Genomic DNA, 491,164 nt, shown 5'->3' on the forward strand with positions numbered 1-491,164 from the left:
TGGATGCTGGGGAACAAGAGGAGAGGTTTCTGCCCTTCCAGGAAGTGTGTAAGAGTGAAAGGGACAGAGCCAAACAAAGCCAACAAGTAAACAGGAGCATAATACTTAGAATTAAAAATTTTATCAAATATGATATGGAAACAAATAAGGAGCTGGGATTGAGAACAAGGTGCTATTAGCAGATGGCCTCTCTAAACCTTAAAGCATAAAGAGGAGTCAATACTGGAGGGTCAGAAGGAAACAATTGCAAAATGGTTGTTGGCTTGTGTTGGGAATGAAACAAGAATGAGGAAAGAGAAACTGGAGCTCAGAGGGCCTCACAGATCAGGGTCAGGAGGGTAGTGTTTCTTCCAGGACTCTAGGAAACCAAGGGAGGGTTTTAAGCTGGAAGATGACATGATCTGATTTACATCTGAAAAACGAAGTGTGTAGTGTACAGCTGTAGCGTGTAGAGTACGCACATCATAGGAGTATGCACAGTTTAGCAAATGAAAGCACAGGATCCCCAGTTAATTTGATTCTTAGATAAATAAAATTTTAATAAGAGCTGCAATGGGAAAAACAGGAAGGATACCACTGCAAGCAGCACAGGCCAGAGAGGTTGGTTTCCTAGACCAGGGCAAGGCAGCAGAGCTACAGGTGGGGAGTTTTATTACAAAAAGTTATATATAAGAATGGAAATATTTTTTTAAATTACATGAAATCTCAGACTTTAGCACTGGGCTTTCCATTATGTAGGCAAGTGAAACTGGAAGCAAACAAAATGTAGGAAACAGAAGAAACCAAGGCCTAAATTACAAAGAATTTGAAGCTGGAATATCCATCTCTTCCATCCCACCTCTGAAAATCAAGCAGACCTGGGGAGTCTGTCTGCTGCTTCTCCAGGGGGTCTTCACCCCAAATACTTTGCTCTCTTACATAGAAATTAGGTGGACCTAATTTATGCCTGGAAATATATATATATATACATATATATATATAATGACTAAATTCTGAAAGCAGCAGCCAAAATAAGTTTCAACCATGGTCACGCATTTGAGACTAGTAGAAGACGCCCAGTGAGGCTGTTAAATCAATGTTCCTAAGTATGGTCCATAGTACAGCTTGGTTAAAATGTTAGGAAGAAGGATTAAAAATGCAAATTTAGGGAGCCCTGCCTTTTACTAAACTGTCTAAATCCAAGTCTTTTGGGGCAGGCCCTGGAATCTGCATTTTTCACAAACTTCCTAAATAATTGTTGTGCATCTTGAAGTCTGAGAAGCTCTGCCTTAAAGTGACTCATGTTATACCAGGCTATGCCCTGGGGAGTGTAAAACACAGAGAAGAGAGTTGGGACAACAGTTACAGCTGGGCCACAAAAGTAACACAAAGAAATGAAATCATACCCAGAGATAATCATTCTTAATATTTTTATGTCTATTCTTCCAAACTTGCTTTTAGGCACATACACTTTATTTTTCATTAAACAAGGTGAGGACACACTTATATTCTATTTTGATTGACTTCATGAGTATAATATATTTTTTTCATAAAGACACTCATTTTTCATGCAAGACTGGCTGATGAGAGTGAGGTGCGGGGGTTGGGGGCAATGCCTAGAGGGAAACTCCTCTGATCAGGATCTATGTCTTTAATAAACAAAGGAAGTATTGTTGGGGGATGGAGGGCTGACGTGAAAGAATTAGAAACATATTTTATTTTGATACAGAGGTTTTCTCTGATTGGTGGATCTCCAGAAATAACTTGTGTCATGAATATGCCTTGCTGGATGAAGAAAGCATTTTCTAAAAGCCAAATGCAAAGAGTTTTCAGACAAACAGGCATCACAAGCAACTGTCAAAGATAGCACCATGTTGAATATTGTCAGCTTTTGTCCATCTGCTTTCTCAAAGACTTAACTTCTTTCTTGAATTACAGGAATGTTGAAGGAAGAAGGGAGACAAATTCTGGCACAGTAAGTGTATGTATTTTATTATTTTGGACATCAAGTTGGAAAACCTCAGTATTCTCTTGGCTTCCATGTCTATTCAACCTACAAGCTTTCACACTGTTTTGCTTTTCATGGATGAAGTGTTTTGGGCATCGGGTTGCCAGTTTAGCAAATAAAAGCACGGGATTCCCAGTTAATTTGATTCTTAGACAAATAAAATTTTAGTATGTGTCATACAATATTCAGGATATATTTCCAGTAAAAAATTACCTATTGTTTACCCAAAATTCAAATTTATCTAGATGTCCTATATTTTATCTGGCAATTCTATTTGAGTAGCTTCCTATTTCAGAGGGAAATGTTGGTACAGAACCGTAATTTCCTTTCTCTGCAGCTGTACTGAGATACAGTTGACATAGAATACTGTGTACATTTAAGGTGTACAATGTGATGATTTGATACAGGCATATACTGTGAAATGTTAACCACAATAAAGTTAGTTAGCACATCCTTAACTTCACATGATTAGCATTTTGTTGTAGTGGTGGTGGTGAGAACATTAAAGCTCTACTGTAATAGCAACTTCCAGGTATACAATACAATACTGTTAACTATAGTCACCGTGCTGTGTATTAGATACTTGGAATGTACCCATCTTAGAACTGAAAGTGTGTACCCCTTGACCAACATCTTCCCATTCCTCCCACCTCTCAGTGGCAGGTAACCCCCATTCTACAGTGTTATTCTATGAGTTCAACGATTTTAGATTACACCCTAAGTGAGCCCATAGAGTATGTGACTTTCTCTGTTGGACTTAATTTCACTTAGCACAGTGTCCTCGAGGTCATTCCCTGTTGTCCTAAATGGCCGAATTTCCTTCTTTTACGTAATTTCTTAATTGGAAGTGAAAAACGTTTCAGTTAACACAGAGAGTAATGTGAATTTTTGTTAATAACATCTTTCTATAGTTCAGAAATGTTTATTCTGGGGAAAAAGAAAATGAATTTGTCCAATTTAACATCAGCTACATGAAGAAGGCAGTGAGCAGGGAAACCAACTTTCAGTCTGGAACACTGGCTGAAATCCCACTACTTCTTGCTTTCTTGATGTGACTGGCGCTGGGGAAAGCAGTGGTTGTTCTTATGCATGGGGCTTTTTTGATCTTTTGGACACTGGTCTTGCTCTGCAGGTAATGATCCATGCATGTGCTCATTACCTCCCAAATTTGTGTACATAGAGCTATATTCAGAAGGGAGCTGATGCTCCAGCAAGAAGCAGGTCCCTAGGCACAGAGACCAGCACTCTTAATTGATAATGAGCCAGGAGAGGATGGGAATGGGAGCTCTGAGAGCAAGTGGAAGTGAGATAATTTACTTAATTTGTTTTCCTGGAAATGAAGACTTTATGTCAAGAATTCCTAATAAAACTAACTGAGGCACTCACACCCGGCTCCATAAAATGCTTAATCACCTTGTTGTTCTGTAAGAGCTTTTCTCTTTATGGGAGAATTTACCAGCTTTCTAATCTCCTTTATTTGATTAACATTAGAATCAACAACTGCAACCTGTGTTGAGTTCCGGTAAAGCATGGCAAAACTTATTAAGGAAGATAGATTTTTTTTAGGGCCCCATTTATAACAATCTCAAGCCTTAAGTAGCAGATCATGCTTTTAAAGTTTCATTTCTTTTGGGATAAAAAAAAAAGGACCTATAGTGACTTAAGGAGGAAAAACACTACAATAAACAGTTATCATTACTCTGAGACATTTTTGCAGAGGAAAAATATGTTATTAAAACCAATTTTTTTCTGAGTTCAGATCTCTTTTTTCCTCTTACAACACTATTTAAAGAAAAACAAAATTGATCATTCTTAAAAAAAAAAAAGGGCTTAATGATGACCATTTCCAAATTACAATAGTGTGAATCTACTTATAAGAAGTAATCAGAACTCTGGAAGGGTGGAAGGTTTTTAGATTCTATCGAAAGTCCTCTGAGCAGAATCCTAGCAGGTATCTAAGCAGAGTCATGTCCTGTGGACCCTATGAATGGTTTCAGTATGTCTGGGACAATAGGGTCCCAGAGACACTACATCCTACCAAGCCCTGACCCCCATCAGCACTTGCTTTTCAGGATTCTTAGTCTTATGCTATCTCAACCCATCTACATTTTTCATACCACTTCTCTTAAACACCTTAAATTCTCCTGCTGTTGTCTATGGGGAGTTTCTAAACACATATCTGGAATCATGCAAATCTGAGGTGAAGCTTTCACAAGTCTGCATCGGTATATGGGGAGATAAAAAAGGACACATCCAGTAGTAGTTTTCTTAAACTAGTCTTATTAGTATGACCTTCCTTTTTCTTTTTTCCCTCTTTTTTGATGTTCAATTAGCTCTGCCTTTATTTTTTTTCTGCTAATGTCCTTAATTAAGAAAATAAATATCCCTCACCCTATGTTGTTCACTCCATATTTGTATGCTTTCTGTGCATTAGTACTCGTGTGTTTAAGTTCAATGATCTGTGAAGCCCCAAACATTACAGAGCCATGGTGTACTTGTTTACTATTTCAAGAGATGGTATCCTGGTCTTGGAGACACCTTGGTATGAGAAAAGAGCAGAAGGCTCTGGAGTTGCACAGACAGGATCTGAATCTGGTTCTTGTACCCCTGAGCAGGTAGCAAGTTCTCTGGGCTCAAGCTTGTTTTCCATATAAGTGGGTCAATTACAGCTCTTCAGAGAGTTGTCAGAAAATGAATGCTTCTAACATAATGTGTGCTACACAGTGAGTGCTAAAAGAATCTTTGTTCCCAACCTTCTGTGTCCCTTTGGCCTCCTTACTCAGCACTCGAAGAATTAGATGAAAAATGCTCAGTGCATATATCAGGAATAAGAAAATGAAGATTCTGACACCAGTAAGTGTCCACAGTGAGAATGTTGACAGAGGAAAGCACTGGCAGAGAGACTGGTATGAAACTCAAGAGTTGGGTAGAGTTAATTCAGGAAGACTTTCTCCAGGATTGAGGTGAGTTTTGTAAGGCACCCAGAGCACAAGGAAAATGAAGGATTCTTAGAAAGGAATGGTATATTGGACAGAAAAGTGTGGGACATATCCCATTAGGGATATGAGAGAGATTTTTAAATGGCACACAGACATTAAACAGTGTGTAATCTGAAGGAGAGTTATTCCCCTTCCAACTCTTTCAACTCTTCTGATTGCATCAAGAAGAGAGTCTCAACTTGTTCTAGACTTTAACACTTCTCTAACACGTAATCCATTTTAACAAAGGATCAGGCTGCAGGATCACAGCCATCAGGAGGCAAGACTACTTAGATAATTAAAAATAGTTTAACTTTCACTTTTTATTTTTCTTATTACTTTTTGTTTATGCTTTATTCCATTTGCATTGGTGACAGAAAGATTTTTAAGCAGATTTAAATTTTAAAGAGAAGTAAATTTAAAATATTAAGGTAATTATAATGTAGATGGTACACAAGGCTAACCATAATAACCGTGGCCCTATAACAAATGTAATTCTGGAAACACTGATCAAGGCCCATCCCTCTCATAAGGAAACAAATGAGGAAACTGAGGTTCAGAGAAAGAAGGTACTGTTTTCTAAGATTACACAGCTAGCTCTCCTGGGAACCAAAGCTCAGTTCTCCTATGCTTCCCCCACCCGCACATCTCTCCATGCATCAGAGAACAAATGGTACAGTGCTGAAAGGAAAGTAACTGGACATAAAATAACAGACTACGTGCTGTCCTTTGTCAGGAAGGGACTGGTTCAAGAGAGGAGCCATAGAGAAGGCAAAGACTTGTACAGAACCTGTTTAGGGGTCTGTGCTCCTCATCTAAGGCAATTCCCAAGAACAGCGAGAGAAGTCTGAGTTGGCCTCAGAGGTTGTAGTGGCAGTGTTTCCTCTTGGAATCCAGTAAGAGTGGCTTGAACCCCTGCTTCCCCACTTGGTAAGGAATCAGTGTACATCTTGCAACTCATCTGTAAAAACCTTTAGGAATATTGCCTAACGTTTATTGGGCACATTATCCACCAAGCCCCTTTGATGCATTATGTCAACCCCCAAAAGAACACTAGAAGGCAGTTATTAATATCTCATTTGGACTTCGAATGATTAAAGTGCTTACCAGCATCTCTAGAGCTAAACAAGGGCTGGATTGGATTCAAACACAAGCAGTTTCAGTCCAGAGTCTGGCCTTAACCACACTCCCTCGCTGTGAAAATTAAATGCAGAGAAGGGTTGTAAAACACCCTGCGCAGTGCTTGGCACCTGGAAGGTAAACCGTCGGCACCTTCCTCACCCTCCCTCTCTGCCGCGCACCAGTGCCAGTCACTTTCAGCCCGGCATCCAGAACCTTCTGACTACAACTCCCAGGATGCACCAGGAGGAGAGGCTGGCCAATGAGGAAGCGCGTCCTCTCTTCCTCTGCCAGTTCGCCTCATCCAGCGGTAGAGCTTCGTTGACGGTGGGCAGGTGCGACCTGACAGAATCGGGGTTTTGGACAGGACGGGTTTACTCGGTTTCAAATAATCCTATTCCGGTTTGAGGAGCGGGGAAAGGTGTGAAGACGGTTGAAATTTCCAGGCTGCCTCAGGCTTCATCTTCAGCCGCCGAGATGTTTTCCAGCCCCCAGGGTCCTGGGGCTACTCCTGGGCTTCGTGGGGCCAAAGGGGCTAGCTGGCCCTGTGGGCCTGGGCAGGCCAGTGGTCTTCCGAAGGCCAGGGCCACGTTGCACGCCTTTGACGTTGTCCTGATTCGGGTTGGGAGCGTGAGGACTGTGAAAGCTTGCAGGCTGCCTTCGGCTTCATCTGTAGGCACCAAGTGGCGGTTTGGCCAAGTGGCCACACCCGCAGCCCTCGAAGCCCTGGGTGGGCCAGGAAGGAGGGGTTAGCTTTTAGAAGGAAAACTGCAATGGCTCCTCAGGGGGAGGGCCTGAGCCGCGCCTCCCGGCCCCCAAGCTGGGCGTTAGTGCCTCGCTTGCAGCGGTGCTTTTGGTCTGCGCAGTCTTGACTTCAGATCCCCGCCTTCCCTTTGCTCGCAGAGCCTGGTCACCACTTCTCACCTCTGGATAACTAGATCCCAGCTTTCTTGGGCATTTCTCTATCCGTTTAGATTCCACATCCCTCTGAGTTTTTCAATTTTTATTTATTTACATTTATCCCACATTTTTAAAGTTCTTTAATTCCACCATCCCCCCTCTTTTATTTTTTATATTTCCTTTCCCCTCAAATCTCAAACCTTTTGATTTGCAGTACCCAGTAAGATAGCTTCCATTCCCTTTTGAGCACGTAGGGTCTTGCAGTTGGATGCAAAGTATATTTTATTCATTGTCTGGAAAACAAATTTTTTATTTCCTTTACAGTGGCTCAGGAGTGAGTGAGTGAAATAGGATAAACTACCCCCGACTCAGGAAAAGGCAGAGGCAAGAAACTGACTTAAAGGTTAGTTTGTTTTCATTATTTTGGACTAGCAGACCCATAACTACCCACCTTACACATTGCTAGAGTTCTGTATGCTAATTGTGGTTTATTTTTTCCAGTCATTTTGAGAGGTTTGAATATCTTAGGTTAGTTTCTAGAGAAACACCTCTTTACATTTGTATTTGATACAGTCAGTTAAGTATATGTACTGTATATAAAACATAGTCATGTGTTGATTTAAACATTTCAGTTAACCAAAATTATTAAAATGTGTGTTGCCCCTTTCAAACAATAAGGCTTCTCTCTCACTTACCAACTTTACATTTCCCTGTATGGCCCCGGAAGATGACTGGTTAGCCAGAGATGGGTAAGATTCCTCAAGAGAGGAACAACCTAAGACAGGCACAGTCACAGGGGGGCCATCAGGTGAGAAATTGGGGATCAACAGAGGTGAGGCTTAGAACCTCACCCCCCCTGTTCTGAGAGAAATCTTCTGCATACGTGGATGTCTTATTGCCCTTGTCTGGCTTGGATTAACACATAGTCTACAGGCACACACCTGATCATCTACATTTGCTCTCTTACAACACTAAACTATGTTTTCTTCCTTTATCTTGTTTCTACCTACCACTTCAGCATTTTATTAAAAATAATAATAATAGAGAAATGTGGTATCCACATATAAATCAAGTATAAAAATCAAATGAGTATTCATATTTGAACTGACTGTTTATAGTTCATAATGCCTGAGCAAAACCAAAAGTTTCTGTGATGACTGCCCTTGTACTGTTCACCATGTAAGAACTTATTCACTATGTAAGAATTTGTTCTCCATGTAAGAACTTGTTCGTTATGCTTCAGAAGATTGGAGACTGACGAAAATTAGGCTTGGGGTGGATTAATGATTGTGCATTGAGCATTGACTCCCCTATACAGAATTTTATTGTTGTTAACAACCATTTGATCAATAAATATGAGAGATGCCCTCACAAAAAAAAAAAGTACACACTTCCAATTGTAAAATAAATAGGTAACCGGGATGTAATGTATAGCATAAGGAATATAGTCAAAATATTGTAACAACTTGGTATGGTGATAGCTGGTACCTAGAATTATCATGTATATAAATGTTGAATCACTGTGTTGTACACCTGAAACTAATGTAATGTAATACTGTGTGTCAACTACCCTTCAATAAAAAATAATTATCTACAAAAAAAAAAAAAAATGTGTGTTGCCCTAACTCCCAAAGCTGAATACAAGTGGCCATTTTGTTATCCTCTTAGCATGTGAATTATGACTGAATCTTACCTTAAGTTTTACTATGAACCTGAATTGTATATGGACCTTGTTATTCAATAATAAGTTAGAAAAAGATGCTGAGTTACATAAAATTAGAGGTCTTACAGCATTGCTTAATTGTAAGGTAATTTATTAGTACTGAGGCTTTCCAAAAAGGGAATATCTGCATTTCCATTGTAAGGGCCCCATCTTGTGGATATAGTTTGAAGAAGAAATCTCAGTCTAATAATTCCAGGTGGAGGTGTTTACAGTTGGAAAATATCAGCATAACAATGTTATGATTTTCTTTTTAGAAATACTGAAAAATTTAAGTATTTTCAAACTACACATAAATAGTTCTGACTTCCATTTTGTTTCTCTTTTAAAATCAGATGTTTAAGAATAATGTTGCAGACCATAAGCTAAAAATGGAAACTCTGATTAAAAACATTAGCACTATTTCTTTGGAGTTGAAGAAGTTGAAAGGTAAGTATGGAACCACTAAATTAAAATGTTTCCATGCCATTATTATAAATAGTAGAGCCAATTTGTGCTTCTGCTGGGAAACAAAGGAATCTTACCCACTAATTAATGGGTTTCTCTATTTCTTAAGTAATGTTTATGCTGTAATATGAACTAAGTCTTTAGAAATGACTTATGTTTGAGCACTGACCTTGGAGCTAGCAGACTTGAATCTCCATCTCTCACTCTAACAAACTTATGATGTTTTCTAACTAACCTGTCCATGTTCCCTTCCTTCCCTTCAGTAAACTGTTCACATTCTGCAAACTTCACTGCCTTTGTCCATTAATCCTTACTAAGCCCCTAAAGTTCCTTACAAAGTAAAAAGTATAAGTTGTTTGATTCTGTGAGTTATGGGTTCTTCATTTTAATCAGGTTCAAAGAGTAGGATTAGACCTTATAGGTCATGATATTTAGTCATTTATCTCACAGACATATTGTTATTTTATCCCAGGCATGTAAAAAATTTCCATGATTGAATATTTCTAGGGATGGTCTGTCCCTTACCAAATGTTTGCTACATTGGAGAACTCCCCTTCTCACCAGTCAACCCATTCCATTTAGACAGTTTCTCCATATAGACAAGATGAGATCCGTTCCTCCCTTTCACCTACAGATCCTGTTTCTAAACATGAAACTAAATGAGTATGTAGTTCTTCTTATGAATTAATTCAGAGTTTTAGAAACTTCTGTGGGTTGCAGGTTTTTTCTGTTTTTCTGCTCAGTTCACTCTCAGTCTTATAGTCATTACCTACAGATGTGGCCATATACAGACGCTCTCTCTGTCTGTGTCTCTTTGTAAAAGTCTCCAGCACATTTTCCCTTTCCTTCATTGGCCATATTTGCAACACATTCATATGCCCACAGCAGCCACTGTCAAGGGGAATGGGACTGCTGAGACCAGTTTGGACCAGGCAGGACTTACTGCTGGAGGCCGGGAGAGGATCACCTCAAATGGAATCAAGCAGTGCCATAAAGAAGAAGAGGGGAGTGGTTGTTAGTTAGGCCCAAAAAGTGAGTGTCCACTAGGTGTTTCCTACATGTTCTCCCTAAGGCAGCATTTTCCAGACTTTGATCTGCGAACCCTGCTTTCTTGAGATTGATAATATGCAGTAAAAATGGAGTTGAGGTTCTTATGGTCAGATGAAAGTTTGGGAAGTACTTTATGCCATCCATGTATTTCTTTCACAAATTCATAGTACCTATTAAAGGCTCTGAGGAGTCTGATGTAAAGAAATCTGGTTAGCTTTAGTTAATTCATCTTCTCAAAACCAATCTTAACACTATGGTAAGAAGGCAAGGATTATATTTCTAAAATGTAAATCTGCTGAAAACCCTCATTGGTTCACCATTGTCCTCAGAATAAAGGCCAGACCTCCTAGAAAGGACTGTAAGACATTTGAACTATTTGCAAATCTACACATATTCTCCTTTTTGTGTCTGTGCCTTAATACATGCATCTTTTGAAATGCCCACTGCCACACCCCCACCTCCACCCAACCAGGTTAACTGCTACTTATTAGTCAAGGTTAGTTATACTGGGAAACTTTTTTTAAGCCAGTATGTTATCTCTTACACCTTTTCATGTCACCTATCACACTGTGCTGTAATTGCATGTTTACGTACTTTTCCTGTCATTGCATAACTGTAAGCATGTAACACAGTGCCTTGATATAATATGTCCTTGGAAAATGTTTAGTAAGTGAATAATTGCTCTGATGCTTACACTCATTTAAAACTATTAGAAAACCTTTAGACTTCTCCCAAACTTGATTATCTAACTGTTGCAGTTTGGGGATTATTCTTTCATGAAGTAAAATTATAATAATACATGTGATGGATATATTCCTGAAAAGTGGTGGGGTATGGCAGGCAGTAAGGATGCCAGGGACTTGGAGAGCTAGGCCAGGAGGGTAGACTTCTGGTGAACATGAAAGATGAATTGAACACTCCTTTTACCCCACTTCCTCCCCAAAATCATGTCAATAGCTAACCCTTACACTGCATTACCATAATCTGTATACTCTTCCAGGGGCTGTGCATGAATAGAGTCAATTGTCAAAACAACCCTATGAGGTAGAAAATATTACTGTTGGCATTTGCAGACAGGCATAGAGAGGTTAACCAGCTTTCCCAAGGTCACTCAACTAGTCATTGGGAGAACTAGGATTTAAATTTAAAGTGATTTAAAAGAGACAAAAATCCACAAGATAAAGAGTTCTCAAAAGAGTTAACAACAAAACAGAAGGCAAATGGAAGCAAGCAGGGCAGTCTGAATACTGAAGCCCAAAAATCTAAACCGTGAGCTGGCAGGGTAGAGCCAACAAATAGCCCCGAAGACTTAATACACGCTGACACCAGAATCTTCTGGAAATGGGGGTAAAGTTGAGGCTAAGAATAGGAAGACTGGTTAGATGTTTGTTTAAGGAGTTGTAGACCCCTGGGGTCTCTTCCCTACTCTCCATAACTGGGTAACTGTTCCTCCTCTATGACAAAAGGCTTGAGGTTTATTCCCTGAGAGAATCTCTGGCCTGGAGCCACCAGCCACAAGTGGAGGCAGAGAATACTGTGCTAAGCATAAGTGTATTAAGAAACAGTAAACATGTATTTTAAGACACCCCCACCCCCTGACTTTCTTTTCCCACTTGGCTACAAAATATTGGCAGCCAGATTTATATCCTCAAGCAGGTGTTGTTGTTGTTTTTTTTCAGGAATCTGACCAACCTAAGAAAAAGATACCTACTGATATCAGTATCAGACCTAAAGATACTGATAACAGGGGTTACCTGAGCAAAACACCCAGCCAGATCACCCCACAGTGTAGACTACCATGGTGATAGAGCTTCTGATTGTCTTTTTAGTGCCACAGATGTAAAATATGAGCAAACTATGTTACAACAGATTTTTGAGGAAAATAACTAATATGAAAAGAAGAAACAAACCCAATAAATAGATTCAATCAATGAAGAAGCAGGAATTATGAAAGGAGATGAAAACTCTAAGAAACTATCATTGATATCTACAGAGAAGTAGCTATCTAAGAGAATATGCCACGTCCATGAAAAGGAACTTGATACTGTAAAAAAAAAAAAAAAAAAAAAAGAATAGAGAACAAAAGGGATTCCTTGGAAATTAAAAGTGTACCGAACAGAAATAAATTCTGTAGAAGAGTTTAAAGATAAAATTAAGAAAACACCTTAGGGGGCAAAAAAAACAGAGATGAAAAGTTTTAGGGAGGAAAAATTACAAGATCAGTGAAGGAGTCCAGCATCCAATAAATAGGAGTGTTAGAAAGAAAGAACACAGACAATGGGAAGAAATTCTGTAAGAAATGATCTCAGAAAAATTTTCAGATCAGAAGGATATTAGTTTGTACAATGAGAGAACCCAACACAATGGATGGAAATAGACCTCGAAGTACAATACTGTGAAATTTCAGAACACGGAAGAACAGAAAACTCCTTAAAGCTTCTAAAGAGAAACAATGATTAAGAATTAAAATCATAAGAATATCCTTAATAGTAGTACTGATAGCTAGAAGAAAATGCAGTGATACCTCTGGAAATCTGAGGAAACATGGTTTCCAACTTAGAATTCTGTAGTCATTGGTGTAGAGAGATAAGTTTTCAGACATGTAATTTTTCCCTCTCAGGAAGTTACTGCAGCTCTATTCCACCAAACAAAGGAACAGATCAAAAATAGAAAGACAGGAGATTTTAGAAAAAGAATACTCCACACAAGGGAGGAGTGAAGGAAGTGTAGGATAAAGGTGAAGGGAGTATGAAGACAGGAGCTGTACAGCAGTCCCTGAGAGGAATCAGTCTTCAAGTAGACAGTGTAGAGCAGACTAGAGTAGTAGACCAGAAGACTCTAGGACAGGAGAGACTTTCAATAATAGACAAGATCAAGCACTATCTGCAATGGGGAGATTTGTGATATTTTCATGATAATTAAGCAACAAAAAAAGGAAACAATTATTAACTGTGGTTGTTGGGGAAGCTTGCAGAAAGGGAAATGTCATGAGACAACTGTGAAGAATATATTATCAGAAAATTTTAAACATTAAATACAGGGCTAGCAAAAATCATACTCAAGTATATTGGAGTGAGGGGAAGTTGAAAAGAGCTCCCTCTTAACCTTCTAGTCAGAGACAGATAAACAATACCTAAAATTGAAAAGTAAAATAAAATATGCATGCCATTTAGAGATATGGAGGTAAATATTAACACAGGCCCCACCCCCAAGAAAAACTCAACACAAACACAAAACAACAAAAGCAACAAAAACAAAAGGAGTGAAAAAAGTTAAAAGTGGTTGCCTCTGGGAGATAGAAACTGCTATTTTTTGTAACATACCTTATAGACCTATTTGATTCTCTATATTATGTGCATGTCCAACAGATAAAAATAGTAAGTTTGAAAAAAAAATAGTGTAAATCAAGTTTGTATAAAAAAAAAGTTACAGCTTACTAAGACAGCTGGCAAGTTGGCCTAAAGAGCCCTTCTGGTTAATTTGCTTGTCATGCTTACTTTGTGGTACATAAGTCAAAATGGGACATACCAAAATTGTGGTTTGATCAATAATCAGGAGAAAACTAAATTAAGAATTAGGAAATAGCTACTGAAAGTAATAATAGCTGTCTGTGACATATGTGGTACAATATAGTGTTTTCTATTATTTTTTACACAGAACTCTCCCAGCTACTACTTTGTGACCTTACTCTACATTTTAATCATCCTGTGAAGGCAGATGACTTCAAGGAAACAGAAGAGATAAACCCCATCTTTGAAGAGTCTAGAGTATCAGATCTATCACTTGCTTCTAACAGCTTTTCTATCTAATTTCTTATTTGTTGTAAATTTATAACTATTTATTTTTGAATTACATCTCTGGGAGAATTGAGTTTACTAATATATTTTAAATGATAACAAAAATAAAAATATGAGGAGATGTAAATAATCATGTCATGCTCTTGAAGGCTCTTTTATTGTTGTTTTAATGTTTCAAAAAATGACTAATTTATTTCACTAATGGCCAGGAAATTGTCTGTGGGGTACTGCTCACCCTTTACCTTATGCTTAAATTTGCCTGAGGTTGAAAGAGAGTTACTAAATGTTAAGTGGATGGTGTGCATTTATGTTAGTCAGATCTCTTCTGGTACCAAGTGCAAACAATACTGTAAGCTAGCTGAAGCATTTACTGGGTCGTGTGACCCAGTCCACCATTGGGGTAGATTTCAGGATGCCACTACTTCAACAAATGTCTCCATCCTGGTTCTGTTTCTGTGCATTGGCCTTGTCCTCTCCTGTTATAGACTTGCTTCCTACATAGAGCAGACAGAAGTGGGTAGAAGGATGGCAGTCGACAACTCCAGGTGTAGAGCATACCTCTTGGGGACTCAGAGAAAAGAGAGATTCTCTTTCAGCCTCTGCATTTCAACATTCCGGGGAAGGACCCTGATACTAGCCCAGCTCGCTGAGACACTGTGATGGGTGAGGTGCTAAGCAACTGTGTTTGGTGAGGCTGGGATCATATGCCCGGTCTGTGGCCAAAGGCGGGAAGGTTCCATCAAAAGAATGGAGTTGCCATGGCCTGAAGAAAGGGAGAAAGAATGCTAGTCATAGAAACATCAGATACTCACTGATTTCAGTCATAGCGGCAGAATAGCTTTTTGTTTTAGGATACCTTTATCTTAAAATGAATTTTTGTCCTTTTCTACCAAAAGAGACTTAAAATAATTTTTGATTTGCCTTGCAAACAGAGTTCACTACAAAGTAGCTGCTCTGAAATCTATCTGGTTCTTCATTTTAGGTAGTTTTGAACATAAAGGAGATAATACCATGAAGCAGGACACAAGGCCCACTTTCTCCATCATAGAACTTGGAGTGTCTGCTATCCTCACTCCCCAGCAACTCACCCATGTTTAAGGAAGAACAGGCACTGTGCAAATGCTTGGGAATATGCTGTTAAATAGACATGAAAATGAATGCAGACTTTTCAGCTTCAGAATTCCCAAGTTCTGGACCCTAAATTAGATTCTCTAAAAGTTTCCACATACTCGATATCTTAGCAAATCATCAGTTTTAATCCAGTGACTTCCAAGACCCCTTCCAATGTTCTATTAGTTAGCTCATGAAAATGAAGATGAAAAATACCCTTTGTTGCTCAGAAAACTTGTAAATTAAGCAGAGAAGCCCCCAATTTTTGTTGTTAGTAAAGTTTGTGAATAACCAAGGCTCCCAAGGGGAAAATTTATACAGCTGAATGCCTGGTCTTTGTTTTGCTAAATGCCCACTACTTTTTGTTAAGACAGATAGTAAGCAGAAGGAAAGAGCTGAATTGCTTCAAAGAATCTATAAAACCTTTTGTGGAAGTATGAGAAGGGCTTCATGGCACTTGTCAGGGGAATAAAAAGAGATAGAAGAAGGTATCTAGTATGAAAATCTGGTCAAATTTGTCTGCATGTATGCATTGCTCTTCATCTTCCCAAGAAGACTTTGGTAAAACCTGCATCACTTGAAAATACTTACGGAGTTGGGTAGGAGGGTAGAGAAAGTCGGATGTGGGTATTGGGATATGAACCGAAATCCAGGTGTATTTGACACCAAAGCCTCATCTCTAAATTTGAAATGTTTTCTTTTGGTATTTGTAGCTGAGATTTGCTTTAAAACAAAAACAGTATGTACTAAACAATAAAGTCAATAAAGTTGTTTTAGGAACCCAGAGGTAAAGCAAAAGGCAAATTAATTTTAATCCTAGGAAGTTATCCCATCATTCATTTATCTTTTCATAAAAAAGTATACAAAAACTCCCCCAGCAAAAAAACACCAAGTAAAGAACAAGATCGTTTTGAACTCTCTTAAATTATTACTGCTACGAAAGTGAATTTTTGTTATTTTCAAGTTATACATATAAAAGTGATGATCACCTCTGACTGACAAAGGTTTGGCTATAAAAAAAAATCAGTTTTATGTGATACCAAAAACTATTACGGTTTCAGTGTTTCTAAAATTGCCCCAAATTATTTCTGTAGCTGTGCTAAACAGTGCTTTGAAATGGGTATTCAAAAATACACATTTAAAAAAATGAATATTCTAGTGCCTTACTAGATTTCAAGTGTGAACATTATTACTCATGCACTTTACAAACAATGAAGAAGAATAAATAAATTATGGGATATTTGACAGTCTTCATTTCAAACACATTTCTATGCAAAAGGACAAAACCCTTGTGTTCATGTTGAAAGGTTAGACTTGGTCCTGTGTGTCTGTCCATTCACCAAAGTTGACTGATCTTCCCATGCTGGCAACAGAGGCAGGAGGAAGGTTCATTTGCCTGGTTAACTTGCTAGAGAAAACCTGCAGAATGAGTTAATGTGCACTGGTATCTGGACCCTCGGTTTTTCCCGTCAATGAGCAGAAGTGGCATTTTCCTGAAGTAGTCGATTATATCTGACACAGACAAAAAGTCCTGAAAGATTCAAGATGGGGAGATAAATCAAAACTGGAATAGGTAGCATGAATTTCACCCTCAGTTTTTTTATCTGTATAATACCCTACATTTTCAAGTTATGAGAATTGTGGGAAAATATATAAAATCCGGCAAATATTTTAATTACTTCTATAGAACTTTGAAAAAATAATTCTTTCACAAATCATAGACAAAAGACAAAAAGTATATATATATATATATATGTATGTATCTATAGGTAATACACACATATGTTTTCTTAACTTGATGGGGGTGACATAAATTAGATATAGGGGGTCTAATTATAGTACCCTTGCCTTAGGATTTGTACCCTTGCTCTATTTGTGGGTTTGGTTTTGGTTTCTTTATCCTTACTTCACCCTTATTCACCAACAACAGTGTGAGAATGCATAAGGAGTCAGGAGGTCAGCCAGCACCCCTGTGTCTGGAGCCGATATCTGTAGCATGGCACAATAGTTCTTTCACAGTTTCTCTGCTGGGTCCCCATTGCCACCTCCACACTCGCAGTGGCTCTGCAGCCGAGCCTTTGCATCCATTGCCTGGATCACCCTATCCCTGATGGCCAGGCTGGGGAAAACCCCATCCGTCCTTCTAGACATGGATCAAAGTCACCCAAGTACCCCCAGACAGGGTTCTGCATTTCCTTAAAGACTACTCCGGCCTCCATCCAGAGCAGCTGCACTGTGTGGTGTACCTGTGCATTTCCACACTAGATAACAGAGATCCTGGGGGGCACACATCTCTGCTTCCATGGGACTATGCAGCTCTATCCACACTGAACCCAGTGACTCAAAAATTTGACCAAAACCGTGTGTTTTTTTCTACTTATTTACATGATCAGAACTTAAAAATTTGTGGAGTGAGGTGGAAGAAATGGGTGAGTTGTTTCTCATTCTGGAAATGCTTGATTTGGCTGATTCTCCTAAAATCCTCAACTTAAAGAACGTGTTTGAACATTGAGTTTAGCTATTAGTTTCCTTTACAAAAAGCAGGCTTTCTTTGATTACTAGTTCTCATTACCACCAAAAAGTGGCTAGCATTAACACTGGGTGAACAGATGAAAATTTCTTTGGCAAGTAAGAAATGAGCCAACATGTCTAAATAATCACCACAACAATAATTCTATTTTTTTTCCTTTTCTAGATGACAATTTAAGATACATCTTCATAAAATGCTGCAATATTTAAAATTATGTCATAGAAGTGTATGTTGAAGGGGCTTACCTTTGACACCATCTAACTGGATTTTTTTTTAATTTAAATGTAACTTCTAAAAATTTTAGAAGTTATTCATATGATTTTAGACTATTTGGAATAAGACACATAAGAAATATTCTGTGGCAGTGGTAGCAACTGTTAACATTTCCTGTATTTCCTTCCAGTAAATGAAGGACTTCCCCAATGTGAATTAACTCTGAAGCTGACATACAGAACAGACTCCCAAAAAATATTACAGCAAAGTTCTACGTAGGCATGTATGCAGAGAGGCACAAATAGAGAATCTGGGGAGATTTTGCCACTAGATGTCCTTACCTCTTTCCCTCGGAGTCCAGTTCCCAACAAGTAAACTTGGCTTTCCTCCTGGTAGCGGATCTGGATGTTGTAAACTTTATCTTTGTACAACACCATGAGGACATACGGATTGGTTATTGTCTTTTTAGAGCTGTCTCTAACTAGAAAAGTGCCATCCTAAAAGGATAAATTCTGGTTATTATGGGAGCAGTGAAAGTCAATACTGTTGCCTGTAAAAACAGTAGCTAAGCCTCCAGGGATCTGGAAACCTACCAGTTGACAAGGAGTGAACATTTAGCTCCCCAAACAGCCACTGTGTCTTGTCACGGATTTCTTGGTGGTCAAGAAAGAGGCAGCAGGAATTGTGTCGGACAAATTTACAATTTTCAGCGACCTCTTTCAAGCCACTTAATGAAAAAGGAATCCCTTTTTCAGTAATAAAACAAATAATTGGTGGTTGAGTGAACACAGAGCCGGGCAAAATAAGGACTTTATTGGTTTACTGAAGATGTTTCATCATACTCCTGAAAGTTAATTCCCTAACTCTTTCTTTCTACAGTGAGACTCAGAAAACATCCCAATGCCTATTAAACTCACCTGTTTTAAAACCTTGTTCTCTCTAGCAAGACTGGCCCATCATCAAACAACTGAACAAAATCAAATGTGGTCCATTTGTGCTATCACCCTTTTATTCTGGTATTTACTAAAATAATGTGATTTGTACTGCTCTTTAAAATTTCATTACTTAAATTATTGTTATATAATATTAATGCTATAAATATCTAATATTAAAGTAGCATTAGCAAGGCTCCATGCTTTTAAACCACCCCCTCCTCCATTGCTTTAAATAGCCATCAATCTGAAATAATGGATTTCCTTTGTTCTTTTTATTCCATGTTAATTGAGTAAATTCCAGTCAAAACATATCTGTTGAACAAATGTACCTGTGGATCAGTGATTACAGACTTGGCTTGACGTTAGGATCTGGAGTTTTGAAGATGCCCAGGGCGCCCACATAGCACCCCAACTAGTTAAGTTAGAATCACTCCAAGTAAGACCCAAGAATCAGAATTTTATAAAGCTCCCCAGCTAATTTAAGTTTGCACCTAAGGTTGAGAACTACTGTTGTAGACTTGAGATGTGAAAGATTAAGGATCTTTGCTTTCCCCTCTCTTAAATGTAGATTTAAAGTTAAGATGCAGCACTGGACCGCAGGAAATCTGGTTAAAGACAGCGAGAAATTTCTAGGGGAGAGGCAAAAATGTTGCTGCTATCTCTCTCTCTGATATGGGCCCCTTCACATCCATGTGGATGGCAACATGTGTATTGAGAGGAAGACAGAACTGGTAAGAGGCTGGAAATTTGGGGAGAAAGAGTCTCCTTTTGACCCTGTAAGATTCCTATAACAAGACAGGCCCTCTTGTTAATAAAATCTCCTAAGATTCTGCCAGCCAAATGACTGCCTTAATTTAGATCATACCCAGGATCCAAGGAATCACTGCCATGCATGCTGGTAGATGTAAAGCTGGCACTAATGGGTCCCCTCGGTATTGCAGCATGAACAGCATGTGGCAGAATTCCTAACCCCGTAATTGGCATTCAGTAAAAGTCAGTCCCTTTTCCTCCTTCCATGCGTATTTATAACCACTTAAAAATAAACTTTAGCACAGTACCTGGTTTATCTTTCTAAGAGCAGCTTCTGCCTCTGGTCGAGTAATATAAGAAACATACCACTCTTCATTTAATGAATTCTGAAAAGGTAAATTTTTAAAACTGAATACATTTTGCAGTTACATATGGAAGTGAAAAGAAAAGCCTGCAAGTAATCATTTTCATAAATTATCCCCTTAATTCTATGAGGTTTGAAACATTTGTCTTCTTAATTTGAATATAGAACCATTTAGGTGGGCTAAAGAGAAGCTATTTTGCTTGAACAACTTTTTATCATGACACCAGTTCAAAGATAAAGGTAGCTGTGAATAAGCATTCCATATATAATGGAACCTCTAATCAAGAAAGATAAAGATGTAATAATTTATTCAGTTCAGTATAATAATATACTTAATGAAAAACCTGAGTTAATGAAGTTAAGTGACATTTTCAAGGTCATAAGCTAGAAAACAAATGAAAACTAGAATTATTTTCTTGTTAAATGCAAAACGCACATTTGCCATTGGAAGACTTTGAAAGAACACTAAGGAAAAATGACATTATTTTTCATCTGGATCCTCCCTTTAATTTTTTCACTAAAAAAAATAAGGCTAATAGAAGATAATAGTATTCAGTGGGAGTTTCTGATGATTCATTTGCTGGGAAAAAGTAAAATAAAATTAAAACATGTTTTATTACCTCTTCTTCCCCAGGGGATGCTGGCCGGGGTTTGTTTGGAACTGGCAAAGAAAAGTTCCTGCCTTCAGGTCTGGGAGATGTTCTGTTGCTAGGCCCTTCAAAAGTAGAGCATTTTGTAAGTTAATGGCTATTTTTCAGTTCTGTCATGACATATTTTCCCCACAAAATGCCCTTGCAATTGTCCCCAACAATTAACATTTCAAGAAACCATAGTTTCAAAAATAATTTTCGCCTGTTCAAAACCATAAGGGCTGCTCAGACATTATTCTTTACCCATACCAGTGAAATTTTGAGAGCAGTACCACAAATTTGAGTGATTTATTAAATGTACATGTTACATAATATAAAGGAACTAGATCTGTTACAGCAGGGACAAGAACCCAGGAGAACAAACTGTTACAGGTTTACAGGTAGAGTTTGTTCTCCTGGGTCCTTGTCCCCTCCATAACAGATCCATTGATGAAAAAGTCACAGTCATTTTGCTGTGATCCTCAAAAAGAATATTCAAGAGAGAGATCTTCCATGACTCCTGCATACCCAGAATGGATTCCCAATCACTGATGTGATGACAGTGCAATTATAAAGATAATTATGTTCTCGTTTATTACAAAAAGAAATGTAAATTACCCAAGACATAGTGAGATCACCTCAAGAATATTGCTAGCTTTTGGAACCAGCGTTTGCTACCTACTGTTCTTTACCAAATTTCTGAAAGAGGTAGAACTATTCAGTTTGCATAGAAGACCCTACTAACCAGCACTTGGGACTCAGTTCTCTAACACTTCTTTTTCTTGTCAACAGTTCCCTAACACTTTCCAAGAATGCCTTTCCTAAGCCCCGGAAAGGTTTGATTGTGTTGATTTGTAATTGCCAAGGCTGTTTCCTGTGTGCCAGAACAGCTGTTAAGAACTGAAAAATTCTGAGTTGAATGTTCTTCTAATTATTCATGAATCATTCATTTGTTTATTCAACAAGTGTTTATTCAGCACTCTTCTGTCCAGACCTTCAGTTAGGCATCCGTGTAGGCTGCCTTTAATCCTCACAGCAACCCCACAAGGTGGGTGTTACCTCTGTTGGAATATGAGGAAACAAAGGCTCAGAGAATCTAAAATCACGTGCTCTTAGTGGCAGGGCCTTGACTTGATCCTGTGGTTCCCAAACATTACTCTGCCAAGTAAGAATCCTTGGGGACTCTGAAACACCCAGACTCAGGAATCTGCATTTAACAAGCACTGCAGCTGATTCTGCCCCAGGGTTGTCACTCAACCTACCGTACACCACAAATGGCAAACTACCTGGTCCATTCCACTGGGAGAAGAGAGTTACTTGGGAAAGGCTGAGGTCCCCTGAGCCCTGTCACCAAGATTATTTAAGATGGCATTCTCTGTTTCTAAATAAGCAGATCAGGCTGGCCGGAGCGGCTGATCTTCCTTACGGCTCCTAGTGCCTGAACAGGCCTTCTCTATCGCCATCTTTGCAGTCCAACACAGCACGCACTTTTATAATGTTTGTTGAATGAATGAAATCTAACCATATAGGAAAGTAATATAACCAAGGCCTATTCTGAATGGCTGTTTTAGAATTGAGGAATTATTCTTTTTTGCTTCTGTACCTGCAGACCAGCACCATAAAGTCAGTACTCATGACAGATAATATTCTACTTTTTATTGCAGTCAGCTACCATCCTTAATATCTAGATCTTCAGGGAAGCTGGGACAGGTTTTTGGACAATACACAGCATACCCTTTATCTTTCTGACACTGGAGCAACCAGTAGAGAGAACTGACGACCAGGTGGCTTGATAGTTTTAGGGGAAAAAGGATCAATTTTGATTAAGGTAGTATTCCAAAAAATAATTATCCAACTATGTATATTAATAGTCTCCATCACCAGTCCATAAAACTAGGGGTCTATGGAACTTACTTTGGGAAATATTGCAAGAGTTAAGTGTCTGGAGCTCAGATGTCTGCAGGGGCTGTTAAGTAGCACAATGTGGGTTCACAAAGCACAGTGAGTTGTGGACACTGTGGAAAATTGAGGGATATGGAGGGAACTGTGGAAACTATATAGTGAATATGGACCCTAAACCCTCAAATGCTTAGGAAACATTGAAAACTTAGTGCATTTCATTGGTGTCAGCAGTGGAATCTCACACATATGTGGGATGAAGTAGCCAACTGAATGTAATAGATGTACTCCTGAAAAAAAATGCTTACTCAAGCAGTAATTCAAACTTAGTAAAAAAACATAGTTTTCTATTTATAACATACATGGGTGTTCCTGCACGTGTACCATGACTGCAAATGAGAGTGTTTTGTTTGTTCCTCACAGCATTTTTAAAAATTTTAAATCAACCTTTAAGAAACAGGTAATTTCACATTAAAAGCCATATTTCCAGTTTTGATTGAAAAAAATCAGAAAATCTGGCAAAACTAGGCCAGTTTCCTGACATGAGAAAAAATCTGTTTATTTTTAACCATATAGGAAAAAAACCATTCCATAGTTATTAGACAGTCATTCAACAAACATTTTAAACAAAGCTAAACATGTGCCAGTCACTTGAAAGTTTTTAAGGATAAAATAAACACTATCTAGTCCTACTAGAGACCTTTGTTGCTACTCAAAGTGACCCTTGGACCAACAGTGTCACCATCATGTGGGAACTTACTGGAAATGCAGTAGCTCAGGCCCCACCCTGCCACACTGATTCAGAATCTATATTTTAACCCAAATCCCAGGTAATCTATAGGCACATTAAAGTTTGAAAATACTCTCAGCAAGCACTTATTATGGGCACCCAGAGGTCTTAAAAATTATAGGTCCTCACTCAGCTTATTTACTCAATCAGAATCTTGGGGGTTGGGGGTCTCTTAATCTGTATTTTAAACATTGTCCTCAACTTGCAACTCAAGGATAGATTCCTTATATAAACCTAAAACTACAGAGAAAGCCAAGCGTAATTCTGAGCACCATATAAAAATAGCAGGGAGGAAAAGCTCTGTGTGGGAAGATAAAGACCCAGGCTGCCTGAGGAGGGTGTGTGTACGTGTGTGTGTGTGTGTGTGTGTGTGTGTGTGTGTGTGTGTGTGTGTGGTGTTTTAGGTAGTATCCTGTCATTACAACAGCCCTTGACACACTGCAGAAACTAAATTAAGTGCTGAATAAGTAAGTCAGTTGCTTTTAGGAATCAACAAAACCTTTCCCAAAAGACTTAGGGACAGTTGGTAATCCAGTCGGGAAGGCGTGTTGCCTGGAGTAGGTCCTAGAGCGCAGAGTACAAACCTTGAGAGAAGTATGAAGGCAGGGAGGCACTCTGTGGAAAGCTACTGTTACTGTGGAGACAGAGAAAACAGTGGATTTTAAGTGGGGTTGGGTATAGGGGCCAGATGGGCCGACCAGGTTAGGGAAGCCAGACTGCAAATGCTGCTTCCTTTGTTATTTCTTCCCATCTGCTCCCTGAACCCATGGGAGCTAGGCAAAGTGAAGGAACCCCCAGAACATACTTTACTACTGTCCCAAGACGGACCCAAACCCTCAAGTCTGACAGGCTTCACAAGCCAAAACACCAGAAACAGCAAAACACTATGTAAAGGGGATTTAAAAGGTATTTTTGAAAGTTGGTTGCAGTTTAAGGCCTCTGAGTTTGAAGAACCACAGAGTTCTCTTTGTGGGAGAGAATTTCTCTTTAGGTTAGGAAAATATATAAATGGGCATATTGTTTGGGAATAGTGAGTCCCCAGGGCCTAATGGTCCATGAGGAGGGTAGGGCGGGCAAGAAACCCACAGAGAGCTGGGTGGTGCTGCAGCAGACAGGAGCAGCGTCTATAGGGACTGGGGTTGGGAGGGAGGACCGTGGGGGCCCTGAAGTGCTGTCTGCTCCATGCTGAGCAGCAGTTCCCCCACCCATTAGCCCCAAAGTCTGCTCAGTTCAGCAGTCTTACTGACTGGTATTTAGCAAGAATGAAGGACAGGACCAGGGCCCAGTGTAGATACAGCAGCCTGAGAACTGGCAGCTGGAAGAACAAGAAGTAAGCAGAAACCCAGAGCAAGAGGCACACAGAGAAAATGAAAAAAACAGAATCCTCCCAGATATCTGGCGGGGGTGGAGGGGTCATGCTGGTTGTTGAGTTTTCTACTGTATTTAGGGAGGGGACTGGGCCTTTCCCTTTCCTAAGTAAAGGACAGGGTGAACCCAAAGGGCTAGATGCCATGGAGGACACTAGGGGGCAGCCTGGGGGCTTGTCTAGGGAGAACTGGCCTGAGTCTTTGTCCTGTTTTTGCCTCTGCCTCTGACTGGGCCCTGAGGAAACACTAGTCCTATTGAGAAAGCAGACCTGCTAGAGACAGAGACCACGCAGTGAATATTGGCGTCTGCTCAGTTCAAGGTACACTTTCTTGGTCCTCCCATCCAAGATCAGGATGAACTCCAAGTACTTAGATTAAGAGGGTTTCTTGAGTGTTTGTTTGTTTTAACTCACAAAGTGAAAACATTTCCCGTTAGCTGCCAACGGGTCCTTTCCGACCGGGCTGACCAGGGGGCAGTCGGTTCTGCACTCCCTCAGCCACGACCACAGAGACGCAGAGGATGGCAGCGGATTAACAATTGTGGTTCTTTATGCTCAGCTTGGTTTTGCTTCTTAAGACCCCAGATGTTCTGACCATACTACCACTGGCTCATTTCTTTCTTCCTCAACCCACTGACATCAGCTCAGTCTCAGTAGACCCAGACATTGTGTTAAGTTAGAACCGAATGACTGCTCCACAGACCTTTCTGAGAATGCTCCAGGAGTGTGAGACAATGGGAGGGAGTGCTTGGGTGATGGCTTGGTAGATCTTGAAGGGAAAGTATTAGAGCTCATGGACAGCAGTGCTGGCTGGGGCAAAGGTCTCTGATGCCCTGGGTTGGGTGGGGGTAAAAAAAATAAGTCAGGTTGTCAAGATCCCAGTGTCATAAGAACATTCCAGAACTGCTCCCTAGTTAGAAATAGCTAGTCTAAAGGGATATGCAAAAGTCCAAAAGATCAACTATAGTTAGGAAATGGTAGGATGGGGTCCCACCCCAAGGTTTTTCAAGACAATTTTAAATACATTTTAAAGTGCTGCCATTCTATATCATTCTCTATAAGACACATTAATTTTATTTTTCCATTTTTGAAATGCTAACTTGGCAGAAAATTGTCAATTGGAAACCATTTGAATTTCAGAAATGATTCACAGTTTTGTTTTATGAAAGCCAAATGTGCTATTTCATTCATTCACAGTTAGTGATCTTTTACCCACATGTGTTAGCATAAATATTAGGAATTTTCTATAAAACTTTACATATAATTTAAAATTTTACTATACTATTAAGGAGTTTGCACTGTTATGCATGAACTTAACAGTTCTCTTGGTAACCCAGCTGATTAATTCCATTTTATTATAGTTATACAGTATGCCAAATGATATGTCTACTTAATATTAATTTAATAATTATAATTGATTCTATGGGGTTTCTATACTAAATAATTCCATTTGAATGCCTGAGCAAAAAGTTAAGTAATATGTTATAAGAAAGCTTTTATGAACATACCATCGTCTTCATCCTGGTAAGGGGAAGAAAAAAAAGGATATTAACCTATCATCAAAACATAGCTCCTAAAAAAAGAATTGTATTACTCCATCATATAAATGCCTCTGTTTCTTTGGCAGTTGTATGTCTCCATAATAAATATTTTGTAGAGAACGGTAGAATTTGCTAAGTGGTTTATGATTTCTTAATACAAATAACATCTAAGGACACTCCAATCTGAGACACTCTGTATATACTTAGCATAAAATAGGTTCTGTGATGCCTAAAAGGGCCCAAAGATGTAATAATGATGACAATACCTACTATGTGCCCCACAGATTCATATACACTATTTCATCCAATTCTCCTAGCAACACTTCAAGAATTTAACATCCTCATTTTACAAATGGAAACATGTGGCCCCAGAAGAATTCTTAACTTGCCCGGGATTGCAGAAATGAACTCTACACCTCATCTGTCAGACTCAAAGCTCAAGTCTTTCCTGGGCTCAGCTTTGCAATGGCCATTCCTCTTAAAAGCAATCCCACTTTACTTATTTATAATGTGGTTTACAAGGCATGGCTACATCACTCAGCATATTTATCTCTATGGCAACCTTGTGAAACAAGGGACAGGTTATTTGCTCTATGTCTCAGATGAGAAATGATATTCAGAGAGGCAAGAATGATTTTGCCATTGACTAGCAGACAGGGCTGCCAACTTGGACTTGTTTTGTTGCACCGGCACCTTGGTGATTAAAAAGCACCTTCCTTGGAACATTGCAAGGGTTAAATTAGTTATTACATGTGACTGGTGTATGTGCTGTGCTTAGCAAAAGTTAGCTGTTGTGGGTTCTACCACTGAGACAAGGCAAGAAGGATCACAGCTGGAATCATTCATTCCAACTGACCAACTGCGAGTCTTAGCAAAGGGCTGTATAAATACAAGCATATGGGCTCAGGGAATCCCCATAATGAAATTTCTTTTCCACGCTGTTGCAAACCTGTCTTGTCCCCTCTGGCTTAAGAACATACGACTCCTAGATTCTCATGGCATGAGCCTCAACCCTACCATAGCCTTAGGAATGTGATGCTACCCTGGCTTTCAACCTTACCTCCTCCTTGCCCCTATAACTCTGTGGGCAAGCTGCTACCCTTGCTGTCTCCACAGGCTTGATGGGCACTGGCACCCACCTGCCTTTGCCCAGGACCTTTCTGAGGCTGGAATGCACCTTAGGGTGACTCTGTTTTGTGACCTCCCCATCATTCAATGACCATCACAAATCTCACCTCTAAGAAATCAGCCCTGGTTCCTCTACCCCCATAGGTCATTCTTTCCCTTTGCCTCTGTAGCTCACCCCATGACCATATGCTCTTCAGCACATTGGATGTGGGTTTGTCTGTCTCCATCATGTCTGAGCACTTCATCTGAACAAGCACAGCATCTAGCACAGAGCTACAAAACAGCAGGTACTTATGAGCTAAGCCCTCGAACAGGAGGAGGGGTGTGATGGCCTTCAGAGGGCTTACCGTAAAGAGGAACTCTGATCTGCATTCTGAGACTTGCTACTTTTCTAGCTGTGCCGTTTGTAATGAGTAGCCTACCCCTTCTGAGGTTCAATTTCCTCTCAGTAAAAGAGAAACAATGATTCCTCATAGGATCATTAAGTGCAAAGCATGTGTAAAGCTGGGGTGACCAACTGTCCTTGTCCTGGTTTGCCTGAAACTGATGGGGTTCCTGGAACATGGAACTTTCATTGCTAAAACTGGGAAAGTCCCAGGCAAAAAACTGGTCACCCAAAACTAGCTCGTGTGGCAACATGCATATAGTAGACATTCAATAAACCCTTTTCCCCCTCCTTTTCAGATAGTGGAGGTATTCAAATGAAAACAGAGGCCTTGGAAACTTTGCTGTGAGGCCAGACTCTTGGGCATCCTTCACTTTATCCTTCCTTCTACCCATTGCCCCTTCCCCTGCTAATTCCCACCTGGTAATGGGGCTGCAGTTAACCCAGCCACCCTGGGAGCTCTCACAGGGACAAGAGCTAAGCAATTTGGCACGGTGGGTAGGAGGGAAAGTGGGGGCCCTAACAGGTACCAGAATTCAAGAACCTACTGTGTGGGGGCCTTACTCTCATGCTGGACTTAGTGAAGGCTGAGACAGATATAGCCAAAACCTCCATGGAGCCTTCCACAGGTTTTCCCTATGCCAAGCATTCATCAAATGACATTTTGTACTTACATTCTCTCTTCTGTCTGGTCCCCATCCATGCCTGAAATGAATTAGGGTGCAGACAAAGAACAGAGCATGAAGAGTTGCAAAGAGCCAGCCTCAGAATACAGATAGTTTCATTTAATCTAATAAGGAGAAATCAAACCCACTGAACTGTGATAAAATGCAAAGCAAAAACCCCAACAGAAAAGCAGGGAGAGGGAATGGAAGGGAGATTTGGTGACTCAATGTTCTGTCATTACTGCGAGCTGAGCTAGGCAAGCCTTGATTCTGTTTAGCTACTGCGGCAAATAATTGCATATAAAAAAAAGGTTTAGTCAGCAAACTAACTCTTTAGTAGCTATTAAATTTCACTGAGTAGATATTTCTCGAAGCAAACAAAAACATTTTAGGTAATTCTCCTTTGCTGATGGTTTAAAACAGCTATCTCAAGGCTCACCCTTTGGGTAAAAGAAGACAGCTGGAAAATACGGCTGTTTTGGGACTTCCTCCAGATGCAGGAACCAGTCAAACAGATTTGGTGACAGCTGCCTTAGAGCTGTGGCAGGCAGCTGTACGCCTGGGCCTGTATCATGCTCTCCTTAGAGAGAAGGACCGAGAAGGGCAATTTGTTGAACATGTCCTATCTTTGGATGCTTTAGGGGTCATCATCACATCCGTGTTTATTTTAAAATGTTGATATTTTGTTCAGTATATTTTTTTGCATTCATTTTGATTTTTTAAAAATATCACATTAAAATATTAACTCAATTACTGTGGGTTTTTTGGCACACCCCATCCCTGGCCTCACATTAGCCAAGCAGAGGCCACAGTTATGCATCCTGATTACATAGACGAGATGAACAGAAGCCTTGCTGATGTCCTTAGTAAGTAGTGGGGCTGGCCCTGACCCCAAATACATAACGTGCCATTTAGTAAATAGGCCCCAAAAGACTTTACAGTAAAGTTAGAAATATTAGAGGAGACCTCAGGGTTCTACCATTACAAAATGTGGTTGAACAGTGAGGAAGACATTTACAGTGACCTAAAAGCCTCCCCCAGTTATTTCCTCCCCGCTACCTGTATTGAAGAGTAATATGGAAGGTGTGCTCCCAATGCACTGAGACAGAAGGAAAATGCAACCACAGATTTGACTGGTTGAGGACAGCAGTCATTCCTCTGCTCCTGATTAAACATCTCTCTACTCCTTTCTTTGCTTGATTGCTATGGTCTTCAAAGGGTCCCAGGTGCTTTACATCTGACCTTAGGAGCCTGAACACTCTTCAAGCCACAGTAGCAAAATGGGCCCACTGCTCCCCCAGAACGCCCATGATTTTCAGGTCCCATGTAGAGCGAATACTTAGCAGGTTGTTCAGATCACCCGCTCTGAATGACAGGCTCAAAACCTGGAAGATAGTTACTTTGGCACCGGTGGTTTCTTCCCTGGCAGCGGACTACTTCTGTCATGCCTTTCCATGGTAGGTGGTAAAGGAAGCTTTTGTATTTTGGGTAAATGCTCCCCAAGAGGCCTGCAGAGTTGAAAGAAGGATGTGTGAGAAATAAGCTTAACTGCGGCAGTAGAATTCTACAGCATATGTGGGGCACCCTCACACAGATGCAAGAGAGCCTCTTACCTTCCTGCTGGGGTGGAGGGCTGCAAAACAAGAGGGATGATATGTGACTGTCCTCAGCACTTTTTGAAGAATACAGACAAGATACAAAACAAAAACAAAAACAAACAACAGAGAAACAACTTACCTTGTCAGAAAATGCCGGTTTCTTTCCTGTCAATGATAAACAGCAGATAAGCCTTTCATTCCAGACTATATCAGCTAAGCACAAAAGTATTAAAATAGTTTGATGAAACTGTGCATCCAAGCCCCTAAGAAGGCTGGTTGGATTTAAGCATTGAAGAATCACAGACTTTGGGACTTGGGGGTCCTTTATTGAGCACCTAACTTTACAGACTCAGAGAAATTAAGTGACTTGCCCATGGCCACACAGTGCTGTGCACAAAAGCAGCATTGTGGATTCTGGGCTTCTTTTCACCATTTTATTTTATTAGTGGATAATGTCTTCTTGGGATTTCATACCTCTTTCACTGACCAAGAGTTTCTTTGTACAGCTTAAGTTTATTTCTGTATCTAATATAAACTCATTTGTAATGGATTAATTTTCCTCCAATCCTGTTGTACACTTAACATTATGTAACATATTACACTTAGTTTCTGGAAAAAATTTTTACTTGGGAGACAAGGTTTTAGGAAATTCTCCTGGTGGGTGGCAAATTGTTTTGTTTTGATTTTTGTTGGGCTTTTCTTTTTTTCCTCTTGTTTACCTGAGAACTCTGCATTGCAAAGTTATCCAAAGCAATTTATTTTTTATTGTCTGAAGTCCCCTAGAGTAGATATGGTCTATGTCTTCAATGTAATAATATTACTTAACCGGATTCAACCAGGTCTAGAAGCAAATCCTGCATGACCTTTAGCAAGTTATTTAAGGTCTTTGAGTCTCAATATCCTCATCTGTCAAATGCAGATTATAGGTTAGAACTGTATAGGTTTGCTGTAAGGACCAGGTGACAATTTATATGCAGGGTCAGACACATGATCCATGAGCACCAGCAATTGTTAGATATTTCCTCTTTTTCCCTCCATCCCAGTACAGTGAACACCCTAAGGTGAGTGATGATGTGATCTGTCTGGAGTTGTGTTTTCACAACATGATATTATTCTTTAAAGACTGAGAACATGCAAGCCCATGATAGATCCTAAGAACCTTGTCCCACTGTGAAGAGCTCACTGCTTAGTGAGAGAGGTTTGGTGGTATAAAAAATATTTATTATTCATAAAACTTTGGTTTGGGTGGAACCCTAATTTATAAACATACCCAGAAAACTTTGATTTATATCCTTTGGCTTGAACAGATTTTCTTTTGAAAAATCTGCTGATTTATGTATATTTTCTAGACACATAAACAGTCTCCTGAGCACATAAAAAGTCTGAGCATTGTAAGAGGTTGGTTCTCCCAAAACATCATGGACTATGTCTTCAATGTAATAAAAGTAATTCAGGGGTAGATCTGAATGATCTGATGTCAATAGTCCACTTGTCTGATGCTTTGACTCATGGTGGTAGTCTGAAGTTGAATATCTCTGTCTTCATTTTCACACAACTTGCACTGCCTTCTGCAGCAGACCATTCTCAACTCAAACAGCCAACATAGATTGGCATGAGTCATCAGAGCTGCGATGTAGTTCAGGGAAACAGCAGCAAGCAGGAGCCTCAAAGCTGAGAACTGAAAGCCATTTTGCAGGCAGAAGAAGAGACTGAGGCCACAAAAAGCTGAATGCCTCCCTCTGTGTTTAGTTAAGGGAATCTGGGCTTCTTATTTCCTAAAGCTTAGGGCTGCTTCTCCATAATTCCCTAGCCCAGAGCAAGGAAAATCCAGGGTCTCCAACTGCAGCATGATGTGGGGGCCATGAGCACCCACTTTGAAGTCAGAAAGACATGGGCTCAAATCCTGCACCTACTTATGCAAATTTGAGGAAATTATTCGACCTCTCTGAGCCTCAGTTTCATTGTCTGCAAAGTGGAGATAATAATCCATCCCCTTTGTTGGGTTGGTGTGAGAATTAGAGATAATGTAGGTAAACTATTTGTGGTAGGTAAACACTTGCCCCAGAGTAGGTAGGTGCTCAATAAATGGTAGCTAAGTTTTAGAATTGAATTCAAAGTAGCTTTATGAGAGCTAGCTACAATCCAAAAGCATTATGGGTCAATTCTGGGGGAAAGGAATTGTAGTATATCCACAGTGTGGTTAACCGCACATGTACAAAAAACCCTGACATTTGAATAGCAATAGAGTTTTAAGAAACATTTTCTCCTTACCGAAAACCCACCTTATAATGAGGAGACAGCTCTGAAAAAGTCTCAACACTGTGGTTAGTGAGCTGCTAAGTAGCAGTGGTGGCCCCTGACAACAGCTGTCGCAGAGCTCTTGCCTCTTAGCCCAGTTCTTTCATCTGCCTCCACGTCATCCGTTAGGAGGACAGTGAGGTTTGTGGACACAAATCACACCTCTGGAGAAGCAGGCCCAGCACCGGGCTCAAAGCAGGAGCCCTGCCATTAGCCTGATCTGGGTTTGGGTCTCTACCCTCATCACTTAGTAGCTGAGTGATCTTGGGAAGTTAGCTTTCTATGCTTCAGTTTCCTCATCTGTAAAATGAGGATGATTCTAATAGTCCCCACTTCACAGCATTATGGTGATAGTTAAGTAACACCATACATATGAAAAGCAGTTGGTAAGCATGCTGTAAATACTGGCCATCATTACTATGCAACAAATAGAATGATACCAACCTACTGTGAAGGGCTCTCTGTCAAATGGGGCCAATGAACGATCGAGGGGAGGTTTTGTGCTTCTGTCTATTGAAGGAGCAGGCACTGGAAGGCAAAAGACTGAAGTCAGTTAAAGGAAGAAAGCAGTTGGCTGGGGGTGGGGTATGGTTGGCCTGGTGGGCAAGAGAGGGCAGTCCCTGTACTTACGCTTTGCTGTTTTGTGGTTTCTGCTTCTGCTAGGCTCTTCATGGTTGGGCTGGGGTGGGGGTAGTGGCTGCTTTAAAAAGATCCAAATGTTAGGATTCATTGCTAGCATACAGTAAGTCCTGGTGGCTTTCTCTCCCCAAACATGTCTAAATCTGCTCACTTTTCTCCATCTCTGTGTTCCACCCACCAACATACATCTCCATTTCTCACCTGAACGATAGCCTCTTCTCTGAGCTCCCTGCTTTGTACTTTTTCATATAAGCCAGATATTTTCTGCATGGCAGTGGGGGTGAGCATGTCACTCCCCTGCCAAGCCCTTTGGTGGCTCCTGTCACATTAGGAGCACAGTAGAAACTCACAATGGCCTGCCAGGCCCTGTCTGAGCTGGCCCTGTCTACAACTCCAGCCCCTTCTTAGGCTCCTCTCTCTAGTGCCCACCAGGCTCCCACTCTAAGTGCCTTCTTGCACTTCCTGTAAAATCTCAAGCTCATAACCTCTTTGGCTTCTCTGTACTTATGTTTCTCTCTGGAATGTTCTTTTCCCAGCTCTTGCCATGATTGGCTCCTTCTGCCTGTCTCAGTATCACCTCACACCCATGATCAAGTTACCTGGTTTTCTGTCTCCTAACCACACGGTATTACTCATATCTGTTTATACATCTGTTTCCATGTTGATTATGTCTCCCCCAATGCCCCTAACCAAAATTGAAACTTTATAAAAGCAGGGACCTTATTTGTCTTGTTCATACTCTATTCCTGGCAGCTAGAACACTGCTAGGCACACAGTAGCTCCTCCTAAATATCGGTTGATTGAATGAGTGAATTCTGCATCCCCATTGTGGAGGTGAAGGCTTTCAGATTCGAAAAGCAAAATTCATCTGTATATAAATTCAGCTCCATGAGCCCCCTTTGCAAGAAAAGTGCACAAGCAGGAGGGAGCCACCTGTTCTCAGATGAGAGGTCCTAACTGGTGTGCTCTGGATTTTGAGCTTGTGGGAAAATATGTCCTCGCCCTCCCTCTAGCCCTGACGCTTTAGCATTTGCCAATACTATGAAAGTGCGCAGGTTCCTTATGAAGAGAGCACATTTCCAGCTATTGACCCCTTAACCTGAACTTCTTGAGGTGTCTTTGGGTACTTAATTAGACAAGTGGGACCTGGGACTGTAAGCTTGAGTTCAGACGAAAGGGGGTTTGCTGGCTCTGTCTCCCTGGGTTCACTGCACTGTGTATCTTGGCCTCCAGCACCTTTGTCCGTGGAACTTCGAGCATTGGCCAGCAGGTGGCGCAAGACCCATGAACACCCAGGAGGGGGAGGAGCCATTTCTCAACTTGGTCCTCTCAGAGGCTATTTTAACTTTTCACTTATTTCAAAAGTGGGAAATAATGGCACAATAAATACTAGATGGAGATTTTTGTTGTACAAGTAGCTTATATGGTTTATGATGAAAAGAAAAAAACTGATGAGCCTTAGAATGTGAATAAAAATCCCTAGTATTTCACCCCCCAAAAAACACTCCACTGTCGGTACTTAGGTCTGCAATTTCTCAGCCTACATATAATCTTTTCTTACTGATCATAATTGGATAAAGATGTTCATAGTCTCCTTTTCTCTCTGGCACTGGAAGCAATCGGAGCGGACGCAGAGGACCACGACACAAAGTGAGGAGGCCTACCGAATGGCTCCGTCCGGCTGGCGGAAGAGGAAGGGCCGCCATCGGTCTCTGCGGGGGCACAGGCGGCTGCTGTGGAACCTTGCTGGTGGCGGGCCGGTCTGTGGACACGCAAGGGCATTAAAATGATGGAGAATTTCTACGCTAAGACAAGTGGGCCACGCTCAGGACCCTGTGCCCAGCCCTGAGCACCTCAGTGCTCCAGGGGTTCCTATCCTGCAGACCCCCACCAACGCCAAAGCCAGCCCCCCGGCCATGGCAGAGATTTGCTCCTTCTGGGTTTACAGGCGCACACACACAGGCATACCCAGCTGCCTGGGCAGGGTTAAGTTGGCTGTCGTGCTCATGGGGATCCTATTCTGTGTCCTCTTCCTCCGCCTCACAAATGCTCTGGGTTGTCCTCCCTACTCCCACTTCCTCCTTGTGCTTGTCTCTTCTGTTAAAGGGAGGAGCTAGCTGGTCACCAACTTCTGTAACCAAATCACAGACTCTTAACTGGTTACTTTAACATGGCTTGGACAAAAACTTACACCATTCTGATCAACACAGAAGTATCCCTAGGCAGTTGGACAGGCTGGAGTGTCCCAGCCATTTGACAGGGAGAGACCTGGCTAGGGCTCTGTGTGAGTGAGGGCCTCCTTACATTTCACTCCTTGGGTGCCTCTCTCAGCACACCCTAATCCCAGCCTGGGAGAGGTATCGCCCTTCCACAGAGAATCCTGGCTAATCTCATGCCATTCCACTGACACTGGCCATCTCTCAGCTCCTCTGACATGTTCCTTAGAGCCTTAGGGCCTTTGCACAGGCATTCCTACTGCTTAGAATGTTCTTGCCTCCCCACATTCACCTTCACCTTAGATATGTCCTTAGAGGTGTGAGCGCAGACCACACAAAAGCCCCAGGTTCACTGCCCCACTTATCTTTCTGAGTATAGATCATGGTTTAATTAAATCATTTTATGACTCATTTGTTTGATCTTGCCTCACCGGCTGGACTACAAATTCTTTAGGGTGAGGACTGTCTTGTTCACTCTAAATAATCATTACTGGCACTTATGAGGTACTTGACAACTTAATTATCCATTTCTACTCTGAGCCTCAGTTTCCCTGAATATGAAATAGGTTTAGATAATTGTTGCCCATATCTCATAGGTACGTAACACAAAACAAAATGTTGACAAAATACTTGTGAAAGGGTTTTAATATTGCAAAGTGTTACACAGCATCAAGGATTAGTGGTACTAATTTTTGTGATATTGACCATCAATTTTCTAACTTACTCCTTGATATTATATTATGCAAGTGTGTATGAGCTTATTTTCTGTCAACACTGCTAACACAATGTAAGCCCCATGAGACAAGGGCTGTTTTCTCTCCTGATGATCTCAAATTTCAGCATTTAGAATGATGCCTGGCTCAAAGATGAATAATTTTTGTTGAATAAATGGATGAAAGAGGGAGAAATGGGCTCACAGGAACAGATAAACAATGAAAATCTTAAATACTATTTAATTTTTTAAAGTTATGGTCAAGCCCCACTCTATATCATTATATTTATTCTCACATTCTGTGGGTGAAAATGCCATGTAACTATGAATTGGTCAGAAGATGGGGAAGAACAGGAAAGTATTCTCGAGTACCTAAGTTAATACACAAAATGAGTTTATTGCTAAATACCCTTAGGTGGCAGTTCAGTGCTGGTATCAGCCACCACAGACACTTGTCTGCAATATTAATAATCCTCAGAGCAAAACCATGTGGTCTGTATTATTACCCTATTTCATTGATGAGGAAATTGAGGCCCAGAGAGGTAGAGTCAGTTGCCCAAAGCCACATGGCTAGTAAGAAGCTGAAGTGGCATCTGCACACAAAGCTTTCCGCTGTGTGGTGGGGGTGGCATTGGTGGGGGCTGGGGCCGGGCTGCCAGGGCGCTTACCGATGTACATGGAGTTGGAGTTGGAGAAGGGCTTGGCGGGCAGGATGGAGTTCTGCAGAGCTTCCTCATCATTAGAGGGCGGTGGCTCATAATCGGCATCATCTTCCATGGGTGCCCCTTCCTCCTCATTTGGGGACTCATAGTCACCATCATCGTCCCCATCCTGGTCATCATTGGGACTTTCATAGTCATCTTCTTCCTGCCAACACAGCAACAGAGACGGTGTTGTTTGTAGAGGCTGCACAGCATTCAACATGCCTGCCTCTACCCTTTCCCTGCCAAACCTCACAGTGGTACTGGCTTGGGGGCGGGCAGCTTAGGATGGTTACTCCCATTTTGCAGATGATGACACTGAGGTCAGGGAATGCACTGTCACATGGCCAGCAAGTTGAGATTGGGACCTCTACCAAGGTCTGCAGACCACTAGGCGAGTGCATTTTCCACTACATCTTTTTGCATACCAGAGAAAAGCAGAAGGAATGAGGAGGACACTGGAGTAGAGGAGTGGAGAGCCAGCTCTGTTTTGACTAAACACGTTACTCCAGGCATGACCAAGGGAAGACTAAATGCCTGGAGCATTTGTAATGCTGCTACTTAATCGCCGCTTCTGTTCTTAGCATGCCTGTGCTCTAAAAATTCCTTCTCATTATAAACTGGTATAGCATTGAAGGCCATGCTCGTGGGAAGCCTGATGACCCAAGCCTATTAATTACAAGGCAGATGAAGCTGTGTGTGGCCGGGCATGGTCAGGGCTGCGCTGTTCTTTTTGCTGAGAGGTGAGTGTGTAGGAACAGTAGCTTCATATTCATAATATCTGACACTGGGTTTAAAGCTGTTCTTTGGAAGACACTCTTTTCCTAAATTTCAACATCTTTATTGTATTCTATGTTTGCTTCTTCGCAGGTCTCAGAGAAAGTAAGGCCAGGGGCTGGGTGACTGCTTCGGAAGCAGCCCGTGAAAATGGACAGTCACAGTGATGATTTCCCAAGCAGAGGCGGCACCGTTGGCCACCCAGCATGAGCGGCTTACCACTCTCATACCAAAGTCAGGCGGGTGATAATCGGGCCCAAGGCATTTCTCTCAAGTCAAGGGCAGTGTGGAAAGTAGCAGTGGAAGGTTGCAATTTGGCAAGGAAAGGTGTATAAGGAAATCCTAGAAAGCTTGGCAGCTTTGCTAAATGGCTTAAGGAAGACAACTGTGTTAGTTTTTGATTTGAGGAATATTATTTTAAATATTGGAAGGCAGAGTGAGGCCGAGTGTCTTCCTGAACTCCAAGAAAGCTTCTGCCCTGTCGTCAGTGTTCCTGTAACTTGAGAGCAGGGAATGCAGGACATGGGAACAATGGCCTCAGCACGCCCAGCGCCCCCTGCCTGCCCCTAGACTGGTGGGGGATCCCTGGATTCCCTGAGCCTGCACGCCCCATTGCTTCTGACTTTCTACCAGGCCTTTGCCCTGGTAGTTTTCTCAACAGAGTTTTCCTCTCCACTTCTAGAACAATGATTTTCTCCCAATTATTTGGCTCCTAAATTTGTAGGCATGGTTTTGTTCCTAATTGCATCCTGCCATGCGTATGTGGTCTCCAAGTTGTAAAATGCTCACAGGATTAGGTTCTTTATAAACACCCCCTGCTAGGGCCCTGTGCAGCAGTGGGCACATAATGGAACCCATGAGTGTTACAGCCAGTGGCTAATGGAACCCCTCTGTTCATAGACAGAATTGAGGCGACTAGCCTCAGGCTGGGCTCCCACACAGGAGGGACTAAATGGTAAGTGGTGGCAAAGGTGCAGCTTCTGTATGAAAATGCAGACATTTCAGGGAAACTCTGGTCTCCTTTGCCTTTCATACAAAATAACTGTCATATTCTTTGCTTTCTTGTAGAAAGCCCTGACTTAGCTAACATTTTTTCAGATCCAATGCTTCCTTTTACCAGAATCTCACTAGGACAAGAGATGTTTAGTGCCTATTTCCTAAAGGCACCAGAGGCAGCCGCTTACCAGAAAGACCACTGGACTGAGGGTTGGCCGCCTGGGCCCTAGGCCTGCCTCTAACTGTGTGGCTCTGCATAAGTTACATTCCCCAGTGGGCTGGGCTGCTTCACGGGTAAAATGAAACACTGGGCTGTGATCCATAACAGACTTCTCAGCCTGAGTGTAGCTACCTGTGCAGCAACTGTGTATATAGTCCTCTGGGGAGTGGATGTACTGTGTTCATCAGACTCTCAAAGGGGTCACTACAATCCCTCAAATAGAAAAACCAGTTGGACTGGAACTTTGCTGAGTCTTTTCAGGACTAATGGTTGATTCTGAAATCCTTTCCCTTTGTGTCACAAGTGGGGACTTAATTCTACAAGCGAAGCTACTTGGAAGCTACTTCAGTTGTAGACCCTCTTGGGACAGGGCTTGGGGGAGGGCCCTGCTGTGGGAACAGAAGTGGTGGGTCATGTGCGGTCTGCAAACTACAGCCTGTGGGCCAAGTCCAGTGCACCACCAAATGTTTTTGTAAATGAAAGTTTATGGGCACTCAGTCGAGCCCAGCTATTGAGCTATCGCCCAAAGGTGCTCCAGAAATTGCTGTAACTGTGGGAGAACGGCTCACATCATACTCACAAAGGATGACCAGCCCCCATTATCTTCTTCATGGCTCTCTGTGGAAGAGGGTAATATCAGATCAGTACCAAAATAAGGGGCTCGAAGGAAATAGCAGCTCCCTCATCTGATGCCCTCCCACACACTGCCCCATCCCAGTCCTTCATCCGACCTCCTACATACTTGGAGGCTACCAATTTAGTATCAGCTCTAGGACTGCTGCCTGAAGAGCTCATTCTGCCAGAAGGCAAAAGTTGTTCTCAATTTTTCACATGCATAAGAGTTTCCTGACAGTGACATAAAATATGCAGATGCCTGGGGCCCTAGCCCTAGAGCTCCTGATTCAGCAGGACAGAGCAGGGACCAGGAATCTGCATTGCAAGACTAAGTGCAATTTAACAATTGAAAACTGCTTTAAAGACTCAGAAGCAAGGTGAATGGCTCCACGCAGGTGCTCAGTCAGAGCCTGGATCCTTCCTTGCTCCCCTACAGTTTCTCGTTGTGTCTCTGCAGAGGGTCCCAGCTAAGCAGGGAGCCATAAGCAGGCTGCCCTGCATCTCTCCTCTCAGTTTGGACCCAGACCTTTTTCAGGAGAGAAATTGGCTTACAGGCGATTGAATAAGGTCACCTGCATGATACCCCAGGAACCCCAGCAGACATAAGGACCAAAGTACCTGTCACCTCCTAAAGCAATCACTCTCAGCCCTGACACCTTTACCTGTCTCTTCAGGAAACCGCTGCACTTGGGGTCTGCAAAGGCAAACAGCATTGCATTAATGGCCCTACTGATTTAGGGGAACTTCTCTCTTTCCTCAATCCAGTCCTGCAAGATTAGCCCCCAGGGGCATGTGTCTCACCACCCAGGACTGGTGTCCTTGTTGCTCAGCAACACAGGCTGGGCTAACCCAAAATTCTGTAAACCACTAAAGCCACACTGGTGGTGCGACTGGCATCTTGTGACTGTCTGACTCTCAAGGGGAAGTTCCCCTGACGTCCCAGACCCAGGGTCAGGATGCAGGACAGGGAGAGGGACACCCCTCCACCCTTTTTGGCACCAGCTTCAAGACCCCAGAGCAGAAGAAACTGGGGCAAAAACAGTCTCATGCCCCCCATTTAAGGCCCCCTTTGGGTTTGAAAATGCCCGGGGTTTCCTCAAAGCAATGCCAGGCCCTTGGCTGCCCCCACTCACTTGCGTGTGAAAATGCTCCTTCTCTCTTCATTCTTGTTGATTTCTTGACTTAATTTACTGAGAATTCTACAAGATAAAGAGACAGATGATGTGACAAAACGATTGTCTCTCAACCTCCCCAACCCCCAAACCCCAACCTTCCCATGAGCCCTGAAGTTCCCTGAGCTGTGTGACCTCAGACACCTGGACCAACCTTGGCCAGCTTCCTCCTCTGCTCCTTACTTCCTCCCAGAACTTGTCATGCTTGTCCCCCCACCAGTCCCTGATCCTGCCCAGGAGCCCTCTGTGTTTGGCTCACGTCTTCAGTCTAGCTTGGAGCCCCTCTGTGTCGGTCACACCTGGCTCCCCCCTCCATGAAATTCTGTAGCCTTACGATCTGGATACAGTTGCTCTGTATTTTATTGTGTTGGTATTCCTAGGGATAAGTCCCCTGACTTGGTTTAATCCTTGTCAAGATGTCTGGCTTCAGAAATCTTCAAACCTTCTCTGAGACCTGGAGCCATCAGCTACTGGTTGCAGAACTTGAAAATAGCCCCAGTGGGCTGCCCTTGGCCTGTATCTCCTTCTGTTCTCCCCTCCCTGCCTCTTCCTTGGTGACATGGATTCTTTTAAAAACTTGGTGTATTCCCAATCAAGGTACAGCCAGCCTATCAAGTGAGAGAATCCCTGAATCACCCATCCCCTGAGGCCAGCCTTGGCCAGGGCCCATGCAGACTCTCTTGGTCCTTGGGTGCTGTGAAGTAGCAAATCCCCAAGCCCCAGGACGGGGAAAGCCTTCACCAGCTGGACTGCGCAGCGAGCATTCCCCAGCCGTGAGCGACCATTCATTCCATGGGCAGGAGACTCCAGCCTCCCTGAACACCCGCTGCTGAGAGCAGGGGGACCCCCTTTAGTAAACAGACCCAGTAATTCCTAGAGATTTCGGGCAGCTGGGAGCAGCCCCAGAGATTATCTAGTTCAACAACATTTTATAGGTGAGGCCACAGAGGCCCAGACAAAGGAAGGGACTGGCTCACAGAGTGGGCTAGTCATAAAGGCCACACATTTTCTCACCACACACACCAGCCCCTGATTTCCAGGGTAGCAAACTCGCAACTCACCACATCCTTGTGTTAATTGCCCTTAAGCACAATTCTCCCTGGGAGCACACTACTGAGTCTGTGGCCCATCTGAGAATGACCCAAGATGTCCATTCCTTCTGTTAAGTGACCATTTAAATGCAACAAGTTTGGCCTAAAACGAAATTGCTAAATTAGCAAAGGCAGTCCTTAGCATCCACAACTTCCTGCTTCCCTCATCACTCCCCAGGCCCCCAGTCCCAGGGAACTGCTGCTTGGAACCCTCTTACTCATTAGAATGACAGGGTAAAAAAATATTGATAACCATGCAGAAGACTTCAGAAGACAGAGGGGAGAGGGTGACATTTGCTCCCCATCCTAGTATAATGGTTAGGGTTCCACACTTCACTTGCTGCCCAGAGGGCAGATGCTTTACAGCCACAGTGGGGCTTCCCAGTGGCCTCCTGGTCACTTGGCCACCAGAACACTTTTGACTTGGTTCTTTTTGTTTCCTTTGAGCAACTGTTTTGAGAACTGAGGGAGTCCCTCTCCTACCTCCTCTGGCATGAGGATGGAAGGGCACCAACAGAGCTGTCAAGAGAGCCCTGCTGGCATCCAGGCCAGGCAGGCAATGGTGGCTGCAGCAGCCACTCCCTTTCCGTCACACCTTCATTCAACAATATGCTATGAGGGCCTTCTAAGTGCCAGAAAATCTGCTAGGTGCTCAAGGTGCCTCGATGAAGAAAACAAAGAGCCCTGATCTTGAGGAGCTTACGTGCTAGTGGACAGAAACAGACAATAAACAATGAACATTTGAGGAAGTGAAAGCCTAGGTAAGTCCTGGGTGTATATACATGCAGTGGTGCTGGGGGCTGGGTGAGGGGCACAGGAGCGCCAGGGTGGAGTGCCATTGCAATTGATAAGAAACAGGCCTCAGTGCAGAGATGACATTTAGCAATGACCTTAACAAAGTGGGGCTGGCTGCACCTCACCGCCCCCATCCCACAAAGCTTGGTTGGGCTCCAACGGGCCCACAAAGCTACTTTGATCCTGAAAAGAGCCCCTTCCTCTCTGCGGTGTCTCTTCTTACCAGTGTCCTCAGCAGCCAGGCTGGTGACTGGTGGCTGCTGGGGCTCTAACTGGCTAGGGAAGGAAATGCCAAACCGCAGGCCCTGACAGAGAAGCAGAGAGGTGAGAGAGAGCAGAGCTGTGCCCGCCAGTCCAGCTTGCAGCAAACTTGGGCCCCCAGGGTCCTCCTACTTTGATGGGCCTCAGAGAAATACCCTCTGAGCCAGCTGGGACAACTGCTGCGTGTGGGCAGGGTGGCAGTGTGTGTGGACAGGGCAGGGAGGCAGTTGCTATCGCTGTGTGCAAACCTTCAAAGTCATCCCCCACTCCCACACCCTCCGAAGACCAAGTGACAGTGAGTGGCCGGAGGTGACTCATTCCTCCTTCTCCCCACAAACCCCACGCCTCATTCTGCACCAAGGAGAGAGGTGGAGGGGGCTGGGCATCTGGCAGACAGTTCTCTCTGCTTCACCTTGTTTTAGGGATAAACTGGGCCTGATAGTGGGGCTGAACCCTCCAAATGGAAGTCACATCATTGCAGGAAGGTGGACTCTGCAATGGGCTGGGTTTCAGCCCAGCTGCATCTCTGGTTTGCAGCATGGTGGGGTCATCTGTGATTCCTCAGAGGCTTCGTGATGTTAGACAGCACAGAGGGTGGGTCCTCATATGGGGTCTGACTGCAACACCCTACCCCATGGGCAGTGTGAGGGCACTGTGTGACCTCAGCCAAGGCGTTTCCCTTCCTTAGGCCCTGATCCCTCACCAGCAAGAAGAGAGGGTTAGTCCGGGCTAGGGAATCCCTGCCCAGCCTGACTGTTGGGATTCCATGGATGCACCTTCTACAAACACAGATTAACAAGCCCACCGTAGGCTTAACCCACCAGAATCTCCAGGGGAGAGTCTTGGGGGACAGTAATACCAACCAAACCCCTGGGCAATTCCTATGGTCTGAAAAGATGGTAAAATCAATCCTGTTATTTTTGATATTTTTGAACTGTCATTTTAAAAATTAACAAGGAGATGGAACAAGAGGAAGAAATGAAGTAGGAGGAGATGAGGAGGAGATGGGGGAGATGGAGGAGGAATAGAAAAAAACAGCAGCAGCTGTCACCTATTCAAATGAAAAGAAATTTCACAAGAAAACCCCCTCAGCCACTTAACAAAAGGAAGGAAGAAAACAACAGAATACAAAGCATCAGAGCCCACAGCACACATATAAGCGTAGGTATTATTTCGTGAACATTCTCTTTTCGTTGCCTCTATTGTCACATGTGTAGTTGCGTACCAGCTTACAATATAAAATGTATTTCACACAGTAGGAGCTTTAGACCAGCCTCCCTTCTCTCCCCCTTGCAGGCTGTCTCTTGACCCTGATCTCAGGGGGCACGCTGGTTCCTCGGGGGAGAACACGCACGACTGTTTGCAGTGGGCAGAGGGCTGCTGCTCAGCGTGTCCTCTCCCAGCCCTCCTCCACCCCTCGCCCAGCAGCCTGCCCCTCGGCCCTGCACATCCCCACTCCCAGCCTCCAGGGGCATTCTCACTGGGCCTCTGCAGTTCATCCTTCTTTAAAGGAAGTCGTCGTTCCACCTCTAAGGGTCAGCCTCCTAGAAGCAAGAGACAAATCTTCCGGAGTTCCCCAGGTCATATGAGAAGCCAGGGAGAGGACAGGATGTAAGTCCCAGGGCTTTTCATCGCCATCTGGGGCCTCAGGAGGGAACCACGGGTAGGTGGGAAACAAGAATTTGAAGGCCTAGTATGGTCTCCCTGCGTCTCAGCCGTGCCCTCCACCCTTGCAGTTTTCCATGTGTTATTTCTCTTGTGTTTCACAGCCATTTTGTGTGGCAGACAAGTCTAATCATTTCCATTTTACCAACAAGGTAAACAAGGTGTGAGAGAGGCTTTTGTCAAAGGCCACGTGACCGGCTTTAATGTGGAGCTGAGCTGGGAAGCCAAGCTTTCCGGACTGGCACTGGGGGAGGAGTGACTGTTGGTGGAGAGGAGGCCCTTTCACATGGGGAGGACTGGGCAGGGGTTAGCCCTTGACTGGGAGAGGGAAAGTGCAGGGTGAAGACAGGCCTGTCATTGTTTCCATTCTGCTGAGGGCTGGTCACATTCTGTAATGGGCAGAGCAGGTCCTGTTCACCTCCGGGTCCCTCCCTCTGCCCCCTTCCCTCCTCCCCTGTCTTCTCTATCTTAGGTGTGCTGTCCCTGCAGGAGACTTACAGCCTTATCAGGAAGGCAGACACACAGGAGTTACTGTATTACTCCTCTGGTTGGCTCTTAATTTTCTCCAGCCTAATTTTACTATTGTAATGGGCATAAAGGGAATCGTCCAAACACCTATCTGTTGCCTACACCCCACCCCATCACTGCCTTCTCCTAATTTTTTTAAGTTACACTATGGATTTAAATATAAAACTTATAATATTTAAAAAAAAAAACAAATCAGTGTCAGATTTTAACATGCGGTCTACCAGTTTAACCAGACCATGCTCCACTATTCTCTGGGTTTTAATACAGGCCCTCTGCAAGGAGGTTTCATTGTTTTATTCAGAAATCCACCTCCATTACGGTATTCAGGGTGGCTCTGGGAGAAACTGCGTCCTGAGAGAGTGACTTTATCTGCAGAGAGAGAAAGCTTTCCTCACCAGAAGCTGCCTTCTTATAAAATCTACTTATTAGTGATTTTGTAAGCATGGGGGACAGAAATGGAGATATTCAGAGGAATATAATCTTGTTTTGGTCTGCTGTACATAAACACAATTTCTTTTCCATAGCCCTTCAGGGTAATGATTATGGCAAATGAACCTAGGTTCAAGGGAATGGAACAAACAATATTGAATATCTGTATGCATCAAGGTAGGCACCAATTTATGCAGACTGCCTCCTTTAAAGTCCACCACTCTCTGAAGTTAGCTCTTTTTCTTTCTATAAATGAAGTCATTTCCCCAAGGTCCCACAGCTGGCAGGAGGCAGAGCCTGCCTTAGAACCTGGATCTACCTTGTCCCAAAGCTTTTCTGTTCTTTAATAGAAATGAATTCCACCTTTAGCAGGAAAAAATGATCAGTAAAAATTTGAAATTGCGCTCATTGGGATTTTTCAGGAAATAAGAATAGCTAACATTTCTTCAGTGCATATTACTGTTTGCCTATTATTTCCTCTACCTTTCCTGCTGACCTTTGAGGTTGGTTCTGTTATTATCCCCAGTTTGCAGATGAGGAAGCTGAGGCTCAGGGAATTCAGATAACTTGTCCACAGACTCACGGCTGGTGAACAGAAGAATTGGGGTTCAAGGAGTCCCTCATCTCCACTTTTAAGCAAATTGGTTATGATGTACATTGGGATAGTTATCTGCCTGTTGCTTAGGCTTGGAAAGTTTGCTGAGCCTCTTGGATCTGTGCATTTATCATTTTCATCCAACTTGGACAATTTTCAGCCACTATTTCTTCAAATATTATGTATATGTAATATGCATATATGATGTATTTATATATTCCTCCCCCACTCCACATGCACACTTCTCCCTCTCCTTTGGACTTTAATTTCATATATATTAGGCTGCTTGAAGTTGCCTAATAGTTCCCTGAGGCTCTTTTCATTGTTCTGTTTAAATTCTTTTTACTCTCTGCATTTCATTTTGAATGGTTTGCACTGCTGTGTCTTCATGCTTACTAATATTTTCTTCTGCTGTTAATCCCAGGTATATATCTCATCTCAGGTATTGTCATTTTCATTTCTAAAAGTTCTGTTTGGGTCCTTTTGTATTTCTCATGCCTCAACTAACTTTTTGAACATATGGAATACAGTGATATTTTCCTTGTCTAATTCCAGTATCTGCAACCATTATGGATCAGTTTTGATGTATTGGTTTTTCTCTTAATTATATGTTATATTTTCTTGCTTGTTAATATGCCTAAAATCTCTGATTCATTGCTTGACATTGTGAATTTTGCTCTGTTAGGTGATAGATATTTTTGTATTCCTGAGCTTTGTTTTAGGGTACAGTTAAGTTACTTAGAAACAGTTTTTTTGGCTTTTGTATTTCACTCTTGCTCTTGATTCTCTAGGCAAAGCTTGCAGTTTTTAGACTAGGGCTAATTATTCCCCACTACCAAGGCAAGGTTCTTTTGTGCACTCTACTCAATGACTATAAATCTGTAGTTTTTCCAGTCTGGCTGATAGAAAAAGTCACTGTTTCCAGACCTGTGGCTGGCCGCTATAATCTTGTTGGGTGGTTCTTTTGCCAGCTTTGAGTAGTTGCCTTACATGCATGCACTGATCAACCCCTGCTGAAGAGGGCTCCTTTGCGGTGTCCAGAACATCTTCTCTGTGCAGCTCTCTCCTCTCTGGTACCGGACCAATGAACACTAGACTTCTTGACTCTCAGCTCTGTCTCCTCAATTCAAGGTGCTTACTAGACCCTACCAATGTTCCCTACTCATTGTACTAGGGCCTGGAAACTCTCTCAAAGCAGTAAGAGATCACCACACTTGTTTTCCATGCCTTATAATCTGATGTCCAATGTCATCAACTGCTGCTTAATATATTTTGTCTGGTTATTTGGTTACTTTAGGGGGGATTCTATTACTTCTTGTTGGTCAAATAGCCAAATTCTCCATGCATATGACTGAACCACTGTAGGAGAATCTCTTGGGAGTAGTGGGGACAATGGTAAACTGGAGAACACAAACCCCATCTAAACAGGGAGCAGACAATCAGATCCAGCTAAGAATTGCCACAATAGACTAAGAGCCAGACTAGATCACTACATCTTCCATTAGTTTCAAGAAAAGCCAGATTTTGTGGAACATTTCTTGATTTTACAATTCTGTGCAGACCAAGCTTCACATGTCTGCAGTACAACGCTGGCCCAACAGCCACCAATTCTGATACCTACATGTTAAGGTCTCTTCCTTATGTAGAACAAAAATTTTTTCCTAGAATATCCATTTCTGCAATCATAGAAATGTTCTATGTCTGTACTCGCCAATGCAGTAGTCACCCTCTACATGTGGTTATTGAGCCCTCAAAATGAGGCTAATGCCTCTGAGACGCTAAATGTTTGATGTAATTTGAATTTAAATAGCTATATGTGGCTGGAGAACAGCTTAGGAAAAACAAGCACCCTTCAACAATACTCCCTGGAGATAGACCACACCAAAGACAAACCCTTACTCCTGTCTTTTTCCTTCACCCTTCCACATGAAGGAAGTCTGAGACTCATGTTTTCCTTAGTTGAGCTACTTTGGCAGTTCTGTCTACACATGAGTTCTCCCAGCCTCGTACCCCACTGGCCTAATTCCCTTATATTATTGTGAATTCTGAGACCCTTAAAATAAGAGAAAAGACCTCAGAGAATGTCCAGAGTAGAGGTCTCAGTCTCATACTGGTGGCCCCCAGACAAAATCTAGCCCATAGAAATGTTTACTTTGGCTTTCACAGAATTAAAAATATTTGAGCCAATATTTAAATCGGAGCTATATTGTATAAAACTTATATTTCTAGCTACCTTAGATAAATTCAAAGATTGGGCATCATTGGGTCCACATTGCCGGGAGCTGAGTAGCGGCTGCTCTCTGGATGGAGAGTGTGAAGCTGATTTGCCACCAACTGCCATCCACTCCCTATTGTTTCACCAACTCTGAGGTTTTGTGTTGATTACCTTGTTAATCATTATAATTGTGCTATTATTTTTCTTGTAGTAGATACCCATGCTTCAGTCAAAGGAGGTAAGATGAAAAGGAAATTGATAGGTCTTTGTTTTTCAACCTGGCCCATTTTATATGTTTATATCAACTGTGTGGCTTCTGTAGGCATTTCAGTATATGAGATCATTATGAGAGGGATGTGGCACAATATGCACAGTGCAACTTTCCCTTGAGTACCTGTGTCAGACATGGGTAATAGACTATGCCCCACTTTCCTCAGGATTCTTCTCCACACAATGCCCCTGACAGCCATTTCTGACCAGTCAGTATTGCTAAACAAAAGGCTGTCCACTGCCATCCTTCATCCCGTCCACTCTCATTTTATCGAGCTGGAAAATGAGGTCCAGAAACTTCAGCAATCACTGAGTTGGTGATGATACCATGATGAAACCTCAGGGTTTTTGACTCTGGTGCTATTTTTACAAAGCCAGCTACCCCACTGGGGAGAGAGGAAATGAAATCTTGGTCCAGAGTCGGGCTTGTCTTTGGCAAGAGCACCCAATACACCAGCCAGGCTGGACCTGTTACTTCCTTTTCCCAACTCATCATGTAACTTACCTTCCCTATACCCTGCCCTCGCCTCCACCCTTCCTGCACACTTTCCTACTTCAAACCAACAGCGATAGATAAGTGACTCAGCACCCCCTGGAGTACCCCCCCATTCCAACCTCTGTTCCCCAAACCACCCAGGGAATCAGGTGAGTACTTACGGCACCCGGAGCTTAGGGAACTTCTGGATGTCATTTTCTGTCAGGTTCTGAAATGAAGATACCAGCAGGTCACAACCCACAGGAAGGGCTCTGGGCCAGGTGAGTAAAGTAGGAAACAACAGGGAGTGGTAGGGACTGCGGCCAACTAGAGAGGCCAACCCCCACCCATCCAAAGGGGTCAACTTCTAGATGTTGCATGGAAGACTGTGGGCCTGGTGTTGCCAGGTCTACTTTTTCAAAGGAAATCCTGAAATCCAGACTTTATGCAAAATTTCCTGAGTTTGAAATACTGACAAATAATTTTAACTTAAGCAAACAAAACACTATGAGAGCTAAATTGTGGGACCAAATATAACTTGTTTTGTGGGCCAAATCTGGCCATTTCTGACCTCTTCTTTAGGCTCTTACCCAGACTTCAGGGCCCCTCTCAGTCTCTGTAAGAAGCAGACATGAGAAGCCTGCCTAGAAAAAGACACTGTGCCCTTATACCACCATCACAACCCAGAGCCGTTTTCACCAGGGTTACTGGTGTTATTCTCTGGATGTGGGGATGCAATAAAGAGGCTTTCCTGAGGGAACTGAGAGGGGAAAGGAGAAAGAAGTTCGTATTTATGAAGAACTGACTCCGGGCCTCTGCCTTACAGCACCTTCACTCATTCTCGCATCAACCAGTGATGTAGGAACAACCTGCACTCGCATTCTATAGGTGAGAAAACTGAGGCTTGGGAATGTGAGGGAAATTTCACCTTGTAGGTGCTGGAGCTGAGCTGGAACCCTCCTCCCTGGTATTCATGGTCAATTTTCTTCCAGCAAGTCTCCTCCCTCTCATGCCTGATCCCTTTGAGGGTCCCAGTGACCGAAGAGGAAGAGGGTGACAGGGTGAGAAAAGAAGGCACCTTGAAGGGAGGAGAGGCAGGACTGCCAATGCTGGGAACAGAAGAGAGGGTGGACAGACTTTCCATAAAACTGATGTCAGCCAAAGAAGGGACTCCATTGACATTCTAAGGGTAGCAGCTCTGGAGTGAGACAGGCTGGGTTTGAATCTTACTTCTGTCTGATTTGGCGCGCACACTTGGCCTCTCTGAGCTTCAGTTTCTTTATCGGTATAATGGGAATAATTATAATAATAATGGCCACCTTCCAGGGATTATGAGGACTGAATGAGATGATGTATGTTGCGTGCGTGGCTCAGCGCCTCGCATACCATATATGAATGACACATGGGGGAGTTAGGTGAATAATTACTACCCTGGGGGAGGGAGCAGCCGGGGTCTGGCTGGCTTTTGGAGGTTAGTGTTTTTGCTTCTTCTCCTCCCTGGCAGGCTGTTTGCCGCCCACTGGGAAGAGCTGGGCATACTTCCCTTTGAGCCCAGCTGGCACGGGGCTGGGGTATTTTAGCAGTGTGCTTATGGACTCATCTGCCGCAGCTCCAGGAGCAGTGGGTGACCCAGCCCATTTGTCAGACCTTGCAGCAGGACGTCTGGGAGGGAGTCTGCCAGAGACAGTCAGGTCAAGCTTCTTAACTTCTCCACTTTTTCTTAAACATCACCGAGCAGCAGTGTTTCTGACCTCCAGAACCTCCCCCCTGTCAGGGATGTGCCAAGACTCCTGTTCAGAGTGTGGCATGATGAGGACAGAGCTTCCCATGGGCTCCCAGGGGGACAGCAGCTGGCCACCACCTTCTGTTCTGTTGAGTTGAGGATATACAATGAGGCTCAGGATGAGTATGAAGGAGAAGGTGGACACGAGCAAGGCTGGAGACACAGAGTAACAGGATGTTAGGGAAGAGAGAGGCCTTTAGAACAGGGGCAGGAACTGGGAAGAAAGATGAGAGATGTTTAAACTGGAGTTTTGGAAAGTTGTGCTTTCTGATATAACTTCTCTACATCCTTCAAAACATTCAGCAAACTCTGGGTTACTTATGAGATGACTTGGAGTTAGACTTGTGGCTTCACAGGAGTATGATTATGTGCGGAGTGTGTCCTCAAGATGGACACACAAGGAGGGAAAGCTGCAGATGGGCCCTGCGTGCAGAGGTGGTGTGCCTGATGCAGCTGCTTACCCACCCAACACCCACTCTCTCTTTCTCCCCTACTGATGGGAACTTGATTTTGTTCAGGCAGTATCTGTGCTGAGTTTAAAATATTTAACACCTTAGACTCCCTTGCAGATGGCTGAGGTCATAGGACTCAGTCATGGCCAGTGAGATACAACTTGAAGTCTACTGAATGGAGCTTCTGGAAAAGTTATTACTTTCCTGACAAGAGGTGGATGCATTCCCCATGCACTGTGCACCTTTTACTCTTTGCTGTTCCCCATTTGCTCCTGTCTGGAATGCCAATGTGATGGTTAGAGATGGAGTAGCCAGCTTGCAATCATTAGAACAGAAGCCACAGGCGTCTTCCATGGGCTAGATGGGGCCTGGCTTCTCGATGGCTTCCTTCAGCAGCTCACCAGCCCCAAGTGCCCATCTTTAGATTTCTTATCACTTCAGAAAGATAAACCCATTTGGTTAAGCCACTGTGGTCAGGTTTCTGTTACAGGCAGCCAGGTTCTTAACTGAAACAGGTACTAAGCACATTTCCTCATCTTCTTCAACCTTCTAGAAGTATAGGACCCCCATTACCCACCTGACAAAAACCCACAGTTCTCACTGGAAAACCCAAATGGCAGCAAAACAGATTCAGGGCTCCTACTAGCTCCTATAATGAAGAAAGAAAAGGAAGAAACAAAGAGGAGAGAGGGAAGGAGGGAGGTAAAAAGACTCTGGCCTCCACCATTGCCTTCAATGTCAGAACGGTCTTGGATACTATAAAGCTAGGAGTGACAGATGAGAAATTAGAGTTCATATCAGAGCTCAAACTATACCCACAGCACCTGGGGTGGAGGGTGGGTTTTAGCAGAAGCTGCCTTTAAACACTCCTGTTGCTGGGCCTTGCACCAGGTTCTCTCTGCTTTCCTGCCTCATAGCACCCCTCTTTCCACTTTCCTTTTTCGCACAATGAGCAGAATATGTAGCAGCCTCTAGCAACTGACAGGTCCCAGATTTGGGAGCAGAGGAGGCAAAGCTGCCCAGATACCATTTCTCAACCAACAAAAACAGCCCTGTCCTAACAGGCCTGAAGCTTCCTAGGAAGAGCAGGGAGAATGCACGGAGCTGGAAGGGACTCACCCACTATGAGCAAGCCCAGTGTGCTCACGTTCAATTAATAGAGCAGGGAGCAAGGAGAGGCTCAGAGAAGGCAAGTGCTCATTCAAGGTGACCCAGAGCATCAGCGCTGCAGCCAGAACCATCCTCAAAAGATGGCTTACTCTCTTTCCACTCAGCACTGAGATGTGTCTGCTCTCAGTTCTCAATGCTAAAGGCACCAGAAGGAAATATTCAGGTTTAGCAGTGATTCTCAACAACAGTGAAACTCTAAGTGTCCTATTAGCTCAAAGTTCAGTATGAAGAAATAGTGTTGTTAAAAACTGATGGACTGTTACATTAAATTAAGTCTGATTTAGTCCAATTACTGGGTGTCTGACTTAGAACAAATCAGAGGCTCTTTACATGTTTTTTCAATTGCAGAAGAGATGGTTGGAGCCTTCCTGAAGATACCTTTCTGCTATAAAACAAGTTTCAGGAAGGCAGAAATGGCATCCTAATCTCCATATTCCCAGCACATGGCACGGTCCAGTGTATAAATGGAATCAGGAAAACGCTTGCCAGGTGAATGGACAGGTGAATGAATAATTTGGGTGGAACAATGAATATAAGTATATCTTACATGGCACATAAAAGCAAAGCTCAGACCAACAGGGGCACAGATTTGGTCTCAGCAGGAGACTTAAGCAGCCCGGAAAGGGACAGGTGACACTGGGTGGTAGTGAGCTCACTGTCACTGAAAGATTCAAGCAGATGTTGGTGGCAGGGATGCAACCTAAGAAATGAATTGGTGTGCTGGGTGGAAAGCTAGAGCATGTGGCCTCTATAGCCCCTTTTAACTCTTAAGGCTTGTGGCCCAGTTCCTTGACTGCTGCTGACTAGGCCTGGCAGGAAAACACAGCTCAGCTTGCCCTCCTCACTCCAGATCCAGATTGGAAACATCTAGGCCTGAGACTTTTGAAGTGTTATTCCCACTTCTTTCTTGAATGTTGAAGAAACATGATCAGAAGGGATGAACTGGGGCAGTCAGGATCTCTCTTATCCATACATAGACAAATGTGTCATTTCAGGGGATGTGCTCAGATCACCTCCCCAACCACTTACCCAATGCCTCAGTCTCCACCATTACAGCTGCATCTCTCTCCATTTAATGGCTTAGTCCTTAATATATGGTTGCATCTTAGTCTTATATTTAAAATTTTTTGCAATACAGCAGAGTGGAGGGGGGCCATACCACAGGTGGGTTTAGTTGGCACAAAAACAACCATGTGAATTTGTTAGAAAGAAGGATGTAATTGAAATAATGAAGGAGATTCCAGCCTTTATTTCACTCAGTAAGTACGTCCCCCAGGATGTGAGATGGGAAAAGAGAATCTCCTATTCTCCCTCAAGGTCTTTTATTTCCCTTGGGCTACTCAAAGCATGGATGGCATTGGAATAGATTTTCAAGGTGTGGGTAAGGGGTGGGTGGGGGCTTTAACTATGCTTCGATTCCTTCTTATACCTTGACTTTAGAATGTACCTTTGTATCCGTGAAAGATGTGGGAGATATCCTGAGTAGGGGTCCCGAGAGGTGATGACAGAGGCAGTCATTCCAAACCTCTGAAGCAGGCAAAGGGTTGCATGGGGACCCTGAAGGCAGACATTGAGCCTGGGCATCCCCAGGGACAGGGTGGACCAGTTGGCCCTGCAGCCATTGGTTGAAGTGCAGAATGGCTTTGTTCTCAATGTTTTGGACTGGTCAGCACTTACCAAAAACCTCAGCCCATCAATGTGATACTTCTTTACAGCCTTTTCACAGTCCTTGTAGTTCAGCTGCAAAGAGGGGAAGGTGTGTCAGAGGAGAATAGGGTCAGGCCATTGGTTCCCCTCCCTCACCTGCCCCAGAAGCTTAACAAATTGTGATACTTGTGGCTAGCCAGACTCCCCATTCCCCTCCTGATTTCACAGAAGGGCCCCGTCCCTACCACAGCCCTGCTTTCACTAGCCCCTTGGGACTCTCTAAAATGGAGAAATTGCCTCTGTCTAGGACTTTGGAGCCAAACCCTGCTGAAAGAGAGTGCCTTCAAGGCTGCCAAGGGCTGGCCACGTGTTCCCCCAGCAGATAGAGAGGAGGGGAAAGAAGAAAACCACTAGTATCCACTGTCTTGCCACCCAGAGACAGTCTCAGTGAACGTTGTGATATTTCCTTCAATGCTTTTTCCTAAGCATATTTTGAACGTAATTGAGGTGACAATTCATATTCAATCTTGCTATCCTGACTTTTTCTCTTAAAATTACCTTAAAATGATAATATAAGCATTGCCTCATGTTATTGCAAACTCCCTTTAAACACTATCTAAATTTAATTATTCCCTCACTGCTGCACATTTAGGTGGTTTACTAAACTGTTGTTACAACAATGGTAACAGAAACTGCTACTAATTATCGAACACTTCCCATATGGCAAGCACTCTTCTAAGCATTTAAGCCAGTCTTTAGTCACTTAATCCTCACACTTTTCAGATGGAGAGTCAAAGGTATGGAGGGTTAAGTTTCTTGCATGAGGTTCCATGGATAGCAGGTGACAGAAGTGACAATTGGCTTCAGAACAAAGTGCTAATTTCTCTGCCAAGAATGCTTTCCTTTCTGTTAATAACAGTATAACTTACACACAGTAAGTAATGAGAAGAAACTTAAGCACAGCTTAATACACCATGTGGATCAAATATTGATATTCTTTTGCATACAGTTTTCTTTCCCCTCTATTTAAGATAAATTGTTTAAGCTGGATTCTCAGAACAGTTATAAAATCAGCAGAAATTATCATTTTGGGTGTTTCAGTTGCTTTCCCAATGAATCACATCAAACAACAGTAGCATCACATCGTCCTCAACAACTTAAGTATTTACATTTTAAATGTCTCTAAAGTTGACTTGTGGGGCTGGGGTATCTGAGAGTAAACGTTTTTCCTGGAGAATCCTAGGTTCTTGTCACAAGTACGAGGCTCACATTTTGTGACAGCCTTCTTTTGGGGCAAATTTTAAGTCTAAGTCTTTTCTTACAGTCAGTAAACCTGAAGATTGAATACAGTTGTAACCACTTGGCTTTCAGTGGTAGGATGAATGTTAGAAAGCTTAGAAAAAGTTGATTTAGCAGTCAATGTGGAAAGCAAGCAGCATCTGAGAAGCTTGAACATCCTTTTTATCTATGTGCAGTGGGGCATAAGTGGTTCTTGGAATATACAACTGCCTAAAATCATCATTTTCACTGTCATCATTATCAGATGAATTTCTGATTTTGCAGACTGCTGACTTTGATTCTGGATAGACAATCCTGCAGGCTGGGGCCTGCCTAGAATTTGATTCTGATCTAATAATATCTGGGCCTGGGGTTACAATCTGTATTTTTAGCAAGTACTTAGATGATTCTTATGAGTACCCAGCTTTGGTAGGCAGTGTTCTAGAGCACATACCCATGTTGTAGATGGGACAACTGAGGCCCAGAGAGGGAAAGGATTGGTCTAAGGTCACACAGTAAATTAGGAATGCAGCTGGGATTAGAACCATGGCTCTGAGCCAGTGCTTTTTCACTGCATGGCCCAGGAATGCTCTCCTAACACATCAAAAGAAATTAGAGGCATTAAAGAAGTGCAAAACATGATCCCAGTCCTCAACGCAGGTGGAGGATAAGCTACACACATCTGAGATTGTAAGACTCAAAGGCCCACCTATCTGCCTGGGTGTCCCTAGCTAGGGCCCAGTTTACAGAGCAGGAAAAAGGGAAGATGGAAAGTGAATTGGCCTCCTTTCTCTGCTGAATGCTTCACACATGTTATTTCCTTTAGCTCTCCCAACAATCCCATGAGGATAGTTAATGTTAGTTTGTCTGTCTCACTGATGAGGAAGCTGAGTGAGGCACAGAGAGGTGACATAAGTAAGGGACGGTCACCAGGCTAGCAGGTGGCAGAGCCAAGATTCACACCAAGGTGTGTCTGACTCTGGAGCTTTCTGGAGAGCTGTCTCCAAGGGTGGCCTGACTCCTCTGATTCATTAGAAATTGGCCCTGCCTGTAGATCCTGTGTATAGGATATTTGGTGGCTAAGCTCCATCCCCAAATGGTCCTGCTGTCAGTTCACTTGGGATTCTCTGTCTAGGGGAATTGGGTGCTCAGGACTTGAAGATGTCCACCTGAGTTTGTGGAGGGCTGGGACTTCCAGATCACAGACTCCTCTCAGTCTCTTCATTCCTGTCATTGGTTCTTTCATGCTGGGAGGAGGAACTTGTCCCAGTGCTGAGGACTTTTCCTGGGCCTGGGGTCTCTAAGAAGAAAGTTCTCTGCTCCCCCAGCACAGGCAGAGAGGCATCCCTGCCTATAGCCTTCTCCTTGCACTAAGGGGAAGTTTGCCCAGGGAGGCTTCTTTTGTGTAATCCTCCTGCTCACATTGGAGAGGGTCCCCGTCTGCATCTCTTGGCCTGTCCCCAGGTTTCTCTCTCTAATTCTCAATTCCTCTCTCCTTTCTTTATTGAGCTAACATGCTACTTTATAACATCTTGGCAAGTGTCACCTTGTGGCTCTTATTTATTTGGTCTACATGTAAGAAAAGTATTTAGAAACATCCTTTAAAAGTCAGTTGTCCTAATGATTTTTGCACCCACAATGCTAAAACTTAAGCTTATTATAACCTTTTGGGAGGGAAAAAGAACAAAAACAAGTGCACAAAATGCAGCAAATAACAGGATCTGTGGGCTGTGCCTTTCTCACACCACACCCGATTCAACATTTTCACATCTTTCTTCTTTAGGTTGGGGAAGAATAGTTGTGACAGTAAATACCTCAGTACTTTACAGACTCCAGGTTTGGCAGGGTGTCCTGGAGAGCCTATCTGACCCCCAGAAGAAGCAGAAAGTTGACTTAGATGAGCTCTAAGGCCTTGACTTTGAAATCTCATCTTTGTGATAATCTGGAGTACTAACTGAACTTGATGCCAGCCTCAGGGATGAGGGTTTTAGAAACATAAATGTCCCTCACATGACTTTGTATCTTTGGTCAGGGGTAGAGGGTCCATGAGTCATGTGGCTTGGGATCTGCCCAAGCAGATGTGTGACCTTTGGTCCCATAGCCCATAACCAAGCACCAGGATCCTGAGCAACCCCTCCACTGCTGGAAGGCATGACAGTCACACAACACACAACGGCCTCAGCTCTGTTGCAAGAATGGCCTCTGACCCTGCCTGGCAAACCTCTTCCTTTCTAGGGGCCTCTGTTTCCCAGTTATAACCCAGGGTCATATCGGTTTTCCAGCCTGCCTCACAAGCCCCTCATACAGCTTCAGTGAGCCTGTTCTGTGTCAGGGCCTGCGAAGTCCTCTTTCAGGGTCATGAGCAATGACTGCCTGGATAACTTCTCCAGTGTCTTTCATCTTGGCCTTCTCCACCTCTCCTTCCCTGCCGTTTCCTTCCCCTACCGCCAGCACTCCATTTGTCCCCTTGCTAGCAGCCTTGATCTCATTAGCAGTCGTTGCACTTCTGAGTCTCAGAGCATGGGCTTTGCAACCAAACACGCATGACTGGAATCCTGCCTCTATCACAGGTATTCCCTGGGGCTTTGGGCGATTTCTCCTCCCCGAGCTTATTCTGCAGCTGAGCCAAGAAGACAACAAGATGGGGCAGTGTAAATGGAACAGTGCCTGTAGAGCACAAGCAGCAGCCCTGCCACATGGTAGGTACGCGTCCATTTGAGGGCCTCCCTTCTGCCCAGAACTCATGGTCAGGAACACGCAGTGGTGTACGTATATCTTCACGGCACTCACTCCACTGGTAAGGCTGCCACGAGGTTAGAAGTTCCGCTGCTGTCTATGACACCTGTCATGTTCTGCCCAGACTCCATCCTCATGCCTCTGCCCAGCCCACCAAGGGCACTGCCAGCCTTACCACCAACAAAAAAGCAAGGCTCACCTTCTTGAAATAATCTGCAAGGCTGTTGGGGTCCCAGGCCAGGACCTCCGAGCGGAAGGGCACGTTCCTCAATGCCATGGCTGCTCTCCCAGGACAAAGCTCACACGCTGAGCACTGGTGCTGCACCCATGGACAGAGAACCCCAACTCCAGAGCGTGGATGTGTCCTTGACTCTTCCAACTCCCTGCCACCCTCTGGAGCACACTTGTTGGAGCAGACGTCTTTTCTGCTTTAACCTGATCCCAGAAAGCAACAGCTTCCTCTGCGAACAAATATGGTCTCTTCTCAGAAAACGACTCAGCAAGTTTCCTTTACCACTTCCTCTGCAGGGCTCTAAATAAGTAAACAAGGAAGCCCAGCTCTGGTGGCTGGAGAGGCAGAGAGAGCAAGAGGGTTGCTAAGTCCTCACTGGTCCTGGCTACCCCAGCCCAGTGGGAAGGAAGATGAAGGAGACATAGACCCCAATGTGAGTCCAAGCCTGTTCCATTAAAACTTCTGGCACCCGTATGTCTGTCTACACCACATTCCTGCTTGGCTGGATCTTCACAGATGAAAATCTATTTTGACAGTTGACCTAAAATATAGATAATCTCTCACCATCAGTGAGCTGCTGGGGGAAGGAGCATTGCCCTTTATTGCTTCCCAGTGATCTCTCTCACAAGGGTAAAGTTGAGATTGCTTCACCTGCCTCCTTATAGTTACTCTGAGAAGATTCTCAGTGAGTCAGGTACCCAGGGACGAGAAAGGGGCTGCACTGGACAGACCCAGTCTTAATTTCTAATAAGACTGTTCCCTTGCTGTGCAACCTCAGGCAAGGGCTTTCCACCTAGGAATCTGTTTTCATATTTGTAAAGCAGGAAAACAGAGCAATTGCCTCATAAACACTTTAGCTTTAGGTGCAGAAAACTGGGCAAAGGAAAAAAAATCTAAGAGAAAACAGCAGTAACGATTTCTATGGATGCTGCCATCTGTTCTAGTCACTATCCATTCCTCCACATATTCTGTCCAAAGACTACATTCCCTGGAGTGGTCCTGAGATGGGAAATGGGAATCTGCGTTCTTAGGAGGTTTCAGACCCTGTACACTTCTCATAGTCTGAGAAGCTTGCTGGCAGAGGGTGAGTCTAGCATCTAAAAGCAAATACATTTATGCAACATCACAGCCTCTGAACATGAGTTCAGCACTTCAGCTAGTGCTCAATGCATACACACACACACACACACACACACACACACACACAGATGGCCGTTGATTCCAATGCTTGCAGAAGCATCAAATTCCATTGCCCTACCTAGGTGATGCTCTGTTGGTCCCTGAGGTGCCACCTTCCTGAAGCCTTCTCAGGGGTAGCTTTGGCCATGCACAGTTCCCATTTTATGCCCAGTGTAAGGATCCTCACTGTCATTGCACCAGCCCCACCAGGTTGTTGTGAACTGATATGAGATCTGCATTTTGTCTCAGGCCCAGCACCTGGGAAGTGATCCCTAAACATGAGCTGATGTCCTTCACACCTCAGAGGGTGCTGGGCACCACTCAAGGCAGTCTAGGCTGAGTGCTCTTTGCAGGGCCTGGTACCTAAGAGCTCTCAATAACTGACCGTGCTCTATAAAGCAGGTCCCTGCTGTTCAAAACACCACCACTGGTGGGTGAGGTCATTTCACTTTTCAAATCACCAGAATAGCAGCAAATGATAAAAATCTATTTGAAAAAAGAGGGAAAGAGAGAAATCACTTCCAAGTAGGGTAATTAAAGAAGATGCCATGGAATTAGCTGGAATTTAAGCAGGGCCTTGGAAGATGGCGCACAAGGTGGGCCTTCTGCATCTCAGAGTGAGTGTGTGTTGGGGTGTACTTCATGAGCAAGTAGAACACACAGCACCTGTGGAAAGGAGTATTCTAGATCATTCTTAAAAGTAGAAACATGTTTTCGTAATGTTCATCCCACTCAAAAGAATAAAAATCTACAGAAAAGCAGAAGTTGGAATTAAGGTATAGCTAAATATTAAGCTCTTTTGAAAGAATTATCCAGTAAATGTAGCCAAAATGGACAATCCATGGAGCCCATTTAGAAGAGAGACACAACAGTTAAGAAATTGGGACGATAGTGATGATGACAGTAAGAATCATCACAGCTGCACTGCATCAAGTCCTTTCTGTGGGCCGGGGAGGGGGCTGGGGGCTGGGCACTCACTGTCTGATCTAATTGTTGGCACTGTTATCGCTCCTGTTTTACATACGGGAAAACTGAGGCTCAGAGAGGTGAAGCTGCTCGCTCCCTTACAGCTGGCAAGTAGGTTGTGCAGCAGGGTCTCGGCTGGGACTCTCTGAGTCTGTGCCCTCGTTCTTCACCTGTCTGCATCGTCGAGGCTCTGAGATGTTACGTACATCGCCCAGACTGGGTTAGGGATTCAGACCTGGCTTTTTCTCCAGAACCTGTTCACTCACTCACTCTGTCTTCCATGACGTGAGCAAGGGATGTTATCAACCTGGACAAGTAGGAAGAGGATATGGCACTTCCCATGAGACAGGTCTTTGGTGCCCCTCCCTGTAGGACCACAGGCCTATTCCTCAGAAATGACAGCTGGGCAGGCAACAGCAAGTGATGCAAGGGGAAGCTGGTTGCTTCAGGCCTGGTAACTGTCCTCTTCCTCAGTCCTCGGTGATTTCTCAATTCTCAAGAGTTTCACATCTCCTGTCTCTGGCCAAGGTTCTAGAAGCTCCAGGGCCAGGGCCAGCTAGTCCCAAAAAGAGGCTCAGGATGCCAGGAGAACCAGGGTGATCGTGTGCAGGCCAGCCCAGTTGGCCTAGCCGCAGGATCCTCGCTGGTAAAATGGGCAGTCACGATTGCAGCCTCAGGGCACAGCCCAGGCAGAGGGGCTGCCACAGGGAGAAAGGCCAAGGCCAGCTCACACCCAGCTTCTAAAGAGCATGGGTCTTGACTTCAAGCATGAAGCAGAGCAGAGAAGAGCAGGTAGGGGCAGTGATATCAAGCCGTGCCCTGGGTAGAAATACCCTCTCCCATCTCTCCCCCAGCCAAGTGGAGAAATCCAGAACTCATGAAGTCAAAAATTGAAAGATTAGCAGAAGTCTTCTTAAGCTTTTTATAAATATACATATAATATATATAGTTTAGGGTTAGGAAGGGGGCAAACAGTCTCTGAACACAATAAGAACAACATAGTGCTAACATACAGGGATGGGGGCTCGTGGAACGGAAATCTTAAACGTGCATCCAGTGAGCTCGCAAATAAGAAAGCAATATTGGCAGGGAGTGATGTCAGACTTGTCAGTCTTAGAGACAGGAAGTGGATGTCGGAGCAGCACACTGCAATCCAGAGTGGGCATCATCCCACCAGCCCACTGCACCCCCAGTCCAGACTGAAAGCTCCCTCTTTCCTGCAAGGTCACAGCAGAATCAGGTGGGGAGATAGCTGCCTTCTTCACAGCTGACCTTAGAAGGGAGAGAAATCAGCAATTCAGTAGAAGAAACTTGGAAGTGGAAGCTTCCGGTGGGGGGATTGGGGAGAAGCACCAGGGAAGGGGCCTGTGAGGTCGCTGCTTAGGGACCAGGAGGGACTGAACAGTGTGGCTTTGGAGGGGAGAATGTGTTGCCCTTCTTAGGAGATATGCCCAAGAAGTTAGAAGGCGGGCGGGAGGATATGCTCACTCAGATTTGATTTGGACAGAGAGTCTTGACTGGAGAAGAAAGAAAAAGGAGATGGCACAGGGCCCAGAGAGGGTACAAACTTGGCGCATTGCAGGCAATGGAAGGGATGTGTTGGCGTGGGTTCATCCCCGCTCCACCTCCACCAACTTTTTATGGCTCGATGTATCACCTAAGGCTGAGGCTGAGGAAACTTACTGTTGGAATGTTCTAGGACCTGTGTGGGTTTGCCTGTAGGGGGAACAGGAACTGCATCTGGCACCTTCACTGAGAGGGGAGAGTTTTCCCCTCCATTCTCAGAGGCTGGCAGCGGAAGCGCCATCTGCATGGTTCCTTGAGAAAGGCAAAGGGCTCCCCCACACCAGGGGCTGGGCTGGGCAAGGAGAGCCAAGGAGGGGTCCTGATGCTCCTCTGGGCAGGGCAGCCCCACACACCTGGCAGCCATACACTAAGGCATGGAATTTAGTGACTGCTCAGAATGGGTGTGCCGGAGCAGCAGGCCAGCCACGCAGCCATCCCAGGGTCTGCGGGGCCAACCTCGCCAGCGCTCCTGGGGGCTGTGCGGTGGGAAGCAGGGGAGGGGCTTGTGCAAGCCCACAGCTGCCTTTTTCCAGGCCACACTGCTGCCTGTCCTGACAGCTGCGGCGACCTCCTCCCGCCCCAAAGTGGACACATGCTTTGCCTCCCCCATCCTGGGATCGGCATGAACCAGCTGTGCAAGCAAGGCAATGAGGAGCAACATTTTCCACTTCCCCAGAGCTGACAATTTCATTCTTTTCAAAGAATATATATATATTTTTCATCTGCTCTGTCGTTCTTTCTCTGCTGTTTTAACTGAGGTACCTCAAAGATCAAAGGTGGGTGGAAGGAAGTGCTTATTTGGATTTCCTGCCAAGTCTCCCTGCCTTGTTTGCCCTATTTTTCACTTCAGCAGCCTATCCCCAGACAGCTCTGCCACAAAGGGAAACTCCCCAAGTGTCCGCAAGAGTGGGTGGGGGTTGTCGGGGCAGGAGAGGGGAAGGCAGGCTTCTCAGCTTGTCCCCCTCCTGCTCCAGCAAACTGAAGAAAGGCTGAGTAGGAGGAAGGGCCCGCTGGGTGCAAGGAAAACAAAGGCAATTTTACCCACAGCCCAGCAAAGGCAAAGGTGGCCTCGTCCAGCAGCTGCTTTCCTAGAAGAACCACGGGCCCAGGAAGCACCCACCTGCCCCAAAGATGAAACAGATCTGCGACAAACAAGCCCAGCAGTCCAACAGGGATCAAATCTGTTACAGTTCTTGGGCCGTTTGATCCTCACGAAAGTCCTAGCAGACAGCAGTGCTCCCATTTTACAGATGCTGGGAGACCTCAATTCACTTGCATAATAAGTTCCCCCAGCTAGTTTATGCAGCAGCCCGAATGCCTGCTCAGGGCCGGGTGAATTTCCATCTGTTCTTCCACTTTTATGACTTATCTCTTTAATCTTGGCAAGTGACTTAGCTGTTGACTTTCAGTCTGGACTTGCCTGCCTAACCCATGGCCCTGGTGTTTATGGCCTGTTCACTATTTCTGGGACCCCTGAGGTTGGCTTCATTACTTGCCTTGGAAATATCAGCACACTGACCAGTTTATATGTGACCTTCCAGATTTTTAACTCAGATGAGGGCATTTTCCCATCCTGGGAGAGGCACCTGGTTAGGCTTTACTGGTCTGCACACCTTACTATATATCAGAGCTTTCCCAAGAGCATGTTCCTAGACTAGGCAGTGGGTCCTTTAAGAGTGGGCTAGGGGCTTGGGGAGAAGAAGATGCATCTAGAAAACACATTGTCTATCCAACCACTCCATGAGGTCTCAAGGGTTTGGGGGAAAGAAAGGCTAGATTCTTTTATGTATTATATCATGTGATCCTACGATTGCTCTTTGTGAAAGGGACCTAGAAGCATCCATACCCATGTTACAAATTGCGGAGAAAGGCTTGGGGAGAACAAATGCTCATTCAAGGCCTCACAGATAATCAGAGGTTGAATGTGCGAGTTGAAAACAGACCTGACACTGAGGCCCTTACCCCCAAAAGCTACCGTCTCCAAAGATGGAAATTTTATGTGGGGAATAAGCAGCATTTATCTACAGCAGGTCTTGCCAACCATATTTATTAGGCTGTGACAGGAAGGATATTTTGTCTTTGGTTACCCTAAAATGATGATTCTTGGTTTGCATAATTTTTCTCTAATTAAAAAAAAAACAGGTTGAGCAATTCTAAGGATGGGTTAGTGGTGCAGGCTCACTGAGTCTCCCAAATGTACCCTGAGAGCAGGGAGACACCCCCTTCAGACAGAGGCTCAGCTGGGGCAGGCTGGGGGAAGTGTGGCAGGTGGGCCCAGGGAGAAGAGTAAAGCCAGAGAGGAAACTGAGCAAATGCAGTTTGGGGCCCTGAAGAAGCCTGTGCCACTAAGCTGTGGAGACCCCTGGGTGTTATCTGGCTTCTTTGTGTTTGGGCCTGGTTGTTAAAAGTATCCCTTGGAAACTGTGAATGCCCCTGTGTCCTTCTGGCAAGCAGCTCGAGTTGGACAGAGTTGGGTTCTGTTGCTTGCAGCCTGTCTTCACCCACTGGGGCTGCCAGAACAAAATACCACAGACTAGCTGGTTTAGAAACAACAGAAATTTATTTCCCTCTGTTCTGGAGGCTGAACATGCCAGATGAAGGCACCAGCATGGTTGTGTTCTGGTGAAAGCCCTCTTCCTGGTTACTAGTCGGTACCTTCTCTCTGTGTCCTCAGGGTGGAAGGGGCCTGGGAACTCAGTGGGTCAGACTCAGACCCAGGATTGAACCAAGCTCTATCCATGGGGTAACCTTTGACCCCAGTGTCCCAATTTGTCTTTAGTAAGAATGCTAATCCTGAAGCTAGAAGGTATTATGCTCAGTGATATAACTTAAGCAGAGAAAGACAAATTCCAAATGATTTCCCTCATCTGTGGAGTACAACAAGGAAGCAAAACTGAAGGAACAAAACAGCAGCAGACTCACAGACTCCAAGAAGGGACTAGTGGTTATCAAAGAGGAGGATGAGTGGGGAAGGAGGGAGAAGGGGATTGAGGGGTATTATGATTAGTACACATGGTGTGGGGGGGTTCATGGGGAAGACAGTGTAGCACAGAGAAGACAAGTAGTGACTCTGTGGCATCTTACTACACTGATGGGCAGTGACTGCAATGGGGTATGGGGGGAGACTTGATAATATGGGTGAATGTAGTAACCATTGTTTTTCATGTGAAAAGAATACACTCATAAGAGTGTATATCAATAATACTTTAATAATACAAAAAAACAAGTTGACACTTAAAAAAAAAAGAATGCTAATCCCATCCAGGAGGGCTCCACTCTCAAGGCCTAAGCACCTCTCAAAGGCCCCACCTTCTAATACCAGCCTGTTGGGCATTAAGATTTCAACATATGAATGAGGTAGGGGGAGAGGGACACAAATTTTCAAGCCATAACACAACAAAAAATCCATAGACCTCTCAGGATACATGGACCATTCTCCTTTAATTGGTCCAAACAATGTCAAGAGAAAGAAAAAGAAGTGGCCTGGTGTAAGGAAGAAGGTGGGGGATTGGGAAGTGGGGAGGTCCCAGGCTTGGATTTTATTCGTGGTAGTGCCACCATCTGGATGCCTGACCTTGAGTTCTTTTTAAAGTTTCCTTGTCTTTTAAACAGGCTAATAATTCTTAACATTCCTCTTGGTGCTTTTGTGACAAATGAAGTGTAGGTTACATGCCTGTAAGTCCAGGGAGAGGAAATCCCAGGGCAAAATACCTCTAAAACCAAAATCAGTCAAAGGGAGAAATAAAGTTTAAAACCTGTTCATTGCTTACAAATTGCAGTCCAGGGCCGTCTCTCTCCTCTGCTCCTAAAGAAGCAAGCAAGCTAGCCAGCCCCTCCCTTTGAACTCTCTGGTTCAGACACGCCCTTGGTTGCCCAGGTTAATTACCCACTGACATGGAGATGAACTTCTCTCCACCCTTGAGGATATGCAAATGCACTAAAGCCAGGCGAGATACTCTGGAAATGTCACAATTTTACCCACAATGCCTGAACTGTGTCTGGCATATTTAGAGATGCCATGTGTCTGTTTCCTTTCCCGATAATTTCTAGAGCTTTTGCTCAGCTCTTACATTCTAGAATATTCTCAGTAGCAGTAGCTGAATAATTTCTGTCCATGTCTCTTTGGAGATGGAAACAGAAAAGATACAAATATCCTGATATCAAGGATTTATTCTGAAAAGCTTTCAGAGTATCTCCAGAGGTGGATCATCTAGGTCATCAGGCAACTCGGAACTTTTTGAAAGTGGAAAGAATACTATTAATAATATACCAGGAAGAAGGAATATTCTGGGGCCGTCCCTGGCAAATGGGAGCATTGGGCACCCGGCGGCAGAGTTCTCAGCTCCTGCTGCTGAAGCCTGCGTGGTCTCTGCCAGGTCTCACCTGACCCCCGCCCCCCCCCCACCCCCAACCTCCCCCACCCCCCCTTAAGCACAATTCCCCATGCCTTCCTTGTCCCAGCAAGTGGTGACTCTATTTGCATTTAGAAAGAAACCAGAACTGCACTTGCCATGGGCAGAAGCCCCCAATGTAACTTAGGTGGAGGCATGTTCTAGCACGCGGCCATGAGTCCAGGGACTGTTAATTCCCAGCTGTTTGATGGGCGTCCGCAGAGCATTGCCTTATCCTGCCCCTCCTAGAACTGGAGGGTCCGCTTTATCTTTAAACCAGGGAGGTTATTCGGGTTCACAGCTCTAAATTTAATGTGTGAAAAGTCAACAGAAGTGCCAAATTCTCACAAGCTTCTCCTCCCCCTCCCCCACCCCTACCATTGTTCCTTATTATCTGCCAGAGAGTTTCAGGCCCTCTCGCAACGTCTTGTACTTCCAGACTGCCAGGGTTATGACTTAGGAAGTCATACCTAGGCAACTCCGGGCTGCAGCACCCTCTGGAGAGGGCCTTTATTCCTGTTTCACTGGCTTCCTGTGTGAACCTGGGGACTCAGAGAAATTCAAGTCCGTTCTAGGGACCTGCTCAAACAATCCTCTGGGCCAGCTTTTCTTCCCAAATCCAAACCCTCAAAAGCTTGAAACCACAGATAGTTCTCTCTCTGAAGACAGAACCTATAGGAGTCAAGACTCAGACTCTAGAGTCAGAATAACAAGTTTGAATCCCAGTTCTGTTACACATAACACTGTTGTGACCTTGGGCAACTTACTTGACTTCTCTGTGCCACAGTTTTCACAGGGGATGGGGAAGGCTAAATAACAGCATCAACCTTATTGAGTGGTTGAGAGGATTCAGTGAAATAAAATTGCAAGCATGGAATGCAGGCCGTGGCACACAGTAGATGGTGATCCTTGCTGGCATTGTTCACTTTTCTGAATGTGTCTGACTCATTCGTCCCTCCCCATGGACCAGCCAGGGGGCAGTTAGTTCTCCGCTGTTGTGAGTTTCTCAGAGTTGCAGAGAACACGGAGTTCCCCTTTCCCATATCCTGTGTGGGTAGGGATCAGTTGGATACAGTACTCTGTAATATTTCTGATGTACCCAGATAGCAAAAGTGATAGAGTTGAGTTTTGCTAAACATTAGGAAGGGGTGCTGTGGGTCATAGGCTGATAAGGCTGAGGGAAATGCAGTGAGTAAAGCAAGCCTGGTAGGAAAAATAATAACCCAATGAGATGACAAAAGGCAACTTCCTCTGGGCGTTAGGCAGGGAGTAGTAAGGAAAGGTGAGGACTGGGGCAAACGGAGCAACTCAGTTAAGCTAACTGTTGCCATATTGGAATGAGGGCCTGTTGGGGCAAGAATGTGACCCAGCGTTACCAACTCCACCTCTGGTATAAGAGCAAACTTCTTTTCCTTATTCTTTATTGTAATAATAAAATAAAATAGCTACTTTTAAAACATTTATTCTATATTAGGCAAATCCACAATCCTTGCATAACCCATTTGCAAATTGGGACACTGGGGTCAAAGGTTACCCCATGGGCAAGTGGTAGAGTTGGGTTTAATCCTGGGTCTGAGTCTGACTCTGGAGCTTGTTTTCTTTCTCCCAAGAGCAATCACCATTCATTAACATGTTCCTTCAGCAATTTTTTAAAAATCAAATCATACACGAGGCACCATTCTAAATACTAGGTTATGGTGATGATCAAGACAGACAAGTCCTGCCCTCAAAGAACAATGGGAGAGAAAATAATAGACAAGAAATAAATATAGCAAGAAGGTCATTTTCAGTAGGGATGACAAGCCAGTGTGGAAGTGTGAGCACAGAGCAGGGGGTCTTCTTGACTGGATGGTTGGGGAAAGTTAACCTCATGCGGATGGAGCTAATACAGCAGGAAGGAAACCCTTCGTAGATCAGGAAGGGGCCAGGGATGGACCTTGGGGAAAATCCCAGGCTTGTGTGGGTCTCTCTAAACACTTTGCAGGGCCACCGTTGTTTCTCATCGCCAGCCCGTCTTTATGTATACATTCCATCACCCCTGTTAGGGTTCATGTCAAACAGCTCTTCTTCTATTCCTGGCCTGCTGTTCTCCCTATGCCTGGTTGGGTCCCCTAACAGGCTTTTCTCCTACTGATGCCAAAAACTGAGGAACCTTAGAGCAGCCGTCACAATGGGGGGAGCTGGGCGGCAGCAGCTACCTTCAGCTTCACCTGGGGGCCTGTCCCCAAGCTGTACCTCGTTGGCCCTCCACTGCTGGGAGCCACCGGTCCCCACCTCCTCCCACCTCTGTCCACAGCCGCACGCCCCTCTGTCCTCCCCCTCACGCACCGCCGTCCTCCCCCTCATGTCCCTCCATCTTCCCCCTCACACACCACAGTCCTCCCCCTCACGCACCTCCGTCCTCCCTCTCCGCCCGGCTTTCTCTGGGTGGGAGACTTGGTCAGCCCTGATACCTGGCTTTGCCTTCAGTTGCCCTCCCTGCCATCCCCAGGGCTTGTGGGTCCCTCCTGGCTCTTCTCTGGTCCCCTTGTCTGGTCACCTGTCCAGGGCACTAGATCCCCAGAGTGAGACTCAGGACCCCGGACCCCACTTACACGCAGAGTGACCGCAGAGTCACCACAGATGACTTGATGATGCTTGAGAACACCATCCTGCCCCTTCGTGGGAATGTGTAAACGACCCCTTCCCTAATTCTCTTCCCTATCAATGCTGAGCATCACTTCCTTTGGAAAAGTACCCTGAGCCTCCAAATGTGGGAGGGGGTCTCTCCTAGGTGCTGCACCCACCCCGCATGTAGCGCCTATAGGGAGTGGCCACGTGGCCACTCCTCTCTCCCACTAGGACCAGGTCTCCTTGGAGGAGGTCAACCCCGTGTCTCTAGGAGTGGCAGGGTGCCCGGCACAGGTGAACGAACCAGCCTGATGCGCCCCACGGGCCCAGGTGTGCGGCTGCTGCAGCCCTGCCATGGGGGCCCTGGGAATCCAGAGCATGCGTCCATTTCTGTTTCTGACTGTCCGGGGCCTGGGAATCCTTTGCTGACTCTTCAGCTTCCCCTTTGGTTCATCCTAAAAAGTGCAACGGGAGGATCTGTAGGTGCAGCCAGCAGTGGAGGGTCAGGAGCACAAATGTCGGAAGTACCTCTGGTTCCAAGCAGGGGTCCAGACTTCCTCCAACATAACTGAAATGGCAGATGGGATCTTTGCATCTCTAGGAATACTGAGACACCCCTGTTTAGGATGTAGTGAATCCCTGGTGCTGTCTGGGGGTGCTGAGTGGTCAGGTTAGAGGTCTGGGAAGAGAGCCAGCTTGGGGGGACAGAGTGTTTGGAGGGAGATGACAATGGTTTCCTATGCACTTCACACACTTCACACACACCATCCAAATCCATTTAAGCTCTGTGTTACCCTCCTATTTTACAGTGTTTGAACCAAGTTATGATATTTTTCTATATACAAAAATAAGACAATCACTATGAAAATATTAATCAAATACAAACAAGAAACAGGAATAAAAAGCAAACACTTATTATTTCCTTTAAAAGAAATCTTTGGCATTGTTATAATGGGATCACACCCTTCATACAATCCTTTATGACCTCTTAGTGTGTTTTCTTAAATACATACAACATATCGTGAACGGTTTTCCACATGGTTGAACATCATCCCAAAGCAGCTTTTTAAATGGTTATAGAGTGTCCCACTGTCTGCAGGTACTAGAATTTATTTCAATAATTCCCCCATGGTTGGATATTTAGATTGGTTCCAAATTTCACCATTATAGATAGCTCAGAAAATAGCATTCTTTCAGCTAAATTGCTGCATACAGCCATGATTATTTCTCAGGATAAATTAGTCTAGATGTAGACTTTCTAGGTCAAGGATGAATTTTTATAATTTTGCTACATCTCACCCCTCTGCTCTCTACCAAGAAATCTTTAATTTTGGCTCCTGGCAGCAGAGCCTGAAGGTGGACATTGTCATTTCATGATGCTTCCTCATCCTCCTCAGGGTGGTGGTCACTTGTCTCACGGGGATGGTGGCCATGGTGTTGGCACCAGTGCCCAGCCAGGAAAAGCCCCAGAGAAACCTCAATAATCTGGTGTATGCCGAGGAGGGTGTGTGAGAACAGCAGTATCACCCTCAGAACAATGATTTTTAAATGCCTTGATGGTGCTATTGAACACAGCAGAGAGGTTAACAGACTGGAGTCACAAGACTTGGTTTGAATCCTGAACTGGGCTTAGGCAGGACATCTCTGAGCCCCGGTTTTCTCAGCTGTGAAATGGAGTTACACTATCACATCCTGATGGGATTCCTTGGGAATTAAATGTGATCAGGTACATGAGGCCCATATACAGAGTACCAAGTGAGCCCTCAGCATACAGTAACTAGAACTGTTATTAAACAGGTACAATAATTTGAGCCAATATAACAAATTGTTTGTTTAGTTGAGGCCCTTAAGAGGCCTATTAAACTGCTAAGAATGATTACTAACTAGTGTAACAACTATTCTCATGGGAAGAGAAGCTGTGTGAGTAAATTTCCATAAATATTTACTGTATTCTATGTTTTGTAATTCAGCGTTTCTTTACATTCCCTGTGAAATTTTATTCGGTTTAACAAACCCTATTTTCATAAAGCTTGTCCTAGCAAACCTCCTCCGTGGCAAGGGAAGAGTAAAGGCAGGCTTGGCCACCAGCTCAGAAACTCCCTGGCCGGTGAGCTTGGGGGAAATGCAAACCCGTGGGTCTCTCTGAGCCCTGCCGGCTCTGATCCCTGGGTGGGTCCCTGGGGTCTGTCCCTTAGCAAACATATAGGCTATTGTTATAGTTATTTGGATCCCAGACTGCAAACTGGCATTAAAAATGCTAGATAGTAACTATAAACTGAATATTTGGGGACTAGAAGAAGAAAGGATGCCATTTTTATTTCATTCTGATAAAAACATTAACCGAAGCACCATTTCTATATATCAGAAGGGAATGTGGTCTAGGGTTATTTAACATGGTTAACCCTTAGTTTTACACTGTCTGCTGTGATCTATTTTTCTTTCCATCCTAGACCAACCTCTTAGGGGCCATGAAGTGTGCCTTCTGGGTCATAGTGTTGGCTGGGCAGGACAGCCCCGAGTGCCACTTCCTTCCCTCAGAACACAGTATTTTTGGAGGGTGTGCTGTTTTCCACTTAAACATCCTTTGGCAATACAAGTGCTGCCTCCAACAGCAGGCTGGTGCACTGGCTCTGTCTGCAGAAGCCCTGTGTTAGAAACCACTTTGTTCATAACTGGAGGCTTGGTCTGGAAAAGAGGGAACTTACAAGATGCAGGTCTATATATATATTGGCTCTTTCAAGCCCTCCCAGAAGATGACTGACACTCCATTTTATTTAATTTTATTTAAGTTGGAGTTCCTATTTTTCCCTCTCCTTAAAGTTTTCCATATATCTGCCCAGGCAGTAGAATTGATTATTTGGATACCAGGCACTCTGGCTCTTTGTACAAATTATTTCAAATTCTCAAAGCACCTTGGAAAGGTAAGTGCAGGGACTGGGTGCCACTCTGGGTGTCTAGCATCTCCACCCTCCTTCCTTTTTCCTACCAGTTCCGTAGACCTTACACATCCCTTGGGGAAGGCTCCCATCGGTGCAGAACCATGGAAAGAATGTGTATTACACTATAGAATGAAAGCTTAATTTTCCCTTCCCCTTTCCTCTATTGACATAGCCCATAAGACATTCTGTCCCAGGATTTTGAGCTTTGAGCTTGTGATGCAAAGAGAGACGTGGGTTCAGCTGGAACATGGGGAGCACTAAGTATGCACCACCCGGTTCCCAAGGTGGGAACTTGCTGTGTAAGTCATGCAGCCTGGCCCTCTGAGGTCCCATGGCTACCACCCACTTTCCTGTCCACTTTCCAAGCCTGCTCATATTCCCTTCAATTCTTTAAGCCCCCAGCCCCCAAAGCTGCTCAAGGCATGCCACATGTTATTTAAGGTAGAGTCAGTTTCTGCTGCTTTTAACAAATAATTTTTTACCCCAGTTTATAGAAAAGGTAATTGAGCTCTGGGTTACAGCTCTTAAGCAAAACTCCCCTTCTAGAAAACTCACAAATCAAGAAATACTCAGTCCATGTGGGGCTGGGCTGAATCTGCAGGCCTGGTATCCAAAAAGGGTATGGCTCTTTGGTTTGGTTTCCTAACTGAGCCCTGCACAACAGTTTATCTCCTGAGTTACACATTGAGTGTGGCCAAATCCAGGCCCACAGAAGGGCAGGCAGCTTGGCGTTGTGCAGACATCCCCCAGGTGGCACACAAAGTGATCTGAGTTGGAATACAGATGAATATACATATTGGAAAATGTAGATATTGTGTGCATTTGCACACATACCTCCCCCATATTGCTGTGTGCTAGAAAAATACAAGGAGCTCATCTAAGTGATCTGAGTTGGAATACAGATGAATATACATATGTGAAAAATATAGATATTGTGTGCATTTGCACACATACCTCCCCCATATTGCTGTGTGTTAGAAAAATACAAGGAGCTCATCTAACTCATGATTTCATGTGATGTTACCCAGAAAGAGGGAAGACTTTTCAAAGTGAAAAAAAAATAATTGAATTAAAATACAAAAGGAAATAAAATAGAAGTAACTGTGGTTAACCTTAGAGAAGACAAAACCCATGTGGGTGACACATGAGGGTCTGAAACTTGGGACTCCAGCAGAGTAGGAAGGAGCTCTGGGGAGAGTCTCAGGCCAGGTTCTGGTCCAGATGTGTCAGTCCTTGGGATAATCTTCTTGGTAACACCTTTTTAGTTGACGAGGATCTTTACACTTCCTCTTACTATTGGCCACCCATCCTTTATCTGCAAGGATCAGCAAACAAAGACCAGGCAAGAGGAATATTGTCCAGTGTGTAATGAGTAAATGACAGAGGCAAGTTGAGAGTTTTCTGGTTGTATAAAGGAAATTCTGGGAAGCCCATGAATTAGAAAATCAAGAGCTCTGACTGGTGTTAACCCAAGGGCAGGGGTGAAGCATGTCTTCCCAGGATGGGAAAAGTTCAGATCTGAGCCACCTTCTGCCTATTCATTGTTTTTTTCTTCCAGCATTTATTGAAAACTTCTTATTACCTACTTATCAGGTGCCAGACACTGTGCTGTGTGCTGGCACTCCACAGCGGCCTAGCACCCCGTCCCTGACCTCCTGAGCAAGGCAGATGGGCACTCCGTCCTCTGTGGCTCACTGGTATGGGTGCGATTGCATGGAGCCAGACAAGCAGAGGAACACTACGTCTTCTGTGTAGAGGTGGGGGTGCAATGGTGGGAGCAAAGGAGGGGCTGAGGGAGGTCAGGCGAAAACCAGCAGGAATTTGTAAGCCTCCCTTATTTAGTATTTGCCTTTGGACAAATCAGTTAATTTAACTGGGCCTTTATTTCATCATCTGTAAAATGGGAATAACCACACACACACACACACACACACACACACACACAGATTAAATAAGATAATGTATTAAAAGAGAAAAAGCTTAATAATGTTTGAATATATGTATACACACCCGCACATATACTACATTTCCCTTGTCTTGTCCAGTCGTCCATTAATGGACATTTAGGTCATTTCCACCTCTCAGCTGTTGTAAATAATGCTAGAGTGAACATGGGAGTGGGAATTATTCAGCGTCAAAAAACAAAGCAGTCCTGTCAAAAGCTACTATAGGGATGAAGCTTGAGGATATTAAGCTAAAAGAAGTAAGCCAGTCACAGAAGGATGAATACTGCATTATCCCACTTACATGAGGTATTTAAAGTAGTCAGAAACAGAAAGTAAAAAGTGGTTGCCAGGGGCTGGGAAGGGGGAAATGGGAGCTGCTGTTCCGTGGATCTAGAGTGTCAGTCATGCAAGATGAAAACATTCCAGAGGGCAGCTGTATAGCGAAGTGCATGCGGCTAACATCGCTTTACTATGTACACTTTCAGACTGTTAAGGGATAGGTTTCATGTTATGTTTATCATAGAAAAAGGAAAAGAGCTTAAGCAAATAGTACTATATATTATTTGTTCAGTAAATGTATAAAAATATGGTAGTAGATTGCCTACCAATGTTTGGCAAGCAATTATTTCTAGGAAGAGAAGGAAAGAAACGGGAGTGGGGAGGGAAGGACTCCGACATATTTGAAAGTTTTAATTCTCAAAACAAATGGATCTGAAGGAAAAGGGGACAAATACTGATTTATCAAATTGGAGTTAAGAAGTACATTGGGATACTATTATCACGTATTGTGTTTGAAATATTTAATAATAATTAAGAATAAGAAGGTGCTTATATAATGTTTGAAGTGTTTAACAATAGTAATTAAGAATAAGACAGTGCTCAGCAGAGCACTTTACACAGAGAAAGGCTCAAACAGTGGCAGCCAAACAATACAGATGAAAATGCAAAGCCCGTGCAGAGGTGCGGGGGAGGTCGCCCAGTGGGAGAGGTCGCCCAGTGGAGGGAGTGCACTGTGACTCTAGAAGAACTCATACACTCATGGGACTGCAGAAGGAAGCTGGGGCCAGACCACAGAGCGCTCTCCTGTGCGGAGGTGCACGTGAGGGCCGGTTTCAGTCCTGGAGACCCTCATTGGTGTTCTGGCACGGAGTAAAGCCAAGTCCCAGCTCCAAAGGCCACTCCACGGTCAGGAACTGTACAGCAAAGCAACTGGAATTCGCATCCGTTGTTGGTGGGAATCCAGTGATACAGCCACTATGGATCAAACTTGGTAGTTTCTTATCAAGTTAAATATTCACTTATCAAATGAACTAGCATTCCCATTCTTAGGTAAATACCCTAGAGAAATGAAAACTTACATTCACCCAGACTTGCACATGAATGTTTATGGCAGTCCCAATCATATTTGCCAAGAAATGTAAATAAGCTAAATGTCTTTCACCTGGTGAATGGATGAACACATGGTGGTGCATCTATTCCATGAAATGCTTCTCTGTAATTAAAATGAATAAACTACTGAAACACTCAGCAACTTGGAAGAATCTCAAAGCCTATTACTCTGAGGGAAAGAAGTCAATCCCCAAAGATTACATACTATGAGATTCTATATTTATGACATACTCTAAAAGACAAAATTACAGTGATAGAGAACTCATCAGTGATTGCTAGGGACTGGGAGAGGTCATGGCTACAGAGGGATAGCAAAAGGGAGTTTTTGGGGTGTTAGAACCTGTTCTGTATCCTGATTGTGGTGGTGGTTATACATATCTAGATATTAAAATTCACAGAACTGTACACACAAAAGAGTAATTGTGTGATACTTTCAAAAGCAAAACTTAAAATCCCAGAAGTAACAGTACAGACATCCTTCATTTTACTATGCTTCACAGATACTGCATTGTTTGCAAATTGAAGGTTTGTGGCAACCATGTATTGAGCCATTTTTCCAACAGCATTTGCTCACTTGGTGTCTGTAGGTCCTGTTTTGGTAATTCCTGCAATATTTCAAACTTTTTTATTGTTACTATATTTGTTATGGTGATCTGTGATCGGTGACTACAACTGGCTGAAAGTTCAGATTGCTGGTTAGCGTTTTTTAGAAAAGAAGTGGTTTTTAAATAAGGTGTGTGCATGTACATTGTTTTCTTAGACATAGGCTATGGTACACTTCATAGACCACCATACAGTATTGCATGCTATGGGAAATCAACAAATTCATTTCACTTGCTTTACTGTGATACTCACTTTTTTGTAGTTGTCTGGAAGTAAACCATCTGTAGCTCCAAGGTATGCTTGTACACTTTGAAGGTAATCAGCCATCACTGCTACTACCTCTGAACGGAGGAAGGGAGACTAAATGGTACAGGCAGAAGATTACACATTTCTTATAAAACATTTAGAACTTACATTCATCATCCAGGCACCCAGCCAACCAGCCAGTCACTAGGGGTTGTTCTGACCAGCACACATCCAGTAAGCATGGAAAATATAATATGATGTATATGAAAAATAGAGAAAAAATGACAAAGTGTGATGAATATCAACAAAGAAGCACTCCAATGACTGAAAGAAAAGCTTCTAAAGTAGTTTATAAAGCTTCTAAAGAGTTTGCCAGATTCATATCAAATCCAAAAGCTTTCGATTATTCTTCCCATTGGCTATACCCATGCAGCTATTTGCACATTGGCACAAAATATTTATTTGGCATATAAGCAAAATATATAGTAGTTCCGTTACTTTGTATATGCCTCATAAAACATGACCTATCTGTCTTCAACTCCAATTCAGTTTATGTGAAATGCAAGTCTATGCACATATATTGGGAAATGGAGAATTTCGGTTTCATTATGTGAATCTAATGTCCCTCATTATGGGGATAATTAGCAAAAGAGGGAATTGGGAGATGAGAGTGGAGACAGGTCAGCAGAGGAAGAGGAATAGGAAGAATGGAGGTTTGTTTATTCTTCTTACTTATTTCTCTTTATTTATTGCATTGAAGCCCTAGAAAAGATGGTATGCAAACCAATGGATTGGACAGCCCATGTTTATTGCCTTTCCGTGACTGAGAGTGTTTTGTGATTTGGGGACCCCAGTGGGGCCCAGAAAACAGAACCCAGAAGGTGTATACAGTCAGTCGACATTTGAAATGAGGACCAGACAAAGCACAGAAACAACATTCCTTCATAGGTGTGTTACCTGCTATAAAATGAAATAAATTTGCAAATTTATTTTGAGATGTATAAAAAATGTGGATTGATGGATGGCTAGAGGGATGGCTAGATATATATTTGTGGGTAAAGATATAATAAAAATAGATTTAGGCCCTCAAGGAGATGGAACAGAACTCCCCACTACGTGTAGGCTGAACATGGTGACTTCCTTCCAAGTACATGTGGAAAGGAAGGAAAAAGAGGGGCTTTACAGCAGAGAAACATAACAAACGCTACCTAAACTAGGTGGCCAAGACCATTATCAGCGGTGATAGGACATGTTGATAGTGTGTCACTTGATATGATGTGACATGAGTGGCATTTTGCCTCTGGTCTTTCTTCCAGAAACACATAGCCCAGTCTAATCATGAGAAAACCATTCTATTCACAATAGGCAAGATATGGAAACAACTTAGTGTCTGTCTGCTGATGAATGGATAAAGAAGATGTGGTATATAGATACAATGGAATGTTACTCAGCCTCGAGAAAGGAGGAAATCCTGCCATTTGTGACAACATGGATGGAACTAATGGGCATTATGCTAAGTGAAATTAAGTCAGAGAAAGACACATACTGTATGATTTCACTTACATGTGAATTCTGCAAAAGCCAAACTCATAGAAACAGACTAAAATGGCAGTTGCCAGGGATTAGGGTAAATGGGAAGATACTGCTCAGAGGGTATAATCTTCCAGCTATAAAATCAGTAAGTTCTAGAGATCTAAAGCACAGCATGGTGATAATAGTTAACAATACTGTATCATATAATTGAAAAGTTGCTAAGAGAGTAGATCTTAAATGATAAATATGTGAGGTAATAGAAGTGTTAATTTACACAATTGTGACAATCATTTCACAGTATATAAGTGTATCAAATCATCATGTGCACCTTAAACTTACACAATATTGTAGGTCATTTATATCTCAATAAAGCTGGAAAAAATAAATTATAATTAATTTTTTAAAAAAAAGAAAATCATCAGACAAATCCCAATTGAGGGACATTCTACAAAATAGCTGACCATTATTTCTCAAACTATCCAGGTCATCAAAAACAAGGGAAGTCTAAGAAAATGTCACAGCCAAAAGAAGCCTAAAGAGGAAGGACAGCAAAATGTAATGTGGAATCCTGGATGGGATCAAAAAATAAGACATCTGGAAAAAGTGCAGACTTTAGCTAATAATAATAATGCATCAATATTAGTTCACTAATTGTGACAAATGTACTTTACTAATGTATGATATTAATATTAAAGGAAACTGGGTTCATGGGACCCTGCACTATCCTCACAATTTTTCTGTTATTCTAAAACTATTCTAAAATTAAAAGTCTATTTAAATAAACAAACTTAGTAAAATGTTAATGGCAGAACCAAGGTGGTGGACGTATTGGTGTGCACTGTAAAATTCTCAAATTTGTTGCATGTTTGAAACTATTCATAGTTTAAAAAACTAATTGGTAAACATTTTGTTAAAACTACAGAGTGGGGAGAGCCTGAAATGCCTCAAGCAGTTAGCAAGCAAACAAAGAACTGTAAATTAAAATGAACTGTGTGGCACTAATAAAGATGTGCAAATTGCCTCCGAGCTTGTCCGGACTTGGTATGCTGTGTTCATTGCTTTATATTATTTAATGTAAAATAATTTGTAAGGATATTAATAACTTCACCATCAACTTTGGTTCCCACAACTCTGGTTTTCCCCTTGAGATTTTGTTTCTTAATCATAATTTCTCCTAAATGTCCCACAGTTGGAGAAATGCTCTATATTTACATATTTCTGCAGATGACCTATTGTCGTACTTGACAGAAAGAAACTGAGGCTATCAGGCATAACCACCACTTCCTGTGCTCCTACCTCCATAGTTATTTGTAATCTTCCCACCTTTGCCCCTTCCTTACAGACTCAGAGCTACTCAAGGCTCACTCCTCACCTGGTCCTTGACCCTCTCCTTCCTAATTCTTCCCAGACATTCACATTTTTCCATCAATTTTCATTGCTTTCCCAAGTCTTCAAATCTTCTGCACCAACTCTTCCTGACAGCCTGTGAATTCTGTTTAAGAAACCCATGTCCTCCAGAAGCAAAACAAATCAAGCAGCACAAAGTTCTCAGTCTCTGCCTCTTCTTCCTATGGCCAAGATTCCCCCAAGGACAGTCTACACTCGCCGCCTGCACACACCCTCACTCCTCAGCGTCCAGCTCTGCACTGAGCCACCTGTCAAGGTCCCTGGTGACTTCCCAAAGCCCACACCAGCAGTCTCGACTCCCAGCAGCAGGTGACACTCGTGACCAAGTGCCTGCTGGACATTCTCCCCTCTTCCGGCTTCCAGAACTCACTCTCTCCTCCCACCCCTGTGGCTGAGCCTTGTCAGCCTTTCTTGCTGGTTCCTCTTCCTCTGGTCACTCTAATAAATACCAAAGTTCAGTCCTCAGCCTTCTTATCAGGCCTGCACACTCTTCCTGCATGATTCACCTCCTTCCAAGGCCTCCATTACTCTGATGACTCCCACATCTGCACCATAACACCAGTCACCCACGTGATGCCAAGAGCTGGTCGGTAACTTGTTTTGAGGACCTGCTACACGCTAGGCACTTTTTAAGAACTTTCTATATGTTGTCTCATCTGATCTTTACAACCACCCTAGGAAGGTGGTATTAATAATTAATTGTTATATTAATAATAATATTATTATAGATATTATTAATTAATTAAAATGGCAATTAATCCCATTTTGACAAGTGCAGAGAGGTCAAACCACTTGCTCCAGTTCACACAGCTTGAAGCCAGTATTTAACCCTGACCCACGCTCTACCCACCACACCACGCTGCTGGCAGAACAGCTCCACCTGGAAACTCTGCATCCACCTCAAACTCAACACGCCCCAAATAGAACTTACAGTCATTTTCCCAAAATTGTTCTCTCTATATTTCCAGAGAAGGATCCATGCTTGGGGAGCCTGAAGCTTCTATATTTGGGCAAAGAGGGGCTATTTAAGAAAAATGAGGGAAAATAGTGAATGCAAAATCAGGTTCAGGGTCTTCAAAGTGGCCCATGAAAGTGAAGGATCCTGACCCATAACCTTCGTTAGCCTCATGGCGTACCTCCATCCTCTGTACCCTGTGTGTCTCCGTGACTAGCGTCTAGCCCCTCTTGCTGGAGCCCCAGGGGCCTTCCGCTCCTTCAGCTCCCTCCCACAGCCCTTCCTCATCCGTGAGGAACCAGGGATACCGTCCCACCACATCTCTCCTCCTCAGATCCCCGGTCTCTCTCCTGACCTCCTCATATAACCAGCTTCCCGGGGTCCAGTCCTGAGCATCTCCTGCTTAGTCTGGACTTGACCTGACCCATTTCTGTGCTGCCACAGGGGGAGCTTCTGTGACTTCCCATTGTCCTCTGACTGAGGTCCAGACTCCTTAGTCTAGCCTTACCCATCTCTGGTCAGCCCTGCCAGACTTTCTTCTCCACGCTCTCCTTAGTTCCTCTCTTCAACCAATGATTCTTGAGTGCTATCATCAATGCGGCAACAGAGTACTAGAGGGGAAACGCTGGCTCTGCAGCAGCGAACGGCCCAAGACCTTTCATCACGGTTCACCACACCAAATAGCCGTGGTTTCCAGGTAGTGTAGGACTCTGCTTGGCCTCTTTGCCTTTTCCTGGACTCCAGAGAAGGTTCTTAAATTCACTGATCACCTAACTAATTGCCATTTATCCTTCATGACTCAGTCAGTAGGTCACTTCCTTACAGAACATTTCCTGATTATCATCCATGAGTAGAAATGGATGACTCCCTCCTTTCTCCCCTACATGTGCTTCTTTCTTCCCCCAGACCATCTACTCTACTTGACTACAAGACCTCTCTCACTTCTCAGTGAACTCCTTGAGCAAAGAGATAGCATTTTATTCACCTCTATATCCCCACTGGGGCCTGGTACTTAGGAGACTCCATCTATCCATCCACCCAGCCAGCCAGCCATCCACTCATCCATTCAGTGAATATGTCTGAACATCCCTAGCATGCTAGCCATTTTTCTAGCTCTGTGAATACAGAGAACAAGACAGATGAGGGCCTTGCTTTCACTAATCCTACATCTAGTGGGGCTGCAGACAATGAAAATGAAAGGAGCAAGTAAGCAAGATAGGTGAGTGAGACAGGCTGCTAAGTGAATTAACCAGGATGGTGTCACAGAGGGATGGTAAGGTCACATTGTGAGAAGGGACTGTTTGTGATGAGACTCAAATGATGAAAAAGAAACAGCCAAGCAAAGAGGGGCAGAAAATCCTGATGTGGGAGTGGGCCTTGCAGGTGTGAGGAACAGAAGCAAACAGAATGAGCAGGGTGGGGTGGGAGGTGAGGTCGGAATGGTTCACAGGGACAGGATTGCGCAGTGTCTTGCGGGCCATGGAAAGGAGTATAGATGTCATTCCAAGTGAATTGAGGCATATGTAACTGTTGAGTGCATGGAGTGAGTCACTGAATACATAAACACAATGCATGTGTGTTATTTCACATTTAGCTTGTCTGTGGCATGTCCCTGCACTGAGCCCTCAGCACCACCTTTACCTGGTCCTTTCCTCTGATCACCTGATGTCAGCAAGACAACCTTTGTCCTGAGCTCCAGGCTTATGGATGTTGGATAAACAGAGAGCCAGGCCCCACCTCAGAGTCAGGGCAGAAGAACAGAGAGCAGCTTTGCCTGCAAACAGCCCAGGGCCAGCCCTCACCTCCTGGTGCAGGCCTGATTATCCTGCCATGGCTCAGGGTCCTGGGTGAACAGTGATCATGGACAAGGGGTGGAGGGGAAAGCAGGAGACAGTGTGAGAACTTGGAAAACACAGAAGTTTGGCAATAGTCAGGCAAGAGTTGGAATCCCTTCTTAACATTCATCTCTATATGTATGACCTTAGACAAGCCACTTCACCTCCCAGCCTCAGTTTCCCCATCATAACCTGAGGACACAGCTACCTAAGTCATTAGGTTTCGGGAAAAGATGAATTAAGACAGTTTCATAAAATAATAGGTTTTAACAACCCTTATTTGCCCCTCTTTTCTTGCTTAAAACAAACAATGCCCTTTTTGCCTAAAAGTTAAGTTGTGCCATTAGAAAGCACCTTTGTTCTTCATTCCTATTCTACCAAAGTGAGAAAATCATGTGGTGAGTCTCAGTTCCCCATTTTGTTTATATCCAAGATGATGTTTCCCTTTTGTGACAATGACAAAAAATGTAAAACATAAACTAAGACAGCTTCCCTACTCATTCCCTCAAGATCCAGCATGACCATCCCAACTGCCCCGGAGGCAGAGCTGTGACAGGTTGCAGAAGGCACTGTGGCCTCTCTCTATGGCTTTCGAAGCCCAGGAGGATGGGAGAACTGGAACTCCAACTCCAGGGGAGTGGGTATCGGACTAAGCCTCCGAGGGCCTCCTTGACTGCACCTTATAAATGCCCTTCCTTTTCCCACTTTGAGGAGGCACCTCGCCTTGCTGTGGCTGCATTATTTTTATTCTCATTTAGTACTTTATTTTCTCTCTTTTAAAAAAATGTACAGATAGATTCTGGGTCACACCACACCACCTAGGGAGGGGGTTTGATGGTTCTGAAAGCTCTGGTCCTGGGACGGCTCAGCTCGGAACGTTGCTGTGTTTTCCTGTTTTCCTGGAGGCCAACTGTGGAAGACACACACGTGTACACTCACACTCACACACATCCCCTGGCCCCAGTTCCACCCCACCCCCCAGCCCCCAACCCCAGGAAGTGGATTTCTCAACCAGCAGGGCTGGCTATGAGTCACAGCCAATTCCGTTTTGTTTTGGGGCAGAAGACTGCTCTCTCACTCTTGGGGACGAAAGGAGTTCCTGAGAAGGTGATGTGGTCCTGACCTCGAGGGAAATTCCCACGTCTATATGAGCACTCGGAAAGGCCTCTTGGAAAGAGACCTCTTGCTCAGCTGTCTGGAGGGACAAGGATGCCCTTGTTCTGGGTAAAGGCCTATGTTCTGGGTCTCAGGCTAATGTCTGTAGCTGGTGCTGCAGGGTGGCATGGGGACAGTGGGAGGACTACAAAAAAGAAGGCTAATGTAATTTGTATGGGCTCCTCAAAGGAGTCCGCCCACAGTCACTCAGTTTGTGTGCGGGGAGGGCAGGGGTGGGGGAAGGGTGTGCATGTGCACACTCAAACTTATGTGCAAAGGGAAGGGATGGCCTGGGAAACCAAGGCCATTCATGTCTGGCACCATAGCCAGTGATGGGAACTTTCAAACTCTCCCCCAGGAACTGCTGCCTCTGGGCAGATAATAAAGGAGGACCCCCTAGCACGTTCCCAGCGCTGCTTGCCGTCTGCCTTCCACCTAGCCCTCCATGCCTACCTCAGTCCAGGAGGGTAGAGGGTGAGGTCTGCTGCTCCTATAATCTCCTTGTCCCTCAGATCAGTGCAGGCTAAGGTGTCATGGTGGCAGGAGGGGAAGGGGCTTACTGGGGAGATGGGGAGAGGACTCCCCCTGAATCCATGATGGTTTTCCTCCGTCTCCTTGAGCATGAGGAAGCTGAGTCTTCAGGAAGGCGTCTTCTGTTTTCTTTCCTTTCTCGGGTGGAAATCATGCTTCCCTGTCTGTGGGATCCCTCTGCAGCCCACCTGCCATCCCCAAAAGGGGTAGAGAGGAGAGAGACAAGCCAAAGAAAGCCAGTGGGCTGTGGAAGCGCTGTCGCTCTACTGTGAGCCCTGCCCTGGGGGCCAGCTCTGCCTTTGGCCCTTCTGTCCAGGTTGCTCGGAGGCCTGCCATGGGGCCACTTTGGTGGTCAGCGAGGCCTGTCCAACAACCCATGGGCCCAGCGCCTATCTCAGGCACAGAGGGCTGCTGCTGGCCAAGATGCCTGTCATGCGCAAGCATCAATCTCAGACAATAGATACACACAAAAAGTCCCTGGCCAGCCAAACCACAGGAAGAAGAAAAGTTCAGATAGTCATTCAGTAAACAGGAGACACTTCACTGAACCCAGAGATGCAGCAGACACCTACGCCTGACTTTTAGGAGAAAAGGGAACATGACAAAAGATATTCTTAGGAACGTTGATCAGAAAAGAAAACGTTTTACAGCATGCATCCTGGGGTGGGTACACATCAGGCCATTCTGAGTCGAGTCCTGGTCACTGGCTTCCCCAAGCCAGTGCCAAGAGTCCATGATGGCCTCTGCCCCACCAGTCAGGCTGTGATGCCTCAGAAAGTTTCCTCCCCTCCCAAGGAGTGGAACTAACAAGGAATCAGGTAACCTGAAGCCCAGGAAACATGAGACCCTGCTCCCTGCACTTTAGATTAACCGAGATTTGAGCACGCTTCCTCCTGCAGAGGGCAGAGCAGCATCGCTCCCTTTCCCCTGACCTCCGGGTCTCCAGCTAGACAAATGCTGTTTAACAAAAATGTGACTTTTCTTCAGGGGTGACAAAGCTGAAAACTGATTAGCTTTGGAAGCCTCAGGTGGCCTAGGTGATACCAAGACCCTGACATTCCTGCTTCAAGCGTCCACACTGTGGATCTGCCAGGGGATAACACGGGGTGCACAGGATGGGGGGTGGGGAGTGGGCTTTCCTCCTCCCTTATAAGGTGAGACGGGAGAAAGGGCATGAGGCTTCTCCTGAACCCTTCATCAACCCCCTTGCCCCGTTTGGATCCTACCGTGCCGCCCTTACCTGCTAAGATCACTGCCTCACTGCACAGCTTTTCTTCTTTCAGCAAGGCAGGCTCTGGGTGTGGCTCATGGTGGGACCCCCAAACGGAAAAGAACAAGAATCAAGTCATGGTGTTCACTCCCTAGGAAATGCTCAATTTGCCTGGAAAGCTGCAGAAGCTCAGATGCATTGGCCACACAAAGCTAAATCAGCAGAACAGGTTTACACTTGGAGGCCAGTTCAGTTCTGCCAGTGTGAAGAAAGAGGATGTAGAACGTGGTTTTTCAGTTCCTGGGGCTTAGGGAGCTCTGAAACTCCCTCTCTCCCTGCCCTTGCTCGACCACTGCTAAAGCCTTCTGCTAGGATGGGAGAGGAATCTGAGTTTCCTGGGGCTTCAGTTTATCTGTCAGTGAAATGGAAAACCTAATTTTAAACTTTACTTACAGTATGAGAGAGTTTGTTTGTGACTCTCATGGGCCTTTTTGCAGCTTCTCTTTGCCTCGCTCACCCTCCCCACTTCTCCCCTGCCTTCTGCTTGTTCTTTCTCTTCCCTTCCCACTCTTCTGTCCTCTATTCCTCTGGCCTCTTTCCTCTCTGACCCCACCAGACTGGAAGATCAAGGTTGTGCCTCTTTCGGGCTAAGACGTTTTGCTTTGCAGAAACACAGTCAATTTACAATCCTGCCCTTCCCAGCTGGGGACAATGTTTATTTGCATTTGAGATAAGAGGAGAGAGACTGAGCTGAGAGTTGCTGAGGCCAGGGAAAATTACAATGATAAATAAAAGCGTTGGCCCTCACCAAGGCGCTGAGCTGGGGCTGGGCCCAGGCTGCAGCGCTCCGAGTGGAGGGGTTTGGGAGGGAAGTGTGGGAAACAAGGAGGTCTGAGCTCCCTCCTGATTTCAGGGATAAGCTTACTCGGTGTTCCCAAGCCGAGAAATAGAGGCAGAAGCACAGAGGGAAAGAGGAGGCAGAGCAACACGCAGAGACAGAGACGGGGGAGTCCAACAATTGAAAGGGAAAGTGTGACAGTTCTTGAATGTTTTAAAAATCACAAATTAGATTTGAAGAGAGGGAAAGGGTTTAACAGAGAGTTTTCCTTCCTTACTAGTAAATAAAAAGCCCCCTCAGCAGGTAACTGGCAACCAAGGAAGGTTCTATCTCTAAGAACCAAGGTGAGTTAGGCAGCAAGATCCCAGGCCTTTGTTTCTGACCTACAGGACATCTTGTGCTGTCTGCATCCTTCTGGGGCCCAGGGGCTTGAGAAGCACAGTAGCCCAGACATGAAGCTTGTCCTGGAGGACGTGGGGTTGATCTGTCTCGGGTCCCTCATGTCTCCCTTTCTTTCCCCTGGGTATCCATGTCCTACTGCCACCCCAAGCTGGAGGTGATGTGTCACAGGGTCATGGGGCAGGAGCAGGATAATGTAGCGCCCATTGGAAGCCTGTATCTGCTGTTTATGAGATGTGCAGGTGCATCAAGTTTCCTAATCTCTCCGAGGAGCCTTGGTTTTCCTGTCTAGAAAATGGAGTGTTACTATCTCCCAGAATAATTATACGAGTTGTTATAGTATTAGCATACCATTAAACAAGGAAACCATAATGGTTTCTGCTCATAACTGACATGTACTGAGCACGGAGCTGGGTCTGTTTTATATTCATGATCCCATTTAGTCCTCACATCATCTCTACCAGATGAGGACCACGAAGCATCCTTATCTTTTCTATAACACTTAGAAAAGCAAAGCTGAAAGTTACTGCTGACAGGTTGGCTCCAAACCCTTTCCCACTGGCAACCAGCACACCATAGGTGACCAAAGAAACGTGGGCATCCTCTGCTCCCTCCACCCGTCAATGTTTTGGTTTTCTGTTTGATCAGGCCCATTGCCTGCAGCCAAGCCCAGCTCTGTGGAGCTACAGAGCCCTGGAGAAGCCGCTCGGCTGGGCATGGGGTGGAGCACCCGAGGCCCCACTCCATCGGCCAACAACTGGCTGAGGCATTTCGGGCAAAGTCCTCTGTCTCTCGGAGGCCTCTGGTCCCTTGTCTCTAAGTGGGTGTGCGGGTGACGCTATGGGTCCTCCCGCCCAGACCAGCTGTTCCAAGGACCCAGGGCAGGGAGGTGGCATTGCTAGTCCCGAGAAGCCCCAGCCCACAGGACGGGCAGCATTTACCTCTCCTCTCTCAGCCCCACCAGGAGCCTTGTTTCAGCCCTTTAAGCACAAAGGAGAAGACAGGCCAGGTCAGGCTATGGCTGCATCCAGACTTTGGTGGGGGTAGAAGAGGGATCACACGACTGGAATTTACTCAAATCTTGGATTTCAGCCTCTACTCCTTTGGAAAGCAGTCAAATTTCAGATTAAAACCCAGGCTAAGGGGGCTTCCAGTCCCTGTCCTGTTCCTTACTAGCTATGTGATCTTGGGCAAGTCACTGTCTTTCTGAAACATAGTTTCCTCATCTGTAAAATGGGAATAAAATTAGTGTTCCCTCCAAGGGTGGGTGTAAGACAAGGCTTAGAGAGCACCTGGCCCAGCCTCTGGCACTCAGCAAAAGCTTAGCCTCCCTGCTGCTCATGCACCTTTGAGGAGACCAAGGGCTTTTCTCACCTGTCTCACCTGACCGGGGTCCTTGCCCCGCCACCACTGCCTTTAGTCAAGGCAAGTGCTACTTGCAGGGTGCATGAAACAGCACTTTAAAAATGAAGGCTCCGTGCTCCTCATGGATTTTCTATTTAAATTTACTGATTCCCTAATTATAATCTCAGCAAGAAAGAAACATCAAGGACCAGCAGGGGTTGTTGGGGAGCAATTACTTGGCAGTTTACTTTTTCCAATGGAAACAAAGGGGAGAAGAAGGAGGGGACTCTTGGAGTTCAGATTCCCTGCTCCTACCTTAACTGGGCTCAATGTTCCCTGCTAATCCAGGTGACTGCTGGGGCTGACTCAGCACTTCACTTGGAGGGCAGACCACAGGGCTGGGGCTTGGGGAGCAACAGCGGACTGGGGAGCCACAGTGGGTGGGAAACCTGTCTGTAGTCTGACATCTCTGAAAAGCCAAAACCGGACCTGCTCTCTCTTTCCCTCTTGGTTAACATCTAATCCTAAACCACAAACCTGTTCAGTAGATCTTTCCTTTTTCTTTCCAAATTTCCAAAAGTAGAAAGAACACTTGCACAAAATTATCCATGGTACTTGTCAAAGATTCAGGCCCCAAAGTTTTAGCCTGGACCTACAGAATCAGCATCTGCCAGCTGGGCATGGGCACTGGCAACTGCACTTAGCTAGGGGCCTGGGAGATTCAGAGGGTTTGCTGACAGCTGAGATCCCTGGGGCTGGGTTATAAACTCTATCCTGTGGCAGCAACATGCAAAGCTGGGCCCAGTGTCCAATGGTTGGTGACTGGTCATTGCATCTTCAGGCAGTTCAGCTCATCATCTCTAGGACGTCTGTGGTCATAGGTTTCAGAAGTGAGTGGCACATGCAGAAGAGGGTGGCTGGAGACTTGCCTCGTCTTCTGAACAAAATCACCCAGAACACTTCATCATCATTTGCAGAGCATCAGATCCAGGAGGACTTTAAACAAGCAATTTCTAAGCGTAAGAGCAAAGCTGTAGAGTCAGACTACTTGGGCTTAAAATTCTTCTTCACCACCACTACCAGCAAAGCAACTTTGGACTGTGTAGTGCTTCTCTGTGCCTCCGTTTCCTCAACTGTAAAAATAAGACAATAAAGGACTGTCCTCCTGGGAGGATAACTCTAGACGCTTACAAACACCCATGTGTGTGTGTGCACATACATGCACATCCACGAACACACACACTGCACATCCCAGAGGTCATATGAACTCTGCACATATGCCCCCACATGTGAACTGCTAATAGCTGCTATTGTTGAAGGTTTACTGCAGATTGAGCACAGTGCCAAGTGCTACAGCTGGATTTTTCCATTTAACCCTCACCACCACACTGTCAGATAAGTCTGTTTTTGTCCCATTTTACAGAGGAGAGAACTGAGACTGAAAGAGATGAAGGAACTGATGCAAGGTTAAAGGAGCAGAAAGGTTGGAGCCACTGGTTTATCATAAAGTATTGGCTGTTTTCTGTGTGCCAGGCACCAGGGATTTTGTGGTACACAAACTAAACAAGGCTCCTGGTCTCTTGGCAGTCATGCCTAGGAGGAGATCTGAAAACAGAATCATCTGACTCCAGAGCCCACAGGTTTGAGCACCTGCCTCCTTGGTGGGTGTTGGGTGTTATCGTCATTGTCAAGGACACAGCTGAGCCTCCCCCATCTGTCCCTGTGTCTGGATCCCTGAGGCACTGTATGTGGTGGGACTTTCAGGTTGAGGGTAGAATACAGACCACTGGGTTCAGGGTGGGGGTTGTAGAGTCTCACAAACTGTGAGTAGAAACAGCACTCATTTTACAATCAGATCTAGCCTTTGCTGCCTGAAATTCCCAAAAACATTTTCCAAATTCAGCTGAGACCTTCCCATCACAAGGAGGAAGACTGCCTCTCCCAGTCACTCCACCCCACATCTGCAGAAGGGAGGCCACACCTGGCCAGGTGGGCTGCAGAAGCAGAGTGGGAAGATGGGCACCCTCTACTGAGGCAGTGGGGGCAGTGCAGAAAACACCTGGGTCCTGGGCACTGAGCAACCTCGGCAGGACTTCTCCCCTTGGAGAAGGTGATGGGGTTCAGTGAGTCCTAGGCAAAAATGGCCCGACCTGTGGCTGCCAAGTAGAGCAATAACTCCCCAGCAGAGCCACCTGCCTAACCATTCTGAGGTCCTTGCGTCCAAACCTGAACTTTTCCCAGCTATGCATATACAGATCCCTGGGGTCCAGCAGCCTCAGGCCTCCCTCTGGAGGCAGCCTCCCCACCATCCTCTTTGCCACACCAAACATGCACTGCTTCTTCTGCTGGGCCTGCTGGGCTGGACTTGCCCCTGACCGCTGTTTGCTCACCCCAACCCCACCCCAGAAGGGATGGGCATTCGTGGGCTGTGACAGAGATTGGTCCTGAGCCCCATTTCCAGGCTCTGCTTTGCCTCCTGGAAGCCACCCCATAGTATTTTTGGAGCCACTTAGCATCCTAACGATTAGCAGACTACTGCAACCAGATGCCTGGGCTCTGCTGAGTCAGCAGAGGTCCCAGCAGCAGTGGGGAGCAGACCCTGGACAGTGTCACCTTGAATGAGTAGCATAACCTTTCAGGGATGCAGTCTCCTTGTCTAAAAATTGAAACAAAATGCTGAGGTTAAAAGGTACAAAATAGGGGAAAGCACTTTGGAAAGTATAAGGCACAAGCTGATCTTCACATTTCTATTTTGTTTGAAACCAAGATGTCAGCTGAGATGCCTTATCCTTTAAGACTCATTTTGCCTGAATGTCCCCCCACCAAGTAGTGGGCCCCTTTCTCCCCCAATTTCTGCGATTATGTGGATGCTGTAGGGAGGGGTACAGATAGTTCCCAGTTACCTGGCCTCTGGGCACCTGCCTCCCCTGCAGCAGGCCACTTTAGGGACCTGCTTGGTTTCCTGTGCACCCTGGTCTATCCTACCATCAAGGCCATCTGAATTTGTGATTTAATCCCTTCTCCTAATTTCACTTAAAAAAAATATGACTCAAGGAAGTGAGACTCAAGTAATTCTAGACTCCAGGTAATCATGTGGGATCAGAACACCCTGGGGTCTCCAGTTCTTCATCTGTTGATTGGCTCTATCATCATTATAACAATAACAATAGCAACTGCAAATAATAATAGCTGCCTTTATTGGAGCACATATTGTGTACCAGGTCTTCACATACATTTTTCATTGAATGCACTAATTATATGATATGGGTACTATTATTACCTTCACTTTACAGATGGGGAAACTGAGACATAAGAAGTTTCCTTTGTCTGAAGTCACATTGGTAAGAGGTGTAGGAACTGGGCGTTAAACCATCACATGGCCTCTTAACCAGTACTCCACGTTATGCTTGTGTCCCTGTTTGCAAGTTAGAAATGAAAATTCATGTGTTATTTCATTAACTTCACCAGGATATACCCAGCCTAGAAGGTATTTCACAAAGACAAGAAACTGAGGCTTAAACAAGTAAAGGGGTCTTTCTGCCCTTCCGTTGCCCACAGGAATGTGAGGATGATGTAAATGCAGAAGGTATTGACATTCTGCAGCAGAGAGGTGACCTGGGGGCAAGGATGGCAGGGGGTGTATACTGGAGGGGACAGAAACCCCCCTTCATAGAGCAAGCTTACAGGCTCAGTGGGGAAAAAAATGACACAAGTCACCAGAAAAGCCTGAGAGTCCCCTCTGGATTGCCTCCTCTTGCCCTTCCCAGAACATTCCAGCTTGGCCCTGGGACTTGAATTCCTCTAAGAGTTGAGTTGGCTTTGCCATCTGAGGTGCTGGGCACAGTGACAAGGGGTGGTTTTCTCAGATCTGCAGTGCTCCAGAGTATGGGAAGCAGCCCTTCTCAGCACCCCACTGTGGGCCCGATGCAAATGCCCCACTGTCTCCTGTCTGTCCATTAGCTACCCAGGACTCCGCCCACCCCTCCAGACACTGATGTCATTGCCAATATGAGGATGAATATTTAAAGGGATTCTTATTTAACCAGCAAGTGCTTCCTCTCCAAGTTCCCTCCATCACTGTCTCTGGATGGATTTCTAGAACAATTGTTCTGACTTACATCCAGAGATGCCTGTGGTTTGGCCTTGGTCATGTGACCATTTTCTCCCCTTTGTGGGTGTGTGACCTTAACTGTGGAGGGAACTGGTCAGCCTGGCCTAGCTGTGAACATCAGGATCAGTCCCTCAGTTCTCCATGACTGGGTCTGTGGGGACATGACCCTGACTGATGGGGGATGGAGGAGGACAGAAACAAAAGGGACTGGGCACCCATAACTAATTACTCCTTTACTATTTCTGACATCCCACCTTGGTGGCACAAAGAATTTGGAGTGTACAATGCAGGTGACCCAAAATCTGAAGGCAGTATGGAATTTGGGTTAAAAATGCAAGCTCTCCACTCTCATTATCACTGTTGTTGGAGAGACAGCTGCTCTGTTCATGAGCTATCCCCACAGAGCAAGCCATTGTTGTTCTGATTTTAGCACTGAAAGTTCTGCATCTCTAGAAACTTCTCAGCCCTGGGAAACCAGGATAGTTTGTCACTCTGCCTGTTTAACACTGATAAAGATTCTTACAGTTAGGAGGTCTTATTTCCATTTTAAAGATAACCAAATAGAGGCTAGAGTTAGAATAACTGGTTTATTTGCACATACCTAGTAAATGGCTATAGTGGCAATTAGAATTCAAGTCTTAGGGGCTCCCAAACCTGCATTATCCATACCCAGTGCTGCTTTCAAGTAGGCAAGATCCTGAAAAGACCAAAATTTCAAGCAAGTTCATTGAATTTGTTTGAAAGAGCTTGGTTACTGGAATATTGGGAACCTCCAGTAGGGGTTGGGGGGAGCAGCTTGTCTCCATGAGGAAGAGGGGGGTCTGACTCCCCTCCAGTGAGAAGGTGGGCATTCTTTCATTGGACTTATGCTTACTGAGTGACTCCTCAGAGCCAGGTGCTGTCCTAGGCACTGGGGATAAAGCAGAAGAAAACAAACCATGTCCCTTCCATCTGGGATCTTGCAGTCCAGAGGAAAGCAGCCCCCAGGCAAATAAATGCAGAGAGCCTGGAATGGTAAGTCCTCTGAAGAAGGACAAAGCCAGGTAAGGGGCTAGACAGGAGCAGGAGTGTTATCCCGATGGCACTGTTTGCGAGACCTCTCTGCAGAGGTGACAAGGAAGCAAAGACCTGAACAACATGAGAATGAGCTTGTGTGAGGACAAAGTGTTCTACATCGAGGGAAAGCAGTGCATATGTCAGTCTAGGACATGCTTGGCCTGTTTAAGGAACAGCCTGGGGGCCAGTGAGGGTGGAGGGGAGCTGAGGAAGTGAGGTGGGAGAGGCCACAGGGCCTGGCAGGGAGGGTGGTGGAGGGACAGGGAGCAGAGAAGGACAGGATCATGGGATGGAGTGGCAGAAATCTGCCCCTGCTCCCCTCCCTAGCCTCTCAGCCATTGAGGGGATGTGTCCACGGTCTCCAGAGCTACGGTCTCCGTCTGCCAAGGGGCTCAGGCCTAGGGACACCGCATCAGGCCTGGGGCTGGGGGCTATCGGGAGTTCCCCTGCTCCTGTCCCTAGAGCGTTGCTCAGTCACTCAGCTTCCTTGGTCTGTCTTCCTTCCAGTTTCAGCATTGCTCCAGCATCAGAGGCCTTTTGTCCCATCATCAAAGTTCTCAACAGCCCAGCACCGTGCTGGGAACTGGGGGAGAGTAGAGTTCATTCACAGTTTTGTGTGTGTCTGGCCTGAGAATGAAGAGTGGACAAAGAGAGGCTTTCCCTGTTCTCTGGGGTAATTTATATCCAGTAAGAGAGGATGACATAAAATAGACAGACACACAAAGAAATCCGCACTTACCTACGAATCAATACAATTGTGTATCCCATGTGAGATGAGCTTGGAGAGATCAACAATGGCCGGATCACGAAGAACCAACACCCTGCCTGGAAGCATGGGCATTATTTTGAGGGCACTGGGAAGGCACTGGTGAAATGTAAATGTGGGAGCGGCAAAGCCAATTTACTGTGAGAAATGAGCCCATCTGCGAGATATTAAGGAAGCAGAAGCGACAGGAGCTGGTGATGCCTTCCTTGGATGGAGGGGAAACTTAAATGAACTGTTTCCCCCACCCCAAACTCCTGTCTGCCCTGAACTTCAGTATGTGACTATATTTGGGTCTTTGCAGATGGTATTAGATAAATTAAGCTGTGGTCCTGCTGGATGAGGGAGGGACCTATTCCAATGACTACTGCCCTGACAAGGGAAAACAGAGACACAGACGCAGGAAGAAGGCGAGGTGAAGATCAAGCGACAGAGAAGAAGCATCCAGAGTCGGTTGTATCTAGGAATTGGGACCCCCCCCACACACACACACAGCCCCAATTCTGCACTCTGTATCCTGCTTTCAGTGTCTGGGAGGCAGAGGCTGGAAGCAGCATGAGGCAGAAATGAATCGTCTTACAGGGCTCTCTGTTGGTCAACCTGGAGCCGTCAGAGCCCACACCTGCGGCCTCTGGTATCCAGTCTAAACTGGTTCTTCTCTTTCCATGATTACACAATAAAGGGGTCCCCATGGTATTCCAGGACTGAGCCCAGTTCTGAGCACAGAGTGTGGTGGGGGCAGGAGAGGGCAGCACTGGGCAGGCCGCAGCAGTGGGAGTAACGGGGTAGCACTTGGGGCACCGGGAGAAGGGGCAGCTTCAAGGACCATCTGGGTCTTTTCACACCTTTCTCCCAGAAGCACCTGCAGTTGCACACAGCCATTTCCGGCCAGTTCTGAAGCTAACCCATGGTTCCCGCAGCACACAGCTGGGCCCTGTAGACCTGCTGACGTGGTTGAGTGCAAAGGGCATGGAGACCAGCACAGGGCGCCTGCCCTCAATACAAAGGGGCCTGCGGACGTCCAGCCCACAGTGCCCATGGATTGCTGTCAGCTTGTAGGCATCATTTACCCATAATTACAGCAGGGAGAGGAGGCAGAGTTCCACTGAGAGCCAGGATGGGAGTGATCTACAGCACGGCGAACCCCTTTCTGAGGTCCACACTTGAGCAGAATGGATTTTTTCTGACACTTAGAGGAAAAATAAAATCTGATTTAATTCTTAGGAAACTGCCTTTTTTACCAACCTGTGTAAGCCGGCATTTAAATGCTAATGTTTTTGGCCTAGTGGGATGCCACACTCATTTATTTTCCTGAGCAGCAACAAAAATCACTTATTTCTGAGAATTCTAGCTCCTGCCCTCTCTCCTGAGTTCTTCACTTACATTTCCATCTAACAGCTGGGCATTTCTCTCCCCAGGACATACCAAATCTATAACCATCCATCTCCCTAGGCCTGATCCTCTTCATACCTTCCCTGTTTGTTTCCAGAACTACTGGTGGCTTTTGACCTCCTCCAACCCTCCAGACCTTCCTCCAATCAGTCACCAGTCCCGTTAACTTGACCTCCTCTCTTGAGGTGAATTGCCAAATCAGACTGTGCCTCCATTTCATCTGTAAGGTGAGTATAACAAATAATAAAACTGACCTCAGGAATTTGTTACAAGACCCAGATAATCCAAATTAACACCCAGCTCAGCATCTGGTGACGCACTGACAAATCATGGTTATTATTTTTATAATGATCATGACCCCTGGGAATTGGCCCTTTTCCTCTTAGTGGTTGTTTATTATGATCTGTTCAGTGAGCTCTGAGGGGCCTCTAATCCACTGATTAGAAAACACAGACTGGCCACTATTTGCTTCAGAGTATATTCATGTTCTGAGATTCTCTACCTGTAGAATTCTGCTTGTTTATGGTCTGGATGCTCTTCCCCAACTCCACCTCTAAAGAGCAGTTTCTACAAGGGAAGGGAATGTGTCTTACTTGCTGGTGTACCCCAAGGGCCTGGCACTTAATGGGATTCTAGAATTTTCGAAGGGAAGACGCCTGGACTGGACTGGTTGTCAAGCTACTGAGCCCCAGTTTCCAGGCTCCCATCCCTGGCCCGCTCCTTGACACTGGGTTGGGGCTCTTGCAAGCCATATTTCTGCTTTGCCAGCAGCCCAAGACAGGCCCTGCCAGTAGCAGTAGAGGGAGGCTGTGGGCTGGAGGGGCCTGTGCCTTCCAGGCAGCTGCCTGCCCCTGCCTGCATGCCCACTGCACAGTTCTTACCCTAACAGTGGTAGCAAGTTCCAGGGGCAGCAGCTCTCCCAGCAGAGCTCCCGGAATCAACCCCATAGGCCTCCCCTCAGTGGTACTGACACCAGCCGCAGGCACACCATCCCCACAGGGCTGGGTCTCAGGCTCATGGAGTCCCTCCTCCATGCTTGGGAGTTCGGAGGACCAGTTCTTTCCCCTGCATCCCGCTGCCCCACTGCTCCCTGCCCAGTGCTAGAGCTGGCGGCTGCCTCCTGCCGTTATCACCTCTATGGTTCCTCAGTGGCCCCTTTTGCCCTTTTCAATCCTCCAATACCTGCTTAACAAGTCTTCATTTGAAATTCTCACTGTTGAAATAGTTGGTGCAGCTTCTGTCTCCTGGCTGCACTGTGACTGAATCCATGCTCAGCTGTGCCCCTCTCTGCCTCCACTCTGACCCCCACAACCATGGCCATGGAGAGAATTCTGGGACAAATGTCTGCATTCTCCCATGGTGGGACAGGGAGCTTATGGTCATAGTGGGCAGCTTCTTGTTTCTCTCAATATGGATTAAGGAACATATGTCTCTCTCAAACTGCCAGTCACTTTAGTTTGAACCCTTGTGAGATACAAAATAAGTTACCATGAATTTTAGAGTCAAGCGTCAAATGGTCTTGGATTCAAATTCTGCCTCAGCTGGGTGGCCATCAACAAGTTATTTTCCCTCTCTGCGCCTGTCTCCTCATCTATAGAATGGGTAACATAATGGTATCTTCCTCATAGAGTTATGATAAGATTAGATATGTGGAAAGCAAGGACTTAGATTGGCTGCAGGCACACGAAAGGCATTCAGTGAATGCTGCTATTATTGTGAGGACAGCCTTTCTGCCTTCTAAAAGAGAGCCTGTTTGTCCTCGCTTAGCCTTGCACTCAGAGGTCAGTGCCCTCTTCTGGGCTCAGATGTCATCTCGAGCCCCCATCTGCCTCTCTGCCTTCCCCTGGAATTGACAGGGGAAGATTCCCATAACCAGTCTCAGGTGGAGATAACTCTGTCTTCCCAAGTTCCTTTGGCTAGTGTCCATCTGTGACAAGGAGGCTGACTAATTACAAACCTGCTGATGGTCTCATTTCCCTGGTGCCACCAGAATGCTGCACTGCCTCGCGGCCTCTTCTGCTCCTTGCATACAAAATAGCATGTTCTTTGAGCAAAGAATGGTTCTCCTCTGCGCTCCCCTATCATGAATTTAACACTGCAACAACTTGCCTTCTTTTGCTGGAAATGTGCATGGCACTCTAAACACCTTGCCCACATTTCTGGGGGTTTTTCTTGCTGGTTTTGGATGCTTGCTGACCCTCTCTGGGTCCAAGTCATTTATCTAAGACTGAGAGTTCAAATACCTAATGCCTTGCTGCGATCAGAAGAGAAACTGAAATGCTTAGTGTTGAGTTAAATACTAAGTAACTCAAATATTTCAATGGGGACATTAAAAATTGGAGCCTGGCTCCATAATTTCCAGTGATCATGAAGCTTTACCTACATGGCATCTACTTGTTTATGGAGCTGTCTTGGGGGCAGGAGCAGGAGTGGCAGCACAGCCACCAACAGGGGCAGTTGTGGGAGCCGCAGTAAGGACTTCGCCCCCGACAAAGTGGCTTACTATGCCAGATACTGTGTTAAACATATTGATGGCATTTAAACCTCCCCCAAATCCTATGAGGTAAGGATTATTTTTCCCATTTTCCTGGAGAAAAAACTGAGGCTCATCTGCTTGCTCAACAGCTGCTAAGTGCAGACCTTGGAATGTCAGGTCTGTCTTTGGCCTTTGCACTTGCTGCTCCCCCAGCCCTGATGCCTATGGCACTAGAGAGCTGTGTGGCTGGTTAGGGGGTCTCTGCTTAATGTCATTTTAGTCAGAGAAGCCTTCCTAAGGGACCCTGTAAATCAGAGCTTCTGTCACCCTCCATCCACTTGGTCGGCTTTCCTTTTCTTCAAAGTACACTTCTGTACATAGACACATTTGTTGACTGTGTCTGTCCTTCCACCACATAAATGTGACCACAACAAGTCATGGACTTTGTTTTGGCCATCACTGAATACTCAGCTCCTGAAGCAGAGGCCATGGTGAGAATATGTTTCCAACATATCTATGTGTAGAATGAACAAGTGAGTAAATAACCTGGTACAGAGACCCTTGCTCTTTGCCATTCCTTGTGTTCTTGGAGGAATTATGAAATACTCGTTCTTAGGATTTGCCAGATTCTTCAAATAGATGCCATTGTTTTTGCCCACTATGTGCTCAGATACTGGAATTCCAGATCTCTGAGCAGGAGCCCAAATGCAAGTGCCCCCAGACCTCTCCTGTCATCCTCAACAGGTCCTGCTGACACCTTCTAGGAGCCACTCCACCAACAGGAACCTGGACAGGTTTCCAGATTGAAAACCAAGTTCTGGGTCAGCTAATGTCTCTCAAGTCACAGTCGTTGTTTCTAATATTTTCTCAATTTTAGCATCCCTCCCTCATGCAGGATGGGAGAGGGAAGCAAGTGCACCTAGCCAAGAGCTCTGTCCCTACAAGGTAAATTCTCTCCTTAGCAAAGCCAGGTGGGTACAACATCCTCCTTGAAACCTACTGTAATCTTTCTCCTCCTCCTTGGTGCCCACATAGAGCTACTCTTTGCCTGCTCCTTGCCTACCAGGTAGTGTTCCATCACTTAGTTCTGTCCTTCTCCTTCTTCATGCCTACCTGCCCTGTGTCTCCATCCCACTACAATTCTGCAAGGTGAACGAAGTTCATCAGAGAAGCAGATTCCGAACAAGGGCCGGTGTCTGACAGTAACTCCACTGTGCCTTAAGATAGGGAAGGCATTGACCGTGTCTGTCTAGTTTGCCTAGCTCATTGTTTTCTACACCCTGGGTGGTCAGTGCGTCCTGCACCCTGGCTGCTCAGCTCTTTTCTACATACTGGGATCTTGGTAAATACTGGATACAGAAGTAAGTGAGCAAAATTGCCACTAAATGCCATTCACATTCTCAGATCTCATGTGCATTTTAACTGAGATCTTAAATACCTTAAGACAGAGTGAATCACATGGCAATTTCAAGCCCTGAAACATCAAGTACAATAAGAGTTTCCTGCCAGGGCTCTTCCCTATTTTATATGTTGCGACATATACTTTGCTGGCCAGTGGGGTCAAGGAATGCAGGCCACTATGGCCTGTGGGCTGTGCTTGCGGGCTGCCTCCAGAGTCAGTTCTTTGAGCTGAAATTCACTGGTGACCACCTGAAGGGCCAAGGCTTGTTTCAAGATGCACTTTCATGACTCATGCAAAATGGGGAAGAAACCCAGATCCAGTGTATCTAGCATTTCTATCAACTGGTAGTCCTCATTCTCTGGCTCTTATACAATCTCTTCCTCTCAAACATCCCAAAGAAGCAGGTAACAGGGACATGAGCAGATAGAGAGGAAGAAAAAGACTGTCCCAGGGCCTGGCTTAGTTCAGCTGAAGATGGATGTCATGCTGCTGCTCATGTGCAGCCACGGGGCCCTGGCAGGTGGTGTCTGTGGTGATGGCCCAGGAGGACCTTCAGGGTCACCGAGGAAGGCAAAGCAGGGATGTCATGGGAAATGTTCAGGCCCTGTATAGAGGGTGGGATGAGATGTCCCCTGAAGTCCCTTCCAACCTGCACAGTCTATGATACTGAACAGCAGCCAGACTTTTTATTAAGCAATAGCTGGCTTCTTATTTGTGTACTGCCATGCAGTTTTATTTCTAAGAGTATTACACTGCAGTCAAATTGTTTGAATTTCAGTCATTCCTTTGTGGCATTTCTAAGGAATATTTTCTTTACCAAAGAGAGCCCTAATTACATTCTTTCCCATACTGCCGAGAGAGCCCAGACTTTTGATTGCTCCCGAGGGCTGAGAGCTGGAGTGGAACAGCTGGCTCAGAGTCGGGGGCACCTGGAGCCAAGGACAGCCAGAAGCATCGCCCTTCCAAATCTGGGAGGCAGACAGCTTCAGGCCAGCTCCCCCAGAGCTCCCCACTCGGCCCAACGCAGAGGCTGCCTGCAAACTTTCCATTCTTGTCTGTGGGGAGCCCTCCTAGATCCTGATCCAGGCAGGGAGAATTGATCTATTAGATTAACCAGGAAGGAAAGAGTGGGAGAGCAAGCAGGGAGACTGCCCGTTGGAGTGTTTTTGTGTAACAGTCCCCTCCCTTCTGACTCAAGTATTAATTGCTACATTACCACTGCCACGTAAGAAAGACAGTCAGCAAAGCCTGGGAGAGCGCCAACTCCTCCCTCCCCGCTCTGCTCAGCTCCACTCTCCTCCTGGTTCCCTCCGAGCACCCCGTGCCCCAGCCCTGGCATCCCTCGGTCCTCCCATGGTGAGGACTTGAGTGGACAAGGAGGGGGAGGAAGGGAGGGAGGAAGGGAGCAGACATCGTGCCCTGCAGGCTCTCTGGATGCAGAAGCTGGGCTCACTGCAGAGGCAGCTGTACTGTTCCGGGAGCTTCTGGGGTGCTTCCACTTCTCAGGGTTCGCCTAGGCAGGCTCCAAGTTCCAGAGGCACATAAGGTGGGTGCCTTCCCTTCTGGGCACTGACAGCAGAGCCTGCCTTCCCTCTGCCACCATGAGCGGCTGCTCCAAAAGATGCAAGCTTGGGTTCGTGAAATTTGCCCAGACCGTCTTTAAGCTCATCACTGGTACCCTCAGCAAAGGTAGGGAGCCTGGCCTTGACCTTCATTTTCTGTCTTGATGTGGCCTGGCTGGTCAAAGTGCCTCAGTGTGACAAGTGTGGCTGTCTGCTGTGCCCAGGTCTTAGAGGAGGATGGAGGGAAATCAGTGGCTGAGGGTTCAGGGTTACTGGCAACCTGGGTCCTGGATCTGAGCAGACGGGCACCACGCCAGAGAGCTCAGCTGGCTATAATTGCCTGGAACTTTGGAAATGGATTTGATGGTGTGTGGCTGATTGGTTACAGGCGAGCAGAGGGACAGAACCCTTCCCAGAGCACTGGAAGCGGCTTAGTGTGTGACCAGAGTCACAGGAAGTTATCTATGGAGTGTTGTGTCTTGTTGATAAAAGAGAGGTTTGATCCGGTGGACTGTGAGTAATTCTTCAGAACAGAGATGCTTGAGGGGACCAGCAGGAGGTGGCAGCGGGGCCGGAATCCGCAGTGCACTGGTGACTACAGGATCCCTATCGGCTCTGGGTTTGATGTGCCAAGAGCTCTGTCTCATCGGGTTCCAGGGTTCCGCATTTCTGGGACTTTGTTCCTCATTCTGTTCTCTTGGATCCCTGTCTCTCTGCACCCCCTGCCTCTGTCTGTCTTCTCTACCTCTCCAAAAACTGGGGTGGCCGGGAGTTTGCGGGTTTAACTCCTCTGGCAGCCCTGAAAGGGCTGTTGTGGACCAGCACGAGGACTGCGTGTGCATGCTGCAGCCCCAGGACGCAGAGCAGAGGCTAACTTCTCTGGAGCCTTCTCTATCTCTGGAGCCCCAGGACACACTCTGCACCAGGCAGGGTGAGGACTCAGAGACTGGCAAACTTTCTGGAGATAAAATTTAGAGAGCAGAAGCGTGATGTGGTTTCACTGGCTGAAAAAATGTCTTTAAATATTCATGCCCTCGTTCCGGAGGAAAGAGTCTTAGGGGGAGAGGCACTGGAAGTGGCAGACAGGGTGTTCAGGGAAGGGAGGAGGTTCCTGAATGGGATTTTTTTAAATGACTGGAGAGAAGATAAAGGCTTTGAGTGGCCAGCTTTAATGACAGTGGCTCAGGTCTCCAGCTGCCCAGCAGGTCTGGCCTGGTGCAAATTGAAAGGAGGGTATGGGAGGGGGAATGGTGAGCTTTTGCTTAATTCCTTTCTCAGATCCTTTAGTCACTCCTGTTCTGCCCCCACTACACTTATGAACAGGCCTCTGCCTCTCCAGGAAGTCCAGGTGGACTGGACACCCAGTGTTGGGGGGCATGCTGCCTGGCAGTTACTGGGGGCCCAGAGTGGGATAGACTGACGTGAGGAGGTGAGAGCAGAGAGCTTAGAGGGCTGTGCAGAGTTCCCACATTGAATTCTCTGAGGCAGACTGAAGATTTTCTTCCCACAGCACAGATATGGGGGTGTCGGGGGGATGGGAGAAGAGCAGTATCGTGTCCCAGTCTCTGCTTCCCAGAAGCAGCAGAAAGTGTGTTGCCTTGAACTTAGGAAACCATGTTTCAACTCCAACTTTGCTTCCTGTGCAACCCAGAGCTCTCTGAGCCTCAGTTTCCTCAACTATAAAATGAGTCCATTACCAACCACCAATTTATCTCAAGCACTGTCGCAAGGATCCAGGGAAACTGAGACATGGGATCCCTTTGAGGAGTGTGTTGCAGTGACCAGTGGGAGGGAGCCATCAAGGACCGTGATGGGCACGGATCTGGAGAGAGTAATCCACGCTGCCCCCTCTGCAGAACAAGGGTCACAAGCTCTTTAATGCGGGTGGGACCGGATACCCCAGGAAGCTTCAGAGCTGGGGGGACATCACAGAAGGACATTAAGCAGCAAGACGGGTGAATGTGAGGTGAGTCAGCCAGGCAGAGAGTGTGAAAAGGGATGTGTGTGTGTATGTGTAAGAGAGAGAGAAAAAGAGAGATTAAGAGAGAGGACAGATGGCTCTTTGGATAAATCAGCATGAGGATATTGTCTTCTGCCTATTTGCTTACAATCATTTGCTCAGTATGTATTTATTGAGCACCTATTCTGTGTCACCGTCATTGCTAGACACTGGACATATGGATGAATAGGACACAAGCCTTCCATCAAGAACCATGTATTCTGGTCGGGGCACAGACTGAAGACAGACAGCACCAGGACATCACACTGACGGAGGGAGGCATGGGAACAAAGGACAGGGAGGAGAGAGGCCTGGGGCAGATTTCAAGGCTCCTCCTAAAAGATTAGGAGGAGGGCGGGGCGGGCAGGTGGAAGGTTGGGGCGGACAGAAGGAACAGCACCAGAGCTGCCAGCAGGTCAGGATGCCACCCCCTCTCTGCTCAGAATCCCTGAGACTGAGGTCCGTGTGACACAGAAAGGGAACACAGTGACTGCCTGGCCTTCCTCCTACCTGCTTCAGTGCTGAATTTTCTACAGCCAGGGCTCGGGGAGGTGCCAGGGCAGGATCAGAGCACCAAGTGTTTACACAGCACTGGCTCTGTTCCAGTCACATGCTAGGTAACAGGTGTTGTATCCAGCCCAGGTATTTTCTAAATATTTGTTAATAAATGACTGTGGGAGCAGGGCCAGGCCTTGAGCAGAGAAGTGGAGAGAAGTCTATCTAATGTATTGACCTGCAATAGGTGAATATAGATTAGATCCTACGTGGACACATTACATTTGCTTAATGATTTCTGGTTTTAATTGTGATTTTTCTTCCTCATTATTCATTGCACTGAGTCCTAGATTGCAATGATCCAACCCTTAGGATTTTTCTTTGTCCTTTTCAGGATTGAGGGAAATAAAGATTCTATAGGACCAGGTACCCCTGCTGGTCCTGGGGGCAACTGGTTGCTTCTTATCTGCCTTGGGAATACCTGGCGGACTGAGAGAACCCAGGTCTACTCCTCCCTGTCCCACCTATTTCTAGGACTTGGCCACCTCTGCTTGGTGCCAGCAATCCCCTTTCCCACTGGCCTGGGCTGCTGTGGCGGGGGTGGGGGGGGCCCACCTGCCTCACTGTGCTGTTTTTAGAGATGAACTGATCAGATCCTCGTTCCCACACTCCTTGACCTTCAGCTTTGCCTTCATAGCCCTGATACAATCTGTGATCCATGGTCCTTTTAGGAATGTATTTGCGAAAGGTTGTCCTTCCCACTAGATGTAAGCTCCATGAGGACAGACATCACATGCATTTTTACTCATAGATGTAACCATAGCCACTCATCTAGTGCCCAGCCCAGAGTGGGTGCTTCACCAATAATTTGAAGTGAACGAAGCAGCGCTACATGGGGTTGGATGCTAGCCAGGGCCTCTGAGTGATAGGAGCTTTCTAGGACACACCATGGATGCCCTGCCCCAGAGGTGCTCAGTAAACGCTCTGAACTCTGTCCAGATGCAGGACCTGAGTCTGTGTCCAGCGGGTCAGCCGCCAGCTGGACAAACATTCAGAACTGTGCCTGACCTTTCTTAGTGTCTTGGGAAGGGCATTTAAATTGCCCCTAAGAGGGGAGGCTGTCTGGGGTTTCTGGCATCCCCAACTTCTGCCCTTTCAGCTCTACTTTGATGTGTTTTACATATTGCATTTTTCCAAAATTTAAAGAATGAGTTTCTCTAGCTTCAAAAAAATAAAGTGTTTGCAAACCAGTTATGCAGTAAAGGCAATTAATTGACAGACGGGGACCTCCTTGGATCCTCCGCACACTGGCTGGGAAGTCTGCTGGGCCCCTCACCTTTCTGGCCTCAGTTACTTAATCTATAAAATGGAATCATAATCCTTATAGGATTAAACGAGGTTGTGCTTCTAAAGCCCCTGCCCGAGGAGCACTCAGGAACTGTGCGTTGCTGTGACTGCGCTGACAGCCTGCTCGCAGGGCTGCGAGCGCCTCAAGGCAGGGACTCCACCTCACTCACTGCTTGTTTTTGTGCTGTGGGCACTCACTCTGGGAGGGGCCTCTCTAGAATATTCACTGCTTCAGCTCTCCTAAACTTGCTCTCCTACGGCCCCACCCAGTGCCAAGACTGACATGTGAGCCGCACCCCTGATTCCCTTACAGGGAGTTAGGAAAGTGGCTCCCAGAGCCAGGCCTCAATTTAGCAGAAGCCCAGCTCCTGGCTTGGATGCCTGGCTAACCCAGGTCTGGGGAGCCCTCCTCCTGTGCAGCCAGTCCCCAGCTCCCTCACAGAGACCCTTGGGCCACAGGCGGGAGCTGGAAGTTGTGCAGGTTCCACCCTGACCGGGAAGGCTTAAGCCCATCTCCCTCTGCAGTTGGAAATCCATCTGTCACCCCAGGCACAGTTGGTGAAGCTAAAGGGAACAGGACAGAGGGATCCAATCCAGGAGTTTCTCTAGTGTCTAGGCCACCTGTGGCCGCAGGGTGGGAGGTGGGGCTGACCTTATAAGATGTATTTCAAGGACAATGCCCTGGAGCCCTGACTCCCACTTCCCACCTCAGCCCAGGTTGTTTCTTTCTGCACTTCACACCCATGGAGACACCCTGTTCCTCTTGCCTCCTCCCCTCAAGAAACTGACCTTGAACTTGGAGACAGACTCTGCCTTCAGGCAGGCCCAGCTTGAGTCCCAGCTCTGTCCTCTACCAGCTGTGTGAGCTTGGGTGAGTTGCATGATTTCTCCAAGCCGAGGTTCCTCACTTTTCATTGACAATAATAACAGTATCTTCTGCACAAGGTTGTTTTCTAATTTAATGAGGATAATAAAAGGAATAGGCTGCCAGCTCTGTCCTTGCTGGGAGCGGGGGTGGAGGACCGGGTGAGTCCCTCCTTATGCTTTGTGTCCTAGGCACTTCTCCTGTCTCCCCGAGTCCTGGCCCACAAGTAGATACCACAATCACCGTTATAACATTAGGGAACCTGACCTTTAGCTGAAGCAGGTGGCCCAGCTGGCAGTGGGTGGCAGAGCTGGGCTTAGAACCCAGGTCCTACTAGGATCAGCCAGGTGCTTGGCTCTCCACATGAGGCTGAGAAGATGCCCCTGGGGACATGGCTTCCAGCTTGTCACCAGCTTAGAGAGTGCCCCCAGCTCCTACTAATTTTGTAGGTGAGTTCTTCAAGAACTATTGTACCAGCTGGGTCTCTTCAGGGCAGCTACTGGTCTTGCAAGGGGCTGTAACAAATTCCATAATGTGGCGTGGCCTAGGTTAAGGAATAAGCTTTATGGGGAAAGGGAACACCATGCAGACCAAGGTCAGCAAGACAGCCACACTTGTACACTTGCAGCATCACTATCACCTCTCAGATGGGTGGGCTGGGACCAGGGCAATTGCTGGATGCCGAGTGGGCTCCATGTCCGGGAGGGACCCTCAGGAGGGGAGGGACCAAGGGACCATCCCCTACCACACTCCCTTCTTCTAGGGCATGTGCGAGAAGTAGTCTTGTTAGTGGAGAAGTGCACATGGTTTGGGGCACCAGACAGTCTGCAGTTAAGACCCTGATTGCTTTCTAGATCTCTGGGGAAACAGTGGCCTTGACTCTGGGAACCTTGGGACTTATGAGATGTGGCCATGTGCCCTGCCAAAAGGAGGACACCAGCTGTCCCATGAGAAGCTCAGCTTGTGTGCACTTCCTCTCGCTGGGGAAGGGCAGAGGCCCCAGCATGCCAGGTCCCAGCTGTCTTGACAGTTTGGGCCCGCACTGGGCTCATATTAGGAAAGGCCCACCCGCCGGTTGCATCCAGGAACCTCCAGGTGCTCCTGCGCTGTCATGGACAGTGAGTTCAGTCACTGAGGGTTCCTGGTCCGTGACTGACTCCCCAGTTGAAGCCAGAGCCTGCCAGGGTGGGGAAGGTGCTTACCTTGGCTCCGCGTGCCCAGAGGCCCTCATCCCAGCCTATGGGTCTCTCAGTCCTGCCCGCTCTGTAGCAGGCCCATCACTCCCTCATCCATTTCACTGACTAGGTACTCTCTGGGGTCCCCAGCACTTGCGTAGCAGAGGAGAGGAAGGTTCCCCCAACATGCCAAAGCTGCCCCTCTCTGGGGCCACTGGGCCTCTGTTCCAGGTAACCCTGATTCCAGGCAGGAATAATTTGTTCAGGGCTGCTTCTCATGGCACTGCTGCACAGACATCCTATTAACTTCAGGACCACGGGGGAGCAGCTAGTTTGTTCGAAATTAAAAGTAGTTGAAATGGGGCCTGCTGGCAGGTTGTGGGCACCATGGGCTGTGATACCGCTGCACAGAATGGGGTGGATCAAAGCAGGTCTCCGTCGGCTGCAGAGGCCCAGAGGTGTCTTGCCATGCTGGTGTGACCCTCACCTTCCCCAGGCCTCTTAGTGTTACAGAATCTTCCCTGGGCCACCTCTTTCACCGGACCCCAGGTCCCAAGTCCCTGAGAGCTGTTGATGCCTAAGCGTGGAGGTGGTCATGTGAAATACCACAGAAGACAAGATGCTGGGAAAGTAAGAGCACAGCCCTGGAGCCAGGCAGTCCTGGGTTCAAATCCTGCCACTTCCTGGGGCTACCAGGAGACGGAACAAGATGGTGCAGGTGACCCATACAGTACCCAGCACATAATAACTGCCCAGTAAAGTCCCCTTCTCATGTGATTCAACCTCGGACTTGCAGCAAGAGAAAGGCAGCAGAGCTGAAAGAAAGAGGCTGGGGGCAAGTCTTCTTCCAGCTCTTCTCTGGATGTTCTAGATGCTCTTCTCTGGTTGGGCGGCTCCTCCAGACCTGCCCCCTTCTGCTCCCAGTTGCTCTCGATTATAACTTCCATAGTCTGTAATCAAGAACTTGTCAACAGCTGAAATTATTTGTTTGATTTGGTGGTTTACAGACTCTTTGGCCATCCCACCCTCACCGCCTGTGAGAACAGGAACCCTCAAAAGCATTCATGTGGGGCTTGATTTTGGTTCCTCAAGGCCCCAGGGGATGTTCAATAAATGACAACTAGAAGCTTTCCCTGCCCAGCAACATCAGGCTGTGTGTCTGGACTCCCACTGTGAGGCCTGGTTTTTGTCAGGCTGTCTCGGAGGCCTCCCACTCCCCATCTCTCTGTTCTGAATTTCTGTGCTGGAGTGTGACATGAGTGATCAGCCAGAATGACCTTGATGAGATGACAGGTCAGGGAAATGAGCCCAAGGGCCTGGTGCCCTTCCATTCCAGTCCTTGTGTGCTCTGTGGGACTGAGCCCTCAGCAGCAGGCCCTCACTGCCTGTCCGCTGCAACTGACCAGTGTGTGGACGAGGTCAGGTCCCACCCCATGTCCATCTTTCCATCTGCACCCCAACCAGAAGGGCAGGAGGGAGGACCCAGGTTCTGAGGGCCCCAAAGGAGAGCAGAGAGTTGGGGGGGATGAATTTTTGGGGAGAGGAAGCAGAGAGGAGGAGATCATATAGGCTCCATAGGCCAGCTGGATGGAAAGGGAGGCCAGGATTCCAGGAGGAGACATGAGGGGAGGCGCTTACCACTGCCAGTGACCACCTTTCCTTTCTCCTCACAGACCCCTAGTCTGGGGGCAGAAGAAAACCTTCCTCTTAGTGGGATGAGGGCGTGACAGCCACGAACACAGAGCCCAGCCTGTCTCGGGCTGAAGTCCACATGTCTAGTGTTAAGAGCTGTAAAGAGTAGCAGCTTTGGAGCCCGGCCTGGGTTTGAATCCAAATCCTCACATCTGATCACTGAGCAGGTGGCTTCCCTTCTCTTGGCTCATTTTCTTCATTCCTAAAATGAGGGAGTTGCTGATTTTAAAGGTCCCTTCCAGCTTTGGAATTCAATGTTCAATAACAATACTCGCAGCACTACTGTGGTGCCCGCTCTGTGCCTGGTATTACTCTAGGCACTCTGCATGCTCCATGTTATTTAATGCACACAAGAACTCCAGAAGATGGGGGCCCTAGTTAACCCCATTCACAGATGAGAAGTGCAGAGCTTCAGAAAGGGGATGGGCCTGGCTCCAAGTCACACAGCCAGTGTGGGACAGAGCCAGAGTTGGAAGTCAGGCTGTGTGTCTCCAAGTTCCAGCCTTACCCCAACATGACACTCTCTGGAGAAGCAGTGAAATACAGACAAAACTGATTCCTTCCCAGCTTGGCCAAGAGGCCACACATGCTCTTGCTTCAGAAATCAAGGTTGTCAAGGCCTCCCTTCTGACTGCAATAGCACAATTCTGTAGAATTCCCCTGAAACCCCAAGTCTGTCCCTGAAACAATCACCACAGGCTACCTTTTCCAATCAAACAACAAAAAATATGGGAGAACTGCCCAGACAGCCAAGAGAGCAAGGAGAGGAAAGAAAGGAAACGCCACCCAGCAGGCCTTCCCATTGTAGTTCCAGTCTGGCTGATTTTCATTTCTTTCTCTAAGGAGGTGGTTTGGAGGTGGAGGCAGAAAACTGGGCAGGAGTCAGGGAGATTCTGCGACTTGCGTCTGAGAGGCTGGGGTTAGCCTACCCCAATTTTCTTTCTGTAATATTTTGATTAACCCTGGGCCAGTTTGGGTGGCATTTTTCAAACCATCTGTGCTTGGCAGGCAGAGCCAAGCCCAGGCTTGCTGCTCACTGTCTGCAAACATCAGCTTGGAAGCGGCTGTCACTCGGAGCCTGGCACAACATGAGGCATATTGGGCTGCAGAACGCTCTGGCATCTTTGTGCTGATTAACCCAACCTGTGCTTCCCAGGTCCAGAAAGAGCAGCCTGTCATTCCAAACTCAACACGCACCATACGAGGATTCATAAGTGCACCATCCATTAGTGCTATATATTTGCTGGGGCTTTACAAGGATCCCTGCATTCAACCCAGCCCTAGCGCTGTGAGTAACCTACTCTTATTATTTCCATTCTGCTGCTGGGAGAGGTTGAAGAACTTGCCCAAGGTCACAAAGTCAGAGCTGTGACCCTGGACGTCCCACGTACTACTAAGGGAACACTCTCTCAGTCAAATCTCCAAGCACCATCGCCCCTCATTATGGATGGAGGTGTGCCCCAGCCAAATTCATGCGTTAAAGCCCTAACTCCTGATGTAACCATATTTGGAGATAAGACCTTAAAAGAGGTAATTAAGGTTCAATGAGGTTATAAGAGCGGGGTCCTGATCCAATAGGCATCCTTATCAGAAGAGGAAGAGCACACACACAGGAAAATAGCCACATGAAGATGGGGAGAAGAATATAGGGGCCATCTGCAAGCAGAGGAGAGGGGCTTCAACAGACCCATCCTGCCAGCACCCTGACCTTGGACTTCCAGCCTCCAGAACCATGAAAAAAATTAGTTTCTTTTGTTTAAGTCACCCAGTCTATGGTATTTTGTTACAGAAGCTCTAGGAAAATAATACACCCCCACAAACAACTCTTTGCATAGCATCCTTTCCCATTTTTTTTAGATTAGTAATTGTGTTATGTAGTAAATCTCTGCAATACAAAACTTACCATGTTAACCATTTCTAGATGTGCAATTCATCAACATTAAGCACATTCACATTGTTGTGGAACTACCATCACCACCACCCACCTCCTGAACTTTCCATCAACCCAAACTAAATAACTTATCACTCCCCTGTCCCCCAGCCTCTGGCAACCACCATTTACTTTTCGTCTCTATGAGTTTGGCTATTGTAGGCACTATATATAAGTGGAATCATGCAGTATTTGTCCCTTTGGTCGGCTGTAGTGGGAATCCCAAGTCTCTCTCCCTTGACTTGGCTTGTCTCTTAAGTTCCAGGACTACAGATGAGTCTCAGGCTGAACTATGAGCTCCTGAGGGGTGAGGCCATATTTTAGTTGTTTAAGAATGCCCAGGACCCAGCACAAGCACTGGCACAAAATAGGGGCTCAAGAGATGGACAAATGAAGAAAGGAAACAGGGAGGGAAAGATGAGTCATAAACCCTTATATTTGAATGTTTTACTGTGGCCTCCACTCAACTCTTGTAGAAGCTGACTTCTCTGCTGAGATCCCTATTTTTCTTTATATGTCCCCATTCTGGCACCCGTGAGTTATCTTGCCCACTAAGTCTTATTGATTTTTCTTCCCAGTGTTTCTCCCATCTGTCCCTCTCTTCCCATTCTCAGTGTTGTCCCTGAAGTCTAAGCCCTTATCGCAGCTCCGTTGCTTGGCTGCAGTGGCCCATAGACAGATATTCTTCCCCATTTCACCCCACTCCTGCCTCCTCCACACTGTGGCCAAACAAAGAGAAAATCCATCCAGCCCTTTGACCTAGGAAATCTACTCTACTTTTAGAAATCTGTGCTAAGCAATTCGTCAGAGATGTGCACAGAGACTATTATTCAAGAGTGTTAGTCATAGTACTATAATAGTGAAAAATCAGAGATGATCTACACTTCAGTCAAAAGATAGTGGGATAACTAAATTTTGGTTCGTTCATTTGATGGAGTAATAGTAAAGCTTTGAAAAATATTTTGAGGGCTACCTAATAATAAGCAGAAGTGCTGTTGGAATCATGCTAGGCAGAAACCAGGATGCTAAACTGTATGTACAATGAATAGATACTCATGCAGTAAAAAGTAAAATAGAAAAGAAATAAACTGAAATATTCCCATGGGTTTTAGTTGGATTAAAGGTTATTTTTTAAAGTTCTTCTTGTCAGCACAGTCTTCAGAACATAAAGACATCATATGCTGAATGTGAATATAAATCCTCAATTTTTTAATTCTTCTCAATACCTTCAATAAAAGTTGTGCTTTTACTGTCACTCTGTCACTGCCTATCCTCTCCATGGGAGCGTGTACCCCAAACTTCCAGACCTGGTCCTCACAGCTGTACTCCTGGGCTCACCCCACCTTCTGCCCACCTCTCCTGCCCACATGCACAGTCTCCTCAAGCCAAACTGATCCCTGCATGGTTTCCAAACAAGAATTGTATTTTATGTTCTGGAACCTACCTCTCAAATGACTCAGAGAAAATAGATAGAGAGGAGTGTAAATATGGCAAAATAGTGATAATGATTTGTGAGGCAAGGTGAAAGGTACATGCTTCCAGTCCTAACTTCACAGCTCTCCTGTAGTGTGATGGTTTTAAAACGAAAAATTGGGGAAAATAAAGAAGCAGTATATTGTAGTGTTTAAAGGCATAGGCTCTGTGGTGAAATGTCCTTTGTTTAATTTCCAGTTCTACCTCCTATTAATTGGGCAGCAGTGACCTGAGGCAAATTACTTATTCTCTAGGTTTCAGTTGCTTCATCAATAAAACGGGAACAATGAATTATAGTGTATTTGTTTCCTACAGTTGCCGAGAGGATGGAATAAATGTGTGTAAAGGGCTTGACAAAGAATCTGGCATACTCCTGATCATTGTGAATGATTAGTATCAGAGTTAAACATATAAATCAAATTCTTAATCATGAAGTTATCCATAATATTCTCTACCTCCCTAAGCAACTCAGTCCTGGACAACTCAGGAAAATGTTGTCACTTGGAATCTGTCACTTACCTGATCTCCTTCTCCCACCAGCCCAGAGCAGCTAAAGTACAGTGCCAATTCCCACCAGTATCCAAATCCCCAGGTCCTAGCACAGTGCCTGGCACAGATGAGGCAGCTAGTAGGTGCCCAAAACACAAAACAAAGAATTTGAAGGGTTCAGGTTGTGCCTTAATGTTCTTTTCATCAGATACAAGCTTGTAATTTTGCTGATGCAGCCATGCTATTCCCACGGGCTTCCTGGAGATGAGGCATCACCTTGATAAATTAGCTGTGGATATAAGCATCCTGCAGTTGGCATGGAAATGCAATTTAATTTCCAATTAAGCCCGATTTCTGGGCTGAGGAATTTGCCTGCCTCACCCTGGGAGAATTATTCCAGCCAGACCTATTGTCATTAATGATGATGGCTCTTCCATGCAGTGAACTCTGACGGAAACTGGTCCTCTGGCCCTCAGATGGTTCAGTTGGGCAAGGATGTGGCCCTGTGTGCAGGCACTCCCTTTGCTCAGGAACTAAGTTTATACAGTTAGATTCAAGAAAGTTCAATGCAAAGACAGGCACTGTGTACAGGGCAGAAATTTTTAAGACAGAGTACAGCTAGCAATAGACTGACAGGGAGAGAGAGGGTTCTCAGGCATGCTCCTAAGACAGAGAAGTGGGGAGTTCCCAGTGAGAAAGGCAGGTAGAAGGAAGTTCTCTGAGCTTAAGCAGAGAAGAGTCTGTGATAATCAGAGGAAGGAGAGCCATTTGCTAAGAGAGATTGGACATTTGTGGGGTATCTTCTATGTCGCAGGCACAGAGCTGAGCGCTTCACACTCATTACTGCCCTGAATCACAAGCGTCCTAGAAAACAAATCTCTCTCCCTCTCTCTCTTGTTTTCCAGTTGAGGAAATTGAGCAGGGAGATTAGGTAAACTGCTTGAGGTCATAGACAAGCCAGATTTGAACTCTCCCTTTTCTGACCTTTCCTCCCTGCACAGTCCCTTCCCGAAGACGCATAAAACACATACTTTAGCGCCGTAAGAAGAAGGCCATACTAAGCTGCAACTTGGCCCCCCACTTCACAGATGAGCAAATGAGACACAGGGGAGGGGTTTAATTTGCTGCAGGTCAGAAGTTCAAAAATAGAGCTGGGATTCAAACCTGGGCAGTGTAACTTCAGACCCTGCAGTGTAAGAATGAAGAAAAGAAGCCATAAAACATGTTTGGAGAGAGAGAGTGGAAATAATGTTTGGATCTGGAATGCTGGAAATGATGTTTGGATCTGTTCGGGGCAGATGACCCGACGGATGAGGGGCCAACAGGACCCACTTCTGTTTAGGCTTGCTCCCTACTTCCGCACAAGGAGGGGAACTGAGAGCTGGGCTTGGTGTCCAGCATGACTATGAGACTCACTGAGGCCGGGCACTCGGGCTCTGGCTGCTCCAAGTCAATGAGGGTCTGCAGCTCAGGAATTTCAAATCCAGGGGTTGGAAAGAACCAATCAGGGCATGTAAAACACTGTTTGAAGACACATGTGTCTCAGATGTCCAAGAATACTACTTGTAGCCAACAGAGTCACAGAGACATGAGTTACATCCCAGGAAGATATCACATGGTCCATTTTTAATAATGACAGTAAAAAGATTTGCTTAATATATCCCCAAAAGTATGTATCGATAAACATGCTATCAACTCCTGGACAAATTCTACAATGGACTGTTAAACCATGCTTTGGGAACATTTGGAAAAGAAAGCAGGGCTCACTGAGAGAAGCATGGGGTCAGACCAGCCTCTTACACTCTGGTTTTAGGAGACCAGTGGCAAGCTCAGAGATCGCTGGGGCCGTGGCGTGCCTGGGTTCCCACCAGGTGTTTGATGGGCTGGGGGCTGGGGGCCCGTGGAGTCAGGAGGCTTCTAGCTGACCACGTGGCCCCTGGCCATCTTAGCAGTGCCCGCACCAGACTTTACAGGGCCTTTTCAGGTATGTGTGCTTGGGCCTCACCCGGCATCTGTTGACTCTTCAGAAGTGTGGCTCCAGGGAGCCAGTCAAGAGCCTGGGCTCTGTGGGAAGGAGTATGGAGGCATCCAATAGGCTCTCAGGACTGACCTTGCCCTGCTCTGCGTTTTCCATTTCCGGTATGGGGCAGCCTGCATGGTGGGTAGTGAGTGAGCGGGGTCTGAAGTTACACTGCCCAGGTTTGAATCCCAGCTCTATTTACGAACTTCTGACCTGCAGCAAATTAAACCCCTCCCCTGTGTCTCATTTGCTCATCTGTGAAGTGGCGATAGTAATAATGACCTAAAATTATTGTTAGGATTAAATGAGCAATACATGTAAAAGCTTAGACCAGATTCGGGGCTACAGGTGGTCAACAAATGTTAGCTCTTATTATTCATTGGGATGGCAGATTCTTGTGTGTGATTTGCTAAGTATGTCCCAGAATAGAAGTGTCTACCTTCTGGTGCAGTGAGTTATTCCTCAAAAGAGATGTTGATGCAGATTGTCACTAAAGAGGAATGTTTTAGGGCAGGGTCAAGCACCACATTAAAGTAGGGAAGCACTAGATGATCTTTAAAGAACCCCGGGCCCACAGAGAATATGAGTTTCTACTTGAATATGAAAACTCAAAGATGAGTCAAATAGCAGGGCCTCCAGGGTTGACAGAGGAGGCTCCATTCAACAGTCTCACTGGGAGAGGGAAGGCCTGTCTTGAAGCTGCGTATGCTTAGCAAGCTGCTGTTTTTATTTTATGTGTATCAGGGAAGAGGGCACTTGGCATAAGAGGATGGAGACTGTGGGCGATTAAAGGCTCTGAAACTGAGGGGGAAGGTGCAAGCCTTGGGATGAATCACTGACTTTGCCCACCGTTCGGTTGGGAGTTGTTTGTTTTGCATCTATATCCATCCCTTCCTCATCCCCCTGAATCCTTTAAGGAAGCTGGCTGATGAACACATGCTTTATATGAGTGGGAAGGGAGAGCTGTGGAAATCCAGCAAAAAGCAGAGCATCTCGATATTATTATGAACAGAGTTTTGACCTTGCAAGCTTCCACTTTGAGAACTGCTACACTAAACTGCAGTGAATTTCTCTCTGTCTTTCTCATCTTGCAATGATGGTTCTCTTTTCCCTGTGTGCGAAACGGCAGCAGCTGGGGAGGTACAGGGCAGCTACACTTTGTTCAAACAGCATATTCCCAAAAATGTCATGTAATTCAAACCCCCAAATGCAGCACTAATGCAAAAGGCATGGGTATTCCTTGGGCATCAGTCTGTGCTGCCAATCAGCAATAGAAAGAATGCAGTTTACAGTCCCAGGGAGTTCTAAAATAAGGAAAAATTTTGGATGAATTGTCACTTTGTGGGGGGAAGCTGGCACTATTTCAGCAGGTCACAATAATTATGATTTTATTAATACTTCATATCACACTATTTTGAACTTGCTCCTCTATGAAGGACATCCTTGTTAATGGTGGGGGAGGGGCTAGGAAGTGGGGGGTTGGTGGGGGTGGAGAGCTCCTTGAAAGCAGGTGCCTCTGACTCATTTCAGCCCCTCCCCAGCGCTCGTCCCTGATCTCCCCCAGGAGGTCTGAGTTCAGGAGAGGCTCAGGGAGCATCACGCAGGTGCCCTTCCCCAGATATGAGCCACTGGCCCAGGAGATGAAAAGCAAAAACAGTGGAAGCACTAGATATTTGTTAGTGGAGTGATTTATTAATAACTGACAAGGGCTCTCTGCTCCCAGGCAGCCATTATTCCAAAACACATTTTTCCTCCGTGTCTAACTCCACCATGCTTAATGCCCATTATTGCACACTCATCCCTTACATGAAGTTCTGTGAGCAGCAGGCAGATGTGGGACTTGATAGAATTAGGTCACTGTCTGTTGACAGGAGGAGGGCATTTGTCACAGCAAATGAAGGTCATCTTAATAATGCATGGGGCAGGGGAGGCTAAGCATCCCCAGGCACCAATTTTTCTAGAGAGACATGGCCTTTCCACCTTCAGAGGCTCGTTGGGTATTCTGAGTTTTTGGGTATTTTAAGCCCAAATGCAGGTGCATAGAAACCAGATGCAAAGGAGCCCCTTCAAGTGAGACTCACGGTGGGATATTTTTTCTTCTTTTTTTTAAAATTAAACTTAATCTTTTTAGATAACTGCAAATTCCCACACAGTTGTAAGAAATAATACAGAGAGACCCCCATGTTCCCTTTGCCTAATTTCCCCTACTGATAATATCTTACCAAACTGTAGTACAACATCACCACTGAGACATTCTTAGAACACTCAGGGGACTCCTGAGGCTTCCCTGGTCTCAGAAGGGAGAAACTCTGGGGAACAGTGTGCCACCTCCCCTTGGAGGGAATGTGCTCAAATGACGTGGGGGAGGAAGGGAGCAGGGGATGCACCAGAGCTCCCTGGCTGGAAGTGAGAGATGTTGGTGCTTGTTCCAGCTGCTCCCCTCTCTGACCCCTGACTTACACTAGGGCACCATTGGGCTCCAGGGGTGCAATGCTGTTCCCCACCTGACCCCTGGGCCTTTGGGTGTCTGGGGCCCTCAGCTCTGCAGCTGAGTCTGTTTGAGTACTGTGGTTGACAGGCCAAGCTCTGGAATCACATAGTCCGGGGCTTGATTCCTAGCTCCATATAGGATGACCCTGACCAATGACCTCTTAGAGGCTCAGTTTTTCATAATGTTGATAGAGTACTTACCACGTGTCAGCTACTATTCTAGGAACCTTACGTAATAAGTCATTTAATAACAACCCTAAAAAGAAAATAATATTATTAGTTCCTATTTTGCAAATGAGAAAATTGAGTCACCAAGAGGGTGTTTGTCCAAAGTCACCCAGTTAGTGAATGGCAGGTTTGGGTATTTGAACGCAGGCAGTCCACATGGCAAGTCTACATACATAAACACTGTTCTGTGTTGCTTCTCCTCTACAAGATGAGTTCAGTAGTACCTGAATTTTTGTGAGGCAAAATGGCTTATCACAGAGCCAGGCATATACTACACAAGTACAAATAAATGCTGGTTAATATTATTGTTGGTATAATTTCTTCTGGAAGTCTCTGTGTATTCATTACTTATTGTTGTTATTAACAACAGCTTCCATTTTGCGTACTACTTCCGTTCAGCACCCCCAACCACCCACAGGAGGAATCTATCTTTTGTAGATGAAACAACTGAGGATCAGAGATTAAATCTGGCAGAAGCAGAGACAGAACCTACATCCAGGGGCTGTGCCTAGAAGCACAGCTCCAAAAGGAACTTCAGAGACACCAGCCTTCCTTCTGATCCAGCTCAGGACTTGCCCTGCCAAGGAGTCACTTACCCATTCCAAAATGCCGGAGCAGGGCACTGGGTCTCCCTACCTGTGGTTCTCAGGCTTGAGTCCATGTCAGAATCCCCTCAGCATTGCTACAGCCCCCTCGTCGGGCCCCTTCCCACCCCACCACACTCCTCTGAGAACAGCGAGGGACACTTCTTGGAGTATTAATGATAGAGATGACAGCTTCCTCCAGTTATGCCCTTTTAAAGTCAGAGACCGGCTCCCTGCAGGGCCAGTGCCTTGTAAATACCTGCACTGTAAATTACGAATCTCCACCTATGTGGTCACCTTGTCTCCATAGACAATTCTTAAAATTGTGTTTTCCCAAAACCCTGTCTCTGGTTGGAGCTCAGCACCCTCTCCAGCCCAGGTGGAGGACTCACCCTTTCAAACTCTACAAAATAGTATCTGATGTTGCTTTTAATCATAAAAACAAACAGCAAAACCAAACCTTCTTACTGTTGAAATTTAGAAAAGTATCAAAAATAAAAAGAAGGGTGAGGAAGAAAATTAAAATTAACCATCATCCTACTGTTAATATTTTTATGATTTTTAATAGTTTTCTTATTGCCTCATTGTATTTTTATGTATTTGTTTTCTTATAAAGGTATGTTTTGACACATAACATTTTTATATATTTGTTTTCTTACTGAGGTATAATTGACACACGACATTATATTAGTTTCAGGTGTACAACATAAAAATTCAGTATTTGTGTATACTCCAAAATGATCACCACATGGGTCTAGTTAACATCCATCACCTTTTATAGTAATACTTTATTTTCTTGTGATGAGGACTTCTATGATCTACTCTTTTAGCAACTTTGAAATACACACTACAGTATTATTAACTGAAGTCACTATGTTGTATCGCATCCAATTATATCACATGACTTACTTATTTTATAACTAAAAGCTTATACCCATATTTATTAATATTGGAAAAAAACTACATATAGGCACTTGGTGTCCTGAAAACAAGCGACACTCTAAATGCGCCCTACACATGGGAGCCGCTGTTGTTTTCATTATGGAATTCAAAGAAGGAACTGAGCTTTGCCCAGGGTGGCTTCCTGGGCAGGACAGGCAGGCCTTCAAGCCAAACACGAGAACACAGGCCCAGAGGGAAGACTCATTATTGTCTGCGGGGTGGTGGGTGGCACAGTAGATCTGGGTTTGAGTCAGTTGAGTAGGGACAGGTAATGGAGAGCTATAACTGGCTGGCCTTGTGCCCTCCAAGGCACTAAGGAGCCACTGTACATTCTTGAGCAGGAATTGACTTAACAAAGAGATTGCCCAAAGGCCCCATGCAGTGGATTGCAGGGAAACAGTGGGGAGGCAGGGGGAGGAGGAATGGGTACCCAAGTGGGTGCAGCCTGGGGCCCACCAGGTCCCCTGCAGCCTGAGCAGTGTTGTGGCATGGATGGGTCTATTTCTGGGCTGCCAGGATGGAGAGGGACTGGTTGATCTTCACCATGGCGATAATGAGGAGGCCACTGGTCAGCAGGAAGGTGGGCCAGAAGAGGAAGAAGAGGAGGTTCCGGGGTCCATAGAGGCGCTGGTACAGGACGCTGGTCTCATTTTCCTGACTCGTGGAGAAGCAGTAGAAAACCCGGTGCTCGTGGAATTTGGTTCTGACCTTCTCCACATCAGCCCGGGCCCGCTGGTAGTTGTCCAGGCTGCCCGGGATGTAGGAGCACTGGAGGGGAGAAGCAACAGCACCCATGGGGTTGGACATTCCTGCTGCCTTGCGCTCAGAGCCGAGGGCTGGTACGGAGTAAAGCAAGGTGATGGCTTTGGAGCCAGGGCCATCTGAAGCTTGGCAGGCTGGGTACTGACTGTCCTAGAAGGTGCCTTCACAGCATTGTTGGTGAGGATGGTGGCCCCGGAGCTGCTCAGGGTACACCCTGCACACTTGGAGGCCGCGGTTCTAGTTGGAGCCCTTGCCCTGCTCACACTGGCTGTAGAACTTTAGGCAAATCGCTCACCTTTCTGAGCCTTCATATCTTCGCCCCTTAAATAAGTTTCTAGCAATACCTTTTTCAAAGGCTGTTATTAAAAAAGGATTTTAAACTTAACTGTCTAAGGAGACCAATGTGTGACACAGGCCAAGTGGGCTCTGTATTTGGGTTTAAGGCAGAGGTCGTGTACTCAGTTACCTATAGGGCTTGTGCAGGTGATGTCCACAAGGACACGGATGAGGGAAGATGATAGGTGTCAACTGAAACTTGTGTAACACCAAGGAGAATTGTCAGGGAATGGAGGGGCCTAGTGACATGGAGAGAACCAGGCAGATCCAGACTGGCAGTCATCACTCCATCCAGACAATGGATGCCATGCAATCCAGAAGACCTATTGTGCCAGGCTTTGGACATTTTTGAGAAGCCTGAAAACCAGACTTCAATGTGAACTCTCGTAATTTTTAAATGCTGGCAAAAATCTGAATTGAAAACCCTCTGAGGTGAGCCAAACAAAAGAGGTTGGCAAGCTGGCATTGGACACTGGGACTCCAAAGAAAGAGAGAGTGCATTTAAAAGAGCTTTGTGCAGGCAGAGCATGGTACACATTAAATTCTGACACTGATCATTGTTATTAGCAACCTCTGGCCTAGTCAGATGAGGTCCAGCTGGAAAGCTCTACAGAGAAGGCACAAAGTGGGGACCCTGATTTTATTTCTGTTTTGTCCTGGGAGGTCTGACTATTGCTCACGTGAGCCCTGGGAGATGTTCTGCGTGGGTGGTACCCTGCTGCACCTGCTGCAGACTCTCCCTGAAGGACTGGCCATAAGCTTCTGCTCCTGCTCATTCTGTATGGCTGAGTGGGGGGCTCAACAATCAGGTGGGTCCTTCATGCATAAAAGTTTGAGACCACTGGCCTACTGCAATCGTGAGATGGAAGTGGTAAATTTGTTGAGTCAGCTTCTCCCCAGGCCTCGGCTACTCCCTGGTTTGAATGAGGCCTGGCCCCTAGAGCTGCCTCCCTGCACTGACAGCACTTGCCCAGCAGTATAGAAGATGGTTGCAACAGTCCTGTCAGCCTCTGAAGTCGGGGAACTGCATCCAGAAGGAGGTCCCCAGCCAGGCAGGGAGCAGCAGGGGCTGGGGAGCAGCAGGCTCGTATGGAATCAGGCGTTTAGAGTTTTGGGACAGGGTGGCATCCCAGTAGCAAGTGGAGTCAGAATCCCAAGTTGAGAGGGCCTAGCCAGTGCCTCTACCTGTGACCTTGGGCATCTTAGCCCACTGAGAAAAGGTGAGGCTACAAAGCCAGACAGGCCTGGGTCTGGGTTGTGTGACCTTGGTAAGGGCCACAATCTCTTTGCACCTTGTAAAACAGGTTTGTGGGGGTGCCTCAGTGAGCTGTCATTGGGATTAGCAGAGATGATGCATATAAAGCACTCATCACAGAGCCCAGCACATAGTAAATGCTCAATAAATGAGAGAGGCTAATATTATTAAAAATAACAATATTGTCACTTAACCCTCAAATTGCAATACCAGCTCCTACTTTCCCTACTTAAAGAGGGGCCCATGGACAAGCTGGGGGGGCTTGTGCACAGCCTGGACCCCATGGAATCTTTCGCAGACCCTTTTGGCAGGCGTTTTTGGGCAACACACTGGACAAGAGTTTGCACTACATGTCCAATCCCAGAGGCCTGGGCCCTACTTACATCTTCTCTCCCCTCCCCTGGATCCAGCTACCTCTAAGTTGTCTGAAAGGTCTGAAATGCCCAACCTTTCCCCAGAGCCCTGTGACATCACTGTCCTCAGTACAGACCATGGATGCGGCTTAGAACTCCCATAGCTAAGGCTCATGGAACAACAAATGGGCTCTGGTGGCCCCTTCCCTCCGAGTCAGGGTGGGGCACGAAGCCTTGCCTGGCCTGTCACACATGGATCCAGAGGATTCCCTATACCTCACAGCTAAAGAAAGATAGGAGGGCCTCTGCTCACCCTGCAGGGCCAGCAAGAGGCCTGTCTCACGTGCTGCTGACGGATCACATCAGGGGACCACCTGGACTCGTGCTGCTCTGAGCTGACAACCTCAGGTCCAGGGAGGCAGCCTGCTAGCCAACCCGTTCGGACCCCTGTCACACCAGCAACCACTTCTGCTTGTCTTTGAGAATTTGCTTCTTGCTCCTTGGGATGAATCAGGGGGCATCAAATGCCAAAGAAGAGGCAGGAGTCCTGGCAGCAGCTGGTGCAGGGGCACTTGGAGGTTCTCTCTCCACCTGGGAGGCTGAGTCATGCTAGCGACAACAGGATAAGTCTGGCCACCTTGCACAGTCCAGACTTTTCTCCATGACCCCCCAGCACCACCAGTGATCCCACTGTCCCCCTAGGCACCCTGATGCTTATCCGCCACTGGATTCTGACTGCAGCATCCCTACTGCAGGCCAGCCTCCATCCTGGGCATTTGACTTGCTGGGCCCCCACTTCTCTGCCCAGACACTGAATCCACACTCCTCTGCACCCCTCTGGTCATGCTCTCAGGGCCCCAGACCCGTGAAAGCCTCCCAGTGTTTCACAGCAGTAATGCTCACACTTCGGATCACCTGGAGAGCCCAGAGGTTCTGCTTCAGCTGGTCTAGTATAGGTTTTGCTCAGTTCTCCAGGTGATCCTGATGCACAGCCAGTGAGGAGCACCAATGTGCATGGTCACATTTTAATTCTGTAGTTGGGTAGTCCTCAATAAAAATGACAAGCGCACAGCTTATACAGTGCCAGAATATCATTACTATTTCCCTTCTTTATGGTTTGCTTAAATCAGTAGAACCTTCTAGAAATTGTGGGGTGAGCTAAGAGACACGAATGACTCACTTTCTGTGAAAACCAGCGCCATAACATTATTTGGAATGAACTTGTTCCAGGTAAAGCTCTGGCCTTTTGATGCAAAGAAACACCATCTGTCATGAGCTCAGACTGAGGAGACCAGTCCTTGTGGAATCAGAGAGACCAGACCGCCTTGGCCTTTGCTCTTATTACATGCTTATATAGGCAGGATTAGCTTCCACTTCTCATGTGATCAAACCAGTGTGTTTTTGGTACAATGTGGATTGCAGATAAGCTTAGCACTTCCCCCAATTTCCTTCTTTATGCTAGACTTTGAACGCTTAAAAAAATATATATCCTGATTGAACATAAATGCCTAAGTCCATTATTATTATCCATAACTTGTAGCATTCTTCATAAACTTTTATCTCAGAAAACAAAAACATTAAAAACCCTTTTTAATTCTGTAACGGGGTAGTGTCGAGGTCTTCTGGGAGCAGACCTCTACCCTCCCCTGCAGTCTTTGCCTGCTACACCCCATCCTGTGTCATTTTCTGCAGCTGTCTCTGGATCCTGGTGTCTACCCAGCCTTTCCTTCCACATGCCTTGCCTGTGCCCACCCTCCGCATGTTTGCCGCCCTCCATGTTGCTGTGTGTCCAGTACCTCCCTAAATTTTAAAGCCTAGCCCAAAAGCCTTTCTGATACCCTCACCTTGCTGTTGGCTGGAAAATGTCACTCCCTCCTGTCACCCCATAATTTTCTCTGTTCCTCGCCATGGCACTGAGTCCCCCACTAGGTCTTAGTTCATGCACATGCTCTCTCCTGAGTCCAAAGCCCCTAACACAGGTGGTGCACAGTGACTGTTGAGTGAATAAGTCAGTTAATGAATGGATATGGGCTAACTCGTATTTCCTAAGGGAGGGGCCACCATGGTGGGCAGAGGACGCAGGCTGGGAGTCAGTGGTGGGAACATCTCCCAAGCATTGCCCTCCAGAGGCTCCAGCCCTGGGAGGTCAGAAGGGCTCTCCTCAGTGGGGTCAGCCTGGTCTGGTCTCATTTGACTCACTTTACAGAATGAAGTAATAACCCTAAAACTGCTTCTTCTCAGCAGCGAGCTTGGCATGTTACATACAGTCTGACTTCATAACAGCACTTCAACAGGGGTGGAGACTGAGTCTTAGAGGGGCTCTGAAGGAATGGCCTGCGCCTGCCCCAGGTCCACAGCCAGCGAGCAGCTGAGCAGGGATCGAACCCAGGTCTGTCTGAGCCTAACAGAGAAGAGTGGCTCCTACCTGGGCTTCATACCAGCCGCGGGCCCTGGTCCGGGGCACTCATCTTTCTGAGCCTCTGCTCTCCAGAGCAGGACTGAGAGACAGTTAGGGGCAGGACCACACACCTGCTGGGGTAAGCAGATGTGACAGCCCCCCACCCACACTGGTACCTGCTGGTTCTGGTCCCGTGTGTCCTCTGTGTGGTATAGCACCGCCCACCGGCCCACTGCTGACACGTTGACCCACAGACATGGGTACTGGGGCACCTTCTTGCCCTCCAGCTCCTCCTGGTCCCTGATGTTGGTCTCAATCAGGTGGCACGTGGATTCCTGGTTCCACACGCTGGGAAGATCACACACACACACACACATATACATCTCAGAGCCTGGATGGCACAGTGCACCTGGTTTGAACCCCTTTAGAGAGACTCAGGGCTGGGACCCTCATCCTGCCGTAAGCACCCAGCACTAGAGGAGCATGACCGAAGGGAAGAATCACAGAATCAGAATATCATTGTTCTTGGCCTCTTGAACACCACCTACATAAATGGTTCTCATCCTGGCTGCTCACCAAAATCCAGGGAGCTTTTAAAGAGTCCCATGTCCAAGCCACATCCCAGAACAAGTGAATCAGAATTTCCAAGGTAAATGGGGCCCAAGCCCTGGTATGTTTTTTTTTTAAAAGCTCCTCACAGTGATTCTAATGAGCAGCCAGACCTGAGAATCCCTTTTCCATGTCACCTTTATCTTGCAGATTATGAAAGAGAAGTTCAGAAAGGCTAAGTGACTTTTCTGAAGCCACACAGGACCTAAAGCCAGGTTTGGGCAGCTTTAGAATCCGTGCAAAAAGAGTAGATCTAAAAAGGGTTTATCTGTGCCAGGCTGGTAAAGATGGTGAGGATGGCACTTAACCTGATGATAAGGTGTTGGAAACACACAGCTGTTCTGAGCAGTGCCTCAGTCAGTTACCTGAGTGAACTGCTCCCAGCCTGTAACTGCTCCAACCAGAAGCAGGCCCAGGAGAGGCTAGCAGGCTCAACAACACAGGAGTGAATCACCTGTGACTCATCCCCCATTTATCAGACAGGAAACACACAGCGAGACAGAGGGGGCTATCAGCAGCTGAGACATGCCCAGAGGCAAGGGTCTGAGACTTATCCTAGGAGCAAGCGGAGAGAACAGTGTTCCAAATGGAGTATGCGTCAGGAACTTCCTAGCTTTTCCTTTAAAAGCTCACCTGGCTGACATGTCAGAGAGCAACCGCATAAAACATTCTCTGAGATTCCAGAGTAGAGCTGCAGGGGAATAGATTTTAGCTCAGGATAGACAATTATCAGAAAAGCCCTGCAATGAAATGGTATGCACAGGAGGTAGTGAGCTCCCCATCACTTGAAATATTCAACAGGAGACTAGATGCCCACCTGACCAGGAAATTGCAGAGTGAATCAAACTGTTTAGATGAGCTACAAAATATTCTGGCCCTCCCTGATTCCTCCAGGAATCAAACTTACACTGGAGTGTTTGCTTCAATCTTTGCTGTTTCTTATGAGAAAGTCTTCCTGCATCTTCTACCCCCAAGTCCCAGAATGCTAGACAAGCAGGGCCTAGTCTGGCCACCCTCCCTGCACTTGAACCCTTGACTCTAAGCATGAAGATTGTGCAGACCTCCCTGCCTGGTGAGAGGGTCAAAGGGAGGAGTAGAAGGAAGGCTGGGGTTCCTAGCAGACCAGAGCCTCAAGGGAGAGGCTGGAGCATAGCAGCAGGCCAGCAGGTTTGGTACCTTTTCAGGTAGAGGGGCAGCACGGTGGTGCTCAGGATATAGTAGGTGATGACGGCGCACACCACCATGGCCACACCCAGGCAGAGGGCCCGAGTCTCTCCCCGCTTCTGGGCCATCACCAACTTCTTCCCCATTTCCACTGGGGACAGTGATCATTTCTAGGGCCACAGAGTCAAATAAACATGAGATCAGCACACATGACAAAAAATTGACTGATGGGAGGACAGGTCAGGGGAGGATATGCAGATATCAACATCACCCCTTATTTTTATATGGAACTGTGCAACTTCAGAGGGCTTTTTTGACCCCATGTAAGCCTCCCACCAGCTCTGAGAGGTAAGTATCATTATCCCCATTCTAAAGATAACAGACCCATGGCTCACAGGGGTAAAACAACTTGCCCAAGGTCACACAGCATGTGGTGAGTTCAATAATGGCCTCCAAGAGGCCCATGTTCTTAGCCCTGGAATCTGTGACTATTACTTCGCATGGCAAAGACTTTAAGTTAAGGATCTCGAGATGGGGAGATTATTCATGTAGACCCTAAATGTAATCACAAGTGTCCTTAAAAGAAGGAGGCAAAGGGACATTAGCCACAGAAGAAGGGAAGGTGTGATTTGACTAGGGAAAGAGAGATCAGATTGGTGTGGCTGCAAGCTGGGGAGTGCCAGCATCCATGAGAAACTGGAGGAGACAAGAAACAATACATTGTCCCCTGCAGCCTCTGGAGGGAGTGGGACCCTGTTGACACCTTGCTGATTTTGGACTTCTGGCCTCTAGAACTGTGTGCAAGAAGATTTCTATTGTTTGGGGCCACCAAGTTTGTGGCAATAGGAAACTAATACAGTGAGATGAGCTAATACAGTAAGCAGCAGAGGTGGGGCATCCCTGCACTTTCTCCTGGGACACTTGGCTCAGAAAACCTGGAGCATTTCACAGTTCTGCTGAAACAGTCCCACCGCAGGGCTGACTGGCCCAGAGATGCATGCAGGGAATGCATAGCAGGGCAGCGGGGATGGCAGGAGGGCCCAACAGTCAGGACCTTGTAAAGACCACCTACCTACTTCAGGCAAGAATATTGCAGTGGCTGCTGCACGTGCTCTGCACCTGCTCTCTTGTTTCAGGGCTTGAGCCACCCAGGAGCCAAAGCAGAATGGGTTGAAGCACCAGGCGGCTTCATCCTCCTGGCTTCTACAAGCAGGAGCCCCTCGTTTTCTCCTAGGGATCCATCTCACCCCAGTGCAAGCACAGTCCCGCCCTCCCAGGGGGCATGAGACCCTCCAGGAGCGTGGCTCTGACACCTGTGTGCTGCCCAGAGCCAGAGCTGTCTGGCTTTTGCATCTGTCCTATGAGTTGCCCCATAGCCTTCCTCTAACTTTTTTTTTTGTAGTGTTTTGTTTGTTTGTTTGCAGATATTTCAGTTAGACTCCAGGAAGAACTTCTTGGTTTTGAGAGTTATTAAATATCTGTGGACTTTTTTGGATATAGCTCCCCATTCAGAAAAGTCGTCTGGTCTGGGATGGATTTAGGAAAGATGGAAAGGCAAAGGCAGGCTCCTGGGTGACCTGGTATTTGTGTTGATCCTCTTCCTTAGGAATGTGAAGTCAAAAGACATGGGATCAAATTTTGGCTTTGTCAGTTGGCAACCACGTGATTATGAAAGAATAATAGTACCTACCTCAGAGAGTTCTGATACAGATCAAATGATACATTAAATATCACATACTTATCATAGTTCCTGGCCCAACACAAGCCCTTGATAAGTATTAGCTATTACCATTAACAAAGGGAGCCCTGAAGGCTTGGAGCCCACGTCCTCAGTGCTGTTGCTGAGACTATTTCTTGTCCCACCCCTCCCCTGGTGACGTGCCAGGACTGCTCCTAATCTCTAGGCTGCTGCCCTCTGGCTGCTCTGGGAGCTGCTACCTGAGGGCAAGTGGACTGAACTACTCAAGGGACTCTGCCCTGCAGCTGCCCTGCCCCCAGCAGGCCATCAGACCACAGGCCCAGACGCCAGCAGTTCTAGTCCCCAGTGACACCGATGTCAGCCTTCCTGGAGCCCAGAATCCTGACAGACAGCCCTTCGAAGAAGGGAGTTCCCTCTACCGGCCTCCCTCCTCAAAGATCTCCCCACTCCAGCCCCTCTTTGGAGAAACCACATCCCAAGTGCTCTCGGACCCAGTACTCACAGTCTCCCGGGGCGCTGGAGTCTTCGGCAGGCAGCTTCTTTCTGCCTGGCTCCCAGCCCCCACCCCTAAAAGAGGCTGCCTGAGCTCCAGCAGGAAGGTTGGGCTCCCAGCCCATCTCTGGGGAAGCGGCCTTTGGTCCCCATCTGGGACGAGCCTCCATGCCCAAATATGGTCAAGTCTGAGCACACAGCCCTGGGATACAAACTTGGGAGAGCAGGTACCCAGCCCAGAGGAGCACAGCTGTCACCCAGGCCCCCACACCTGCAAGTCCCAGCGTCTCACGAGAAACAGATTACAAACAACAGACAGCAAAACTGAGGAGCCAGGGAAGAGTATCCAGTATATTTGGAGACAATTCCTCTTCACTCGGTCTTTCTGGGCTGGCAGAGAAGCCAGGAAAGGGAAATGGTTTTCCTTTTGTTGACATGGCAGAGGGAGGAGGAGTTAAAGCTCCAAGGAGTCGCACTTGCCAGCCACTGGGGGGCTGGAATATCTCCCCTGGAGCACCGAACCCTCCTGCCTTTGGCACCTGCCTGCTGTGTGACCCCAGGCAGATCACAGCACCTCTCTGAGCCTCAATTTTCTCCTCTGTGCTATAGGGATTTTTTAATTTTACTTTGTTCAGGGTAGCAATGAGGGTAAGAGATGGTGGAGATTTGGGGCAGGGGAAGGGAAACCTATCTTTTAAAGACCCACCAAGCAGAAGCTGGGATCAGTGAGAGCTGCATAGCTGCTTCTCCCCACTGCAGTCCAGGGACACTCTGCTAGGCCAGGCAGCCTCCCAGAGATGTCAAACTACAGTTTGGGCTCATGGACAGATGTTTGTGCCTACCACTGTGGCAAGTGAGCAGCAGCATTTGCAGGCAAAAACATGCTTTTAGATTTTCCAATCTCTCATTTGTGAAGTGATTGTTTTAAGGATTAAAAATCAGAGACAAAACAACCCCCATATATTGGGCCTCTCCAGGTATCAGGCATGATGCTAGTAGTCAGCATGCCTCTACCCCTAACTTTACCCAGTGGTCAGATGAAGACAGTGAATGTGAGCCTTGGAGACCTTAAGTTACTAATCCACCATTACCTTGCTCTAAGGGCCAGGGCCATTTGAAGCTGTCTTTCCAGATAGCAAAGCCAGGGCTGTTGCTTCAGAGCCTGGTGCTGCTATAAGACATAAAAGCTCACTTCCGTTATACAGTCACCCACTACCTGAAGTTCCAGAGGTCCTCCAGTCCCTGAGGAGTAGGGGTGCAGGCCAGCTGAGCCTGCTGAATAACTTCTGTCCCCTCCCACACTCCTTTCTCCACTGCCCTGAGGCAGCTAGCCCATCAGGCCCTTAAACAAGAGCAGCCTTTCAGGCCTCCACAAACTCTCTAGCCCCTTCCCCTGCCCCTTTCCAATTTGAGCCATATTAAAAGGAAAGTCAAGTGTCTGTTTAATGAACATATCATAGCAAAGAGGGTCTCTTAAGGCCTCAGACCTTGCAGGTGGTTTGACAATGAGGGATACAGGTCTTGGAATGAATCCCAGGAGGAGTGATTTTCCAAGATGGTCCTTGGCCCATTCAGGAGCCAGAAAAGTCCTCCTGGGGCCCATAAACAAATGCAAAAATGCTAGTCCTTCCTTATGCTCCCTTGGGAGAAAGATGCATGGTGCAACAGATGGCCATTTTTAACCAAAGGGCTACTTGCTTGTAGTTGACTAAATGAAGTGCTAAAAGTCACACATTTGGAACTCATAAACAAGCACTAGCATTCTTCCCAAGTTGCTTTTTCCCTGGAAGATGAGGTCAGGCAGAGAAGGTGTGGTGTGGGCTTGTCTGCTATACTGAAGTGAACTCCCACAGAAACACTTTGACAAGTTCTGCTCATGACGGCATGTGATGAAAACCTGGGTCCCTGGCTGGCTAGGGATGTGTGTGACAGGTGGTTGTAGGTGGAAGGCAAGGAAATAATGAGGTTACAACAATAAAGATTGGTGCTTTGCATTAGCACAGTGGGTTAGAGATCACAGCCTTCCAACAGCCACATAAGGTGATAAGTTAAGCATTGTCAGCTCACAATAGTCCATTCAAGTGGAAATTTTTCTACTTATTTGATAAAGGGGGTAACTGAGGTTCAGAAAGTTTAAATAAATTGCCCAAGGCAAGTTACTTTGCCTCTCTGAGCCTCAGTTTGTCCATCTCTAGAATGGAGATAATTATACCTAGACCCTCAGGGTTTTTTGAGGAATAAAAGGTCATCTAAGCTACCTGACAAATAGCGTGGCAGATTATATTCTCCAAAGATGGCCACACCAACATGTATACCATCTCATGTACTCTTCTTTCAGTGTGACATCAACACTGCTCCCTCAAGGAGGCATCTGCATCCTGTCCCCTTCAACCTGGGCAGAGCTCTGTAACTGCCTTGCCAATGGAATATGGTAGAGGTGACACTGTGATTTCCAACTGTGATTTCCAAGGCTGAGTCATAAACGGTGACACAGCTTTCACTGGGCCCTCTCTCTCGGGACACTTCCCTTGGAACCAGCCTCCATACTGTGAAGAAGTCAAGAGGCTATGTGTAGGTGTTCCAGCCGACAGCCTCAGCTCAGTTCCCAGCCATCAACCAGCATCTCTCATCAGACATGTGGGGGAAGGAGCCTGCAGATAACTCCAGCCCCAAGCCTTCAAGATGAGGTGTCAGACAGCACAGAGCAGAGATCAGCCACTGCCTGTGCTCTCTCTGAATTCCCATTCCACAAAATCCATAAGCAAATTAAATGGTTGTTGGATGCCCCTATGTGTTGGAGGAATTTGCTATGCAGCCATAGTAACGAACACATTGTAAGTGATTTAAAAGGAGAACCATAATTGTTGCTGGTGATAGTGACAATATTGAACTTGTGAAAATTAAAAAGCTTGAGATTACTATTGAAGTATTATGAGGGTGCTTTAGAAATGCTTTACATACTCTTACATCAGGTTGCTCACTATTGCACAAATGGAATAGAAGGGCAGTGATACAGGAGAGCATGTTCACTTATGGAGCATCTATTATGTGCCAGAACATGAGCCATATACATATGCAAGGACAGATACATATATACATGCATACATACACACACACATATATGCACATGCATGCACACACATACACATAATGCATAATGAGTATGCATGCACATGCATGTATATACAAATGTATACACATATGCCTACACATACAGATATGCACACAGATACACATGTATACATATATGCATGTACATATGCATATGCAATTCTCTTGGTAATCCTTATAAAAGGTATTTTTGTTTCTGTGATTTGCCCAATGGCAGCTGATGTGATGGAGCCTGGATGTGAACCTGTGCTTGCTGACGCCACTGCCCCTCCCTGGCCTTCCATGTCTCCCCTATGCACAGTTTTCAAAAGGACCAGCATTTCTTTATGCCATCTGCTTCAGCTGCTTTACTAACCCCTCTCCTCAGTCTATAGCTCTCTTTGGACCATGCATCCACTTATTTATTTAAACCCTTTTGAATCAATATCTATTCTCTGCCGCCACTTGGGATAATAAGTCCCATAAATCAAATTGGCAACCGGGTCCTGAGCCCCTGCTGGGGGTGTGTCACTGGACACGTGCTGCAGGGAGTGGGGGTGAGTAGTTCTCAGTCCCAGCTCAGCCCTTTGCTCACACATTTGAGGACCTACCCTACTGGCTCTGAATACATTACTGTACTGAGGTGGATCCTGTGGGGATGGGGGATGGATTTTTAAAACTGCAGAAAGGTACAACAGAAAAATAAAAAGATACGATTTAGGGGAAAGAGAGTAATAAGAGGCAGAGGAAATCACAATGAAAGATTTTCAATAGAAATGAGAAGACAAAGTATAAAAACAGGACAATTAAATATCCATAGATAAATGAAACGGCTGGACAAGACTTGACAAGGAGCATGACTCGGCTACTCCTCATGGATGAAGGGATGCCTCACTCCTTTCTCCTCTTTAGCCATATTTTCCCTTAGTCTCTTTTTTTTTTTTTTAACTTAGTAACAAGGTATTTAAGTCTGCTCTATTGTTAACATAACTATAAGCAGTTTGAAATACCCTTGAAACAAGAAGGAGCATAAATAAATAAAGAGCAATGCAGTTCATCTGTGCAGTAAGGTCAGTTTTTTATAACTTTTCCTTCCTGCAAATCATCCAAGCTCACAGTAGAAAAGTTGGACAGCAGAGAGCCTAGGAAGGAGGTAAGGCACAGGGGTAATCCCTACCTGGGGGGAGTAGCTGCTCGGGGAGGTGGTGTATGTGTGTCCTTCCAGACACTCATGAAAGGGTGCGTGTTCCTTCCCTCCAGGAGCACGGCCCCCACCCTGATTCCCTACCTGTAGTGAGCTCTTCCCCTTCTCAGGACTCAGTCCTGGGCCCTCACCTCACCCCCAGCCCGGTCTGTGCTCTGATTTAACTAACATGCTCAGAGCACCGGGCGCAGCTCCTCAGAGCACTGCCTCGCTTGTCGTTTTACATTCGTTCCTGTGCTTTCTCCATTGAGAAGTCTCCCTGCCGCAGTGTAAACACCCTGAGGTCTGGGGCAGGAGCTGTTCCTAGTCACTGTCACATCTCTAACACCCAGAGGAATAAACAGAGAATATTGGGGGGGGGGGGTAGCTGTTGCATGGTTTGGGGAAAAAACCTCTCTTGCTTTTTAAAACCTTTTTTTAGCATCTTAACCATTTTTAAGTGTACACTGCAATAGTGTTAACTAGATTCTTGCTGTTGTGTATAGGGTCCAAGTGCACCACCCCCGATACGCCATCATCAACATGCAGATTGCTTCAGAGTTGACAACAGGGCCAAAAAGACTCAGAAAGAAATTTTGACATCCCTGCTCAACCACATAAAAAGGATTTAGATGGAGGAACTGCCCCAGAAGGGAAGCTCTCATCAGAGATAACTACATCACAGCATGACCTAGGGGTGATGGACAGGGAAGAATGTGGCTCAGTCTATTAGGATTCCTCTCTGTGTCCCATTGTTTCTGCGTGGCCCAGCAAACATTTGTTTACCAATGTTTACTCTTTCATAGTCCTGTTGCTTCCCATTTCCCTTGAAATCCCAGACCTCTACCCTCTTCTCTTTGGTTCAGGATGACATACATCCCTCATTCTCCCTGACTGGCTTTGGAATCTATGTCTGTGGATTCCCCGTACCTACATATTAAATTTGATTGTTTCTCTTGTTAATCCGTCTCCTGTCAATTTGATTCTTAGACCAGCTAGAAGAACCTTGAAGGGTAGAGGAAATTTCTTCCTCCCCAACATGTGGAACAGTTCTCCAGAACTTTCTCATCTTGAAAAATGGAAACTCTAAACCCATTAAACAACAATTCCCCATTTCTCCCTCCTGCCAGCCCCTGACAACCATCATCCTACTTTTTGTTTCTGTGAGTCTGACTACATAGGCACCTCATATAAACAGAATCATACAGTAATTGTGCTTTTGTGTCAGGCCTATTTCACCTATCATCACCTACATCTATTTGGTAACGTTTGACCAGAAAAAAATCTCTTACTCTTTAATGTAGCAGAATATTGTAATCATTTTCTCATTCCAGAAAATACTTTCCCTTATTAGGATTATATACTATTACGTACTAAGCCATTAAATGTTTTATCAAAGTCATGTTGGATATTTAAGAATGGTGCTTCTTTACCTGCGATTAGTGGAACTCAGAGCTGCCCTCTGCTGGTCAGCAGACCTGTTTCACCTCCCACCCTCACCCTCCCAACTACCATTCCATTTTTCATGAATTGACAGGCAGGGAGGAGACCCCATCTGTAAGGGCACAGTTGGGGGACCACAAACTGGGAATAGAGATGAGAGAGCCATAGAAACAGAAGAGAGCAGCAGGCTTCAATTTCCTAGCTATGCCCAGAACTGCTTTGAGCCTTGAGAGTGGGAGAAGAGGTAGATGTAGGCCGATGGAGCTCTTATCACACCATAATTTGTGAGACTCAGACTCTGGGGGTGATGAGGATGGAGTGGCAGTGGCTCGTAGAACGGGGAGCTGCATCATCACTTAAGGCAGCAACAGCAGAGGCAGTGGCTGACCCCTCGTGCACGTGTCAGGGTCCCTCAGGAAAGGTGGGGCTGCAGTGTGCAGACTCATACCAGTGTCATGACAGCCTTTGCCAGCCAGTTGTTAAACCACTGGGAGCTGGAAATCAGCCACAAAAGGAATATTTATGCCATGGAAATCTACAAACACTGCAAGTCAGGGCTTTTGTGTTTTAGAGAGTTGTTTTCCAGCACACAACTTCAGAGGGCAAACTCAAATTGGGAAGTTCAAGGAAGTTCTAGGAATTACTGACAAAGGTATGAACAGAGTATAGGGAACAGTGTGGCACCCTGGTACCTGGCATGGGTGAATGGGTGAGTGAATGAAGGCAAACCCCATGTCAGAAAGAGTCTGCTTGGAGTTTTGTGGTTGGTGAACACGTGGGTGTACTGGGAGGGTGGCCTGACGTAAGTTCACTGAGAGAGGGCATGGAAGCTCTGTATTGGGACCCTTCCAGGCCTCATCTTATGTGTATCCTTTGTAATAAAACCATAACCATCAAATAAAAAAAAAAAGAGAGAGAGAGAAAGAGCAAAAGAAAGTCTCTTAGAGAAGTGGTGTCACCAGCCTGAGATGGGCCAGGGGCAGTAGGCAGCTGGGGAGTGAGGAGCTGACCTCCCTGTCTGGGGACCCTTATTCTGATCTCCTGACTCCCATTGGCTGTTAATGAGGAGCCCGTTGCCATAGTCCCCGTGGTCAGCCTTCAAGGCAGAGCGGTCTGCAGAAGAGTGGGGAGTGGGCCTGGAGGGGCACACAGGAAGGTGTGACTCCATCTCCCTTAGGTGGCTTTTTGGCAGGAGAACCAGCAAGCAGATTGGTGAAAAAAGCTCTTGAGCAAAAGGGGGACCCCCTGCAAAACCCCAGTAATAACTGCTGGGGTCTGAAAGTTATACAGCTGTGAGCTGTGCCTCTGAGCTCAGAAGTTTGTATATCAAAATAAATGTTGTTCATTTGTAGCCTCCCACTGAGGAGAGTTGAGGAAACTCGGGTGACATAACAATGCTGCATTAAATATTCTTTGTATGTAATTTTTTGCCCATTTCTGACTATTTCCTCAGAATAAAGACTAGACTTCTAAGCAAAAATTGTAGAACAAAGAGTTCGATATTTTTAAGATTTTGCTATTAACATATCAAAGAGTTCGATATTTTTAAGATTTTGCTATTAACATATACTTTTTCCGAGAACATTGATGCCAGTTGGTAAGTGCATGCTGCATGTACACAGTCGGTACATAAGAGTGGCTGATGCTACACATCGTCACCAATACTTGACACTATTAAATTTAGAAATAGTTCCCTATTGACCAGGGGGAAAATCTTTAGTCCCAGTTTTAATTTGCTGTACTTAAACTACCAACAAAGATTAAAAAGTTCTCCATATACTCATTGGAAGCAAAATAGATTCTTTGTCTTAAATGTCCTTTCTTAAAGGTTCAAAGGAAGAAAACCTATGAAAGCAATTGGCACAATATGAAAGCAATGGGCCCAGCCCATGGCGGACACTTGGTTTACCACTTAGTCCTAAACTCAGTCATTCAGCGCATGTTCACTGTATGTCTACAGTGTGTGATCAGAAGTGAATAAGAAGTCCCTGCTCTGGACATTTTTTATTCTCCTTTTTCTCTTTTAAGGTTCAGAGCCCTAATCTGCATCAGCTGCTCTCAGTGGTACCTGTCATGACTGGTCCTAGGACTGAAGGACATTCCCTTGCCCACCCACTCCATTCCCTGCAGAATAGGGGCTTCAAGGCTGCAAACAGGCTATTCTCTCCCCTCCCTTTTGCTAAGTCACAGAACATCTGCCCTCCGGGCCCTTAGAGATCATCTAGGTTGGCAGCCTTCTGCATGTGTAAGGTTTTCTGAACTAATAAAGGCAAGTTTTAAAGACTTTGATAAGTACAGAAAGGTCAAATTAAGATGCAACCACAGTCCAACATCTTAAGGGAACCGCTGTCAAAATGTTGGATTATATTTTAAATATAGATATAAATGATTTCTAAAAATAAGTATAAGAATATGTTGTGTAAATTCAAATATGTTATTCATGTTTTACATACAATCACTTTCCCATGCATATAATATTATTCTACAAAATAATGTCTCCTATCTATAATAGTTGTCATACAGATGTGCCATAATGTTTATTTTCCTATTATGAAACATATAGGCTGTGTTCAAGATTTTGTTATACTAGCTATTCTCCAGTGATGATCTTTGAACATCTGTCTGCTCACTTATCTGGATCTTTTCTTCCAGCTGATTCCTAAAAGCAAGTATCAGAGTCAAAGAATATTAGCCTTTCAAAGGCTTCAGCCTTTTCCCTTTTCCTGGAAACACAGGATGTAGTAAGATGTAAAATTCCATTCTACTGGTGAGCTACCTGGTTTAGAACTGAAGTGGCTTACCCAGAGTCATACAGCTTTGATGGAGCAGGGATTGGAATGATGGCTGCTCACTATGGCCTCTCCTGAGATCCTCCCCCAGATCCTCACCTGGACCCCATGCCCCGTGACTCCCAGGCAGTGTTCCTGCCTTTCTCTTTCCCTATAGGTTATTTCTCGCTGATAACCAGAACTCTCAATCACCAAGCATTAACATGCCTCAGGCACTGCGCTAAGTCCTTGGAATATAGATCTCATTTTATCCTGTCTCTGTGAAGGAAGTACTGCAATTATCCACATTTCACAGACAGGGACACTGAGGCAGAGACGGTGTCCTAGACAGGTAGAGATCCACTTGTCTGAGGTCACAGTTCCAGTAACTTACAGAGCTAAAACCCTACCCCTTTTTGTCTGAGGTGTGTGGTCCAATAGAAAATTCTGGGCTGATGGCACTGTCCTATAAATTTGACCTGTCTAATACTGTAGCCACTAAGCAGCACTTGGCTATTTAAGCACTTGAAAAGTGGCTAGCATGAATGGAGAACTAAATTTTTTATTTAATTTAACTTGAATTAGTTTAGATTTCAATAGCCACATGTGACTGTTGGCTGCTTTACTGGGCAGACATCTCCAGAGCCAGGGCTGCTGGCCACCCCACTACCCTGCACTTGCTTCCATGAACTACCTCACAGCCTCTCTCCAGCAGGGCCAGGGACAGCCTCCCAAAGCCTCTCCTCAGCCTGGGGAAGGGCTGCAGCTCCTAACCGAGCCTCAACCAGTGACTCCGTGAGCCAGGAGCCCAGAATGCCTCCACCCTGTGCACTTGAAGCCCATTTGTGAGCGGCCTACAGGGTGGGGATCCCAGCAGCTGCCGCCTGTAGGCATTTAACCAGAGATGCTGCAGAGAGCGGCTTTTTAATCTCTATTGATACACATTCATGAAAATGTATGCCTGTTATCCACAAAGCCTAAGATTACTCCCACAAAGCTCAAGGTCTACATTTACTCTCAGTGCACACACCATTGTGAGCAGCACTAGAACCTCTCTCTGGGAGTTAACAAGATAGATTTGAACAGTGCCTGCTCTCAGGAGATACAATCTCTCAGAAGGCTCTTCTTCATGCCAGACACTGTGCTAGGCTCTCTACACTCCTCACTGGAGTCATTTCTTAGGATTGCTATAACAAATTACCATTAACTGGGTGGTTTAAAGCACCAGAAATTAATTTTCTCATAATTCTGGAGGCCAGAAGTCCAAGATCAAGGGGTCAGCAAGGCCATGTTGCCTACAAAGTTTCTAGAGGAAGATCCTTCCTCGCCTCTTCCAGTTTGTGGTGGCTATAGACCTCCCTGGCTTGCAGCCACAGCACTCTAATTGCTGCTTCTGTCCTCACATGGTGTCTCCTCTTCTGTCTGGGTCTTCTCTTCTGGCTTAGAAAGACAGTTATCATTGCATTTAGGACCACCCAGGTAATCCAGGATAGTCCCAAGATCCTTAACTTAATTAAAGCTGCAAAGATCTTTTTACCTAATAAGAACACATTCACAGGTTTCAGGGATTTGGTTATGGACACATATCTTTTGGAGGGTCTACCATACAAGCCACTACACTCACTCTATTTAATCTACATAACAACTCTGAGAGGGAGGTGAATTAGCTGGGATGGGTTAACTGCTCCAAAAGCCTTAAGATTTTAATGGCTGTCCCCAACAACAGTGCATTTCCCACCAAGGCAAGACCAGTAGGTATGCTTCTGGTTGGATGGCTCTCCTCTAGGTGTTACTAGGGGAATAGGCTCCTTTCATCTTGTGGCTCCACTGTCGTGGTCTTGAGGTCACCCCAGCATTATCCAGCCAGTAGACTAGGGGCAGGGAGTGTTTCCACAGAGAAACAACATGGATGATTGAATACCTGATACTTAAACACATCGGCCAGGAAGTAAACGTGCATTACTTAGTCACATGGTCTCACCCAGCTGCAAGGGAGGCTGGGAAATGTAGTCCTGGATGAGCAGCTGCTTCTCCGCATGAAATCACATTGTGGAGGGGAGGGGCCATCAAACTTTTGCTGGTCAGCTAGCTGGGCTTGCTGCAATATCATTCATTTATCTACTCTTCATTCATATCATTCATTCTTTCATTTACTTAGTTTTCAGAAGTGGAATTTGAGGCTCAAAAGAGTTACATAATTTGACTAAAGTCACAGACTATTTAAGTCATAATTCAGTAATATTTATTAAGTCCCAGCTGGATGAGGGCCCCTCGTTCATGTGGCCCTATTCAGTCATTGAACTTAGCACACTATACGGTGTGTATCTGTGTGTATGCCAGGGTAAGACTGGTATGGTTGATCTACATGGGTGCCCCTGTTCCCTCCCCAACCCCCAGAAAGTCAGTCCTTTGCCCTTGATTCTCAGATTCTCCTCCCCTTCCTCCCCCAATCCCTCTGGAGAATGGGGAAAGAGAGCTGGCTTTAAAAAGGTAGGAGGCAGAGAGGTATCATAACGCTGAGCTGAAAAGGGAGGGGGTGGCAGAAAGAAAGTCCACATAGGCCATGTGTCCTAGAAAATTTTTCCAGCTTGACAAGGGAGGGGTTTTGCAGCAGCTTCAGTTAAAAAAAAATTCTGGAGCAGAGGAAATGTGTAAGTGTAACTGTGAATTATGGATGTCACCCACTTCTATGCATTTAAAGGAAAGCAGTGATTTTCTTTTTAATTCAATTAAATGTCTTTTGTTTGCTGGGCTGTACTTCTTGACCGCAGCTCCACATGGAGAGAGTGGGCTCTGGGTAGCATGACAGTAGGTCCCCGTTAGCTCCAGACAGTCCTGTTTACTCCAGTTAGGCCCTTTTGCTGTCAGAAATGTCCCAGTTTGAACGATAAATTATGTGGTCACCCTAACTTTGGCTTTTGAATGTTTGGGTCTCACCCACAAGATCAAGTGCCCCCACAGCTTGGAGACTGTGGCTAGTTCACCTCTGAAGGTCCAGGCCCAGCTCAGGCCCTGAAGCCCAGTGAGTGCCAAGAAACAAATGTAGGATCAGGGAGAATGGAGCTGTAGTTTGGGTCTAGGCCTTTACACTCCACACGCCAGGCTCATCCTGCTATGACAGCTGCAGATCTGGAGCTGATGAGACCCAGTGAGACAATTAAAGGGTAACCAAGGCTATGGGACTGTCTGCACTACATGGACTGTGAACACCATAGGGACTCAGAAAGCAGAGATACATATGGCTGTTGAAAACACCAGAGGATAGTTCCCAAGCTTCCCACTTCAGAGCCGGTGAGGGAGAAGCCTGAGTGGGCCTGGGAACAGCCCTCCAGAGCCCACCATCCTGGCCCTACAGTGAAGGACTCAGCTCACGTCTCCTCTTACATCTGCTGTAGGCAGGAGCTTGATCATGAGGTCCCAACTCTAAACAGGAACCTGCAGAGAGGTTTGAATTAGAACTCCCCAGAAAGGAAAATTCAGCTCCTATTTTCACTGCTTAAAACGTACATTTATTTTCTCATTGCAAGTAGTTGAAGCATAGTGTTAAAATTTTGAAACAAATAATTTTTTAAGTCATCTGTAATTCCACCATTTAATAAACCCACTATCTGTATTGTGGAATCCTTTTTTTCTAGGATTTTTTCCCCATTGTAAGTGGCTTCTGTACACAATTATAACCATAGACTGATATATCAGTTATCCATTGCTTTGTAACAAACCATCCCCAAATTTAGCAACAACCCTGGCTCAAGATTCTGCCAGGGGGTTTTCTAGTCTGATCTGGGCTTGGCTGATCTCAGCTGGCTCAGTCATGGACCTGCAGCCAGCTGGCCCTGGAAGGCCTCATTCATGTCTTGTGGTTGACTGGCTCTCTGCTGTGGCAACAGGGTGACTGTGCCACGTGTTTCTCAACAGACTAGATGAACCTGTTCTCATGGTGCTAATTCCAAGAGCAGTAGGAGAAGCAAAAGCTGCAAATCCTTTCACAGTCAAAGTTTGGCTCTTGCACCGTATCACTTAGACCATATCTTATTAGTCCAAGCTGACCACAGGCCAGCTCACATCCAAGGGACTAAGGAAAGGAACCTCTTATGGAATATCTACAAAATATTGTGGTCATTTCTGCAATCTAATATGATGGCATAAAGTTTTGTGCTCTTCTATTTTAATTTATTATTGTATTATAATTACTTTTCCTATTAATTAAAGTCTTCATGGCATTATTTTTTACTGCCTGTCTTGTGGTTAGAAAGCAGATTGAATACAGTTTACTCAGCTATCTCCTAAATGCTGAATATAGAGATTACTTCCAGTTCTCCAAGTTATAAATGGGGCTGCACAAAACACACTACTCAATTCTAGGGTCAGGGCTAACGCCTGGTAATATTAACAGTTTGCTCTATTCTGGGCCCTTTGCATACACATCCCTAGATAATCACAACAACTCTGCAGTAGGTATGTCATTACCTCCAATTTACAGATGATAAAGCTGAGGCTTAGCTCTGGAAAGGAACCTGTCCAAGGTCACACCATTAGGAAGGTTATAGCAGGGACTGGGACTCTGCATGGCCCACCTCCAGAGCCTGTGGCCTTAACCCCCATGCCATATGTCCACTGCCTACAAGGTGAGATCCATACATCCTCCATGGTTATCGCAGCTCTGCAATGACCTGGCCCTTTTCAAGGCCCCATTGTCTACCCCAACCTCTAGGGTACTATGACTAATATTGTTCACCTGCCCCTGTCTTTCAGGTTTAGCTTAAAAGCTACTTCCTCCAGGAAGCCTTCTCTGACACTTCCCAACCAGGAGGGACACCCTCCTCTGGGCTCTCATAGCACTGGCATCTCCCCTACCCACTGCCAGGTCTCCATGGGCTGAAATTGCTGGTTTTACTATCTCCATAATGGACTGTGAGGCCCTGTGGGCAGGGGTAGTGGCTACTTGCTCCCTGTATCCTCAGCTTTCAGCCTGAGGTGGCAGAGAAGCATATCCTGAGAACAACTTCTCCTCTTCCCTGCGGGCCCCCTTTGTGGCAAGCTGCCAGGCAAAGCATGGTCCTGGTGTCAGGAGGCAGCCCCTTCATAAGCCCCAGCACCCACCCTGTCCTGCCTTCTCATCTTCCCTCAGTTTCTCCTGCCTTCTACTTCCAGGCTATCTCCTCCAATGTCTCTTTGGCTAAGCTCTGAAGGAGCTTTCTCCTCCATCCTATGGTTTTCCAAAGACATTTCTGAGGCACACCTGTCCTGCAGAAGATGGTTCCTTGGTCTAAAGTCTTAGGAAAACCCTGCCAAGTAACACATTTCTCTGATTTCCACATACTAATGCTGTGGAAATTAGCACACTTACATTTCATTTATATCAAATGTGAAAGTGTTTATGACCTAGGAAAGAAGTTATTGAATAAATGGTGCATTGTAGAACTGATGGCATCTTGTAACCAAGAAAATGCAGTGTGGAGAGTTTCATGTGGATTAGGAGAGTAAAGGCCCTGAGAAGTTCTGCAGTTGAGGAACAGAATTAACGGTGCTTAGCCCAAGGCTTCACAAATGAAATCTGACCCTGAATACTTTTTGAAAATACATATTGACACTCCAAGGAACATTCCCATAAAATGCATTTGGAAATCACTCCCCACAATGTGGAGGACAGGGCAAACTTCACACAAATCACTGAAAGACCACTCTGAAAATGTGTCATACTCCTGCTCAGGAATAGCAGACATAAGGGTATAAATTACACATGACAGTCTTTTCCTCAGCAAGGTAAGGAAAGTGACCTTCCCCAGTTGCATCTTGACTAGGGAGGCAGCCCTCTGAAAGCGTGGGCTTTGCTGAATCACCACTAAGGCAAGTTGCTTAACCCTTCTGAGTCTCCATTTTCCCCTCTGTAAACTGGAAGGAAAAGTTTTCAGCTTCTAAACAGATTACAGGGGACATAACCTGAGTAGAACACTAAGAATAACTCATGAGATAAGAACCCAAATGCTAGCTGTTGTCATTTTGTGATTATCGTCCCCGTGAAATCCCCCCAGTTACTGATGGTGGAGAGTATTAATTGAAGGACGATATTGTCAGATGCAAGATGGTCACTGGATGGGATGATGAAAGGGACTGGAATTATTGGCTGGCACAGAGCTATTCATAGTAACCATTGACTTATGGGGGCCTTCGTTGGAGAGGGCAGGGCCATCAGAGAGATGTGCTTCTGGCTCTTAGCACCTGCATTAGTCTTCAGGGCATCTCCAGGGCTCAGTCAGACCCTCATCTGTAACCCATTCTTACCAAATGCTGCCTGAATGAGCTCTTTGTAATGGAACTCAATAGGAGTGACAGCATGAGCAGAATTACTCTGCACCGGGACTTAGAGGGTAGAACACACCTTGTCAGAACCACATTTGTCCCTAACTGCTCCCCTTGGCCCTGCAATGTGTGCCAGACAAGGAGGAAGTGGCCACATTCTAAATGTTTTGTTTTGGTTGTTCTTACTGGGGCAAAGGAAAAAAATGTATTTTAAATGCCCTCTGGCTTCTTGAAGGATGTTTTCTCAGTTGTCACTGCAGACTCTGCCAAAAGTCTCAGGTGGAAAGAAAAAAGAAAGCCCAGAAAGAGAAGCAGAGAGAAGTCTCCTTCAGCCTATAGGTCCCTGCATGAGTATTTTAAATAAAAAAAGAAGGCGATGGGGGGAGAGGCTGGCTGCTCTGGAATCATTTTACTCCCTGAGCACCTGGGCTCCAGAAGGCTGCAAGCCCATCCCCGTCCCCCCTCCCCCGCGTATGCACAAACAGCTCGGGAACCCTTTCCGTTTCTCCAGGTAAAGGGGCTGTGGGTCTGGGGAACTGGAGGCATCACTGGTGAGGCAGATAAGGTCTCAAGTGTTCGTGAATTTGCCTGACCAATTGCCCTCACCAAACCAGGATCAAGCTACTTCTCAATCCCCCAGCTTTGCTCTCAGCTCCAGCAACTCAAGGGAAAAAGAACCCCCATGAGTAAGCTGGGCAGAGGCAAGGCTGTGCAGGAGTTATGCATGCAGACTCAGGGCCAGCCTGGGAACAGATCCCTCCTTTGCCACCAGGGCCACCATGTAGAGTTGGGTGGTTTATGCCCTGTCCAAGATGGTGGGGAGGTGGAGCAGCACCCGGGGCTCCTATCACCAAGCTGTCATCCCTGGGCCTCCACCTAGAGGACAGATGCCCAGAAACGATCCCCACATGCAAGTCAGGGCTGTTTGCTGTCCAGAGCTAGGTTATTTGGTGAACTGCATACCCTTACCTGAAAAATGGAAACAAATAATACATTTCTCAAATGTGTTGTTGTGAGGGTTTGAGAGTAAATACCCAGAAAGCACTCAGAACAGTGCCTAAAGCAAAGTACATGTTCAAAGGCATGTAGTGAGCGTCCAAAAGAGTCGCTATAGTATCTTACCAGTATCTTTAAAGAACAATTTTGCAGAAGACCAAATTTGAATCCACAGTATTATCCAATTTTACATTATTTGTTGTAAGCGTCAGTGTAGCCATCAGAAATCCAGAAAAGCCATCAGAGGGTCCGTAAGCCCCCACCGACGATCCTGCCCCATTAGCCTGCTCCTTGCAGGTCCCCAAAGTCCTTCACACAGGGTGTTGCAGATATGACACCAGTGCACCTGCATGTCCTTCCTACACCCTGAAATGGAAAAGAAAACTGGCTTTTTTTTTTTTTAGCTCATCTTCTGTCTTGGACCAATTAAAAGAAAGGCATTTTAATAGGTCCTGTGGAAAGGGAACTGAAGCTGTTTCCCCAGGCTGAGTGCAGAGCCCAGAGGTCAGGGCAGGATTAATAAGGATGCTATAAATGCAAACAGTGGCCCATATCTCTATGGGCAAAGTGCTCTGGTTTGGGAGGAAGGGAGAAAATTAAATTTTAATAGAAAATATACGTTTTCTAGTCAGAATAAAAAAGAAGTGCTCAATGGAGTCTAAATGAACCTGAGGGAATCTGGCAGAATATTGGGGTTGGCTCAGCTCAGCTGCCCTGAGAAGGCTGGTGGGGCTGTGAAATAGGCCCAAATAGGCAGGCTCACTCCCAAGTTGGGCCTTATTCTATTATCTATGTCATATCAGTGGGCTTTTAGTTTTCCCAGGATGATAGCCTATTGTATTTATCAGACTTTCTCTCAAAGCAAATGTGTATAGTCATCAGCCCAACAAACACTGAATTAACTATCTTCCCTGTCCCAGACCCTGACAGGCACTGGGGATTCCATAACAGCCAGCTCTAAGCTTGTTGTATATCTGAAACATAATATTATGTTGATTATACTTCAATAAAAACAATTATTTTAAATGCCAGCCCTGAGCTGCCCCCAGGGAGCACACAAGCACATCATGTGGCCAGTGGGGAGATGATGCTAACTCACTGTGGCTTCCTGCGGCCTGTATGCTGCCTGGGCTCCTTGGCAGCATTTGCTCACTTTTTCGTACACCTCAACATCTACCTCCACCAGGAGGCAAATGGGATGATGATGCCTGTTTTACACATGAGGAAGCTGAGGCTCAAAGAGGTGAGGGAAGGCTGCACAGCCAATACGTGTCGGAGCCAGGTTAGAACCCAGGGGTTTGTGCCTTCAAAGACCAAGTTCTCAACCACCTTGCAGATAGCAGATAGAGGACAGCAGAGCAATGCGTATGTGCATGTGTACATGTGTGCATATGAGCATATGTGTGGGGTGTGGCTCTGGGCCAGCCTGAGATGAGCATTCCTGGAAGTCTTCCTGGAAGAGGTCATGCCTAGTGGAGTAGCAAGGGAAATGTCTTGATTGCCAGGCTAAGTAATTGGATTTTATCAAGTGTTTTTGAGCAGAGATCAAATATAATCATATCCTCAACAAAGCAGTATTTAATAAACAGGTACTATGTGCCAGATAATCTACTAGATGCAGAGAGCATTGCAAAGATCTAAAATATGATGTGGTCCTCACCCTTTCTTGCTTCAGTCTAGTTGGAGAGTTGAAACACAGAACTATTAAAAAGTAAGTAATGACAGTGTCACTAAATTTGTGCCAAGTGCCAAATGGAAGGCAGAGACCACGTGCTGTAGGAGGTCAGAAGGAGCTGACTGGGCTCTGTGGTGGTCAAGGAGACTGCCAGAGCAGGTGGAACCCCAGCAGAGCTGGAGGAATTCAGTGCAAGAAGTTGGAAAGGCACCAGAGCCGGGGCCCAGTCATTCCCATTTTGGGGTCCCCAGTGCTTAGTAGAGAGCTTGCCTATAGCGGGTGATCATATATGCTTGTTGAATGAATAAATGTTGGGGTCCAGTGAAAATGAAGGGCCCACGGTTGAGAGGGAAGGTGTGACTGAGGGACTGTGGGCTAAGGGGATGGCTGGTCACTGAGCCTCTAACAGCCTACCAAGTGCAGTTTAATTGACTTGTGACCCCACCCCTCAGATTAAGTCCCTTCAGTTTTCAGCTTTTCAGTTTTTTCCAGGGCCAGGCACACACTAGGCCTTCATCAGTGTCTGTTGGAGAAGTGAGTAGACTGGAGGGAAGGTGCAGGAGAAAAGGTGGGAGAAGTCTGTTGAGGGCAAATGGAGGAAGCCTTGAATGTTGAGCTAAAAAGTTTAGCTTTCACCTGTGGGCATGTGGTAGCCATTGAGCTCTCTGAAGATTCAAGTAGTAGGAGGTAAATGATTTGGGAGATTTAAGATTAACCCATCTTGCTGGTTAGTCAGAGATGGGTAAGATTCCTCAAGGGAGGAACAACCGAAGACAGGCACAGTCACAGGGGGGCCATCAGGTGAGAAGTTGGGGATCAACAGAGGTGAGGCTTAGAACCTCACCCCCCCCCTGTTTTGAGAGAAATCTTCTGCATCCGTGGATGTTTTGTTGCCCTTGTCTAGCTTGGATTAACACATAGTCTACAGGCACACACCTGATCATCTACATTTGCCCTCTTACAACACTAAATTATGTTTTCTACCTTTATCTTGCATCTACCTACCACTTCAGCATTTTATTTTAAAAAAATAAGGGAGAAATGTGGGATTCACATATAAATCAAGTATAAAAATCAAATGAATAATCATATCTGACTTGATTGTTTATAGTGCATGATGCGTGATCAAAACCGAAAGTTTCTGTGATGACTGCCCTTGCACTGTTCACCATGTAAGAACTTATTCACTATGTAAGAACTTGTTCACCATGTAAGAACCTGTTCGTTATGCTTCAGAAGATGGGAGACTGTTGAGAATTAGGCTTGGGGTTGATTAATGATTGTGCCTTGAGTCCCCTATGCAGAATTTTATTGTTGTTAACAACCATTTGATCAATAAATATGAGAGATGCCCTCTCAAAAAAAAAAAAAAAGATTAATCCGTCTTTCTAAGCACAATGTACAGGGCACTGGGGGAGAAGGGAGATGCTGTAAGAGAGGGCTTCAGGAAATGACGCATGCCATTTAAAATGTGCAAACCTTTTGATCTAGAAATTTGATTTCTAAATTGATCTGCCCAAAGAGATCAGTGAGCAAGCACAGAGAAAAACATCCTGACATCCTCTGGCGCCCTGTGGGATCCAGAACATTGGAATGCAGCTCCCTCTAGGGGTGTAATGGGAACTGGGCCTGCCAGCTCCAGCACCCACTCCTGGCTCTCTTCCGACTCTCACCTCAGGGCACCCCCCCGCGCCAGCTGTTCCCTCTGCCTGAAATGCTTTTCCTTCATCCAGTTCTGTGACTCACTCCTTCCCATTTCTGTGCAAATGCCCCTTTCTCAGTGACATCTCCCCTGACCACCGTATTAATTTTCCTCCATACCCCTCACCATTTTCTTTTCTTCCCAGCACCTATTACCATCTGACATACTCTGGTTTACTTATTTTGTTTATCTGTCTCCACCATTCCCTACCCACACGTCCACTGGCATGTAAACTGCACACAGGTAGGGGTTGTGGGGGTTGTCATCTACTTGGCACACGGCTGTGTCCCTGATGCTCCAATAGTGCCTGGCACATAGTAAGTGCTGAGGAAAGATTTATTGAATGAGTGAGTGAGTGAATGGATGAGCAATGTCTGGCTAGGTGGGTCTGTGACTTACATGTGACATCAGCTTGAGCCCAGGGAGCAGGCCAGGGCAGCGGCTTGCTCCTGCAGGCCTGCAGGTTCTCAGCAGATGGAGACTGGCCTGGGTACTCGGGGCCCTACTTACTGGGGTCAGAAGGCAGAGCTGTGATGGGAACTTTCAAATTAATCATGCCTGGCTTTGTCACTCAGTGGGGTCACTTCCTGTCATAATGAAACCTTTCTAAACATAGCTACACACAATTAAAATGTCATAGCCCTCACACTGCAGCTGTGTTATTCTAGAAAGGACTCCAGGCCTTAAGTCAGAAGACATGGACTCACATCCTAAATATCTACCATATGTTTTTCTTGAGCAAAGCCCTTTACCTCAGTTTCCCCATCTGTGAGGTGGGAACGGTAATAGCCACGGGGTTGTGAAGATCAAGGGACTAACTAAAATGTGAGATTTTTACAAATTGAAAAGCATCACATAGATATAACCCAACATTATATGATACTTATATGAATGAGAGGTTTTACCATAGTTAGTTTTTGAATGAGGGCATGTTTGGCTCCAGTGACAATGAAGGGACAGTGATGTATGGCAGCAGACCAGAGGGGACACTTCCTAAGTTAGGTCTCAGCCTGAGGCCCACCCAGTCCAAAGTTACCAATGGGGGGAGGGATGCTACAGCCTCATTTTCTTTGTCCTCAGGTTTTGAGTGTCCCAGAGATCTGAACTGCTTCAGACTCTCCTGGGGTAGGACAATCTTCCCAATGTTCTGTTTGCATTTATTTTGTTCTGTGCTTGTGCCTGGGAAATGGCAAGGAAAGAAAAGAAAGATAGAGCTGTGGCTTAGGAACTGAACCCCATTAAAGGGAGTTGTTTATTTGTTTATTTAAAGTACAGAGATGGTGACAGTTCTTGCTCTGCAAGGGATGCAGAAGAGGCTGGGGAGTAGCCCATGGAAAAGCGATTCCAGTCTGACCTGATGGCCTTAGGCCACCAGAACTGGCCCTGAATGGGCAGGAGCGGGTGGGAGAGTGGGGGGCTCTGTATCATTTGATATCTTCTCCTAGTGCTCAACTCACACATGTCCAGTCAGCTCCTAGCTCAAGGGTGCCCAGTTCTGCCTTGCCAAGCCCTTTGGATGTGACTTGTATGTGTACACATAGGCCACTGACTGTGTCACATGCTCCTCAGGCTGCCAGAGGGAATGAGGGCAGGTCTCTTCCATCACAGACTCTCTGCCCGGCTCACTGGCTGGCCTCCTCCGGGTCTGCCTGCTCTGTAAGGAGCCAAAGCCCTCAACCAACTCAGAGCAAATCACCCCTCTCTCCTGGGGGGAGTAAAAAAACCATGTGAATCCTGAATGTTCCCTTAATCTTGTCTAACATATCTGTGACTATTCCTGAGCAGAAGTTTAAAAAATATCCACTGAACAAATTGAGGATGAGGAATAAATAACCTAAAGCAAAAGAGTCAGCATCAAAGGCAAAAATGTTTCAAGTTCATGCTAGCCAAGACTTGCTGGCATCGAGTTCCTGGAATGTTGCTTTGGAAAGAACTGTGAACCTGGATGCAGCATTCTGAATGTCAAAAGTGCTTCAATCAATTAGCAATGCCTGTCTCAGGCAAGGGCTGGGTAACTGAGGTATATATGTCATATACAATAGTCCCTCCTTATATCTAGTCCAATCATTGTGAGACACTCAATCAAGCTAACACCAGCTCATCTGGAAAGCCTATATTAAGTCTTGAATATAGATGTTGACTACTGGATGGATACAGGTTTCAAATCATAAATATAAAATGTGTGTGTGTGTGTGAGAGAGTGAAAGAGAAAGAGAGAGAGAGAGAGAGAGTTTTAAAAAAGGATATCATTATTTGCTATCCCTTCTCTATCAAAATCTACTTGAATTCTTTAACCAAAAATTTGATGAGCATTCTTTGGAGTATAAATAGATGTTCTGAATCTACCCAGGCTTTCCAACTATGGCTACTTCTTGTTTCTGTGTGTAGCAAGAAAGGGGAGGGGTGCAAGTGGGGAGGAGTTTCTTCCATGTATAGGTAAGATCTTTATTGCCTGAGACATAGAAGCTGCTCAGCAAAAATTCATGAAATGAATTTTAAATGATGAAATCAGTTTCTGTGTACTTTTTCATAACTCATAAAAGTTGTCACTTTAGCTGGATTTGAGTGTAATATGTTACCTACTATCACAGTTTTCTCTTTCTCTGTGAGTAGACGTGATAGGATAACCCATGTGGACACTGGTTCACTGTTCCTCTGAGTGAGGGGAAGGACTGGATAGAGGACAGGTGGAGGGGTGTTTCTACAATTATCACACTTTTGTATTTGCTTGCTTGTTGTCTGTCTTGCCTTCATATTTCCCCTCATCTATTCCTTCCCTTGGATCCCAGGGCAACTGAGGCTGAGGTCCTATAGCCAAGCGTTCTCAGCCTCAGCTCTCCTGACATTCGGGGTGGGATCATCCTCATCATGGGGACCGTCCTGCATACTGTGAGAGGCATCTCCTGCCTCTACCCACTAGATACCAGTAGGAACTCCATCCCAAGTTGCAACAAACCAAAAAATGTCTCCAGACATTGCCAAATGGTCCCTGGGGTGCAAACTTTTCCAGAGTGAGAGCTATTGCTCTAGCTCCCTGGGAACATGGCTGGTTTCTTCTTTCTGAGGGGTTTCAGTGTTAATGTCACCACCGAGACCATTCTGACTATTTAGTACAAACCCACCTCAGGGCTCACCATCCTGCCACTGGGTTTTGTTTCTCTGCAGACCACTTGTCTCTCGTCAATGATTTCTTGGCATAGGTTTTGTTTGCTTACTGTCAGCCTCTCCGCTGAAATGTCACTTCCATACGGGCCTTTTTATCTTGGTGGTCTATCCTGGGGCCAAGAGGTACCTGACACTTCATAGGTTCTCAGTGATTTTTGTTGAAGGGGTGAAGGCAGGGAGGACGTGATCAGGGAAGTCTCTTGGTGAAGGTCATGTCTCCAGGATAGGAAGTCGCCAGCCAGGGGAAGTTTGAGAAAGAGGACTGCAGGCAGAGGCACAGCCATTGCAAAGCTCATGGGCAGGAATGCGCTTGGTGTGTGGCAGGTTTCTAGACAGGAGAGGCACAGAGGGGTAGGAGGGGTGGGGCCAAGGGCCAAAACACAGCCTGACACAGAGGCCTGAGGCGGCCAAGGTGCAGAGTGCAGACTTTAATCCAAGAGTGCCAGCAAGCCCTCCCAAGACCCCCCAGGTGCCCCCAAAGCCTGCCCCTAGCTTTGTACCTCCTTCCCCTCTCTCCCCATACCCCAGCCTCATGATGGGCAGGGTGGGGAGGATACCTAAACCTGGTCTGAACTCCTGAGGCTGGAGCGAAGCTGACGTGGCCACCCAGACCAGACCTTAGGGTGGGGGAGAATCCTTCTCTCTCAGAGGCAAGGCAGTTTGGGGAGCTCTACTCTCTGCAGAAGCGAGCCACCCTTCGAACCTGTGTGACCTGTGCTTGGTCAGTTACATAGGAAACCACATATCCAAGCCCTGGGCAAGAAGGCCTGGATTCTCTGCTTTCTGCTCCTCACAAAAATCAGCTTAAAGAAGTGGTGGATAGGTAAGAACATTGAAGAGACTCATCATGCCCAGTGAAAGCATCCTGGGGCTCTTGGGTCGTGGTGACTATGCCCTACCAGAGCGGCCTCCCCTGTTTAGTGTTGCAGTGTTGTGACTGGGCTGGAAGTGAAGGTCTTCAGGAAAAAATCTGCATTTCTGCATTTAACATGAAGAATTCTAGTCCACTAGGTATCTCCTGTATAAGAAGGCTTTAGATAATAATAACAGCTAACTTTGTTTTGAATACCACCAGGTCTTAGGTCCTATTCTAAGCATGTAACTCACTGAGTCCTTATAGCAAAACTGTGAGGACCATTTTATCATCATCCCCATTTGACAGATGAGGAAACTGAGGCCCAGAGAGGTTAAGTAATTGCCTAGATTCACTAAGGATTCTAAACCAGGGTTAGCTAAGAAGTCCATATTCTAACCCTGAAATTATATCCTCTTTTTAAACTTTGCCAAAATATGTTACAATAAATTTTAAAATGAATATGCTGTTTGCCTCAGAATTTCCACTTCAAGGAACTGAGACTAAGCAGGTATAAATAGTTAGCTAGCTACAGAGAGGCAGTATTATTTAGAATGTAGAACACAACCTGCATGTGCATTAAGAGGGGTTATTTAAATAAATCGTAGTACCTCCATGTAAAAGGAGCTGTTCAAAATGACATCAGTCATAAGTACCAACATAGAAAGACATCTATACTGTACATTTTAACAGAAAAGTCTAGAGAAATCACTGGACTTTTTTTATAAACGTGTGTCTGAACAGTGGGATTTCTGATTATATTTAATTTCTTCTTTTGGCTTGTCTATAGCCTCTAATTTTCCTACAGTGCACATGTACTACATTTGTAATAAGAAAGAAACCCAATAAAAGTTATTGAATAAAAGAATAAACAGCCAGAAATAATTCTCTCCTGAGGAATTAGTGAGCATCTCCTTCTCTCACACCAGGGCTGTGGTTGCTTTGCTGGAACCTTCCATGTGTCTCCAAGGATCTGCTCTCGGCCAATGGGGAGACAACACAGGTGATCAGAGGAGGGGAGAGCATGAGGTCAGGGGATAGCTTCACCTGGCTGCCTCTCCGTGAGGTCACCGGGACAGAAAGTCACTTTGAAGGTCTCTGGGCCAACATACCCTCCGTTTTCTGGGTTTTGGTGGACCCCCACTCCCAGTGTAGGGGCAGCAGCCACTCTAGCTCTGGCCCCAAACTCTCCCTTGTGTTTCACTACCCCCCACTGACACCTGTGTCACTAGTCCTTTTGTAAATAAACTCTCTTCGAATTACCCAAATTCAGTGTGGCATCTGTTTCTGGTTAAGAAACTGATTAATACACTTGCCCTATTTGTTTTTGATTCCTTCCCTCAGTCCTAGTTCCTTAAAATAAAGTGACCCTCCAATTGACCTTCTTCCTGATACCTGGTCTTGCCCACCAGACATCTCACTTGGCTAACCAGGGGACCCATAAAACCCGCAGTGCCCATAACAGGACTTTAAAATGTATTTCCAAACTAAACTTCCTCTTCTTTTCCATAAGTACCACCCTTTTACCTACCCACTTCAAACCTCAAAATTGTCTTTATCTGCCCCTCCCTTAATTTTTCACATCCTTTCAGTGCCCTAAGTCTATGAAATCAACCTCAGCGATGTTTTTTAAAACAACTCTTCATTCCCCTTCTCCAGCCCCCTCCCTCACCCAGGCCCCCAGCAGGGTCCTCTGCCCCAAGTCCTTTGCCCCAAACTGATCTGTGTTATGTGTAACTTTTGGTATAGCACCAAAAACCACCTATTCAAAAACCAGTGCTAATGGACGAAACCCGAATGCCTCAACCTTCCCTCCAAGAATGCTTTCGGCCTGACTTCTTCCCCAGCTGCCACTAGCAACCTTCCCTCCAAACAAACTGAATCGGAGTCTTTACCCAAAAAGGCCATCCCATCCCCAGCCTTCGCTCATGTTGGGTCCTCTGCTGGACCACTGTCTCCCCACCTTTCCAGGTGTTCAACCGCAGCTCATCCACATAAGGGCCTCAACCCTAGTTTTCTTTCCCACTTTCTTTCTTTCTTTCTTTGACTTCTTTCCTGGAAGTAATAATTTTCCACTTGTTATTTTGGTGAGTGTCTTGGTTAAGACTCCTATCCTTGAGGCTGGTGGCTTTTCTTACTTGTCTCTACATCCTATGAGGTCAGCCGAAGATCTGGGTCAGAGCAGGTACAAAGCCTGTGTGGTCACTGAATGAACAGACCTGCTCGCTGTGGACTGTCAAGTCACCGTCTGCGAGAATGGAAGGAGGCAGCTGACACAGGCGGGATGACAGAGTCAGCCTCCAGTGCCACCTTCTGCAAAGGCACACCACTCCCTGAAGGGTGCGGAGACAGAGGCCCCACACAGCTTGGGGGGTTCCACAGCAGATGAGATGAGAAGCTGTAGACACGTAAGGACCACAATGTCATCAGCCATGGAGGCAGTGACCAGAAAGGTAGAGGAACAAAGTCGGGTGGAAAAAAGCAGGTAAATGGCCCATATCCCATCCCTGCCCAATGCCATTGACCCGCATGACCTCCCCCAGCTTAGATGCCACCCTTGGAAGAAGGAAAGAGATGACTAGAACTCTGAATTTTAATATAATTCTTCAATAAGTGAATTTACCTAAAAATGGCCAGGCTGAGTTTTCTGCTTCAAGTAGAAGTAGGGCTCAGGGTCAGAAATTACATGGAATTATAGAAGAGAAAGTCACCATCTTGTCTATCTCAATTGTATAATCTTTTTACATATAAAATTGTGCACTTACAATATACCAGGTACTCAATATGTATGATCTCATTTAACTAGGGAGACTATGTGATGTATTGCTGTGACCGGGACCAGTCTCAGACTGCAGGGTGCTATAAATGATAGCATCAGGATGCCAGCCTGAGGGAACCCCGACCGATGGCTATACTACCACTAACCATTTAGATGAGAAGGTGACATTTGCATACCCATCTACAGATGGGGAAACCAGTGCTTCAGATGATTACATCATGAGTCCAGAATAAAGAAGGGAGCCACAGCTCAGGCCCAGGTGGTCATCTGCCAAAGCCCACATGCTTCTATGTGGCAGGTGACCCTACCCTGGCTCTGCCCGGCTACCCTATCACCACCTTCCCCACCCACTTTGTTCTCTCTTCTCCAGCCCACAAAAATACAATGGGACCATATATGCCATTTTACATTTTCTAGTAGCCGCATTAAAAGGCAAACAGAAGCAGTGAAATCAGTTTTAATGTTGTATTTTATTTAACCCTGTATATCCAAAATAATGTCAACATATCAATAAAAAACAATTATTTGTGAGATACTATACATTCTCTTTCTTTTTGTTCTTTTTTTTTTAATTTTTTTTATTAAGTCTTTGAAATCAGTGGGCATTTTGCCCTTACAGCATATCTCAATTTGACTGGCCACCCATCAAGGGCTCAACAGCCACACCTGGCTGGAAACACCCCGGGCAGCAGCAGAGCAGGGGCACAGGCACACTGCCATCTAGAGGACACATGCTCCTCTCTTGGAAAACTATCAGGAAGAAAAAACTATGCATCCAGGATACCAGCCCAGTGGGCCTCAGGATTAGCTCCCCAAAAAGGAGAACTCGTGGGGAGAGGGATGTTGCTGCTGAGTTGGTCCCCAGGGCAGAAAGATAGAGATATTTATATCTGCAAACACACTAGCAGTGAGCCTCCCCCATGGCTGTTCTGTTTCCCAGGCACCGAAGGATTTAGCAGAAAGTGATACTGTTTGTCAGAGTGCTTGTTTAAAACAAGCCTTCAAAAAGAAAGAGTTCCTTTATTTCACAACTGATTTCACTGTATGATTGTATAAAGGTCTTCTCCCTAGAAATTATACATCTTCTCTTTAATCCAGGTAAAAACTTGGTTTCTCCAGAGTTGTACTTTTCTCACTCAAACTGGGTGTGGTTATTTGAGGATTCCTTTTAACTGAGGTTTTCTCAGTGTGAGTAACTGATTAAGGACTCGTGATGAGGGCTGATGTGATTCTAAACTTCTGAATTACCCCCCAGTTGACAGGGAGCTTTAAACATGGCTTTGTGTGAATAAAATGTTGTAACTACATCACTCAATAGAAGAGTGCTTGGAGCAGAGAAGGCTTGGCAGGGAGAATAAGATGCAGGTGGGGCGTTTGCTGACTTGGCACAGAGAGCATTTTCAGCCCCATGTTGTCCTCGAGATAGTGTTGGGTTTTGTACAGACCTAGACCTGACTTCCGCCTTTAAAGAGATTGCTGTCTTCCCAGGGGAGAGGAGCAAAACCATCATAGATAAACAATAAGAAAACAGCCTCATGATAGTATGCACGAACGTATGTGGTTAAATTGTAGCACAGGGTAGAATGTGAATTGGACATAAAACAAAGCATTTGAGGAGAGTGAAAGGGGAACTGGGTTCTAGTCTCAGCTCTGACATTCGCTGGTGGTGTGACCATGTCTCAGCCACACAACCTCTCTGGTCCTCAGCTTTATCATTTCATACTAACTAATAAACAGTCTGGACAATTTATACTTCTAGAGTTGGGAGCCAAGAGGAAAGGAAAGACAGACATCCAAAAAATCCAATGATTGGCTCAGGAAGAGTTTCCCAGCAGTAGGAGGGCATGAGCCCAGGTGCAGGAAGAGCGGGATTTGGAGCAGGAAGGGAGGATGGTCAGCCTGCTAACCTAGAGGAAATGGGCTGGGATGTCTGCTTTCTCTATTCCAAGGATGGTTAGAGATTGTCCTGTTCAGGTGCAGGAAGCTGGCTTAAATTGTTAACCTAAAGACTCTAGAATTGAAAAGGATCTTTGAACTAATCCAGAAACACAGGTCCTGAAGACTATTTTATATGATGCTGGTACCTTATGACAGTAATGGATATTTATCAGAACAGACTTCTTTGCCACAAGACTTCTCAGAATTTCTAACATTCTATGATTTTCCCACACGGCAGAGATTATGCAGCATTTCTCAGACTTATTTCATATGGAACCTTTTATTTTAAGGGACATCACCTGGGAAGTGATTCAGGGAACGCACTTTGAGAAACACTGCTCCAGTTCAACTCTGCCCTTATATAGTTGGGAAACTGAGGCCCAGAAAAGGCAGGAGGGAGTCCAAGGTTCATAAAGATACTAGCACAGCCAAGACTGGAATTCTAATTTTTTTTATTCCAATACCCAGTGAATGTCCTTTTCTTTGTTTTTTTCTTTTTGTATTATACACTATTTAAGACAAAGAGAAAGATCTACAGAATTATACACACAAAACATCCATGTGCCACCACCCAGCTTAAGAAATAAAGTATTGCCAATTTAGTAAACACCTCTGTGTACCCCTCCCAACCCCAGAGGAACCCCTAGTGACATAGTTCATGGAAAGCCTGGTCGAATTTCAAATAAATCCCATCATTTTTCCAGAGGATCCTCTTAGCATCTTCCATGGTTTGTAAGTTGTGGTGGTCTTAAATTAAAAACAAAAAGAAAATATCCCACTCAGCCCGGGACAGCAAAGATTAAAAGGCCCCCTAGAGAATCCTCAGATTACCTACCTTCAGCTCCCAGTGCATCAGAGAAATGTTAAGAGTCGGTAAACTTTTTCATTTTCAAATGGGCATTTCATATGGTTTATTAATTCTGTTAGATGTGGGGGTGCTTCTTGCTTCATTGTGTGCGACACTTTGGTGGGATGGATTCACTGCCCCTCCCCTCCCTTCCGCAGGCCAGATGGGGAGTTGGGTGCTGTATGAATGTTTAATTATGGCACAGTAAAAATATTTGCTCTCAGTAGCTGGAAGCTACCAAACAGAGGTAGGACTGTCTACTAGAGTTGCCAGACTTCATTCTAATGAGAACAGAAATAAAAGCTGATTAAATCAAATTCCCCATAGTGTAGAACCACTTAAATAAATGTTTCATATTGTTTGCATGATGCTTTTAAAATGTAACAGCTGCTTATGTAACCATTAGACTGGGCATAAATCATTCATTGTGACTTGAGAGCAGCCCTCGGCTCCTTTTCTTCTGCGACTGACAGTTTCATTACAAGGGGACTCTCAGGCCATCTGGGCACCCCCTTCGCACCTGCATGCGAGAGCCGAGCGTGGGTGAGGGACATGGAGCCGAAGGCAACGTGACCCCGACATGCACAGAGGGCCTGCACTGCCTGTGCAGCACCGGGCTGGCACTTCCACGTTTCATCCTCACCCAAGAAGGCACTATCGGCCCGTATTATAGATGTGGGCAGAGGCCTATGGAAACAAAGGAACCTGCTCAAGAGCCCACAGAAAGTAACAAGGCCTGTATTTGAGCCCAGGTCTGTCTGAGCAATGGCACATCACACAAGGCTGTCTGAGAACAAGGACATGTAATCTCCCCCAGCTCCAGGCGCCTCGGCCTTCTGGCAATGGTGAGACCGGCGAAGACCAGAGCAGGATTTGGAGAATGAGGGAATCATCCTGTGGGCTGCGGGTAGGACAGGAGAGATTCTGGCCTGGACTCCATGTTCTGGGCTAGCACCCTAGTCCAAGTCCCCACCACCTCTCACCTGTTTGCCGCACCAGCCTCCTCTGGCCTCCCTGTCTTCGTTCTCGCCCACCTCAATCCATCATCCACCCAGTAGCCTCAGTCACCCTTTAAAAGTGTAAATCAGATCTGCCATTCTCCTCTTCAGCCTCCAATGGCTTCCCACCACTCTTACAATAAAGCCCAGCTATCCCCACACCAATGGCCCCCAAGACCCTGAGTGAAATGACACCTGCCAACATTTCCTTGTTCTCTCCTACCACCCTCCTTTGTCCAGACATCCTGGCTGCCTCCTCAGACACGGTAAGCATATACCTGCTTTAGGACCTTTGCACATGCTGGACTCTTCCTCCCCCAGGTTTTCCCGGCTGGCTCCAGCCTATCATTCAGACCTTGTCTCAAAGTCACCCCCTCACTGCACCCTCCACTGAAGGCTCCTCTGCCCGAGACACTCTCCACACCAAAGTGCTGTTTCATCTACTATGTACCCCTTTCTCAGTTTCTTGACTTGCTTCTTATTTTCTGCTCCGCTAGAATGGGAGCTCCATGAGAAATGTCTGGGCTATTCACCACTGTTTCCCCAGCCCTAGAAGAGTGGCTGGAACAGAGCAGGTGCCACAATAATAACTATTAATTGGATAAATTAATTAACTTGCCACATCTATTTACCCTGCATCCAGACTGGGCTCAACCCTAAACTGGCCCCTAGAAAGTGAGCATTTGAATCTGCAGAACAGTTGTCACCTCCAGGCCCAGGTTCCCCATAGGTATCCCAGCCTTCATCTCTCACCTGTTCACCACAGTCATGGAGAAAAGCAGAGGGCTGGTGAAGAAAATCTAGGAGACCCTTTGGGGTTCCCTATATTCATAGGAAGCGGGAAAACAGTGTCCCCATCTCTGCAAGGTGGAGTCAACAGAGGAAATAGAACACGAGGCAGCTTGCTGGTGCTGGCAAGCCTTCACATACCCCATTCTCAAGGAGAAATTCAGCCTGGTCCCTGAATTGGCTCAAACTCCCCCATCCCCACTGCAAGGCCCCTTTCTCTGCAATGGAGGCCAGACAGTGAACCCCAGACCTATGGAGCTAGGACTCTGGGTGCCTGTCAGATATGCTTGGGTGAGATTTAGAAAGCAAACCATCTTCCTGCTCCTTCTGGCAGCTTTCTGCTGATAGGCAAGGTTCTGGAGACACCGGTTTTCTACTGTCCTGTTCTACCGTCTGTCCTATGGCTTCCTGGCCACTGGAGGACGTTGCTGCATTGGCAGCAGCAGTGCCAACTTCCTGGCTCCTGAACGCAGCTCCAGCAGTGAGCTCAGCCATGTCTGCAGCAGCCTCACCTGTCTCAGGTAGCCCCCCGGCAGGGGTCTGGGGTTCTTCCATGGAGGCCACTTCTCCAGCCCTTCCAGTGACTTCGTAGGCCCCATTTGCTTCGTAAGTCCCTACCTCCATAAAGCAGCCAGGTGGTTCCTCTTTCTTGCACTGGCTCTGATCCAGAGCTCTTCCAGGGAGGGACAGCTCTGCTCTCTGTATCCTCAGGGCCTAGTGCACCTGAGGAGGTGTTTGTTAAAGCTTTGTGATTGAAGGCATCATACACAGATGCACGTGCATGTGCACACACATGTGCACATGTGCATTCACACACCATTGTAACATGATCAGGCACATCAGTCCAAGAAAGCCACTACTGTGTCCCGGACAAACCCTGTTAGTAGCACATGTGTCTATTTGGTTTATTTCCCAGCTCCTTGCGGAAGCCTCACCTTCTCTTGCTTTGTCCCCTGCTAATACTGGGACACAGTAAAGGGCATAAGACTCTGGTAATTTGTGGTCATCCTCGTCTTGAGGCTGGACAGAAGCACTATAGCTATACCACTCCATTTAATCCTGCCTCTGTGAGGTGGGCGTTCTTACTCCCCCAGTTTGGAGAAAGGCACAGAGAAGTGAGGAGACTTCTTCCCAGGCTCACCAGCCAGCAGGTGGTTAAGACCTGATGCCCACCAGCACAGCCTGGTGTGTGAGATCTGGAAGGAGCCCCTCCCTGCCAGGACCTTTGGCAACTAAGCCCCTGAGTGCCCAGCAGGGATGAAAACAGGGATGCTGAGCTGTTCCTCAGCCTGCTGCCGGCGCCAAGACTATTCTCGGTGTCGCCCGTAGGAGCTGTCACTCTCTCAGCTTCCTTCTGAGAAGTGGCTCCCCCCACCTCATCTTCCTCCCCGAAAAAAGCACACTGCCAGGCTGCTGGGGCCATGAGACCCCGGGACAAGTCTTCTGCCCGAACTCCTGGAATCATCTGGGTCCAATCCTCAACTCCAGGGTCAGCAGGCTGCCCAGAGTCTCCCAGAGGAGGCCTATGAGTTGAGTGCAAATTGAGTATTTTCAGTACATGATAGAAAGGAAATCGTTTCATTCCATTTAGAAGTGCTGTCCCCCCTTCCCAAAATGCCTTCCTCCCTCTTCCACTTGGTGAACTTTTATTCACACTTCAAAGCCATGCTCAAAAGTTCCTTTCCCACCAGCTTCCTATTTGCCCACCTCCTAATGCGGGTGTGTCCTAGGGAGAACCACTCTTTCCTCTGTGGAGAAGTCGAAAGACGTCTAAATTGCTCCATATAAGGAAAAAGAATGAAGAGGACATCTAGAAACAGGAAGAAGCTGGGAAGGGTGATGTGGCACCACCTGAATGGGAGAGAAAGGGCAGAAATGGTTAAGGGGCTTTCCCAAAGCGCAGATGTGGGATGTCATGTACTCTGCAGTCTCCCCATGACAACCTAAGTCAAAGTCTGCAGTTTTCACCAGTGCTTTCCAAGCTGGGACCTCTGTTTAATTTTATATTGTTTTTTTTTTTTTTTTCATGAAAGCACTATTCCTGACTGACTGAATTTAGCAGCAAGGAACATAATGTCCAACTTAAAAATGGCTGAAGCCGTCATACTTATTGTCTTATGGAACAACAGTCCTGGGCATAGACAACATCAGGGCCACTAGTTTGGCAGCAACATCATGTCAAGCCACCAGGGTGGCCTCTGTGACTCTCTCTGCTGTCCTGTCAGTAGTGCCAGGAGGGCAGAGCCTGCTGCAGGCATCGCAGCCTTGCCCAGCACTGCCATCCAAAGTCATGTAGGAAGAAAGGTGTGTATCTCCTTCAACTTCCCAGCTCTATATGGTGAGGAAAATGTTTCCTCTTCTTCATGCCCCCTTGATCAGATTTTGATCATGCCTCCACCCACTCTGGAGTGAGGGAAAGTTAGTATCTAGGGTTTGCTGGCTCTGTCATGAGAACAGGACTCTGCCATCAAGGGGAGAGGGGATGCTGTTGAACAGGCACCCTACAGCAGGGTGGTCCAAGGCAGGGCATGCACCCTTTGGAGACAAAGCAGGGGTGTGATATGTGAGCATGGGGAGGCCCTTCTCTACTGCGGGCCAGCCATGTGGCACCCCAGATCTCACATCCAGTCGGGTATGGAGTCTCCGGAAATGAAGGAAATGAAGGAGGCCTCTCCTTGGCTTCAATTTTTTCACTGCTGGGAAACTTGTTACTTCTGGACATCACCCTTTCTCGTCACATGATGGCACTGAGTGTTGGGAAGTGCCTTCCACTGGGCCCATGGTGATTGCCTGGCAACTTCTCCTCCTGGCTCTGGTCCCGGCACATGCATTTTCTTTCTGCAGCCCAAATTCTCATCAACCACCAGACAGAACATTTTAAAACAGAGCTGGACTAGATATGTCACTCTCCTCACTAAAACCCTTCAGGGAGTTTGTAGAGGATAAAATCCAATTTCATGGCACGGCATCAGAGGTTTATCATAGTTCACCTCTAGCCTGGTCTCTCATCCTTATTCTTCTCTCTGTAAGACACATATTCTTATATCCTATGTAATAGCACACTGAAGTGCTTGGTATTCCCCCAACACTTCTATGCTTTTGTTCCAGTTGTTCTATTTTCTCAGCATTCCCTTCCACCTTCTCCAATTAGCAAACTCCTACATGCCCTTCAAAGCCCCATTCATTTGTCACCCTCCCCCGGTAACTATTCCACCTGAGGGAGAACACATGTTACTTCCTCAGTTCCTATCATACCTGTATGGCTAATGCAGCCCTTGCCATTATTCAGAGTTTGGTGACTTTCCTAAATACTCATCTCTACCCAAGGAATGGAAAGTCCCTTCAGGGAAAGAGTCTTTGTAACCCCGCACCTAAAGTAAATACTCAGTAACCAAAGGCTCATCTTGGGAGCCCTGGCCCCCAGTCAGGAGCCAGAAAAGGGTGGAGCTAGAAGAGAATTGTTGTGGGGATTATGTGAGATAAATTGCAATTTTCGGGTTTGTAAGCAGTGACCCAGAAATAGTAGCTGCAATTATTATTGTTGCCAATGTGTCATTATAGGATCTCAGCTCTTCTTTTCTCTGACATCTCTACCAGTCCCAAAAGGCAGGCACCAACCTCCCTGCCAGATCCCAGAATTCACTCTCTGGCCATCTTCCTCCCACAGCTGAAAACACCCAGGCAGGATCCTGTCCCACCTGGCAAGGGAAGGCAAAAGGTCCAGTCCCTCCAAGTCCCTCCCCACCTGCAGGGCAGAATCCCCCGTCTCACTCCAGCAATAGATGCTGGCAAAGCAGGTTCAGCTGCTTGCCTCTGAGCTAGAGAAACAGATTCCAATTAAGCGACCTGCCGAAAGTGGCCTCATTTTACAGGCAATTGGGTTGTGAATCGAAGCGAGCATTAAAGTTTACAAGCTCGACAGAAACCAGCCAGCCCGGCTGCTCATATTCTCAAGCTGAGCCTCTGCCTGTCCCTGCACAGGCCTCTCCTTCATCTGCTCGACAACTGTGTGTGGGCCAGTGAGGAACAGGCACAAGTCATTCTCCCCCGTTCAGGGGGCAGAAGAAATGTCCATCCATTTGTTTGTTGTCCATTCATTCGTTTGTCTTTTGTTCTTGAAGCTAAGTATCCTGGGTGGGTGGGAATCATCTCTCTCATTGTTCGTACTCCCCTTCTTCAGCATTGCATGAGAATCTGGGAGATTTCAGGTGGTGCTGGGAAAAAAAACAGGTAAAAGGCTTTTATCTGTAGACCTCCTGCTCACTGCTGATATCCAAGTCCCCAGGAGCCCTGGAAGTCCAGGCTCTGGTATTTGGGATCAGTGGAGCCTTGAGTTTCTGCTGAAACTGGGCTCCTCAGATCTGGCACACAGGAGTCAGACACTCCCATTGGATCAGTCAGGGTTCTACAGAGAAAAGAATCAGTAGGCTACACAGATTGAGCCTCAAAAACAATATAGAAGTTCCTCAAAAAACTACAGTCTGCCATCTGGTAAACCAGGAAAACCAGCGGTGTAATTCAGTCTGAGTCTGAAGGCCCAAGATTCAGGGGTTAGAGGTGTTAGTTCGAGCCAGAAGCACCTGTATCTTAGGACAGGAGGAGATGGATGCCCCAGCTCAGGCAAAGAGAGGAAATTCACCCTCTGCCTTTTTGTTCTATTCAGGCCCTCGAGGCTCTTCAGGAACACCCTCACAGACACACCCAGCAATGATGTTTGACCGGCAATCCGGGCAGCCCTTAGCCTAGTAAGCCGACACATGAAACTAGCCATCACACCCACCTAGGCTCTGCCACCTGCCTGCAGTGCCCATGGGCTCTGCATCTTTCTGGACATGAAGAGTTCAGCCTCGCTTTTTTCTCTCTTTTTTCCCAAACTTCCTCCTGCCCCTGCCTGCTCTCCAGAACATCCCACCCTCTCTTCTCAAAGGCGCAAGGGCAGATTCTATCTTACAGTTGAGTTTTGGCTAGCCACAACAGTGTTTTGTCTTTTTTTTTCCCCAAATGTAGCTATTTTTTTAAAAGCTGGGATTTTCATATAAAAATTCATGCTGCTGTTTTCTCTTTAACGGTAGGGTTATCTCAAAACCACAATGAGGTATCACCTCATACCAGTCAGAATAGCTACTACCCAAAAGACAAATAATAAGTGGAGGCAAGGATGTGGAGAAACGGAACCCTTCTACACTCTTAGTGTGATTGTAAATTGGTCCAGCCACAGTGGAAAACAATATGGAAGTTCCTCAAAAAACTAAAAATAGAAATACCAGACCATGAAAAGACACACCAATTCCACTTCTGGGAATTTACCCAAAGAGAACAAAAATCACTAATTTGAAAAGATATATATGCACCCCTATGTTCATTGCGGCATTATTTACAATTGTCAAGATAAGAAGCAGCCCAACTGCTCATTGATAGATGAATGGATAAAGAAGATGTGCATACACACAATGGAATATTACTCAGCCATAAAAAAGAAGGAAATCTTGCCATTTACAACAATGCAGGTGGACCTAGAGGGTATCATGCTAAGCTAAATAATTCAGATCGAGGAAGACAACTACCATATTATTTCACTTATATGGGGGATCTAAAAAAACAAAAACAAACAAACAAGCAACCACAACAAAAAGAGAAATAGATCCATAAATACTGACAATAGGCTGTTGGTTACCATAGGGAAGAGGGTGGGGGGATAGGTGAAGGGGATAAAGGGGTAGGAACTACAAATTATAAAATAAATTAGTCATAGGAATAGAACTACAACATAGAGAATGTAACCAATACTATTGTATATCTTGGTATACTAACAGGGTTAGCTAAACTTCCAAAATGAAATCATTTAGTAATGTATGTAATTACCAAATCACTATATTGTACACCAGAAACCAATATAATATTGTATATCAACTATATTCCAATAAAAAATAAAATAAAATAAAAGGTCAAACAAAAAAAACAATAAATTTTTTCAAGTAGGACAATCTGGCAATTATGTGTAGAAACAATTAGATGGAGCTAAACAGCAGGGTTTTTCCATAAGGCCTCGGCTCCCAGCAGCTTAAGGACCACCCCTACTACTCCCATTCCCCTCAAAACCCTCTCTACATTCACTTGTATAAACTTCTCACCTTGCAGATATTTATTTTAACTTTTGACTAGAAATAGGAGGACTGGCTTTATCTCAACAACAACACTGCTTAAATGAGATAATATGTACAATAATATTTGGAATGGTGCCTGGCATCTAACTGGGCCTTAGATAAATATTTGTTGAGTGAATAATCTAATTATTAGAAAGACGGCCAGTTGGGCACCCAAAATAAGAATACTAGCTTAGAGCTGGCACTTGAGAGCTCTGTTAGTTTAGAATCTCACAGTTTAGAGGGCAATTATAGAAGGCCACATGGCCAGGAAGTTCAAATGACATGAAGAGCACCTTGTAGCCTAAATCTAGAAAGACCAAAGCCAGGCCCTGGCTTTGAAGCTGGCAAGTGTTCATTTTACGAAATTGGAAAGTGACAGTGCCTTATACCTAGGGACTTCTGGGATAACAAGCAGTGAGGCACCATCCACAGAGACCACTGAGAAGACCACCAGCCTCTTTACCTTTTGTTGTTAGATTCTAACAAACATGCTGTGTGGTTAGAATTAATCTTCCCACTTTACAGACGGGAAAACTGTCTAGTGCAGGAGACAGACATTATTGAAATGGCCACATAAATAAATATAAATGAGATGAATATTCTCTGAAGGAAAGGAATAGGGATTTGTGATGGCATAAAATGAAGAAAATGGACCTGGTCTAGGTGGTCAGAGAATGTTTCTTTAAAAGAGGTGACATCTGAGCTGAGGTCTGCATGATAAGTAAGCTTTAAATGAGAGAAGAACAGACAGGAGGGAAATATTCTCAGTGGCTCTCAATCCCAGATGCACAATGTGAACCACTTGGAGAGCCACAATCTGGCTCTGTGCCAGTCCAATTAAATCAGTAGGATGTGGGTCCAGTGTTTTTAAAAGTGTCATGGATGAACCACCAAGATGGAGCAAAAGGTAAGTCCAGTTTATGAACTCAGAGATGATAACCATTCATAGCTGTTGGGTAGACATAGCAGATGCTCAATAATTGTGAACAGGTGGGATCATCAGCACTCCATCAGCATGTCCACCTCTGCCTCCTCCAGACAGCTTGTAGCTTAAGACCAATTTCAAGGGAAAGAAGGAAATCCATCTCTGTTGAGGGCTTACTGTGCATCATGTAGGCTGCTCAATGCGTCACATTATTCCATTTAGCATTGAGCAAAACCCCAGAGACAGAAATGTTATTATTATTTTACAGATGAAGAAATTTAGGTGCAGAGCAGGGTGCCAATTTGCCCAAAGTCTCCCAGCTCATCAAGGGCAACGCTGGGACCTTACACTGCAGCTGTGAGGCTGTAGAGAGCACCCTCTTCCCCCTCACTCCCTCATCTGCATCCATCCAAGGCACCCCTTCTCACCCCAGTCTCAGGGCCTGGCCTGGATGCTTTGTCTTGGTTGCATTGCTTTGGCCTGGCCACAGAAGGGGTTCTGTGGCCCGTGCCTGCCTTGGACAGGGAGGGTAAGACTGTGGTTAAGAGCAAGGACTGAGGAACCGAGTCCTCAGTCCAGATCCGGGTTCACCTCCTGCTGTACTGCTTACTGGATGTGGAACCTTGAATTAGTAACGGAATTTTCTTTCAGTTTCAATTTTTATCTCCTACAACATGGGGATAATATTAGTACCTTCCTCATAAGTTTGTTATGAAAGCTAAATATATATATAAATATAGATATTATATGTCATTTATATTATATATGTTAATAATATATATAATTTTACATATAATTATATAAAATATATAATTTATATTAATAATATATGCAATCATAGATCTAATTTGTGTATTTATAATTTACATATATAAAAGGATATAAAATTGTATTTAGAAAAGCACCTGGAATATCATCAGTGTTCAGTTACCGTCAGGTACTGTTAATGTTGCCCCAGGGGCTGGAGTAAATAAGGGGGCATCCTGGGTAGGGCGCTATCAAGCCTCTCCCCAGGAAACCAGGATGGGTGACATGAGCAGGACCCAGGAACTCTGGCTCAGGTAGGAAGCTGCTATCTTTGCCAGTCCCTTTGGACAGGAGAAGCTTCACCAGGGATCTGGTTTGACAAAGAAGATAAAATGACTGCCGTACCTCCTTCAAGAACAGGATAGAAAAGAGCACCCAGCTCCCAGCCCTAGACACTACTGCTGCGGGCCTATCTGAGCTGGGGTGGAACTTGCCAGAGTCAGGTCTCAGGCAAGTCCTTCTGGTGCCCTGACCGGACGCCCGCAGAGCCCCAGAAGCTGCAAGCTGTGGTCAGTACCACTAGTGACCAGCAGAGGGAAGCACAGGCCATAAACTGGCCAGCTCCCACCCACCAGCTGGACATTTTCCTGGTGAGACTTCACCAAAAGTCCAACCACTTGGGTTCTGTGTCTCCCTCCTCTGTGACGCTCCTCACAGGCAGGAGCCATCCTGCCTCCATCATCCCGATTCCTAAAATCTGAAGTCTTCCAGACTGTTAACCTGTTTAGAAGTTTCACTGCAAAGATGGAGAGAGTCCTTGAATACATGTTCCCGACCAGAGATCCCCAGCACCCGTAGGTGGGGGCAGATCACCTCAGAGTTTCAGCCCACTCAACTGCAGAGTAAGGCTGGAAGGGGTGGTTAGTTAAGCTATCTCTCTTTGCAAGCTCGCTCTGTGCCAGGCACTGAGCTGTGTCCTTGACATTACCTCATAGGGGGAGGAAGTGTGACTTGGAGTTGTAGCACAGGCTCTGCAACAGGACAGATTATCCAACTGTGATGTGATTAAGGACAAACCTGTGTGAAATTCTGGATAAAATCCCTATTCTGCCCTACCCTGTGGAGTTGCAGGAGAATTAGGTGAAAAACTGTGTGCCCAGCACTCTGCACAGTGCTTAGAAATCAACACTGCTATCCTTCAGGTTACGTCCTGCTGAGACCACCCAAGGGATGCTCCTTCCAGGACCAGTTCTTGATTTCCCTCCCTTGCCTCCATCACCTCCCTGTTTCTAAGCCCACTGCTCCCTGAGCAGCCCCACTGCCCCCAGTGCCTACAGGCTGCTGACTCCATCTCAGTTGGGCCAACACCCAGCATGCCCACCACCCCCACACCCCTTCAGAGGCCAAGACCATGGCCTGAGCTCAATTTTATGGAAAGTGCAAAGGTAGCTTCCAGCTACACCACAGGAGTCTGGAGCTAGGAAGGGCCGGGGGCTGGCATCTGCATTTTTACAAGGTGCCCTGGTGATTTTGAGGCCCCCAGAGTTAAAGAACCACTGTTCTAGGCAACCAGACTGGGGAAATGGTATTCCAAAACAGTTAATTAAGGCAAGTGAAGGGGACAGGAGAGCCATTATGCAAATATGCAGCCATTCAAGGCTATTCATTTCCAAGAAAGAATGGGGATCCAGGTAACGACCCCTACAGTACAGGCAGAGTCAGAAGGTGGCTCCCCACAGGGCCAGTCCTGCCCTGCTGCTGAACAGAAAGTTCTCAGCCAACCACTTGAGAGGGTGACAGGCCTCATGGGGAGATGACAGAGGATAGTCGCTAAGCCCAAGCCCAACACAGGGCAGATCTGCTGAGTGGTTCTTAGTCTTGAAGAAGCATCAGAATGCCCCTAGGAGAGCCCTCACCCCCACAGCTTCTGTGTGAATCCAGGGGTCTGGGGCAGGGCCTGAGAAGCACATTTCTGAACTGTTTCCGTGTGTGTGTGTGTGTGTGTGTGTGTGTGTGTGTGTGTGTGTTCTGTAGGCCCCATTCTCAGCCAAGTGGTCAAGTCTAGACCTAGAATAGCAACTGCTGGCCCAGCTCCTCAGGATCCTCAAATCCTCCCAAGGCTGTTATCTCCCAGCCTCACAATAGCCCGCCAGGTTGGTCCAAAAATGCACCTATGTGCTTTCTGTATGCCAGGCTCTGTCCTGAGAACAAACCTACAGTCCCATGCCCCCCCATCTCAGAGACAGGAAGAAACTGCCCTAGAGAGTGAGCCAAGACTTGAATAGGGGCAGAAGGAGGGCTTGGAAGCCAGCACAGGACGGTGTCACTAGAGCACAGAGAGCCCCCAGCAGCCTGCAGATAGGGTCCCAGCAGGAAGGAGCTTCCCCCACCACCGCCCATGCTTTCTCTTACCCCCTCCCCCTCTTAGTGGAACTACATGAAGACTTCAAACCGTCTAGGCCTTTCCTGAGCTCCAGCCCTTTGCACTTTCCATGTTTTGGACCCCCAAAGACTGGTTCTTGGGTTTCAATGTATAAAAATGAACACTGATCTTAAAAGGAAGAAAGCAAGCAGAGTTTATTAGAGACAGACATATTCAAGGGAGAGATGGAGAGAAGTCAAGCCCCCTGGAAAGGGGACAGTGCGGGTGTAAGGGTGGTCTTTGAAGGTCCAGGGGTGCGGGGGTATGACAATGATCGACCTTGATGATTTCATGCCATTATGTCCCTGGGTGAGGCACTACTTTGACATTTAACAGATGTCAGTTTGTAATCTCACAGTCTGTTAGTCTAAAGGTTTCTTTTGATGCTCTAGAACAGAGCCTTTCAGAAAAAAAAAGTGTTAAAAATAAATCGTCACAGGTCAAGGTAACCTAAAACTTGTGCTTGATCAGATGCTATTCTAAGAATATGTTTTCAAGTTAGGTGCACATCCCAAGACAGAGTTCATTCCAGAATGGAGTCTCTCTAGTTCTGTCCCTGCCTGCTTCATCCAGAGCCACCCTGCAGCAGATTTCCTGGGACCCTCATCCCTCTGCTGTCAGCCCCTGACCAGGCCATCCTTGGGCCACCGAGAAAAGCTCTTTACTCAGAGTTGGCCCCCGAGGCTGGTGTCCCAGCTTCACACCATTTTGTAATTCCTGGACTTGGTCACTCCATAAAGCCTCTGCTATCCTTCTCAGCAGCAGCTGCAGTGTTTGCAGAAATGCAGAGGCATTGACATTCGGGGTACTGGTGCCACCAACAGGCCCCCAGATGGCTCAAGGGACACCAAGGAAGCATATGACTCTCCTGGTTCACTCGGGCCCTTCAGCTCCCCACAACCCACACTGGCCAGCTTCTCCTTCTGTCTGGCTGGCTGCACCTGCTCGCCCCTCACCCCCGCCAGCACTAGCTCTTCCTTCCAGCCCCTTTGATCCTAGGAGACAAGATTCTCGTGTTCACATTCTGGGTCTGCATTTTTGCATCAGACTAAGCCTGCCCTCCTGCCATTCTGGAGTGTTACTAGTCCCACCAAGCCTGCACCCTACCAAGATCTGTCCCCAGGCTGCTGTAGTTGCTTTTTCACTTGCCCAGAGCCTGGAGTGCCTGGGAGTTTATGCTCCATTCTTCCCCGTCCCTTCCCCAGGACCGTAGCCTGTGTTAGGAGTGGGAAAGCCCAGCTCCCTTGCCTGGAGAGCTAGTGGCCCTCCTGAGGTCCCACAGGACCACATCTAAGCCTGGCCTCTTGCCTTCCTCTGCATTGCTTCTTCCCCATCCTTTGCTGGTGTCTCCTGGGAGCACTTCCTTGATAAATGTCTTACACACAACTTCTCATCTCAGAGTCTGCTTCTGGGAGCCTGACCCAAGGCAAAGGGGGTGTCGGGGCTGAATCTGCCTCCAGCCTGCCAGGCGGGCATGGATGCAGGGCAACAAGCCACGAAGCAATGAGGAGGCGTCACAGTAATTTCTGTCATGCTGGGCCTCCTCCCACTGCCCCCCAAGCCAAGGCAGCCTGGACTCTGCAGTCCCCTTCCCTCATCCCTTGGAGATGCCTCAGATCCATGGACGTTCTGTCCCTGGAGTTGGTTGGGCAGAAGGGGTCTGTGGCATGTGCATCTCCACTGTAGGCCCAGGAGCCACCCTGAAGGCTTTAGCCCCCACCTACCCCTTCCTCTGCTCCCTGCCTCCAAGCTGCCACATGCAAATAAGAAGGAAACTTTAATTCCACAAATAGCAGCATTCATAAAGCTCGGCAGGCTAACTGGCAGGCAGACGCAGGTGAGAACAAGTGTGCGGGCTTGGCTGAGCACCAGGGCCCCGGGCTGCCTTCCAGGAAGGTTCCTTCACCACCTGCCGCTGCAACTCATTCCTGAAATGTTTGTCAGGAGAGCCAGCATGATGGGAGGAAGGAGGAGGAGAAGAATTTGGCATCTGTCCCCCTGTCACTTTGCACTGATAAGAAGACTTGGTACTTGCCAAGGCAGGAGGGGGTGGGTGGGGTCCCGGTGGGGTCCCAGATCTTTGCGGGGCCCTCCTGAGCAAGCCTGGGGAGAGATGGTTTAGCCTGGGGGAGCTTCCACCTCAGTATTTCCAGGCAGAGACAGCAGGGCAGGACCCAGTAAACCCTTAAGACACCCAGCAACATTCTGCTTCCCCAGCCTGCAGCCCTGGCCTCAGCTGTCACAGGACGGTGTGTGTAGGGTTTTGCCCACTTGGGGCAGGCAGCTTAGGACCTCTTGAGATGAGCCTGCAGACCTTATGGGATTCAGAGCCCAAAGGAGGAGTCCTTCCTTTCCTTCATACCCCCAGGCTCTGCCTGGCCATTTACAGGACACAAAAGGGGCTCAGAAACAGAAATGTTAATAAGGCCCCAGCAGAAAAAGCACAGGGTTCCACAATCCCAAAGGGGCTCAGTTATTTCACAGATGAGAAAGCTGAGGACCCTAAAGGAAGGGACCTCCCTGGGGTCCCACAGCAAACCAGAAGTGAAGTGGAACCGAAGCAAAGTGATTCCAAGGAGGGCCTCTCCTGACACCTTCCTGTGAGAGCTCAGGAGGCTTCTGGGGGTGCGGGGATGCGGAGAGGACACAGAGAGGTTGTTTCAGTGGGGTCTCTGTCTTATTCAAGCGTCTAAACTCCAGCTCAAATTAGCGTAACTTAGTCATGCAGACATTTAAAGGCTCAGATGATGAGCAAGTTCAGAGGTAGGAAGAATTCAGGCACTGCAGGATCCACAGTCCGATGCTATTGACAGGGCTGATTTCTCTCTGTTTCTCGGCTCTGCTTTCCTGTGTGGGCTTTCCTTTCACATGGTGGTTCCTCTCCCTTCTGGTGAGGAAGTGGCCTCTTAGCCCCAGCCTCATGTCCCATCAGCTTCGACCAATGGGAAAGAACCAGAGTCTTTGGCAGTAGTTCCTGAAAACCTCCTGGACTTGCTGCTGGTCAACAGCTTAACTTGTGTGTCCACCCCTAAACTAATTCCTGGGGCCAGGGAAATAAGGCACACAAATTGGCTGTGACCTGGGCAATGTGGCCACCCCAGGAATGGGGGTGAAGCCCCTCCACATCTGGTCAGTAGATATCAGGGAGAGGAAGACACTGATACACAAACATTAAGGGCTCTAAGAAAAAGAGAGGGTTGCTGAGAAGCAAGCACACATGGTTGGCCCAGGGGTCTCAGTGTGCAGAGACTGTTCCTGTGACTCAGGGCTGAGACCAGGGGACCCTGAGGATGAAGCTCAATTCCACAACAGGGGTCTTTGGGAAGCAGCTATTTGTAAGGAGCCAGACTATATCATTGAACGCTGTACTAGAAAAGTAAATTTAAACCTCTGTCATGACAAACTGAGATGTTCCACTGTCTAAAGTCATTCTGACCAAGTTTCCTTCCATAATCAATGACTTAGTTTCCTTCACTCTGAGAATATCCTTTCCTTCTTTTCTAAAGGGAAAATTCCTATGCACCCTTGAAAGCCCAGTACAGTGCAAGCTGCACTTTCTTATGGGAAGCCTAGTAGAACTGGCCTTTTGTTTCCCTGTGCTTTCATTCATTCATGTATCCATTCATTCATTCATTCATTCATTCATTCAACAAATACTGAGTTCCTACTATGTGCCAAGCACTGGGCTGGTGATGGAAATACAGGGTAGAATAAGCAAGTCAGATGGGCCACTACCCTCATGGATGGTACATAGTAGGTGGGGAAATAGATATGTATGAAACAAACAAATTAGTGTAAAACCAAAACTATAATACATGGCACTGAAGAGGTGCCTAGTGCAATAGAAGTTTGGTCTTTACAGGGGGTGGGCCTGGTCGGGGAGATCAGAAAAGCTGTGTGAGGCTGTGACCATAGAGCTGAGAGCTTTAGGATGAGTAGTAGTTAAGGAATTGAAGAGGGCAGTTAGTGAGGAACAACACATGCAGACCAGGGAGGGTGCCTGGTGAGTAGGAGGCATGGGTTACAGACCACTTTTTCTGCAGGGGAAGAGACTGAGGGCAACTGGGGCACAGGGCACTGGAGAGGCTGGCAGGGGTGGACCATGCAAGACCTAAAGGCAACTGGGAGTCACTAAAGGTTGTAAGCAGCAAGGCGGTATGATAAAATTTGCATTGTGAAAAGATCTCTTGCACCATATTGCAAAGATCAGTCACTGAGAGTAGGAAGAAGCAACAGGAGTGTGGGTAGACCAAGAACCAAGACAAAATGTGATGGCGGCCTGGACCAGTTGTCTGTGGAGGTAGGGACAAGTGGACAGAACTTGGTGATGGATTGGATGTGGGATGAGAGCAAGAGGCAGGGCTCAAGGATGACCTCTGGGTTGCTGATTTACACAAGCAGGTCAGTAGTAGTGTCATGCATAAAGAAAGGGAAGGCTGAAGACGGTGGGTTTGAGATGCTTTGGGGAAATGTCAAGGAGGCAGTTGGATTATCTGGGGGAGTTCAGAAAAGCCTGGACTGGAAAGAGGCCTTGATGAGTCATCTGGGTGGGTGGCAATTATGGCTCTGGGGGCAGATGAGATCACAGGTTGATGGAATGGAATGACAGAAGAAGAGCATCATAGAGCAATCCTTGAGGATCATGAGTGTTCAAGAGTCAGATAAAGAATGTGAGTCTTAAAAGAAGGCAAAGCAGGAATGCCCAGAGAAGTCAAAGGAAAACAGAGAGTCTAGTGCCATCTTGGGCTCCACTGGTAAGAGAGGGCACACTCAGCAGTCTAATAGAAGAGAGTTTCACAAGGGAGTATGCACAGAGGTGTGGGCAGTGTTGAGGAGCCCCCAGGCTGGTGACATGTCCAGGGACTAGCCGCAGAGGGAGCTGTTAGCATCTGTGGGTGTAAGTGTTTCTGGAACCCAGCGCGAGGCAGAGCTGTGGCTCAGGAGTGCAGCCACCTGACCTGCAGATGAACAGAGAGGGAGTTGGAACAACAATGCTGACCCCTCCTCTCTCTCTCCAGGCTGCTGCTGCCTCTCTCTCCTGGTCAAACCAGCTGGAAGTCAGGAGGCCAGGAAGCCAGGGTGATGCAGACCATGGGGACAGAGCAGAGGAGGAAAGGGCAGAGAATCTATTGGCAGGGGCAAACAGATGGGGCTGCCTACAAATGTGGGTGGAATTTTAGCAAAAGAACATCTGATGGCTTGACAAAGCTGTGATGGCCATGGAGACAGCAAGATCCGGTGGATGGACATCCGTAGCTGAAGACACTGTCCACCAGGCCCAGGTTGGAGGCCTGCAGGTGTTCTCCCTCTCCCTCTAGTGTCCCACCCTGTCCCAGCTGGGGACTGTGTCTGCTCTGGGCACCTCCCTTCAGTGCTCTTGCTTCCCTCTCTCCATCTACCCTACCCCTCCTCATCAGTAACTAGTTTGAGCCCATGTGACTGATATAGATTTCAAGTCTGCAGCCTCAGGTTTGGAAGAAATGTGACTTCCTGCACGTCCTGTAGGTAAATTTTATTTTAGTTTGCATCAATGTTCCTCCAGGTGCCATCCCAGGAAAGCAGGGCCTCTATAGGGCTGGAGGGCTGCAGGGCATTTGAAGTGATGGGATCAGAGCTAGAAGTCCCTTTTGTTTATCTGAGGTCAGTTATATGCAAGAGCCCTGTCTGAAATCTGTCCTGTTGGAAGAAGAGAGAACATGGGGCCTTTGTAAGGAGGCTTTGTGATTGAGATAAAGGGGCTAGCTCCAGGGAGCCTAGAGCAATGGAGCCTCCTGGGGCGAGAGACTCCTCACAGGCTGCCTGTGCCCTGTACCAGGACTTGTGGGCTCCCTGCCTCTGAGCAGTAGGAGCAGCTGTGCCCACGAGCATGGGTTTGCACACATCTGTGCACTTTGTGCCTCTGTGCATTTCTGTACCAGCCAGGGGCTTGGATGAGAGATGGAAGAGCACAGGAGGCAAGAGGCCTCTGCAGCCCTGGAGCCTGCCCTGGCCCTGCCCCTACATATTGGGACCTATCACAGGGTTTGGTTCTTGGGAGAACATGAGAGGAGCTTCAGGAGATGAAAGCACACCAAACCTGTTTCCTACAGTGAGCAGAGCTGCTCCAGCAGGAGGAGACAACTGCTCAGAGCTGTAGCCAAGGTTGTTCTCAAGCATTCATCCATTCCCCGAAACTTTACTTAGCCCTGTCCCCTTCGGGCCTGTGCACTAGAGTGGATGCTTGGCATCTGATGAGCTCTGTGACCTTTGGTAAGTCACTTTCCTTCCTGAAAGTTCCTTGCAGAGGAGACAGCATTGTAAATGTTCTGGGGGCTGCCTCAATAGGGGCCTTTTAGGGGCAAGAAGGAAGGCTGAGAACCTCTGAAGCCAGACAGGCTGGTGGGGCCAGGTCCTAAGGTCCCTGTAGCCCTTGTAAGGACTCCAGCACTAATTAGATAGATGCCTGTGGTAAAGTCCCTTCCCCATTCTCAGCTGCAGTATGCTCATCTGCACAGGGCTTTGGACCTGATCTTCTAGGACCCAGCCTGACCTTGAGCCTCTGCCGTGGGTTACCTGGAGACTGGGCTCACAAAGGAAGCTCACTATTAATTGTGTCTGGGCAATCTCTTGAATAAGAAAGGTTGAAGCCAATCCTGCTTGCCTCCCACTTCCATGGATTGGTTCTGACCATGGACTCTGAAGTCCTCTTTCCTATGATCCATTTGGTCTTCCAGGCCTTGTCGTGGATCTGACTGTAGGCTGTTCACCCAGCGTGAGACAGCAGGCCTTGGTTCAGTGGGGTTTACTCTGTTGGTAAAGGAAATACCAACCCAGGAAGAGCTGACTGGGGAAACATTTGAGGTATTTTCATATGGCAACAAAACCCAACTGCCATCAACTAATTGCTCGACTTTCTCTGGGTTTACACAGTTTTATTGATGATGAGGACTACCCTTAGATTTGGACAAGAGGGGTGGCTACCTGGGGACCTATTAGATAATAGAAAATGTAGGTCTCTGCCCCCAGCTGCTGGCATAGAGCTCCTGAAACCCTTGTTATTTCCTGGGGGATAGGAGTGTCTTTTGTTCTAATGAGGTGACTCTGGGTGGGCTCCTGGATGTCTCCCGAATGGGGGCTGGTCACCAGAAAGGTTAAGCCATAATTAGAAGCTTGGAATTTTCAGCTCTGTCCCTCATTCTCTTGTGATGGGAGAAGCACAAAAAATGGAGTTAATGATCAATCATGTCTATGTGCTGAAACCTCCATAAAATCCCTCTATTATGGGGTTCAGGGAGCTCCTAGGTTGGTGAACATATCCCCATGGAGTTGGGAGGGTAACGCACCCCAACTCCGTGGGGACACAAACTCCTGCGCTCCTGGTGCTCCCAGATCACAGCCAATGAGTCGGTGTATCTGGCTACTCACCTGTATCTTTCATCGTATCCTCTAATAAACTGGCAAACATAAATAAATATTTCCCTGAGTTCCATAAGCAGCTCTAGCAAATTATTGAAACCAAGGGAGAGGTCTTGAGAACCTCAGATTTACAGCCTGTGGGTCAGAAGCACCAGGTGACAGCCTGGGCTTGCGGCTGGCATCTGGAGTTTCTAGAGGAGGCCTGTATCCCTTGGCTCATGGCCCCTTCCTCCTTCTTCAAAGCCAGCGACTGCCAGCCAGGCCTTTCTGGTTTCCTCTCTCCTACCTCCAAGTATCCGTAGGATTACATGGCCCTGACCAGATAACTCAACATAATCTCCCCACCTTGAAGTCAAGTGACTTCATTATTGTGCCCGCCACAACCTCCATTTGTATTCTTGTCCTGATCCCTGAGTTTGGGGTATGCTTTGTTGAAACCCTAAAAAATAGTATTAGTGCCCAAGGATCACTTTTCCTTTTAAAAAATGTGATTCCCCCCAGTCTGATTACCTTCAGACCTCAGGCCTACGTGCCTGACACAATTCGCAGCCTGGGCATGAGCTCTGCATTTCTGGATGGCGTTATTACGTTTTTGGCTCCTATGCAACGTTGTGCGGCTACAGGTAAAAGCCCTCCAACTCCCTCAGCCCATTCTTTGTGGAGGGAGAGGGGAAGTGGAGACAAACAGTGGAAAGTACTAACCCATACCCCTCCATGCACATACTCAGTCTCCAGTTATTTGGGGACAGGCCATACAAAAGGCACTAGACTGGGAGTAATTGATTCACATACACAACAGTTCAGTAAATACTGATTCAGCATCTACTCTGGCCAGGCCTAGCGCACAGAGCTGGAGACACGGAGGTGGTGAATACATGTGTCCTGGCCTCATTGGCTGACTCTGTACTGTCATCATGGGCAGGGCCTTCTACCCTCTGGGCCTGGGTGTTCCAGTCAAGCCCATGAGAGCCCTCACCTCTCTCATTCATCATCTCTCTCAAAGCCTTGAGTGCATAGTAGATGCTCAGTAAATACTGGCTGAGTGAATGAATGGCCCTTTCTCGTCTGACAGTTGATGATTGTATCAGGTCAACCTGATGCAGGAAAAGCACAGAGCAAGCCAAGAGAACTAGCAGAGGCTTGCTACTGTGGCTTTGAAAGAAGGCCAAGGAGGAGTTCTGGGTGGATTCCTGCTGCTGTCACAAAGCAGTTGTTGGAATTTATTAATCCGCACACCCACCTTATGAGTCGGCTCTTATGACCATTCCCACTTCACAAATGAAGAAGCTGAATTACTAAGAAAAAACTTACTTAAGACCATGCAGCCATTAAGAGTCAGAGCTGGGATTTGAACCTGAACTCTCACTGAGGGGAGCAGCTTCCTCCTTTCCTTGCAGGTGAAATATGGTCTTCCCAGATCCCATCCTGCCACTATTAACTCCTCCCTTCCCACTACCCCCTGCTCCCTTCCCATCTCCAGACATCTTCCTGGGTCTGGATTAACAGAGCCTCAAGGCCAGACTGTGCTGGTGGGAGCTGAGGAAGGTGAGAGGGCTGGGTCCGGCTGGCGCTATCCAAGTCCTCGGCTCCTAACTCAGTTCCCTCGATCACTCTCTGCTACCTTCCCCAAGCACAGACAGAAATGTTTGGTTTGTGCAGCTTCCAGGAAATTTGCACCAGGACCAGGGAAATTGCCACCCACCATCTGTTCTGTTCAATTCTTCATAAGCACGAGGCATGACCTAGAAAGACGGACAGTTTAAAATACACTTAGCAGCTCCCGCCTCTCCCTTTATCACCCTTGAATGCCCAGAGTGGGTGAGAGCAGGCATTACAGAAAGCAGAGGCAAGTCCCTGCCGCACAGCCGTCAGTCTGTACCTGCCCTGGCAGCAAGGAGATGGAGAACCAGGCGCTGGCTCCCCTTCTGTTTCATCCCATGAGGCTTAGAAACATCTGGCTGGACTAAATCATTTCTGATGGCCACTGCCGTGGAGCGCACAGAGTGCTGGGTGTGGAGCCAGTCAGCTCCACGGTGGGCTGTGTGTGAACTTGGCAAGTCTTGCTGGGAGGGATGTGTGCTTGGGCCTTTGACCTGACTGCCAGGAAATCACAGCATTCCGGGGGCACCTCCTGACACCACACCTCCCGACGTCTGACTAATCCCTGGTTCTGGGTGACACAGGACTGGCAACTCGTCCATGTCTCCATTTCTTGTCCTCAGCACTCCACCAAGGGGTCTACTTGGGCCCTCAGATCCCTCCCTGGGATCCTGTGACAAGACACATGCACCCCTCCACATCCTGAATGAATTCCGTTTCCTTTCTCCAAACCATGATCCAATCACTCTGGCCAGAGGAAGGGCACTCTGTGACTGGCCAGCTGTAGGTCATGTACCTTCTGGAATGAGGGGGTATATTTAGCACTATCTTCTTGAAAAAGACTTCATAGGAAAGGGGTAGTTTCTCAAAGGGGAATGAGGAAAATATTTCTTAGCATAAAGGGGAATAAGGGACATTTGGTGTGCAAAAACAAGATACCCGCTCCAGTCTCTTATCGGTTTCAGTCAAAACAGTCACATTTACTACCAATTAGGTTCTCATCAAATGCCTAGCAATGAGTTCTTTATTCCAAACTGTCCTGCCTTTCACTTAGGATCTGTTTTAGCCTCTGAGTCTCACCCTCTTCTCAGCCTACAGGACCAAGCTTGGAGACACACCTGTAAAAGCAGGAACCATGCCATTCCCAATAGGCTACAGATGATCCAAGTACTCCATCAGGATTTGAGAAGTCATCCCTCCCCCACTAAAACACACCTCTGTTTCCATTGCTCTCAGCTCTTATTATCAACAGTAGACATAACCCTTTGAGAACAGAAAACAGAACCCCACTTGGCTCACAACATCTCAGGGAATGTTTTGATTTCATGATTGCTAACAGGTAATCTCAGACTGAAAGCATCTCAGGACCTGTTCGAGGGGATACATTTGTAAGGGTAAGCTCCCCACTCAATGAAAAAGGCTCCTTTCAATTCAGACTAACTTCTTCCCATCACTGTAACAGTTCAATATCCCATGACAAGAAATGGGGATCATTATCAGGAGTTAGTCCACAAATAAGGCATTTGTTCCCTTTTCAGAATTCTATGCCCTCCAAGATCTTAGACCTTACTTCCTCTTTGTGGCTTTTTGACATATAGTGAAGTCCTGACAATGAGCACTGTATCTGCTTCCTACTGCTGCTGTAACAAATCAACACTCATTCAATGGTTTAAAACAAATTCATTTTCTTAGAGTTCTGGGGGTCAGAAGTCCAAAGGGGGCCTCACCAGGCTAACAGGGAGGTTTCAGCAGGCCTGTGTTCCTCTGGAAGCTCTAAGGAAGAGTCCATTCCCTTCCCTGTTCCATCTTCTAGAGGTAACCTTCACTGTTGGCTCATGGCTGCCTTTGTCCATCTTCAAGGCAGCATAGAATCTTTAAGTCTCTTTTTGCTTCTCACTCTCCTGTCACCCTCTTCCACCGTAAAAGGACCTTTGCAATTGTATTGGGTAAACCTGGAAAACCCAGACTAACTTTCTCATTTTAAAGTCAGGGTTTAGCAGCCTTAATTCCACAAGCAACTCTAAATCCCCCTGCCATGTAACATAACATATTCACAGGTTACAGGGATTAGGACGTATGTATATTTGGTGGCCATTATTCCACTGACCACAAGCACTGAGAGAACTCAAAGTGAATATGGACTTTGTCAATGATGTCTGTCCAGTGTTGTGAGTCAGAAGAACAGCAGAATTACATAAATGCATAATAAACATAATTACACCTAAAAGGAGAAAGGTAAGATGAAACTGAAACATTCTACAACAAAAAGGGGTTTGTTGTGTATGATCCTGAAGAGCACAGTTCCTGTCCAAAGAGAAGGAATCAAGATGCTCCATCCTTTAAGTGAGCCTCCATTAGAACTCCCCAATTCTACAGAGGTATTAATGCTTGCCTTCTCAGATGCCCTCAGCACTTTCTCCTATGCTCAGAGGGCTGAGGATCTCCCAAATTCGTCAGTACTTCGGAGGAGTTATGCCATATCCATTAAGCAATGGCCCAAAAGATTCTAGGGGTTGTTTTGGAGAAACTCAGGTGTAAAATTGCAGTTCTACAGGTTCAAATACACATTATAAATATGTCATTACAAATATGAAACAGAAATTATTCCAAGAAGGATTAGATTATGTCTGATGAAGGGAAATGGGAGGTTTGGAGGACAGCCCTATCTTTGGAAAACCATTATGCTCTCCTGGTCCCACTGATTCAGACAGACTTCAGGGCAGAATGGTTCAAGGTCAGCATTACTCATGGTGGGTGTCAAAGTGGTTCCTGCCACATCACAATCCCATTCTAATTTGGAGCCTTGATGCTGACTCATTCTATTCCTTGCCCATCTTCAGCACTGCTCCCCTTCCTGCACTTTCTCCATTCTCTTATGCTATTTATGGAGAAGATTGTCACTTCCATTAGGCTGAAGGCAATCACTATGTCTTACTCACCTCTGTGGGCCCAGGGTCTTCCATGATAATGCTTTTCTTGTTAGTTAACTGCCATTGCTTACCCCTTACCCTGTAAGTGGAAACCCACACTCGCCCTTGTGAGGCAGAGCCCACCTCCCGCCATAAGGCTGGGATTATCAAACACCCTCTGTTTCAGCTTCCCTTGCAGCTATGGTGAGCACAAATGTCTGAGACACAGTCAACCAAACCTTCCTGCTCTGAGGATTGAACAGCAAGCTGTGAACTGAAGAATCTAGAACCATACAGGACAGGTTTGTGAAGTGGGGGAAGGGAACCACCATATTTAGTTTCAAAGGGCAGCATCCCAAATTCAGCCTCAGTGGTGATGGCCACACAAGCCGTCACAACAGTGCCTGCTGCCAGGGTGGGGCATTTGCACAGGGCCAGCTTTTCAATGTTATTTCAGGGGTTGCTCCTGGCCTATAGCCTCCAAGTTGATTTTAGTGTCTCTCAGAGAGTCAGTGAGCCAACTAATGTCACTTAATCAATCTCCTTCCTGCTTAGATGCGCCAGGCTTAGTGTTGCCTACAAGTGACACCCTGATTGAGACAGACAGTCTTGGGTTTTCCCCAGGTCGGAGTTATCCGCATTTTCTCTCACCCTGAGGACTTTGCACATCTTTTCTTCCACCTGAAGCAATCTTTCACACCCCCATCCTTCTGAACAACTTTTACTCATCTATGTAAATGTCAGGCTTAGCAGCTCTTCCTCTGAGAAGCCCTCCCAGGTCACCCCACATCTGGGCTTCCACAGCACCCTGTGTGTCCCTACTGATAGCCCTTGCCCCACTAGAGCCTGTCTGTTCATTTCTGTCTCACCCACTACTCTGTGAGCTATATGAGGACAATAGTATCTGACCCGTTAATATTGTTGAATGAGTACCTGAATGAATGAATGAATGAAAGAGTGAATGAATGAATGGGACTATCCCTGGCCAGAATAGGCCCCAGTGGAACCCACGCCATCACATCCTGGCAGCATGGGGCATCTTAAGTTTTTGGACTCAGAGCAATTGCCCTATTCCAGAACACCTCTACCCTGCTTTGGTGTTGCCTCATTTCACTTCCACCGGCATTGCTTTTGTATGCACCGTGTGCCAGGCCCAGGCCCCCTTACACCATTTCAGCTCCTGTAGGTAGAAGCACATTGCTGCCCCCACCTCCCTTGGCCCAGTCGCGGAAGCCCCAGGCACTTGGAGGAGAGGCCGTTCCTCCCTGGGAGAAGCATGGGCCAGCTGCAAGCCTCTTAAATGGGCTGGTTGCTATGGTGACTATAATGGACAGACTTGCTTAAGGATCACTAACCACCAAAGGGAAAAATTACCAAAGAAGTTCCATTTACTTAATGGTTTTCAAGAATGGGCAAGATGTAAGGCCACAAGTGAAAAGACATTGCAAATAAATAGTAGTGCATGAGCTGGTCTGGACCCAATTCAAGGCCTGTTCCTCACTCCTCCTCCACTCCCATCACAGAGAAATAAAGCTGTACTCTTCAGTGATCTGTAACACTGTTATAAAATTACTGTTTTATAGTAACTACATGCCCCATATTCTAAGGCAAACTTAAAATGCAGTTTCTAATCTGGAAAACAACTCTACAAAGAAAAGAAAGCACCGCTACTCCCATCTTACAGATGAAGAAACTGAGGCTCATAGAGTTTAAGTGACCTGTCCAGGGTTGCACAGCAGGGAGGTGCAGAGGCAGCATTTCAGTTCCTGCTTAGTCCAGTGCAGCAAATTCTCCCTGGGTTGTTAATGCTGTCACAGCATCGCCATCAAAAGCTTCCCCAGAAATGAGATTCAAGCCATTTCCTGTCTGTTCTCCTCCCTATTCTTTTGCCATCTCATTCAGATAGCAGCCTTTGGTTCATCCATTCCTCCTTCTTCAGGCATTCATACACAACAATCTCAAACTTTGAGTGCAAAACCAGCAAGCCCTGTGCCGGGCATTTTGAACACTTGCTAAATTTAAAAAGCTTCTCCATAATTGCTGAGCTTCTAGACCTTTCTTCCCTTTCCAAACTGCCCCTTGGGCCCTGACTTTGCTGTCCTGAACTCCACACCCCCGTGCTCCACAGTTTTGGGAGGCCCAGGTGAGCCACAGCATGCAAAGGGCCCAGAGCAGAGCCTGGCGCTTGGAGGGTTCACGGGAGCCCAGAGGAAAGTAGCACAGATCCTGAAATGGTTGCTCTGGGTGGGACCCCAGAGCTACATGATCTTGACCAAGTTGCTTAATGTACCTATGCTCTTGCTTCCCCACCTATAACTTAGGGGGGAGAAAAGCAGCTGCTCCACTGGGTCATTGTGAGGATGAAGTAAGTTAATCCATACACAGGGCTTTGAATAAACCAGGAGGTTTTGTTGACTGCCAAGTGCACGGCAGCCAGTGTTAGAGGTAGCAGCACTGTCAGGTGCTCTCACCCATACCTGCGGGCCCACCTCCCCGTGCAGTTCCCTCTCCACCTTTGAGACCTGGGAGCAGCTGTCTGAAGCCTGGGGTCTCCACCCATAGTTCAGCCATCAAGCCTGTCTTCCTTTCTCCCAGTCACTACGTGAGTGTATCATCATGTAAAACATATACATGGGACTGTGTTTCTCCCAACTAAACACCCTTCCATGGCTCTGCAAGGCTAAATTCCACACAGGCTTCTCTGAAGGATTTGTGAAGCCACCCCTGGTCTAGCTGCTGCCCACCGCTCAGCTTCCCTCGCTCCTGCCCACTAAACCACGGGCAGCTCTCAGATCTCAAGGCTCAAAGCTTTGGTCCAGGAGTTCCCCTGACAAAACATACAAATTTTTTCTTTCCCTGGCAAACTCTTATTTGTTTTTGAGGTTTCTACAAGGCTGGGCTCTTGCAGGAAGTGCCCCCTGGCTGTGCTGGGTGCCTTCTATTTTGTAAAGCATAACATCCTTGTGAATTTCAAGCAGGGCACTCACCACCCTCCTCTGTAATTGTTGCCCCAGCGGGACTAGGGAGGGCTGAGCTGTGGCTGTTTTGTGAGTTTCTATAGTCCCAGCGCCTGATACTTGGAATAGAGGAAGTACTTGATAATATGTAGAAGAATTTGTAAAATTACTGAGAGCATAGGTATGAAAAAAGTGTTCAAGACCTTGAAGAAGCTTATCATTAGGAAAGAGACTGGCACTTGTAGGAGCAGTGGGAGCTGGCCTGGCACTCGCAGCTGAGCCCCAGTGTTCACCTGTTGAACATTAATGATTTCACCGAACATGGACATCAGGCAAGGCTACACTGACCACAGTTGAACAAGACACAAATGAAACCACTTCATAACCATGCCTGAACACAGGCAAAAACAGAACATTGCCCGAACCGTAAAAATGACTAACGTTCCCTTTCTTGGCTAATCTGAGTGACTGCTGCTTGTTTACCAATGACAGTGTCACCCCTTCTACCTTACAAATAAGACACAAAGATCCCCCATAATAGAATTACCCTTGCTGCCCAAAAGCATCGAATCCAGAGCAAAGCCCCACTTCCCTGAGCCCTCCCTAAAATCCCATAGCACAAACCTAAATCCTCTCCTGAGTCTACCTGGACACCCTCTTGCTCAGGCACCTCACTGTTCCCCATGGTGGTTATTCCCCCTCACTGCAGAGCCAATAAACCCAACTCTGCTCAACTAAAATGTGTCCCTGGAGGCCTTTGGCTAAGGGACATTGACATCATCTAGCCCCTGTCACCATGAATTTGTAAAAAAAATTCTTAATTTAAAAATAACTGGCAACTAATTAATGCAAAAAGAATGTATTTCTGATAGGGAGCTCATGCCGGAGTACCTTAACTATGACATCACTCTCTAGAGAGTTGCCTCGGCTTCCCTTCCACTGTGAATGTGCAGGAGAGGAGGAAGGAAGCTTTGCTGTCCTGGGATCTGCCTGTGCATGTCTCCTGTGGAAAAACATCAGCTAACATGCTTAGAAAAAAAAGAATTTTGTCATTGGATGATTACATCTCCTTCCAGGAGAGCATGGAACAGATGTTGTCTCTCTCCAGAGCTGCTCCGCACGGGCCTGAGCTGGCGGCTATTGTCACGGGTTGGTAACTATCTGCAATGCCATCCTCAAAGATGCCTGGTGTTATCACTGCAATCAAATGGACACCACCATGGCCCCATGTCCATTCCCTAGTCCTGCCTCCCATGGAAACATCTAGAAGGATGCCTTGTTAGCCCCCATGGCTGAGAATGGAACAGATCTGGGCTCTGTGTGCACATCAGAGGCATACCATGTGGTGACTGGATCTCCTCTGACAGTGGATGGTAATGTGCCTCATCACTCTAACAGAGGCAGGAGGCCAACAGATGTTAGTCTGCCTTGCAGATAACGATTCATTTTCTTCATAGGAACTCACAGAATCTTGACGGGTGAGATTAAAGTCAAGGCAAAGCCTCACTTCAGCAACTAGAAAGCACCTAGAGTGTGTGGCAGCAGAAATCCAATGTGAAACTCAGATAATAAGGTGGCAATGGGAGTCACAAATGTCCCATCATAAATTTCTCCCTGGATGATGGCCAGGGTGTCACAAATGTCGCAAAAGCCAGTGATCGCTCCAGCGAGGGACATTAAGTGAGGCCTGATCTATGAAGAAGCTGCATTTAGGGGCTCCCCTCATACCCATCCACAGGCCAAGCTGACATCTGCGGCTGTAAAATCATCACCCTTCCCCTTTGCCTCTCAAGAAAGCAAAACTTCTTTATGATGCTTTTTATCAAATTTGTCTGTTGCCATTTCTTCTCTCTCCCTTCCTCCCTTTTGCTTCATTCCTGACAAATAAGTGAACTGTTAGTCTGTCAGTTATTTATTTGAGTAATTTCTTGATGAAATTGCAAATATAATTGAATTTTCTGAAAACCATGAATTCAAATGAGGCGACAATAGAGGAAACAGCGTGATTAAGGAATTGTTATTCGTTGGTTGTACATCATTACCACCCAGAATTCATCGCTGGATCACTCACAGATGGAGTCGCTGAACTATGATTATATTTTAGAAAATGAAAGGAGACAAATCGAAAAAGGCAATAAAGCAAATTAGGAGCCTTCTTGAGGGATAGGATTATTACTGATTAAGTATATTCGGCATCAAAAATGGGCTTGCACTTTGGCAGTTTAAATTACATATTCATGCAGTCAACATTTTTGCTGGTCTCAAAATTCTTTGTTATTTTCGTCTTCTAATCACATTTCCCTTCACCCTCCAAATTGACAATTTGAAAGAACATTAGAAATGATCTCTTCTGAAGGAGGATTTGCTCTCAAAATGCACTTACACTCACAGCTATTAAAAGGATATCACCCAGTCATTTCGCTTCTCAATTTAACTTTAAAGGAAAGTTAGTGTATTAGGGAACGTGTCCCCTATTTCAAAATAATGGTCTTTGTGGTGCCTTTCAATGTGCATTAGCACTGAAGGATTGGGGAAGGTTTGTGGGATGCAGATACCCCCAGCTACCATACCACCCACTGACAGCAGGTGTGCGTCCAGGCACCATATAGGAACAGAATCACATTCTTGGCTCCAGTTTGCTTTTTAAAGGATCTAAAACTAACTTCTGGGCCTATCACTTGAAAAACACTCTAACAGAAGTTGAAGAATTTCCTTGCAGTCCTGGATCAACCTCCTGTCAGCAGTGTGATATTATTCCACCTCTCTCAGCCTCTGTGTCCTCATTTGTACAAGCACACAGTACCTGTGCCATTGTGTTACTGAGATGATGACATGAAATGCCTATGGTGTGCCTAGGATGTGACTCGTGCATAAATCATGTCCGTCAAACGTGGGTCTCTCTGCCACCCTCCTCTCCCTATGCAATCACTATCTAGTCCAGTCTACATATCATTCTAGAAGGTCTGTTTCACCAGAAGATCATGTCTATGAATTTTCTCCCCAATGCTCATTAGCCAGTGGAATTGTACTTAACCATAATTTTCAGCTCCATTTACTGTCTCTTGACCCTGGGTCCAGTCACCAGGGTAGAGCTGAGTTCAAAAACCCTACCTGCATGCCAGCCCCATGCAAAGTGGTTTAAGCCAAAGGCAGGCCTCCTGCACCCTTGGTCTTCAGGAAGAGGCCTGGCACAGGGCCTCAGGCCCTAGTCTTGAGGGTGGAGTAGAAGGATGGTTACAGGAGGTGAGCAGAGGATTTACTAGAGTATTGGGGTCACAGTGCCCTCACACATTTCAGGTTGGGGCTAGGGCCCTCCTCCTCCAAGGGTAGGTATGGCAGACTGTATTTCCCAGAATGACTGCATTATGCATGCTCACCTACAATGTCATCTGGACAATCCTTCCATTTGAGACTGGGGTTTATGTGCCCTCCCCTGAAATCTAGGTGGTACTTGACTGTGTGACCAACAGAGTTCAGCAAAAATGACCTCATCTGGTCCCCAGGCCTAGGTCATTGAAGGCAACTTAGCTTCCACGTTGTTCACTAGAATGCTCTCTCTTGAAGCCTTCAGCTGACCTGTAAGAAGCCTGCCTGCCCTGCGGCCACCAGACTGTGAGGAGGCTCAAACCTGTCCATGTACAAAGACCAAGTCAAGGGGCCCTAAGACAACCTGAAGAGAGATGGATGTTCAATCAGCCCCCAGCTTAACCACCAGCTAGCTGCAATTGCATGAGACACTGAGCCAGCACCCAGACAAGCCTTTCCTGAATTCCTGACCCACTGAGACTATGAGAGATAACAAACTGATTTGCTTTAAGCCACTAATTCTAGGAATAATGACTGGAATAGAAAGATAAGGAGGTCTGCTATGGTGTAAGTTCCATTAAGCCATGTCCATCTTAGCCCACACTACTCTCATCTCTCTCATCTCTACCACTTTCCCACTATGTGACCTTGGACAACTCTCTGCAACTCTCTGACCCTCAGTTTACCCATCTTCAAAACAGGTTTATAATAGTACATCTTCATGGAGTGATTATGAGAATTAAATGAGATCCTTATGGAAAGTCCTTAGAACAGTACCTTACCTAGATGACTTAGCAAAACTAGCTATCCTCAGAGACCCACTTCAGGATTGGCAGCATGAGCAGTTCTGTAAACTCCAACCCAGCAAAACAACTATAGCCAGTGAAAATAATTTTTTTTTAAATTAAAGTCTTTGGAATTTCCTAGGGGCATACAGAAAATGAAAAAAAAACATTTATTCAGGAAAATGTACTAAATCTAGGTAAGAACAGGGAGAGCCCACGGCACTTGAGCTATGATCTACTCCCTCCTGCTCCTGCCCTAGCTCAGTGATGGAAGCTCTACACCGGGTCAGTGTCATCAAGAGGTGGAACTCTACCTCCCCAGACCCTGACTAAGTGCTCAGAGGCCATGTTATCTCACCGTACGGGGCAGACCACCAGCATTTCTCATCCCCCTCGCCTCTGCGTTACAGAGGCCAAATTCCAGGCAACTATGAATAAGAAGTCAGGGGCTCCTTTCCTCCTCCCAACTCCTACTCCTCTGGGGAGGATCTACTACAGATACAGTAGGCCAAGAAGACTGAGGCCTTGACCACACTTACCCCAGCATCATGTTCATATGGAGAGGGTTCATGCTGGGAGGAGCAAACCAAGATCACCCAAGACTACTGCCCCCACGAAGCACTCTTCTCCTAACACTGGAGCTTCCCTCTTAGAGAAGCATGCCACTGTCCCCACCCCCAGCTCATGAGTTATGGATCAGCAATCTTGCTAGGGGAAAGAAGCAGGCTATAAGGACAGAGTGCTCCAGAGCACAACTCAGAAGAATTAATTTTTTTACAACAGAGTGTGCAGAAATTCAAGACCCAAGGACACTCTTGAGAACAATGGAAATTTTGATGGTACGCAATTAAAAGAAAGTTGTGAGCTTTCTGAAATAAACAAGCTAAACCATGCAACACCCAGTTTGCCAGTGACAGCCAGGGAAGGAAACAGCTTAGAGCCAAGGGGCCCAAATTTAACTGGATCACATTGTGAAGCAACATACACCCCAGGCCATTATTGAGCAATCTGTCTGCAATTGGTGAAGCCTAAACTGTGTGCCATCAACAGAAGTTTAACAGAGAGATCAGAGAAAGAGACAATCAAAAAAGAACCCTTCTAAAACTGCTATCATCTCAGGTCACCATGTGCCCAAGGCTGAGTCCTCTGAGAAATGACATGAGATTTCACACTGTGGAGAAATATACTTCACTAAAATTGTCTGGCCAAATCACTAAACAAACAACCAAACAACAGGACATAGGAACTAAGGAGTAGAGAATCAGTACCCTGAGTTGCTAAAATATATTACCTAAAGTGTCCAGTTTCCAACAAAAATTGAAGATATGCAAAGAGAGGAGTGTGATGCAAACCAGAAAAATAAAGCAGGAAACATAAATTGCTTGAGAAAGGATCCAGATATCAGACTTAATAGACAAAGACTTCAAAGTCACTATAAATATGTACAAAGAACAAAAGGAAACCATGATTAAAGAACTAAAGGAAGGTATAATGACAATGTCTCATCAAATAGAGAAATTAATAAAGAGATAAAATTACTTTTCTTAAAAAGAATTAAATGGAAATTCTGGAGTTGAAAAGTAGAATAAATAAAATAAAATAAACTTACTAGAGAGGCCTAACAGTAAATTTGAACTGGCAGAAGAAAAAAATCAGTGAACTTGAAGACAGATCGATAGAGATTATGCAACCTGAAGAACAGAGCAAAAGAATGAAGAAAATGAATAGGGCTTCAGAGCAATGTGAGTCATATGGTAATTCTATGTATTAGAATTTAGAACCACAGCAACATACACATAATGGCAGTAGGTGAGGAAGAGAGAAAAGAGCATAAAATTATTCCAAAAAGTAGAAGAGGAAATGCTTCTCTGCTTATTTTATGAGGCCAGCATTACCCTGATACCAAAACAAAACAAAGTCATTATAAGAAAACTGCAGATCAATATTGCTTATGAATACAACACAAAAATCCTCAACAAAATACCACCAAATCAAATCCAGAATATTAAAAAGATTAACACTATAACCAAGTGGGATTTATACCATGAATCCAAAGTAGTTGATCATCTGAAAATTAATGTAATATGCTATTCAATGGGAAAAAAATGACAAAAACCATATGATCATCATGGCAAGGATGTAGAAAAACTGCAACCCTCGTACACTGCAGCTATGAATGTAAAATGGTACAGCTACTATGGAAAAGCAGTTTGGTGTTTCCTCAATAAATTAAATATAGAATTACCATATGACTCCAAAATTCCATTTCTGGATCAAAAAGATGGAAAACAGGTGTTCAAACAAAAACTTTATGTGAATATACATAACAACACTATTCACAATAGCCAACAGGTATAAACAACTCAAATGTCCACCAATTGATCAATGTATAAACAAATGTTATGTATCTCTACAATGGAGTGTTATTCATCCATAAAAATAAATGAAATGCTGATGCATGCTATAATGGATGAAACTTATATTATGTTACCTGCTGAGATGCTTTTTTTCCCAGGATTGTGTCTTGGAGGCTGGGAGGAATGAAGCCAGCAGACAAGAGTACAGAACCAGCAAAAATTTTAATGTGAAGTGGAAAGAAAATGAATACTGCTAAGAAGGAGGGGCTCTAAGGGAGAATGTCGCTAAGACTGCATGTCTAGGGGTTTATATAGCTTCTTGAAAGGAGGAAGTCCTGCCCTACAGTGACCTAATAGACAACTGAACTAATGACATCACAACTCACCCCTGATTGGCTGAAAGTACAATGCTTCATTTGCATAGGGCATAACCAGTCAGAACTGAGGTCTATCTAAGTGTACCTTTGAGTGGCTGAATTGGATTGGAGCTTTTTGAAACTTACAGGGGCCCTGAACTCTATCTGCCTAAGTCCCACCATCACCTGCCTCAATTATGCTAAGTGAAAAAAAAGCTACAGAATTTTTTCAACAAAGGACTACCTGTTATATGATTCCATTGATATGAAATGCCTAGAATAGGCAAATCTGTAGTGACAGGAAGTATATTTAGCAGTTAACTTAGGACTACAGATGGGGTTTGGGGGAACTACTAGTGGAAACAGATTTCTTTCAGAGGTGATAAAAATGTTCTAAAAGTAATTGTGTTAATGGTTGCAGAACTCTGTGAATATATTTAAAAACATTGAATTATGCACTTCAAATGGGTGAAATGTATAATATGTGAGTTGTCTCAATAAATCTGTTACATAAAAATATATACTAGCCATTCCTAGGATCCCCACTGATCACCCTGCCTCCAACTGCCCACCCTCAGTCTCCTCTCTGAACATGCCAGGGTAATAAAAACATGAATGAATGAATAAAGCAAATATAAACCTGAAGATGATCTGCAGAGAGATGGTGATTGAAATCAAAAGAGTGGATGAGCTGCCCAGGGAAAGAGTAGAAAGTAAGAAGAGTAAATTATTTATGCCAAAATCTTAAAAGAAAATCTAATACTGAAAGCAGAGAGGTAGCCAGGAAGGATGGATGAAAATCAGAGAAGGATGATGTCATGAAAGTAAGGGGTACAAATGTTTCAAATAAATAAAATCTTGAGTCAGTGCTACGTGGACCAAAAATATGGCCAGTGAGCTGGTTGTCACTTCTTAGGAGAATATGTCTATATGGGTAGGAAAGCACATGGGGGGTTTTATGCACCAGACTTGGAAGGTGCTTCCATCCCTTGCTCTTACATTCAAATCGCATAGCACCCAGTTTCATGGTTAAACCTACCTGTACGAGAGGCTGGGAAATGTAGTCTGGTTGTGCACTGGAGAAAGAGTTTTGTGGTCCTCTAGGAGCTTCAGTCCACAATGAGTGATCATCTTTAACTTTGGGAAGATTTAGAATTAAGTACAGAAATGTAGAAGAGAATCAAACACTTTGCATTAAAATATTTGTGTTTTTAAATTATTTATTTAGCTACATTAATGTTCTTTTAATGTTTAAGAAAATGTGGCCTTTTAGAGTCACAGATTAACTCTTCCATTCTAATGTAAAATGATTAACTGATCAATTGATTTAGACTTGAGGTTTTAAGTTGAAATCTTACTCAATTTAAATAATATTGGAACCTGTGAAAGAATATGTTTTACCATATTTATAAGTTTAATAAATAAGATTTATAGTCATTACTTAAATATTTGAAGTTTGTTAGACAACTGAAGTACTTAAAAAAGAGGTTCAAACATAAAATCTGTAAAAGCAGTTTACAATGTTTAAAGCAATTTAATTAAACACATTTGTAAATAAGAGGAAACATTTCTCAAAGGTCCCCTTAAAAATGACTGTTAAAATTTGCTAGACTTATAAATAAATAATAATATTTGTAAACTGAACTTCAAAGCTTATGGAAGAACATGGGTCCGTATGAATTTGTAACTTTAATAAATTGAATATTAATTTAAAAAAACCAAGGAAACTGTTAATATTTTGTGTGCCCAAGAGCTTCCCTCAGGGCATCAAATTAATAGTGTTTTACTATTAAAAAACATGTGGTTATGACAAGAAAACTCAACCAATATAAATGGGAAAAGGTAACACTCTGAAGCCAATTTCCCCTGGGTAAACATCATTGCTAGTTTCTTGTGTATTCTTACATAAATTTTCTTTGCATATAGGTATAACCCACCCCACCCCACTGTTTTTACACAAAGAGTTTTACTCTGTCTAATATTCTGGGCTGCTTTTATGCTTAAAGATTTATCTTAGAAACCTGTTCTGGTCTCTCATAAAAATAAAGATGACAATCACTCTCTTCACCCCTCACCCCATTCCCTAGATGTGGTTTCATCTCTCCTCCAGGCCATGGCCCCAGCTGATGTTCTCATGGGATCTACGCCTTTCCCACTCACTCCACAAACCCCAGCGCAACAGGGAAATGCAGGTCCTCTTGTTAAAAATTGATTAAGGACTTCAAGATGGTGTCAGAAGGGCCCTATGTAACTGTGCAGGTTGTGTGCCCATGAAACCAGCCCTGCTGAAAGGTATCTCAAACTCAAGTCTTAAAAAGCATACCCCTCTCCCATTCTGCCACCAATCTGTCCTTTCTTGTCTTTCCTGTCTCCGTGTATGGCGCCACCGCCATCCCCCTCTATCCAGTGCACCACCAAGCCCCCGTGTAGATTTCTGCTAGCACTGCTGGCCATCCCACCTGCCTACCCAAGCATCCATCCTCTCTCACTTGGCCTATGCAATAGACTTCTTTCTGATCCCCACACTGCCTTTCTCTCCACATCATTCTACAGTCCCCACTTTGGCCAGAGATCTTTTTTTTCTTTTTTCAAAATATGAACCCAGCTATGACAACTCATCCCCACTCCACCCCCTTCCCCACTATCCTTTGCTTAAAGCTCTTTAACAGCTTCTCATTGGAAGTCTATTTCCCACCATGGACGGTGCTCACCTCTCTTTGGAGATGAGAGTGGTTTCCTCCCGTCCCTCTGTTACAGCTCAGGGAAGGAGGGAGAGTCAGGCAGGCAAGCTGCCGCAGTGAGTAGTGCCCACCAGGGCTTTGAAGTCTGTTCTGGTGAAGAAGCTCCGCTCACCTGGGCACACTGCATCTCCACACCCAGCCTGGGCAGGGATGCTGCAGAAACAGGAACGCAGCAGACCTGGCCCCGCCCTGCTGGGCACGGGGATGCTCCTGCCTCCTCCCTCCCTCCTCCTCCCTAAGGCGTCTTTCAGTGTCCCTGCCTCCCCACCTAGATATCTCTCTCCCTAGAACCCACTCATTTATCACCGTTTGATGAGCTCGGCCAGGCAGGCCATGTCAGGAAATTTCTTGGTGTTCATTTTAATAAAACTTAATTACTAAGACAGCCTCACAAGTCATAATACATTTAGTGGCTCATTTTTCACTTCTCTGTTGGAGGCCTCCTGGCAGCCAGGTGGGAGGAGTGAGGCGGTGGGGATGCGTCAGAGCCCCTTCTGGACCCTGCAGAAGCTGGCGTGGATGGAGCAAGCGAGTCTCTGACCCTTTCTCTTCCAGCCCACAGCCTTTCCTCTTCATACTAGGTGCCCAGGGTGTAGAGAGCACCAAAGGTGGAGTCGGGAAGCCTAGGACTAAATCCTGCTTCTACCACAGACTGCCAGACAGGTCTCCAGGAAGGCACTTCTGTTATCCAAAAGCCATGTTCCTTTGATATCTTTCAGAAGCAGAAATGGTATAAAGTAAAGAAGCAATTACCATTAATTTATAGGGAAAATTTTTTGAACATTCCTTGACTCAAAAATAAGCCCTCTTAGGCTTTTCTGATACTCAGGACACATCTTGTTAATGGATGCCCAGAATCAGTCGAGATAAGCACAGAGGCTCAGACACAGTTCAAAGCTAGGGCAGTTTGATGCTGAGTGAAGTTCCCTGGGAAGGAGGTGGTGGCATCTCTCTCCTCTCCAACAGCTCATGGCAGAATAACTGCTGGACATTATTTTCCCTTTTTGCCTTGTTTTGTGAAAGTGAATCCTCTTTGGACTCCTTTTGGTTAGTGAGAACAGATACTAATGTAGACGTTTTGTAAAAGCAAAGTAGTGTGACTCAAACTTTTGAAAATTGGGGGATACCTGTATGCAGTCTCCCTGGGCCTCAGCTTTCTCATCTGCAAAATGGGAATAGTTTTGATCCAAACCTGATGGAGCCATTGTGGGAGAGAGAAGCAAGATCTCAGAATGAGAGGCCTTCCCCAGCAGGCTGATGGAGACCAAACGGCAGGCATGGAAGCCAGCCATGATGGCACCTGCCCCCCACCGCCCCCAGCCTGTGGGTCAGCTCACCTGGGCAAGGGATGGGGTGAAATTGCAAGTCCCTGATAGTCACAGTGACAAATGACATTTACTAAGGGCTTCATCTATTCTAGGCCCTGTGCCAAGGGCTTTATGTGCACAAACTGACTAAGTCTTCACATCAGCCTGAGTTGCTCCTAGTATTACAAGGTTAGTACTAGTATTATCCCTATTTCACAGATGAGAAAACTGAGACACAAACCATGTATCCAAAGTTACATAGTTGATGGTGAAGGCAGATCTGAACTCTGGCTGACTCTAGAGGCCACCTTCTTATGGATGAGGTCATTTTCCTCAAAGAAATCAGTGAGGGGTCAGCAACTGCTATATTCAGGGCAACCTCATCTTGAAGTTGGGGAAAATGCAGCTGAACACCCAGGTCTCTGGCTGCACAAGGCATGGTGCAGTGTGGGTGCACCAGCCATACTTACAGGTGAGATGGATTCCACTCTTACCACTTGATCTGCAAATCCCATGAGGGCAACATGGTTCTGGAGTCTTTACCAATTCTTTGCCCCCTACCCCACATCAGAGAGTGAGAAAGGACACAGGGTGGTGTTGGCAGAGGAGACATGTCCTATTAATTTTAAAATTAATTACAGTATATGGATCCAGAAGGAGAGAAGTCATTGTCCACTTATTGAGCACTTACTAAGTGCCAGGTCCTGTCTTGCTGTAAGCTTTATATATATTATTACTGATTCTCAGAAGACTCTTTTGTGGTCAGTGGTATTATTTCTATTTTTCTGATGAAGAAATTGATATTCAGAGAGCATAAGTGATTCACCCAAGGTCATAAGCCAGGTAATAGTGAGCTGGGGGTGAGACCCAGCTCCGACCAACCTCAAAGCCTTTCTCCTCCATTGATCTGCTTCCCTCTGTCTCATATCCACTTCCACACATCCATTCCAGCCTCACACTGACCACCTACTGTGTGCCAGGCACTACTTTAAGAGCTGTTGAACACATCACCACAAGCTGTTCTGCTCACTTCTGCCTGGGAAGTGGAGGGTCTTTGCACAATGGGCCTCAGTGATTTCCACCTCAGACACAGACAGGCGATCTCCCACGCTGCTGTCCCAGGAACAAGCAGGCAGCTTTTCTTAGGTTTTTCTAAGTTATGGGTTCTCACTGCTGGTAAGACAAGTAAACAGGGGAGATAAAAATAACAAAACAGAGGGAGAAAGTCACAAAATTACAATAAGTCTCAAAGTATCTTTCTGTTCTGCATACTCTCCTAGCACAACTGGGGCAAGGGCCCCTGAGGGGGACTCTTGTCTGCAGAGTTTCAAGACCCCTGGAAGGATGCTGGAGAAGGCACTGACTATTATCTACTCCTCTCCCATTTCCTACCTCCCTTCCCCACTACTTCCTTGCTAACAGACTCAATTGTGTCTATACCCAGCTTGGGGTGAATCCTAAATGACCTAATATCCCCTCTTTTCAGTGATAGGGTTAGGGGTGGCATGGGGCCCATGCTTTCTGGGGTCAGGGAGATGATACCATGGTTATTGGGATGGTTTTGATTTAAGCTGGTTTCTAATCTGCAGTTCTGAATTTTTAGATGCTCATATCTCTGATTAATTACAACAGACGATGAGACAACATAGTGCAGTGCTGCCTTCTCAATTCCAGCAGGAAACAACAGATTCTGTCTCTCCATTTGGATGTAACTGTGTTAGTGTACCTTAGATGGCAGACTTCTGTTCCAATCTGGGCTTTTAACCCCTTCTTCACGGCTAATTAATTAAAGGTATACTGTTGATAAACAGAATGAATAGGAAAGATTCTTGTTTAGCCTTAAAAAGCAGACACGTACTCAGTCTTGAGTTTTGAACTTTCAATAGTGGCTTGTTTCTAAAGTATAGTCTTGGGATACTGATAGGACTCAATGAAATGCTTATTTCTAGCCTGAAATCTTGATTGTAAAGCACATTTTGGAGAGCCATTCTCATGGAAAAACATTGTTATCTCACAAGCTAACATATCACTACTTTGCAGCAGCTTCTCAAATTCCTCAGATTCAGGAAAAATTAAAATATTCTCATCACATCCTAGCAGTAATGGTCAACATAAATAATGAAGCACAAAGACAGTCTTGAAATGCAAAATATTGTATTATAACTGGCCTCCTCTGGGCCCAGAGATGAATAAATTCCCTATACATTACCAAGATGTACAAATTCATTCTGGGATTTTTATACCTATCGGAAAGTAAATATTTCTTTTTGCGCGTCAAAGATATAACCACTTGTTTATTTCATGGGTTGGCTTTTAACTATTGACCTAATAGCCTAGTTTAGAATAAAATTAATAGCTATTGGTCATTGTTTGTTCATTGAACAAATATGTTTGAATGCTGCTGTGTGCAGGACTTCTGCAGGCCACTAGAGAGATGGAGATGAAGCCAACATGGCCTCGTCCTCAGAGCTCATCTCTTCCTAGCCTTGTTAATCAACATTTGTAATAGAGTATAACAGAAACTGCAGTAGGGAACAAGTCGACCTGTGGTGGGGAGGCCTCAGGGAGGGCTTCAAAGAAGTGCCATGGAGGTGGGTCGTGGATCTTAGTGCCTCCTGGAGGCCTGGGAGAGCAGGTTGAATCCAGGACGCCTACATCCTTCAGTTCCGAGGGCACATCAGGGGAGCTGCTCAAGATGTGGCTAGAAAGGCAGTGAGGGTCAAATGATGAAAGACCTGGTGGGCCAGGTAACCCCTGGGGCTTTACCCAAATAGACTTTATGATAGTCATGTTCATTTGATATCTTTTGTAAGTTCTTTGCTCAGTTATTACATAATTGTCATCAAGTCTCATGGCCTGAGGGCCAGAAAGATATAACAGACAGAAGCAAAGGACAGGATTCCCTTTCATTCAACCCCTTCAATAGATTTGGAGAGGTGACAGCACTTGTGGTGGGAGGAAAAGTTTCTCCAGCCCTCAAGTTCCACGGGACACCTGCTGCTAATGACAGTCCTGATGAAGGCCTGTGGATGCTCCCTCTGCCCATCCCAGGAAGTCCTCTTACCTCCTGGGCATTCAAGATGACCCTAGAGACCAAAGCCAGCCCCTGCCTGTGGGTTTACTGCAAGACTATGACTCAACTCCCCACAATCAGTTTCCCAGGGGCACCGTCTCCCTGTCAAGCCCAGTTTCCTATTGTCAAAATGATTACCTGCATTTCTAAGTATCTAGGTGAGCATTCTGGCATCTTGGGTTCCTTTTAAATAGGATGCACTTGTAAGCTCTAAAGTAAAACCGAAAAGGTTCCTGTGAGGTGTTAGCTTTCAAGACTACGGTTCAGTGGTACTTTCAATGTACTTGGGGTGAATAAAAATGACACAGACAGCTGAACATTTCCTACAAATGAAACAGCAATATGGATCTGAGTTTCACGCATGACTCTCGAGGCAGTTAATGAAAAGGAAAGGAGAACAAAGGGTCGGCAGTATTTTCAGCGCATTCGCCCCCAGATGTTTCAATCCTGTTTCCTTTGGAGTTTGAAAGTAGGATTGCAAGTCACCTGTAAAGGAGGCATCAAACCAAAGAAAGCTGAAAGTGTGGGAAGTTGCCATCCAGAGGACAGGCCTTGGGAGGGGACCTTCTCCATGGTTGCTAAGGGAGCTGGGATCTTGTTGCCTGGGGGTATTTTGAGGAAGTCACCAGCTGAAGGTATGGAGCAGTCAATGGCTTATTGTTTCCTACATGAGAAAATACTGCTTGTCTGGGTTAAGAATAATACTACCAGAATGCTAAGAAAAAAGAAGAGAGCATCAGGTGCAGGGGAGGCTGGCAGAGAGCACTGGAGGTAATTGGGTGGGAATTTAGGAGCCCCAAGGACTCCTCTCACCTTCTGCGTAGGACTCGGGAAAGCTCCATTTGATCTATTCCTTTGAGACATAAAGATCTCCCCATTTCTAAGAATCTCCATACTAAAATGTAAGCATAGCACAGCACATCCAGGCAAAAGCAGTCAGCAGTCCCTTCAGGTTATAATGCAATTCTACGAGGGCAATACTGCTTTCCTAGCCCACCCAGGGGCTCTGGAGTTTTGACTGATGCATTAGTAGGTCCTTTAACATGGGACTTTTGTCACCCAGAGAAACACACACACCTATCCATACTTTGTTTAGTGTTCAACGTCCCATTCTCATGAATCTATTAAACAATTTTTCTCTGGACATTCAAACATTATTTGCATAATTGATATATCAAAACTTATTGAACATTGAATCAACTAGAATTTCTCAAACTTAATAAACATTGGTTACAAAATTATTTAACCACACTCTCCAGAACTTTTAATGAACTTTTAATGTGTCAGCCTCTTCTAACCACTTCAGACAACTAAAAAGTTAGCCAAAATGCACACAAAACATCAGGATGATGGAAAAATATATACTTATAATTACCTTTTAACCATTTACAAAACTATAAAGATAACAACTATATATTGGATTTTTCAAGATTTTTATTCTTATATTTTTCCAGAGTTACTCTTAGAATTAATGATAGTTTTGTAGGATTAGAGTAAAAAAATTTTTTTTAAAGATCCAGTTTCTTCCAGAACTACAAAATAATATCTCAGGTTAGCAGTTTTGGGGATACTCATTCTTATCTGGGACCCCAATAAAGGGTCTTCCAATATCATTATACTTTTTACTAACCATTATTAAATGTGGCCTCACAAAGAAGGTGAAAGTCCATGCCTTTCACATAAATCTTCTTTTCTATGACCAGAGGGTTTTCCTAAAGTGATGTGTTTCAGCTCCTAGGGAACCAGGGAACAAAAATCAGCAGTGTGCTGTCTTCATGAAGGCATTTGGCCAATTCAAAGTCTACTATCACATTATTGGTTCCCTCTTGTTATCACGCATAACTACTAATTTCTATGTCTTCCCCAAGACCAGTAGATGTAATCAAAATCCACTCTTTCCTCCTTGCGAGGATGGAAAAAAGTGCCTCTCTACTTAATAAACCAACATATGTTTAATGGAAGAAATAATATCACTCATATGTAATACTAGGCAGCTATTATGAAACTATTATGTTCATCCTTTTTGTTCAATTTATAGCAACTTTTCTCTTTGGAGCTTCATTAGGAACGTATGGCCCGTCACAGATTCCATGTGTTGTAATTAATTGTAGTTATTGGTCTCATTTGATACTCAAATTTTCAGAGCTTGACAAATGGAAGCCTCTTTAATCCAGCCTTTTGGTCCTTTCAGAACTACACTGTGACATTCTAGAGAGCATCCTCGCTTTCTCTCCACAAAAGGAACTTCCTTCCTACTTAAGGCTACCCTCCAAAAAGACCTTGTTTCTTTCAGTGGAGAAAAGTATTAGAACAGAATCTGGGCATCAGGGACACATGAGAGCTGCTGGCTGGACAGCAGCCCACTGTTGCTGGGGTCACTTTTAGTGACAGAGTTCGGAAAATATTTAAATTTCGAGGAGTTCACATGGATGTTTCTGATTTAACTTTAGCGTCGTTCAATTATGTTGTTCTGATTTTTAAAATTCAAATATCTTTTCTCAATGATATAACAGTTTAACTGCTCATCCAGGGTGTAAATTACACCTCATTTTTCTTTTGTTTCTTATTAATAAAATATATACATATAAAGTGCTTAATATTTCTCATTAACCTGTACTCAGTTGAGCAAAGAATGTAGAAGATTTACATCTAATCATATCTCCAGGGGCTTATGTATGTGGGATTTATAACCATGACAGAAAAAATGTTGAGGATAACCCCACTCACCTTCTGTAATGATTTCTTTTTATAGTTTATTTTATAATGGAAGGAAGGGCCTGATGATCCATGGAGGGCTCTTTTCTGAGCAGTCCACATGATCTTATTTGAAGTGCAATTGCCGTTTCTCACTTCTGAGCCCTTATTTCTAATCTTATTCTTTGTCTATGTGTATACTAAAGTAAATTTTTGAATCCTAGTCCTTCATTAACTGCTAAAGCATTTTGCTTTCCTCCAACATGGTTAACAGGACACTGACTGTGGTTATGGGATGTTTACAATCTATATCTTCCACCAAGCATGACATATTGGCATTTCCTCTAGCAGTGGTGTATTAGGCAAATTGAGAATACAGGAGATATTAATACTTTTAAAAGAGTTGCTAGCAGGAAGAGACACAGTCTGCTTAGACTGTGCTCTGACAAAAGATCTACCATTTCAATGGCACAAGACACTTCCTGTGCGATACCGTTAATATTCCCCACTGTTGCCTTCCTTCTGTTAGTGTAGATGTTTAAATCAAATTCATATACTTCCCTAGGTTCAAGGAAGAGTGGACTGTTAGCCAGGGATTAGTCAATATTTGTTAGTAGGAATAACAACAATAACTCTAACAATGGCCAACTTTCTATCCCTACTCTGTGCCAGACACAACATGAGGCTCCTTACATCAGGAAAGGATTTTATGATGTACTTACATCATAAAATTACATCATTACATCCTATATTTTATGGCATAACAGTGCCATAAAATTTGTACAGTTATTTCCTCCATTTTACCTTTGAAGAAATCAAGGATCAGGGAACCCAAGTAATTTCTCAAGGACACATAGCTGATTAATGGCAGAGCCCAGAAACAGGTATATGGGATGTTGGGATTTGGGCACATTGAGCCATGCCAAAAGCCATAGTCCCCGGAGACTCTGAGGTAATCTGTTTTTGCTGGGGATTAAGCATTGATCATTTAAAAGCCCATAGAATCCTGGCAGAATATGGAAGACTGTATTTGATTTGCTGAGAGTCGAGCAATGTCCGAAGCCAAACCTGTCGCGGGTTGGGAGTGGGGTGGGGTGGAGGGCAGACGTGGACGGGAACAGGGACAGGAAGAGGGAAAGAGGGAGAGGAAAACAGAAATTTATTAACTCCAAAAGTATAATAACTCTTCCTCAATTCCCCCTCCACTGACAGAGCCCTGATCACACTCACAGCCATAGTTTTGGAAGACGGATCAGGAGAATCATTTTGCTATTTCTGTACCTGTCCCTTTGGTCTGAGAAGTTTTCTCTGGCCTGACAGTATTCCAAATAGGCAATAACTAGATTCCATGGGTCCCCTGGCAGACTAAGCCTAAATTATAAACTCTAAATATCAGGTGAGAGAAGTAGCCTTTCTTCATTTTTGTCTAGTCTTGTTTCCAAACGTGAATGGAGTCACAAACAGGTCTTGCGTCTGAAAATCTGGACAGTCTGGGCAGTGCGAGTACTCATTTGCTGTTGAGATGGGTGCTCATTTGGACTGCACTTACCCAGACGCAGAATTGCTGGGGACTGTGATGGGGAGCTATGGGTCATGGTGGAAACAACCTAAGGTGACCTGAGGCTGGGAACTTTCTCACTAAAAGGACCAAAGCCAAAGTCACCCCTCTCAGGGGGAAGTGCTACGGTGTGCTTTCTGTGACCATCACAGTGAGTGACATTGCTCAGATCTGCATAAGGTAAGCTTCCAAGCCCCTTTAAAAAGGGCTAAACCAGCCTCTCCATTTTAACCATTTCTTCTGTGTGCCACAGTCCCTCTTGCTTCTCTTTCTTTAAAAACATCAAAATTGTTTTTTGGAGGGAAGGGTACAAATCTCTGTATAACTCAGGCAAATGTCTGTTGATTTTTGTGCCATGGAAGGTTCTGGGGTAATGGGTGTGATGATTCTGGAATCAGACGGTCTTGGGTCAAATCCCAAATCTTGGTCTTCTAGCTTTGTCCCTCAGGTAGGTTACCACATGCCCTGAGCTTCACCTGCCCTATTTGCAAAGGGATTGTAAAAAATACCTCTGGGGGGTATATTCTCAGCATCACAGGGTTCAAGAATAGGCACATTGGCATTTGTTCATCTGTAGCCATTTCCTGGGAAGGCCCAGGATGCTGAGGGCACATGCTGAGCCACGCCCATTGCCATCCTTGCTCTCGTGGAGGTTCCAGTCTACTGGGTAAGAGGGAGGGTGATGGTAATGAGACTACCTCACCAATAAATGTGATATGACTTTGGGAAATGCAACAGGTAGAGATAGATGATACTAAGACAGCATGAAATGGGGGTTGACCTGTGGCTGGAAGGGAGAGCAGCCATTTTCCACTTGACTCCGCTTCAGAGAAAGAGGAAGGTAGGAAGGTCAGAGACAAGTTCTCTGATTCCCTATTAGCCTAAAAGAGGCAAGAGAGAAGCAGTCACTTCCAGCCACCCATAGGCACGTCAGCACTATTCCATCAGTCCATGGCCCTCCTGGCCATTTAGATAAATGCAACCCCAATGGGAATGACAGACTCACTCATCCAAAACTTTCCTTCTACACGCACTCACCCCTGTAGGCCCGTCTCATTGTCCCTGTGACCTTTTGAAGGTGAGTTCCTGATGAGCATTCTCCCTCGGATCCCCAGGGGTTGTGGCAGCCAAAATGAGTCACCTCACAAATATAGTACGTTTCCCTAGGGGGCGGCCGTGGGTGGAAGTATTTGTAGAATTCACTCCACTTTAATAGAACACTTAGAGCATGTCATGCATCAGAGAGCGCAAACAAGCCTTCCAGCCCCGTGACGGCTCCGTGAGCCTTGGCAGGCAGCCCCCAGCAGGCACACGCCTCTGCCCGTCGGGGAGGCTGGCGGGAGCTGGGAGGTCCCCGGGTGCACTCGTGTTCTGTCTCTCCCTCCGAGGCTGGGGTGCCCATGTGCTCTTACTCTCTCCGTCCCCCTCTTTCTCTTCATTCCACTTCTCTGTTCTGTCTCTGTCTGCCTGTTTCTCTCTCCCCTTCCTCTTTCTCTGGACAGTTTCTTTCTCTTCCTCTTGAAGTCTCTTTTTTCCTACCCCACCTCCTTGCCTCTGTCTCTCCCCCTCCTGCCTCTCCCTCTCTCCCTCCTCCCTCTTTTCCTCCGCTTCTCTGCCTCCCTCAGATCTCTCAGTTGGGCCCCTCTCTCTACCTTCTGTCTGCATTCTGTTCCTCTCCCTTCTTTCAACCTCATTTTCTCTCCATCTCTCTGGCTCTGGCTCTCCTTATGGATCCTTCCCTGTCTTACTCCATTTGCTGCCTGCCCCCCCTGCCACTCCCCCATCACCAGCCATACTCAGTGGGGGTCAGAGCTGAGCCTTCACTCCCCTACCTGACCGCTGGCCTGCTTGGGGCCTCTGGCCTGGGTTCCCATCTTCCTTACAGCTGGTGGTGGTGTTTGCACCCTCACCATACCCATAACTCCCTGCCACGGCCCAGCTCTGGGCCCAGGATCTGCACAGAGAGGGTGGCTGCTGACCCAGAGCTGAGCCCTGGGGGTAAACAGCACCCATCCCTCACCCACCCACACGCAGTGACTATTCTGGGAACCACCTCCAGGAATCTGTGCAGGAGCTGGGGCAGGTTTGAGTCTCCCTGGGACCCACGCCCCACCTCTCAGGGGCTGAGCCTCTGTCCCCTTCCCAAAGGAGCTGGTGAGAGGGGACTGCTGAGGACACAGTCTCGGAGGAAGGAAGGCAGCCGCTGAGCCTGGCACGTGGAGAGGAAAGCAGGGAGCCCAGGGATAGAATAATGGAGCCCTGCCTCAGGACCACCACATCCTTGGCACCAGGCCCAGGCTTAGATCACGGCTCATCTCAACTTGACTGAAAACTGACTGGACAAGATCCCCTATGCTGTTCTTCTAGACTGGGCATCACTGGCAGGACTGGAGGATCTCCCTGGGAGGAAGGAAGAACAGAGACCTTGGACTATGTCAGACCCGGCGCCAGGCTTTGTCCCATGTGCTTCTTATTTAATCCTCCTAAGAAGCCTAGAAGGTGCACACAATGGCCTGCCCCAAACAGATGGGGATGTTGGATTCAGGGAAGCTGACTTACTTGACCAGAGCTGCCCATTGGAAGCTTCAGAGCCCTGTCCAGCTCTGTTCCCTGGCATGGCAGTCTGTGGTCCTGACAGCTGGGGTAGGGGTAATGCCACTGCTATAATGAAGACCCAGCCATTCAGTTCTGAGAACATCAGGCCCCTGCTCATGTTCATTGGTTGGGCAAGGGCCCCAGTGCTCTCCTGCTGACCTACCTGCCAGCACCTACTCCCCCTTTGTCCTGTAGCAGGACCCAGACTATGCAGGATCTCAGGAGTCCTTAAAATTGACCCCACATTACCCATTTGTGTGTGTGTGTGTGTGTGTGTGCGCGTTCCTGAGCAGGGGGTCCACAGAGTAACCAGATTCCCAAAAGGGCCCCAGGAAGTCAGGAGCCATGACATTAGGCAAAGCTTCTCAAGAGGGGAGACATGCTTCCTAGTCTATGGCCTCCTGCCTGGTGCAGAGTAGGAGGTTACTGAACATGCCTGGTAATGAATACATAACACTTAGGGAAAGGTCCCTTCCTTCAAGGGTTTGCCATCACAATTCTCTATGAAGCAGCTAAACAGCAAAACCAATTAACATATGGTTAGATGTGAGAGGAGAAGGATAGATGTCTAAGTACATATTCATGTATCCACTCATCCATTCACCCATTTCCGACAAGGAACCAAGCCCTATGCCCAGTGTTGGGCCTTCAGAGAGGCAAGTAGTCCATGCGACTATCAGATGTCTCTGGATATAGAGGGAGGCAATGTAGTGAATCAAGGAGGGCTTCCTGGGGGAGACATGAAATGAGTAAAGCCTGGAGTGAGGAATAGCATTCAGACAAATGGAACAGAGGCCTGGGAAGGGTGTCCTGAGTGCGAGTGTTGGGGAGGACATCAGTGTGAGCAGATAGATGCCAAGCCAAACAAGGACCTGGAAGAGGGAGAGAATTAGCACACCAACGGTCCCTGCAGCCCAGAGAGGACTTTTTAAGCCTCCAGGAGGTGACAGTAGGAAGCAGCTAGCCTCTGTGCTTAGCTAGGCTTATCTGTGATAGTGTGGGGTGTAGTGACCAAGCTGGAGCACAGGGCTGAGCTGAACGGGGGGAAATAATGACCCCAAGTTAGCAGGGCACCAAGCAGAAGGAAGATTTCATTAATGTTAGAGAGGAAGGATGAGCCTGCTCCCCAGAGGCCAGAGGGCAGGGGGTTGGCCAGGCAGGGAAGCTGACCCCATGGCCCCTTAGTGGGGGCTGAGCAGACTGGGAGGCTCCTGGAGCTAAAGGAAGGGAAGGGAGAGCATGGCTCCCTCCATTCCCTGGCACTTACCCCAAAAGATGGAGGCCAGCTCCAGAAACAGACAGAAATTCCCCTCAAAAAAGGCCAGGCCATGCTACAGGCAATCAAGACTGTGCCCTGTGGGCAGGGCCTGCCTGGTGGGGGCCAGGCCGGGCAGACCTGGGCCACGCTGACCTGAGCTAACAGCCTCCTGCTCGCAGGTCCCATGGCCGGGCTGGCCCTTCTAACCTCCCTCAGTGCCCAGGGTCTCCCGGGAGCCACCCCAGGCCTGATCCTCTCTCCATCTTGCTCGAACCCCATCTCTTCATTCCCCGCTTTCTTCACTCCCAAACACACACCCATCTAGTTATGAGCACAACACTAAATAAAACTGTGGCATTATCTGGGACAGGGATTCTGGGCCCAGAACTGTGCTTGGTTTTGGAATTTAAAGGTAACCATCGGTCCCATTCCTTTCCCATGGACCACTTGAGAACTAGAGGGAGATGTCAAATGCAGAGGAGGTTACACCCTTTATTATTACTGGGAGCTACATCAGGGGATGGGATCTGGAGTCAAAACTTCTAGCTTTATGAAGTGAACTTAGCTACTGCGTCCCAGGCAGAGCAATTGGAGAACTGGGATCTCCTGCATGTTTCTGTTACCCCACAGCTGTGTGTATGGGCCCTGATACCTGCCATGTGCAGGGGGCATGAGCTGCAACCTATAAGCCAGGCAGCTGGGAGAAGAGGCTGAGCTACAGGATTTGAGGGCCATTTACCAGTCTCCCAGTGGCATCATCTCCATTCCGCAACTGAGATAGGGGTTCAAGGGGTGAGGAGGGGCAGTAGCCCCTCTCCTGTACTTTGGTCAATGCAGACCTGTTGGGAACAAAAGCATTTTTCCCTTTTGCTTGGCACTTTGCAAATATCTTCTAATCAATTCCTCCTGGTGACTGTTTGAGATAGGTGACAGACCCTTTCGCCCGCAGGGGTAGAGAAGTGCAGAAACATTAAGGGATGAGGCCTTGAAGTGTTAGGGCTGGAGTTATGCACAACTCCCTGACCCAGGGGTCTGGCCTCTTCTCCATGGCACATGGTCAACCGAGCCCAATGTGCCAATCTCTGCAGAGAGTTGTTAGAACCATCTAGATAGCAACAGTAAGCCGTGAGAAATACTGACTTTGTTTGAGTTGCTTAGTCTTTCTGTTCTGGCTCCTCAGCTGCAAAGTGAAGGCATTCACAGTGACTGTGGTGAGGGGCCTCCAGGGCAGGCAAAGCTGGAAAGCCCATGTCTTGACCCAGCTGACAGCTCACAGTCCTCCCCCTCCAATTTCCCTCCCTGTAATTCTCCCGTGGTGATAGGGTACAGGGGGATGGAGCAACTGCAAAGGAGGAAAGGGGAATCCCTCTGCATGTAGAACTGGTGAGATCTGAACAAGGCCTGTATGGACACCAGTCTCCTGGTTTTGATATGGTCCTATGATTATGTAAGATGTTACCATTGAGGGATACTGGGTGAAGGGTACACAGGACTGTTCTGTACTATTTTTGCAACTCCTGGTGAGTCTATAATCTTTTCAAAATAAAAAGTGAAAAAATAGTCTCCTATGTCCTCCCCTTGCTCCTAGCATACAACTGAAACTCCACCGCAAGGATGACAGACCCTGTGCAACCTGGCCTCCCTGGCCTTCTCTGGAACCTCTCCTGCTCACTTTGTGTGGCCCAGACCCAAAGCCCTTCTCTGAGCCCCAAGCCGACCCCCGGCACTCCTGCAGGGCCATGAGCCTTGGTGTCTCCTTCACTTCAAAGTTACCTAACTTACCAAATCCTAAGCACGAGTAATTCCTGCCTAATTTCAGAGTCAACCACCCCCTTTCTTCCACCTCAGGCCAACCTCTTCAGCTGTCTCCCAGGGTGCCCTCCTAGGTCCCACTAGTGCCTACCATCATCAGATACGATATTATTGTTTCTTTGCTTATTTACTGCTTTCTCTCCCAACCTCCCCTCCCTATGAGTGTGGAAGTTCAGACAGCAGGAAAAATGTTCACTTTGGTTACTGGTGTATCCTAATACCAACAACACAGAGACCTATGTGTGATGGGAACTGAATATTTTTTAATGGTAGATGAATGAATGAATAGATAGATGGATGGATGGATGAATGGTTGAATGCATTATACAAACAGCATTTGAGCACCATTAAAAAGAAAGTTACCTAGTGCAGAAGTTGTCCACTCATGCTATTATTTAATTATTTAATAATAAGACTCACACTATTATTTAAATACAAACAGCCATCTCTCTGATTTACTAAAGGTCCTAGGCTACTCTCCTAGTTCCCTTCTCCCACCCCTCCATGCAATTCAAGTCTCCAGTGACCTTACTTCCTCCTAATTACTAACCTAGCAAATCTGGCTCACAATATAATGACAGTCATTTGCACTTTAGTCTGAATTCCAGGTCAGAACCAACTTCCTCTAGATATTTATAGTTTAAACGTAATTTGATATTACCTCATCTTAAGGGAATTTCAATACAGAGGAGAGAGGTCCATTTGGGGACAAAGATGTCTTCCTGGGCTCACAATATTATGCCTCATAGGAAGCCAAGAGCAAATTGCGATCTGATTCTGGAGGGGTGGTTGTGACAGCTGAGGACAATTTTTGGTACTTTAAAATAAACAAGACCTTTCCAGAGCTCTAAGTTACATTTCCAACTCTGCTGTTCTCTCCCTAAATTTCTCTGAGCAAACCTCATTCTCTCCCCTGACCATTTGTAAAATTAGAAGCCCAGCTATATGTTATAAAAAAGTTCTTTCTAGCTTTGAGTACTGTAACTCTAAGAGAGAGCTTGCTTTCTGGGGAGAAGCTCTCTAAGTCTTTGAGAAGATATGCACATTCAGAATCAGAACCTGGGTGTAAGTCAGACCTTTCCCCTACTCTGGCCATTCAGTTTCTTCTGTAAAAAGGATCTGTATTCCCAAGCAACTTGAGTTTCCCCTCCAACACGAGGGCTTACTTGAGATGGTCAAGTCTTTGTAGCTCTGGCTGCTTGCACAAAGGGTTTTTCAGCAAGACATTCATGCCCTGCTTCCTGGACTGTTTAGTAAGTGCTCTTCAGTTTGCAGACATCAGTGAGTGGGATATTAGGAGACACTTCCTAGCTCATGGTAAAATGCTAGGTCAGGTTGCATAGAGAAGCCCAGAGGTTCCATCCCTGGAGATCGCTGGAAGATTCACTTGTTTCATGATGGTGCAGTCACTCCCTACAATCATCTTTCACAGGTGTTATCAAGGCAAGTCACCCACAATGGCTCAATCTGCTTCTCCAAAGTCTGTCCATATCTAGGTTTTGGAAATCCCTGAATGAGACTTGCTGTGCCCACTGTGGTACTAGTGTGAGGGATAGACTGTGGCTCCAGTGGAGCTGGTTAAAGAGAAGGTCCCTGCATGAAGTTCTGTGTTTACAGTGATATTCAACATGGAAATTCCTACTGTTTTTCAAGACCCAGATCCAGCATCTCCTTTTAAACAGCCTTGCCTGACTGCCCTTCCCCACCTCTCTACTTCCTCCGGGTTGAATTAGAAGTCTCTTCTGTGTGGTATGACCTCTTAATTGATTGCAACAGGCCCATCCCTCTGTCTTCAAATTGTTTATATGCTGCTCTGTCCCCATGGGACTATGAGCTTCCTGAGGGCTAGAACCAAACCCACTGCACCTCTTTCTGCACCTCTGCTACCATCAAAGGATAGGTGGGGCAGCACAGGAGCTCGGTGGTGCCAGCCAAATCACTGGAGGAACTGGCTGGGAGTGTGGACATCACAGATGGCTGATTCTGGGGACTGGCAGTGTGAGAACCAGGTGAGGAGCCCTGGTCTCATCTGCAGACTTCCTTAGCCTCCTCTTACTTGAGAGCCTTAATTTCTATTAAATTGCATCAAGTCTTCATCACACACCAGGCTAAATGCTCATCTGCATAGCATCCTCCATCCAGAAGAGCCCTGAGCTGCAGGCATGAATACTAAAGCACCCTGCAAATGCCAGCCCCAGAGAGAGAGAAACCTGGGCTGTCAGCTCCCACAGCACCGGCTTGAGTGCCCAACCCCCTCACCCATTAGGGGACAGCCCAGTGCAAGAAGGGACAACAGAAACAGAAATGATCTTGAAGTGCCGCAGTTGTCAAGGCAGCAGCCTGGGAAAGGAGCCCCTGTATCAGGGGGATGGAGGAGAGGACCAGCCTGGCCTCTCGGGAAGGGTGGCCCTGCGGTGCCTGGGAGGAAGGTCGGTCCCTGATCTTGGAGGTGCTGCCCTCCCCTCCACTGTGCCAGCAGCAAGCCCGGCCATCTGGCTGCCAGCTTCGGTGTACATGTCCCATGATGTCTTCTAAGCCAAGACAGAGGCTCCTCACAGCCATTCTCCTCTGACTTGGGCTGACATCCTGGAGGACAGGTGAGTGCAGGGCTTCCCATACCCCACCCGTTCTTCCTGGCTCTGTCTGGATCCCCCCACTTCCTTCTCTTCCCTGCCCCATTCCTCACTTTCCTTCCCTGTTGAGTAATAGCTTGGACTTGGAAGACAGACAGAACTGGGCTCAAATCCTGACTCTATGACTCAAGCTTTATGGCCTTGGGAAAACCACTATATCTCTCTGAACCTTAGATTGCTACTCTAGGAAATGGAGACAAGAGCAGACCCAGGAGGTAAAGTGAAGATCATTTTATGAGAAGCTAAGAATTTCAGGCAACTCATTGTGTGTCAGAAATGTTAGTTTGCTTATTTCTTAAACTGACAAACTTAATTTCTATTCCATGTTCCCATTCTTCTTGAGTGGGGGGAGAAATGAAATCTCAATAAACTCAGGGCACCCCATTCCCCCTAGCATAGCCTGAACATTCTTCTGGGGACTTACAAAGCATCAGGGTGTGGGGTGGGCTTGGCCTCTGATGTGCAGCCTATCACCTCTCCAGGCAGGCAGACCCCAACATGTCCTATTGCCTGTGCATTTTGTGATCACTGTGTCATCCAGGTCAGAGCTGGGGTCCCCCAGCCTACAACCAAGGTTTGCTGGTTCTCTGGGTCTTTCTGAGTCATGCCTGTCTTGGGCGCAGAGGAAAGATTCTTTTCCTTGCCAGAATCAGGATGCCCCTCTCAGAAAAGATACAAAGGCTATTGGAATGTACAATATTCCTGCCATATAGGGGACTGGCAGGGCTGGGAGGGGGATTCAGGGCCATGTCCACTCTCTCAGGCTCTACATGGGGAAGAGGCAGGTTCTCCTCAGCTCCCCAGATCCCCCAAAATCTGGGGCTTCAGTGTAAACTGTTCTCCACATGAAATGGGTCAAAGACAAACCCCTTTCCTGCTGTTAACTGAGTCTGTGTCCTTCCAGGCCTTTCATCTTAGGCCAGAGACTTTGCAAGTCAAGATCTAAGAAGGTGACCCCATTGCTTCTGTGTCATCTTTGCCCCAGGTAGTGAATGCCACAGGTCTCAAGTATGGGGAGGGTATGCGGTCACAGGATAAAACAGGAGGAACATCCATTGATGTCTTGTAGTTTTAAGTTACCTCATTTCTGCAGCCCTGTCCTAGAGTCAGCCCTCAGCAAGATGAGAGCCATGACTTCTCTCCCGCTTTCTGTCCTCCCTCCCTGTTCCCGGGTTCTCTCCCTCTTCAGGCTCCAATTGCAGCAGCAGCCTTGCTGGGCTGCTGGGAGCCTGTACTGACAGGTTCAGCGAGCCGTGCAGGGCCAGGGGCACGCTCATTGCTGGCATGATTACTAATCATCACACAGCACCCTCTTCCCCTCCCTGCTCACTTCCTCTGGGGTCTTCAGTCTGTAGAAGCCACCGAGGGAAGACAGACTCTGTGCATCCCCACAGGCTGAGGGGCATGACTGCAGCCCCCAGGCACTAAGGATAGGGGGAGCAGGGGGACTGCACCTGCCAGTCAGAGGGCCAGGACGTGGTGCGTTTCCCCTCTGCATCTATTCCTCAACTCCAAGAAGCTGCACCATACCTATGAGTCCCCAGTGAACTGCTACCTCCCATAGAAACAGTGCTAGAAGAAACTGATTACTATAGAAGCAGCAGGAGAGCTTGGGGCTAGACAGGGAGTGTGGGCTCTGCAGTCAGACCATCTAAGTTCAAAGCCAGCTCTACCACTTGCTGTGTGACTTTAAGCAGGTCACTTAACCCCTCTGTGCTTTGGTTGCTTCATATGTATAAGGGGAATGAGAATACCTACCTGATGGGGTACTGAAATGATTAAGTGGGACCAGGTGCATGGCTGGCATATAGTAAATGCTCTATAGATGATGACTAACATGGTGGCTACCATTGTTTATATAATTATTATATAATCCAAGGAGAATAAAGGAAGGGTGTGAACACAGTTGACTCCTGGACATTTACCCAAGAAGATTATGGATTCATATTCTGCACACACTTAAGAAAATCAAGAAATTCTGCCCATGATTTCTGTGCGCATTACCCCAGTCACTTCGGCATCGCCTGACCATCCTGTCACAGCACTATGGCAATTGTCCAGGGCCACCCCCATCCCACCTCGGCCTTGCTCTGCCCAACTCTCACCTCCATTCCCTCTAGCCTCATCTCTTTCTACCCAGCTCCACTCTTGATTTCCCCACCCAACATCCACCCTGACCTTTGCCCTAAACTGATCTAGAGCCCTGACCTTGCTGAGTCCAAACTTTTGTTTCTCCCCAGGACTTTGGATGGGGCTAGCTAGCCTGTCCAGAGTCAAGGGCTGGTTTCCTCAGCAGCAGAGCTAGAGAAGGCCTTCCCACTGTTTCTTGGTGAAGTATGGGAGGTTATAGCAAGTTGCATATCTTGTCCTCTTAGACTGTGAGTTTCCCAAGCCAATGAACATAAATTTTTGCAACCCCAGAGAGAAGCTCAGGGTGTGATGAATGAAAGGAGACACACACTAAATGCACTCACTAAATTGGGACTGAATGAACAAGTGGATAAAGGTTAATGACTGGCACCCTTCACTGAGCCTCACAACCTGCCAGGCACTACTCTAAAGCACTTGAATCCTTCTACTCATTTAATCCTCACAACAGCCCCAAGAACTAGGCACAATTATTGCATCCACTTTACATATGTTGTGAAACTGAGACTCAGAGGAGTTAAAGTCACACAGCTAAGAAATGACTGGATCAAATCCCTTACTATAATCTTTCCACCTTAGAACAGTTCCTTAACCAGGTGTCCATGGATATGCTTCTGGTGGGAGTGTCATAAATCCTATAAAATTTTATGCAAAATGTGAGTGTGTGTGCATGCATGCATAGTTGGCCTGGGGGGAGAAGATTCACAGGTTTCACCAGATACTTGAATATTGTTTGAACATAATTGAATCCACCCACCTTTCCACCCTTCCTCCATCTGCCCATCCTTCCATCATCCCTAGAGAGCCATTTGATCAATTTCATGATCTGCCTTGTGCCTGGCCTAGTGCTGGCACCCATGACTTCTTTGTTCTCTACAAGGTCTCTACAACACATTACATTGCTTTAGATAATGAAAGTTGAGATGCTCTGGTATGTCCTTCCCCCCTCCCTGGCTCTGGGCAACTCAGAAGGGCTTTACTGCCAATGTCTGGGTTGTGTGGGTGGCTGTACTCTGTCTGAACTCATTCCAGCCCCTGGTGGAGACTGTTCCAGTGCTGGAGCACGAAGGGGGAACCCCTGGGGCAGCGCAGCCATCAGGACATCAAAGGCAACCCCTGTGGCCCTGGATTCCCCTGTGGCAGTCCTGCTCCCTCAAGGAGCCTGATCCGTCTTGATGGATGAGGCCATGCTTGATGCATGTGGCCCAGGAGAGGCACTTTCCAGGTCCAAATCCTACAGCAAGTCCTTTTCTTCCCCTCAAGGAGGAAGGGAAGAAGGTATTTGCAAAGAACACCAGAAGGGGAAACTGGGAAACTGAGTTAGCATTTTCTGAGCCATGACATTTTCTGTTCCAGCCAGGGAGACCCTGTGCCATGCACATTTGCAGTCTCAACCATTTTCAGCCTCACCCTGCAACTGACATTGGAGGGATGGTTCTGCTTTCAGACATGGGAAATCGAGGCTTTCAAAAGTCAAATAAATTGCTTGAGGTCACAGAACAAACCCAGCATTTGAAACCGAATCTCCCTGACTTGAAAGCTGTACCCATTTCTCTGCCCTTGAAGGATCTATATGTACTTGCAATATAACTTTGTAATTTGCAAAAGATCACCTTACCTAGCTTCTTACCACACTAAACTCATCCATCCCCTCTTTCCCGCCCAGCTTGAGTACAGTTTATAGAGTAGTCACTGCTTGTCCTTGGGGCATATGTTTCAAGACCCCCAGTGGATGCCTGAAATCGTAGATAATACCAAACCCCATATATACTGCATTTTCCTATACATACACACATGAAGTTTAATTTATAAGCTAGGTACAGTAAGAGATTAACAACAACTAATACCGAAATATATCAATTATAACAAAATACCATAAGTTATGTGAATGTGGTCTCTCAAAATATCTTAAATATCTGTACTTACCCTTCTTCTTTTGATGATGTAAGAGGATAAAATGCCTAAGTGATGGGATGACATTAGGTGAATGACACAGGCATTATGACGTAGCACGAGGCTACTACTGACTTTCTGGTGGTACGTCAAAAGGAGAGTCATCTGCTTCCAGACCACGGTTGACAGGGGGAAACTGAAAACCAAAACCATAGGAAACAAACCTCGGAAGCTAAGACAAGGGGGGACTATGGTAATGATAAGAGGATTTGATTGTCTTCAGTCCTAGACCGCCTGAGGGCAGGGACTCCTGCCTCTTCTTGCTCATTACTGGTACATATATTTAGAATAGTGCCTAGCTGATAGATGGTGCTTAATAAATATTTTTTGAATTTATGAATGAATAACTAAATGAGCCCCAGGGCATATAATAATAAAGGACATTTGCAGAGGGCTTTACAGAGAGATGCAGCACTTTCTCTTTACTTTATCTGATCTAATCCTCACACTGACCCTTGAAAGGTCCCTGTTCTTGTTTCACAGATGAAGCAGCCCAGGCCCACAGACACATTTAGTAAGTGAAGTAGGAGTTGATCTTGGGGCTAAATGATGGTGGCCTTTTCCCTGTCCTGAATGATGGCAGTGTGAGTATTTGTGGAGCACTTAGGATGTCCTGGGTCAGGCTGAACCACGGTGGATGCAGGCTGCAGAGAGGGGTACATGCTTTGCTTTCTAAAAGCCATCTATTTGAGGAGGCCAGACTTATGCATGTGGAACATTTGGGAAATGGTACAAGACAGCAGCTAGCATAGTGCTGAATTGCACATAATCAGGTGCCAACCACATTCCCTTCCTTAACTAATCTGAGTCTTTTAATACCAGATGGGGACCCTGAGAATAGATTTCCTATAAAATAGATGAAGAGCAAAGATGGAAGCCAAGGGGAAGGGCTGTGGCTTACTCATTTTTATACCCCTCCAGCCCAGCATGATGTCTGGCCCATGGCAACAGTGATAGTGGCAGTCCACCCTCCATACCCGGCCACACTATGTGCCAGGCACCTCCTGAGGGCCCACATCGCTTCACAATGCCTCATGGCAACCTTACAAGGTCAATGGTAATGCAGTCCCAGGAAGGTGAAAGTAGGGTTCTAAGAAAGTGCTCGTCAGGCCCAAAGTCAAACAGCTAAATGGGGCAAAATCAGCATTTGAACCCAGATATAGCAACTCCCCCAGATCCACACTCTCAATCTGACACTGCTGCTTCCATGTGTGGTGGGGACGCACTGAACTGCTCTTGCCCAAAAGGATGGGAAGAAATATGGCTGTGGTGAGAAAGGGAGAGAGGAAGAGAATGAACATAGCTTATACATTACACAGACAAGCATGTGCACGCTTTAACAGAAACCCTGCAAGTCTCTGACCGTCTCATCCCTGCCTCCTCAAACAGCTTCCCAGAGATACCCTAAGGAGTCCTATATGGGTGCTCATATCAGAGGGAAGAGAAGGTCTTGACCCATACCTTGAGGGTATGGATGGGTGCTGTGGGTGTGTATTAGTTTATTCAAGCTGCTATAACAAATGCCACAAACTGGGTGGCTTAAACAGAAATTCATTTCCTCACAGTTCTGGAGACTGGAAGTCCAAGATCAAGGTGCCAAAAGGGTTGGTGTCTGCTGAGAGCTCTCCCCTTGGGTTGCAGATGGCTTCCTTCTCCTTCTCTTGTATGCTCATAAGGCCTTTCCTTCATCATGTATGTGGGGGTTAAGGGGCCTCTCTGATGTCTGTTCTTATAAGGACACTAAGGACACTAAACTCATGGAATCAAGGCCCACCCTTATGACTCCATTTAACCTAAGTACTTCTTTAGAGGCCTTATCTCCAAATACAGTCATTCTGGGGGTTAGGGTTTCAGTATATGAATTTTGGGGTAACACAAACATTCAATCCATAATAGCTTAGATGAGGGAGGAGTCAGAGCTGGAATGGGGCATGAGCTAGCTCACCTTCCAGAGTAGAAGGACTCACAGCCACTGAAGCCCAGTTTGCATAGGGCTGTAGCGAGTACACCATGTCACGGACAGCAGGACAAATGGCCCCAACAGTCAGGGGACTGATGGGAGGCTCCCTCTCTCCCCATTCTGTGTTGTGTTGCAAGTCCAAGAGAGGCAGGGGGTGGATCTGCTGTCTTTTTGTTCTCTCTCATTCCTCCCACTTACTGTGTATTCCTTCTTAGATGCATTCTTTGTGAGCATCTCATGGGGGATGTTTGTGGCATTGTACAGTGCATGTGTATGTCTGTTTACCTGTAAATAATTCCTACTACACAGGGCATCAGCAGGAATAGATGAGCTATTGTGTGTGTAAATATCTGTACATGGTAGACATCTGAATAAACAAATATTTGTTGAGTGAATCTTTATTTGGGAGAATGTGCATCTTCCTTTGATGGGCAAGGATGATCTGAGAATCATCAGTTTTTACTTACTAATTAGGTCACTGAACAAAAAAATTAGTTAATTCATCCATCAGCTTACTTTGCATCCCTGTCAGAAACCAGGGGTTAAGCAGACAGTGTAGAGCTAAAGCAGTAGCAGTTCTGGCTCTTAAGGAATTTTCAGTCCAGAGGGAGAGACAGACAAGGAAAGAGAGAATGAGATCCCAAGAGAATGAGTTCTCTGATGGGAAAAAGCCCCAAGTGCTGCAGAAGGCCAAGGCAGGCACCTACTCCGGGCCAGAGAGGGACTCCTGGAAGAAATGGCAACTGAAGCAGATCGTAAAGGATGAGCAAGAAGCAGGTTATCAGAGAAAGGGGTGAGGGACAAGATCCTAGGCAGAGGGAACAGCATGGACAAAGGCCTTGAAGTACAACCATGGAAGGTACATTTGGGGACCAGTGAGTGAGTGTCTGTATGGCTGGAGCCTCAATAAGGGCAGCAGGGAGCAGGGGGATTGTGTATATCTTTGTGACTTTGCTTTATTCCACTGTTCAAAGGCAGCCATCGTGTACTCCTCCAGAAGCACTTTACTCTTTCCCCTGTGTAAAATGGAGCAGTTCCTCTGCTCTTTGCTTCTCTAGAGGGGAGTGAAGAAGAGGAAATGAGAGAACAGCTTCCAGAGTTTCTATAAACTTCCCAGTGTGGGTCCTGTTCTCCAGGGAGTATGGATATCAGCAGAGCCCTGGGAGTAAAGTGGCTTGGTGCTCCATCCAGTGCTGTCTGAGAAGTCTGGGGGCTGGACCAGCCTCTCCCCAGCAAAGATCCCTCCTCTGTTCCTTGAGTCCTGGCCATCCAAACAGGTGACCTCTGGCCTCAGCCCCATCCCTATCCTCTTCTCCAGCAGGGAGAGCAGGAAGGAGGCAAGGACCAGCCCTACCCATCTTGCTCCATCATCCAGGTTTCCAGGCCTCATGGACATAGATAAGCCCCTGCAGTTAGGAGAGCTGAAGCTTTGAATCCGGTGGTACTCAGAGGAGAGCTGCCCAGCTCAGTGGCCCCCAGTGGCCCCATCTGCCAAAAGAAGGTGGTGATATTGCTGTGAACTCCAAGTTCTAATCCCATATCCTGGTTGGGTCACTTCAAGCAAATTTCTAATCTTTGGTGAGACTCCGTTTCCTCTCTATGATGATTAGACACCATGCATCTCACTCACGGGGCATGCGGTGATGTGGATTACAGCAATGGGCAATGCAGGTGAAGGAGATGGATGTTACTAAGTGCACCTTCCCTGTTGCACAAAGTAGGCCATGTGTTTGGAATTGAGAAAGCATGAAGTGCCAAATAGGTAAAGAAAACTACTGAGGATCCCTGGCCAAGTTGTAGGTCACCTATGTCCCTGAAAGGATAGCTAATGGGCTGGAATGAGGGGAAGCAGCTCCTGACTGGCCTTGTGTCCTTGGGAGAGGACTGAGTGCCTGTGTGGCATTGAGCCTGTGTGATGTGGTGACTGTGCTGCCATTTTGCACTGACTGTGTGTGTGTCTTTGTCTTGTGCGGGGTCCTATGGATGCACCAGTGGGTATATTATGTGCTGCATGCGCCTGTGTGTACAACAGCAATGTCTGTGTGGGCTTGTGGGACCTGTGCCCATGTGTTTGTGTGCCTATGTGTTCCTGTGTGTTTATGAGGCCATATGTTGGGGGGCTGACCCTGTGACCTGCAAATTCAGTGCATAGTGGGAATTCAGCCAGATCTGGCCTGGGGGAAGGGTAGCTCCTCCGCACGCTTTCAGGGAGTAAGCCTTGCATCTCAGCACCACAGAGAGCTGAGGAGAACCCACAGGGGCAGACCCAAACTTTCCGTGCGTGAGAAGCCCGCATAGGGGTTTTGGGTCTGTGTGATCTGCAGTGAGAACTCACAGCAGGGAAACTGCTTCCTAAATTCAGCCGTTACTCCCTCAGCATTAACTCACAGCCTGCCCCATAGCTCATGGCTAATAAATTGTTTCTGGCGGTGAGGCAAGGGGAGAATGAAGGAGGGAGAGAGGGATGAAACAGAGAAAATAGAACGCAAGCTCCCCAACAGAGGAAGGGCTCCGTTTCCCCCCGCAATTCCCTCCCTTGGAACGTGGCCCTGACCCTGGAGGAGCAGGAGGGCCCCTTCCTCCCAAGAAAACCTAAGTGGATGTCTGTTTTCCACCCGTCCCTGGGTGGGGCAGACTTTTTACCCCACCCCGCGAATTCAGGCGGTGGGTTAAATAACATTTCCCTTTAAGTCAAATGAAATAACACATCTCACACAGGGACACGCGCACACACACACCTACTGCTCGCTGATCCCCACCCTTTAGCCAGGTACCTACCTCGGGTTTGTGCGCCCAGGCCCCCGGAACCTCGGAAGCCCGCGCCCGGCGTCCCCGCGGGCGCGCAGGAACGTGGGCAGCAGAGCCCTGCCCGGCGACCCTCGTGGCGCCCGGCCCCCGCCCCGCCCCTCCGGGGTTCCCCGCCGGCCCCTCTGCGCGCCGGGGACCCGCCTGGAGCGCGCGCAGGCAGGCGGGCGGGCGCGCGGCTCCGCTCCGCGCCGTCCCCGGCTCTGTTCATTCATGATTGGTACTCGGCCCCCCGAGACCCAGCCCGAGCGCCGGGAGGGGAGCGGAGCGGGCGGCAGGAGGGGCGGGCGGAGAGCGGCTCCCACACCGCACGCGGCGCTGCCTGGCGAGCCTCGGCCCGGCGAGCGCGCCGGCCCGTGCCCAGCGCCAGGCAAGCTCCGGGGCATCGTCCTCGGCCCTTGGCTCCGAAGGCACGGCAGGAGCGGCTGGTCCTGTGAGGCGGTGCGTGTGAGGGGCTGCAGGAGAGAAGAACAGGCTCCCGGCGCCCCAGCCCCACGCTCTCTGAATACCAAGCTGCAGGAGAGCTGCCGGATGCTTTTTTCCTCCACCAACTGGGAGTAGACGATCCACGCTGATTTCTTTCCAGGGGAGGGGAGGGGCAGGGTGCGGGGTCCCAAGTCGCACACAAGTCTTCGCTGCCATGGGGGCCGTCATGGGCACATTCTCGTCTCTGCAAACCAAACAAAGGCGGCCTTCTAAAGGTAAGCCACCTCCTTCTTCCTTTTGTCTCCCTGGAAGGGTTTAGGGGTGCTCGAGGCTGAGCTGGGGTGTGCTTCCACCTCCCTTGACCCTGAACCTCCATAAGGAGCGTGGACAGGTCCTTCTATCCAAAGGGGTAAGAAATCGGCGGGAGGACTGGTGTGAATACCTATGAACACACAGAAGGGGGAGCCAGAGTGGGCACTGGCCCCAGGAGAAGGGATCCCTCTGGGGCACTAGGTGCCAGGACCCTTCTCTTAGGGTAATCTCTTGGGGCAGAAGGAAGAGGCACATTTCCAAGTGTGGGTGGCTGGATTATCTGGGTGGAAATGTTGGGATGCTCTTGCTCTTCCCATGACCACTGGTGTTTGTGCAACTGTGGGCACCCAGCAAGGGTGCTCACACAGTCACACACTCCTCCCAGTGCAGACGTGAAGTCCATGATGCAGGGAGAGCATGCTGTCTGCCCACCCCAATAAACCTCTGCAAGCCAAAAGGAATCAGCTGTTGCCAGGTGGTAAAACTCCCAGGGCTTATGTCCTGGTGGTTCAGGGAATCATTTGGAGTGGGGGCATCACACAGGGGTGCTTTCATGCTTTGGGAACCCCTGGGGATCTGAGGGCATTGTCAAGGTGTGGTGGAAAGGTGAGCTTACATCAAGATTAGAAAGCATAATATCCTCCTGCCTGGACCCTGTTCCATAGCTGCCTTTCCCCGGTTGAGACATGACTGATCTCACCAGCGGGACAGTGGTCAAAATGGGTCCCTGTGAAGTGGGGGTGAGCTTATTGCACAGCGGGGGGCTATGTGGGCCTCCAATCCAGCAATTACAAAGTTGGTTGCTGGAATAAAGAACCAGGCTACAGTCAGGGAAAAGAAAATGATGGGTTTTGTTTTGTTTAGTTTAATGCTCAAATACTCTTGTGAGTGGTAGAAGGATTTTAAGGACCTGGTGCTTAAACCTTCAAGTTCTGCCATTGGAGCCAGGTTCTGGTAATAGGTTGTGGTTATAGCTCTTGCCCCTTGTGCTGGCTGGTGATCAGAACTGTATGAGGGTAAGGGTGGAGCCCAGGGTGCACAGTGAGTCTACTCTTAGGACCCAATTGGTCTCTCCTGACTCAGGAAAGTCTTCATCACAGAGCTGCCCCTGAGCAATCTGTCCTCAGGGGGTCCAGGTATCTGGCACAGACCCCAGAGACCTCAGGCTGGCTGAACACTGAGGAAGATCTCTGGGTGAAGGTCTTAGGTGAAGCAGGATTGGTGTTTACAGCCTAGAACTCACAAGAGGCTTCGCCCACTTGTCCAGCTGAGTTGCACACCCTGACAGGGAAGGGACTGGTTGTCCTTTCACCAGATCTGAGCTGGACAGGTGTGCAAGCCTTGGCCCAGGACTTTGACATTCAGGGACCCCCCTCTCCCATATCCTCAGATACAACTTGACTGAGTTGAGCACCAAATCCTGGTCTCCCCCTCCACTATCTGTCTGACCACAATGAGGTCCCAGAGGCCAGGGGACTGTGGAGATAGGAAAATCAGGGGGAGCTGTTTTTAAAATATATTCAATGCCTGTGGCACTCCTGGAGACAGCCGGGTGTCCCAGAAAAATCTTGGACTCTAGAGTCCAGCCGACTCTGGGTGTGAATACTGACTCCATCACTCCTTCCTCCTGTGATCTCAGGTCAGTCTCTTCACACCTCTCTAAGCCTTGGTTTTCTTTAAAATGGGTGAGAAGTCTGCCCCCAGGCAGGAAACGGGTGTGTAGGAAGTGGAGGGAGGGAGGACCCACCCCAAATACTATGTTGACTGCAGCCACCAGCCACCCAGGAGAGGTGGTTAAGGACATGAAGGAATGGATGATGGATAAGGAGCTCCTCGCACAGTGCTTGGGCAAAGATTAAGAGCTCAGACAATACTCAGATATTACTATCTATCATTCCCTTCTCCTACACAAAACTCCAAGTCACTCAGGATGCATTCCCAGAGGCCAAAGCTCTTTGCTTATCTCTCCAGGATTCTAAAAAAGAGAAGAGGGGACACCAGCATTCAGTGAGCCTCTACTATGGGCCTGGTAGAGTGCTTTTTCTATGTGCTTTTTCTACACTTTCTCATTTAACTCTCACAACAATGCACGTTTGAAGCTCATAGCAGGTGTAGGGCTGTTGGGCGGACTGCCATGACAAGCTGCCCCATCCCTGAGTGGTCAGCCCCTCTTACACAGAGTCCCGCCACATTGGCTGGAATTGTCCAGGGCTCCAGCTGTGTACATTCCCCCAGGCATTTGCCCCAGAGCAGAATCTTATCTCCCTGTCTTCCTCTGTGGAATGCTAATCAACAGAAGACCTTCCCTGCAGAGGGAAATAGCTTGGAAACTGGCTGGACTTCATTGTCAAGGATCATTTCCTGGCCGGGTCCCTTCTCCCTTGGAGCCTCAGTGTCGCCTTTTATAAGGAGGAAGTTACATTAGACACCTCCTCAGCTTGCATCCTATTCTCAAATTTGAAGATTTTTATTACTAATGTTCTTGCCAGAGCTGTTACTATGATCGCTGAGACATCAGGCTCACATCTAATTAGAAGCAGTCAGAAGAGGGTGGTGGAAATTTTCAACTCAGGAATAAGTCTCCCTGCTGGGTTCAAATCCAGGCTCTACCAGTTACTAGCTATATGACTAAGCCTTGTTTTTCTCAACTATAACACAGGGACAGTAGTAGTTACTATCTTAAAATAGCTGTGTGTGTTGTGGATTTCAGGGATAATGCAAGTCAAAAGCTTAGCACAAGCTCTGCTATACAAGTGGTCAGCAAATTTTAGCTACTATTCGATTTCTGGCTTTACTGTTTGGGGATTCCAAATGGGGTAAAGCCATCCTGGAAGTAAGCAGTGCCTCTGGGAGTCCTAACAGCTCATTTCTGCAACCCTCTTCTATCCCTGGGTGGGTAACCAGGACTCAAACCGCAGGAACACACATGCTGTCCTTGCTGCCGCAGCGCCCACTGACCGCTGCTCTGAGGCTGCTGAACGAATATGCTGCATATTTGAAAATATCATTTGGTGACACACATCTATTTTTAAAATAGGACAAAACTCCATGTGATTAGTGCTGACAGAGATGCACCCCACCCAACCTGGGTGTGTAGGGGGAGCTTCCTGAGGGCAGCAGAACTCTAGAGTGGTTTCAGAGCTATGTCACTGATGAAAAACATTCCAATTCACTTGCTCTCTCTGTTGGGATCTTTGTTTGTCTTTAATTAAGAATGAGCCAAGCTCTGCTTTGGGAAATTTGGCTTCTGCCTCCTAGTCCCAGGTAGAATTTGTGGCTCTGATAGCTTTCATGTGCTTATCATATCAAGGTTATTGCTCTGGGCTATAATGGGTAAGTGGGAAGAGCTGGGGCTCGGGGATAACCAGAGAAGGACTGTGCAGGTGCAGCTGCCGAGCCTGTGGGGGAGCGAGCGAATTTAGGGAGAACATCAGCGAACCAAAGGCCATCTCAGTGGAGATTTGCCTGTAAGCACATCATCATCCCACAGAACTGAGGTAGCTGGGTTGTTAATCCTCCATGATGGAGGGAAAGCATTCAGAACTTTTAGGAAGGGCTGAGCTTGAGATCTCCAGTATGTTCATTGAATAGATGAGCAAATGACATCCCATAGCTATCAGGTACTTTTTCTAAGTCCACATGGCAAGTTAGAGACAAATATGGGACTGGTCCCTGACTTGTAGATCAGTGAGCACCTTGGAGAATTTATGGAACCAGAGGATCCTGATGAGGCTGGGTTTGGAGTTTGATCAGACAGCATGTTCAACCAAGAAAGATCTAGGAGACTGAGAAGTTGCAAGGCGTAGAGAAGCAGCCGTCACACTGTGCTCGGCTCAGGGGGCCTCTGGTGAGTCACTTCACCTGGGAAATGCCAGCCTCCTTATGCCTAAGAGAGGGGCACTGATTCACAGAGGTGTTCATGCCCTGGGCATCATCTGTTTCTGCATATTTGTTCATCCTTTTAGCTGTATTACCCTCCCCCACCTCCTTGTCTTAATAGTTAAAATTCCACCCACATTCCAAGACCTCCCTCAGCTGTTTCCACAATCAGGAAGGCTTCCCCAAGGCCCAGAAAGAAGCAACTTCTGCCATCTAAACTCCTAAATCTTTTAAAGTGTATGTTCTCTTGACTTTCAGGTCATGCTTTGAATTAGGCAATGGACATCTGAATCGTTCTTCATAGTCCAAACTTGGTTTCTTGCACATAGTAGGTGCTCAATACACCTTTTCTGAAGGAAATTATAAATAATGGAAAAGTTGGCCATTTTCTGTTATTTCCTGGAATTGCAGACACTGCAGGAAAAGTTAGCTTCCTGCTGAAATTTCAGTTACCAGCCTTCTGCCTAGAATGAATTCTGTGATGTGGTCTGTTGGCTTTGAATTAGCTTTGTCTACAAAATGTACTGAATCTGTTTACCATTTAGCAGGGAATAGCTAAGAACAGTGTTCTATTCCCCAGGCCCCTGATAGTCACAAAGGCATGGGGAGCCAAGCCCAGTGCCAGGCATAGTTCTGGTCCCTCACTCCCAGAAGAAACTCAGTGGAGCTCAAGGTGAACAGAAAGAAAGGAGCTGGAAAAGACTAAAAGATGGAAGCAAAGGAACTACTGCCTAAAAGCAATGGGTGTTTTCAGCCTCGTGGCTAGAAAGTCTTGGACCTCTTGTATACCTATAAGTTTGGTCAATAAATGCTTCATGAATGTAGAAATGCACAAGTGAGTGAAAGAATGAATGATTAAATGAATGGGGGAATAAATGATTAGATGAAAGAAAGCAAATGAAGTGTTAAATGTGTGACAGAAGGAATAATGGAAGAAATGAGAGCATGAATGAATGAATGTATCCACAACTTAGTGATGAGTAATGACATCCTATAAAGGCTATAATAAAAGACTATCTTTGCATGAACAGCATTGACTGTCATGCTACCCAAATCCTGGATCTAAGCATCTCACTGTGAAACTTGGAAGGAGCCAGTGGTACAGGAAACCCTAGTACAGATAATTAATAGTAAACTTATAGCAGGTGCTTATTAGAAAGCTGAAAATTATAAATTCAGTCAGGAAGAGTCCTGGCAACTTTTTGGATACTACTAGGGGTATAGTGTCTTTGGGGAAGGTGGGAAGATGAGACACTATCTCTAAGTTTTCATTCTTTTGTTGATTCATTCAAAAAACTAAAGCAAGGACTGACCCAGAATGTCCTCCCTTGTATTTCCAGTTCACCTTACCTTATCTGGATGAGATCAAGAACCTTCCCTTCCTTAATGTTATTTTTGCCCAAGAGCCACTCTGGCTTCCCCACTCTCCCTCCACCTCCGCATCCACCTCTGCATCCACCTGACAAACTCCCATACATCCTTCAGCACCTTATTCAATGTTACCCTCTTCCAGGTTCCTGAAGGCAGAGCACATGTTCCCTCCCCTGTTTCCCTGCAACTGTTGCTGCTTCCCCTTGCTACAATCCCAAACATTATGTGATTATGGATTTACCCATTTATCTCCCTGACTAGCTCTCAGGGAATTAGTCTTATTCAAGGGCCTCTTTCAAGCCTGATACTTTATCCAGACTTGATGGATGTTGGCTGTGTGCAAGGTAAGGCTAGATGGACCAGGTCATGTGTTCTTGATGGCTCTGAGGAGTGTGGGAATGCGGTGGTGCAGATGAGAAATCCAGGGCTGCTCGCGGGGAAAAGCACTGCCAAGTTCTGCATAATGGCCCTGGAGCTGATGTTCCCATTCATCAGGCAGAGAATGAGCAGTATTGAGAGAGAGAGAGAGAGAGAGAGAGACCGAGAGAAAGTGGGGAGGGAGAGATGGGAAGCCCAGGATAGCAGGAGAGAGACTTTGAGAGTGTTGGGACCTTCAGAGAAATTTGACTGATTTTTAAATGGTTCCCCTCTCTTCAGGTAGTATTGTAAATAAGTCACCTTCAGGGAATAGCTGTAATCAGTTGGGATATCACTAGCTTTCCATACCCTAGCCATGGGGGTAGAATTTTGGATTAATTCTTGATATTCCAGGCCAAACTGAAAGACTCATGGGGGCAGTGGGGAGAGATGGTAACTGCACTCAAATCAAATCTGGAAGCTAGGTGTAGGATTGCACAGTTAGGACCACTGGTTGAAGTAAGAGACTAGGGTTCAAATTCTGGCTCTGTGACTTCTTAGCTGAACCTCTCTGACCTCAGTTTCCTCCTTTGTAAAATGGGGACAATGACAGTGTCTCCCTGATACAACTGAGTACTGTATCTAGCATGCACAGTGATTCACAAAAAGTAAGATGACTTTAGCAACTGGGAGTAATACCTGCTCTGCCTTTTGTCCAGTCTCAGAGCACGTCCCTTCCTCATGCATTGCTCCATCTGTACCATGACTGGGTAGTCCTTGGTTATCTTTGTCTGTTTGAGCTGTGGTCTCCAATTCCATCCCTCTGGGACCCAGAGCCATTATAACCATGGCCAGTGGAATGCTGAGCAGTTTCTCTGCTAAATCCTATGGACAACTGTCAATTTTAGATGATGAAAGAAACTCTCAGTGGTGAGATAGGAAGACATGGATCATCTGCCAGGGTTAATAATAATAATAATAGTTAATGCTGATATGGCCCCCTCTCTGTGCATGGCACCTTTTCCCCATGCTATTTATTAACCTTCTCCCAGCCCTGGAGGACAGACCCTGTTAGAGTTCCCATTTTGCAGATAAGGAAACCAAGGTTCTAAGAAGGATGGTACTTTGCCCAAGGACACACAGCTCGTAAATGGCGGACAGCAGCCCATTGATCTGGCTGATCCCAGAGCCTGGACTCTTCTGCACCATACCACCCTCCCCCCGCTGGTCTTGCCTCCAGGAAGAACAGCCCAAATGAAGAGTGTGGATGCTGGGGAGAAGGTAGTCACAGAGAGACGGAAGTACCTCTTTAGCGGTGCCAAACAACTGAGCCATCTGCACACTTCGAGCAAAATTCTGTTAGCCCCATTTCAAACCACCCCTGGGTCTGTTTCCATTTAATCTGACATTGCAAAAGCTTGAATATGAAATGACTGGGGGCAGAAAGCCAATTAGCAAATTCATTAATAGGATTAAACATCTCTCCTCTGCTCTAATCATTTATGTGAACTAAATTCTTCCTTTGTTACAGCCATCCTTGCTTGTCAGTGAAGGACTGAGCACTTAATTCTCCAAGTATGTTAGAATTTCAAATCTTCAGAATCAAGAACCAGAATCAGTGTTTTCACATGGCCCAGAGAGGCAAGGAGGGGTCAGTCGATTGATGAGTGGTCATCTTTGCAAAGGAAACAAAAGTGAGAACTTGCTGGTGTATTTGCCTTCTGTGCTCTCATTAGTTCCCTTCCCATTCTTAGCTGCATATTGGCCTAAATCCATATTACACATAAGTGTGTGGTATGGAGGTTATGGGCATGTATTCTTAGTTAGACAGACCTGGATGCAAAACCGGGCTCTGCAAATTAGCTATGTGACCTCAGGAAGCTCACCTCACTTCTGTGAACCTTCATTTCCACATCTAGAGAATTAGGATATTGACAGTAATTATCTGTAAGGTAATGATTAAATGCAATAATGCATGAAAGATACAGTGGTCAGAAAATAGCAAAAATTAAACAGATCTATAATTATTACTATCTGGAACAATGCTACTCAATGTGTGGTCCTTAGACCTACAGCCTTGGCATCACCTGGGAGCTTGTTAGAAATGCAGTCTCAGGCCCCTACCAAATCAGAACCTGCATTTAAACAAGATCTCCAGATGGCCCGAATGCCCACTGAAGTTTGAGAGCATTGGCCTAGATCACAGACTATACTATATATATATACACACATGTAATATACATATATATATGTGTATGTAATATATATGTAGTATCTGATACACACAACTTGGGTATCAGACCTGGGATCTGAACCCTAGGCCTCCCCAGGCCTGCTTGTCTTCCAACAAAGTGCTGTTAAGTCACGTTCCCTAGATTAACATTTCTGCAACTGAGTTTTTCCTTTCTCTTTTATAAAACAGAATTGCAGAATTATGCATGCCCATTAAGTTTTAATTTACTAGTTTTAAATGTTATTCTATCCAAGTGAGATCCTGAATCCTGATCTACCAGCAATCACCTTAGTTATATCTCCAAGTTCTGTGCCCCCGGAAGCTGTAACAAGGAGGCACTCTGAGTCTTCATCTAAGTGGCTTCTAAGACCACAGCCACGTGGACTAGAGCCCTCTCTCCACAGGAATTTCATTGATAATGTTCACAATCAGAGAGCAGGCTGGCAGCCCGCTTTACGTACAAAGCCTCTGTGTGGGATTTGAAGCCAGAGGATTTGACAGAGTTAGTAGGAGTCTAATAGACAAAGGAAGGGCCTGAAGCATAAAAGTTAAGTGCCTTTTCCAGGAGACAAAGTAGGACCTCTGTGTTGGAAAACAATTCTCCTAGTTATTATAGAAATCTTCCCCCACTAAACAGTTAAGCAGGACTCATCCAGAGCCAATAGGCTTGTCTGGGGGAGAAGTTGGAGAGAAGGGGAAGCACTGCTTGCAGAAGGGGAATCTGAATTTTGTGAAGGCCTCCTATGTCCCAGGCTCCTCTACATACCTAATCCTCTGCCTTTTGTCCAGTCTCTGTGATGGTTGTATTGTTATTCTCACTTTCCAAACTGGGAACTGGGGCAGGGAAGTTCTCTGATTGTCTAGTGATTAGAGAGCAAAGATTTGAAGCGTGCCTGATTCCCAGGGACCTCACCACGTGGCCTCCTCCACCTGAGGGCATGCTCAAGACCAGCAGGACTCTAACCCCAAGAAGAGGTTGAACAACCACTACAGCTTCTGAGCTCCTAGGAACCAGAAGAGACAGTCTCTGGCCTCACCTTGGCCCCCTCTGCTCCTCACCCATGGTGACCCTGGACCCCAAGAGAGGAGGGCTCTGCTGACAGCTGAGGGAGGGTTCTGGAGGCCCTGCAGCACCCAGCTGCTGCGGAGGAGCCAGGCTTGGGCCTCTGGGTGGGTCTGAGGCTTCATTTTGTCTCCATCCCTGGGACTCACCCATGTGTGGCTCTCCCAGCTGGTCAGATTGCACACTCAAAGGGGCCTCTGAGAGAGGCTTCCCTGCTCACCTGTTGGGGCAGCAGGGGGCTCACCTCCTTTCCTTTCTCCCTTGCACAGAGCTGGCACTGGGCTGGATTAGGACTCTAAACCCTGAAGGTTTTACCCTGAAGGTAAAATGATTATACCCCTACCATCCCCCACCCCCACCAATCACTACTGACACGGTTCTAGACAGAAACAGTAAAATAGGTCTTAGGAAGTCAAATGAAATTTGGATTTTTCCAAATGACTACTCTGATGATTTTTTTGAAATATACTTTCAAAACATGTTTTTTAATAATTTTTGATGCTTCTACTTTGCTGGGGCTTTACGCATCTTTTGAATGTGTCTGTTGGGTATTTCTGCATTAGAGTTGGAACCAGACAGGAAAAGAAAAAAAACTGATCTGTCTTGAGGGCCTGTGCACCATACACTGTGTAAGAGACTAAAATATATAACAACAATAACACAAATAATATTTTTTAAACTCTATAACAAACTAAAGAATAGTAAAAGGAAATGACATTTATATAGCACTGTTCCAAGTGCTTTTGGTACATTTAACTATTTTAATTCTCACGGGTCATCCCCGTTTGACACATGAAATCTCATTCTGTGGGAAGTAGACATTCATCTCCCCATTTTATAGATGAGGAAACTGAGGCTCAGGAGAAAGTGATTTGCCTAAGTCCTTCCAGATGGCTGGTGGAAGAACCAGGCGTACACCAGCTCTGATGGACTCCAACTGCAGCTCCTACTAGAAGTACCCTGTTATTCTATATGCCCCTCATGGTGCATTGCAAGGGGGTGAGAAGACCTAGGGCTGAAGATGAGTATTTGAATCTTGTACAGACTTTTTCAGGGACACACTTCACTCTGCATTGCCTGTTAGATCTGCCCTCATCTTGTGCCACTGTCCTGCCATCTCTGGTTCCCCCTGACCTTCCCTAGCAACCACTATGTGCATTGGGCACATTGTGTAGCCTGTACTGGAGCCAAGTCAGGTTCCATCTACCTTCTGAAGAAGAAGCTGCCAGAAAGAGATGACAGTTATGTAGGACACTGTCTTTGCCCTCAAAGAGCTTCACTCTGATGACAATAATAATAATATTAACAGCAAGTCTATAGAGCTCTGATTATGTGTCAGAAACCTTAGCAGCTTGGCTTTATTTAAAGCTTAGAGCATCAAGAGGAAGTCAGCACTATTGCTGGACCCTTTACAGATGAAGAAATGGCCAGTGCCTCACCTCTCACAAGTGGCCAAGCCATGAGTTGAACCCTGGTGGTTTGACCCCAGTGCCTGCACACTTATCACCAGTCTAGACCACATCTGGGCGTCTATACTAAAGGGCAGACTGCATTACAGGGTGGGGCTTCCCAGGGGGAAGAGTGCATCTCCACCTGATGGGCTGGGCTGGAGGATCAGATAGGATGGCTGACCCAGGCATTTGAGGTTGGTGAAAGAGCTATGGCTTGGCCCATGTAGGAGTGGAGGTTAGTGAGGTTCTAGGCAGAAGAAATAGCATGAGCAATGCCATTGAATTAGCTAACAAGAAAGGAGGAGGAATAAAAAATGACAGTCTTGTATGCACTTTTGTGGTTTGGAAGATGTCAATAGAGAGGCTGTCATCAAAAAGGGGACAGAGGCAGAGAGCAGAGTCAGGAAGGTGGGGGGAAAAGGTCCTGGAAGGTAGTAGAGAGCAAGAATGAAGAAAGGACAAAGTAAGTGGGGATCAGGACTATTCCCTCTCACCCCCAACCTGTCTCCTCAAAAGTCTCCCAGGAATCACTTCAGTCCACATGTACTCCCCCTCCTCTCCTCCCAGTGCACTTGCTGTTTGTCCTGCATGACTTAGCAATTGATCGTCTTGAATTGTGCTATAATCCCTCCCTGCAAACATGCCCTGACTCTCCTGAAAGAGCACACTTTCTGTAAAGACAAGGGCCTTTCTTTCTGTCCTTCTGAGCTTCTCCATAGAGCCCAACACAGTTCTGGGCACATGATTGGTACTTGATAACTTGAATTGACATTTCACAGAGGAGCATGAGGACTTGGGATTCCCTAAGTATAGAGCATTGGAAGCCATTGCATAACAGCTTGTAGTTGGAGAGAAAGGTATGCGATGTTGGGTGAACTAGAACCAAAGGTCAGTTCTAACTTCCTCTTTACAAGCTGTGTGGTTTAAACAAATTGTTTAGTCCCTCACTGAACATTAGTTTCATCCATTAAATAACAAAAATCATGATATCAATTCATTGGATTGTCCTGAGGATTAAATGAGAAAATGTTAATTTAAGTAATTAGTACACTGTAAGCAATGCGTGAATGGTGGGCGTCAATGTGTACGTGATCATAGTGGTGGTGATGATTTAGTGGTGGTCTTGGTGATGATGCTTATGGTGGTGGTGGCAGCCATGATGATGGCAGTAGAGGACAGTGTTATCAGCAGCTGCGACGATTATAGTAGGGGTCATGAGGATGGCAGAGTTGACAGTGATGCTAAGAGAGGCATTCACGATAGTAATGGTGATGACAGGTGGTGTTCGTGGTGGGGTTGGAGCATGACGACATCCATGGACATGGTGGTAATTACAGTAGCAGAAACACTGATGATGGGGTGGTGGTGGTGCAGTGAGGGGTGGTGACAACGGAATGATGGTGGTGGTGGTGACATAGTGTTGTCAGTGGTAGTGTTGATGGTGGTAATGGTGACACTGGTGGATTGGAGGCTCTTGTTCCCTTTGTTCAGTCATTTTTCTTTAAGTAGGATATACAAAAGGCTTCCAAGCCCTAGAATTTGACTGCCCCCAAAATACAAAATACAAATTTTGTGTTTGTCAACAATAGGAAAGAACAAGACCAATCAGCTCATGTCTCTGGATTTCTCCTCTTAGCCATGGTTGGAATTTTCAGAATCATTTTCCTACAAGCTGCCTTCTTGACACTTGGATTCTCAGCACATAGCATAGTGCTGCACCTGGCACATAGTCAGTCTTCAATAAATATTTGTGGAATGATAGAATAAACCTGCAGAAGAACACAGGCTGTACTCTTGGATGAGCTCATCAGGGTTAAATGTCCTGCCTTCAAAGGCACACAGGTCAGGCAGCCCCGCAGCATCAGAATGTGCCCACACTTGCAGCATGAGCAGCTTGGGCGGCACACAGCCCCTCTGACCCAGAAAGCTGTGAGGACTCCCCGGGAGGTCAGCCCGGGGCTGTGTTCAATCAGGGCCCCACCATGTTCTGCCCAGATTCTGCAAAGACTCAGCACAGGGAACAGTGGAGAAAATGGTCTCCCCAATAGCTGCTTCTGGAGTGTCCACTGGGGGGCACATCCCATCTCTGGAGACATTCTTCTTGGCAGCAAGACCCACCCTGCGATCCTGAGATAGCTTACAGAGGAAGCTTCAAGCCCAGAGCCTCCACAGGCCACCTTCTACCCTGGGCAAGTTAGAGGCAACTATAGGGTGTCTGTTCACTGTGGAAAAGGGAGAATCCCATGATGACGTTGTAGGGTTCCTATGGATTTTAGGTACGTGGCCCATAGTCAAAGTTCAGTAAATGTTAGTAGTTTTAATTTTGGCAGCATTTATTATTTCTGTCACTAGTGGAGAGATTAGTAAGTGATGAGTAATGATAGACCAGAGACTTTGTATGTCTCTCTTTGGTGGAACATATGTGGCTTGAGTCCCCTTGTCCTGATCTCTGAGCCTGAGGGGGTCCCCTGAATGGATCACACATTATCAGTGGGGTGGTCGAGAAAGATGGATATGACTTGTGGATATCTGGGTCCAAGCGCTGTTCCATTGAATAAAGAATAAGATTTGGAGACCAAATCATCTTAGAATTAGATCCCAGACCTGCCTCTCATTGGCTATGTGAACACAGGTAAGTTACTTGATGAACCTCAGTTTCTTTGTGTGCCCAGTGAGGTTAATACCACTGACCACACAGGCTCCTCGGGAAGAATGTGGAAAAATAAATGTAAATGGAGCAAGGTTGGGGATTTGTCTCTCAGGCAGCTCAGAATGGAAGATAATGGAAAGCCAAGGTGGTTTTGGGATTAGAGTCGCCTGCAGCCTTTATCTGTCTCTGCAATTGATTTGTTGTTCCCATAAACCCTAGAACAAAGTCAAGAAGGGGGTGAAGGAAGGGAGGGAGAGGGTAATGCAAGAATGGAAGCAGATGCAAACATGTAGAGGGCAAGTTGCAGACCACCTGCCCATGCAAGGGCTCACTGGAGGGAGAATCCATGGGTGCCAGCGTCTTTATTGCCTTGATTGTTGTTGTTAAGAGGTGTGGAAGGGAACCCAGGGAAAAGGGAAAACTCAGGCAAAGACCGAGGGCAGGCAAGAGCTTGGAGGGGTGGACAGGTGCTAGGCTGAGCTGGCCCAAGTTTACAGAGCACCATGTACAGTCTGCTAACAGTGGAAACTGAAGCAGGCTGCCGCCACCCCAGCTTCTAATAGCACCCAGTGCCTCTATGTATGAAACAGGAAGAGCTCTTTAAAGGGTGTTTGGTGTGTGTACATTTGTGTAGAGAGAGAGACTGTGCTACCATGTATAGAACATCAGACATTGTGCTGGGCATGGCTGCTCAATGATCTCACTCAATCGTCACATAATCCTATGTGGTAGATACACTGTTATCTCTATTTTAGAGGTGAGAAAACTGAGCTCAGAGAGAAGTGACTCGCCCAAGGTCACCTAGCTGGTAAGCAGAGGGACAACGTTGAACCCTGGCCTGTCTGTCCCTGAGGTCTCTGAGGTGCCATCATTCAGACTCTACGCCTACCACCTAGTATTAGCTCCATATGACATTTGGGGAAGTTGAGGCTCATGAAGGCTGAAGGCTGCTTCACACAGTTGTGCACTCAAACTGAAGCAATGCAAGATGAACCCCGTTCTCCTGACTGCCAGCTCTGTGAACTCTCGCCGGTGGCTCACACACCATTGCAACCAATGACACAAGAATCTCCCATCTCTTCTCTTCTCTTCCTGCCTTTCTTGGCCTTCTTCCAAAACTTTGGGGAAGCAATAAACCAGTTCTAGAGGCAGAGAAGGGCTGTAGGAAGCACAAACGCCAAACCAATTTGGTTTTTACACAAGTTCCATCTGAGCTGCCTGGGAAACAAACCCTTCCCAGCCCCACCTTTTCTCTAATATGTCACTGGGCAGCAGCCAAACCAAAAGACACACACGTATTGCTCCTTTCAATCCAGACCCAATTTATTCAAAGATGCTACATTTAATGGTGAAATGCACAGACTTAGAGGCCCCGAAGACACAGTCTGGAACTGAGTTCTCCCTTTCTGAGCTGTGTGATCTAGGGTAAGTCACCTACTCTCTCTGAGTCTCACCCCTTCATCAGTAAAACAGAGATAATGGTGCCTCCTAGGGTTGCTGTGAGGTTTATTTGGAAGGTGCGTATAAAATACCTGCTCCATAATAGGCATCATCTGAGGGTTAACATTGGGCTTTAGTTGTTATGGTTTGACTCAGTAAGTCTCAGGCTACAGAGTTGCTAAATAGAGACTCCTCTGCAACCACACTCCTAGTCCCTAGCATAAGCATGACCATTCTTAGCATGTGCCATCACTCCCTCATCCATCACCTAGTAGGCACAGTACTTTTTCTTTCTGAGCTAGAATGTAACCTCAGAATCCTTCTTAACACAACACTACAGTGGTCACTACCAATTGATTACAGTTGACATGGGGAATAGAAGAAATTTATTTGCATCCCAATTCACAGTTGCTGTTCCTTCTGTACAGCCCAGGCTGTCTGCTTCCAATCTTCTTTTGTGAGTTCATTTCTTTGTGTGTGTGTGTGTGTGTGTGTGTGTGTTTAAACTGCTCTTGCAGGCTCAAAGAACATTTCATTCATTTATCTCTGTCCTTTCAGAATCTCATTTGTCACGTCATGCCTGTGACTTGGAATCTGCAAGTAATATCAGCTCATATCTGGGAGGGAGATGGGAGGGAATCAAGTCAGAACTTGGGAAGAAAAATCGTGCACAACACTCACCATCTTTAGAAGTGACACAAGAGATGGCGGTTGAATATGAATTTGAAGTCTCTGAAGATATAACACTCCACTGGATAATGACCATAATCTCAGGGAGGGAGGCCTAAATTAGAACAATTTATTCTTTAGAGTAATGCTAGCTGCTATAACAAATAGACTCCAGTACTTCAATGGCTTCACACATAGAATTTTATTTATCATACATGTAATTATTCAATGCTGGTATTTCTGGTGAGTAAATAGCTTTCTTCCATGTAATCACTCAGGGATCCAACCTCCCTCCATCTTGTCACTCAGCTGATCCAAGGGCCTCCTTTACATCTAGGTGAAGGGGTAGTGGTAGCTCACTGCTTGTTAACCACTGCAACTTGGCCATAACGAACATCACTTACACTCAAATTTCACTGGGGAGAGTTTGCTCCAGACCCTACCCAGTCTGACAAGGGCCAGTAGGAGGCAGAAAATGTGATCTCTGGTTGGCCCTGCAACAGCTATACTCTTGGGGAAGCACAAATGGAGATAGCATAAAGACCACAGCCAGGCCTGCCATAGACTGCAATTCTGGGATGAGCACCAGTCAGCTGGGTGGGGCCAGGCTCGGGGAAGGAGTCTGAATCCAGATGCTGTTTGGTCATCTTGGGCATGGAGAAGAGCAGCTTAGGAACCAGAGGTTGGCTGGAAAGGCCCACCCCAAGCCTTTCCAGGGAAGTGCTCCTGACCTGCGACATTCCAGTGTGGCTGTGGTATCAGTTGTCTCTATCCCAGGGAGAGGATGCAGCAGATGGTCAGAGCTTGCTGCCACTAAGTATTTGAGGGGTTCAGCCAGCATCCCTGATGATTCTAGGTTCACCAGGAAACATTATTATGATGATAACGTGCCTCCCCAGGCAGCCCTGCCTCCTGACAGAGCCAGCACTGGTTGCAGCAACCTCAGCACTCCTGTTGTGCATGGCAGTTCCATTCCTCAGTGTATCTCATGGTCTGGTCTCCTGATCGGGGTTCATGGGAGTGTTCTCCTGACAGATGGATCCCTTCTGGGTGCACCAGCAGAATCAGGTTTCTGAACCTCCAAGGCTGGAGGCCAGAGGCTGGGGAATGCACCAAGGGAAAAGCCACCTGGTGAGGTCTCTGGGGAGCAGCCAGCAGCCTCCCCTGGGCATCACTCCTGCCTCATCACAAGGCTTCTCTGGCGTGCCTGTGAGCATTGTGAGAGCCACAGTCACAGCCCCGTAGGTGTGGGTCTGTTTCCAGCTGCATGTGGGACATTCTGGAGCTTCTTGCTGATCTCTGTAAGGAAGGAAGCAGGAAGGAGAGGAGGTGAAAAAAAAAAATCCCATGCTTAGTTTTCCCTCCAAAGCATACTTTCTGAGCCTTGTCTGTATAGGATTTGGAACAAAGGAATCCTGGTGCTTTGATTATCGTGTCTGCAGCAGTTGTTGAAATGAGTCTGACACTTACTAGTGCCTTAGGAGGAATTATAATTACATTGAAAGACCCGAGGCAACTGAGTACACTGATTAGCTGCTTGCTCTGAGTTGATGTATTTTTTTCCCCTCTGGGTCACAAATAGGGCCATGGGAGATGGCAGAAGCTCGCAGTCTGAGATGGGGCTGTGTCCTTCTAGGAAGACACACAGAGTGGAGCTGACAGTTCCCCCCAGAGAAACAGACTGCCAGGTGCCCACCTGCTCCTGCAGGGCATGTCCCAGCTCCCTCTGGCCAGGGACTGCGTGCACTCTGATCTTGGGCAGGGGAAGGGAGTTGGGCTGCAGTGAGCATTCTCAGAACGGGCTGGCAGTGATTGGACTGTTAGGTGATGCTCTGGGAAGCCCTTCCCCCGGAAAGCTGAAGGTTTCTGCCAGGCATAATTATTGCATGGATAATTACACGATTCAGAGCCTGCTGAAGAATCCTGGGCCGATGCCAGAGCAGAGGCAGAGTTCTGGGACTGTGGCCTGTTACTGCTTCTCAGAGCCGAGTTTGAAAGAAGAGGGTAATTGTTCGGTACCCTAAGAGTCCTAGCTGGCAGGACCAGGACTCAGCAAGCATAAAGCTGAGGAGAGGTAAGACGTTGATGAGCTCTCTCTTCCTTCAAGAAGGGGGTCCTCAGAGCTCTGCCCTTAGCCCTCCCTGTGTACTCCTGGAGCGTATCACCTCCTGGGAGAGCCTGGCCCTTCCCCCGCGCACCCATATGCCGATGACGCCACACGCTCCAGCACCCACGTTTGCCCTCTGAGCTTCAGCCGCGCACCCGCAGATGCTGGACACCTCCTTCAGATGTCTGCGGCGACTCGTCTGCCCCAAACTGGGCTCCACTCCTCTTACCCCATCTGCCCATCAGCCAGTATCCTCTTCTCGGTCAGCAGCTCCCACCCTCCCAGTTCGGATCCCCTGCTAGAACCCGAGTTCTGCTGACTCGTTCCTCCCCTACGGCCCTCCTGTCACCTGAGGCCAACAGCCTTCTTCCTCTCCTCTGCTCACCTCGTGGCGTGGCCCGGGTGCAGCCCCAGGGCCATCCCTGGCTTTCCTGTAGTGGCCTCCCTACCTCCACCTTATCCCCTCATCCCCAGTGCATTCAGACCCATCTTTCTGAATGTAAATCTGGCTGCCCCTTCCCATGCCAGTGGTTTCTGATAATCCACAGCACTAATTTTACCCCTCCCGGCTCTGCCCTCCCCTCCTGACCGTGGCTCTAGCACTACACCTCCCGCCACTCTCATGACAGCAGCAGCCCTGTTGGACACCACTGTACACTTCTAGTTCCTCAGACGTGGCTTTGTCATGCCTGAAACGCACATGTGAAACAGGAGGATGTAAGGGTGAATGTTCCAGGCTCTGGAACCAGACCATCTGGGTTTGAATCTTGGCTCTGTCACTGGCTAGCTGTGTGACCTTTGGCAAGTCATCTGACCCCTGAGTTCTTCTTTCTTCCCATCTGTAACATAGCAATAATAGTAACAAGAGAGCCTATCCCATGGGGTTTTGGGAAGGAAATGATTCATGTAAAGCACTCACAACATAATTAGTGCATAGAGCTGTTTCATGAAATATCTGTTGCATGTCCCACAGTGGATACTCACAAAATATCAAATCCAGAAGGAAAAAACTGGATTTCAACTAATCCATGCTTCACTGCACAGAGATCCTGAGAGAGGAGGGCCTCGCCCCTGGCTGCCCTAGCAGCCTGACTCCCAAGCCCCAGCCCAGAGCCCTGTTCTGCAGCCTGGCTAGTGAGGATCCAGACAGCTCCCTCTGCGCAATCGGGTTCTCCAAGTTCTCTGAGGGCTTGCCAGGTGTCAGAGGGATTCCTATCCTACAAAACCCTGCCTTTGAGAAGTCAGTTGAGATAGGGAGAACAAATTTGCAACTCCATTTTGCTGGTTAAACAAAATAAGGGGACTTCTGTTTGCAGGTGTGCTAGAGTTGGCCTGTACCAAAGGTCCAGGGAACTCTGTCTAGGACACTGTAGTCTTAATGAGGCCCAGGGCACATTCTGATGTGCCTCACTTACTGGATCCTACTGCGTGCCTAGGATGGATGGGAAGCACCCACACTGGAGAGGCAGTCTGGCCTGCTCTTGGGAAGCAGTTCTGTTCCTGGGCAGGTCACCATCTCAAGTGTCCAAGGGGCCTGTCCCACAAGGGCTGAGCCTGGACTCTGCAGACTGGCTGGGTCCTAACTGACTCAAGCATTTACCAACTGGATGGCCTTAGGCATGTGACCTAACAGCCCTGAGCCTTGGTGTGCTCTTCTGTAAAATGCGGGACATAATACCTGTTACATAGGGTTTCATAGGATAAAAAACATAATCTGTGTAAAAGTCCTTGGTCATGCCTGAGACTTAGCAAAGGCTTGACATACAGTGGGAATCACCAAGCACTCCCATGCCTGTAGTGAGCCCATCCCTGCCCATGGTCCATGTGCATTCCCTCCCTGAAATGCGGAGGAAAGAAGACCTCTGTGAAACTCTATACAGCTCTTTGTCGATGAGCAGTTTTCCCTTCAGTTAATTTGGGTGCCTTGACCTTTCCTGCCATGTGCATCTCTGACTAAGACTGTAGTATTACAATGCCAGCCATACATGGTGAAAAGGCACTTCCCCAGGCAACAGAAGAGTGTTCTGGAGGTTTCTGCCTGGGTAGGTGTGGGGGCTGAGTGACTCGTCTGAATCCCCAGGTCCGCCTGGTTGAAGGGAGTAATTCCAGTCATTGTGTCTCTGATGTCTCAGACGCCTCTGTGTCTCAGCCCTTGCTGAGGGTATTAGTCGGGGCCTCTTGGTTGTGTCTCCCTCCCTGAGGCCTGGGCTCAGAGGCCTCACCTCTGCACAGGGCTCTGTATCAGGGTCATCAGGGAAACGGGGCTGCCCAAAATGCCAGAGCCAACCAGGCTGCTCTCCTGGGGCAGCACATGCTCCATGCAGTTCCATCGTACAACCACCGCTGGAATTTCTCCCAGAGGCCAGGCCCCAGCTCAGCCCTGCTGACTCTCATGTTCCTGGCTCCCACTGTATGCCCAGGATGTTATAAACTTTCACCCACGCCTGGGTTCAAAACCTGGCTCCTCTGCCTTCCAGCTGCGTGACCTTGCTGTGCTCATGTCACCTTTCTCAGGCCCCAGCTTCCCCATTTGTGAAAGTCTGTTCAGAGGTTGTGATTGAAGTGAGAACCAGTCTGCAGGGCTTCAATCAGTACCTTGCCCATAGCACACGCTCACTATAAGTCCTCAGCCAACTTACATGGTAGCCTCTTTCTGCAGATGAAGAAAAGGAGGTCAATGAAGTCGAGGGTCATGGTCAGGGAGGATTTGAACTCAGACCTACCAGATTCTGAGTCCTGGGCTTTTCTGCTCTTTCTGGGCTATTGGAGCTGTCACTGGACAGGTCCACTGATCCTCTTGCACATCAATATGCATTGTACCCAGATTGTGCCCCTCTTTAATTGGAGACCTGCCCTTCTGGGCCTTGAAGATTTGCTGGAATTGGAGAGTCACCAGTGGAACTCAGGTAGTGACATCTGGAAGGGGAAGGTTGGGGTATTGTCAGCTGCTTTCATCTTGTCCCCACTGCTTGGAACCCCTTTGCAGAGCCTCACACTAGCCCTTCATCTGACTAGCTACATCCTATCCTCTGGGAGTTGACATAGGCATCACTTCCTCCAAGAAGCCATCCTTTTCTCTCCTCTATTCCAGGGCTGGCTTAGGTGACCCTACTCTATGCTCCATGACACCATTGCTCTTCACCAGGAGCCCAGCATGAACTTCAGGCCATGAGGCTTTAAAGTCAGAGAGCAAGCCGAGCAAGCCTACAGCTTCCAGTGCCTGACATATGACTATGGCAGAAGTTAAGTAAAGCTATATATCTACTTACATACTCGCTAATATTCTGCCTCATTACAAAAGAGATTTGAGGCAAGTGAATGAATAAGTGTTTGCAGAGGTGAATTAGACTGAGGCAGTGTTGCTGGCCCGGGAGAAACTACATGGGCATGGCATCAGGGGGACATGGGTGAGTATTCTGACCCTAGTCCTGTGGCTTCTGTAGAACTTTGGAAAAGTCATTTTACCTCCGAGAGCCTCAGCTCACCTACAAAATGAGCTATGACTACTGTGAAGAGCCAGTGTGAGGCCACATGCAGAGGTCAGCAGCCTAGAGCCATCGCAGAACCAGTCACATGGGTTTGACACTGGCCTTTTCAACCATTTGCAGATGATCTGAAGACACTGGCAGTTGTCACTTTATTTTGCAAAGGCTCAGATTTGAATTGGGTTCCTTGGAGGCCTGAAGGTGTGGGAAGGTCACTGGAGGTTTACACACATGCCTCCACACTCAGACCTGCTCCCGGCACACACATCTCAAAAAACTGCATTTCCCTCTACCTGTCCTTGGGTTCTCAATAACAGTGGAAGTATTTAAAAAATAAAATAAAGCAAAACACCTTTGTTCTGTGAGTAACAATGCAATCTAATAACACAGAGCATATATTTGTGGGGCAGAGTTTATTGCAATAGTTTCAAAAACGATAATCATCCTGTATTTATAGAAGCACAAAAGTTCTAAAGGGGTCATTTTATTTTTTACCTATCCTTTGCCGCATGTAGCAGGGAGGTGGCATGCTGGGGTGGTATTTGAGAACTGAAGGATTTGGAAAAGTCCCCCAGAGCTTTCCTGGGAGCATCAAGGATTAACTGCATAGGAACTCGATAAATTCTGCCCGGGGCCTTCCCTACAGGAAACCTGCTTCTCATCTGCCAGTCCCACCCAAGCCGCTCCAGCTCAGCAGTCCAGCTGCTCTGGAAGGAGGGGCTGCGGCAGCTGCCTGGCCCCTCTCCCCATCACCTCTCAAGTGCCCTGTCCCAGTCAGCAGGCCCTTTTTTCAGGAGTAAGCTGCAAGTGAGTGGTCTCTGGGTATCAGGATTGCTGTTTCGAAGGCCTGTTAGACCCTCCCAGCTCCTTGTGGACTAGTACAAAAACTGCAGGGCAGACTTCAGTTCCACAGTGGGGTTTGTGAGCTGGGTGACTTTCCTCATCTGTAGAATGGGCCACCTTGCATGGTTGGCATGAGAAATAAATGGGAAACACTACATGTAGTGCCTGGGGACCAGCAGGAGCTCCAAAAAACTTATCTTATCTTCCTAAGGTGTCTGCAAAATGGTTGCAAACAAATGTCCAAGGACATGATGTTGCTGATGGGGCAATGCCAAGCTTTGTTCAGAAAGGTGAGGGCTTTGTGAGATGGTAGCATAAACAGGGCCCTTTACCATCTACTTCCCACTCGCTGCTTATGGACAAGAAACCTGGGACCCATTCTGGGAGCTCAAGATGTCACAGGGTCAGAGACATCCAGTTAGAGAAATCCAAGGGCCTAAAGACTTGAGGTCATTTTTTATTTGGGAAGGAGGAGACTTCTCTTGGGGATTTGCACTGTGTCTGAATGCATATAGGGAATGTCATTCCTGGCAGGTTAATACTCTGAATTTCAGAATGGAGCCCACTGGGCTCTGTTCAATTCTTCCACAGAGCTGGCAGTCCTATTGAATAGGAGATGATCATTAGCCTCAAAGATGGGCCCATGACCTCTTTGTGGAATGAAGGGTGAGTGGGCATCCCATCTTTGTTAGTAAGGAACTTTTTGGTTTCAAACAACAGAAAGCCAACTCTTACAATTTAGGCAAAAAGAGGATTTATTGGTTCATGTAATAGGAAGCCAGGGTAGAGTTAACTTCAGTCACAGCTGAATCCAGGAGCTCAAAGGAAATGTCAACAAGAATCTGTTAATTTCCATTTCTCAGATCTGCTCCCCTCGTTTTTGGCCTTGTTCACTGAAGCACTCTAACCTTGGGGTGCCAAGAGTAGCTACCAGCATCCTCAGATTTATACCCTGCCAGCTGAGCACCCTCAATGGGAAAGGCATCTCCTCAATAGTTCCAGGAAAAGTCCCAGGACTGGCTCTCATTAGCCTAGATTGGCTATGTTCTGTGCTCTAATTGGCCAGGATCTGGGAGGAAGGAGAATTCTGCTTGAACGACCAAATGAACTGTATTTGGAGGAATGAGAAAATGAAGGAGCTCTTCCTCGAAGAAGAGGAATGGCTGCCAGGCCAGCAAATACCATAGATGTCACTGCCTTGTGAAAGGATGCAAGGTGTTTGTAAAGCCTGGTCTCCACCAAGGCACTGCTCACCGTAACCTCCAGCCTGAGTCATAAGCCATCCCTGCTTGCATTTTCTGAGCCCCTGCTTAGCGTGTAGGCACTGTGCTTGCTGTTAAACATGCATCTTCCTGTGAGCCTCTGAGATTGGTTCTGTGACCAATATTCCTGTTTGACAGATGACAAACCATAGACTTGCAGGGTAGAGTAACACAGTCGCCCAGAGTTAGAACTTATAAAAGGCAGAGTTGGAATTTGAATCCACATTAGATAGTCTGACTCCAATGCATAGACTCTTAGTGATATAGTCTTCTCCAAAAGCACCTTGCATCCCTACCCTTCCATGCTTTTGTTCTTTCTAGTCTGTAGACTTTAAATGCCTTTCTTCCCATCCTTGCTCACTTGCCAATCTTGTCCTTGAATACTGTCTCCTTGAATGGTTTCCTCCAGGATTAATGCTGAGAGAGACCCTTCTCACGGTGGTCAGCAGCTCATTGCAGAATACTATGGGTATATTGTTTCTTCTCAATGGCCAGCTCTCGGAAGGCAGACACTGTATCTGTCATTTACCATTCCAGCACCTAGGACAGTACCTAGCACATAGTAGGTACACATTGCTCCTTAAATGTTTGTTGATTCTTTGCATGGTAACACAAACTCAAAGCCCAGAAGGTTGCTGGGACTTCTGAACAGGAACTATTGCTAGTGATGACCTCATAGCTAATGAGCATTTTATTAATGATAGCCAGTGTGTCAGGTACTTACTGCATTAGCAGCTTTGCCAAGTGCTCCTTTTAATCCTCCCAACAGTATAATGATGCTGATACTACTCTTCTTGTTTTGTAGATGGGGAAACTGGGGCTCATGAAGTGAAATGACTTCCCCAAAGTCTAGCACATCATGTAACTGGGTTTCAAGGATAAGGAGGGGGCTGTCTGACTCCCTCACACCCTTCTGTCCCTCATACACAGGAAGCTGCCCACAAGACTGTCCCCTAGCTGTTGGTGATCTTCCAGGATCTACTGAACACTTTTCCTATGTTTGGAGAATTCCTAGCTTTAGAAGATGGGAACTTACCCTCAGACTTCCCCTTGCACCTAGCTAGGGCTAGGATAGCAAAGGGAGCCACAAAAGGCTTTATTTGGAAGAAGTCCACCTGATGAAGTACAGAATCCATTTTTGGTGAGGGTGGCAGCAAACAGCTTTCTGGAGGTGGTGGTGGGGAAGTTCTGGGGTCTCCTTCCTAGTGTAGCCATGGCACCTGTGTTGAACAGTGGAGATATCAGGTGGGGGGTTTTCCTGGAGGACCCCCCAAGGCAGGGCTTGAATATCATTCCAGGTAGGATGGCCTCCAATGCTAACATGTTGACCTTCTTGGAAATTCTCTGAATTACCAAATATATCTTAATAAATTCTTTCTCTGTAAAAAATCAACTAGAGTGGATTCTGTAGTTTGCAACGAAGAGCCCTCACTGATAGACCCATTCTCACATGGAAGGGAGCACGTGGGTCTTAGACATGACCCTGTAGGAAGGTACCATGAGCTCTGGACATCAGTAGAAGCAGGTGAAGATGTGGCAGTAAACAGACCTATAGGGAATTACAGAAGGGAATTGTTACACTGAGGGGTCTTTAGAAGCCTTTACCTTCTACATCAGTGCTTTCAAACTTTTGTTCATACAGATCATGTGGGGTTGTTGACATGTAAATTCTGTTTCACTGGGGCTGGGATGGGACCTGAACATCCATCCCCATTTTCCAGGTTTTGCTGATGTTGGTAATCTGAGGACCGCCAGTGAGACGGTGAGGTTCCTGTGACCCTTAGGCCTGAGGCAAAACGTTGCACATTACATAAGTGCTGACTTCAATTTTCATGAAATAATGAGATCAAATCTTCCCCTGGCAAGTCTACCACTAACAATTATTCCTATCTTTGGTATTATCAGCCCTAAGGCACTGGGAGCTTTAAATCTCATAATTAGCATGCTTTGTTATGCTGCCCCTGTTCCTAATGAGGACATTTTAATAATTTGCTTTGTTGAAGAAATAGGATTGGTTCCTTTACCCCACAGTGCAGCATGATAGAAATGTAGTTTGCTATTTTTACCTCTAAATCAGCCTAGAGAATGCCAGCAGTGTTTGAGGCACTGCAGGAGCCCCAGTCCCCCAATCCCAGGGGAAGCAGGCCCTCAAAACAACCAGCATGGCCTCTGAAATCTTCACCAATTACAGACATCCAATTCCTGGCCCTATCTCTTTCCAGACCTATCTTACCCTATTTTCCATGGACACCTGGCCTCAGGCCACTCTGAACTTCCTAAACAGGACTGCCTTCTCTCTCTCTCTCTGCCAACCCTTTCCATAGACAATTCCTAAGCCTGAAACACCCTCACCACCACCACCACCACCACCATTATCTAGCTGGCCAACTCTTCCATGAACTTCAAAATCCAGTTCCTGGGTCACCTCCTCCAGGAAGCCTTCCTTGACCCTCCTTTTTTCTAGTCCTTGGACTGACCTAAATCCTAAAGATCTGTTCTTCATTTTAAAACTTCTTCTTGGCTTATAGCCTGCAGCAAACTCAGACCACAAACTTGGATAAGCAAAAAAATGTTACTTTCTTTATTGTACAGTAACCAAACTTAATTTCAACTTCAAGCCCCTATTCTGCAGAGTGAAAGAAACAAAATCTTAGCTAATTTAGGTTCCCCATCCCGTTCTCTGGAGTTGCATTTCCATGTCAGTTTCTATCTCAGGCAGGACTGCCAAAACATGAAAAAAATTTTGATCCTCAGTCTTCTGTCTGCGCTTGCCATCCACCAGATGTCCTTGACCCATCTCACCCCAGATCACAGGCCCATGATGATCCCTGGGGTATTCTCAGCAGCACCCGAGGCCTCTTGAGTCCAGTTCCATCTCCCTCCTTCCCTCTCTGTCTCTGTCTCTGTCTTTCTCTCTTAGGTACAGAGATATTGAGCTTTCTGGAATGAGGCCCAGACCCATTGCCCTGGACACCCCGTGAAGCCATCTTGGTGCCCAGATCACAGGCCATGAGGCTATGTCTGCCGTCTGCTCTCCCACCTGCCCCCTCCTGCTCCCGTGGGGAATGTCTGCCTCCCCAACCCAGGGCACACAGCTGGAGGGCAGGGTCACAGTCTCTTCTGTTGACCACCATCCTTTTTGATTCTCCCCCTCCTCCTCACAGCAGTCCAGGCACATTTTGGGGTACAAGGCAGGGGAAGGTGTGGGGAGGCAGAGGCTCCTCTGACCAAGCATAAATCATTTTTGCAGGAGTCCTTCAAAGCTCTGGGCTTTTGGAATTCAGACAGTCCAAGACATCAAAGAAAACAGCCTTTTCTTTCGCAAAGCCTGTTTAGAGACTCAGAAGTCAAGCAGTGCTTCCTTTGTTCTCTGCTCTCTGTGGGTGGCCAGCATGGAACATGGCCTGCACCCCAAATTGGGGAAGAGTCTCTGGTTATCCAGAATACCAAGAAAGGAGAAAACACAGACTTAGAGAGCTCAAAGAGGAAAAGGCAGGGATATTCCTGGAACCAGGAAGAGCAGAGGAGGATTCATTCTAGCCAACTTTGTGGGGCCTTTCTGGTGAGCATGGTGCTGCTTCCCTCATGCTACCTCACAATCCTATGTGACTTGTATTGCTTTTATCCTAATTCTTCCACTGGGGACTGATGCAGAGAGGGTTGGGTAGCTAGCTGGAGGCCACACTACCAGGGTCCACAATCCCCTCAGGCCTCAACCACCAGGCACCCTGCCTCCTGTGTGCAGCACTTGGCACAGTGTCTGGAACTTGATAGGGCCCAGCACGTGGACCTCTGCTCTTAATGCCCTAGTTGTGTGGCATCAGATCAGCATCTTGACAGCTCCGTGCCTTACTTTCCTCATCTTTAAAATGAGGGTAGCTACCCCCCTCTTAGCAGAGGGCTGCTGTGGACACCCAGTGACCCAGTTAAAGGTCTTTGACCAAAAGGGCTAACTGTGAATCCCAATACTGGTGTGCATGAAGTCCGAATTTTATCTTTTCCATTACAATGCTAGGGAAGTCACATCTCCTCTCAAAAAGCCAGTCTCCTGATCAGCCAAATAGGCACAGCCAACATCTCTGATAAACAGTAAATAAATGTGGTTCCAGCAGGGAGTAGGGCAGATGGGCGATGGACTAGCCTGGGTGGGCTGGTGAGGGTCAGGCCCTCAAATGTTTTCATAGCTAAGTTGCTTATTCACTGGTTCAGTGTAGCCCCAAAGTTGCCCAACTGCACCCCACTCAGTCTCTGCCCCATCAACACTCCAGACAAGACTGGCTGCATGGCCCAGAGAAGCATGAGCCTGTGGGAGGGTGCACAGGGCCTCCCAGTGCAGCAGAAGCCTCCGCCTGTGTGCACAGTCCTGTGCTGGTGACCTCAGTTTCTCACAGAGAGTCTGACAAGATTGTTTCCCTCCACCAGTAGCTGCCTCCTTGGTTTGCTCTCACAGTTTCTATTTCTCCTTAGCTGCTAAATTGTCCTGTGGCTTCAGACCCTGTTTCAGCTCTGACTCAGCCGTGGGGTCTGCAAGGCCTGCAGCCCTGGGGAGCAGTCCGGAGCAGTGGTGCCTGCCGGGCTCTGTCTCAGAGGGTGTAGATTAGGTTAGCACCTGCCTTGGAGACAGGCCATGTCCTCTGCTCCCCAGTGATGACACAGAGAGACACAAGTTCTGCTTGACCCCTGGCCTCATAACTCAGGGCCATGGGCAGAGGGAAGATGAGCCTTCTATACTGTCATTAAACTGAGAGGCCACAAGGAAAGGCCAGCAGTGTTTGTGAGAAAAAGCCAGAACACAGGTGTCTTAGTCCTTTCTGTATGCTATAACAAAATGCCATAAACTGGGTGGCTGATAAACAACAAACATTTATTTTTCACAGTTTGGGGGATAGGAAGTCCAAGATCAAGGTTCTGGCAGACTCTGTGTCTGGTGAGAGCACCTTTTGTAATTTGCAGAAGGCTCTCTTCTTGCTATGTGCTCACATAGTAGAAAGGGTGAGGGAGCTCTCTGTGGCCTCTATTATCAGGACACTGATCTCATTCATGAGGCCCCCCAAGCCCCCATCTCCCCAACCGCCCCCATCATGACATAAGCACCACCCAAAGGTCACACCTCCTCATACCACTACATTGGGCATTAGGTTTCAACATATGAATTCTGAGGGCACATTCAGACCATAGGGACAGGGACCCGGATATCGCATGTTTCTTTGCTTCCCCAAAATCTAGTAGGTACACAATGAACACCCAGCTCCTTGTCAGTAAAGAACCAGAGAAAAGATAGGAGGAGACTGCCTTGAGACGCTCCCTCCTACTTAGCCCCAAACTCGGTAAATCTGGCAGCCCCACACCCAATTGTTCCCTGCATGGGTGATCACCCTCTGAAAACCTGCGGGAAATGCTACAATCCCACCCCTCGACTCACACTTGTAGAGGTCTTTGCCTAAACAAACCCTTGCTTCCCATGTTTATTCAGGGAGTGGGAATTAATATCATTGCAAATCTAATTCAAACATAATTAAGAAGGTAAATCCACTTTTGAAAAAAAGTCTGATCACTCATCTCCAGACCAAATAAATAAAATTTCAAGTCTCGGAGATGTGCAGCCTCACAAGAACAGCACTCCTCTTCTCTCTGGAAGAACATCAGGGCTGCAGGGAATTGTTTGAGGAGCTGTCCCCTCTGGTCCCACCAGTGTAGAGGTGAAGCTAAGCCTTCTCACAAGTGAAATGGCATTAGTGATGCCCACCTTAGGTGGTTGGTGTGAGGATTAAACATGTGAGGGTCCAGGTGAGAGTCTCCTGTGGAATAGGAGCCCCATAAAGCAGGATTTGGTTTGTTCCCTCAGTATCCCAGTGCCACACACAAGGTAGGTGCTTAATAAAAATGAAACAGTCAAACTCTGAAACCCAGAGCATGGCAGTGGCTTGCCAAGGCTCACACAGACTGTCAGAGAGTCTAGATTCACTGAGGACTCCTAGTTCCTGACCTGGCAGCTCCTTCTACTAGCCCACGGCAGATGAGCACGGCTGTCTCATTCCACCAGTTACTACCATCCATGTGTCCTTGGACGCTGCCTTATTTTCCCTGGACCTCAGTTTTCCTATCAGAAGAATGGGCATATTATTAGAGAGAAAGCCAAACCTCCATCTTAGGAAACAGGCAGAGTCCTGTCCCATCTCCCTGCAAGAGCTGACCATTTTTTGTCCAGAATGTGACCAGAATTTTGTCTCTACAATCATCAAAATCACCCTCTCCTCTCCCGCCCTCCACAAGGATGAAATAATGGAAGGCAAACATTTCCCTGCTGCCAGCCCAGTCCCACTGAGTCAAGCTAGAGTGGGAAGAGGGATAGGACCAGAGTCTGCCCCTTCCCCCCGCACCTTGGGAGACCCGACGCTGCCCGGGGCTGGCTCTCTGTGATTTAGCTCGCCCTCACTCCCTTACCTGCAGTGCGCTGGAGTTCAAAATGACCTTGGCAAACTGCCTTATGATTATCTGTCTAGAGCAGAGAGAACAGAATAAAAAAAAACCCACTCAGAAGTCTAGAGAGCTGCTTGGGAGTGGGGGCAGGAAAGGAGGGGGGCAGGAGGCCAGGAAATGTCTCCAAGCTATTAGGCAAGATGGATCAGGGAGAGGAGAGTCAAGCCTGTGAAGCTCCTCTCTGGAAAACCATTGCTGGGGAGAGACTACACCCAATGGCTTCACCAGAATAGGGCCCTGCAAGGTGAGGTGGGGGGAATAACCACTTCTCCCCAGACAACCACCCTCACAGCCACCTTATTTTGGCCTGGTGGCTCAGAGAGGTAACAGCTGTGATCTAAACAGTTTCCAGAACCTTCTCTCTTCCCGCCGAGGCAGGATTGTGCTAAATGATGAAAGCAACCTGGCATCGGGGGCCCCACGCCTGGTTTCCACCATCCAGATTCTGCTCTGTGACCTTAGACTAGTCATTTTACCTGTCTGAAAAACATGTTCCCTGGACTATACAATGGGGAAAGTAACACGCAACTCAGGGTATTGATGAGTGGAGCCATGTAGGATAATAGTTAAGAACATGGATTTAGGAGTCAGGTGGCTAAAATTCTATGATTCTGGGCAAGTGCAGTCATGCCTCTGAGCCTCAGTTTCTGCATCTGTAACATGGGCATCAGATGGGGAGGCCAGCCTGGGAGGACTCCGTTGCTAAGGACTCTACCTCTTCCTTCCAGCTGTTTGGAGCTGTTAATGGAGCACCAACAGGAATGTGAAGGCAGAGGAGAGTGACATGATGTCTACTCCCAGGTTCCTTCCTGTGGGGGTGTACTCAGCTGCCTGAACCCTCAAAAAAAGGTCAACTCTCAGGCAGCCCTCTCTGTACACGTCTCCCTGTCTCTGGGTGCTGATAGTTTCCCTCCACTCTTTAGACTGGAGTGTTAAAGGCACCCAGTGTTCCTAGCCCAGGGTACTATCCACGTGCCCTCCCACACCCTGCCTACACCGCTGTCTTCAAATCTCCCAGTGTGAGTGAGTCATTGGTTCCTGCTGAGACCCTGAGCGAAGCAGCTGATGCTCTGGCCACAGACCCAGCACCATTTCCCTCCAGGCTTTTAAAGCAAGATCAATTAATGCAAGCTGAGTTCAGCTCTGTGCCAAACCTTTGCAAGGAAAATCTCACCTAGTCCCTCAAATAACCCTGGGAGGAAGTTACTATGATTCTTCCCATTTTGCAGATGAGGAAACTGAGGCTCCAAGAATTGCTGTCAGCCAGGGCCAAGTCTAGAGCCCTTAATGACTATCCTGCACTCCCTCCCCAGTATGGGCAGGAATCTTCTGAATAAGTGCATGTCGCTCCAACTTCCAAGGCATGTTCTCAAGGAGGTATGTCATCCCCATAACCACTCCGAGGAACACACCAGTCTGGAATTTGAGCTGATAATTAAGCAGGGGTGATCTGATCTGATCAGTCCCACACAGCCTGACAAAGCAGATACACAATAGATAGTAAACATTCTATGATGATGATGAAGATCATTACCATCATTATTACTCCAAGCCCCTTTTACAATAGGGTGGGGGTGGGAAGTCCCCTAAGGCCAGTTCCTTCCTCACAGCCTTGAAGCTCCTACTCATCACTCTCTCAGGATGGCCTTAACATTGGACTCATTTCTGGGTTGGGCCCACTGGGAGGGTCTGTCTGCACACACAGTCATTCCTCCTCTTTTGCCCTCTCCCCCATCCATCCCTGTTCCCAAGCCTCTCTGTCACCTCGGAGGCCCTCGTCGCCTCCAGCTTCTCTCCTCCTCTGCATGGAGCCCAGAAAGCAAGGAGGAAATATGCAATTCCCTCTGGGATGTAAGATGTAATTAGAGACAGGGCTTCAGCTCAGAGCGACTGAGGCCGGAGTGAGCTTAGTGCTGGAGTTTCAGGCATCACTACTGGGTGTGAGAGGGGTCATGGGGGAAGGGGGGACACAATTTTAGGATAGCTGGCCCCTGGCACTTCTCACTGTCCATGACATACATGGCTATGTCCTCCAGTCCTCACTCCAGAGGACTCTTTTGCACCAAGCCATGTCCTTGACCCAGGAGATGCATAAATGACACCAGGTCCAGCTCTCAAAAGCTATCAGTCCATGGAGGAGATGGTCTTAAAGCAATGCCCACAGCATACTCAGTGCTCTGTGCTCCAGCAGAAGGGCATCCTCCTTCCTAGGAGCCCAGAAGGAGGAATCCTTCACCAAATGTTCCTCTAAGTGTCCCTTCACTAAATCATTCATTTAACCAATACTATTCAGTGAAACAGTTTCTGGCCATTCCTTCTCAGCCTTCTTCATTGAATTCTCCTCCACTGGTACCCACTAAATGGTGGCTGGCCCCAGGGCTCCAGGCTGGCTTCCTGTTCTCCTCCTCCCTCTGTAGTTGCATCCACTCTCCTGGTCTTACACATCATCCATATATAATTTGCAAGTCCTGTGGTCATGACCTGCAAAATATATCTTGAGTCTTCCACGTCTGCCCCCCTCGTCCACTGCCTCCCTAGTCTAAGCCAACCTCATCTCTAGCCTGGACTACTGGCAACAGTTTCCTTGGTCTCCTTGTACCAAACCTGCCTCCTACAAATCCCTGTCAATGCATATGTCAGGTCATCACTCTCGGACATAAAACTTTTCAATGGTTTCCTTCGGTACATCCAGTAAGTCCACACTCCTGACTATTGCCCTCAAGCAGTGGCTGCTCTGGCCCCTGCTGCCCCCCCTGAACGCATTCCCCACCCATCTTTGTGGCTCCTTTGGGCCTCTGCAAATGAGCTTGTTCCTGCCTCTGGCCACCACACTTTCCGTGGCTGGCAGCTCCTCCTTGGCATTCAGGAAAAACACCCCCTCCTCATATTTCTGACCTCTCTAGTTGAGGTAACCCCTACCCTGACCAGATGGCTCATCTTACTGCCCTCTTTTTTCCCAATAGTGCTTATCCCAATCCAAACCTTGGGAATTTATTTTCCTGCTTGTCTATTGTCTGTCACCCCCACTAGACTCCAAGACCTAGGAGAGCAGGGACCTGGTTAGCCTGTTCACCACTGTCTCTCCAGCCCCTGCACAGGGCCTGGCACAGCATAGGTGCTAAACAAGCTGTTTAGGAGCAAATGCACATAGCCTGTGTGTTAACAGCCCAACAAGCCCTACAAGTTTAAGTGTATCTTCTAAGTCCGGCTCTCTCAGTCCTCAGGGCTGCTATCTTCTTATTAACAACTCAAGGTGAATACAAATTTATCCTCCCCAGTGACTGCAGGCCCAAGCTGAAATAAGAAGAGATTTGATTTTTAAAAAAAATAACAATAAGGAAATCATCCTCAACTTGGATTCTGGCCTCAGGGGCTCCCCGGCTGCTGTGTGGATCTGACCTGCTCACTTCGGCCCTCTGGCCTGCATTCTTCCCATGTCAGATAAAGCCTCCAATACATGCTGCTTCCCTTCCAGATCCCAGGGGAATCTGGGCCACCTCATGCCCAAGAAAACTCAAATGTGAGGCGACCAAGATCTCCAAGGAAATCAGCCCAAGAGCTTTCTTGGGGCACGGCTCCCACAGCCTATACCTTACAGAGAGACCAGCTGGGCTTTCTGGGTGGAGCACTTGCCCCAGAAACCACCCCTGAGCCCACCCTGCAGAAGGCTCCAAAGGCATTTTGAGGCACAGTGAGAGGCTGCTACTTCTAGCCGTGGGTCTGGCAAATAGAAAAGGAGTGCTCATGCCTCACGCAGCATCCTCACGATGAGCTATGTCTCCACACCTGTTGCCTGGCCCTGTACACAGATCATGGAGGCTGTAACTGATCTACAGGTAAGCTGGCAGCCATGATGTTCCTCAGGTAACAGGTGGAAAGTTCATGGAACCCACCATGTGCCGTGGACTTGTCCTTCCCTCCACACAGCACCGTGACTAGAGCTTGAGGTGATCGAGCAGTCCCCCTCTTCAGTAATAAGGTATTGATACCCACCTGGCAGGATCCTGAGGCATCTGAAAGATCAGAAACCCTGATGGCATTACCTCACTCCCAGGCCTGCCCCAGTGGGGGCACGGCAGCCCTTTCTTCAAATCCTCTCTCCTTCAACTGCAGAAGCGGGGGCCCCAGCAGATGGGTAGGCAATAGGGATGAAGTGCACCATCCGAGAATAAAACCCCAAGCATTTCTCATGGTCCCCAGAGGAGGAGGTCTTGGTGGCCACACCAACAGGTGGGCAGAAGCTGGCAGACCTGATTCCAGCTGGGTTGTGCCATTCTAGGTTGGACCAAAAGCGTGTCATCTCTATGTCAGGGATCCCATCTGTAGAATAGGGGTGTAAGGCTGGGTGCTTTCATAGGGTGGCCCTAGGCAAGCAGCTTCTCCTATCTAACTCCAGTTTCTCCAGCTATAAAATAGGGTCTTGGAAAACAATAAAAATGAAACACACTGAGTACACTACACTTGCTGAAAACAGAATATTCCAGTACCTTGGAAATACCAACCCTCCTTCCACCCCCCTTCGCATGTGCTCTTCTCTTTGTTCTTCTTCTTAATGTTACCATTAATGGACATAGCCCTAAGTAATACATTTTTAAGGGCTGCATTTCACTTGAAATTTAAGTAAATGGAATCGCACTATTTTTAAAAAATGGGCTTGATCATCTTGGCTGTGTGACTTGGGACAAATCCCTGCCCCTCTCTGGACCCTGTTTTCCCTGTCTATAAAATGGGCTGGAGGTGGGGGGTAGAAAAGGAACGACCCCAAAGTTCCCTTTTTACTGCTACATAAGCTTCTAGACTCCAAGTTTCCTAACATTCCACATGTCCCATGGCTTCTTCATCCTGAGGGCCAGGTCTGAGACATCGCTCTCAGACAAGTCAGTCCTCACCTGAACCTGCTATATCATGCCCCCTGAGTTAGCTGTATCATTTCTCAGTCCCCCTGATTTTGAGCCTTCTACCTGAACACAGAGCAAACTTTTAGCCAGTCCCTGACAGCAAGTGCTGCCAGCTCTATTAATCCCACTGGGAGAGACTTGCCTTCCTTGGCTGCATGAATGATGCTCTCAGCCATGCCCCAGAAACTTGGGCTCTGCTATTCAATACTTGTCACTAGCGAGCTCTCTTCCTGAGACTTCACCCTCCAGCCACCAAGGTGACTGAGTGCTTTGCAGGCCTTCTCAACAGTGACAGAACCAGCAAGCAGAACTCCCTACCTCCACTTTCCAACCCAATTTGGATGCCCCAAACATAATGATAAAGTTATGCTGTGAAAAGAGAGAGATGTTTGCAGACAGCTTAAACCTTTGTCTGCCACCTGCAGGCTTTGCAGCTCTGGCAAGTGCTTTCACCACTCTGAAGTCCAGTTTGTGCATCTACAATAACGAGATCATAATAGCTACAGCAGAGTCCTTAGGAGATGCAGATGCAAATTTTTAACATCTTGGACAATGCCTGACATACAGTAGAAGTTCCATTCCCTCCCAGTAATACCATCTACAAAGCAAGATGGGAAAAATATACTCCTTGTTAGTTCCTGTTCTAAAGAGGCATCCCCATCTACAGATTTATAGCACCTAGCTCCTAGCCATACATCCAAAAGTCAAACTGAACAATGGTATTAATAGTTTTCTGCCATATCACACTGAACTGAGGACCTGAGTTAAGCCCCAGTTCAGACCTGCCAACATTTTCTAAGCACCTACTGTGTGGCAGGCTCTGAGATGGACCCTGGAGAGAGAAAGATGGATAAGAAATTCTCGCATCAAAATTAAAAGGTTGGCTTGGAAGTCAGACACATCTGGGTTGGAGATATGGATCAAGTCATAAACGCTCTCTGTGTGACACTGGACAAGTTCATCACTTAAACTCTCTAGACCTCAGCTTCTAAACCTAAAATGTCTCATAGAGTTGCTGGGAGGATTACATGAGATTTCTGTTTGGCAAACTGTTGCATTCATTGTAACTGGCATAATCCAGAAAGTGTCAAGACTCAGTCTTGTGTGGAAAAGAAAATAAGACACACATACCCATGTAAACACATAGAAAGATGCTTATGTAGGTAAAAAAAAGTAGACACAGGTGATCCTCATTTTTCTAAGGATAATTAGTATAAGAAAATACCACTTAAAGAGAATCTTCTTAAAACAAAGTTCAAAATAGTCATTGTAAATAGTGAAGGAAAGGGGTTTGAATGGGGCCATACCTTGAAAAACTGAAACTGAAAACATGAAAACAAGACTTTTTATCTTGTATTAATAACACATAGGTTATAATGTCAAACGAGCTAATTTTTTTCAATTAAAAATAGGAATTACCAAGTGTTGGTTTTTTTTAGGGGGACAGATGAAACTTTTTAGACAGAATTATAGCTTCATCCAATGCTACTTTCTTCATTTTGTGTTCAACTTTCGCAGCATGATAATAAAGAGTGTCATTTTATGCAAATATTTTAGAGGTTTATCAGTTTTCCCAAGGGCATCTTCCAGTCAGTAAAAGGTAACATTTTTCTCTTTTGAAACATCTGGCATTTTTGTCAATTTTCTCTTCTTCAATTGTTACCTAGTTTAACTCTGCCAATTCTTCATTTGCAGTTTAAATGCGAATAGAATAGTTTTCCAATAATACTTTTGCTGACTTATGAAATCCTGACCTGTTGCAAGATTTGCACTTTTTCTCTTCATCAATTTCCTTAGAATTTCCATAGCATCTTTAGATATTTAACAACCAAGTAGCTGAAGAAAACCAACAAAGACATAAGTGGGATGAGTACAGACTGAAAACAGTGTTAACTGAAAATAATCATACTTGGGTATAAACTAAATACTTAAGCAACCTGCTCATTAGTAAATATTTTAGTGTTAGAAAGTCTTTTTTACTTCTCTACCAAACCTTGTAACTGTACAGACTTGAATTATGACTTAATGATCAAATTCAGATGAACTGACCAGAATTTCTAAAGGAATTCAGAGTAGAGCGCTTACTATGTGGATTCTTTTAAGTAGACAGCCTAGGTATCTTTACATGCACACGTAACAAAGTCTAAATCTCATCAATATCTTAGCCCTGCTCTTCAAAAATAATAGCTTGACAATGTTTAGTCTCTGATTACTCCTTCCTAACTAAATGTTGTGGTTCATTATTTTAGTTCCATCTTGTTATTTTTAGTTCATTTATATTTAAAATATACTAACCAGTACAGTTGGGTTTAATACTACCACTTTGCTGTTTGTTCCTATTCTGTCTTTTTCCTTCTTTCTTCCTTTATTTCCTCTTTCCTGTCTTTTTGGGAAATTAAGCACATACTTTTATTATTCCATGTTTTTCTTGTATTTGCTTTTTACTTCACATTCCAGAATTATTTTTCAGTGGTTACCCTAGAAGTTTCCATCTACGTCCTTAGCCTGTGCCAGTTTATTTTTTAAGTTAAGATTTTTCTACTTCCTGAATAATGCAGCAACTTTACAACAGTAGAACGACGTTTCTCTATTCTTGCTTTTTGTGCTACTGTTGTCAAACATTTCACTTCTACATATATTTTAAATCCCACAAGATATTATTAATATTGTCATTTTAAACAGTCAATATTCCTGCATATTAACCCAAACATTTCTTTTGTAATATTCTTCATTCCTTTTTACAATTTTTTTGTTTCTGGCTGGAATCATTATCCTTTATTCTGAAGAATTTCCTTCAGCATATCTTCTAGCGCTAGTCTGATGTCATTCAATTTTTGCTGATTTTTAGTTTCCATTTTTCTCAAAATGTCTTTATTTTGTTTCATTTTTTGCAGGATTTTTTGCTGTGCGTATAATACTAAAGTGGCAGTTTTGTTATTTTTTTTTAATTTCAGCATTTTAAAGATGTTTTCTAGAGTTCATTCTTTTTTGTTGAAAAGTCAGGTTAAAGACTATAGGTGTTTCTGAAAATAATTTGTCTTTTGTCTCTGCTTTTGAGAATTTGTCTTTGGTTTTTAACAGTTTGTGAACTGTGCATGTGTGATTTTATTTGCGTTCATCTTTTTTGGGGGTTCACTGGGCTTCTGGAGTTGATGAGTTGGTATCTTTCATCAGTTTTGGAAAGTCTTAGCAATGACCTTTTCATATTTCTTTTGCCCAATTTCTCTCCTGACTTCTGGGATTCAAATTATGTGTATGTTACACCTTTTACAATGACCTACACAATACTTAGGCTCTGTTTGGTTTTATTTAGTGTTCCTTTCTTTCATCTCTCCAATTTTAGTTTGGCTATTACCTGTTATTCTGCCTTTGAATCACTGATTCTATAGTATATCTCATCTGCCATTAAACCCATCCAGTAAGTTTGTGCTTTTTTTTTATTCCAGGTAAATATTGCAAAGGCAGTAGACTTCAGAAGGCTACATATTTTCTTCCATTTTGTCCATCATTTCTTCTGTTTTCGTTAACATAGCAATCATAGTTAACATCCTTGTCTCATGATGACAGTATCTGGATCTTATGTGGGTCTGCTCTTGTTGTTTGCCTTCTTTTCTCTTCTTCTTCTACACAGTTCTTTAATTTGCTCCAGGCCTTAGCCGATTTCCATATTAGTAGGTATTTCTTCCTGCAGGCTCCAGGGACAAGGGGTGGAGAGGAAGCTGTTCTCTCTTCTCTGTTGCAGTTGGTCTACATTTGTGTACAATGTCCAGTGTACAGTCAAAATTGTGAGGCACATGAAAAGGTAGGAAGAAGAAGAGAAAAGAAGGCAAACAAAAGTTATATATTTACAGGTTGATTATTTACTCTTGACACACTGAAAACATCATTCCACTACACTTTTATACACTGTTATAATTGAGAAGACAACTGTTAGCCTAACTGCTGTTTATTGGTAGATGGTCTAACTTTTCTCTCTGACTCTCCTAACATTTCTCTGCAATAGATTGTGATGTTACCTGCACCTTCTGGAGCTGTGCTGTGTATTACCTAAATAATCACAAGCAGCGGCCCTGTGTTAGACCTTCTTGCTCTGTCTCTCATGTCTTTTGGTCATCTTTCATGTTTTTCATCATAGTCTCATTAGCCTGCCCTCTGGAAAATTTTTGTTTATGTCTATCTGCTTGCTAATTCTATCTTTAATTATGTCCAATTTGTCCTTTAACCTGTAGCTCCAAGGGAAGTGTGTTCCCGGCCCGGAGCGAATAAAGTAGTGAAACTGGTGAAGCTGATAAAAGTCTAGGAAAAGGATAAACTGGAAGAAACCCATTTATTGCTCACAAGAGGCTTGATTCCATTAGTGCCTCTCTGGCAGCCAGTCTCGCTCCCTGTTTCTCTCCCGACCAGGCACCCGCTCCCCTCTCCCCCGGCCCCTTCTGGGAGAAACTCTGCAGGTAGAGCCCCGGTGACTGACAGGCACTAGACCAACTGCAACAGAGGAGAACAGCTTCCTCTCCACCCCTTGTCCCTGGAGCCTGCAGGAAGAAACACCTACTAATATGGAAATCAGCTAAGGCCAGGCGGGGGGCGGGGGGTGGGGGTTCTGGAAATACTGCAGTTTTACCCCACAAACCTATCTGTTTCCATCTGTTCAAACTTCAAATTTTTAATTAGAGTATTTTTCATTTCTATATGATTCTTTTTCAAATCTGCTAAGATATTTTTATAGTATCTTATTAGTTTCTCATATTTTCAAACTTCTCTTTTATTTCTTCAAACATATAAACATTGCCATCTTGTATTCTGTATCCAATAAGAATTCTAATGTCTCTTGCTCCTTCTGGCTTTCTCTCATAGAGTCTTGTTTCCTTGTGTGTTTTTGATGGTAGGTGTTCCTTGGAACTTTTTCTTTGAGTATTATTTGAGGACTGAGTTAAATTTTCACTTCTCCAGAAAGAACCGTGTTTGCTTCTTGCAGTCATGTGGGAGACCTACCAATCCAAGGCCATTTTACATTAAATCTTCATCTTGAGGTTTTTTACACCACAAATACATGTGAGGGCTAGCATATGGTTACAAATTCTCAGGGAAAATAAGTCCCATCCCTTCCCCTTTGATCCTCAGCATCAAAGTCAGTACAGGCAGATTTTCTGTGTTAATTCATTTCTCACTAGTCTTTATATTAAAGATATATATATTCTCATTCACCATTATATAGTGTAACCCTTTGAAGTCACGGTTTTATGTGGACCCACTTAGTAAGGCCTAGATTTTACCTACTGGTTTCCAAGCAAGGCTTACAGTTTATCTCAGAGGCTAAAAGTGGCCCATAACTAATTCTTTCACAGCTCATTATTTCAGGGCCATTGACTTGCTTTTAGAGTCAACTGATTTCATAGTTGCCCCAGGCTAAGCAGTCCTGTTCCTCTTTAGATGGGATATTCCTGATGCAGGGGCTTCCAGCATAGAGCCCAGGTCTGGGGAAGCCAGGCAGTGCACTAGAGAGCTCATGGTCACTATGAGAAGGGGGCCCCTGCTTGGCTTCTGCACACTCCAAGATAAGCTGCTCTATCTCCACCCCACAGGCCCACCAGAAAGAAGGATCCTGTTGTCAGAATCTTCGCTCAAATGGAGAGAAATCTCACCCGGCTGAAAAAGTATATGCCTTATATCAGTCTTATTTAACCTAAACTTCCATTCACAGTTCCAGAAAGGAATTTCCGGATAATTTTTACTTATACAGTTATTTATTTAATTGGGATAGAATGACATACGTTATATTCATTTCAGATGTAGAACAAATAATTTGACACTTGTATATACTGTGAAATGATCACTATAGTAAGTCTCATCTCACCACCATCACCATAAAAAGTTAAACTTCTTTTTTTCTTGTCATGAGAAATTTCAAAATCCACTCTCCATCAACCTTCAAATATGCACCACAATGCCGTTGACGTTAATCACCCTGCAGAGCACCACAACCCCATGTCCTGTTCATTTCACAACTGGAAGTCTAGCTCCTGACCCATTTCACACACCCCCAAGCCCTTCTTGCCTTGGCAGTCACTACTGTGTTCTCCATATCCATGAGTTTTGTTTTGTTTTGTTTGTTCATTTGTTTTGTGTTTAGATTCCACTGAGAGCACACCATATTTGGCTTTCTCTGACTTATTTACTTAGCATAATGCCTTCAGTATGGATGGACCTGGGTTCTTTGTCAAACAAAAAGATTTTAGGCCCAACCTTAGCCCATGATAATGTTTTTAGTTAAGAAAACCTGCTCTGATTTAAGAAACTGACATGTACTCAACTAACTGATAAAATTGATTATCTGTCTCTTAACCATGTTAAGAATATAATTAAGGAAACCTGGGATAATGCTAGCTGGTGTTACTTTTGATGAAACCACTGAACACTTAACTCCAGCATTTCTGCAAGTGTGTTCCTTGAAACATTAGACCATGAAAAGGGCCTCTGTGTTTAAATAAGCTTACAAAATGTTTTATACTTGAAACTTTTCTTGGAGATTCACAACATACATTATAACATTAAAGGCTCTGAAAAGTCCTACAATTGAAAATTCTGTTTGATTCAATGTTTTCAAAATCATATTTGAAAACATTGACCACAAAAACATAAGGAACTTGGAACAGTAAAAATTTTTTTTGAAGGATTCATCCATTCATGTTGCAGAACTTTGAATGCCATCAATACAAGCTGAAAAGTGGATTGTAGAGATGTAACATTTATTCAACAAATACCCGTTGCATGTTCCTATGCCTAACACTGTAGGGATACACTGGTGAATAAAGCAGACATGGTTTGTGCCTTGTGAAGCTTCCAGGAGCATTAGGCTATCATAGGAAACATTAAGAAAGAAATACCAGGTGGGTAGAATGTAGCTGTTCCAGAAGCTGTTGGCCCGTAGCCCTGCAATAGGCCCATGAGCCAGGCAGTTGGCAAGGCACGTGGCCTCAGAGCTAGAAAACTTGCTGATACAACTGTACCTCTCGGAAGAACTGCAAGGAAGACTTAGCACAGATACACCTGGTTCTGGAGCAAAAAAAGGAGTTAATCTAGGAAAGGAAGTTCAAGGGAAGGAATCAGGTGCCTCTCAAGGTTTACAGAATCTTTGATGGATCTGAGGAGTCTTCCCCAAATAATCCCTGTAACAGTGTCTGACTCATAGTTCAAGTCAAGTAAATGTGAGCCGGAATGACAATGGTGGTGGTGGCAGTGAGGGGCAGGACGGAGGTCGTGACAAAGCTGAGCATGGTGGTCGTGATCTTTAACTCTTTCCTTTTACTCAATCCTATGTTCACTTGGTCACCAAGAATGGAACGTTGAGTCTACTTCATAAATAACTCTTAAATCCATCTTCTCATTTCTCTCTGAAATTCCACTTCCTTGAAACAGGACTTCATCCCTTGACAATAACTCCCCGCCTCTAACCTCCAATCTTCAAACCCAAGCTCCACACTGCACCAGTGTAATCTTCCTGTGGTTTAAGTCTGACCACAACTGTTGCTCGCCAAGCAGCCTCTGAAGTCTCCCCAAGGCCTACACAAGGTGCCTGGGCGGCTTAGCAGATATTAAACACTCCACAGCCTCTCTTCTAGGCCTTATCTCTTCCCCTCTCATCCTGTATCCTCTGTTCAGCCACTCAGCCTACTGCCCTCCAGTCGCACCATGCACACTGACCCTGACACCCCTTTTTCATGCCCCTCCCCTTGCTTATCTTTTCTCCTTCTTGTCTTTTAGCAAAACATACACTCACCCTTCAGAGTCTAGCCCAACAATCAGAGCCTCTCTGGGGCTGTGGCTCTTCCCCACCCTGGAATGGACTGGAATGTTCCTTTGCCTGGCTTCCTGCAATGCTTTCTACATTTATCTGTATGGCCTTTACCACATCCAGAGCCATGTTATCACATGTGTGTGTAGGTAGTTGTGAGTACATGTTCAATGTGAGGTCAGGCTGGAGGGAGAAACAGTCCTCTGCTCTATGGCTCAAGGACAGCATTCTCCCAGCCTTTAGGAAGTTATTAAAATGAGAACCATCTGTCACAGGAGGTCTCAGTACAGCATCAGGCCCTGGGAAGGACCAGGATCCATCTCCTGGCCTCTGGAACGAATGAATCCACTCATTCACACATTGATTCCACAAATATTTTTTGAGAGTCCGCTATGTACCAGGCCCTGTTTTGAGGACTGGGGACACAGCACTGAACAAACAGACAGCAGAACAAAGTGCTTGTTTTCAGGGATTTATGATCTACTGCTCTTCTCGTGGGGATGGAAGCAGGCAACACTCAAGGAAAAAACAATCCAATAAGATAACTGGGGACAATGAGAAGGGCTACAAAGGAAATAAACAGGAGGGTATGAGGGGCTAATGCAGGGGAGTGGAGAGCTGCTTTAAATGGGGGAAATCTGGGAGAACTCCCTGAGGAGGCGGCATCTGTGCTCAGGCTTCAATGACAGGAAGGGGTTGGGTATGTACATGTCTGTGGGAAGAGGGAAGGCCACTCAAGTCAGGCAGGGAAAGGAGAAGGAAGGCAAACCCAGCTCTTCCTTGAGCGAATGACATCATCCTCAGCTCTGGGCTGCTTGACCTGCAGGAACTCCTCCTGAGGGTATGCTGAGGCCACACACCCAGGGTGTCAGCCCAGGGCCTGAAGGGGAGAAGAAGGGAGATGCTGAACCCAGACGAGCACCTGCTGTGGCCCAGACACTGGGTGGACGCCACGGACACTTTGGACAATGCTCCCAGCAGCCCTGTGAGAAGCATCTCTGTCTTGCTGATGAGCCCAAAAACCCTGACCAGGGAGGGATGCCTAGAAATCATGGGAGTGTACTCCTGCCTCAGAGCTTGTGGGTATCCCTGGTTCTCATTTATATATTAACCATATCCTGAAATAGAACTGTTACTATGTTTCAATCACTTTACATGTATTAATTCTCATAACCACCTCATGAGGTAGGAACTGTCCTGTCCTTATCCCCATTTAACCGGTGAGGAAAACTGAGGCCAAGAGAGGATAACTTGCCCAGGGCAGCACTGAGCCAGGATTTAAATCTGAGCAGTCTACCCCAAATCCGTGTCTTTTTAACCACATGATGCCACCTCCCCTATATTGTCCGCAAGCTAGAGCCATAGCTCACCCCCACCCCTCCTCCAGCAGGCCAACACACGTCCTGTACACATGATGGTGCTGCTGCATTGTTTGATAGCACAGCTCTCATCTTGGGGTCTGTGAGGGGAAGGAAGGCCTTTGTTCTTGAAGGGGAGGTGATTCCCAGCTACACACCAGTAGGGAGAAACCTGGAGTGAGAAGGTGGATGTAAGATGTCTGTCTTGCTTAACCCTCCATCTCCAGGCTAACACAGGCTAGAACAGGGGAAGTGCTCAGAAGCACTTGATGAGTGACTGGATGGATAGATTAACGTGTGAATGTGGGCTTACCCTTCCTGTGAGTAAGTCTGAGGGGACATTTGTATAGCTGACTCAATACTTATGCAATGCAGGTACAATATCATGCCCTCACTTCCCCCAGTCTAAACCAGTGTGACAATGTCAGATGCATGACAAGGTCAGGGCATATCCTGTCTAGAGGGAACAGTTGCTGCATGGATCCAGGTGACCATTCAAGCCTGTAGAGATGTGGCCTTGGGTGGCCCAGTCTTCTGATTTTACATGAGAACCTGAATTACTGATGCCATGCAAGGTTCACCTGATTTTTAAAAGACTGTGTGTCCCAAAGAAAACAAACCTAATTGCGATCTAGATCAAGTCCATGGACTACTAGTTTGAGACCCTCAGTCTAGAATCAGCAGGAGATGGGCCAGAATGGAGTCTGGGTTGTGACCATCAAGAAAGATGAGAAGACCCCAGGAGCCTCCAAGGGGAGGTGGCACTTTGCATGCTGGCTTATCCAATTCAAGATATGATCAGTGCTTATTTTCCACTTATCATTCCAGGACCCCAGTTAAGTCTTGCCTAGTGATGTACCCAAGCTCAGCCATGTTCGAGAGGGAATAGAGGATGGGTCTTGTGCACAAACTGGGCCAGGGTGGGAAAGAGGGCAGCAGCCTGGAAGGCCAGAGTGGTGGTGAAAGATGGCCTGATGAGAGAATGAATCTCAAATAGCTGCAGCACCCAGAGGCCGGTTCAGGGCTGACAGCCCAGCTACTCTCCCCCAAGTGAGGATTCACTGCCCATGGCCAAACTCAAGGACGTGAATTTTATTTTCTTAATCAATAGAGAAAATTTCTTTGTAGACATGCTTCCCAGTTGGGAAATCCCTTTCATGTCCCATTTAATCCCTTCTGCTGCAGCCAGAGCTTCCTTTGACTCTGTTTATCTGCCTCTCTCTCCTGTGTTTGTCATCCTCTCCTCCCCCGTCCCCTTCTCTTTCATGTCCCCAGCCCCCTTCCTCTGCACCACCCAGAGCCTGTGAGGAGGGTGGGGAAGGCGCTTATCCTGGCTCCCTTTGCAGTGGACTTTTAACCCAGGCGTGTTGCCCACACCCCACATTGAGCATTTGCCCCAGGTATTTAATTAAACCAGGAATTCCCAGGCGATTTGAGAAGCGAGCTGGCAAGGAATGGGCTCTCTGCTCATCTTATTTTGACAAGCGCTGTAATTATCCCTCGTTGCTGGCAGGCGGAGGCAGAGTCACTTTCTTTCCCAGCCCCATCTTCTTAGAACAGGAGTATTCAGGTTCCTCGTTGCTCCACCAATAAACAGACTGCGTGCCTAGGTTCACCAATTAGACTGAGACTGAGCTCAGCCATTAATCAGGTTAATGCAGACGTGCCACTCAGCCTGATGATCAACAGCGTCTGTGGCGGTGACTCGGGAGCACCTGCTCCCATACATTAGGGAAACCACTGCCCAGGAGGATCTTTTGGAGCAGAAGGCTTGCAGACAGAAGTTACTCCTCCAGGAGCTAAAATGAGTGGAACACCTACCGTGTGCCTGTCTGGTGCTGAATAACCTCCTCAATAACCCTGCCAGGTTGGCACTGTCATCCCATATTACAGATGGGGAAATTGAGGCTCTGAGAGGGGAAGCCATCCAGCCACCTGCAGTGACTTCAGGGCCTTAACCAAGGGCCAGCTGACCACAGCGTCTGCTCTTTCTGCTTAATGGCATTGTGTCCCAGAGATGCCACCTCACCAACTCCACTGTGCCCCAAACGATTCTAGGGTAGGCACTGGAAAGTTCCAGCCATATCAGAAGGAAATGCTTCCTCCTGGGACATGCTGCCCTGGAGTTCTGTAGTGAGGTTGCCCTCATCTGTCAGCGTCTCCAAGTCCTCACGAAGTGAATTTGGATGGCATCTCTGAAAGTCTTGGGAAAATTGAGAAGGCCTTAGGAACTGTGAAGAATCAAGTTATTGAGACTATCCCATAGTTTGGGGGCCACAGGGACACAAAGCAGGGGAAGGAAGTCACAGAGGGAAGGCTAATGAGTTGCAAGCGCTACTCAAGCTGAGCCTGGCTTATAGATGCCCTGTGACCTGGCATTCTTCCCCAGCACGGGGCAAGGCTGGGTTACTGTAGACCAGCCTGCTAGGAAACTTTGACCCACTCCAACAATGACAATGGCAACAATTCAACTGTTTATTGAGCATAAAATAGGTACTAAGCACAGCATTCTATACATGAAACACATCAATGCACTTAAGGCCCTATAAAGTAGGCATTATTATCCCCACTTGATGGATGAGCAAAGTGAGGCTTACCAAGCCACCTTGCCCAGGTCTAACAGCAGATTAGGGGTGAAGCTCAGAAAGGCCTGACAGTTTGTCTAAACCATTATTCTACAAATAGACCCCAAACCAGAATTTTTCTTGGGGGAGCTGCAAGGAATAGTTTCAGGGTAAGGGCAGGGAAGCTGCCAATCTCAGGGGATTCCTGGGGTCCTGCTCTGTGTCCCTTTTGTCACACAGGTCCTGGCTGCACTGCCAGGTGGCCCTTCCCTCTTGAGCTCCTTCAGGGGTTGTCTCCATTTCCCTTCCTCTTGCTGGTCAGGGCCCTGCTCCCCATGGATGGAGTCTCCTCCCCAGGCAAGGACAGAAAGTGGGGAGGGCCTGCTGTCAGAAGGGAAGAAGGGCAGAGTAACAGGAAGAGGGGCAGGGGATGTGGCAGATGGGCCCAGAAGCAGGCTGGAGCCAGGTGCCCAGCTCTGACAATTTGAAGCATCTCTTCTGATTGCTTCCGTTCAGCCCCATCTGTGGGTGGCTTATTTTGTGAGGGAGGCCCTGAGTGTTTGCTGCAGAACCGGAGCTGTGATTAGGAAAGCAGGAGCACTTGGGGGACCCAGCCCCTCAGTACAGCAGAATATTTCTAGACCCTCATCTTGCAGTTGGCTCCAGCTGCCACACAGGGGACTTCTTGCTGATCTGCAGCCTAGATTCCAATTGCTGAGGCTGCCTGTTGAAATTTCCTGAGTCGTGCTGCCTTAGGCATTGGACAGACCTGGGTTTATATCCCAGCATTTCTATATACTACTAGTTATGTGACCTTGAGTGGATCACCCCACATCCTGTGAGAGGAAGCAGAGGGTAGAGGTTAAGTGCACAGACTCCAGAGCCAAGCCTGCTGAAGCTCCAATCCCAGCTCTGTGTGCAGTCGCCCTGCTAGCTATGCGACCTTGGCCAAGTGACTCTACACTCCTGGGCCTCTCCCCTGAGCTGTCAGTAGGATTCCACAGGTATCCACCTTGTGAAGTTGTCCAAAGGATGAAGCAAATTCATGCACTGAAAGGACTTGGTATATAGTAAGTGCCCAAGCATGTTAGGTACTATTCATGGCAAGTATCTTCTGGAATAATAGACATGAACATCAGTCAGCAATTCTCTCTAGTGAAGATGTTCTGTTGTGAAACCATCTCCAAGAGGTATGACCTGGAGGAGTGACAACAGGCAGATGACTCCAGTACCTCACACCTCCTTTCCTTAACCTCCTCCTCTCCTGCCTCCCTCCTGGGGTTCTTCATACAGCTCATGATATACAGATTCACTGCGGTGTGCCAGGCTTCGTACTCAGGGTCAGGCACTCCTCAAGAATGGTGTGGGTCCTGTCCTCTCAGTGACAGGCACTTACAGGATTGTGAGATAGTGCTGGTGGGGGGCCTCAGGGAGGGCCTCCTTGAGAAAGTAACGTTTGAGCCGTATGACCATTAGAAGGAAGAACTTTTCCAGGCAAAGGGTAGGAACATGTTTGAGGAACAGGAAGGAAGCCAGAGTAGCTGGACTGGAGTGAGGGGGAGAAAATGGGTAGACATAAGGTTGGAGGAGTAGCCAGGGGTCAAATCATAGAGAGCTTTGCAGTCACAGTGAGGAACTTGGGCTTAAATCTGAGTTTTCTAGCGTAAAGTTGTTATGAAGGTTAAGTGAGAGGAGACAGATACGGTGCTTGGAACATCATCGGGCATATTGGTGCCTTAAATAATTGTTAGGCTTTGGCTACTCCACATCTTCCCACATGGTATCGAGGCTGCCTCCTGTCTACTAGCATAATATAGACATTCCGGTTTAGGAAAGAGCACAGTACTGGAAGTTACACGGACTTGGGCCACAAGTTTCAGTTTTGCCCTTCCCCAGCTGGGTGACTCAGCCAAGCCCCCTTTCTTCCCTGAGTTTTTATAAAATGGCTACATGGCATCCCTACCCAGGTGGCCATGACAGTGACGCAGAAGTACAGTGCAGCCATCAAAGATACTCATTCGCTGCATCATTTGACAGGTGGGATCCTGGGTTCTTCTGAAGAAGAGGGTCAGAGCAAGATGGGAGTGGACAGAGCAGCTCCATTCCAGGTCTCGGGAGGCCTCTCAGGGTGACCCTGATGGTGCTGCCAGGGAAGCTGCCCTCCACACGGTGTGGGCAGCTCCTGGGACCAGCAGGGAATGGCCCTGGGTACTGCTGTCTGCCCCACCTGTGCATTTCCCAGAAAGAGGCAGCCGAGTGTGGTTCAGGGAATTGAAATCCTAATGGTGCCCAAGTCTATTATTATGTTTTAATGAGCTGGAAAAGCACAAACAGAAATCCTTAAGGGCATCGGCTGTGACACACAAATCTAATAAAATAAAACAAAGTGCTTATAAATCCAAAAGTTGTTTAAAACCCAGAAATTGCAGATCAACATATGGAGCTATATCTTGTTAGCCCCTGATAAGCTGAGTGGCCTTAAATAGTCTCATCTCCCAGGGCCACAGTTTCTCCATCTGTAAAATATGAGAATTTTAAGAAGCCAATGATCCCTATGTTCTCTTTCAGCCCAGACAAAGTGTGATTCTAAGTATTTTTTAGTGCAAGCCTACCCCAGGCTACACAGTATCTTTATTTGATGCATTGTCTGATTCAGTCTTGAGAATCCTCTTCTTAATCCCTGTTAAAAAAATCACTCCTCAAGGTAGCATCCACCATCACTCTAGACAGAATTAATTGCTCTCTCTTACCACCTATACTCCTTTTGCAAATTTGATAGAGGTAAAGATAATGCATTGTTTTCAAAATTCTTCTATAGTTCCAAGGTATTGTTTATATCATTCTTATTTAAACTATCACAATAAGCCCACAGTTATTTACATATATGTCAAAATACCTACAATCAGAAACACATATTATTCATTTATTATTTCCTCCCTAGTAGTTAACACAGGAACTGTTTGCAAACACCTCCTAGTTCCCTCAAACTTTATAACTTCACACCTTCCCTATCTACAGCTTGGAATGGCCCTCCCCTCCACTTAGCCTCTATGCAGACTCCTATTCATCCTTCAAAGTCTAACCCCAAATCCCCTCCTCTATTAAATGCTGCCTCCTCCAAGCTAAGTCTCACTTTTGAGTCCTTCTTACCCATGCCAGCTCTACTGTCCAGGTCATTGTGTGCTTCCAAGATCTGTTTACTTTCAGCCCTCTCCTCTAGACTGGGGCTTCTCAAAGAAGGACCCCTGGACATTTCACCTCTGTACCCCCCGTGTTCTTGGCCAGGATCAGAGAGGGCCTCAGTGCAAGTTAGGGAAACTGAACTTAATTGGCTTCCAATGGTGAGGCCATTAAACAGATGGGTCAAGGGGCTGAATAAAACCACTTAAACATTTAAACATGGACAGATTCCTACAAACCAGCGAGACCCCAAAGTTAGAGACTCCTCAGCCTGAGCCCTGGACAGTGTCTTGATGGCCATTCCGGCCTTCTAACCACATTTCTCAGGCCCCCATTCCCCCCTGCTTAGCCCTCACCTGCATGAGGCCCACAGTATCACCCAAGGAACATTCAGCTATTTGGTCCCTGTTGTGTTTCTTAAGTTGGGGGTATAGGGAGTTCATAGGTAACATTCAGTAGTATGCTTTGGAACATAGATAGGTGTGATACATTTTTATTTTGGGTAAATCAACTGCTTTGTAACAAAAAATTCATGAGAAACAATTTTTAAATTGGTAAATAAAGATGGTCATCGGTGTAAAACTTCTTGAAGTGCCCTAAACTCTCGCTGTGGAGCCAGCACTGGGCAGCTGTCTGGAGGAGCCAAGTTTTCAGGGCACTAAGCTCTCTGGAGGGGGCAGAGAGAGCTCCTAAACCACCCCATCAGCCACTCTCTAGTCCTCCCGTCTGCCTCCAGGCTTCCCACAGAAGCATCATGAGAGAATTCTCTGCCGGCTTCTCAGTGCCTTGACCCGGCGAGCTGTACGTGCCCCAGTACTCGTTGCTCCAGCCAGGAACTTGGCTGAAAGCATAAAAACATGGGGTCAGACTTCAGACGGGATCAAGGTGGAAGAGCTAGGATATCTGGACAGGATCACTGGCAAAAGCCCTGGAGAAAACAACAACTGGGTTTTATGCATGACTGCCTGTCACCTGCGCCTCCCTTGCTAGCTGCCCCATGGCGGCAGGAGGACTTCCCAGGTGCGCAGCAGTGTACAGGTGAGTTCCCTGACCCTTTCCCTCCCAGGGCACCTCCTGTTAGCCAGTAGTTCTCTTTCCCCAGGATCAGGGTGGTCTGATCTTGGGAGGGGCAGGCAGCTTGTGCACATCCCAGATTCAAGTTTCCATGACTAGTGAGAAACATGCTCATTCACAGGTTATTGCTCCTCGGTCATTGTCTCTCTCTCCCCCTCTGTTAGTCCCTGTCTATGTGTGTTCGTGTCTTCTTCGGTCTCTTGCTGCCTTTCTCTCTGTCTAGTTTTTTTTGGCCCAAGCTGTCTCTTGCCTTCATCTGTGTCGCCTGATCCTAAAGGCTCTTCCTCTCAGTGGCTCTTGCTCTGTTTCTTCCTCTCTACCTCCTTCGGCCTCTCACTCCCCTCCCTTCCTCCGCGTCCCTCTCTCTCTGCTTCTCCTTTCACCTCTCACACTCGCTCTCCCCTGCTTCTCCCTTTCTATGGGTCCCTCTCTAACTGCCCATCGTTCCCACAGGCAGAGGTCTCCTCCTGACCCAGTGGCCTGACCAAGCGCCCTATATGAGATGTACATCCCTGCCATCCAGCGGGCAGGAGCCCAGCCTTCTGGCTGCGGTGTGGCATCTGCAGTGGTTTTGTTTCCACTTACCAAAGGGCATTTGTAATTAATGTGGACAGTGATTAAGGAGCCAGAGATGTGTTTATGCTCCTTGCAGGCTGTGATGAAACACCCATAACATTTAAAGTGGTGCATTGACATTTAAATGTCAATTAAAAAGTCTCCGTTCTGCTTGGTCGGCCCCTAAATCCTCAGATGAACGTTGCCCTCCTGCCTGCCTCGCCAGCCCCACTGGGGGCTGTTGGCACGTGGATGACATGGCAGCTACAGTGCCCAGGACATTAGGGGTGGGCAGAGCCTGAAGGGGCTGAGGGGGCTGTGAGAGCATTCCAGGCATGGAGGACAGCATGAAGAGAGGGCGAGCGGGATGGCAGCAGGCGGACACAGGGCTGGAATGTGTAGCAGATTGGTGGATCATGTGTGAAGGGGGTTCATGGGAGGCAAGATCATGTTTGCCTTCCTCCTTTCTTGTCCCGGTCCCTTCAGGGCATTTCCTGAAGCTCACCCGTGCACTTATCCCTTAGGTGCCAAGTCTCTGCCTCTGTGCCCAGTCACCTTCCCCTAGACAGGAGCTTCTTGAAGCCAGGGCTCATGTCTGGGTCATCTCTCCACTGTCCCAGTGGTGCTTAGCGCACACGTGTTTGGCACACAGGAGATGCACAAAAGTAGTCTGTTTGTGCAAAGACTAGTTTGATGCAATACTTATTTATAGAGTCCCCACTGGGTGGGAGGCCTTAATCCTAGGAAATGAGGCTGCATAAATAATAAAGACTGAGACCTGGCCCCAAGGAGTGTACTGTGTTTTCAAAGACAAACAGAAAAGACAAAGGCCAGGATAGAAGAAAGCAAGGAGGAGAGGCAGCTGGCCCAGCAAGGATGACAGGAAGAACTTCCTGGGGGAGCTCAAATAAAGCTGAGACCCAAAGAACAAGTATGCATTTACAAGTCAAATCAGAGGCAGAGGGAATTCTAAGCAGAGGGCCCAGCGTTTGTGTGGAGGCCAAAGTGAGCCTCTGAGCACTTCATGACAAAGGATGAATGAGAGGACAGCAACACAGACACAACAGTCATTGTGAAATCTGTGCAGGGACCATGTGACTGCATGGGGTTCTGCCACCAGTGCATGAGCTCTGTGGAAACAGGGACCTCACCTCTCTTGTTCCCTCTATATTCCCAGCGGCCAGAAGAGCACTTGATGCACAGCAGGCCCTTGATAAACATTAGTTGGATAAATAAATAAAACAAACTCTCTTTTCTCTGGCCTCCTTTCCCTTGTCCAGTTCCCAAAGACCCTCGGGTCCCTGCAAGTGCGTTTATTTTGCAAAAGTCCTCCTCAAAGTCTGGCATTTTGGAGGTACCCCATTCCTTCATCCCCTGCATGCTATCTCCCAGTCACTGAGCCACCATGTCTGAGGGCAACATGCTCTGTTTTCTAAAAAAAATCCTTTCAACAGGAGACAAATTTGTATTTAAGTTTTTAAGTTTTTTTGGAATTGTAGCACAGAGAAATCTGTCTCCATGGCCTCAGGGCTGTAAACTGCAGCTGGAGAATGAACACAGCAAATGGTACATCTGTCCAAGCTGGGGACCAGACCCTGGAATGGCACATGAGACCCGATCTAGTTCTGTGACTCCCTGCAGTCCTTGGCCCCAAGGCAGGTGTTAAGATTCTCCTCCATTCTGGAAAATGAGCCCAAGTCCTCAGCCACCAGTTTTCTAAACTGTTGTTGGTTTGGTATCCAGGGGATTTCTCACCCCACCTGCAGCCCTCCACACCCAGATCCAGTTCCCCTCATACCTGCCCTTTCGGTCTTGGACACTGCTGGAGACTTGCTAGGAGAGCCTCAGAAACCCAGAGCTTCCCCATCCTCCATCCAACAGTCTGTCGTTTACTCACCCCCAACCCCTTAGTCAGAAGCCTTCCCCTGAGCACACATGACTACCTCACCTATTGACTTCCCAGGCGCTGCCTTGGCTGGAGCAGTTTATATCACCCAGCAGTTCAGGCACAGCGGTGAAAGGAATGAGTCTAGTGCTGGTTCTCACTTTGGATCAATCAGTTGCTCAGTTTATTGGGATTACATCCCAGTGGCTGCTGTTGATGAACCTGCATGGAGTAGTACCCAGAGCCTGCTGGACACAGACTCACAGTCCTCATTCAGTTTCTATAGTCCTGGTATTGCCTGTCCATGTACAGAGCTTCCTCTCCTGTTCTTCGCTGACACCATACACGCTGGTAGAAAATCTCTAAAGCAAGTAGCAATGCTCTAAATATTTGGCATAAGCAATGCAGTAAAGGACTTCCTTTGTCTTCTTCTTTCCTATATCTTACTTGTAAAGGAATGTAAAGGCATACACACACAGTTTAAGAGTGGAAGATTTGTGATTTTAGACATATTCAGAAAGGTCGCCGTCTCAATACATCCCCACCTCCAAACGCTGTTCTTGCACAAACACACACACACAGAACCCACAACTACCCTCCTTCCTGCCCCCTGCATTGCCACGTCACAGCACACTGGGAACACATCAAGGAGTGGATCTACTCCAAAGGTCTGCCAAATCTTTGGCAGTAGTCATCAAAAATGAGGTGCTTATACCCCAGAGGTACACAAATGGTTATCACAGATGCAGAAAGAAACCATTGTGCTTTTATTGATAATTTTTTATCTTATTTTAATTGCTATAATCATGCATGTTCAATAAGCTACATTGCATATTAGCACAGTAGCTGATGTGAATAATATATTAAAAACAATACTTATGTTCTGGGAATGCTCAAAAATTATAGCTCCATATTTTTCTTATTATATTATTACCCTCTTCCTGCTCAAATGTCCTTCAAATGTCCCCAAGGGTCCTGGAGGGTAAACTGAGAACAACACTTACTGGAACAGCATCTTTCCTGTGGTACCTCATTTGGTATTTCCAGCCATCAAAGGCATTGCTAGCAAAAGAAAGTGCTGTAATGTGGCACTGACCGTGCTCCTGATTCAGCATTGTCTTTAGGGGACCCAGATAAAAATTCAGATTGCTAATTCTCCCTAACCCCCCATTCCTACCAAACCACACTCTCTTCAGAGATGTGGCTTGTGAATCCGTACTTAAAGAAGCACCTCAAATAATTGGTCAACCAGGTATGGGCACCACTGGGCTAGGACATGTTGGTTGCCATTATTTTTTATTTTTGAGACTTTTTTTCCTGTTCAAGCTCTTTCAGAACAGACAGTTTTTGTTGTTTATATCTCATCCCTTTGAAAAAACAGTCAGGTTTCATTCATTTATTCAATCAATGTTTTTAGCAGTTATACTTATCATCATCTTATTTTCATGTGACAGATACTGAAACTGAGGTCCAGAGACACTAAGAGATTTGTTTCTGGCTTAGCTTGGAAGAAATAGATTCAGAAACTAAACCTAAGTTACCTGGCTCCAAATCCTGTGCCCTTTTAATTTTACCTAAGGACATTTTAATGAAATGGCCATGAGACCAGAGCTTTGCATGTGGAGTATATTGTGCCCCTCAGATTTTCCTCTCCCATTCTCATCCCCCACCCTCAGCGCAGGCTGTAGAGGAAATTAACATTCAGGGCACATTCTGCTCTCTTCTGATTCCCAGAGAGAGAACACAGCCTCTGCCTGCCAATTAGTGATGTTTGGATCTTTATTAGAGATGGGGACAGCACGTTCCAGTTATGCAAATGCCCTTGTCTGAGAGCAACCATGGGCCAGCACACTAGCCCCACCTCTCCCCACAGAGCCACCACAGAGGTGACTTGGCATCCCAGTGCTGCTTTAATCAATGGTTGAATCAATAACTATTTATTAAGCCTTCTCCAAAGTGTTGCAGGAAGCATAGGGACACACACTTCCTCTGCCTAAAAGAACCTAGAGCCTAGTGGACAGTGTGGCCAGGGAGAAGGAAGACCTTACAAAGGCCCTCTGCTCTTTTGGAAACACTTGAAGTTTCTATTTATTGCCCCCAAAAGTAAGTAAGGAAAGAAATTAACATTTGATAAGTACCTGTTATGTGCCAGGCACTGTTAGGCACTTTATATACATTATTTCACTCAAATACATTAACTTTACATGGGAAGCAATACGCCCTCTCTTTTGAAGCATGTAGTAAAAACTAGGATTATAATCCTGACCCTGCCACTTTCTTCCTATGAGAACTTGTGACCTCAAATTCTTCATCCACAAAATGGAAGGAAATAATATTTGTCTCCTAGGATTATTGGGAGCAGTAATTAGATAATATATTTAAATCCAAGTGCCTGATCTCCATATGACACAGCAAAGCGTAAAGATGCCTAATATGTGAAAAAATGAGAAATATGAGACAAATGCAGGATATATATCAGCAACAATGTAAAAAATTATATATATATATATGTGTGTGTGTGTGTGTATGTAAAGCTAGAGCTTGAAAGAGGACAATAATGAAAGGAAACTTACCTTCTAATTCTGTGTTATCTACACTATTATGTATTTTCATTTAAGCATTTAAAGGAAAAGGGAAAGACTGCATTAAACTGCCCCTCTGCATGATTCAGTGGTCCATTTTCACACAATAACTGGAGAGACCAATACAGGGCTCAGAACTCTGTGTTTTCAATACCCATGCTCTCCCCACACAGCATGCTCCAATCCCCTTGATAAACAGATCTACAGTGGTTCAGAGATCTCATAGTCTACACTGACACTTGAACCAGTGTTGATTTCTCTCTTGGAGACTGGACCAGGAAAGAAGACTTGAAGCAAAGTAAAAAACAAGGCAGAAGAGGGGGAGGGTGTAGGTTAAATGGGTCCCTGATTGTCAGGGGCAATGCTGTTAATGAGAGTAGAGCACCATGAAATTAATGACCCACCCAAAGCACCAGAGAATTGAACTGGTTATTAAAATGCCAAATCATAAACCAGGAGAAGGAAGAAAACAGACACAAAAAATCAGGAAAAAGGAAGGTATGGCATGGAGTATGGAGAACAGAAAGTTGGGTGAGCAGCTAGGTATTCAGAAAAAGAATCTGAGTCAGGATTCGGAAGGGCAGGGGTTTGTGGCTTGGGTGGTGGGAATTGTTGCTACCTAGAAGAGTTGAAAACAGAAATGCATTAAGCTCCAGTTGTTGCAGAGAATGGAATATAGGTCAGTGTCTGAGGTGCAGGGGCAGGCACTCATAGGTGAGAAGCTGGTTCTCAACATAGAGGGAGTTTGCCCCTAAAAATGTTTGAGCATATCTGGTGGCGTGTTTGATTGTCACAACTGGGGAGGTGCTACAGGCATCTAGAGGGTAGAGACCAGGTATGCTGCTAAGCATCCACAATACAAAGGACAGCCTCCACAACAAAGAATTAGCCAGTCCCAAATGCCCAGAGTGTCACGTGGAGAAACCCTGGTCTAAGAGATCAGTAGGAAATGGGATACAGCAGGTGAGGGAGTTAGAGATCAGACCAAACATCAGATGGTAAGTCAGGAGTAAAGCTGGTCAGACCAGTAGCTGAGTTAAGAGGACAAATGGAGGTAAAGTGATCATTCAGATTAGGAGATCATACAGGAAGAAGGCAGGAGGTGGAAATGAATTTCAGAGCTCAGATAGAAGGTCAAGATCTAATCATCAAAGAAGCAAAGATCAAGAAGCAATGGGGAAAGGCAGTTGAGGCCAGAATCGGGAAGAAAGGCCATCAGTGAGGAGCCACCCTGGTAAGTTTGATTGGGGAGTAAGCATGGTGGGTGTGGGTCAAGGCAATGATATCTCAGACAGAAGTTTGAACAAAGCAGAGGCCTGAGTGCTTCACTGCCAGGGCCGAGCAATGGACTATGGGATCTAAACATTTCACCCCAGACCCCAAGAGTTGCTGGTCAGAGGTGCCTGCAGTGGCTGAGAGCAGGTGACAGGGGAGATACCTGAGGGGGACAGATAGACCACCAATACCAGAGTGGGTGTTCTCAGGAAAGCACATCTCTGGCTGAGAATCATCAAGCAGGACAATGCAAACCATCTAGAAAAACTGACTATAGAGGCAGCTGCTCCCTCCACTCCTCCTGTACTGGCCATAGAAACACTCCCCACCACACAGACCAGGCACAGTCTCATGGAAGAGCTGCCCTGAGCCCAGGCCACGTCCTCAGCAAAGGGAGAAGTTTACAACCAGGATCGGGGTGACCCTGGTGTGCAGGGCAGGGGCTGTGAAGTCAAACCTGTGAAAGTCCAAATCCTTGCTCTGCCACCTTCTACATGTGTGGCCTTTGACAGGTCACTGCCCCTCTCTGAGCCTCAATCTCCTCATCTATAAAATGGGAGCCATAAGAGATTACCTGTATGAATTACTTAAACTGTAAGGGACCCTGCAGCTGTTATTCTTATAGGAACATGATTCCCTCGCTGGTGTTTCTGAACACTTTGGTGCATATCCGTAATAGCAGAATCATTCATTCATTCAACAAACACTTCCTGGCCAGTGAGTACATCCCAAACAAGTGCTGAATGCTAAAATTACATGGAAGAACAGAGATTGGTTTTTGTTCTGTGTTTACTGCCCTCCTGAGATCTGAAAGTTTATAAACTCCCTCCTTAGGCTCAAATAACCTCTACAATACCCCCAGTACGTGGCCTTGACTCATCCACTCTAGTGGGGACCAGTTCACTACCTCTGGAGGCAAGTGGCTCCTTTCACAGACCATTCTGACTATGAGAACATTCATACCTGTGATGAGCTAAACCCTTGGGCCTGGCTCTTTCTCTGAAACTGCCTAGACTATTTATTTCCTCTCCCACGTTGCATCCCATTCAGGGTTCTCAATGGCTAACCCATTCAGTCTTCTCCACTGGATCAGGATGGTCTTAGACCCCACTCTATTGAGCGTCCCTCCCCAAAATGGGCTCCAGTGTACCTCTTCCCTCTCATAGTGGGAAGCAGCCAATTGCTGCAGCCCTGGGGCCCTTCCACCAATAGTCATGGCCTCCAGGGGATACAGCGTGACCTCAGAAAGATAGGGACAGAGCTCTTCCAAGGTGACCAGGGACACTCCTGAAGCTGCAAGCACAGCTGACTGCTCGAGCTCCCAGGAGCTCGTTTGGACCCAGCTTGATGGGGCTGCCTGAAATTTGCCCTCAGTGCACAGCGGGAGAGGGGCTTTCATTGACCTCCTTTCCTAGAACCATCTACTGTTCCTGACACTCCTGGCAGCCATTTGGGATGCCTCAAGCTGTCTCGTCCACACTGGTGACAGGAACCATTTGGGTTGTTGTGCATGAGATAACAGGTGGGAAGGAGAGGAAGGACTGTGCCCGGCACTTAGTGAGCTCTCAACCACAGTTAGTTTGTTAGGGTTATTGTATTAAACAAGACAGAGAAGCTGTCCTCAGTGAATTTACATTCCAGTGGTCATCAGGATTAGGATGAAAGGGAGGAAATTAGCATGGATAGAGGCTGAGAACAGACAGAGCAAAGCAGCCAAGCATTTGATATCTGACATTGAACTTGTTCTCTCCAAAGATAACTACCTGTCATGGACAGGGACAGGAGAGAAATCCTATTTCTCCTATTTTCTGCAGTATTTTCCTATTTCTGCTTAAATTTCTACAATGTTGTGCATGGTAGAATTTGGGATACAAATCAAAAAAATCCAGTGCAGATTTGAGCTCCCCAGTAACTAGGTGAGTGATACCAGAAAAGTTGCTTCAGCCTCTATTTTCTATAAAATTAAGAAAAACTCTATTTCCTTATAAAATGATTAGGAAAATTAGAAAACATATATTCTTTACACATATGCCTGGCATATATTGGGTACCTGACAAGTGGTAGCTGCTATAGTCTGCTTCTTATCATTATTTTCATGATAATAATCTTAATTATTACTGGCATTCAAAACGAGCAACCTGGAAGAATGAGATTCTCAGCTTTTCTTCCTATGCTTTTCCTCTTTGGAGAATGCATGCCAGTTTGTCCTTCCTCATATTCATTCTCTCTCTCTCTGTTTGTCTCTCTCTCTTTCAGTGTCCTGATAGGCTCCTAAGAGGGTTGGAAGCTAGGATTGTAAACTGCCAGGTCTCATGCCTTGCTCTCATTCCTCTCTCCAAAATCTTATCAAATATTAAAAGCTGTGAAATAGGAGGCAGGTTTTTAATCATTTTAATCACAGCATTCCTCAGCCTTCTCAAAAGGGCTCGAAGGAATCGATTCAGAAGTGGTAATTATCCTTGCAGCCTGTGCCAGGCTCCAGGTCAGCACTGGAGTGCCAGCGACAGATGGCAGGCACTGGGGAGGCCTCCTCCCAGGTGGGGGCACCGAACAGGAGATGCCTCATGGGAGGAAATAAAACTAAGTCATCCCAGGTTAGGCATTGGGTTTAAAATACACACCAAAATCAATTGAAAATCAACTTACTTTTATTACTTCCTCCTTAAGTGCCAGATGTTTTTAACCTCATTTAACCCTCACAGCAAGTCAGAGAGGTATTTATCATTATCTGGATTTATACATGAAGTAACAGACGCTAAAAAATGTTATGTCCAAGGCCCGTCAGAAAGTGGAACGGTTGGATCTGTCCAGCACCGAAGCCTGCACTGTGTCCTCTGTGCCTCAATCACCCTCCGGTTCAGGGGTCTGCTGCAAAGATACACGAGGGACTGCTGCCCTACAAGCCCTGCCTCCCTTTACCTGCCTCCACTGTCTGTCCAGCCTGCTCACCCCCCTCCCTCCTCCCCCTCAGAGTTATCTTATAGGCTCTGCCTGCCTCTTGCTCTCCTCTAGCTACTGAGATTTATCTATGCATTTCAGACCCCCCAGTGAGCCAATAACCATTTCCACCTCCTATGCTTCACATCCCAGCTGTTGCTCCCCTCTCTAGACTCATTTCTGGACAATCCTCCCACCTGTTCACCTCTATGCTACAGACTCCAACAAGACTCAGCTTCTCCTAGTTCTCAAACACCTTCCTCTCTTACCTTCTTGCCTTCGCACACGTTTTTTCCCCTGCCTTGAACAACTCAGTCTGTCTCACCCTCCAGGTCTCAGCTGGAAAGATTGCTGACTCTTAATTAGGTATTTTCCCCCTAATTGGTACTACTATGGCTTTTCTCCCATTATAGCAAGCAGCACTTTCTTGGGATGGCTTGTGGGCATTATTGGGATTCTTTGGACTGGCCAGAAGGAGAGAAGACAGAGGGCGTGTCTATCTGACTCACCACTGCAGTCCGGGTCCATGCAGGAAGGATGCCCAGTGCAGACCATGCACTGTAGACATTAGCTGAGTGAGTTACATGAATAACCAGACAGGGCATAAAGGTAGGGATTTCTGGAGACATAGAGAATAGGGGAGAGTCTATAGCTCTGGGCCAGAAGAGGCATGCAAGTGAGCAAAGCTGGCCATTTGCATACAGAATACGAGGAATATTCTTCAGTATCACAAGAAAATATGTTTTCCGTCATTTTCCTTGAAAAATGTATCCCTCTTGATCTATCTTTCATTTTCCCACATAAGACAGAGATGTGAATACAGAGAAGTATGTCTCTACTGTAAGACAAATAGCGCCCCACGCACAGTAATAAATGACTATCCAAGTAGTCTGCTTGTCGGAAAGACCGAAAGGAAGTGACGGAAGCTGCGGTGAGTGGAGGCTCACAGATCCCATCTAAAGCAAGAGTTGCTTCTCACCCCAGTCGTCATTGCCCAGGGTAATGTGGCCAGATCTCCAAACTTTTCAAAAGAAGCTGGAAATGACTGTAGGCACTGTGCCCCAATTTTTAAGAGTTGCCTCAGTTACGTGCACGCGCACACACACACACACACACACACACACACACACACACACCATATGCACAAACAAAAACAAAACAAATGAGCCAAATAGAACATCTGCTGAGAGGTTTTAGTTCCTAGATTGTAACTTCTGCATATATTTTTCTGCTGAGTAGAGAAAAACTCCTTGCAGAAAAACTCCCAAGTGTGACACCCCAGCACCTGGAATCCACCAAACACCTAGAGTTGTATACACCCAAAACACTGCCTTTTTACACTAGCACTTTCCTGGATCTTCAACAAACCCCAGCACCAAAGGAAATATATTTATAGCCCAACCAGGCAGCACTTAAAAGATCAAGGTGTACATGGAGTGCTGAAATCACTTACATATTGTTCCTGCTTCCTTTCGGCTCTAGGATCAAATGCTTCCAGTTTCAATGATTAATTACCTCTCAGTTTTCACCACAAGTTGTACAATAGTATTGACGGAAACAGAAATATTCATTTTGAGACTTTGCCTCTGGAACAAATGCAAGTCCCAGGGAAGGACTGATGATTGCCTGTGGCACGTGTGTTGCACAGAATTTTATGTTGGCTGATTCATCCCACCCCTGAGAGTAAGCAAGGCTACCCCCACTCCCATTTACCTGGGGACTCAGGGAGTCTGAACAATTATCCAACAACAATCATTACTCTGACTTTATTAATGGCTACTCTATTCCAGGTATTGTGCCAAGCACATTGCGTACACTATCTGCTTAAACCTCAAAACACCTTGTAACATATTTGGGGAGAGAGAGGGCAGGGAGCCTTGGTGGGAGCCAGACTGTTTTACACACAAAGTAAATGAGGCAGAAAGAAGTGAAGCCCAAGGTCACAGCATTGATACGCAGTAGAGCAGAGGCCAGCTCAGTGTCGGGGTTCCCTTCTCAGCTCAGGCATGGTTTTCTTATGTCCAGCTCCAACAGGGACCTGCCCAGCTGTTCCAAACTGGCTGGGAAGGAACAATTTTTTGCAGAGACTCCAGTTCCTACAATACTTCCATGGGTGGTCTGTGGTTAGTGCTGGTACTTTTATTATACATCTAACATGTCACCTATGCTTGGGCGCTGGGGAGGGAGATGCTGCGGAAGATTGAGGAGATTTACTCCAGCGTCTCGCATTTCCATGTTGCCCTATTTCCTGTTGACCATGCCTTGAGCTTGCTCTCTGTGGATGTTCAGGGCAGTGCCTCGCTCAGACTCAAATCTTTGGAGATATTCTCCAGGGCCTATGAATTCCCGAGGGTAACTTCTTTTTTAAATTAAAATGTTTTCATTTAAATAACAATAATTTAAACATCAATTTAATTTCTAGATCATCTGTTATAACTGCCTTATAACAATCTATAAGGAGTCTGCATACAGTGCATGGACCAAATCAACACTCGACCTGTTTTTTGTACGCCCTATGAGCTAAGAACGATTTCTACAGTTTTAAATCACTGAGGGGAAATTTTTTTTAAAAGAATAGTATTTCATGATACTTGTACATTTCATGAAATTCTGATTCCGTTGTCCATAACTAAAGTTTTATGGAAACACAACAGTGTTCATTTGTTTGCATACTATATACAGCTGATTTTGCAGTAAGACAGCAAAGCCAAGTAGTTGCAATAGAGGCTATACAGCCCACAAAGCAGGAAATATTTACTATTTCGCCCTTAACAGAAAAAGTTCACTGACCCCTGAACTATGGAGTGTGATTTTAGAGTCCATATTTATACTTGGGCTTCCAGCTGAGTTGGGTACCCAGCTGTTTGTTTTGGGGACTTTTATTTTTATTTGTATTGTCACGTGCAAATAAGAGGAAAAGAAATGGAGAAGGACTTAGATACCTAGAGGATCTGCATGTGAGCAAATATAGTTTTCTCCTAGTTCCAGGAGAGAGGAACCCTGAGAGATTTGAGCCATTTTTGTGTTGTAGACAGGCAGGCTGAAGTAGAATGCAAAAAAATAGTCACATAGTCACACTGCAAGCAGCAATTCACTTTCAACCAAACCACCTCACATTAAACTAATGTTGTTAATTTGAAGTTTATTGGTTTTGCAATCTTATTTGTGTTTAATTTGGAAATTTGTTTCTGTTTTATAGCTCAGTAAAAGCTATAAGCTTAAGGATTTTATACCTAGCTTTATGTGTGTTTATATTAAGGAACATTATGATAAAAATAATTTAAGTCAACACTTACTGAAGTTTTTCCCCTTTAATAAGGCATGTGTTACTCGAGTTTAAGCAAGAAAAATGGATGCAAAAAATATCAACAACATTATATCTTAAAATCTGTGTAATCTGCTCTAAGTCACCACCTGCCACCCTGGCAGAAAATTCTGTTATTTTGGTGGTCCCTACACCAGTCTGAGGGGAGAGGGGATTGTCAAATAAGAACCCAAAGGTTAAGTTGGAGCCATTTCTCATTTTAGGGTAGTGACCATTTTTTAACCTCTCTCCTGTGTCTACACTGCATTTGTGTATGCTGATTCCCATTGTCCATCCTTTCGACTCTGCTCTTCAGAATAGCTAAAAATTGCCCTCACTTAATCTTCCTGCTTGCTTCCTTTATGCCCATTCATCCCACTTTCCCTTTATCCTTCCTCTTCTGGACAAAGGGAGCACAGTTCTTCTCAGCAGGCCTTTAGAAGCATAATGCCAGCTTGACTTTCCTAGGTGGCATTGGGTGATGGACTGGGAGAAGACTACTAACAACAATTGGCCTTTCTTCTTAATAATTCACTTTATTGTAACTGATATATAGAAAACACATTTTCTTACTGAAAAGTTTTACCCAAGCACTGAAGATAAGAGAGTGAATGGACCTCTTTTAATCACCTTCTGAGTTCCCCAGTGTATCAGTTAGCAATTGCTGTGCAACACATCTCAACTATAATACCTTAAAACAAATAAAATCATTAATTTTTTTCACACGTCTGCAATTTCTGCAGGCCTTGCAGGGATGGCATGCCTTTGTTCGATGTAGAGTTAGGTGGGGTCATTCATTTGTGGTCTCTCCCAACATGGCTTACTCATGTTGCTGGCAAACTGGTGCAGGCTATCAGCTGAGAGCTACAGCTCCTTGTTTCCTTCCTGCATAGCTTCTCCATAGGTTTCCTGTTTGAGCCTCATAGTATTTGGTGACTTCAGGGCAACCAGACCGCTTTACATTGTAGCTTAAGGATTCCAGAACAAATATATTCCATCAAGCAAAGGCAGAAGCTGTGTCAACTTTTATGACCTAGCCTCGCAAGTCACAAAGTGTCATCTCTACCACACCCTATTGGCTGAACTCAGTTCTGGAACAAACACCTACCAGTTTCACAGATAGGGGCCCATAGACTCCATCTCTCAATGGAGAAGTGGCAAGGTTCTCAAAGACCATGTGGAATGGAAGAGGTTATTATAAGCATCTTTGGAAAACGCAACCAGTCACACTCAATGTTAGTTTAGGATTGACCTTCTACCCTGCCACCATTCCCCATCAGAATGGTGTGTTCGCTGCTTGGGCAAGTGACTTCAACTCTCCAAGCTTCTGTCTCTTCCACTGAAGTGAGGACAAATGAGTATTAGCTCAGGGTAATACTATGATCATTAAATGAGATAATATATAAAAAGTTAGCCTGGTTCCTGGCCCATAGAACACGCCTAACAAATGTTAGCTTCTTTCTCTCTTCCCCAACTTCATCTCAGTCAACCTGGACAGACTCAAAATGCATTCTTCTTGGCCACCACCTTGGAAGCGTTTTCCCTCAGAAAATTACGTGTGTGTATTCATAAATGTACAGGTTACACAAAAATTATTATTCAAACACTGCTGTGTGATTGGCCTTTTCAAAGTAGACTCTTGTTTCCAAGGCTTCTGGCTGTGGGAAGGAACCCAGCAGGGATTCTTTGCCAACACTCTGTCTATGGATGGGGAAATCCGGACCGCCCTCTGGTGGGGCTGATTGAAGTGGACGGGCCACCATATGTCTTTCCCAGAAGGGTGACTGACTCCCCGTTTCGGTCCTAGTTCCCCTGAGATTTTCCTGAAAGCCCTTCCGGCTAGCCCAGTTGGGAGTGTTAGCACATCAGATCCCATGCTTTGGTGAAAAATGTAAACACAGACCTGATTTTTCATTTTAAATGAAGCCAAGCATATTGCTCCCAGCAGATGCCGAGTGACTCAATCTGTCCTCTCGGTTTTGAAGGGAACTGAAGAACAACATGGTAAAATAAAGCAAACAGCACATTTATGGGTTGATAAAATGCTGTTTTAGTCTACCCTGGCATTATATGGTGATTGCTATGCAGTGAACATCTGTTATTAAATCCAGACTTCTGTTGCCTGGATACATTGAGTCAAAAGCGGGAGCCGATGAGAAATCCATTTATGTGTCTGTTGCATGTGAATGTCAGAGCTCATATGATGCCTTTGTCTTCATTCTAACTGAATCTTTTAATATGGGATATCTCACTTGTTAATTCTAACTCCAGGACAATACTGTTTCCATTTGATTAAAAAGGGTTCAAGAAGCAAAGAAACAATGTCCTTTCAGGTGCCCTAAGTAATTCCACTTATTAATTTTTGTAGACAGCATGGTGTATTTGAGAAAAGTAGGACTTTTTTAAAAGAGTTCATGACGAATGAACCCAAAAATTCAAATTCTAGGGATATGACCCAAGGACATAGCTGAGATGAGAGAATGTATTTAAGAACAAGGATGTCTAGTGCAGTGTTAATTATCACCACACAAAAGAAGAAAAGTTGAAAGTCATGTGAAACACAATTTACATGACTTAAATGCATGTAAATCAAGAGCTTCTTTTACACTGCTTGCAAATTCCATGTCATTTCCTATCACAATTTATTTAGTCTGTCCCCTCTCTGTAGGCTTTTAATTGTTTACAATTTTATGTTATTCAAAAAAGTGTTTTAGTAAACAGCTTTGTACAGACTTGACTACTCCTTTAGGATATATTGCTTAATGTGGAATTGTTAGGATAAAGCATATATTGTGTCATTTATTCCCTCAGTCATCAAATGTGTCTTGAGGGCACACTATGTGGTCAGCAGGGGGCCTAATGGTGGACAAAACGCTTCCCACCTTCATGGAACCAACAGAGTGAGAAGGAAGGAAAGAAAACTAGCAGAGCCTCACAGGCAGCAATGAATCCCAAGGACGGCACTGAGAAGGGGGGAAGAGGGGACAGGGCTCTCTGAGTGCCACAGATCAGAGGCCACTGAAAGTATCACCTCAGAGCTAGCAGTGGTTCCCTGGGGTACACGGTGCTGGGGAACGTGGCGTGTTTGCTCGTTCACCAAATGTTTGTTGAATGCTTACTTTATGCCAGCCTGTATTCCAAACGATGAGAACCCAGCAATGAACACAACAGATGTCTTAAAGTAGAAAGAGATGGACAATAAATAAACACATTGCACAAAGTGATAAATGTCATTAAAGAAATAAACAGGGCTGGAGAGGGAAAGGATGTACTTTGCTAGACTGGGCAAGGAGAATTTCTCAGAGGAGAGGACGTTTGAGATAAAATGTGAATATTGAGAAAGGGAGAGGCATAAGTAGACTGGGAAAGTAAGATTCCAGGCAGGACGAACAGCAAGAGCAAAAGCCCTGAGGTGGGCATAAGCTTGGCATGGTTGAGGAACAGAAAGACAGCCGTGAATGGAGCCTAGTGAGCTAATTTGAAAATGGCTGAAGTGTATCAATCAGTAATTGTCACTGTAATGCTGCATAACAAACTACCCTGAAACTCAGCAGCATTCAGCAACCAGCCAGCACTAGAACCCAGGTTTGAATCTCTCCAAACTCTATTCTCTTTCCAAACATATCCACCACCTCCCTCTGTACTATCTATCTGCCCTGAAGGTCACAGCAGCCTCCATATGTAGTGAGTACATAAGAACTAGTTGTACATCTAGACGCAATGGCTCTTAAACCCCAATGAGCTTGAAAAATACCTATTGAGCTACTTAAGTATATAATATCCAGTCCTCCCCCCACAGAGTCTGACTTAGCAGGCCTGGGGAAAGCCCCCGGCATCTGCTTTTAAAAAAATCACTCCATGTAGCTATGATGAAGATGTTCCACAGACCACACTTGGAGAATCAGTGATGGAAGATTCACCAAAGACAGCCCCAGGCAGGTAGAAAAAGTGGCTGCCTGTCAGGGTTAAGCCACAGCTGGCCCTGAGCCCAACAGCTGCAATGCCATGAAGCACTTTGGCTTGGGTATTTTTATCATGCACATCCCTTCACTGTGATTCCATCTCGCTGGCCCAGATGGGGAGAGCCATGAGTTAACTGGCAACTCCTGGATATAACAAACCTTCCCTCACAGCTCTGCTGGACCCTTTAGCATTTCAAAGCGAAGTCAGAGGTTCTTCACCAGCCCTGAGAGACTTCTTGGGATTCCAAGGCTCTTCATCCCCTGCTCAGAGCTGGATGTGGCTCCTCGCTTGGAGGCAGGAAGGCCTGTTGGGCCAGGACTTAGAGTGGCTCACGAGGAATCAAAGCAAGCTTCTCCACCTCCGGGCGGCAGTCCTGTGTGAGTTTTCTCTGATCCTCTGACTGAGCAGGGGCTCACTTGTCCCAGGTCACAGAACTAGCAAGTGGCTGAACCAGGCTAGACTCAGGGCTCCCAGATCCTGAGCTCACTGCTTGCTCACTTCTGCCACCACACAGCCTCATGGAGTGACAGAGTGTGAAGGACCCTTGGCAATTGTCTCACCCGGTTATGGCAAAAAGGATTCACTTCCTGTGCCAACTTTTAATTCTTTGGACATGGTTTCCTAAAGAGCTGTTACAAAAGGATTCTGGGGCCACAATCTAGGCTCAGTAGAAATGAGATCAGGGAATGATTTATGACAGCTGCCTTGGGTGCAGGTGGGGAGGTGACAGCCTGCGTGCCAAGGGTTTGGCATCCTGAGCTGGTCCATCTCAGCGGCTCTCTGGGTGTGCGGACTAAGCTCTCGACAAGCGGTGAGAATACTGCAGAAGAGATTATAAGGTGAGGTAAGGCCTACATCACCTCACTGATGAAAATGATTCCAGGATCTTTGTATGATGATTAAAGTCACCCATTGAATGAAAAAGACACAATAGCCTTAAAAGCCCCAACAGTATAGAGCAGAGAACAGGTGATACGTAGGTCGTTTGAGTAACAATTTCTAGTTCATCCTCACAAAGGTGCTTTGCTCTGGGGGGCAGGTGACTCTGTTCCATACGTGTTGGTGGTCATAAACTGGAACTTCTCAAGGATCCTTTTGCTAACTGGTAAAATGAGGGAGAAGGCCTTCACAGGGTTGGCATAACTACAGAATACCCAAGGAAAGTATTTAGCACAGCCTAGTGCTTAGAGCTGCTCAATGAATGGTAGCAAATACTAATATTATAATATTGCATCTACCTCTTCTCTGTGTGTTGCATCTTTCCAGGCTCTTAGGAACAGATTGCCTGGGACACATAAGTCACCAGCTCCAGACTATTGGTATGGGGCAGATTTTTGGAGTACTTTGTTCTCAAAGAGATCCTGGGACCAGCTTTCCAGCTTCCAAGAAAAAGGGAAAGCCAGGAGGGGAGGCCAGAAAAGCTCAGGGTGACCCCCTTACCTCTGTAACACCCTGTACCTGCCAGTTCTCCTTCATGGGGATTCTCAAAGTGCACACCCACCGTCCTAAATGTTGGGGAAGAGTCAGAAACAATGAATGTGAAGTTTATTGAAGACTTCGTGTTTTTTGTACATTTCCTTGAATTACAGGTGAGCAATCTGCCTCCAAATCTGCTATTCCCAAATTTATCAAAGTGCAAAGCACTTTTTAAAGACCATTTAGTGAACTGATTGAATGTACTTGACAACAGAACTAGCAAGCCCATGAGATCATAGGTTTTCACAGCCACGGAGAAGTTGCTATGTCATAGAAACATTCTCAGAATCTGTGGGTTTTAACTCCATGAATGTGGAAGGGAAAACCAGGAAGCAAATATTTACTGAGCACCTACTATATGTCACACAGTTTATGTAACATTATTTTAACCCTCACAACAATAACACTAATAATGCATCCATTATTTAGCAATAATAATTAGCCGTAAATGGCTGAAATTTGCAATACTAATAGCCACCAGGTACTTTGTATGTGTGGTGAGCACAACTGCAGTCTTCAAATTCAGGAAAGGAAGAAATGTAAATTTGTTTTTCTGTCACTACACTTCATATCCATTTTGAGCTTCCATCGCTTTGGGTAGCAGGACTTTAATCCCTGCCCCTTCATTTTCTCTCCCAGCTTCTCTCCCAGCAGCCACAGCTAAGCTTGGGGGGCTGTGGAGGTTGCTGGGAGTGGTGGGGTCAGTGCGACAGTGGGGCTCAGGGACACCCAGTGCTCAGTTGTCCTCATCTTCCTCAGTGAATGCAGAGACCTGTCATTCCCACCTGATCCTGGGCAGTCCCCGCAGCCTCCTCCGCATCCCACCTCAAGGTCTCACCAGGGCTACCCACTCCCCAGGCCACCTCCAGGCGTCGCTCAGGAACTGTGCTGCTCTGGGCACCGCACCAGGGCACAGCATGCCTGGAGACTCTCTCAGCGCCATCTTCCTAGCCATCTCTGCTCCAGCCGCACTGCACACAGAGAAACCCCAGTGCCCAGCCTGATTTTCAGCTGCATCCTCATCTCTAAACTGTTTGAAGGATTCTCTCTTCTCCCCACCCCTCTCAGTAACCGCCAGCACCTCAGTGCTCTTCTTCCTTCGCCTGCCTCCGTTCCCTGGTTTAGAACAGCTCTATCTAGCCAGAGGGCAGATCAGCTTGCCTCTTCCTCAGGTTTTCGAAATCTATTGTTTTGGACACAAAATGATCTTCAGGGCTCAGGCTCTTGAGTCTCAATAAACTGAAAATATTTCTCAGCCGCTGCTGCATCCCCACACCCCTGAGGCAAGAATGCTTTGGAGCCAGTGTGGGGAGGGCAGCAAGAAACCCCACGGTTAGCCTGCAGTGTCCCTGAGCTCCAGTCCCCAGTAGCCCTGTGAGGTAAAAATAATTGTACTTATCTAACACCGAGAATATGGATGCTCAGATTGGACGTTCGCCTCATCTGAGGTCATGCAATGTTAGGTGGCAGCCCCAGGGTGGGTCCAGAGCCCCCATCTGTCTGACTCCTCTACCTGAAGATGGATATGGGAAGATGAGGAGAGACCACTTGAGAAACTGCTTTCAGAATTCTCAGGCTACATCTGAACTTGGTGAGTAAAAAGTGCTGGGATCTATTAGTAATGGCTGCCTTGGGTGCCCATGGGCTGTCAGGGCTGTGCCTTGCTCCCGAGACTCTGTGCTCTTAGAAATTCTGATTCTTATCAGTTGGCTAGATAAACTAGTGAATGCATGAAGTACTTCATTAATGCTGTGTTTAGAGAAGGGGTTGAGGTAAGAAGTGAGAGAGGCTGATTATGTCCCATTCATCAGGGTCTTGGGAGGTCAGGCTGAATGGTTAGAGATAAGAATAGCAGAGGAAATAGGAACCTGAACTGAAAAAGCTTTGAATGCCAAACTCGAAACCTGCGAGTCATGAAAGGTTTGGTCTCTGAGGGATAATGTAAGAAAAGCCACATTTAACACCAGGGTCTGGCAGTGAAGGAGTTGAGGATGTAAAGACCAGCTTAGAGAGCTTTGCAATCAATGTGAGGTGTTGGGGGAGGGCCCCAGCCCACAGGACAGGAAGGTCACAGTGACAAGGACAGAAAGATGTAGAGGGACAACTCAGAGGATTCAGCAGCTGGCACAGGGCTCTTTTCTGTAGTGACTCACATGGTTCTGCCTTCTTGCTGAATTTCAGTTTTATTTTCAGCTCCAGTCAGTGCTAATAGAGAAATCCAGGTGCTTTCTTTCCCTTGCAGTCTCTAGAAATCTAACGTACCCCCAACCTCCCAAAAAGAAGAAATTGAAAGCCCAGGCAGGGCAGGCCTCTGGCTGTCATCACAGTGGCCCCCATTTGCTAAGAACAAGTGCCCAACACTTCCCAGGCATTATCCCCTTTTACTCCCAAAGCCTTATGAGATAGAAACTACTAGTATCTATATTTTACAAGTAAGAAAATTGAGATTCAGCAAAGCAAAGTAACTTGCCTGAGGTCACACAGCTAATAAATGGTAAATCCAGAAATAAAAAATCATTTTTTCAAATAAAACCTGAGTTCAGAGTTTGCTCTATTAGCTATATGCCTCTGACCTAATTAATCTATAAAATTTCACTGATGGAAGCGTCCTTAGAGAATATATAATCCAATGACTCCTTCACTTTTCAGAGAAGAAATCTGAGGCCCAGGGAGAGCATATACTTTGTCCAAGGTCACCAATGAGAGGATGAGCTGTTACTTGAACCCAATAGTGGAAGAAAACGTGAATCCACAGAAAGATGTTGCTTGTTGACAACCTATCATGAATTCCACCATCTTTCCAAGCCCCTGCACCCTGCCTCCTCCCATGTTGACCAGGTGCATCCTGACATCCCGACACATAGCTCTTCAACAAAGCTTTACCCAAGGCTGAGTCCACATCTCCCCAGCCTCTCAGTCCCCAAGATACTCAGCTCCACCTGCAAGTCTCCCAGGCATGTTGTTCTGCTCATTTCTGCCCATCTCAGGCCCACACTCCCTGTGAGTGTATCAGCCCCCACCTCTCATAGCTGCAGCAGAGACAGTTCGGTTATTACGAGAGCAGTCAGTGCACCCCGCAGCATCTAGAGCTTGGCTGTTAATGGCATAGCAAATGGAGAACATTAGACTGAATGCATTCATGGTGAATATTTCTCCCAGAGTTGATGGGGCCATTTGTGGAGTGGCCCATGGCAGATGATCACGTGGAAGCCACTTGCAGGGCTGCCTTCACACTTCTCAGGAGCGGGGCGGGCTCTCTGGCTGGCCACACTGCAGAGAACTCTCCATCCCTAGATCCTGGCCCACCAAGGTGGGCCATGTTTCTACACGTCTCCTACAGCAACTCTTAAGTACATGGCCTTAACCTGCAGTTAGGAAAGCTAGAGAACATTATGGTTGACTGCATAGCCTTTGATGTCAAATGAATTTGCTTTCAAGTTCCAACTTTTCCCTCTCATTTCTGGGCAAATTGGTCAGCCTCCCTGGTCTCAGTGAGTGCCCTCATCTGTAGAATGGGTATAATAATACCTATCCCATGGGGTGGTCATGTGAAATAAATATCACCATGTATCTAAGTGTTTGGAAGAGGCCCTGATACATAGTAAGTATTCAATGAACAATGACAATAACAATAATAAAATAAAGGTTATTTCTTTTGTAACTTTCACAGTACCTAATATATATCAGATGCTGTAGTAAGATGTTGTAATTAAGATGATGATGATAGTGGTGAAGAGGAGGAGACTAGCTGGGAATGTAAAAGCCCTAATGGGTATTAGGAACCATAGGGCAGCAGCTTGTCACAATACAAAATGAATGAACTTTGAAGCCAGACAGTTGTGCTTGAATTTACTCTCCTTTTGTGTGACCCAGGGAAGTTACTTCATCTCTCTTAGCCTGGGCCTCTGTCCCTCTTCTGCAGGGCTGTTGGCAGGAGTAAATGCAGCCATGTTCATAAACTGCTTAGCATAGTACCTGGCCTAGCAGATATTCAGTCTACAGTAGGCACTGCTGTCACTCTGGTCAGTACATTTCTGGTCTCCCAATCCATGGATCAGCCCTCCCCTTGACAGAGGGTTATGTAGCTTTGTATGTGCTCCTCGAGGGCAGGGACAGAACACCCTTTCATTCATCCAACAGCCATGCATGGAGTACTGTCTATGTGCCTGCCCCTGCGCTCAGCTCTGGCCACACAGCGGGGAACACAGCAGACAGAATCTCTGTCTTCGTGCTGCTCACAGCCCGGTGGAGAAGACAGACAAGCAGCCTATTCACAATTACAAGTAGAGGTGAATGTTCTGAAGAAAACCAACAAGTTGCATGATTCCAAGAACGGGGTGGGTGGGGTGTTAGATTCCTATTGCTGCTTTAACAAATTGTCACAAATTTAACAGCTTAGAACAATGCAAATGTGTTCTTTTCCATGTCTGGAGGTCAGAAATAAAAAATGTGTCTTAAGGGGCTAAAACCAAGGTGTTGTAGGGCTGTGTTCCTCCTGGAGGCTCCAGAGGAGAAGTATTTGCTGCATCTTCCAGCTCCTAGATGCTGCCTACACTCCTTGTTCCACCGCCCCTCCTCCATCTCCAAAGTGCATCACTCCAGCGTCTGCTCTGTCACCTCGATGCCTTTCTCTATCGATCCTCTCGCCCCTGATAAGGACCATTGGGCCTACCTGAATAGTTCCACGTAATCTCCCCAACTCAAAATCCTTAACTGAATCACATTTGCAAAGTCGCTTTCACCATGTAAGATAACATATTCACAGGTTCCAGGGATTGTTCACAGGCTCTAAGCTGTGGACATCCTTAGAGGGCCATCATTCAGCCTAGCACAGGGGGAATCTACTTTAGGTAAGTCCTCTTCTTGCCATCACCAAGCTCAGTGCTTGGTGCAGCAGAGGCCATGAATGAATGAATGAATGAACAAAAGAAAGGAATGAACAAAAGAAAAAGGAGGGAAAGAGACAAGGCCAGCCTGGCCTAACTAGTCCAGTTTGCACATGCGTTCTCATGGGTCCCCTGAGACCCCGTTGCTTTGCTCATAGCCGTGCCCTCAAGCATCAAGGGTCAAACCTGCTGGAAAGAAACCTTTCATAATGTTAAAAACTCAATGCCCTGGAGCTGAAAGTCAGGGAGGGCCCTAAGAAACCTACCATGTACTGAGCCCCCTCACAAGGTGCTTTATCTAATCCACAGTTCTCTGTTCCAGCAGCCATTTCTCAGTTGTCTCCATTTCTCAGATGAGGGACCAAGACACAGAGAGGTGAATCACTCACCTAAGGCCACACAGCTAGTGAGTGGCAAATCCACTGAGACTGGATGCCAGCTGCCTGACTGCAGAGCCAACACTCTTATTTCCATCCCACATTTAATAAACCCACTCTTGGGGCTGCCTAGCTTTCACCTCAAGGGAAATTCCTATTTCCTTGCTGGATTACAGGTATGATTATATGTATGATTTGCAGTCTTGAAAGATTTTAAAAAGCCAAGTTCATCTTGTGGCCACATGAGTGAGCGCTTGTCACTCTCTCGTGCCTGTGGTGGGTGACCTGTCATTGTTTAACAAGGTGTCAGGGGGAGGGCAGCGTCAGAGCAGACCATGGGAGAGCCCCCACCCTCCTTCCCAAATCCTTCAGCTCCCGGGAAGGCAGCACCTCTGCCCAGATCCCCTAAGGAAGGAAATAGAAGACATAGTCCTGGGAGCCTGGTAGCTTTGCAGAGCAAGCCACTCCCTGTTCTAAGCTTTCACAAATCTAGGCTGTTTTCCATGACTCAGTCTGATAACAAATGGTCACAAATTGCTTGGTTGAGGGCCAAGGTCAGCCCGAGGGGAGAAGGAGTGTTTTGTGCAGAAGCTCAGCAACCAGGTTCAGGAGTGAGAACCAGGGTTCTTCTCTTCCTGCCACTTCTTGCTGATGGCCTTGGCATGTCACTTCTCCTCTCTGACCCTCAGTTTCCTCATCTGATAAAATAGTGTAATAATGGTGTCTGTCTCTTCAATAAAATGAGGGGATACTTTCATATTAGCATTAACACAGTTCCTAACATCTGAAAGATAACAAGTAAGTGGTGTTTGTTATTATCTAATTTAATGAGGTATTCAGAATATCAAATTAATTACCCTACATATTTATTGAGCACCTTCTCTGTGTCAGGCACTATTCAGTGCTGGGAGTACAGCAGGGAGGTCAGACAACATCCCTGTCCTCATGAAACTTACATTCCAGTACGGCAGAGACACCCAATACACAAATAAACATACAAGTACAGAGATATGAATGCTCTAAGCAGGGCAAGGGGTGGAGAAGGCCTGGAGGTCAGGGGTGTGTTTTTAGACAGGGTATTCAGGGATGGACCCTCAGAGGAGGTGACATGTGAGTACAGATCTGAATGAGAGGAATATGTAAGGTGCATGATGACAGTACTTAAGCTATTCTTTCTTATGGTCTGATTCTGGCCAGGAGCCCATTTGTCCTCAAGAGCAGTCCTGAAGTCTGGCCCAGAGCTGTAGGCTTTGCAGTCAGACTGTTGAGGGTTCAAATCTCAGCCTTGCCGCTCTCAAGATGTGGGGCTTTGAGAGGGTGGCTTCATCTCACTGAGTCTGCCTTTTTTCCTGGGCAACACAGGGATGGGGGTGGCTCAGACCTCCCAGGAGTGGTGTGGGGGCTGAAGAGAGAACATGCGAGGTGTGAGCAGAGGGCCTGGCACAGAGCACATGCTCCGCATTGGTAAGTGCTGGTATTCATAATGTTGGATGAAAGTTTGGCAACTTGGAGCAAGTAGGAATGACCCTGAATGTGACTAGGAGGTAGCTGGAAACTTTCACACTTCCCTGGCCTAGCCTGGGAAAGACCAAGGCTACTGTCATCCCAGGGATCCCTGATACCTGCCTTTGGCCAGAGCCACATGGAGCCAGGAGCAATGGGCTGTGTTCCCAGGATCCTGACTGTGGTGGATGCACCATTAAGCTTGTTTGAGAGGAAAGGGGAAAGAAAAGAGAAAGAGAATTAGCAATTGTTGCAGTCCCTGAATTCTTTTTTTTTTTAATTGTGGTAAAAAAGAAAAACCACATTACATAAACTTTAGCAGCTTAGCCATTTTTAAGTGTACAGTTCAGTGGCAATAAGTGCATTCACACTATTGCACCATCATCACTGTCCATCTCCAGAACATCTTTCATTTTGCAAAACTGAAGCTGAAACCCATTAAACAACTCTACATTCCCTCTTCCCTGCAGCCCCTGGCTTCTACCATTCTACTTCTTGTCTCTATGAAATTCACTACTCTAGGGATCTCATATAAATGTAACTATATAGTATTTGTCCTTTTGTGACTGGCTTATTTCACTTAGCATAATGTACTGAAGGTTCATCCATGTTGTTGCATTGTCAGGATTTCCTTCTTTTTTAAGGCTCAGTAATATTCCTGAATGTATATATTCCATTTTGTTTATCCATTCACCCATCGGTGGACACTGGGTCGCTTCCACCTTTTGGCTACAGTGAATAATGTTGCTATGAACATGAGTGCAAGTATCTTGAGTCCCTCCTTCCAATTCTTGTGTGTGTGTGCACCCAGAAGTGGGATTGCTGGATCGTATGGTAATTCTATTTTTAATTCTTTGAGGAAGCACCATACTGTCTTCCATAGCAGCTATACCATTTTACAATCCCAGTAGCAGTGCCCAAGGGTTCCAATTTCTCCACATCCTCACCAACACTAGTTATTTTCTAGGTTTTTTTATAACAATTCTAACAGGAATAAGGTAACATCTTGTGATTTTGAGTTGCATTTCCCTAGTGATTAGTGATGAAGAGCATCTTCACACAAGTTTAATGGCCATTTGTATATCTTTTTTGAAGGAAAAAGTCCCCCCACTTCTTTATAAATATAATTCCCAATCCTTGTAACAGCCCAGTGAGTTGGGTATTATTGTGCCCATTTTACATACAAGCAATCTAAGGCCTAAAAAAACAAAGTTACTTATCCAAGGTCATGTGTGGCCTAGAAAGTGACAGGGCTTGTATTTAAACATCCACCTTCCTCTTTCCAAACATTAAGCACATTCTATTAAACCGACTATTATTATACAATAATATCCTGTTGATTTACTTACCTGCCCTCCTCCCTGCCCTACCCCACATGAATATTGTGACTGCCTGGAGATCAGAGCCTGTCTCAATTCTCTGTGTCCCCAAAACCCCACACCTCCCAGCATGAAGCAGAACCCCTCCTAGGGGTTAACCTCATCAGCTCCCAGAACTGTTTATAGAAAGAACCTGCCATTTCCTCCCTGCATCTCCAACACCTAATGGAGTTATCGTGAAGAGGGGAGCATTTTTTATTTACTCCAGAGGGGTGTGTGGAGGCCTAGTAACACCACCCTCATCTCAGTGACAACAAACTCATTCTTCACTATAATTAAAATGTCACTTTGATAAATAATTCCATCAGCCCCCTTCCACCTATGAATAGCTTCCTGCTATAATTGTTCACATTCTGCTAAATTAGAAGTATTCAAGGGAGAATTTAAGAGGTATTTAAGCAACAAAGATAAATCGGGTGGGTCTTCCACCCTCCCACAATCCCTCATTAAGCGAGGCATCTACCCCAGCCAGGGGTCCTTCTTCCCAATGCTCTCAGCCACTCTCCCAGAGGGGAGGGAGGGGCAGGGGCTGCGGCAGAGTTGGGGCCTCGGAGAGGGCTGGAGGCCTGGAACGTGTGTCAGGGGACTCCCTTCCCAGCCATTACTGGAGAAAGGGAGAGGAGGCCAGAGATGGTGGGAAGATCACAGACTCTAGCTTCATTAGGGATGTGAGCTAGGATGTGTCAGTTAGCCTCTCGGGATCTCTGTTGTGTGAGAGAATATGGGATCATCCTGAAGAGACTGAGTCGGATATAGAATTCTTGCTCAATGAGGAGTCACGGGACATGTCTGAGGGGCTTCTCAGTTTCCAGGTGAAGGGCCCGCAGCTCCAGCAGGGTGATGCCCCCCACACGGCGCAGCCAGCAATGGGCAGGGCGAGGCCCCTGGACTCTCAGCAGTGCCCAGCCGGCATGAAGCCCTCAGTAGGAGCCCCAGCAATGCCCCTGTCTGGCCTGATCTGTGTTGGTGCCTCCTCCTTCTCAGTGAATCGCATCCATTGGGATGGCACGGGCTGCACAGAGCCAGCCACAGGCCCTTGCTTGGGTAGAAAGAGACAGCATCTGGCTCTTCCCTGCGTGGAGGCAGGGGTATAGCTAACTAGTTAGAGGCATAGCACTTTGTAGTCAGAACTCCAGGCTTCACAGACAACCTCTCACTGTGGGGCTGGGCATGTTACAGACTCTATTTAACTCCAGTTTCCTTATCTATACATTGGAAATAGCCATAATCCCCTCAGGGAGTTAGGGCAGGCAGTGCTGGTCCCAGTATTCACGTGGGGTAGATGTTACCATTGGTCCCACTGGGTTTCTCAGGAAGAGGATAGCAGGTACCGCTTGGACATGTGATTTTAAATGCTTTGTGCACAGCTGGATGGGAAGAAACAGCAGGTCAGTCCAACTGAGCCACCCCTTCTTCAGACAGGACTCCCAGCCCACCTGCTGAGCAGCATGTGGGAGAGTCCACTTCAAGGCCACCAACCCGGCCAAGCAGCTCCCCAGGCCCGGCTCCTTCCACGAGTCCTGAGTTCATTGGTTGTGGTGAGGGCTGGGCTTGGAGGGGTGAGGGGTAAGGCAGAGGTGGGAATGGAGTGAAGGAGGGGTGCAGGCCAAGGGGAGGTGGTGATTGCAGCCCAGCTGTGTGTCTGCCTTGAAGCAGAGCCCACAGGGATGGTCCCTGGATCAGGGAACTACATCTGAGAGGGTTGAGGCCGGTTGCCTCACTAATCCTCAGTAATCCACAAAAATAACACAAGTATGAGTGGCCAATGAAGTAGAGAACCTTGCATGCTGTCCACAATCCCCAGGTTCCACCCTTGGCCATTTCAGAAGATTAGCTGTCCCCAAAGGAAAGGATTCAGATCTGCCTAGAAAGGGGGTGCTGTATTTGCACTGAGCACTTTGCCTGGAAGGGCTCTGATATGGAAGCATAAGGTGATGGAAGGAGGGGCTCCTCCACAAGGCCCTGCAGGCTCAGGGCTGGTTCCCTGCTACCTCCGTGACTAGCTCTCTGGGCACAGTCTGTGATGGCCCCAAGTGATCAGGTTTCTGTATGTGGAAGAAGGGGAGAGGAGAGGGAACTAGCACCTACTGAGCACCTGTTTCAGCTCATTCAGTCTTCCTAAGAACTCTGCAGAATAAGTGTTTCTATCTCATTTTACAGAAGGAAAAGCTGAAACTTAGAGACCATGGATAATTTTATCGAGATCATACTGCTAGCAAACATCTGGATTTGAATCCAGGGCTCTGACTCCAAAGAGCCAGGCTCTTTACAGTCAGTCTTCCCTTTGCAAACATTGTGCAGGTGTGTGTCATGGGTACAGACAACACGGCTGATGTTCAGGGCTCTCTCCTAGCCTTAAGGAAGGTGTGTATATGGAGTAGCATGTCAGGAGGGTAGGTAGGTGAGGGTCCGGGTGGTGGGCTTCATTTTCAAGCTCATTCTAAACTTGCCTGGACAGCAGGCCTGCCAGTGGCACAAATGCTAAGCTACTCAAGGTTCTTTCTCAGCAATAAGATGCAGGGACCCAAAAACTGGTTTCTGAAGCTCCTAGGTGTTGAGAATACAGCTTTGAAAACAGAGTAAGGAAGCAACATGCAAAGGGTTTGTTTGTTCTCTTGTATTCAGGACAGAGCCAGTAATCCAAACAGCTTGCTCTAGATTGAAAACTCCCAGCACCACCTCCTCACAGCAGGACCACTTGTCCATTTGTAAGTCAGCACATTTCTCTGTGAACATGGAAGCTCTGTGCCCCGCCTGCCATTGCGCCCATGGTACTGGCTGTGAGGCCATGGCCGCCACATGGGGTTCCAGGCAACATTTACAGTTGCTTCTTGGATCAACAGCTAAGGGACAAAGTCCTTCCTTAGAGGCCCATGCCAAACTGGGGTGTCACTTGACAGACACTTGAGAGACAAAGAGGCATGTTTCAGAGGTCTGGGAGCAGGATGGTGTCCAGGAACCAGGACCCCAGGCTGAGCCACAGTCAAGGAGAAGAGAAACAGCATCGCCAGGAAAACACCACCTGAAACAGCATGGAAGGGGGAGAGAGCACTGGACTAGGAGCACCAGCTCCACTGGCTGAGTGACACCCCCCCCTCCCTCCCCGCAAGGGCTTTCTGCTCCTGGGCCTCAGCCATCTGCAAACAGACCCTGTTGGATAATAGTTTCAAAACTCTCATCCTGTCTGAACACCCCTCCGGTTTGCAGCCTGCTTAGTCAGTGGGCTTCTGGGAGGCCAGAGCTAGAGCTGTGATCAAGGCCTAGATGTATACAGAAAATTCAGATGCTAGAAGCCAAAGGAGGTGCCCCCACTATCCCCAGCTAAAGGGACTGGAAACAGATGTTGATCAGAGCTTCTGGGAAGCAGACAGGCAAAGCAACAGAGAGTGTGTGGTGTCAGCCAACACCAGCTGAGCCTTGCTGTGTAGCAAGGAATGCTCAGTGTTGAATACACCTCCACCCTTTCCAGCTGTGCAGTCAGGCTATAGGTGGATTTTATGGGCAAACTGAGGCACACGAGAATTTAAGTAACTGTCAAGCTCATGCAGCAGCTGCTGAAAGGACAAGCCAGGGATTGAATCCGACTCACTTGGCTCCACTGTCTGTGTTCCTCGCTGCTGGCCTATCCTGCCTCTGTTGAGATCCGTCCAGGGCCACCAGCCCAGAGCAAGCATCTGGTCCCTGGAATGTCTACGAATGGTGGGTGGCTGGCTCAGCACAGTGTAAAGGATGAGAGCAAGACAGTCACTTGCAGCTGTGACAGTCCTATGACTCAAGCAAGGCAGAAGTGACAAATGGGGGGCCTGATGCTCTGGTCCTCACCCCTTGGTGAAGAAGAGCTGTCAGGCCTCATTGCGTGGCTGAGTCAGACATCTCACAAACTGGCTGATTGAAACCTCCTCTCTCAGCCCCAACTTTGCTTCACATGGGGGAGCTTCCCCATATTCCCTCTTTATCTCTGTTTGCAGAGATGTTTCTCGCCAGTCCCCGCACCCCTGCACTCCCCCTCCTACCATTTCCTGATGGAACGGTCAATCACAGATTTTAGAAATGAGATAAATCTGGAAGATGAATGTATTCATGAGCCCTTAAAGAGGTCATGAATCACCGGCCCCAATTACTGCCTTCAGCCCTGACACGATGAATTCCCTCAAGCAGATTCTCCTTGTCAGACAGACACAGGAGGCAGTGCCACCACAGATCTCGGGCCACAGATCACATCATTATCCCACGTCAGGCTGGTTTCGGTTCCCCAAGCCACCTCCACTTAATCTGTGCCTCACTTCCAATGCTGGAGAGAAATAAAAGAAAAACAGAAATGTGTACATGTAAAAAGAAGAAAGGAGAGGAAGACAAAAGGGGGAAGCTTTCATCCCAAATGGAAAGGAGACAAGGTAAATGTACCGAATCTGATTTCAAAACTTGTTTGAAAAACCCTGTCCGGGATTGTCAGAAACAGCGCTGGCATCCACGGGAAATGTATCATTGCCAAAGCCCTGTGCCGCCGATCTCTGTGGCCCCCACTCCTGCCTCCTGGTGACTTGTTTAGAACTACTTCAGATCAGAACAAATCACAGCCAACTACAAGCTCTCTCTCCAGCCCCTCAATCACTCGTAATCAGACCGTGTATTTTAGCAACAAAATCTTCCCTGGCTGAGCAGCTCATTCATCTGCCTTCTGCAAGCTTGACGCCCTTTGAATGGGAGATGAGGGGAAGCCACCTGCTTCTCTGGCAGCCAGAGAAGCTGGAAGGACGGACTTGCCGGCCCTCCCCTGCTAGCTGGCCAGTGTGGAAGGGGAGGCGGCCAGCCAGAGAGGGGCTGAGGGGGGTCATCCGACCCCATCTTTGGTGAACACGTGCCATGTGCTGGACACCTGGGCATGGTCTCTGGGTTCAAATTCTGTCACTACTGTTTTCTAGCCAGGTGACCCCAGACGCATTGCTTAGCCCTGAGTATGGAAGCAAATGCTCTAAGCAATGAGTGGAAGAAGCAGCAGCAGAAGCCCGGGACTTGGGTGGACCTGGTTTGAATTCTCCTCCAATTCATGGGGAGCAAGTCACTTCACTTCTCTCAGCCTCATTTTTCTAATCTGTAAAATGGGACAATAATAATTATCTTTAGAATGGAGATAACAATGTCCTCTTGGCCTCTCTCACAAAGTTTTATGAGGATCCAAGGAGCGAGAGAGACAGACACAGTTGGGGTTTTACAAGCGAGTGGCAGACGCGTTAAATTTAAGTATTAGGAACCCTGTACAAACACCTGTGTATTTGGATCCAGTGAGCTTGTCTATCTAGAACTGCACACACTCTGAGCCAGGCAGGGCCTCTGCCTGCTGCCTGTCCATTCACGGCCCAGTACCGAGGACACCCACCGCTGAGAAGGGGGAGGCCCTGGGAAGTTGCAGAAGAGGAGACTTCAGGTTTGCACAGAGGGGAGGCTTGCAAGGTACCCAAAGGGGCCCCTTCACACTTCTCAAGGGTCCTCTACAGGAACAGGGGGTGTCCTACTCTGCATGGGACCAGTGGACAGAAGTCAGTAAAGGCGATGGAGTTGGGAAAGGGCTACCTGCTGTCACAGGTGCCAGAGCTGAAACAGAATACTGAGATGCAAACAGGCCCCAAACCACACCCGCTGTGCTCTCTCTGGTACCCCTACCTGTGTGTATTCAGCAGAGGAGGGCAGCAGGGAAGCAAGGAGAGAGGACATAAGGCTGAGGCCCCAGGCCATAAGTAAGGCTATCTCTAGGTCTCATAGGCCTGTGCAGACCACAAGGTTGCCCTGGGGCTGAGACCCACTGACACGCCCTTAGAACCAGAGGCTTGACAAGCACTAGAGCAAAACCCAGACAGAACTGATGCACTTCCTCCAGAAAATTTTGCCTCTGAAAATTTGCCATCAGTTTGTGGGTGAATGTGGAAGCAGCAACTAAAATGAGCTAATCAACAGTATTAGGCAAACAATAAGTACTCAATAAATGCTCCCTATTATGATTACACAAAAGGGAGAGATTGTTGCAAGACACAGTGCATGCATCTTTGAACTATATCTCAACCAGACATAGCTAAGAGGGCCTTTTCTCTCCTAGGAATCCTGTGCAATGTTGTGTAATGTTGACATCTGTTTAGCTTTCCCACATCTCAAATGAGATCAGGGCAATGACTGCCCAACTCTCCAAACTTACAGGCTTATGAGTCTCTCATCATTGGAGGCAGTCAATTAGAGCCTTTCTGGTCATAGGTGAGAAAGAGGCACTTGCTTAAGGGAGCTCAAAGGCACCCTCCAGCTGCAAGACTCCGTGATGCTCAGGTGTGCGGGGTGGCCATGGGCTTGTGATGAGTCTGGGAGGAGGACTGAGAAGTCAGAACACTGTGAAAGGAGAAAGGAGAAGGAACTGGAGGACCCAGAAAGCCAAGCAGATGAGTTTCACCTGAATATTCTCTCCTCTTCCTTTTTCCTCCAGCACTGACTGAGAGAACAAAGGGCTTAATCAAACAAGTACTTATTGAATGGAAATAGACCAACCAGCACTTTCCTGCTTTTAAAACCATTCACTCACTTTCCACTACCTACACCCTTCAAGAGAAAACTAGGACTCCTTAGCTTACTACTCAAGCTCCTCATCAATCCTGAGCTAACATTTATTAACAGTGTATATGTACCAGACACTGTTATAGGCACCAGCTTGTTTAATTCTTTTTTTTTTATTAAGGTATTACTGATATACACTCCTACAAACGTTTCACATGAAAAACAATGTGGTTACTACGTTTACGCATATTATCAAGTCCCCACCCATACCCCAATGCAGTCACTGTCCATCAGTGTAGTAAGATGCCACAGATTCACTGTTTGCCTTCTCTGTGCTACACTGTCTTCCCCGTGATCCCCCACACCATGTGTACTAAACATAATACCCCTCAATCCCCTTCTTCTTCCCTCCCCCACCATCCCAGAGCCCTCCCCTTTGGGAACCACTGGTCCCTTCTTGGAGTCTGTGAGTCTGCTGCTATTTTGTTCCTTCAGTTTTGCTTCATTGGTATACTCTGCAAATGAGGGAAATCATTTGGCACTTGTCTTTCTCTGCCTGGCTTATTTCACTGGGCATAATATCCTCCAGCTCCATCCATGTTGCAAATGGTAGGATTTGTTTCTTTCTTATGGCTGAATAATATTCCATTGTGTATGTGTACCACATCTTCTTTATCCATTCATCTACTGATGGACACTTAGGTTGCTTCCATATCTTGGTTATTGTAAATAGTGCTACGATAAACATAGGGGTGCATATATCTTTTTGAATCTGAGAAGTTGTATTCTTTGGGTAAATTCCAAGGAGTAGAATTCCCGGGTCAAATGGTATTTCTATTTTTAGTTTTTTGAGGAACCTCCGTACTGCTTTCCACAATGGTTGAACTAGCTTACATTCCAACCAGCAGTGTAGGAGGGTTCTCCTTTCTCTGCAGCCTTGCCAGCATTTGTTGTTATTAGTCTTTTCGATGCTGGCCATCCTTACTGGTGTGAGGTGATATCTCATTGTGGTTTTAATTTGCATTTCCCTGATGAGTAGTGATGTGGAGCATCTTTTCCTGTGTCTGTTGGCCATCTGAATTCTTTGGAGAAGTGTCTCTTTATATCCTGTGCCCATTTTTTAATCGGGTTATTTGCTTTTTGAGTGTTGAGGCGTGTGAGTTCTTTATACATTTTGGATGTTAACCCCTTGTCAGATATGTCATTTACAAATATATTCTCCCATACTGTAGGATGCCTTTTTGTTCTATTGATGGTGTCCTTTGCCGCACAGAAACTTTTCAGTTTGATGTAGTCCCATGTGTTCATTTTTGCTTTTGTTTCCCTTGCTCGAGGTGATGCATTCAGGAAGTTGTTCATGCTTATATTCAGGAGATTTTTGTTTATGTTGTCTTCTAAGAGTTTTATGGTTTCAAGACTTACATTCAGTTCTTTGATCCATTTTGAGTTTACTTTTGTGTGTGAGGTTAAACAATAATCCAGTTTCATTCTCTTGCATGTAGCTGTCCAGTTTTGCCAACACCAGTTGTTGAAGAGGCTGTCATTTCCCCATTGTATGTCCATGGCTCCTTTATCATATATTTATTGACCATATATGGTTGGGTTTATATTAGGGCTCTCTAGCCTGTTCCATTGGTCTATGGGTCTGTTCTTGTGCCAGTACTAAATTGTCTTGATTACTGTGGCTTTGCAGTAGAGCTTGAAGTTGGGGAGCATAATCCCCCCAGATTTATTCTTCATTCTCAGGATTGCTTTGGCTATTAGGGGTCTTTTGTAGTTCCATATGAATTTTAGAATTATTTTCTCTAGTTCATTGAAGAATGCTGTTGGTATTTTGATAGGAATTACATAGATTCTGTAGATTGCTTTAGGCAGGATGGCCATTTTGACAATATTAATTCTTCCTATCCATGAGCATGGGATGTGTTTCCATTTATTGGTATCTTCTTTAATTTCTCTCATGAGCGTCTTGTAGTTTTCAGAGTATAGGTCTTTGATTTCTTTGGTTAGGTTTATTCCTAGGTATTTTATTATTTTTGATGCAACTCTGAATGGAATCGTTTTCCTGATTTCTCTTTCTGCTAGTTCATTGTTAGTATATAGGAATGCAACAGATTTCTGTGTATTAATTTTGTATCCTGCAACTTTGCTGAATTCAGATATTAGATCTAGTAGTTTTGGAGTGGATTTTTTAGGGTTTTTTATGTACAATATTATGTCATCTGTAAACAGGGGCAGTTTAACTTCTTCCTTGCCAATCAGGATGCCTTTTATTTCTTTGTGTTGTCTAATTGCCGTGGCTAGGACCTCCAGTACTATGTTGAATAGAAGTAGGGAGAGTGGGCATCCTTGTCTTGTTCCTGATCTTAAAGGAAAAGCTTTCAGCTTCTCGCTGTTAAGTATAATATTGGTTGTGGGTTTGTCATATGTGGCCTTTATTATGTTGAGGTACTTGCCTTCTATACCCATTTTGTTGAGAGTTTTTAACTTGTTTAATTCTTATAGAAACAACCTTGTGGGGTAGGTTCTCTTATTGTCATCACTTCAGATGAAGGAACTGAGGCCCAGAGAGGCCAATTAACTTGCTCAGAGTCACACAGCTAGGGTAGTAGAGGTGGGACTTGAACTCAGGGTAACTAATCTTTGCACTGCTGTTCTTACCCTGCACTTTACTCAACCTGGCTTCAACCTGCCTCTCCAGCCTTACCTCAATTTGCTCACCACCTAGAACTCTTGGCCAATACCACATTGAATGACCTGCATTTCCCTGAGTATATCATGATGTGTTTTGCTTCTGGGCATTTGTATGGGCAGTTCCCCTTGCCTGGAATTCACTTCCTTCTTTATTTCTAACCCAAATCCTTCTTGTCCTTTAAAATCCAGCTTAGAGCTCCCCTACTCTTGAGGACCGTTTTGACTTCTGTGCACCCATGTCTACCCCTTCTTCCCCTCCCCTACCTGGAACAGACATCTCAGACCACACTTTCCACTCAGGGCTATACCTGAGGACTTCCTTGTTATCTCCCCCTGGAGCATGTCTCCTTCGTCGCTATATCCCAAGGGCCTAGCTTGGTGCCCTACATTCAGTAGGCCTGCACTATCTGCAGGGGTAGGACAGTAAGTGGTCAGAGCTTAAGCCCTAGAACCAAAGGGCCTGATTCAAATCTGCTGATTCAAAGCTGCTGTTTGTTAGCTGTGTGACCCTGAGTGAGTCAGCCAGCTGCTAGAAGCCTCAGGTTCCCCTTCTATGAACTTGATGTTTAACAGTAAATAGGAAGTACCTCCCATGTCCCTTTGCTGATTCAATGAAATAGCTCATATAAATTGATCAGCACAGTGCCTGGCACACAGCGAGCAGATGGCCAATGTGTGGAGACACTGCACTTTAGGATTGGGCTAGAATTAGACTTAGTTTTGAATCCCAGCTCCACCCCTTTACTATCTTTAGGACTGTCTTGCCAATGGGTTTCAGCCCTGGGCAAGTTCACTATGGATTCAGTGAGACCGAGGAATGACAATGGAATGTTTGGTGGGGCGGGGTGGGGGTGAAAGAATTTGTTATCTGGCTTGTTCTCCTGCAATAGGTCAAGCACTAGAATCATGTCTGCATCCTACAGTCTGCAGGTTTGTAATCCTCCTTCATCTCTGCTCCGCCCAGAGTCCTGGGCAGAGCTCTTTATATAGTGACTCAGTCAATAACAACTCATTGCCTAGGGTGTGGAAGCAGTAGCCTAGCAGCAGGCCAGTTACATCATCAAGTAGTTTAGGGTCAGGTGAAGATCCTGGCCATAGGAACCCCAACTTCCCCACAGGGGCCTTAGACAAGTCACTCAACCTCTTTGAGTCTGTGGCCTCATCTAGAAAATTTGCTTAATATAATGGCTTAAATCAGAAGACTGTGGTGAGGATTAATGGTGCCTAACACACAGTGAGTGCTCAATTAATGTTCCCAACCAATTATAAATATTGTATATTTTATTCAATAAACAAATAAGTGTACATTTATTTAATTAGGCCTGCCATGAGCTTGGGAATGGGTGCAATCCTCTATATTAAGTGACAGGTAATTTCAACAAGGAGGCTGACATGGGGCCATGCCAGAGAGAGACTGTGGGGTCAGACTCCTGGCTACAGGCATTGAAGGGAAAGGGGGCTCTGTGAGGATGGAGGGGGCAGGCAGAGCTGCCTGGCCAGGAGAAGGGCCTTGGTCCCCTGCGACTTTGGGTTTTACATATCCACCTTTCCCAAGAGGTGATCCCAGGACACCTGTGGCACTCCTGGGAGGAGATGTGGGCAGGGATGGAGCACAGGCTCAGGATAAGATATCCCTGGTGAAAGCTCGCATTCTGCCATGGACCCGCCATGTGGCCTTGAGCAGGTTGTGCCCTGTCTCAGAACCTTGGCTTCCTCAAGTCTTCCAAACAGGATTATAAATGCAGTACCAACACTACAGGTCATTTTGAAGAGCACACCTGCCATTGCTAAGTTCAAGACACCATGCAGGTGTTCAGTGGATGTCTGTTCCTGCCCTCTCTCTCCAGAGCAGTCTATGCCAGTTCGCATGCCATGGCTGTGGGCTGGGCTGCAGGGCCCTTTAAGTACACCAGCTCCAAGCTCGGAGCTAATGGGGCACATGGCAGGATGGCTGGGAGATGCAGTGTTGTGGAGGAAATATGGCTTCATGAAAATAACATTTGGAAGTAATTATGGAAGCAATGGATCAGAACCACAGTCAGCTGCCAGGCAGCCCTAGAGAAAACAGGAGATGGAGGCAGAAGGTAGAACCTCGCTGGGGAGCTGGATGAGGGCGTCCCCTGAAACTTCAACCCAGCTTCAGCTCTGCCCTGAAAATCTGGTGCTGCAGCTCCACAGGCTTCTCTTAGGATGAGGCAGTTTGTCTGTCCCGGCTTCTCTTAGTTTTTAATTCCAATAGGACACAAGTTATACTAAAATGTACTGTGAGATGGAAGAAGGAAATGGAGTGAAATCTAAAGGCAGGTAGGGTCAGACAGAATAAATACATCAGCAGTGGAGAAAGCAGGGAAAAGCTGGCATTCATTCTGCCTCTCACTGGACACCTGCTTTGTCCCCAGCCCTGTGCTGGGTGCTGTGGATCGATGATGGACCAGGCCGACTTCTGTGCTCAGGTGGAGAAGAGGGGGTGAGGGGGTTGGAACGTGTGATTCATGCTGTAATGGAGGGAGCTGGACAGCACATCATCGTGTAGCCTTTGAACTTCGGGGAAGATGTCCTTGAAGAGGTGGAGCCTGTCTGGAGTCTATCCCGAGACTTGACCCTGGGAGAGGGCATCAGGAAGTGAGCAGGAGACAGAAGCTGCCTCTGACACTGAGATGGTTCTAGGAGGACCAAGCTGAGGTCAGCATCAAATGAGCTCATCCATGACTGTTGCCACTTGGGTGAGGCAGGCAACTGCCTCTGGGTGTGAGTCAGAGACCCCAAAAGACTGGGCACCCCACCGTGCACCACATGCAAACCTTTCTAAGATGGCTTTAATTTGCAGAGCTCTGGAATTTCGAGATTAGACCCTGCAAAATGCATGCATGGATAGCTTTTGCTTTTAAGGCCAGTCCATCACCAAGTACTTAACCATGGCTTCCCATGCCTTGGCACTGGTCCGGGTCCACAGAAGTGGCCCTCCCATAGGCTCACACCTCTTTACCACTCACTACCTCCCAACTCTGCTGCTCAGCCACAGGGACCTCCAGACTAGGCACACCTGGATTCAGACCCCAGAGCCAAGCCTCTGTGCCAAGGGAGATGGTCACAGCCTCATCACAGGCTGTTTGGGAGGATGAGAGGGGCACCTGGCTTGCTTCCTGCTGCAGCAGAGGCTAGTAAATGGCAGTGAAAAACACCCTGAGCATTGGAGGGAAATTTGGAGTTTGGACATCCACTGTCTGCCGTGTGGGCTGTGACATCTGGGGTGGGTGACAGAACATTCCCAAAGGGTCACAATGGCAACCTCAATTTCTCGTTTTTCCCTCTGGGCACACCCTTACTCAGGGTGGTTTCCAGGAGCCCAGGACTGTGTCAGACCTCCAGGACAGGACAACAGTGCCATCCTTGGGCCACCCCTCAGAATTGGCTGTCGCAGCAGGCCTTCACCATACGGTCTCATTTTACCCTCCCGCAGCTGGGGCAACTGGGTCTTAGTATTTACACTGACCGAATAAACAAACCCGACTCAGCAAGGAAGGCTCCCAGTGCATGTGGCCAAGCGCCAGCGCTGGGTGCAAACCCAAGCTTCCTGACCCAAAGCGCATGGTCTCAGCATTCTGTGCCATGCCTCACAGCTAACAAACTCTCCTGACCCTGGAGCGAGCCCACAGGGATGGCATTGCAGGAAGAGTCTCAGGTGTCCCCAGCATGGCTCGGCACAGCATACTCTCAGGACAGGGGTGAAACCTGTGGCTGGAGTAACCAGCAGGGCAGAGGGCTGAGGGAGTGGGTTTCTGCCTGCCCACAACCTGCTCTGAGACATCTTTTGAATGGATCATGTGTGATGAGGGCCTTTGATAAGGACCAAATCCCTCTTGTTGCTTGGCAACCCAGCTTGCAAGTCATAGCAGGGAAGTAATTTACAGGAATTCAAAGTGTCACTGGAGGTTCTGCTGAGCCAAATTGGTGCAAAGAGGAGCCACAGTGGCCCAAATTACACCTTTGGTGGGAAGGAGGGCAGAAGGAAAAGCATCCACTTTCTTCATCTGAGGGTCAAAGGCCTTGAGCTCAGGCTCACTGATCATCTTCCATTAACTTATTTACTGATTCAGTATTGAGTCCCTACTATGTGGCAGGCCCTGTGCTGGGAGCCAGGCACACAATGACAGATGAGATAGATGCCATCTCTAGGTGCACAGAACTCACAGAGACAGACAAGTAAGCAGAGAGTCACAGCACATGTGATGGGATAGGAGGTGCACAGGGTCCAGGTAGGAGCTTGAGGTGGGCAAGTGATACAACTGTGAACACGGAAGGGCAGGTGTTTGTAGGTGACCAGTTAGCCAGAGGAGGATGGCGGGCTTCCCAGTGAGGGGCCAGCATAAGTGAGGGCAGACAGCACAAGAGCCTGGCACACTTAGAATCCCATGGAGCTATAAAGAAGATGTAGTACATATACACAATGGAATATTATTCAGTCACAAGAAGAAGACAAATCCTACCATTTGCAACAACATGGATGGAGCTAGAGGGTATTATGCTCAATGAAATAAGCCAGGCAGAGAACTCAAGTATCAAATGATTTCACTCATCTGTGGAGTATAGGGAAAAAGAAAAAACTGAAGAAACAAAACAGCAGCAGACTCACAGAACCCAAGAATGGACTAACAGTTACCAAAGGGACAGGGACTGGGGAGGATGGTGGGGAGGGAGGGACAAGGGGGTAAAGGGGCATTATGATTAACACATATAATGTAGGGGGGCATGGGGAAGGCAACACAGAGAAGACAAGTAGTGATTCTATAGCATCTTACTATGCTGATGGACAGTGACTGTAATGGGGTATGTGGTGGGGACTTGATAATGGGGGAGTCTAGTAACCATAATGTTGCTCATGTAATTGTACATTAATAATGCCAAAATTAAAAAAAAGAATCCCATGGAATTGGGCAAAGGCTCCTGCTGGCGCTGCAGGGTGAGTGGAGCTCAGACCAGGCAGATCCCTGAATGCCAAACAAAAGCATCTGGACTTTAGTATTTGGACAGTGGTGTTATTGACAGGGGGTGGGGGTGAGCAGGGACAGGACATAAGGTTTATGTTTCTGGAAAACCACACTAGCTTCACTTATTGATGAAGGGTAGATGGGGGAGAAACAGGAGGTGCAAGGGAAGAAGCCTAGCAGTATGCAAGTTAATTGGGAAACTGCTAAAGAAAACTGCTAAGGGCAAGAGATAAGGTGGTGAGGAAGGGGAAAATGCAGGAAAAGAAGGAAAATCAGCCAGGGCATGGCAAGTGATCACAGCAGGGATGAGGGACATTAGGGGCCTTGCAGGTGTCTAGGTTGACCAACAGGTGGCACCACTCACAGACACAAGGAGGGCGGGACAAAGGGCAGGTCCAGTTTTAGGGACATTTCCTCAAGCCCTATGGGTCGGGATGCCTTTGGTTGCCAGTGACAGAAAGTCAGCTGGAAGGGACTGGAGGAAGATATGGAGTCACGACATGTAGGAAGGTGGGGTGAGGTGCAGTGGAGTCTCAGTGGCCCTCTCTAATGCCAAGGCGTGTGCAGGCAGCACTTTGTGTTGGACAAAGTAGATTCCATGGAAGGGATCTGAAGCATAAGAAGAAAGAAACAGCAGACACCACACTGAGGCTGAGCAGGACATTTAGGGTCCGTGGCCCAGAGCCCATCTTGACCTTAAGTGTGGCTCATGTCATACTTACAGGGAGAAGCTGAAAGGCAGTTGGAAATGGCGAAGCTTTGTGCAAATCTGGCTGTTTCATCCCCAAGAAGCCTGAGGGGTGAGGGTCAGCCAGATGAGAGGATGAAGACAAGGAAGCCACACAAAAATAAGTACCCTTTCTCTGCTCATTCCAGTACTTACTGGAGGGTGGAGGCCCTCCTGCAGGAACTTTCCACGGGGCTGTTCATGTGCTGCCCAGACCTGCTCCTCCCCAGGAGCTGACTCAGTGGTCTCAGCCGGCCAGCATGACTGAGATTTGCACTGAGACAGGTTTGGCACCCCGGCAACGACTGGCTGGTATGCACCCACAGACACCACAGGGGCCAGGAAAGTCTCTGCAAACAGCTTCCCGGCAGAAAATCAAAAGGCAGTGTGCTCTTGCCCCCTGCAGTGCCTCCTTCCTGAGCAGATCTGGTTCTCTGAGCCAGTGGGTCTCCCTCTGTCCCTCCTCCAGCTCAGGAAATGACTCGAACAGGATCTCACCCCAGCCCGAGTCACAGTCTGGCCCAGCAGCTGAAGACCTGGGTTTGGTTGTCAGCTCTGTGCCAGCAGGCAGCATGGGGTGGGCTCACCTCGCTGAGCCTCAGTTTCCCCAATGTAAGATGGGGTGAGCTGCCTCAGCAGCTGGCACTCAGAGTTCATTCCAGATACTCAGCCCACTGCACTAGCCACCTGCCCTCTCTTCTCTGTTCTGTCTTCCTTCATCTTGTTCCCTGCGTCCTCAGGCCTGCAGCAGGTCCATGAACCCTTCTGGCCCTACTCATCCTCGAGATCTTTCAGCCTCTGGTCCAAAGTCTTCATTTTCCGGTTATTTCCCAGTTACAATTTCTGCGACAGACAGGGGAAAATCAGATAGACCCAACCCATTGTTATTTTTTTATTGTGGCAAAATACACATTACATAAAATTGACTGTTTTAGCCATTTTAAAGTGCACAGTTCATTGGCATCAAGTACATTCACAGTGTATGTTCACTGCTGTCACTTAGTATCATGTTTTCAAGGGTCACCCATGTTGGAGGATGTATCTGGGCTTCACTCCTTTTTATGGCTGATGAATGTTCCATTATATGGATAGACCACATGTGATCCATTCATTTATCCGTTCATCAGTTAACAGACATTTGGGGGTTTTCCACCTTTTGGCTATTGTGAATAGTGCTGCTGTGAACATTCATGTGCAAGTTTTGATTTGAACGTCTGTTTTCAGTTCTCTTTATACCTAAGTGTAGAATTGCTTGGTCATATAATTCTGTGATTAACTTACTGAGAAGTTGCCGAAGTGCTTCCCACAGCAGCTGCACCATTTTACATTCCCACCAGCAAGGTACAGGGGTTCTGATATCTCCACATCCTTGCCAACACTTGTTGTTATTCTCCTCTTCTTCAGTTACAGCCATCCTAGAGTGTGAGAAGCCACCCCCTCTTTTTTTTTTTACTTTTGAAAATCTTGACAGGCAGCAATCCTTCTGCAGCTGAAATGACTGACAGTCTCTGGTGGCCAATCAGTGTTCTGGGCAACAGGAAGGTAGGAGGAGCCTGGAGCCTCTTGGCTCTGAACTTGATCATCTCAGATTTTTTTCCTTTCTTCTGATGCTCTGGGTTGGGCAATCTGGGGACCTGAGCATGGCAGGCTATGTGACAAGTCTAGTACACATACATGACCTCATTTAGTCCTCATAACAACACTTATTAAAATTAGTAACTGTTGCCTCACCAGCCTGTGTCCATAGGGCCACATTCACAGCCACAATCCAAATGTCCCTGGTTCCTACTCCCACTGGTTCTTTGCAGAATCTCAGCTGCAAATGCACCATCAGCTCCTTCTCTCTTCTGCTGCTCCAGTTCCCATCCCCTGAAGCACTGCTTTGTCCCAGAAATTGCTCCCTCCCACCAGGCTGGGGTCAGGGGCCAGTTGCTGGCTATGACGCGGCCTTCTCACAGCCCAGCTGCTGCCGGATCCTGAAAGACTAAGGGTGTGGCTCTGGAGTTGGACTATCCTGGTTTGGACCCACTCATCAGCCAACTCTTTCAGCTCTTTATATTTAGTCTCTTGCACCTTTGTTTTCTCATGGATAAAAGGGGATGATGATAACAGTTCCTATTTCCTAGAGCGGTGAGGAATGAATTAATTCTTGTGATACACTTAGAATAATGCCTGGCCCACAGTAAGCACTCAGTTAAATCTTTCTTTTTTAATTTTTTATAAAGGTATGATTGATATACACTCTTATGAAGGTTTCACATGAAAAACAATGCGGTTACTACATTTACCCATAGTATCAAGTCCCCACCCATACCCCAATGCAGGCACTGTCCATCAGTGCACCAAGATGCCAGAGATGCACTATGTGCTTTCTCTGTGCTACACTATTCTCCCTGAAGCACTCAATTAATTTGAGCAGCATTATCTAATATAAACAACCGCTTCTTGAGTGACAACCATATGTCAAACCCAGGGCTAGGTGCTTTCCTTATATTTACAATGACACCACGAGTTAGGTAATCCAGCTCCAACTTAATGGACAGGGTCATGAGGTGCCCAGTGAGTGACAGAGCCTGGGTGGGGGACCCTGGATCTGTCTGACTCTAAAGTCCATGCTCATTCCACTCACAGCAGAGAAAGTACAGTGTCTTCTTAGGTACGGCCAGTCAACCCCACCTCCCAAGTGCTTTGTTTCAAGGAGGGTCCTACTGTTTGCCCAAAGGTGGCAGTGGATGAATTGCCCAGGACACTCCAGGGACACAGAAGGAGACAAGAAGAGGGTGTCAGCTAAAGGGGAGGGATTCTGGAGGAGAGAGATCTCTTTGTGGAGCCAGGAGAATTTCCAGATGCGTCATGTTCAATGTGAATTATTTTCCTCATTTCCCCATGAAACCTTCTGTAAATTCCACTTGACTTATCAATGCTTTTAGTGTGGGGGTGTCTTAGTTTCCTGTGACTGCTAAAACAACTTACCACTAACTAGATGGCCTGAAAACAACAGAAATTTATTCTTTCATCAGTCTGGAAGTCAGAATTATAAAATCAGTATCACAGGGCCAAAACCAAAGTGTTGTCCTGGCCACATTCCCTCCAAAGGCTGTAGGGGGGAGTGAGTTCCTTGCCTCTCCCAGCTGCTGGTGGCTGCCGGTGTTCCTTGGCTTGTGGCCATATCCCTCCAATCTCTGTCCCCTTGGTCGCATTGCCTTCTCCTCCTCTGTATATGTCACATCTCCCTCTGCCATCCTCTCACAAGGATACCAGGGATTTCTCTGCCGTCCTCTCACAAGGATACAGGGGATTTCATTTAGGGCCCAGTTGCATGATCCTTAACTTAGTCACACCTGCAAAGTCATTGCCATATAAGGTGACACGGACAGGTTCCAGGGATTAAGATATGGACATCTTTGGGACCATTACTCAGCATGCCACAGGGAGGGTGTGTGAAGATGGCCCAGGCTGTCCGAAGGGACTGCAGCACACTCAGGTCACACATAGGATCACACCACCTCTAGCAAATGGCAGAACTAGGGCTGGAACCCGAGTCTCTTTCTTGGCCCAAAGCTCTCTCCACTATAACATGTCACTCCTGGCCCTTGTTTGCTGCATCTTCCATGGTTATGGCCCCTGCACTGGGGCCTGTCTGGGTCACCTGGATACCATCTGGAGGGTCTTCACCTTAAGGCCTGTGCCAAGGCCAAGAGAGTGGGGACAAGGACACATCATGCACCAAAACATCACATACCCCATACTTACCCTCCCCCAGCCTCCCACAGCTGTCACCTAGGCCCCAGACCCTCTCAGAAATGAGGACACCGGTAAAATCATTCCAGATAAGATCACATTTTGTCTACAGCTGTCATAAGTGTTGATAAGCAAATTCAAGAGAGGAACAAAGAATGGTGGATGGGAAGGTACATGGGTCCAGTTGAATGAACTTCAAACCCTGAGACAGCAAATCTATTTGGTGTCATGTAATAATGGCTGCTGAAGTCAGACACCATCAATTGTGTGATCTCAGCAATCCATTTTGCTTCTCTGAGCCTCAGTTTACTTACCCATAAAATGGGAAGAACTGTGTCCACCTAATTGACTCCCATAATGAAGATGAAATTAGTATGTGAAAGCCCTTCATTCAAAGAAAAGACAGCCACAAGGCCATACAGCTCCTTCTATGCCCTGTAAAATGTTCTCTGCTGGAGGAAAAGTTAAAAACAGGATTAAGGTCCTAGTTGGAAGCATGATCCCAGGTGGAGGCAGGGAAGGCTACACTGGCTCGGAGTCAGGCTCTGTCTTCTTAGATCTTGGGCTTTAACATAACCTTTCATTGCTCTCCAACAGGGAGATATCTGCCTCCCCCCAGTGTGAGAGCGATATAATGGGGCCTCCCAGTGCTCCCCAAAATGTCATGCTCTGGGCAGGAAAAAGTTATCCACTGCGATGCATGTTGTTCACTGTCTGCTATAGAACTGTATGCAATAAAGAGCAGAAAAGAGAAAACGTGTCTTCCCACAGCATCTTCTTATCACTCAGAATGAGAAAGTTCTTCCTCGCTTCCTTCCAGTCACATGAGAGAGTTAACAGAGAGCAATGACAGCCACAAGGCTATTTTTCTTGGTCTGCTTATAATTATAATAATCGTTTCCATTTTTCAAGCTGTCTATGTCAGACACCATGCTAAGCACTTTGCCGCCTATGTTACCACATGGAATCTTTCCAAGGGTTTAAGAGGCAGAAGTTATTATTTTATAGATGAGGAAACTGACACAGGTTGAATTTTATTCCCTTGTCAAACTAACACTGGAATCTAAGCATTTAGCCATTTCACTGAAACTTTTGATTTATTAATAGTTTTTTGGGGCATTTCACAGGTTTTTTTGGTGACATGCATAGAGATAACACAAAAATTTTAAGTGCTAGTTTGCTTATTTATGTGAGGAAGGAAATTGTGACAAATGCAAAAATGCAAGAAAAATAAAAGGAAGCTGGGCATAAAGTTAGAATGGAAAATACTTGAACTTTTGTTAGAGTGGCTCCTAATTTGGCTGTAAACTTCCTAGCAGCCCAGGCAAAAAAGGAAACAAGATCTGTTATGCAAATCTCCACAGAAGCGGTCCTCAACATGTGGTCCACTGACCAGTAACTCCGACATCACCTAAGAACTTGTGAGATACGCAAATTGTCATGCCCTATCCCGGAACTGGGGGATGAGTCCCACCATCTGTGTTTTAATAAGCTCTCCAGGTGATGGTGATGGACATTCAAGTTTGAGACCCACTTACCTTAGAATGAGAATGCACCAATTCCTAACTTTGATATCTGAGAAAAATTTCTTCTGAGTCCTTTGTGATGCAGTGAGCTCTTGTTTTACCCCAATACCTATTGAAAACACCATAATGAATTTTGTAGGGCTGCTTCTTAAGATTCCCTTTAGCATAGACCCATGGGACCATGAAGGCACAATTTAATGACAGCTGTTTCAGAGGGGCCAAGTAGTGTCATCAGACACACAGGATGGTGGCCTGGTTTCCCAGCTCTGAGCAGTGAGAAGCCTGGCAAGCATCTTTGCATAGTTGGCAGGAGCCAGGATGCGGAGCCAGGCTGACCTGATAGGAATTCTGGCTATGCCCTTCGTTAACTAAGTGACCTTGGTCAGTTCCCTTAATTTTTTCCCTATGCCTCAGTTTCTTCATGTGTAAAATGAGAGTAACTATTCTACATATTCCATAGAGTTGTTCTAAAAATTCAATGGGCTAACAGGCAATGTGCTTAATATGACTACTAGTATACTAGTGAGTCCTTAATAACTGGTCCAGCGCCTACAAACTGATAGAGTGCATTTCTTACAGGTGATGGTGCAAGCCACCAGCCTATGTCCATGTCTCCTGCCACCATCAACAGTGGTAATGCCCTGCCCCTCCCCCTGGAGGATTATTCTAGATGTGCATATTCCAAATTCAGTCAGCATCAAATATGTGCAGGGTTCTTTCACATATATTCTATGGTTTCATCTTTTCAACAGCTCTGCACTGCAGCTTTTATTGCCCATTTTCTGCATCAGGAAACTGAGGCTCCCCGCAAATGAGCTGACTTTTCTGAAGTCACCCAGGTAAGAAGTACGGAAGGTAGAATTTGATTCCAGGTCTTCTGGCTTGACAGTTCAGCTCCATTTGTCAATCATTTCTTGAGGACCGCCAGCATGCTTTCTCAGGCTCCTGTGATTCGGGGAGAGGTGGTTCTTAGTGCCGGCTGGGCTTGGGGGAAGGAGACAGCTTTTAGAACTGGAGCAGGACCAGTCCTTAGAGCTTATCTGGTTCAAGCGCCTGGTTTACAGTGGTGGAAGTCCAGGCCTTGAGAGGGGCTTCATTTCCCCAGGGTCCCACAGTGAGAGCTCCACGGAGCCAGTACCCAGCTGTCTGCATCTGGTGCACAATTCTCTGCCCCATGCCTCATGGCATTTTTGAAAGGTGAGATTAATTCCCATGAAAAGCACAGTACAACAGAGTGTAGCAAGAGTCTGAAGAGGCAGGACAGAGAGTTCAGGGCCAGTTTCTCAGAGCAAGTAAAGGTCAGAAGACGTGGGCCATCCACACAGCCCTTGTAGGGATGCATCATATAAATCCATTCAGGACCAAAGCTGCGGAGACATCCGTCTGTCCAGCCTCCCTTTTCTCTGGGATCCACAGCCACACCTGTCTGCTGGAAACCAGGCACACCCACCTCTGAAGCCCACCCCCACCTGCTTCCTAAGGTAAACCTTTCCTTACCTAGTGGTTTTCAGAGGGAAGAGCAGCAACTGTGGAGTCAGACCTGGTTCCCAGCCATTATATCAGTCAAAGCAATTCATACCGTCAAGCCCAAAGCAGTGGGATTGGGAAGGGCAGGGAGGGAGTAAAGAATTCCTACCAAATGATGAGCCTGCCACAGCCACCTGGCAGGTTGTTGGGGGGAGGCTTTGTTCCTTCATTCATTCAGTGTGTCTTTATTGAACACTTGCCAGGCATGTTGCTAGGCACAGGCTATGTAGTGAACAAAATAGACACAAGTCCCTGCCCTCAGGGAACTTACATTCTAGTGAATAAACTGCCTGATTTATCCACAGGCATTTACTGAGGGCCCACCCAGTGCCAGGTTTGGAAAGAAGTTGCAGACAAAGATGTCCATGGCAGAATCCCTGCCCTCAGAAGCTCATGGTCCTCAGGAAGTCAGACTCACCCAATCACAACACAGATAGGCAGGAGGCACAAAGCTCACACTTCCTGGCACAAGCACACTTCCAGTCTGGGCCTCTCTCCCCTCCCTTCCCTTTGCCAGATCTCCTTCCCAGCCACACGCCTCCTTTTTAGGTGGCCCAGCCATCTTCCTCTCAGCAGGCCCCTGCTGAGCACAGTGCAGAGGAATTAACTGCTGTTAGCAAAACCAAGCCATCACAAGTGTGAAGCTCTTACTCTCCCTCTCTGAGACTAGTGGGGGTGACTGGAGCAGAGGATACAGATCTCATGACTGAATCACACAGCCCAGGAACCTCACTGACACTGTGGATGAGTGGCAGCACACAGGCCTTTGGCCTGCAAGGCTGAGAATGCACTGCTTCCAGGGTGAGATGGAGGTCAGGGATCAGACGGCCCTCCCCAGAGACTGTCCCATTTTCCTGAGTCTAAGGAAAAGGAGTAAATTCATTTAATGGAGTGGAGTCTCGTTGTCATGGTGGCAGAACAGACCGACTGCCCTGCCCCAGACTAATGATGTTAGGTTTGGCTTTTAGTGAGCATGGCTAGCATAACTCAGGGAACTTGATTTCACCCACTCTGCATCCCCTTTCAGATAATGGCAGTGCCCCTGCCTCACCCCTGAGTTGGGCAGACTGCAAACCTGTGCCTGCCTCCTCCATCTCCAAGGCCCAGTTGGTCTGCAGGTCCTGCCGGTTCCTCCTCCTGACTGTCTCTCCTGTCCCCCCACCAGGACTGCAGCACCCACCATGGTCCAGAGCTAAGTGCACACAGCAAAGGGTTCTTTCTAGAACTCGGCCTTGATCATGACTCTCTCCTGCCGAGCCCCACCTCCACCCCTGAGCTGTGCTCATTTCTTACATCGCCATGACTATCACGTGAGCCTTTTGTCCTCAATGCTCTTTCACCTGTCTCCATTTGGCAGGCATCTGCTTCTCCCTAAAATCCCTTTTCTCACATCCCCTCGGCTCACATCTCTCCTCCTCTGTCAATGCTGCTCTGTCTCTCACTTTACCACCACCACCCCGAACCTCCTTCCCACCAAATCAGGACACTCCTGTATGTGTCCAGTGTCTATCTCCCCATCCATCGAGATTGCAAGGGTCATCACACACTCTTCAGAATCATAATAATATAGCACATAATTAGACAAAACATTAATTGAACCCTTTCCTTATGTTAAGTGTGATTTGAGAATGTTACACAAATTCACTTAATTTCCCAACACTCCACTAAATGGGTACCAGCATCACCTCCCATTTGAAACGTTAGGAAATCAAGGTATGAAAAAAGCAAGTAACATGTCCAGAGCTACACAGCTAGTAAGAGAACCTAGATTTGAACCCAACATTTTCAGCCTCTTGCAGAGAAGCTACCAGTCCCATTAAAGATGCATGTTGCACAGTAAATCTCAGATAACCAATTTCTGCAATCAACCCCATCTGATTTTAGGGGAGAAAAGCAACTCGCTGGGACAGAAATTATTTTTGCACAGTGACGCCTCTTCCAGGAAGCCTCCCATCCATTTTGAGCCAGAATTGAGCTTTCTACTGTCACTGCATGTGGTGTTTTCCTGCATGATCATATGTCCTTTCATATCTTTCCCTCATGAATCCACAAGTTCCTCAAGAGCAGGGCCTGCATCTCCATTTACACCCCACTCAGCTCCTGGTGCAAAGTAGGAGCTCTGCAGATGGTTCAAGCAAGATGGAACATGAAAGCTGCTTTGCCCCCACCGGGGGGCGCAATGCCATGCACGGCTGCAGTTAAGTCAGACTCTGGCCCAGTGCACCCAGGCATCACCAGCTCTGAGTTGGGCACGTCAAACAGTTTCATTAGTGTAGCAGTTCCTTAGCAGAGGCACACAGAGCACCGACTGATATGCCTGTAATAACATTTTAATGGCCTGAATTCCATTTCCAATAAATTACTTAAGTTTCTACAATAATGGAACTGGCATTTTCATTAATACTCCTGATTAATTGTCTGTCCTTAAAAAAAAAAATCACCATCACAATCATGATCTCACTAGCTCCTTGTAGAGAAAAGCCCAGCAGCCTTGTGTTCTCTACCAGGTTAGACTTTGTAAAGGGCAAGGGGAGAATTTTCTGCTGCCTGGCACCCTCCACAGCCACAAGAACAGAGGAATAGGGCTCTGAGCCCGACAGTCAGTACTTGAATCCAGACCTCACCACTTACTACTTCAGCTCTGAGCTACTTAAACTGACTCTCAGTTTCTTTATCTGTCAAATGGGTGTAAGGGTAGTACAGACCTCACAGGGTTGTGAGGATTAGTTGAGCCGATACAAGTAAAGTCCTTAGCACAACATCCAACACATAGTAAGGGCTCAATAAATAGTGCTCATTATTTATTTAAGTTTGGTTGTTGTTCTATTATTTTTCCTCCAGAAGCTCAGGAAGCTGCATTACTGTGGAAGAGACAGTGCTGGGAGATTTGGGAGCAGGGTTCCTTTAGTGAGGGTGGCAGCCTTTAGAGAAATACAAGGTCTACTTTATAGGATTTTATTAAGTTTGCAGTAATGGAAATCTGCAAATTTAGATTTATTTTCTGGTTCCACCAATTGCTGACTATGGGACCCTAAACAAGTCCATTCCCCCAGAGAGCCCCCCATATATGAGGATATTTTTTATTCTATAAGGTAGTTTTGAAATTCTGCTGAGACAATACCTGGTGTTCATAACTGTTTTTTCATTTATTTATTCAATCAACAACTTTTATTGAGCACCTACCATGGACCAGGCACTGGGATTCAGCAAAAACTGCCTCATCTCCATGGAGCTGCACATCATAGCTGTTAAGAGGGATGCTGACCAAGTTGGCTGATCAATGTGTAACAGTACATCGGACACACTCAGGGCAGTGGAGAGGAGACAGAGCACAGTGGGGAGGCAGAGAAGGCTTGAGTTGCTTCTAGAAGACATGTTCAGAGAGGTTCTCTTGCCAGAGGTGACACCTAGAGTATCTGAGGAGAGGTTTGAATAAAGTGAGAGAGTAATTCCTGGGCCATCGGATGGAAAGTTCTAGAGGGAGGAAGCAGCAAGGACAAAGACTGGAGCATGCTTCCGCCACCGACTTCTTTTAAATGTATGATTTTGAATAATTTCCTGCCCGGGGGGTCCTGCAGAGATGGGGGCTCAGGTACCCAGACAGCGCCTGGGTTAGGGGAAAGTCTCTCTGTTTTCATGTCTGTGAATTTGACCTGAAAGCCAGCACTCCCTGTGCCCCAAGCTCCCCTCTGTATGTGAAAGGGGTCGGGTTTGGTTCTGTCCTGAGCATCCTCTTTGTCAGACACCCAGTATGGCCTTCAGCAGTCTCTGCATCTTCCAGGCTGCCCAGAGCCTCACTGATCTTCATCCAGTTCCTTAAACCAGAAAGCTCTCTCTTGCCTCTGGGCCTTAGCCCAGGCTGTTCCATCTGCCTGGAACATACTTCAGTCCACCTGCCTTCACTGGGCTAGCTCCTACTTATGCCTCATTTCACTCTTTGGAGGAAGTAGTGAAATTCCTCTGGAATCCAGCCTTTCCTGATGTCCCCAAGCCCCAGGCTGGCGGGCTCCCTCTGCCCGTTGACTGTCCGCATCTCCCCAGTGATCACACTGATTGTAACTGTGGTTTTCTGTCTGTTGCCTCCGCTAAGCTGCATGTTCCTTCTGACCAGGGTTCACATCTAATTTGTCTTGGCATCTCTAGGACCTGGGTTCTGGTACCTCATGAGTGTATAATAAATACTTTCTCCTAAGCTGGAGATTAAGGATCTCAAGATAGGAACATAATTCCCTGTGCTGAAGATCCCGGCCTGGATGGGAAGACAAAATGAAGTTACAAGATAATATGCCTTCACTACAAAGGGTAGAGAGGACGAGAAGGGCACACAAGCCAGAGGGTATGGCAGGGGCACCGGAAAGGGGACCAGAAAGCATAAGTTCTTTTTGAGGCCAGCAGGTTAAGGTGAGTGGAAAACAACTGAAGTCAGATTTTCATCCTTCCAGGCCATCGTACAGTGATCCTCTGCCTCCCTGATGTCCCAGTTGCTGCCGGCTCAGGTTGGAACCTCACCCTCCAGAATCTAGGTGATCATAAACCGGACTTACCAGTTCTAATAGGCCAAAGGGAGTCCAGGCTGCTGCCAGACAGGCTCTCGGTGTGCTGGTCTGGAGACAGCATTTCCTGGACTTTTTCCAAAGCTGGTTCTGCTGCTGATGAACTCCATAAAAGACCTCCTACAAAGGGGGCTCCCATCCTATAAGCCACACCTTCTCTTGGAAAGTCACACTGCGCATTCGCATAGCAAGTTCTCTGAAGTGTCCTGCAGGAAAGATTCTGGGTTAACTTTAGTAGCCTTTTTCTCTAGTTTTAATTGACTAGGGAACCCTTCATTGTGACCCTCCAAAGGCTCAGCAGACACACTCCGGGAAATGCAGGTCTGCCTCACTCTATGACAAAGAAAATCACATTTACCGTGAAATTCTTTTCCTTCCAGGGGGGTGAGAGAGTATAAGATGAAGGAGAGAATTATAACCGGAGATGTAAAGCAGTTGTCCTACAGGGAATATTCTGTTTGCCTAGGGAGAAGGTTTCCAGGATAGCAAGTACCCTTTCTTCCTCACAACATCCCAGGGAGAAAAGAAGGGGAAAGAAGCCCTTGGGTGGACCACTGGAGATGGGAGCATTTCTACTGGCTTCATTTACATAAGTGTCCTTGGCAATTTGTCCCAATTTGTCTCATTACAAATGATGTAAACATCCGGCATAATCACAGACAAAATGGGACAGTTTAAATGCTGCCTGATTAGAAACCCTGGGTTGGCTGCAATGACTTGCATGCATGCTAACTATTTCCCCACAAGGACCTGGGCTCCAGGGTTCTGGGAGCGCCGGGACGGTCCCCAGGCCTTAATTGTGGCCCCTGTGATGGCAACTCTCTGCATAGGAGCCTTGTTAGAACTATCTTCTGTATTTTTATGCCAAGGAAGGAAGGAAAGGAGTGGGGGAGGGAAAAAGACAGGAAGGAAGGGATGGAGGAAGGGAAGCATGGGAGGGAAAAGATAAAGAAAGAAAACTGACATTTTCTCCTTTGCCAGTTCATTGGTATGCAAGGCAATGAGGGTGTTAGAAAACTAAAGTTCAGATCCTAGTAATGTCACTTGCTTAGTGTGTGTGACCTTGGACCAGTCACATTATATGGCTAAGCCTCAGTTTCCTGCTCTAATGGGGATGATAATTTGACATCTAGCTTGCCTCACACTGTTGTTGAGACATCACATAAGCAGAAGCCTCATAGGACAGAGACCCTGTCTTGCCCAACTATCCTCAGATATAGTGCCTGGCACAGAGTAGGTGTTCACTAAATCGTTATTGAAGGGATGGATGGATGATTGAATAAATGAATGAATGAGTGACTCTATGGGCAATAACATTCTAATCTGGAAAGCATTATACCAATGCGGTGACCCTTTAATAGCTTAACTTTTCCCTCATCCTTCAGAACACAGATGAAATACCATCTCCCCTTAAAATGTTTTCTCAGTGCTTCAACCAGGTGGCACAGTCAGGCACTGGTGTCTGAAGAACCAAAGTTCATAGCCTGGTTCATGACCTTGGCAAGTGGCTGAAGTCTCTGAACCTCAGTTTACTCATCTGTATCCCAAAGGAAGCAAGCCCTGCCTCTCCCGGGGCAGTGGTGAGGTTTTTAGGCTTGCTGGGAGCCTGTGGGAAGGAGGCACATAAGAAGGTCTGTTGGACTGGAGTGAGTTTCTGATGGGCCCTAGGGAACTCAACATCAGACCCGGAGTGAAGGTGACTGAGCCAAGGTGATTCCTACCTGTGAAGTCTGGGTAAAGGTGTCAGCAGTGTCCACCAGCTCTGAATACAAAACTGCATGGTACAAGGGGCTGCTTTAGCCCAAAACACCAGGAGCAATTAAAAGCAATTGAGAAAAGAGATGGTTAGAACACAGATCTTCTGGCTCTTGCTGTTCTTGCACTTTAATTAATTACTGTGTGACCTTTAAAAAACCTCTCGCCCTTTCTGTTCCTATACCTAAAAATCTGATAAGGGGAATGTTGATTCATGATGCCAGGAAAAATGAGAGGATTCTACAAATTCCTGGCACTGTCAATATGGGCTTCTGTCCACCTGTCAGCTAGGAATCTTCAGACCTAACTGTGCCAGCATCCCCCAATCACAGAGCCTGGCAGGAAGGAAGGATAAGAGGTATGAAGAAGAAATAGGAGAAGGGGAGGCCATAGGGCCTGAACCCCCTCAGCAGTTGGCAGGATCAGTGGCAAGTAGCCTGAGGTTCCAACCCAAAGTCCACCACTTAGTAACATCAAGAGTGTTATGAGCTACAAACCTCTGAGTCTCGGTTTACACACCTCAAAGAAGAAAACAAAACACCTACCATGTAGTGTATTGTAAAAACTAACATAGGATCTGGTTCATAGCTCATGACTGGAGAATATCAGTCCCATTTTCCTTCCTCCTGAAGAACTGTACCAAATATTAGGGTGTCTTCCACATTTTCCCTGTCCTATAGCAGCTGACCTTGAATCATAACACCTCCAGCCCTGGGAGTGGCCTCTGATGAGCTTCAACACAGAAGCTTAATCCTGCTGGTTCCTTTGGTTTTAGTCACTGGTGCAGGGAAAGCACATGACCTAACTTGGCTCAATAAGATTTACGCTCATAAATCTGGTTTGTTGGTTGGAAAGAGAGAAGCTTTCTCTGGAAGGAGTTTGGTGCAAAGATGAGGGTTGGGGTTCCTACAGCCATTTTACTACCATGAAGGAACTAACCATAATAAAACTAACTCGGGGATGGGGGAAAGCATCACAGAAAATGAAGTTGAAGTCTGATCAAACCATACCTGAAGCTTCTTCTACATCCGGATGTCTTAGATCCATGAGCTCGTGACTTCCATCTATTTTTCAAGCCAGATCAAACTGAATTTTTGGAGAAATAAAACAAAAGCATCTGAAGCAATACAAAAAGCATTAGATATTCAACACTCCTGAAACCACCTCTGAGTTCACTGGGAGCTTGTCACAGTTTTCATATACTGATTTAGGTATGCAAATTCACCTGTATTAATTGGCTCTCTGGGGAATGGTTTCTGCTCTCTCTTAAATCATTTGAAACTCAGAGGCAGTGTAGAAGCTCTCCTCATGAACACAGGTATCCTCTTGACTGACAGCCTGGGCACTCTGCCTCCTGGATCCTTCCACTTCCTCCCTTCACCTAGGGAATCCGCTGCAGGACAGAGGTGTCCATCTCCTGGTCAGTCACACTGGAAGCCAGTGGCAGGAAAGGTGAGAAAAAAGCAAGATAGGGAGCAGGAAGAACAACTCCAGAGTCGGGGGGACTCAGACCAGAATACAGGCTGGACTTCTTCCAAGCTTCCAAAGTCACATCACCTTGATGATCCTCAGTTTACCCATCTGCAAAAGGGAGATAATATTCACCTTTGCCAAGATTTCCAGACATCATGCACATAAAATGCCTACCTATCAGCCTGTGGGTAGTGGGCAGTGATAAATTGTAGCTGTTGTTAAGATTTTTATCATCATATGGTGGTCCTCCTGGTTTTCCAGGGCTAGGTAGATTTAAGATTATAGGGGCTGCAAGATTTCTCTGTGGAACAGAGCAGCTAAGTAATAAGAGATGGCATTGTCACTTGTCACCACAGAGCATTGCTCATGGAAGGTCAGTAGCAGGTGGTCAGCCACACACTCCAGCAGCCATAATGTTCAGTACTCAAATCAGTGACACGTCTGCACAAGGTCAAATATCCCCATCTTTTTACAGTCTTCAGAGCTATCAAAGTGCAGAGCACTAAGTCCAGAAATGATGGGACAAGAGAGATGAAACACTGAATAAGGCCAAAATCCCTGTCCTCAAGCTGCTTATAAACCAGCATAGGCAGCTTTGGATTCTGATAGTCCTGGGTTTAATCCTGGTTCCCCTGCTAAGCAGCCATGTGACTTGCAGCAAGTCACTGAACCTCTCCCAGCCTTGGTTTCCTTGTCTAGAAGGAAAAAAAAAAAAAAGAAAACAATAATGCACCTCTTCCAGTCTGTTGGAACACAATGAAAAGTAGAGAATTCAGGTAGCTTGCACAGTCCCTGGGGCAAAGTAGGTCCTCAAGCAAGATTCCCTGTGTTGAATTGAGAAATGTTCCCCCAAAATCCATGTCTACCGACCTAATCTGGAAATAGGGTCTCTGCAGATTTAATTAGTTATGGATCTTGAGATGGAATCACTCCAGATTTAGGGGTAGGCCTTAATCCAATGACTGTTGTCCTTATAAGACACAGAGAGACACAGAGAGAACAGTCATGTGAAGACAGAGGCAGAGACTGGAGCTCTGCTGCAGGGAACAAGCCAAGGAACGCCTGGGCCACTAGAAGCTAGAAAAGACATGGAAGGACTCTTCCCTAGAGGGAGCATGGCCTGCTGACACCTTGATTTCAGAATTCCAAGCCTCCAGTACCGGGAGAGAACAAACTTCTGTTGTTTTAAGCCATCCCAGTCTGTGGTACTTTGTTATAGCAGCTCTAGAAAACTAAAGCATCCTCCTTCCACCAACCTCCTCCCCTTGAACAAAACAGATGTGAAAACTGCTTCATAAAGTTCCAGGTAAGAAAGTGTAAGATGCAAGAGGCAGTAAGGATGGGCAGGAGGGCGTGAACTCTGGAAACAGGGATGCTAGTACCGCCCTCTGGCGCCCTCTGGTGGTGGTCTGTAGACTGATGGGATGGGTTATTTCGGGCGCCTGGGAAGTGCTGAGAAAAGTGTTTTATTCCGTTAAGAGGGCTCCTGTTGGGAGCTCTCAGCCACCAGCCCCCATAGAGACTGTCTCGGCAGAGGGTCAGTGACACCTGTGTCCCAGAGCTGAGGTTCTGTGACTCCTGCCTCCAGTAGTCCGGGCTCTGGGAGAAAGGGGCCATGCCGAATACACAGACCAGGGCGATCAGCCCCATGGCCTACGTCTCCACCCACCCCTCCCCCTGGGCCCAAGGGTTTCCAGCCACTTTAACTGGTCAGATTAAGTTCTTAAATAGCGAATAATAAATTCAACCAACTTAATAACAGGTCATAGCAATATTGATAAAGGTATTTGAACATTTATTTTGTTCTTTCACTCATTCAAAATACATTTATTGAGCATCTACTATGTGCCAGCTACTGTTCTAGGTACTGGGGACACGGTGGTGACCTTGAGCCAGATGATCCCGGATGTGGTAGAGCTTAGAGCCAAGTGGGGTTGGAGAGGCAGGAAGTGAATTAACAAATAAGTGAACCAGAAGGCAGCAGAGTCATTGATTGGGCTAAATGCAAGAAAAGGTGCAAACAGAGAGCTTCATTTTGTCCAAACCCTATCCTCAACCCACTCGTCTCTCATATCCCTTCCTCCCTCTTCATTTCACGTCTCTGGCTGTTCTAGCTTTGCAATCACTTCAGCTCTCATCTCAATAATAAGCTTAGTTTTTAAGTGTTGGCAAGTCTCATCCACTTGGAACTGCAATCTCACCTGTCCCAGAGCTCAGAGGGGGAGGGCGTGGGGTCATCATGGCACTTCAGCACTTTCCTCCACTGCCTAACCTTCCTGCTGCTGGCCCAGGGCTGGGGGAAGGCTAGGCAACAGAGAGACGAAGGTCTCTGGATTTGGCTGGTGGTACTGGTGACTGTCTCTTGGCCAAGATGGGCTGACTGTGATGCCCTGCAACACGGCAGCTGCCAACACGCAAATGGTGCTCTTTTGAGGGGCTCCTGGATGGGAGGCTCTTTCCCAGGCTGTTGTAGATAGATGCCCTTGTCAATGAGCTTTTGTGAATATCCCTGTGTCCCCAGCTACTAGGCCCCCTTCACCCCGTTGATCACTCACAGCCTCTCTCTCCCTGGATCCTCTCAACTTGGCAGGGACAGGAGAATATCACACGCCAATGCCTCGAGCCCTCCTACCTTCCTCTGGGCCCCGCCCGGTTGCAGGAAACTCGTAGACTCTTGCCTTACCAAATGACAGAGTGCAGCGTGCCTGGCTGCCCTCTCCCTTCAGCACATCCTCAGCCTCCTGAATCCTCCAGAGGGATCTGGCCTTCCGTCTCCATGTTCACATACACCCTCAGTCCCCAGGGACACTGGCAGCTCTCTCAAGGGCTCTGTCACCAAGCTTCAGACCTGTGGCTACACCCTGTGTCTGCAGCTCAGGGCCCCTAGCTGTGGCACGAGCTGCCAGCTTCCCCTTCACATGGGCACCCCCATCTCCGGGAGGGGTTCTCCCAGCTCCCCATTTCTGGGATGTGACACAGGGGAGCACCCCTCCATGAAAGGGAAGGAGAAATAACCAAAGTACCCTCTATTCCTACAAATCGCCTTCCACCCATCTCCTGGGGAATTCCTAGCCCTCACTTGGATATCTGGAGTGGGGTGGTGGTCACAAAACCAATCCCACTTTCTCTCTGCAAGCCTAACGTGCATCCAACAACTCCATTTATTTGTTCTACTTATTTATAGAGAATTATTTCCTAGTCACTGTCTCTGGATTTTAAGCATTAGCCAAAATCCCCGGCTGCAGGATGTCTTTTCCACTTTCTGTTACAATGATTTCAGACACTACTAAGGGTTTGCAAGGCAAAACAATACAATGTGTTAGAGCATCACATGGGTGGGAACTGGCCAGCAGTGCCACTTTGGACCCTGAGTGACATACAAGACCTGAATAACAAGATGGAGCCCTTGAGCCACAAATGGGCCCAAGGATTGCAGCCCAGAGCAGGGGCAAGAGCAGAGTACCCAGGTGGGAACAGCCCTGCTGGACATGACAGAGCCAAGCCAGCGAGCAACGGGGTGAGTGGTGTGGGATACAGTCAGAGAGGAGGCTGAACCAGTCCCCACAGGGCCTTGCACACCGTGGTAGGGGGTTTGGAAGTCCTTGGAAAGTTTGAAGCGAGGGAGGGATATGACCATTCTTGTTGGCACTGTGGAGAAGGCACTGCATGTGTGCCAGGCACTATGCCAAGCATGCTCATGCTGCCAGCTCCTCTAACCCTTAGAATAACCCTGTCATCTTGGTCTGAGCACCTGCATTCAGCAAATGGGAAAACTGAGGCTCAGGGACACTCAGCCACTTATCTAAGGCTCCCCAGATGCTAAGTGCAGAGGCTGAAATTCAAACCCAGGGCTATTAGACTCCTAGCTCTTAGCTCTTCCAATCTACGTAAGGGGGTGGAGAGGGGACCCTGCCCCCCATCATTCCACCATGAGGAGATGTCACTGCTCCAGCCAGGAAGCCAGGAAATCAACTGAGAAAGAGTAGGTGCTGCTGAGAGGGGAGCTCTGAGGTGACACCTTCAAGTTGACAAGAAGCCATGTCCAGCCAACCATGCCAGACCAGGGGCAGGACACTAACCCAGGGATGGACAGGTGTGGGTGGAAGGCGATTTGTAGGAATAGAGGGTACTTTGGTTATTTCTCCTTCCCTTTCATGTACTCTGTGGTCCCAAAGAGCCCTCCCCAGCCCTCGCTGCCCTACTGCTGCCCAGGCAAGAGACAGAAGCTGGGCGCCTCAGGGCTGCATCTTGAGAGCCCGGGCGGCAGGGTGCAGCGAGGCTGTCTCACAGTTGCCTGCAGTGACATTTATCTTCTGGGGGGTGGAATTGGGATGGCTGCTTCAGCATTTGAAACCCCCTCCTAGGTTTGAGAGATTCCCCCATCTTTTGAGTTTCAGAGGGAGACAGTGTCCACCTCCTTCTCCAGAAGTCTCCAAGGCCAGATACTCACTTTCCCAGCCCCCCTTGCAGCTAGGGCCCGATCACGAGTCCTAGGCCCAGCATGCTTAGGAGCCAGAGACAGAGAGGCTGGTGACCTGCCAGGGGAGAAGGTGACCTGGTGACTGCAGCAGGGGCTGTGGTCTGTGTCCTCCCTTGGGCAGATGTGGGCTGTCACCCACCCCCACCTGTGTGTGTGTGTGTGTGTGTGTGGACTTCACAGGGAAGACAGGAGCAGCATGCAGGGGTCCGGCATTTCCCCACAGCCCACTCACCATTTTCTCAGTGGCTCTCAGAGAACAGTACTTGGGACAAGGCTATTAGTGGCCCTGAACAATATGAGAGAAAAAATATATATAATTACAAGAGAAAGCATCTGTATCCCCAGGCCTGGTTGTCTGGCCTCCCAGGGCTGGTCACTAAGCCCCTTCCTGCTTCAGCAGCCTGAGGCCCGCTGGCCCCGTCCTTGCAGCCTCCAGCCCACCTGGGTGGAACCCTCAAGGGGAAGCTCCTCTGGCTCACATGCCTCCTGGGCTGTGAGCTTCTCTGCCTCCTGGGCTCCTTCAAGCAGCTGTGCCCTGAGGATAGCAGATCCCCTGCTCCCCCAAGGAGAATGAGCACCAGGTTTGCCTGACCCACACTAGCCTGGGTGACCATGTTCCAGGCTGCCACTCCTACCCCCGAGGACTCAGCTATTGCTTCGAATGACACCAAGTTCTGGGAAGGGGCTGAGGTCACAGCAAGCCCAGAAAAACAGCCAAGCTCCAGGGGCTCCAGCACTTCCCGAGAGCCTCGCTGACCCCACGGCCCGGGCGCCCTAACACTGGGGGCTGCTCGCAGCCTCCAGGCACCTGCCAGTGCCCACAGCACCTTGGGGAGACGGCCCTTGCAGGGTCTGTTTTGAGCCAGCCTGAGGTGCTCAGCCTTCCCCGGGTGGCACGCAGAAAGGCTGATGAGGTGAGAGCTCCCTGCCGGCCCCTGGCCCCGCCAAGCGCCAAGGCCCCACCATTGAAGGACACGCTGGAGGGTAGAGCAGCTTGGGGGCTCCCCTTGACTCCAGAGCCCAGAGGCTCCAAGGAAACGACTTGGCAGCATGAGAATGGCAGGTGGCCTCTCTCTCCAGTAAATGTCAGGGATTTTAATCAAGAAGTCCTCACCCTGGACACACTGCCTGATCTAAGGTCACCGGAGTCCAGGATTCTGGCCTGCCTACCCTTCCTTCCTCCCCTCCTTTGCAAAGAAGCTCATGGGGGTTTCCTGCCTTTGGGACCACCCTCCCCACCACCACAGAGATGGCATTAGAAAAGGAGAAAGCAGCCAAAGAGCTCTCTGGTGGTATTTGGCATAAATTGGGGAACTATTGGACCCAGTGACTTCCCAGGCAGCCTGTTAATCACATCCCCTGGGGAGCTGACCCTTCATCATGGAGAGGGCAGACAAACCATCCCCAAGATCAGACCTTCCTTAGGGCCCCTGGGCTCTGGAATCAAGGGGAGCCCCCAAGCCCCTCCCCTTTCCAGCCTGGCTCTCAAGGCGTGAGCGACTCCCCAGTCTGGGCCTCGGCACTTGAGCCCAGCTCGCTTTATGTCAGCGTGACACTTCATCCCCAGCACGGCACACGCATATTACCATCCCATTATTACAAGAGGGGAAACTGAGGCTCAGAGAGGTTGAGATTCCAAGAATTGCATAACAAAGGGTATCAAAGATAGAATTTCAATTTCAGTCTCTGTGACTCCAGCGGTTTCAGCGTTTTTCCTCTCCCGCCCTCTGCCCTCCACAACACTGTAGGAGGAAACTGCCAAGAACAGTGTTTGGGGAAAAGAATCAGTAAAATATACACAGAAAAAGGCAGTGCTCATTTCTTCCTGTCATAGAAAGTGGCCTGGAGTATTCTCCATGCCCAGGACCTGGGATCTAAAGCTACGATGGAATGATCTGACTCTAGAACTGGCTGTCCTGCTAAGATGCCTCTCAAAACATGAATATTTACACCCACGTGGCTGAGGGGCCCGTGGTTCGGCTAATGGAGTTTCTCTTGGAAGGGAGCTCAAGGCTAATTTGCAGGATTCATGCTTGGAGTCTCTGAGAAGTGCAGATTTGGACCCCAGCCCCCAGCAGGAGCTCTGGCCACGCACTGAGGGTCAGGCAGCAGATCTGCCCTTGGCCCTCTCTCCTTCCAGGCCTGCAACCATGGTGCTGAGGGCAGCTCTGGACTGGAGCCCACAGGCTCTCCTAGCCCCAGCCCGAGGAACCCTTCCATCCATCACTCCACAGGCTGACTCCAGAATGCAAAATCATTTTGTCCCTTTTTCCTCCCCTCCCACCTCCTGCATCTACGGATTTGCTGTTCAGATGACATCTGTTCCCTCCTGAACCCCTGACATATGCATCACTCTCATGCTGGTCTGGCTGCTTTAACTCACCACCCTGGGAAACAGACATAGCACAGGTCTGGGGGCTCTGAAGGACAGGGGGTAGGCAGGCCTGGGGATTTTGGGGGGGTTATGGGGGTAGGAGGACACTGTCCACATAGGGACCTCCTGGCTGAGGTCCTAGGTCAGGGCCCGAAGGAGATACATCAGATGGTTCCCCAGGGTTACCCTCCGGGAACATGCTGTACCCTGAGAGGGAGCCTGCACAGCCATGCCTCGACCTGTCTGCCGAGGGAGGCAGGGAGGGGCTCCGGCAGCCAAGGGGAGCCCCTGCTGCTGTGGGCCCACTGCAGCCCTGAGGGGGCGGTTGGGATGCCCTGGTCCTGCTACATCGCCCTCCACTCACCCCAGCAGCCCCGGCTCCTTGCCATTGCCCAGTCATGTCAGACTCACCCCACTGTGGGGCCTTGGCTGGCCTCTCCTGCAAAGCTGGCCTCTTCCCCACAGGACAGCTCTGGCGTGCACTGCTGCCCCCTCCAGTCCCTGGCCCCCACACCCCACCATGGCCCAAGACAGGGGCGCATGGTCAAGGCACCAAACGCACATCCAAGTGTGTCTGTGAAATGAATTAAACCTGAAAAAGGGAAACCAGACAAGCCAGATTCCCCATAAACAACTGGTTTTGTGAAAAGAAATGAACCTCTCCCCCCACCCAACCCTCCCCGAGGTAAGGACTTGGGTCTGTCCCTCCAGTGGGGCTGCTGCTGAGGAGGGGGAGGCAGGCCACTGCTCCCTCCAGACTCTCCCCAGGTTGTTAGGTAGGGAATCCACTTCCTGGGCCAGTCTGGGCCCAGAGAAGGTGGGCAGGGCGCTGGAGTCAGGGGTTAACTGGGCTCTTCTGGTGAAGAGCAGCAATGAGTCCAGTGTGATCATCAGGAAACAGTCTCTGACCATTCTGAGGACAGATGCCAACTTTGGGGGTACAGAGATGATCCAGGCACAGTCCCTCCCCACAGGATACCCACAGCCATGTCAGGAAAAGACATTAAAGTCAGGACCTCTCTGTATATGGCCTCCTTTGGCACGGGCTGCAGAGAGCTCTGCCTCCTGGGACATCCTTGTGCAGGCCCTGGAGGCAGGGAGGTGAGGAGAAAGGACACAGCTTCCCTGTGTGACCTTGAGGGAGTGCCATAACCTCTCTGGGCTCAGTAGGCACATTCTTATCACCAGGGTCATAGGCATTAAGTAAGTGGAAGAAAGTGGCCACACAAACTGGTGTCATTTCCCTTCACTTCTTCCTGAACTGTGATAACCCAAGGGTGGACCAGCTTCTAGCTTTGCTTCTCTGCAGACCATTCTCTGCCCGGTGTGTGCAGCAGGGGTGGAGGGGTGGGGAGCAATATGTCTGATGCAGTGGGGAACCCTGACTTTGAATCACAAGAGCCTGGTTTGGACTCTCAGCTCTGCACTGACCTCAGACAAGCAACCTGGCCTCTCTAAGCCTCAGCTTCTGCATCTACCAAGTCCAGTGGGAACCAAGGTAAGGCGAGGATTCAGGGCAGCAACCAGGAGAGAGGACCCAGCATAGCACCTCACAAACAGTAGGCCCTCCAGGGTTCTCTGGCATGGGGTCGGGGCTGGAGAACTTGAGCCCAGGTTGAACTTAGAAGAGGCCTTTCCTCTCCGTCCTGCATGGGAAAGAATTGTCAATCCTCAGAGCTAAGAAGGGCCCATCTCACTGTGAAGTCAGAAAAGGCATCCTCCTTTCAAGGGGAGGTAGCTGGGGGATCAGGCCCTGTGCCTCCCCTGGGCAGATTCTCAGGGTCTCTCCCTCCAGCAAGAGCGGAGGAAGCCAGAAGCTTGGAGCAGCATGGGGCGCCCCCTGGTGTCCAAACGGGGGACGACAGGCTCAAGTGGGAATCCGCCGAGGGGTCCAGCGAGCCGGTGGCAATTTAGCAGAGGGACCCTGGAAGCAGTGCCCAGGGAACACCCCCACCCCCACACTGAATATATAAACAACAAACAAGAAAAGTAAGTGGGGCAACTAGTCCTAAGAACAAAGAGAAAAATCAAGAAGGGACCACACTGAAATGTCAGCTGGGGTGGTGAGGGAAACTTTGCTGACTGACAGTGCTTCAAGGACGTTGGGCCAGATGCGCAGGTCTCTGGGAGGGGAGCTTTTCAGGCTGAAGAGAGGGCCAGTGCAAGGCCAGGGATGTGCCAGGGCCTGAGAACCAAGGAGGGCAGAGGTAGTGTGGCCAGGGAGGTGACACAAAGACAGAAGTGTGTGGCCTGCAGCTCTCGCTATGGGCTGTGGCTTTTGCTCTGCAGAGAAAGGGAGCTGAGGGTGGATTGGAGTAAAAGAGACCAGATCTGGCTGCATTTGAACAGAATCCCTCTGGTTGCTGTGCTGTGAGCAGATATTGGATCCCAGGAGGAAGCACGGGAGTACCTGAAGGGCTTCTTCAAGGATCTAGTGCGAGGTGACAGTGGGTCTGACCGGGGTGATAGTGGTGACAATGGTGAGAGAGGTCAGATTCTGGATGTATTGTGAATGTTGAGCCAACCACATGGGAGGGTGGGACAAAGAGGAGCCCAGAATGACCGTGAGTGTTTTGGTCTCAGCTCACTAGGAGGAAGGATCAGGGGCTCAGATTTGGAAATGTTTAGTATGAGATGCCTATCAGATGTCCAGGTGGAGTGGTAAAAAAGTGGACACTCGCCTAGCTACCCACTGCCTAGTGGTTGACTCAGCAGGACTGAGCAGGGCCTAGGTTCTGCATTTCTAAAAAGTTCCCTGCTGGTCCCTATGCTGCCAGACTGCAGACCACACTTTGAGTGGCACTGAGGTGGGCGACTGGACAGATGACTCTGGTGTTCAGGAGAGAGATCCTGCAAGGAGGTACAATTCTGGATTCACTGGCATGTAAAAGCACGAGACAAGATGAGGTCTCCAGGGGAGTGTGGGTAGAGAGTGAAGAGGAGGTCCAGAGCCCTGGGCCCTCGAGTGGTAAGAGGCTGGGGAGATGGGGAAGGATCAGCCAAGAAGCCAGAGGGGCAAAGACAGGTGAAGGGAGGAAAACCCGGCAGATGTGGTGCCCGGGAGCCCAAGGGAAAGGGCTTCAGGAGGAAGGCGTGGCTGGCGCTGTCCTGCACCGCTCGGGAGTCTCAGCATCTCGGCACATGGCCTCGGAGCTAATAAAAATCATTTTGTGATTTTTCCACTCAAAAGTAAAAGAAGAGCTATATATATTATATATTATAATCATACATTATAACTATATAATTATAGTTCCATATCTCCGGTATTATATATCTCCTTGTATTTATATTTTATGTTTTTACTTTAATGTAACAAATAAATATATGTATATTATGTAGCACATAACAGATATTATTTAAATAACAGAGACATATTTAAAATAAGCATGAGTAAATATAGCAAAATATATAAAACATATATATATATATATGTAAATATAACTTTTTAAGAGGAGCTTAATATCTCAGCATTCCCAGACATCACCGTTAGGAACTGCAGCAATGGTAAGTCACAGATGCAGCTGTTGGGAAGTCTGCTTTGGAATTCCATCTCTATAGTATGCTGTGCAGTCGTGGGCAAGTCACTTCACCTCTCTGGGCTTCTTTTCCCTCCATGTACAAGTGGAGTAAGAGAACTTATTAAAGTAGATGTTTCAAGAGTCCCTTTCAGCTTGAAGTCTCTCTGGTATCTTAAATATTACCTCATCAGCGGCCTTCTCTGAACCCCTGGACGCTGTGCCCTCCATGCAAGGGTGCCAGGTCTTTACAGAGCCATCAGTCCAAAACCGCACATGGCTGTTTGCCCCTTGCTCTGTTACCCACACTGTCAGCTCTGAGGGGGCAGACACAATGTCTTCTTTGTTCAAGGTTTTGTCTCCAGCCAAGACAAATTTCTTCACAAGCATCTTTTTTCAGCTTCTGAGGGGAAATCGGGAGCCATTGAAGGGCTTTGAGCAGAAACCTTGCAAGTTCAAATTTATAAAATGATCAGACTTCGATTTACAGAAGGCTGGCTAGGCTGCAGTGAACAAATAGATGGAGGGAGGCAGAGGCCAGTTAGGAGGCAAGAGGATGCTGGGGCCTTGGGCAGGGACACAGGTGGAGGTGGCGAGAAGTGACCAGTCCTGGTATATTTTGAAAGCAGAGCCAGCAGGATGCACTGGTGGACTGGAGATGTGTGTGAGAGAGGCAGTGTCCAGGAAGTCCCAGAAGCTTTGTCTAAGAGATGGGGGGAATGGTTTCCACTGAATACACAGGCAGGCATGGGGCAGGTTTGAGGGAAGATACCAGGAGTCTTGTCTTACTAAGTCTGAGGATCCTGTCAGACACTCAGGTGGAAATGTGAAGGAAGTATATATGGAATTCAGGGGAGGGTCCAGGGGCAGATACCAGTTGTGGAGTCAGGGAGCATAGATGTGGTATGTAAAGCTGGGCTGCTGGTTGAAGTCACCAGGGGGAGTTGGGAGAAAAGCAAGAGAAGGCCTGAGCCCTGAAGGCTGGCCCGTCACCCTGCGGTGACCTCAAGGACACACAGGGACAACGGAGACAGAAAACACAGAGCAAACAGGCCAGCTGCACCCAGGGTCCAAGTCTGGCCACAGGAGCATTGTATGGAGAGGGCTCGGAATGTGGTGGCCTTTCCAGGGCCTGCCACCCAGTGCCAGCAGCAGTGATTCACACACATGGAGAATATTAATATAATGAGCACCTTCTGCATGCAGAGGCCTCATCAGTGACTCAACCAGTATGACATGGTCACACTTCAAATACACTTTCTGATACCAGCCCACTGACCAGGTACTTTTGATCGTGGAGCTATCCTTGTTTGATATGGGGGGAAATGGTGGGCCAGGGATGGCATGTCCCCCATGATCACACAGCAAGCCAGTGGTAAAGAAGAGAGGCCATCTTTTAGGGGGCATATGCTGGGGCAGAAATCATGATGGAGACCAGCTTTTTCGGAGCACCTCCTGTGAACCCTTCCTGCACACCAAGTTCTCTGCCCACCATCCTGACCACCAGTGAGGCAGGTCCTACCACCTTCACTTCACAGGCCGGTACCCAGAGGAACGACCAGCCCAAGGTCATGGCCTGTAAGAGGTAGAGCCAGGCCTGCAAACCAGGCCCTCCGAATCCAGAGTGCACCCACCCCTAATCCATCCACACCACCAACAGAATAACGGGTAGCATCCACTGAATGAGAACATGGATGTGTTCAAAACAAGCAATGAATCAGCAACATTTAAACATTAATGTTATTTTTATGGCAACAGTATCTACATATATTAGGGTAAAACACATACGTGTCTTCCACGTATAACCTATATATGAGTATTTGGTGGGAATATGGATTCTTCTATCCTTTCCAGCATATGCCCCCTAAAAGATGGCTTCTCTTGTTTACCACTGGCTTGCTGTGTGATCATGGGGGACCTGCCATCCCTGACCCACCACTTCTTCCCCTATCAAATGAGGATAGCTCCATGATCAAAAGTACCTGGTCAGTGGGCTGGGATCAGAAAGTGTATTTGAAGTGTGACCATGTCATACTGGTTGAGTCACTGATGAGGCCTCTGCATGCAGAAGGTGCTCATTATATTAATATTCTCCATGTGTGTGAATCACTGCTGCTGGCACTGGGTGGCAGGCCCTGGAAAGGCCACCACATTCCGAGCCCTCTCCATGCAATGCTCCCGTGGCCAGACTTGGACCCTGGGTGCAGCTGGCCTGTTTGAGCTGTGCTTTCTGTCCCTGTTGTCCCTGTGCATCCTTGAGGTCTCCGCAGGGTGATGGGCCAGGCTTCAGGGCTCAGGCCTTCTCTCCCAACTTCCCCTGGTGACTTCAACCAGCAGCCCAGCTTTACATACCACATCTGTGCCCCCTGACTCCACAACTGGGCCCCTTAAAGTCCCCCAGGCTAGGAATCACTGGCCTAGCCACACACTACGAACCCTGTTCCTCTCTTCTCCCCACACCCTAAATCCTGGCAGGGCTTTCTTACTGGGAATCTGCCTCCCCAGCCTGTCTGACCTGGATTACTGCAGCAGCCCTCTCACTGGTCTTCCCACTTCTGCCCTTGACCACACTCTTCTGATCCATTCTTCAGCAAATAGACGAAGGGATCCTCTTTGCTCAGAAGACCATGTCCCTCTTCTGCTCAGAACCCTTTCAATACTCTCCAGCTCGCTCAGAGTAAATAAAGGGAGGTCCTACATGATCCTAGCCACCACTTCCCCAATTTACCTTAACTCCTCTACCCACTGCACTCTGGCCTCATTTCTAGTCTGTAAACATGGCCGCTAAGCTCCTGACTCGGGCCTTTGCTTGTGCTGTTCCCCCTGCCTGGAGCACTGTTCCCACAGACACCCACATGGTTCAGTCTCTCACCTTCTTCTGTCCAAATGGCCTTTAAGGAGACCTACTCTGACCCCCGATTTCAGATAACAACACCCTTCTCCCCTTTCCTGCTTTCTGATTTCTCTGACATTTTCACTCCACATCCTACTATGTATCATATTTGTTTACATATTGATTTTTATCTCTCTTAACCCCTACACACACGTAAGCTCCATGAAGGCAGCTTGGTCGTCTGTTTTGTTCCCTGCTAATACCCTCACCCCTGGAATGATGGTGGAGGTATACAGTAAATATGTGTTGGATGAACAAATGTTGAATAAAATGGTGCAGGGATTTGTTTATTCTTTGCCCTCTCTGTTCAGCACACAGCAGGAAGTGAAAGGTGCCAAAGGGATGAAGAAAAGTGGCTCCTGAGGGTGGAGGAAGTGCTCAGAGATCTTGAAGACCTAGATTCTAAGCACCAGTTGAGATGGCTGCAGGAGGGCCCAGCTGTTACCAGGTTTATAGTTTGCATTTCAGAGGACAGCACCACCTGTACCGTAGGCCATGCTCCAGATCCCTCCCTCACCCTTAGGGCAGCAGCCAGATCAGGTCCAGAGCCCTGCAGCCATTTGCTGGGTGTGTCTGCCTTTACTCCATGGCTTTGAGCTTTACCCCACGCCAGGCGTGTGCTAGCGCGGCCCCTGCCCCAGCCTGAGGATTCCCTCCTTCCCCTCAGTGGCCTGCAGCACTCCCTTCCCCATGAGGAAAGTGGGCCCTGAGGAGACGGTTACCTGCTAATGTCACGCATCAAATGTCTGAGACTCCAGTTCTGTATGACCCATGGTCTAAGGTCTTGACAGCTATGGAATGGAAATTATTTTGCCATTCTGAGTGCAGTTTCTGTAATAACTGCTGTGTGCAGGATTTAGGCGTGTCACTTAAAGGTCATTGTGAGGTTGTTGCAGCCCCGCCAGTAACTTTCGTGCTCCTCCCCCTGGGAGCCCCCACCCCTCTCCAGGCTGTCTCCCTCTCTCCTCTCCATCCTGGTCCAAGGGCCCTGAGCAGCCATGTGGGTAGTTAGTTCCTCAGGGCAGCCAGGCCCCACATCAAACAGCCTCTTCCTTCAGCTCCTGACACTTCGTGTAGCTCCTCCCCACAGAGTGACGACAGGACGGTGAGGGCATGTCCCCTGAGGATGCTCGGCAGGATCCTCTTGCCCCAGAATGGAGCTCCCTACGGCCCTGAGCGGGGAGAAGCCCGCCAATTCCAGCTGCGACCAGCAGAGGGGAGCAGCAGCCTGGGGAAGGCCGGCGGCCAGGCTGCAGCACCGAGAACACAGGTGTCTCCGCGTTAGGGGTGGTTCCCTCCACAGGAGGGAGAGAGACACAAATTGGAAAGCAAGCTAGGTTTCTAGGGTGCAACACCAGCTCCACGTGGGTCAGCCTGCCTTTTATTTTTTCATTAGGTTCCACAAGTGACTCTGTTTGACTAAAGGCTGTCCAGCTGCTATTTCTACTACTGCTACTGATTAATAACAATAAACAACTGAACACCTTCTAGTTGGATGATCTTTAAGTTTCCTTCCAAACTAGCAGTCAATTCTGCCTGTACTTCAACAATGCAAACACAAGTTAGTACATCCCATACAAAACACCCATCTATCTGTTGGATACCTGGGTAAAACAAACCCACCTCCAGAAGGCAGTGGTTGAGGGCCCTGGAGCCAGGCTTCCTGGGCTTGAATTTCTGCTTCCACCATGTGGATAAAATGAAGGTTCCTGTGGCCAGGATTCTCACCTGGCCCTGGTTGGCTGGCTCACTACACATGTGTGGGCAGTACGTTACTATTGAGTCTATATAATGAGCTCCACCCAGTGCTCTGGGCTACACAGTAGCATGGCTGGGAGACTGCAGGAGAGCAGAGCAGAGCAGAGGACAGAGGCCCAGAGGCAGAGACCGGCTTGCTGCATGCAGACTCGTTCTGAGTGGACAGAATTTTAGTGACTGACCTGCTACTGTGGAAATAAAGTTGGGTATAACCCTTTCACTCCAAGAACATTCTACTGTCATTTCTTTGGTCACACTGAATCCATAGCGAACTTGTCTGGAGCAGACACACCACTAACTGTGTAGCCTAGCGAGTTAGTTACTTCACATCCCTAAACTCACTTTTCTCACTTATAAAATAGAAATGGCAATGCAGCCAAACTCAAAGGGTTGTGTGTTGTGAGCAGTGGCTGAGGTGATATAGGTGCATACATGGTACCCGTGCTCAGCAATTGCCTGACCACCCATGGTTGTGATGATTAGCTTCCCTCACATGTCCCCTAAGCCACTCTCACCTGCGGAGCTTTCCTCTCTTCCTCTCTCCCCATCCAAGCACTTTGTAATTCCAGAGTCATGCATGTTCCACCTGGTGTACACCTGTTCACAGGTCAGATCCCCTCTCTCTGCCTCAGTGATTCAGTTCAATGAGATTCAGCCACATATGATCAAACTCCAAAATAGCATTACATTAAGCCATGAAGAAGCTTATTTCTCTCACATATAAAAGAAGGCAGGAGGTGGTTGGCACAGGGCTAGTGTGGCAGCTTCAAGGAATAAAGAGGAACTTGGGCCCCTTCTGTCTTCCTGTTCTGCTATTATCAGTCCATGGCTGCTATTTCATGGTCCAAGATGGCTGCTTGAGCACCAACCATCAGTTCCACAGATGATGGTGGCCTGGTAAGATGGTGGCAGTAGATTTCAGAGACTTAGAAAGTACAATCAACAGGACTTGATGATGGATTCACTATGGAAATGGGGACCACGGAGGTGCCAAGAGTGATTGCTGAGCGGCTGATGTGAGAGCCAGATGGATATTGTTCCCATCTCCTGAGACAAAGACAGTGGTCCACTGGCCAGGAAGGCTTACCACCGGGAAGTGGTTAGCACAATGTACATCAGCATATCAACACTGGGAGGCAGCATTCAGGGAAGAAGCCTGTGTAACCCACCCTGGTTCTAGAAAGACACTAGCAGGGTGTGGAAACATCCGTTAAATCTAGGTGAGCTTGAGCCCAGGGCTCTCACCTTGAACTTCAGGTGAACATTTGCCTTATGGTTTAGGCTGTGCACCCCTGGGTGATGATGCTCCCAAAGTGCAGGTAAATATCCAGAGTTAGGTTAAAATTAATCATGTTAAGGGAAAAGTTAACAGTGAAAGTGTTTGACTGGTACCTCAGGCTGTTGACGGCAGAAGAGTGTCTATCACTTCAGATACATACCAAGGCTAAAAACTCAGTCAGAAATCAGGCATAACATGAAGGGGGATAAACCATGCTTACTAACATCTCATGTGTGCTGGGCATGTTCACATAAATTTGAGTATTTGTAGCTCTCAGCCCTGTTTTGCCATTGCCTGAAACCCTAATATACCTCATTGTCCAGAGGAGTATAAAGCTTGAGAAAATCCTGCAAGGGAATCACGGTGAAAGGTGGTTTGGCATGGGGCAGACAGAATGGCCTCTGCCTCCTTCAGAGGCATGGGAAAGGGGCAGGGGGGCATCAGCACTAAAGGATAATCCAGACTCCACCGTGGAGCTGCCGATTCCTTTTGGCTTGCAGTTGTGCAGAGGACAAAGCATTCAGTGGACCACAAAGCCCCTGGCTGCTAAGTAAAGAGAGTATATCCCTACTGTTCCCCTCCCCAAGGAAAAGATTCATGCAGAGGCAGTCCCAGCATCTTAGCCCAGAAAGCAAATCTCTTTTATGGCCCTCAGAAGTGCGTTCATGCTCATCCCAGCCTGTGGATGTGGTCTTCTTGTTGCCCTGGGTCGAGCCTCTTTACAGACCCACTTTTATGACTCATCACATTTCTCTCAGCCTGTTGACTTAGTCAAGGTCAAGGCATCAAGGGAAGCATGTGGGTTACCCTGATGGCTCTGCCCCATCGGGGAGGCCTTTTCAGAGTCAATTTGCCTTGGATGTGAGGGGCCACAGTGGCCCTGTCCTGGAAGCCAAACTCCAGGTGGAACACCAGAGGGAAGGTATCTGTCATCCGCATCTGTGTTCTCTCTTGCAGGTAAGTCAGGCTCGAGCAGCCAGGAGGGCTGTGTGATGACACACGTGGCAGTTGGGGAGCAAAAGCGGCCACAGTAAGACACGATTGATTCATTGCATCTTGATTCTCAGGGTGGATGTCAATGTGCAGACTTCTCCTGTCCCAAAGGAGACTTCTGGGTCTGAAAAGGGGTGACAAATCTTGGGTTCCCACTGAGGACCCCTAGCCTTGGATGGGGGGAGACAGAGAGGATGGTGACCTCTGGGTACCATCAGGCCAGGACCTGGCCCTGTTGTCTGTGCATGTGGCTTGCACTGGGCTGCCTGCTCCAAGGGATCTCCTTGTGACATTGGCTCTGAAGAGCTACTTCAGGCAGCTTCAAATGGCTGAGAACTACTGGCATGGGAGGGAAGGGTGCAGGGAGCTTTCCAGAACTTCGTCAACCCTACCTGGGTGCTCCAGAAGACCCTCATCCTCGGGGGCATGCAGCCTCGGCCATCTCCAAACTCACGGCATCCCACCAGCCATGTCACCCACCCTGGGTCTGTGTCTCTTCTATCACTGTCTCCCACCCATCACCTCACATCAAGGTTCCAGCCAGTGGGAAGGAATTTTTTACTCCAGCTACCCACGTGTGGGAGCTTACATTGTGATATCTCTGCAGGGCCAGGTTTCTGAGATGACATATGATTCCTGGCACTGCAACGTCAGAGGCTCATAAGGCACCTGCCAGGGCAGCACAAACACTCCTGCCTGTGTATACAGGTCCTGGGGTGTGCAGGCTCTGGGGAGTGCAGGCCCTGTGTGTGTGTAGGCCCTTGGGTATACAGGCCCTCTGTGTGCAGGTCCTGTGCATACAGGCCCTGTGTGTGCAGGCCCTGGGCTGTGCAGGCCCCAGGGTGTTCAGGTTCTGTGCATGCAGGCCCTATGTGTGCAATCCTGGGGTGTGCAGGCCCCAGGGTATTCAGGTCCTGTGCGTACAGGCCCTGTGTGTGCAGGCCCTGGGCTGTACAGGCCCCAGGGTGTTCAGGTCCTGTGAGTGCAGGCCCTGTGTGTTCAGGCCCTAGGACGTACAGGCCCCAGGGTGTGCAGGCCCTGTGTGTATAGGCCCTTGAGTGTACAGGCCCTCTGGGTGCAGGTCCTGTGCATACAGGCCCTATGTGTGCAGGCCCTGGGCTGTGTAGGCCCCAGGGTGTTCAGGTCCTGTGCATGCAGGCCCTGTGTGTGCAGGCCCTGGGGTGTGCAGGCCCCAGGGTTTTCAGGCCTTGTGCATGCAGGCTCTGGGGTGTGCATGCCCTGGGGGTGTGCAGGCTAAGCTCCAGGACCTCCTCCCAATGCTCTTTACCTTCTCCACGGTTCCAGGCCTCAGGACCCTCTTGTGCACAGGGTCATCTGGACAGGGCCATCTTCTGCCTGGAAGGAAGTTCAGGACAATTTCTCCCAAGTGCTATGCAAACTTCCTTTCTCTGAATTTAAGGAAATAGAACATGCCAAGGACATATAAATTACTATTCCTAGGATGCTTCAGGAACAGGTGCTATCAAAGGGCTTGCAGACAGTTTCACCTAGGGTGCTTTGGGGTGCTGCTCCCCGGATGCTGTATCCATTGTGAATGTGGGATGAAGGAATATTTATGTGCCTTCAAACCCCCTGCTTTAAGAAAGTAAGTCTGGGGCAGGACACCCAGGGTTTGGCAGCAGGCTGCCCTCTCTGATAAGTAAATGAAATGTCCCTGAGACCAGCCAGTTTGCAGCACAGGATCCCACCCAGCCCTCAGCCAGGGGTCTGCCCCAGAGGCAGTGGGTCTGTCCCGAGGGGAGACCCCATGCCCTCGCCACCTCGTGCCAGACCTTGGATCCTCACATCTGCCAGGGCTGTGGGACTCCTGCCCCCTTGGGTTCCAGCCAGGGACCCAAGGCAGTATCATTTCCTTGGGGATGTTCAGCCTTCCAAACAGCTTTGTTTTCCCAAAATAAAACTGATCTAATGTTTCTGCTCATAAGTCATTCCACTTTTTCCAGGACAGAATCTTTTCTGGCATAAATGAGGCCCTTGGAGAAAGGGCTCCGAAGCCCAGGATCCTGCAGGGATGGAAGGGGATGACTGAAATGCCTCAGCACCTCATAGCAGAGTCTGGGGGGCTTGCCTTAAGGTTCATGTACATTCTCTAGTCTGATGCCCATGAAGCCCCTGTGAGCATAAGTACAGCTCATTTCTAAACACCATAAAAGTGTCTTTAAAGGGTTCTCTAAAGGTGTCATTGTAAGGTGATGGGTCGGTTGGTATGGTGATTATAAAGACTAAGATGGAAAGCCCTCAGAGGGAGGGGGTGCTTTGGCACAGCAAGAGGCAGAGAGATGGCACGCGTGGTTGCCAGCTCTTGTGGGACCCAGCCCCAACCCAATGCACAGACCCTCCCCATTCCAAGCCACACCCGCCACCCTGACTCGCTCCAATCTGCCCAAACCTCTCCTTTTGCCTGTGAAGCAGGGTGATTGTCCTCCTCATGTCAGATGGGTACCCATGAAAAATCTGGCTGCCTCACAAGTCCTCTGAGTGTGCTGCTGAGGCACACTGCCCCCAGCCCTTTTGTCCCCCTTCTCCATGCCTGAAGGGTCCCTCCTCCAGACCGTCCTCCCTCTAGAGCATCTGCACCCCATCTCCCCTGTAAAATGCAAATACCCCGAGGAGGGTAAGGCATCGGACTCCCCTGTTAGCCATCCGCATTTCCCAGGGAGCATGTACTCCCTGCCGCCTGCCCAGCCCCCTCAATCTCCACAGCCTCCCGGGAGGTGTCCCAGCTCCTCTCTGGCAGACACAGGAGGAAGCTGAGGACCGGCCACCGAGCCATCACCTCAGACTGTGGGTCAGGCGGTGGCAGATCTGCAGACAACCCCAGCTGATGCCTTCACCCCTGCACATGGCTTTCTAGACCTGAGAAGGGATGAAGCATCAAGAGCTCAGGAGCTGCTTCCAGAAGCAGAGGGCACCTAGAAGACGAGGGCGAGCTGAGCACCAACTGTATACACACAGTGCCAGGAACTTGGCTCTCATTATCTGTAGTGTCACAGACCCCCAAAGCCTGTGGAAGCAGATGGAATGTTCCCTGCCTCCTCTCGCCCCTCTCCCACATGCACACTGTCATCAGAGGGTCCCAGCCCACTGAATGACAGGGGCAGCAGGGTGCATCTGTCAGCCTCCAACCCGCTTTCCATTACCGTCATCAGAGTGAAGGCTCAGTGCCCTCCTTCACAGCCAGGCATAAAGGACAGATGTGGGGGTGTTCCGAAAGCATTTACTTCCCATTTAGTTTTTTAACTTGTCTACCTGTGCCTGCTTCAAACCTAGCCAGGGCAGGGCTACGGGTGGGTCTGAATGCAGTGAATTCAAGCACCATGGTTAAAATAGATATTCCACATAATGCTGCGTAACCTGCTCTTATTATTCAAGCCACTACTTTCTTGCATTTGGGATGATTATCTCCACTTTACACTGGAGGAAAAAACTGAGGCTCTGAGAAAGTGACTCACCCAGGATTAACGGGTTAAGAAGGGATTATCCAGATGTGGTGGACTGAGTAACACCCCCCAGACTGGGAGCTGTGTTACCTGAGAGGCAGATGCGATCATGTTCAGGATCTTGGGTAGGGAGGTAACCCTGGGTGATCCAGGGGAGTGCTAAATGTGGTCACAAAGTCCCTCTAAGAGAGAGGCAGGAGGAGACTGGGCACAGAAGAGGAGATGCAAGGATGGGAGCAAGAGGTGGGAACAAATTCCAGGACGGGGTCCCGAGCCAAGGACCACAGGCAGCTAGAAGCCAGACAGAGCAAGGAAATGCCTTGTGCCCAGGGCCGCGAGAGGGAGCCAGCCCTGCTGTGCCTTGACTTCAGCCCAGTGGAACTGATATCAGACTTCAGGCTCCAGATACTAAGAATGATTTGTGTTCTTCTAAGCCATCAGGTCTGTGGTGATCTGTTATAGCAGTTATAGGAAACTAAAACGCCAGGATTAGACCCCATGTCTCAGACGTCATTTCCCCACTGCTGTGCCTCGTGACAGACCCTGCTGGGCTCTGCTACTGGCCTCGAGTCTGACACCTTCACCCCTAGACTCTGGCTCTCCTGAGTCAGGGACCAGTGTATCAGCACTGTATCCCCAGGGCTGGGTATGTAGTAGGTGTCCAGGAATTGAGACCTCCTTCCCCTGATTAAGAACAAACTACTCAAGGCTGCTATGAGTTTTCCATTAGATTTCAGCCTCTCTAGGACAGGGGCCCTGCCTATTTAGCAATCTCTGGTGTGTGGCTTGTGCCGCTTTTGTGGCTTCCTCCCCAATCCCACAGTAGGAAAGAGTTGCCGGGTTGGGCAGGGGCAGCAGGCAGAGGATTTGCAATCAGATTTTGGGCTCAGATCCTAGCCACTGGGTGGCCATGGCCAGACCTTCCAACTCCCTAGACCTTATGCGTTTATCAGTTAAATGGGACATTAGCAGCTCCTCCCAGAGTTGTTCTGGATGTATACAAATGCAATAGGTGTGTTCAGGCTCTGCCACTCACCAGCCCTCACTGGAGAGGTTGCTGAACTCATCTGAGTGTTACCTCCCTGCTTACACCATCAGTGCTACCCTTTACCTGGCAGGGCTGACCCCAGAGCAGGGGCATTACCTCTCTCTCCTCTTGGAGAAGTCTAGCTATAGGAGACAGTCATGGAGAGTTTTGGAAAGAAAAAGAAATCTTGGGAAGAATAAGGTAGGGCCATATTATGAAAGACCATGAATGTTACTTCTCCCCTGTTCTTTCTGCACATATTTCCACACACCTACCTGATGTCAGGCTCTGATTTAATGGTATCCACAAGGACCAAAATCCTTGCTCTCATGGAGCAGCAGATGAGTGCCTGAGGCAGTCAGCAATCAAGCTGTGGTAGACTTTTGAGCAAAGATTGAATGTGTTGACATCTGTGAGCTTCAGTCTAGCTTTTCTGCAGTGCAGCACAGCAGAGGAGGCCAGAAGCAGAGCCAAGACTGCGCTGCATCAGTTCAGGGCTGAAAAGAGAAGGGGCTGAGCTGAACTGAGAAACAGCAGAAGCGGGAGTGCATGCCTGTCACCCCAGACCTGGTGCTGACCTGTGCCTATATCCCCAGCACCCAGGCAGGTCACAGAGTAGATGCTCAGAGGGAGAATGATGGGTGTCCCAACAGGGGGCATTTGGGGACAGGAGAGAGAGAGCATTCAGGATGACAGGTTTTCAGGGGCTGGAAAATGGAGGGACCTTGGAAGGCTTGGGGCCGACAGCAGGGGACGCCAGCCAGAAGCCCAGGTTCCAGTTGACTCTGTAAGGCCTCAGCACTGTCCCTTGGCTTCAAGTCACATTTCAGTAAAAGCCTCTGCTGATGATATGGTGAATATGGGCCCAGAGCCAGGCAGGGTGACCTTCCGGCCTCACGAGAAGCCTCAGGCCCTGGGCAGTTTGCCCTGAACACTTTCAGGCTTATCTAAGAAAAGAAGGAAGGCTAAAAACTCATGAACAAAGCACACAATTTGAAATATTAGGAAAAGAAAACCAGGCTAAATCTAAAGAAAGTAGATAAAAGGAACTAATAAAGATAACAGAAATTAATTTTTATAAACAAAAAATTCAACTACTTTAAGATGATCAAGAAAAACAGAGATGGCATAAATAAATATTAGGAAGGAAAACAGAAATACATCTACGAACACCAAAGATCTTAAAAGATGTAAGAAGGTATTCTGAACAACTTTTCAATAAATTAGAACACCTATAGGGAATACAAAAATGTTTATAAAAATAGAGACTTCCCAAAGCTGACTGGAAAAGAAATTGAAAACCTTAGAGAAACTACTAGTTGATAAAAACCTTTCCTCAGCAAAAACCTCAGGCCCAGACACTTCAACCAGTAGATTATAATGAATATTCAAGAAGGAACAATATTTAAGAAGGAACATTCCCCAACTCAGTATGAGGTTAGTATAACCTTGACATCAAATCCCAAGGAAGGAAAATTAAAAGCTAATGTCATTCATATAACTGTACATAATTTTTTTAAATCTTCAATAAAATACTAGCATACTGAATCCAGGAACATAAAAAAGCTGAGATTATCTCAGGAATGCAGGGTTGGCTTAATATTAGAAAGTCATTTCAAGAAATTTACATTAACAGATTAAAGAAAAATCATGTGCTCATCCACAGATGAGGTAAAAGCATTTGATGAAATCTACCACCCATCCATTATTTTTTTAAGCATAGCAAACCAGGAATAGAACTTTCTTAGCCTGATAAATGATTTCTGCAAAAGTCTACAGCAAACGTCACACTTAAAGAAGAACTAGTGAAAGCATTCCCTTTAAATTTAAACATGGTTTTGGAAATCCTAGCTAGCACAAAAAGGCAAAAGAAATAAATTAAATGTGTAAGAATTAGAAAAGAAAAAACTCAGTTATGGATGATATGTTTGCCTAAATTCAAATAATCTAAGATATGTTATTAGAATGCCACTATGCAACAATGTTTGTGAGTAAAAAATCAATGAAAAAAAAAACAACACTAGAGGCAAAAAGTGAAAAATTTTAACCATTTTAAATAAATATTAAACACATAAAGTATCTAGGAATAATCTCAAACACCCCAACATAAAAATGAACAAAAAATACAAAAAGGAATTTCACAGAAAAGAAAGTATGTACTAGCCCACAAATTTGCTTAATCTCATTAGTAGTTGAAAAATGCAGATTAAAAACACAGTAAAACACAATTTCACAGCCACTAGATTGACAATATTTAAGAAATTTAATAAGAATTGGTGAGAATATGGAGCAACGGGAACTCTTAATACATTACTGATGGGAAACTGAGTACACCCACTTTATAAAATGGTTTGGTAATGCCTAGAAAAGTTGAACATGATCCAAAAATGACCCCACAATGCCACATTAAGTATCTACCCTGCCTGGAGAAACTCTTGAACAAATCCTTTAAAGGACATATGCAAGAATATTTGTTGTAGCACCATTTACAAAAACACTGGATACAACTTCAATGTCCCTCAGTAGTTGAGCAAATAAACTAATTTTATGTAAAATAAAAATAAAAATACACATAGGTACGAGGTTTATTACCAAGTAGTATTCTCAGTCTTTCCCTCCTCTCAAATATATTTGGCTTTGCCTGCTATCAAAACTTGTTCTCTTCCAGGGCTGCCATTGTCTGTCTGTTTGGTTTGTGCCCTGAACAAAAGCTTTAATGAGGGGATGAGTGGGAGTGGAAATTCAACCATGCTCTGCTCCCTAAGCCAAGTGTTCTGGTTCAAAGCTGTGTCTATCCAAAGAAAGGGGGCACCTTTTACTTCACACAATGATGCCATCTGTACCCCAAACCAGATACTTGCAAGTCTGGGTCTGCCCAGTGGGAGGCATTTTTTAAATTCATACACCCAGAGTGAGAACCACTTTCTAATTTACACAAAGGCACTTCGTAGGTGAGTAGGATCCTTGCCCTGCTCACCACCCAAACCCTCTGTTCCTGGACAGTCTCGTCCTAACTAGGCTGGTACCCAGGCTTGTTTAATGTAACAAGGGAAATGGCAAGAGAGGCAGGAGGAAGGCAAGGAGATCCCCTGTCTGTCCTTTTTCTTGAAAAATTCAGGTAAGGAACCCATGGAATGAAAGAACACTGGGGAAAAAAAGCCAGAGAGGCACAACTGACTTTCATAATAAAAGGAATTGGGGGTAAGTAAAAGGAAGGGCCAGAGCCACACAGGGTTTGCGCCTTGGAGACTTTTCTGTGCTTTAAGAAGGCGGGCAACAGTTGACACCCAAAATGGGTGGACTGGATGCAGGGTGTGTTACCAGAAAGGAAGGGCTGAGAATACAGGGTTCTCTCATTTCAATTCTTCTAATCAGTTAAGATCAAGCACTGACTGGTGACTACTTATCTGGGTTGAAATTTTCTGGCCAAAACAGCAGCATTCAGGAAAGAGGAATCAGCATCTCCAATCCACAAATATCCACAAATTCTCCAACTGAGACTTCACTCTTGCCTTACATGTCCCCAGAAGATGGATATAACTTTCTCTCTTCCTTATCATAATGATTTTGTCAATTTCTGGAAAAAGAACAGACCCAGTGTCCCTTCTGGTTACAGTCATATGAAACAAACATCATATCAATGATAAATGTCACTGCTGTAAAAACGACTTAATGTGTAAGGAAATTCTGTTTCATAGATTAAAAAATAAATATGGTCTGAAAAAAAAAAGTTGGGAGAAGAAGAAAATCAGTGAGGGAGAAAAGGGGATGTTAAAAGTATTCCTAACGGTCATAAATTGGATACCCTTTAATGTAAAGATTCAAATTTATTTTTTAAAACAGATATATTGAGGTATAATTGGAAAACCAGAAACTGTACATATTTAAAGGTAAAATGTTATTAGTTTTGATATATGGCTATGCCTGCAAAACCACCACAAATAAGATATGAATATGGCCATCATACCCAAAAGTTTCCCCATGCCCCTTTCTAATTCCCCCTTCCATACCTCCCCATCCTACCGTCCCCCACCTCAAGCAAACACTGATTGGCTTTCTGCCGCTTTAAGTAGTTTACATTTCCTAAAGTTTTATATAAATGGAATCATACAGTATGCATTCTTTCTTATCTGGCTTCCTTCACCCAGCATGATTGAGATTCATTCATATTGTCATTTGCCTCCCTTGCTTCATTCCTTTTATTGCTCAGTAGTATTGTAGTATCCATTGTATGGCTCTACCACGGTTTGTTTACCCCTTCACCTGTTGATGATCGTTTGGGTCATTTCCAATCTTTATATAAGCATATGCTTTCCCTTCTCCTGGGTAAATATTCAGAAGTGGAATTGTTGGATCATATGATGGATGAATGTGCAACTTTTTAAGAAATTGCCAGTGGTAAAATTTTTCAAAATAGTTTGACCATTTTACATTCTACTATCATTCTATTGGTAAATTGGATTTCATCAAAATTTATAAGTTCTGCTCCAAAACACATTGTTAAAAAAAAAAGAACAGGCAAGTCGCCTGGTGAAAGAAAAAATTTGCAAAGTATATATCTGATAAAGGCTGTAGATCTGAAGTACACAAAGAGCATACCAACTGTATTCCCCATTAAAGTATGAATGACTGGTATAAGAGCACATTTTAAAAGGGAGCTTTTGAACCCAAAGGAATTTCAGATCAGGGGAATTTTAGGCCCAGTAGCCAGGAGAAGCCATGGGCAAGACTTAACCTCTGGTAATATATCTGATGGGCAGAACAGCTTGGGCCCTTCGTAGCTCCAGGGGGTTCAGCTAGGGAAGGTGGGTCTCAGAGAAACAGCTCTGGACCCCAGAGGAAAACCTTTCTATAACAGGGGGTGCAAATCAAAGCTAAGTTGAGACTGGATCTCATAATCCTTTGTTTATCCTGAGATTCTTGGAGCTCCAGTGATATCAAGGGAAGGGAGGAAAGTTCTAGAATTTTCTAAATGTGTCCCTGAGGGTTTTCCCTTCTCCAACTACACATAGGCATGGGCCCAGGTAAGAAGTCCATAGCATTAATCCAGCATGAATATCTAATGCCCAGATCTAACCCCAAACCAATCCTGTCTGCCCTGGAACAACCCCATCCTGTCCTCACCCAGTACATCTCCTTAACAACTGCCATCCAGCCAATGGAACAGCAGGCTTGGGACCCTCACCATTTATAATCTTCTATCTCCCTCCTACTGATTTTTTCTTTTTATGTCTCTCCTTCCTGGACATTACTTATTCTTTACTTTTAAATATCTGCTTCTGTAAAAAACAAAAAAAAACAAATGAACGCCTGGGACAGATTTATAAAGAATGTTCCTGGAGAGGCGGGTGGATTAATTATTCAGCACCCTCTCCCTTTGTATCTATTTATTGTCTCATATGCATTTATATGGTACCTATCACTGCAGATCTCGCACCATGTTGAAGACATAATTTCCAGGGACGGACTACTTGTCTAAGATGCATAGATAGTATTGCAATACTATTTTATTTCTGACTGTAACAACACGTGCCATTGTTGGGTAATTGTGTTCATGTTTTTAAATGTGAAAAATAATCAAATATAACTTGAAAGAGATTGTACAGTAATTCAAGGGGATATTAAACCACCAGGAAGTTAGTCTGCAAATAAATAGGCGTTTGTGGCTGTCAGGGTGAGCGATGGGGGCGCTGGCTGCTGTAGGGGAGGAGGAGAGAGTGCAGGAGACAAAGAGCAGGGTGGAGGGGCAGTACCTGGCTTCCAGGTAGTTGTGTTGGGGTAAGAGAGCTTCCAGGGGCCACAAATAGAAGGCCTGAAGTCACTGGGTCTCATCTCGGGTAGCAAGACACAGAGGAAAGAGGGCACTGCCCACTTAGGATGAAAATCAGAGAGCTGGATGGGAGAAGGCTGCAGATTTTCACATTTGCTTGTCCGAATGAGATAGATGTCAGACTCAGGGTCCTTCTGGGGCAGTAAGGGACTACCATTTACTTATATGCCTAAGACATGTCAGGCATGTACAATGCCTATGCATCCATCATCTCTCTTTTTATCATTAAAACAACCCATGGAAAGACAGTTTTTACAGATGGGGAGACTGGAGCTCACAGGGCCCAGGTGCTTTCCCTGACCCGCTCTGCATCCACCTCCCCACTAGTAACAAACCACCAGAGGCACAGCCCCTGCCTTCCAGAAGCTGATAGGTGTTTATGTTAATGTGCCCAGATTTTCATTCTTTCCTTTCTGCCATGCCTGTTTGGGATGTGAGAAAACACAGCCAGGCAGGGGTGCAGGATTGAAGGCTCAGGCCTGCATCCAGAAGGGGCTGTGCTCCCTCCCATCCCCAGGAGGGGAGTGGGACATCAACCTGGGGTGTCAGAGGTGGAGGTCCCAGGCAGGCAGGACTAGGAGGCAGACAGAGCTGCCACAGAGGAGGTGGAGGACAGACGGCCCAGCTCTGGGTCCCTTTCTTTCATTACTGGCCAAGCGGGGCGGCATCTTTACATCTTGTCATGTATACCTGGGGAGTGTGTTCCTGCTGCCCAGATGTGTTGGCCAGTGACCTTGGAAAAGAGCAGGAAGCAGAGTAATGAGCTTCCTCCTCCTCACTCTTCATCGCCCTCATAATAATGGATCTGTGGGACTAACGCTGGTGGGAGACGGGGCTTTGTGCCATAATTTATGAGGCCCTTCTCTGCCCATCCGGACTCAGGCTACAGATGCACATAAAAATCTCTAATGTGGTGCCGAGTAACAGACACCAACTTCACTTACCCTAACCCAGGGAGGACTTCTCAGAGGCACACTGCAGGAGGGTGACACCACGCCCAAGTGCCAGCGTCCATGGGAGCACAATCTCTCTCTCCTCTCCCCTCCTCCCATCTCCTCTCCTCCCCTCCTGTCCTCTCTCTCTTTCTCTCTCTCCCCCACTCACTTGCATTCTCCTTTTTCTCATCCCTGCTTCCCTTTCCCTTGTATATCAAAAGCCTGGTCTCCCAGAAAGTGAAGGGTTTGCTGCCCAAATCTCAGCTCCAGCAGTCCATGAAGTAGACTGGTGGGTTCCACCTGTCAAGCAGCTCATGGCCAGGGAGCCAGCTCACATTTTTCACTAAAAACACTTGAACTAGGGGAGGACATTTCATTGAATAGGGGGAGTCTGACCAGCCCACGGGTGACCCCTTCACCCAGAAATTCATCTTCTACAACAGTCATTGCATCCTTATGGCTTCCCCACGCCAGTCCACTTTTCCTGCATCATTGCCTCTGTCTCTCCCTCCTCTCATTCTGAAACGATCTCTGCACAACTTCCCACCAACCCCCAGCCTTCCCCTTTCTGGGATTCAGCTCTGTCCCACCTTCCCTAAAAAGGCTGCCCTGGTGCCTGCAGCTACTGGGACCTGCCTTTCTCTGTGCCCTTCTGCCATGGTGTATCCATGCCATCTGCCTGGGTGCCTGTTCTTCCATTTGCCAGATGTTACTGAGTGCCCACCAGGTGCCAGGCTCTGTGCCCAGTGCTGTGGCAATGCCCCAAAGGATAAACTGCAACTGAAACCTCAAATGAACTCACATTCCAGTCATGTCCACAAATAGGCAATAAATTCATAAAACTGTATGTACCACTCTAGTCACAATAAAATTGTAATGTACTTTGATGCTGAGTATCTATTTTAAAAGGGGGAGAATTGGCTGAATCTGGGTAATTACCATGGGAAATTCATATATATAATCTTTTACTCATGAATATTAATGCATTTAATGAGGGTAAAATATATTTAAAACAAAGTGTTCATTCCAGCTACTGTTGGATTTGTTCATTATTCTTTTCTATGTGCATATTACCCTTGATTTACCTGTATATCAATCATCTGGATACAGCTCAAATCTACCTGTGGCCGAATCAGGTTAGCCATTTGTTGGCAAAAAGTACAATGTTAACTCGTTTCCAGAGTGTTCTTGGAACCAGTTAGTTTCACATTTAGGTACATGACTTGCATTAACATTCACCAGTTAATGGTGCAAACAGAAATTTTCTTTATTGCTTTTTGGAATATAATGAGATGATATTAACACTATCTGGTTCTGAACTCTATAATGTGTATCATAAAACCATTAGTTTGAAGCTTGCTAATGTGAAATTTGAAACAATTCAAAAATGAGCTGGGATCAAGTTTGTTGAGTCAAATGAGTTGAGATCATTATGATTTATAAAATAAGTATTGGTAAGCTAACTGGATAAAGATTATACAATAATGATTTCAGAGGCTCTGGAGTCAGAACAAAAGATAACAATAGGATGTAGTCAAAATTACCCTTGAAATTTCCTAAATCCTTAAAATATATGAAAATATACCAACTCAAAATACATCCAACAGAACCCATATTTTTCTCCATCAGGAGAAATTTCACTTTCCTTTGTTGTGCATTAGATGAAGAAGATGGTGTGTACTGGGGGCTATGTTGTATGGAAACACCTATGTTTGATGCCTGCTCATGTTCGTTCAGGGGTCACACTCAGCCCAGTGAGATGCTCCCTAGGAAAGGCCCCACTGGGCAACCAGGCTGGGAAAGGTCATAACTCACCATGGAGGGCTCATTAAGATGCCAAGACTGAAATTTCTCCTCCTCCACTTCCATTTCACTCTCTGTCTGTCTGTTTCTCTTGGATTTTAAAAAAGATTTTGCCTCCATGTGGTTTAATTTGCAAGCATGTAACCAACACCAGTGTGTGAGGTGGCTTCATCTGGACAGGCCAACCGCAGCCAGGAAGCCCACCTGCACTGAGGCAGGTCCTGATGTGCCAGTGGCCATTGGAATGTAGAGAGAAGGACAGAGCAGACTTCCTCCCCAGTTTCAGGGGACTCGGACAACTTTTGCCCATCCTTGGTGTGTCAGCGGAGGGGGACCTTGGCTTCCAGTGTGATAAGAACATGCACTTTCTGAGGCTGGGATGCCCACCGGCTCCACCCCACTTCTGATTCACACTGGGCTCTGAGGATTGACGCTCAGCGTGGGGAGACTTTGTTCTCTCAGTGATGGTAAAGTTTAATGATCATGTTTCTGCTGTGGGGACATCTTGTTCTGGAAGCAAGTCCCTCTCAGACCTATCAGTCATGTTGCTCTTTGACTGATGGTTCTGCCACAGGGCAGGAAATTAGAAGAGATCTGCATTTGGGAGAAAGCTTGTGGGTGGTTGGAGCAACGGTCCTGGAAAAAAGCCTTGGGGGCCCAAAGGGATGGTTGGGGCTGGGGTGAGCAGGAAGGAGAGTTCAGAACAGCCTGGCACTGGCTCTGTAGGCCTTTTTCTCACTCTACAAGGCTCAGAGCTCCGTTCTCTGGCCATCCCAGGCAGAGACTGTGTGGGTTTGCAGGGACCAGGGGAGACTCTCCAGCATGTTACTATCTCAAAAATGTTTTCCTCTGTCTCCTACACCGGGTAACCAGTGGGGTTCAGGCAGGACTCAGGGAGTATCATCATTATCATAAGGACAACTTCAGGGTGCCTCCCTCTGCCCCTTAAACCACAACAGTAAGGACCCAGGGCAGGGCATTCTCACCCGCAGTCCACGCCAGCTCCCCCACATCCCTGTCCCCCACACCCAGCTTTACTCCCCCTGCTGGTGCACATGCACAGGTGCGCCCACACACAGCACAGAGCTTCAAAAAAGTCCCCCCGCAGGGCCCCAACCATACTGTCAGTGAGGTTCAAAATGAGCAGGGGTCCTAAGGACAGTGCTCCTGAGTCCTGGGAAATGGAGGTGGATGGGAGATGAGAGGCCTGAATCTGAGTCCCAGCTCTGCCACCCACTCCTCAGGTCCAGCCCCTTCTTGTCCAGGCCTCAGTTTTCCATATGTAAGGTGAGCGGTTGAATTTGTGGCTCTCTGGGCGTTCCAGCTCCGTGGCTCCATCTCAGGTGCCTTGAGTACCCCTGAAATTAACTGCTTCCCAAGGACAGCGTGCCCCCACATCCTTCTAAGCCTCCTCGTGCTCCCCTGGCTCCTATAGAAATAACCTGGCTCTCACCCAAGATTCCTGACTCATTCGAAGGGAAACTTGACAAAGGTGTGGGAAGGTGTAGGGGAAACACTACAGAGTGTGCAAGAACCTGGGGTTTGGTTATGAATGCAATATATTGTCATTGTAGAAAACCTGGAGAACACAGAGGACTGGAAAGAAGCAAAGACAAGTTCCCTGAATCACTACCACCCAGAGAGAAACACAGCTGGCCCTTTCTGTACAACTGTCCTCTTCCTTTCTCCTTGTTTCTCTAGAGAGTTCGGTTCTTAAAGGCTCACCCAGAATCTTGCAAATCTGAAAATATCTTGCATGTCCCCAGACATGTGGAGGGTACTGAAGAATTAACATGCATGGAGTGGAATCTCCCACTTTTTGTCTTAAGCTAGAGTCCTTGTCTTTTTGGTCTATGTTTTAATCTTCTTTCAGAACATTAACCTGGAGAGAAGGGCTTTTACTATTGAAATTGCTTCCATTTCACTATGACTCTGCTCTTCATCTCCTAATAACCCCCAAGATTTTTTTTTGGCTCCTTTGAACCCGCAAGATTAGGATGATTATAAGAGTTATTGTTTACTGCCCGCTCTGGCCTATTTCTTGAGGCACACTAGCCCATTTAATTCTTACCGCGACCCACTGACATGGGAGGAGCGTGGAGATAGGTACAAAGAAATAAGCTAATCTCAAGATGTCCCTGTCCCCAAAAGAATGTAGAACTTTAGAGACTTGAAGTGACACTGGATTCTAAGTTAGCTTCACAGAAAAATGAGATCCAGTCACTTTTCAAATCCCTAAAATGTTAATACGCATTATAAAATCTATTTATTGCCTTCTAAACTTCCAAGATTGTTGGTGGTAAAACCAAGTATCTCAAATTCAATCATGTTTCTCATCAATTTCCATTTTGAAACTGGAACTCTTTGCCCTCAAGATATAATAAAAATCATGCCGAAGAAAATGGAAAATTTTCCCTTTTAATATTTAAAAGAGAATGATTTTTGTCTACAGCACTAATTTGTCTGCTTAAAGTAAATCACAGGGCGGGGCCAGCTGGGGTTCAGAACATAGACTTCTGATTTATGGTCTCTGTAACAAGCCCCATTAATGGATATTTGCCTTTATGTCCCCAACTAGCCAGGTGGCAGCTAAACATCCAGTGCGAGGGGAGATGAGGACTCCCAGCCCAGGGCTCTTGCCTCTTACTGTTCCATGCATTTGTGGATTTTAGCCTCTCAGCTTGAAATCTGCCTCTAGCCTAGGGAAGCTAAGAGAGGTTAGAGGGAGGGGATCTCTCCTTCTTCCTTCTCAAAAGGCCCCAGAATCCCACCAGCCTGCGCTCCCTGCTCCTGCCCTGCGAGGGTCCCCCCCACACCTCATGCTAGGCCCATCCCCATCCCTCTACCAGGAAACGTCAATGACCCCCGCCCTTCACTTCCCCCCACTCCTTCTTAACTGTGTGAGCTGGGATTTGGAGCCGACACAGGCCGACTGTTCAGAGGAAGTTCACTTTGCTGGAGAACCAAGTGAGATTAACAAAAAGAGATTTGTGATGAGTTTTAGAGATGGAACCAATAGGTGGTGCTGAGCATGTGCACGGACACAGGAAGGGAAGAGAAGATTCTCAGGTGACACCTAGGTTTTTGACATGATGCAGTTGTCATTTACTGGAAGATTTACTTAGAAGCAAGTTTGATGAGACAGAAATCGAAGGTTTGCTTTTGAACCCTTTATGTTTGGCTGCCTATTAGCCACCCAGGTGTAGACACTGAGCAGACAGCTGGTGATATGGGTCTGGAGCTCAGGAGAGAGGTCACACAAATGTGGAGTTACACATTGGGGGTTATCCATGATATGAAGTACATAGAGGTGTCCAAATATGAGTCTGTGTGTGTGTGTTTCCCTGAGCGTGTGTGTCCTGGTCATTATGTGTATATGTGGGCATACATGAGTTAGAATGTCACACCCACCACAACTTCCTTTCTGACTTCAGACAATGTCCATCTTCTCCTGACCTACAAATAAAGGGATGATGCTAAACAGTATTTAAGATCCCTGCTAACTCCAAGGTTCTAGGAGTTGGTGAATCACAATGATAGAACCAGGCATGGTTTCATTGGTTAAGCAGGAGGTCAGAGACTTAAGACTGTAAGCAGTGTGAGTGAATGTGGGACCTATACCTCCACCTGGAGCCTTCAGCAGCTGCATTCTCTGCCCCAGCAGAGGACCCACCTGAGCTCTGGAATTATAAAGGGGCTGAGGCTGAAAGGCACAAGTGTTATGACTCCACTATTCTATATTACACCCTTATCATCTCTTTGCAATTCAATATAAAAGTATAGATTGCACATCTACTCACTTGTTCACTCCCACCACACAAACCTGAGGGATCTGAATGAAGTTGTGCACATGTCACATTTCAGTAGGAGCCAGGAGGGAGGTGGTCTGAGGCTCCATCTCCCACCCCACCCTCCCCTCACTCCCACTGGCCTTCTCTCCCTGCCCAGCCCATACATGAGGCCAGCTCATGGGGATTTTAGCCCCAGTCTCCAGGGTTTCACCTAAAGAAGATAAGGAGTTGGGGGCACTGTCAGAGTTAGCAGAACAGAAAGAGAACTTTTTGGATTCTACATCAAATGGCCCTTTCCTAGGAAATATGCTAATATCAGATCACAGGGGATCTCACATCTGTCCTCCAGTGCTCCCAGCCTTAGTGAACTGGCAACCAAACAAGAGACCTGCAAGTGTCCCTGAAATCCCCCCCTTCTCCACCTACATCCAGTCATTTCACAAGTCCTGCCCATTCTACCGTCTAACATTCTCCAGCAATCTCCCTCTCCTCTGCACCCATCAGCACCATCAAGTCTCACCAGAGCTGAACTGTCTTCCTGCTGGCTTTGTGCGGCCACTGCATCTCCTCCAACGGCATCTACACACTCCTCCAATCCTGCCCCCATACTCCAGGTGTCTGACCATCACCTTCAGGATCAAGCCTCTCATGGGGCTTTCAGTCTAGTGAGGAAGCAAAACAATATTAAAGATAATATCAGGTAGTGATCAATGCTCTCAAGAAAACTGAAGCAGTGGCCAGAGAGCATACAGACACTGACCATTTAGATGTGGTGGTAAGGCGGTAGGGGGTGTCTCTCTAAGGAGGTGGCACCTAAGCAGAGACCTGAGCGTTTAGTACGTCCTCAGAAAATTTAGCTGACTCAACAACTGATCATCTCACCACGTGAAAGACTCTGACCCATATTTCAAGAAGTCTTTTCCTCCAGCTAGATTCATTTCGAGTCACAGGCATGAGGCGTGGGGGTCTGAGTGAGAGCTTTAATTAACCCGACATGCAGCAGAGGGGATGGAAGCCCAAAACCCCAGAAGCCTTTCCTGCAAAAGGTCCAGGCCTTGATAATAAAATGGTACTTTCATTCTCATTAATAAGACCATTGATTTAAGGACCAGACCCAGTGGATTATTGATCAGTGCTAATCATTAGAAAATACCAAGCTAATGAATCTAACTGCCATGAGACCCCTGTGGGACTTGGGGAAGGCCAGTTACAAATCTTGTTCCCTTCCAGTCCAGGAAATAGACTTTTTTACAGAAATATAGATTTTTGAAGGAAAAGAAGACCAAGTAAAAGTCACTGGGAGTTATAGTTTCTCCTTCGAGCTGACTTGGTGCTGGAGCTGAGCCATCATCCCACACCCCTGTAACAGACACCTGTGACTGCTACTACTCCCTGGTCCTCTCTAGCTTATTAAAATTAACTTTTCATTTTAGAAGAGTTTTTGATTTAAAGGAAAACTTCAAAAACAGTACAGACAGTTCCCACATACCCCACATCCAGCTTTTCCATTGTTGACATCTTACCGTAATGTAGCATTGTCACAATCAATGAACCAATACTGCTACACTCTTATTAACTAAAGTCCATCCTTAACTCAGAGTTCCCTAGTTTTTATTTAATGTCCCTTTTCTGCCCCAGGACCCCCTTCAGGGGCCCCATCACATTAAGTCGTCATGTCTCCCTAGGCTCCTCTTGGCTACAACAGTTTCTCAGACTCTCCTTCATGTTGATGACCTTGACAGTCTTAAGGAGTTACACTAAAGGTGTTTTATAGACTGTCCCTCAGTTGAGTCTAATCTGAAGTTTTTCTCATGCTTAGATTGGGGTTATGGGTTTGGGGAGGAAGACCAAAGGGTAAAGGGCCATCCGAATCACATCATGTCAAGGATGTATACAGTCAACATGGCTTACCACTATGCTGTTGACCTAGATCTCCTGGCTGCAGTAGGGTTTGTCAGATTTCTCCTCTCTAAAGCTTCTCCCCGTTCTCCTTTACAAACTCTCCTCTTGGAAGGAAGTCACTACACAGTCCCTACCTAAGGAGTGAGGAGTTATGCTCCACCTCCTTGAGGGTGGAGTATTTACATAAATGATCTGGAATTCCTCTGCACCAGAGATTTGTTTAGATCGTATAGAGTCACAGATATTTATGTTTATACTTTGGGCCATAATCCAGTATTATTTTACTTTTTCGTTGCCCATATTTTTCCATCTCTGGCCACTGGGAGGTCTTCCAGCTGGCACTATGTTTCTTTGACATGTCGCTCTCATTGTTCGGGGGGGAGTTGGTGGGGGGGTGGTTGTTTGTTGAGCACTTCCTTGCTTTCTGGCACTACAAAATGCTCTAGGCTCATCTTGTGTATTTCCTGCCCCAGCCCTAGAATCAGCCATTTCTCCAAGGAACCCTGATTACTTTTATTGGAAAATCCTATATTAGTTTTCATAATGGATTGTTGTTCTGTTTCATTTTCTTTATGAGCATAGGAGTAAGTCACGCTCATTATGGAAAATTTAGCAGCTGTATCAAAGAATAAGGATGAAGATAAGCACCCCTAGTAGCCCAATAGCAGAGAAAAGCCACAGGGAATGCTTTGGGGTATTTCCACCTGGTCTTCTTGATAGTTGCTGGCTCTTCAGAAGTCCTTTCTGTGCTTTCATGCTTAGTCTTCCCCATGAAACCAGTCTTCTCCCTGTCACTACAGGGGAGTGGGGAACTGGTTTGCCTCCCTGCCCCACAGCTGTGGTTGGAGAAGTTAAGTCATATTGATTAAACCTTTTCCTGAGGATTAAATGAGGTGTGTACAAAGTGCTTAAAAGAGGTCCTGGCACATAGCTGGTTTTAAACAAGTAAAAGCTGTTGTTATTATTATTATTATAATGATTAATAAGCCAAAGAAACATACCCCCAAGATGTGCAGGCTTAGTGTGGTAAGCAGGCTTCTGGGAGGGACATATTTGCCAAGCAAACTGCCTCCTCCAAGGGGCCCTCATGAAATTGATCTGCTCATTCCCAAGAATTTGGGAAAACCAGGTGAGGAATTGTGTCTCTAGAAGACCAGCAAATGGAAAAGAGGGACGTTGGGGTTGAACTGAAGAGAATACAGACCTGGGAGTAGTACCGCATTGCTGTTGAGAACAGGGGCACTACAGCTGGGCTACCCAGGTTCAAACCCCAGTTCCATCACTTGCTTTCCAGGCTACCTTTATCCAGTAAGCTATTCAGCTTCACCAGGTCTAATCTAAGGATAACAATATTGCTTGTTGATAATGTTGCTGTGAAAATAAATTGTTCACAAAATTAAGACCTCAAAACAAGTACCTGACACAGAGTAAGCACTCAATCCATATTAGTTACTACTTTTATTATTTCATAATTCAGGATTCTTTAGGTTTCAAGCAACAGAAAAACAAACACAATATTCCTTAAGCTGAAGGGAATTTACTGGTTCATGTAACTAAACTCTGCAGTTTCATAGAATTTCATTGGCTCTGATAGGGTCATGTGCCCATTGCTGATCCAATCACAGCGACTAAGGGAATCCTAGGACCTGACTGTCACTTTGAGTCACAGGTTTCACTCCTAGAGAAAATCTCAGGGAAAAAATGTGGGGAGTCAAAAAGCAATATGTGCCTTTCCTTGAAACTGCTTCTCTTTTCCATGAAGATGAAGCTTAAGAGGAAACCTTCATAGGGGCTAAGTATTGAGCAGACAAAGCAAGTCGGCCCCATGCAGTGAGGCTCCTGGGGAGGGGAGGGGAGGGGATAGATAAAGCAAAGCTTGGCAAACAGGAAGCTAATTTCTGGGCAAGAATCATTTTCTACAGCATCCTGACCTCCCCACTTAATATAAGGGAATCTCCTAAAAGTTTCCCCAGTGGGCTGGGCTAGGATAGGGGATATACTAACAAACTGAAGTCAAGAATCTTAGGTCCAAGCCCTGGTTCTGCTGTTAGGCATGGGGCAGGTCACTTGCCCTGGTCTGGGGAATTGCCTCCTCCCTTGTCAAAAATTAGTGAGTTGATTGTCCTAGTACCATGTCAGCCCTGGCAATCATTGAATCCCTGACCATATCAGTGATTGCTCTCATGTGCTGACTTCTCTTCCAAATAAAGAGACTGTGGCATGCAAAGGAGGAACCCAATTAAAGTATCAGAACCCAGGAACCAGACAGAGTTGGAGAACCACGACAGGGGATAAAGGGAATGCAAATATGTTTTAGTGCCCAGTCTGTGCCAGGCACTAATGCTTCAACACTACCCCAGGGCCTGATGCCCGGCAGCCTAAATGATAGCCCAGATGTCAATGTGGTCAGTCATTGGCATGCTGTGTGGAGATGGCTTCCAGCTGTTTTGTGGAAGCCCACTTGTAGTCTCCCCAGATGATCACTGGGCCATATTTGCTGCTGGGCAGCTGGGCTTCAGGTTGCCAGTCTCTGGAAGAAGAGCCATTAGGCCACCTTCCTGACTGGGTCCTTCTGCAGGAATCCTGGATGAAATTGTTCCACCAGTCTTACCTGCTGGGAGAACACTTTAGCCTAGATTCCCGACTGGTCTTGGTGTCCCTGTATCATGCTCCTGCTGCCCTTCTGCTTCTCTTTCTCAGCGTCCATCACACTGACTTGTCATCACCATCCAGTTGTCCACCTACCCCACTGACCCTGTGAGTAACTGGATGAGCTCTCTCCAGCTCCTAGCATAGACCCTGGCACACAATAAGTGATTTATGTTTGTTGAATGAATGGATGGATGGATTGTAATAATCCAGAATACTCTTTCTAGCTCAGGATTGTAAAGCAGGAAAACATGGAGACAGTATGACCTTGGGCAAGTTACCTAATCTCTCTGGGCTTTAGTTAACTTCCCGTAAAGTAGGTGTAATAATAATTTGCCTCTGCTTCATAGGACTGTTTTGACTATTTAATGAGATAATGTATATAAGCCTACTAACTACCCTTACTTGAATATATTCCTGGTGCTGTACTAGGCTTCAGATAATATTTTTAAAGTAATAAACACGGTGTACTTAACAAATACTAGTTTTCTTCCCCCAGAACTGCACTGAAGTTTAAATGCTAAAGTTAAAGTTTATTTGTTAAAGGTACGGATGGATGGATGGATTCCAGAAGTAGCGGCCTTTCTTCAGCAGGGGATGGAGTATGTGTGGGGATTCACTAGCTCAGCGAAGTTTAAACCATTTTAGAAAAATCCTTGGGTTTCAGAGAGTTCCTGGGTAGGAAGGCTTGACTTTAATTAAAGTCTCAGCACAGTGTTAAATGCCACTTTATTTTAGTTCATAATTAACACTAATGAGATGAGTAGATCACAAACAGCACACATTCAGAGAAAGTGAAAAACAGCATCTGAGCTTGGTGGTTTCCATTTTTGCTTTTCCCCCTCCCCTGCTCTGTTCAATTAAAAGTTTTGAGAAAATATTGCAACAACACTCCTTGTCTTTACGGTAATGAAGCATATTAATTTGAATGTGATGAATACAATAATCCACTGACTTTTTTATTCCCTTATCTACAAAAGTTTAAAATAATGGGCCAATTAAATCAGGAGAGAAGAATGCAGGGTTTGCCTGGCGCTCCAATTCAGCAACTAAAGAACTGAAAGAACAAAATTCTGGCACAGTGTTTGGGCCAAACTCTATCCCCTTGGCTACAGCTGAGAGATACCAGCTCATGATGACAAATGTGGACCAGGGCAGAAGGAGTAGTGTCACAGGCATCGAGAGGCCAGGTTCTCCTCCAGTATTTCCTCAATGGATATTCGTTGGATGGACTGTTGATGAGTCGTGGAGATGGATGGGTGAATGGAATGGAAAGATTAACCAGATGACATTCTAAGCTCTCATTCTTTCCAAGGTAGCCAATGAAGTCTAGTCTGGAGCTGACTTAACCTTCCAAGACCTAGAAGTTAGAGGAAGGACTTAGAAGTAATTTCAGCTCTGTGACCTCTTTACCCTAGAAGCATAAACTATAAATTCAGAAAGCTAACCCCTAAACCATCCAACCCCAGAGAAGGTTGAGCCTTCTCCAATATGAGCTTCTGCGTTGGAAGAGGGACATCATGGACTAGGCCCCTGACACTGGTTTATGGTCCAAGTGCCTCCATGTGGACCTCTAGAAGACTTCCCACCTCTATGTGAGACTAAAGTCATTAACTCCACCTTGCCAGTATCATCTGAGGCCATCTGCATTATATACCCCATAATATCTGTGTACTTTACCACTTTCCATTCTGTTCTCTACATTGCAGACATTTTAAAACATATAACACACATGTAAACACACACACACACTTATTGTGTTGTTCATTTGCTTAAAACTCATTTTGCCTAGGCTACACAAATCTTTAACATAGTCTACAAGACTCCACATGGCCTGACCCCTGAGCACCTCCCTGTCACTACACCACCCCCTACAACAGCCCACTCCCTGTGCTCTAGCAATGGCCTTCAGTCAGTTACCACATACCTCAGGACCTTTACACAGGCTGTCCCTTTTTCCTTAAGTGCTCTTGCCCTACATGTCATCTATTTAATATCTGCCCATCCTTTAGCTCAGCTCAAGCACCACTTCCTCAAGGAAACCCTGATGAAACTCCTACCAATTCCAGCCTGGGTTGGGTGCTATGTTTACGTTGTCATAGCCCGGAGTATTTTTCCCTTCAGCACTTAACACCACTTATAATTATATGCTTATGCTATTATTTTCATCATGTACCTCTCCCTCATTAAGCCATTAACACCATAACCATTGACTTCTAATCATTGTACCCCTAATGCTCAGCACACTGCATGGCTCAGAATAGATATTCAATAATTATCTGTTGAATGAATGATTGAATGGATGAATGCCTAATTCAAGGGCTTTGACTCTTTCTACTCTACTACACTGCTTCCATTTTTTTGTTTCTTAATTTCTAAAGTACCTAGTTGTGTGAGGGCTTATGCTGGGAGCTTAAATAACTGAGATCTACCCTTGCTCTCAAGCAGTTCACAGTGTGACAAGAAACAGATACATAAATACACAATGACAATACAGCATGTGAAGTTCTATAAACAATGTAAACGCAAAAAAGCCCTTTTCATGGAAGCAGGAAAGCAGTTCTGTTCCCCACTGGGGAAGCTTCCCAAAGGAGAAATTTCCTAAGCTGAGTCTGAAAAGAAAAGGTGTTAGCCAAGGAAGTAAGTGTGGAGGCAGAATTGAGGAGAAAGGACTGGCAGGGAGGGAAGTTCTGAAGGCAGAGACTGGCACTGGAGGAAATGCAGGGCTTTGTGATGACTGTGCACTGGATGGGGAAGTGGGGCTCTAGGGGGTGTGGCCAGGAGGTAGGCAGGGTTCAGATCACCAGGGAATTGCCATGATAGCCAAAGAAGGCAGTGGGCACTGCATGGAAGGGACTGGAGTGGAGAGACCTGGGATTTGTGGATCTCACCCTGAACGTGCTCTGGAGAAGTGCTCATATTTCAAGTGAGAAACTTCCTCCTCTGGGGAAACAGAGGCTCAATCCCAGGTTTGTCAATCAAACTCCTTTCCAGAATCCAAACTTTCTTTTCCAAAGGGTGCTCAGTGTGGCTGACCTTGCTTATTCATTGCAGAGAGAATTAATTTCAGGGTGGGGAATTAAAAAAAAAATACAAGATTAAGCAGTGTAATCAACTGCTGCAGAGAGTTGGAAATGCAATAAATAATAATAGCATTGAGAGCTGTTTTTAATAACTCACCAGTGTAATTTAGCCTCAGCTTCTTGGAGCATATGTAAAATATGTCACAATGTGTATAATGGCAAATGCCTCATTGCCAGTCTCTGAAGACAAATGTCCTCCCAGGAGGAAAGGGGGGGGAGGAAATGGAGGAGAAATTGGAGGACATGATTGCAAACAGGGTGTAGGAAGGCAAGCATCGTGTATTCTGACAACACTGATGCAGAATTTGTGATTTTTTGCCAAGGTGATAGGTTTCAGTAGGTTTGTCTTCAGGGATGGGGCAGGTTGACAGCAATAATACGGTAGAGGAGATATTCATAATTTGTAAGAGGGAAAGTTATTTTCATACTCTGTAGACTCACCATTTGTATGCAGTCCATATTCTAATTACAGATCATCCTTGTCTATCTATTACCACAGGTCCCCAGGGCCCAGATGCCTTGGCAGCATTTGTTGTACTTAGTTGAGTTACTAAATATTCATGAAACCATTAAAATTTGTTATTTAAAAGTATTTGGAGTCTGACTTTAAGTAATTCATATGGGCTGCACTCCCCAAAAAGTACAAACTGGTGGGATGGGGTTAGGAGTCCTCCCTACTTAGGGAGTCAACATGACACAATTAAAATGAGGTGGACTTTGGAATCAGACAGACCTGAGTTCAGATTCTAATTCTGCCACTTCCTAGCTGTGACCTTTTGTAATGTCCTTAAACTCTGAGGCTCTATTTCTGCTCTTTCAGTGAGAGTGACAGTGATGATGGCTAATATCCATGGATCACCTATTGCATTATCTCTGTCACAACAATACTGTGATATTGGTACTATTATGATCCCATTTTACAGATGAGGAAGCTGAAGTTTAGAGCAGTCAAGTAACTTTCCCAAGGCATGGGGCTACTAAAGAATTGTTTTGGGTCCCAGGTCCACCTACCTTCACAGTCCATGCCAATAAGTGAGCTGTACTATCCTCTAATACTAAATTCTACAGTTGGAGATTAGACAGTGTGTATAAGTAGAGTTCCTGGCACATAAGAGACACTTTGTAAATGTCTCTTGGATTGAAGGACTAGATTTATCCTCCTTTGATGTGTCCTCTCTGGGAAAATACAACATTTGTGTCTTTGTCAAAGTTTTATCAGTGTCCTCGTCATTCCATACCCTTGTCCTACACACTCTACACCCCTCCCAGGCCTCAGGTTTTTCATCTATAAAACGGGAATTGGTGGGAGTTCTTATACATACTAGGGCTTGGGAGTAAATTAGTACAACCACTTTGAAAAACAATGTAGCTATACTTAGTAAAGTGGAAGGTGCACAAATCCTTGAGATGCAGCAATTCCACTTTCACCCTAAAGTAGGGTTTCCCCTCCTTTACACCATTGCCATGTTGGGACAGAGACTTCTTTGTTTTGGAGGATGTTCTGTGCATTGTAGGATATTAGCAGCAACCCTGGCCTCTATCCACTAGATGCCAGTAGCATTTCCCAGTTGTGACAACCAAAACTATTTCCAGATATTGCCAAGTGTCCCCTGGGACATTGAAAACCACTGCCCTAAAGGAGTTTACAAATGTGTATCAGGAACATGTGAAGTAATAATCAGAGTCCCTAGTTTGCAACAGCATAAAAATCGTAATAACCTAGCTGTCTACTAACACTTGAATAGTGTGTTCATCAGGCATAGCCACTGAATGAAATACTATACAGCAGTGAAAATGAATGAAAATGAAATGTCAACATGGATGGATTTCATAAACATAAGTTTGAGCAAAAAATAATAAAACAAATTGCAGAAGTCTATGTGTAGCCTGATCCTATCTATATAAAGTTTAATGGCATATAAAATGAATGCCATATACTATTTAAGGAATATGCATATATATGTATATGTAGCAAAACCAAAATGAAAATGCATGAAGTGAAAATCACCGAAATCAGGATATGGGGGAAGGTGAAATCAGAGCAAGGTACATGGGCTTCAGTTCCACTGGCATAACTTTATTTCTCAAGATGGGCATATGACTACTCACCAAGTTATTTTTTATACCTCCTAGGTCTGAAATATTTCATAATACTTTTTAAAGGAGTTAGAGTGTATTGGTTCTAATGGGGAAAGAGCACACAGAAGAATCCCTTGGGGACCTTCTCCTTATCACACATATCTGCCTCTTGGACATCCTGAAATCCTCTCTCCAGTTCACTCCCCCGTATCATCAAGCAGAAGGCACTGCCTTGACCACTGCTACCAACAGGAATGTGTCATCCCCTCAGGTGTTAGAGGGTTGCCAGTCAGTGCTTACTGGAGAATTCTTGAAAATGCTTCCTCAGACTTACCCTTTCTCTCTAATACTCTATGATCCTATAAAATATCCCCCCAATGCCCCTGCAAAAGGATTTGGGTGTCTACAGTGTGGACAGGTATATAAAGAAATATCCCTCCCTCCAGTTTCCGTAGACTGTCCCATGTCAGGCCCTGGTGATACATCCCTGGAGGCTGGAGGAGAATACCTTCTTTGAGGAGAAATGGGTGTTCCTGCCAGAGTGTTTGAAACCATCCCAAATTCATGGCCAACAGGAGTGTTCTGGGACTCAGTAAACATCACTATCTTCATTTCTCACATGAGAAATTGAAGGCTCAGCAAGGTCAAGTCATCTGAAGGTCATCCAGCTAATGACAGTCAGAGATATGAATGGACCTAGGTCTGCCTTGTTAACACCATGCTGTCCTTGTCTATGCCGTGCTGGTTTCCAATAGTAATAACAGCTCTCACTGTGCAACTGACAGTTAAGTAGCAATGCAAGAAACTAAAGCAAGAGATTTCTCCAAAGAGCACACGATTGACAAATACATGCTCTGCATTTGAAGAAAGGAGTGCGGCTTAGTGTAGGGAGTCAGGCCTTCAGCTGAGCCCTGAAAGATGACTGAGTTGCCTTTAGTCAGGAAGAGAAAGGAAGAGAGGGAATCCCATGTGGGGAAGCAGGCAAGGGAATGGGTGGAGGACAGTGTAAGTCAGGTTCTGCAGGCCAGGAGGGCAGTGTCCAGTGTATTCTTCTTGGAACATGGCTGGTTGGCACCAGTGCCCCATCTGTGGTTCTTTTTGTCAGGACAGTCACTGGGCTAAAGACTCCTCGGTGGCCAAGATTGATGTTAGTCACTGTTCTCTCCCCAGTGCCTGGGGCTTAGTGGACAGAAAACTTGATATTGGAGGTAGGGAGAGAGGAAGACAGGGGGACAAAGGAAGAAAGCAATGAAGAAGAGGAGGGAAGGAAGGAAAGAAAGGACATGATGTGTGTATTCAATTCCAACAGAGCCTGGATTTCTCCTGAGAAAGCAAAAAAGGTAAAATTTGAAACATGTCCATGGATATCTAATCGCCATTACTCACTGGCTTTATTTAGAACTGAATTTCCACCAACAGTGGTTAAGTTTTGCTTGCACCAACAAAGGATTTGTGTTAACAATCGACACAAACATTGGGCACTCATTAATGAATGTGCTCATTACTCATCCGTGCTGGGAAATGTCAACTCCTAAGTTCCAGCCTGTTTTAGGCAGAGACCTAGATCTCCACCTCCTCAGCCTGGGATGCTGGTAGGGAAGGGGAACATCACTGAGGCAGAGAATGAAGAACAAGTCCTGCAGGTGGAAAATTTGAGGGTGTGGGGGAGGCCCTGAAGTTAGCTCAAAGGACACAGTACAATTCTTGAAGCAGGGTTCAAGATCCTCCCAAAACTGATCTCCTGTGGTGCTTGGGATGATCTTTCCCAAGGGCTCTCTGAAATCCAAGAAGAGTAGCCAGGAAGCTTCTCTACCACTGCCTCTCTTGCCCCCAGTCTCCATGGAGCTGAGGATAAGCCAGAATCAATTAAACAGAACTGGCTTTGAGATTGTCTAGCGAGGAACTGGGCTGGGCTCGGGGGAGATAGCCAGCCAAGTTGGATTCCACAAGAAGCTGCTTGAAGTGTACACTGCTTCCCACTGATGTGTGAGAGACAGGCTGCCACCTTACATGCATTGAGGCTTTTTACATTTCAGCATCTAACCTATCCCATAAATATCCTATCAGCAGCAAAAATGACTAGCAAAGATGTTGAATCATTGTTGGGACTAAATGAGATAAAGTGTGTAAAAACTCAGTGGGATGGGTTGGCTATTGGTCCTGTAGTTATTACTGGGGAGAGAAGAAAAGGGCTTGAGGGAAAGAACTGAGCAGAAGCAGGAAAATTGTGAACCAGGACCAATTCTGGACCCTTTTCCTAATGGTCCACCACTCCTTACCACCAGGAATCTGAGGCTCAAGTAGCCAGAGAATGCTCTAAATGAAAGAACTTACAGACCTGAACTCTAGGCCTGGCTCAGCCACCAACTAGCTGTGTCACCTCCTGGGAGACATTTAGCCCAGTCTGAGCTCCCTCTGTAAGTTGGTACCAGTGAGAACCTCATTGGTTGCTGTAACTACTAAGATAAATGGGAAATTTGTGTGAAAGACCAGCATAGTGCCTGGCCCATGGATAATGCCACTAGCATTTATGTCCCTCTCTTTGCCATTATTTTCTTTTATGTAAAATGGGAATAATGCTGTACCTTAACCTAAAAGTTTATTATGAAGAGAGACATTGCCTTTTTTCAACAAGTATTAAGAAACTACAATATTCAAAGTGATTTAAAAGTTTTAACGGAACTTTGCAAATTATAGATGTTAGAGGACTTTTTAGACGCTGTGAACTTCCTAATGGGAAAAGCTTTTCTGTTCATCTATGCTATGTCTAACACACGCCCAGTAAATATCTGAGAAAGAAGAAAGGAAGGAAAATAGAGAAGGAAGGAAGAAGGGTGGGAGGAAGGGATGGGGAAGAGGGGAGAGGGAGGGAGGCATATGTCATTACTTTACTATTGTACAATTATCATCATCATTATAAAACTAATTTAAATAAATCCAGCCAGTGCCCCCAAAAGGGCAGCAAGGTAAGGGCTAGGATAAAGAACACAGAAATAATTTTACCATTTTGACCAGTGATGGGAATAGTAATGATTTTCTCTCTGAACCATAACCATCTTGCAGTTAAATAATTTGCTTTCTGGTAGAATCAGGAGCCCAGAGATGGTGCTCTGAGGAATTCTTTTATTTCTTTGCCACCTTTTAAAGAAAAGAAAACTCCAAACGCAATTATTGGCATTATTTTTATACCAACTGTAGCAAAACATTCTGGAAGATGAGGCTTCTACCAAATTAGTTTATCCAAATGAGATTTAGACAGCGCCTTACCAGGAGAACCACTCAGAAACCCATAAACCAACTGCAAACCCTACCAAGTCAAGTGAATATGGACTAGCATTGCACATGTGTTTTCAATTTACTAAGTGAACACCACAGAACACTTCTGTTTACTTCAGGTTACATAGCAAAGAGCAAGATGAGAGCAGCTAGCCAAAATAGAATTTTGTTTTCTGACTGCTGGGGGCAGACACTCAAGTGAAGTTTAAGCAGCAACAGATTATACCCAGCTGAAAGATTTGTCTAGAAGGAAGATTTGTGACTGGAGAACTAACATTCAAGCACCCAGAAATTTCCAGAGGAAGTTTGACTCCCTTACCTGAAATAGTATTCCTTCCTCTCCCCAGATCCAAACCTCCAACCTATAACAACTCAATCTATGACTTCTCCATGGTACCCACATGATTAGTATCTCCTCAAACATACAGATAATAATAATGATACTAATACAGTTTTTGCTATGCATAATCACTAACTCACTTCAATCATTACAACTCTCTTAAGTAGGCACTATGATTATATCTGTTTTACAGGTAAGAAAACTCAAGCATAGAGAGGTTAAGTCTCCAATAGTCACAGAGCTAAGAATCAGAGTTAAGAGTCAGCACAGGCAGTCTCACCCTGGAGGCTGTGCAAATCTCTACGTTACACTACCATTCACTGGGTGTCAGAGATTAAGCTAAGAAATATGGTATTACATCATTTTGTTATTGTAACCATCCAATGATATAGGTACCAATATTATACTCATTTTACAGTTGGGGAAACTGACTCCAAAGTTTAAATAATTTATCCCAGGTCACACACCTAGTAGGTGGCAGAGGGAAATTCAAACCCAGAGATTCTGTGAAACTGAGATTCTTTAACAGAAACTAGGTGCTACAAATTGAATGTCTATGTCCCACCCCCGCCCCCAAAATTCATATGTTAATGCCCTAATTCTAAATGTGATGGTGCTTGGAGATGGGGCCTTTGGGAGGTCATTAGGTTCAGGCGAGGTCAAGAAGGTGCAGCCCTCATGATGGGATTAGTGTCCTACTAGAAGAGGAAGAGACTAAACCTCTCCTCCACCATGTGAGGACAGACCAAGAAAGCACCTGTCTACAAGCCAGAAAGCGAGCCCTCACCAGAGCCTGACCATCTGCTCCCCTGGTCTCAGACTTCCCAGCTTCCAGAATGGTGAGAAATAAATGTCTGTGGTTCAAGCCACCCAGTCTGCGGTGGTTTGTTACAGTGGCCTGAGCTAAGACACTCAGCACTCGTGAGTGTGGCCATTTTGGTCACCAAGATTCCTAAGAGACCCTGAGGACCATAGCCAGGATTCATCTGCCAGAATGTGACGCTCTGAACTGCAATCCATTTTTTGTGGTGTCTGGGTCAAAACGAAAGTTAGGTATCTAGGCAGTGAGGTCAGTCACCGCTCACCCATCCCCACCATCCTTACCCTGAGAGAACGTCTCATGAATGATCAAAGTTTGTTTTCTTTATGACAAACAGCCCAGAGGAAGAAATGCCTGCTAATACTGATCAAGAATTGAAGAAGCCCAAAAAGTGAAGATTCTTGGGGAAAAATTATAATTTGGGACAAATTAATGAAAGAAGTATCCAATTCTGTGCAGGGCTCATATCTATGAGAACATATTCACCTCACAATCTATATGGAAATAAGAAAAAGCTGTGAAATGGATTCCACAAGAGCTCCAGTTAAGGCAAAAATTTCTCATCAAATGAAAGACAGAACTTCAATAAAAATTTAAAGGAGGTTACATGTAGAGGGAATATTTCAGCAGACACCACATGCTGCTGGATGGAAATGTGGTGTTAGAAAAAAGCAGGTTCTCTAATAAACAATTCACATATCTCTCACAAATACCAAACCACAGATGCACAATTCATTAGTTGGGTGTGTGGGGCAGTGAGGACTTTGAAGGCAGGTAGACCTGGTTTTGACACTCAGATACCTACTACATATGAAACCTGAATTTCTCACTGATCTTGGGGATAAAAGTGGCAATACCCCCAAAGATATTTTGTGAGAATCCAGGGAGATGGCCTGTGTCAAGTGCCCCAAAATTTCTAGGAAGTAGTAGTTTAGTCTGTTTTCCATTGTGATAACTCCCCTGAGAGGCAGATGTTCCTAAAGATCAGGGTTAGGAAACAATCAGGAGGGGACCTGTCCTTAAGGACAGAATTCTTGGAAGAATTTAAGCCCTTACATGGTGATTGCAAGGTAGACCCTGGAAACCACTATTCCTCCTTCTCAGGTCATTCATTAACAGAAATTCCAGAAAGCTGCAAGGGTTAAGGCTAGTTCCTGGCACCTGGCCTTGCATCTAACAGATGCTCTGTAATACATGTTGGTGGCATTGAACTAGAAATGTTGTATGGGGGTGTGAAATAGGGAAGTAGGTGAAAAATGTGAGACAGGAAAGTGACTGTGACCAGAACCATCTGCCCAGAGCTGACATCTGGAGCAGTGAGAGTGTATAATCTTACAAAAGGGGAGAGAGCAGAGGCAGGAGAGAGGAAGGGGCAGCACCAGTCTTATAAGGCAGAGAGCTGTTGGAAAGGAAGCAGGAGAGAGAGAGAGAAAGGAGCAGGTAGAAACAAGGCAAGTTACAGGCTAGGGAAACCAAAAGTATTGACTTACCAGAAACTGGGAAGTCTCCCTACTGCTAATTTGGTTCCTTAAGTCTCGCAGGTGGGATCTGGAATGGCAAATGGCAGAGTGGTGTCCTGGTAAACTGGGGGCCCAAACAGGGAATAAGCACTCATGTATAATGTTTGCCAATTTCCATAGTGTAAATACTCCTACTGTGGCTGATTTCAAGCCACCAAAGACTTAACTGCCTTGCTGATTTCCTGAAAATTTATCAGCTTTTGTAAATTGGAAGGGGCTGACTCCAGGACACACTGCCAGAAACAAATGAAATTGATCTATAGAACCAAGAAGGGAGGTGCCGAGCAAAGAAGACTAGAGTTCCCTGAGTCTTGCTCAGATAGTAGAGTACATCTTCCCTTTCACAAATAAGGAAAGGAAGAAGAGACCAGCATTCACATTTAGTTATTGTTTAAAATCAGTTTCACACATATGTGAGAGAAAATTTCAACATTGGGTCTCCCTCTGACCCCAGACCATCAGTTCTCCTCTCCAGAGGCAACTGAAATTCTCAATTACTAGTGTATCATTCTGGAAATATATTAAGTATATGCCAGCATTTATATGTGTTTATGATCCTTTTCAATTTTAAAATAGTAATGTATGACATAACTTACTTTTTTTCATTTCATATTTTCAGTATTCTTCCAGGAAAAGATATACATAAATATGCTGTGCAATTTTAATGGTTGTATTCCTTTTATGTGTGTATTATAGTTTATTTGACTAGTTTCCTCACTGATGAGCATATGTTTTTCTCAGTCTTTTGCTGTTATATATAAATGATGCAATGAATATCCTTGTATATGTATACATATATGTATATATCCTTGTGTGTGTGTGTGTATATACACATATATATAGAGACACCCTTATAAGTGAAATTTCAGAATCAAAGGGTATATACACTTCTTATTTCTGATGGATTATTTTCCTTCCTGAGAGGTTGTATAAATTTACATTCCCACCAACAAGTCATGAGATTGTCTTTTCACCACATTGATGCCAACATAGTATAGTCCCAAAATCTGAGACCAGCATTTGTTAAGTGCATACTCTGTTGTCACAGTTGACCTAAGTTCTCTTATTTGAGGTAGGTTTATTCACAGAAGAGGAAATGGGGACTCATGGAGATCAAGGAACTTTTCACAGGACAGGTGTGTGCGAGCCAGGTCTCCAATCTTCCCTCTTCACCTTGATGACCACCCTTCCCCACCAGGCTCACTGCTAACAATCCAGTGTAAGAGTGTAAAGTTCCTGACAGTGCCCAAAAGCTTAGAACACACCAATAGGCACACAACTCTTTTGCTTCCCCGTTTTTGCCTTCTTTCCAGAAGTTTTGCTCATTCAATTTTGCTTTTAATAATTTCTGTTATTGATATGAAACCTGCCCAAACACAAATATAACTATTGTCTCAGCCCAGTTAAATTACTTTCTTGGTGATACGATTTCTGGCGACACTTTACAATGTCAAACAGGGACCATCTGTAATCCAGGATAAACTTGATTGGTTTTCAGAAGTACAAATTGTTGCTTTGAAAAATAAAGTCCGTCTCAAATCAATAGAATTAAGTCTTTCCCTTTTTGTCTTTGAAATAGTCTATACTCACCCATATTCTGTCTGAGACTCAGAGAATGTGTTGCAAAGAGAATATACCATGAGACGTTGCCAATTACGGTTATGCCCAGGTAGCAGATGTGCAGAGGTTGGTTAAACCTTTGGGGGAATTGCCTTGGGGGAAGACCAAATGAAAGTAAAGATTACTATGAAACAGTGTGGAGATTGCCAGCCGGGAGGAGGAGAAAGGTGGAGGGATCGGGGAGGAGTGGATGGGAGAGAGGGAGAAAATGCAGGAGAGAGACTGGTGAAAATAAACAGAGTACTTAGAAGAGCAGGAAGGAAGGCTTGAGAGCGTGGTTTTCAGGCTTTAAAAGCCCGCCTGGCGTCTTGCTCGTGTGCCAGTGTTTCGTGAGGATGTGGGGCGAGGGCGAGTCCGAGGGGCTGCAAACACTGGGAATAGTGGTGGTCCTGTGTTCCTCTCTGAAACTTTTGCACTACCTCGGGCTGCTTGACTTGTCAGACGGTAAGCGAACTCTCGAGCTTCCCCATTTTATGTGAATGTGTTTTTCGGCGTTAAGTTGTTGTGAGAGTAGTTTAGAAAATGCGGGGAAAGTGGCGCGGGAGACTCGAAAGATTTGAAAAGCCCTGCGAAACCAGAGCGGCTCCATCCCTGGCGTTGCTCATTTCGGCCTGGAGGTGCGCTGTCCGTGGTGCTGAAATGTGCCCCCTGGAGAATAGGGGTGTCCGAGGAAGGTTAGGACTTCTCATCCAGCCGCATGTTCATGTGCGTCCTGGCTGATGGATCCCTGGCTGTGCGACTAGCACAATACATCACAGTCCTCTCTCAACGTGTCTGATAACTATCTGTATTGTTGGTAGAAGCCAATGGCTTTTAAAAGTCATTATGTTGGCTAACTTTAAGTAGTTGGGAAGATTATGGTGGTAAAAACTTGTAAAATGTTAATCATGATGCCTGACAATTAGAAGACATTTAATAAATGTAAATTCCTTTCTCTACCCCTTTACTCTCAACTCTCATAAGAATCCTTACTCTAAACCGCCTCATCAGCTGTGACTTTAGCCTCCATTCCTTAGTGAGAATGTGGATAAAAATTCAGGTTAACCATGCTGTTTTTAACTAGAAAGTTAATGGTTTGGTTTCTGAAGTTAAAGGAACCAAAAAAATGAAGAGCATTTTCTTCCTCCTTCTGAGATTATTGTCTCAAATAAAATATAGTTTGTCTATATGATTTTGATCACATAAAATTAGACTCCTGGAAAGATCCCAATTTTGATGAGCAATGCATTAAACAAGACCAGCCTCCAACAATGAATATTCAGTGTGTGTCAGATGGATATCCTTCCACAACTGCATAGACAGAACTTCTCTTCCAAAAGGCATCATGTGCTATAACTATATATAGTTATATATATATATATATATAGAGAGAGAGAGAGAGAGAGAGAGAGGTCGACCAGAGACTGAGTGCAGGACAATGTGGTTGGATAAGCTCTGGATTAGGAGTCTTTCTATTAATGATCAGTCCCTATTTAACCCTGGTCAAGCCATTTATTTAATCTGGATATCAATTTCTTTATAAGAATATTGAGGATTTTTTATCTCTGCCTCATGGAATTCTAGAGTGACCCAAAGGTTTCTTTGTATTCAGTTTTGTGGTGGGGGTGGTAAGGCTGACTCTGAACTCTTCATCCCTGCTTCAACAAAACCAGCTCCACTTTATCTGTTCTTTATGTTAGCCCTGTATGTAAGAGCTTTTAAAAACTTCAGCTAAAATATAGTGAAGCTATGATTCAATGAGTCTGTAATAGTGTTTCCTTGAGATTTTGAAAGCTGAAGCACATTCAGAAAAAACTTTCTTTCTTAACAACCACCTGAAAACTAACAATCTGGAAGAATAGTTCTTTGTGCATAGAGACTCTTTCTGACTCTCAACCCTTATATGTGCTCTTCTTCTAAAACTCCAAACTCCACTTGTCATTCCTTAACAATTGATCAAAGCCCCTGTTCTCCACCAGATCCCAAGGAACATGTTCCATCTCTGTTGTGAACTTCAGAACAAATACTCACAGAGAATACAATTAATCTAAGACCTGCCTACTTCCTTATAAGTCTGACGGGGCAGTGGAAATATTACCCTGCTCCTCCTTACCATGTCTAGAGATATCCATCTCCCTTACCCTTCATTAGCTCCTCAAGGTTACAGCTTTCGGTATTATTACCATAGAAGATAACATTTAATGTTGTAGAATTAAGGTGAAATGTAGAGAACATATGTTTAAGACTGCCTCCAGGAGCCCTAGATGAAGGGAGGGATTAACGTTCATTCAGTACCTACAATGTCTCAGGTATAATGCCAGGTGCTTTTATAGACATAAACTAATATAACAAAACAACACTCTAAGGAAAAAGATTAAATAATGCCAGAAAGTAGATATCATTGTTCCTTTTATATAAGGAATAAGAAAGGTTTAGTGAAATTACATAAAATTTCCAAAAACATATCAATAGCAATGTGGAGATGTATGTCTCTAAAATTTCAACCCCTGTCCTGCATACCAAGTGCCTTAACAAGTAAACCAGCTCCACATGGGGTCTGTGATCTGTCATTAAGTCTAATCCACATAGTCTCTAGTGCTAGAGCCTTCACCATGTGGTTCAGAGTGCCATTTTTAATGTGTATGTGATGTGGGAACCCTGTTCATCCATTTGAGTACTACGGGAAGAATACCACCTCCTACTAAACACACTGCGACCAATGCGGTGCAGTTGTTCTGAGAGCAGTGGAACATTTCTGAAGAACGCATCAATCATCTTTCCTAGGCCCTTGGTCCTATTTTATTTTTCAATAGTACTTTTGAAACAGTATAAATATTGGGCCCAGAGTCAAGAGAGCTGTGTTCCAGCCCTGGAAATGCAGTTTATCAGTTGGGTGATGTGGGGCAAGTCCCTTTTCTTCTCTAGCTTTCACTTCCCCACTTGCACAAGTAGAGAACTGAGAGTGGTGGTTGTATTAATTTCCTAGGGCTGCTGCAACAAATTACTTTAAACTGGGTGGCTCAAGAAACACAAATTTATTCTCTCACAGTTCTGGGAGTTAGAAGTCCAAAGGCAAGGTGTCAGCAGGGTCGTGCCCCTTCCTAGGCGCCTAGAGGGGAGGCTTCCTCACCTCTTCTGGCTTCTGTTAACCCCAGCTGTCCTTGACTCATGGCGGCATAACTCCAGTCGACAGCCACCTTCACATGGCCGTCTTCTCCCTGTGTGTCTCAGTCTTCACGCGGTATTTTCCTCTTCCTACAGGGACACCAGTCATATTGTATTAGAGCCCACCTTAATGACCTCATCTAAACTTGATTCCATCTACCAAGACCCTACCATCAGATAGGTCACCTTCACAGGTACCAGGGGTTAAGACTGCAGCATATGTTTTTAGATGATACAGTTCAACCCATACAATAGTAGTAATGCTGCATATTGTTGTTGTAAAGATTAAATGAAGAGGCACATGGGGAAGTACCAGAATTATTATCTGTCATAGCAGACACTCATAAATGTTTCATTCTTTTTCAGCTTTATATCATGCCAATCAAATGAATACACTACTCATCAGTGGAAAAACACAAAGCCCATGCTTCATGTCTTTGGTTTAAAGTCCACTAGGCCTCTTGGGCAATATAATTCTTCCCTTTGATTTAGAAGTTGCCAATAAAACTGCCAGGTTAGGAACCCTGGGACGACTTCTCCCCCATATGATATGTCATCATGTTTCCCCAGCCTTCACTGTCTGCTAATCAATCAAGCTCATCACCACTTCCACTCAAGTGAGGACAGCAGGGGCTGCAGAGAGAAGATCAAGGCTGGGGTGTACAGGAGACAGACAGGTAACATCGCCCCACCAGAAGGTTCAGAAACCATTACCAGTTAATTCTCTGCCTCACTTCTCAGCTGCTACATGCTGGGCCAGCATCATGAAACCTGACCTTCACCAGATGAGAGGTCTCTTTTCTCAAAGCATCACATCTCCTGGTTCTGCCATGGTAACTTCAGAAGTGATTTGCTATTCCAGGTCAAAGCACTGACGGTAGCAGTGAAGACTATATCAGTGTTTCTCAAAGTGGGTTCTCCTGCTGCCATATCTTCTATCAGTCTAAATATAGCATTATTTTGCTATGTCTCTGGCCATAGCCTGCTCATAAAATCAGGAATGTCACTGACTATGCAAGAACCACAGCCAAAATTAACAGCAAAAAAACTTGACAAAATCTTGGGGAAATCGTGAGAATCCAGGTGTGTTTATTGGGGCCTTTAGACAGAGTCTGTTATCTATGCCTTCTAAATTATATGAAACGTGTAGCATTCATTACTCTGGAGGCTTGCTGGATTGACTCAATGGCAAAAGATTTGAAATACAGTTCATATGAAGCCATCTACCCACACATATCCAGCTTTAAACATTTTTTTTATGGACTGAGTGCCTGTCTAGTACTTCATAGTTTAAGAAATCATTGCCTGTCCAGTGTTTGACTTAAACAGTAGAGAAATCCTGTGAGAAATATAAGTCTGCTATTATTGAATTAATTTTATAGTTTTAAAAACCTGAGGCTCTCAGGCTTTGACTTCAAGGCCACATGGCTAGGAAACAACAACTTCAGGACTCAACTTAAGTCTTCTAAGTCCCACTCCAGAGCACTTTCCATTGTGCAAATGCAGCAGTACTTGCACTTAAACTGTGCCTGACGCATTGGGAATATCACTACTTCTACTCACGAAATATCTGTATTATTCCTCTTGGAAGAGTACTTATAACATATAATACAGTTAGGTTGAAGTTGGCTTCATGGCCACCCAAAAATACCAGGTCCTAATCCCTAACCTATAAATGTCACCTTATAGGGAAAAAGGTTCTTTGCAGGTGAGACTAAATTAAGGATTTTGAGATGAGGAGATTATCCCAAGTTGTCTGGGTGAGTCATTTCTTTAGTATATTCAAGGTAGTACTTCACTGATCCAATACCCTTAGACTAAGTAAGCATTGCAGTCTTGTTCCTTTATTTCCTTCATGGCAACAGTCAAAGCTGTCCATAGATTCCTTCTCTCTATCTTCATCTTCCTGCTCCATGTCCCTTGTCTTCTCTCTCTACAACCCCAGCACCTGAAACATCTCTGGTGCCACTCAGGGCCTTCTACTGCAATGCCCACTTGGGCTGGTCTTTCCATTCATGCTGTCCCTGACTTCCTGCTTTTAATCCATCTCCTTCAAAGCTTACCTGACCTCTGTGCCATTCCTTCTGAACTTCATACTCTTAAAAAAGAAATCCCTGCTTACTCAATCATGTCAGTGAATTTGTGTGTGAAAAGCCTGAGTAAAATCTTTTTCTTTGTAAAATTACAGTACTAACATAGTGCACTGACTTTAAACTGCTCACTGCTTTCACGTTTGCTTATTTTTAAAACTGGAGAGAAGACAGTTGAGGTGACCTATCACCCCAAGAGACTTTAAGAGTTGGTTCTGGCACCCAGAGCAAACATTTGTTGAATGAAAGCCTTTATCCTGTAGACGAGGAAGTAACTCATGAAGACAGTGAAGTTATCTGCCCCGTGCACCATGTATCCTTTCTGCCTTACACTGTGCTCAACACGTAGAAGATGCTCAGGAAATGTTAAATGGATGAACACATAACTAATGAATAGTGGGCCCATAGATTTACCTACACAGCTTCTTCACACCTTGGAATGCGTTTGGTGGCCCAAGACACAGGCTTCTAATTTCTCCAGTAAAAACTCCACATCCCACACCATATACAGAGTTACTTCTCACTCTCCGCCAGCAGTCTGTTGTTTTCCTCCAAAGCCTGACTCCCTCTCCAAATCTTTGTATTCCCCCTTCCTAATACATATCCTAATTATTGACACAGAGGCTTGTTATTCTCCTTCTGTCCTGCACTGAGGTGATCCCTTGATATTTCAGAGAATATTCCAGGAACAGAGCAAGTTCTCCTACTTAACAGATAAAATTCTATAAAAGCTGGTGAATGAATGGATTAGGTCACAAATTAAAAACCCTCCCTGTTCATAGGAAAGACCTGAGAATTCTTTCAAGCCCAACTCTGGGGCACCCTCATTGCCATTTCTCCGAGGTTACAAAGAAAGCCCAAGGTGGCATGTCATTCCTGGATTCCAGCCTCAACCTTGTCCCTCAGGCATAGCAATGTCCCTCTCTGGGGTCAACCTAGCAAACTGTAAAATAAGCAGGTTGAATTACAGCAGTGGTTTTCAGATGGTGATCTGCAAAATCTCCTGTAGGACCACCACATGGGATTTGGGGGAAGGAAAATGACATTTTCCTCACCCTCACTTTAACCTCAGCATCTGATTGCTTTCATCTATTTTATATACTTAGCCCTCATGCAAAATTCCTTTTGATTAAAGAATTCCTTTATAGGGTTTGAAAACCACTGGTGATATCTAAGGGTTGTTCACCCTTGAAGTTTTCAAGATCCCATGGTTCCACTTAATGTAAGGAGACCCATGATGTACTTGCTTTCAAGGGGACATAAGGGAAGTGACCCAGCCAGGGCTACATTTCTCTATGGCACCATCACCATGACAAGCACCAGTTAGGATGCCCTATGGGTGAATGCGACCTGAGCCATAACCCCTAGAACACTGGAACCACCAGTAGCCATAAAACACAGAACTAATGAGCAATATTTCAGTTCCCATGGCTGCTAGATTCTAAGTAAGTTGAGGGAGTGTTGCAAAAGCCAAGATAAGATCACCAAGTTCCTGGTAGTGAAAAGGTATATTTCATACAGTGTTTAGCTGAACAAGACCCTAAGGAGGATGGACATAACCTGGTGTTATGGATATAGCCCTGGAATAGAAGTCAGAGGCCAGAATTTAAATCCTAACTCTGCCATTTGATGACTAATGACTTTGGGTAAGGTGCTAACTCCCATGAGACTTAGTTTCCTAATCTTTAAAATGGGCTAATTTATTCCCACCATGCAGGATGTTGAGAGGATTAAGTGAAATTAATTCTTTGAGAGCATTTGACTCAGGGCTAACACTGTGTAAGTGTTCTACAAGGGTCCAAAGGGAGGAAGTGACTTGCCCAAAGTCACATTTTCAAGGTCACACAACAATGCCATTATCACCATGTTGCCCACAGCTCAGTATACTGTCGTGGTCTGAGAGGCTTCTGGTGCCCTGGGAGCCAGCAGGACCCACTGAGGCTCGTGCTTCAGCTCCCAGCATTTCAGGGGTGCAGCCCTGGAGGGGGCGCTGAGACACCACCCAAGAGTCTCACTCTCAGGAATTCAATATAGAAAGCACATTAAGACCTGTTTACATGGAAGTGCTGTTTATAATTATTGTTCCCTCTGGGATATTCCCCCACTGCTTCCTCCAATCCTGTTTTAAACTGCTCCGCTAATAGAGCTTTTCTGGTTTCCCTTGGGAGACATTCACAGATGCTAATCGAGACATAATTCAAAAATTGCTTGATATACATGCCCTCAATTTTCCCCAAGAACCACCTAAGTAAAGATACCCAAACATGCACCACACTCATTGGCCAGATGCAATTAAACATGAGTGGTATTCAATGTTCAGTCTCCTGCTCAGCCAGGTCTGCATTAAGCTGCAGCAGTCACAGCACCTTATCCTAAGATCCCATCAAGGTCAAGTGCAACGGGAAAGAAGCAGGCTGCTAGATGAGAGCGCTGGAGGACTGCTCCTCTCAAGTCTCTACTCTAAGCCTTTCCTATGCCTTTTCAGACAAGGAAGGTGGTTTAAAAAAAAAAAAAAGAAATCCTCCAGGTCTGGGAAAGCAAAGAATCCATGCTGAGCAACTCCAGGAATACTAACTTGAATCTCTCAGATGTGTAAAGAGGAGAAGGCAGGTAGAAAGAAGCCTGGGCTCAAGAAGACAACATTGTGACATTCTGTTGCAACAGTGGGTAACATTACATTACAGAGAGCTTGTGCTCCAGATTCCATCTAAGCCCTTACCCTTTGTGGGATCCTGGGAGTCACTTAAGCTTTCTGGCACTTTGCTGGTCCCATGCAAACTGGGAATACTACTGCATCACCTCCCAGGATTGCTGGGAGGGTGAAAGTAGATCAACAAATGTGAGAGCACTTAGTGTATCTTTACACAGTAGGGATTCATTAAACTTTTGTATAAATCTTCTCTTTCCTAAAATCTGAATATGGAGAGTATGTACATGCTTATATGCTTGTTAAACAAATAAATGAATGTTGAACAAATCCCCAACATACTAAAATTAGGAGATTAAAATAAGTAAACTAGAGTCTATTAAAAGAAGTTTGATTTACCCAAAACTAATAAACCTAATGAAACTTGGTATCTCGAGAGGAAATTAATATAAATTGAAAATAGCATTAAGTTCAAGGTGACTGTAGAGGAGTTTCTGGAGACTGAATCCATGACTGATTAATAAGCTAAAAATAAAAGAACTGCCCAAGGCTAGAAAGCCAGTGCTCCTGTCCTCCCTTCCCCCCTTTTAACGGCAGAAGGAAGTGTAGCCCAGAGAATGGAAATGCCCTGCCCAGCAAACTACCCTACCAGGGGCTGAGGGATGTGAGTTCAGTGTTCTTTGCCCCATGATGGCCATTCTGGGGACAAACCTGCCCTCCTACACATTGTCCCTTAAAGATGGTACCAGATTGACCCCCAGGAAGGTTGACTCAGAGGTCAGTTCACTCCCCAACGCCCCTCACATGGGAAAAGACCAGAGGGGAAAGGAAAGGAGACACCCCTCTGCACACCTACTGTGTGCTGTATCCCAGCAAGACCCTGACAAGTGAGTATCTGCCCATGAGGAAACGTGATGTAATTGCAGAAGCCATACGGTGAATGTGTGACCGGTATAGAATTCAAGCCAAACTCCCTGGGCACAGCATTCAACTGTCCACCCCCCCAACTTTACAGATGCAAACATCTCACCACAGAAGGCTCTCGGTCAACATGACCTGATTTGAATCGACATGAATGAGTTTCAGTCAAACTGTAATGCTGAGATTTTTCAATCATATGAAGTCTTTGAAAAAGCCCATAAATTCTCCTGTCATATCATGCGAGCCACAGCCACTGCAGCAGGAGCATTTTGGTTTTTGCTTGGGAGGGATTGGCAAGCAGAAGTGAACAGGACTTACAAAGGGCAGGCAGCCGAGAGGAAGGAAAGCATCAAGGGGCAGCCCAGAGGCAGCTCTGCCTGATGGCTTTCACCCCACCCCGTGTGGCTCTGGGATGGTGCCTTTGCAGGAACTCCCCAGTTCCCTCCTGAGGAGAACCTCAAACCCTCGGGGCAGCTCTAGCACAGAGGAGAATCCCAGCCTGGGCCTTCTGGGATGGCAGATGCTATTGCTCCAAGATGGGAAAAAGGCTGAAGTGCTTTCAGCCAGAGACCTCAATTTATCTTCAGGACAATTTTAATTGGAAACCTCGCCTCGCTACTGCCCACTTTTTCAGAAGTAATTAGAATGCTAATCTGTAAGAAAGATGTCTATTAAAAATAAATTAATAATAGATAATACATTTTGGCATACAATTTTGAATAATACAGCCATCCCATCTTAAAGTAAAAATTCATATATTTTTAATAAGCCCAAGAAATGTTTCCCAATGAACCACAGATGGTTCATTTTTATTATCCTATAAAGAGACATTATGGGTAAATGTTTTTTTTAAAAATGGCAAAATGGAACACTGGAACTGCTTTCTTTTGGAGATCTCCAAACACTTCCTAAGCATCAGGCCCCCCTCCTGTCCCATGGAGACTGCAATGGGGAGATGGCCTCCATTATCCTCTAAGACACCACTGATCCCCAGACCTTCATCCCTGACCAGAAAGAAGGTTGAAAAAATAAAAAACCAGTTCAAATTCCAGCTTTGTCACTTGATGACCAAAAGCCAAGCCTTAATGACCTAGAAAATGGGTATCTATAAAATAATTCTCATGAGGTTATTTAAGGAGAACATAATACAGGGTACGAAATGCAACGAGTACGGGGAAGAACACTCTTTATACATCCTTTCCTCTCCATCTAGAATCATGAGGAACATCTGAACTGTTACACATATGTGCCCATCCTCATAACCTGGCATTGTACCTACAAGGAGAATGAACATGTTCTTTCCATTTGGCAAATGCCAGTGAACTCTCCCACAAAATGCTGTTGAGTTTGGAAAACAAGTAATTCTGAACTATCCTCAGAAGATAAAATGTGTAGAACATAAGGGTGGTAACTAGCTATTGTACCACCGCCGATCATCGGGTTATTGACTTACCAAAGCCAAGGATAAGTCAGCATTAACAAAACCCGCTCTTGGTACTAGCCCCACTGCTGGGGCTGGGCATACAGAAGGAAGTGTGACAGAGCCCTCTCCCAGCCTTCACTGCGCAGCACAGTTCCACCACCCAGCCAATTGCTCAAGCCTGGAAAATCTTCCTTGTCACCTCCCGATGCTTTTCTCTCACATCCCTCACCCCACCTCAGTAAGTTTGGTGGATTCTTTCTGCCAGGAATATTCCATGTCTACTTCTATTGGTCTCCTCCGAAGTTAGCAGCTTCTTTCATCCAGTTGCAACCCTCCCCTAGCAGGTCTTTCTGTATGTAGTAAAAACAAAAACAAAACTCTGATTGATTTCGATATGTACCAGAAGCCATGTAATCAGTACCAGATTCAAAAGAAGATCATGACAGAACCCCCAAAGCCCTGTATCTTCTCCATTCCAGTCACTACTTGCCAAGGATGACGGCTCTCCTGACTTCTAACAGCACAAGTTAATTTTACTTGGTTTTGCGCTGTGTATTTATCCATACTCCTGGGTGCTGCTATAGTTCATTCATTCACATCACTCCCTGTGTAGCACTTCATTGAATGAATATGCTAAAAATGTGTTCTTTGTTTTACTGTTGATGGACACTTGGGTGAGTTTCTTATTTGGGGCAATTATAAATTAGATACCTCTGCTTCCCATTCTTTAAACGAGTTGACTGATCTGACCAATTACAGTCTTACCTGACACCCCTTCCTCCCTCGGTCATTCTGCTCTACCACTTGGCCTCCACTTAGTTCCTCAAGAGGCCAGCCTGGCTCTTGTCTCATAATCCTTGCACATGCTGCTCCCTCCCTCTCCCTGAAACTCTCCTCTACTCTTTCTCACCTTTACCCTTCAGCTCACAGATCTGCAGGCTCTCCTTCCCCCAAAGTCAAAATAGGTTCCTTCTGTTTTTCCTTTCCTCCTTGCCTGCCTTATCTGTGACCAGGTTACTGGCACGTGGAACAGTACCTGGCACAGAATATGAGCTCAGTACTTACTTGTTAAGTGAATGCCTGCACTTGCCATACCCTCCAGGAGTCCATGGTCAAAAAAGACAGAAAAGCCTTTCTGTATCTACCGTGCAAGGCGATGGATGCTGTAGGAGAGTGATCTAGTACCAATGCTGACTGGGGAAAAACTTTTGTTTCGGAGGACATAGCCCTTGAGGTGATACTTTACAGAGGGCTGCACAACTCCAGCAGGCATCATGCACACTGTAGTCTAAATAGTGCCCTTGGAAGCATGCACTGCAGTGGGGTAGATTTAAAGGAAACCCAGGAAATAACCTCATAGAGAGGGAAGGAAACCAGGCACGAGCATGTGCAAAGGTATATGAAATGTCACCCCAAGAAGTCATGCTGGGGGAACAGCAAGTACTTCTAGAGAGTGTGGTGTGTGTGGCAGGATGACAGTGGGCGGGAGAGAAGCAACAGAGGAAACTTGAAAGCTAAGCAAGGAACAGATCTTAGAAGACCTTGAATGCCTTATTAAGGAACACGGCATTTCTCCTGCAGACAGTGGGGAGCCACACCCCTCCTTCCCATCTATTCAGTTCCCACTTCTCCAGATTTCAGGCCCTCCATCTCTCTCTCAGGGGCAACCTTCCCTGACACTACAGCAGAGCCTCCTGCCACTCCCTCCCATAGCACCAAACATCAACCCCTTGCAACCCTCTCACAGTTACAATTTTGTATTTCTGTCTGTGATTCTTAGATTAAGTCCTTCATGCACCAAACTAACCTCATTGGGAACAAGAACCATGCTTCTTTGCTCACCATTGTAATCACACTGCCTGGCATGTACTAGATATTCCATAATGTGTTCCCTATGAATGACTGTTTTACAAAAGTCCTTCTGACTATTCAGGCAGAGAACCCATTGGTAGGGTTGAGCCTATAGGCTGAAGGCTGGAGCTTTGCAGTAGCCTTGGGGAGACATGCTAAGTACACAAAATTGAGCCCCAGGTATGTTCACGCCCAGTGCCCAGAAAGGCAATATCAAAGTAGGCATTTTGACCTACATTTGTCTAACTGCAGAACCAAGCTGTCTCGACTCTATTTTCTATTTTTCTGTATTCTAGATGCTCTGGCAATTGAGACCTTGATTCTGGTGAGACTGCCTTCCAGAGCTAGCTAATTCCTAGGGATAGCAAATGATTCCCTTGCAAAGGTGCCTTTGATATACAAATCAACCAGTCCAGGGCCCACACCCCGATCATCTCCTTTATCTAACTCACACACTCATAATGAACCAGTATTCTCTCTGCCCTAAATCACCCCAGGGCCAGGTACTGGACAACTAGGGGCCATCCCTACAGCCCAGAGGCTGACAAAATTATTCAAACTTTCCAATCCTAAGCTTACTAACATACCTATATTGCTTCACCCATTCCTTCCCACTAAAGCCCCAGTACAGGCTCTGGGCCCCTCTCTCCCCTCTCCCCGCTTCCTGATGGGCCCTGTGTGGCCCTGCAGGGCATTTGTGCCTCCTGTTTCTAGGGATCCTTGAGTATGAACTTCCTTCATGACAGTCATTTCCATGTCTGCATATCTTCATGTACCTGATTAAAACACATCCCAGGTACAAATTTTAATACAAAAAAAAACCTTTAATGCATTCAGGTGTCCCAGGGTCCTAACTTCCTGAAGATGCAACTGTGCAGTGAAACAACTTTCTAATCCTCACGGCCCCCAACAGGGCATCTCCAAAGGCATTCGTAAATGTTTGCAGATAATGAGCAGGAAGCTCTCAGGAGCCCTCATCTCCCGAGAATCTGCTCCAGCCCCCACATTAGGCCAGGCACGGAGCTTCTCCAATGGCCTCGGGACCAACCGGTTTTACAAATTATCAACATCTCCCCATTAGCTGTTGCAATATTAAATTGTGTGACTGGAAATGAATGAATAATCCCACGGGCAAGTAAGGGAGACCAAGCAGCAGGGATTTAATAACAAGTCCTGCCCTCTCTCCAAGCGGAAGGTCTCCCTAATTAAATATTTAAAATCTATCCACACAGCTAGAGCAAAAAAATTGCTTTTTTAGCAGCGTAAAGTTGAGATACTTCCTGAGAAGACCTAGGCTCTGTGGGTCTCGGGGATCCAGCAGAGGGACCAACAGAACCACCATGTGACAAACACTGCTGGATGCCAGGCACAGGCCTTGTCACCCTTGGTCCTCAGGGTGACTATGAGACATCTCTTCTGAGTGGCAACGCTGGAATTGCAGCCCAGTTCCGTGTGGCTGTAAAGCACGTGCAGTATAATGCAGCAGTTAAGAACACAGGTTTTGGCATCAGACTGTCCCGGATTTGAGTCCCAGGTCTGCCATTTAGCAACTATATGGTGTTGGGCAGATCACCTTACATCTCTAAGTCGCACGTTGCCTTTAAAAGGGTAGTGGTGTGCAGGTCCCAGGTTTTGGGAGGGTTACATTACATGAGATAATGTCCATGAAGCCCTAGAGGCAGGCCTGGTATTTAGGAAATGCCTCTGAAATGTCAGCTACTATTCTGATCAATAGAAGACCCCCCTCCATTTCCCCAACACTGCCACCCCCATCCCACCCCAATATGTCCAAAATACCTCCTCCAGAATGGGCCATCCTGTTCAACCCACTCTCCCTAGCCAGGTTGTCTTTTTTTCTTCATAGGCTGGGAGGCACTATTAGGCACTGTTTAACGTCTAATGAGCATATGCTCAGTGCCAGCTGCATCTCCATGCATTCTCTCATTTAAAGCTCACAAGAGCCCTGCAAAGTGAGGCTATCCCACCGTTTCCCAGTGTTGAAACTGAAATAGATAAACATGTTTCAAGGCTACACAAAGATCTCCTAGCTGGAGGCACTCCACCCTCACCTACCTAGCTTCCCAGGCTCCTCCGTAGAGAAATGGCCCCCAAGGAACGTTGGGCTTTGGGCTCCACCCCACTTCCAATCCCAGAGCTTCTGAGGTGCTCCATGTTCCTACTTTAGGTAAACTTAAAAAATAACCTTTATGGATTTCTTCTTATTTGAAATTCATACTCATTGCAGATGTTTTTAAATACCCATAAGCAAAAAGAACATAACAGCTTCCATAACCCCAGCCCTCAAAGATCACCACTGCAAAAATTTTTATGTATGATACCGGGGGTTGGGGGATAGGTGATGTCTTGCCAATTGGTTTCAGCCCTGGGCAAGTTCACTATGCATTCAATGAGACCAATGAATGACAATATATGTTCTTGGGGTGAAAGGGTTCATACCCAACTTTATTCCCATGGTGGCAGGTCAACCACTAGAATCCCGTCCACTCAGAGCGAGTCTGCCTGCATCAGGCTGGTCTCTGCCTCTGGGCCTCTCCACCCCGACAGCCATCTCTGTCTCTGTCCTCAGCACTGCCACCCCGACAGCTTCTGCTCTCCTGCAGCCTTGCAGCCATGCCACCATGTTGCCCAAAGCACTGGGCGGAGCTCTTTATATAGAGTCAGTAATGATGTATTGCCCACGTGTGCGTAGTGAGCTAGCCAACCAGGGCCAGGTGAGAATCCTGGCCACAGGAACCTTCACTTTATCCACAGGTGACTTGCTGGGTTTTTTTTTCAAACGTCTGTATTCCACTTCTAGGAATATTTCTGAGAAATAATCTGAAATGTGTACAGGGTTACCCACATCCCTAATCCTGCTCCCATTGCTTCCTACCTTCCTAGATTTTGCTTAAATAATTATCATATCTCTTTTGCATATTTAATCTCTCCCTCTTTTACAACTACCAAGACCTGTTTCCCCTTGCAGGGTCATGGGCTAACTAACACAAGAATAAAGAGGAAGTTACTGATTAACTAGAAAAAGTCTTACAGTCCCAAGAGATTTTCACCAGCCTTATAGTATTCTTGAAGCCATGGGTCAGGTCTCCAGCCAAACCTGACTCAGCCTTTGGATTTCTAAATTGGAATTACCAGGCCCTTTGGTATTTGTCTCACCAGTGGGTTTCAGCCCCAGGCAAGTGCACTCTTGATTCAGTGAGACCAAAAAATGACAATGTAACGTTCTTGGGATGAAAGGGTTTATACCCAACAGTGGCAGACCAAGCACTAGAACCCCACCCACCTCAGAGCGAGTCCGCTGCAGCAAGGCAGTCTCTGCCTCTGGGCCTCTCTGCCCTGCAGCCATCTCAGTCTCTGTCCTCGGTGCTTCCACCTTCTCAGCCTCTGCTGTCCTGCAGCCATGCGGCCCAGAGCACTGGGCGGAGCTCTTTATATAGAGAGTCAATAAAAACGTATTGCCCACACATGTGCAATGAGCTAGCCAACCAGGGTCAGGTGAGAACCCTGGCCATAGAAACTTTCATTTTCTCTACAGCATTCCAGCTGAAACTTCAACTACCTCAAAATGCAGATTTTATTAACTGATAGGGAGAAACAGTCTTCCTTTCCTTTCACTCACTTGTGGAGAGCTGAGACCAAGTTGAAGGTCTCAGGCCTAGGGGATGAATGGAGGCACTGTATCACAGTGAGCCAGCAGAGAGAGGAAGGACACAGCCTTCAGGCAGAGACCTGACCCTGTGAAGCCATTCTCCGTGAAGTCCCCACACGTGGGGAGGGCCGAGGATGCCTCAGTTCCCTCATGATCAACTTCCGACATCCTCAGGTGATTAATATTCTAACTCATAACTCTCCACTGGCTTCTCAAGAAAATAAAGCCCCCTCTACTGTACCTGCTTTGCTCTTTGCCATCCCTAAAACTGTTAACATGGAGCCCAAGGCCCAGCACAGCATGGTCCATGCCTGCCTGGCACTCCGTGTCCCTTGTCCACCGCACCACAGCCTCCAGACCCCCCTGCGCCTTCTCTCATCTCCTAGCGCAGGCCTCTCTTCTTCCCACCCCAGAGTCCTCGGAGAGGCTGCTCCCTCCCTCTCTGCATGGTGCTCTCCCTCTTCTCCACCTGGCCATCCTCTTTTCCACCTTCTGGTTCAACGATGGCTCAGCCACAGTGAAGTCTTGTGGCTGTGGCTAGTTCTTCCTGCTTAAGTTCCCATGGTATCCCATAGCTTTTTCTTCCACAGTGCTTTGCTCCATTATTCAAAATTCAAAATTCATTTTGAATTTTCAAATTCAAAAATTATTCACTTACTAGCTGCCTCTTCCCAGAGCATGGGCCACTCCTGGTCCCATTTGATTGGCCAGTGCCAGTCATATGATCACAACTAACTTCAAACGGGCCAGAAATGCATCCAAACAGCACCTGGAATGAGAACCAGAAATAGTTGGTGACAAGCATGAATGATCACCACAATATCTTGTTTTGTTTGAAAAAAAGTTTTATTCCACAGAACCAACATTGCAACAGACACAACTAAACACCAATTGCAATGGACCAGACTTACCAGGACCTTCTCCACAACAAAACAGATGGCAACTACTTACCACTATCACACTCAAAATGTAATGTTTTTGACCGAAACATTAAAATTATAAAAGCAATCCATATACATAGCTTAAACAATATTTCAAACAGTAACAAAGGCTGTTAGGTAATAGAGAAAGTGGGCCCTCCTCCCCCAATCTCCCCTCCCCGTAATCCCATAGACATGACTGTGACAAAACATGTTTCAGGACTTGAGAGGCAGGCTGGGAGGTCTGGGAAGGAAGGCTTTGCAGAGAAGCCATGGCTGGAAGCTGTTTGGGTTTCTCGTATGTGAGATTTAATTTTCAAAGACTCCTATGATCCAACTTCAGCTTTATGGTAAGCCACTTTGACACTTAAATGATGAGAAATACTGCTGTCTCACAGGGAGGAATTCAGAAGGGTTGGGAATTCTAAGCAGGGGCTCTGATCTGGAACATTCCATCAAAGCATCACTCCAGGCTTAGTGTTTGCCACCCACACATGAAATAGTTTCAGAGCCTTGTTGACCCACTAATGTATTCACAAACTAACTCAGTTAATTAATCCTGGTTCTTTATCCTCTTAAACTATAAAACTCTTCCACTGGTCACCCTGGCTAATGGAGTGTTATGTAGGCTCTCTGTACATTTCACCCCACTCCCAGCCAAGCAAAGACACCCTTTAGGAAGCAGGGCCTGAACTGCCCCCTCTCCAGGTAAGGAGAAGACTCCACCAGTGCCTTCTACATGCCAGGTACTTCCCCTGCAGTGGTTCCTTTGATCCTAACAGACTCGGAGATGGATGCTACTGTTTTACCATTTTACAGTTGACAGTGCTGAGTCCTGGAAACTATAGTAACTCACCAATGGTTAAGCTGCCTTGCTGGGATCCAAGCCTGACTATTTTGACCGTGAGACTCCACCATTCCCCTCTTACAAATGCTCAACTGGGCTGCCACCTTCCCTGACCACCCTGTGTAAAAGAGTGCCTCCATGACCCATTTCTTTCCAATCCTGTAACCCTGTTTCATTCACAGCACACATTACCACCTCTATTCACTGCTCTGTCTCCACCTTTTTGTTCACTGCTTTATCCACAGTACCTAGAAGAGAGGCTGATGTGTAGTAGGCCCTCAGTAATTATCTATTGAATGAGCGAATGAATGGTGCTGTGGAAAGCATACTAAATTGCCAGAAGGACTGACCTGAGGTTGATCCTGCTCTGCCAGGAATCCAATGTGTGACCTCAGGCAAGTCCAGTTCCCTCTCCAGGCCCCAGGAGCCACATCTGTGAAATTAGAGGACAGGATGAAAGTATCTCTCCATAATTCGGATGCTCTGTGACTTACACAACTTGTCACCCAGAGTGAAGGCTGTGTTCATGTTCAACAATGGGAAACAAAATTGAAAATGCTAAACAGATGGCAGAGAGCTCGAAGCAGGGGAGAAGGTGAGGAGGGAACCCTCTGGAACTATTTGGTGTCTCCCTTCCTGCCACCTCAGACTAGGCTTTGCAAATTCCCAAGTGCAGAAAGTGTGATAAGCTTGGATAGAGAAATCTGGCCCCTAACTTGCTGAAACAGAGAAACAACCACAAAGACACAGGCGTGGGCTCAGGGCAGACCCACAGGATGGTGCCTTATGTTAGAAAGCGTCTGTTGATCAGATGATGAGCTTAGTCTGTGCTCTTCTCTCTCCCATCTTTGTGATCTCAGGGGTGTCTTGTAAGGTCTCTGATTCCATTTCTCCCAGTAATATTTTCTCTTTCCTCTCTGAAGCTCAGTTTTCTCCTCTGTAAAATGGGAATAATACAATGCATACCTTGCAGGAGCCAAGAAATGTGAAAGTCCTCCATAAAATATGAAGCTGAAATGGACTGAACCAGAACCTAAAAGTCTACCCCACTCTTGATTCATGTGCTGTTCATAGCACAGAAGCACACATCTAAGGACATAGCTTGAACCTGTACAGAGGTCCTCTCTAATCATAGGGCATCCCTTTTTCTCCATGTTATTTGGGACCCAAAAAATGAAATTCTGTCATCTTTCTGGATTTTCACAAAACACACAGAAGTCACATGGAAAAACATGGCATGGGGTAGGGGAGAGGGGCTGTTAAACAGGGATCATAGACTCAGGCAGGAATGTGAATAAGTGATGATGGATAATAGCTGTCCTTGATCTTAGTGTTGGAGAGGTAATAGGGAATAATGGGGACTGCAGTCTAGTGGAGAGCACATGCCCTGTCTAAAGCGAGCAGCCACTCCTCAGCTCCAGCCAATTGTTGCCATGTGATAATGAGGGCCTGCATAGCAATAACTTCATATGTCTAAAGAGAAGCCAAAAATTTGTGTGAAATAGATGTTGGCAAAATTCAAATTTAAAAGAAGTGGGACAAGAATTGTGCCCTGTGGGTTGTCAGATTATGATTTCTGAACTAAACTGTCAAACAACAGAACTAGCCACTAACTTAGCTAAATACTTCCCAGATAGTCTCTTGGCTGCTGTCTCAGGGCTCTGAATGTATTTCCTACTCAGCTCCTTGGAATTCTACACACTTTTAGGAAAAAATGAGCACTTACTAAACACCTACTATGTGCAAAGCAGACACTAGATATCATGGAGGAGTGGGATAACAAAAATAGGCACAAGACACTGTCTCCCCACGCCCACCCCGTTCCTGTAAACAAAACCTGCAATACCCAAATGTAGATTCTGATAACTGCTGAGTGTTTTTCAGAGACAATAAGCACTTCAGGAAGTTGGACAGAGAGAAAGAGAGCTTTCTGTGTGGTGGTCTGTGACAGCTGCCCCAAGAAAATGGCTCCTAAACCAGGTTTAAAGTGTGGCTGGGATTGGGGTCAACCCATCACACACTCTGGCAGACAGGGGTCCACACTCCCATAGACTATGGCTATTGTAGAAGACATGCTGGGTGTTGGTGGGGAATTGTCCTGGAAAGGTAAACTAGACCCTTCAATGCCAGCTGGGGAATCTGGGCTTGGTCCTGAAGCTTCCTCAGCAGGGAGGTGGGTGTTTTAGTGGGGCGAATCTGATGGGGAGGGACCCCTCAGCCCCATCCATTCTCCAGGATGAGAAGCCTGGGCACAGGCTTCAGGGGTCCCTCCAGGTCTGACTCTCCACCTCTTGGTTTTAATTTCAGATCACCCAAATAGACAAACAAGATAGAGCTTTCCTAAGCACCTCACACCGGCTGTGTTTCCTTTGAGGTTGGGGGAATGCCTTTATGGCAATGATCCAGATCCTGAAACATTTCAGAGAGGTAGTGAGGCTTTGAAACAGGCAGTATTTCCTTTTTTTTATGATGGTTTCATTTTACATTTTTATTGGCTCTCCACTGATTGCTCTCGGGCTCTCTGACGGGATGTGAGATGCGCTGACATTTATAGAAATCAATACATTAATAAATCACGAAGTTCATAATGTCTGATTTGCTTCTAAATGAGACAGAACTATTATCACCATAAAGTTGCACATAAAATATACCCAATTGTGATGTATTGTATAGTCTAATCAAAGGCATTTGAGTGAATAACCTTTCCCCAAAAGAAGGAAACAATCAAAGCTGAATAACTTCATTAATAATTCAAGGTATGTCTGCCAAGGCTTCATTTATTAAGTGCACAGTTAAGAGGCTTCTGAGCTGAGTCCTGGAGATGACACCTTGCCATCTTCTCCCTGCCTCTGGGCAGGCAGACCTTCCTTCTCAGATGAGCTGGCTGCAGTTCTTCCATCTGGCAGTTCATGGTCCGGTTGAGGGTAATGCCCAATTCCCTTCTCCAGCTAAGAAATGAACCAAGGCAATACACACTTTGACTGTCTGGATTATTAAGGGCAGAGGACATGGAGCCACATAATATCTCTAGGGGAGAAGCAGCAGGAAATTTTCTCAATGGCTGTCAGTTACTGCATCTGTTTACTAATGCTTCAGCCCCGCGTTTCTCGTGTCCACCACCACAGATACTCTGCCCTGTTCCACGGCAATCTGCAGACCAAGATGCTCAACCTTCATCCAGTCTTGTGTCTGCTCGTGTCCATTACAGTTAAAATAGAATGAGAATATTCACTTCAGCCGATTAATGTCCAACCTGATCTGGCAATTTGGTGCCTCTCTGACAGAGTAACTGACGGAGTAAGAAAATCTTTCTATATTGAAGAGAAGCACACTTAATTAACTAGATCCACCAGAAAAAGCATAATCATGACCTAGAAAGTGTCTAACAGGTGTGATTATTGAATTCAGCAGTTAAGAATGACCCTTAAGATCACATACATAGTACATTATAAGATAGGAATAACATTTTTGAACATGTTCTATGTGCATAAAGCACTTTACAAATCTTATCTCATTTAAATTCATAGCTACCAGGTGGGTATGATTATAGTTGGAATGAATCTAATAACCATATACCTCCTAGAGACAGTGTGATGATTAGGTCGGTTCTAAACTATTACCCTGCTCTCTCTGAGCTCACCAAGATGGGCATTTAACATGAGGATACATTAACACTGAATTCCAGGAAGGGCTCACTTGGCCAGTCTCCATTATTTCCCTGCTTGTGGTTATTCTGCATGATGTAGAGGAGTTTGTTTTCACACCAACAACAAAGAAAGGGTTTATCTGGTTGGATTACAGGGGCTAAACCTACTGTATGAATTCGGCTGTCAGGCCAAGTCCTAATGTGATGGTGCAGGGTCCCACTGGGGGACAGTGCCCTTCACCACCCAAATCCACACTCAGTGACTCATGTTGACAGCCTGAACTAGGCCACTGTGGGAATATTTACACCAAAGAAATTGAAAAATGGTATCGATCAGGCTTGCGCCCTCCTCACAAGCCAGTTGTTTAGCATTGACCAGCCCACCCAAGCAAACCCTCTGCTTGGAAACCATCGCCTTAGCAAGCGTCGCGTTATCTGGAGAGCCGCGAACTACTCTTCAAAAGCAGGTGGAAAGACAGGCTCTTCAACGGGTCTCCACGGATGAGAATATTCTAGGCCAACCTGAGATAAGTCCTACTGATGTGGCAATTTTACTTTTTCTTTGAGTGATCCCTTCAATTTCTCTCTACACCTTCATTTTTCCTTCTTAAAACTGTAAGCACCATTTCTCCATGGCTCCTGCTTTTTCCTCCTCCTCCTCATCTGCAGGGAACTGTCGTTTTAGCTCCTCCATCAAGAGAAGTAACAAAATCCCACCCATGTAATCCCTTAATTTCCTGCAGAAATATTCTAGATCCACTTATCCTGGGTAATATGCCCTCTGTCCCACTAACTGGCCATCTGCCCATGCTGGAACTTCAGTGCAGGGTCTGGCTGAGACCAAAGGAGAAACAATGGGAGGTTTTCCCACTACCTCCTGAATGGTAGCTGGTGGCAGGATTTGGGCCTCATTGAACTAATTGCCCCATAGAGCTATAGACACTGCAGCAGCTAACTAAGTAAATCATCAAAAATGTCATCCCACAGCACTTTTTCCAGACAAAGAGATCCACTTAAAATATCATCAAGATTTCTGCCAGTGGCTAAAATGCTACAGTGAACCTGACATTTCTCCTTTGCAGCCTGGCCAGGGGCTTAGCTGGACTGAAATGTTTCTTTGGGGGTGAAGGGACACAAGAATCCTTAATGTATGCGGCCTTGCTCCTTGTCATGAAATGCCATTTAGGGCTTCTTGTTTCTGCAGACCCTGGGTTCTAGATGACTAACTTCTTTCCCAAGACTTTCTTTGTTTTACCAATCTTGGTGAAAAATGTGTGAATATTACAGTCACACAACCAACAAAATTGTGACTTTTGTCACAATCTGTGTAGTGACTTTGTGGACTTTTAATAACTGAATTATATTTCTGACAATTTCTACCACCACCACCTTCCCAAGAAGTTGCAAGATGCACCTGACGGTCCCCTTCCCACACACCCCACATGGTGTGCAGATCTGAAGGTCATGTTCAAAAACACCCTCATTTTGGAAGAAAGGTCAGAGAACCAAAATACACTGTATTTGGAAGAATTTTCAAGTCGTATGACCTAGAAAATCTCCCATCTAATGGACATAACCACACTGAAAGGTCCTTTTTGTAGGACTCTTTTTCCAGAACATTTTCAGGGCTGAGGTATAAATGAATGAGATATGTATAAATTCAATTTTGCTTAAAAGGGGCAGGAGGGCTTCAAGATTAAGAGAACAAACGCTTGGAGCAAAACATGATTTGAGTTTTATTGAACAAAGAAGGCTGAAAAAAAATGTCTGAAACCCTCAGAAAATCTTTATCAAGGCTCAGCTCAGCACTCCTGGGACTCATCATTGAGTTTATAAAATTCAGAGCTGATGAGCTGTGTGCCGTGCGTGTCTGAGTGAGTTTATGACTCACCTCCAAGCCTCTGCTATAAGAATCTCTGCCTCCAGGACTGTACTCCAGGATCAAATGGAACTTGTTTCCCCTTCTGCTCCATGCAGGCCCCAACAAGGATCATCCCTGATTATATTAAATTGTCAATCAGAAAGATGGTGCTAAACTCATCCAGAATAAACTAATCAACCATGTTTAACAGGAAAGATCACATTTTCAAATGCCAGCATGCCATTTAGGCAACATTCAGAATGAATCACTGGAAACACTAGAAATACGGTTTCAAAAGGAAGCACAGCATTTAATGTTTTTGTACACTGTCACCTAAATTATTTACAGCTCAGTTAGGTCATGCTTTTTGAAATTTCTCTCTGGGTACACTTTTAATGACACCCCACATGTTTTGATATGTCGTATTTTCATTATCATTTAGTTCAAATGCTAATTTCCATGAGATTTCTTCTTTGATACGTGGACTTCTTAGAAATTAGAACCATATTGCTTGATTTCCAAACATTTGGAGATTTTCTCATTTTCTTTTTGCTCTTGATTTCTTAATTCCACTCTGGACAGAAACCATTCTGAATAATTTCAATTCTTTTGAACTTTATTGAGCTTAGCTTTATGATTCCAGGAAATGGTCAATTTTGGAAAAGATTCTATGTGAATTTGAAAAGAAAGTCTAGTATTTCAGAATTTTGGGGTGAAGAGCTCTGCCTGGGCCAATGAGGGCAAACTTGTTAATTGCATAGCTCAAATCTTCTGTAAATACACTTACTGTTTTTTTGTTTTATCAGTTACTGAGAGAGGTGTTTATAAATCTCCCATTGTGATTATGAATCTGCGATTTCTCCTTTTAGTTCTGTCAGCTTTTGTTTTATATGTACTTTGAAGCTATGTTATTGGTGCATACTAGTTTAGAATTGTTACATCTTTCTAGTGGGTGGCCTCTTTTTTTTTATGAAAACTCCCTCTTTCTCTCTAGCAAAGCTTCTTGCCTGAAAGTCTACCTTGTCTGAGGTTATAAGAACCATGCCAGCTTTTCTGAATTTCTGTTTGTATGCTGTATCCTTTTCTGTCATTTTATTTTTACATTTTCTGTGTCCTTATGCTTGCAAGCTGCTTTCACTTAGTGTCTAGTTTTTATCTGAGGATGCTCTCTTGTGTCGAAGATCTTCTGTTTGTATTTCAGCAGTTTTACTGTGATGTTCCTAGGTGTGGTTTTCTGTGTGTTTTTCTGCTTGGCGTTTGTAGTGCTTCTTGAATCTGTGATTTGAAATCTGTGCTCTGATATATTTCATCCATTTTTTTCAAATTCTGAGTTGTTTTCAGATATTGCCTCAGTGTCATTCTTTTTCACCTCCCTTTTCAGGACTCCAGTTGGACATATGTTTGACCTTTACAGCATGTTCAATATGTCTTTTATGCTCTTATCTGTCCTTTTCATTTTTTTTCTCTGAGCATCAGTCTGCATATTTTTCTATTTAACTATATACAAAATCATTAAATCTCTTTTCATCTGTGCCTAACCTGCTGTTAAATTGACCTATTTAGTTGATAATTTTTGATAATATACTTTCTAATTCTAGGATTTTTAATTTACCTTTTTATATACATTTTGGTTCTCTGATGGAATTCTACACCTTTTAATCTGTTTTGTTGAACATATTTTACCATTATTTTAAAGCTTGGTTAAGTCCACTATCTAGATTGCCTATAAATTGATCACTATATTATCTTTTATTTTTTTGCTCTTGGTCCTCTTAATATGCCTGACAAATTTTCAAGGACTAGTGAACACTGAAATAAAATCTTCGTAAACTATCTAGTTGAGCCTTTGGCTTCTGCAGGGTAACAGAGTAGAACTTTATCCAAATAGGGGTTGAGGTATTCTGAGGATGAATTTCAATCTTTGTAAGGCCTGATCTATTTCTAATTTGCCCTTGCACCTAGAATGTAGTCTTTTAGGCTCAACCTGAAAGCCTGAGTATTTACCAGGAACCCTCCTTCCAGGAAGACCCTGAACTCCAACAGTTACCCCCGACTGTGGACCTGCTGAAAACTCTGTCTAGCTCTGCAACCTTTTGGCTGTGGCTCTTGCTTAGTTACTCTTGACATCTGTTGCTTAGGAATTAGCCAATGCCTTGAGGGAAATAGCAGCTCAGGCGATTGGGCTTATTTCTCCATGCTCCCTTTCTTTGTCATTCCTTATGTCTTGGTTCCTCCAGTCCTGAACGTCTTAGTAGGACTGACCACATTTTTGTCTTCCAAGACTGCTGGAAGTTCTGCTCATCTATTTTGCTCTTAGCAGGCCCTTTATTGCTCAGTTTCTTAACCTCATTACCTATGCCACTTATAAATCAGCATACACTGAATTGAAAAGCAGCCTTGACTGTCAGGCTCACCTCAATGATTTTTTTCCCTCCAGAATCATGACTTCTAAAGTGCAGGCTACCTTGGTAGCTCTCCAACGTGTTCCAACAGATAAGATTTTCATGTGCGTGTCCTTTTTCATTTGTTCACAGTGAGAGCTCAGCTCTGTTACAAGAGAGCTCACCATTCTCAGGCCTTTTGGCTTCTGTGCCTTTGCACATGCTGTTTCCTTGTCCCCTCTTCCTTCAAGACTCAAATAAATTGCCACCTCCCCAAAGAGTTATCCTCACCAACCCCTTCAAAACCCTTGCTATCCAGGGAGCATTAGGTAAGGGCTTCCTCCTCTCGACGCCCAGTGTCTTAGCCACTGCTTGGAATGATTTGCCAATGGAAAGTTTCACACCTGCATCCCACAGCATCCTACAAACAGGAATATTATATTGGGCCCATGCTGTATGTTTTAAATGTTAAACTTACTGATAAGAGCTGAGAATCAGGACACAATGATCTTTCAATTGTAGCTTCTCTTGAAAAAAAATCTGAAGATCTGGACTCACTATGCCTAAATTCTACCTGACAACAACTTCCTTTCATGGGGCAATGACTTCAGTTCTCAGGCCCCGCCACTTCTATAGTTGTACACCCAGCACCTGACTCATGTAAATTGTCTACCAAGTACTACTGACACTGGAGTCTGTGCTCCTAGTCTATGTGGGTGTCTCTCCACTAGGCTGAGAATACTGTAGAACAGACATTATGTCTTTTCATGTCTCTCCTCACACCTATTGCATTCCTGGCTTGCCAAAGAAGGTCAATCCACATTTGTAGACATATCTCTATGAACATGCTACTTAAGCATTTTTAGGGCAATGAAATTATTCTGCAGGATACTGTAATAGTGGATACATGACATTATACATTTGTCAAAAGCCATTTTGATAAATGGGTTGAACTATATTACACAAAGAGTTAACTGTAATGTAAACTAAGGACTTTAGTTAAAAGTAATATATCAATCCTGGTTCATCAATTGTAATAAATATACCATACACCACACCAATGGAGGTGCTAATAATAAGGGTGCATGGGAACTGTATTTTTGTGCATTTTTTTGCAAACCTAAAACTGCTCTAAAATTAATCAGAGTGATGAAATGGGGCAAAGAAATCCAGCAAAATAAGTTTCTCTTATGGGATTCAGGTCAGGAGACAAAGGCAGAAACACCAAAGGATACCCACCTATACCACCACTTTTAGGGGCAGGAGGAAAAGAAGCCCCTCCTGTCTGGGGTTGTGGGTGGGATTGAATAAAACACACTTAAAGTGGTGGCTGGGCTGGTTTACACCCTCTTGGTCAGCGGCAATGGAAGGACAGGAGGAAGTTCAAATAGCTACAGAGGAAAACCAGGTGAGTGACCCCTTAAGTAGAACCCCCAAAGGCCAGTGGTAGAACAGCAAATAGGGCCCCTATTTCTCACTTTCTGGGACCTGGACCCATCCAACTACTCTGTGGCATGGAGGATTTTCCCAGCCTGATATTTTATCTTACGTTTTACATTCAGCATAACTGGGGACTTGGCCTGCATCCACCCTGCCCACACGTCTTAATGTTCTAATTCGTTTTTTGAACAGCCTTTTTTTTCTGCATCTGTTACTTATCAAGCTTAAGAATGGAAAAGAGAAGCAAAGACTTGCAGATTGTAAGCTCCATGATAGCAGGAAACAAAGTTGTTTCATTCACTGATACATGCATAGTAGGCACTTCATTGATAGCTGTTGAGTAAGTGAATAAAGAATCCTACAACATATGCAGCTTAGAATCACAAAGCAGCAGAGAGTGGCAATGGGGCCTTCATTGTGGAAAGTATCTTATAAGCCAGCCTTCAACCAAACATATGGGTATTTCCAAGGACCCATCCACATCCGCGCATCCTCTGCCCCATGCCATCCATCGCTCCAGGCTGCATGGCTGCACGGCTGCCGGAATGCTCAATGGGCCCCTGCTGGGAGCCATGGGCACTTCTAGGTGGGTCCATTGCTCTTGCGTGTTCTACCGTGGGAGAAGGACAGGGAGAAGATCAGCCCCAGCTCTGCTTTGAGACCTCTGCACATATGTTGAGCTGGCTGGTGACCTGGACACCCACAGGGTGGAATCTCCGTGGAAAATAAAAGTGGGTTTTGCTTTCGTGATGAATGGATTTGGTAAAATGTTTTCTTACTTTTTCCTAGACATCGCCTGGTGGTTTTACCAGTATCAGAGAGGTAAAAAAGTTTAAATTAACTTGACTACTTTGGTCATACTATCTTCAAAGAAAGAGCTTCTTAATCAAGTACATATTTTGTAATTAGTCTTCTCATTCACCAGCTTTCGTGTCCCTTGTTAGTAAACCCCACTTACATAGAAACAGTTGGAAACATTCTTTTAGAGACAAATTATAGGAAAAGCTTTGCTTCCCCTAAGAAACTGATAGGTTTTTCTCTCATGGGCAACAAGATACATAAAAAATCTCAGAGCCAATTTGTTGTTTTAAGTGTAGCAACTACTTAGAACAAATGACCTCTTTTTCCCTGTGGTCTTGACCTCCTAATCTAATCAACATTTTCTGAAGCAATAAAAAATACTTTTTATTGTATTTATTTCATATAAGCAGCATCAAGTCCTTTGTGAAACAAAACAGAATGTGTTTAAACAAATAGTGAGGGAGAGAGAAGGTGGTAGATGGGGTGGTGTGAGGTAGGAGAAAGGTTGGTGCATGGGGGGTAAGTGGGCATATGTCAGGAACCAAGAACTCAAATGCCTTTGGGGACAGGAAGTAGCATAACTGAAGTAAGTGAGCTAGAGGTGAGCAGAGGGCACACTAGAGGATTTGGCTGCTCAGAGGGAACAGCTCAGCTCTAATAAACTATTGCTTTGTAAGAATCTGAGACCAAAGTTGTCAGATAATCCCAATTTTCAAGAGAAATCAGAAATCCAAATTTGTATGCGAATCGCTCATCTTTAAATACTGTCAATTAATTTCGAGAACATTAAAACACATTTCACAGGCCAAGCAACACTTATCTTTGGGCTGCAATCATGGCAAAGGCCACCATTTTGTAACCTCAAAACTAGATGGATGGTTGCAAAATCCAACCCAGAGACCCCATGATGGTGAAGCTATTTTCCAGTCCGGGGAGAACATCGCCATGACCTGAGTCCTCTTGCGCCTCATCATCTAAGGGTCCAACTTGTACACAGGCACAGAGCTTGCTAGGAGCAGAATATTGCAAGACTGGTTACAAGCCAATTTGCAATTTGTGCTCCAGGGAAGTGGAAGCCGTTGTAGGGGCACAAGGAAGCCAGAGCTGTCAGAGAGGCTCTGGAATGGCTCAGTACTAAGTCCAGTTCTGTCATCAACTGGCTGTGTGACTTAGAACTCGGGCAAAGCCATTCAGTGACAGTTAGGAAGAGATCTCCTTGCTAAAGACCTTAACATAGGCTCCCAGTGTTTAAAATACATAGGAACTAACCAAAAGTACAGAAAAAAATGCCGTATTGAATGCACTTTCTTTTTCTGAAGGTCTAAAGCTTTCATTCCACACTTAGAAGAGTCTGTGACCCCAAAACAATAAGGTCGACTTAATCTGAATCATTTTCTCCAGCCTCTCCTTCCGTCTGGTAATTTCCTTTGTAAATCCCCTAGAGTTGGTTACTCTATACTGCCTTAACTACTCCCAGTAATGGACAGTTCATCAGTTTTTAAGGTACTTATGGTTAGAAAATCTCTATCTGTTTCGGACACTGATCCTCCTAATGTTCAGATGGAGAGAATAATGGCTCCTCATTCCCCACCATACCCAAGGTTGTTGTGTGACAAAAGGCATGAGAACGTTATACAAACTAAAAGTACTTCACAAACAGAAGGTATTCTAATTTATTCTTGTTATGTAGTTATCACCATAATATTAAGTCTCTAGGTTAATTTTTATCTCTCATCCAAACTCAGTCTGATTTAGTAACTGGCTCATCGTTACTTTTAATAACAAAAATAATAACAACAAGCAAAATTTAGCCTTGGAGACTCTTACCAAACCTCAAAAAAAAACTGTCAAGGAGGCTCCCCACCTGTTAATTCTATTTCTTCCTCCAACCAGGGAGCTGGGCCACCCTCCTTCTTTACTGGGACCACCTGGGCAGCAGCCAGGGACTCCCTGGCGTTGGGGGTGAGGAGCAACAGAAGGGATGCAGAAGCCTCAGCAGCCCCCTTCCAAATGTCTTCAGAATTTATTCACAGGGCCAGAACCGTGAGGCATACAGAGAAAGGGAGGAGAGCCCGGATGAGGGAAAGGAGTGTGCCCATGTGACATGACACACGAGGGTCACAGTCAGAACATTTTTACAAAGGAATAGATTCAAATGGAGAGCATAGTTCATTTCACATTAGTAAGGGAAAGTGTCATTTCATAAAATATTTGCTCCAAAATACATCATGAACTGTTTGCTTATTTGTATCTGTATACTGGATTGTTATGTAAACTGTTCTTATTGTGAAACACAGCTTTAAAAAAATGAGAACCCCCTGTTTAAGTCCCTAACACCCTCATGCAAGCTACTTGCCAGCATCTTGGCCCTAGACACATGGCTTTCCTTCAGTGACGGATGTCACCATAACCTGAAAATAAGAGCATAGTGAAAAAGCAAAGCAACACAAAAGCTTGATATTACAGATATTCAGATATTACAGAATCTGTTTGATCAGGCAATTGATTCTGCTGCCCAGACAACAAATAAATCATTATTAATAAAGTCCAGTGCCACCTTAATGAAGTGGGTTAAATATTTGATATTTCAATAATTACTCAGTGCATTTATAACAAAGAAGATGGGAAGTGCAGTCTCTGAATCAGAAAGATTTTCTCAAACCTCTGCAAAGAGATGTTTCTGATCTTGTGAGGAATTCAGTTACAGGAAGATTAGTAGAAATAAAACAATATTGTGAAAAAAATCTTTTAAGCTTCTGGATCAGATAAACTTGGAAAAGTGTACTAGACACCTTCAAAAATACATCATTTTTTCCAAAGCTATATTTCTGTTTGTTCCAAAGCTGTATTCCTTATTTACATTTTACTGTTTCACCTCCTTTCACTGTGTTAAATATCTGCGCATTTTTAAAATGAAACTGCTATTAAATCTAATGCTAGGAGATTTAAACCAACCATTTTATTTCTATTTTAAAATGAGTTAAAATATATATGAGTATTCTGAATTAGATTTCGGTGGGGTTTGGGGTTGTTTGTTAACAATTGGCCCTTTGATTTACATAGAAAAGCTGCAGTGTTTGGGTAATTGCTGCTTAACTTGTTAGGTACAAAACTAACAATAGTTAAAGGCTCTGGAAGATTATAAGGGAATTGGTCACTTTCAGCCACTCCATGTCATATAAACAGAGAATCTTAATTCTATTGAATAGTCTGCCTTCCTCCCAGCAGAATAAGATGATAGGAGTGGCCCAGTCACTAAGAAGGACAGTTGGGGATTGTTCCCAGGTGCGTCTGTCTGTCCCTTGGGGCCTTTCCCAGCCAGCCACTGCCTTAGGGAGGATGTACAGCACAGACTCACTTTGATGCATTTCTTTCGTATTGAGATCACAGTCTCAAAAGGAAAAGTGACAATTGCCTAGAAAATCTGGTACAAAGAGACTGATACTGAGCAGAGACATGTAATAATGCACCAGCTCACCCTGGTCTCCCAGCTAGAAACCAAGCCTGTCCTCACAGGGATGAGACCTCGCATGTGTGCGCACATCTCATCACTGTCCTTCCAGCCCAGGTTTACTATTATTCAATACATGGATTTGGTAATGTCTGCAAGGCAACAATGGGCGGAGAAGGTTAGATGGCAACTGATTCTTGATTGGAGTAAATTTATAGAAAGCACTCTAGCAGGGCCCAGAGGAAAACACGTACTTACTTTCTTATGGTAAAACAAAAGTTCCATTTATTTGGATTTTGTGATCCTTCAATAGGAGATGGGCAGATTTTTCACTCTAATTGACTGACACTTTCTAAATAGCTTGTCTAGTATTATATCATGAGCAATAGTTAAACTACTACTTAAGACAACTGTTTTAGAGCCTTTCAAATGCTTCAGAGCTTTATTTATATAAAGTAGTTCCCATTTAAGTCACTTTCCTATTACTAGTAGATATTACAAAACAAGATATTCGTATTTTTAAAATTAATATTTAAGATGCCATAATTTGAACTTTTGGCTAAATCATGCTTGCTTTCCTCTCCTTGTCCCAGACGGTGTGAGTTTACTCTCTGTTTTCTGAATAGATTTGTTTCTCATTGCTATTTGAAGGGTGTTAATCATTCTGCTCACCTATCTGTGTCTCTAGAATATTCAGATGGTTCAGTGAGCAGCAAACGGAATATGCAAAAAAGTTATTTTGAAAGAAAAGTCAGTGTTTTCACATGAACTTATTTTTAACACTTCTCCCCTCATCTCCACCTGGAACATGTTTCTCTCCGGAGCTGGAGCTCCCTCCCTGTGTGGTGCCTGATGCACCCGGAGAAATGGTTCATCTGACCGTGAGACAGGAGGTGGGCTTCAAGACAGGAAGGTCATCTGCAGTGTGACCCCACCTACAACCCTATGTCCTGGGTCACAGTGCCACTCTTTTTGACAGCCCAGACTGTGGTCTGACAAGTGACTGCCAAGGTCAGCCACTCCAATGCTGTCTCCTCTGGTTCCAGATAAGATTGAGGATGAGCTGGAGATGACCATGGTTTGTCATCGGCCTGAGGGACTGGAACAGCTGGAGGCCCAGACCAACTTCACCAAGAGGGAGCTGCAAGTCCTCTATCGAGGCTTCAAAAATGTAAGACCCACATGGCCTCTGAAGACCCAAGCAGGACTTCCCACTTAGAGCTACGCAATCCCAAATGCCAAGGGGGGAGGGCATCGGGGAGCTTTTCCATAGGGGTAGGTGTAAAAGGAAGGTTAATGTAAGAGGACATGAGAGCAAGATCACCTGGCTAGATAAAAAGACTCCAGGCAAGGATGGGGCAATCTCAGTAGATGGAAGACAACCCAGAAACTGCACAGGATGGCACAGCCTTGGAGACTTTGCCTTGGCCCAGGTTCTAGCCATAGCTCAACCCATTCACACCATCGATGCCGTCATTGCCCCAGAAATGACGAGATTAGGTCTGCTGCTAACCAAGCTCAGCGACTGATGTGTAAGCCTGAATGCCAAGGTGTTCATTCACTATGAAATAATTATTTCATATATTATACTTCATGATAACCTTGTTGGGAAGGTGGTGTTAGCCCCATTTTACAGGTAAGGACATTGAGGATCAGAGGCTGACTCTCCCAAAATCACAAAACTCGGAAGGAGCTGCGCCAGGATCCAGACCCAGGTCTTTCTAATACCAAAGCCCACAAACGTTTTCCGCCTCTCAATGCCCGTTCTCTGATGACATCTCATCATTTTGAAAAGCAACTTCAGTCCTAAGGCGAGGCTACCTCCCAGGCACCCCATGGAAGTGTGCAGGTGGTGCTCAGTCCCTGCCCACCAGGACTGCAGGGAACCCTGATTCCCAGGCGAGGCTCAGTCCCCCCTCCGGGGAAAGACCCTCCCTGACAACCCCTGCTGATTGTCTCCCCTTCTCACAGGAGTGCCCTAGTGGGGTGGTCAGTGAAGAAACATTCAAGCAGATCTACGCTCAGTTTTTCCCTCATGGAGGTGAGTCCTGCCTTTGAAAATATCCTGCCCCTCTCCCTGTTTGGTGAGCAGCCTTCCTTCCTCCGAGTTCATGCTCCTTGCTAGCCATCTTCTCCTTAACGTCAGGGAGAACACAGAGCAACATTCCCTTCCCTATCACAAGATGTGGAATTTGATGAAGCTTTGGCAGAAAGGGGCTCTGAAAATGGACCTTTTCCAGGAGAGGAGAGGTTGATAAAGCAGTATCATGAAGTCTCATAACAGCCCTAGAAAGCAGGTATCACTATCCCAAGGCAACTAAGTTTCAGAGAGGTTAAGCAATTCACTCAAGATCACACAGCTAGTGAGTGGTAGACCAGGATTAGATCCCATAAGTGTCTGATGTAAAGCTTAGCCATGTTAGCTCCACAATTGTGCCACACACTCTCTACTCTTTTCCTAATAACAGGTGAGGTGAACTGGAATTTTGAAAAATAACTTTAATAAATCCCAAAAACTACAAAAATTAACTAACCCATAAAGATGCAGGGAGCATAAAGTTGTACTTATACATCCAGGTTGGTGCGTATACCAGACCCACAGCTGCTGGTGCCAAGCCTGGTGCCTGCGGGAACCTGCTCTGGCCCCATGGGCCTGGGACATCAGTGGTTCTTCCTGTGCTTCCATGTGTCAAATGCCACCTTACTTCCTGCCCCAAGGAGCTACCTCTTGCAGGATCCCTTCCCTGGGTCCTGATGAAACAGAGACCCAAGTGTCCGAAACACTTCTTAGACTCTTGTTCACAGGCCTCTTCAACAGCAGACAAGAGCCTTCCAAGGTGCGAGACCCAGTCCAGGGCCACTACCCCATTTGTGAGGCAGCCTTGCCCCAGGCAGGCCCCTGAAGCACTGTTCATTGAGCTCTACTGAGCCACTCTTCAGTGAGTTCGAATGTGGTAGGTTTGATGAGGGTTTTGATGATGTGACTATATGAGACATTCAGCATACTTTTTCAGAAATTTCAAGAGCTAAGCTTTGCTACACCCCACACAGAGATGGGAAAGTGAAGATCAGAGAGGTTGCATTAGAAGCCTGCTGTTACACAGCTATATAGGAATAGAGCTGCTATCCAAGCCCAGGTCTGTCTGCTCCCTAATGGGTGCTCATCCCACGGCACTGTGCTGCCCCTCAGGACAATTTCTCCACACAGTCACCATGTCATTCATCATCCATCAAGAACTACACACACAGACAGGCAGGAGTCTCTTTCCCTGGGGCCAGCCAGATGTAAGGACAAGGGCCTGTCTCAGCTTTTGCCAGAACTTCCCATCTAAGCCCCAGGATAGCCACGGGTCCTAGTTCATACCTGAGAGGTTTCCCACCCCACAGTTTCCCCCTTTCTGTCACCCAGCATCACCTCTCTTCTCTTACTGTGGTTAACTCTTCTCCCGGCCCTCTGTGGAGCTGCTCCCGTCACCTGCCCTTCCTTCTGTACCTTGCAGATGCCAGCACGTATGCCCATTACCTCTTCCATGCCTTCGACACGACCCAGACGGGCTCCGTGAAGTTTGAGGTATGCTCACCTCTGGGTTCTCTGAACCCCATGAGCTCTCCCTAAACCTTGGGGTGTTAGGGGAAGGGTTGGATTGTTAAGTGCTTCAGTCCTTTATCTGCTTAACAAGCGTTTCCTGAAGACGGAGAAGAGAAAAACACCTGCCCTTGCCCTCCAGGAACTCAGGGCCTCCCAGGACCAATAATAACAGTTTCACAGCCCACATGCCACCAAGCATACCATGCAGCAGAGTTTGTACCAAGCACTTTGCATGTATTAACTCATTTAATCCTCACAATAACCTCACAAGGTAGGGTTATTTATTTATTATTTATTGCCAGTTTACAGAAGAGGAAAATAAGGCAAAGAGAGGTTCAGTAGCTTTCCCAAGATCAAATAGCTAAAAAGCTCTAAAGGAGGGATTTGAACTCAGAATGTTTCTGGAGTCCACATTCTTAGCCACTGGACTAAACCATCACTGTCACAAGAACTGCAGCCATGGGATAAGGCAATATCAGATGAGGCTGCATTTACCTGCTTCTGCAGGTGTCAGCACACACAGAGCTCCATTCTTCCTCAGGGGGCTCCTTCCAAAAAATGGGGCAGGGTAGGGAATGAAAAGAGGGGGCACTGTGCACGGAGCTTGGCATATCTTTCAGGGGACAGAGAACAGGGGTGACGCCATTCTGTGTAAGCAGTCACAGGGTCTGATCCAAAGACAGAGCTCCCCCCACCTGATGGCTTGGTGGTTAACGTCACTCGTGCCTCTTTCCCTTCTCAGGACTTTGTAACCGCTCTATCAATTTTACTGAGAGGAACCGTCCATGAGAAACTAAGGTGGACATTTAATTTGTATGACATCAATAAAGATGGATACATAAACAAAGAGGTAAGTGAGCTGAGACCAGGGGCATGACAGCTGCAACGAAGGCACCTAATTAAATAGGAAACAACCCCCATCGTGAGGATGAAATTGTCTGAATGAGAGCTCTGCTTTGGGGCTCACAGAGTTGGTTCCTGGCAAACTGAAGAAAGTCCCCTTGACCTCACTGACTGGTGCACCCTGCCCTGTTCCCAGGCACTCAAGAAAGGATTAAGTAGGTTCACTGCTTCTCACTGGGGCACACTGCCGGATGCATTCCAAAGTGGGTGTAAATGATTTTAGGGTAGAGTTCATCTTCTCAGGGGAACATGAGTTTTAACAGGTTAACAGGCACAAGTTAAAGCTAAAAGTTGGAATATTAGAATTGCAGGCATCACCTAGAAGAGGAGACTACAGTTGGATCATAGTGGCCACAGTTTATTTTGCCTACTAACACAACCACAAGAGGGTGGTGGAAGGTGCAGCCATCTCTAAAGAAATCATCACAAATAATTTCTGAATCTTCACAGCTTGACACTCAGAACCTCAGAGTACATGTGGTGTCTAGCCAGGAAAATACCCACAGGGCTATCTCAAAACGCGCTTTGCTATCTACTCTATCCTGGTATCTCAGTCAGAGTTTGGAATTAACATCCTGTAACATCCCACTTCCTGACCTCTGTGTGTCACACATAGTGTTTAGAGTTACAAACATCATTTCCAATCCACCCCTCAACACTGCAAGTTTCTCTCCAATTTTCATTCCTCATTCATTCAGTCAGTATTTCTTCCACATATTATTTGAGGGCTTATTAGGTGCTCTAGGAGCTGAAGATAAAGTGATAAACAATTCCAAAAATGTGAAAACCCTTATATCCACTAATAGCAGGTGTGCTAAATGAATTTCAGGAAATACATACAGTGCAATAACAGGTGGCTATTTAAAATCATGCAAGAGTAGTAAGATATAAAAATGTGTATAATGCATAATGTTCTAAAAACCACTTTATAAAGCAGTATGTATATCTCAATTTTGTAAATAATTAAATGCTTCTATACATACTCAAATATATGATACTCCAAAATATTCAAATAATACTTTACAAAATGGGACTTATAATACTGGTCTGCAGATTTGGCTCAACCATTATCCCATCACTGAATAATCTTAACTAACTCCTGCTCCCTTTTTCTTCTTTGCAAACTAGGTGAAATTGTTCCCGTTAATGCCCATTAGGTCTTTCTGCATGGCAGAATCAATAAATTGCTCCTTAAAAGAAAAAGAAAATGTGGTTAAGGAGCTTCCTAGAAAAGATAGCTGGCTCTTCCCCTGGCAGTCATTTGGAGATAATCTCATCAACATTGTTAGGCAACAAAAATCCTGAGAGAAAAATCAAATTGGTCTTTCAGTACTTTCTCTTATAAAGGATATTCAGGAAAGAAACCTATGACCACATGGTTTTGAAGGACTTCCAAAGCACTTGTTTTTAAATAAACATGTGGATAGAGACATATATTTTCTAGTTCTGTTTGTTGAGAGGGCCTAAGAGTAATGACACCCCTGCAGCAATGAGCACAGTAGCTCCCAGACCTTGGTTTCTAACTTGCATTCTCCAACCAAGGAAACCGGTTTCCTTGAAGAAGTGGTTGATTCCAGGGCTGGGAAGAGGAAATACAAGATGAGCTCAGAGCATCTTGTACTGCTGAAAAGTATGGGAATGCTAAAAAAAAAAAGATGGGGCATGTCGAAAAGCTACAGGAGTCAACCTGACAGCCAATAGCCAAAGTTCCCAATAGCCAAAGCTAGAACAATTTGGGCAAAAAACATTTTTAATGATAGTCTTGGATTATAACCTATAAAATAAAGCAAACTTCTTTGAGTCTATACTAATAAATATATATATATATTCAAATAATATAATATGTATTCAAATAAATAATAACTATATATTCAAATACATAATTGAATACATAGATAAATGGGGGAAATGTGGAAACTCTTCCTTAAAGAAGAATTCCAATTAATAAATAAAGAAGGAATTTTTTTTAAAAAAGAATAAAGGAAATGCAAAATCACCATTAGGCCAACACTAGAGTAATAATTTTTGCAGGCAAAACCTACCAACAGATATGAAAATCAATGGAGAAACTTGACAGGCACCACCTAAATCAAGTGATCAAGGTTAACATCACCAGTAAGTAGTAAGATATATCAATACAATGTACCTTTTTGATAGGATATACTAAGAAGGATATAATGTCACTTCTATGATATTCTTGTCAAACACACACAACTTCAGTCTAATCTTAAGAAACCCAGGGACTATATGCAGACATGTATACACTACAACATGGCACAGGGGAATGAATATATTATTCAGTTTAAATTGTGTAGTACAGACTCTAAGCTCCATAAAAATTATTGGGGGATGAGGGTAAACGGAGAAGACATCACTAAGCACACTCATGGAGGTGTTCAGCATTTATGTGTGGGGAGTAAGGGGAAATAAGTTTGGAAACTAGGGTTTCTGGTTTCTGATGGAACACATTTAATCCCCATTGAAACTACAAAGTTGTTAGCATCTGTGTCTCTTCTTTCTGCCCTCTTTCCTCCCCTCCTCTAACATTGTCTAAGATCAAGATGGCCACAGCCTCCTCTGCAGGAATGACAGGCTCAAGTTGCCAGCAACATGGGAAGCCCAAGAGGTGGTTTGAGTTTATAGGGTAACCATTCTCAGCCACTGCTTCTCTGGGGTTTCTCTTGATCTCTGTTACTGCCTCTGTCTTCCTCAACTGCTTTTCTCAGAGAGCCTGTATATGTGAGTGTGTGCATACCTACCCGTGCACACAAATGCATGCGCTCATAGTAATGTGTCACTGTTCCTCTGCTATGCCCACCTCCCTTCTCTGCCCTCTACTCTTCCACTCCTCTCTCTTTTATTCTTTCTCATCTCTGCTTTCTGTGCATCTCCTCCATTCTAGTCATTACGGAAGATCCTCTCCTTTGCAGAAGTTCTCAGTGTCTGCTCTCCCTTAACCTCAGCTAAAACCTAGAACCGGCTTGCCCGTGGCACTGACTCTGGCCCCAGCTCCACCTGGCTTTCAAAATCCAGGGTTCCTCCACTTCTGGCAACAGTGTCTGTGCCTCTTCACTCAAACTTCTCAAGAGAGAAACAGAGTGGCTCAGCTTTAGTCACATGTCCACCTTTGTTCCAACCAGCTATGGTCACAGGGCCACAGGTCACCTGATGCAAACACAGCCACCCACACCCAACCATTCAAAGGAATCACAGATTGAGGAGGGCCTAAGAGCCATCAAAGGAATTTGGAGTGGAGAGAGGGTCTTCCAAAAACGGTGTGGGAGCTGGTCAATACACAAACATGTCCACTCTGACCCCACACATAACCCCTAACTCAAGGGGGATATGCTCACCTTGACATGATCTACCCAAGACCTTCCGAAGGTAAAGAGACTTTTCTACTGCCCTCTCTCTAAGGGGAGGACCCCAGAATATAGTCCTCTCAGCTAGCTTTCTAACTCCCTCTCATCAGCTGAAGAAGGGCTTTTTAATCACTTTCATTCACAAGGGAGACAAGGAGCCCCAAACTGTCACCTAAGAAGAGCTTGGCCTCACGGTTCCCACACTGTGCGCCTCCATGTCCCTTCTCCAGGAGATGATGGACATTGTCAAAGCCATCTACGACATGATGGGAAAATACACATATCCAGTGCTCAGAGAGGATACTCCAAGGCAGCACGTGGATGTCTTCTTCCAGGTAGGTGAACACACCCTCTAGGTGAACTTTCAGCCCAACTTAGAGCAGTCAGCCCCCAAGCATCCGCACAAGTGATTTGTGTCCACCCCTGGACTAAGTACTATAGGAATCAGAAAAGAATTACAAGATGTATTGTCCTCAAGGAATAGATGATCTCAACATGCAGATATGTATACACTACAGCATGGCACAGGGGAATATATTATTCAGTTTAAATTGTGTAGTACAGACTCTAAGCTCCACAAAAATTCTTGGGGGATGAGAGTAAATGGAGAAGACATCACTAAGCACACTCGTGAAGGTGTTCAGCATTTATGTGTGGTGAGTAAGGGGAAATAAGTTTGGAAACTAGGGTGTGCTGGATTGTGAGAGTTAGACTTTAGGTTGCTCTGATACAGAATGGGTGGCTGCTGTTAATCCATGAGCAGAAGACTGGCATTATCACAGTGGTGTTCTGTTAAAAAACTAACCTTACAGCAGAATATCTATGAAAGTTAGAGCTAATTCTAGTCTAAACCTTTCCAGATGGGAAAAGTGAGGCTCAGAGAGGCTTAAAGACTTACTCAAGGTCACACAGTAAGTTACAGAGACAGAAGCAGAACTTCTCACGTCCGGTATTCTTCTTTCTGCCAGGCGGACAGGCTAGAATAGAAGACAGTCTGGGGGAGACATATTAGGATGTTGACAAAATAAACCAGTAATAAGCATCTAGAGCTAGTCTTTTGGTTTTAAGGAAGCTCTCAGGGGTCAAAGCGCTGTTACCAGGGCCCAGGTAGAGTCCTCTGGCCAGTGAAAGACCACCCTATTCTCCAGGCAAAGTTGGTTAACAAAGGAATACAGATTACCAGGTTCTTTAAAGTGCTACCTGTTGTGTCTTTCAGAAAATGGACAAAAATAAAGATGGCATTGTGACTTTAGATGAATTTCTTGAATCCTGTCAGGAGGTAAGGAGAGACTTCAGGGCAGAAGCTTGTAAATCTGGGGCTCAGGGGCCTGCAGAAGGGAGAGAATGAGAAACCTCGGACCCGCAGGTCAGAGCCTCCAACACCTACACCAGCAGCGACTCAGAACTCCGACATCACACCTCAGATTGCCCTACGGCTGGTCTTAGCTAAGCACAGGCTGAGCCAGACAGCCTAAGGATTGTGGGGGATATGAAAGCCTAGAGGGGCCTCTGCGAAACTGCAGACTCCCCAAGTGGGTAACATCACCGTTTTTCAACCTGTGTCTGACTCAATGACCCACTCCCCAGACTACAAGGAAGTAACTGGAGAAAAATCTAAAGCTGTGATTCCCTAAAATTCTAATGGACTAAATTTTCCCCTAAGTACTGCTTTAGATCCCACAAAGTTTGATATATCATATTTTCATTATAGTCTAATTCAAAATATTTTCTTCTATGACCCATGGACCTAGAACTGTTTTGTTTAGTATCTAAACATTTGAGGGTTTTCGACATTCAATACTTATTCCTTAGGAGCATACAATAGAAAAACTTTAAATATAGAACATACAGTAGAGACATTCCATAAAAAAATTAATTAAACTAAAAGTTTCCTCTTTGAAAAAATTAGTAAGATTGATAAATGCTTAGCAAGACTTACTTAAGCAAAAGAGAGAAAAAAATCCTCAAATTATCAATATCAGGAATGAAAAGGGAAGCCCCACCACAGGCTTTACACCATTAAAGATATAATAGTTCATTATCCAATACGTTTAATAACATTTGAAATCTACAAATTCAAATTCCTTATTCCTTAAAAATGCCTTACAAATATAACTTATCAAAACTAACACAGAAAGAAACAGAAACTCTGAATAGTCCTATGTATGTTAAAGAAATTGAATCTGTGATTGAAGACTTCCATGGAGAAAGTGGCAGACGCAGATGTCTTTGTTGGTAAATTCTTCCAAACATTTAAGGAAGAAATGATGTTAATCTTACACAAACTCAGAGACTAGAGGAAGAGGGAACACTTCAAAGCTTGATTTATGAGGCTATCATAACCCTAATGTGGAAACATGAAAAAGCCAATACAAAATAAGGCAATGTTCAGGCTAACTAATATATTCCTTCCAGACATAGATGAAAAAATCAAATCCAGTAGTATGTAAAAAGCATACTATAACATGAATAAATAGGGTTTATTACAGGAATGCTATATTGGTTTAACATTCAAGAGTTAATCAATTAATACATAATAGAATAAAAAATGTGATCATCTCAGCAGATGTAGAAAAATCATTTCATAAAATGCAATTACCCAGAGCTTCTTAAAAGAGGCAACACTCAATATTTCACTGGATAATTTGTATCTTCCAAACTTCTAAGGCCAGAGAAGGTGCTTCTTGCCTTGAGTTTCTCACTTTCTAAGTCCCCATCCCTTACTCCTTGTTTCTCATACCCTTGCCGAGTTTTTTCTGGAGATTTGCTCACCAGTTACAAAGCTTCTCAGGAAAGAGCCTCAGAGACTTCTAACCATACTTTTTTTCCCCTCTGCACCCTCCCCAGGATGATAACATCATGAGGTCCCTCCAGCTGTTCCAAAATGTCATGTAACAGTGGACACAGCCATCTGGCTCTCAGAGACGTTGTATTGAACAACAACCTTAACACCTTGATCTGCCCTTGTTCTGATTTTACACACCAACTCTTGGGACAGAAACACCTTTTACACTTTGGAAGAATTCTCTGCTGAAGACTTTCTATGGAACCCAGCAGCACATGGCTCAGTCTCTGATTGCCAACCCTTCCTCCTCTCTCTTCTAGAGAGACAAGAGGAAATTGGGTTTGTTTGGGAAGCATGCTCATCTCTTCACGCTGCTGCCCTATGGAAGGTCCCTCTGCTTGAGCTTAAACAGTAGTGCACACTTTTCTGCTTGCGTGCCCCAGCCCACTGCCTCCAAGCCCAGCAGACCTTGATGTTTCTGAAAGCAAGATGATCTGAGCCAAACGCATACCATCCTCTGATGGCCTCCCAAACCAATGTGCCTGTTTCCCTTCCTTTGGTGGAAAGAATGAGCATTATACAGAACAATAATAATCTACCAGGACTAGATTGGGAGAGCCAGCAGCTAACATATGTAGGATAGGACTGAATTATAAAGCATGGCACTGTCTGGTAACCCACATCACCCATGTCCTTTGTTTGCAGAGGCAGGGACCAATAATTCTCTCTCACACTAGCACCTGTGCTGGTAGGGTAAGCCCTTACTATGCCCAGGAAGAAAGCCAGTGCCCAGTGGTCTGTGCCTCCCTCCATCTCCTGCTAGAGCCCAGCACTGCATGTCCCTCCCAGAAAGCCCAGAATGCCTGCAAATTGCTGTAATTTTATACCATGTTCTAACCAATAAACAGAACTATTTCTTACACTCTTACCTTCATTTCTTCCATGACTCCTTTGGACAGGAGAGGTAAGTTGTGAAAAGGAAAGGTTAGTCCATTCATTTGACATCCAGTTATTAGTACTAATTTTGTGCCAAATACTGTGCCAGGCAGGGCATCATCCTCCCCTGCCCGTAAGCAAATGTCCAATTCAAGTGCAAAAACTGGGCCCATATGCAAAAGCAACCATAAGATGCTTCTCAGCACCTCCCTTCCAACAAGATGTCATTCCCAAAACCCTCTGGTGTAGAAAATCTGAAGCCATTTGTGGTATGTTGGGGATACAAAGTTGAAGCAGTGGCCAGGACCTCCTGCTGAGGGGCTTGGAGTTCAGGGGCTAATCAAGTGGCTTCAGCCTATAAGCAGCAAATGGTTACTTATGTTGGATACTGTGGGTTTTGGTTTCCCCATCTGATATCACATTAAGAAGATTAAGAGCTAACAGTGGCATTCTTAGAAGGAAAGCAATTTACCGAACCCATATGATATGCCAGGTGCTACACCGAGCTTACATACATTATCTTATTTCATGCTCATGGTAGAGCATTCTGGGAGATATAGTCCTTGTTTTGCTAGTTTGGACGCTGAAGTTCAGAGAGGTAAGAGGACATGTTTAAGGTAGCACAGCTCCAAAAAGAGATTAAACTCTTCCCACTCTATCATAAAAAGCCTTCCTACTTGGGGATTCTGCTTTGTCCCAAGTAACTAAGGGTGCCTCTCACAAATCTCATGCATCTGTAGTCAGTCCAGAGAGGCATGGGTAGTCTTTGAATTCAAATATCAGATGAGGAAACAGACAAAAAGAAAGGGAAAGCCTTAAGTTACCCACGAATTACTATCGAGGGCAGGCCACCAAATCTTATACATTCATGAACTACTTCTAATTTGATTCCTTGTGCCAGATACTGTGCCAGGCTGATTCCTTTCCCGTTTGGAAATCATAGAGGCCACAGCTCTGTTTCTCTGGGTTTGCTGAGTGCAGCCATGTCTCAGGACATTACAACCTAAAGCTGTAGACATATGGCCAGCCCCTAGCAAGGCATGTACACATGTAGGTCCAAGCAGAGGATCTGTACTTGTGAGCCTTTCCAGGTGGGGTCTGAGTCTACCTCACAAGGCTGTACAGTCTAGGTCATGGTTCTCCACCCTGGCTGAACATCACAATTACCTGGGATACTTTGAAAAATGCCAGTGCCTGGGCCCCACCTCTGACCAACTGAAGTAGAATTTCTGAGGGTGGGGCCCAGGCATCAGGATTCTTTAAGCTGCATAGGTGGTTGTAATATGTATCCTGGGCTAAAATGGGAAACTGACCATAACCAGTGCTAAGAATGAAGCACATGATCTGAGCCATCCCCCTATCCACAGTGTTTGGTTTGGAGATAGGCTTGATTCTTAAGCCAGTCCAAATGGCATGAATCTGAAGACCTGTGCTGGGAACAATGAGACAAAGATGTTCTCTCTCCTACTGGACATGAATGAGACAGCAAGTAATCTGAGCATATTGGTAGCAATTTAGAAATTTTGAAGGGTTTTCTGGTCACCAAAGGGCAGGTAAATCAGAATTACAGAAGGCAAAGGAGAGAGATTTTTAAACACACACACACACACACACACACACACACACAAACACACAGAAATCAGATCCTTGATAAGATCACTGAGCTGCTGGATCAAGCTGCACCTGAAACCAAATAACTCTGACCTTCTTGGATACCTCTGTTAGATGCCTAGGTGTAAGCCAGTGTTTCTCCACCCTGGTTGCATATCAGAATTAACTAGGGGGCAGAGAAGGGGACACTTCTGAAGTGCTAAAAGCCAGGGCCTTATCCCAGATTAACTGAATCAGAATCTCTAGAGGTGGCCCTGAGCATCAGTATGCTTAAAAAGTGCTCCGGTGGTTTCAGTGTACACCTAGGGCTGAGAGCCTCTGCTCCAGAAGAGTGGACGGGCTGATACCCTTCTCCCTGTACTGGCCAGACTACAAGTAAGAAATCAAATTCAGGCCTGAGCACCCAATGCTGAGAGGAAAATCAGCATCTGGAGATATTCAAGAGAAATCAGGATGGAAGAAAGAATCAAAATTGATCTTAGGATGAATAATCAACAGAAAGACGGTTGGTTTCCTAGCGGAGGCAGGGGAAAGGGCAAACTGTTGGAGCAGTTGCAAGTGTATGGGCCACCCTTCATCACAGCGTTTAATAAAGGAATGAGGGGAAAATAAAAGCTGCAGTTTTCCACAGAAACACAGAGAGGCCCATGCTTTGTGAATCCATGCATCTCTCAACAACTGGGGTATTGGAGAAACAAGTTTCCCTACCTGAAACACCCATCTCTACCTTGTCCTTCTGGAGGGATCCTCCTCCTTCTGAATCATCCAATGAATTGTCACCATTTACCAGACACTGGGCCTCCTTATGGGGCCAATCATGTAGCAGACACTGCAGCTGCCTTACCCAGAGCCCTTGGCACTCACCATGACTACCCACCATGACTCTGCCAGCTGCAAATGCCTGCCATTTTGTCTACAACTCTGTCACAGATAGACTCAGGCCAGGACAACCCCACCTGCCTGTGAAGGCGGCAGACCAAAAGAATCAGGTAGTGAACACCTCCCTGGAGTAGCCTTTAGCCAATGACTGACAGGAGTTGGTGGATAAAGACTCTAGACCTCTCTCCTCCCAGCAGGAAGGTGCATCCTCTATACCATCTCCCAGGATTCTCCAGTAGGGTAAGCCCCAGTTCCTTGCAGCAGTGACCTGCTCAAGAGTGTAGCCCTTACTGACCTTTTTCCTTCCCTGTCTCACTTCCTGCATCCCCCCACCACTGCTTCTTGGGATCACCTCCCAGGTAAACTAACTGCCCCCCACATCCTTGTCTCTGGGTTGGCTTCTGAAGGAACCTAACCTAAAACAGTGCATAGGGCAGGTATGTGTCCTGCTCTCATGAACCTAATATTCTAGTGGTAGTAAATAGACTATAAATAAAATGTTTTAGGTAAAGAGGCAAGAAGTAAATAAAAGTGTGACATGATATGGAGTGGCTGGAGAGGCTCCTACAGACAGGGTAGGGAGGGAAAGCTCCTCTGAGCTGAGCTTGACGTGCTCTCAGGTCATGTGGGGGTGGGAGGGATCACCAGGTATTTATAGAAAATCTGGGCCTATGCTTGCTGTCACTTCTTGCTCAGGCATTCGAGATGCTACCCCTTCTTCCCATACGGATTCATATCTGGTACAGAAATGGAGAATCCCACCATGAACCTTCCTGTGGCCTCCAGCACATCTCTGAATAAATCCTCTGAATAGAGGTGAGAAGGCCTGCTGGAGAGCCTCCTGGAGGAAGTGTAGGCAGGATTGGGGGCCACTGCTCAGTGCCAGGTTCTCTATGGATGATATCCTACTGGAATCTCACATGTGAGGTAAGTATCCCAGACACCTGTTTTTCAGATGAAAAAATGATGCCCAGAGACACACAGCTGGAAATGAACTGAAAAGCCTGCCAAACTCCAAACTCGGTGCCCAGTTCCATTTCTTAGAGAGCATGAAGACCATCCTCCACCTATTCCTAAAACTAGCTTTAATGATATACAAACACCAGAAGGTATTGGAAAGCAGCTGCCATGAAAAACTATTAGTAAAAGGCAATGAAAACAAGTCCATGAATTCAAGCCAAATTATTATTCCTCTAAAGGAAATAATGCCAAGAACATATGCAAAGATGCCCATATGGGTTTCTCAGAGGAGCTGAAATAAACATGTCCCTCTAAGACAAAATAGGTCCAGTCTAACTAGCAGACCTCCACATTCTTCTTGGGATCACCATCCAGGTAAACTAACTGCCCCCGACATCCTTGTCTCAGGGTTGGCTTCTGAAGGAACCTAACCTAAAACAGTGCATAAATAAAACAGCAAAATGGGTTAAGGGAGAGGACCAGCCTCTTTCAAACACCTCCTACCTGCCTGGCACCGCCTGTGATACCTCCTTCAGCATCCACAATCCTCTGGGACAGAAATGTAAATAATACCCCCATTTTCCAGATGGGAAGAGTTCAATGAGGTGAAATCATATGCTCAAGGTCACTGCTAGTAATATATGGATACAGAATTTAATACAATGAATGTTACATTTACTCAGTGCATAATAATGAGCCAGCCACCACTCTGAATTCCCAGTATAATCCTCACAACAAAAGAAAAATCATTCTCTGAGCGTCCCTGACCTGGCCACCTGATTCCAACAGAGGCCTTTTGTTTCAGACAGCACCTCCATATGCTGTGGGCATCTCTGTGGATTCTTGTAGTCCTGGAAGGCTTCCCGTCAGAGGTGGGACCCAGAGAGGCCTACAGGCTGGGTAGAGGACCCCGAGTCAGGGATGGGTGTCAGGAAGTGACTGTGTGTTTGAAGAGTATCAGGCAGGCCAGGGTGGAGAAGGTGAGGAGGCAGGCTGGAGCTGTAGGGAGGATGGCCTTGGATGCCAAGCTAGGAAACAGGATTTCTCTGGAGTTGCCAGGGAGACACACAAGAGTCCGAGAAGGTGCTAAAGGAAGATGGAGTTTCAGGGAGGGTGCATTCAGAGGCCCATGGAGGGAACAGCTCCAGAAGGGATGGTGGGAACCTCAGTGAACCTCGCCCAAAACATGCGGAGTGAGTGGACCAAGGAACTAATGACGGGGTGCGACCAATGTGAAAGACCCTAGAGGACAACGCACAGGACCGGGGAAACGATTGGGCATGCAGAATGAAAACGGAGGCGGCCAGCATCCGCATGCCCACGCAGAATCACTGCGCCAAGGAGGTGGCGGGTAGTGTGAGCGTCGGGTGCTGCTCGCCCTGCCGCCGCTAGATGGGGCACGCGCCCCGCCAAATGAGCCGCGGGAGCCGACGCTCGGGGCAGGGCCCGGGAGCCAAGCGAGAGAGCCGCTGCCAGGAGCAGGATGCACCCCACCGCTCCGTACCCCAGCGCCAGTGCTGCTGGTTCATTCGGGGCGTGCGCCCTGTCCGCTTCCATGGGCCTGGCGCCTGATGTCATGCTCTGCTACCACCGCCCTGAAATTCTTAATAATTTGTGAACAAGAGAACCAAATTTTCATTTTTGCAGCAGGCCCTGCAAAATATACAGCAGGTCCTGCCCAGAGCTTTACGGTTAGATCCTTTTTACATCGTGATTCATTTACCCAACGCACACCTCAGTGAGGTGAGGTTATGGTCCCATTTTACAGACCAAGAAACCGAGGCTCAGAGAGGTGATGAGACCTGTCCAAGACCACACACTGGGTATCAGTGGATCATCTAGGACCCCAAGTAAGTGAGTGTCCTTTCCCACCCACATCAGGGGCTACCTATGGGGCAGCCCTGCAGGTGTTTAAAGTCCTCTGCCCAGCAGGTTGCCTCCTTCAGGCCCACCAGGTGTTCAGAGGCTGGGATGAAAGGCCTCAAGGCAGAGCTGCCCCAGAGTCTCCATTGCTTCTAGTGATTGAAAAGTTCTGGGCAGCCTGGAGGAAGCCCATGTTTTAGTCCTGGCTTCTACCTCCTGGACAGAGAGGCACACACCTCAGTGGGATGTGTGGAATGGGAGGGAGGGAAGGGTCTGGCTCCCCAGTGAGTGAGACAGCCCAGAGCTGGAATTCTGGCTCCCCTCTTTCCAGCTGGATGCCCCTAAGCAGGTGACCCCTCTGAGCCCAGCTTTCATCAAAAGGAAATGGAGAAAACTCACAGGGTTGCTGCAAGGATTAAATACTTCAAGTACCTAGCATGTTGCAGGTACTCAGTAATTATTCCTTTATTTACTTTTGGTTTTTGTCACAAAGGAAGCTGGGTTACCCACTCTGGAATCTCCCCTTAGGGAATGAAGCACACTTGGTTGGGGTGGGAGGCAGAGGTCTGAGAAGGCCGGAGGGCAGAGGAGGGCGGGAGGACTGAGAAATGTGGTCTAAGCAGCCAGACCAGCCACCTGAAGGGAGCCATGCCAATAGCCTGTGGGTCTGGAGAAGCCTGCCTAGTGCTCTCCATGCTGGCAGAGGCCACCGGGAAGCAGGACAGTGGACAGAAGGAAGAAAATAACTAGATGATGGTAGTATTCATACAGTTCCCATGTGGTCATACAACCCTGGGCTGGTTTCAGAGCCTTTTCTGGTCCTTCATGCTGCCTGATTCTCCTCCTAGCTCCCCTGAGAAGCCAACAGGGCTTCACCCTACTTTACAAATGAGTGACTTGCCCAAGGTCAAGAGGGTGACACAAGGACTTGGCCTGGTCTTCTGGTTTTTGATTCAGGGCTCACTGCAGTGCTTCACAGTCAGGGTCCCCAGGCCATTGGATGAAAGGGCAGAAAAGGCAGAACAACCCTCTTTGTTTCTTCATCTGCCAGTCCCACAAAGCTAGACATATGAGATTGGGGATTGGGGACTGGCGACCGGAAAGCAAAAGATCCTCCTAATTCCAGGGCCTGTGCCTCCCACAGAGTCCAGGCTGAACCAGGATGAAAGGTTGTCCTAGGGCCTTTGGAGTCAGACAGGCATGGGCTGCAACCCCACTGCTGTTATCTCAAGTAAGTGACTCTACTTCTCTGAGCCTGTTTCCTTATTTAAAAAGCAGGTATAAAATACTTACCTCAGAAGATTAGAGTGGTAAGGGGGGAAAGAATATGTTTTGCAATTGGTCAGACTGGTCAGATTCCAACTTTGCCCTTTATTAAGCTGTATGATCTTGAGCAGGGGTCTTCCGCTTGATAAGCCTCGGTTTCCTATCTGAAAAATAGGGATGTTAAGACCTCCTGCCTAAGCTGCTGTAGCGATTAAATGACATAATAGCTTATAGATCACCAGACACCTCCCTGGCCTATAGCAGAGATCAATAGTGTTAATCTCCCCAGGAGAGAATGAGGCTAGTGGTAGCCACTGCTGGCTCTTACTACAGAGACCACCCCAGGACCTGGCCCAGCATCCATCCACCGGAGCCCCAGGCAGGTCTGGTGTCCATAGAGCAGTCAGTTCAGAAGCATTCCTGCTGTCAGCAGGCAGCCTTTAGAGAATAATACTTGACATGCAGAGACAGTAGGATGTTAACCAGGCAACAGCAACAATGGAAAGACTGTGAATTATTTGAAACCTAGATCTTAAAGACAGGAACTTTTCATCCCAAGATCTCAGAACCTTTGAAATGCTTATTTATTCCTCTTCACCAACAGATTGACACCAAAACACTAAGTAAAAACAGATCTCAGAGGTGAGGCTTGGACAGGAATTAGGAATTGCTGGCATGAGTAGTGAGTGCAGCTGTCACATTTCTGGGCTTCATACAATTGCCTTTCCTCACTAGCCAAAAAGCAGTGGCAAATGTGTACCCTGGAATCAGGCAGCCTGGGTTCAAACTCACCCACTTACTGTTTTCCTCTGCCTTAGTTTCCTCCTCTGTAAAGTGGGCCTAATAATAACACCTATCACCATGTTAAGTGTTAATTTAAGGATTAACATGTTAACTCTTAGAAAAGTGTCCCAGTTGGGTAGAGGGTATGAACAGACACTTCTCCAAAGAAGAAATTCAGATGGCCAACAGGCACATGGAAAGATGCTCCACAATGCTAATTATCAGGGAAATGCAAATTAAAACCCAATGAGATATCACCTCACACCACTTAGGATGGCCAACATCCAAAAGACAAGGAACAACAAATGTTGGCAAGGATGCAGAGAAAGGGGAACCCTCTTACACTATTAGTGGGAATGTAAATTAGTTCAACCATTGTGGAAAGCAGTATGAAGGTTCCTCAAAACAGAAATACCATTGGACCCAGGAAATTCACTCCTAGGAATTTTCCCAAAGTAAACAAGATCCTGGATTCAAAAAAGACATACACACCCCTATGTTTATCGCAGCACTATTTACAATAGCCAAGATATGGAAGCAACCTAAGTGTCCATTAGTAGATGAATGGATAAAGAAGATATGGTACATATACACAATGGAATATTATTCAGCCATAAGAAGAAAATAAATCCTACCATTTGTAACAACATGGATGGAGCTAGAGGGTATTATGCTCAGTGAAATAAGCCAGGTGGAGAAAGACAAGTACCAAATGATTTCCCTCATTTGTGAAGTATAACAACAAAGCAAAACTGAAGGAACAAAACAGCAGCAGATTCACAGACTCCAAGAAGGGACTAGGGGTTACTAGGGAGGTTAATAGGGAGGTTATTAGGGAGGGAGGGAGAAGGGGATTGAGGGGCATTATGATTGGCACACATGGTGTGTGGGGGGTCACGGGGAAGACAGTGTAACACAGAGAAGACAAGTAGTGACTCTGCGGCATCTTGCTACACTGATGGACAGTGACTGTATTGGGATGTGGGGGGGACTCAATAATATGGGTGAATGTAGTAACCATAATGTTGCTCATGTGAAACCTTCATAAGATTGTACATCAATGATACCTTAATAAAATAATAATAATAATAATAATAATAAAAGTGGCCCTGTTATAAGATAGTACATATTCTTTTTAGTAAGTCCTCAGTTATTAAAAAAATAGAACAATAGTAATAATAATTAATGTATCTACATAATAGGAATCATTGTCATTGCTGTGGATTCTGTTCTGTTGTGCTCCACAAGAAGGCTCCCACCCGCTGTAAACAATACAATTTCACCTACTTAGCTGGGCCTGCAAGACCATTCATGGCCTCCTGCCCACCTCTATGTGCTGACACTTCCTTCCCAGGAGACTGTATTCGGCTGAACCAAGCTACCGCAGCTCCTCTTGCAGTGTTTCCTGCGTTCATGCCATTGCGCACACTGACTCTAGCTCATGGGCACCCCTCAACTCCCCCTTCAAGACTCCGTATCATTGTTGCCACTTGTGAGGAGCTTTCCCAACCTCAAGTGAGGCCAGCCTCCCCTTCAATACACATTCCACACCCGGGTACCTGATCCCCTATTGCTGTGTCCACATCCCCCAGGATCAAAAGCTCCTTAAGGGGCAGCTTCCCCATGCAGCACCTGCACGTAGCAGGCATCAGGAATCCTGTGCAGAGCGGACACATCTCCTGCCAGCATCAGAGGTTTTAACATGGAGAAGTACACTTACCTCGGACATTATAACTGAGCTGACGTGAAATGGCCAGCACCTAGCCCCTTTCCTTCCTCCAGGTAGACAACTGGGCCTTCCCTAGAGTCAGGCTGCCCCCAGGCTTCGGTTCATATACGTGGGGGACAGCAGGAGACAGCTCTTTGAAACCATTCAGGAAAGCTTCCACTCTCTGCTGGCCATGGTCGCACGTCCCATGCTTCGTTCCTTAGGAACTCCCGGCAAGAATCCAGAAAGCTGCATCTTGCCACCACCATCCCCTACATGGAGATAGAGCCCAAGGCTGAGATCAGATCATTCCATCATGAGGGGGGTGGGAGGGGCAGGGGGCGCTCATTCATTACCAACCCTTGTGCACTGAGCAGACCAGCCCTGACCTGAAAGTGCTGGTCAAAATAATGGAATCAGCCTGAGGAGTTGTTTCTCATATTCTCTGGACAATCCTAGGGAACAACTCTACTGAGAACACCACTACCCTGTTTTTGGATTTGTTTGTCCTTTCTGTCCCTTTTTCTGTTGTGTGACCTCCGGTGACCTCCCCTAGAAGGTAGAATGAGATCAGGAACTCTCAGTATGCTCAGTGTTTACTGAGCACCTACTATGGGCTGGCCACTGTACCAGCCACTCTACATACTCCAATCTCCATTTGCCCACAGCTAGTGCACGCCAGAGGGAGAAGGTACATGTGGGTCTGCCTGGTTCCAAAGTTCACACAACAGTGCTTTCCCCTGAAAACCAGCAAATCATCTCACAACCCATAGTAGGACCTCGCAGTTAAAAGACTAGACTGTGGGACCGAGCCAGCTTTGGTGCCAGCTCTGCCACTTATTAGCTATGAGACCATGTGGACAAGTAACTTAAACTCTCTGTGCCTCAGTTTTCTCATCTGTAAAATGGGGGTGTGGCAGCCACGGCAATATTGTGCTCAGGCCTCTTGCAAGAGAACCTGCCTGACCACCTCATGTGCATGCATTCCAAGTAAGGGCAAAGATGTTGATGTGACCATCCCACTCCACCTCAGGAGAGAAGGAGCCTGGGGCTGGCTGTCACTGAGGCCAGGACCACACCATCCTCCAGGCTTTGCCCAGCCAAAGACTGAGCTTGGAGAGGGTATGAGTTCCAGCCATTCCTATGGATACCTGAGCAGCTTTTGCACAGAGACTCCCATGAGCTTGGCTGAGGGTTTCTCAGAACTGCTCTGCTGTCTGAGGCCCTCCCTACCCAATCTTTCCTATCCTATTTCCTTTTCACAGCTGTCACACCTACATCGACCTTTCCCTTTATCCTGCACAGGCATCTGCCCTAGAAATTTCTAGCATATCTGATCCCACCTTGGCCTCTGCTTCTTGAAGGATCCTAACTAGCACAAAAAGTGGTAACATGGTAACAGCCCCTCCTCACAGAGCTGTTGTGAGAAGGTAATCATTAACCCTCTGTAAACGGCTCAGAACAGTTAGCACAACGTTAAGTGCCAGTTACCACCATCGCTGTTATCGTCGTTACAAACAGTCTCTACCTGCAGATGTGTCTGATGGCAGAGATTTCTGTGGAAACTAAAGAAAATGTACTCTTAAGCAAAGATGATGTTTCTCATGCATCCTAAGCCAGTTTTGGCCAAGCTACCAAACTAACTTCCCTCAGATGCACATACATGCAGGAAGTCAAAATTTATTCAAGGTTTAGCTCACACCTTTGAGCAGAGACACTGGACCCCTGCTGAATCAACAGATCGGACAGCCCGGCCTAAGTCTGGTCTTTGTGCCTCTGCACTGGGGCGGTGGGGGTGATGTAGCTGGTCTCCAACGTCCCTCCCACTGTACCATTCTAGCGTGAGGACTTCTGTCTGCCCCCACACCCCAGTTATGACTTTTCTTGCCACCCACTCTGTTCCAAGAGAGGTGGGTTCTGGGTGTGTGAAGGCCACAAGGCCAGCCAGGGTCACCTTTCCTGTCATTTGGGGACAATGGTCCAGAATGACTGTTTATAGAGAAAGGATGAGGCAAGCCCTTTCTACCTGCTGTGGCCTTGTGATTTACAAGGTGAGCTCCGGGAAGGTGTCCCCATTTTGATAGATTATCCCTTCTGTTCCTCATCTCCCCTCCAGAATAGGCCTCCCCGATCCAGGGGATGCTCAGCTGGGCCCAAACACAGAAGTGTTCTTCCTGGTGGCATTCCCTGACATCCCCTCCTTCAGGGGCTCCTTGAGAGAGGGGCCTGGGTCTCTGCCTTCCTCTGAAGCCCTCTGCTCCCAAAATGTGGGTTCCCCACCCCTACAGGCAGCTTGCTCCAAACACCTGTGCCAAGTGCCCACCATCTAATGCTCTTCGCTTGGAACCTGAGAGACCCCCACAAAGTAGATAAGCAGGGAGGGTGGGAGTCTGAGAGACTCAGGTAGGAAAGTGGAAGCGGGCTTTCCTAACCTAAGAAATAGAAATGCAGCTTACAGCTTGTAGTGGTAGAATGTGAGGGTTTTACTTCCCAGAGAGTGAACTGAGAATCAGAAATTCAGGGGCTTGGTCTCTGCCTGAGTCAGAGGCTGGGACCAGGGCGAATGATCAGAGGAACATCCCAGCAAGGCTGGGGCAGGGGTACGACTCTCCCAGAGGTATGGGGCCCTGAGCAAAGCCACTCATTCTTTTAGGATGTATTAATGCTAAAGGGAAGCATTAGACACTAAAATAGCTAGACTTCAATAAACTTACATTTAGTGCCCATCTACTGAGTACTTCACATGCATTTTCTCATTTAAGTCTTACCACTCAACACTGTAAGTATTAACCCCTTTGACAGATGACGAAAGAGGAAGTGAAGGATCATCAAGGTAAAGGGATTTACATAAGTCCACACATGGCTGCACACAGCAGTTGGGTGAACCCACGTAGGTTCTGCCTGCATGCCCGCTCTGCCAAGTGAGAACAAGGTTCTCACTCCAGGATCCAGCTTTGCAGGCAGCCAGAGGCCTCCTGTGCCTGCCCTGCCCCTGTATTCCAGCTCACCCCAACCGGACCCTGTAGGGTCATCATCCCACTTCCAAGAAGCAAGCTCACCCATGGAGTCAGGTTGCTGTGGGAAATTCCTTAGAGGCGAGGTGTGAGGAAGGCATACAGACAGACATCTGTGGGGTCACATTCACAGACAAACAGATCATTGCCAGGAGGAAGCCACATGCCTCACCTCCCAGCTCATCTGATTGGAGTCAGACATAGCCAGATGCAGTCACGATTGTGCCCCAAAGGCCCTGGGGGCCTGGCAGAGGCCCACACAACAGCTGCTACAGGGCAGCCCATCTGGAAGGGCTCTTTTTGCTGAACACTTAACCCTTCTGAGGACCCTCGGGGCCAAGGGATGCCATATCCTGGTGAAAGAGAGCTTTGAGAGAAGAGGGTCCCTAGAGGATAAGTCAGGGCACCCTAAAGGAACCCGCTTTCCCCTACCCCTTTCTGCCTCCCAGGGAGACATGGTGGGGCAGACAGGCAGCGCAGGGAAGGTGGGAGGCCAACATTCCCCAGAGGGAGAGACCATGAGCCTCTTGAGCTTTAGGAATTAACAAAGGAATACACCCAAACGCCTACCACACCCCCCAAGCAAGACAAGGGGCTCTCTGAGTCCCACTGGCTCGGGTGAAGGCCCAGAAAGTGGCCCATTGAGGCTGAAGAAGGAGACAAAAGCCGCAGGGCCCGGGCTGCCGTGGGTGTGCAGCACCCTGACCTAGCTTCTCGTGGGTTCCCGGGAAATGAACAAAAGGCTCACACAGCAATTCAGGAGGTGTCACCTGGCAGCTGCCTCTGACCAGAGACCATTCATGAACACCCGCTCAGTCACTCAACCCCCCAGACAGCCTGGGCGTGTTGGCAGCTGACAGAAAAACTTTCACCCAAAGAAGGTCCTAGTCTCCCTGGAGAAAAAGAAACCTGAGTGAGCTGACTTCCTGGGGTGTTTTCTTGGCAGGCTCCCCCAGATAAACAAAGCTGTTGGTTCTGAAGGATGAAGCCCAGAGCCAGCTGGGCTGGAAGCTCCCCCAGAATCAGGGGTGCTGCCCCTGACCCAGCCACGACCTTAGCAAGACAGCCTGCCCCAGGGGGGTCCTGGCTCTACTAGCTAGCTGGCTGCTCCATGTCAACACCGGGGACCCTTCTTCAACCTGGCCCACCTCTCCTGCCTGCCTCCCTTCTGATTCAGGCCTAGAGCACAGGATTCCTGCTTCCCTTCCTCTGCCCTGCTCCACGCCCTGGACAGACCAGCAGGGGCGTCCTCCTGAGGGTCTTTCTAAGCCCAAGCCCAGGGCCACATGAGTGACTGACCTTTCTCTACCTGGGCAGCTCAGTACAGAGCCTACCATATCCATCACCTACCAGCTCCGGACGTTGGACAGGAGATGAACTTCTCTGAGCTACCGCTTCCTCATCTGTAAAATGGCAATAATACATCAAATGGCTATTACGAATACACAGCAGAGGCAAATCCATAGAGAGACGAAGCAGATTAGTGGATGCTGGGGGCTGCAGGGAGGGAGGCATGGAGCAACTGTTTAATGGGTCTGCAGTTTCTGTTTGAGGTGATGAAAATATTCTGGAACTAGACAGCGGTCATGGTCACACAACCTGGTGGTTGAACTTAATGTCACTGAATTGTACACTTTTAGATGGTTACAGTGGTAAATTTTATGTGATGTGTATTTTACTACATAAAAAAGAAAAAGGGTTACTGTGAGTTTAAATGAAATGAAGATTGTAACAATGTCGACCACAAAGCCTGGTATATAGTGGGTCCTCAACAGACTTTCATTTCCTCCCTTCCTTCAGACCGTCACGTCTTGTCGTGCACAGCACACTCCCCCATGCCAGCCCAAGGCAGACCGCCTTCCTCTCTAGATACCTGCTCCGAGATGGTAATAGGATGAACCCACTTGTTTTTCACCAAGCAAAGCCTCTATCATTGCCCAATAGGAGAGAATGGCTGATTCTCCCACCCCGCTTCCTTCCCACTCTGCTGGTGACCCCATTTACCTGTTTCACTATAGCCATATGCTGGGATTGAGTCTAGCCAGAGAGCGTAAAAGCTGCTTGACACCAAGGCCGAGACTTCCCTCAGTATCTCCTCTCATTGTTTCCACAAAACCTGTCATCTTAAAGAAATAAAACAGATCAGTGCTGGGAAGCAGTTTTCCAAGTCTCTCCTGTTTCTGCGCATTGTGTGAGCAGGGACACTACCTTGGTTATAGACTGTCTTTCAGGAATGTTTGTATAGCAAATGGCCTCAGAAGATAAATGTTTCTCCCCTCCAAAGCAAAAGATAAGGAGGCTTACTATCCACTACAGAAGATTCGGGCGCCCTAAACTCAGGTTCCTCTCCTATAATGCAATCTATAATGTGTACATGTGACACCTGGCCCTCTTTCTGTCACCCTGAGGAAATTAGGGGTTGGCACAAAAAATGTATATAGCAAGACTCAGTATTTCTAATCATTATTACTTGCCTTTCTCCCCTTGAGGCTCTAAGCTCCTTGGAGGTAGGCAGCATGTTTTATTTATCTCTATATTTCACAGAACAGGTACTAATAAATGTGTGCTGAATGAGTGAAAGGATGAAGGGATGGAGAGATGTTTGTCTTCCATCATCCTGACAGTCTTACTGGACCCTGCCCCTCCCCTTCCTATGGCTTTCCTAGCTCCTAACACCAGGTCCAATATTTCATCCACTTACCATATCTGACTTGTCCAGCTACTTGTCGGGCTAGGATAATCTGATGGAAATAATAAGATACAAATAATATGTCTTGGGGTCTTGGATTTGAATATCCGGGGGATCCAGGATCCTTGCCCGGGCCTGGAAATCTCTCAGACCAGCCCTTCCCTGCCCTCCCTGCTTTGTCTTATCCACAGCTCCATGCCCATCTTCATGACCTAGTGGTGAACTGTAGATTTAATGTGCAAACAAGACATAAGCCCAGGCCACCAAACCACACATTGCTGATCACCCTGAACCAGCAAACAAAATGTTTGTTTCTCAGGTTCATTCCTGTTAGGCTGAAAGAGGATCATAGCACTAGGCACATAGCAGATGCTCTGTTAATATTTATTTAATGAATGAATGAGCCTCCCTTTAAATTAAATTAATTTCCTCCTTCTTATGTTGTTTAAATAGATCTCCTGAGCAACAAAACTCAAAAATATAATCAAAAGGAGAGGAACCTGCACTGTCACTCTGGGCAGTCCTTTGGGCTCGGCACCCGCGTGGTGAACCCAGTCCCCAGGATGGAGAGCAGTGGCCTCGATGTGATGGCCCGTGCTCGCCTGCCTCCATGCACAACTTCATCACACACTATGTATGATGAAAGAGGAACAATTACAAAAATGTACCTCTCTGTGCACACTTGTAATTGCAAACAGCAACTCACCTTCCTGTAGCAAAGCAGAAAGGTTAGCCAGTTGGCATCTGGCCAAGGGCAACTGCAGGGAATAGCTACTTAATGTAAAAGCTCTGGGGCCCATTCTTCACCCAGCTGAGAAAGGAACATTCAGCTGGCAAAGGGAAGTGCTAAATCTATGGCGCAGGGGTCCCAGATTCTTCAGTGACATGAACACCACATTCTATATTACATAAGCTTCCCCTTATCTCAGTTAGCCTGAGAAAGTCCCATCGTTTTTATTTTTTAAAAAAAGAATAATATTTAACTGGATATTCTTTGCCATTACATTCCTTGTAGTCAATGTGTCTGTGTATTTGTTTCTACCTCCCTTCTGGAATTTCTACCATTCCAGAAGATCTGTGTCCATCTCTAAGAACTAATACAATAGGATAAAAGGGCTCTGGAAAAATACTGGCAGTATTTAGGGAAGTAAAGCAAAGCCAGGATTGGTTAGGAACCACAGAACTGACTGCGTATTGCCCAAGGATGTTGCAGTTCAAGAGAGCTCAGACACATTGCCAGGCAGGCTACTGGGGTGGGCCCAGAGGCAGAAGGCCTTGGTGAGCTGCTGGGTTCTAGGCCCCGACCCCCAGCATTACACATCCAGCAACTTGTACATGAAAGTTACCAGACTTTGAGGGAACCGACTCATACTATTCATGCTTGCAGGAGGCTCATCCACAAACCAGAACTCACTCCACTCTGGCCATTTGTTCTGAGATATGAATCTACAAGAAAACCAGAAGCCAGAACAAGAAAGAGAAGGGGGAAGGAAGGAGGAGAGGAAGAAAAAGAAAAAGAAAGAAAGAAAGAAAGGGAGGGAAGTCAGGGGAGGGAGGAAGGAAGCCAAAAGAGCTCTCCTCTATGGTCAGTCCTGGTGCCCCTGTAAACAAATCCCAAAGGGAAGCCACATCATGAACAGCACAGCACTTCTCTGGCTGAAATCAAAGTCAAGGGAACGATGCGGCTGGGGTAGTCCCCTGGAACTGCGCTGAGGCCTCATGAACTCTCCCCGACAAGAGGCAACACCTGTCCAGTGACCTGAAAATACTTCTGGCAGGTTCCAGCCTCTCTCCCTTGGAAGGTCCCAAATAAACTTGACCAAATTCTTTTTCTGTGAATTCTCTTTTTGAGGCTCCTGGCTGACCCTCCCCTCTGGATAATGCAGACGTTCTTCGGGGACCTGACATGATTCCTCGGAGCCCAGTGCACCTCCTTACGACAGCTCCGGTGCAGACTTCCCCAGAACACATTACCCAGGTCCCTTGACTGGAGTTCAGTCTTTCCGAAAATGCTCTGTCATCCTGGCAGGTATCTATAGATGATTTTCTTTTATTCATTTTATGTGAATTTTATTCTGTAACTCATAGAAGGCTACCTTAGTTCTTAACTTATTGGGAGGCAGGGGAACAGCACCTCTCTCAGGTAGGAACAGTTTATCAGCTCAATCCGTGAAGATACGGTTTACAAAGTGAGACGGGCTCTGCCCTCAAGCAGGTGTTTTCCACGGCTTAATTACACATTAACTGTAATAGTTACAAATACTGGAACCATACATGGAAAAGTGGAGATGCTTCATGATACAGGTTTAGGGAGAAGCAAGTGACTGACAGTTGTTTTTTTCCCACTAATCCAATCAGCTCTGTAAAAAGAAGGAGCTGGCATCAGACACAAACACTACTAATGATTAATCATCAGAAATATCAATATTTTGATTCAATTTCCCACACTCTTCTGGAAATGCAGCCATCTGAACTCTCCAGGCACATGTGTATTTTGACCAGTTATTTTAATAAGTTCAAAGCAGATCATCGTAGCAAAAACAAGTGTAAGCAATTGTTCTCTGGTCAGAGAAAACAGATATGGGGCCATTCTTATGGTGGGATAGAGTTGCCACATAAAATCTGGATGCCCAGTTAAATTTAAATTTCTGATAAACACCAAATAGTGCAATATTTGGGACACACTTGTACTAAAAATGTATTCATTATTTATCTGGAATCCGAATTTAGCTGGTGTCCTATACTTTCACTTGCTTCCCACTGAGGGAGCAGCTGCCATCTGGAGTAAGAAATCCCAGCTGTGTGGGGCAGGAAAGGCTGCCTTTGTGTTCTGCAAATGGTTCTGGCATAGAAAGGCAGCAAAGAGAAGGGCTATAGTATTTACTATGCTGTCTTCCACTGAAACTCCTGCTAAGATGCTCTGAGCTGAAAGACTGCCTTTGGGGCCACACCTGGCTCTTTGGACAGTGTAGGCAGCAGTGCAAGAAGGGAGATCCTTTCTCCATACCTTCCAGTGCCCAGTTATCTCTTCCTGGGATGCACAGACTGATCTGGAAGAAGCTGGGAAAAATGGGTGGCAAAATCAAGAGCATCTGGTCTTGGGATCCAGGTAATTCAAGTAGAAGATAGAGAGTGGTTTTGGGGGGTTTTCTGGGGGAAGGGGGCAGGGGGTTGTTGGTTTCTTTGTTTCAAAAAAAGTCCCTAGGTAATTGCATGAGTACATCTTCATCTCTAGATCCTTCGTGGACATGTCATTTCTTACTTAGAGGAATCACAGCCTCCACCGCCACCCCTGCTTTCTGAGTTCCAGCCCTTGCTCTGCCATTGACCACAAGTGGGATCAGGGGCAATTCCTTACATTTCTAGGGTCTTGGTTTGCCCACCTTTAAAACAAAGGAAGGTCTTTGATCATTAGAAAATTAGGTGAAGCAGGAGGAGGATCTTTAGTCCCAAGACCCACTGGAAAGATAAAATGCATTGAAAAGGTTATATTAAGGATCTTCCCTCTCTAAACTTCTATGAATATATCAGGCAGCCACAATCAGTCTGTAGCCCCAGCAAATTTCATTCCATTTCTGTCTCTCTGGGCATATGACTGGGAACCAGAGCTCCTCTCTAACTGATGTGCCATGTATACAAGTAGGTGGCACTCTGATTAACCTCTTTTGGCTCCCTGTTGTCTATCTGATGAAGTCTAAACATCTTGACTTCTCCAAATGGGCTGCAGGCCCATTGTGTGACATGCCCCTTCATGGCGCCTACCTGAGTTGTCTTCGTGGGACACATGCTCTGCCTCACAACCTCTGGTATAGACTGTTCCGTCCATCCAGAAGGGCCTTTACTACCCATCCTTCGAAAACCAGTTCAGTTGTCATCTCCCTGGTGGTCTTCCTAGAGTCCCCGGATAGGCCCATGCTCTCTCATCTCTTCTCCTACCTCCTCGGGCTCCTCTCTCTCTAGTGGTACTTTCTGCCCTGCATAGTGGGTTGCTTGTTTACAACTGTTTCTCCTCCAGCTGACTGTGAGCTCCTCAAGTGACATATCTTATACATCTTTATCTCCCCAGCACTTAGCTTAGGGCTTGGGCTAAAATCGGTGCTAATGAATGTTGAGCAAATCAATGAATGGAAACCACATGTAATTCAAATAACATCTTCCCTAGCTTGTAAGTAAACTGTCAGATGAGGCAGATCATAACCTATGAAGAGTCCTACACACACTATTATCCTATTAGCTAGAAGGGACGAGAAAGTTAAGGCAGATTTCAAGTACAGGACGATATCAACACTGCACCAGTGGAGGCAACACACAGCAGGGAGCCTGCTCCAACTCTGGCTCAGAGTCCCACCTTTGGAGCCCTGGCCCCAGGATTCACGGTGCTGGAGTCATCCCAATAGAAGCTAGGGAGAGGGGTGGCTACATGGGTCATCTGATTGCCAGGAAGCTCAGCCTGAGCCCCCACTGGATTGCTAAGCTCAGAGGAGGTGAGGGAGGGAGCTGGAACTCTCTGTGACTATCCCTGCCCTGTGGCCTTTTGCCAGCCCTCAGTTCAGTAACTTTCCTAAAAACTAAAGATACTTCTCCAGATAATGTGCTCAAGAAAAACACCTTGCCTAAGAGCTGGTCAAACAAGGGGTGGGAGGATGTGGCTCAAATGGCCATATGGAACAGGAGCCAGCTGAAATAGAGGAATATTTACTGAAGATGGCATGGCCAGTGATGCCAGGAACAACAGCCCAGAGAACACACTGAACAGGCTCAGTTTGTGCTCCTGGGAGTGCACGCATGTGCGCACACACACACACACATACACACACACACACACACACATACACACACACACACACCAGCAGAATGGCCCTCTCCCTCACAAGAACTGTGGGCTCTCCCTTAAGGGTCTCCCCAGACGATGGCCACCACTCCCCATTGGCTCCTCCATGGTAGGCACGTCAAGGTGAGTGACCCTGACTGCCTCTCCCTCCTGACCACACAAAGTCACCAGCTGGGAAATTTAGGATGCAGTGGCCCCCTCCTGTCATCCCTGAATCCCCAGAGTCAAGTCCTGGGTCTGGTACAGGCTCAGTAAAGGTTGTTGAATGAATGGAGTAATTCTGAATGGCTCATTCCCGGTCCTGAGTAAGGCTGGTGTCTTACACCCTCTGGGTGTAGTTGAGTGAGGAAAGCGAGAGGGAGGCAAGATGGAGAGGAGAGTGTTGTAAAAGACAGGTGTGGGCACCAGGCCTGGTCCCTCTGTGCTCCTCGGGTTAGATGGTTCTCATATGGGATGCTCTTGTTTACAGATGTGAAACAGCCATTAAAGGTGTGTGTATAAGTACCCCTCCCCATCTCTGTCCAAGCTCTTTTCTCCCACAGATCCTGGGTTAGGAATCAGAAAGACAAAAAGCAGCCAGGCAACTGCTTAGAGGAAATGAAAGGGAATTTATGCTGAAGATTCCCAAGTGCCAAGCTTCCCTGTTACTAAGTAATATTATTCCCACAGGTGAATTATCGGTCCCAACGTTCAAGTAGCTTAGCCAAGTTCACAAGTACATCCCACTAACCCAAGTTCCCCAGCAGGTCCCAGGTAAGATTTGGCGTGAGAACCCACAGCCCTCATTGAAGCCCATGCTTTTCTCAATCCCAGGCTGAGAGAGTTTGGACAAAGACCCAGAGGCAAATGGCCCTGTGAGGTAGAGAAGTGAGGTGGCCGAAGGTGTAAGTACAGCTGGGAATACTGAAACAATTCCAGGTTCCACTGGGTACTAGACAGAAGGGTGTTAGATTTTAAAAAAGGCCAGTTGGTGGGAAAGGGAAAGATCTAAAGAAGGTAAAGTGACCTTGGGCAATGGTTAATGTGGAACCACATACATAAATCGCTGTGACAAATGTGGTAATGGGGATAAACCCAAAGTACCACACTGGCCCCAAGGAGGGAAGGGAGAAGAAAAGCCAAGTGGGGAAGGTTCCGAGAGGAGGAACTGGAGCTGAGGGGGTGAGCAGCAATTCAGCAGTGGCTCAGGGTTGAGCACCCCAGCTCCAAGGAGGCTTCCTGGGCTGAAACACTCTCTCAGAAGTGATTATCAGTTAAGGGTTTCAAGGCCCGGAATCAGGGGTAGTGATGGGGCTGACTGACCCCATGGAAGGGCTGGCAGGAAGGCACATGGGTACAGCAGAGGGCCCAGAGCCAGCCCTTAGGGCAATGGTGCGTCACCACACACACTCATCATCTGAGCTGGGGCAGCCAGTACAAAATGTGCCCCCTAAATGTCCAACAAGTAGCTGAATGAATGAATAGCCTGTCTGTAAAATGGGATGGGCAATATTTTTCCCAGCTATCCCATGGGCTTAGTGGGAGTGTGAAGTGAGGCCATAGAGATGGAAAATCTCTATAAACTATAAAACCCTGTGCTGATTAAGGATTACTATGTGAATTGATACAGTTGGTTGTCAGAGACAGAAACCATCTGAGGAAGCAACTGGTGACATGCAGTGACTTTTCCCGACTGGAAGGGAGCAGCTTTGACTGAAGTTCTTAAGGAAGTCACTTCTCTCCATTGTTGTGTTACTAGGACACTTTGACTACTATTCAAGGAACCTTTTACCTCAGTGAGTGGAACAAATCAAATGAGACTTCAAGTGATAAAAAAACAGGAGCAGGATTGGGTATATAAACAGGGTGGTGGGAGACCCAAGAACTATCCCGTTTTAGCATTCCACCTGAGAGTTACCGACGGCAAGTCTCAGCCCCTATTTTGGAGAAAGGGAAACTGAGACCCAGAGAGGGTACGGGGTCATCGTGTTCACCTGGACTAAGTAATAATCATAATAGCTCACATTACTGAGTGCAGCCCTATGATTGAGAACCTACATGCACATATTAAGTCATTTAATCCATACAACCACCCTATAAGGTAGATACCATAATCATCTCCATTCTAAAAATAAGAAAACAGACTCAAATAAGCCAAGCAGCTTGTCCAGGTTCACAGAGTTAGTAAGCAAGGGTTATGACTCACATCTCTCGTGACCAGGGCAACCAGAAGTCCACAGGTAAAGGTATCTTTGTGGGAAGAAACATGTTGTTTAATGTATTTGGTGTAGGGGGAAGACTTGACTAAAATGGAGATTACTGACGTTGGACATAGAGCGTGGGAAAACCTGTAATGATCGCTCTTACTTGGGAGCGGAAAACTGTGCGAGGGCTTTCTTAGGGCGTGGGGGCCGATTAGCCTTGGCTCAGTTCACACCGGGCCCTAGAGAAAGGAATGCAGTCAGAGGCGCCGTAATGCCTGAGCCCTCCTGCTCCCTCTCTCTCATTAGCTGACACCATCAATTCAAGGTTAATGCACACAAGGATTGGGAGCTAATTATTCCACCATTACAGACATGAATTTCCCCTGGAGAACAGCCAGAGATGGGAGCTGGAGAGAAGAAGAAGAGGCTTAGGAAGGAAAGAGGCTGCCTGGCTCTTACAAATGGGAAATTAATATGGCATCAGCTGGAGTGGGCTTCCCAGCCACTGGAGCAGGCTCTCCAGGAAATCTCAACATCTTTTCTGGTTGTTCTCCAAGCTGACTGCTCTGCTGTGCCACTATTTGGCTGGCTGGGGAGGATTTCCAGCAGTCATCAAGCCCCCACCCCCATCTGTTAGCATCAGTGGTTCCTAAAAAAGCTTGTAGAAAAACCTTCAATTCCACAATTTATTTAATCCCCATCTGTGCCAAACATTCAAATGCAGGGAAGGGAGGGAGATCAGCCACAATGATTAATGACATATAGTCTTAGACCTCAAGGAGCTTTCAGTACTGGGAAAGAAAAACGTGCAGCCAATCCACTCTTGAACTTCACTACATTATAGGGACAAAATGCTATGGGACAGATTCACCCCAACTAGGAGGTTCTGGGAAGGGAGAGGCACTTGAAATGTGTCTTAAAGGATGAGTAAGCTTTCAGAAGGGGGAAAAATGGGAAAGGAAGGGTATTTCAGGTGAAGAAAACAGCAAAAGCAAATTGCTGAGGAAGGGAAAGGCAGAAGACATATAGTAAGGCTGGAACATAGGGTATAGCATGTTGAGTGAGAGCTTGTTGTGGGAATTCATTTGGGAGAGACCAGGTAGGGCCTGAAATGGCATAATACAGAATTTAGAAGTTTCTATTAGAAGTAATAGGGAGCCATTGATAGTTTTTGAGGAAGGGAGTGACAAGATCAGGTCTTCATTTTTGAAAGAGGGCTGGGATAGATGGAAACAAATGGAAACAAGAGATCAAGGTGAAAGCCTTTGAAAGACTCCAACAGGAAGAAATAAGGATTTGAATTAGTGAGCATGTTGGCAACATCAGAAAGGTGACCTTTGATGATAAAATAGGTTTTCATCCATCTATCCAAGTTCACTTAGTGTCCCTTTTGACTGAAGACATGTTGAGCCAGAATAGTTCTGGTAAATCGTTTTGCCTGGGCATTTCTGGTTTTGCCTTAAAGTATCTTCTGAAGCAGACTGCTCACTGGCCAGGCCAGGTAGCAGAAAGGGCTGGATGGACTGTTTTGCCTGGAGGTTTCCCAAAGCAAGTGATGGAAGGATTGGTCTGTATGAAGGTAGAGGACCTGCTCAGGTGGCGAGCTAACAGGTAACAGGGCCGGCGGGGGGAGGGTGAGCACCAAGGCCCCTCCTGTCCCTCAGCCTTGCCAGGCTGCTGAAGAGCTGGTGGGCAGGGAGGTGGGTGTGCCCAGCTCAGCCGCCAGCAGCTGGCTGCCAACAAAGGGCAAGAAGTGGTGCCCGAGAGCAGGCCGATGAGGTAGAGCACAGTGCCCAGAACAGCCTAGCCGAGCTTCAGCAGACCCTGGCAGCTCTGGACGAGAGCTGTGCTCTCAGCAGGCTCAGGACAGTGTCTGCATCAAGGGAACCCCTGTTGTGGGTTTGTGCCTGGAAGGGAGAGATCAGCTCTTTCCAGCTGAGAAGAGAAAGGCTGGGCTGAGCCACTCCCTCTCTGACCTCTCTTCTGGACCTGGACTCTTTAGAGGGCTGTCTGGGGAGTTCCCCCGGGTGTTTGGAACTATTGAGACAGTTAGGAGAGGGTCAATGCCCAGAGGAGCTCAGGACTGGTAACACCCCTCACAGTCCCCTTCCGGAGTCCTTGACATCTTTGCCCAAATGAGGATAACAGGTTCCTCTTAAATACTAGAGGCAGGCAGAGCAACAGTGGGAGAAGATGGGTAAGCTTCACTTTTGTTGTGGGCCTTTCTTATTATTTTCAGCTCATGAATACAGTGGAGGATGTGAATTAACACATGTTTAGAGATGAAAATGCTGTGCCTCCAAATCAGGAATGCCTGTACCATCTTCTTTCTGCAAATCACACCAGAGGAGAAGCTAGGAAGGAGCACAGATACACGTGAGCATGTACACATGTGCATGCACACCCCAAGTCCTATGTCCAAGGAATGTTTTACATATCCAGAGCTAACACAGCCCCTCAAGCAGAGATATACACATATTCAAGGTGTGGGGTTGAAGAAGATAATGGGCTCAGAACCCCATCTCACCTACACACAGAGTTCAAAGAGAGGCAGGCCAGTAATAGAACGGGGACACTTCTAAAAGCCAAGATCAGAGACACAGGAGCAAGATCCAAAAAGGTCCCAGAAGAGTGAAAGGTGGAGGCATTTCATGCTGAATTTAGGATGCTGGCTTGGGAAGTCCGCTGAGTCTGGAGACGGGAGGCGTCATCCGCCACACATGTTCCATGCACTCCATGATTCAGCTAGGCAGGCACTTTGTGTATTTCCCATTCTCACAATGACCCTGTGACGCAGACATAATCTTCCTATTTTGCAGATGAGAAACTGAGTTTTAGAGGCAGTGGAGAAGTGTCCCATGTCACACAGTCAGAAAGTGGCAGAGTTGGGATTCAAACCTCTTTCAAAAGCCCGTGTTCTTTTCTCGATGCCAGTGTGTCTCAGGAATGGCTTTATTGACATTGTAGGCTGCCCTGCGCTTTGTTGGGGACGGGGGTGGGGGCTGCCTGGGCCTTGTAGCAACATCCTTGCTCTCTAGTCAGAAGGTGCCAGTAGCACCTGCCCTCCAGCTGTGACAGAGTCTCCAGAAATCCATCGCCATGTATCCACTGGGAGGCAGAATCACCCCCAACTGCAGCTCTGCGAGGCTGGCTCAGTGAATGCCACCACTCCAGGGCCCAGGTCCTGACCCACCTTCAGGTGAGAGAAGAGCCATCTGCTTTGCTTCTCTGTAAGATGAGAGGGCCCTAGTCTTGACCAGGGCTTCCTAACCAAGAACCCACAGGAGAGTCACCTGGGAGTCATATTGTTTCTTTCATGTTTGATTATTTTTGTTTTCAAAGTAAAGATGCTCTTGCCTTACCCCAACTCTTTTCAGGCCCGGGGCTGCACACTCTTGGCTTGAAAACCTGTCCTGAATCATCTCTATGGCTCATTTCAACCCCACCCTTCACTCATGAGCCCACTTCGATTCATTTTCAATGTCCCAATTGCTTATTCAGTCCCTCCTGTGTGCCAGATGCCATGTTAGGGACTGGAGCTCAGACAAGGCTCTTGGTGGAAGAGTGAGGAAGAGGAATGAATACACCATGGCCCAGTGCAGGACCTGCTGAGAGCCGCACCCCACACAACCTAAAGCACGGAGAAGGGGCAGCGGGTGCTGGGCGTGTTGTGGGGGGAGGGCACTGCGGGTATGCAAATGTATGTGGGGGCCGTGGGGTTCCTCTTGGATGAGAGGGGCTGTTTGGAAGGCAATGCAGGTGTGTGTACATGTGTGAGTAGTGTGTGTGGTGTATTGCATGTGTGTCTGTATGTAATACATGTGCATCTTTGTGTGTGCACGTGCATTGTATGGAAGGTGTGTATGTATGCATCTGTGTGCCAAGAATCTGTGGGTCTATGTGTGTGTAAAGGGTCAGCAGCAGGAAGACCTCCTGGAGAAGCCAGCACTGGGCCTGGTTCTTGAAGAATGAGGAACAGTTCAGTGGGTGGGGAGAGCAGGGCGGGTGTTCCAGGAAGAGGAAACCAGTGTGCAAAATCAGAGAGGTGTGTCCGAGCAAGGCATGTTTGGGTGTGACAGCGGCAGAGCAGAGGGGCAATAGGGAAGAAAATGGGGAGTCACTTGGGGGGTCACACTAGAAGGGCCTTCCTGGAGACCTCAGCACCTTGTTAGGATTCTAGGTGGGTGCCCCCACCTTTTGGAGAGATGGCAAGAGCAACATGGCGGCACCCCTGGGGGTGCCCAGGAAGAAGTCTGGCAAGGCCACAGGGGTACCTGAACTGGCTACATGAATGTTCACAAAACAAATGCCTACTAAAGGGATTGGAGAGGCCCGTTTTGGGACTGAGCTTAGAGAGACATGTCTCTAACACTACGGGAAAGAGGGGGCAGGAGCAAGCCAGGAGTCTGTGGCAACAATGGGCCAGGTGGATTTCCCTGACCTCATAGGACTGGTCTTTGAGGCACCTACAGAATTAGCTGCTCTGTGTAAGGCTCACCTCTCTGCCACTCAAACTTCCAATCTCTATTTTGATTGAGTTGGGAACCACTTTAGTTTTTATTCATCGAATGTATTTGCCTAAGGCTTCATGTTATTTCATTTTCCCAAGGAATCATGTACTTCTCAGTTCTCAGGTGTTGGTATTTCACAGAATTGCAGTTTTTACACAGCCAGGGATGAAGCAGTTGCAAAATGCACACCATAGCTGACAAACTACAGCCCATGGGCCTAATTCTGCCCATTGCCTAGTTTTTATAAATAAAGTTTTATCGGAACACAGCCGTATTTGTTTATATGTTGCCTGTGACTTCTTTAGCATTATAGCAGAGTTATGTAGTTGTAAAAGAGAAAATGAGGCCCACAAAGCTGAAAATAGTTACTATCTGTTCCTTTTCAGAAAATATTTGCTGACTTGAAAGCTCAGAAGGGCAAGGACCATGCCTGTTTTGCACCTGGAATGTAAGAGGTGCCTGAAAAATACTTTTGAGTAAGTGTTGAATGATGAATCCTGAGTGATGGATGCTGTGCACATTCCACAATGGTGGTGGGAAGCAAAGGCAGGGTCCTGGCTGTGAGTTTTCAGGAAGGAGCTGAAGGGTTTGGAGATGCACGCTGTAGAAGGGGCCACCATGGATTAGCCCAGTGTCATCTTCTGCCTCTTTAATGAAAGAAGAGTGTTTGCATAGCCTGAAAAGGTGAAGGAACCTCTGTCCAGTGAAAAGGGAAACAACCTCTCCTGCCCAAACTGGTTTGAATTTGCAATGGGATTTGGGCCACTTCAAGATTCTAGGGGTGAAGGCTAACTGACCCTAGTTGGGACCCACTGCTGCAGTAACTCCAGCAGGAAGGTCTGAGGGGCGCAGTGTGGAATCATCCACACAACAGAGAAATGACAGCCCTGACACTGTATCCGCATGGAGGCGGGGAGCAGGTAATGGAAGAAAATAAGGAAAGCTGATTGCTTGGGGGGACGAATCTAATGGGAATTGATATTAAAGAAAGAGAAAAAGAGAACAGGTACTGATTTAGTGGGGCAAGTTATAGAAATGATTTCAGTATTCAAAATGCTCGTTTCAAAGGAATTCCATCACTGCAAGTGTGCAGAGCTGTGGGCACATGCTCCAATTCATGAGTCATCAACCGAGTGACCTGGAGGCCAGCAAACTCCAGGCCTGCACCAAATCCTGCCCACTGCCTGTTATTGTAAATAAGGTTTCATTGGAACATTGCCCCAACCTGTGTGCATATATATTACCCATGGCTGCTTCTGTGCTATAAATTCAAGGCTGAGTAGTTGCAGTATGGCAGCAAAGCTTTAAATATGCCCAATTTGGCCCTTAACTGACAAGATTGCTGACTTCTAGTCTAGAGCCTTGCAAAGGGCCCAACCCAATACATGTGTGGTAAATGACTGAAAACATCCATGAGTGCATTTATATGGTCTCTCATCGAGAGAATAACCAGAGGCCAGACTGGTCACCACGTTGAAGACAAAGTGGTAAATTAAACAAACATAATGTCAGAGAGTTCAAGTGCCTAAAGTTCAAGACCAAAATTGATCTTGTAGAAGGCAGAAGAAGACCTGTATTTAAGGTGGCAACCAGGGAATCCCCAAGGCCAAGTCTTGTCTCTAGTCAGTGTGGTCAATGTAGATGACCCTTTAGGATCTAGGGGTCACTGGCAAAATGAACAGCAACATTGCCTGCTTTTTTCCTTGGTCTTGGGGTGGTCTCCAGGCTCCACCTAGCTTGTAGGGAATGTAGAGAAAATATTTGGAATCAAGGAGCCCTGAAATTGACTAGGGAATCTTTTTTGACAAATGAAGATAATGTATCTAAACTGACCCTTCATCAATGACATTAAGGGTTTGTTTTTGTTTTGCTTTGAGTGGAAGAAATATGGTAAGGCAGGGTATGCCGGGCATGCCGGGCATGATCTCTTTACAGTAATGTGATGGCTGAGGCTTGGTGACACAGCCTGCCGTCTTCTGGCTCTGAACCTCTACTTGTCAGCAGAGAACACTGTCTGCCACAAATCTCTCTTCCAACCACCTTCCCTGAAGCAGCAGTGCCTGCTGCACAGTAGGTCTGCCCTCATTAGGAACCACTTCCCAGTCAGGTAAGCCCACCTTTCTTCACCTGCCTTATAGCCCACGGTGTCAGCGATTGTCTGTGGCTTGGGAGTGGTCTCTGAGGTCGTTAGTACTCTCAGCTTCCGGTACAGTGTTCTAAAGATGCCAGGGACTCAGCACGTCAGAAGATAAGGCAGATTGAGGAAAAGTAACAAACAGCCAGGGTGGGAGACAGTGAGTGGGACCTTCCCTGACTTCTCAGTCTGTGGGAGTCTGGCTGAACCCCAGCAGAAAGGAAGGATCAAAGTCCCAGCGGTTTATGTTACTGTAGATATTATTTGTTTCCAAGAATTTGAGATGGGAAGGCTCCTGAGAGGGCATGAGGCCCACCTCACCTTCTCCTCCAGTCAGGACTCACTTCCCTGAATGGGGCACTCACTCCCACAGGTGTCCCTCAGCCCCCAACCTACCTACCCTGCCCTCCTGACCCACAGCCACTCCTTCCGTCTTCCAGGCATCAACTTAAATGCCACTTCTCAAAGGGACATTCCAGGGTTAGTCTGGCTAAACTGGTCAGCCTCCCTCTTAATCCCTTTTGTTAATAGCCTATTTATCTCCTTCAGAGCTCTTACCACAAGTTGTAGTTAAATATGTTTCCATACTTATTTATTAACTATCTCCACCTCTAAACTGTAAGCTTCAAAAGAGAAAGGGCTGGTGTGTGTGAGTGAATCAGCAATATTCCACCAGCACTTGGCACAGTGTCTGGCACGGATGGGTAGGAATTCAGTAATATCAATTCACGCAGGCAATGAGTGAATGAAATGGGATCTGGTCCACCTCATGGCAATACTTCTCAAATTTCAGCTTGAGTAAGAATCACCTGGGAAGCTAAATAAAATTCAGATTCCTAGGTCTCATTTCTTGAGATTCCGATTCAGTAGGTCTGGGGAGAAGCCCAGGAATGTGCATTTGAAACAAGTAGCCCTGGTGATTGTGACATGGCACAGCTGGGCAGACCACACTTCCGGAACCACTGCCTTAGCCACATAGTTGGTGTCCACTGCAGAGGTATGGCCAAGAAGGCAGCTTTCATCGTTAAGTCTGGAAGTTTATGCCTTGGAGCTGAAGGGCTGCAGAGGGAAGGTGATGGGGTAAAAGGGAAGGTTTGTATTATTACTGGAAATTAGAAGCAAATGCTAGAGCTAATAATACACTGCTATTACCCAGGGTATAGCTGCCTTTGCTCACCTTCATTCACTGGATTAGCTCAGCAGACTTTTTGAGAACCCACTGTGTGACCAAGCACTGACCTTGGTACTGGGGATGCACTGATTAATAAGATAAAGAACATGACCTCAGGAAGACAGGCAAGTCAGCTATGTGTTGAGAAGAATAAAAACCAACAAGAGCAACGTGTGAAGGCAGCCCCAGGAAGGAGAAGTTGGCGAGCTTCACAAAGGGGGTGGCCACAGGCTCCAAGCTGTTTCAAGCTTACTTGACCAGGAAGAGGGATCTGAACAGGGCAAAAATCAGCAGGAATTCTCAATGACTGCGATGTAGGTAGAGTTTCGGAGGAAGCCGCAAGAGACCTGACTGGAGAGACGAACAGTGTTTTCCAAAGCCAGCCTTGACCTCTTTAGGGGTTACAAAACCAGCCCAAAAATGTGATTCTGGCCGCAGCAGAATTTTCTCTTGCCTGTTGAGGGTTTAAAATTTAATCGGAATGCTTTTAGGCAAAGAACTCTGCTGTTCTCCAAGGTTCACTCCATGCCTTACACTCAGCCCTCTTCTTATGCCAAATTACCTGACCAGCCTCTGAGGCATTAAGGGCTGCCACTCTTTCTAGGAGGAAGGGCTCAACAGAGAGTTGAAATCAGAGTAGTAATTTAATCCCCTCTAGGTTTTTATGAAGAAACAATTGGAGGCTGAAAGAACAGGCATGAACTTCCTCAATAGCCTGGCCCAACTGTCTCCATATTTTCTTGACCCCATATCCTCAATATACGTACATTTGTTTCCTTGGAAACCATAAACATGTCTTATGTCCTAATACAGCCTGTGTTTGGGTGATGTCTTTGCACCCAGTTCTGGTGTGTAGGCTTTTTCCCCACACTAACAAGCAATTCTCCAGCACCTGCTGGGTGTCCTACAATTCAACTCAATTCTGACACTATTCCCCTGGAGATAGCTCACTACACATGTGTGGGCAATACATTGCTATTGACTCTGTATAAAGAGTTCTGCCCAGTGCTCTGGGTCACACAGTGGTGAAGCTGCAAGGCTGCAGGAGAGCAGAGCCCAGCGTGGTGGCAGCTCCAAGGACAGAGGGGCCCAGAGGACGGCTGTGCAGGCAGAGAGGCCCAGAGGCAGAGACCAGCCTGCTGCATGCAGACTTGCTCTGAGTGGACAGGATTTTAGTGATTGACCTGCCACTGTGGAAATAAAGTTGGATATAACCTTTTCACCCTAAGAACATTCTACTATCATTTCTTTGGTCACACTGAATCCATGGTGAACTTGCTGGGGGCTGAAACCCATTGGCAAGACAAGATCCCATAGGTTAAGGGCTCAAATCCCACAAGACTGTCCCCTTCCTCCAGATGCCAATTCCAAGTTCAGTTGTCACCTGTGCTTCTGACCAATTGGTTAGAGATCAGGGGTTCCAATGCCCCCCTCCTTGGGTTGGATTAATTTGCTAGAGCAGCACACAGAATTCAGAGAAATATTTTACTTCTTGATGTAACTTTTTGAGGTGGGGGTGGGTATATTTTCCCAGCCTGGGGCAAAATACCTTTGAACTGAAATCAGTTAAAGAGAGAGAGAAAGTGGGAGAAACCCATTTATTGCTTACAAGTAACCGTCCATGTCTGCTCGCCTGTGTCTCTTGTGACCTGGCTGCAGAAAAAGGGGCCCCACAGAACCTCTCAGGTCCAGATATGCCCTCGCTCCCCCGTGTAATTACCTATTGATATGGAGATGGACTAATTCTCTCCACCTCTTGGAAACACCTATTTATATGGAGATGCACTAAGGCCAGGCGAGACTTCTAGAAATATTGCAATTTTACCCACTATTGGATTATCAGTTTATTATGAAAGGATATAACTCAGAAACAGTCAGATGGAAGAGATGTGTAGGGCAAGAAATGTGCAGAGAAAAAAAAAAAAGAAATGTGCAGAGGACCCATGTCCTCTCCAATGAAAACTCTCCTCCTGGTTTTTCTACAAGTTCACCAACTCAGAAGCTCTCCGAACCCAGTCTTTTCTGGTTTTTATAGAGGCTTCATTACTGAAGCATGATTGATTGAATCATTTGCCATTGGTGACTGATGCTCCCTCCAGCCTCCTTCCCCTCCTTGGAGATTGGGTGTGGGTTTTCAACCCTCCAAATCACATGGTTAGCTTCTCTGGCAACCAGCCCCCATCCTTAGGTGACTTGGGGGCATTCCAAAAGGCACCCCAGTAACAGACCAAAGACACCAGTATTGCTCTCCATGCTTAGGAAATTCCAAGGGTTTTAGGAGCTTTGGGCCAGGAGTAAGAACCAGACCAAATGTGTATTTCTTATTGCAAATCTTATCACAGTAAGACATGGAAAGAAGCATTTAAATGATGAGCTAAAGATAAAATAACACTATGTTTGTTAACTACACAAAAGCCTTTTTTGCTGAATGGGATTGTTATGAATAGTAATATCTGTAGTGAGTGCGATGTGGTTGATATTATGTGTGATCTTCACATTAACATTTTACAGTTCAATATTCAGAAGGTCTAGTTTTAAGTTCAAATTATTTTAATACTTGGCTCCAACAACTTTCAGAATTGAAAAAAGATACCTTGCTAAGGTGCAGAGATCCAAATGGGAAAAGTGCTGCATTGGCTGTGCTTATTAGAGTACTAATTGTTCAGTCTTCTCACCAATTACACAAAGGTTTTGGCTTAAATTCAGCTGGTTAATTTCCATCCTCTCCAATGTCTATCAATTGTTCTTGCAAATGCATCAATTGCATTTTTTTATATATTGAACCAAAAGGTTTGAAAACCACTAAAACTCTTCATGTGGAAGATGTTTAATTGCATTAGGCACTAAGTAGGCAAAGAGTCAACATTACCATTTTATTACCATTTGCTTCTGTTTGTATTAATGCTCTCTCCTCTCAGTAGTTTCTTTTGCTGGACTCATTTTTAAGCCATGTGTCCATTTCTTTAGGGTGAATTTAGTGAAAACAAATTATAAATCCATTTAACCTGGCCCATATGCACTCCAGAAGGTGAAGTTATACTGAAAGTAAAGAAGTGGGTGCCAAGTCCTCCATGTTAAGAACCCCTGCTCCATCCTCAGGCTTAAGTGGCTGATGCAGAGTTAGTGACACTGGTACGTGACCTTGGACAGTTTGAACAGTCCACATAGTAAATAGCAGTAAGTACAATGTCTTTACTATTGTTTGAAGCCATAGATATTCTAATATTTTTTCCTGCGCCCCAGAGACTCATCTTGCCCAAAGCCTCATGCACACAGGCCTTGTTTGGAGACCCTGGTCTCCAAGGTGAGGAGACACTGAACCATGCATTGGCAGATGAGATGAATAAGGTGGTGTCTGGGTGGTGGTCAATCAGGTATTGATGATGGGGAGGAAAAAATGGGAACAGAGTTTGCCTAGGGGTTCCAGCTGGGATTGCAGGTTGGTGGGGTGTCCAGGCTGAGAGGCATCATTTCCAGGAAAGCACAGTCTAGGTAGCCTTGTCCCGCTGTGGCCTCCCAGGCCAGGGGAAGATCCAAAGGCTGTCTCTGTCCCCTGCTTCATCTGAACTCTGTTCGTGTTCATCTGCACTCCCACCCCCATCACTGAGTGGATGTGTGAGGTAAGCAGCTGCCATGTAATCCTAAGAGCTGGGTTCCAGTCCACATTGACAGTACTACTTGGAAGCTGTGTGACTTAGGGCACAGCTTCCTCATCTGCCCAGTGAGAATAAAAGAACAAACCCTGCTTACCTCACAGGATTATAATGTGGTTCAGATAGGATAAGGCCCAGGCCCATGAAGAGGCTCTGAAAACTGCCAAGCACTATGTAAATGCAGAGCACTATGACAACTTACTAGCATCTTGTATGCATGGTGATCAAGGCACACCTACTCACTCTGGCCTTTGCTTTCCTAGGCCACATTCTAGGGTGTGAGGCCATGTGGTGTAGAGATGGAGACTGGGATGAATAATCCATGCACAGTATGTCTGCATAGCCACACATCCTAAAAGACCATAGACCTCAGGCATCCTCAGACTAGAGGTCACACTTGGCAACTAGGTGGCCTGGATGGTGCAGAGGCTGCAGGGGGTTCTAGAGGCAAGGAGCAAGGCTGCCTAGAATCACAGGAGAGGAATCTGGCTTCCCTGGAAACTCCCCGGTGTTGGCATTTCTTCAGTTGTTCTGAAAGTAACCTAAGAAGAAGCTGGTGCTGGATTAGAACATGGTTTGAAGCTGGGAGATAAGACCCCTTATCATACCAACATTATTAACTTGAGGGCTAACCCCCAGGTATAATCAACCTATTAACATATCTCCTGAATGCCTACATAGAAGTGCAGTTTGTTCCAAAATTCATATGGAACCACAAAAGACCCCAAATAGCCAAAGCAATCCTGAGAAGGAAGAATATAGCAGGGGGAATTATGCTCCCCAACTTCAAGCTCTACTACAAAGCCATGGTAATCAACACTTGGTACTGGCACAAGAACAGAGCCACAGACCAGTGGAACAGAATAGAGACTCCAGATATTAACCCAAACATATATGGTCAATTAATATGCAATAAAGGAGCCATGGATATACTAATGGGGAAATGACAGCCTCTTCAAAAGCTGGTGTTGGCAAAACTGCACAGCTACATGTAAGAGAATGAAACTGGATCATTATCTAACCCCATACAGAAAAGTAAATTTGAGATGGATCAAAGACCTGAATGTAAGTCATGAAACCATAAAACTCTTAGAAAAATACATAGGCAAAAATCACTTGGACATAAACATGAACAACTTCTTCATGAACATATCTCCCCAGGCAAGGGAAACAAAAGCAAAAATGAACAAGTGGGACTATATCAAGCTGAAAAGCTTCTGCACAGCAAAGGACACCATCAACAGAACAAAAAAGGCATCCTACAGTATGGGAGAATATATTAATAAATGACATATCCGATAAAGGGTTGACATCAAAATAAATAAAGAGCTCACACACCTCAACAAACAAAAAGCAAATAATCCAATTAAAAAATGGGGAGAGGAGCTGAACAGACACTTCTCCAAAGAAGAAATTCAGATGGCCAACAGGCACATGAAAAGATGTTCCACATCACTAATCATCAGAGAAATGCAAATTAAAACCACAATGAGATATCACCTCACACCAGTTAGTATGGCCAACATCCAAAAGACAAACAACAAATGTTGGCGAGGATGTGGAGAAAAGGGAGCCCTCCTACACTGCTGGTGGGAATGTAAATTAGTTCAACCACTGTGGAAAGTAGTATGGAGGTTCCTCAAAAAACTAAAAATAGAACTACCATTTGACCCAGAAATTTCACTTCTAGGAATTTACCCTAAGAATGCAGGAGCCCAGTTTGAAAAAGACAGATGCACCCCTATGTTTATTGCAGCACTATTTACAATAGCCAAGAAATGGAAGCAACCTAAGTGTCCATCAGGAGATGAATGGATTAAGATGTGGTACATATACACAATGGAATATTATTCAGCCATAAGAAGAAAACAAATCCTACCATTTGCAACAACATGGATGGAGCTAGAGGGTATTATGCTCAGTGAAATAAGCCAGGCGGAGAAAGATAAGTATCAAATGATTTCACTCATCTGCAGAGTATAAGAACAAAGGAAAAACTGAAGAAACAAAACAGCAGCAGACTCACAGAACCCAAGAACTGACTAAGAGTTACCTAAAGGAAACGGACTGGGGAGGATGTGTGGGAAGGGAGGGATAAGGGGAAAAAAGAGGCATTACCATTAGCAGACATAATGTAGGGGGGTGCCATGGGGAAGGCAGTACAACACAGAGAAGATAAGTAGTGATTCTATAGATCTTACTACACTGATGGACCATGACTCTAATGGGATATGTGGTGGGGACTTGATAATGGGGGGAGTCTAGTAACCATAATGTTGGTCATGCAATTATATATTAATGATACCAAAAGAAAAAAAGAAAAAAAAGAAGAAATACAGTATGAACCATGCAAGGAAAGCACCAATGGCCTGACTGGCAAGATAAGTTATGGAATGATGGGTGACAGATAGATAGATATTATACATGATAGCTAGATTAATGATAGGGATGAGAAATATGATAGATTAATGATAAACATTGATAAATAGATGATTGGTGGATACTTAGATGGATGGAAATTGGATAGAGAAGTATGAACCTGAGAAAATACTAACAACATCAGGATAAAAAGAATAATTTATTGAGCATTTACGATGTTCCAGGTACAATATGCCAAGTAGTTGCAGATATGCTATGACACCTGTCATTGCTGAATTCTTGCAGCAACAATATGAGAATCAACATCCCCACTTATCAGATAAGGAAACTGAGGTCCAGAGAGGTTAAGTAGCTTGCCCAAAGCCACCCTGTGTTAAGCTAACCGGCCTGTGTTCTCTCATGTAAGCTTCATGGTTCCTGAGTCAGAGGACTCCCCCTTCCCAGCTCTGGATCTTCTGTGTTACCTTTGAGTCTTTGTTGTTATGTGAGAACATCTTGGAAATTTTGAGAAAAGCCCAAATGACTTTCCATTCATTGAGAACCTGAAACTGGCTCCTCAGCCATTCCCGTTCCAGCCTCCTCCAAGCTTCCCAGGTAAAAGTAAGGCCTCTCAGGAGAAATAAAAGAGCTTTCTTTTCAGATGCCTACCCTACCCACCAGCACAGAAATGTCTGCAAGGCTGGCCAGGCTCTGGGGCACACTAAGGAACCCGGTTTAGAGCCAAAGGCATCTATGGGGCATTGTACACTGAGGCCCACCCCCTCCATCCTACCTCCTTTTACTTCCTGCAGCTCCAGTCACTCCCTCTCCCACTCCTCGCCCTGTCTCCCCATCTTCCCACCTCTAAAACTGGCGGGCCCAGGCAGAAGCTTAGCAGTGATGGGTAGGAGGTGTCCCGGGGCACCTTGCCACAGGCTCAGCTCTTTCCCGGCCCTCTATCATACCCCCTCCCCAGTTCCCAGCCCTCTCAGGGTACGAAGCCAAGCCTCCAGGGGATTCCCTGTGCCTTCCCATGGGGCTGGAACCAGGAATGAATGAGTTTTGGGGCCAAGAGCTATTGTGACAGAGAGGACTCAGGACTCAGAGAACACTGTTGAAGCACTTCTCTTGGGACATTTGACTGGCCAGGGAGGAAGCATGTTCCTCAAGGGACTTTCGGGGGAGTTAAAGAATCTCCCAAAGTCTCTCCTACCTCCTCCTGGGTTGGACTGCTCAGCTCTGTCCTAACTTCTCTTGGCCTGTGTCTCATTTTGAAATTTTCCAGGCTGGAAAGCATGATGTCCTGGGGTCTGCAAGTCTTCTTTTACATGGACACGGTGGACACGGCTTTCTGTTGATCCCAAAAATGATCTTATAATGTACAATCAGGAATCAGTTTTAGAATGGTCAGTTTCTGTCTTATGGATGGGAAGCTGAGGACAAGAGATGAAATGGCTTGCCCAAGGGCATACATACTGTTACTTCCTGTTCCATTATACCAGGATAGAGGGGTGTCCTCCAAATTCAGAACCCCTAATTCATCTTCCAGGCACAGTGGGTGGGGTCACCCACTTTATTTGACTTTCATGGATCTTTGAAGTCAAGAGCTTTTTCAGGTTATGATCTGGGAGCACAGCTAAGACAACTCAGGATTAAACCCCTGGCAGCCAGTAGCCACAGCAGGAGCTGGGCCATTCCCATAGACACCCAGGACTGGGTCAGAGCTCCACCCAAGGGAGGAGCCCTGGGAGGCTCTGCCCACCTTTCTGCTTAGCCAGTCCTATAGCTCTGTTTTCCCAATGGAGAGGGCCACTTCACCAGAGTGTGGCTAGTGCCCACACCCAAGGGGTAAGGGCTGAGGATGAGACCCTTGAGGACCCAGAGGACCATGCCCTGCCTGAAAGCCCAGCCTGAAGGCCCAAGGGACCTGCCCTAAGGGAGCCTGGCAGATACCTGGTAAGGGAATTGCTGGCCCCTCCTGGTGGTTGGAGGGAAGAGAGCAAAGGAGACCAAATAGGAGGCCTGCTGGGGCTGAGGGAAGGGAGCTGGGCCTGGGATTTGCTGAGCTTGTGCTTGGTGTCAGGTCTCACCGTGGTCTGAAGAACTATTGATTACAAACCCATTTTATAGTAGAGAAAACTAAACCCCAGGAGAGCAGGTGGCAGAGGCAAGGTGAGAGCGCCTGCTGTCTGCCACTAAGGCCAAAGGCACTGGTCTCTGAGCTGCCAACCAGGCGCACCCGGCACACTCAGCTTCCAAGGTGTTCTCGGGGAGGACCCCGGCTATCATGCCTCTCCTCACCCCAGCCTGACTGGGGCTGCACTGCCGCTTCCCTGCCAGGGATCCTGTCTATGCCTGAGCAGGAAGGAGGCTGGAGTAGGACAAGCTTGGGGCTCCCAGGATTTATGGGATGGGGATTCCGAGAATGAGAGTGGAATTACCTCTGCTTCTCAGAGCCAGTCCAGAAAAAGGTGCCATCTGCCACCTTGATGACCCTGAAGTCCTGTGTCTGACCCTGTCCTCCCTGAGGGATGTCAAACTGAGTGCCCTCAAATGACACTACAGTCAGCTCATAGCCGCACAGGGTGTGCGAGAAAGAGCTGGAGGTTTGGGTTCTCAGTGGGATCACTGAAGTCCCTGTGAGAGACACAGAAGGGAGAGGAGAATGAAAACTGGGGTTTATTGAGTGTTTTCTATTCCCATTTGTCAGATGGGAAAACACAGGCTCTGAAAGGTTACACGACTCGGGTGTGTCTGAATCCAAAATCCAAGCTCCCTTCCACAGGTAGCGAGAGGGTCTTGGCAAAGGTCCTCAGAACAGGGTAAGACAGCATAGGCTGCCCTACCTAGGAGCCTCTTGGGACCTCCTGCGGACCATGCTTCTGCAGATGGGAAAGGCTAGATGGTTCCAGCCAGACTCTCCATGTTGCAGCTACAGGGACTGTAGCCCTGTTGTGGCTCAGTGCAGGGCTCTGCCAAATACCATTTGCAGCATCTGTATCAGCTGGTGACCTGAGCCTCCATTCAGGCAGGCAGATCACAGATCACCACTTATGTTGGCTCCTCTGCCACATGGGTGAAGGCACGAGCTGCACTTACCACTTGGGACATGCCAGGGGTGCAGCACGCTGTCTCAGAGATGGGTTTAGCATAAGAAGGACCAGAGCCAAGTGGAGTCCAGTTCATCTTGCAGAGCTGGGGGCCCTCTTCCAGATGCAGTGCAAGAACAGAGGCTTAGAAGACCTGGATTCATACTCACAGGGAACATAGTGTCACCTCACTGCTTACACTCTCTCGCCCACTAGATGAGAGTTCGGGTGATGCCTCACACGTGTCTGATTCATGGGAGGAGCTCATTAAGCCTTTGGAAAATCGAAAAGGGCATGGGAGCCACTCCACAGACCCTTTTAAATTTGGTCCTGGAAAAAGGGGGATGGAAAGGGGCTGGGAGATGGACTAAAGGACAGTTTTTGAATATTACCATTGATAATATTGATTTTACAGCTGGCATCTTTGATGAATGAGAAGGAAAGGGCTGAGATAGAGAACTGTGACAGAGTACAGAATTACAAAAGCTTACATAAGTGCAAAGATGTTCATTACTGATTTTATAACAGTAAAAAGAAATTGGAAAAAACTCAGTATCCACAAATAAGACATGTGTTATATAAATGTTGGTACATTGTTCTTATGGAATACCTGGGGCCATTAGAAAGAATGAGGCAGATCTACAGGAAGTGATATGGAAAGCTGACAGTGGGAAGAATGTGATGTGTGCAGAAATAAAAAAATGTATGGGTCAGTTTACCTGGATGCAATTCTACCCCCGACTTGTTCTACAACCTTGGGACTGTTTCTCATCCTTAGTCTCAGTGTTTTCATTTGTAAAATGAGGAGAATGGCAGTAACTAGTTTAGAAAGTTGCTGTGAGAATTCTGGAGTTCTTAGCACAGTGCAAGAATGCATTAAGTATTCAATAAATGTCTGCTATTATTATTAAGTGAAGAAAAGGTAAACAGCCAAAAATGCATGCTATTACCCATTTTACTTTTTTAACTTTTCTCTTCATGCAAAGGTTTATGTGTGTATAGATATACATGTATGCATACATGGAACAACTGTTAACAGTGGTTATCTCTGAAGTATGAGACTAGAGAGAAGTGAGGAAGGGAATTACATTTTTTCTGATACATTTAATTTTTTAAAGAAGCTTTAGGTTCACAGCATAACTGAGCTGCACCCTGCCACCATGCACCCCCTTCTCCACTATTAACATCCCCCACTGGAGTGGTACATTTGCCAAATCAATGAACCTCCATTGGAACCTACACTTTCAACTTTGTACATTTCTATCTTGTTTTCATTTCTGCAAGTATGTGTTTGTTTTTTAAGTAAATTATTTTAGTTAATTAATGGGTAAATCCCACTCCAACCCCAAAATAGCTAGACTCTTAAAAGCAAAGGTGGCTTGGTTCACAGGGGCTGTCACAGAGCAGGGCATGATCTACCCTGGGACTGCCTGGGCATGGGGCCTGAGCCCTACCTGAGAACCCCCAGTCTGCTGGCTCGCCTGCCTGCCTGCCTGCTGCTCTCAAAGGGAGGTCTGACAGCTGCTCCCCAACCTGAAGAGTCCAGGCCCTGGGGCCACGCCTGCCCTCACAATCATCACGCATACACAATGCTCTCACCCAACCAGCCCAACAGCTTCCGAGCATCCAGGGAGCAGGTTTAGGAGGTTGGGAGATCAGCCAGCATTGCTGAATGGTGAGGCTGCCAGCCCTGGATTCAAGTCTCCTCTGACATTCACGAGCATGTTGACCTTTCCATGACCCTCTGTTTCCTCGTCAATACGGGGATTAGCCTGTCCACCTCACAAGGCCATTGTGAGGATGGAGCAAGATCAGTAGGAAGTACCTAATGAAGTCCTTGGCACATGGAACTTTTTTGAGAAGTTTTCATTTCCCATCTACATGCCCTACTTACCAAGCCTAGACCCTCAGATAAATGGCATGGCTAGTGAGTGTACAGCTGGGGCTGTCCTTCCTGGCAAAGCCCACATACACAGCCCAGGATGGACAGACTGCATTTCTGGTGCTGGTGAGTCACTTTCCAACAAGGTCTTAGTCTTTATTTGGGTAGGATTCAACTTGTGACCCTTCAAAATGAAGCCACTCCTGGGTGACATGCAGGGAGCAACAGCTGTAACCAAAAGGTGTAGAAAAAGGCTGCTCCCTTCACTTGCTGATAAAATGCTATGGCTGGCAACCCACAGGACGGAAGTGTGGGGCTGGAAGGAGGTGAGCCTTGTGGGTGGTCTGCCTCCTACCTTGCCCCATCTGTTTCCCCAGGTGATTCCTATTCAGCCCTTCTCTGCGTGAGCACCTCAACATGAGATACAGTTTCCACTTGACCTTCATGTGTCTGAGTCTCTTCACTCCAAGGTGGGTTTGCTAGTCCACAATGGCATTGGTCTGAATTGCTTTGTGCACACACCTGTGGTAGGAGGGGTGGCACTTTTCCCACTCACCAATGGTAACAGACAACTTAGTTCGTTTACCCCCCTCCATAACTGGACATACAACCTCCTGCCCTTTATTCTGTCTGGAGAGCCCAAGCTTCCAAAACAGTCATAGATGGATGTACCCCTTGTGTTTTGGGGGGAAGATACTTGGACAGTTCCCAAGTTACCACAACATTCTGATATATAGCAAATGGGTAATAAAAATTCAGCAGCTGAAAATCAGAGATTTCTCTTCAAGGTCACTGCCAGTACATGGGCACAGCATGCATCCATGCAAACACAAGCTCAAGCTTATGTGTATACATGTTTATTCATACATATGCAAGCATATGTGCCAAAACCCATTTTCTTTTCCAGGATGTGTGCCCAGGGGAACCAGTTCAACATTGAAGTCAGCAGAAATGACAAGCTCTCCCTGCCTGGCTTTGAGAATCTCACAGCAGGATATAACAAATTTCTCAGGCCCAGTTTTGGTGGTAAGTCATCCATTTTGTCCAGGACATCCCTTCCAAAGGACAGGAACAGAGACAATATGCAGAGGACGATTTTAGGATTGGCAGTGATGGATGAGGACAGCTGCCAGTGATTTTTCACACTGCATCACACAGACTTTGTCCACCTGCAGAATAAAAAAATACTCTTCCCCACTGAGGTTACCAGACATCCTAACAATCTCTCACACACTGTCTTTCTTCTGTCCCCACTTCCAGTTTCATTACTCAAGGAATTCACCATATCTTACCAGGACTACTCTGCCAGGTCTTCCTGCCTCCAGTCTAGTCCCTCAAGCCTAACCCTCAACTCTGCGACCTGGATGACCCACCTGGGTCCTTTGCCTGCTCAGCATCCCCAGCACAGAGTCCAGAGCCCTTTGCACAGTGCACCAGGCCCTTCCCAGCCACCCTCTGTCTGCAAATCTCCCTGTCCCAGCTTCTCCCACTCTGCCCTTCCACATGTGTGCTCCAAAGCTCCATGACCTCCTTGGCTTCCCTGGCCTCCATCCCTTCAATGAAACTGTTTATCTTTGGAGACTGGTTTCTTCCAACTTGACTCTCTGGCAAAATGCCAATTTTCCTTCACGTCTCAGAGTAAAGGCTTCCTCCTCCAAAAAGTCTGCCCTGATTCCTTTAGGCTACATCCTCTTCCTTCACATGTCATTTTGAACATACCTCCGAATCATAGCCATTACCGGGTGATATTGTCACTGTCACTGGTTTTATATCTGTCTCAGCTCCAGACTGCAGTCCCTTGGGGGATCTCTTGTGTTATTTACCTCACTAACCCCAACAGCAGCTCAGTGTTTGACATATAGCAAGTTGTCAATTAATATTTGTTGAAAGAATGAGGAAATAAGGGAGGGAATGAGACCAACCGCATAAGTGAAAATGGGGCAAGGGGGTCCTTAGGCAAAAAGAGGGGAAGGTACAATCTCCAATCCCTTATCATGTGCCCTTTGGCACTCTGCCTCCTAAAGGCACCAACATTTTTGTGCAGCCTGGAGGTCCATGGAGGGGGACCCTATTCTCTGTGATGTCTGTCCACCCAGGTTCTAGGAGCCTGAGACTCTTCAGAAACAAGACCTCCATAGGATATTTCAGGGACCGAGCTAATCAGAGCTCAAGTGAACACAGCCCAGGAGCTGACTTTGACCTCTTTCCTAGGAGAAAGCTGCCCTCTGGTGGCACAGCTTATTTGTCAAGCTCTGGTCTAAAAAGAAGCCAACCAAGGCAAGGCCTGGACTAGACCCTCTCAAAACAACTAAACAAAAAATACAGTGGGGCTAGAGCTCTTGTTTGTTTTCCATTCTCCATCTTCCTCAGGGAGAGCAACTAACACTGACCCACTGGCCACTGTGCTCCAGGAACTTAAAATAGATCCTGTAATCTTCCCAGGACAATGCTTGATGGTAGCCACTAGTAGCTCTATTTTATATGTGAGAAACTATAGCACAGAGAGGTTTAGCAATTTGCTCGACGCCACACAGCTATGAAATGGCTGGCATAAGATGCTGATTTCAAGTTTTTCAATGCTAAACCACACTGCCTTGAGGGGCAGAAAGTCACTTAGCAACACATTTCTTAAGCACCTTCCAGGGTTTGACCTCAAAGATCTTCTTTTCCACTGAGTATTAAAACCAAGTATTAACTTAATAATTTTTAATTGCACTGACTCTAAAACTCCATTTCCAAATTCCTACCTGTAGTCTAAGACTTGGTTTCCTACCACTGATAATTGGGTTGCTTTGTCTGATTGCTACTGATTAGGTGTTTATAAGCTTCCTTTGAATTCTACCTCTCCTCTTCCTGGTTAAAACATTGTCACAGTCTCCTGAGGCACCCCCAGTTATTTATCATGCTACTGCATCTATTAACCTGGTAAGTGAAGTTCCTTTTCCAGAATTAGCTAGGATTATGGAAGAGAGTGGGGAGAGAAGGAAAATGCCATTTATTGAACCCCTATTATTGTGTGACAGACACAATGCTGGGAGCTTTTTACCTATGGCCAGTTTGGAGCCCCATCTGGATGTCTGGCTGAGTAAGCACTTCACACGCACTCCGTCTTGCTGCCACCAGAAGCTGTCACATGCTTAATCTCATTTAACCTTCCCCATGACCCTATGACATCAGTAGTATTATCCCTCCTTGCAGGTGAGAAAATCGCAGTTCTAAAAGATTCAGTGTCTTTTCCCAGGTGTAAACTCAAACCTTTCTGACTCCTGGGCTTTTCTTCCACATCTCCCATCTCAGAAGGAGTAAACGTCCCTGGCCTGGCCTGGCCTGGCCTCTGAGAATGGTGGCTCCAAGGCCTCCACCCTGAGAGCTAAGACTGGCCCTCTCAGGAGTTTGGCCTGCCTGCTGAGACCCCAGATTGGGGCCCAGCATCTGTACACCAGACCAAGTGCGGAAGGTTCTGGAATTCTGAGTAGTTAGGGTTCCTGGAGGGTAAAAGGAGGAAAGTGTCGAGAGGTGAGTGAGAGCTCAACCATGAACAGTCTTGAATGCCATCTGGTGGTAAATTTACTTAGTTAAAGGGCAGAAAGATACCTGCGCACAAATTCTCAAATCTGTTACATTTCTAAATAATTTGTCACTTGAGAGCACCATAGGACAAATCTCCAAGTAAGAAGTCGAAAATACCACTGCCTCCTTAAAAATACACACCAGTAAATATAATGTGGTCTCTCTTACACAGTAAGCTAACTATATATTTGTGCATTTTTTTTCCATACAAAAGGGAGGCACACTCTACACAGTGGCTCCTCCTGAGACGGGGAGGAGAGAAATTAACTTTTTACTTTATGTACTTGTCTTGCCAATGGGTTTCAGCCCCGGACAAGTTCACTATGGATTCAATGAAACCGGGGAATGACAGTGGAACGTTCTTGGGATAAAAGGGTTTATACCCAACTTTATTCCCATGGTGGCAGGTCAATCACTAGAATCCCATCCACTCAGAACAAGTCTGCACGTAGCAAGCCGGTCTCAGTCTCTGTCCTCGGAGCTGCCACCACTCCAGTCTCTGCTCTCCTGCAGCCATGCAGCAGCCCAGAGCACTGGGTGGAGCTCTTTATATAGAGTCAATAGCAACACGCTGCCCACACGTGTGGAGTGAGCAATCAGACCAGGGCCAGGTGAGAATCCTGGCCATAGGAACCTTCACTTTCTCCACAATACTTCTGGATGATTTTAAATTTTCTAACAGGCAAGTGTTACTTTTATAATTTGATAGTTCTTTTGATTACACTAACATGGTGTTAGGAAACCTTTGTTTATGCTTCTATATTAAGTATTTTCAGTTTTTCTCTTCATTCCTAGGCAAACCAGTGCAGATAGCGCTGACACTGGACATTGCAAGCATTTCCAGTATTTCAGAGAGCAACATGGTAAGTGTGGCCCTTCATTTTCCACCCGAGAAGTCCCTCTCCATGTGTTTATGGGGATACACTTCTAACTATTTGAAAATGTATAGGCCTTCTGCACGCAGAATGGCAGAAGCTGGAGAGCTGTCCCCAAACTCAAAACCGTGGAGGGTTCTCGTAAAACAGATCTTCTGAGTATGGGGAGGAAAATGGAGTCCAAGGCCAGGAAGGGAGAAATGAGGGGGTAGAGCAGTGGGTCAGATGTGTTTGGTGAGGGGTAAAAATCAGGAAAGGAATGAGAGTGCAGTGGGGAAGCCTGTCCCCTGTTCCCTCAGCTGATGCAAACCAACAATCACTGCTTTCAGCCATCCTCTCACTTACGAGAACCCCTTAAAGACAAAGTGACACAAGAGCAAATTGCCAGAGGGCCCACTGCCCATTCCAGACAAATCCTGGCCAACCTAAGCACTTAGCTCATCAAACCTTCAACAATTTGGTGGGGACTTTGTGATCCAGGGCAAGTAAGTTAAGGCCCTGGACATGCTTCTGTAAGGCTCCTTTGGGTAGTGGGAATGGCTTTGTTCTCTTGTTGCTACAGGCCACCAGCTCAAGACAAACTTTATTCATCAAAGCCTGTTGTATGTTCTCTTGACCTAACTGGCAGTGGGGAGGAAGATGAGATGTGACCCCTTTCCTTCCACTTTTGGAGTCTCTGTCCCCCCATTATTTCCATCCTTTCAGGACTACACAGCTACCATATACCTCAGACAGCGCTGGACTGACCAGCGGCTGGTGTTTGAAGGCAACAAGAGCTTCACTCTGGATGCACGCCTTGTGGAGTTCCTCTGGGTGCCGGACACTTACATCGTGGAGTCCAAGAAGTCCTTCCTCCATGAAGTCACCGTGGGAAACAGGCTCGTCCGCCTGTTCTCCAACGGCACAGTGCTATATGCTCTCAGGTTACAGGCCATCTGTGACCTCAGGACTGGAGGGGAAATTGCTGAAACATGAGGCATACATGCACCTTGGGGAGTGCCCACCAGCACTAACATAACCACTCTGAGGTCCCATCCTTCTCATGCTCCTGCCTTCTTAGTTCCTTGTGCCCATAACAGAAGGCCCCTCTCTTAGCTCAGTTTGGCTCAACAAGCATTCAAAGGAGATTCCTGCTCTATGCCAGGCCTATGCTGGACAGTGCGATACAGAGCTGAAGAAGACATTGTCCTGATACAGACACATAAGTAAAGGAAGGCCAGGGTGCTGGGGGCCTGAGTTAGGGAGTGGTTTGGGGTGGTGCTTTCCTAGGACTACCAGCTGAGTCTTGAAGAGTAAAAGGAGGTTAGCAAGGGAAGGAGTAAAGGAGAATAATGAGAGCAATCAGAGATGCAGACAAGGACTCTCCTTTCATGGGCCTCCGTGGAGCTGGGGTAGCTCCAGAATGTATCACTTCATGTCTGAGTTCTTTTTCTACAGAGAAGCAAAGTATGGTGTCTCAAGGCCTCTGCCACCTGCAGCCACAGGCTCCCCTTTACTCCTTTCCCAAATTCTTGAGGCCAAAATTTCCTCCCATCCGATTGTTTATCAAGTTGCCGGCTGGCTGGAGCAGGAAAGGTGCTCCCTGCTGCATGAGGCAGCCCACAGGCACAGGCTCATCACTGTCTGTGCAAGGACTGGGCGACCCTAATGCTCTCAGAGTCCATAGGGAGAAGGCCAGGAACCAAATATTCATGAGGATGATCTTTAATCCCAAGTAAGAGACTGAAGTTAGAAAACAAAGCCTTAGCTAATCAACAAATTGAATTTCTGGGTTGTTCATCTGACACTCAGATGCACTGCCTTTTGCAAAGACCAGCTAAAACCCTAACTCCTCTTTCAAGAAGACTAACTAGACCTCCCCTTGACCCCAGCTCCAATCCACACTGTCTCTCTTCCCTGTGTCCCCATACTACATGTGTGTGCATGCACGTGTGTGTGTAATGTGTGGGTCTGCAGTATTATGGCATAACACAATCTATCCTGTATGAGGATTACAAATCATGGATGATGGCTGATACTCTGGCTCTTGAGTCAGGCAGATTTGGAGCAAGTCCCTGATCTATGGCCTTTGACAAGTTATTTGACTCTCTGAGCCTCGGTTTCCTCAGCAGCACAAGAATAATAATTTTTCCTACCTCATAAAGCTGCTGTAGAAATTCAAAGGGATAATGCCCATGAAGTACTTTGCCCAGGAACTGGCTCATAGTAACACTCAGTAAATAGTAACTTGTTTTCCTCTCTCTCCCTTAAGGGAGTGTGAGCTTCCACTTCCTCAAGGTGGGCACCATGCTGTAATAATTTCCACTTTCCCCAAGCCCCAGCACCATGCTTAATAAACAAGGGTGCTTAATAAAAACGATGCCGAAGAAAATGGAAGATAAAAGTCTACCAATTGAAATTTCCACTGAGAGGAGGGCTTAACCGATGTTTAATTAAACATTTCTAGATCTGACCCCCTAAGAGCCGCAGTGCTGGTTATCTGCTGATCTTCCACTCCCTCTCCATGCTGGTGCCCTCCAGGACACAGGACTTTGAGAACTGCACAGCCAGGAGACCTGGGCTCCAGCCCCAGCTCTGCCACAAACAGCTGCATGAGCCTCAGCACGTTCCTAAGTCTGTTGTCAAATGCTGGCAGTAGTGACAGTGGTCTCTGTTCTAGCTCCTGATGGGTTTGTCACAAAGATTAAATTTAAAAACTGGAGACAAAAGCATCTCAAACAAGCCAATAAGTGATTCTGTTCTGCAATATTGGTGCAACTGTACATCTGAATTGCCAACATTCCAACTTCCTCCATTCTGGACCCCAGTTTTAACCATGTCTCCCTGGTGTTGCTTAGCACAGGAAGCCTCAGGAATGTGTTGAGTGCAGGCTCCAAGTTACACATTCTGTAAGAGTCAGGGTGAAAGTCCTTTTGGAGTGAGTCTTAAATGAGAATGTACACTTTCTACAGCATCCTCATAACATTCATTTGAACCCATTTTTCTTTTCCTAGAATCACGACGACTGTTGCATGTAATATGGACCTGTCTAAATATCCCATGGACACACAGACATGCAAGTTGCAACTGGAAAGTTGTGAGTAATGGACTCTGTCCTTTTGAGGGATTTAGAGACTGCTTAAAGACAAAGCTCCCAACATTACATTCAGGAACACTGGCACTGGTTCCATATATTCCCATCTAACAGTGGACAAGACAGACAAGGAAATGGGGGTCAGTAGGACTAGGAGTGGAACTCAGAATCTGCTAAGGCACAGAAGCCAGACAGAACACAGCAGAGGTTAGAAATGACAAATACACAAAGCAATCATTGATATTTATTGCATGGCTGCTTCCAACTTCTAAAATAAATTGTTTGATATATAAAAAGCTTAATATAGTAATGCCAGTAAGTGGGCATCTAAACTATACTCTGGGAATTGCTTATGTTGAGGAATGAGTATTTACTCTCAGTTGAGGTGTGTCAAATGGCATTGTTGAGCAATCTCCATTGTTCCCTAGTAAACCACTCTGAAATGCCCACCAAACTGGGGGAGGCAGCACCTGTGATAGGTGACCTGGGAAAATATGCCACATACAGGAGTTATTAAGGCATCAGAGCATGGTTTGTGCCAGGAGGAAAAACTATGGTCAAGTGCTGGGGACCAGTGGGCACTTCTTACATGAAGATGTAAATGGCCAACATTTATGAAGAACAACCATCATGAATCAGAAGTCATTTGTTAGAGATAGACATTCAATTAAAGACTCGGGCAGATTAATTACCTTATTGATTAAATGCAAGCAACCCCTTCTTGAAGTAATACAGCTGTTTGGGGGCCGAATAAAACTTTCGGTTATCAAAAAGAGAACTTATTTGCAGCCCCACATGGAAAAAGCAATTCCCTCTCCACGTGTGGCTGTGCTCATCTCAAATCCCAGGAGTGAGAATCTTGTGGAAACCTCAACATTCTGCTTGAACAAAAATCATCCCCAGTGAGCAAAGGTAGCTTCACTGAATGTTTATTAGCAGGTTTTGGGGGGTATAGAAAACTCACCAAGGGTTTTTTCCTGAGCACCATCTCTAGAAAACAATTGATACCATCCCACAATCGTCCATTTCCACCCAGGGACAGAGTAATGGTAATGTAATGATTGTAGGAACTTATGAGTTGAAAAAGCAAAGTGTCCACGTAGAGACTTGTACAACTCACTTTTTAAGATATTGTTTTACTTATTTGGGATCCTAGGCCTATTTGGAAAGCTGGCTTTAGTAAATTTTGGGGTGTTTCCAAGGGAAAGCCCACAGATAATTTTTCCCTGGCAATTCCCTAAAAGCTCATGACTACTTCCCCATCCTATCGAGGAGGAGATAGCCACTGCTAGATGGGGGTACCATAGCTAAGACTTAAATTGTTAGTCCCAACACTGGCATCCCACTTCCCAGTAGCCTGGGGAAATGAAGGCAATATAGTTCCATCCTTACTAGAATAATTGGGCTTTTCTCATCACTAGCTGTGTGACTTTAGGTAAGCATAACTAGCCTCTATGGACCTGTTTTCTCATCAGTGAAGCAGGAAAAACAGCAGTATCTGACTCAAAAAGTTATTTTTTTACATATTTATTGAGGTAAAATTTACATACCATAAAATTCACCCATTTTAAGGGTATAATTCAAAACGTTTAATAAAAGGTAGTCGTTATTAGTATTATCAACTGTACTAGTAAAATGGCTTTGAGATTAATCAAATGTCTATACAGACATCAACAAAGTGGCTGGCTGTAGGGCTTTTGTTTCTGTTTTTGCTTTTATGCCAATATGGAAATATGAACAGGCCAACTGAAAAGTCCCTAGAACCAGAGCTGCTGGACTGTCCTCAAAGGTAATAGCTAGCACAAACTTTTGTGCATTCAAGATACATGTTCTATAAATATCATTAAAATAATGAGGGAAGCCATTTCTAGAGGCTCATCATCTGCTAGGTCTATACTATGCTTAGCATAGAATCAGTTCTCAAGTGATGACAAATAGCCCTAGAAGGTCATCTCCATCCACATAGACACTGCAATTACACCTGAGAAATCATGCCAAGTTTTGCATGGGATCGTCCTTGGACTTAGCACCATGAAACAGAGCTCCTACTGTCTCCATATCATAGCATTTCCCAGACCAGTTCTGTCTGCTACTTTCTTGCACTGACCGAGGCACTGTTTTGCTTGCCAGGGGGCTATGATGGCAATGACGTGGAGTTCAGCTGGCTGAGAGGGAACGACTCTGTGCGAGGACTGGAAAACCTACGGCTTGCTCAGTACACCATACAACGGTATTTCACCTTGGTCACGAGATCCCAACAGGAAACAGGTAATTCATGGGACAAACTGTATCAGAATAGTAAATAGTAACTTGTTTATTCTGAGTCAGATGTATTCTGAGTCAGAAACACCATCCCTTCTCCACATTATCCCTTGGGGGCTCAGGAACCTCTCCTCCATGTAGCACTTCTACCTGCTCCACACTCACAGTCTAGTGAGGTAAACGTCAAGGAAACCAGCAGTCAGGATGCTGCAGGAAAACTGTGAGAGAGAAAGGCACAAGGAAGAGGATCATGGTGGGGGGCATCAGCACCCCTATAAATCCCATTCTATACAACAGCGATTTCTTTCATTGGAACTATGACAGTTCATGATTAACTAGGTTTTGAGGAATAACAGATGGCTTAATGCAGCTAAGTTAAACATCCCTAGGGCAACCACTGTGCTATGTAGCAGACATGATTTCCTATCTCTTGTTTACCCTATCAGGAAATTATACACGATTGGTCTTGCAGTTTGAGCTTCGGAGGAATGTCCTGTATTTCATTTTGGAAACCTATGTTCCTTCCACTTTCCTGGTGGTGTTGTCCTGGGTTTCATTTTGGATCTCCCTCGATTCAGTTCCTGCAAGAACCTGCATTGGTAAGGAACTCCAATGGAGATTGCTAAAAACTGAGTTAACAAGTCCTTTTTTAAATATATATACCATTGTTTTCACTGATATGCACAACGCAGTTCCAGGATTTGGTTTCTTGAGAGATTCTTTTTCTAGGAGGAGTGCATCTTTAAACTTGTGTTGTACAGTGACAGATAAGGAAGAATTGTGATTAGATGTTCTAATGTCAGTTATTTTACATACTCAGCACTGCCCTCCAGTGAGAAGACAGAACGTGAAACATTTAGAAAACTGTATCTGTACAAAATGGCAAATCAACCCTGTTCCAGCAGGCCACAAATTTTTCAAGATGAGCTATGTTCCATTTCTGAGTTCTGTCCCCACCTTGCCAGCTCCTCAATGGGGACAGTCTGCCAGGTAATAGTGAGAAAGTCCTCTGGCCACTGACATGGGAACATTGCCCATCTGTTTTCCCAGGAGTGACCACCGTATTGTCAATGACCACACTGATGATTGGGTCCCGCACATCGCTTCCCAACACCAACTGCTTCATAAAGGCAATCGATGTGTACCTGGGGATCTGCTTTGGCTTCGTGTTTGGGGCCCTACTGGAATATGCAGTTGCCCACTACAGCTCTTTACAGCAGATGGCAGCCAAAGATAGGGTAAGAATTTTGAGGGCCCTGTATATGATTGACCACTTGTGCCATGTGCTGGTCTGTAGAGTGACCTGGACCTGGTTCCTGCTCTGAGAGATTCACTTTGCTCCAGTGATTCTCATTCTTGTTCAGGTGGAGGCATCTGAACATGTCATGATGCCTTTTGAAAAAGACTGCTCTTTTTGCTAAATACAATGAGATATTAATATGTTTAATTTTCCAGCAGAAAATAACTATTATCTGTATGCAACATAAAATCACAACTGCAAGAGTAAGCAACCATGAAAAACCCAATATCGAGCCAAACAGGATCAGCTGCTTACTGGGTTCAGATTAATATGTATTTACTATTTAATTCTTTTGTTGTATTCTTGTTTTCTTAAATTATACAAGTAATGGTTTACTGAAAAAAAATGTATGGAAAAAATTAGATTGTGGCAAATTTCTTAATTAGCATATTTTCTCTGCTAACTAGGAAAGACTGCTATTATCTGATTTAGCTGTGAAACACCGTGGTCCAGCTCTCAAAATGATAATAATGGTTATCAACTGAGCATTTACGTGTGCCAGACACAAGCCCTTTGCAAATATTATATCACTTAAATACTCATAACATCCAGTAAGGCTTTGTCCATTTTTATAGTGGTAGAAACTGAAGTATAGGAAGGGCAAGTGACTTATCCCAGGAGAAACAGAGAGTAAGAAGTACAGCTGGGATTCAAACCTAAATCTGCTTGGCTCCAAAGCCTGATGATTTTCTGTTCTTCCCACCTGCAGTAAGCAAGAGGCCATGCTCTTAACTATTATTCTCTGTAGGCCCATGAGACCCTAGCATTCTTTGGAAGCCTGATTTGATAGGCATAGTTATACCAAAGCTCATGCTAACAAGCAAGGAACTGATAGAGAACCAGCACAGAAGAGGTAACTGTCTTTAGTAAAGTGCCAGGATGACATAGGGTCTAATGATGAGGAATCAGCGTAGCCCAAAGACCCAGTTGTCTTTTCCTTTGTGTGTAACTGTCATGAACAATGTGTCACACAGTCATGTTACCCAAGGAGCAAAGGCAAATGATACTATGTGCCAGTCAAAGAATACAGATTTCATTTATTTTACTCCCTGTAGGCTTCCTTTTGGGGACAGTGGTTAATTACCATTGTAGATTTAGTAGATTGGTGAAAAGGGATTGGAGAATTACTAAGATCCTTTACTGAAGACACCAAAACGCCCTTATTTTGCTGTGTGTGTAATAGCTTCGCTACAAAGTACTTGTTGTTTGCTAAACAACTTATCAAAATCTCATTTAGTCCACTCAACTACCCATCAGGCGGGTACCATTATTATCCCAATTTTACTATTGAGGGATCTGCCACTCAGAGAGGTGAAGTATCATCTAAGACTCCACACCTAGAAAGTGGCCTGATCAATGATACAAACTGTGCAGTCTCTGACTTTACTACACGCCCCACATGCTGTCACCCCAGCCATGTTGGAGATCATCATTCCTTGGAACTGTAGGACCATCACCATTTCTGTTTGTGTGGCAAAGACTTTAAGACACTACTGATTTCTATTCTCTCTCATAATCAATTACTTCCTCCTCCCTGGAATAGAATGGAATTCATCAGACACCTACTAAATGCTTTACATAATTTATACCATTTAATTTTCCCATCCATCTCATGAGATAGATATTAATATCAGCATCATTTTGAAGCCAAGGAATTCAAGTTTTAAATGGACTAAGATGACTAATATTTCACAATAGTGAGAGGCTGAATGGGATTTGAACCCAGGACAGCTAACTTCAAAGCCTGAGCATTATTAGCACTTAGCACACAACTCTACATATCAGGTGGGCAGTGCTTATTCTTGCCATTATACAAGCTGAGGACCTAGGGAGAGGTGCCTACAAGCAGAATAACAGGAACTGCCAAGTCTGCTTACCAGCCAATTTGCCACTCTCTATTAAACCTAATTATCCAATACTGAGATTGGAGCCTCTAAGTATATAAATACCTACTTATTTATTTTGCTAAGTCAAGTCTTTCCAGCTAACTGTGTTATCTATGAACCAGGGAATGGCAAAGGAAGTGGAAGAAGTCAATATTACTAACATCATCAACAGCTCCATCTCCAGCTTTAAGCGGAAGATAAGCTTTGCCAGCATTGAAATTTCTGGTGATAACGTCGACTACAGTGATTTGACAATGAAAACCAGTGACAAGTTCAAGTTTGTTTTCCGAGATAAGATGGGCAGGATTGTTGATTATTTCACAATTCAAAACCCAAGTAATGTTGATCGATATTCCAAATTACTATTTCCTTTGATTTTTATGCTAGCCAATGTATTTTACTGGGCATACTACATGTATTTTTGAGAGCATATTGAATTGTTTGCATGCCATAGGACTTCAATGGAACAAGGTAATAACGCAATGGTATTCTAAGTCAAGTGTTCATGATAACCCAGTGGTGCTACAAATGACTAATATGACATTTGTGCATTTCTCCTCAAAGAATGGAACCCCAACCATTATTTAAGCTGTGTAGAAGTCTTAGCATTACAGAGTCTTATAATAAAAACATCAATCCATTCCTTTTTTATCTTGGCAAAAGACATCCCCATGGAGCCCAAGATTACAAACTTACACAGGACTGGCTATTTGCTCAGTACCTCTGTGGTCTGCCTTTACCTCATAGAAAGTATGAGAAAGAGGCCAACCATTACATGTACTGAGTAACCCTCAACTGTCAGGGGGTGTTTCTAAATTAATGATACATGCTGTTTACTACATCTCTGCCGTAATGTAAAACGCATTTTTGCCTATTTACGGAGCAACATTTTCTAATTTTTGTTTTTAATTAAAATGAAATGCAGGCCTAAGTCAATTCACTGGAAGTCAATACACTAACTTAATAACAAGATGAGTTTTTGATACAGTATTTAATACAATCTCAGAATTGTCCCCAAATTCGAATAAGTCCTACACTGAAAAGTCAAATATAAGTGAAGAAAAAATTAGTGGATCAATTATCTCCAACACAAATCCCTTGTTTCTAAGATTTAATGGATTCCCTAAACTAGAAGGACTCTGGGGCTATATTTCCCATGTGATAAGTCTTATCATTTTATTATTATATGCACATCAGTCCTCAACAATGCTAAAGCCCTTGCCCCTCATCAGGGATGGAAATGGAAGAATTTTTTTTCCTTATTCTAGGAGTCTTACTATGGACTGATGGCATCAAGACTTACAGTATTGAATCCATTTCTATCTTCTACTCTGACACTAATCAACACTTTCCTAGGAGCAAATGCCCTGCATCCTTCCAAGAGGAACTTTTATTTCTATGTTCTAATGACCAGGAATGATGTTTATTAGATAACAAACTGCATTATTCAGAAGCAAGTGGCTTAGCAAAAGTGAGCTTGCCTTGGTCAGATCCCTGATCCTTTCTTACTGGACTATTTTGAGTGGCTTAACCTGTCTGAGTAGGAGAATGCTGTTTCAGAACCTCCGTTCAGGCTGCAGGTGATCTGTCTTTCCAAGTCCAACCACTCTCACCTGATATAAGAAACACCTTAGGAGCAACCTTACTCCTTGGCCAAGCTCTGCTAACAGCACCATAAAGTGGCCATTTATGAGTGTTCCATAAAAAAAGCCTTCCAGTTCAGTCTCAATCTTTTTAAAGAATCTTGCCATTCTCGAGCTTCCATTTTTAGTAAATGTTTGCCTTTACCCTTCCTTTCAAGAAGATTATCCATTTCTATAACCGCCTATACCACAGGTGGTTTCCTTTATGAGACTTCTTACTATTCAGTTTCTTGGTTTTGGTCGCCTGAGCTTTTAACAATGTTTCTAATGGGAATGGGGGAATTAAAAGAGGTGACATGTGGTTGTATGATTCAGTGATATTTATGACTTTTTTTTAAAAAGGTTTCAAAGGAAATATCTGCTCTGAAACCATCTTCAGGCATTATACTTTCAAAAAGCTGTAAAGACGTGAACTGCGAAATAAATATACCATATTAGCTACCCACAAAATCAAGTGGTCATCCATAGATTGAGTGTTGTAAGATCCCTTTGGAAAAGGTACACTGTAGTGCAAACTCAGTAGGCTCACTCTCATCCATCCTCATGGTTCCTAGCCACCACTGCAGGCAGTGTGTGTGTGTGTGTGTGTGTGTGTGTGTGTGTGTGTGTGTGTATTCAAAGATTCACACACACACACACATACACCCACACCTGCTATTTCCTACTAAGGAGGTTAAACACTTGTGACGCAGCCAGTGCCCTTCTTTGACATCACTATACCACAACACTTGCCTTTCAGTTAAACAGCTGGGCCTGGTGATACTGAAAGATTCAATCTAAAAACATCACAGATTCCCTCCCAAGCCTTCTTCACTGTTTTGGAATTCTCTTTTGTGTTGTTGGAAGGATATTTTTATAGTTTGAGAGTACATTGTGGGAAGAAAAATTTCTTGGATTTTGTGTCACTCTAAAAGGCTGCCACATTAGGATTCTCAGTAGAAACTCCTAATATTCTAGATCTGCCCCATGTATGCTACCTACCCAGATCAGTCCCAGGACTCACTTTATTCAAAATATTTATTTCTTGGGTGAAAATATCAAAAATAACCTTATCAAATTTCCTAAAGACATGAAACTAGGTAGAGTTGAGAATGTTCTAAGTCATGGAAATACAATTTTTAATTACTTGATATTGTGAATATTCTCAATATAGGGACTCATATGTCTATCTATCTCTCTATATATGTACATGAAGATTTTCAATAACAAGTAAATGACAGAGGATTCATTTCAAATGAAAGACAGGGAGGACTGGGTAAATGAGCACAGCAGGAAAGAGCTAGGGATTACAGTATACCATGAGCTGAAAATGAGTAGGCAACACAGGGAAGTACCATTAGGAAAGAAAGTACATTGGGCCTTCAGTGTCAGGAGGTACAGTAACTAGGGAGAGTTTGGCAACCAGGATGGAGACATGGTTCCTTTTCAATGCTGTGTTTACTCTTACACATTCAAAGCAGTTCTTCTAAGCTGCCGGCCCATAGTTAATTTTGATCAGTTCGTAATACATTTCCTTACTTCTTAATATCAAACAATTGAGTCTTAGCAGATAGAGAATCATACCCCAGTATATGGCCAATGTAATTTATGTCATACCAATGACTTTAAAGAAGAAGGAAAGAACAATTGAATACATGTTTCATGGTTTTCTTGAATAATTAAAAAGTACATATAGTACACATAATTTTCAAGAGTTTTTATTGAACCTAGTTTTTGAGAATTTGCATATATATCAGGCAGTACTACATTTGGGCTGAAAAACACTGAGTCCAATTTGGCCACCACACTGTCGGGAAGGATATACAGAAATGGGAGAAGAGTCAAAGGAAAATGGAAAAGTTATTAAAATCATGGAAAACAGGCCCAATAAGGAGTTTTTGCACCTTGAAGCAAGGCTGAATATAATGACTGTCATTATTAGGTTCAAGCAGGGTTTTATACAAAGGACATACTGTTTCACTATTTATCTGACTAAGTGAACTGAAAAAAAGTAAATAGAAATGAACTTAAAAGAAAGTCTAATTGGTTAGAAAGAAGAAAACATGCAAGTCAAATAATGAAATGCAGTTGAATAATGAAATGCTCAGATAAACTTCTAGTCTCCATTTGGAAATTTCCCATGAGAGTGAACAATCAACTCTTCCCTTTGCTTTTGCCATTCACACATCTAAAAGCAGATGCCAGTCTGCCAGGTAATCTTGGGAGGTTGCAGATGCAGGGAGATGCCTCTGTCTGCAGAAAATTAAAGTGTCATACCAAGTATTGCTAACAAAGAATATATGCCTAAGAATATTCCTGGTGGCCCATGAGGTTGAATTCCAAAGTTATGCTTTAGTTTGGGAGATTTGAATGGGAGTCAGGTGACTCACAGCTTTCAGTGACTTGGATGTGAAATAGGCTTTGATCATCCAAGCTCATTACTTATAATTGTATCCTTCCAGAAATTAGAGACAAAACAATTCCATTTGGAAAACTGGAAAGGGAAACAGAACATAAAAAGTGAATGAGTAGCCGCATGTTGATCCAAAGTGTCTGTGATCTTTTAGGATGTCTGCATCAACAAGCCATTTATGTCTTCTTTTCTAAGCCCAGAATACAGCCAAGGGCTAAGCGGTCTTGGAGAGTCAGACATTCCAAACCCTGCATTCATGACCAGCTTCCTACTCAAGTCAGAGCATGAGTTTTATTGAAATCCTCAAGAAATAGGATTTCATACTTAATCACTGCAATCTCCACTTTCATTTGGAAGTTTCTCCCTCTACCCAATACCTGGTTGATATACCGTGCAGAAAAAAAGTTAATATAACAAACCTAAGACTGCTATCCTTAAAAAGGTCTGTTTGCAAGGTTGACTGTTAGCTGGCTTCTGAGACTTTGGATTTGGGGAGAGTTCCCTTTATTTCCTAATAGGTAATAATGGCCCACTGTACCTAAACTGTTTGTACAAGCCATGTGGTTTATGCTGAACATCTGCCTCCCTTCTGGATGTCTGGAATTTGGGATCGTACTAAGCCTATATGACCAGCCCCCAGTAAAAATCTTGGACACTGAATCTCTAATAGGCTTGTTGGTAGACAACACTTCACACATGTTATCACAGTTCCATGCCAAAGGAATTGACGCCTTCTGGGTGGCCACAGACATACCTTGGAGATAGTGCCAGCTTGGTTACAGATTCCCCCAATAAAGCAGTCAAGGAAGTCATTATGAACTTTTGGTTTCCTAGTGCATATAAAAGCTGTGTTTACACTATACCATAGTCTATTAAGCATATAAGTGTATAATAGTATAATGTATAAAAAAACAACATGTACACTTTAATTTAAAAAATACTTTACTGCTTAAAAATGCTAGCCATCATCTGAGCTTTCACCAAGTTGCATCTTTTATTTTTGGAGGAGGGTCTTGCTTCAGTGTTGATGACTGCTGACTGATCAGGGTGGTGGCTGCCACAATTTCTTAAAACAAGACAACAATGAGGTTTGCTGCATCGATGGACTCTTCCTTTCATTCACCATTTCTTTGTAGCAGCATGCTGTTTGATAGTATTTTACCCACAACAAAACTTCTTTCAAAATAGGAGTCACCCTCTCAAACCCAGCCACTGCTTTATCAAGTAAGTTTATGTAATAGTCTAAATCCTTTGTTGTCATTTCAACAATCTTCACAGAGTCTTCACTGGGAGTAGATTCCATCTCAAGAAATCACTTTCTTTACTCTTCCATAAGAAACAACTCTTCATCCATTCAAGTTGTATCATGAGATTGCAGCCACTCAGTCACATCTTCAGACTCCACTTCTCATTCGAGTTCTCTTGCTGTTTCTACCACATCTGCAGTGATTCCTCTACTGAGGTCTTGAATCCCTCAAAGTCATCCATAGGGCTCAGGTTCTTCCAAATGCCTGTTAATGTTGATATTTTGGCCTCCTTCTATGAATCACAATATTCTTAATGGCATCCAGAATGGTGAATCTTTCCCAGAAGGTTTTCAATTTATTTTGCCCAGATCCATCAGAGGAATCACAAGCTATGGCAGCTATAGCCTTACAAAATGTATTTCTTAAATAATAAAATGTAGAAGTTGAAATAACTCCTTGATGCATGGGTTACAGAATAGATATTGTATTAGTAGGCATGAAAACAATATTAACTTCATTGTACTTCTCTAGCAGAGCTCTTGGGAGACCAGGTGCATTGCCAAAGAGCAGTCATATTTTGAAAGGATTTTTTTTTCTGTAGCTCTCAACAGCAGACTTAAAGTATTTAGTAAATGATGTTATAAAAAGATACGCTGTCATCCAGGCTTTACTGCTCCATTTATAGAGCACAGGAAGAGTAGATTTACTGTAATTCTAAGGGTCCCAAGGTTTTCAGAATGGTAAATGATCACTGGCTTCAACTAAAGTCACCAGCTACATTAGCCCCTAACAAGAGAACTAGCCTGTCCTTTGAAAATGCTTTGAAACCAGGCATTGACTTCTCCTCTCTAGCTATGAAAGTCCTAGATAACATCTTCTTCCAATGTAAAACTATTTAGTCCACATTGAAAAGTCTGTTGTTTAGAGTAGCCACCTTCTGGATCTTCTGAATAACTTGCTACAGCTTTGACATCAGCACTAGCTACTTTACTTTGCACTTTTATGTTAAGGAAATGGCTTTTTTCCTTAAATTTCATGAACCAAACTTTGCTAGCTATAGATTTCTCTTCTGCAGCTTCCTCCCCTCTTTCAACCTTCACGGAATTGAAGAGTCAGGCCTTGCTCTGCATTAGGCTTTGGCTTTTGTGGCTAGTCTGATCCTCTACATAGATTACTAAAACTTTCTCCATATCTGAAATAAGGTTGTTCTGTTTTCTTATCATTTTTGTGTTCACTGGAGTAGCACTTTTCATTTCCTTCAAGACTTTTCCTTTGCATTCATAACTTGGCTAAGTTTGGCACATAAGACCTGGCTTTCTGCTTATCTCAGCTTTTGACTTCCCTTCCTCACTAAGTTTAATCATTTCTAGCTTTTGATTTAAAGTGAGAGAATGTGACTCTTCCTTTCACTTGAAAGCTTAGAGGCCACTGTGGAGTTATTAACTGGCCTTATTTCAATACTGTGTCTTTGGGAATAGAGAGGCTCAAGAAAAGAGAGGGGGGCGGTGGGAATGCCAGTCTGTAGAGCAGTCAGAACACACACAACATTTATAAATTAACTTTGCCTTCTCATATGAACAGTTTGTGGTGCCCCAAAACATTACAATAGTAACATCAAAGATCACTGATCATGGATCACCATAACAAACATAGTAATAATGAAAGAGTTTGAAATACTGTGAGAATTACCAAGACATGAAGTGAGCAAATGCTGTTAGAAAAGTGACACTGATAGACTTGCTCAATGCAAGGTTGCCACAAACCTTCTATTTGTAAAAATGTAATATCTGTGAAGTACAATAAAACAAGGTATGTCGGTAGACAGGGAGAAGATTCTTGAAAGCTTGTTCCTGGTTTCCCCCATATTTATCCCATGTGCCTTTTCCCTTTGTTGATGGTACTTTGTATCCTTTTGCCATAGCATATCACAGCAATGAGTAGGACTGTGTGTTGAGTACTGTGACTCCTCATAGAGAATCATCAAGCTTGTGGATGGTTTTGAGAACCCCAGTATACATGCTTTGGAATAGTGGTCCCCAAATGTGGCTGAGCAAAAGATTCACTAGTGGAGCTTTATGGACAATAGATTAAGTCATCCCAGACCTCTAGACTCAAGATCTGTATTTTTCAAAGCTCTCCACTTGTTTTTCATGTGCAGTCAAATAGAAAGACAGATGCCAAATGCTTGGTGGAAGAGAAAACAGGTTCATGAAAGCTGTATTTTCTAGAAAAAAAAATAGTTCAGTGTGTCTGCCACATGGAAGAAAAGTGTCCAACTCAATATGATTATTGAATATGAATAATGTATACAGAAGACAAAAAGCAAAATTTTTCCTTTGTCTCATTGAATCTTCTATGTTTGCACCAAGAAGGACCAGGACAGCTTCTATTTCTGAAAAGGCTACAACATGCAAAAAGAGCAATTCACCCAACAATTAGCATGTGGTTGAGAAGTTAGGCAGGTATATAGGGATACAGCAGTTCTTCATTGCAACTCCCAATGTTTTGAGACACTAAGCCTTAACTGTGCAAATGAACTAAAACCTTCATAGGAAAGCAAAACTTTAGATTACATGCAAAATCTTTAGCTTCTGCAAAAGGGCAGTTGGCTTGAATGATGCCTCATAGATAGCTCCCAATGAGGTGAGGACATGACCCCAAAGTTGCATTAAGAACTCTGAGTAATGAAGAGAGAGGACTCTACTGAAAGTATAAGATCATTAAAGTTGTGACATAAAAGGTATCTCCAAACTGAAATTCCTTTCTCACTCTTGGGGCCTCTTTCAGTTTGGAGCCAACTTATCCTGCATCTAAACCAAAGGCTTGCAAGATTAGCCAGAATCTGAATTACATTTTACTTATCGTATCATAGATTAATACACTTGTTTAATTTTCAAATTTTAGAAGAAGTCTTGATGCTGGCTTTTTAGACTGAATACTTTTATGGACATATTGAACAAATAAAAATGTGGATATGTCCTCATAACATACAGAAACATGAAATGACTGATGAATAAACAGTTGATCTCGATGAGAGATTTCTTTTTAGGAGAGGCAGGCAAATATATCCCTGATGGCTTTTGCTTTCAAATAACAAGTTATTAAACCAATTCACCAAAATATATCTTGAAGATAATGCCCTCATTCATAAATCAAGTCATACCTATGGAACAAAACAAAGGAAATGGGAGAGGATGACAGTGGAAAGTAATAACCACAAATATCACCAATAAAAGTTAGACTCAGATGCCTTGGCATGTGAAGTCACAAACTTTGGAATGTAGTGATAAAGTGAATTTTCAGAATGTAAAGAGGTGCCAGGAGAAATTATCCATTTAAAAGAAAGGAAATGTGCCATTTCTGGGTTTGCATACTTCTTAAATCCTAACAAAACATTCTAATCCATTTCAGAGAAGGAATCAAAGGCAAATTCTCAATACAGGAAATAGAACTTTGTTTTATCTACTCCTGCAGTAATTTAACATAACTTATCCAGTTATCTTTTTCCATAAAGAATACGATTGCATACCCTATCCCAAATGGATATCCCAAAAGATTAGTCCAGTGTAATTTAGTGTAGAAGCCCAGAAATGAGAACCAAGAGATCTGTGCCCTGCCATTAACTTAATCTTTATTTGCCTAAGTTACTAATATGATAAATGGAACAAAAACATTTGCCCTTCCATCTCATGGGTTTATGATAGGATTAAAAATGAGATTATAAATGTGGAAGTATTTTGGAAACATGCAGAAGTGGACCCTAATTAACTTGAGACATGATTATGAACCTATTACTTATCCCTAAAAAGTTAGAACTTGGAAATGGCTGGAGCATCACAAAGTCCAACCAGCTTATATGACATCTTAGTAGATAAAGGTCAAAGGCATGACAGGACTCACCCAAGATCAAACATGGAACACAGCCAGGACCAGAAGCCATTTCTCCTAAGCCCAGCATTCCTTTCACTAATCTGACTGCTTCCTCAAATATATTGGTGCACACAGCTTCATGTTCTGCTTGTGCAGAGGCAGTACTGCAAGATAACAACATCTGCACTGTAACAAAAAGCCACATGCCCATCAAGACTTAATGGCACTATCTGTGGCCTAGGTCTTGAAGATCTCTCTCAATCTGCCATTCTACTCCAAAATTTGACACCGAGGTGTATCTGGAATCTGTGCTACTAACTCAGATCATTCTTGCCCAGAAAGGACTTTTTAAAGCCTTTTTTTTTTTCAGCCTACAGGACCCCGCTTTTCACTCCTTCCATCTAAAAGCCCTTGTAGAGATCACAAAAGCTGGAATCCTGCTCATAAAACATATATCTGAACTAGCTAGCTGCTTCCAAAATACAGTTAGAAAGAAAATCCTATTTCATTTTTGCAAAGGTAAAAGATCTCAGATCATGAATCCTCTCAGCACTATACAGGTGAATTGTTTTAAAAATTCATTTGTATGTATAAGCAATGACTTCCATTGCAAAGCATCTTCTGCATTTTTAAAAGTAAGTTGTATGTTCTGACACTATAAATGGTAGTAAAGGTATTTCAAATTATCTCCCATTTGCTTACTGTATTAACCAAGAGAGTACATAAAGGCAATAAAGTTATATCCTTATCAGGAAAGTACACAGTGCTTTGGTAAGCACTGTGTTATCACACACTGTTGTCTGCTCAGTTTTACAATGTTTTCCAAATAGAGAATAAGCATAAAACAACTTTTATTCAGTCTGTGGAAGAAAATATTAAGAATAATCACCACAATGCAATCCAATCAGTGGTTTTTCATTTTGATTCTTCCCAGATATTTTAGTTAACTTGATGTTATGAGTCACGTAAGACGACAGGAGTCCACAGTGTGTGAATGCAAGTCAACAGCTACAATTTATAAAGTGCCAATCATGTACTAAGCACTTAACTGTACCCTTTCTCTCATCTTGATAATAATCCTGTGAGGTAATGCTATTAGTCCATTTTGCAGATAAGAAAAACAATGATTCAATGAGACTGACTGGCTGGTTCAAGGGGATACAGTTGGTAAGTGGCAGAGCTGAGTTTTGAATCCAGGTCTGTTTAGTCTCAAGACCTATGCTTCCTTCATTCTGCCTCCCTCATACAGCAAGTTGTAAGAAGTCTCCAGAATCTGGATATGAGTCGCACTATAATAGGAATGAAATAAATGCAAATATTAACGAGACCATGTCTCCTTCACCTTCCTACCATAGAAATATCCACTGAACTTTCTACCTCCAAAGGCAGTAACTCACAAGGGTTCTAAGAAGAAGCAAACGTACCCTGTGAGAAATCCTAGCAGTGCAGTGGAGAAGTTAGGAGCTACAGCTTCGACCTAAGTAAACTTGGGTTTGAGCCCTGGCTCTGCCTGTTACTAGTCAGTTGGGTGGCCCTGCTTAACTTCTTAGAACCTTATTTCCTTCTCTGTAAAACAGGAAAAACATCCTTGTAGGCTTGGACAATACAAAGTGTACAGTATACTTAACACAGTCCCTGGCAAACTGTTGCATGACCAGAAAAGGCTATATATTTTTTATTGGATTTTTTGCTATTAGTTGCTGTATAAAAATAAAAGACATGTTATTGGTTTAAAAAAAAAAACTCACAGTTTCTGGATTAACTGTTTTTTGTTGGCACGTAATGGCTCTAACACTTCTTGACTTAAGAAAGCCTTCAAAACAAAGCATGGAAATCAAGCACTGGTTTCTCCTTCCAAGAATTGATGCTCTTGTTTGGACTCAGCTAGCACTGAAGTCTAGTCAGATGGCCCAAGGTAGAACCCATTTGATTTCCTCAGTTTGAGTGATGCTGAGGGTATGAAGTTAGAGTCTCTAGAAGTTCTAATTAATATGTCAGTCCCTGAAATGCACATCCTATCCTTTCTTATTTTCACCTAATAAAGTTTGAGCTCTCATTTCCACAATTCCCAAACTCCTCCTTTAAAAAAAAAAAAAGTTCTAAATAGGATTGCTGAAAATGAAAGTAGTAGCCTGGCTACATATATAAAATGGAGGACACCTCTCAATAGGTCTCCTGCCCAAGGAAACCCTCCTCTCTATAAGACCTTCAGTCTTTTCACCTATGGCTCAACCAAAGGAAACGTGCAGATGTCCCCTTGGAAAGATAACACCTTGAAACATTACCTTGGGATGAATGAAGAATGGAAGACATTTGGACAGGGAAATGGGGAAGGAGAATGAGGCTGTGGGGAGCCTCAGGATTCAAAAGTGACAATTTTCCCAAGGACTAGCTCCTCATATAGTTTCACATTAAATGTTAAAACCCGTATGTTGAGATAAGCAAAACTAAAACAGGGCTGTATGGGCGTTTTCACCAAATATCACCCACAGGGCTGGGTCCGTTTAGAGTCACTTTCAGGCTTAATTTTCACTCCCTAGGGAAGCCTTCCCTCTCCCTTAGAACAGCTTACACCCCCATGTTTCATAGATTAGAGCAGTGTATGACTTTCATTAAAAGCCCCATAACTGTAATCACAGCTGTAATTTACACCTATTGGAATCATTCATTGGTTGCTATGTGCATTTCCATGAAATTTTCTCCTCATACAGGCAAGATCTCTCTCAGCTTTTATTCACTGAGTATTTGCAGGGCCTAGCACAGTAACTCCCACATGAAAAGTGCTCAATGAACATTTGTTGAGTGAATGAACACATTCAGTAAATCCAGAAAAATTGACCCAAATTCTGTCCTGGGAGAGTAAAGCAGCGTTTCCCCAGGCATCCCTCCCTGGGATCAGAATGCCTGCATTTGAGGCATGACGTTTACTCTCTGTGTGGTCTTTGTCAAAATTAACCGCTCTTTCTGGGCTTCATCTGTTATTTAGAGATAATAATAGTCCTTACTTCCCTGGGTTGTTATTAAGATTAAGTGAATTTAAATTATATACAATGCTTGAACAAATATAACCTACTATTATTATATTTCTTGAAACACCACTTTTATTAGATGATCTTGGGGTAAAAAGGCATTTTTAGTAAAATAATTTAGGAAGATACTGGATTAAATAAGGTTAAAGGGCTTTCTTTGATGCAGGACTTCTAAGAGCTAATGTACATAACAAGTATTTAAGAGGGGAGCATAATATATAGCATTTCGCAAATTATTTGACAACAGAATCCTTTCTGTGAGTAAAATGTATTAGAGTATCTCATGGATATTCTAGGAACACACTTTGGGAAATGCGGGATTAGACTTTTTGTAGCAAAATAACAAGAAAGAGAATTTGGGACTGATATTTTCAACATTACAGGTATTGAAGAAATATTGACTATAACAAGAAAGCAACTCTTTCTTAAAAATTTAATTGAGACATAAAATACGTGAAAAGAAGATTTAACCTTGAACTTTAGAACCCAACATTTTGCCTGGGCCAAGGTAAGAGACTCCCAGGGCACCTGAGAGCAGAGTCTATAGCTGAAGGCTGACGCAGCTTGAAGAAGAATTCAGGCACAAGAAGAGTTAGAGCTCCCCACTCAGTGGTTCACACTTTGAAAAGAAGTACATTGTGCACAGTGGTATTGTTACAGATTAGTATGCCCTTCTCTGCCTTTTTACTCCAAATGACTTAACCAGCTATATTATTTTGCTAGGGTTACCATATTTAAACAACCAAATTTCTTTCTCACAATTCTGGAGGTTAGAAATACAAGATCAAGGTGACCACAGGGTTGATTTCTCCTGAAACCCCTCTTCATGGCTTGTAGACATCATCGTCTCCCTGTGTTTTCACACGGTCTTCCCTCTGTGCAAGTCTGTGTCCTGATTTCCTCCTCCTATGAGGACACCCATTATATTGGATTAGGGGACCACCCAAATGTCTTCATTTTAACTTAACTCTTTAAAACCCTATCTCCAAGGTTGGTCCCACTCTGAAGTACTAGGGGTTAGGACTTAAACATATGAATTTGGGGCACAGGTGACACACTTTGGGGGATGGCATACTGTATCCCATAACACCAGGTCTAACTCCTCTCACTGGCCTCCTGGGAAATTGAGGGATCACTATGTGCCTTGATCAATCTCCTGCATTACAAATACAAAACAGAAAAAATGTAAGCCCTCTGCTAAGGTGGCTATCACCCTCCTTTCTTGCTCGATTTTGCTCCAGCCATTTTAGTTTTACTCTGTCTCCCTCAAACCATAAGAGCCCCTGTGACTTAGGCCCTTTTGTGCTATCCAGTGTCCCTTTAAGAAGAACTGCAATGTTTCTCTACTGATTCCAGTGTCTGTCATCAAAGAGTCTTTGTACCACCCTACTCACCCATCTTCTCCAAATCTGGTAATTTCCTCAGGTGCCAAGGATGTCCCATCACATTTCAAAGATTTAAAACCCACAGACTCTGGAAGAAATGCCCAAGAAGTATTAAATAGGGGTAGTCTCTTTCACAAGTAGGAAACAGAGGACGATCTGATTTGATGACAGTTCACAGGTCTGGGAAGAGCACTAAGTCAGCAGAGTTTCAATACCTAACACAGCAAAAGCCATTGTCCCGCAACACTGAAGAATGGGCTTTCCCAGCTCACCTTAGAGCAGAGACCTGGCTGGAGGGCATGGCAAGGTGTTTGGTTTCCGAAATGGAAAGCTGAAGACTTTTTTTTTTCTTTTTAATTACCTTGTTATGTGATAGAAGTCATAAGGTAAAAGAAAAGTATGAAAAGTTGATTTTTTTTATACCTGACCTCCTGAAAGCCTATATGTTTTAGGGACAGACAACTTCCTAATGAGACTTTCTATAATAAAGCTTTCATTGGTTTGAAAAATATTAACTTTTCCAGTTCTTCCAGGTAGATCAAACAGACCCTGCAGTTATAGTTACAATATCCTAAAGATTTAGCTTCTCAGTAATAATGGGTAAGAGCCTTAGCATTGCCACGGGCCAAAACTATATTATTTGAAATGAAACCTCTCATAAATATCCAACTATGAAGTCACTATCTATCAACTGCTGTGATATAAACAGGACAGAGCTTAAATCTCCCATCTGCCAATATCAGAGCTGTCACAAAGAATGATTTTGTGTCCAGAATTCACAAATTAAACAGGCTTCCGCTCTGTCCACCAATTCTAGGCAGCCAAATTTGGTTTGGGGTAGCCACAGTATAGGAGAGTCCAAGTAAGGAGGCCTGGAAGGGTCTGAATTCTTCATGCATTTCCTTTTTTTGCCAAGAGCTTAAACCTTTCTCAGGTGCAGTAGCTCCCTGGGTGGTATAAAAGACGTGACCAATTATTTAGAAAGAACACTGTAGTTCCCAGTGTCCCACTTCCTACCTCTCCTTTTCCACAACTTTCTCCATACCCTTGTGATGGTGTCAAGCCCTAGACTTCTGCCCTTACTCTACTATGCACTTACATACCTGCCTGATTGTAGTTCTCTTCAGCACCAGAGATGCTAAGGGGAGGTTTGTGGACTAAGCCTTGAGAAACTCCAAGCCTGAAACAATGTGAAGCCATCAATAGAATTCACTTCTGCATTTTTCTTTTCACTTCTTCTGTTCCAGCACCTGGAATGTGAGAGTCACATCATACAAATGTGATCATCTGAACTCAAGCCAACATTTTTTTCAAGCCTAAGATTTTTAAGTTGGAAAGTAACGTGATTTAGGTTTTAGAAAGTGAATTGGAGCAACTTAGAAGCTGGAAAAAAGGGAGTTGAGATCAGAGTCAAGGGGACCAATTGTGCCTCCATTAATTAAAATAAAAAACCATTATAATAATATCAGCCATGATTGGCATAACTCTTAAGACCCTGTTATAAAAGCTTTTCTTATATTAACTCACTTAATCCTCATAACAATCTAAGAGGCAGGAACTATCATCCTCATTTCAAGATGAGAAAATGGAGACCCAGATACGGTAAGCCCTTACCCAAAGTCACATAGCTATTAGTGGCCAGAGGCAGAGGTTTGTGATTCCAATAGGCCATCTAATTTCCAAGTCCAGTGTGCAAATTACTTCCATGTGCATTGTCTCAATTTGTCCTGTCTTCTCCTATACCCAGTCCCACAGAGAGGTAGCAGCCTGTGTGCCTGCTCTTCCCACTGTTCTGCCTTACCTAACTTCACCTAGGTCTGGCTTGCACTTTCCAGCTCACCAAAACCTATCTAACCTTTGTCTTGTTCCCAAGGGTTCTGGGTCAGTTTATTGGCTTTAATAACATGATGCATTGTTCATGTCAGGATGGCTCATTCATTCTTTCAACAGATACATATTAAGCACCCACTTGTGCCAGACACCATGCTAGCTGCAGAGGACATTCAGTAAACAGATCATTAGACAAATAAACACGTAAACAAATTCAATAATTACAGATCATAATTAGTGTCAGAAAATAAAGAGGATTATAGCTATAGGGTAATGAACCAAAGGAATGCTTCTTTGGTGTTGAGAATTTCAGGGCCTGCAGCAAATCACATAGAGAAGATATGCTGAGACACTGGTGACTTTTCTATTGTGCCCCTAAATATACTAGATACTTTGCAAAAAAAATTAAACTGATCTCAGCAGTCCCCAGCCTAGAATCCTTCAGTGGTTCCTCTCAGCCTTCAGGATAAAACCCAAATGCCTTAGCATGACTCACATGACTTTCTGTACATCTTACAGACTCAACATTTTGTTAATTCCTTCCCCCACCCCTTTCACACTCAACTCCAGCCCTATTCAAGACGAATCATAACATGTTGCCCTATTCACCTAGATTGTCTACCCCACTTCTCCACACCACATCTGAATAACTCCTATTTATCTTTCAACACTGAGAAGTGTTCCCCATTTTAAGCTGGGCTTGGTACTGCCCCCTGACTGATCCCTTAGTGTTGTGGGCTGAATTTGTCCCCCCAGAATTCATATGTAGAGATCTTAACCCCCAGTACCTCAGAATGGAATAATACTTGGAGATAAGGTTATTTAAAGAGATAAGTAAGTTAATAAAAAGTTATGTGAGTGGGCCCTAATGCAACATGACTGGAGTCCTAAAAGAAAAGGAGATAAGGACACAGAAGCATACAGAGGAAAGACAATGTGAAGATGCTGAGGCGGTGGCCAAGGAGAGAAGTCTCAGAAGAAACCAACCCTGTGGTCACCTTAATCTTGGTCTTCCAGCCTCCAGAACCAAGGGAAAAGAAATTCTATTGTTTAAGCCACCCAGTCTGTGGCACTTTGTTATGGAAGCCCTAGCAAGCTAATACACTAAGCATCCCGTGTAAGCCTAGTGATTCACCTGCTTCACAGACCTAGGTCAAAACACCTCATCTTTTTTTTATATACATTTTTTATTAAGGTATTATTTATATGCACTCTTATAAGATTTCACATGAAAAATAATGTGGTTACTACATTCACCAATATTATCAAGTGCCGCCCCATACCCCATTGCAGTCACTATCCATCAGTGTAGTAAGATGCGATAGAGTCACTACTTCTCTTCTCTGTGCTACATTGTCTTCCCCATGATCCGCCTCCCATACCATGTGTACCAATCATAATACCCCTCGATCCTCTTCTCCCTCCCTTTCCACAAAATCTCATCTTTTTTAATCTTTATACCCCCAGTTGTTGAACTCAGGTCTGGGCATGTGGTAAACTCTCAGTAAATTTGCTGAAGGAATGAAGGAATGAATGAACCACTTATTCTACTTGCACAGAGGGCATCCTCAGTGCAACATGACTTCTGAAAACTAGAAAGTGGGCTGGAGTAGTGTAACCAGCTTAGAGAAAGGTAGCTCCCTTTGAGGGAGAATAAAGGAAACTGGCACTATGGTTCCCTATGCAGCAATAGTGGTTCAGGAAAACAGAAGGTTACAGAGGCAATCCCCACGGCACATGGAAATACCCCATGGTATTTTCCAGATCTTTCAAATACATATAATTGTGCACATGGAAAAGAATGGCATCATTACTTAATCCAAAATACAATAATGACAATAGATTGCTCCTATAGGCATGTAAGTCCCCTGCAGAGAATTTAATGTGCGTGTTGTCCTTATCCACATATACAGCCAAGACAGTGGAAATGGGCGCCAGCCCATTCTCGTGGCCTGGGAAGAGAGAACATGGATGTCTGTGGTTGTTATAACAGCAAAAGGGGGGAAAACAAAAGAAAGCCCAAGGGTATTACTGCGACTCCACTTAAGACTAATGCATATCCTCATTTTCATCCTCCGCAATAACGCAAAGAAATATCTGATGCTGCTGAAAGACTGCTGTCATCCCTGGTAGATACTCATCAATTATTATTAAGTATTGCACGGTTCAGGTCAAGATATAATATGTCTGAGAAAAACCGTGGCACCTCCTTTTAATCTTGTGTAGAAAACAATTAAAGTATATAAAGCACATTATTAAAATATGTAAAATTTATAATTTAATTATAAGATTGCATAGCTTTATGATCTAATAGTTCTGCTGTATTTTGCATATTAGTGAACAATTGCTTTCTTAAAGCACACAGTAGAATCATTTACTTGATGCTGGAGAATAAGTTAATTATGGATTCCCTGTATATGACTAATGGATTTAATAATCACTTTACTGTAGAATTAACTTATACTTCCCTGTGCTTATAGCACTAATGATGATATTCATAAAAGTTATATTTTTTAAAAATGTAAGATTGGCACAAAAAGAGAAACCAATGTACAACTGGTTTTAGAGCCAGCAGTTCTAAATAGATAGTTCAGAGCCATCAAGGACCTCTCCTTGCTCCATAATAAATCATAAACGCCCTCTCCACCCCCTTAGCCCCCACCACCAACTCTGCCTCCATTGGTTTTATTAAGGGAATTTATTTTATTTAAGGGAAGACGAAATGCTTGCCAGATGCATTTAGTGAAGCTCCTGATTTTTTAACCTCGGTTGTGGGTTACAATGAGGGTTATTCACTTAACGTCCATTTCATGAACTCTCATGAAGCCCCTTATTTATTAAGATCATGTTGGGATGCCCAAGTCCCTCTTTTTGCCTTAGTTTCAGTCCCTTGAAGTAACTCATTTTTGTTCTTCAGCCAGAACAAACAAAACTGGTGGAAGCAGGAGAAGGAGTGCCTTTTGTTTAAGGAAGAGAGTCCCTAGGACCGCCTTTCTCAACTTTTGTCCTTCCTTACCACCACCACCACCACCATCACCACCATTATTATCACCACCACCACCACCACCACCACCACCATCATCACCACCACCACCACCATTATCACCATTATCGCCACCCCACCACCATCACCACCACCATCACCATCACCATCACCACCACCACCACCACCACCATCACCACCATCACCACTATCATCAGCATCATCTGGGTTATTCTTCCTCGTGGAACTAAGCAATAGAAGATCTGGGTTCTATTTCCAGTTCTGCCAGTTTATCAGTGGGGAGGACTTGGGGAGAGGATCATTAAACTTCTCCAAACCTGTTTCCATAGCTCCAAAATGAAACAGTTGATTACCTCTGACTCCATGCTTTGTCCACCATCAAGTCCTATATACAGGCAGTGTAATATTATAGTGCCCCTCCCACCCCTCCATGAATGACTCTGCCAATTCTGGCACAGAGATTCAAATATTCTGCAAGAGAAGGACTATGGTTTACACTTTGATAACTGCAAGGAGCTGTTCACAAAGTACATGCTCACTAAATACCTGTTGATGCATTAATTGAAATAGTGTACATTCTTAATTTACTCCCTGAGAATTTGAGGGATTATAATTTCCTTTAAGTCAGAGCTGTAGCTGTGAATCCTTGAGTCTCTGTCTCCCTGCCTCACACCTCCAGCAATCTCTTCCAGTATAATGCTCTGCTGAGAGTGCAAAGTCATAAATGGTGATGACAGGCTGCCAGGAAATGTGGCCTGGCCCCTAGCAGGCCACATTTCCTGCTCCACTGCTGGGTTCTTCACATGGTGCCAGTTGCCTTTTCCCTCCTCCTCAGCCCACTAAAGGAAGAAACTAGACTTCTTTATAAAATACTGAATTGCTTTGACAAGCGAGAAATCCACAAGGTCTTGCTTTTAGTCTACTCATAACCTGCGTAACATTATTAGAGGGAAAATTTTAAGCTTAATTTTCAAAGTTTCAGTTAAGTTCTTGGCTAATTAAAATGTAGTTGGTGAAGGATAGGTGGAATTAAATGTTCTGATCACACTTAATATCTAAACTTTTTGTTTGTTCAATGAATTTTATTTACAATATTATTTCTCCCTACAGCCTCCTCTCCCCTGCCACATTCCAGTCCATTCTGTGGCA

General features: G+C 45.9%; 5 protein-coding genes and 2 long non-coding RNA genes across 13 annotated transcripts; 3 read left to right on the forward strand and 4 right to left on the reverse strand.

Annotated features, from left to right (window-relative positions):
• Window positions 1-5,258: 5,258 nt before the first annotated feature.
• C2H5orf58 (chromosome 2 C5orf58 homolog) lies at window positions 5,259-15,763 on the forward strand. Its single transcript, XM_036884721.2, has 4 exons — window positions 5,259-6,419; window positions 7,309-7,387; window positions 9,040-9,133; window positions 13,859-15,763. Exons 3-4 carry the CDS (start codon window positions 9,040-9,042, stop codon window positions 14,008-14,010), a joined length of 246 nt encoding a protein of 81 aa, XP_036740616.1. The 5' UTR covers window positions 5,259-6,419; window positions 7,309-7,387; the 3' UTR covers window positions 14,011-15,763.
• Window positions 15,764-15,896: 133 nt separating this feature from the next.
• Window positions 15,897-58,148, reverse strand: LCP2 (lymphocyte cytosolic protein 2). 3 transcript variants are annotated; one of them, XM_057491670.1, is made up of 20 exons: window positions 57,837-58,148; window positions 53,654-53,716; window positions 48,754-48,800; window positions 40,209-40,274; window positions 39,738-39,769; window positions 39,041-39,078; window positions 36,435-36,633; window positions 34,503-34,600; window positions 32,830-32,896; window positions 32,644-32,727; window positions 30,041-30,066; window positions 29,917-29,936; window positions 29,704-29,811; window positions 28,300-28,343; window positions 25,288-25,417; window positions 23,803-23,852; window positions 20,521-20,615; window positions 19,845-19,922; window positions 18,193-18,348; window positions 15,897-16,639 (listed from the first exon to the last, which is right to left on the reverse strand). In XM_057491670.1, the coding sequence occupies exons 1-20, from the start codon at window positions 57,912-57,914 to the stop codon at window positions 16,517-16,519; spliced, it is 1,602 nt and encodes a 533-aa protein (XP_057347653.1). In that variant the 5' UTR covers window positions 57,915-58,148; the 3' UTR covers window positions 15,897-16,516. The 3 variants fall into 3 exon arrangements, with proteins under 3 accessions (XP_057347653.1, XP_057347642.1, XP_057347650.1); XM_057491659.1 differs by having other exon boundaries at window positions 32,830-32,899; window positions 57,837-58,147; XM_057491667.1 differs by lacking the exon at window positions 30,041-30,066 and having other exon boundaries at window positions 32,618-32,727; window positions 32,830-32,899; window positions 57,837-58,147.
• A 15,968-nt stretch (window positions 58,149-74,116) lies between these two features.
• LOC118912020 (uncharacterized) lies at window positions 74,117-78,913 on the reverse strand. Its single transcript, XR_008995985.1, has 4 exons — window positions 78,610-78,913; window positions 75,711-75,799; window positions 74,825-74,958; window positions 74,117-74,720 (listed from the first exon to the last, which is right to left on the reverse strand). It is a non-coding gene; the product is annotated as an uncharacterized LOC118912020 (long non-coding RNA).
• Window positions 78,914-99,401: 20,488 nt separating this feature from the next.
• On the forward strand, window positions 99,402-418,048 carry KCNIP1 (potassium voltage-gated channel interacting protein 1). Of its 3 annotated transcripts, XM_036884787.2 has the most exons (9): window positions 217,775-218,138; window positions 403,027-403,059; window positions 407,536-407,660; window positions 408,461-408,530; window positions 409,990-410,060; window positions 410,821-410,928; window positions 414,574-414,678; window positions 415,560-415,622; window positions 417,191-418,048. In XM_036884787.2, exons 1-9 carry the CDS (start codon window positions 218,078-218,080, stop codon window positions 417,236-417,238), a joined length of 684 nt encoding a protein of 227 aa, XP_036740682.1. In that variant the 5' UTR covers window positions 217,775-218,077; the 3' UTR covers window positions 417,239-418,048. The 3 variants fall into 3 exon arrangements, with proteins under 3 accessions (XP_036740683.1, XP_036740682.1, XP_036740684.1); XM_036884788.2 differs by lacking the exons at window positions 217,775-218,138; window positions 403,027-403,059 and adding an exon at window positions 99,402-99,800; XM_036884789.2 differs by lacking the exon at window positions 403,027-403,059.
• On the reverse strand, window positions 115,120-126,617 carry KCNMB1 (potassium calcium-activated channel subfamily M regulatory beta subunit 1). 2 transcript variants are annotated; one of them, XM_036884792.2, is made up of 4 exons: window positions 126,481-126,617; window positions 124,292-124,449; window positions 122,683-122,854; window positions 115,120-118,238 (listed from the first exon to the last, which is right to left on the reverse strand). In XM_036884792.2, exons 2-4 carry the CDS (start codon window positions 124,423-124,425, stop codon window positions 117,972-117,974), a joined length of 573 nt encoding a protein of 190 aa, XP_036740687.2. In that variant the 5' UTR covers window positions 124,426-124,449; window positions 126,481-126,617; the 3' UTR covers window positions 115,120-117,971. The 2 variants fall into 2 exon arrangements, with proteins under 2 accessions (XP_036740687.2, XP_036740686.1); XM_036884791.2 differs by having other exon boundaries at window positions 115,120-118,170; window positions 126,481-126,614.
• LOC130680655 (uncharacterized) lies at window positions 378,425-390,901 on the reverse strand. Its single transcript, XR_008993694.1, has 3 exons — window positions 390,777-390,901; window positions 385,859-385,974; window positions 378,425-378,633 (listed from the first exon to the last, which is right to left on the reverse strand). It is a non-coding gene; the product is annotated as an uncharacterized LOC130680655 (long non-coding RNA).
• Window positions 418,049-455,463: 37,415 nt separating the features above from the next.
• On the forward strand, window positions 455,464-473,568 carry GABRP (gamma-aminobutyric acid type A receptor subunit pi). 2 transcript variants are annotated; one of them, XM_036884815.2, is made up of 11 exons: window positions 455,471-455,634; window positions 458,818-458,890; window positions 459,027-459,119; window positions 459,557-459,675; window positions 463,015-463,082; window positions 463,800-464,017; window positions 466,088-466,170; window positions 468,298-468,435; window positions 468,876-469,028; window positions 469,480-469,667; window positions 471,738-473,568. In XM_036884815.2, the coding sequence occupies exons 3-11, from the start codon at window positions 459,067-459,069 to the stop codon at window positions 472,038-472,040; spliced, it is 1,323 nt and encodes a 440-aa protein (XP_036740710.1). In that variant the 5' UTR covers window positions 455,471-455,634; window positions 458,818-458,890; window positions 459,027-459,066; the 3' UTR covers window positions 472,041-473,568. The 2 variants fall into 2 exon arrangements, with proteins under 2 accessions (XP_036740709.1, XP_036740710.1); XM_036884814.2 differs by lacking the exon at window positions 458,818-458,890 and having other exon boundaries at window positions 455,464-455,634.
• The last annotated feature ends 17,596 nt before the right edge of the window (window positions 473,569-491,164 follow it).

Source organism: Manis pentadactyla, chromosome 2, assembly GCF_030020395.1.
Source record: "Manis pentadactyla isolate mManPen7 chromosome 2, mManPen7.hap1, whole genome shotgun sequence".
Lineage (NCBI taxonomy): Eukaryota > Metazoa > Chordata > Mammalia > Pholidota > Manidae > Manis > Manis pentadactyla.

Excerpts from the sequence above, each read along its gene's own strand:
- C2H5orf58 (XM_036884721.2), top strand. The coding sequence starts at position 9,040 with ATGTTTAAGAATAATGTTGCAGACCATAAGCTAAAAATGGAAACTCTG. Across the intron at positions 9,134-13,858 it reads GGAGTTGAAGAAGTTGAAAG|AACTCTCCCAGCTACTACTT; the intron begins GTAAGTATGGAA and ends TTTTTTACACAG.
- KCNMB1 (XM_036884791.2), bottom strand. The coding sequence starts at position 124,425 with ATGGGGAAGAAGTTGGTGATGGCCCAGAAGCGGGGAGAGACTCGGGCC. Across the intron at positions 122,855-124,291 it reads CTGCCCCTCTACCTGAAAAG|CGTGTGGAACCAGGAATCCA; the intron begins GTACCAAACCTG and ends TGATCTTCCCAG. Across the intron at positions 118,171-122,682 it reads CACGGGACCAGAACCAGCAG|TGCTCCTACATCCCGGGCAG; the intron begins GTACCAGTGTGG and ends TCTCCCCTCCAG.
- KCNIP1 (XM_036884787.2), top strand. The coding sequence starts at position 218,078 with ATGGGGGCCGTCATGGGCACATTCTCGTCTCTGCAAACCAAACAAAGG. Across the intron at positions 410,929-414,573 it reads ATGGATACATAAACAAAGAG|GAGATGATGGACATTGTCAA; the intron begins GTAAGTGAGCTG and ends TCCCTTCTCCAG. Across the intron at positions 415,623-417,190 it reads TTCTTGAATCCTGTCAGGAG|GATGATAACATCATGAGGTC; the intron begins GTAAGGAGAGAC and ends CACCCTCCCCAG.
- GABRP (XM_036884814.2), top strand. The coding sequence starts at position 459,067 with ATGAGATACAGTTTCCACTTGACCTTCATGTGTCTGAGTCTCTTCACT. Across the intron at positions 464,018-466,087 it reads ACAGTGCTATATGCTCTCAG|AATCACGACGACTGTTGCAT; the intron begins GTTACAGGCCAT and ends TTCTTTTCCTAG. Across the intron at positions 468,436-468,875 it reads GAGATCCCAACAGGAAACAG|GAAATTATACACGATTGGTC; the intron begins GTAATTCATGGG and ends TTACCCTATCAG.
- LCP2 (XM_057491659.1), bottom strand. The coding sequence starts at position 57,914 with ATGGCATTGAGGAACGTGCCCTTCCGCTCGGAGGTCCTGGCCTGGGAC. Across the intron at positions 39,079-39,737 it reads GCGGTTTCCTGAAGAGACAG|AGAGCCATGAAGAAGATAAT; the intron begins GTAAAGGTGTCA and ends CCTCTTCCACAG. Across the intron at positions 29,937-30,040 it reads AACCGGCATTTTCTGACAAG|CCCTCCACCCCAGCAGGAAG; the intron begins GTAAGTTGTTTC and ends CTTGTTTTGCAG.